Here is a 528,869-nt window from a genome sequence, read left to right as displayed (position 1 = left end):
ACAGGGAATCAAAGCGAGAGGGGCAGAAAGAGAGAGGAAGAGAGAGAGAAAGAGGACGAGAGAAAATTGAAGAGAATTGGAGGGAGAGAGAGAGAGAATAGAAGAGAGAGAGCGCGAGAGAAAAAGAGCGCGAGGGAGAGAGAATTGGAGAGCAAGAGCGCGAGAGGGAGAGCGAGAGAGAGAGAGCGCGAGAGAGAAAAAGCGCGAGAGAGAGAAAGCGCGAGAAAGAGAGCGCGAGAGAGAGAATTGGAGAGAGAGAGAGCGCGCGAGAGGAAGAATTGGGACGAGAGAAAATTGGAGAGAGAGAGAGAGAGAGAAAGAAGGAGAGAGAATTGGGGAGAGAAAACGAAAGAGAATTAGGGAAAGAAAACGAGAGAATTGGAGAGAGAGAGAGAGAAAGAGAGAGAATTGGAGTGAGCTAGAGAGAGAGAGAGAGAGAGAGACAGAAAGGCGAGGGTTGAGATCAGATTTCGAAGGATCGACCAGGTATCCCCGCGATGCCCCTGGCAGATCCGATCCCGATAGCCGAGAACCTCTTCGTATTCATTTACGAGACGATTTCGTCGTCTCTCGAACGATTCGAACGCGAAGCCCCAAACACGGTCCAATTATCGTGGGGCTAATCGCCGAGCCAAGGATTGTTTAAACGCGTATTATCGGGTACGGACAAACACCGATGATCCCTCTGCGACAACCGCAAGAACGTTGCCGTTTGTCCCCTCGAGAATAGACCGATTTCGTTCGCGGCTTCCGGTCGCGTTCAAACTTTATCGTGGCGATTTATTTGGAAATTAAAATGAAACGGAGTCGTAGAGCTGCGGCGGTTCTTTGTTCGGTGGTAGGTGAACGTAGGGGTGACAGCAGGACAGAAGGGGAGACGGAGAAAGGTAGGAATAGGGAGAAAGAGAGAGAGAGAGAGCGCTCCAGAGAGAGAGAGAGAGAGTGCGCTCCAGAGAGAGAGAGAGAGAGTGCGCTCCAGAGAGAGAGAGAGAGAGTGCGCTCCAGAGGGAGAGAGAGTGCGCTCCAGAGAGAGAGAGACAGAGAGAGAGAGAGAGAGAGAGGCAGAGGGAGGAAGAGAGAAAGAGAGAGAGAGAGAGAGAGGGAGGAAGAGAGAAAGAGAGAGAGAGAGACAGAGGGAGGAAGAGAGAAAGAGAGAGAGGGGAGAATCCAGCGTCGAGAAATCGGGGATTCGTCGAGCTGCAGGCTTCCTCGCAAGATTCTCGAATGACCGGGCTGCTTCCATCGGCAGGATTCGCTTTATATCAGCATAGGGTACACGTACGCCGATTACTGTGCCTTCGTAATAATTTCACTTATATCTCGAAGCGACATTGTTCGACAAATTCGATCCGTAATTTTCACGAACTTGCAATCTGTCGAACGTCACGGTAACTGGCTCCGAAAAACCGTATCGTATATTTCATTAAATATTTCGTGTGTTCTTTCTATATTTAAATCGCGAAGAAATTCGTGCTCGTATAAATAAAAAAGAACACACTTCGACGTTTTAAGGGCGCGCGCGCGCGCAACACAGGCGCAAAGGGTCCATTTTAATTTGCCGAAAACCTCGGACGTCGATTAAATCGGCGCAGTAATTGACACGGTTGCCCTAGTGAACGCTAGAAAATAGCGGTTGGCACGCGGAGAGCAATGGTGCCGAGGGCTTCTCCATTGAGAACCACCAAAGCGGGGCACCTACAAACGCTAGAATCGCTACAATCGGCTGGCAGAGGCACGCCGAGGGTGGTGCACCTCGGTTAACCCTGTGCATACGGCATTCGAAATCATTTCCCACGTGTTATTAACCCCGGCGCGTTCCTCTACGCGTCCCGATCCTCTCTCTCTCTCTCTCTCTCTCTCTCTCTCATACCTGTCCCTTGTTCCTACAGCTTTGTTTCGCCCGTTGAGAGCCGCTCGCGAGAAGAATCGATCGCACAAAGGTAAAAATTCGATCGGCCGCAAATGCGCGCGTTGGTCGGTCCACTCGGCAGAAAATTAAAACGGGAGTAAGCGCACACGTAAAACAACGGCCGGCACGCTCTGATAACCCGTGTTTTCCGATAGGTTAGGTCAGGGACGAGACTGGAAGCAACCTTTCGAATCGCGTACCGATATGCATACACACACACACACACACATAGAGAGAGAGAAAGAGAGAGAATTTAAGAGAGAATTGGAGAGAGAGGGCGAGGGAGAGAAAATTGGCAAGAGAGAGAGAGAGAGAGAGAGAGAGAGAGAGAGAGAAATTTCGAAAGAGAGATAGAGAGAGAGAGAGAGAAATTTCGAAAGAGAGATAGAGTGAGAGAGAGACAATTGCAGAGAGAGAGAGAGAGAAAGGGAGAAAGAGACAATTGCAGAAAGAGAGAGAGAGAGAGAATTCGAGAGAGAGAACTAGAGAGAGAGGGAGAGAATTTAAGAGAGAACTGGAGAGAGAAGGCGAGCGAGAGAAAATTGGCAAGAGAGAAAGAGAGAATTGGAGAGAGAGAGAGCGAAAAAATCAATTCAAATTAGTCAATTCAAAAATATGAATTAATTACGTCGAGTCTGGCAATGTTTCTCCTATTTTATCGACATGCAATTTAATTATACAAATTTTTCTTTCAGACAAATTCAACTAAAACAATATATATTTACTGGCCATAAATGAACTTACACCATTTTCATAATTAGTCGATCGTAAAAATCATTTAATTTCAATTATGAAAAATTTCTTTGCAAATAATAATAAGAGAGAGAGAGAGAGAGAGAGAGAGAGAGAGAGAGAGAACCAAAATAGTAGCAGTACTCCTTATTAATTACATTACATATATCACAAATTACGTGATATCTCGTTTAAAAAAATCGCCGATCAACGTTCCTACCAGAAAAAAGATCGCAGCGCCCAAAGGGTTGAAGTATCTATGAAACAGAGCGATCGACGATTGCGCAAAAGCAGCAGCAGAAGACGGCTTCGAAGAAGATCGCATCGTTCGAAACGCGAAGAAAACGCGATTCCATCGTTCTCTCTCTGGCCGACATTTGGCAATTGCCGGTGCAGAAATTCGCCGGGGGGACAAAGAGAACCGCTAATCAACGCCAGCTGCCAACGAGTTCGTGGCTCGAAGAAGAGCCCGATGATCCGTTTGGATCAAAGACGCTCGCATGTTCGTCGAACGCGAAAATACATACATACACGACGACGTTCGTTCGTTCGTTCGTTCGCGCGTTATGGTTACTATTTCCAGAGGGTAGTAAAGCGTTCGATTCGAATTCAGTTTCGCCGGAACGACGAGCATGCTAAATAATAGTTCTCTGGCCGCCGCCGCCGTCGCCTATACATACATTTTCGTTCGCGTGTTTCGGGCTCTGATATCGACACCGTGAAATATTCTAAACATACAGGGTGTCCCCCGGCGCCGCGAATTTACGAATGTAAAACACGAACCAACCGCGTCGCGCTCGCCGGCCCCCGTAGTAGTTCGTCGATTTTTCCGCCGCGATATAAACATCGCGGGCGCGCCTTTAATGAAAATGGTCGAACGCAAATGGAAAGCCCGTCCTTCGTGTCGCCTCCCCGGCTTTTCTTCTCTTTTTTTCCCCCCTCGCGCCGTCCCCCCTCGCCCTACCGCATCCCTCGTCCTCTTCCGCGTCCTCTTTCTCGCCCTCCTCCCTCGCCCTCTGCCGGCCATCTCGCTCCCGCCACGGCTTCGCCTCTCTTTCCGCACCGACGTTCCCCCTCCCTCCCGCCCCGCCAGCCGCTCGTTCTCCTTCTGGTCGCTCCATCGACTTTCCTAGGGATCTCACGGATAATGTATAGCGTTCGTTCCTAAACCATACGCATCGCATTCTCGACGATAAGCTCGAATAAAAAACGAAATGGCTGCTGCCGTTTACGTACTCTCTCTCTCCCTCTCTCTCTCTCCCTCTTTCTCTCTCTCTCTCTCTCTCTTTCTCTCTTCCTCTCTCTCTCTTTCTTTCTCTCTCGCCTCTCTTTTATTGAACAGGATCGGCGAAATTAGCACCGCGTTATAATTTGGGCGAAAACATAATTTCGCGACGATTCCCTTCGAATATTACAATTCGATCCCGAGACAGTTTCATTCGCGCTCGCGATGCGATAAATAATATGCGCTTGCAATAAATATTATGATCGCGTCCTGTTCATTTTTCACTTTTATCCTCGTTATTATTTTATTATTATTATTATCGTTGTTGCTCTCCGATCCGGCGAATAGGATACGCAAATGAATATACGCGAACGTGCGAACGAACTACGAATATCGACGGTGGTGTGGTGTGTGTGTTTTCGGTGTTCATTCAAGATTAAAGATTAATCGGCGAGATCGAGTTATTAATTCGTTGTGCTTTTTTTTCTGACGATCAAATTATGCGATCTAATCTGTCCCGCAGCTACCGTTGAACTCGCGCGATGTAATTATGCATTTATGTATGTTTAAACGGATGTAAACTGTATGTTAAACATTAAACATTAATGTTATTATTATTGCTATTATTGTTAATATTATTATTATTATTATTATTATTATTTCTAGCCGCCTTCGCGGATCTTGTTGAAGATTTGCTATGAAAACTAATTATTATTATTATTGTTATTATTATTATTATTATTACTGTTGAACTGTTGCACTTTTTGCAATTATTACTGTTACTATGTTGAATTCTCGTAGAAAAATTTCGAAAAGGGCATCTGGCCCTATATATGCCAAATAAATAAAATAAAATTGAATTAAACAAAATTGAATCGAATTAAATTCAATTAAACGAAATTAAATTGAATTAAACTGAATTAAACAAGATTAAATTGAATTAAATTCAATTCAATTAAATTGAATTGAATTAAACAAAATTAAATTGAATCAAATTGAATTAAATGAAATCGAATTAAATTGAATCGAACTAATATTAATCCCTGATCTCGTAGAATCTATCCGACTCGGTTCGTCCAAAGATTGACAAACTTTCGCCGGAGGAAACTCGAGATCTTTCACTCCCTTCGAAAACGCTGGAAGGTAGGACGTTTTCCATCGCGCGCCGAGGCTCGCGTATACCGGGTGTCCGCTTGAATTTTCTAGAGCAGTAGACCGCCGAGTAGAAATTGTCGGTTCTGCCCGTCGGGCGGGACGGGGGGGGGGAGGAGGAGGAGGAGGAGATACACAGTTTTCTTCGTCGCGGCTCCGCGCGGTGCGGCGCGGCGCGGAAAGAAGTGAAAGTTCATTTTTAACCGGCCGCTTACAAAAGCGTAATTACACGGTTAGCCAATCGGGCCCGATCATTGTTCCCGGTCGGAATGATAGATCCCATTGAAACTATCATTAAACCGTGCGCGGTTACGTAATCGAGCCGCGTCCCGCGTTTGCATCCTCTCCTCGCGGCCCGGCCGCGTGTTAAAATCACGCGCGTGTGCGCCCCCGCCGTGCCGTGGCGCGTGTGTAACGCGCTGACCGTGCCGGCACCAAGCGTTATTAATACGTGTCGAAGAACGTGTGCCAACAATAGTGATTTATTTCGCATCGACCACTGCCATTTATGTGTATTCTGTCCTCCCCCCACCCCCTCCACCGCCCTCGCTCGCGCTCGCGCGGTCTCTCCTCTCCTCTCCTACGGACGTATTAACTACTGGAACGCGGTCGTTCGCCAATGTAGTATAGATTCGGAGGCTTGTCGATTAAGCGCGCACAGTTTCCCCTCGTTAGCGTCGCGCGATTTAGGCGAACGGAGGCTCCTACGGTGTATATGCTCCTACGCCCATGGCGACCACATTTTCCCGCTCGTGAATCGACAGAAATTGTTTCATTGTTTCATCAAGAATTTCGACGCGAATTTATCCGGACTTCTTGTTAATTTTGTTTTTTTTTATTATAAATATATATATTATTATATTATATTATATTATTTATAATATCGTAATAATATAATATAGTAATTTATTATATTATATTATATTATATTATTATATTATATAAATATATTATTATAAATATATCAAGAAGTTTCTTCAATTGTTTGTTAACAAAGACTCGGTCGAAACGACCGGCACCGTGGATTTATCATTGTAATGTAGGCAGCGGATTTTGATGGAATATAATTTTCTGTGTATCGATCGCAAGACGTTCGAAAAGAAAGCGGTCGCTCTGTTGGATCATTTTCGATGATTCCAGCGATTTTTACATCGTTTGGACGGAGACGAAGGCGCTGTTTTCGGGCGGCGCGTCGCGAGACGGCCGAACGCGTCAAAGCAGAGGCAATCGTTTGTCGAGCGACCGGTACTCTCCCGTCTTTATTTTCAGTGGCAGGCCTGGCTATATTTAGACCGCTTTAGTCACCTTCGAAAGTGCCTCCTCTCGTCGAACACTGTGTTCGACGTGTATCGACAAGCGTGCCTCGGCGCCGTTTAACGAGAGCGGCAACAACGACGGGCTCCTTCGAAGAAAATCACAATTTCCTCGATCGCGCGGGGCCGTATTACACGGCCCGATCGATGCACGCGGAAATTACAGCACGCGCGAGCGACAACGACCGGGACGAGCTGGACAAGCGAGGGGATACAGGGTGTCCCGCAATTGCGTTAACGCCTGGGAGCAGGCGATTCCTCGGGTCATTTGGAGCAACTTTTTCCTTTGCGAAAATTCAATCCGCCGCTTCGTTTGCGAGTTATTCGCGAATAAGTAGTGACCAATGAGTGGCGAGCGCGGCTGGCGCGAGGCGGAGCGGCCAAGGAGCGCGCGAAGCCCGGTTCCGCTCATCGTCTCGGCCAGCCGCGCTCGCCTCTCATTGGCCAGTACTTATTCGTTAATAACTCGTAAACGAAGCGTCGGATTGAATTTCCGCTAAGGAAAAAGTTGCTTGAAATGACCTCGGGAATCACGCCCTGTTCTCGGCGTGAACGTGATTATGGAACACCCTGTACAGCGTGTTCCACGAGACCGGCGAGCGACTGGCAAGAATGCAGGACGATGGATTTCCAGTCGAATAGACTCGAAATAAAACTTTCCCAGCGAACACGGTCTTTCATTAGCAACAAGTCGAAGTCCCGGGCGTAACCGTCGGCTGTAGACCAGCCACTTCTTGCATCCTTTCCCGTGATTACGATCCGCGGGGACGTACGATCACCGCCGCGGATAACAGTGTTTACAGGACCTGGCCCCGGCGTTATCTTCGCCGGCTTCCGCAACGTCCGTGCCTCTCTTTCGCAACACCGCCAGAAATTTGTTAACCCTTCGCCGGTATAACGTCCGTTGACACGGGGCCGCCGCTGCAACGACGACGACCGGTCTTCTCTCCTCGCTCGCGGCCATCGATCGCGGCGACACGCGTCGACACGAGTGTTCTTCTCTCGACAACTGTCCCAACTACGGATCCGCCGAGTGACAGTTGTCGTAGAGATACTGTAACATTTATTTTCCAATTCATGAACCCCCTCCACCCCCTCCTCAACCCGGATCGCAGTGGCGTCCCGGGGGTGGGGTGGGGGCGAGTACGACGACGTCGACGCTCGCGATGGCTAACGTTAAATAAAATATGAAATCGACTGTATAATAGCGTACAATGAAATATGGGCTAAAATAGATATCGTGAAATGTAGATCGGGATGAAATGTGATCGACTAGAACGGTGAAAAATTGATACGTAGACTGCGCGGATTTTCGGGCAAAATAGAAACTGTCTGCGCGGAATTGCAAGAATAAATCGCGAGTTCATTATTTCGTTTATCCTTATGGTAGATTAAAAATAATAGTTTATAATAATATATATTAATAATATATATAATAATATAATATATATATATATAATATAATATTATATTATATTTATAATATTATTATATTATATTATATATACTATTATATTATATAATATAATATATATAATAATATGTATTATAATAATAATAGTTTTTTAAATTCTCGTAATGTTTACAATATTTTCAATTACGATTATACGATTTTGCTACAAAATCGCGTTAAATTCTCAGTCTATTGATAAAATGTGAATAGTAGTTAATTGATAAAAAAAAGAGAGGCGCAGTAAATACTCTCTAATTGACCCTCAGCTTGTACACAAGAATAGACAATTTGGAAGGAGGGGACACGATTTTTATAGTCGATTTTTATAGCTTTTATAGTCTTATATAGATTGACAACAATTTTTCTGAACAAGCGTAAACTCAATTAAGGAGAATTCACTCTATATTATACAATAGAATAAAATAGAATTAAAATAAAAGAAAATGAAATAGTAGTCTAAATGGAATACACGTTCAGATAGATAGCTGTTCAGGCCGTAGAGAAAATGGCGGCGATTAAAAGGTGCAGGTCTTTCCGGCAGTTATCGAAAGAATGCTATCGCGAGGCAACGAGGTCGACAGAAGCCACTCTTTCGGTCACGGAAATGCCCTTTGACTCCTCCACACCGAGTCGAGCACCCAAAACGATTTCGCGAACATTCGGATACGGCGGACACCGTTTATTTGGTAAGCGACCCTGTGCGCCGGGGGTGCAGATGCTGGCGAATGGACGGAGCCGCACCACCGATGAAGCAACTAATCAACTATTTCGCGGATACGCTCGACGATTTATTTTCGTCCGGCTTGGCAGTGGCTGTCATAACGTGATTAACCACTGGGCTAGTATTAATTCTTCGGGACGTTTTTGACCGATCGTGCCGACAAATGTGGCAACCTTGTAACGATAGAACCGTTCCGCGGACACACGCGCTCTTCCGAACATTTCGACTCGTGGGGCGGTTTTGGTTTCCAATGAATTCGCGCGGCGGAGCCGGTTTACCGTGGGGTGACCAGTTACTGTGCCTTCTTTGCGTTATCGAGTATTATTAAATTTACGTTTGTAGAACAAGATGTATGAAAGTTCTGTATTCTTTTTTATTTTGCTCACTTTTGAATACAAAAATTTAATACGTCTTATTCCATAAATATACAGTTAATTAAAAAATAAACGAAATAGAAGAATAAAAAGATTTCATACGTCCCACTCGATAAACGTACAGTTAATTAAGAAAATAAACAAAATAGAAGAATAAAAAGACTTCATATGCCTTATGCAACAAACATGATGTTAATTAAAAAATAAAGAAAATAGAAGAATAAAAAGATTTCACATGTCTCATCCGACAAACATACAGTCAATTAAAAAATAAACAAAATAGAAGAATAAAAAGAACTTCACAGGTCCCATGCGGCAACCACAAAATTAATTAAAAAATAAACAAAAGAATAAAAAAACATTTCATACGTCTCTTGCGATGAACGTAAAAAGCCGGACAATAATTATCACGATGGACTTTGGACAATAATGGCAAATTCATCAGTCAGAGGTTTGGATAATCGAGGTTCTACCGAACCATTCGGATCACGAGGAAAAAGTTGGTTCGCTTTGCAACGCATTTCCCTCGGTTCGTCGATCATTTCCCGAAAAAGGGAATGGAAGTGTCTCCCGACTGTTTTGGCGACCTTCTAGCGAGGCTGGCCGGTTCGCGAAGAAACGCGAGCCACCGGGAACGGTATCGGGACTAAGATCGGCCCGCGCGGCGAAAAATAGCGCATTTAATTATAGGTCAAACGCGAGATTCCGCGGAGCAGCTGTTTAAATAGCGATCCGCTCTCGCTCGTCCCGAAGACGATACTCTCTCGCCGTGCCTTCGGCTTCTTCTCTAATCGCAATCGTTTCGTCGGGACGCTTGTCCGGACATCGATTTCTCTTCCCATCCTTGTGAGATAGAAAGAATCTAGCATTCGCGTGTCCTTCCTTCGCTGGAGATCGAGAAGTTCAATGCTATTTCCACCGAACTGGTCGAACGACACCTTTTACAATATCGAATTATTTTCTAGGTTCTTGTTTAAACATTTATGCATTATATTTGCCACGTTCGACGAGTCGACGAAACAGAAAACAATGGAACTATTGGAAGCATTTGCATCCTTCATCATAGATTTCTTTGCCAACAAAATCTATTACACGTACATGTAATAATTTATGTATATTTTTCCTACTTTTATGTTTTTATATAATATTAATATATAATATAATATATATATATATATATATATATATATATATATATATAATACAATATATATTTTATTTAATATTATAATTGCGATATATATATATATATATATATATATATATATATATATATACAAGGTTTTATAATAATAATAATTAATGATTAATTGTAATTAATTAATTCTCTCCTTTCCGACAATAATCGATGCACAACGTTTTTATTTTGCAGAGAAATCTGCAGTCTAATGATGATCGTAAGGTATAATATGAAGGTATAGTAAAATCCAGGTTGAATAGCTACACCAAATTTTCTCCAATTAACCCTCAATTTGTAAACGAAGATTAAAAGTTTGGGAACCGGCGATACGATTACTCGGGGCACGTTTTTATGGTCCTTGACAATCTGCGGCTACAAAATTATCCGCTTTCGTCGACCAGCTTAGGCACAATTGTACAGAACTACTACTATATATTACTATACATATATTATATATATATATATATACTTATAATTGTGCAGAATTTACTATATATATAGTAAAAAAAAATTATCCGCTTTCGTCGACCAGCTTAGGCACAATTGTACAGAATTTACTATATATATATATACTTATAATATTAATATATATATATAGTAATAATATATATATATATATATATATATATATATATATAGTATAGTATATATATATATATATAGTAGTAGTAGTATATATATATATATAGTATAGTAGTAGTAGTATATATATATATATATAGTATAGTATATATATATATATATATATAGTAGTAGTAATATATATATATATATATATATATATATATAGTAAATTCTGTACAATTGTGCCTAAGCTGGTCGACGAAAGCGGATAATTTTTTTTTATTATATATATAGTAAATTCTGTACAATTATAAGTATATATATATATATGTACATAAAATCGGTGGTAATAGCGTTGGCGACAATAGACATGAAATAGCATGATTTAATTGTCTCTCGGGCATCGGATGGTCCCATCGAGGTTCCAAATAGAAGGAACAATTATAAGTGGACGTAGGATTAGCCGGTGAGAGCACAAAGAAGAAATATAAATCAGCGACGGAGCGTAAAGAGAAGGACCAGAGCTTGTTGCTCTCGACAAAGCGTTCGATCTAACGGGGCGAAAGCTGGTTCGCCGTAGGGGCGCGGTGGTCATATGGTCTCGTCCGCAAAATTCGGGGCAACCATAATGTCTCCGAGTACCTGAAGACAATGTCCTTCGATGGTTTCTGCCTTCGGTCCTATCGACTCGACTGTCATAACCGGACAATGAAAACAATGTGCTCGGCTGAGTAATCCTCCTCCTTCGGATACTCTCGGTCGGTTAATTGCGAGCGAGCGAGCGAGACCGAGAGAGAGAGAGAGAGAGAGAGAGACCGAGAGAGAGAGAGAGAGAGAGAGAGGGAGACAGAGACCAAGAGAGAGAGAGAGAGAGAGAGAGAGAGAGACAGAGACCAAGAGAGAGAGAGAGAGAGAGGGGGGGGGGAGACAGAGACCAAGAGAGAGAGAGAGAGAGGATAAGCGACGAGAAAAGGACAGAGAGAGCCGGCGACCTGGCCCGTTGTTCGATGGAGACGCTGTTAGTCATACGCATACCTGCCTACTTAGGGAATTCAAGAGCCAAGTATGGCAAGACCTTGTGTTATCCCAACCAATAATATTCCGGGTACACCGGCGCGGTGTTTTGATCGGTTCTGACCAATAATTCACGCCCCGCAGCATCGCTGGCAGCCGCTTAAAAATATAGTACAGTAATGTCTCCCTAACTGACTCTCAGATTGTCCACAAAAATGGACAATTCGGGAAGAGGAGATACGATTATTCGAGAGCATTGCAGCTCGTTTTTATAACTGCTGAAAATCGGTAACTATAAAAACGAGTTGCAAGGATCGAATTATTATACATTCTCCCTAATTGCACTTCGGCTTCTAAACAAAAGCTTGAGAAATAACCTTTCCCCCAATTTGGGAAGGGGAGATACGGTTACCCGAGCCTCGCACCTCGGTTTTTTTTATAATTGTTGACCAACTGTCTTTCCACATTGTCCATCGTTGTTTACAAAGCCGATGGAAAATTAGGGAGAATTTACTGTACACGATATATGTACATTGGTCGCGCGCAAGAATTCTTCGTGCCTCGACGATTGCTCGTTTCGTGGCTTTCTTCCGGCCTCGGTGTCTCGAAGACACGTCATCGGACACACGTGACCACCGGCCACTAGCGGATTTTTATGCAATCCAGACTTTCTCGAAAAATATCCTCGAAGGGCGATGCCATTATAGATACGAGCGTGCCTCTCCTTCCCGCAGTTTCGCCGGGAACGGTTGCTTTACTATTTGAGGTACCTGAGAGCGACGTCGTTTGCAGGTATTATTTACTATCGGCTAAATCGTACGCTGATCAAGTTTATCGATATTTGTTTATCGCGAATTCGTCGATGCACTCCGTTATAATATAGAGGCCAAAATATTGGACATTCGATGCTTCGGCGAGCCTCGAAACAGCGACAATGCTAGTACGCAATGCTGCCATAAGTGCCATTCATTTTGTACTGTGTTTCTTAGTGCTTTGGATACTAGTAGACGGCGGATCCTTATGCGAGATAAAAATCGTGTAAGTTAATTGCGCGAAACGTAAACGAAATGAAAATGTTTTTGCTGTTTTAATAATGATTCTGATACAGTAGAATCGTATCTAAAGGTTTATTTTTATAATATCCTGATACAAAAAGATAATATAATTTATATATTATATAATATAAGATTATTATATTATTATATTATATAATAATATAATAATATTATTATTATAATTTATATATAATTTATAATATCCTGATAAAAAAAGATAATATAATTTATATATTATATAATATAAGATAATATAATTGTATATATAATAATAATATAATAATATAATATTATTATTATAATTTATACATAATTTATAATATCCTGATACAAAACGATAATATGATTTATATAATTTCATATATAATAGTAATATAATTATTACAATTCATATATAATTTATAATATCCTGATGCAAAAAACATTCCATTATTTCCAAAATTTCATCCAAGTTCTGTTAACTAGGTGACAAAATTATTTAATCCTCCTCCGTTAAAATTATACGCTTCGTCCATCAATTGATAGGCCTTCGTATGCTTTTTAAACAAAGAAAGAACGGTATCAGGAGGCGTACGTGGAAAACAAATTAGTTCAAGCGTCATGAGATCGAACGTTACCGCGATACGACGGCGCCGGGAATATTGTTGACGAAACGCACAATTACACGGGTCTTTCGTTACGGAAAGGACGGGCCCGCAGCGGCGCGCGTTCCGGCACGAAACTGCGGCACGATGTTGCACCGGGCTCGGCTCTGCGCGAGGTTGCAGGATTTCGTCATTGCGAGAGAGGACTGGTCGCGCGACACACTCGAGCGCCCGACTGGTAACCAGAGCCCCGGATTATCCGTTTACACGTTTCCCGCGTGTAATTAACAATTCCGTGTATCGTCGGCGGACACTTGAAAATTCGTTTATCAACGTTTACGTTCCGCGTTTGAAACGTTTCCACGTTCCAGCGTTGCATCTCGAAATGTTTTCCACGCAGCCGGCCCAGCACCGGACGCCGTTGTTTACGCGTACGGTCAGGGCGCAACAGAAGCGCGGGCGGGGGGGAGGGGGTTACCCTTGGGAGACGAAACGGTTATGAAAAGGACAATCCGCGTTAGCGTCGGATGGTCCTTCGAAAAGGATCGACCAAAGGAAATCCCTCGAACGCCTTTCGACGACCAAAACCGCTTCTGCATTCTACCACAGTTTGCCAAGGCGTATTTTCAAGGACACAATCGGCTACACGGAACTTCGACCACCGGGGTGCTGCGAGTAACATCGTTTTCTACGGAACGGAACACGCTTGGACAGCTGTACAATTTGTTAACGCGAGGACCGAGGCTAATTTTAACCCTCTGCACTGGAGTAGTGACTCTGAGGTGACTGAGGCACCACTGAAATTTGTTCTAAGATCATTTTTACGTTAACAAAGTTTAGATTTTGAAAAATTGTTAAAGGAGGAACCGTTGTGCAGATCGCAAGACTCAATTTCGCATGCATAAAATGCACTTTGTCGTATAAAATGAAAATACTATGAATCAGAAAAATTATTTTGAATTTACAGTTAAAATAGCTACGAGTGCAAAGGGTTAAAAGTCACGAGGACAGAGTTCTAAATTCTAGAACTCTGAAAATAAAAAAGAGATTCTAAATTCTCAAAATTTCTAAATTCTTCTCTACTCTCTCTAATAAAAAAAAGAGTTCTAAATTAATTAATTTGTATTATTTGTTGGGAAAATCGGACAGATGTTTCTATCGTGGTCTTCTGGGAATATAAATATATACAACAATTTTTAGCAAGTACTCTGGTGCGATATCATCGGTCGATGGGGAGAATTTAGTGAACCATCGGCGGATGGTAGGGACGGGTTAAAAACTGTGTTTCTCGCGAAAAGCAGTCGGGCACCGAGTGTCGAAAAATAAAAGAAGCCGAGAACGGCCACGAGACAGCGGAGCGGAAAACAGGATCCAGATATGAGCGGAGGGTTAGGAGCATTGTCCACCTGTCCACCTTCGTTCCCCCAGCCGGCCGCGAGGCACCTGCGTGACGTCACACGAGGAAACAGCTGGTCGCTCCTTTCTTACTTGCGAGTCTCGGTGTCCGCTGCTCTGCAACCTCTCCCCGTCTATCTTTCTCGTTCTCTGCCACCACTCCTCCAACAGCTCTCGATCCTCGTCCCTTTTAATCGCTTCTCGCTCGTGCCTTGTTTACTTTTCCCTTCTCTGTCTCCTCGATGCCTCGCCGGATCGTTTCTGCTCTGTTCTTTGCCCGAACGCGCGCGAACCGCGTCTCGTTTCCATTCGTTGTCCGACCTCGTCTCTCTCTCTCTTTCTTTCTTTCCCCCTCACTTTCCTCCTTCTCACTCTCTCTCTCTCTCTCTCTCTCTCTCTCTACTCCTTCGGCTTTCCAGTCGGTCCGTCTTTGTCTCGACTTATTTTCTTTTTATCAAGCATCTGGAACCTCCGGTGAGCTTCATTTCGGCTACACGTACAGTTAGAGCGAGACACATATTTTACAAGATTCTGGCGAAGAACGTTCGACCGGTTAACCAATATAAATATCTAACTCTTTTGGTTTTTCGCTGCTCGAGCGGATTTATTCAAATTTTTCAAACTTTGTCTCTTGTCTCTTACTTTGTACAAAATGAAGATATTTTCTCCACTGGTTACAAGCCAAAGAATTTAATTTGTTCTTCGAACCATGAATGACGGTTTAATAGCACTCGTGTTTAATTATTACACACTAATACTGTCTCCGGCGAGAGGATTATCTTGAATCTCGATAGAATAGTAAATGAAAGTAGTAAAAAAAATAAGTAAATGAAAGTAAGTAAATAAATAAATAAGTAAATAAATAAAATAGTAAAAAAAATAAGTAAATGAAAATTGATGGTAAATATTTGAACGGATCCATGGCTGCCATAAGATACGCATATTATACATTTATGTACGTTTATTTTTCCACGTAAACGCGTGAGCAGACTATTTACGAGTTGTACGTCGACGTTACGAATGCCCCGATGGCCTGTACAATAGTAAGGTGCTGCGATTTGCGGCCGTCGCTGGCATTGCGACCACGGTGAGGTAATTTGTTACAGCTCTCGGCCGACGAGCATTCTTCGTCGAAAACTTATTAGACACCCTCGCCTTTGAAGGCTTCTACGAGACCCTTTAAAACCCCGTATCTCCTCGCTGGCCTTGGGACCACCAAAAAACCAATCGATAGACTCCGACGGAAAGGAACGCTCGTAAATCCGCGTCGTTCGACTCGGTTCGAAAAGCAGAAATTTTCAGCCCACCAGCAATTCGACGGCGCCGCCGCCAGTGCAACGATATAAAACTTTCTAAAATCGTGCATTCGAAATTGTTTTTATACCCGGACCCAGATTAGACGTTCCCATTCACCCAAACTGTCCTGCAATTAACCCCGTTCGACCGTTTTCATAGATTTATAGGTTATGCCTATAACTATAATAATATCTATAAATAAATAATAACTATATATCCCACGATCAGCGTTACTAATATTCCCTAGGTTTATAATATAATACAATATAATATATTATATTATATTATATTATTTATATATATATTATTATTATTATTATATTATATATATATTATTATTATATTATATTTTATATTATTTATATTTATATTATATTATATATATATAATATATATAATATAATATAATATAAATATTTTCCATCTTTCTCCTTTCTCTACTATCCTTGTGTTACACGCTTTCGCCAAGAAGATTCCCGACTCTAACCTCTTGCACCGAAATGACGTACTACACGCTGGTATCTTTAATCATGAACAAGAAGATAAATAAACAATAAAACTAGCTAGAATCGTCGCGTCGGGGTTCATCGTACCGAACAAGACCAATAACAGAGATCCTCAATAAACTGACGATCTTGTAAATAATTGTTTCAAAAGAGTCCGACATACATCTACAATTTCATTTATAACGCTTATAAATATATTCTCATAATATTATACACTATAATAAATTTACTGTTTCATCGTTTTTATTAAATTTAACCCTTTGCACTCGAAGCTATTTTAACTGTAAATATAAGATCATTCTTCTAACTTATAGTATTTCTATTTTATACGATGAAATGCATTTTATGCATACGAAATTGATTCTTGAGATTCGCGCCACAGTTACGCTCTTAACAATTTATTAAATCTAAACTTTGTTAATATCGAAATTATCTTAAAAGGTGATATATCAAATTTTAGTGGTGCCTCAGAGTCACTACTCGAGTGCAAAGGGTTAACCGTTAGATCGTGAATCGAGCGAATCTCAAAAATAACTTCAAGCGCAAGAGGTTAAGTTCTACGCGCGATTTTGTTCGCAACATTTAACGGATATGCAAAGGTATTTCGATCGTCGCTTCGACGAAACATAAAGAGGCGATAATGAACTCGGCGGTAATCGCTAATAATTCCGAAGTGAGTCACTTCGATTAACCTGAAAAAGTAGACATGTCTGGGAGGGAATACCTTGTCTCGATTCCGGTACGCCTAGAACCGAACCGCATTTTCGACCGGCGCGGGTTGCAGCGAAGAAGCGCGGAGGATGGATCCGAGAGAAGTAGATTCGCAAGAGTAAAAACCGCGGGGCAGCGGTGCTTATCTCGAAAATGTGGCACACGTTATTCGCCGGCTACGTCCCTCTTTGTCCGACGGCCGTGTCACCGTCGCTGGTCGATGTTCCTCTCGTTCCACGGGGTTCCCGCGCTGGATGAAGCGAAACAGAGGAACGCGTTCCGAGTTGGCGGCGGGAGGGGGGAGGCGGGACGGTTCGTATCTCCGTTCCGCTCGTGCGGAACTCGTTCCTCCTTCCCGTACCTTTCGACCCGCAACACCTCCTTCTCCATTCGCCCGACTCTGTCTCGGTCGCTCGGCCGAGCCCGAGCCCGAGCCCGAGCCCGAGGTTTCTCCCCTCGTCGGAATAGTGCGACTGCACACACACGCTCGCTCGTTCGCTCGCTCGCGCGCGCGCATACGTATACATACAGATATCCACACACGCACACAGGGTGTCCCGAAAATTGCTCCCGACTGTCGGACGTTTCCAGCAGCGATTCCGAACTATTCCTGGTTTACGTTGAAAAAGATTTCAGCATCTAGGTTGCCTGCGCGACTCGGCGAGCTAATCGATCGGCGTTGACGTAAGTGTACGATACTTTCTGGATGATATGCTTGCGGGAACACCCTCTCTACACAGGCTCTGGCCTATAGGCGTTCCGAGCCTCGAACGACAGTTCTCGATGGACTCCGCAACACCGGGAATACATAGCCGGTGACGTTTCTTTTTTCCACGCGCGATCCCGAAATCCAACCGATAGCCACGGAATGCGATACGCACAAACAGAGGGCACACTGTTGCTTGACACCGTTGTACTCGCTCTTCGACGCCGTCGCGGAGTGCGATATGTATTTCGACGATCCGGGGGAAACTTGATTCTCGATGATTATTCTTTCGACTTTTTTTTGGAATAATCACCAAAATAAATATAGTAATAATCGAGGTCCAAATCCGAACGTTCTCGGTCTGAAGTACACAGTGAGTCAGTCAAACAATGAATTTTGGGGAGTCCAAATGCAATATATATATATACTCTCAGAATGCAATATATAATATTAAAAATAATAGTTACGCTGGATCGCTGAGACAGTGCTTTCAAATGAAAGGTAACATATTTTCTAAAAACATTAATTTTCACAATTGACTCCTACTAGATCATTCAAATATCACAAGTCGGCTCTCTCCGCCTAACCGAACCGTCGCAGCGCCACTCTCGATTAGTTCCGGTTTTTTCCGATTCCAAAACGTTTTCCGCCGATGTCGAACGTCCGGGAGAGCCAGCCATACCTCGGAAGGATCCTGCATCCGGGACAAATAAAACGCTGCTAACGAGTTGTACACGCGCTTTCCAAAGAGGATTTTCCAAGATCGAAAGCAACGGCCCCCGTTTCGAGCGAAGAGCGACGAGCCAGCAGGAGCCGCGAGACGAAAAGGACACGCGGGGCGGGTTTAACCCAATTCCGGCGGCGTCGAAGTAGGAACGAATCGCCGCGGACAGAAATAAACGAGCAAAAGGGTGAGTCGTTCGTAAAGGGTTCGAAAGCGATCGCTGTCTTGACGGGGCTCCCTACTTTTCGGACGCCTGTTGTGCATCCGAGTAGAAGGTTATATCCCGGAGCGGACGCGAGCGCGCCCGCGCGTCCGCGTCGCGCTTGTGTTTACGCACGGGCATATCGGCGACTGTGTGTACGTACGGTACGTACACACAGAGTCGCGAGGCTCGTTCCTCGAGCCACCTTCGAACTACAGTTAATTCCCCCGGCGGACGCGTGGCGCTGCTGAACTGAACCCGCGTGTGCACGTAAACGCGACCATACGTGACGATTCTTCTTCGATAACAGCCGTCGTTTTCTAAGTGATTTTCAATGCACGGCGACACAGTGACTCTCAAACCGATCCCCCATGCCTAACCAGAGCCCGCGCGGGTATGTCACGGTCAACGAATCGGACCGAATCGCGGCTGCAAATCGTTCGAGAAATAACACGATACCCGAGAGAGCCTCCTCCTCTCTTCTGTCGCTATAGCTGTTATCTTTTTACCCGTCGCCGCCGACCACCATGCGGATCTGTGTACGTATACTAAAGTTCACGTAACCTTCACGATTCGACGACCCGGCCTCTTCTCATTTTTATTCGCGAACATCTGTCGAAGCATGTTTCTCAGGTTTAACAGGAAAGAAATCGTGGCGTTAACAGGAAAAGAAAATATCGACTCTTAACCTTTCGCGTGTTGGGAAATCGATAGATACCTGCGACGAATAAATCACGTGATTTCGACACGACGCAAAATATACAATGCGACGAGACGTTTCTTGCGCGTCTGCTAGAGCTAGAGGCTTCGTTATTTATTTAGTTTGGCGCACTATAACCGAGTTTTGAAAATCAATTTCTCCGCTGATCTGGTATATATATGTCTTCTCAATTTCATTAAGATCCGTGGAACGTAAGAACGTTCGGGAAATAATTGATGCGGTGGAACGTAACTTTGCGAATCTTATTTTCATCGAATTAACCCCTCGACTTGTACGCTCGAGTTAATTCGAGCGCGCTAAACGGGCCAAACTGTGCATCACTCGAGATAATACGAGCGGCGTTGTATTCTATGCTGCTGTAATTTTTCACGCTCGAGTATAATCGAGAATCGAAAATAACAATGTGAAAGCAAAGAAAAGAAAATCGTTTTATCGATATTTTTATCGTTTACATGGGATTGTAAGCTGTAACGCTTGTTTATTCAAGAATAAAATATAGCCTTTTTCCATGGAACAAAAGCGCGGTATATCAAAATTCTCCGCCAAAAGAAAAGTTGAATCAGGGGCGGTGACAAGTGGAAACCTTCGAGGATGTGAATTCGGTTGGATATCGCTTATCTACTTCCAATCAACGGCTATATCTTCTTCCGAACTATCTTCAGAATCACTGCTATACTTATCATTTTCCTCTGAACCGCTTTCCGACAGCTTATTCATATTCAGATTCTGATTCGCTCATTTTTCAATATATATTTTACTAAAATATAATGTAAAATAAAACATAATAATAATAATGATAATAACAACAATAGTAATAATAATATTCTGCAAATTAGAAATCATACCAATTGTATAAATATCCATTATACTCGATTTTACTTTCTGTAATCACAAAATGTTCTAAATTGCGTTTTTTTTACATAAAAAAGAATTGATTATTTTGGCCGGTTTTATTCAAAAAAACTGTGCGTCAAGGGGCTAAAATACTTCAATTTCTTGAAACTCGTGGAGTCGTTGGCGCGATATTATAAATATTATAATATTATAATCAAATTCCGCGATATTATAAAATTCGTAGAATCGTCCGGCGACACCTACGTCTCGGAATTTCGCGAGATCCGATTATTTCCCGGTTTCCACAATAAGAGGATCGCCGAATTCCCTTGTTCATAAATTATCGTTCGAGCGTCGTAAATTGGCGCAAACGTCCGCGTTCGAGCTATCGGGGCCCGATAAGAAGTGTGTTTTCGAGCGAACATAAACACGGTCCGAGATAAATAAACTTGAAAAGCGAACGATTAGTCGTCGTTGTCGTCGTCGTGCTCACGTGTATGTAAGTACGTTCGTACATGCAGCCGCGGACGGTCGCCTCGAATCCGTTTAATTGCCGGCGTTTGATCACGTGGCGAGCGGAACGTTTGCTAAACAATCGTCGCGAAATAGTTAAACAATTCGCTTTAAATGCGAGTTTACATTGCAACACACTACAGCCTGATCGCGATAAGCGGCACGTACTTCGTACTCCGAGCCGGCCGTCCGGGACGACGGGAATTATTGTTCTCTTCGCGGAACGGAATCGCGGAGACCGCAGATACGCGTCCATATTCGCGCGAATTCCATTTTAAGGCCCCGGCCCGGCCGGCGATCGCGATCTCTTCGATTCCACGCGATCTGTTCTATCTAACGTGGGAAGTTCGGTCGCCGTGGAACGCTTCGCGGGCCTTTTCTAAGCTTTTCCTCTTCCGGAGGACTTCCACGGAAGCGCGTCCGGCAATTTTTACGCGGAACTCGCGAGGGTCCGTCGCGGCCCAGAATGCCGCGCGATAAATCCCCGCGAAATTTGCAACCGGCGCCCTTGCGAACCAAGCCGGAAGAGTCGCTCGGGGGCAACTTTGTGCGTGACGCGCTTATGCGAGCACATACATTTGCCCGCCGAGGCCGGCAAAAGTCGATCGGAATTGTAAATCACGGAGAACTAGAGATGCTAGACGGATCGTCCGCGGAAAGGAAACTTTTTCACAGCGGTTATTATTATTATTATTATTAGCTGTGATTTGTACGCTGATACGTGCGCTTTCGTTGCTTCGGTTTCGTTTGAATTTTCGAATTTCCATATTTGCACGTCTTCGACGTTCCCCGTGTCACATCGGAACGGACGTTCATAATTGCTCGCTCGATTCCTTGCTTCGCTCCAATTTCTTTTTTGTTCTTCTTCTTTTTTTTTCCAACGATCGATAAGTTCGTTCGCGGCTTCCTCCGTTCGCGTTCTTATCTGCGGACGGATCCACGCTATCTTCCGCCGTGTGTTTATCTCGTCGGAAATTCAGCGCGGATAAAAAGCTCGGCCGTTATACACGCGTATTAATCCGGGCTGAAATTTGCATTCGCGCAAAGATCTCGCTCGCCGTATCATTCCTATCAAAGGGCCGGGCGCGGAATAAATTATTGCTACTATTTCACCGCTCGATATCGGCCTTTCGAGGAGCGTATTACGAAACTCTCTCTCTCTCTCTCTCTCTGATTATATAAGCAATTTACTAGCAACAGAATAATCTTCGTAATCGAGGGTCTGAACGCGTTTCGAGTGCGCGAGTAAATGGACTCGTAAAGAGCCGAGGAGAGACAGAGGGAGATAGCAAGAAAGAGAGAAAGAGAGCTAGAGAGAGAGAGAGAGAGAGAGAGAGAGAGCTATAGAGGGAGAGAGCTATATAGGAGAGAGAGAGTGAGAGAGAGAGCTATATATATATATATATATATAGAGAGAGAGAGAGAGAGAGAGAGAGAGAGAGAACTATATATATATATATATATATATATATATAGAGAGAGAGAGAGAGAGAGAAATATACCGCCAAGCAAATGACATACAGAGCGTCTTCGCCATTCTAATAGCTAGTCGAATTACTTTCGCGGCCGTCAAAAAAACCAATACTATCGCGAATAATTTCGGCCCTGGGTTACAAAGTTTCTCCAACCAAGGAGAAGGCACTCCCGCGTCTGGAATAGTTTCCAAGAGTAATCGACGGCGCGCACAGCGGACACCGCCGAGAGAGAAGAAAAAGGTCTGGGCGAAATAAAACAATATCGATCGGATGGTCCACGCTGCCGAGCAAAGAAAGAGGAAAGAAAAAAAAGAAAGCATTATCGAACCTAAGTAATTCTGCACCCTTCTATTATGGCCGGGCATTCAGATCGGCACACCCCGCCAAGCGAGAGAGAAAGAAAGAGAGAGAGAGAGAGAGAGAAGAAAAAGGAGAGAAAGAGGGAGAGCGAGCGAGCGAGCGAGTGAGAGAAATCCCGGTCCTCTCCGGGTTGAAAAGGGGTCGTCTTTGTGCCTCGACTGCGTAAGATCAAAAGGGGGGCCGGGCCCGAGGGGCTTTGTACGCAGCCATTTCGAATCACCGACCGGCCAAACTCTCGACAAACAAATATCCATCCGCCTTTCAATTTCAATTACGTTTATCGGTCGGTAATACACGCCGTGCCGCGGCAAGCCGCGTTCCGATTCTCGTCGGACCAGCGAGGGTCCGGCAAAAATTTTGTTACGTATTGTTCATACGTACATCGGGGCCGCAAGATCCGCCGCGAATCCAAGAAAGTCGCGCGTTTCCGAAACGAGCGACGCCCGTCGACGCACCCCCGATGGCACCCCGCGCACCCAACTTAAACGGGATCAACCCTCCCTCGCGCTGGACCTATCAAAATACGGTCGCTGTCGGTCTCTTTAACGCTAAATCTACCGTGCACTTAAAAGACGTCCGACTCGCGTCGCTTCGCAAGAATTACGAGACCGAATTTACTCAGACGTCTTGTGCTACACTTTTATCATACGCGAGCTCGAATTCAGCAAATTTATTTAACTTCTTCGACTGCGATCTTTCTTTCGTGGTCGCGTCGAATTGGCGTTTTTTCGTCGTCGACAATGGACTCTTGCGAGAGAGAGATATTTGTTGTGTATATATAAAAAATATAGAAATATTTGATATATATATTTGATAATATAATATAGAAAAAAATATAGAGCTCTCAACGAATATTTTTCTTTCGCCACTGAGAAATTGTTGCAATCGGAAAAGCTTGGAGACAATCGGTTAACTGCGAAGATAATGGCACGGCAAGCGGTCGAACGGTGTCCTCGGCCACGTCGGAATTGGTATGCGAATCTCGCCTAAGCTGCTGGAGTCGGTGGTTGGTCACCGGGAAAAGGGCAAAGAAGCGGCCGAAGGGCCAGGAAAATGCCCGAGGGAGCCGCGACCCACTTGGCCGTCCGTTCCCGTTGATAGACAATGAAACTCGGCCCCGATGCCGAGAGCCGCTCTCTCTCTCTCTCTCTCTCTCTCTCTCGCCCTCTCTCTCTCCGAAAGGTTAATCGGTAATTAAAACTCGATTACCGACGCCGCGTTTCCGCGGGATATCGACCGGCTCCGTTCGAAACGCGAGAGCCGTTTCTCGTATTCGGCCGCGCGCGGGGACGGCTCGCCGATAAGTTTTCGGCCGCATTCGGTGCAACGACCTCGCCAACGGGCTGTCGTTTGCTGAAAAAAACTCTTTATCGGTCGCGTTACGTAACGAGACGGCCAGTTTCCCGCGAACGTTACGCCGCCGAGGCTTCTCGATTAACCCGGCGGAACCCGTTCCCCGGCCGACGCGATCGTTCGATCGCGATAATAATTCGTCTTTATTACGCGTTCGCCGTTAAAACCGAAATGTACGCCGGATTCTCTTTTTTTGTTTTTTTGTTGTTGTTTTTTTTTGCGCCGGGAGCGTCCTAGATTGCACGCAGGGCCAGAGAGCACCGGTCATTAGCTATAGCGATCAACAATTTCTTTTTCAGACCTTTTTTCTCGAGGGTCGAAACCCTCTCAATTATGATAGTTGGCGAGAAAATTATGCGCGCGAAATATAATATAATATAATATGTAATAATATAAAATAATATAATATAATAACATAATATAATAATATAATATATATAATAATAATATATAATTCTATTTCGTTATGTTAGAATTAACGTTGAATGTTTTTCTGTAAAGTGCACTTTTTTTGCCCGCAGCGTGAAGCATCGTTCTTTTTTTTTTGCCTTATCAACGTCGACGACGTGTCGATAATAGAAACACGTGTCAAATGTCTTTTTTCGAAAACTACCTCCGACAGGAAGTGCGACGAAAAAATCACGTCTAGACGCGATTATTACCCCCGCGCCGAAAACCTCGAAAATTTCATTTCATTCAACCTCGAAATTCAAGTATCTCGCTCGATTGAATAAAAATTGCGAAGCAAACTTGCGGACTTTGTTAAACTCAAGCGATCGTTTCGAATGTTTAGAAATTAGAAGATAGGCCCGCTGGGTCATCGATCGACTGAATTTAAAAAGGGGTGATCTCCACCCCCATTCGGTTGGCTAAGTGTTTAACCCCTTGGGTGCGGATTTATTTGGAAAAAATGATTACGCTTGGAACGGATTTGACTGAACGACGAATTAGACTCGTCATCCGTAATTTAGGCAAAATAAGTATCCAAGGGGTTAATAGCAATTAATTGAATATCGGACGCGCGGAGATCGTTGTATAATTTTAATAATTTGTATATATGTATAATTCTTTTCTTCCACAGTGTTCTCGCAATTTTGTTTTCCACCCGCCTCGGTATTCTGCTATTTTTAGTCGAAAACATGTAACAATGTTTCCGAACTAATGAAATACAATCATATTTGGAAGTCAAATTAAATCATTAACATTCTGAAACATCAACGCTTGCGTAGTTCGCGCGTCATTTTTCCACGTGTCTCAACGTGTTTCGTGCCGGAATCATTTTTTTCACTCGAAATTCAACACAGTTCTTCCGACTTTCGATGTTTCCATTTTACACGGAACTAGTGCATTTTGTACGTACGAATTATTCTGACTCGTGCAACGGTCGCACTTTTAACAGTTCCATAAATATAAGCAAACTCGACAACATTAAAATGATCGAAACTCGATACGACAATATTTAGCGGTGCCACGGAGTCGCCGCTCGACTGCGAAAAGGGTGTCGCTCAGAGTGGCGAGATCGGAAAAATTCGAAACGACGTAAGAAAAAAAGAATGCGAGACGCGAGAGAAAAAAAAAGAAGCAAAGATACGCGACGAAAGATGCGAGAATATAACCTTGAAAAAATTGAGGCGCGAGCGTGACACCGCAGCTCTCGGTTTCAACGGAGCCGATAAGAATGCCCCGCAGGGCGATCCTCGCGAGTGGGCGTGGTTTAATGGCCCTCGGAGCCAAAAAGAAACGCCGCGAAGCTCCGTAAACGGCATAATCCGGAGCAAACGGGTTGCTCGCGGTTGTCCGATAGAAACGAGTGGACAGTCAGTCGTCTGTTCGAAAAGAAAATAGCGAACTTTTCGACGGTAGGTTTCAGCGAGAACGCACCGGGAATGTGAAAGTTCGCGCGCGCGGTGGCTTCGTTTTCTACAGACGCGAAACGATTAGCGGCCGACGCCGACGCTGCCGCCGCGCCGCGCCGCGTCTCCCGGTGACCTAGAAGTAGCCGGGTAATCGCGGATCACAACAGTGTCACCGCAGGATAATCCTGCAGTTGACAAACTACCTGGCTACCTGGCGATTTACGGCGTCTCGCAGCCCCGCGCCCCGCGGGAATCGCGTTCGACTGATCCGTCGAAGAGGGGCCCCGATTAAACGGGACAACGACAGTCCCCTCCGGTTAACTAGCCCTGTCCCGGCTCGTAAATCACTCGGAGGAAATTTTCGTCGGACCGGGAAGCCTCGCCGCCCCCTCCGCGCCGCTCGCTTCGCCGCTCGTCTCCCCACCAGGCTACGCGTCGTCCATCCTCGCCCCGCGTCCCCCCTACTCGCCGCGCGTCGCCCCGAGTTACAGCGTCCCCGCGTGCTCCCGTTGTGCGAGCATTCCTTTCCACGAGAGAATCACCGCGCGCCCTCGGCCCTTTCCAGATCCTTCGTCGCAGGCTCGATCGAAACGCAAGGTCGCAAGCTTCTCGTAGTCGACTTCTCTGTCGTTGACTTCTCTAAGCTTGCGAGAATTGCGCGGGGAACCGGTGGACGACAGAAGAGGAGCCCGCGATAGAAGGACTACTTTCTATCTTGGCTGCGGAAAAATCGGCGACGCGCGCAGCCGGGAATCGGCGCGGGGAACCGAGCTCTAACTGTACCCGGTCGCGAACGCGCCGAACGGGGATATACTAGTAGGATAAGAATGTCGGGCAGCACACCGGTTGGGAAATGAATTGTGACGTGCGGCATGGCATTGAGGTGACGAGAGAGAGACGGACAGAGAGAGAGAGAGAGGCACGCGCGTGCACGGACAACGATGAAACGACGGCGCATCCACGAGCACGGCGAAACGAGAGCCTAACCCAGCGGCGTCTAATTCGTCGTCGCGCGGCCTGATTTCGAAGGACGACGTTGTCGTCTCGCTGAAAATCAAAAATCGATCGATCGTTCCCCCCGCCCCTCTCTCCTCCACTCTCCTTTTGCCGTCGTGTTACACAAACGAAGAAACCGTTTCGACGCGCGCGTTTCTCGATTCCACGGGTTTTTGGGACACGGCTCGCCGCACCGTTCGATTTATGTACATATGTACATCGTTCCGGGACACGTTTTGCCTCCAACGTCGACCGTCGAGAAAGCAAGCAAGACGAAGCCCGACGAAGCAAGCTGGATCGACGCGGCGCATCGAAACAGCGGTGGTCAATGTTCGGCATTTAGAAGGAACATAGCGCTACGTGTAAAGATAGATTTCATTTTTTGGTGGCACGAGAATTGCGGGAATTAAAACTTTCTTTCTTTGTGTGTCTTTTTTGACCGGTCGAGGCGCTGCGATGGAATAAGCGGTGGGTGTCGTGTTTTAACCCTTTGCACTCGAAGCTATTTTAACTGTAAATATAAAATCATTTTTCTAACTTATAGTGTTTTTATTTTATATGGCAAAATGGATTTTATGCATATGAAATTGCCTCTTGGGAGTCGCACAACAATTACACTCTTAACAATTTTTAAAATCTAAATTTTGTTGATATAAAAATGACTTTAAAACGTGATGTAACAAATTTTAGTGGCGCCTCAGGGTCACCACTCGAGTGCAAAGGATTAATTGTATGGATTTTGGGCATGTTTTACCCCGTGCTGTACTGTTTTTTTTACAGTTTACAATGACGTTGCAATTAGAAGCTTTTTCATTGTAATAATTTCTTAGGGGAAAGTGACATGCATAAGTATATAGAATTTAGAATTTGGACTTTATTTACGTACTCGGATTTTAGAGTCTATGGTGTATCGAACGTATTAAAAATTATAGAATAAATTATACCTTGTATACAAATTATACATTGCACAATAATTATACACTGTGCAATAATTATACATTATGTAAAAGTGGAACAAGCTGTACAATAATGGCCACTGTACAATAATCATATATTGTATAAGAATGGAACAAGCTGTACAATAATTACACATTGCATAAAAATGGAACAAGCTGTACAAAAGTGGCCACTGTACAATAACTATATATTGTATAAAAATGGAACAAGCTGTACAATAATGGTCACTGTACAATAACTATACATTGTATAAAAATGGAATAAGCTGTACAATAATGGTCACTGTACAATAACTATACATTGTATAAAAATGGAACAAACTGTACAATAATGACCACTGTGCAATAATTATACATTGTATAAAAATGCAACAAGCTGCACAATCATTACATATTGTACAAAATGTATGCATTGTACAACAATATATTATAATAATAATAATTGTATATTATTATTATTATATTCATATATTCACGTAATGTTTATTATAATAATAATATGCATCACATAAAAATTACAGATTGTACAAAAATGTATCCATTACACAGTAGCGACGCATTAAACAAAAATAACACATTGACAACAAAAATAAATTAATAGAATAATTAGCAGATCAATTACAAAAGGGTACGACAAGGGATAGTGCAGCACCTGACGGAACGTGCCGCGACTCGTCGAACTCGAGCCGGCACCTAGAGCGCACGCGTTTCGGAAAGGAAGATCGTCGTAATCGTTGCGTGGGCAATCAAAGTGGTCCAGAGGATCCCGTGTAATAAACGCGTCGAGGAATTTACGTAAGGCTAAACGCGTGACGCTTCGGCCCGCCTCCTGCTCCGAGCGAGCCGCGCGCATTCCACGCCGGAGGAACGTAAAAGTTCCCGTTGCCCCGTCGAAACCCACACCACTTTCACTCTCGGCAAAAATGTCCCCGGCGAGAACACGCGGCGCTCTGTGGCCATCCTACGAATTCTGTTCCGTTGCGTCGCGACGCCGCGGCTTCCTCCTCCCTCTCCCCCCCCTCCCCCGCGGCCCCGTGGGAAAACCGTCCCCGAGAGCGCGACGCCTATGCGGCCCGTATCTGGGTCACCGAACTGCGCCCCTGATAAACCGATCATTATCGTTACCATTATTTCGCTTTATCACCGCGAGCGCGCGCGCGCGCGCGCGCTCCGGTGTTTCATTTCGGAATGAATTCTGCCGGCCGTCGACTTTTCAATTTCTGTCTCGTCGAATAAATCACAGCTACGGATTTTACGGAAGCTCGGGGCTTGCCGCGGGGCGATCGATTCTTCTGAAAAGACGACGGAACGGTCGGCGAATCTCTTTTTTCGTTGTAATAATTTCTTAGGGGAAAGTGACATGCATAAGTATATAGAATTTAGAATTTCGAGTTTATTTACGTACTAGGATTTTAGACTCTGTGGTGTATCGGACGTGTTAAAAATTATAGAATAAATTATACCTTGTATACAAATTATAGATTGCGCAATAATTATACACTGTGCCATAATTATACATTATGTAAAAATGGAACAAGCTGTAAAATAATGGCCACTGCACAATAATTATACATTGTATAAAAATGGAACAAGCTGTACAATAATGGCCACTGTACAATAAACATACATTGCATAAAAATGGAACAAGCTGTAAAATAATGGCCACTGTACAATAATCATACATTGCATAAAAATGGAACAAGCTGTACAATAATGGCCACTGCACAATAACTATACATTGTATAAAAATGGAACAAGCTGTACAATAATGGCCACTGTACAATAAACATACATTGCATAAGAATGGAACAAGCTGTACAATAATGGCCACGATATAATAAATATATATTGTATAAAAATGGAAGAAGCTGTACAATAATGGCCACAATATAATAAATATATATTGTATAAAAATGGAACAAGCTGTACAATAATGGCCACAATACAAAAAATATATATTGTATAAAAATGGAACAAGCTGTAAAATAATGGCTACTGTACAATAAACATACATTCCATAAAAATGGAACAAGCTGTACAATAACTATACATTGTATATGTCCGTTCGCATCCATTCGCCGAGCGTAATTGCGCTTTACTTTCCGAAGAAGTATATTCGAGTGTACGCGTTCGCGTATTTCTTAAGAATATTTCCGCGTGGCAGATTTTTTTAAACGAGACACGTCGTTCGACTTATTTGCGAAGCTCGAAGCTCGAATCGCGGAATCGAACCGCGAAAAGCCGCGACAAACGACTGCTGGATTCTCCCGGCCGCGGTAAGAAATACTGAATCGCGTGTAACGGGAACCAAACTCGTTGCAACACAATCCGTGGAGGTTACGTAGCAACACCTAGCGAGTAGTCACGGGCTACGCGAGAAACGGAACTTGTTACCCAAATAATTGATTCATTATTGCGATACATCAACGTCGTATTCGCTGTTTTCTAAACATTCTTTCGCACGGTTGTTTCGTCGATGAGTTGTATCACGGTGAATTCTACCTAATATATGTACAATATATACCTAATAATACATTATATATTATTATACATATGTCAATTTTATTACGTAATTATATAATTACTGTATTAAAAATTAGGGGTGATGTCAACGTGAATTTAAGCGCATGGTTGAAATTAGCACTGCAAATTTAAGGTTTAGATATTCAGGAATTATAAAATTGTAAGTTTTAAAAGCTGCAAGATTATTTTATTGAAACAAATATATAATTTATTGAAATATAATAACCAATTGAAATAAGTTCAGGCAATTTATTTTAGATTCAGATAATAATTTATTGGAATAAATAACGTATTGAAATAAGTTGACTGGGGATTTGTTTATTGGATATGAAATTCAATTGAAATTGTAAAATGTTCACGGTCTCTTCTAATTTACAGTCTCATACAGTTACAGTAAAGAAATTCATTATATTCCAGTTGGTTCAGAAATTAGGCCTAATATCAAGCAAATTCAAGTGGACGATTATGCCAAGGTCATTCTTATAGTCTTGCGGCTCGTTTTTCACCGATTGTCACAACTCTATCAAAACTATAAAAAATAATCGTATCTCCTCCTCCAAGATTGTCCATTTTCGTGCACGATCCAAGCGTCGTTTCCAATAGTTAAATCGTAATATAATTAATAGTTAATGAAACAGTTGAACATATAAGAATATACAAATACAACATATAAATAATCGAAACGAACAAAGCGAACGAACAAAAATCGCTAGCGCGTGTCAAACGCTGACGGACCAAGTTGTGCAATCAATTTCAATTTACAAAGGCGATCGTTCCTTTTCAACTCTGCCCCCCCCCCCCCCCGTTCTTTAATGGTTATCGCCTCGTGGCAAACGAGCCGGTGATTCGATGATCTTCGCGTGGAAACAAAACACGAGATCGGCGCGCGGTGGTCGCCCCCCCACCCCTAGCACAACAGCGATCGAAAAATGGGGTGGCGTCCAAGAGCGAAATGGTTTAGATCAGGCTACACAGGCTCTCCGATATGTGTCGTCGCCAAGAGATACGGCATTGCTCCGAAGAAAGTCGTTTCCCCGAGAGCCGTGTGAAGCCGTTCTCGCCTGTGTTGCGCGTATCGCCGCGCGCGGGCGAGCGCGCGCGCGCGCGCCCGCTCTGTGACCCAGAAACCCACTTTCTTACCGAATTAAAAGCGACATCGCCGAGCGCACCGCCGCGCCGGCACACGGATAGATACGCCCGGCCAAATAGATCGCCGCGATCGCGTAGATCGCTCCATCGATCCCGGCTAGGAAAATCGAACTCCCTTATCGTTCGTCGAATCCCGTATCGCCGCATTCGTTCGAATCGAAGCAGACGACGAAACCGTTCGAAACGCTTCGCAAAAGCAAAGAAATCCACGGTTACGATAAGCATTCGCTCCAGTTATCGATCTCGCGTCGATGCGATCGATTTAATTCCGCGCAACGGAGTCACGCTGTTCCGAGATCTCGAAATCACGCGATGGACGATTGACTTGTTTGGATTGCTTTTCTCTTGTCACTTCGTTATTAATGTTTCTAATAATCTTGACGTAACCTTGATATTACTATGGAAGTCCATAGTTATTATTTGTACATTTATCGGCAATCGTTAGAACGGCTGGTCAATTTGCGTAAGAATTTTTAGCTAAAGAATTTATGGGGTTGTTGGTGCAACTCTGACGCAGGGCTGGGGATAAATTAATTTTTTAAATAGTAAGTAGGCTATAAATATTTTAATTTTCTTATGTAGCACAGAATTTGGCAAATAAACTTTCTCCAAAATAATAGCTACATATGTATAATATAAATATAATAATATATAAATATATGTAATAATATATGAATATATATAATAATATATAAATAATAATATAAATAATAATATATGAATATATGTATATACAATAATATATAAACACATATAATAATGGTTACTGCATAACGTTCACATGTAACCGCTATTTTGAAGAATGTTTATTTGCCAAATTCTGTATTACACGAGAAGATCGAAATATTTATAGTCTATTTACCATTCGAAAGATCTATTTTTAGCCAGCCCTGCTCCGGCGTGATTCGACGTACCTTGAAGTGGACCACGGATATATTCGTGCATTTCTGATATAAAAATTAGCAAATCGAAAGAGAGCAGAAAAAGAAAGTGAAACATTCTCGGCGAACTTTAGCGAATGCTTGCCTAAAATATTCAGCGAACGCGAGGCTCGAAATAATTAAGAAACGGGATAAGCATCTTGCATGCCTTTCCGTTTCTAATTTTCGTCGTGTTCTACGAGTTCACCCAAGCAACGGGCGCCACCCACTGGACATTTCCAAACGGCATTTCGAGCGTCCAAAGAAATTCACGGACGAACCGCGGCATCGCCGCAGTGATCTACCCCTGTCTCATTAATATCTGGCGCCCAGTGGAGTCTGTTCACCCCTTGGGTGGCCTATCGGGGCCGTCGCAGCCCCGTTCGAATCAACGTCGATAGCATCTTCCCGAGGCAACACCGATCTCCGTTACGTAATTCTTTTTTCATCGGTGACAGACGAGCCGTCGCCCGACGAATTTCCGCGCGCCATTTTCGCGCAAAATTCCGAGACAACTCCACTTGAACCCACTTACGACGTACAGTAGTAATGTCTCCCTGAATTGCGCACCAAAATGGACGATTTCGGAAGAGGAGTCGCGATCTATTCGAGCCTCGCGCCTCGTTTTTATAATTGTTGACTCCTCGGTGATTATAAAAACGAGGCAAAAAGCGCGAATGGTCACGTCTGCTCTGCACAAATTGTCCATTTTCCTTTGGAAACTGAAGGAAAATTAGGGAGAGCTTACTGTTTTCGCGACAATTCCGAGACAACCCCCTACTTACGACGTACAGTAGTAATTTCTCCCTGAGTTGCGCACAAAAATGGACGATTTCGGAAGAGGAGACGCGATCTATTCGAGCCTCGCGCCTCGTTTTTATAATTGTTGACTCCTCGGCGACTATAAAAACGAGGCAAAAGGCGCGAATAATCGCGTCTGCTCTCCCCAAATCGTCCATTTTTCTTTGGAAACTGAAGGAAAATTAGGGAGAACTTAGTGTTTTCCCGACAATTCCGAGACAAGCCACTACTTACGACGTACAGTAGTAATTTCTCCCTGAATTGCGCACCAAAATGGACGATTTCGGAAGAGGAGTCGCGATCTATTCGAGGCTCGCGCCTCGTTTTTATAATTGTTGACTCCTCGGCGACTATAAAACCGCGGCAAAAGGCGCGAATGGTCACGTCTGCTCTGCACAAATTGTCCATTTTCCTTTGGAAACTGAAGGAAAATTAGGGAGAGCTTACTGTTTTCGCGACAATTCCGAGACAACCCCCTACTTACGACGTACAGTAGTAATTTCTCCCTGAATTGCGCACAAAAATGGACGATTTCGGAAGAGGAGTCGCGATCTATTCGAGGCTCGCGCCTCGTTTTTATAATTGTTGACTCCTCGGCGACTATAAAACCGCGGCAAAAGGCACGAATAATCGCGTCTGCTCTCCGCAAATCGTCCATTCTTCTTTGGAAACTGAAGATTAAATTAGGGAGAACTTGCTGCGCCGCCGTCGGGCCGGAGCCATAGTCGTAGGACAGAGAGAATCGTGTCGATTTCGAACGGTAACAGGACGGCCGGTCTCGTTTCACGGTTACCGCGGCGAAGTTCGAGCGAAGAAGATCGAGAGTTTCGACTTTGCATATTCATGGTCACCAGCCCGTTGCCGCCCCGGCGAAGATCGAACAATGGCAGAGAGCGCGGTGCGGCGCGGCGCGGCGCGGGAACGCCGAGCGGCAGAAGATATGGAAGAAACGAGGTTAAATGGTAGGCGCGCGCAAGAGGAGCGGAAATACGCGTCCCCGATCTACTAAACTCGATGATTTCCGAGGCTGGTTATGCGTGCGCGGGCTCGGCCCGTCCGCAAACGAACCCTGCTATTTTTCTATCGGCGAGCGACGTGCTCGCGTCGCTTTCACAACGATCTTTCGTCGCTCGGATCCTCTCCGTTCGATATCCGTGTCGTCTCCGTTTATTTATTGCTATATATCTTCGAGACACGACGGACACGCTTTTCTTCGTTCGGCCTTCGCCGGTATTCTCAACCCTCCGCTCAGAATCAGGGTGCTTTGTTATTTCTCGTTAAATTATATATTTTATAAAGTTGTTCAGTTTTATTATCGTTACCTAGTTATTATTGTCAATTGTTTGTTCTTTTACTGCCATCTTAATCCTTTGGAGCACAGGATTTCAGAAAATCAAATAGATCTATGCGGCGCAGAAATTTTGTTGCGTTTTGCATCGAACGAAATTGGTATATCTTTATTAACAAAGAAATCGCGTAATATAAGAGCATAAATAAAATAATAATAGTTCGATTCAATTTGTTGTTGTGGAGTGGGACTATCTATATATATATTATATTATTATATATATTTTATAATATATATTATATTGTATAAATTATTCGTTTATATATTTGTCGACGATCGAAAACTATAAAAACAAGCCGCAGATCTCGAATAACCGTATCTCCTTCTCCCAAATTGACCATTTTTTTTTTTTCGCGGGGCGTCAATTGGAGAGTCAATTGGTGCGTCAATTAGGGAGAATTTACCGCGCTTGATTGCGAACCAAAACGCGCTCCCGTTTACCAGTTGGCTGCTGGAATGATCTCTTTGGAAATCATATAAATCACCGTCATTGCACCTTGTACACTCGATTTTCTCCGTATTTTTGTTTCCAAGCTGAGCGCCAATTACGGAGAATTATACTATACAACCACAGAACAATAACCTTTACTCGACGCAAACGTCTTGTACAACAATTGCGATATTTTTGCTGGATGTACGATCGAATCTTTTAGGTAATCGCGAATCTGGAAACAGCTGGACCACGAAAGTATGCGAAATAACGAGTTTCGAGCGGTTCGCGGAAGAAATTCGCGTATCGACAATTGCAAGAAGGCAGGCAGCTGGTTCAAAGGGGGTGGCGAAACGGCGGGTCGACGACGGCGACCTTGACTCCTTTCGACTGTTGTTCTTACGTTAGGTGGTTCGCGAGCGGCGCCCCGGTGACGGGGCGGGGGGAAGGGGGGGAGGAGGGTGCAGAGAAGACACGTGGAACGAGGGTAGCGGTGACACGGAGCGGCGCGGCGTATCGGCGTGTCTCCATTGAAAACGGCTTTCAAGCCGGATTTGAATAATCCTCGCCCCGGGAAATCCTCTTTGCACCGGCGGCGCTAGTATACAACCATCCAGCGTGTAATAGCGAGTGGATCTTTCTAACAGCTTCTCGGCCCCGATAACCGATGCGCCGATACTGTTGTCTGAGGACCACCGGCTTGTCCCGTTTACGCGCAGCTCGCTAATTATTTTGGACCGCGCCACAGGTTCCGCTTGAGGGGAACGCCGCTTCGCGAGAGGACGCGTTAGGGTGGACGGCCGCGAAATGGAACCGCGGAAGCAGAAGCATCTCGATAACGGAAGCGACGAAGTCTTCTCTCGGGCTGTCGTGTACAGTTAATTCTCCCTAGTTGATGTTCGGTTTGGAAACAAAAGTGGACAATTTTGGGAAGATGAGCCTTCTAATTTATAGCCTTAAATTGTTACAGTAAAGAAGTTCATTGTATTGAATTAAAACAGGATAGAAATAGTATAAACTGTATTAAAGTTATTTAATCATTTTATTATGTATTAATATTACAGTAATTTATATATTATAATATCATTTCAATATATTACATAGTAATTTTATATTAATTTATGTTATAATTTCATTTTAATATATTGTACAGTAGTTTTATAGTAATTTATATTATAATTTCATTTTAATATATTGTACAGTAGTTTTATAGTAATTTATATTATAATTTCATTTTAATATATTGTACAGTAATTTTTTATATTAATTTATATCATATAATTCTATTTTAATATATTACATAGTAATTTTATATTAATTTATATTATAATTTCATTTTAATATATTGTACAGTAATTTTATAGTAATTTATATGATAATTTCATTTTAATATATTGTACAGTAATTTTATATTAATTTATATTATATAATTCTATTTTAATATATTACATAGTAATTTTATATTAATTTATATTATAGTTTCATTTTAATATATTGTACAGTAATTTTATAGTAATTTATATCATAGTTTCATTTTAATATATATCATACATTATTATATACTAATTTCATTATATAATTATCTAATAATTACATATATTGTATACAGTAAGGAAATTAGGGGTAATGTTTTTACAGTTAGTCAACAACTATAAAGATAATCGTGCCACCTCTTCCCAAATCGTCTATTTTTGTACAGAATCCGAGCGTCAATCAGGGAGAATTTACTGTAGATGGGAATTCCAAGCCAGATATTTCGATGACCTCAACGCGAGCCGGCGCAATTGCTCGAGTACGTGTCTCGGTTAATCATCCATCGACGTTAACAATTATCCGAGTCACCGTGCCTCCGAACAGAAAGAAACGTTCGAAGCAAAAGCGTACGGTCCATTTGCCTGGTAGACGAACAATGCTCGCTCTTTGCGAGAGCGCGGATTGTTTCTTTTTGTTGACAACTCGGTGTCCGATTGGAGTATCTTGGTTCGACAGAACCTCGATTATCCTTGACGTCTGTCGACGAAATCCCAAGTTCGATCGAAGACGATCATCCATTTAGCGTACAGGTCGACGAAGATTTATTTATTCCTACATTGCTGAAAACTTGAAATCACTGTGTGAAAATCACTGTAAAGAAAATAGTACGGCAAAGGTTCAAGTTTTTCGCTCATGATAATTTCTTCGAAACGAAAAAGAGCATTTATATTTATCGTGCGCCAACATTTACTCGAATGTTTAACCCTTTGCACTCGAATGGGGCGATTCTGAGGCACCACTAATATTTGTTCTATCACCTTTTAGGATAATTTTGATATTAACAAAGTTTACACATTTGAAAAAATTGTTAAGAGTGTAACTGTTGCACGAGTCCTAAGATTTTTCATATATTTATATATTATTATTATATAATATTATATAATATACAGGGTGTCCCACAATTATTTTAACAGCCGAAAATGAGGGGTAGCTGAAGTCATTTGAAGTAACTTTTTCCTTTGCGAAAATGCAATCTGGGGCTTTGTTTACGAGTTATTAACGAAAAACACTGGCCAATGAGAGGTGACGGTGCGAGGGAGAGGGTCCGCGAGAGAGTCCGCAGCACGAGGCTTTGACAGAAGGTCGGGACGGACTCGAGCCGCGTTCGAAGTATTGAACAAGTCACGAAGCGAGAACTTTCCGGATCTTTTTTACTACATAACAGTGATATTTTTAAGAAAAACGCTGTTCACCTTTACTTTAGAACGTCTGAAGAATATTCACTAATTTTTCGGACCCGAAATAATATGTAGTTTAACCGTGACAGCCGTTTTAACTTTCTGGTGTGCATGATACCTCGTGTGTACCATATGAAATTTTTATGCAAGGTGTACAGTGAAGATTAACGAATGATTTGCAAAGCTGATTTAATAATAAATAAGGGACGTAAAGGATTTGTTTATTAGAGAGATATGAAAAATATTATCAGTAAGAAACTCACCCATTTAGTTGAGGATGCATTTGCTGGCTGAAATTCATGATGTCGAAGGGCACTGACCTTGTACAACGTACAGCTGATCTTTCACTGCACTGTCACTAAACACTGATCACTTAATTAATCACTGATAATCCGAATCACTTGTGGATATTTAAGAAAGATCACTGAGACTCGTTCGCGGATAATCGTTTATTCGACGCGTTCGTTCGGAAGTCGACGTTTCACTGCCAAAAAATCGAGGCCTCGATCGTGGGCCCTTGTCGTTCGTCTTTCGGCCGTCCGAGGAAATAACAGCCGATACTATTTTCTACGAAGCGCAGGGTACCGCCAAATGAAATAAACAAGATATGCCGAGACGTAAACTGTGTCCGACCCGCTGTCACCCTGCGCTCTTAGAACGTAATTAATGGCCGTGCGAAGAAAATGGTATCGAGTGTCATTTCCTCGGACGGCCGAACGAAGAACAACAAGGACCCACAGTCAAGGCCTGAATTTTTCGGCAGTGGAACGTCGACTTCCGAACGAACGCGTCGAATAAACGATTATCCGCGAACGAGTCTCAGTGATCTTTCTTAAATATCCACAAGTGATTCGGATTATCAGTGATTAAATAACTGATCAGTGTTTGGTGACAGTGCAGTGTAAGTGAACTTCGCAAATAACCATACCAGAGGTTCCACCGACAGTATCCCTCGAATGTTGCGGTCATCGACCTGGGATCAGCTGTTCGTTGTACGAGGTCAGTACGTACGAGTCAGCAAATGCATCCTCAACTAAATGGGTGAGTTTCTTATCGATAATATTTTTCATATTTCTCTAAAAAACAAATCCTTTACGTACCTTAACGCGATTATTTATTATTAAATCAGCTTTGCGAATCATTCGTTGAATTCTGTTCGTACACGGAATTATTTAAATTAAAATATCATTTACGAACTTTGTTAATCTTCACTGTACACCTTTCATAAAAATTTCATATGGTATACATAAGGTGTCATGCACACCAGAAAATTAAAACGACTGTCACGGTTAAACTACGTATTATTTCGGGTCCGAAAAATTAGTGAATATTCTTCAGACGTTCTAAAGTAAAGGTGAACAGCGTTTTTCTTAAAAATATCACTGTTATGTAGTTAAAAAAATCCGGAAAGTTCTCGCTTCGTGACTTGTTCAATACTTCGAACGCGGCTCGAGTCCGTCCCGACCTTCTGTCAAAGCCTCGTGCTGCGGACTCTCTCGCGGACCCTCTCTCTCGCACCGTCACCTCTCATTGGCCAGTGTTTTTCGTTAATAACTCGTAAACAAAGCCGCGGATTGCATTTTCGCAAAGGAAAAAGTTACTTCAAATGACCTCAGCTACCCCTTATTTTCGGCTGTTAAAATAATTGTGGGACACCCTGTATAATAAATAAATTAAATATATCATATAATATATTTATATATTATTAGTATTATATATTTTCTAATTTTCATATACGCATAAAATGCATTTTCTCGTATAAAACAGAAATACCGTAAGTCAGAAAAATGATTTTAGATTTTCAGTTGAAATAGCTTCGAGCGCAAAGGGTTAAATATCTCGAGGGAACAGACAAGGGGGGTTAAAGTATACGATTTCGTGAAAACGATTTTCATACACGGTTTCGGTTATCGAAAATAAAATTTTACGCAATCGCTTAAAGATATAAAATAAAATAACATTTCTTTCCACTAGAACCAAGATAATATCCTTTCTGAAGAGAACGGCAAGCGAAACCGATATAATCCAGAAGCAACAACGTACACCTTTCGTCACGGTTACGGGACCTTTTGGTTTCTCGTAAAAGTGTTTCAAGAACCCCGAGACCAATATCACAACAGTTTCCGACCCCTAACAGTAACCAAGTAACCGTACCATTATATCCAAACGTTTACGTCTCCCGGATTAGTTCGGCTAACCGAGGTTCCACCGTACTAATAGGCGGGAATGGCCGGCGAATCCCTTGGTCGGCTATCCTCGTGCGTTTTCACGTTCGGATAAGCGAGACTGCGATTCATTTGGCTGGTGAAACGCGCGCGAGCGAGCGAGAGAGACAGCAAGCAAGAGAGAGAAAGAGAGAAAGAGCGAGAGAGAGAGCGAGAGCGAGAGAGAGTGAGAGCACTCCAGAGAGAGAGAGAGAGAGAGAACGCTCCAGAGAGAGAGAGAGAGAGAGAGAGAACGCTCCAGAGAGAGAGAGAGAACGCTCCAGAGAGAGAGAGAGAGAGAGAGAGAGAGAACGCTCCAGAGAGAGAGAGAGAGAGAGAGAGAGAGAAAGAGAGCGCTCCAGAGAGAGAGAGAGCGCGCTCCAGAGAGAGAGAGAGAGAGCGCACTCCAGAGAGAGAGAGCACTCCAAAGAGAGAGCGAGAGAGAGAGAGAGAGAGAGAGAGAGCTGTCGCACGGTCGTCGGCATACGGGACACGGGGACGTTTCTTCCATTCTGGACGTGGTCTCGCGACACGATTGCCCGGTCGGACGCGGCGCGACGCGACGCCGACGGTCTTAACGTTAATTGTCAGTGACGCACGGACGTGACGAAACCCCGGTCCATCTAATTATGACGGGTAGGGGGGGAACAGGGGACGACGGGCAGAGAGGCCAGGAACCGGTGAAAGGCGCGCGGCCACGGCTAAAAGTCCGCAATCCGCAGCGCCGCGACGCTAAATAAGTCCTGGCGGCCAGAAGGACTCCGCTCGTTACTCAATCCAGCGCCGAGAGTCGAGTTACTCGCCGTTATAATACCGTAGGAATGCAACTGCGATACTCGCCTTCGATCGTACTCGCTCGTCGATCGCGCCGCCATCCGACCGCGCGTCGAGCCTCGCACAACGGTTACAACAAAAAAAGAAAAAAAATCAATCGCCTCATACCCGTCCCCCCCCCCGTTGGTTCGCTGGCGCAGTCAAGATTCGGGACACCTCGCGACTTTGAAGCGGCAGCATTTTTATCGTCTAACCCAGATTCCCCCGCTTTCGAAACTAGCCCCCCCCCTCCCTCCATCCTTCTTCTACGTTCAGCAATTTCTCGGCGCGCGCTAAACGCTGCTCCGACAAATTGCGCCGAGGATCGTCGTCGTCGTCCTCTTCGTTGCCGATCGCCGGTGGCTAAACCATCGAATAATGCGCTGTTCGATAACCAAGAGTAGAGCGTCGTGGGTGACTATCCTTTGTACGCGACAACTCGTCGCTATCCGAACGGTCTGCGCTTTGCCAGGAACTTTGCCCTTTCGAGGCAGCCCGGCATCCTCGTCCTCGTCCCTTCGTCTGGCCAGCTGCGCGCGCGACGCTGCTGCTGCTGCGCGACCTGCACGCGGCTGACGGAATTACTTTTCTTCCAAATGAAACGACAAAGTTCGTTGCGATAGCACGCACTGTGCACGAAATCGCAGGAGGATCCGCGAAGAGACTGCGGAGATCCGAAAGAGTGCGAGATATCGTTCGATGTCTTCTTTTTTTTAATTTTTGTTGGGATTATGGAATGAAAATAAATATGATTCTAATTCTTTGCTTATTTTATTCCTTTATTGAGAGAAGGTATATGGGAGAAAACGATCGAGCGACCAAACTCTACTGAGAGTCCGGTAAGAAAAAACGCTTCTTTTATACCCTTTTTGGGTTCGTCTTATCCACCAATCAGAGACGTTTTATTTGTCGCGTTTCACATTGTATACGCGACGCTGGGACCCCCAAACAGTCAGGGTACGATGTATATCTAATGGTACCGGTGATGATGTATCGCGGTATCTACTATATACAGTTTACATCACCGTTGTTGCCCGCTGACGGAACCGGCGAAAATGTAAACCGATATCTTAGTATCTTAGTACTAAGTAAACTATAGATTAATTTTTGTTCGAGGCTAAAATTTCAACAATTTTCTTTTCAAGCGTGTTCGATCGCCTTCACAGCGCGGTACAGTAATAATGTCTTCGATTTTCATTGCGCGAGTGGTTAATCCGGTTTCGAATCTCGGTCCTGGACCCGGAGCGCAAAGGCGCAAGGACGAGGTCGACGAAGGGTCGAAGGACGAGGTCTCGAGAAAGGGGTTGTTCGGCGTAGTCGGGACGAGTTTTGAAACGCAGCCGTGACACCGATCCGCGCGCGGACCTTGTCCGTGAATCGCGTAGTTAGACGGGGCCCGTGACCCCATCCTACGCACCTGTGCGGTGCCCCGGCAGCGATACGATCGCGATCATCGGCGAAGTTTTACGACGGTACACGAGGGCGCGATCGATATCCAGGTGGGGGCCCCCGTCTCCCCGCCTGCCCCGCGCGCCGCGCGCGCGGCTACACCGTTACGGTATCTGTCGTACTCTCCGGCTCGAAAATTAAAGATCCGGTCGTCGCGAGAGCAAAAACGTTGTCGCGACAACGGCGACGACGAGCGGCCTCCGCGACGAACATTTCCAACGGCGTCTCCGTCGGCAGCCGCTCCCGGCTCTCGCGTGGCGCTCTTCGAATTTCTCCCGCCTTTCGAGAAATCGAATATATATATATGTATATGTATATACAGGGTGTCCCAAAAATGTCTCGCAATCCGAAAGTAGAGGGTTCCTGAGGTGATTTGAAGCAACTTTTTCCTGAGCGAAAATGCGATCCGCAGCTTCGTTTACGAGTTATTAACGAAAAACAGTGACCAATCGGAGGCGAGATCATTTGGTGCGAGACGGCCGAGCCAATGAGCGGAACTGGGCTCCTTGCGCTCGTTGGCTGGGCCGCCGCGCGCCAGCCGAGCTCGCCTCTTATTGGTCAGTGTTTTTCGTTAATAACTCGTAAACGAAGCCTCCGAGAAAATTTTCGCAAAGGAAAAAGTTGTTTCAAATGACCTCAAGTACCTCCCGTTTCCGGATTGCGAGACATTTTGTATATATACAGGATGTTCCACAATTAGTTTAACAGCTGAAAATGAGGGGTAGCTGAGGTCATTTGAATAAGCTTGACATATCAAGGTTATGTCAAGGTTATGTCAAGGACATATCAAGGACATATCAAGGTTATGTCAAGGTTATGTCAAGGTCAACATATGATATTTTTAAGCAAGGTGTACAGTGAAGATTAACAAAGTACGTAAATGATATTTTAATTTAAATAATTCCGTGTCCGAACACAGTTCAACGAATGATGCGCAAAGCTAATTTAATAAATAATAATCGTGTTAAAGGACGTAAGGGATATGTTTGTTAGAGAAATATGAAGAATATTATCAATAACCTTGGCATAACATTGACATAACCTTGATATGTCCTTGACATAACCTTGATATGTCAGGGTTTTTCAAATGACCTCAGCTACCCCACATTTTCGGCTGTTAAAATAATTGTGGAACACCCTGTATATCGCTTCTCGACGACCGCGATTTTCTAATCGCGTCCGCCGGCCCGGGAAATTCGAATCTCGACGAATCTGTTCGTCTTCGCGAACAAGGTGGTGGTCTCTGCCGGCGTCGCGCGGGTCCGCTCTCGTTCCACGGTTTTTCTTTGTCCCCTCCTCGTTTTTTTTCCCTTGAATTTCTGAACCGGGTAGTTTCCTTTCGCTTAAAAGGACCGTGCACCGGCGCGCGATGATCAAAAGGGGAGAACACGAGGACAAAAAGGAGAAGCCGAACCGGCGCGGCGCGGAGCGGAGCGGCCGGCTCCGTGCGACGAAACACACGCCGCCTAAAGGAGTCAAAGAATTTTTTCGCGGCCGGCGAGAGCGCGGGCGCGACGCGCAGAGAGAGAGAGAGAGAGAGAGAGAGAGAGCCCGGGGTTTGTTTTCCGGCGAGCATTGTGCTCGTCGCCGTTCGTTACGGCTGCCAATTATCTGCTGGCTAGCCCCGCTCCGTTAGGCTTCAGCCCGTTAACGTTCTAACACCGACCCTCTCGAGCCTCGGCGACCGGAAACACCCTAAACAACGTTCCGAGGAAAACGGCGGCCGAACGATTCTTAACGTTCTCGCGCGTTACCGAAGAAAGCGTGAAAATTCGTCGATGTTCGACGCGTTCACCGTCGACGATCAACCGTTAAAATTCTCACAAAGTTATTAAATGCTAAATTTAATCGATCGAACCGAGACTGGAGAGTTAACATTTATCCTAGGACGATTGAATTTATCGGTAAAATTTATTGGTTAAATTTATCGTGACGTTGGCACTATTGCGCGGTCGAAACGTCCTGGACAAATTCGGTTTGTTCGATCGTATTTGCGACGAGAATGTATCTTCGGAATTGGTGAAAAATTAGTGTCGCCTATATTTGACCGATGCGCGTTGATTCGGCGAGTTAAGCGCCCAAAGCGGAATCGGGCGTTTCGTTGCGCGTTGCGCGCGGAGGATTTTTCCCGGCGCGACCTTCTTTTCGTAGCGCGTTTCACTGTTCCGAGACGGCGGGGGTCTATTTCGGGTGCCCGAAATATCTAACGCACCGACGGAAGTGCAACGGGGAAAGACGGACCCGGGAAATCTCCAGGGAAAGTCTAAAAATGCGTTACCCCCCCTCCCGACGATTACAGCCAGAATTTTGTGGCGTGAAAGAGCAACGAAAGAACAGCGTGGAATTCGCGATACGGAGATTATGTAGGATACTGTACTCGTTTTTTGTAATTTATTCGAATAAGTAGCGAAGAATTATTCGAATTGAGAGAATATAATTTATTAAGAACGACGAATAATTGTCGGTAGAATGAAATATTCGACTGAGAAGAATTCGTTCGAATAATTATTTTGGATAGAGAATATTCGACTGAAAAGAATTTAGTCGAATAATTATTTTGGATACAGTATTCGACTGAAAAGAATTCTATTCGAGTAATTATTTTGGATGCAATATTCGACTGAGTAGAATTTATTCGAATAATTATTTTGGATCCAATATTCGACTGAGTAGGATTTATTCGAATAATTATTTTGGATGCAATACTCGACCGAGTAGAATTTATTCGAATAATTATTTTGGATCCAATACTCGACCGAGTAGAATTTATCCGAATAATTATTTTGGATCCAATATTCGACTGAGTAGAATTTAGTCGAATAATTATTTTGGATGCAATACTCGACCGAGTAGAATTTATTCGAATAATTATTTTGGATCCAATATTCGACTGAGTAGGATTTATTCGAATAATTATTTTGGATGCAATACTCGACCGAGTAGAATTTATTCGAATAATTATTTTGGATCCAATACTCGACCGAGTAGAATTTATCCGAATAATTATTTTGGATCCAATATTCGACTGAGTAGAATTTAGTCGAATAATTATTTTGGATGCAATACTCGACCGAGTAGAATTTATTCGAATAATTATTTTGGATACAATATTCGACTGAGTAGAATTTATTCGAATAATAATTTTCGATAAAATATTCGACCGAGAAGAATACATTCGAATAATAATTTTGGATAAACTATTCGACTGAGTAGAATTCATCCGAATAATCATTTCGGATAAATATTTACTCGAGCCCATTCGAATATAATGTCCAACTCTGCTACAAACCCTTTGAAAATAGTGGTCGACCGAGTAGTGAAAAGGACATCGGCAAGTTGAGGACAACCAAAAATTCCAGAAACACGATCCTCGGTCACGTAAAACAGCCTTAGTCCTCGGCTCGTAACATGTGCAAGCATTTTCGAGACGGTTCCAGTGCTCGATGCCCGCCGGTTTGTTTTCGATTATTTTTCATGGACAGTCGGAGTTCCTCGATGGAACGGAGTGGAATGCGACGAGTACTGCGCGAAAGCCAGAGAGAGAGAGAGAGAGAGAGAGAGAGAACGAGAGAGAGAGAGAGAGAGAGAGCGAGAATGAGAGAGAGCGAGAGAGAAAGAGAGAATGAGAGAGAGCGAGAGAGAATGAGAGAGAGAGCGAGAGAGAGAGAGAGAGCAACGGGCTGGGCCGTTGAACGGGCAACGTTTGATTCGAGGCATTTACAGGTCATCCCTAACCACCCCCGAAGGGACGAAGTTTCGGGCCGCCTCGACCGATCGATCAGCCGGCCCTGTTTAGCCTCGAACAACGCTGAAATCTCCTCGACACTGTTCGTCGACGGATTCGACTTACATCGCCGAACGAGACGCGCGTTGATCGATCCTTCACGCTCCCCGATATCATTATAATACCACCACTCGACTCGCGGGGGTTGCCTTCTTTCTCTCTCTCTCTCTCTCTCTCTCTCTCTCTCTCTCTCTCTCTCTCCCTCGTTCCGTTACACTTTTTTTTCCTCTCCCCTTCTTCCATTTATTCGCGCACTCTGTTCCACCGAGCATTCGGTTATTCCCACGTGTTAACCACTTCTATCATGATATTCGCAGCAAAAATTATTCGAGTTCCTTTTAGTTTTAATCGTTGCCGCACGAAAGAAGAGAATTAATGTTTAACACGTGTCTCTGTACAGGGTTCGCGTGCAATTATTAATCCTCTCGTTGATTCTCAGGTTCACGCGAATTACTTGTAATCGAAATACTCGATTTAACAATCGAACGATATCTCGCAAAGTATGTACTTGTCGAAGATTAACGCAAGATCAATTATTAATAATGATCTTAATTTACTTTATTTTCGTTAATTTATATCGAAGCGCATCAATTTATATTAAATTCAACAACTGGATAAGTGACGGCCAATTTTCATCCGCGAAGCGATTGATTTTATTTGCGAAAAGGTGAATTTTATTCGCAAAAGTGTTATTCTTAGTGCAAAAATGTGAGTATTGTTTCTAGCGCAGAAACTGCACCGTCTTCGAGGCTGATCTTTCTATAGCAAAAGATTAGATTTTGGTTTCGATTTCAAAGAAATTATAATTATATATAATAAATAAATAAATATATATATATATAAATATTTATATATATTTATATTTAAATATAAATATTATAATAAATATAATAATAACATATAAATATAATAATACAATAAATATAATAATAATATATAAATATTATAATATAATATATTTATATATATTTATATATATAATATAATATAATCTATATGCATATACACGTATGCATATGTCTATATGCATTACAAAAGCCATGAATTTAAGAACGATCGCCGAGCGAGTATATGTAATTCTCTTCGCAATCCAAGAAGACGCGACGCTATTTCATGTTCGCGAAAAATCTCGCGGAACAGAACGAAGAAGGCACGGCAAAAAAAGCGGCGGCGCAATAATAGAGCAAGAACGCGCGCGGTGAAAGTCTGGATGGTTTGGTAAAATCGTTCCCGGAGCAGAAACGATAACGAGTCCTGGAAGCAGACTCTTCCCGGAAGAGGCGAAAACAATGGCTCGTTATTAATAAAAAGTTCGATGAAACGGGAGACGATACACCTCCCACGAGTTGCGGGATATTACAACAGATATTCGCGCGGGAGAGCCCCTGAACCGGATAGGGATGACAAGGTGTATTACGCAACGCGGACTTTATCGGCGGGTCGCTATGCGCGTAATAATGTTACGACACCTTCCCCGATTTAACCTTCTCCCCGGGTTTGCCGTCGAAAAACGGGGTGAGCCGCCCCGCAACCCCCGCGCCCCACCCCGAACCCCCGAACCCCGGAACAACCCGACACCTCGTCAAGCCCGAACCGGCCGAACGAGCTGATTTTAACACGCTAGACTTTCCCGCTCGCACCTGTACTCTCTCTCGTCTCTTAAACCAGCGAGACTCTGGTGTACGCTTGGAATAATCCGCGGGAGACACTGACATCGCCGGCACACGGCTCTTCGAAAAGTACCGCAATCCTTTAACGCGCTCTTTCAACGCGACCCGGCGAACAACCGCAAAAATTTCATCAAATTCAAGCAGTATGTAGCGGTGTTTGAGGTTTTATTGTTTGAGGTTATGTCGAGGTTATTTATAAAGTACTTTATATTATATTTATTTATTTATTTATTTATATATTATATTATATTTATATATTATATTATTTTATATTATATTATATTTACTATTATATAAAGTATACTATTATACTAAACTATTACCACTATATTTTTTATTATTTATTTATATTATTATTACTATACTATTATATGAACGAGTATATAAAATACTATTTTTATTGTTTGAGGTTATGTCGAGGTTATTTATCTAGTACTTTATACTACATTTATTTATTTATATATTATATTATATTATATTATATTATATTATATTTACTATTATACTAAGCTATTACCACTATATATTTTATTATTTATTTATATTATTGTCTATATTATTATTACTATACTATTATACTACAATATTATATGAACGAATATATAAAATACTATTTTTATTGTTTGAGGTTATGTCAAGTATCATTATCGTTTTCGACTGATTTAAACCTTCGTTCCCTTTGATCGATGCAAAAGATTCTTTCGTTGCATAAAGATCAAAGAAGATCGAAATCTGTTCAAGAAGAATTTATTCAATAATTCAAACATTTTACATTCGATCGCACACATTGCACTTTCCGAGAAAATTTATTACTGTTATTATATCTAGGATTATTTAAGTATCGTCATGTAGACATCTAGACTATACTCCTCTTACTTCCCAATAACCAAAAGATTCCAATTCCGTAAAAAGATAATCCAATTAAAAAATCGCTAAAATTTCGAACGAATATATTAACGTTATTTCTACGAAGTAATATAAAACAGCTACATAAAACAGCTCCGTAAAACTTTCGTTAAGAATGTATCGTATTTACATACGAGAGAGAGAGAGAGGGAGAGAGAGAGAGAGAGAGAGAGAGAGAGAGAGAGAGAGAAAGAGAGAGAGAGAGAGTATCGAAGAGAGAACGATCAAGCAGAACCGGCTAAAAACGGCAAAAAGAAAAGGGCCGGAAGTCAGGCGGGCCGAAGAGAGGCGGTAGGCGGAGAGGGGGAGGGGGGGGGGGGGGTTAAAACGAATAATAAAATCGACGCCTCAAATGTCCGCGAAAAGCCGCCGGTCCAGCCGGAATTAATTGGACGTCAGGCGCACGGGTTCGTAATTATGTCGGCGGGTCGATCAACATCGTAAAACACCGAATTGCCATAGAGAGCCCGGCCTCTAAACCGAAGCGAGGCGAGCCGGTCGGTCCCTGTGTATGTAATATCGATCGCGACGTCGACGTCGACGTCGTCGTCGTCGTCGTCGTCGTACGCGATATATCCGTCGGAGGCGTGCGGACCGCAACTTTCATTCGATTTTATTACAGCTTGCGCGGATTCGGCGCGCGTAAACACCCTCTTATCGGCCGCGTTACACCCGACGCCGAGAGAAGAGAGCCAGACAGACAGGACAGACCGGCCTCTTTCTCTCGACTGTCGCGGAAATTCGTCTTCGATCAACCCTTCGATTTAACCCTTCTAAACTCGCCCGCGAAACCGCGAGGACTCGAATGATCGTTTCGCGGCGATTCCTCGATGCGAAGCGGACGAAATTGTAGGCGAACCTTTGTTCGCGGCCCTTTGTCCACAGGGCGCCGTTTTGATTTAACCCTTTGCCCTATAACCACGTCCGAGAGACGTGGTCGATCTCGTTGTCGTGGCTCGCGGCGCAACCTTCTCGAAACTTGAATCGCCGGGCAAAGGGTTAATGCGCGTACGCATCGCGAGAACGGGCGATTCGGTGCGCGCAACCCTTAACATTTTAGGGGCGTCGTAAATTCCTGGAGCAGCGTGGGACGACGCGCGGAATAGGACGCGAGAGTTGGCCGCGCGGGGGGTGGCATGAATCATTTAAATGTTGGAACGATCCCGTTACGGCATAAAGTGATTCCGTAGTTTAACGGGGTCCGATTGATTGGGAACCGCGCCGTCCTCCCCCGTCGGCACGCGCATGAACGGCCGGCCGACTATGAAAACGTAATTATGGATTCGCTTTGACGCCGCGAAAGGCTCGCTTTGCACCGGCGAACCATGTGTCTTATTAGCTGCTGCAGGAGTCGGTTCGCTCGTACGCGCGGCTCTCTCTCTCTCTCTCTCTCTCTCTCTCTCTCTCTCCGCTCGAAGGCGAGCGGACTATCGATCCTGCCGGGACACACCGGCCGAAGGATCCTCGCTTTCCTGTAATTCTTTTAGGGACGACCGCCGACCTCGGAGAATGATAATTAACGCCGTCCGCCGATTGGGAAAACATTGATCGTTGCGATTAATCTCAGCTTGCAAACGGAAATGCACAATTCGGGAAGAGGAGATACGACTATTCGAGTCTGCTCTTTCCAAATTCTCCGTTTTTGTTTATAAGTTGAACGAAAATTAGGCAGAATTAACTGTATATATACATATATACGTACATATACGAAAATGACTCGCAATCCGGAAACGGGAGGTTCCTGAGGTCATTCGAAGCAACTTTCTCCTTTGCGAAAATTTTCTCCGAGGCTTCGTTTACGAGTTATTAACCAAAAACACTGACCAATAAGAGGCGAGCTCGGCTGGCGCGCGGCGGCCCAGCCAACGAGCGCAAGCAGCCCAGTTCCGCTCATTGGCTCGGCCGTCTCGCGCCCAATGATCTCGCCTCCGATTGGTCACTGTTTTTCGTTAATAACTCGTAAACGAAGCCGCGGATCGCATTTTCGCCAAGGAAAAAGTTGCTTCAAATCACCTCAGGAATCCCCTACTTTCGGATCGCGAGACATTTTTAGGACATCCTGTATATAGACGGCGTTGTCGTCGCATTTCGACGAGAACGATAGATCTTCGCGGACCGCCGACCTCGGGGAATGATTATTAACGCGGCGATCCGTCCGCCGATTGGGAAAACATATTAAATGGTTTGCGATGCGATCGCGACTTTTGATCCGGGATTTTTCGAACGGAACGCCGCGGAACGATTCGTACAAATATTTTCGCGGATTCTCCGTTCGGCCGCGTTTTCGAAAAATTCCTGTCCGGTTTTTTCGGGACGCCGGCTTCTCGTCGGCGCGCGCGCGCGCGGCTTCTGTTTGTTCCTGCAAACAGATCGTTTTTGTCGCGATATCGCGATTTTTGTCGGCGGCGAATAACCGACGACGCGGCGATGTATCGCGCCAAAAATTGAGAAATAAAATGTCCGATTAACGGGAACGCGAAAAAATATGCGGAACGATTGCCGCCGCGGCACGCGACGCACGCGGCGCGAACCGGAACGAATTGCGGCGGCCGACAGAATCGTGCGAATTTCATTCGCGGCTCGGCCGCGCTCCGTTTAATTAGGCCGGCTCTCTTCGTTCCCGCGTTCCCGCCGCCGCCGTTTCTTTCCTTTTTTTTCTCTGTTTATCAGCGATTAATCGACGCGTTAAAACAAGAAGGAGCGGCCCCCATTGTGCGCGCGTGTCCGACGAATCCGAGGCAAGTCACGCGCCCTACGGTTACGCCATTGACCCAACTTCGGCACCCTCGTTTTCATTAATCCTTTCAACGTTGCCCACCCTACTCGTCCCCCCGACCTACCCCCCTCTCTCTCGCTCTCTTTCTCTCTCTCTTTTGCCAACGACTCTGCCCGTCCACCTTCGTCATGGACCTTCGCGGACAGCCGATTTATCCCGTCGATTCGACGCGGCCAGATATGAATAGTCCGACACCACGACCCTCTAGAATTCCGGCCTCGTCGAGATCCGTGCCCCGAAAATCTCGCGATCGTGGAGAACCTAATCGACGATCCAACACTTGACACCCCAAAAAGCTGTTTCCGTACGGTTCGAGTTCTACGGACTTTTATATTTCCGCGCGCGCGGGATCGATGTTTGCGAACCGACGTGGAACAGTCGCTCGCTTTTCGAATTTTATAGGGACAGTGTGATTCGCGATTAGGATAAAGTCGCGACAGGAAATAGATGTATCGTTCGTATTATTCTTTTTTCGGAATGTTTGACGAGACTAATGGCGCACGTTGCGATCGATGCAGCGACTGTATAAGCGCTGAAATCAGTGCTTAAAAAGTCCCATTCGACGACTGCGAGGTTTATTTGAAGTTCTACGCGTCATCTGGTATATTAACGGTATTATTAGTAATGTTTTATTAATTAATCATTATTTTATTTGCTTTATTTTATTTTATTTTATAATCAACTTAATTTATTCTTAATTTGTAATTATCCTAGAACAAGTAATATTTTATGTACTGTTATTAATAATTTTACATTCATATACGAGTGGACGAAGTTTTTAAACAAAGCATTTCACAATAAATCTTTGTAATCAAGAGTTACGTTGTATTTAAATGGGACTCTCGTTTAACCCGTTAGCTGTCGCAATCTCTTTGAAAAGCGTACGCGTGGCTGTTGTGATATAGAATTAAGTTGTTATGAAACGACCGTTTCGTTTTTTAAGTTTATTTGTTTCTTTTTCTTTCTTTTTTTTTTACTAACATTTAATCGTTTACTTAACCGAACCAACGTAAGTTAGATGTTCTCGACGGAGTTAATTCGTCGAGAACGGTTGTAACCGATCGAACATCATTTCTTGATACCGATTAGTTCTTTAAGTTCCTAAACAATTTCCAACTCGATCAATTTGAAAGTTTAACGGTGATATACATAGTTCGAACTGTATACAGAAGAGGTTTTTATAAAATCCAAGTTTTAATATCGGCTAGTCTGCGGGTCGTGTATTTTTAAAGCTTATCTAATCGTCGAGTCATGTCGGCCGACTCCGATTTGATTTCGTAATCGTTATTTCTATTTATACTATTTATAATTTTCTGTATATACGTATATGCATAAATAAACAACATGTTTACGTATTTATGTAGTTTATGTAGCTTATAACCTTTATACAGTCATATAGTTTATATAGTTTATATAATTTATATAATTTATATAGTTTATATAGTTATTAATTACTTTATATAGTTACACACTTTACATAGTTTATATGGTTTATATAGTTTATATAATTTATATAGTTTATATAGTTATTAATTACTTTATATAGTTACACACTTTACATAGTTTATATGGTTTATATAGTTTATATAATTTATATAGTTTATATAGTTATTAATTACTTTATATAGTTACATACATTACATAGTTTATATAGTTTATATAGTTATTAATTACTTTATATAGTTACACACTTTACATAGTTTATATGGTTTATATAGTTTATATAATTTATATAGTTTATATAGTTATTAATTACTTTATATAGTTACATACATTACATAGTTTATATAGTTTATATAGTTATTAATTACTTTATATAGTTTATATCATTTGTATAGTTTATATAGTTTATATAGTTATTAATTACTTTATATAGTTACATACTTTACATAGTTTATATAGTTTAAATAGATTATATAGTTTATTATAGTTTATATAATTTATATAGATTACATAGTTTATTATAGTTTATATAATTTATACAGATTATACAGATTATATAGTTTATTGTAGTTTATACAGTTTATAACATTCATATAGTTATACAGTTTACATACTTTACATAATTAATATACTCTGCATAATTTATATATGTACACCGATATTCGCACAATACACTTAAAGGACCCAATCTTCGCACGATCCACGTAACATCAAGATCCCGAATAAACAATTCGATGAATCGCGAACAGTCTAAAACGGCGCATGATTTACGTCCATCTAGAACGCTGATTCGTACCGTCGCGCCGCGTCGCGTCGCGATCGACGGTACATACATATTACGTAATCCGTCGGAATACTTTCGCTGTCCGGCGTGTAAAGACGCCGGGCGATTTCCATGCGGCCGGCCACTCCGGAGATTTCGAGGATCCATGTTAACAAACTACCTGGAGCACGATCGGCTCTTTTGTCGGCATAGCGATCGCGCGATCCCGCCGATCCTCGGTCCGAAGTCTTGTCACGGTTGCGTCGTCTTCGGACACCTCTATCGGCTGTCGGTGGTGCGGCTTGTGCCCCGCACACACAGTGTACACACACACACACACACACACCGTGCAGACCGGCGCTACACAATCGATATCTCGGCGTGGCCAAATGCCTTCTAACACCGGTTATTGATTTGCAACTCCACCTCTGGCCGACCGGCCCGTGTGTGTGCATGTGCACGTGTACGCGTATGCGTGTGTACGCGCATAACGCCGGTATAATAAACCCGCTCTAACGTCCGTGCCGGTGTTTAACGTCGATTCGAGAAAGATAACTCGTCCCGGTCGACCTTGGTAGCTCGCCGACACCACCATCCTGGTTAAATCGTAACCCGGTGCCCCGACGATGCTCCCCGCGTAATCCGTCCCGAACTTTCGCCGGTAACACCCCGCTGTTCGGATAGCGGAGGGCCGCCCATCTGTGCGCGCGAACGATTTCTCGCGATCGGGTCGCGTTCGTCCTTCGAACACGATACCTTGTATTTGCGGTTCGAACGATGAACTTGTCGTCGTTGGACAAGATGAACTGGGTGGACGAGCGCGTGAGAATTCGTTGCACGTTTTACTGTGGCGAGTGCGACAGTGATGGCGCAGCTTGCGAGTAATACGGTATTAGTATACTATAGTTGTGCTGTAGTACTATATTAATAATTATAGTAATAGTAACTAGACTGATATACTAATATGCTAATGTAGTAATATGGAAGTGTACTGATATACTAATACAGTAATTTCTCCGTGAAAATGCCAAATATCGGGGTGCCCTGAATTTCCCTGCGCCTAGTACTGTAGTACTACACTAATTATAGTAATAGTAATTCGACTAATATAATAATATAGTAGTATAGAAAGTGTACTGATATACTAATACAGTAATTTCTCCGTGAAAATGCCAAATATCGGGGTGCCCTGAATTTCCCCGTGCCTAGTACTGTAGTACTATACTAATTATAGTAATAATAACTAGACTGATATCCTAATATACTAATATAGTAATATAGAAAGTGTACTGATATACTAATACAGTAATTCCTCCGTGAAAATGCCAAATATCGGGGTGCCCTGAATTTCCCTGTGCCTAGTACTGTAGTACTACACTAATTATAGTAATAGTAACTCGACTAATATAATAATATAGTAGTATAGAAAGTGTACTGATATACTAATACAGTAATTTCTCCGTGAAAATGCCAAATATCGGGGTGCCCTGAATTTCCCTGTGCCTAGTACTGTAGTACTACACTGATTATAGTAATAGTACCTCGACTAATATAATAATATAGTAATATAGTAGTATAGAAAGTGTACTGATATACTAATACAGTAATTTCTCCGTGAAAATGCCAAATATCGGGATGCCCTGAATTTCCCTGTGCCTTGTACCGTAGTTCTACACTAATTATAGTAATAGTAACTAGACTGATATACTAATATAGTAATATAGAAAGTGTACTGATATACTAATACAGTAATTTCTCCATGAAAATGCCAAATATCGGGATGCCCTGAATTTCCCTGTGCCTAGTACTGTAGTATTACACTGATTATAGTAATAATAACTAGACTAATATACTAATATGCTAATATAGTAACCAGACTGATATACTAATATGCTTATATAGTAATATAGAAAGTGTACTGATATACTAATATAGTAATTTCTCCGTGAAAATGCCAAATGTCGGGATGCCGTACTCGCCTCTCATTGGTCACTGTTTTTCGTTAATAACTCGTCAACGGTGCCTCGGAGAAAATTTTTGTAAACGAAGAAGCTGCTTCAAATGATCCGAGGAACCCGCCACTTCCGGATTGCGAGACATTTTCGGGACACCCTGTATATATAGACGACGTTGTCGTCGCGTTTCAACGAGAACGATAGATCGTTGACGGCGTCGGAGAAGCGTCGAAACGACGACGATTCGACGAGGAACGCACGCCGCCGCGATAGAAAACGGAAAAGGATAAAAAGAGGGTGAGGGGAGGGGAGCGATACACGTGTAAAATGAAGCGACGATGCAAGGACGATGCGAATAATGATGGCGTGTAACGGGCGAGACTCGGCCCGTGTAAAACGACGTTGTTACATTATCCTGCACCGAGGCAAGCAACAGAGACTCTACGTAGCAAGTAAATAATTAACCGGGGTAAAATCGCGCGAACCGTTGATTAATTAACCCGCTCCGTCGCGCGTCCGCCAGGCCCTTAACGATTTCGAGCGTCGCGTTCCGCTCGCGATGCGGTTAAGAGACACACGATTTCCTCGGCGAGACGGTTCCCGTCGGTCGCGTCGGTAAATTCTCCGTAATTGACGCACGGATTGTGCACAGAAATGGACAATTCGGGGAGTGGAGACGCGATCGTTCGTACCTCGCGACTCGTTTTCATAGTTGTCGAGCCACGAGGCTAGTAATAATCGTATCTCCTCTATCCAAATTGTTCATTTTCGCGGTGCGTCAATTGGAGAGTCAATTCGAGCGTCAATCAGGGAATACAATCGACGCTCTTAAAATTTGGACAATTTCGGAAGAGCAGATACGATTGTTCGAGCCTTGCGGCCTCGTTTCGATAGTTACAGATTTGTTAACGACTATAAAAACGAGCTGCGAGCCTCGAATAAATCGTATCTCCACCTCCCAAATTGTCCATTTTCGTGTGATTACAATCCGAGCGTCGATTAGAAAGAATTTACCGCATCCCCAATCGCCGCAGTCCTCGCCGGCGAGTTTCAAGGCGTCTCGAATAATTTCCGCGGACAAGACGTTCGCTTTCGAATTACGTCACTACGAAAAAACGCGCCGCGGTGCCAACGGTTAATTAATTCTCCGCCGCGGCGATTATGTTTGTAATAACGCGACGCGTTTTCAACGTCGACGATTTGATTGTTCTGGGCTTCGAAAAAATGCGAAAAAATTCCGGAACACTCGTCGGAGCTTCCCGCTTTAACCCGCGTATCGATAATTAAGCTTTTTTTCGAGCGGGGCGCGACCGGGTAACCCTTCCGCTTCGAGGATATTCAACGGCGCCAATTTCGCCCGGGTGCTTAAGAGCGCGCCCGAGGTTGACGACGGAATAATTATTATGATTATTTATCATTAATCGAACGGGCTAATTGCGACCGTTCGATCGCGGCATAAAACAACGAAAAAATTAATATTGTTGCCGCGAATGTTTAAACATCTAATGGCTCGAATTAATCGCCGGGTAACGAACGTATTACGGGCTCGCTCGGCGATCCACATCCGGGCGCGTTGCGTGATCGTTCGACTCCACGTGCTGGGAATTCCTCGCGACGATAATCGCGCTTAATCTTATCTCGACGAGCGAAAGCGCGACGGACCGATGTCTACAACCGATGGACGAGCGACGCAAGGGACGACGTCTGCGTCGTCGTCGTCGCGGGGAACGCGTCACTTCTGCCAAGGATCCGTCCTTGGCTCTTTGAAAGTTGAAACCAGGAATTCTACGGATGCCCCGTTACGAAGTCGTCGAGGAATCGTCGTTGTCGTCGATCGTTGAAGACGATCCTCCTTCTTACCGATCGCAGCGTCCGCCTATACTCCCATACATGTGCACAGTAAATTCTCCCGGAAATGCCGAATTTCGGGCTACCGTGAATTTCCCTGTGCCGGTCCTACGCCCGTGTGCATTTATTATCGATTTATAGTTTGAGAGTGTTAACAGTGGTGTGCGATTTTTAGCGACGGGCGTGAATCGAATGCAACCGAATCGTGGCATGTGGTCTCTGAATTGTCCTGGAATCGTGTCACGTGGCCTTTGAATTTCCTTCGAATCGTGTCATCTGGAATCCGAATTGCCTTCGAATCGTGTCACGTGGCCTTTGAATTGTCTTCGAAACGCCTTATGGCCTTCGAATTGCCTTCGAATCGTGTCGTGTGGCCTCTGAATTGCCTTCGAATCGTGCCACGTGGCTTTCGAATTGCCTTCGAATCGTGTCACATGGCCTTTGAATTGTCTTCAAAACGCTTTATGGCCTTCGAATTGCCTTCGAATCGTGTCGTGTGGCCTCTGAATTGCCTTCGAATCGTGCCACGTGGCTTTCGAATTGCCTTCGAATCGTGTCACATGGCCTTTGAATTGTCTTCAAAACGCTTTATGGTCTTCGAATTGCCTTCGAATCGTGTCGTGTGGCCTCTGAATTGCCTTCGAATCGTGCCACGTGGATTCGAATTGCCTTCGAATCGTGCCACGTGGCTTTCGAATTGCCTTCGAATCGTGTCATGTCTCCGAATTGCCTTCGAATCGTGTCACATGGCCTTTGAATTGTCTTCGAAACGCTTTATGGCCTTCGAATTGCCTTCGAATCGTGTCGTGTGGCCTCTGAATTGCCTTCGAATCGTGCCACGTGGATTCGAATTGCCTTCGAATCGTGCCACGTGGCTTTCGAATTGCCTTCGAATCGTGTCATGTCTCCGAATTGCCTTCGAATCGTGTCACGTGGCCTTTGAATTGTCATCGAATCGCCTTATGGCCTTCGAATTGCCTTCGAATCGTGTCGTGTGGCCTCTGAATTGCCTTCGAATCGTGCCACGTGGCTTTCGAATTGCCTTCGAATCGCGTCATGTCTCCGAGTGTGCATTTATTGCTACGTCGAACGCTCGTTCGCGATACGCGTCCGTCGATGGACGCTGTTCTCGTAGAAATCTGCTGGCGATTGTATCCGGCCGGAGTAAGGCGACGCCAATGTTCGGACGATAACGGAGCAGTTGCTCGCAACGGAAATGCGGCGGCGACCCGAAAATTCGAATTTCGTTGAAACCGTGGTAGCAGGTTTTTCGGGGACCTTGAGGGAAGTCTCGAGCTATTTTTGTCATTCGAGTGCGTTTCTTCGGGGTGAAAACACCCCTTATATGTGTAAGAGAGATAGCTGTTTCCCTATTTATTTATATATATACATATATCCCTAAAATTGTAGAGGGTATAAAAAAATAGTCGCGATAAAAATTTAACAGCTTTCTTACGTCCTTTAAGGGGATATTATTAAAACCGTAAGAAATATTGTTTAAACAAAAGTATTCATCACTTTCGTCGCTTAAAGAACTTCAAATTTTTCTTCTCGTTGAAATATTATAAACAAAGGACAAAATGCGGATACGTACTTTTGCATAAACAAAATATTTTTATCGTTTTAACAACGTCTCTTTCAAAGGCATAAAGTAAGCGAGGCTGTCGAATTTCTAAAAATATAACCGTTCCTTCGTCTATATTTTGTTCTCGACTCAAATACATATACATACATAAAATGCATACTTTTAATACATCGATTCGTAGGATCGATTCTGTAGAACCGCAACCGAAATCGATACAGAGCCGGAACTGATACACTTCGCAAATAGACCGCGGAGTAAATAATTGATACAAAATAGATGTACAATAATTATTACAAAATTGAGCAGTCGCAATTTAAAATATATCAGACAGCCGACCGGTATTTATAATGTCAACGCATTATTTTCATTGTACTGTGATTATGCTAAATTGTATTAGATCGGATATTGCTCGATCGGATTCGATTTCTTGCCAGCGACGCGCAGATAATTGTTTGATATCCCATAAATCTCGGCGGTCCGTTCGCAACAGTTGCGAGATTTTTCGGTTGTTCGTAAAAAACAGTTCCCAGTTAGAGCCGACAGGACGACGCACGTGCAACAGTTCGAAACGGTTGTTATTGTCGGAACGTTTTCAATCCTCGGCTTCAACCGCGTCGGTCAGATAAACCTGGGAAAGAGCAAGGAGGAACAGTTACGTCCGACCGTATATACTGTTGAAGAGCGATCTTCTGCTTGTTCCGCAGTTGATGGCTGCAATTTCCGGACGCGTATATACGCGTCCGTGGCGCACGGGGAGCTAGCTCCGCTGTTCTCGTTAGACGAGTATATGCGTCCGTGGCAGTCAAAGGGTTAATTACCGAAGGATCGCGCGCGAGTAGGCGCGTCGCGTAGCTTCTAATCGCAGCGAGACGTTCGATCGGCCGACGGGGGCGAGGAGGGGCGAGAAGGAGGAGGAGGAACGAGCTGAAAAGCGAGTAGTACCGTTGCGCTCGCAGGGCAACGCCGGCTTTGCAGGGATAAGGAATTCCAGTTGGCGAATATTCAACGCGAATCACGCTCTCCGGGAGTATCGAGCTTGCACCTGGACCAGTTTTCTGCCGCAGTGCTGCCGCCGGAGCCCCTCCTGCCCTTTCCCTCCCTCTCGGGCTCTCCCTCTTCCCTCTTCGTCTCTCTGTCGCTCTCTTTCTCTCTTCGTTTCTCTATCACTCTCTTTCTCTCTTCGTCTCTCTATCACTCTCATTCTCTCTCTCTCTCTCTCTCTCTCTCTTTCTCCGTCTCTCCCTTCCTCTCTCCTTCTCCTTCCCCCCCTCGCTCCCCGCCGCCATATCCCCGTCTCTCTCCCCGCGTTTGCATTTTTTTCATCAAAACGTTTCGGTGAACGGACGAGGTATAGCCTCACCGCCGCCGCCGCCGCCGCGCCACTGGAACGGATGCATTTTAAATCTTGGCACGCGATGAAAATTCAACGGGTCGAATAGATATAAACTACATAAACAGCCGCACGGAAAGACGATCCTCCTCCTTGCCGATCGCAGCGTCCGCCTATGCTCCCATACGCGTGCACAGTAATTTCTCCCGGAAATGCCGAATTTCGGGCCGCCGTGAATTTCCCTGTGCCGGTCCTTTCGCCCGGGTACATTTATTATCGATTTATAGTTTTAGAGTGTTAACAGCGGTGCGCGATTTTTAGCGGCGGGCGTGAATCGAATGCAACCGAATCGCGGCATGTGGCCTCTGAATTGCCTTGGAATCGTGTCACGTGGCCTTCGAATTTCCTTCGAATCGTGTCATCTGGAATCCGAATTGCCTTCGAATCGTGCCATCGTGGTCTTTGAATTGTCTTCGAATCGCCTTATGGCTTTCGAATTGCCTTCGAATCGAATCGTGTGGCTTTTGAATTGCCTTCGAATTGTGCCACGTGGCCTTCGAATTGTCTTCGAATCGCGTCACGTGACCTCCTTTGAATTGCCTTCGAATCGTTTCAAAAAGTATAAAAACGAGCCGCCCAAAGGATCGCAACCTAGTATTCCCAGATTTTCTGGTTTTGATGCAATCGTAGCGTACGATTCGTCTTTACCAATTTAGCGACTACATATTCTCGCAGAGAAAAATCGTTTCGAGCACCGAACCAACGATAACAAAGAATCTCGAAGGAGCAGATTTATGGAAGTTCGCATTCACACACACACACACACACACACACACACACACACACACACACACACACACACACACACACACACACACACACACACAAGGACTCGCGGACGGCTCGACGATTTTTTGCAGAATAAAAAAGGAGCATCGATCCAAAAATAGAGGAAAAAAGAGAGAGAGAGAGAGAGAGACGATACGCAGAAGGTGTGAACGAACTGGTGGGTCCTTGATGTCGGACGGGTACAACGGTCGAGAAGCGAGCAGTATAGACCGAAATCTGGCCCCGTGTGTCCCTGACTCGGCAATTAGGCCAATGCCTCGGCGAACGACGAATCGACGACCCGTCGAAAAATCGTTCTTATTTATTCACCGACGCGCCGCGCGCCGCGTCGGTTGTTGACTAACTGCGCGTCCGGTGACCAACGCGACACGACAGGACAGCTCGAACACAGAGGGCCGTGCAATTCGATCGGCTAATTTCCTGCCGGACCCAGGGACCGTTGCAATAACGGCCGAACGAGAACACGGCGGCGCGATCCGCCGATCTAGCGCGACACCCGGCCTGTTTGTCTTCGACCCGATACTCTTTATCCGGATATTACGTTTATCTGGCTGCGATTCGGGAAACGAGTGCTAATGTTCTCGGCCCGCTGGAGCGTGCAGCCGAGCTCGACCAAATTCCCCGTGACCGGAATATTACGAGCGCGTCAACCTGCGAACGCTCTCTCGAACGTCCCGTCTCGAAACTAAAACGCGAGCGAATTTACCGCGGTGCACGGTTAAATTTACATTCTATAGTGGACAAGCATAGAGATCGACTGCTGCGAGCGCTAGAGAGAGCGTTCTGCCTCGAACCTAAAGACGCGAGCGAATCTACCGTGGTGCACGGTTAAATTTACATTCTGCAGTAGACAAGCATAGTGATCGACCGCAGCGAACGATCTCTCGAGCGTTCTACCTCGAACCTAAAACGCAAGCGAATTTACCGTGACGCACGGTTAAATTTACATTCTATAGTGGACAAGCATAGCGATCGATCGCAGAGAATGCTAGAGAGAGCGCTCTATTTCAAACTAAAGACGCGAGTGAATTTACCGCGGTGCACGGTTAAATTTACATTCTATAGTGGACAAGAATAGCGAGCGTTAGAGAGAGCGCTCTACCTTGAACCTAAGACGCGAGCGAATTTACCGTGGTGTACGGTTAAATTTACATTTTGCAGCGGACAAGCATAGAGATCGTCTGCTGCGAACGCTCTCTCGAACGTCCCATCTCGAACCTAATACGCGAGCGAATTTACCGCGGTGCACGGTTAAATTTACATTCTGCAGCGAACAAGCATAACGATCGACCGCGACGAACGGAAAGAAGAAGGACCAAGTAAACGCGCAAGGGAGCGAAGAAAAATTGTATTTCCTTGGTCCGATTCCGCGGCGTCTCTCGCAACAGTGTCTTGAGTTTTCCTGTTCCAAATGCTTCGAATCGCCCGTCGTCGGCGCGACGCGACGCGACCCGCGCGCTTACAACGGGCGCGTTCAACGAACGCGCGCCGCTTGATTTATGCCGTTTGCGCCATTCTTTGACCTTTACGAATTCTTCGGACGCGTGCAACAAGTTAGACCGCTGCACACCGTTTGGAAACGGCGCCGGTCGCGGTCGCCGATTCAAGAGGACGATAACCATGTGTATCCCATTGGCCTTAAATGCAAATACACACCGCCTCTTCCTCGTCGGCGACGGCGACGACGACTCGCGGATATCCCCGGTTCGCCGATGCGACACCGACAGAATTTTTCTCGGACCTTACGATTAATTCACCGCCGCTTCTTTTTTCCCCCTCGGAATCTCGTGTCTCGCTTCGATCCGATGGTTCGATCGTCTTGACGACGAATCGAAATTCTCGGGAGATCTCTCCGCGTAGATCGTTGCGAAACGGTCGGCGGTAATTAACTCTTTATTTGCCGGAAGCTCGTTAAACGCGCCGCACAAAATCGGAACAATTTGATCAAGGAAATAACGGTGGAATGGACAAGATTTGGTTACGCCACTTGATTTTGAAAAGTTCGATGATTTCGTTTTGAATGACAATTTCGAGAGAACTCGCTACGTTATATTATTACATATTATTATATATGTTATATTATATTATTTTATATTATATTATATTATATTATATTATATTATATTATATTATATTATATTATATCATATTATATCATATTATATCATATTATATCATATTATATCATATTATATCATATTATATCATATTATATCATATTATATCATATTATATCATATTATATCATATTATATCATATTATATTATATTATATTATATTATATTATATTATATTATATTATATTATTTTATATCATATTATATTATATTATATTATATTATGTTATATTATATTATATATATTATTACGTTATATTAATTGAAATAATTTGACGGATTACGGACGATACGGTCGCAGATCTTTGAACAATTTTTCGGGCGATTCTCAACGGTCGATCTACGATCGAAGAAGAAAGTGTTCGAAAACGGTAGATAAGACGTTAATCGCAAGATAAAGGGAGTTTACACGCAGATACGTTTCTTTCTTCGACTGATTTTAATCAGTTAACTTAACTCAACAGACTCGTCACGGTTAAATTTATTATACGTTTTTCCATTCCGACTTCCTCGAACGGGCCGCGTGCATTCGCGTTTCCGCTTGAATTTTTATCACGCCGCGTTAGTTTTTCATTTTTACGCGCGTCGGGTTTTCGACCATGTAAATAAATAACTTTGTGAAATTTTCTCTGAAACTGCGTTGATTCGATGAAACCGCGTCCATTTGGATTCTCTCGAAAAATGCCCGGGAACCAAGGAATACAGAGAAGAAACCAACCCGTCCTGTCGAGCGTTAAATCAACGCGGTTCTGAATCTTTTTTACGAACGATTTCACTCGATCAATTAATTTACCAATAAATTTAACCCCCAATAAATTTAAATTAATTCCCGCCTGAACGTCGAAAATCAGCGATCCGGCGACGAATGATAATAAACGATAATCCGCCGATTTCAGCCGGGAAAGTGAGCGGTAACGATCGACGGAGAAGACCAAGAAGATCGATAATTGAGCCGTTTATTTTGAAAGTGGCATAAGTCACGTTACCGTAATGAAAAGTGGTGATTTTTTAATGTTTATACGAAATTATTTATACCGAGAAAAATATCAGTATCCCGAGATAACAAATACAAGTAAATCTTCTCGAAAGTTAGCATCCATATTTTTAAACGCGTTAAAAAAAACGCAAACCCTTAAATATATCGACTTCAAAACAAAGTGACTTATGCCACTTTCAAAATAAACGGTTCAATTATCGATTATGAATTTCGGTTGGCCAAGAGAAGCATCGACCGGTCCTCGTTCGATCAAAAAAAAAAAAAGAAAACAAAAAAACGGCGATCGAATCCCAAGGCCGAAGTTCCAACAAGTGTCGCGGTCGGTTCCGAAAGAGGAAGCGCGGCTCTTTTTCGAAGGTCGTCCGAAGGTCGGGCCTGTTATAGGTCACCGACATCCGATCGAGGTCAACAATGGAGCAGAGGCCCCGGAGAAAGCAACCGCGTCCCGCCCTGCGTATCTATTACTATTGTACGGTGCACGACCCATATTCCCGCGGAAGCATCGCGTTCACTTGGCTCGTCCGCCATTTTCGATCCGCCATGTTTACCCAGATACGATTCACGGGAGCCTAACTCCGATGGCCGTAGTAGAATTTAACCGCATCGCCGCCGCCGGCTCGATCTACGCTCTCGAAAAGATACAACCCGACGTTCCCCGATCGTCGTCTGCATACCCGTTCACTTTCTCCGATCGGACAAATTCCACGACGATCCGAACCTCGATTAGAACATCCGACGAAAGCGTTGTTATTCGTACAATTCGCGCAGCCGCATGCTTGTGCAACGCGAATTAGGAATTGTTTGTTTTTTTGGAAACGACGAATGGTAATTATTGTGCAGTCAATTTTATCTAATCGATGCTCGGCTTGGAAACGAAAATGGATCATTTTGGAAGAGGAGGTTCGATTGTTCGAGCCTCGAGGCTCGTTTTTGTAATTGCCGATTGTTAATTGTTATAAAAACGAGGTGCAAGGAACAAATAATCGCGTCTCCTTGTTACGACCTAGTCCAGCACTTTAATTCTCACTAGATTTCTTCTTCTTCTTTTTCTTATACTTCTTATTCTTTTTCTTGTTATTTTTCTTCTTATTCTTATTCTTCTTATTCTTTTTCTTATTATTATTCTTCTTATTCTTTTTCTTATTCTTTTTCTTATTCTTTTTCTTATTATTATTATTCTTATTTTTTTTCTTATTCTTTTTCTTCTTTTTCTTTTTCTTCTTATTCTCCTTCTTATTCTTCTTCTTTCTCTTCTTCTTATTATTACTATTATTATTATTATTATTATCACTACCATTGTCGTTACGTTACTCATTATCATCAATGTTGCATCGTACACCAATTCTACACCATTGTTCATCATCACTTATCACCGTGTACCAACATCGTTTCATTATCTTCTTATCGAACATCCCGAAATCTTCTGTAAACCATGATTTCACCCTTGACTCATCCCCAAACTCTGCCTCATCCTCGAACTCTGTCCTCGCCGCGTCATCTTCAAAACCCTGACTTTACCATACCAACCTTTATTATCCGTGAATGTTAGCAACTGGACAAATTGAATGCAGCGGTCAAGGAAAAGCGAGCAGAATTGGTCGATCGTAAAGGTGTCATTTTCCAGCAGGACAATGCTAGGCCGCACACGTCTTTGTCCACTCGGCAAAAATTCATGGATATAGGTTGGGAATTAATGTTACACCCACCGTTTAGCCCTGATCTCGCGCCATCGGATTACCACTTATTTCGATCCCTGGACAACTCCCTTCGTGGTAAAACTTTTAACGATGATGACGCTGTAAAATCTCACTTAACTCAGTTTTTGGCCGAAAAGGATCGGACTTTCTACGAGCGTGGAATTTTCAAGTTGTCGGAGAGATGGCGAAAGGTCATCGAACAAAATGGAAAATACATTACAGATTAAACTTCGTTCCAAGTAAAAAGAAATTTTTATTTCATTGAACAAATCGGCAATTACTTAGTTGCCAACCCAATAGAAAGCCGGGAGCGGATGGAGGAGGGGAAGGATTCGATCGAATTCGGCTCGATCCAGGGTAGAACGTAGGATTATCGCTGCATCGCATGATCGTTATCTCGAAATCAACGGCGAACGAATGCAGGTGAGACGGTTTCGAGTCGCGCGGCGACCACCGCGCGACTGGCGGGAACGCGGTCGGGCCGGGCCGGGCCGGGTCCCGGTGTGCCGGGAGGGTTCAACGGGGGGAAAAAATGCGAGAAAAAGAAAGAACACGTTTCTGCGGCCAGGTGAGAGTCCAGGCATCGCCCAAACACGATATTGTACCCGCAAACGTTTACGCGCCGTGAAACAGGTGCGAGTCGTGCTTTCCGAGCGACGCAATATGCGAGCACCGCCGCCGCTCGCATAACGTGGATAACGGACGAGAGTGTGCTCCGGAAATCGGGATTGCAAACGACTCTCAACCGAGGCGTTACCCGGAGGCCACCGAAACCCTCTTCCGATTGCAACGATTGTTACGCGGCACCGACACTTTCTAATCGGCCACCGATTTTCAATCTTCGAAAATTCAATTAGGAAGATAAGATCGCAGCCGCTTCAACTGCCACGACGTTTCCACGAGGAGTTTTACCGACTGCTCCAATCGAGCGCTGATTTTTTTGTATTCTATTCTCTATTCTATTGTCTCCTATTTCATATTTTATTGTTCTTCGTATTATATTTCTTGTATTCTATTCACATCTTCTCGTCGACAACGAGTAAAATACAGAATGTCCCAAAAATGTCTCGAAATGCAGACAATCGTTCCTGAGGTAATTTGAAATAACTTTTTCCTCAGCGAAAATGCAATCCGCGGCTTCGTTTACGAGTTATTAACGAAAAACAGCGACCAATGAAAGGCGAGCGCGACTGGCGCGGGAGGCGGAGCAGCCAACGAGCGCGCGAAGCCCACTTGCGCCGATTGGATGGGTCGCCCTGCGCGCCAGCCGCGTTCGCCTCTCATTGGTCACCGTTTTTCATCGATAACTCGCAAACGAAGCCTCGGATTGCATTTTCGCTAAGGAAAAAGTTACTTCAAATGATCCGAGGAACCCACTACACACAGTTTGCGAGACATTTCTAAGACAACCCGTGCACCGAGTAATCGAGTCATTTTGTCCACCCTATATGCATACTCAGACCACAGCCTGTACACGTTACACGTCGAATGCGAGCCGTACGTGCATATTTTGTAAATTCAGCAATTCGAAATCTTCGCGACGAGATATTACAGCGCGATAGGGGATTGAAAGTGGTTCGAGAAGCCGGGAGAAATTCGATCGGCGGAGGCAGATGGGGACTGTTGACGATTCAAATATTGTTTCGGAATCACCGTCAGTCATTCCGACGACGAGAAATTTGGAAGGGCGCGCGCGGTGCACGCCGGGTCGGGAGATAAAGGTTTCGACCGAGGGCGAACTGGGCTGTCGCGCAGCGATTGATGCATCGATGCGCCGCATTAAATAAACTTCCCGACGCGCTCGCGCCTCCCTCCCCCTCCCCGCGCCGGGCTCGGTGGCTGGCCGGAGCGCGGCGACGAGTCTCAATTTTCCGGAAGCTATGACCGAATTTAAAAGTCAATTAACCGGCCGCCCACTGTTACGCGATCGAAACCGCGCCGCGCCCAAATATTTGCAGCTAATTCCTCCCGCGCGTTTACCACCCTAATACTCGTCGACGAATGTAACCGCTCGTTCGTTAATGCCGCTCGATAGAAAACGATTTGTAGACTATTAACGTTTCCGGCGGCGCGGAGAGCAACGCAGCGGCTCAGCCGCGGAATTATGCGTTCCCCGCTCTCGAAACTCTCGCCGCGAAATATGTATTTCTAGGATCTTTTTTTTTTCTCCCTTCTAGCACCGACGGTGTTTTACACGTCGCTCGCCCCTTTCACTTTTCTTTCCGTCGAACTTTCGGACTTTCTTCTTCCCGACGCCTTCGTTTGCATATCGAACGCGCATCCGACGGGATCGATGCTGGATCAACGCTTTGTCGGAACGACGATTATAAGACGGTGGTGATTTTATTTGGTCCTATTGATCGTGATGTATGCTTGCTCTATGAAATTTATTCGATCACTTTTCTGTGGAACAGTCTTTGTAGTTTCAGTAGTTTTAACGATGCGACTGTTATGCCGTATATGGCATTATTTGCTCGGATTGGAAAATTAACCTTTGACCATGGACATCCGAATTTGTGACAGCAATATATATAATAATATAATATAATATAATATATATATATATAAATATATATAATAATATAATATAATATAATATATATAATATATAGCAGGTATTGCACATTTTTATGGCAAAATATTTCATAGTCGCGTAGAGAATTCTTCTTCTCTTCAAAGAAGACTCCGCGACCGTGGTCAAGGGTTAAATAGCACGCTAATCTGGCACATCCTCCAAATTCTATTAGAATCCGTAAAACGTGAAAATCTTAAAAATGTAATTAACACTATGCAATTTAACTTTCAATCTTCATTTAATTTTAATTTAATTTTATCAAATGTTTGAGACGGTTTGCGCGGCAGTTAAAACAAAAAACTTAAAACCGGTCTTGTTCGCTCGGACGGTTAATTGTTAATTGTTGCGTAGAAAAATATTATGCATATTATGCAAATACTTTGCATAGAAAATTTTCCGTATCCGAGAAAGTAGCAGGCGCCATCATTCGAAAACTAATATTTGAAGAGAGCAAGAGTCGGGAGGTTGTCGCGTACAAATCGAGGGCAGTCGGCGAGAGACGCGCGTGCCGGCTTTCGGCGGCAAAACGGCGCGAAATTCGAAATCATGGTGCGAAGACCGTGGGGACGCCCGTCTCCGGGGGTTCGTGCGGTCAGGTAGAAGGACAGCCGGAGCCGAAAGGCTGGTCCGGAAGGCAGCTGTTCGATAAAAAGTACGTTCGGACGCGCCACCCAGCCAAGTGTCGCTTGTCACGGGTTGCGTTTCGTAACAACCTGTGTGCTCGATTATAATTTTCAGGAGCCTCGATCGGCCGGCACAAAGAGAGATCTCCCTGGGCCTTTTGTCGCCCGATTCTGGGACGCGTGTGCGATCACGCGACCGAGAAACGCTGCGAAAAACCTACCGAGTGTCGATGTTTCTGTGCGCACCCATTCAACGAATTGTTCCGGGGGAAAAACACGAAATAAAACGGTGATAAATTCGATCCAGATATACTCGCCGGGAAACGTCGACGCGGTCGCGTCAACCCTTCGCGCTATGATTTTGTTTTTTCACAGTCACGTCGATCGGCGCTTCTTCGTTCTTGATCGTTTTCCAGATGGAACGGCACAATTTTTGTTTTTCTTTTTCTTTCGTACATCTCGATTCACTCTCTTTCTCCCTCTCTCTCTCTTTCTCTACTTTTGTTATGAAGAGAGTTTATGAAGAGAGAGAATGTGTGTGTGTGTGTGTGTGTGTGAGAGAGAGAGAGAGATCAAATTTAGATAATAGAACATAATAGATAATAGATATAAATAGATCAAATTTTGGTGTCCCAAAAATGTCTCGTAATCCGAAAGCAGGGGATTCCTGAGGCCATTTGAAGCAACTTTTTCCTTAGCGAAAATGCGATCCGCGGCTTCGTTTACGAGTTATTAACGAAAAACAGTGACCAATCGGAAGCTAGATCATTTGGCGCGAGACGGTCGAGCCAATGAGCGGAACTGGGCTGCGTGCGCTCGTTGGCTGGGCCGCCGCGCGCCAGCCGAGCTCGCCTCTTATTGGTCAGCGTTTTTCGTTAATAACTCGTAAACGAAGCCTCGGAGAAAATTTTCGCAAAGGAAAAAGTTGCTTCGAATCACCTCGGGAACCTCCCGTTCCCGGGTTGCGAGACATTTTCGGGACACCCTGTATATAGACATACATGCCTTTAACAGACTCGGTCGGCAACAGCCTCGCATTTCGAACGATCGTAAAAACCGGGTTTATTTTGTTCGGTACGTTTGTATCAATTCGCGACGGGTTCGCGTCGGATTAAATTTGCATCTTCCGTGACATCGTCGCTTCTGATGCGCAGGAAGACAAAAATAGCGACAGCGTGCTACAGAGCCGGCGTGCCTGCCGTACACGTTTCTCTCGCGTTTGTTCGATTCGATACAAAAAGCACGAAGCCGTACCAGAGACGACCGGTTCCCCGTTCTCCTTTCTCGCGAAGATTATTCAATAATTTCGATATCTTCGTTCCCCCCGCGGCTTAATTACTTCCATTGCGAACGATGCGATATCGCCCTTTGAGCATCTCCGCACATTATTCCACAAGTGCAATAATAACGCTGGGCTCGACGGAGCGCTAAAGAATGAAAATGTACGCGGCACGCCGTTGCGAACTTTTGTTTCGAACGAACCGATGAACGCGAAAGTAAATCCGAACGATGATTTTCATCTGCTTGTAATTTCGCTCGGCCGAGTCACAGAGATGCACGTGAATACTTCTTTTTTCCCCCTGGGTGCACGTTCCGCGATAGAGCGTCTTAGAATACCTAACCTGACCTAGAAACAACGGCCCGCGAGAAAGCGAATTCGAAGAGAGGGGAGAAAGAGAGCGAGAAAAAGAGAGAGAGCGCGCGAAAGAGAGAAAGAGAGCGAGAAGGAGAGAAAGAGAGCGAGAGAGAGAGAGAAAGAGAGCGAGAGAGAGAGAAAGAGAGCGAGAGAGAGAGAAAGAGAGCGAGAGAGAGAGAAAGAGAGCGAGAGAGAGAGAAAGAGAGCGAGAGAGAGAGAAAGAGAGCGAGAGAGAGAGAAAGAGAGCGAGAGAGAGAGAAAGAGAGAGCGAGGAAGAGAGAGAAAAGAAATCAAGTAACGTTTGACAATCGAGCGCCGATCAAGGCGCAAGGTGCACGCGTCTAATTTATTAACACCCCGTATAGCCGAGCACCGGAGCAGGAAAGCAATATGCCTGAAAGGGTCATCGTGTGTATCCGCTTCGACACAGGTTTCACCAGGTGTGCACCGATACAGTGCAATGTCGACGCCGCTGCGCGTTGTCCAGCGCCGGGTAAAAATATTATTTCAAATAACGGATAATAACCCACTTCCGACGATAAAACGATCTAAATCACCGCGATACATTTTATTTCTTCGATACGTTATCCAACGTTTAGAATCGACGATTGGGTCCATCCTGTGTGAACGCGCGAACGACAACTTTTGGCGGCAAATCGCGATCGTGTCGCGAAGAAGGTGTCAACGAACGCGAGTCCAGATAGACTCTCTGGCACAGTCGAACACGCGTCTTTGTCCGAAATTCTAGCCGTTCCCGAACGGTGATAAATTGATCGCGGATTTCGCGGGGCATGCAAGCTATCCGAAGAAGTATAGTTGCGAAGGTCGTGCACTCACCCTCTAGCAGGTGCCAGTCTTCGTCGAGCGACGCCAATGCCTGTGCCTGATTAGCCTGTTGTTCGAAGTCGAGCATCTTGGTCCACAGTTTCTCTCTTTTTCCGCCTCTCTCTCTCTTTCTCGCTCTCTCTCTCTCTCTCTCTTTTTGTCTTCTTCTCGCTCCTCCGGCTCTCTGCGCACAGTGTATCTTCTCGGACACAGCAAATATATCTAGTCACTACACCTCGCACGACAAGAACAATCGTCGCAGTTCTGCTGCTGTCTGCTGTCTCCTTGGACGTTGTTGTTGTTCCCGGCACACCGTTCGCGGCGACCGAAAGAAAACACAACGGGGTCTCTGGATAGACTTATGCGAAACTGCGGCGGGTTACTTGGGGAGACCGGCGGGGGGCGGCTTTAGGCGACTCTTGGTACTCGCGCGGAATCTTCTCGAGCGACAATTGAAAACTGGTGTGTATCAAAGACACGACTTTCCCCTCGTAGAAACGCTCGCTCGGATAATCTCGAACGTCCTTTCGTCACGAGAGAAAGAAAGAGTGGGTGGTGGGGATAGGAGCGAGCGAATCGGACCGAGCTAGAGGGAGCGAGGCCGGGCCTCGTTCTCTCTCTCCCTCTCTCTCTCTCTTTTTCTCTGTTCCCCTCTCTTTCTCGTCCGCGAGCGTCTCGCCGCTCGAACTCTTTTTTTCGCCGTTTAAAAACTCCGCTCTCTGTTTACATCGGAGTGTTTTCTGGTTGGTCACCGGGTCCGGCCGGTAAACGGCGCAAGCGTCGCGGTGTCCTCGCTGTTCTCCACGAAAGGGGTAATAAATGCTGGGAGAGAAGATCAGGAATTTCACGGTGTGCCTGAACGCCCCGGGTAACCCGCGTGTGCTCTATTTATTTCAATGGGGGGATCCCTTCGCGCCGGCCACGGAAGGAACCGTGTCTCTGGCGCAGAATTACGAGACGAGCAGGCTCGCCCGCGTGCATACGTGGCGGTACTCGAACCGCGACTGATTTCCCCTATCACTACGTGCTCAGCTGCCACCCACTACCCTCCCCCCACCAGCCATCGGCTTGCCCCCACCTCCGCGCCGTCCCCCGCGCGGCCCACCTCCACGCAAGCTTGCTGGTTGCAAGCAACGGTAGAACGTCTGACCCTCCCCTCGGCGCCTATCCGCACCCCTTTCTCCCTATCCACGCTTCCCGCGTCCCTGTCTTTCCTTCTGCCGCTTCTCCCTCTCTCTCTCTCTCTCTCTCTCTCTCTCTCTCTCTCTCTTGCTCGCCGTCTCGCTGTCGCACACACTCTCTTTCACGCCGCAAGTGTACAGGGTGCGGCGAAAGTTGTGGCGCAATCGAGAACAGGGTGATCCTACTCTGCAATAACAAGTGGAAAGTGTAAAATTAACTTCCTATTATACTTGGATGGAAACGGGGTCGGGCGCGCGGAGCCGGTTTCGAAGAAGAAAAAAATGCTCGAAACTAATGCTGTTGTTTAAGCTAATTGGACGACGCCGCGCGCGAACCGTTCGATCACGTCCAGCTGATTTTTCCGCGATAAAGCGATAAAAGCGCAAGCCTGGAACGATTATGCGCGCACCGTTCTTAAGTCACACGTTAATCCGCGTCGGGAGAAGGTCGGGGTCATTCTGCAACGATCGTAATTGTTTTCTGCGCGATCCGCTGCTCTCGGTACGAGATCGACGCCAACTCCGGGACGCTCATTGTTAACGGATTTCTGCGCGGCGGCGTCGACGACCTACTGAACACGCAGCTCGAACGTGCATCGGTGTCCGTGACGCTCGATATGAATCTATATTTACTGATATTTATACGATGTGGCCGTCCAGCGACGAACGGCTGTCGTGCACGGAAAACACACGACTTCCCTGATTTTTTCTTATAATTTTCTGCGAAACCTCGCGATCGTTTATATCAGGTCTACCGGAAAGTTCTGTCCGATAGTGTCACTTCAAGTTTCAATCCATACGCACATGTTGTGATTTGAGACATACGAGGCGTTTATTTTGAAAGTGGCATAAGTCACTTTTGTTTTTAAGTCGATATATTTAACCTTTTAGGCACGACGCGCCACTATAGTGGCTCATCGTTTGAACCAAATAATCGTCTTCATATGCATTTTTTCACACTACTTTTGTCCTCACATCGATTTACAACAGTCTACAGAATGTCCCAAAAATGTCTCGCGATCCGGAAATGGCGGGTTCCTCGGATCATTTGAAGCAACTTCTTCCTTTACAAAAATGTTCTCCGAAGCACCGTCAACGAGTTATCAACGAAAAACAGTGACCAATAAGAATCGAGTACGGCTGACGCGAGACGGTCCAGCCAACAAGCGCGCGAAGCCCGGTCCCGCCCATTGACTCGATCGCCTCGCGCCAGCCGAGCTCGCCTCTCATTGGTCACTGTTTTTCGTTAATAACTCGTTAACGGTGCCTCGGAGAGAATTTTTGTAAAGGAAAAAGTTGCTTCAAATTGCCTGTGGAACCCGCAACTTTCGGATTGCGAGACATTTTTGGGACACCCTGTATATACAGTATCAGAATTCAGCCGTACCTAAAAGGTTAAGGGTTTGCGTTTTAACACGTTTAAAAATATATGGATGCTAACTTTCGAGAAGATTCACTTGTACTTGTTATCTCAGGATACTGATATTTTTCTCAGTATAAATAATTTCGTATGAACATTAAAAAATCACCACTTTTCATCACGGTAAAGTGACTTATGCCGCTTTCAAAATAAACGGCTCATATACGACTATCTGTCTTTATCGTTGCATTTACACGCATGTACTCTCCTAAATAAACTGAAACAAAGATGTCCCATGTCGTTATTAAGCGAGACGCGATCGTGAAAACATGGCTACCAATGATGATGCCAGACCACATGCATCCACCATACTCCCCAGAACCTAGCACCCTCCGATTATCGCTTGTTTCTCTTTTTGCAAAACTGTTTACAAGAAAGAGAAATTTAAAACTGAAGCCGATGTCAACCAAGCACCAGTTGAGTTCTTCGCCTCTGAAAATAAATCATTTTTTAAAAATGCCATTTACAAGTTGCCATCACGCTGGCGAGAAGTCATAAGTAACGATGGAAAGTGTATTTCTACAATAAATATTATGAAATGTATGAAAATTCTGTTATATTTCGATTCGAAAACGGACAGAACTGTCCGGTAGACCTAATATTATCGTCGATGCCCGAATTTCATCCTCGGCGCGCGGAGTTACTTTCTGCGAAAAAAAGGTTTGCCGACCCCTGGGTGCCTCTAGCGGAGAGCCCGCGAAGGGTATTGGTCTCATCGGCGAGCGTGTGCGCGCCTCACTCCCTCCCTCTCTCTCTCTCTCTCTCATTTCTCTCTCGTACTTTGTAGTCTGCGACCGTTAATGCAGAGAGAAGTTCGCGAGGCACTCGTGAATCCTCTTCCACTCTCTATTTCAGTTCCTCTCTCGGTCTCCGCGCTCCTTCCCGCTCCATTTCGACCGTCCGTCTCCTTCCAGCCCGCGCTCGGTCCCGCTTCGTGCTCGGCCACGGTCTCGTTTCCCGTTCCCACCCCGACGCCGTTCCCCGTTCTCCGTCCCTCCTGAAAAGACTCCCATCCTCGTTCCCGTATTCTCCGGGTTATGGCTAGCCCGGGTTACCGGTAACCGGCCAGTAAACACAAAGTTATGCGTCTCCCGGTTCTAACCTGCTACTTTTTCTTTTTTTTTTTTTAGCGCGGTACGTACATACGTACCTGGCAAACGAGACGGACGCCGGAGATATTTCGTCTTCCGGCCGATATCGGCCTGTTCGGACGCGGCTACCGAACGTTATCGTGGCCGATGATTCTTCGGCGATGCAAAGATTAACCCTTTGCGCTCGAATGGGGCGACTCTGAGACACCACTAATACTTGTTGTATCACCTTTTGGGATAATTTTGATATTAACGAATTGTAAAGAGTGTAACACTGTTGCGCGAGTCCCAAGAGTCTATTTTCATATATGCATAAAATGCATTTTCTCGTATAAAATATGAATACCGTAAGTCAGAAAAATGATTTTATATTTTCAGTTGAAATAGCTTCGAGTGCAAAGGGTTGAGCGAGAGCTGTACACGTTTAGACTGTACTCCGTGTAAACAAGGTAAAAGATTCAACAAGTATTCGAACGTTTCGAATCCCGAGCACGGTGATGGTGGTGGTGGTGGTGGCGGCGGCGGTTGTTTATCGACTGGTAACGAGAGGACAGAAAAGCAACCGCAGCGTATATAGATTGTCGCGAAAATTGGCATTAGCTGCGTCGAATCCGCGGCGTACGGTCGTATTGTATCTTGGCGGCAGCCCGATCGTATTTATTAATCGGGTAAAACAAGGGCCGGTCGCGCTCCGCGCGGCTCCTGGAACGCGTGTCGCGTGCTCCCTAGCATACGGCCCTGATGGCTCGCGCGCCTCGTCATTTGTCCTCGCGCCCCTCGCCCGCCCACCGCCGCGCACAGGATACCGTCCGCCGCTCACCAAGCCACTCGATTTACTTCTCTCCCTATCCCCACCACTTTCGCGCCGCTCTCCTCTCTCGCTCCCGCCGGCGAGCGCGTCGCGTGGCACTCTCTCCCTTCCACTCTCTATTCCTCCCCACTCCGCCCGGTCGCGCCGTCTCTCTCCCTCCAGCCGTCCCACGGACTCCTCCTCCTCCCTCCCTCTACGCCGGTTATTCGATTACATTTCCTTCTCTCTCCGACGAGACGCCGGAACTATCGGTCCGTTTCTGTTTTACATTGTTTTCGCCCGACTGCGCATCTGCCGAATCTTCGTGTCTCTTCTTTTATTCTTGTTCCTCCTCCTCCCCCCACCCCTCCCCTTCGATCGCTCGTGGCTCGTTCTCGATCGCCTCGCAACGATCTTTCTAAAAATATCCGCGACGCTGATAACTTTCGATCAGCAGGTGACCGACGGTGGCCGAGGGTGGCCGACGGTGGCCGACGGTAAAAACCGGCGGGATCCGATAACGCGTAGAAAGGTCAGTGCCGTCCGAAAGCCTGTTCGATTCGTCGTTATCGCGAATTCGAGACGCAGTAAATTCGCGGCGAGATTATTTTTTTTTCCTCCCGTGTTTTCGGTCGAGAAGCATCGTCCGTGCCCGTTGCGTTCGCGCCGCCACGCTCGACCGACCGGTCTGTCTTTTTCTGTTCCGTTCCTGCTCGACCTCGAGAGGAATCGGCGTAAGGTTTCTCCCTCTTCGTCGCGCGTGCCACGATCCCCGCGCGCGTTCACCGCGTCTCGTTCCCGTCCCAGCCTGTCCCGCTCCTTCTCGCACCGAAGCGTTTGTTCTTCATCGCAGATGCTCGCCAGTGTCGACAACCTCCCTCACCTGAACCACCGAGGCTCGCGAGGATAATCGAGACGACCCGAGGAACGCTCGAACCTTGCGCCTCTTCTACCCGAAATCGTATTCCTATCGCTGACACGGATTCCTAACCGTGTCTCATGCTAACCAAGCTCGAATCGCGACCGCGCGGTACAATTTCTCTGCTTATGTAAATATACGTAGTCGTTTTAAGTCTAATTGCCGCCGTTCGGACACAGAGGGCTCCAGAAGTATAATAATCGCCCGAACGTCTACGCTTTCTTTCCAAGAAAAAGAGCATGTTCTCCGGATGATCTAACCGTGTCCGTTTCACAGAAATACAGGGCGTCCCAAAAATGTCTCGCAATTCTAAAATGGTGGGTTCCACGGGTCATTCGAAGCAACTTTTTCCTTTACAAAAATGTTCTCCGAGGCACCGTTAACGAGTTATCAACGAAAAACAGTGACCAATGAGAGGCGAGCTCGGCTGGCGCGAGGCGACCGAGTCAATGAGCGGGACCGGGCTTCGCGCGCCGGTTGGCTGGGCCGCCTTGCGTCAGCCGCGCTCGATTCTTATTGGTCACCGTTTTTCGTTGATAACTCGTTAACGGTGCCTCGGAGAACATTTTCGTAAAGGAAGAAGTTGTTTCGAATGATCCGAGGAACCCGCCATTTCCGGATCGCGAGACGTTTTTGGGACACCCTGTAATCCGGTCGAATTTAACGTCGATTAAATATTTGCGCCGGCTAATATTTTCAGGTATCCGATAAAGTCGCGGCGGCGGCGGAGTTTCGGCTACCTGGCCGAGCTGCGGGAGTTTCGAGTTTCCTGCGAACAGGAAACCGTATCATTTAGCGTCACCATCCCACGAGTGAAAATGCATTAACTGGCAGTGGCGGGCAACATTACGGCAAAGTGAAACCCGTCGTCACGGTATGGTCAGGTTAAAGCGAGAGCCCACGTAAAATAGTGCAACAATCGCGGCGCCGAACATCGAGATATCCCACTAACGTCCCATTCCGGCTTGTCCCTTATTCCCTCTGCGACCGACCCCTTAACGGTCCCCGTCAGCCTTCCTGTTTATTAAACTCGAGGCTCGCACGAGCAGCCACTTCTTGCCTCGCGCCGTTCTTCCACAGACGTACTATATATGTACATAGTTCCCGGCGAAGAAAGAACAGAAACTCAAGGTCGTCTTACAAGATTACGCGCAATCGTTGCACCGTATCGTATCGCTTCGTTGTAACTTCGTTGCATTATCTCGCCGACCGTGCAGTCATTCCAGCACGCGTACCACAAACGGTCCATTATCGTTACTCGAAAATATCATTTTTAGTCCGATTCTGGGATCCGCGTAATGTATGTTTGTATATATAGGGTGTCCTAAAAATGTTTCGCAATCCGAGAATCGGAGGTTCCTTAGGTAATTTGAAGTAAGTTTGTCCTTGGCGAAAATGCAATCCGCCGCTCCGTTTACGAGTTATCAACGAAAAACACTGACCAATCGGAGAACGACTGCGACCGGCGCCTCGCCCTTGCGGCCAGTGCCGCGTCGCGCCGGACAGGTGACGCAGCGGCAGTGGTCGCGAGGGCGGGACGTCAGCGATCTCTCATTGGTCAGCGTTTTTCGCGAATAACTCGTGAACGGTGCCTCGCAGAAAGTTTTTGCAAAGGAAAGAGTTGCTTCGAATGATCTCAAGAGGTTCCTGAGGTAATTTGAAGTAAGTTTGTCCTTGGCGAAAACGCAATCCGCGGCTTTGTTTACGAGTTATTAACGAAAATGAGTGACCAATGAGAGGCGAGATATGCTGGCGCAAGGCGGCCGAGCCAATGAGCGGAACTGTGAGCTTCGTGCGCTCATTGGCTCGGCCGCCAAGCGCTAGGCGAGCTCGCCTCTCATTGGTCAGTGTTCTTTTGTTAATAATTCGCAAATGAAGCCACCGGTTGCATTTTCGCCGAGGGGAAAGTTACTTCAAATGATCCGAGAAACTTCTCATTTCCGGTTTGCGAGACATTTTTCGGACACCCTGTACGTATACGCATCCGTGGTTGTCCTTGAAAAAAGGCGGCGTTCCAGTTGTTTCGGCGCATATACGACGCCGCGGCGATTTGCTCGCCGCGAATCTGTATATTCGTTGGAATTCCAGTGCTATGTCATTTTTAGCTGAGTTGTTTATTCTACATTGTAGAGACGTCACACGCGATACCGACGCGGTGGTGGGGGAAATGTGCGAGGAACATTATTTCTTTGAACTTGATTGCATCATGTAATCTTATAACGCAACCGTGTAACTCGTGGACAATAAAGAAGCGAGCCTTGGCGAGCCTTACGTAACGGCGAAAGATTTACACGGCCCGTCGGGAGGCCGTCTTTCGCCGTTCGTTGGTCGCGACAAAAATTTGTCCAGAATTTTTTTGATCTAAATCCAGAGATTCTATTGGGTTGGCGACTAAGTAATTGCCGATTTCAGTTATAGATGTCTCTCACTCCCATTTTTATGATATCCGTAAATGTTATATTATAAAATTATTATTATTATTATTATGTTATTTTTTATTATCCGTGAATGTTAGCAACTGGACAAATTGAATGCAGCGGTCAAGGAAAAGCGACCAGAATTGGTCGATCGTAAAGGTGTCATTTTCCAGCAGGACAATGCTAGGCCGCACGCGTCTTTGTCCACTCGGCAAAAATTGATGGATATAGGTTGGGAATTAATGTTACACCCACCGTATAGCCCTGATCTCGCGCCATCGGATTACCACTTATTTCGACCCCTGGACGACTCCCTTCGTGGTAAAACTTTTAACGACGATGACGCTGTAAAATCTCACTTAACTCAGTTTTTGGCCGAAAAGGATCAGACTTTTTACGAGCATGGAATTTTCAAGTTGTCGGAGAGATGGCAAAAGGTCATCGAACAAAATGGAAAATACATTACAGATTAAACTTCGTTCCAAGTAAAAAAAAATTTTTTATTTCATTGAACAAATCGGCAATTACTATACTATACTATACTATATTATATATACTATATATATATATATATTACTATACTATATTACTATACTATATTACTATACTATGTTACTATACTATATTACTATACTATATTACTAATATACTATATTACTCTACTATATTACTATACTATATTACTATACTATATTACTATACTATATTACTAATATACTATATTACTATACTATATTACTATACTATATTGCCAACCCAATACGTTTACGTTTACCGTGTTGAGAAAAGACGTCGCGGAACGATGGAACGCGGAGCGTGTGACGCTCGGACGTGAATTTCAGGCGAAAGCGGATCGGTCGAAATACGCAATTTTTTTCTCAACATTTAACCTGTTGCTATTTTCGTGGCATTCATCCGTGACCTATCGCAAGGACTTGGTCCGTGAAGCTGTGCGCCGCGACGCGTACACCGGACGAACTTTAAAATCTCGTGGGCGTTCTCGCGTAGGTTCGCGAGTAGGAGCGAGTTTCCATGGTGATCGCCGCCTGTGACCATGATTTCGCCGTGACGTCACGGCTTCGGAAAGGACATCCACGTGCTGCGGACGTGCGGCATCGGTTAACGAGGTTTCCCCGTAACAATTTTTCACCGTTACGTCATGGGGAAAAATGCGCTCGCGGCCAGACTAAACAGCCGGGTGTATATTCCGGCCGGAAAAACCTTCGTGCATGCGTCATTCAGTATTTAAGAACCGGAGAAGAAGCGTCTCGGCACGGTTATGAACCCCGAGCGAATTGGATGCGAGAGACCGGGACACGACGCTAACGCTGCACGGCGCAAACAACAATTAACTCGGACCTAGAGCTAACCTATTTGTTAGGGTCTCTAGAACGCGATCGAAGATCCTAATGTAAAATATCAGAGAATTGAATAGTAAATTCGACTCGGTTGGAACGTAACGTTTACGAAATGTTTTACGAACAAGTTTCGCAAAATGAATATATCTCGAGGAACGTTATTTCGGAGAGCTAGTCGCGAAATAGTTGAACGTCGGTCGGTCCCTGTAACATATTTTTCGGCGTGATTTCTGTCGGACCGATATCGGTATCGAGGCCGATAAGATAAATTCATAGTATTTCTGGATATTCGCGTAATCGTGCTGCGTAATAAGATAAATCGACGCGGAGAAGTTTTTTGGAAAGACGCGCGTTTTGTGTCTTCCGAGAATTCATCGATTCGAGAAGAAACCACCTTTTAATGTGCACGCGAATTTGCGAGCCAAAACGAAGCAACGAACAGCCACAGTTATTATCCTGTTTCACCGACGAAGCGTTTAAGCGAACACATTCGTAGTTTATCTGAAAAGTATCATACTCGAGACTTATGTTACACGGTAGCCTACCCGTGGTAAGTAGGCCACGAACGTTAATACGGGTAGATCGAATTTGAAGTATGCAAGTCTGAAGAAATATTGTTTCGCTGAATTATTTCATAGCCGTCGCCTGCGTTAAACATTATTTTACCATAATACGGATTCGCCTTAAGATCGCGACGCGGGTTCCGAATTCTTTTATATATATATGTACGTTTCATTCTCATTCACAAAAGAATTCGGAACCCGATCTTAAGCATTTCATATATATATAGCTATTATATTATATATATGATATAATTATATATAATTATATTATAATATATTATAGTAATTATATCATATATATATATATATATAGCTATTATATATATATATATATATATATAACGTACTTGAAGCGGTTTGCGCAAGGATGATTTGATAAAAGTCAAAATAATAACATATTACGTAACCGCGATGTGTAACACTTACGTAAGACGCGTGTGTTTAACGTTTCGATACAGAATTGAAATTAAACGGTGCAACTTGCCCCGATGGGGGCAAGGAACATTTTAGAGCGATGCTTCTTCGAGCAGCTCTCGTCGGGCATGGAAGCGTCGAATTCAGATCGATAGACTTTTCGTGGAAATTATTCCTGGAAATGCTCGGGGGCGTAAACGGAATGAAAACGATTAGGATAATGTGTGACACGAATTACGAGATCATTAGCAGACGTAGTTTGATATACCATTCGTTCCCCTCTGTCGAGGCACTCGGTTATTTTCGGCATCGTCGTTCGGATATGTACGTGGGCAAATTAAAATTTTCCGGGGAATTATATTTTCGTAACTCGTGAGGATCGATGAGCGGCGACGGAGATTTTCTCTTGCAACGATAACGAACTTTATTCGACTATACGTAATCGCCGCGTTGTTCTACGCGACCAAATTCGGGGTAAATCTCTAAAAGGCGTCTCTCTCTCTTAAATTGCGATGTATCAATCTCGTGGAGAACTGCTCGTCCCTAGGAAGCACTTACGTTTAGCCATCGAACTCCAGGTGGCGTATCTGCGGTTAATCACTACGCTTGCTGCGCAGACGGAACCACTATGGCCACCTGGTGGCGACTCGCGTGAACGAGAAATTGATCGGTCCCTTCCTTTCCGCGGGCCGGTGCGCCGCCGATAACGCGAAATTTGTGCTTAACGACGGTAGGTTGTGGACGCTTCGAGAGAAAAAATGTTCAATGATCACGCGACTGTTAGATGGCTAAAGCATTCGCACAGTCTGCCACGATCAGCGCGTTGATCGGATAACCTCTCCCGCACGCAGTGTATTTTCTCGTCGAAGAATCGAAGTTTCGTTCGTTAATTGCGGATACAACGCTTCCAGAGAGATGATTCCATTCAGATTTTACAATGGAATCAGGAATTTCGCCACGAAACTGGATCGGATTGGTAACCTCGTTAAGGTACGTCGGTTTATCGTTCTACGAATAATATGACTTAAATTTAGCGTAATATCGTTAGACATCGTCTATTTTAAGTTTCGCGATGCTGTTTGTATCGAATTCTTTGGCGTAGTCGGCTTTCGGCATGCTCTGTACGGTTTTGATCGATCTTGGTACGTTAATGTCTCTGTTGAAATTCTAAGCGGAGCCATTTAGATAGTGCGGTGTTTACATGGTTCGTTGCGGAAGGATTTGAAATTAAATCATAGAATTAACGATTGTTTTTTTAGAACAAATTCGTTGTACTTTCATCGAAGTAATAATAGAGAACACGATAGATCTGTAGCGCGATTATTCTACCGTATTTGAATCCTTTTTATCAGGGAACTGATGATATTCCGAGAGGATACGGAAACCTAAATAACTCGCCGATCAACGGCTGCGAAATTAAGTCCAATGGCAAAACGCACAAAATGCCAGCCACAATCGAGTGCGTATCGATAATTAAAAATAATAACCACTTACAGAGTTTTGCTACTAGCCTAATCAGCGTACGAATCTCCGAGCTTCGAGATTTCGCCGTAAGAGGCGCTGGTGTCGCGGGTGTAATTTATATCGTCAGTTTCGACTGTAATATTTGGCCAGCAGTTTCAGCGTTTTGCCGTTTTACTAATTGTCGTTGTACGGACCCTGAACGGAGCTTCTCGAAGTCGCCGCGAGAGGCGCCACTTGACACAAATGGCGCTACCCTTGATTCTCGTTGTGCCGTATGGCAACTGCAACGCGTTGTTTGTTCGATAATAAATAAACGTTTTCGTGTACGACACGGATGCGGAAAAATCTCCCGAATATTTCTGTAGCCTCGGAATATTTTCTCGAGAATTCTTCATCAACGTTTTCTCTGTTCGCAGCAAAACAAAGTGGTCGTATTCATGAAAGGGGTTCCGGAGGAGCCCAGATGTGGCTTCAGCAACGCGGTTGTTCAGATATTGAGGATACACGACGTCAAATACGATGCGCACGATGTCCTCAAGGACGATGATCTTCGGCAAGGTAAAAAAATACAGTGATCCCGTATTTTAAATAAAAAAAATATAATAAAAAATATATAATAACATAATAATATTATAATAATATAATATTATTATATAATATATAATATATATATTATATAATATAATAATAATATAATAATAATATAAATAAAAAAATAAAACTTTTTCATTCTATCGAGACTTCCATCTGTGCACAGGCGTCAAGGAATATTCGAACTGGCCCACGATACCACAAGTGTTCATAAACGGCGAGTTCGTCGGAGGTTGCGATATACTAATGGAAATGCATTCGAACGGCGATTTGCTGGTGGAGCTGAAAAAGGCCGGCATCACAAGCGCCCTCCTTAAAATCTAAACACGTTCCTTTGAGAAACTAGTATGTTTATAATTCCTGTAAATAAATCGTCTATTTATGGTTGCTTCTATGGTTTTGTTACAATAAATCGTACTTGAAATTCTTCGGACGATTCGTTGGAAGCTCCTCGCATCTTTTTGCTTTTCTGTTTCAAGAGTACAATATAGAGCCACAGCGCGTCGGGAACTCGTCGTGTGCAACGGCTCGGAAAGGACTGACAACTTTTGGCAATGCAACTGCTTTGGTAGTGCGCATGACCGTAGATCGATTGCGCTACGATCTCGACGCCACGAACAGCTGTCTATGAAAATACAATTTGTAACACTTTTCTGCTACCGGCTACCGTCAATTTGGCCAACTTTATTCGAGGAAACCGTACCGCGTGCTCTTGCACCGTCGAAAATCCCATAGAACGTAGGAACGTCTAATAACAAACCCGGCCCAGGGAGGCTGGTTCATCAACCCTTAATTACCTAAGTGGCCCTAGGTGATTTTAACAGACCTAACTCAGGCGTTAATTAACCCTTCGCACTCGAAGTCATTCGAGCTGTAAATCTAAAACAACTTTTCTGACTTATAGTATTTCCATTTTATACGACAAAGAGCGTGTTATGCGTACGGAATCGAGTCTCGTGACTCGAACAGCGGTTACACTTTTAACAATTTTTTAAATCTATACTTCGACGGTATAAAAATTATCTTAGAACGCGACGCAACAATTTCTTTCCGGTGCTTCAGCGTCACCGCTCGAGTGCAAAGGGTTAAACGAACGCGATTAACGCACCTGGGCCACGTTACAATGTCTCGGCAGGACATTAAACCGCGCGTAGGTCGTCGCGGAGTTAACATCAACCGGTTTAATATCGCCTTTTCCCCTGTCGGGCCGGAGCAGCAGGGGTGATTAGATTTCACGGCCGGATGAAAAATCGACCGAGTTGCCGGCGCACCTCGGCGACTGGACACAGAGGGTGTCGGCGAGCTATAACATTATCCGGCGGCGCTACGCGGAGGATTTACTACCGGTTTCCGGTTTGTCGCGAGCCGCGAATCGCGGAGGGAAAATGCGGAGGCCGGTGGGTGGAAAAATTGGTTCAAGGCCGTGCGGGTCACGTCACGTCACGGAGGTCTGCGTTGCATGTGCATGCGTGAGTAATATAACGTGCATCGTGTTCTTCCGCATTGCGTTCACGGAGTTCTTGGCCCCTCCGGTTACAACCGGCCGACTTTCAATTTATGGCCGCGAGAACGAGCGTTTACTGCCGGCAGGGGGTGAACAAGCGGCGCAGCGGCGATAGGGGACGAACGTGCCGGATAACGCGGTTCACGGTGTGTTCGGGGTGCGGCGGTGAAAGTATTCATAGTCTTTTTGCAGGGCGATCGAAGTCGTTCAGTCGCAATCGAATAAGCAGATTATCTGAACATTGAAATACATAGCGATTTTATTGGAATCGAGTTCACGCTCATTTAGTAGAAACGAGAATTATAGTATTGTCTCTCTTACTGACGCTCAGATTCTGCAGAAAAATGGACGATTTAGGAAGAGGAGACACGATTATTCGACCCTTGACAATTCGTAACTATAAAAACGAATCGAATAATCGTATCTATTCTTCCCAAATTGTCCATCTTTTTGGACAATCTGAGCGTCAATTAGAGAGACATTGTATCTTACCTTCTCGACGCCTGTTAATTCCTCGATTCACCGACAAAACGAAGCTGAAACGACGTTAACCCCTTGCCGTACCATTTTCTTCGTAGTCGCAACGATTAGAAGCTTTCCGATTGAAAAAATCCTTAAAAAGGAAGAAGCCAATTCATATCTACAGTAATGTCTCTCTAATTGACGCACAGATTGTCCACAGAATTGGACGAATTGGAAGGAGGAGATACGATTAATTCGAGTGTTGCGCCTCGTTTTTATAATTACCGATTCTCAACAACTATAAAAACGAGGCGCAAGGCTCCGATAATCGTGTCTCCTCCTTCCAAATTGTACATTTTTGTGGACAATCTAAGCGTCAGTTAGGGAGACATTACTGTATCATATACCTGCGATCAGTTGAACGCTTGAAATATCGACGACAAGAGAACAGAATTTGATTTCGACTTAAAAGAGAACGGAATAATATTCACATTGAACAGGTTCTACCGAGAAATCACGATCACGTGTCAGACACGTCGAAGTATGGCAACGGGTTAAGACAGAGTCGAAGCTGATAAAAGCGACCAGCGATCTCCGATTTCGAAGGAACCTTTTGCCGCTCGAACAACCCTTCGACGTGCCCGCGACCCTTCCTTCGCGATCGCGCATTTTACAATTCCATTTTTACCGTCGCGTTGCGCGTCGCCGCGCGTCCTTGAACGCGAACCTGCAAATCGCTAGATCGCGTGCGTGCCCGCCGACTTGCAACCCGTTTCCTATTCACCCTCCCCCGCGCGTTCTGTTTAGTTCCCGCGAAGTAGCCACCCGCGATTCGTTTTCGAAAGGAAGACAAAGGGCGCGGGAGGATCGATCGCGGGAGATAAACGCGCGAGATCTTACGGTGGAGAGCGAGCAGTCCCCGCAATTCCAGGTCGGCGGCGCTATTTGCGGGAGCATCTGGCTCGCACACGTGCCATTTTGATTCCCCGACACTAATTGCGAGCCGCGTCTGGCTGGCTCTCGAGCACCAAATTAATTAATGGCATACCAAATGACGAGACCGAGTCCTACGGTCTGGTCGCGCGCGCGCGCGCGTGCAACCTATCTCCGCGGAAAAACTGAGGTTAACACGATGTCGGGCCGTGCCGCGAATACCAATGGTTCGTCGCGCGGCACGGTAACCGGGCCGTCGAGAAGTAGCATCGTCGTCGTCGTCGTCGACGACGACGTGCCCCTCGTTAGGCGAGCCGCGCATTCTTTTTTTTTCTCATCCCCCCCGGCTCGATTCTACGCGTTTCGCCACCACTTTCCCCCGATGCTCTTTTATCCCCGCGTGTCCGCGGCCCGGAGACGATCGCGTTCTTTCGGCCGACCGGCAACGTCAACGGCGACGTCAACGTTAACCCCTTGATTTACGGCATACTTTGAAACGCGTCGGTCGCACCATACGGCAGAAATTCAGTTGCGATGTACAGTAATGTCTCCTTAACTGACGCTCAGATTGTGCAGAAAAATGGACAATTTGGGGAACAGGAGATACGATTATTCGAGCCTTGCGCCTCGTTTTTATAATTGTTCACAATTCGTAACTATACAAATGAGCTGCAAGCCTCGAACAATCGTATTTCTTCCTCCGAAATTGTTCAAATTTTAGGAGCGTCGATTGTATTCCCTGATTGGCGCTGCAATTGACTCTCCAATTGACGCTCCACGAAAATGGACAGTTTGGGAAAAGGAGATACGATTATTCGAGCCTCGCAGCTCGTTTCTGTAGTTCTTGACAATTCGTAACTATAAAAACGAATCGCGAGGCTTTATTATTAAGATAATCTTATTAAGTAATATTATATATAAAATTTAATATATATGAAAAGTAATAACAAGTCTCATTAAGATACAATTATTCAATCGTATCTCCTTTTCCCAAATTGTCCATTTTTGTAAACAATCTGAGCGTCAGTTAGAGAGACATTACTGTACGCCGAGAACGGCGAGCTTTTGTATAGGGATGCATTTTTGTGAAAACATATTTCAATGATCGAAAAATCGAATTTCGCTACGTTAAAACAATATTCTTTATTTCTCTGAACCGAATTACTGTAAACGTTACAAGTTTAATATTAACGTAAAACTGTTTTTCTCGTCTAACCGAGATAAGATCAATCGGAATAAATATCGATAACATTTTGTGGGCGCCCATGGGCGCCCTCCGTGTCAGAGAACAAAACCGCGTCGAGCGCCCGATAGGCGCTCCGAGTGTCACAAACGCAAAAAATTCCTAAGCGCCTATGGGCGCCCATAGCAGCTAGTCTAGGGGTTAACGGTGTCCGCCGCCACCCCCTTGGACTTTGCGCAATGGCGCGGCCGCCGATGCAACGAGCGCCGCGTGCTGGACGAAACGCGTTCGCGGCGGTCTTTTTCTCTTGCGACAGCGACGCTGCGGCTATTTCTTCGATTGAAACACGCGGCCGATGGCCCCTCGGCCACCGCCGCGCCGGATTAGCTCGACTTTCGCGAGCGCGTCGCGAAAACCACGGTCGCCATATTTTTGCCCCCTCCCATCTCACCCCCGTCGCAGAACAAAGCGACTTCTTTTCCTCGAAAGACGACGCGGGGCGAACAGCGTTTCAGGGATGTAGAAATGATGCGACGGGAAGCGCGACGGGGGTGCTAAAATGCATTTCGAGCGAGAAACCACAGCGCCGATGCGCGCGATGCAAAACGCGATGGAACACGCTCGGAACCAGCGTGTTCGCGACAAAGGGGCGTATTTCGCAGACGACTATTCGGACGAAGAATTTTCACGAATTACTTCCAGAACGCTTGCCGTCCGCGCTGTGCCATCCGTCCGGGCCGTTTGCCGACAGGACCGCCGCGGCGTCGTAAACATGTATTCGAGCCGGAATTTATTATCGGACAGACGCGTTTCGTCTACTTTGTCGGAACGGTCCTCGCCGATCTTCTCCTCCTCCTCCCCCTCCCTCCCCACGTCGTAAAGATTTTATGAAACATCGGCGGCGATCCGGAACCGCAGCGGCGGAGAGAAGAGCTTCTCCCCGGAGAAGCGGGGAGAAAGGGGGCGGGATTAATTACGCGCGATTTCCGAGCATCGACTGGCTCGCCGCCAAATGGATTTTTAAATACGCGATCGCTAAACCGAGAACGGGCGAAAACACTCGGCGGCTGATACCCTCTCGTTTAGCAATCAATTTAGATATTTCCACTCGCCCTCCGCCACGGTTTCGCCCTGGAACTACGGACTTAGGGAAGGGGGAGGGTGATCGATTATTCTCGCGATTAGCATCCCGGGCGTGCGTGCGTTTCTCGAATCGTGTGGAAACGTGTTTTTATGCTTAGCCGTGCTCCGATTATAAATGCGGCACACGTGGCACGACGTACACGGGGTACACGGGGGTACACGGGGGTGCGTTTCCGAGTTCATTGGTTCGCCGGATTTCGTTGCACGTTAATCGCAAAGTAAATGATTCGTTCGCGTCGGCGAACTGTTTCTCGCTTCTAACTCTAAATATTATAATTTCGAGGCAGAGAAAGCGACAGAGAGAGAGAGAGAGAGAGAGAGAGAGAGAGAGAGAGAGAGAGAAACTGCGCGACTTCGCGTCCATTCGGCCGATTCGACGGAAAGAGAAGCGTTCAGATATCCGCTTCGAACTCTAAATATTATAATTTCTAGGCAGAGAGAGAGAGCGAGAGAGAGAGAGAGAGAGAGAGAGAGAGAGAGAGAAACTGCGCGACTCGGCCAAATGGACGCAAAGAGAACCGTTCCGAGATCCGCTTCGAAAGCCCGGCGAAATCCCCTCGCGAACTTCCGCGAATGCCCTCGGATCTCCGAGACAAACTCCGAGACCGAGAACTCCGAGAGACCCGGCAGTCGGGACAACGAGATCCCGAGGGAGTTCCCTTTTTCGGAATGGAATAATTCTGCGGGCGGCGCGGTCCGGATTCCGTCCGACTTCCAGCGCGGAACGTCCAACGCGGCTGATTAAGCCGGACGACAAACCAGCCACGGTAATGATAGGGGCGATAAGTGCTTGGTCCGCGAGACGACCCGATGGAAATGGGGTGGCCGGCGAGGTGGCGCCCTCCCTTCGACAACTTCGATCGAGCCAACCCCCGTCGGCTTCTTCTCTCTTCTCCCTCTCTTCCCGGCGTTCTTCTCGCGTCTTCCTTCTCCCGCGCGTTTTCCCTCCTTTTTATTCGGCGACCGACCGAAACGCCCCCCGCGCGGCATTCCACCCCCTCCCCCCCCCCGCCCGCTTTGCCGCGATCGAAACGCGATCGTTGCCATCCGGACGGAAACGTTGTCTCTTCCTCCGCGATTTTCTTTGGCTCGCGATACCACCGACGCCACTGGCGTCACGTGGCCTCGGGACGCGACGTCACGCGTACGCCCGCGAGTCCTCGGCCAGGCCGCGCCACCCCCTCCCCCCTCGCGACCCGTCGTCGTTCTTTCAATAACGTATCGCAACTTTACAGACGCGGCGATTTACAGCCGCGCGCGTATCGGAGGGACGCGCGCGGACCGCAATTATGCGTCGGACGCGAGCACAAGCGCGGCAATAAAGCCGACAGGACAGCGGAGCGCGCTGGAGCTGTTCGGCGAGTTTCACGGTTTCGCGCGGATCGAATGGGACGGCTCGAAACTTATCGGCTCGTCGGCCGCGTTTCACCGGCCCGTTCGCGGAGAGCCCATACGGTAATAACAGTTGGATTCTCTAGTTGACGCTCCAATTGACTCTGCAATTGACGCTCCACGAAAATGAACAGTTTGGAAAGAGGAGACGCGATTATTACGAGCCTCGCGGCTCGACAACTATGAAAACGAGCCGCGAGGCTCGAACGATCGCGTTACATCTCCTCGAATTGTCCATTTCCATGGACAATGTTAGCGTCAATTAGAGAGACATTACTGTATACCGAATACAGTAATGTCTCCCTTACTGACGTTCAGATTGTCCACAAGAATAGACGATTTGGGAAGAGGAGATACAATTATTCGAGCATTCTGGCTCGTTTTTATAACTGTTTACCAATTGTTGTTAAATTATTGTTGAACGATCGTATCTCCTCTTCCCAAATCGCCCATTTTTGCGTACAGTCTCAAAGCGCCTCAACTAGGGCCTCAATTAGGGTGGAGAATTTACTGTGAATTTTCTGTACAGCTTGTGTACAGAAATGGACAATTTGAACCTTGCGACTCGTTTTTACAGTTGTTGACAATCGGTAATTAGAAAAAACGAGCCGCAATGCTGGAATAATCGTATCTCCTCTTCCGAAGTTGTCCAAATTGTAGGAGCGTCGATTGTATTCCTCAATTGACGCTGCAATTGACTCTACAATTGACGCTCCACGAAAATGGACAGTTATGGAAAAGGAGATACGATTATAGTTACGAATTGTCAAGAACCGACTAGAAACGAGCTGCAAGGCTCGAACAATCGTATCTCCTCTCCCCGTATCGTCCATTTCCGTGGACAATCTTAGCGTCAATTAGAGAGACATTACCGTATCTCGGCGCGCATCCGGGCCGATAAGATCCACGGTGGTTCTCGCGGGCTATTACGGTCCGAAACTCGCCGCTTTTGATCCGTCCGCGGCTCGAGGACGGCTTTGAGGAGGCCGCACAATGGCGCGCGGTCCGCGTCTTTATGCACTCAGCCGAGTAATTAAAGCGTCGTTCGTTAAAACGGTAAACACGTTCCGCGGATAATGAGACGCCACCGGAGAGGGGTTCGCGCCACCGCCGGCGCCCTCTCCTCGCCCTCGAGCACGCCCCCCGCGGCCCCGCAGAATCCGCGGCGAGACGCCGCGTGCCGACTCACGTAGCCGCGTTGTGTCTCCATTAACCTAATAAACCGCCGGAGACGTCGAACCACCCTCCGTCCCCGAGAGCCGCCGCTTTATTCTACCCGCGCGAACCACCCTCCGAGAAACGATCTTCCACCGTGTCCCCCCCGCCCTCCCCACCCTCGGCGACCGATCAACCGGAGAAATCAAAGAGCAACTGGGTTATCGTTGTTTCTTGGACCCCGCGCGTCCCCGTCGCCCGTCCGGCAGCTCGATATCTCAACTTCCGGTGGCGAAAATCGTCGAACCGGGGGCCAAGTTTCGACGGAGACAACGTTCTACGTGTCCCGTCGCGGGATTCCGTGAAACGACGCCGACGTTACCGAGGACGTGCACACGATGCGTCCGCATGATCGTCGAGGACGGATTCGGGATTCCCGGAGATCGATGGGTCTTCGTTTCGGACCCCGGTGAAATTAATTTTTAATCAACGAAGGCTGGTCGTTCCGCGGACGTTGGACGACGAGAAGACGAGTTTTTATCGTCGTAGAAAACCGCGACGACGGAATTTGTTTTAACGACCTCGGAGATGTCGCCGTTTCAGCGAAACAAATCGAGCGCATAAACGGTCCCACCTTATCGTCCTCCTCCTCTTCCTCCTGCTACCCCCCAACCCCGTGACACGGAAAGTTTCTGCAGGTGTCGTAAAAGATTGCGCGGCGCGGCCGGAGCGGGTCCGTGCCGAATGTCTGGCTGAAAATGAGTTCCTCAGCCGTCTTCCGCCGGGGGATCTTCGCTCCATGGCGCCCATGACCAGGGCAACATCTGCGGTAAGGTCGGCCCCGTTCACGCTCCGCGAACTATCTCGGATCAATCAGGCGTGGAAACCCCCCTGTTGGTGAAATAGAGACGACAGGGAGCGAGAGAGATAGAGAGCGAGGGAGGAAGAGAGACGAGTAAGAGGGAGAAAGAGAGGAAGAACGAGAGAGAGAAAGAGGGACGAGTAAGAGAGAGAAAGAGAGATGAGTAAGAGAGAGAGAGAGAGAGAGAGAGAGAGAGAGAGAGAGACGAGTAAGAGAGAGAAAGAGAGACGAGTAAGAGAGAGAAAAAGAGACGAGTAAGAGAGAGAAAAAGAGACGAGTAAGAGAGAGAAAGAGAGTTGAGTAAGAGAGAGAAAGAGTGAGAGACGAGTAAGAGAGAGAGAAAGAGAGAAGGACGAATAAGAGAGAGAAAAGAGACAAGTAAGAGAGAGAGAAAGAGAGAAGGACGAATAAGAGAGAGAAAAGAGACGAGTAAGAGAGTGAAAGAGAGACTAGTAAGAGAGAGAGAGGAAGAGAGAGGGACGAATAAGAGGGAGAAAGAGAGACGAGTAAGATAGAAAAAGAGAGAAAGAGACACAGCCAGAGGGAGCGAGAAGGCAAGAAAAAGAGAAACGAAGCGAGAGAGAGAGAAGCAGGGGAGGCGAAAAAGTTTCGCTGGAAGCACCCCCGCTCGCCGCGGCGAGAGGGAAGCGTGTAGAAATCCGAAGAAATTCAGCGACGAAGTCACGCAAAAGGGGGGTAGAGGTTAGAAGAGAGGAGGGTGCGCTCGGCGCTGGTGGGGAGAGAACGGGGAGAGAACGTTAGGGGACTGGCTGTTCGGGGGTAGTCAGCGCCGCCACGGAGGGTGAGTCTCAGTCGCCACTCGGTCAGCCTGCCGCACGGCTGGGTTTCGGAATCCGTCTACGCGAGTACGCGCTCTCTTTCTCTCCCTCTCACCACACACACACACACACACACACACACACACACACAACACAACACAACACAACACAACAGAACACAACACCACACGACACCACACAACACACACGTACACGTACATATTCATCGTAACACGTTCACGCTCGCGTTCGCATCGAAATCGCACGCATCATCGTACACATCATCGCGTACACGCACACTTACACACACACACAAAATTACACACGGTGACACGCACAGATACACATTTACACCCCCTCGTCGACACGCAGAGAGACAGACGGACGGACAGGCAGGCAGACAGACAGACAGACAGACCGACACCGCGGAAGGTGCACGCGAGAAGAGCCGAGGCACACACACACACGTAGGGGTGGCACAAGTGCGCGAAGAAGAAGAAGAAGAAAGGAAAAAAAGCCAGCGGAGAAAGCAAGGTGCGGATCACTACGTTCCTGGATCAACCTACCCCGGTACACCTAAACGATCGCTTCTCGGTAATCGGTGATCGCCGTGGCAGCCGCGACAACGTATCCCGGACGCGGACGCGTACCCGCAACCGGTCAGCGCGTGTGCACCCGACCACGATCGATCCTCGCGGCGATACGATCCAGAAACGCGATGGACAGAACCGCCATCCTGCTGCGACCAGCGAGATAGCCGAGACCGGACCCAGCGCGGGACCGAAAGCCGGGCCCAACACCGCACGGGACTGCTAATCGGTACGATCCTAAGGCGGGCTCGTCCCATTTTTACGTGGCGGTCCGAGGATTCATCCGCGCGGCCTCTGGATGATCGTTGCGGTCGCGTGGTGCGCCACCGGACTCTCTCTCTCTCTCTCTCTTTCTCTCTGTCTTTTCCCCTCTATCTCTCGTATCTCTGTCTCACTTCCTCGCTTTCTCGCTCTCCCTCCGCGACGACCGTCTGTTGGACCCGTGCGCGATCGACAGTCGGACGCCTCGAGATCGCGATCTCCCGTAATCAGGGCGAAGCTGATCGATTAATCGACTTCGTCGGGCCGATTCCTCGAGGAGAGCCCGGCTTCTCGGGCTCCTCCACCGAGACGACGGAGTGGCTCCGCTGGCTAGACCGGAGCCGTCGCTCCGTTTAGGGGATGTTCTCTCGCTGGAAAAAGAAAGTGGAACGCTCGTGGATCAATCGGCGGGTAGGCGGCCCCGCTCTGGCGCAAGTTCGTCGATCGCGAGAGATCGAGCGATCCGCGGGAGCACACCCGGCGACTCGGGGAAACTCGGGAAACTCGGTCCTCCGAGTGTTCTACGCCATTGGTGGTGAGTGCTGCTGTACTCAGCGAGAGTTCCACGCGTGTCCTCCGCGGTCGGCGTGGGGTGGGGGCGCGACAGAGGGCAGAGGGTTGACGAGAGGGAGAAGGAGAGCGAGAGAGAGAGAGAGAGGGGGAGACGGAGCGAGATAGAACGAAAGGGGTGGGGGAAGGGGTGGAGGGGCTCGGTTTCAGCGGACGCTTCGCCGAGAACAGGTGAATCCCTTCGAGGAGGCCGCGTACGCCCGGAAAACCGAGCCAGAGGCGTTTATACGAGTTCGCGACGATCCTGCGAATACCGTGGCCATAGCAAACGGCAAATATTTGGGTCAGAGAGGGTCAAGGAGGCGTATCGGAGCCGCCGAGAGCCGCGACACGGGAGTCGACGACTCGCGTTTACTCGCGTTTCCCTGTCGACGAACACGCACCCCTCGACGTCGTCGGGGCTTTCGATCCCGGAGATACCGGGCCGAAGGTACTCCGAAAGTTAGGGAAACGCCAGTTAGAACGCTGCCCTATGCCGCTGCGAATCCGTCGGCGAGGTTTCGGACCGCGTTCGCCAGTGCTTCGAGGAACGAATCTCCGCCGCTCCAACTGCGGAAGATTCTTCTCCGGTGACGTTTACGTTCGCCGTGTACCGTCCATTCCGTTTCGTCGTCGTCGACGACGCTGCACTCGGGTTAAACAAAGGTCCTCGCATCGTCCGGAGAGATCGCAGTTTGCATAAACATCCGCAGTGTGGTCGTGGGAAGCTCGGCCGCGCCAGGTAAAAATAACACCGACGCGAGACGAAGAACCGCGACGGACTTGTTCCTCCATTCAGGAAATACCACGAGCCACCTGCGACCGCTTTGTAAAACGCTCGTTTTGCCCGTCGTGTTCCGGACCCACGTTCCCCATTCTGTTCGACGAGCTCGCGTACGGTTCGGCAGCGTTCAACGGAGAGATCCGTTCCGGCGCGATGATGTCTCCGCGCGAATCTGGGTCACTTTCACAATGACCGTCTGGGAACGTTTGTTGCACGATTTACGTAACTCTCGAGACGATTGTTTCTTCTTTCTTTTTCTTCTTCTCGTTAACGATCGTAGATCGGCGGCGTTGCGATGCTATCCGCTTCGCCGGAGATCCGTTGAATCCGTTTAAGCGCTTTCGACCGAACTGGAAACGCCGCGTCGACGAGGGCAGCGTTGATCGTACTTTAGATTCGAGCGGAGCCGATTCGATCGGCAGCTCTGCTGTTCGATCTCGGCTTTGTTAACCCTTTGACCTGCGAGTTAAGGTTCGAGGACGCGTGCCACGGACGACAACAAGATCGGTGCCCACGCGACGAGCCCTTCCCCGGTTGCGCGGAACCTTCGGAGTCGCGCCGATCGCGAACTTCTTGCGGAATGTAAATACAGTAATGTCTCCAGTAATTGTCACAGTAATGTCTACAGTAATTGACGCTCAGATTGTGCAGAAGAATAGACAATTCGGGAAGAGGAGACACGATTGTTCGAGCCTCGCGGCTCGTTTTTACAGTTTTTGACGATCGATAACCATAGAAAAACGAGCCGCAAGGCTCGAACAATCGTGTCTCCTCCTTCAAAATTGTCCATTTTCGTGGACAATCTGAGCGTCAATTAGAGAGACATTACTGTAGGCTTCGCGTTCGCGCTTCCAAGGGGATGCTTCGCGCCGCAGACCGCGGACGTTCGCGAGAATTCGCGTTGCTGCCGTAGAATTCCCGCTGTCGTCGAACCACGCGGCGCGTAGAATTCCCGTAGAATTCGCTGCGATCCGGTTGACCCTTCGTTCTGCGACCACGTCTGAGAGACGTGGTCGGATAATCGGGACGGAAACGATTATCGCGTAAATATTATTATATTTCTGAGGCGTATTATTATATTTCTGCAACCTCGCTTTCGTGTACACGTATTGAACTTGATCCCCCCGCCCCCCCCCCTCGATCCGGTGGCGTGTGTCGTTCAGGGGCGTGAATCACGAGCCTTTCTCCGAGCAGAGAGAACGGCCGTGACGGGGGCGAGGGGGTTGGATTTATTAGGGCTTCCCGGTTAAGATAATCGCGAAAGGCTTACGCGATCGGATCGAGGTCGACACGCTTAACGAGTCGCGTGAAAACAGTTGCGTCAGCGTTCCCCAAACTCTTCCATCGCGGGCCAGTCGTGTTGTTCCCGACGATATTTTCTCTGCCTTCTAATCCGCGCGACGAGATACACACTCCACAAGTTCGCCACCGGCATCCGGAATTTGTGCTCCGTGCTCCCGCTCTGCCGTTTTGTTATTCCAACGCGTCCCACCCTTGTCGGCACCTGCTCTGCTCTGTTCGACTTGCTGCTGCTGCTGCTGCTACGATCGCCCGATAAAAATCCTTTATTTTTCAACGTGTCCCGTGCACGAGCGTTCGGGGCGAAATTCGTAAATTTCCGGACCGATTGATTTTCGATCCGAGTACGTTAATGCTTGTTTAAAGAGAATACAAGGTTGAGTCGATCGGCGCGATCATGCGCGAATACAGAAATGTCTCTCCAATTGGCGACCAGATTGTCCACGGAAATGGACAATTTAAGGAGAAGTGATACGATTATTCGAGCCTTGCTGTTTGCTTTTATAGCTATGGATTGTCAACAATTATGTAAAACGGGCTGCAAGGCTCAAATAATGACAACCTGAGCGTCAGTTAGGGAGATATTATTGTACATAGGTTTGTTTAAAGAAGTTAAATGATCATTTAATCGTTCGTAAAGTAACAATTTCGTTGGCCGTGCTGGCTACTGTAATTTCTTGCAGACTGAACACTGTTCAATTCTTTATTATTTTATCACATTGTTCAATTCTTATTTATTATTATTTTTCAATTCTTTATTCTTTATATTAGATTATTTTACTTTATTTTTTAGTCAGCAGAAACGCCTGAAAAATTGTCATTCTGTTCGCGAAATCACAGTGTCAATCGCGTTATGCATTTATAAATAAACAAGCCCGCGTTCCTTTGTTAACATTTTAACGCGAACAAGCGCGACGGCCGACGTTTTCGAGCCAAATTCTCAAGAACAGCTTCGACGGCGATTCGATAAATTTCGCAAAAATCGTTTCGCGGCAGAGCGAAAGAGCATCGAGTCGATCGCGGACGAAGTCGATGATCCTCCTCGACGATGCACCCGCGAAAGGAATTCGAGCGGAGGGTAGAAATGGAGAGCGGCGAACGCGGATAATTGCGCGCGGCAACAACTCGTCCCGCTGTAAATTCTGCGTCCGCGGGCCTCCCTTAAATTGAAGGTAAACCGAGCGCGGGGCGAGGGGGTGGCGGCGGTGCGCGGTCCCGTATCGGAAATGCATAGATAACGCGTCGTCAGCCGGCCGTGTACCAAGAGTTTGCAAACGCGGCGACCTGTGAACCTGGCACAGGTCCAGGACTCGCGTCAAGACAGAAAGAAACCACCGATTACAGCCGCCCCCGGCCCCATCCCTCCTGCTTCTCTCTTTATCTCTGCTCTTCCAGCTCTCTCTCTCTCTCTCTCTCTCTCTCTTTGTGTACCCGAAGGGCAGATGATCGTCGGACGAAACGTTGTCGAAATCGTTCCCTTTGTCGGCAACTTAGCATGATAATAACAACCGAACGCCGGCCGAAATAAATCGAAGATTCCGTCGCACCCCGCCGACGATATCCTCGTTTCTCATCGGGCATAGATTCATCGGTGATAAACGCGGCGTCCATTAAAGTTGCAACGCCCGTTGAGCAGGTCCCAGCCGACGTTAAATATTTATCGAGCAATCTGCTCGATCCCTTTGTGATCACCGGACAGAATCTCTATGCAAACTCTCGTCTTCGTGGACTGTTTCGAGGAACAGAGACTTCGTCGACGGACGTACAGAGTGTCCAATAATTATGGCCGTGAAACGAGGGGTTCCCGAGGTGATTTCGAGTAACTTTTTCCTTTACGAAAATTGTCTGCGAGGCTTCGTTTACGAGTTATTGACGAAAAACAGTGACCAATGAGAGGCGAGATTAGCTGGCGCGAGGCGAGAGGGCGGAGCGAGAGTTCCGTTGATTGGCACAGCTGGCGCGAGCCGCCTCTCATTGGTCACTGTTTCTTCGTTAATAACTCGTAAACGAAGCCTCGGAGAACATTTTTGTAAAGGAAAAAGTTGCTTCGAATGGCCTCAGGAATCCCTTATTTCCCTGAAGTACCATAATTTTGCGTGCACGTGGTCGGCACGTTCAATACTTCGAGATCCATATTTCATGCGATGGTTTTCCGATCAAGCTAATACGCTGCTTCAGCGCACGATACCTTAACCCTTTTAACCCTTAACACTTTTAACCCTTAGCATTTTCAACAAAATAGGAATATTCATTTACCATAATTTTATCCTACAGTAATACAGCTGTTATTCGCTGCCCTGTTATTTTTAATTCCTCTCCCTCAAAATTAGGGGTGGTGAGACTTATATACAGATGGCAGTAAAAGTTCCCAGTGCCTATGAAAGGGTTAAATGTGCACGAACGTCGAAAATATCCGAGTGCTCGCAATCTTCCAGTCTTATCTCGTCTGTCTCGTTTATCTCGTCTCAGCTATTCTCTAAACCGCGTCGCCCGACGTGGCCCCCGTCCACCCCTACGTTAAATACGGTGCTCGTATCCGCGCAACATTTTCGTTCCGAAGAGGCAAAGATCTCGTTCCGGTAGCCGGAGGGGAAACGAAAAGAATTTGTCAGCGAAGGGCGCAATAATCGAGCGAATGGACGGACCCGTAGAGTGGTTTCCGGAGTTCTCTCGGTCGGTTAGCCTCGGCGTGGAGGGTGGTGCGAGGGATTTTTTCGGGCTCGCCACGGCGGCGTCGACTCGAAATAATAACGAGCGCCCTCCCGATCGGTCGTTCCGGCGGATTGGTCGGCTCTTTGGTTGGCCCGCGAATAGATTGGGTTATGAATTCGCCTGACCTCTCGTGGGAAATCGAGAGCCGTATATGCGCTCCGTTAGCCCGTGGCCCAAATAGAATTTCGCGGTGTTCGAGCCGTAGAGAGAGAGCGAGAGAGAGAGAGAGAGAGAGAGAGAGAGAGAGAGAGAGAGAGAGAGAAAGCGTGCAAGAGCGATCGCTGGCGACCAGCCGGATCTGTTGCTCGTTTTTCCGACCGGCCTCGTTCACCCCTTGCTCGGCTTTATCCCGGCGGAGTTGCTCGGGAGGACTACGGGGGGCCATTGTCTCCCCGTCTCCTCTTTGTCTAACCCCTTCCTTCCTCCCTCGGCCGCCATTTTTTCCCGCAACGATCCCAGCCTCCGTTCTCGATCTCGCCTCGCAACTTCTTTTCACTCGGCCCCGCTCGCTCGCTCGCTCGCTTCTCTTGTCTTTTCATCCGCTCGAAGCCGAGCGGCGAGCCGCGACTGCCTCGCGATCTTATTTCTCTCAGCCTCCGCTTCTCTCTCTTTCACGCGCCACCTCGATCCACCGTTTCTCCCTCTTTAACCCCTTGCGCCTTGTGATTCCTCTCGCAACCGCGCTCGTCAAAGCCACTTCATCGCCAGCGATCCGCTATAAATAGACCGCCGAACTTCGCGCGCGCACGCTAGAACGAAATTTCGACGAGCTAGACGCCGAACAGACTAACAATCGTGTTAACCGGTGCCAGTGTTGCGAATAAATGCGAAATGAAATGTCCATCTCGGCTGGAGATCGATGCCGTCGCCGGACGAGCGCGTACGTATCAAGATCGCGGGGGTAAGGGGGGTTAGGGGGGGTTAAAATCGGAGAAAATCCGTTGCGAGAGCGGCGCGCGGCCGCGCGACGATGGAAATTGGCTCGTTGAAATCTCGTGCGCGATGTAATTTGATTTCCTCGGGAACCGTCCGCCTGGGCGCAACGACAAACCGCCAGGGAACTGCGAGAAATTCACTGAGCTGTTTGTTCTCGTAATAACTAAAAGCGAAATATTACGTGTGCAAATTGATTCGCCGGCCTCTCGGATCCGCGCTCCCTCGCCACGTCCGGCCGCTCTTTTTTTTACCCGCATTTTTGCCCCGGTTCCGCGCGGAACCTCTTTCTCCGTGCCGCCGCTTCACCGACAGTCGTCTCTGTTAGGGCGATGTTATCCTTTGTATCGTTCGTTGTCGTCGGACGTTCACGGATTTCATGAATTTCTGATGAAATAGGCGAAACAACGGATCGACGAAGACGGTGGAACGGTTCAAGAGCACGCGCGTTCTTTCTTGATGCGATCAAATAATCAACCCCCTCCGAACTCGGTGCCATTTCATCCCCGAGTAAAAGATTGTTTTTCTGACCCGGAGTATCTCTGTTTTTCACGATTTCGTGCATTTCACGCTGTTCACAGTTTGAAAAAAATATTCGCTAGTGTGGAAAGTATTTTTGAACGTGGTGTAACAATTTTTAAGGGCGTCTCGGAGCCACCGCTCGAGTGCGGTGCGTTGAATGGAGAAATACGCTTTCGTTTAAGCCTGGAACGACACTCTGGGGTTGCTGGCAACGCTGCGAAATTTTCAATTTCTCTGGGAATGTGTAAATAAATAGTAGAACGTTGAGGTTATATATTATACCACCTATAATATATAATAATAATAATAATATACACATATATAACGTCTAATAATAATAATACTGATAATAATAATAATAATTTCCTTTTGGTTATTATATTACTATAACGCTTATTATATTATTTATATTATAACGACGATAACAATGATAATATATTGTATTATGTAATAATGTAAATAATATATAATGACTAATAATAATAATAATAATGATAATAAGAGTAATAATAATTTTTCTTTTTGATTTTCATATTATTATAATGCTTATTATATTATTTATATTATAACGACAATAACAATAATAATATATTATATTACGTACGTATATTACAACGCAGCCCCAGAATGTTACGCCGAAGAATAGAAGGGTTAATTACCGTTCCGTACAATTCATTCCGGAACAATTATATTTCGCGTGAAAAAACCGCGGCTCGGTTCGCAAGCTTCTGCGATCTCGACGAAATATTTGACATTTACGTGGAAGTAGAACGCGCGATTTACTTCGCACCCTTAACGATTACAAACGGGGGGTTAACGAAACCACGCTTACGTCCGCAACCTTCGATTCCGCTCGCGGAACCCAAATTATATATTATCGGCACGGCGAAGCTCGCCGACTCTTCCCCGAACGAGAAGAAACTGTCCCCGGGGACGGCAGCTACGGCCCCGTCTTCTCACCCCCTGCCAACCCCCCCCCCAGAACTCGAAAACGCGACATCGATCTCAATTAACACCCTCCGTGTCGCGGAGTCGCAAAGTTCCGCGCGACATTTCCGCTCGAAAGCTTCATTTGCGCCATTTAATCGCATCGGGCCCGGTAATCACTGGGAATTCTTCGCGCGGCCCGAGCCCGATAGTAACAAACTTTGATCGATCCGGTCGCGCTGCTTCTCCTCGTCCCGTCCCGCCGCGCCGGGAAACATGCGAGCCGAAAGTTGTTCAACTTCAACAGCCATTTAGAGCGATTCAGAGTCGCAGAATCTAACAGCCGCCGCGCCGCACCGTTCCGTTCCGTTTCGTTCGCGAGAGAATCCTCGCCATCTTTCAAGCTCGGATAGAACTTTCTACCGTTCTCCGATCGAACGGGGCCGCGGTAATTCGGGGATGCCGGCCGATCGGAAGAAGGACGTAGGCAGACGATTTATGTATGCATGACAATTGTAATTTCACGCGTCGCTGGAAGACTTGATCGACGCCGCGGCGATTCACGCGGTTAAGGAGGCGAGGATCATCCAATTAATCAGAGCCATGAGCCCGGCGTGAATCAGGCTGGTTCGATTCGGGAACCGAACCGATCCGTTCCGATCGAATCCGAACCCGATCCGTTCCGATGCAACGCGGATGCAATCCGGATGCGTTAACAAGGAATCCCGATGAATCGCCGGGCCGTTCGTTCGGAACGATTCCAGCCTGTTAACAACCGAATCGAATAAATTATCGACAACCCGCGGAACGGAGGGGAATGGAGGTCAAGAGGTCGGTCATCGCCGGCTCGATTCCGCCGGATATACCACGTATAACGCGTGGTATCGCGTTCGTTCTTTGGCCTGGCAAAGGGGCGCCCGCCCCGAGACGATCCGGCGTCGACCGATCCCCAGAACTTATGGCTGCGTCCCGACCCGTGAGATCGTCCGCGACGCTTTATGATTCACCGGAGCAATCGAACACGCTCTTAACCCATTAACGCCCGCGCATATTTCATCCCGGCGTTAGTCGGTGCCGAAAGTTTCGCGTTCCATTTGCAACCCCAGCCGTCCGACTTTCGAGCCGGTTCCTCCGCGTCGCCGTTTCTCGGCTTCTTTAGAAAAAAAAACCATTCGAACGCTCCTCCGAGTCGGGAAGTCGTTGAGAACGACAGATGCGTTTTTTCAGTGCACACACGGCGCGGTGTGCAATGGTATTCGCGTCGAGAATACGGACAATTCGGCGCGCCTTTGGTTTCAACGAAACGCAAGCAGGCTTGGTGTATCGATTTTGATTTTAATCGATGCATTGGTTTAATTTTATCGATCTTTGGAGATTGATAGATCTGCGAAAGTGTTAACGCTGAGTTAACGATGCTGGTTACAATGACCGGTTTCACTTTGTTTATTTTAGAGAGAGAGCAACGTTATTCGAATCTTCCAGCTCTTACAAAATCGTCGAGATCAATTTTGCAACGACTTAATAAATGCTTGAGTGAGTGTCTTAACCCTTTGTACTCGAATGGCGACACTGAGGTCTACTAGAAATTGGTATACTATTTTTCAGAATCATTCTAAGAGCATCAGTCTCGTTTATATTAAAAAAGAAACTGTTGAAATTGCATTGTACTTGCCAATAAGCTAAATTTCGTACGAATAAATCACAATAAATTATGTAAAATAGAAATACTTATATAGAATAGAAATATAGATCAGAAATCATGTGTTTTGGATCTCGAATAGACTATATAAATTAGAAATATAGATCAGAAATCATGTTTTGGATCTCGAATAGATTGTATAAAATAGAAATACTTGTATAAAATAGAAATATAGATCAGAGAAATCATGTTTTGGATCTCGAATAGATTGTATAAAATAGAAATACTTATATAAAGTAGAAATATAGATCAGAAATCATGTTTTGGATCTCGAATAAATTGTATAAAATAGAAACACTTATATAAAATAGAAATACCGTAGATCAGAAATCATGTTCTGGATCTCGAATTCAAACAGCTTCGACTGCAAAGGGTTAATTCGAGGGCGCGTTATAATAAACATGGTAAGATGTAATAACGAATACGAATAAACAAACAAATACAGCCTCGTAATTCATACGACTTGGCAACACGCGTCGGACGGGCTTCGGTGCTCGGTTCACCTCGGTTAAACAATAGCTCCGCGACTGAAACGCGGTCGATTCACGGTATAAAGCACATTATCCGGTACATATCTCTTTGTAAAACGATTTCCCATCTTTTCGCGAGCCTGCAGAATTTCGGACGGACCAACGGCAGATAGCTGCTACGCTAATGAACAGTTAAACTTTTAACGTTCCCTTGTCGGACGGCTGGGTATTCTATAGACGCATAAAATTTGCAATCCACTTAGCGTTCGGAACTTACGAAATGGAAGTTGCCCGTTGAAACTGACTCGCACTCGCGAGTGCACGGTGAACTTGATCCCGTCCCCGGCGTTCCCGTGACATGGATCCTCGTTGAACGCCGTCGGATCGCGAAACAGGGACGCGCGAATGACGTCAAACCGCGCACCCGGGACTCCATTGACCGATCGGGGTACGCGAATTCCTCGCAAGTTCCCGATGAAATTCCCGATAGAATTTCTTTTTGCGAACCGCGACAAGAATTCGCTGCCGGCCCGTGTGGGCGTCTTTCTTCGATTTTATTCTCGATCGTCGAACCACAGGGTCACCCGATATCCTTGCGGACCTTGGTCTTACAGTAATTTTTCCAAGAAATGTTCAGAGAACGGAATTGAAACCGGCGGATCCGAGAATATTAAGTTGCGATTCAACGGGCATCGCGGTACGTTTTTATAGAAACTCGGGGCAAAAGGCGGCGGCCAGCGTGCCGGTGTACATCAACCCTTTGCGCTCGAAGCCATTTCAACCGTAAATCTAAAATCATTTTGCTGACCTATAGTATTTCCATTTTATACGACAAAGCGCATTGTGTGCAGATGAAATTGTGTCTTGCGGCGACTCGTACAACAGTTACGCTGTTAACAATATTTTAAAACTAAACTTTGTTGATATGAAAATGATGTTGGAATTAGATGTAACAATTTTAGCCGTGCCTCAGAGTCATCACTCGAGTGCAAAGGATTGAATACATAGTGACGTTGGAGTAAAAGCGATGACTTAACTATTTTGTTTCTAATTTGTTTGCCGCGATTCGGAGGCAATTCGAAGGCAATTCGGAGGCCACGTGACACCATTCGACAGTCGTGTACCTAGTACAATAAATTCTCCCTAATTTTCCTTCGGTTTGCAAACAAAACAATTTGGGAAGAGGAGATGCGATTATTCGAGCCTTGCGCCTCGTTTTTATAATTGTCGACGGTTCTCTTCTCCGCTCTTCATTTCTATTTACAAGCTGAAGGAAAATTTATTACTTATTTCACTAAAATTAGGCAGAATTTACTGTACCAATCACATATCTTCTACCCCCGCAGTCTTTTTAACCAGACTCGCGCCCAAACAGAGACCATTTTCTGTCGTCTTCCGGGAATTCGTAGGAATAAACCACATAGGCGTAGCACTAGCACAGAGAAATTCCCAGCAACCCGAAATTTGGCATTTCCAGGATAAATTACGGTAATTTGCCAGCGGTTGCGAGTATTTTGCCGAATCAATCGTTCCCGTTTCGCCGTTCTTGTCCACCGTTGTTGGCTCTCCGGCTCGCTGCGCCGAGACTCTCCCTCCGCTTATCCAGCCATCAATCTCCGCTGGCCTTTGCCTTCCTACGGCGTAGGTGCAAGGTGAAGCCGAAAAGGTGGCCCACCTTCGGTGAACGGGGAAGGTCGATCGATCGATAGAAACACGCGCAGCGCCTTTCGAAAGCGTACGCCGGGAACGCTGGCTGGCTGGCATCCGCTGGCATCGTCGGCGCCGCGTTCTGCCAGTGTCAACAGCGTACCGAGGTTACACCGGTTCGGCCTTCAACTTTGCTACCTTGTTCGCCAGCTCCGGTTAAGCTGGGTCAGCAGCGAGGCAACGCCGACCCGATTGATTCCCGCGACTCGGCGGGGAAAATTACGAACTTCGAGCAACTACGAAGAAGCGCGGAGTCGAAAACCGGCGTAGGGTTGTACAGAGCATCGATTTCGCGCGGACGATGTCAATCGTTAAATCGTTTATCATGTCAAGGCGAATTCAACGACCTATTCGCCGCTCGACTCCGGAGCTCGACGAAGTCGAACAGAGTTTCGCCGGTCGTCGCGGCGAAAACTTTTTCTCGGCCGAAGGCAAACGTTATTTCCCAAGTGGAAAAAGTGTGTGCCGAGCAGCAGCGTTCAAACAACGCGTTCGCATTCGAAACTTCTCGACGGAATTCCATCCGATTGCTCGCGATCGTCTGGTCGGAAGGAAGGAAACGCTGCGCCCCGGTGCTTCCTTTTTTTTCCGTTCGTCGGCGGGCTGCGCCAGAGCCATTGTCCTTGTTCCCACGTGTCGAGGCGGCGATTTCTTTCTGAAAGAACGGAACAGACGTTCGAGGGTCGCGCGCGCGCGCGCGTCCCTGTAACACTTTCGGTTCGGTTCTGTATCGCGAAACACCGCCGGGGAAACATAATCGCGCGGAGCAGCTATCCGGGGAGAGATACCTTTGGTAACATTACGGCTCGTTAGGTATGAAAGTAGTCGCCTCGGGGGGTGCGGGGGAGGAGGTTCCTAGGACGTCGCCGTCGGATACCGTCTGTTCAACGATATTAGCGTCCCGTTCGAGCACAATGAGCGCGCCCGCTCGTGAATATCGCCCGGCCAATCTACGTGGGCTGACTCCGTGGGCTGCCTCTACTCGAGAGCAACGCGATTCTTTATCGTCCCGCGCACCTGTGCCCGACAAGCCTCTTTGTCGCGACTCGTCCCCGCCGCGACAATCTTATTCGAGCCGTCTAGAAGATGGCTCTCGCGCTCGCTCGACATTTTCTGCAACATCTGCTCGGCCGTTCGCGTTCCGGGCAACGTGTCGCCTCCTTATGCGCGCGCGTCGCGAAGATTCGACGATAACTCGTCTCGTAATCTTACTGAAAAAGCAGCAAGTTGGTCGGCAGATTTGCAACCACCCTCGCGAGATTCGAGCCGGTGATGGCGAACCTGTGACCCGCGGGTCAGGCACTGATGACCCACGCATCGATTTTTATACCGTGAAAGAGAGAATGGACAATCGAAGATATTTAAAGAAATATTTATGTCTAATGACTAATAATATATATGTGATTTTCTGTATGCCTTGTTCAGTCTAATACTCAGTGCGGGGCCGATTGCACTGAGCCCGACTGGGCCCGGTGGTTTTTTCTAGTCGCCGATTGTCAACAGCGGTAAAAATGAGCCACGAGGCTCGAGTGATTCGTATCTCCTCTTCTCACATTATCTATTTTTGTATATAAACTGAGCGACAATTGGAGAGAATTTATTGCAATCGTTTGGAAGCTTTAATTAGACTGTGTCCTGCATTTGTAATCGAATTAGGAACCACGATAATAAAATACAGTAAATTCTCCCGGAAATGTCAAATTTCGGTTTGCTGTTAATTTCCCTGCGCTAGTGCTACACTTGCGTAATTATTTTCTACGTCGACGCTAAGGGTCGACGGAGTCGGTCGAGCATGCGATGCGGCGCGAATTTCCAAAAGAGACAACAGAAAATAGTCTGTTTAGGTAAGAAAAACCGCGATGCTACAAGCTACAGTAAATTCTCCCTAATCGACGCTCGGATTGTACAGAAAAATGGACGATCTGGGAAGAGGAGACGCGATCATTCGAGCCTCGCGGCTCGTTTTTACAGGAATCCGTCGGCTTCGGTTCCGAACGTTTCTGGGAGAGATTACTGTAGCCGCGGGTTCGCTTCGACGCACACCGAGTCGTTCCAAAGTATCCTGTAAATTTCCCGCACCGCAACCTACATCTGTTCGCCTATTCGCGCTCGCGGCAACGTATCTTTGCAATTTCAGGAAGATTCGCGCGCCGGGTCTGGCCGAAAATAAGCGCGCGCGCGCGCCCGTCGGAAGCACCGGCGGAGGTATGCTTTGCGGATAGAGCGGACGAATTTGTTATCGCGATACGAAGCCAACCGGAGTCTCGACGGTGTATTTATCGCGCGAGTTATTCGGTCGGTGTATTCGAAACGGCCCCGGGATGGAAGACGGAACCCGCGCCGCGGGCGTCGAAAGCCACCAGAGAGCTCGATTACGTGTTTGTTCGATGTTCGGCAAGGCGACCGGTGTCCGTGCTAGGTGAAACCGTGGTCCTGGTTGCCGATCGATCAACGGGGAAGGAGAAAAAGGGTAAGCGAATCCCGACAGCCGTGCCAAAAACTCCTCCCACGAAAAATGATGGGCTACCTTGAGATACGGCTTGCTTTCTGGCGAGCGGATCGCTCGAAATCCGGGTGACCTCTTTCCCGACGACGGTCTTTGCTCCCTTTTTCTCGCGTACCCCGATCGGATCGGGATCCGCGTCGGCTTTCATCCCCCGGCGAGCCTCGTCGATTCGACGGAGGAATCGATTTCAAGGGTTCGCCGTCTGTCGAAGGTCCCGCGGTCCTGGAATGTCCGACGTTCCAAGGTGATTCGGAGGTGTCCTGCGAGATCCCGATAGTCTTCCGAAGAACTCGAGGATCCATTAGAGAGGTCCGAGCACCCTTCGGAGCACCCTGGAGCTCCTCGACAGTTCCGAGCTAGGAGTCCGTTCTAGGAGGACCTTGGAAGCCTTCTGGATCCTCCGCGCGTCCTTCGAGGATCCTTGGAAGCTCTCCAAGATTCTCGAGCCTTCCTACGGAATCTACGAAGTCTATCTTCGGCAACCTTGGACCTCCTCGCCCTACAAAAACATCGCCGGTCCATTTAGGCTCTTCGAACGTGCTGCTCACCGAGTTCGCCGGGAACGCTGGGATCCTCGCGGCGACCTTGAGTAAGCCCTCCGGGAATTCTCGGAGGCGCGCAGGTCATCCGAGGATCCCTAGAAGTTCTTTCGCGGCGATAAGGCCTCGAGTGTTCGGCCGGGAGTTTCGTTGAGAGCGTTCTGCGATACGCTCGAGAGCCGATAATCTACCGTCGGATGCCCGGCATTCTTCGTCGTCCGTGGTTCTTCCGACGCGGCCCCGGACGTCGGCACGTTATAGGATTCCCATACGTAGCTGCTGATTTTGCTCTCGTTTCCTTCGTCTGCGTCCACGTCTCGGCGGCTCCCTGAAATTTTTCCTGCGGGAGAGAAAGGCCAGAGGATTAGAGAAGCAGGAACGTGTCTCGAATCGAAGGAATTCCGAGGGAGGCGTGCACCGATGCGTCCAAAGGAATACGGAGTCCGATGCTTAGCTCGGGGAACCACTTTGATCGATCGCGCCGCGAACTACTTCTCCGTTTTCGTGGCGACCTTCGCTCGCCGTCGGAATTCTTCTAAATCCGTTCCGCGATTTCGTTGTTCCCGATACGTCGCCGTTGGTCCCGCTCTCGCGTGCCAATTCCCGCAGACCCGTCGAACGCCGGCGAAAGAGCGGGCCCTCGGCAGGCCCGAATATATTAGATCCTTCATGGTCTTATTGTTTCCATCGACGACACGCTAATCGACGAACGAGCCTCGCTCTCTACGTGCACGCGCGCCGTACGGCCGGATCCTTGATCTAAAAATTTCGACACGGCCGGGCACAACAAGTTTATCCTCGTTCGAGGGCCTTGGGCTCCCTCGGCGAGCCACCCGCACGACCTTCGCCGCGATCGGCGAAATCGCACGGAACTCCGCGATCGAACGGGATGCCCTTCGCCGAGGACTTCCGGTCCTCGCGAGTCGTCCCAATTTCGTCCCGCTTTCATTTTACTTGCAGATCAAGGCCGGTCTCTGCTCGCAAGACCCACCTTATCCGCGCGTTTCAGCCCTTAAACCGACGCGATTTTCAATCTAGCCCGGAACCGTTTGTTTCCAGACACTTCTGCCGGAATGCAAATCGATTTTAATATCGGCACTTTTTCGCCTCGTAACTGCGGAAACTTCGTGGAAAGCGAGATACGAAGGCAACGCGGTATTTTTACCGGTGTTTTTATTGTTGACAGCGGCGAGACTTGCAAATTTATTAGAGTTAAAATCTGTGGATCTTGTTCGCCAATTTGTAAAAACGGGGTTTCACCCGTATATATAAATAAATAAATTAATATCCGGCATGCAACGGTATCTATTTCGGTCTCGGTCGTACATCGGCTCCGGCATTCGTTCTCGATATTTTAATGACTTCGTTATTTATTCATTCCGGTATTATAATCATTTCGATGTTCGTACATTTCGGTATTACATCGATTTCGGTACGCTGCCGCCTTATTAATGCAACAATGGCATGAAAATCAGTCCGGTTTTAAGCCGCCCGACTTTTTCTACGTTTCACAGACTTCGCCCGAAGATCGTAGACATAGTCGACTTGAAAGGAACGATTCTCTTCGTCTACCATTATCTCGGGATTACGATTCAGCGATCAATCTCTGCATACAACGTCGACGTCTTCTTCAAACTATATTAATGTCGGCAAGCTGATATTGAATGAAGCGATTATCTTGATTTAGCCTACGATTTTGCAACCGGCCTCTAAAGCTCAATGCCAATACCGGGTGTTCCGTAATTATGTTAACAGCCGGAAAAGGATGATTCCTGGGGAGATTTCAAGTAACCTTTTCCTTGGCGAAAATGCGATCCGCGGCTTTGTTTACCAGTTATTAGCGAAAAACGCTGACCAATCAAAGGCGAGCTCGGCTGGCGCGAGGCGGGCCAGTTAGCGAGCGCACGAAGCCCAGTTCCGCTCATTGGCTCCGCCGGCTCGCGCCAGCTGATCTCTCGCCTCTCATTGGTCACTGTTTTTCGTTGATAACTCGTGAACGATGCCTCGGAGAAAATTTCTGTAAAGGAAAAAGTTGCTCCAAATGTTCCGAGGAATCACCCCTTTCTGAATATTAACATAATTGTAGGACACCCTGCATAAAATTCCAAATTATAAGATCAAATCGTCAAACCCAATGTCGACGAAATCATGCTTGTAACGGACGCAGGTCGTCTTCGAGAAATATTGGAAGATCTCAGCAAGCCCGGCACCGCCAGTCGAGGGTTAATTCGGATCGATCCCGGCTGGGCTCTCGTCGGTGGCGTTCCAGGCAACTGTATTCATTCCTTTATCGTCTACCATTGTTAATGGATCCACGAATCCCTCTTATCCCATCCGTTCCGAAGCGTTTCATGCTCGAGGTGGCCAGCGGACCGTGAAAACGCCCGCGAGTGCTCGATTCACCCCGGAAAGTACGCGGACCCTTAATGAACAGAGCCGCGGGAAGCATACGCGGGCGAGCTTGTAATTCTCGCCTATAATTGACACCGTTTGCGGCCGGATTTCAAGTCACTCGACGATCTCGATTGTGCTCGCGATTGCGTAGAAACGAGAGTCGAGCGATTAGGTGGAAAGCCGGTTACACGCGTTGCCCCTACCGTCTCGTTTTGCTTTTCCTTCGACGAGGATTCAACGTTGTGCCGGGGTAATTAGCGATATAGGTTTAGGGAGAGCGAATTGCCGATTAACAGGGTCGAGATATGTAAGCGTTGTTTACCTATCTCGTTATCCGTCGACGCGACGAGTGCCGAATATCAACGCTAGATTTACGGAGCACAGAAGATGTTTATAAAAGTAACAATAAGACATTTATTCTGATTTTTAGCAAGTGTTATTTTGTAACATATAAATTGAATAAATACCTTATAAATGTATCTTTACGATGCGAATAATCGTAAATTAAAAAATTAGTGTCCCGTCGTTGTGACGGTTCCCGCAAATCTAGTGTTAACTCTGAAAAAATTCTCCCTTAAACAAATTCATTTAATTCGCGAAACCGAAACTAGGAAATTAAAATTGTCTATTGTGTCATAAAAGTATCCTAGCGACGCGCAGTTTGTTCATTGCATTACGATAGAAATGAATGTTGAAAGTCTCGGTTAAGAATTAGGCGTCAGCTGTACGGTGATCGACGCGGCACCGAACGCGTTAATGGTTTCCTTGTGGAGTTTGATTGGACCCGTTCAACGGGTATCTTCGGCGGTCGAGTTTTCATTTGGCTGGCACGTCGGTGATCTCGAAATTCCCGTGGCCGGATCTCGAGGAACGGAAATCAGGGGCGGTGAGACGCAGCGACGCGCAAAAGTTATTACCGGGAGCAATTTTCGAAACGGCACGGGAGAACGACGCCGCCACCGCCGCCGTCATCGCGATAGTAATCTCGGGGTAGCACAATGCCTGACAAAACAAAAGGTATCGGCGAAACGAGCTACAGTCCGACGAAGGTTGCCGCGGCGAGGAGGAACGGCAATCTCCCGTTCGGCTCGGCCAAGTCGCAATCCTCCCCAAACCTAGCCCGACCAAGAATCTTCCCCTCGAATGCATCAAGTTGCTACGATCCTTCCACCGGATCCCGTCGAATATTAATGTTTCGAGCTACCGGTTACTCTCGAAGGTAATCCCAGCGTGCACCTCGATCCGACAGGGCTATTGTCGTTGTTATTCATTCGGGACGAATCATCTCCATCGTGGAAACGATTCATCCCGAAACGAGAATTCGATCCGATCTAATCGAATTAACCGGTCTCTCCGCGGGTCGATAAGTTACCTTTACGGGGCCGAGTTACGGTAGCGCTTTATCATCGAAGTTAGACGCTTTTGGAACGACATTATTTAGAAGATGATTTCAAGTAACGCGTCATTTTGTTTCATAATTATTTTGTATAGTATATTATATAATCTTCTAGTTGCAATCATGTGAGGTAATGGCATTCTCCTTGGAGAGGTCATATGCTGCTTTAATTATGACCTCTAAGTCTAGTTTGTGCTAACATCCTTGTCTGACATTTCCCTGAGTTATAAGGATCAATCCTGACCATCTGAAACGATTATCCTATAATAAGGAATATTTTTCTAAAGAATAACGTCGATAACGATATTTAATAGACCTAGACAAAAATCTCTTAACGATGAACTTTTTGGAATAAATAAATAATACATTAAAATAATTCATTATGTGAAATTAATATTATCTTTTTTTTTATTACCTAGTCTTCCGCCTTTTTCTCATTGTCTGCCCCTTCTTTATCAGTCCTGCAATGCTCTAGTAATTTTCTGTTATCCTGGCTGGTTTACTCCTCCATTCTCTTCCATTGGTCACCTTCCTCTCTTCATTTCCAGCTGTCTAACCTTCCTTCCTTTCTTTAGCTTCTACTATTCCATATTCTGCTATTCCATATTCTTTTCCTATGTCTCTATCTGTTACGTTCATTTTCATTACTTATTCCAATCTTTTGTTCTCTACCATCGTAATCTACAAAATTCACTCGTATCTATTATAGTGATTACTTTATCGCCTATTCCCTCTACCTTCATCTCTTCCTAACCTCAGAATCTGCTTTTACTTTCCTACTCTAATCTTTGCTAAATTACACCGTTTCTTCTTTAGCCCCCACTTCCACGTTACCTATTATTTCTATACTCTCTATTCATCCTAGCAATTACCTACAACGATTGAATTTGTTCATAATTTCAACAGAATTTTCACACGCAATTGCACTTATCTTTCACTGTCTTCTACGCATATTGCAACATGCGCGCCCTCTAACCAAGACTGAGATTACTACTATTCCAAATAGTTAATTCTTATTTTCATTACAAATAAAATGTTCCCAGGTCTGTTTATCATTAGGCTTCAATCTTTATCATTATTATTATTAAAACAGGCCAAACAATTAAAACAAATCTAATCTGTTGTCACATCCTCCCTTATTAATTGAAATCACTGAAACAAGAAATACACTTTCATGTCGCTTCTGTTTCGAACAATTGCCGAAGAAAATTTGTATTTTGCATAATGATCCGCAGTCTACACACCGCGTACAGTTTCTGTGAAACGTTTTTTCACTTTTTGTAGCAGACGTTTGAATCCCCGCCATTTCGCTGCGCGTTCTACCGCGCAGAATTTCAAGTAGAGAACGAGTAATGACGAACGCGAGCAGACATCAATGATTTAATTACAAACGACAGAAACATCGTTACTAATAACAACATCAGACATTCGGAGCAAAGCAATTCTGTATCCCACACCGATTTCAAAAACGAACGGGGCGCCCTCTCTGCGAGCATGTTCGAGAATCGGTTACAGTTGGTAGCGCCGCCATTGCTGCGCGTGGCAGTCCTGTTTCATTCTGGCGCGTCGTCTTGGTGAGTGCATCGTCAAGTTCCAGGAATCCAAGTAGATATTGCGCCGCAATAAAGTGCCGTTCGATTAGTAATTGCACGTCGTAGTCGCGCTCGTCACGGATCCATTAACTCGGGCCCGTAGCCGCGACGATTCCCAACAATCGGACCGGTTTAATTTTAGCCCCGGGAACAGTGGCGGTCTCGGCGCCGGTATTCTTGGAATCGGATCGATCCGGGAGCTTCCGCTCGAAAAACGCGACCAATCTCGCCGATACCCGACGAACGGACGGACGTTAACTCTCACCTGTGCAACGATGGGGGTGAAACCTGTAAGTGTTATCGATCGATTAAATGACGTCACCGATTTCAAACAAACATTCACCGGCTGCGCAATCCGGGGCCAGGCGTGTCCGACCGTTTGCGGATTCGCCACAAAAGAGTTTCATTTATATCGGCACGCCTAACTTGTCGGAAGGTCGGTTCTTCCAATTGAAAATTGTGACAGCGAGTGACGGGCGACGGTGTGCCCGTTAAAGTTTCTTTGAAGATCCGAACTGTAACCCGTTCGAATTGGTAGTCGCCTTTCCCCGGAGTGACAAGGTTCGATCACGTGATCTCGTCCGCCATATTGTTATTGCGAACCCGCGATCGTGTTCCCCCGATTTCTTAACCAAGGATTTATATAATCGAACAGAGCGGGCGGTCGGGAATCCTTGACACAATGGTGCACGGTTAAATTTACATCGATTCGGTTTTATTTCTCTGTTGAATTATCTGGCAGCCGAACGAGGAATATGCAGAAATTGGGAATACTATTTCTGAGAGAGTATCTTATAGGGAAAGTCTGTGTTGTATCTGTACAATTTTACAATTTTTTTTAATTTTTTTTTTTTAGGTTGTGTTTCGTGCAGACGTTGCGGAAAGGCGCGGCCAGGAAACTTTCTGATTTAAATACAACGCGTCGACATCGGGGTGTTATTGCTCGTGCACCACCGGATGCGAGCACAGCGGCATTGAACGCTGTCTCGAGTTGGCACGACTTATTGCCCGCAGCGTGAAAACACAATTTCGTGTCCCGGCCGCGGCCGTTGGCAAGATACACCGGTGCTCTGTCGCCGAGATAGGCACCGCCGGCGCTCCCCATTCACCAAGGGAATTAGCTCAAACTTCTGAATGCCGGGTATTGATACCTGCAGGGAGCCGTAGACCGGAGAAGCGTATCGTGCCCCGACCCGTCTGAATACGTTCCGCGCTGAATATCCGCACGCGTCCTTGCATCCGCTACCAGATTAAACGGAGATAGTCCCTTGAAACATTCCGCGGTGTCTCGTGTCTCGTCCCGCTATACCACGCCGGGCTATACGGTCCGATTAGGGGTTTCGCGAATGGGAATCTTGTTTCGCGCTGCTTCGGGGGGTCTTTCCTTTCGAACAACTGCGAAAGTTCGATCGGTTCGCCGGCTGACGTAACCTCCATTCGAACGGAAAGGATATATATTCGTCGTGGTAGAATCATCTTGATACTTTATCTAACGGTAGTTCTCTGATAGTCATTTTAAAACCGGCTGGCAAAAAAATGTTGCAAAGACAACGATAATCTTATCTATAATTCATTGAACTAATCAGCGTAATGCAATGTAAATAGTTCTTTCAAAATTGTCATTTAAAACATAATTATCGAGCTTCTCTTACAGTCGGATACAGCCATCCAGAAGCCTGTTAATAGGTTTCTGGCGAATAAAGTATAAAAATTCTAAGATTCTAAACTTCCAAAATTTTTAAAATTCTTTAAAGATATTCAGATACATTACCGGCTAGCAGAGAACTTGGACGAAGCTGTTAGACGATAGGATATTACAAAAACAACCCTCCGGATAAGAGAGTCTGTATACGTGCTCAACGATAACGCTTTTCGGTTTCAATAAAATCAACGACAACGGTACGTTCGTGTTGATTACGGTCCGATTTGTGTTGCAGGTGGTGCACCGTAGCCTCATCGAGGCTGAGTACCGTGGTATCTCGGCAAGGATTCTCGATCGCAGGCAGCCGGTGGTCTCGCAGCGGCAACAGTATCCGCGGGCCGTTGGCCAGGCCGAGGATCAAGGATGTGATCTCGGCTCCCTTGGTATCCGCGTTCCCCTCGCAAAGGGATGTTCTCCTCCGCGGGCACCAGCTGCACCGACGCCGAGGAGGACGCCGAGGATGTGGAGAACGACGTGGCAGGTACCGCGCAGTCGTCTAATTACTTGCCGTCGGGTATCCGTGATAGCGCGCGCGATAACCTGGAAGGACTGCGGTTAGATGGGTCATCGATCGCGCGTCCACCAGCCGAGGACACTATCGCGAGGCCATCGACGTCGTGGTCGCCGCCTCGATAAATCCGGACCGCCGTCCTCCCCGTTCCCTTGGTCGCCGTTCTCCTCCCGCATCTCCTTCGCCTCCGCCTCCGCCCCCGCGATCGCATTTGCGTTCGCGCCCGCCACCAGCCCCGCACCCGCCACGCCGTCTAGTTGTTGTCCGGCGGGTACGCCGCGCCGGAAACCGGAAGAGGTCCCCGAGACCGGGACACGGGGACTGCTCGGGCTTGGAGCGCCGGAAGACGGGACAGCCGGAGCCGAAGGAGCCGCGTCCAGGTGACGAAAGACGCGGCCCGATTAGCCGAATCGCGGGTTCGCCGCGTTCGGTTGCCGAACGGAGGGGGCAACGTACACGGGGCGAAACAACGTTCTAAGGGAGAGATCCGTGCGCGGGATCGAGCGAAAACGAAGGGTCCAGGTCGAACAGAGTGCGCGGACCCCCCGTGTGACATCGAGTGCGTCGCCCTGGTGACTTATATTGGATGACCGGTGATCGGGCTGTCCGGGACTGGCCGACTACCGAGGAGACGCCGCGCGATGGTGAACTATCCGCGGGTCATGACATTCAGTTAGTGTTGTGGTGCCGCGGGCCCGTTCGTGTCACGGTTGCAAGCCGAGCTGGATAACAGAAGCGAGAAGAGAGATTCACGCATAGCGAGAGGTGAGAGAGAGCGAGCCGTGCCCGAGGATGAGGCGAGGAAGACCGAGCACCGTGAACAGCGTAGCCGACAGAGGCTGGCCTAGGTCCTGATAGCCGCAGCGACCAGGATTCCGGGGATCATTCACGGGAGAAAGGATGCCAGGGGGGCGCAGGGGCCTGGTCGCCCCGCAAAACACATTCTTGGAGAACATCATACGACGGAGCAGCAGTCAACGTGAGTACCGACCGGCTTTGATTGGTTTCGTTTTCCGATGGAATCGATGATCGGACCGCGAATAGAACGCCGCGCCGCGCCGTGCCGAGCCGAGCCTGGAATCGCCCGGCTCCCTCGCCGGCAGGGTGCTCGCACAGGAGACAGAGGGAAACGGAGATACTGGCCGATAGAGAACCAGATACGGACAAGTATGCTTTTATAGGAATTCGCGGCATTTTAGTGCGTATTTCTCTATTTCTCTATCTGTCTCTATCTGTTTTCTCTCTCCGGCTCCGTCTCTCTCGCGTGCTCGCGCTCGCTTCTCCGCACGGAAATAGGTCAAACTAATAACTTTACGTAACCGCGGCAAGTGTGCAAAGATAAAAGTTGGTCCGCGCACACCGGTAACGAGATTAGCCGCCGTTGACCATGATAGATTCTATTCGCCGGGGTGCCATGGCCCGCGTCGGCCGCCCATGGTGCTCGCACCCTTTGGTGCCACCGCATCGGCGCTGACAGGACCGCTGCGACGCGTTCACCGAAAGATTTCTCGAAATAGCCCGCGGTAGAGTGTTCGATTCGAGACGGTTTTCGGTCGTCCCGGAGCCATCGCCGCGGGGAATAAAATTCTACTTGGCTCCGTTCTCTTGGAACTTGCCCCCGATTACGGTCGTTCGAATAAACGTCCGCAGCCCGGCCAGTAGCTCTCGTTACAGTGCCACCAGAATTATTTTATACATGTCGCAATGGTCGAATCCTTGGGCCGGCAGCGGGTCTGCTTTGACTCGCAGCATGCGAATTCAATTTTGGAACGGCGCGGAGTCTGCTTTGTGTGCTCGTTTAAATGGGACTCCGTTGGGTTAAACAAGAGGCTAGATTTTATTCATGCACGATCCTCGGGACTTGCGGCAGGGGGTTGGTCGGGGGTGCGCGGATGGGTAACCTGGTTTTTCTTTCGTTGTATACGGGCAATAAAAGCTGTTAGTCTTAACGAAGGTGTAAATCGAGTTGGTTAAAGATAGCGAAGAAAGTGAGAAACAGACGTACGTAAAAAGCGAAGAAGATAAACACGGAAAGGGGAAAACTGCGTTCGCGAATTGTTGCGTGATGTGATAGATTTTTTATTTGACTTCAAAGTATAGTAATTCAATTTTAGTAATTGTACTAATTTAATTTTCAATCGGAAGACTATTAGAAATGTACGAAATAGATCGAAACTGTTTCCTTTTACTAAGGAAATTATTGTGGACGAAGAATTTTAGAGAATATATTTATTTTTCTATTCTCTTTTATATATTTTCCAATATTTTCTCTTTATACCATCTTTACGTCCCTCAATTTGCACCGTTGTCGAGTCTAATGCATTTTATCAACCGTGCATAATAAATAATAATGAGCAGGAGCTAATACTATATAATATATAGTATAATATATAATTTAATATATATAGTATCATATTATTTATTATATATAGTATAATATATAATTTAATATATATAGTATTATATTATTTATTATATATAATATAATATATAATATATAATAATAATAACCAACGCGAAGAAAAGCGAACAGAAATTCGCAATATAAAAATCACCGAAGCGGTTCCGTTTTACACAATTTCAAATCCGATGAAAATAATTAAACTCCGGCAAATCGATTGCTGCCCGGGCTCGAAGGAACAACCGATTCGCTTCGTACGATGATCAGTACCCGCACAGAGTCGGGTGTAACGCGTTATCCGAGAGATATTGATCTCGATTCGAGAGAGACCAAACGCCTGGTCGTCGCTGGCGAAAGGGTTTATTTAGCGGAACGCAGGATTCGGGCTTGAAAAAGCTGGCTCGGAATCTGGTCGTCCGTGTCCTCTTTCCGTTTCATCCGGCGGGGGCGGGAATATTTAATTAATGTAATCGGATGAGGCGGGTAATCGACGATATCGGACTGCCTTTTCTCGCTTTTGTTTGGATTCGTAGGCGCGCGAGCGCGCGGCAGCGGGTCGCGTTTAATTGCCGCGGACTAATCCGAGCGAAAGGGATCCTCGGATCCTCGGGAAACGAAAGATCCTCGCGATATGTTGCGTCGAGAGGAAGAGGATGAACGCGGCCGAAATCGCGTCCGAAAGCGTCCGCGACCGGTCCGCTCGGTCTTTTCAACCCGAATCTTGAACGAACGATCGTAGGATCGAGCAAGAAACATAGACGATAGCTTGCTATAATCCTGTGGCTGCGAGCGAGATACGCAGGTATTTCGCAGGTCATTTTCTTCCATTTCCGACATATTATCGCTTGAAAAGTTCCGATCGCCGATGCTTCGTATCAGCCGCGCCTCGAATTCCATATGTCTCCGCGACGTTTTCTTCTGACAAAAATACGGTTCGATCGGCCGCGGTTCGACCGATGCGTCGACTTAAATTTTTTAAAGCTAGCGACGTTGTTTCGCCGCGTAGCCGCAGAATTATTTGCACGGGCGATTTCTGTATTCCGATCGTAAACACAGTCGCGGCGGGGCGGCCTCCTCGAGAGCTTAAGAGGATTCGAGCAATCGGCGTCCCCGATACAGTAGCTCACCACCCCTGTTCGCGATATCAGCCCGCAACAACTAGGTCTGCCTGCGAGCTCATAAACCAGAGGTTGGGCAAGAATTTTATTCGGTCGGCGAACAAGAGAAACGGAGACTAAACGAATAAAATTTGATTCGACGCGATTCGTCGTCGTATAAATATCCAATCGAATAATTTGGCCGGTACGAAAATTTAGCCGTACAGAATTTTATTCGAATAGGGGATCCGCTCGAACAAGATTTTACCCGAATAAGAGTTTTCTCGTACTGAAATTCTCGTATGGAGTTCAATCGATTTGAATGAAAATGCTGGAATATACAGCGTTTTTTCTTTCGTAGTTTATACATTTATTTCTTCTATGTTTCTTTCCACGGTTAACTTCACTCATTGCAGATAATTTATTACGAATTACATGATATTAAGTTATTTAATTTTATTAATATATTAATTTTATTTTAGGATTACATAACGATTACAAGTATTCGTTCGGACAATTATCTTAAATAAACACATTTATTCGAAACAATTCGAACGAAGTTCAACCCTTTCGTAAACCAGCTGGTGTACGATTTCCGCGTGTCCGGCCGCGTTTTCGTCGTCCGAAACGAACAGAAAGGCATTGTTCCGGACGCATTGTATCGCTAACGCTTGCTCGGAGTTTCCGGACAACGGAATTACTCGAAATTTAACTTTTAAAAATGAATTCGATTAAAACACGTAAGAAAATCGAAATAAATATATCTCACCACGTTTCGCGATCTCAACTATCTTCGATCAACGATCCGCATAGTTTTTTCTTTTTGTAATTTCGGAGGCACTCGCGAAACGGGATATTCTCCCTCTTCTGGGTCCCGGTTGGCCCAGGGTGCTCCGTTCGCTCGGCCGAAAACGCGTGCACGCCGGTCAAAGGTCGCCGGCGATGAATAAGCCGTAGCGAGAGGGTTAAACAGAGTGATGAGGCCCGCCGGCATTGACCCATTAACTCGGAAACCCTGGGATTCGCAGGAGCGGAAAACGCGCGCGCGGAATCCTCGATCGAATTATGCGAGAAACGGCTAGAGACGGTCGTTTCGAAGCGTTTGAGAGATAATTTATTCCGCGAGGAGAGAGAGAGGCGGTCTCCCGGCTGAATTTCGACGGCGCGCTGCACATCCGCCAATATTAACCGAGCCGCGCCGGCATGTTGACTTTATTTATTGACCGGAAAATTAGTCGCGCCGCCGATCGTCCTCGGGCAACGTGGACGAGGCGATCGCGGGTCGCGCGCGCGGGCTCGTCCGAAGGCGATTTCTCGGCCCGTTTCCACGGCTCGGGATAATCCTCGATTCCAGAAAACACGAGCACGTCCGCGCGGAATTGCTATACGCACTGCGCATTCCGAATCCTGATTAGGTCGGGGAGCTTGGAACTCGGGCAACGATAGGAAACGCGCGACGTCGCGTCGCGACGCTTCCGGTGTCCCTGCTGGCTCGTAAACGACTCCGGGATAGCGGGCTCCTTTCACGGCGCGTCGAAAAATCGAGCGATAAGCGGTCGATGGCGGCCCGACGGAATAATTCCAGCGACACGGCGAGATTTTTCTGCGAGACAAGAGCCGCGCGATGGGAAAAGCTGTCGGTGGGAAAGCTGCCCGGAAAAGTCCGGTTTCCCGGTGGCGCTTCGATATTCCATATTCGGCTCGTCGACGACGTCGGCTGACGTCGCCACGCCGCCGTTCCGATCTTCCGCGAAACTTTCGGAACATTCTCCGGAGCACGCTAAGCGTCTGACCTCCTTCGACCTCCTCCGACCCGTCCCGTGAATTTTGGAGAGGCTCTCGCGACCTCCGGGAACAGAATTCCTCGAGCAGCTCGTTTCGCGCCGCGAGAAGAACCGAGAGGGATCTGGAAGAACCGAGAGGGATCTAGAAGGATCGAGAGGGATCCAGGAGGATCGAGAGCGATCCGAGGGTCGATGAAAAATTTCCTAGGGGCCTAGGGGAGCGACGTATTAGCTCCTGCTCACTGTAATCCGGCCGATTGAATGTTTCATAAACCGCATCGCGCTGGGACGATGGATCTTCTCTTTCGTCCTCTCTCTTTCTCTCTCTCTGCCGCGGAACATTGGTTCGCTGCATTTTTCACATGCAGTCGTAGTCGCGTGACGCAACCCGTATAATTCAACTGCCACGGTGCGCGTACGTATGTCTCTATCACGGCATGAATTATATGGGGGGGGGCACGGTAATTAGCGGTTACTCCCGAGTCGCTCGGCTATCACTGCGTCACCGACCCGATACGGATCCGACGCGAGCCAGATACAATCACCTCGTTGATCAAATTTGCGCCGAGACTATCCGGGCAAACTGCCGCAGGCTCGAAGTTTAGATTGTCTTCGGCTCGAAGTTCGGTGCCTGTCGTCGTCCCGACATGGACTTACTTATTGTTCCGCGCGGGCCCGTTAGCGGCGGCCTTATTTTAAAGGGAAATAAAACGACGGTGTTCGCTTTCGGTCCGTTTACGACGGAGGAACAGCCGCTTTATTTCGCTGAAACGTCGGCGAAGGCGTTGGAAATATATAATAAATATATCAAAAATAAAATAATTACTTTTTACTGAGAAATGCTTTTTCAAAGTGTATTATTATTTTTATTATTATATTATTGCAAGCATTATTATTATTATATTATTGCAAACATTATTATTATTATTATTATATTATTCCAAGTATTATTATTATTTTCATTATAATAATTATTTTCAAGAAACGTTCCGCAATGATCTCGAATAATTATCTGCACTTAATTATATAAACTAAAATAACAGATCATTTCAAATAACAACGCGAGCAACGTTATTCGAAAAACGATCGCGGGCACGGAAACAATAACGAACTGAAACGCCGCGTTGTACGAAATAACGATCCAAACAACGTTATTATTCTCGAACGTGTTCAGGATTGGTCGCAAAAGGTTTCCGTATCTTTGCACGGCTGTGCTGTACGGCGCGAGCGCGGCGGCGGTCGTTGGTTCGGCGAACAGTCGATTCACGGGCTAAAGAATAGCCGTCCGCGAGAATAATCGTCCGGCGGCGGATCGTATCGGAGCGTGAACACGTTATCCGAATAGTTTCGTGCACGAGTTACGATAGGCGGCTTGTCATTGATACGTGTAAATAGGCCGTTAAAGTGCAGCGTCAACTTGGCGCGGCACTCGTGCTCTTGTTCGCGCTTGTTTCGCGGGCCCTCGTGCACGGGCTGTTACGTCCTCAATTCAAACGTGCCGTGAACGAATTAATTAGCGGCCGGGGACTCTCGCGAAGAGGAACCGCAGTCACGTACCGTGCCGCATTTGTCGACGACGACGACGACGACGACGACGACGAAGCCCGGCGTCCGCGTTTCGCACTCGTGCAAAACGGCCCGCGTTAAAAATCCTAGCCGCCGTCGCGACGCGACATGACGCGACGCATTCGCCGGAAGGGCATAAGCGGTTGACACTAACTTCCACCCGGTTACTGCGACATCAACTCCTTGACGGACTCGTAAAAACGACGAGTGTCCCGAGCGAGAAAGAGAGGGAGAGCAGAGAGGGAGAGAGCAGAGAGATAGCGCGCGCAAGCTGGCGTAAGAAACGCGTAATCTTTTTACGCTGCTAATTGCGCGTCGGAGACCGGTGTCAAGAGATTTGTTTCTAACGTTGTCACGCTTTAACGCGTCTTTCGCGCCGTCGCCTTCTCTACTCCGCTTGCGGCTCCGTTCTCGAGGATTTTCCGATCCTTCGGAACGCTCGCGGCCTTCAGAAATGTCCACAGTTTTCGGAACGAATGGAACCAATTCGCGCGAACTTCCAAAGTTCACACGGGAAACTTTCTTGCGTTCGATATTATCGGTTTTTTCTTTTTTCAAATCGAGCGGAACTACGATTAAAGTTTCACGTTCGTCGTTAACACTGAATCTAAGTTAGTCCTGAAAATAATTAAGCTTTACAGTAATGTCTCTCTAATTGACGCCCAGATTGACCACAAAAATGGGCAATTTGGGGAGAGGAGATACGAGATTATTCGAGCCTTGCGGTTTATTTTTATAGTTATAAATTGTCCACAATTATAAGAACGAGCCGCAAGGCTCGAATAATCGTATCTCCCCTTCCCAAATTATCCAATTTAGTGGACAATCTGAGCGTCAGTAAGGGGGACATTACTATTAATTATTATATTGCTTCGTAAGGACGAGGAACCTTTCGCTATTACCTATCGTCATAACCGTAATATAATCTATCGTCAGTTAACCCTTTGCACTCGAAGCCAAATTAACGCAAAATTTAATATAGTTTTCCTGGCCCATGGTATTTTCATTTTATACAACCTGGTGCATTTTAAACCCATGAAATTGAATTTTGTGATTACACTTTGCACAGTATTTTTAAATATAAATAGATTTAATAACGTTCACATTATTTTGCAACGAGATGTAACAATTTTTAATGGCGCCTTAGAGTCCCCACTCGAGTGCAACAGTTACGCTTTGGACAGTTCTTTAAATATAAACGAATCTGATTAATAAAATTATTTTGAAATAAATGAGAGTATTTATTGGTGCCTCGGAGTCGCCAGTCGAGTGCAAAGGGTTAATCGTACAAAATAAAAAAGCTAGTACAGTGCTCGCGTAGGGTGCCGCGTCCGACCATGGTCGACCGATTCTACTGGCCTTGCCGAGCGAAGGCCGTCGATCGTGATCGGAACGAGGCTCGCGCGGGTGACACGTCGGATAATATTTTCCGAAGCGAGGTGGTCCTATTGAATCGAAATCAGTGTCGCAGAATCGTTAGCCGACGCCGGCTAATTGGTCGGATATTTGATCGCGGAGCGATCCGGTTCGATCGTCGAAAGGAAATTTCCTGTCGGCTCGAGGGACGTTCATTTTCAACGAGATTTAAACACGGCTAAGGTCTCTCAGCCTTCGGAAAGCCCGGCGATATCATCCGCCCTTCTTACCTCGAGCTCTCCCGTTTCCTCTATCCCACGGTAATCCCGAGGCTTCGTACACGAAACTTTAGGAGACTCGAACGTTCTCCCGCGGTTCCCCGGTTAATGCGATTTCCCTGGACGCGGGTGTTCACCGAACCCGGCGGCGAGCCACGGCCGGGTCCGTTCGGACCCGACGCTTCGCGGGCTTCCCAACTTTTCCTCCTACCGGCCGGAGAACTTGCGGGAAAGTTCGCGGTCGCTCCGCATTTATTAAACACGGCTGCGCAAACTTGCTTCGGCGCTTTGACCTATGACCGCGGTAATTAGACACAGCGGCGCCCGGTTGAACTTGCGTTAAATTCGTACGCTTATTAGGCGAAATGAAATCTTCACGAGTCTGCCGTACGCTTCACCCGTCACCGTGTCTCGAGGCCTGGTCTCGGTGTACTTGGATAGAGAATCGCTGTAACGGAGAAACAGCAGACAAATTATTTCGCAATTATTTTCACTTTTCTCGCTACTATTACGAGACACCCTGTATAATTGTAGGACCAATGGATAGCCGAGACTTTCCCGATTAAAATGAGTCCGAACACGAGGTAGATCGTAAACAGCGTGTCCCAAAAATGTCTCGCAATCCGAAAGTAGGGGATTCTTGAGGTCATTTGAAGCAACTTTTTCCTTAGCGAAAATGCAATCCGCGGCTTCGTTTACGAGTTATTAACGAAAAACAGTGACCAATCGGAGGCGAGATCATTTGGCGCGAGACGGCCGAGCCAATGAGCGGAACTGGGCTCCGTGCGCTCGTTGGCTGGGCCGCCGCGCGCCAGCCGAGCTCACCTCTTATTGGTCAGTGTTTTTCGTTAATAACTCGTAAACGAAGCCTCGGAGAAAATTTTCGCAAAGGAAAAAGTTGCTTCAAATGACCTCAGGAACCTTCCATTTCCGGATTGCGAGACATTTTCGGGATAGCCTGTATAGTAATGTCTCCCTTACTGACACTTAGATTGTCCACTAAAATGGATAATTTGGGAAGAGGAGATACGATTATTCGAGCTTTGCGCTCGTTTTTATAATTGTGGACAATTTATAACTATAAAACTAAACCGCAAGGCTCGAATAATCGTATCTCCTCTTCCCAAATTGTTCATTTTGGTGGCGAATCTGGGCGTCAATTAGAGAGACATTTACCGTAATAGGATCCTTCGGAGACTTCGATTCGATAATCTCTTCGTCGTTCGTTCCACAGACTCGTGCACGGCGTCGATCGTCGCCGCGTGCTCAACGTGCTCCCGCTTTTAACGCGATCGCGACGCATTGAATACGGGAGCGGGGCCGATAATCGTTTCCCGGTTGAACGAGATCTTCCGTAATTAGTAATTCTGGCCGGGCCGATTCCGTGTGTCGCGATATCCATCCGGCGCCGAGGATTTTCCATTGAAGCGGGGGGGCTTTCATTTACGAAGCAATTTGTCCCCGTCAAATATTGACGGCGTATCCCGCCTATTAATTACAGAATTAACATTCCCGTGACGCGACGCGCTTGGGCCGTGTCGACGTGTCTCGCGTCGAACCGTGCTAAATATTCGGTGGAGCGTTTCGCCGGAGCTCTTTCGAAACGCAACGATTCCTCGCAACGAACTGCACGGTCTGAATTTCGCGAAATTCACGCGTTCGATTTGTCGATTCGATGCTACGACGGAGGATTAATTTGACGCGGCAAAACTCCATTGCAATTCTGGTCTTTTGCTGGACGGTTCGAAGGATCGGCCAATTGTAATTGGTCCGACGAGCGGATCAACGTTCATCTCAAAAATTAGGATGACTCTTTGCCATATTTTGACGAGAGTGAACCGTGATAGGGATTTGGAGTAATTAAGCTGTCATGTGTGGACGTTATTTTTTCGAGGTTCTGCTCTTTTGAAGTGGACTGAAATTCTGTTGTTTTCAATTGGATTAAGGTTCTGATCTTTTAAGTTAGGCTAAGATATTGTTCTTTTGAAATGGACTGAAATTCTGTTCTTTTAAGTTGGACTAAAATTTTTTTTTTAATGTTCTAAAATCCTGTTCCTTTTTTTTTTAAATTGAACTAAACTTGTATTCTTTAAAGTTGTACTAAGATTCTGTTCTTTTAATTTGGACTAAACTTGTATTCTTTTAAGTTGGACCAAGATTCTGTTGTTTTAAATTGGACTAAAATTCTGTGCTGTTAGGATGAATGAAAATTCAGTTTCTTTACGCGAGAATAAAATTCGGCTCCCCAAGTATTCAAGAAAATATACTCACACGATATAATAGCAATTATCTTTTCTGCATAAAAACTGGCACGGCGCAGGGCTTAAAAAGTAAGCAGAAAAATTGACGTTGAAAGCAGCTAACTCGTGAGAGTCAATCGTTCAGGTTAACGATTCGCGGAGCTTCTGCGAACGAAAGTTTTCCCGATCGGGGGAAAAGAGTTTTCGTGGTCGGTTTCGAGAGAAAATATTGTGCCGTCGGTGTGCGGTTACACGAGGATCGATCATCGTCGCGCGTGCCGCGAATCGATCGCTCGTCGCTATCATCGACATCGCGGCTTTCTAATTATAATTACGGGCTGCGCGTGTATCGTCGCGCCGGCTGCGTTATTAATAGAGGTAAATTTCGGCCGTGTAAATGTACGGCCACGAACGGTCCGCGCGAGTTTAATCGGGCCGCAGCGCGCCGGTGAATCCTCTCTCTATCGCGCGCGCGTACATTTTGCAATATTAAATAACGCACTTTTCATTTCTGCCCGCGCCCCCGCATCTCTCCGCTCCGCCGTTCTCGCGGTGGCTGGAAACTGGGTCGAACTTAACAAATTTTTTTTTCCACGGTTCAAATTGCGTCTCGCGGCGAAACGAAAGTCTCGCCCCGCGGAGTGTCCTTCTCGGCGCGGCTGCTGGAAATTTGAATGAGAACGCGCGATTTTCAAGGTCGGGCCGGCCGTCCCGGCAACCTTGCCCCGAGTGCCCGTTCACCGATTTTAGCACGTTCGAATTTCGGGCTCAACTCGAAAGGAAAGCTCGAATTTTCGTTACGGGCTCGCGTAAAACAGATGAGAAAACATAATTCCTTAATTCTTTTATCATTACAATGTACTGCGATCTAAAAAGCTTTTTATATACTCGTTTAGTCTAACATCAGTCTAACATCTTTAAAAACGTTAAAATCCTTTGAACCGTGAAGAAAAGTCATTCCGACTGAAAAGGCGTTAACGTACTTTCCGCGGCGACTGTATTTAACGAAGTCGGAAAAGAGTCATGCCCGGGTAAACGACGATAGCGTTCGAACATTTGCCGACGGGAATGAAACCGTCGATCCGTCAGCCGTTTTTTCCGGCGTGATCGAGCTCCGTCCGTCGAACGCGGGGCCGCGAAAGAACCGTTGCTCGTTTCTCCACGAGTCCTCCACGTCGACAAAGTGTCCGATGATCCGCGCGAGCCCGCTCGCACCCGCTCGGATCCGCTCGAGCTCGAAAGGTTCGATCTAATAAAGCAGAAATTCGGTGAGCCGGGAGTGGAAGAATTAGTCGCGGCGGAGAAAAAAGCCCGAGCAAGACGAGGAGGAATCGATAACGCGGCCGAAAAGGGGCTCGAAGAAAGCCGGCTGAGTTCGGAAGATGGATCGCCGGTGTTTTGTATATTATCCCAGCGGAATGGCTCGCGTTCTTGGATTCTGGCCGAGAGTTCGGAAGATGAATCGCCGGTGTTTTGTATACAGGGTCGCCCAAAATTATTGTACACGCGAGAAACGAGGGATTTCCGAGGTCATATGGAACAACTTTTTCCCCAGCGAAAATTTAATCCGCCGTTTCGTTTACGAATTATTAAGGAAAAAGCAGTGACCAATGAGAGGCGAGCTCGGCCGGCGCTAGGCGGTCGAGTCAACGCGCGGTCCACGCCCAGTTCCGCTCATTGGCTCCGCCGCGTAGCGCTAAGCGTGCTCGCTTCTCATTGGTCGCTGTTTTTCGTTAATATCTCGTGAACGGCGCCTCGGGGAACATTTTTGTAAAGGAAAAAGTTGCTTCAAATCACCTCAGGAACACTTCGTCTCCCGCTCGTACAATAATTTTGGGACGCCCTGTATCGTCGGAGCGGAATGACTCGCGTTCTCGGTTCGCCACACGGTGAAAACACGGCGAACGAGCACGCCGGACCCGGTTTCTAGCGTTCCTGGCTCCGGACCGACCCGAAAAATCGGCCGCGCCAGTTCCATTTCGCCAGGAAAACTCGAAAACAAGCATCCGTCAATTGTCTCCTCGCGAGCCATTGAGCGCTCATTGTCCGCGCCGGTTTCAAATATTATTATCGTCTCTATTGTTCGATACCGCGTCACCGTCCGCACGCGTATTTGCTCGTATTTCCACGGCCGCCGGACCGTGTGGATTTTATGCGAATTCGCAGTCTCATAAACAATTCTCCGGGTGCACCGAGAATCGAACGAAAATCGATTTTCCCCCTGGTTAATGGTTCCAGCGAGTCGAATATATTAGCTGTGCAAATTCCATTCGCGGCCCATTCTTTCGACGATTCCTTATTTACAATTTCCAATTTCCTATTCTAGTCGGGGTTTACTCTATCCCGCAGGAAATTGGCGAACGCTCCTCCCGAAAACGGGTTTATCGGGCTGCTAATGGTCCGACGAGTAGATCGTAGAAGTAGGATGGAGATTGTCTATGGTCCGGCAGGAAATATTAGTCTGGGAACGGTGGAATAAGTAGAACATGTTCGTGTCGATCGGACCAGTGCATTGTGTACATCTATGGTCAGACGGGCTGCTAAGTAAAATATTTACTCTATTCGAGGTAGAATAAAAATAAGTAGAATAAATATTCTGAATAAGTAGAATAAGTGTCGCCTGTGATCAGACTAGGGGAATAATATGCAACCAGTCGATCAGACGAGTGGAACGTGAACATCTATGGTCAGACGGACGGCTAAATAGAATATTTACTCTGTTCCAAGTAGAATAAAAATAAGTAAAATAAATATTCTGAATAAGTAGTATAAGTGTTGCCTGTGATCAGACTAGGGAAATAATATGCAATCAGACGAGTGGAACGTGTACATCTATAGTCAGACGGACGGCTAAGTAGAATATTTACTCTGTTCCAAGTAGAATAAAAATAAGTAGAATAAGTGTCTGAATAAGTAGAATAAGTGTCGCCTATGATCAGACTAATGGAATAATATGCAACCAGTCGATCAGACGAGTGGAACGTGTACATCTATGGTCAGACGGACGGTTAAGTAGAATACTTACTCTGTTCCAAGTAGAATAAATATTCTGAATAAGTAGAATCTGTCGCCTGTGATCAGACTAGTGGAACAATGTGCAACCAGTTGATCAGACAAGTGGAACGAGTACGTTTACGACCGGACGAGCGACGAGATAAGTAGAACAGATACTGCAAACGTCGGACAAGTAGAATAGTCAGTACCTACGATCCAACAAGTAGAATACGTGGATAAAGGATAATGCGTGGTCAGACATATAGGACGAGTAGTATGGTCAAACTAGTGAATGAAGGGTAGAGTGAATACATTATAAAATCACAATTAACCCAGACCCGTGGCATAGATACAGTTTATGATAACACAAGTAGAATACGGCGCGTGGCCGGACAAGTAGAACGAGTACGTGTATGGCCGGGCAAGCGACGAGACAAGTAGAACAATTGTTGCATACGGTCGGGCAAGTGGAACAGATAACGCCTATGATCGGGCGAGCACATCTCGTTCAAGCAAGCGCACGATATATTACACTAATATTAATATAATAATATTAACATTGAAACAATTGTAACAAAAACTGCTGTCTTCAATTGCTATGGTTCCTCAATCTCAGCGTGCAAGAACTGTTGTAAAAATATATACTTCCCCAAATTTAATCTCGTCCATCGAATAAATTAAATAAACAAATAATCGACGAGACGAGTGAAATACAGGGTGTCCCGTAATTACGTTAACATCCGGAAACGGATGATCCCTCAGGTCATTCGGAGGTGTTAACATAATTATATCTACAGCCTGTAGACATTTCCTCTGATAGAGCAAGTAGAATAGGCCGCTGCGGTCGGGCGCGGCGCGAATAAGTAGAGCCGACAGTTTAGATCAGACGAGTCGAGAATAACGTACGACCAGACCGTCGTGGCGAGGCGGTGTTCTACTGCGCTCGTGGAAACAGAATAGACGATCGGCCGGGTAAATTGAAGTTTGATCGCGTTTAATCCCGAGAACGCGGCGAGCTCCGTGGACGAATTAATATTAATCATCGCGAATCCAGCGGAAGTTTGGTAATCCGCGAAGTCACCGGTACGAGAACAAACTATCTCGGTGGTGCGGGTATAAGGGGGATCGGGTGTGCGTCGCTCGGCTGTCCAATTTCGCCGGTGAAAATCGACAGCCGAGGTCGCGAGGGTGAACAACCCCCGAGAGCGTTCCTCGCGACAGGCTCTGGATCGCGAGGCGTATCGACAGGACTCGTTTGAAAATCGATAGCCGGTATCGCGAGCATCGCGCGTCGGGCGACGCGGAAGGGACTCGCTGAGAAAAAGGGGGGTAGTGGGGGGAGGGAGCGCGCGGGGTGGGACCGGGTTACGGGGCACTGTGTCTCGCTTGTTATTCATCTTTCATTCGAGGCTCGGCTCTGCTCCGCTTCCGTGCTCGTCTCCTCTGCTCTCCTCTGTACTCTTCGCCGCGCTTCGAATCGCTCCGGTTCGCGCCGGGCCACTCTCGGCTCCACTCGGGGCGGTCGGTCTTGCTGCCTTCTAAAAATAGTCGCGCATCGAATAACGAGCCGGCCACCGCGCCGCTAAGGGTTGAAGTTTGCATTGTGAACGCGTACGGCCCGCCCCCTGCACACGACTGCCCCCATGTAACCGAAGATTTGACCCAATGACCCAGCGAACCGAGCCGAAACCGGCCGGAAACGCCCGACCGACGCGCGTCGCCTCCGACCACCCCGTCTCTCTTTCTCTCTATTCCGCTCCCTCTCTCTCTCTCTCTCTCTGTCTCTCCTGCTTCCCCTTTCTCTCTCTTTTTCACCCTCCTTTCACCTGTCACACCGTTTTTCTCGTTGGGAGTATCGCGCCGACTGCCACTCGCTTCTGTCGGTGTCTTCGCCGATACTGCGACTCGTCATTTTTATTGGCTCGCCCTCTCCTGTACAAGCTGGACCCTACGAATCCTCGTAGACCCCTCCCCACCCCTAACCTGTAACTCGGTTTTTTATTTTCTCTGTCGCGTCGCGCGCGTGCCGTCGCGTCGGTTACTTCTATCGGCATTTCCGACAATATTGTGACCCGTCCTTTTCCTATTCGACTTCACGTGCAGTCTTTCTCCTCCCCTCTCTCCCCCTCTTCGCCCTCGCATCGACGTTTTCCAGAGCCACTTTAATCGCGCCGAGGTTCCACCGTACCGAAAATTCTTCTCCTGCGCGCTTCCGAACCTCGGCACTTCTTTCTTCTCGAGGATCAATGTTAAGGTCGGTCGATGTTCAATTGTTTCCCGTAAAACATGACGAACGTATTTTTGTAGCGTGTGTGCTGATAATTCTGTTAGTTTCTTCGCATTTTGAACTTTTGGCTGTAGCTTGTCTCCCATGGGTGTAATACTTTGTATTGGACGTGTCACGGTCGTCGTATCACGATCGAGGATTTAATTGAATTTATTTATAATAGTAATAGTAATATTAATTATTATTATAAATAACAATAATAGAAATAATAATAATAATAACAATAATAATAATAATGGTAATAATCATTTTATTCATATATACAGGCGAAAAGCCTTTGCTGCAAAAAGAAAGAAGTTGTACAAATAAAAACACCGTCACCGTCGAGTATAATAAAAATAAATATACTTACATATATTGATACAATACAAAAAGCAAGAAGCTAAAGTATCATATATAGTAAATACAGTAATGTCTCCCTAATTGACGCTCAGATTGTCCACCAGAAATGGACAATTCGGGAAGAGGAGATACGATTGTTCGAGCCTCGTGTTGTTGTCGACAATTCGTAACTATAAAAACGAGTTGCAAGGCTCGAATAATCATATCTTTTCCTCCCAAATTGTCCACTTTTGTTGAAAATCAATCATGTCAATTAGAGAGACATTACTGTATATAGTAAACGAAAGATTATCAGACATGCAACCGTGCCGTCGCTGCCAAAAAACAACGAAAGAAAAATGGAAAAAAACTCGGTTGCAATTAAGGATTATATCACTGGTAAATATGCAAATGTTTGACGAGTGCACGACAGAATTGTGACGATGTCATCTCTGAAACTAGAACGAGAAAGGAGCCGGGGGGAGGGAGAAGTCGAGTGATCCGGAATGTCCATTGACACCGTTAATTGTCCTATCGACGCGGGTTGCGCCGTATTAAGAAACAGCTGATGTCCACGCGGCCAACATGGCGGACACTCGAATCGTTATCGTACACGATGGGGCAAGCCCAGTCGCCGCACACAAGTGGAGCAAGTTCGCAGAAGACAACGCGACGCGTCCGGCGCATGGTTTAAAAAAAGGAGCCGAGCAGTTGTTTATCGCTTCCGGCTGCATTATTTCTGCGCGGCGGTCGTGTATGCAGGTCTATCGACAGCCTGGAATCGACTGGCCTCTCCTTGTCCATAGACGGTATCGATTGACCGACGTAATTCTGACACGACCGCGAGCAATATTCGCTCGTTTATTTATCAGGAACAGGCCGGACAGGGGTTTTCGTAGGCAGGCGTAGCGGTCGGCGACCGGTTCGCGATCCGATTACGGATTTTCCCCGATTAGAACGGACCCGCGAAAACAGGCAACAACAGTTTGCGGACTCGGCTCGATTTAATAAATACCGAGCGGCCTTTAATGAGCGGGGCTTCGGCCCGAGCGGAATGCGCGGTTATCGAGGCCGCTCGGGGCTTGTTTATAAAATATTAGGCTGGCCCGCGGTCAAAGTTTCCTCGTCGATGTTCTCCGCATTTTCGGTGGTCCAGCGGTCGGGGAACCGGCTGCAACGATTGCGGAACGAAACGAAACTTTTCGGTCCCGTTATCGTCGAATATTTCTTCCCGATCCGGCGTGCCAGCGTTTCAACTATCGACGCCTGGCAGCAACGAATCGCTGGCACGACAACGACGACGAATATTTCCTCGTTCGAAACAGTTACGTCGCCGGCCCGATAATCCACTGTCGATAGACGAATGGATCTTCTGTCGGAACGCGACGCCACATTTCTTCGCCTCGCTCGCGATCGCTTCGCGGATCTTGCCGCGTCGTTTCGATCCACCGGCGAGTCGACGATGATAATTATTGGACTGCCAACATTACAAGAGGTCACTGAGGAATTACTTTCGTGCTTTAATAATTTTTTTATTTTTTCGCGAGGAGGGGAAATGCTTTATGCGCGTTATGGAGGCAATATGGGACTCCGTATTTGGTTATTATGAATTTTCAGCAAAACTTTAGAGACTTTTTCTAATAATTAGTTATCGATAATTTAGTAATTAGCAGGTTAAAAGCGGTGTATCGATGCTCTTCAGTTCTTTCATTCTTTCTTCCTCGTGTCGACGGAAATATATGGTAAATTCTCCCTGATTGACACTCAGCTTGGAAACGAAAAGGGACAATTCGGGAAGAGGAGACGCGATTATTTGTATAAATATTATTCGAGCCTCGCGGCTCGGTTTTATAGTCACAACTATAAATGAGCAGTAATGCTCGATCAATCGCACCTGTTTCTCCGCAATTGTCCATTTTCGTTTCCAAGCCGAGGGTCAATCAGGGAGAATTTAACTGTAGTCGGCGAAGCGATTGTCGATGATCTCGAAGTACAGTAAAGTTTCTCCAATTGACGCTCAGCTTTTATACAAAACTAGCCAATTTGGGAAGAGGAGATGCAATTGTTTTTATAGTAACCGATTGTCAATAACTATAAAAACGAGTTACAACGCTCGAACAATCGTACCTGCTCTTCCCAAATTATTCATTTTTGTTTCCAAGCTGAGCGTCAATTAGGGAGAATTTACTGTAAATGTGAGATGTTTCTGCAACACCTCAGGAACGTTTCGCTCTTAATTCGCCTAAAACAATCGTAGCAAATATTCGTCAACGCAGTCGGACGGACGAACTAACATTTCGCGGACCGAGGGAACGCCGGCACCGTTTCAGGGTTAGAAAGCAAGGCGAATCGTATTTCTCTGGTGAAGCGACGAGCCCGCGAATTATTTGTTCCGTGAAAAGTGGCTCTGTGGGGGGGAGGAAGTGGAGAAAGAGGGGTTCCGTGTGTCAGCGGCTCGGGGCGACAGAGTTCGGTGGATGTAACTCGCCAGTCGATCGGCCCCCGGTCGCGTCGGGAATCGATATTTTTCGGCACTCGGTCTCTCCGGCCGCCTCGAAAAATGCAAATCCCCGCGACGGCTGCAACCTGGACAATTTTCTGGCATTATCGGGCCTGTATTTCCAATCCATTTCGCCACTTCCCGGAAGCGCGGCGGGGATCCGCTCTGTTCCGTTATCGATCTGCCGCGAACGATACCGCTAATCGGCAGAATTTCCTGCAGAAAAATTCATGCGAAATGCGGCGAAATTATTTTCGGCACGACCGAACGAACGGAAAAAAACGAAACGTTCCACGGGAGGGAACGCCGCGAACGCGTTTCCACCCGCGTCTACAGTCCCCCCCCCCCGTCGCACCTCCGTTCTCGTTTTTATTCATTTCCGGTCGCCTCATTCGAGACACGTAGCTCCCGTTATCCTTAGACAAGGGGCACGTTCTCGCAGATTTTCGCCGGGACGTTTCTCGAACGATGGACGCCGCCTTTATTCGCTGTGAATCATTCTTTTTCGCGAGTATTGTTTCTGCGCCGGCAACGTGATCGGAGATTACGGGGGAATTTAAATATTAAATAATATATATGTTATTATATTATAATATTTATGATATAAAATATAATATAATAATTGTTATAGTAATTATAATATAATAATATAATATCTATATTATGTTATATATAAACGGAGGATAAAATATAATAATATAATATTTATATTATAATATAAATGATCGGAGATTACGGGGGAATTTAAATATTAAATAATATATATGTTATTATACTACAATATTTATAATATAAAATATAATATAATAATTATTATAGTAACTATAATATAATAATATAATATCTATATTATGTTATATATAAACGGAGGATAAAATATAATAATATAATATTTATATTATAATATAAATGATCGGAGATTACGGGGGAATTTAAATATTAAATAATATATATGTTATTATACTACAATATTTATAATATAAAATATAATATAATAATTATTATAGTAACTATAATATAATAATATAATATCTATATTATAATATAAATGATCGAAGATTACGGGGGAATTTAAATATTAAATAATATATATGTTATTATATTACAATATTTATAATATAAAATATAATATAATAATTATTATAGTAATTATAATATAATCGAAATATTCAATGGATCGCGCGCCATTTTGTTCTGTAAACCGTCGCGCAACGCGCGGATCCTAAAATTGTATTGATAATTGACCGAAAAAATTGAGGGAAAAACGATCGGGACGAGGGAAAGCTAATGCGTGGTTAACGTTTGTTGGTAGAACGGCAACGGGAACGATTCCCGTTTAATATTCGAAATAGAAGCGCCACGCCGGACAGAGCGGCGATAGCTACCCCTCTTCCGCCGCTCTATTTTCGAGCCACATCCGGTCGCCTACGAGTGCCGATCCTGAATAGGAACTGATCAGTTTTCGATGGGAGTTTGCACCGACGTTTTTTATTTTCTCTCTGCGCGACCGTAGAGCGTTTCGATGATTCTACGCGAAGGACCCGGTGAAAAATATGCAATACCGTATCATCGACGGATACGACGGCAGCCGGATGTATGTACGCAAACGCGTATTTTTGTAGAAAGTAGACGGAAATTATGGGACCCGGGGACAGGAATTTTACAGAATACAATTTTTACTCTTGCGATTTTCGTGTATCGCGTGTTTTTCGCGTATATTTGTATTTATATTTTTGACATATTTTTTAGTCAATTCTACACGTAGATTCTATACGTTAATGCCGCTAACGATGAAAAAACGCTATTCTTATTATAAATAAAATATTGAGCCTCGAATTGATATTATTAATTAAATTAATATTAAAATTAATATTTACCTTTCTTTTGTTGGAGCATTAAGGGTTCCCATATATCTTCCGCGTATATATTTTGCATATATTTATATATTTTATTATATATTTATATATAGCATATATCTCTGCAGATCTTGCACGTTAATTCCGCACAAAGATCCGCCGTCCGTCGATAAATAATTTCGTAATTTTCAGCTTCGTTTCCGAGCGAAACCGGCTTTCGAAATATTCGAAAGACGAGCGCAGGGTTCGACTTCGTTTCTCTATCGATCCGCGTGGAACAATTTATTCCGTTTTTCGGCTCAGCTTTTTTCCAACAGAATCGGCCTGTTATCCGGCGAATTCGAATGTATCGTTGATTGAATTAATTGCCGCGACGAGAGCAACGTATCGCCAGTTTCCGGCAATTTGTAATGTCGTGTTCGCCCGGCATTTGCGGCGCGATGAAAATAATTGCGGAAGAATCGCGGATCGCTCCGGGGACGTCTCGTACGTAGGGCAGAGTTCACGCGCTCGGATTCGTTGACAAATTGATATCCCCGATGTCGCGTGTCCGGCAATTAACGTCCGTAATTAATGCCCCGCGTGTTTGTCCCGACTCGCGCGCGAGAGAGGCCGGCCGTCGCGTCGCGGCGTGCACGCGAAATTGTTTATGCGCGGGGGTGCGAGGCCGCGGCGGGGTCCGGGGCTTAACAGGTGAAGGGGGACGACAAAGGGGATTGAAATTTTCGGTCGCCCAACTTTTTCAATAAAGCCTCCCTCAATAAAGCGCCCGACGACGAATCCTCCGCCGGATACCTTCGCCTTTCGAACCTGTTTCCCGGATTTTCCGGAATCCTCGCCGATTGGACGACGCGACCTTGCGACTCGCGGATTTCCACGGGAGAATTTTCAAGAAACGTCGCACGCCGGTACCTCTTTTCCCTCCCAAAAAAGGTGGCATTATTTGTAAGTTCGCGCGATTTTCACGAACATCGTAAATCTCGACGTCAAAAAATGCAACGTTCAAAAATAAAATCCGAACGACGACGTCGCTGTGGAAGACGCGCGGCTCGAGATCCTGACGCAGCTCCCCGAAAAAAAGAAATCGAGCGAGTTCGACCCAGTTTCAGTTTCGGTACGCAGGCTCCCGACGACTTCATAAGATTCGCCGTTTCGCGATCGGCCGCGCGGAAACCTAATCACTTAAACGGCAAGTTACGCGGAAGCCGGGCCAGCCCGGGGAGCATTGTAAACGAGCCGGGAGGCCGAGACATCGGAATTAACTAATTCCATTTCGATACCGTGGAATTCCAGCCGGAAACGGAATCGAGTTACCGCGGGAGTTCTGGAAACGCCGTCTCGTTTCCGTAAGTTTCGCCGACTGTTAAACGAATGAAGACACCCGGCTCTCTCAGAGAGGTGAAATAGAGGGAGAGAGGAGGGGGTGGGGAGGCTCGTCGATGCCTTTTCGAAACAATTGCCGGTCGATTCGGCGCGTCGTTTCGTTCGTCCGAAGGCCGGGCAAATATCTCGGCGGGATTTCGCGCGCGAGCAATTAGCCAAATGAGTTTGAGAACCTGATCTCGAATGGATCTCTCTCTCTCTCTCTCTCTCTCTCTCTCTCCCTCTCTCTCTCTCTCTCTCTCTCGATCGAAGCTGGAGGGTGCGGGCTGAGTGGTACCCCTTTCTTCCACGAGTGGGTTCTTCACCGCTCGTACGACACTGGCCCTCGTCGCGCGAGCGAACAAGACGAGAGCACCGTTCCCGTGAAACGGACTGCGTCGAATCGACGCGACAAGACGTGACGCGACGGTTCTGCAGGTTCTTCGCCGAACGGTCGCCTATGTCGCGGCAGCCATTTTCCTACGAACGGTGCCAAAAATCCATAGACAACGCTGTGCGAAACCGTCCCAGCGTTGTCCAGCGCACTTCGCTGGAATCGTTCCGGAAAAATGGCGATTGCCAGTGAGAGAAATCTAGACAACGCTCCGGGACCGTAATTTTGGGACACTCTGTATATTATAAGTACGAGCAACACCGTTCATATTGATATTCGCACGATATTAATACAGTAATGTCTCTCTAATTGACGCTCAGATTCTACACAGAAATGGACAATTTGGGGAGAAGAGATGCGATTTTTCGAGCCTTGTGGCTCATTTTTTATGGTTATCGATTGTCAACGACTATAGAAATGAAGGCTGCAAGGCTCGAATAATTATTTAGATTGTCCAATTTTTGTGGACAATCTGAGCGTCAGTAAGGGAGACATTACTGTACAGTAATGAACACAAAAATGGACAATTTAGGGAGAAGAGATGCGATTTTTCGATCCTTATTGCTCGTTTTTTATGCTTACCGATTGTCAATGATTATAAAAAGACGAGCTACAAGGCTCGAATAATCGTATCTCCTCTTCCCAAATTACCCATTTTCGTGGACAATCCGAGCGTCAATTAGGGAGACATTGCTGTAATGTCAAAATCAAATATCTACGAAGCAGATGTTTCTTCGACCGCACTTTTTTCGCTTTCGAGTCGCCCTCGAAAGGCTTAAATCGAGGGATAAGTTACTAGGGAACCGACTGAATGTAACTGGAAAAGGGCTTTCCTGGATACGGTTCGGACGACGACGAGGAACGCGGCGCATAGTAATTGGGTTGCCGCCATTTCGCTCGCTCCCACGCGTACCGGAGATTCCCACGTACGCCGAATGCCGGCGCGAAGGGAGAGCGGGGGCGCGACCGAGTCGGAGAATGCACAAAGAGGAAGAAAATAACAGAGGTGAAATTAGCGGAAAACAGTTGTGTACACGCTGCAGAATGTCTGGGCGTAAACATCGAAGTGGCACGCGTGGTTAAGCGCCTCCGGAATAATTATTTGACGGTCGACGCCGATCCACGTACTAAAATGTTGAAAAACCACGCGAGTCTCTCTTAACTCGTAGAGAGAAGAATGCCGTTCCATATCGCGTACTTCAATTTTGTCAGTGTCCCATTTACGAAACAATTGGGGCATCGGTGTTTCGTATTCGACGTACTCGATGTCGAGATATCATATTTATCGTGATGCAATTTTCTGAATTGCGTTGCGAGTCTATGTATTATTATTATTTATATATTATATATTATATACTATTATTATTATTTGAAACGGGCGTTTGCAAAATAGGAGCATCGAGTATGGAAAATGTTCCATAATACATACAGGCGTATAACTTTTCGATTCGTATCAAATAAAATATCAATTAATTAATAAATACCAAATTTCGAAGTTCATTGGCTTATCTAGAAACATCGATCCACCGAACAGCGGTATAAATGCTCGACGATAGCACTTTTCGCTGGTAATAATCTCGACGATAATCTTACACTCCGTGAAAAGCGTTCCGTAATAGGTACTATTGCCTTTAGTTAATTCCGGATTAATCCGTGGGAGTTGCAGCCGATTTAGCATCCATTTCACCGAAGCGTGTTGTGTCCCCCACCCACCGCGACGGTAAGAGCACGAGCCGGCGAGGGAAAGCAGCCTCTTTCCGGCTGTATCGACGTTCCCCGCCCACGCGGAGAGCCGTGCCCAGATGATTTTCGGAAGCGGCTGGCAAACGAATAACAGCGTGTGGAAGCGCATGGACAAATTGTATCGCCGATCCCGCGGCACAATAGCGGCGGCCGCCGCGGGTTTCAGCAAGGCAAATGCCAGAATGCTTGCATAAAAGAGAGAAAAAGAGAGAGATAAACACAGAGAAAGAGAGGGAGAAAGAGAGAGAGAAAGAGAGGGAGAGAGAGAGAGGAAGTTAGAGCAGAAAAGCGGCGGGGGTTCGAGGATCTCGAAAATGAATACACACAGAAAAGTTGCGCGCGGACGTAAATAGAGGGGAAGATTCGCGAAGTGGGACGTGTTCTAAAAATGGCGCGGCGCTCTCTAAAGATAGAAAAATACTTAAAAGCGCTCGAGGGAATCCTCTCTCCGAGGAGAATCGGGGACGAAGAAATATTAGAGGAGCACGAATTATCGACCGTCTAGTAACTTCGTAACGAGAGAGGGAGAGACGAGGAGAAAGAGAGTGCGAGAGAGAGAGCGAGAGAGAGGAAGTAGGGTGGGCGCGCAAGCACGCGGCGGCTGCAAATATCCTCGAAATTCGAGGAATTTCCTCTGTGTGTAACCTTTCCGTTTCATCATTTTAATAGGCGGGCTCTCGTTCCGCTCGGAGCCGAACGCAGCGGGTCGCGTGTCGCCGGGAATTTCGAATCGGATTTTCCTCGTACCTCTCTCGCAGCTTTATTGCAGCGAACCGGTACGTACCGGCCGCGTCCATGCACTTCGGGACGGCTTCGATTCTCTCCTTAGACCTCCGCTTTTCTTCCTTAGCTCGCAGTCAAACGCTAACGACGTTTGCACAATGCCTCTCCATTACATGCTGGCAAGAAATTCTGTTACAGTGATTTCACTCGGAAATGTTCGCAATTGAAACCGGCAGATCCGAGAATACCAAGTCGCGATTCTTCGAGCCTCGCGGCTCGTTTTTATAGAAACTCGAGAGCAGTCGACGAAAAAAGACGGCGGCCAGCATGCCGGTGTACAATAATAATTTATTATTACGTTAATAAAAACGATTATTTAACCTTTTTATTCCTAATCTTTTGCCGTGAGCATTGAATTACACAGGCGTAGCACAGGGAAGATCACAGCAACCCGAAATGTGGCATTTCCGGGAGAAATTACTGTACTCGTTTTGCGGCAACGACGAGAATCGGAATAAAACAGTTTTTTTCCGAATCTTTTAGAAGCCCGAACGATTAAAGAATTGATTCGTTTGATTCGTTTGGCTAATTACTACGCTACATAGGCGTGGCACAGGGAAATTCACAGGAACCCGAAATATGGCATTTCCGGGAGAAATTACTCGATTTAGGGCAACGACGAGAATCGAACAGTTTTTTACGAATCTTTTAGAAGCCCGAACGATTATAGAATTTGTTATATTGTATCATTTGGTTCGTTTGGCTAATTCTACTCGTTTTTAGATCTCGTGGAGAAATCTATTTTGCATTTTTTACGGGAACGAATACCCCGGGGAATTTGTACCGTCGAACGAAAGAACGTAGATTCGGCTTGTTTGGCTGATTTTATTCGTTTCGGGAAGATTGGTAGAATGGACAAGTTCCTGGCAAAACTTTTTACGCGGATGAATTTCCACTGTCGGATAGAAGGATCTAGTTCGGTTTCGTTCGACCGGTTTTACACTCGCCCGGGAATAGTTCGGTAGAACAGAAACGCATTTCTTTCGAACTTTTTCCGCGAGGGAAAACGTTTAGGGAATATATCCACAGCGAGATGTACGTAATTTAACTTGAACTTGTTCGGCCGGTTTCGGCCTCGTTTCGAGAGACGATGTGTAGAATGGAAGCGTTTCTTTTGATCTTTTCACGAGGAGCGCTTAGAGAATTTGCAGAGCCGAGTGGCGGAATTGCGCTTTGTTTTGTTTGACTATTAGCTTGGAAGCAGTCCGGCGTCGTGAAAAGCGTGCGCAACGGGTAAAGCCGAGACTTGTTACGACGGAACTAGTGTCGCTGAAGTGTAAGGCATTCGATGTCAAGGGAAACACAGCGCAGGCTATTTTCGAGAGAGCTATAAGTAATGCGATTCGATGCAATTCAGTGCAATTAACGTTATGGAACTGCGGATAATATTTCACGAAATCGATAATATTTCACACGCAACGTTCCTACAGCCGGCACATACACACACATACACACGTGTACATATTACTGCGCGAAAGAGGTCTCGCGATGATAGAAATCTATCGCGCGCCGAGTTTCGCATGATTCCGAGCTAAACAGACCCCGCGCGCGATTTACGAACATTCGATGGAGCTCGTTAGTTTCGATTCGAATGGGTCCAGGTGAAGAGGCATGTTTCGTCGCGCTCGTTTTACCCGAAGCACCGAAATAAATCAGGGGCCCGTAACGTCGCGAAAATTATACGAGAGAACCGGAGCGAACTTTACGATCTCGCGATTCATAGCGATCCGGTACGTTCGTCCAATTTTCGTGCTTCCGAAACTTTGTTTTTTAAGGAAGTTTTCCGCTAAGCGTTTTCCGCCGGTCGTTCCCGATCTCCAAGAAAACATTCGCGACTGAAACGAACGAGAATAAGAAGGGGAAGACTCGGATCGTTGAAAAAACCGCTCGCCTCGGAATAGTTAACGAATAGGATTCGCGTCGGATAAGGAGAACCGTCGGTCGACGGTTGATCATTTGTCAGACGAGGATAATTGACGTCGACGCGTCAGCTCGCGGGGAGCGTCTTCGGTTATCCCGAACGCGTCGTATCGCGCGCGGCTGCAGTTTGTCAGTGTCCAGGGACCCGTCAAAAACTCCGACAAGTTAGCCCCGCGGCCCCCGAATTTCAGCGGAATTGAAATATTGCAGCCGACGCGTTCAATCGCCGTGCAAGAACCGAGATTCTGCTTCAGAAATTGTGCACCGATCCTCTTCGGTTCTACAGGCTTGCCTAGATCCAGCCGAGGCATCTCTGAGTTACTTTTTTTAGTTTTCCCTATTCTAGAAACACCCGGCGAGAAGCTCCCATTGATAGAAGCGATTCAGCATCGCGACGCGATTATTTTCGCGTATCGTCCCAGCAATCGGTGGGTGCTTTCTGCGACACCTGGGTTCGCGTCGCGTGGCCATTATTTCAGTATTATCCAATACTATTGGCCAGTATTCGCAATCTGTTTCTCAAGCTTTTCTAACACATCTAAGGCAGAAACGCGTGAAAAACGTTATCAGAAATTTAAATAATTTGTTCCCGCGTTTTATAGTTGTCCAGAGAAATTAAAGTTTTGAACTCGGTTGTAACAATTGCAGATCAATCTTTATGTAAAAAAATGTAATATCTTTAATTCGATATTTTTTAATACAATTAATAATAATATAATAATAGTATAATAATATATTTTAATATAAGTAATAATTGCGATAAGAAATTATCGCAAGGGCACAGTAATTGACGCGCTTTCCCTATTCTAGAAACACCCAGCGAGAAGCTCCCATTGATAGAAGCGATTCAGCGTCGCGCCGCGATTATTTTCGCGTATCGTCCCAGCAATCGGTGGGTGCTTTCTGCGACGCGTGGGCGCGCGTCGCGTGGCTATTATTCCGGGGATTCGTCGGCCTCCTAATAACGGAGATACCGTCGTCGATTCGGTTATCTCGTTGTCATTCACGGGATCGTTCCGCATTCGGTATTCATCGGTGAATATCGGCAATTTTCAATGATCGGGCCCGCGGCCGACGATAGCCGGGGGTGTTGGGCGGAGATAGGGGTAGAGAGGGCTGCAGGGACAGGGGGTAGGACAGAAGGTTGGATGGAGGGTTCGCGGGGGGAGTGCACAATGCCGGCGAGCCGCGCGTCGAAAGTCTATTAAATTCCGGCCAATTCTCCGCGTCGGACAATGAGTCACCGTTTCGTTTATCGTACTCCCTTCGATCGTTTACCATTATCCGTCGATTGTGTGCGTGCACGTGCCTGTACGTGTGTGTGCGTGAAAGTGCGCGAAATATTTCTCGGCCCGCGTTCACCATCATTTCTCCCGGATATGCGAAATTTCGGGTTGCTGCGAATTATCCCCGTGCTCCGGTCCTACGCCCGTGTAAATTATTGCTACGCCGATGCTAAGGGCCGACCGAGTCGGTCGAGCGTTTCACGCGGCACGCGACAAGAATTCCCAGAAGGCAATAGAAAATTTGGGTACTTGTTTAACGAAGTTATACTTCGACTTTGAAGCGCCGATAAAATTCACCAATTTTAAACAATTATTATTACCACCGATTGTATTTAACGAATTGCGTTGAAAAGTCAATTGTCACGTGAACAATTCGATTCTGCATGCAGAAAGTGAACAAAAATCGAGAAGGCATAGGAATCTAGTAGAAGAAAAATGTGAAGAAAAATGCCCAGAGTTCTGAAGTTATTTAATTCCGATTTAATTCTTTTCTTTTCTTTTATCTTTCACCATCTGTGGTCTATTTGCACCTCTTATTTTTTTCGGAGACTACGCCTCTGCCCCTCGGTCCCCGTTTCCGGCGATATTGTTACGCAACAAAGGACAAAACGGTGCTCCCCGACAGAGAAAAGGAGAGCGAGAGAGGAGAGACCGTGCAAGTCGCGGGGCTTGTCACCGGAATTCGAGCGGCCGCGGGATCAGCCTTGGGGCGAGTTTCCAGCGGCTCACGCGATCCGCGCTCGTTTCGCCCGTAACGACGAATCGTGCCCGTAATCGGTGCAGTTTCGCTTTTCGTTCGCCCGATAAAATATAAAATAGAAGCGTTCTCGAGTCGAGGAACGAAAACAAAAAACGAACGCGGCGCGTCTAGCGTGCGCCCGATACGCTTCGGTTCTCGTGACGATTCCGTCGCGATCGGGATCGCCGATCACGCGGGATCTAGAAAACCTAGAAACTCTCGAGGAAAATTTTCCGCCACCGGCTCGAAGATCGAAGCGAACCGGCCGCGCGGTCTAAGCGAACGATTTCCTTCCGGCAATCGCTCGCTTTCGCTTCGAAAAACAAACCCGAGGAGAAAATTGTTTCTCGCCGGAATCGAATCGTTCGCCCGGCTCTGATATTTCTATCGCGATCAGCAACGTGTTCGTGTCGTTTCTTCGTCCCCCTCTCAGCCCCCCGCACCCTGCCGGGGAGAACTTGATTCGTTTCTACGAACTCACTTAATCCGTATCTCGTTTAACCGGAGCTACCCCGCACACGGAATCGCGCGACGAATCGGAAAGGAAACGCCGGAAGCGAAAACTATGGTGCCGCGATCAAAAAGTTCCCGGAATTGTTTACTCTCGCACGATGTTCGCGCCCGAACGAGCTCGCCATCGTTTCTGACCTCGGCACGTGCCGGTTTACAGCTGTTCTTCGATTCGTCGTTCGCCCTTCTAACCCGTTGACATGCGAATAAAACGGGATTCGACGCGACCGACATGATTTCGCTCTTAATTGACATTTAATTGGACCAACGGAACGGTCACGTGCAAGCTGAGAAAGAGAATGATTTATTTTGAAATTTGGATCACCGATTTGTCGGACTTTGTTATTGGTGTTTGTTATTAATAACATTGTTATATGAATAAAACGGGATTCGACGCGACCGACAAAATTTCGCTCTTAATTTCGCTCTAATTGGCATTTAATTTGGACCAACGGAACGGTCACTCGCAAGTTGAGAAAGAGAATGATTTATTTTGAAATTTGGATCACCGATTTGTCGGACTTTGTTATTGGTGTTTGTTATTAATAACATTGTTATACGAATAAAACGAGATTCGACACGACCGACAAAATTTCGCTCTTAATTGACATTTAATTTGGACCAACGGAACGGTCACGTGCAAGTTGAGAAAGAGAATGTTTTATCTTGAAATTTGGATCACCGATTTGTAGACGCAACTTTGTTATTAATTAACAAATCAGAATCTAATCTAATAATATATTGTACGACGTCCGCCGAAAACAATTCTTGACGAGAGCGTTCGACAACTCGTCATTTATGTTAAGGGTTTAACAGACAAATAAGCAACACCCTAGCTAGCTCGACGATCTCTTAACCCCTTGACATACCATTTCCTTAGCAGTTACTGCGATTAGAAATTTTTCGGTTGCAATAATTGCTTAGAAGGGGAAGGAAATTGATGCTTATCGTGTGCCCAAATTTACTCTAGTGCTTAGACACCGATGACAAGAGATTCGAATTTTATCCCAATTTTTAAGGACAGAATAACTCGTCCATACTCGCGAGGTTATTACTAAAAATTTTTTACTAAAAGCGTCGAGAGGTTAATTTTCGTAAACTTGCGTGAACGCCTAGCTTCGCGGAGCACGTCGGAATAATGTGAACAGAATTTTTCGATTCGATCGTGGATTCGAACTGTGTTCGATCGATTTTCTATGCCAGAAATCCGTTCGTTTCGGTGAAACCGACTCGGTCGGACGCGATTACGGTAAACATCCCTGAAGCTCTTTCGACGGAACGCCGCTGACGGTGAACAACATCGATTCCTTTGAGTTACGACGCGGAGAGAGAGAGAGAGAGAGAGAGACGGGAGCCAAAGGGAAAAGAAAACGGCGAGGAATTAATAAACGCGAGTTACGGCGAACAAAGGGGACTCTCCTCGCGGATTTCCGGCGCAGCTCGATCGTAAAAGCCGCGGGCATTGTTTCTTTCAATCCATTTCCTCCGATCCCCGAGTCCGAAACTCGAAACCGGGCCGAGGACTAATTGCGAGGGAATTAATTAACGCCGATTATTTCTCGGTCGATTTAAATAAAAGGGAGCTTCCTCTCGTGCCCGTTTCGGCTGCCCGGCGAACTTCCAGGCGTGAAAATACACGCGATTCGCCGAGCGACCCTTGAAAAGTTCAAGGAGAACGCGGAGCGGAAAATATTTTCGAGCTCCTGAAAACGAAAGAAAAGGAGAGAGAGAGAGAGAGAGAGAGAGAGAGAGAGAGAAAATGGTATCGCTATCTACAAATTACACCCTCAGCAGGATTTCTTAACCTGTTAACCGAGGGGGACCGGTCAACTTGTTATTTCTGTTCAATTAGATCTCCCATTATTTCTCGGTCCTTTCGAAGGAAACGTACTTCAATTAAGGAAGGTCGCTCGGCCGAATTGCTCGAAACTACGAAAGCTTTCAGCTCGGTATTAGAAATCGGAATCGCGTAACGATTCCGTGCACACGATTCGCTGAAACAACAACGAGAAACGATTAACGTATCGTCCTACGATATCAGTGTCGGACTTCTTGCGAAGATTTTCAACGGTTCCTTTTTAAATTGACTTCACTTAATCGCTGAAACATTAATAATATAGTAAATAATATGTCGAATAATGTTAAAATAATATGCAATGTGTTTAACAGAAAATATTAAACGAGAAAGTCGATGCAGTTGCAATGCAGCTCCTTTTTAAACTGAAATTAACTTTACTTAATCGCTGAAAGATTAATAATATAGAAAATAATATATCGAATAATGTTAAAATAATATGTAATATGTGTTAAACAGAAAATATTGTACTTAAGCGAGAGAGTCGATGCAATTTGCCAAGGTTCTAGAAAAAGATCACCAGAAAAACTCTGTGAAAACCGAGTAACTACGAAATTCCGTACGCTAAATTTCGCACGCTAAGCGACAAAAACGCTGTTAAATTTTGTGAAAATACACTTTACTCAAACGTAGCCAGCGATGGTGCACCGTTGTAAGGGTTAACGAACATCGTCGGTGTGAAAGTTAAGGGTAATTTTAACGGGGGAAAAGTTGCAGAACGGATGCGTCACCTGCCACGATTTCTTCTGTGATCGATCAACAATGTTTCCCAGAAGGGGTTGAACTCGGCCGGCTGGCAACGAAGATGTAAATAAATGTTGGGAACAACGAGGGGGATCTCGAAAGTTGTTGCCGGAGTTGTTGTTGTTGCCCGATAGTTGTTGCGGGGTTGTTTCGGTATTTTGACGTTGACGGTTGACTGGCACGGGAAGCCCCCGGGGCTGTTCCAGCCCTTCTTTCGTCTTATTCCTGGCCCCCCTCTCGGATCTTCCGACGATCGTATCCCTCTCGCGCGCCAAAAATAGTAGCAGCTTTACAGAAAATTTATGTCAAGTCGAGGGATGATCGCGACGACGCTGCCAACGGGGTGATGACATCGACGAGCTATTGTCTACCACCCTTCTTTCCCGGTCTTTCCACCTCCGTCTCTCTTCTCTCTCTCTCTCCCCGCCGCCCACCCCTTTCCGCCACGCTTCTTCGCCTTCTCGCATTACTGTCTTTCACGCTGTCGACTTATACCAGCATTGTCGCCTCTTCCGCGACGAATATCTCTCCCTTCCGGCCTCGTCTTTTCGGAAATGAATGACCAACCCCTCTTGGAAACCGTCGAGATGTCTCCCTCTCCTCCGCGCCCCTTCGTCGACAGCGTGGAAGTGTCGTCGAAATTCTAATTAACTCACCGGCGCATCACCGTTTTCGCGACTGTGAAATTTACAATGCGGCAAATTCTCCCTAATGGACGAATACGGAATTTTTGTGCACGATCCGAGCGCGAATTAGGAAGAATTTGTTGCGTAAGGCTCGAATAATCGTATCTACTCTTCCCAAATTATCTTTTTTCAATTTACAATCTGAGCATAAATTTGGTAGAATTTATTGCATAAAGCTCGAATAATCGTATTTCCTCTACCTAAATTGTTTACAAAGGCAGAAATTACTGCAAATTAGGCAGAACTTACTGCAATTTCGACGATTCTCAGCTCTACTCGAGGCATATTTTCGACACGTCGTTCCCGCGATCAATAAAATACCATTCCGACTATAATTATAAACTAGATTATTTCTCTTAATACCAAAATTACTAATTAATAGCAATTATCTAGATCAAAGAACGATTTCTTCAACTAGCACGATTTCCGAAGCGACGAAGTGTCAGCGAAGTTTCAGCACAATAAAATTCGACGACGATAAAGCTGTGCAGTTAAAGCTGCGCCGGCGATATCCATGGTACGTCGTCCAAAAATGCACCCCAAGAATTATATCCTCGCTAAATCCATGGTCCGCCGCGTTCGGACGACTCGGTTGATCGTCTTTGCGGCCGTCGTAAAGGTATAGCTGCCTTAGCGGATTACGTAATCCAGTGGCGTATAGCGCTCTGTGGCCGTGTGTCCGTCAAAATTATCGCCCGGAACGATCGATGCCGACTTATCTCGAGGCTCTCTCTCTCTCTCTCTCTCTCTCTCTCTCTCTTTCGGTAAAGGTCGAGTCGTCGATTAGCTGTGATCTACGGTCGATCCGCGATTAGGGATCGGACGGGAGAACGATCTCGTCGAGAGCGTTCCTAGTGTTTCCTGTCAGCAAACGCGGCGTTTCGAAAGCACCCGGCGCTTTCGATTTTAAGTATCGCCGGCGCACCCCTACCTCCCCCCCCCCAAACACGAGTCTCTGCCAGAACGATTTTCGAGATTTCTTTTACAACGAGGCGGTGCTATTTTCATTGCGATTCTACGGCTTTAACGCGTTAAGTGCCGTACATCAGCTCCGATAAAATTCGAACAATACGAAAGTCGTTTAATAATTGATCGAACCGGAACCAGATTTCGTCGCCTTGGAATCTTGGAAATAAATAAATGAACGGAAATAAACGTAAATAAATGTAAATAAATATATAAATAAAGTATTTAGTAAATATAAATAAGTGTAAATAGATAAACAAATGAAGCATTTAATAAATATAAATGAATATGCAAATAAAGTATTTAATAAATATAAATAAATATACAAACGAAATATTTAATAAATATAAATATAATATATATCTTTTCATATATTCTTTTTTCCATTTTCTTTTACTATGTTTGTACTGTTTAGTCTGTGCTTTTGTTAAGACTATAACAGCTTTTATCACTCGTATGCAATCAATTTTATTTCGTTTCGGCAGAATCGAAAAAAATTCGTATTTAAGTAGATCACCTATGAAATCCTCATCGCGAGTCCGTCTCGTTACAGTTGAAGTTGTTAATGATTTTCCTCTAGTAAAACAAGACAGTTTTCGTTTCTTGTTTCTGTACATTGGTAACTATAAAAGTTTACTTGCATTTAGAAGAAACTAATAACATTCGTATCGCCTGGATCGCGCGTTAAAATCTTTTGTCCCCGGTATAACTCGTTGTTACAACGGAGGAGGGTTAACATTGCACCGAGTTCCGGGACAACAGCACGCGGATCTTGATTTTCACCGGGATCGATGGAACGGTCGAAAGTCAGGGAAGCGTCCCGATCACGAAATCCGTGTCCGCGTTGCGACAGGTGCGACAGGGAGCGCAGCCGTGACACGGCCCGGCTGCGGCGACGAGTGCGTGCAACTGCATTGGCTGCACCTTGACCCAGCGATCCGGCTTCGGTCGCGGCTGAAACTCGCGTGCGAATCAAGATTAAGCAGCTGAAACACGGCTGACCTTACTCGACGAGCACGATCGCCTTGTCCCGCGTCGGGTGCGTAGTTGAAAAACGTGTCTTTAATTTTCCCGGCGAGTTCTCTGCGTCCGACGAAATCGAAACGATTCGACCCAACATCGAACTTGTCGCTCGATGTCACCGCGGGGATCTGCTCGGAACAATGCCGTACGAAACACCTTCCAGAACCGTGGAAACCTCGAATAAGAGTCCACGTTTAAAATCGCTTCGTCGTAGCTGCCAGCCGATTTTTAATCCTTCGAATTCGCAGCCATTTTGAACACTAAGCCCAAAATTCTTCCAAAATATTTCCATTCTGTACTTCATACAGGGTGTCCCAAAAATGTCTCGCAAACGGAAAGTGGCGGGTTCCTCGGGTCATTTGAAGCAACCTTTTCCTTTACAAAAGTTTTCTCCGAGGCACCGTTAACGAGTTATTTACGAAAAACAGTGACCAATGAGAGGCGAGCTCGGCTGGCGCGAGGCGACCGAGCCATTGAGCGGAACCGGGCTTCGTGCGCCGGTTGGCTGGGCCGCCTCGCGTCAGCCGTACTCGAGTCTCATTGGTCACTGTTTTTCGTTGATAACTCGTTAACGGTGCCTCGGAGAACATTTTTGTAAAGGAAGAAGCTGCTTCAAACGATCCGAGGAACCCGCCGTTCACGGATTGTGAGACATTTCTGGGACACCCTGTATTTTCATTTTATACTTTATATTTACATTTGCATATCGTTGCACTTTTATTCCGTTTGTTGTTATCTGGGCAAAGGGTGAAGGAGTTCCGAGAACGCCGATTAATATCTCGAACGGAATAACAAATTCGGACGTATCTGGGTTAGAGAGAAATATTGTATATTCTACGGTGGGGAGGGGAGCTGAAACAAATCGTTTCATTAATATTTATTCGAGTGATCGTTTAATTGCGACTTACGTGTTCGAGCGTGTCGCGGCCGCATAAACACCCGCGGCTCTTTCATAATTAACCGGGGGGACAGCCAATAAGCTGCGGGAAAAGCAGCCTGGACGCGTCGCGACTCGACCTAACGTTTAGCCGATACGTCGCAAGTGGAAAAGACTCGCATTGGTCGGACGTGAATTTTTCAAGGAAATACTATAGACGCGGTATCGTTGACAGGGCTGTCAGGGTCGAAACGTTGGCAGGGTCAAAAATTACATCTTTTCAAACGGAATAACTTTTTTTCATGAAAGGGCCGAGCAATTTATATTTTATTAAGATGCTAGCGGAATTAATTCACTAGATAATGGCTTAAAAAATTGTTTTCGAAAGTTGCAATTTCTCGGAAGAATTTTCTGCCCATTATCTAGCGAACTAATGTTTGTTCAACCGCTTTTAACAGGATTTCGATCGCTTGGCCCAATTTTGAAAAAGAAGTTGTTCCGTTCTAAAAAGTATAGGAAAACTTTTTTGGCTCGCTGTACATCGGTTGACACGAACCGAATAGACCGCAGGTATAACTAAGTAGCATGAGTCTATATTGATCGGTGATCCGAGCAGCGTTTCTGGCATCCGACTAAGTTCTACGCCACTTTTGCGTGACTAATAATCAACTGACTGCGGCTTTTTATGTATTTATAGCACGTACATTTTCGGAAGAGATTCGGAAGAGAATCGTTAGCATTTTCATTGTATTCTCACATCTGATCCACGTTTCTATTTGTATAAAATCCGTCACGGTTGAAATTCGCATAAATAATTATACACGGTTCAAATTCGCATAAATAATTATACACGGTTAAAATTCGCATAGATGACTATACACGTTTCAAATTCGCATAAATAATTATACACGGTTCAAATTCGCATAAATAATTATACACGGTTCAAATTCGCATAGATGACTATACACGTTCCAAATTCGCATAAATACCTCTACACGGTTCAAATTCGCATAAATAACTCTACACGCTTGAAATTCGCACAAATAAATTCACGATCAAGGATCAATTACATTTTTGTAACGAGAACACGTTCCGACCGTTGTTACAAAACTTCCTCCACGTTCCAATTTTTACAAAATGCCCGACAATAGGAATTTCCACGAGGCTCCGCGATATCGTATCGATTTTACATTTACGACGAGAAAATTTTCTGATTGTCGTAAGAAAACTTTTTCCTCGTTCTAATTTTTATAAAATGTACGACAATAGGAATTCGCACAATGGTCCTGGATCCCGTATCGACTCCATTCTAGCGACGAGAAAATTTTCTGGTCGCCGAGGAGAAGTTTTCGCTCGTTCTAATTTTTTACGTAAACACGCGACACGCGATAGAAAGCTCCTTGATAGTTCGACGATTTCTAATTAAATATAAAAATAAAAATATTCGAGACATCTTGAAATTTCAGAGTACGTTTTTCTTTTCACTAAACTTACGAATTAAATAGGAAACGGTCACTTTTTACGCGCGACGAGTATACTCGTCGTGACGCAAAAAATACTGCCGCTTCTCCGTGACGAGTATATTCGTCGTGACACAGCTAACCTATTAACCCTTTGCACTCGAAGCTATTTGTAACTGTAAATATAAAATCATTTTTCTAAGTTACAGTATTTTTAAGTCTAAACTTTGTTAACATAAAAATTACCTTGAAACGTGATATAACAATTTTAGCGGTGCCTCGGAGTCACCGCTCGAGAGCAAAGGGTTAAAAAAGCGAGAAGATTCGAGGCTCGACGATTCCCTCTAGGGCAAAGTCCGCGCGCGGACAAAAGGGAACGCTGATTTAACAGCGTGTTATCGGAGAAACGGTAAATACGATTGCCGTTATTTGTTGCGCGGTGAAATTCTGCCGCTTATCGAGCGGCGATCTTTATCGAGCCGAAGCGGCGTGACGCACGCGATCGCTGCGAGAACGATTCGATTTTCTCGAACGGAAAGGACGCACGCACGTGCACGCGCACGCACGTAGTACCCATCTGCTGTTTAATGGACTTTTCTGCTTAGAGGCCAACGAAGTGCTTGTACCGAACCTAGAACATCTTTCCCCTTTCACGTGAAACTATACTAATCTACCCTTGGACGGCAGCGCCGCGTGCTTCCCGCCCGCGATCCGAAAGTAAACAACCGAAAGCTGCGCCGGATCTTTCCATCGATCCGGAGTATTTCGACCGAGAGAAACCGGCCGGGAAGCCTTTCAACATTTTTGCAGATCTTCGAATATTTCGAAAACAGTATTTCAATGACTTTGATCTTGTTCGATTCGCTCGTCGAGAGCTTCGAGCTGTTTCGAGAGCTTTCGAAGCGAAGAGTTTTCGCGACGCTGTTTCACTTTTGTCGTCCGAATCGCCTTATCACCTCGATCGCCTGAAATCGACTGCAGAAATTCGAAATTCCGGCAAAATTGAAAATCGTGGTCGAACGTTTGTCGATCGCCGTTTATTATATCACTGGGTCTATCGTTTATTAAGTACAGTAATGTCTCCCTTACTGACGCTCAGGTTGTGTACAGAAATGGACAATTTTTGGAAGAGGAGATACGATTATTCGAGCCTTGCAGCTTGTTTTTTTATAATTGTTGACAATTGGTAACTATAAAACAACGAGCCACAAGGCTCGAAAAATCGTATCTCCTCTTCCAAGATTGTCCACAAAAATTGGACAATCTAAATAATTATTCGAGCCTTGCAGCCTTCATTTCTATAGTTGTTGACAATTCGTAACTATAAAAACGAGTTGCAAGGGCTCGAAAAATCGTCTCTCCTCTTCCCAAATTGTCCATTTTTGTGGACAATCTGAGCGTCAATTAGAGAGACATTACTGTACTTTCAAATCGTTTTACTCAAAAAATCGAGCGAAATAAAAGAGTCGCAAAATACTTTTATTCGAAACTAAACAAATTCAAGGAACGAAAAAAAGTGTAACATATAGTACCCGATAAATACAAAGCTAATTATTCCCGATAAAACGATCGAAGGCGCAGCGATTGGTCACTGCACAGTAACCGGCTCCACGAGCACACGTCGTCGCGCGAATTTCGTTCGTTTTTCCGAATCTTTCTCCAATTTCGTTCTTTTTTCCAATTTCGACGCGCTGCAAAGCGTCTCTCTCTCTCTCTCTCTCTCTCCCTCTCTCTCTCTCTCTCTCTCTCTGTCTTTCTCTCTCTCTCTCTGCCGTAGCGATTCGAAAAATCGAGGAAACGGAATTGCACGTATATACGAGAGATCGCAGCCCGTTTCTCGATGGAATCGCGAAACCGTGGGAAAGGGTGAGCCGGAGGAGAAGGGGGATCGCAAAGGGGGAAGAACGCGAGACTCGCTTTAAAGGCGATAGAATCGATTGCCTGTTCCGGAAGTGCCGGCAACGTGGAGAGGAACAAAAGAATATACGCGAGCGAGATATGGCCGCGTAGCACGTCGGAACGACGTGGCTCGAGAACGTCGTCGCGGTTGATTTCGCATCGATCGGAATCGATATCGTCCCGAAACCGTGCGAATTCGCCGCGCAACAGACGTCGCGCGCGAACGATTAAATTCCCTTCGTGCAGCGGGAAGTTACGCTTCTCTCGCCGATCCGTCGCCGTTAATGAACACTCTTAATTACTAATTAAGCGACTTCCTCGACCGACAGAAGTTACCTGGTTCATTCGCGGCAGGAGGGTCTGGTTCGGTGACACCTTCGACGGTAGTTTGCGGGACCTCTCGCTGGATGGATTCATTTTACCAATTAACGCTGGATCTGCCAGACTTCTTATTCCACAATTGTTCAAAACTGTGACGATCTTCTCATTTCAGTTTTTCATGCTGGTCTTATTTATTCGTTTATTTATAATTGTAATTTATAATTTATTTTGATTTATATATATACTTTTTAATTTATTTTAATTTATAGTTTATTTTTTTTTATTATAATCAAGTATATTATAATCAAGTATAATCGTTAATAATTCGAATATAATTCTGTCCTGGTCTTATCAATGCTCTTTCTACGCCATCTCTATTTTTATTTATTTTTAAAATTGCGTCTAATCGAGAGTAATTAGCACCCATACCGTTACAGTAGCCTTTAATGTACAGTAATTTAATACTAGATTTGGTTCCTCTGGTCTTGTACATATATCTTGCAATAATAAAGGATATAATAATATAATAATACAACAATATAATAACAACAAATATACAAATATTATATAATAATAATAATATAATAAGAACAAAAAATAAGAATAAAATGGCAATAATATTTAAGCACTCGAGCTTCAAACGTAAAGCGCACAGATTTCCCTGTTCCCCCAACGAAAGACTGAAATGAAAAAGAAAAGATTTTAATCGTCACTGTAATGGAATTCACCCGGCGTGCCACGTTCGTCCGATCAAGGCGGGTTAAACTTAATACCATTGGCGAGCTTTGCCGAGGCAAGTAGAAACGGCCGGGCGACGTAGAAAGGTCATGCGAAAGCGCAAGTAGAATCGGCGTGCGACGAACATCGCGATGATATCGTGTAGCGAAGGTCCGGTTTGTTCGGACACTGGTAGAAACGGTAAACTGCACCGGCATGAAACCGTACAATACTGTTAATATTTTGATTTTATTACTATTGAGCCTGCCGGGAAGCCGTGCAACCGTTCCGGTAACGCGTGCTTCATTTCCATGAGAAAGTTCGATTTCGAACGAGATATAGAGAGCACAGATATCCCTATCCCGGCCGATTGGTCTGTTGCTCGTGGACGAGCGACGTGGACGCATGAATTTTTCAAGGCGAGCGGAACGATCGGGACGCGACCCGCGGGGTTTCGACACGCGTCGTTCCCCTTTTCGCGCAGGACGGATCCATGGGAACAGCCGAGTTCTCGGAGTCGAAAGTGGTTCAAGTACGGGCATGCAACGACGCGCTACTGCCCCCGAAATAACGATTACACCCACACTGTTTACCTGGGAGACGAACTATCGATTACGCCGGCCGATAAATATAACGTTACTAAAGCCGGCCCGACCTTCTCCCCGCGGAGCATAGTCAACGCTCGTTTTCAAGGTGGCCTTCTTACTGCCCCGACCGCGGGGGCGGGTGCACGTCGTCGGGGAACCCTGTTCCAGAAATTTATTTCTTTATTTATAAACCGGTCGAAGCCTTTCGCGTAACGAAACACAGGAAATTCGAATTCGCGCTGTGATTGTACACGAAAAATTGTTGACAATTCGGTTCGCACGCGTGTAATCATGCGCTTCGATGATTACAGGGTGTACCATAATTATGTGAACACTCGGAAATAGATTGAAGTGATTTCTGAGGGCATTCGAAGCAATTTTTTCCTTAGCGAAGATTCAATCTTTGCGAGTTATTAGCGAAGATTATCTGTAATTATAGAAACGTTCCGCGAGCCTCGAATAATCGTATCTTCTCTTTCCAAATTGTTCATTCTTATGTACAATCTGAGCGTCGATTGGGGAGAATTTGCTGTACAGAGCCGTCGTAGGGTGTTAACAGTCGCGTTCCGTCGCTTCGAAAAGTAAGAGGGGAAATGAACGAAGTTCGCCTCCCCGATCCGGTAAACGCGATGTGTATTTACGCGAACAGACTTCACCCTGATATCGATCTTTTTGGCGTACCACCATTAAGAATCAAGCGTCGCGAGCAGTTCAACTAATCCGTCGTATTATATTTCTCTACGTTGAAATCGTGTAAATAATCCCTCTGACTTCGCCCAATAATGCGTTCCGTACTTATGTTAACCGCCGGAAGGAGGTGATTCCTGAGGTCATTTGAAGAAAGTTTTTCCTTTACAAAAATATTCTCCGAGGCATCGTTCACGAGTTATCGACGAATAACAGAGACCAATGAGAGGCGAGAAGATCAGCTGACGCGTGGCGGCCGAGCCAATCAGCGGAAGTGGACTCCGCGCGCTCGTTGGCTGGGCCGCCTTACGCTAGACGAGCTCGCCTCTCATTGGTCACCGCTTTTTCGTCGATAACTCGCAAACGAAGCCTCGCAGAACATTTTCGCAAAGGAAAATGTTGCTTCGAATGACCTCAGGAATCGCTCCTTTCCGGCTGTTGACACGATCATGGGACACCCTGTGTCTCCCGTATATGAAACAATATACAGAAAAAGCGACCAGAAAATCGCACGTCTGCCGAACAAAGTTTCCGTTGATACTCGCTTCCAAGAAACGAGCGAACGCTTGCTAACCGAATCGGCGGAGAAAGAGCTGCGAACGGTCTTGAAAATGCGAGTTCCGCCAAGGTTCGCGATACTAATTTCGCGCGGGATTAGGGCAAGTTTTCCAAGCCGGGATTAACGGAGAAAGCCGGGCCCTTCCACCGACTTCGAATTTATCGGCTGGCGCCGCAGCTTCCGCGGATTTCCGGGGACGCGATTCAGCCCGGCGGAATTAGTGGCTCGAGAGGGTTCTTCGGCCGGCGAAAAAGTTTCCGCGGCCGTGCGCGCCGGTTACGCGGAAATTTTATTCAATTTCGCCCGATCCGATTATCCTGTTATTTAACTCTCGGCGAACCGCGTCATGCTTAGATTACGTTGCTAATGAGATACAGGCGTTTCCGCGGGTCCCCGGCTCGCGCCAACTTGCCCGGAAACGTGGTCGTTCGTTCCGCCGTTGTCCCCGGTCCCCGGTTCTTGCACTCTCGCTCTCGTTTGCTCGGACCAACTCCGCGGAGAAAGTGCACGGAATTGCACGCGGGACGAGGGACTGCACTCCGTCGCCCCGAAAATGCGAACCGGAAGCCAGCGACAGAAATTCCGGACAATGAACAGTCGGGGAAACTGCGCCTCGACTGTTCCTCGTTGTTACCGGACCGCGGCTCTTTAGACGTTTATGATGTTTGCTCGTTTGTTACACAGAGGATGACGCGAATGTATCAATAAACGTTAATGGAAAAATTGCATTGGACGGTAACGTTTGTCATCGTTTGCCGGCTTTCGATGACAGACTGCGGATCAACGATGCATTTATTATTGATTGAGACTAGGTTTACGGTCGAAACGATGGGTCAGTCATTTTTTAATTTAGGAATATTCAAATTGTCGAGGCACATTTATGAGTCGCTTATTCAATGCGAGCGTTGCTTGCGGCAAATATTGCAATAACGCTGCGATACAAATCAGAATAAATGTTTTATTGTCACTTTTATAAATTAACGCGAATCAACTGTTTTTGACTCTCAGTAAATCTAATGTTAAAATGGTTAACAAATTGTGCTGAGAATACGAATCGCCTAACAAAGGGTTGACCATCGACTCAAAAATTGAATAAAAAGATCTCTGAAACTTTGGGCATACATACGTATTACGCGTATGTATTACGCGATTTTGTTCCCCAGCGTAAATTCACATTAAGGAATTAACGAATTAACCCCGAAATGTTTGGCTATATTTTTTATTCATTGCTACAGATCAAGATTAATAGAAAAAATGCCTTCTAAGGCATAATGATGCACGATTGTTAAAAAGATCGAGACAAAAATTGTCGACGAATGTTCGATATCTTTCGTTTGCCGAACGTCGGCAGAATTGCTCAGAATTGCCGGGGAGCAATTCTGAGAAGCAAAGGGGAGAAATTAAGAGAAGCAACACGCCGAGAATCGTAAATCGCTCGGGGGGTGGATCCGCTTGTTTTCTAGCAAGCAGAAGCAGACCGTGTCAGACATCCGGCACGCCGTGCTTCCGGCGCAATCGGTTCTTAACGCTTTCGGTGACTCAGGAAGAGAGAGAGAGAGAAAGAGAGAGGTAGAGGATCCTCGTCGAACGGAAGTCGTAGAAACTTTGCGGTAATTGGATCGCGGTTGTCGATCGCGAAATATCGCGAGTTTCCGAGCCGCGGACGGATTTCCGAGCGTTATCGGCCGGCAGCAATTTTTCCGGCGACGGATTCCCGTGCTCCTTTGCTTCCGAAAGCAATTGCCGAGCGCAACGTTCTCCCGTTCATCGAATTTTCCTCGGCTCGGCAGCCACGCCGGAACTTTTACACCTCCGTTCCCTCCTCGAACCACGGAGAAAGAGGGAGAAAGCGAAACGATGTATTGTGAACGATCGTCGAACGAAAGGGTTTCACCGAACTCTCTTTCGTGGAAGCGGGCGGGGAGGGGGGAGACCGAAATCGAAATGAAAAGTACTTGCCTCCTGCATTTTTGGGTCCTGGACACGAAAGGACGCGTTTGTTGTCTCTGGACAATTATCTGTCCGAACCGGTCACCTATGCGTGTCGCTTTTCCGATCTTTTTTTGTAACAATGTAAACACCTGTTGGTGTGTAGGAGACTGGCTTGAAAATATTCTGAAAATCTTGAAATTTGAGAATACGTTTTTGTTTTAAAAATTACGATTTACACAGCAATGTCTCCCTAACTGACTCCCTAAAAGAGATAGTCGTTTTTTAGTGTTAACGCTAGATTCAGTGTTATCGAGCTATAAATAATAAAATCAAAGCGTTAAATTTCGTCGTAAATATATAAAATTCATCTAGCTACGAGCCTAAAATTCTAATAAAATTTCTGTCGCTTTTGCTTCTCCATTTCTGTCAGATTTGCTTCGAAATTGGACCAAAGATCGTCGTTAAAGAACGCGATAACACCACGTATAATGCTATAATAATCGACGCGGCAGTGCTACAGAATAAATAACAGTTCTCTAAGCATCCTAGTCGCGTCTCTGTTCGAATCGTGCCGAGAGACAGCAGAAATTGACCCATCGCAGATCCATTTAAAAGTTGCTGTTTGCTCGCGCAGCGAGTCTCCGTTTAGGCCGTCGCGCGTCTCGCCCATATTGAACAGCGACTTTGGCTGGGACGAATCGGATCCGGCCCCGATAAGCGCATCGGAAAGCTCGCGGATCCGCGCCCAAGGGACTCCGAGACGGAATTTTTAATGGATGATTAGTTTGGGGAGCGTAAACGCGACCTGAAACCCGGACGGCTCGACGCCGGGCGACGCGACGCGACGCGAGCTGCCACTTTAATCTTGCCGGGATTAGTAAGGACAACCTGGACGACGCGAGCGATAGTCCGACGCTGTTCCTTTATCGTCGTCAGCTTGCCAGGCCATTCTACTAGCCCAATTTGGCAGAGTCCCGGGCTCGGGAATATTAATGTTCAATTTCCTCGGCATCCTTCTTATCCCGTTGGCAGAGCCGGCTGGCAAGATCAGCCGGCTGCCGCCACTTGTTCAGGCTCTGCACCATTTCTGACTTCTCCTACCGAATAGCTTCCCCTAACCCGGCGGCTAGGTGTGCTCTGACTTCACTGTTTGACCCTCGTCCGGTCTTCCATTTGTCTAGCTTAACGTGTCCCGCGCGCGTGTCGGATTGACGCGGACGTAAACAGTCGATCCAACGAGAGGCAAACAATTCCGTTCACTGAATGTTTCTAATCGAAAATAAGGGAAATCGTATTTACACAATGTTCGTCCGAATTGCCTTCGAATAGTGTCACATGGCCTCCGAATTGTCTTCGAATGATGTCACGTGGCCTCCGAATTGCCTTCGAATAGTATCATGTGGCCTCCGAATTGCCTTCGAATAGTATGACGTTGCCTCCGAATTGCCTTCGAATAGTGTCACGTGGCCTCCGAATTGCCTTCGAATCGTGTCGCATGGCCTCCAAATTGCTTTCGAATAGCGTCTGGTATCCTCCGAATTGCCTTCGAATAGCGTCACGTATCCTCCGAATTGCCTTCGAGTCATGGCAACAAATTAAAAATAAAAAAGTTAACTCTTCTAACCGCTGCCTTTCTTTTCCCTAGCAATCGACGCCGACAATTTATATTTCGCCTAAAACTCCCCTGTCTACGATCTTCCAAAGGCAACAACTCTCTCGAAACTCAACCGAGCTACGAAAAAATCGAGGCAACGAAAGATCCGCATTCCGGCGAGAAGCGCATCGTCGTCGACGCGATAATAATCCTTGGGACACGGTTTCCGGAAACAGGCGCGTTACAATCAGTTTGTCGGCGATGGTCCACGGAGACCGTAAGCCTAGTCTAGCCGTCGCAAGCCAGCGTCGGACGGCGATCGTATATTCCCGTCTTCATCTAATTGACAAATTTGGCCGAAACAGCCCCAGTGCTGGCAGACTCCTCGAGAGGCTTCGTCGCGTCGCATCGAGCTCCTGTTGCATAGGCCCGCGAGGGAGCGAGAAGCTTGGCTACGCTCGAGGACGCACTGTTCCCCTCTGCCTATCGAGACCAAGAGCCGCGGCTTCGAGAGGACACTCGATCAAAAGTGCCTCCCTGTTGCTACCGCCGTTGTTCTCGCGCCTTCTATCGCGCCGTGATCCTCCTCGCGAGCGCCCGTCCCAGCCCGGCTGTCCCTCCGTTTCACCCTTTCGCCCTATCGGGGACGAGAGTCGGGTCCCGTTTCGCGACCCGGAGCCTCTCCGAAGTCGCCGGGACCGTCTGAATCGCGACCCTTCGAACCGAAGGTCGCAGGTGACTTTGGCCCTCTTCCGCGATCGATTCTGCGACGCCAGGACATACTTCGCGATCGAGAGCACTCGACATCGACGAACAGTCCTCGAATCGCGCGATTTCTAATGTATTCTTACCGATGCATTTCCTTGTATTCTTCTTCGATCCGTTCGATTCTGCCGAGATTCGAAGCCGGAGATTGAAAGAGCGCTTCGAGACCGCTCGAAATCAGTCGAACACCGTCTTCGAGTCGCGAAGTTTTCGATGTACAGTAATGTCTCCCTAACTCACGCTAAGATTGTCCACAAAAATGGACAATTTGGGAAGAGGAGATACGATTGTTCGAGCCTTGTAGTTCGTTTCTGTAGTTGTTGACAATTCGTAACTATAAAAACGAACCGCAAGTATAATTGAATAATCGTATCTCTTCTCCCTGAATTGTTCATTTTTGTGGGCAACCTGAGCGTCAATTGGAGAGACATTACTGTATTTGCATATTGCAAATTGTGCGTTATTTGGAGCACCATTTTATTCTAAACATTATTTTGTGAAACGTCACTGTTTCGTGAAACATCGTTTTCTTTGTGTTTTTAAGGAGAATTTAATCTTGGAAACAGAGCTGCGTTACCAAGATTGATTTCACTTGCTTCGAAATATCGTACGATCGTTCGACGATAGCTCGAACGGGGTACGTTTATCAATTTTTTTCCGGCATATTTTCGAAGCCAGCGACGATTTTTTGATAAGCTTCCTCCATGGACCTTGACGAAACGCGCGTGAAAGGGCATTCGGCTAAATAAATTCTCGAGATAAGGCGACGCGAATATATTCCTTTATCTTTAAGAACAATCAGAGACGCCGGGGAAGGGCGAACGTTATTAGTTAAGGTAATTTAACGTATACGTAATTTATTCGAGTTGAATAAATTGTTTGTTGTACATATATACAAATATTACGCGCGAACAGCGCAATAAAATAGCGATAACATTATTATATTATATATTATTATAATATGTAATAAATATGATAATATATTATAATATATAATTATTATAATATAATATAATATAATATAATATAATATAATATAATATATAATTATAATAATATTATATATAATATATAATTATTATATAATATTATAATTATAATATATAATATATAATAATAACATTATTATTTATATATTATAACGTTATTCTGGTGTAGGATTTGCCTACAAATAATCTTAATATCTTGAAATTTGCGAATACGTCTTTGCTTTCACTAAAATTACAATTTAAATAGTTAATTCGTCGCTACTTTTTACGCGCGACGATATATACTCGTCAAAGAATTAGTCAATTTCAAGACATCGAGAGCTAGATACACGTTTTATTCCCACCCTAATAATTTTATTATTATTATTATTATTTATTTATTTATTTACGGGAAGAAGATTCGCTTTGGAAAATATAAAAAGAAAAGGTTACAGCGGTTTTTTCTTGCAACGGTCGTTCTTAGTGTTCGCTACAAAGCTAAAACCGGTTAATAAAATACGTGTTTCAGAATAATATTTCCGCGAGCTGTGCTCCTCCTCCTCTTCGTCGAACAATCTTGCCAAGCGACGCGGATCTTTTGCAAACAAATACGCGCGAAGACTTTCAAGCGATAATTTTAACGAAGAACTTGTTTGCCTGTACCGTTCCGTAAACGTTCCGTGCCCGAGCGGAAATTGCATTGGAAACTTTGCGATTCAGCGAAGGTTGAATTCGCGGCCGAGACAGATATCGTTCCATTCTCCGCCAATCCCGAACGATTATTCCCGAGATCCTTCTCCGCGCGAGCCATAAATCCCGCTGCTCGAAAAAAGAAAAATCAAACTATTCCAGAATCTCTTAATGCGTACATAATCTAGCCGGCGAGCTGGTTCTTCAAAGTATCGCTGTTCGAATCCTCATCCGGCGGATTAAACAGATCAGGGAAGAAGATCCTCTCCGCGAGATTGCACGTTGGAAAGTTCGCGATTCGAAGACCCGTTCGACGAGCTCGACTGCTTTTTGCCGCGACCAATTATTCTCTACTTTTATCGATGATACGAGACGTCGGCTCTTCGCGAAGAACGGAAGAACGATGATCGATGTATATCTGATTGTCCAATGGTCTACGAAGAGACAGAACGTGGTGCACGTCTTCGGCGAGTGATGCTCGCGGGCTCGTAAATCGGAGGTGCGTGGCCTTGACCCGTTTCCCGGTGGGAGACCGGGTCAGGAGTGCGCGTTCGAACGGCGAAGCCCTTGGTGGCGTGCACGGGGGCCGGGTTAACCCTTGTGTACCCGCGATTATCGTTATCGTTCCGGCTTCGAGGCACGAACGAAGGCAAAGGAAATGGCAAATGTCGAGGGAGCTCGAGGAACCGTTCGGCCAGCTCCCTTTGTCGCCGGGTTCGCCACCCCAAACTCGCAGCCGACGAGTCTCTCCCTTCCTTCTGGCCGCTCCTTCAACTTTTATTCGATCGGAAGCTCGCTTTAACGCTCGCGTTTCACCCGAACCAGGAATCGACCCCTCGAGGAGGAGCTTGCGATATCGCCGTTTCGTCACCGCGACGTTTCAACGCCGCCGTTCGATTGTCCGCGTCGAAACAGGCGACGATACACCCGCATCCAAACAACAGTCATTTGTTGGCGGATCGTTTCGCGTTCTCTCCGATTTACGGTAATGTCTCCCTTACTGACGTTCAGATTATCCCAGAAAAATGGACAATTTGGGGAAAAGAGATACGATTATTCGAGCCTTGCGGCTCATTTTTGTAGTCGTTGACAATTCGTGACTATAAATGCGAACCGCGAGGATCGAATAATCGCGTCTCCTCTTCCCAAATTGTCTATTATAGTGCACAATTTGGGCGACAATTGGGGAGACATTATCGTATTACTGCGATTTCGAAGGCAAACTTTGACAGAGCAGTTTGTAAAACCTTTTACATCAATAGATTGACAACTCGAGCTACATCTATTATCCTTTAACCGGAACATTAACTTTTCTCGAAACATCGTATCTCTGTAAGCACAAATTTCATTAAAGAGCCTAATGCATAGAGACCGTACGCATATCACCACGGTTATGCACCCATTACCGCGAGCCAAACGTATAAAAACGACGGGATTCGTTTTTAGAAGACTACATGTCAGTAAGGGAGACATTACTGTACAGTAATGTCTCTCTAATTGACGCTCAGATTGTCCACAGAAATGGGCAATTTAGGTGAGAGGAGATACGATTATTCGAGCCTTTCGGTTTATTTGTATAGTTATAAATTGTCATCAATTATCAAAACGAGCCGCGAGGCTCGGATAATCGAATCTCCTCTTCCCAAATTGTCCATTTTTTTGGACAATTTAGGGAAGAGGAGATACCATTATTCGAGCCTTTCGGTTTGTTTTTATAGTTATAAATTGTCAACAATTACCAAAACGAGCCGCGAGGCTCGGACAATCGAATCTCCTCTTCCCAAATGGTCCATTTTTCTGGACAATTTAGGGAAGAGGAGATACCATTATTCGAGCCTTTCGGTTTGTTTTTATAGTTATAAATTGTCAACAACTATAAAAACGAGCCGCGAGGCTCGGACAATCGAATCTCCTCTTCCCAAATTGTCCATTTTTCTGGACAATTTAGGGAAGAAGAGATACCATTATCCGAGCCTTTCGGTTTGTTTTTATAGTTATAAATTGTCAACAATTACCAAAACGAGCCGCGAGACTCGAACAATCGAATCTCCTCTTCCCAAATTGTCCATTTTTCTGGACAATTTAGGGAAGAGGAGATACCATTATTCGAGCCTTTCGGTTTGTTTTTATAGTTATAAATTGTCAACAACTATAAAAACGAGCCGCGAGGCTCGGACAATCGAATCTCCTCTTCCCAAATTGTCCATTTTTCTGGACAATTTAGGGAAGAGGAGATACCATTATTCGAGCCTTTCGGTTTGTTTTTATAGTTATAAATTGTCAACAATTACCAAAACGAGCCGCGAGGCTCGCATAATCGAATCTCCTCTTCCCAAATGGTCCATTTTCGTGGACAATCCGAGCGTCAGTAAGGGAGACATTACCGTATCCGATAAATTCTGTCGAAAGTCTTCGGTAACTTGTCCGGATATCGCGACCGGCGCGCAAGGAGCTTTTAGTATCTCGCGGCGTTCTCGCAGATCAGCGGAACGTGTTCCACGTTCCGTATTGTTCGGTCGTTCGCTTCGGAAGGGTCCGTATAATTCCGACGAGTTTAAACCGGTCGTTTCGAGCGGCACGCTGTTCGATATTCGAACTGCAAAGGAAACCGGTGGCTGTGATTTCGACGCCGCGCGTGGAAAGCTCTCGCGAGCGCGCGGTAATGTTTAAACAGCGGAACGACCGCATTCGCCGGCGCGTTCGATACGTTCGATTAAACGAACGCACACCGTGGCCCCCGAATAAATCGGCTTTCGCCGGTGGAATCGCGATACGTGCGGACGGCCGTGCATCGCGGAAACGTCGGAGTCAGAGCCGTTCAATTTAACCGGGAGAGAGAGAGAGAGAGAGAGAGAGAGAGCGAGAAAATCACGGCGCTGCGCTTCTAACGTGCAATAGGCGAAGTCGTTCGAAGCGTCGCGGGCGCATAGGCCCGGGCAAATAAACAAATTTATCGACAAGCAGCCCGGTATTAGCCGACGAGAAATAGCCCGCGCGCGATCGATCCAGTTTTTCCGATAGCGTGTCTATGTATGTGTGTGTGTATATGTGTGTGTGTGTGTGTATGCTCTTCCACGGTTCGCGCCGCGACGGCGGCTCCGCCTCGCCAGAAAAATATTAATACCCGTTCCCGTGTGTTTCCCCGAGCAACCGGCTGCTTCGGGATCAACAGTTTTATTATTAAACGTTGCCGCGCGCACCGGCCCCGCCGAAATAAACGCGGAGAGGTGCCCGCCTCCGGAGCGAAACGGGCTATCTCCCGCATTTTTTGGCAAACAAGTCGAAGAACCGACGCCGCTCGAGGAACAGCTGGCCCCGCGCCGATCGATCCGTACGTTTTCGCTGCCTATCGGGGTAAACAGCGGCTTATTAACCCTGTGCCCCGATACTCGGCGCGGGCTCGTCACGGTGCAGTTCCGCTTTTCCAGCCGCGCTTCCCTCCGCGTTTAAAAATCATTCTCGAAAAAGTAGGCTGCGACCGATCCGAATTTTCAATATGGTACGGCGAGAGCGACTGGAAATTTCTAATCTCGAAACGGAATTACGGAAAGAACGTCGACACGTTCGAGTATCTTATATTTCGTCGAATTCAAATCGAATGGTTTAGCTGTGTCGATATTATTATATTTAATATCTTTCGATATTGTTATATTGATTTTTCAATATTATTGTATATTAATAGTTTTACGGATATCAGTTTAATTTGATTTTATTTTATTCAATTTTATTTCATTTTATTTCATTTTATTTCATTTTATTCAATTTCATTTCATTTATTTTCGGACTTTATTCCCTCGTGTACAATCAATACAAGATATACATCTTTAAATAAATATAAAATAGATTTATGGAAACTGTAAAAACTTGTAAATTAAGTGTACTGGAATTTAAAACGAAATAAACTTAACCTTAAAACGAAATACAGCTAAGCTGAATAAAAAGAGCTAAAGCGAAATAAAGCTAAGCGAAATAAAAAGAATAAATCTGGACTTAAAGCAAAATAACTTAACCTTAAAACGAAATAAAGCTAAGCTGAATAAAAAAAAGCTAAAGCGAAATCAAGCTTAACGAAATAAAAAGAATAAATCTGGACTTAAAGCAAAATAACTTGCATTCGTGGCATTCGTCTATTTTTTTATAAATGCATGATATCAACAGTGCAATTATGACTAGACCGTGGATCTTTAAGCGAAATAAAAATCAGCTGATTTAACTGTAAGGAATATAAATTATTTAAAAATGTGTCTTTCCTTTTTTAACGATAACGATCATTTTAACTTAGCAATAAGTCGAAGAAGCCTCAACTTCGTTCAAAATCGTCGCAGTTTCGTATTCGATCTTTCGTTTTTCGCCGTAAACGCGCGAAATCCTCCGTCCAGCGATTTACGAATTTCGAAACGGAGGCCAACGAAAAGACGATGTCGTTCGAAAAATGACACGAGCGTTACAATCGAGTTCGCTGCGTACGAAAAAAGCGCGGCGAACGGTTCGATAAAAATCCGGCGTCGAACGTTGGAAGAAGATTGATCAAAGAATATCACTTTTGGTTATTTGAACGCGCGAATATTCGTCGCTCGGACGATTCATTCGGCTCTTGTCTTTTTATCCGAGCCGACGCCTGCCGCCGGTTTAAAAAACGCCGCGAGAGAACGTGTGATCAATCTTTTATCCCGGGACAAGCAGAAATCATTCCCGACTAACCCGATGTTCTTTTTTTCTTCTGTTCACAGCTGACAGCAGTTTTCTCCTGGCGAACGCTCAGATCGTCGACTTCCCTATTGTCTATTGCAACGAAAGCTTTTGCAAAATCTCTGGCTATAATCGTGCCGAGGTAATCCCCTCTTCCGTGGGACCGTCGACTAAACCTTTCTTCTTTCGCGCCGTCTCATTATTCGCTCGGGATCACAATTTGCGACGGGAATTTTTTAAAGAACGTCGGTGACGGGAGAGAGAGCAGCCTCGATTATGGAACCAGCATCGATCTCCAGGAAACGCGGAGCAGCGGACGTAGTAAAATTATCGAATTACGATTTCGATCGTTCCATGAATTCGTTCGGTCCGTCGATTTCCAGTAATATACAAAAATGCCTCGCAATCCGGAAATGGCGGGTTCCTCGGATCATTTGAAGCAGCTTCTTCCTTTACAAAAATGTTCTCCGAGGCACCGTTAACGAGTTATTAACGAAAAACAGCGACCAATAAGAATCGAGTACGGCTGACGCGTGGCGGCCCAGCCGACCAGCGCACGATGCCCGGTTCCGCTCATTGGCTCGGTCGCCTCGCGCCAGCCGAGCTCGCCTCTCATTGGTCACTGTTTTTCGTTAGTAACTCGTTAACGGTGCCTCGGAGAACATTTTTGTAAAGGAAGAAGTTGCTTCAAATGATCCGAGGAACCCGCCACTTTCGGATTGCGAGACATTTTTGGGACACCCTGTATAACCTCGGACGATGAACAAAGGTTATCGGTACGACCCCTGGAAAATAGCGTTCGAACATCTTTTAATACTAGAAAGCTAGCAAACCAGACGAAATTACTGGCTTCTGATTTTTTCATTTAGAATTCCCGATATTATAAAAATATTTCTCCGAGAATTCGGATGAATTTCGTTATTCAAACATATATTATCAAAAAAAATCGCACGAAGCTCAAATAAATCCAATCTTGCGATTACTATAAGACGATATTAGCCTTGTTAAGATTTCAATAATTCTATTATTAAAAGGTAATCTCGCTTTTTTCGAACCGGAGTAAACGACGTGAATTGTTTGGAGTTGTTGGAGCGATTAATTCATCGTAGAATGACTGAAATATTTCGTTTTAATTTCACTGTTACTTGCAGCGAACAAAAGAAAAAGAATGAAAGCCTATAATGAGCCTATACAAAGCCAAAAAAAATAATTATAATATTACAGATATAACGAAAATTAAAAACTGTATTTCGCAGTTCATTAAATATGTCTAATGAAATTATAATTATTATAATATATCAAAGTGTATATCCTCCTTAACCAGTCAGCTGTTTTCGACGAGTATACTCGTCGCGACGGAACGACGTTTTCTCTTGCGACGAGTACACTCGTCGAAAGCAGCCGACCGGTTGAAAGATGTTCGAACACTTTTGTTCGAAGGGTCGTACAACATTTGATCGTTTTTACCTAACGTTTCGCGATCGAAGAACTAATTAAAGCCGCGCGATTCGAGTCGAGGCGTCGAGCCGTTAATTTTCCGGGGGCCCCGTGGTCCAAAACCGTGGTTGGAGCACTGTCTGACATTTTTGTTGATGATCCTGTCAGGTTATGCAAAAGTCCTGCCGCTGCGGATTCATGTACGGGGAGTTGACGGACAAAGAGACGATCGCCAGGATCGAGGAATGCCTCGAGGGCCAGATTCACGATCAATTCGAGATCCTGCTGTACAAGAAGAACAGTAAGTAGCCCCGTGGTCGATAGCGTCGCGGCATGGGAGAAGCTTAAATGTGGTGTTCGTGGCTTCTTTCGCGGTCGGAATCGACGATTTCGGTTCGCTCGGCGCCCTCGCCATCCTCCCCCCGCGGCCATCGGTGCTCCCGTTCTTATCGGGGATCCCGGGGAATTTGTGGCCGGCGAGCGATGTTTTATCGCCTCGGCCTTGCTGCGAATGTCCCCGGCGGTCCCACGGACAAAAAGAGAACGGCCGCTTCAATTTTTCAACGAACGCCGCGGAGTTTTCGCAGCGATGCCGAAATTTCTCCGATTCCTCCGACGGGCTGTAAACCAGCCGATTAAAATTCCAGCGCCGGTTTCCAGGCTTCCGAGATCGAGGGCCCCTCGAAAATTCCACGTACGTGTCCCGAAGATTGCTGCTCGATTTAACGAAACGCTTCGATTGGCCGCGTTATTAACCCCTTGACGTACTTTAAAAGAGTCCGATTAGCGACGAAAATTTATACGTAATTAATACATAACCTTTTTCACACACGATTGAAATTTTTCTAATTTATTATTTTCATTTTATTTCGTATTTTCCACTTTGTAATTTACTTTTTTTCTATTTTCATATCCTTCTTATTTATCGTGTGCACTAAATAAAACAGTATTGCAGTATAAACGATGCATAACATGCTTCGCTGAAATATGTATATCTTTAATTTACCAAGACGAATATCTATTGAAACATTGAAAATTTATGCGAACATCATTTTCGCAAAGTTTCGAAGAAGTATAACTGCTGCGCCAAGGGGTTAAGTGGACAACGAAGGCGACGCAAATCTCGTTCGTCCAACGAACAACTTCGACCGACAAAGAACGGTCGCGGTAACCGGCGGGTCGATTTTGACCCGAGTAGCACGACCGTCACGGAATCGTCGAAAATGTGCCGCCGATGATCGAGCTCCGGAAGAATAATTCAGGACACGAAGGGTTGACACAGAAACGGGGAAACCTTTGGCTTCGGCGGGATAGATCGATGGAATCAATTGTTAATGTCAAAGTCTCGACCCGGTTCGACCGGCTGGCAGTCTCGGCGAGGGTGCTCGAGCATTTTTGCGAAGGGGTGGTCGCAGAGGGAACCGTCGATTCTCGGCGAGCGAGTTTGACGGAACGCCTCGAGGCGCGAGACGATGTATCGTTGTGCATGCAAGAAGTCGCTGGTCGACCGGCACATAAGAGAACACATGATCTACGTATGCGTCGATCAGATCGATCAAGCGCCGATCGGACCGGCTTCGAGTTTCGTGTTGTACGTGTTGGTGTCGCCTGATCTCGCCTCGTGTGTCAGTGACAGCGTCAGTATCGAACGACACTTGTTTAGCGAACGAGTGTTCACTGTTCACGGATCATAAAGCTACAGTAATGTCTCCCTTACCGACGCTCAGATTGTCCACTAAAATGGATCATTTGGGAAGAGGAGATGCGATTATTCGAAACGAGCCGCGAGGCTCGAATAATCGCATCTCCTGTTCCCAAATTGTCCATTTTCGTGCGCAAACTGAGCGTCAGTTTTGAAGACATTACTGTATGTCTTTATACAGTAATGTCTCCCTTACTGACGCTCAGGTTGTCCACAGAAATAGACAGATTTGGAAGAGAAGATACGATTGTTCGAGGCTTGTTGCTCGTTTCTTATGTTTATCCATTGTCAACAACTATAAAAAAGAGTCGTAAGACTCGAATAATCGTATCTCTTCTTTCCAAATTGTCCACTTTTGTGCACAATCTGAGCGTCAGTAAGGGAGACATTACTGTATATATATCTCTCTCACTTTCTTTCTCTTTCTCGTATCATCGACGCTTCTGAATCCATCCTTCTCTCTCTCTTTCTCTCTCTTTCTCTCTCTCATACTCTCGTCCATCTTTTTTTACTTTGTTTTCTCGCTATTATTATCGAGAAATCAGACGCCCCGGGCGACAGTTCGAAATTTCTTTGGGGATAAAATAACAGCGAAAACACCCTAAGCGTCCTATTAGACGACGAGCGAGCTCGCGGCCGGGCAAAATAATGAATGATCGTTCTGTTTAAAGGTGCCCCACGAGGTATGTCTAGCACAGGTTCGCAAAAGAGTGCTCGAAAGACCCACCAGTAAGTCACCCTCGAATCTAACTATACAAACACTATAAATCTATATTATATACTATTAACACACTATGAGAACACTATATATAATTCTACCTTTCTCTATCTATCTAATCTATCTATCTATCTACTTCTATACATATACACACACACACATATATATATATTTTTTCTATAGATATATTATATCCTGTTTCTCGAAACAGCAAACCCAAAACGCAACGTCCTCTGAAAAGGAAAGTCGACTGAATTCAGCAATTATAATCGCGAGCTGCACTTGCCGCTAGTATCACATTAACGACTGTTACAATAATAATTATTACAATACTAACTATCACAGTAACCACTGTAGTAATAACAGCGTCTACCAACTTCGACTTGCAACTTCCGATCGAAACGAACAACGACGACGCTTCGTCTTCGTCCTGTCTCCTTTAATCCCTTAACGGATCAATTAATGACGATAATTACTGGACGATATCGACAAAAACGCAGCGAACAAAATTCCATTAATTGGAGAACTTCTAACCGCCCGGTCGACTTTCTTTTCGCGCGGCTAACAGCTGTCCGGCCGATTTTCATAATTCGGTACGAGACAGCTGGTTTCGAGAAACAGACCATAAGATATTCTAGCAGTAATGTACAGTGTGGAGATATATTGTATACGATTGTTATACGCCCATCTCTAGCGTGAGCAAGAGACGACACACGTACAAGGATCGTCGAACGATCCCTGGACCGAGGGGCGGCCATAATGAGAGGACGCTATTCGACCTCCCGGCTACTCTTGATTTCAGTTAATTTAACCCCGGACTCGTACTAGCAATAAGTACTAGCTGACGCACAAGTAATCGCCGCGTAATCGTCTCTCAGCAAACACCCTCTCGCCTCGATCTTTGTGGTTTGTTTATACAGAGCCGGGACCGGCGAACGCTACCGCCCGCCATTTCCCTCTGTTTGCGCTGCGGTTCGGCTCGCGCGCCATCTTGTCGGCGCCGACGCCGCGCCGGCCCGCGTCCGCGCAACTTCCCTCGGCCGAATCGACGAGGAACGGGTCTTTTTTTCGGGACTGCATAAATTTCACTGTGACCCTCGAGGACTTTCGCGGGCCAGATCTCTCTCTCTCTCTCTCTCTCTCTCTCTCTCTCTCTCTCTTTACGCCGCGGTGTAATTTGTTTGCATTCGTAACTCGGCGCTGTTGCTGCTTCGTCGTTCGGATAGCCCAGAGCGAGGCACCGGAACTCAGTGGTTTTTGGATCGATTGTACAATTTCTAGATTTCGCTGTGGAATAAATTTGTTGCAGCATTTTATTATTAATCGCGGGAGAGTCACGTTTAAGCTTCGAGGAAACGCGCGTTGAACCGCGGTCGCCGTTATTTTTAACAAAACAATCGCACGCGATCCGATGTTTTTGCGTCCACGGCTCCACGATGGTAACTCGCAGTGAAATGCTATGTGCCAAGGAGTGCAACACCACCTAAAGCACGTCCCTCGTTTTTGTAACGAGGGAGTGATGCCCCTTCGAAAACCGCTTGGTTCCCGTGTCTCGCCCTGTCTGTAATATCAGTAGTGTTTGCGATTATCGCAGTAGGTAGACATAATATTTCATTGTGTTCGTCGATACGTCGGTCTTTGATTCCCCCTTAAACAATTATCTCGAAACACAAAGCCTGTCGTAAGTCTTAAACAACGGAGGTCTTCGAGGGTTGAGTTCGAAGCTGCGCTTTTTAAAACGGAACAGCTTGGTCGAAACGACTTGAATTCTGGTTCTCCAGGGAACAAGCATGTGAACACTTTTCTATATCGCAGTTGGTTAACAATTGGTTGATAAACGAAATTAAATAACGATGTTTTTTCTACGTTTTTATCCGTGGCTACGTTTAAACGTTTAAAACATGCGTGTCGCAGACCTTGGTAAAATGATTTGCACGTTGATGATTTACACAGATTTATTCGATCGTTCCGCGTTTCTTGTTCGGCTCGCGCGCGGTTCCCCGGGTCTTCGAAGAGGGGAATTGGACCCTCGACGGTTAAAAAGGTTCGAAACAACGGGGCTCCGATGAATTTTCAAATCGAATCGCAGCGAGCCGAGTCGAGGCGAACCGAAGTTTCGAAGGTTTTGAAATCGACTCGGTTAATCGGGAATACGTTCGCCGGGCGGGCAGACAAGCGTAATGTAAGCAGCGGTGGGCGAATTCGCGATTTGAATAAAACGTTTCCGATCGCGAGCGAAAGGCTGATTCCTCGCCGAACGTGCCGCAGTGCTCTCCCAATCGGAAAGCTCGAAAAGCCCGAGCGAGGTTAAATTTTCTGTCACAAAATAGCTTTTCCGACATACAGTATATCCATTTGTGATTACACTTTGCACAGTATTTTTAGATATAAACAGATTCGATAACGTTCGCATTATTTTGAAACGGGATGCAACAATCTTTAATGGCGCTTTAGAGTCCCCGCTCGAGTGCAAAGGGTTGATCGTTTACAGCTCGCGCGAAGGTCGATCGATTTCGGTGAAATTTTCAACACGCGTACAACTCGCCGAGATCTGCGAAACGAGTTTTTTTAAACTTTCGTTGCGGGCTCAGGATGGAAAAGTTGAAAAGCAAGAGTTCTTTGTTCTCTTTTGTCATTCTAAGATCTTTAAGAAACCTTTAAAGAAAGCATTTTGACGCTCAGCTTGTCCACAAAAGTTGACAATTTATGAGGAGGAGACACGATTGTTCGAGCTTGATTATTCGAGCGGTTCGTTTCTATAGTTACGAATTCTCAACAACTATAAAAAAAACGAGATACAAGACACGAATAATCGTATCTCCTCTTCCCAAACTGTCCATTTTTCTGGACAATCCGAGCGTCAGTAAGGTCAAGTCGTTCGGTCCAGTTCTAAAGAAAAATGTTATCGCGTTTTGAAAAGTGATTATTAACGGGCCTCATTGTATCTATATTCCGTAAGAAGTTCGCGTATTGGTTGTCGCTCGCGGCGCACGATCTTGAAACTGAAATAATCGCAGGGCAAAGGGTTGATTGAAACGCTGGGAGATCTAGCACGCCGTAAATGAAACAGCGACTCTGTCGGCAAATAGAGCGAGAGCCCTCGTTGGCAGTGTAATTACGAGTTTCTTTGTCGATTTTTCGAAGCAGCCGTAAATACCACGTCCACCAGTAGGTAACCAGAGCCGTGTGTAGCCGAGTTAGCTCCCGCCGCCATCGCGAGGAATCCCGTGGGACGCCATCGCCGCCCACGAGAAGTCTCCTCTAGAATTCCTCCTTTTCTCCCCCTCTCTTTCTCTCTCTCTCTCTCTCTCTCTCTCTGTCTGTCTCTCGCTCGCTCTCTCCCTCTCTCTCTTTCTCTCTGTCTCTCCCTCTTTCTCGATTTCTATCCCTCCGTCCGCGTCGCTGCCGGAGCAAGCAGGGTTTGTAATCGAGCGCGACAAGTTCAAAGTGAATTTGTTCGATTGTCGGGCGAGATCAAAAGAAGCCGGGGGAACAAGGTAACCCGCACGGATTAAAGGAGTCCCGAAGAAAACGAGCCACGAGAATTTACTGAAGTGTTCCGCGGATCCGAGACGGCCCGGAACAGCTCGACTTACAAGGAAATACCTTCCCTTCCAAGGAAATACCTTTCTGTACACAGAAAATCCTATTACGGCGGAACCTCGATTATCCGAATATCCGAGGACCGGATCATGCGAACGTGTGGCGCCTTTAACGCGGCGCACGATTTAGTTCGAAGCGGTCCCCACGCACGAGGACGATCTTCTACGGGAATCTGCGAGAACTTTGTCCGGAAACGTAACCAGATTACCGTCCCGTCTTGCGAACGTTCGTGTTTTCACGAGCGGTTCGGATAATCGTGGATCCGTTGCAGACGAGACGGATCAAACAGAATGCAAACGGAACGTCGAGCAATTCGTCGTAAAATTAGCTATCGGTCGGAACATTTAACCCTCTGCGCTCGAAGCCATTTTAACTGTAAATCTTAATCAACTTTTCCGACTTATGGTACCTCCGTTTTATACGACAAAGTCCATTTCATTTCAAACGGGATTACAAACTGTGCTCGTCTCGGAGCGACGCCATTGTCACCAGTATACTAATTACCGATCAGTATACCGCCAGGCGAGTCCTCGCGAGTGTGGATTATGAGCCGGAAGCGGGTGAAAAAAGACAAGAAAAGAAAAGCGAATTCCGCGGATCCATCGCGGCGATGGATCCGCCGGTGGAGCATGTTCGAGGTGTTTTCGTTTCTAACGAGAGGAACTGTTGACCTGATCCGGCCCGAATTTTTTCATCCCCGGACGGTTCAGAGGAAGCTCTCGACGCTTGTCCCCGCTCCATTGTAGCCGCGTAGCCCGCGAAAGATCGCTTAATTAAGCGACGCCCGTCGAGCACCGAGGAGGAAACGACAATAGCCGTTGTCGAACGCTCGTCGACGGTCTCCGAGCGATGTTTCGGGGTGAGAACTCGACGATCGCGGCGTCGAGGACTTTTCGGGGCGGACGCTTTTTACCCGGGGGACCGGCCTCTCTCGTCAATTTCCAGGCTCGCCCGACGAAAACTCGAGGACAGATGCGACGGTCGACGGTGTCCGATCGATCCGGGCCTACGTACACGGTGTCCCAAAAATGTCTCGCAATCCGGAAAATGGCGGGTTCCTCGGATCATTTGAAGCAACTTTTTCCTTTATAAAAATGTTCTCCGAGGCACCGTTAACGAGTTATCAACGAAAAACAGTGACCAATAAGAATCGAGTACGGCTGACGCGAGGCGGCCCAGCCAACCAGCGCACGAAGCCCGGTTCCGCTCATTGGCTCGGTCGCCTGGCGCCAGCCGAGCTCGCCTCTCATTGGTCACTGTTTTTCGTTGATAACTCGTTGACGGTGCCTCGGAGAACATTTTTGTAAAGGAAGAAGCTGCTTCAAATGACCCGAGGAACCCGCCACTTTCGGATTGCGAGACATTTTTGGGACACCCTGTATAGTAATATCTCCCTAACTGATGCTCACATTGTCCACAAAAATGGACAATTTGGGAAGAGGACGAGAGCCTTACAGCTCGTTTTTATAACTGTTGAAAATCGGTAACTATAAAAACGAGTTGCAAGGCTCGACTTCGCAAGGCTCTCCTTCCCAAATCGTCCATTTTTGCGGATAATCTGTGCGTCGATTAGGGAGACATTACAGTATCCCGGAATTTCGACTAATTGGAGACACGGTTTCGCGTGGCAACATCTTTCCCGAGGTCCTCGGCGCTCGCAAACACTCGACCACCGGACGAACGAAACGCTTTCCTTCCGAATTTTTCTATTCTTCGAACCTTTCTCCTTTAACCAATCAAGTGTGTTTGCCGAGCATACTCGTCACGGAGAATTTAGGCAGGATTTTTTTTCGTCGCGACGAGTATACTCGTCGCGCGTTAAACGTGGCAACCATCGGCTGTTTAAATTGTAATCTTAGCGGGAACAAAAGCGTATACTCAAATTTCATGAATATTTCGGAATATTTTGAGGCCAGGCAAGAATAAAACGAGCAAATAAAAAATACGAATAATTTGAGATATAAACTCAATGCTATCGGAAGCTGGGATATTTAATTGTCTGCTCCGTACATTGTATTCACGTTGTTTCCATTTTCATTTTCATTTTTATTATTATTCTATCATTATTATTATTTTCATTATTATATTGAATTTCTGTAGAGAAATTGAAAGGACATCTGGCCCAATTATGCCGAATGAATTAAATTTCCGGGAAAGCATCTCGATCGTCGCCGATACACTGTACACTTACACAGGGTGTTCCATGATTATGCGAACACCCGGAAAGGGATGAATCCTGAGATCGTTCGAAGAAACTTTTTCCTTAGCGAAAGTGTAATCCGCAACGAAATGTTGCGAAATCTAAATGAGAAACAGTGATCAACGAGAGGCGAGATCAACTGAATCATCGGCGAATCAGCAGAACTTTGCCTCTTATTGGTCACTGTTTTTCGTTATTTCGTCCATCGCCCCTTTGTTGAGCATTCTACCATAATTATAGGACACTCTGTAGTCGTAAGTACCTGTTCTCCGCGCGAGAGCCACTACTTTCCTCCCTTTTCTCCGCGAGAAAGCTGTCGTATCTCACCGTGAAGAAGCGAGCCGTTCCTATTCACCGTGCTCCTTTCGCGGGGAATCTATTATCTTCCTATACAATAAAATAATAATATTCAAACGTCCCCCCTAAACATCTGAGAAAAGAAGGTGAAATTCGTCCGGAACCGGGAGCGGCCGAGTCCTCGACAGCCGAGGGCCAACCTCCCGCTATAAATAGGCACGAAACATTAGTACATCCATTCTTTTCTTTCGGTATCGATCTCTCTGCATCCACCGTTCGATCCACCCGCAGCGGACGTTCGATCCAAAATCCTGAATCAACGAACCGCTTCGCAGCGTTCCGAGGTGAAAGAAAAAAAAGATACAGCGGCCGAACGAAACGCGGCCGACCGAACGAGAGCCAGGCGGCGATTCGAGATCGAATGAAAGAGGAAATTTGTTGCGCCGCGCGCGCCAGCGTCTGGTAATTGTTCGCGCGGATCGTTCGCTGGGAAAATACAATCGGGATTGCGGACACCGCGCGGAAAGTTCGGTGTCGGAGCTTCGTTCGGCCGGGCTGTTCGAAACGCTGCGCGCTTTTGATGTTCCACGGACAGTGGAGCGACACTTTGCACACCGGGTCTCTCTAACTGACGCTCAGATTGCGCACAAAAATGGACAATTTGGGAAAAGGAGATACGATTATACGATTGTTCGAGGCTTGCGGTGCGTTTTTACAATTACGAATTGGCAAGAACTGAATAGAAACGAGCTGCAAGGCTGAGAATCTGAGCGTCAGTTAGGGAGACATTACTGTACAGTTATGTCTCTCTAACTGACGCTCAGATTGTCTACAAAAATGAACAATTTGGAAAAAGGAGATACGATTATTCGATTATTATAGCCTTGCGGTTCGTTTTTATAGTTACGAATTGTCAAGAACTCATTAGGAACGAGCTGCAAGGCTGAGAATCTGAGCGTCAGTTAGGGAGACATTACTGTACAGTTACGTCTCTCTAACTGACGCTCAGATTGTCTACAAAAATGGACAATTTGGAAAAAGAAGATACGATTATTCGATTATTATAGCCTTGCGGTTCGTTTTTATAGTTACGAATTGTCAAGAACTCATTAGGAACGAGCTGCAAGGCTGAGAATCTGAGCGTCAGTTAGGGAGACATTACTGTACAGTTGTGTCTCTCTAACTGACGCTCAGGTTGCGCACAAAAATGGACAATTTGGAAAAAGAAGATACGATTATTCGAGGCTTGCGGTGCGTTTTCATAGTTACGAATTGTCAAGAACTATAAAAAAAGAGCTGCAAGGCTCGAATAGTCGTATCTCCTCTTCCCTAATTATCCAATTTAATGCACAATCTGAGCGTCAGTAAGGGAGACATTACAGTACATCCATCGATCGCCTCGATCATCGCCGAGGACGGCCACGGGTCGGGCCGAGTCCTCCACATGCACATTCTCGACACACAGAAAACCCTGGAAACACACGTACACACTCACGAGACACTCATTTGCATGATGGCACGAGTTCGCCCCACGAAGAAGGCTCCACGAGCCGCCGAGGTGGCTTGCTTGCATCGCTTTGCACGAGCCCTCCAGCTATCCCTAACTGTCTCTATAGTTGTAGACGTAGTCGCAGTTGCAGTTGCAGTTGTGGTTGTAGTTGTAGTTGTAGTTGTAGTTCTAGTTCTAGTTGAACTCTGTGGTCTGTGTTGCTTGCTAGCAAGCGGGCAACAGCTTCCGTGTGCGTAGCATGATAGACTGCGATAACGTTGCCAAGCCCTGCAGGAAGGTTCTCTGTCTCTCTCTTGCTCTCTCTCTCTCTCTCTCTCTCTCTCGCTCTCTCTCTCTCTAGCTATCTCTGCCTCCGTCTCTTTCTCTGTGTTTATATCTATCTTTCTCTCTCTCTCGACCGGCAAACTTTCGCCATCCTACACTCGGAATGAAAACCTTTAATCCTGGCACCCTTGGCGGGGAGTTCGTTGAACCGCCGCCAATCGGACAACAAGGGGCGAAAGAGCCACTCTTCTCGGCCGTAATGTTCCCGCGGACTTATTTCTTGCGTCCTGCGCGCATTAACTGCCGGCAATTAGGCCGCGGCTGCTAGCCTCGTCGAAATCCTTCGCGGAAACTTCGGATTTCCCGTGAAAATCGTACGAAATTATCGCCTCGCGACGCGTTAAGCGCCGCGAATCAAGCCCAAAAAATTCTCGCAGTGATCGAAATCGTTTAATCGATGAAACCGGAGAGCTGAGATTGATCGTGACGGATGGTTGCTTCGTTCTTTTACATCGCGAACGTTCTGATAAAATTCGGATTCTTCCGATACGTTTATTTGTTTACAATGTCATTTAGTGTACAATGGCTAGTTACCAATTAATCGCCGGTAGCTAAGACATCAAAAGTAATCTCGGAAATCTCTGATAAGTCGATCGATTTATCGTATCGGTTCACGTGCGATATAATGCGATCGATGCAATTGTACTCACCAAAAAGTGTGCGGCGCGTCTCTCGATCGAAGAACGATACGATTCCGAGTAGATAACATCGATGCGTTCAATCTGAACAGAGCTATCGGTGGAGATAACATCTACGATAAAAACGAGTTTCGAAGAACGATCAACGCGAGGAACGATATCGCTTCCATCGACGCAGCAATGTCTCCCTTACTGACGCTCAGATTGTCCACTAAAACGGGTAATTTGGGAAGAGGAGATACGATTATTCGAGCCTTGCGGCTCGTTTTTATAGTCACCGATTGTCAACAATTATAAAAAGACGAGCCACGAGGCTCGAATAATCGCATCTCCCCTTCGCAAATTGTCCATTTTGGTGCTCAATCCGAGCGTCAATTAGAGAGACATTACTGTAGTTTCATTCCTAGAGCAGCCGCAGCCGGCCGAGAAAATCCAAAGCATTTAACCCGCGCCTTGTTGTCCCTTTCATCGATCGTTTCCTAATTGAATGACAAAATTTCGTTGGAATTAGCCATCCGAGATTGTTATTAATCTTATTAATCAGCGAGAAAACACGGTCGCGTACGCACGTAGTTTGAATTGCATCCGCCGCGAGTCCTCCCTCCCCCCCAACAGAGACCTTGCTGCAGGACGCCGAAAGGGCCGACCTTTGGCGACCTAAGCGGCTAATTAGACCGGAGACTTATCCGTCTCGATTAGATAGCAAGCGTTGTCCTCGCGGCAACGTCCAGGATCTGCCAATGAATGACAGTGGGCCCCCGTTTTTCTCCCGTTGTTCCGCAGAAACACCACTATGGCTGCTTCTGCAAATAGCGCCGATCAAAAACGAACGGGACCTGGTGGTCCTGTTCCTGCTAACCTTCCGGGACATCACTGCCCTGAAGCAGCCGATCGAGGCGGACGACAGCAAGGGCGGCCTATCGAAGTTCGCGAAACTCGCCAGAACGGTCACCAGGTCCAGATCCGTTCTCGTCTCGCAGTTCAGCTCCCATCTGCCCGCCCTGAAGGACTCCGCGTTGCCGACCACTACCAAACAGTCGCACCTAGCTCACGTGAGTCCCACAAATCGGCCGCGACGACGAAATATCGTTGTTCCCGGTTAAATTATCGTTCGCTCGGGCCGAGGAATTACGCGCCGGTCGAACGCGGGACAACGACCAGCGCGAGGAAATTCACGGCAACGCGAAATTCGGCATTTCCGGGAGAAATTACTCTATTATTAAATATTTCTTGACATAAGAAACGAATCGGTTGAACAACACTTGGACGAACAAACGACGAACCTTTCGCGTTTTCCTCCGAAAAATATACAGAAAATCTGTGAAGATCTCGCGATCACCCGCCGAGCGTCGCAAAATTTCGTGCGGCGAGTCCAATGAAAATCGCGAAGAGCGTCGTCGACTGCTTACAGCTAAGGACCACTCGATTGTAAATGGAAACTGTAATCGTTTTCTCCGTGTGATTTAGATGTTGACCTTAAGCGGCGACGTGATGCCGCAGTACAGACAGGAGGCGCCGAAGACACCGCCGCACATTTTATTACATTACTGCGCGTTCAAGGCGATCTGGGACTGGATCATTTTGTGTTTGACCTTTTACACGGCCATCATGGTGCCCTACAACGTCGCGTTCAAGAACAAAACCAGCGAGGACGTATCGTTGCTGGTGGTCGACAGCATCGTCGACGTCATATTCTTCATCGACATTGTCCTGAATTTTCACACGACGTTCGTCGGTCCCGGCGGTGAGGTGGTGTCCGACCCAAAGGTACACACGGAAGCCTGCTTATTATCATCCTTTCGATCGTTTCGGCCGATTGCTTTATACCCAACGAAATTATACTTTCGCGTTTCGACTGTATTTTCTCCGTTGTGTACTCGATGTTACCGTACTTGTCTCGTTCCGATTTCTTTCGTTCTGATTTCAAATGAAATCAGACAGAAAAAGCGTCGCTTTGGAAGATCCAAAACCGAGGTCGATACAAGCCAGAATCGATATACAGTAATGTCTCCCTAATTGACGCCAAGATTGTCCCCAAAAGTGGACAATTTTTATTCGAGCCTTGTAGCTCGTCTTTTTATAATTGTTGATAACTGGTAACTATAAGAACGAGTTGCAAGGCTCGAATAATCGTATCTCTTCTTCCGAAATTGTCCAATTTTTAGGAGCGTCGATTGTATTCCCTAATTGACGCTGCAATTGACTCTCCAATTGACGCTTCACGAAAATCGACAATTTGGAAAGAGGAGATACGATTATTCGAGCCTTGCAACTCGTTTTTATAGTTCTTGACAATCGATAGCCATAAAAAACGAATCACAAGGCTCGAACAATCGTATCTCCTTTCCGCAAATTGTCCATTTTTCTGGACAATTTGGGCGTCAATTAGAGAGACATCAACTGTACCTTGCAAGAGCAGCGAGCAGACCGCGGATCTTCGTGCAAATTCTCATTTTCTCCGTTTCACGTAAATCAGATTCAAGCAAAAAAAATCTCCTCGTCGTTAACCGTATCATCGATCGTCGCGAACAGAAACGAAAAACCGCTGTCGCGTCGCGTTAATTCATACACTTCTGCACGAATATCCGCAGTCCGGTCACAACTCGCCCGTAAACTTTTCTAGAACCGAAACCGACATCGTAATCGTCGTTCCCACGGTCATGGTGTTCCAGGTGATCAGAATGAACTACCTGAAGTCGTGGTTCGTCATCGACCTGCTCAGCTGCCTTCCGTACGACGTGTTCAACGCGTTCGACCACGACGAGGACGGGATCGGCAGCCTGTTCTCCGCCCTGAAGGTGGTGCGTTTGCTCCGTCTAGGTCGCGTGGTCCGCAAACTAGACCGGTATCTGGAGTATGGAGCCGCGATGCTCATTCTTCTGCTCTGTTTCTACATGTTGGTTGCTCACTGGCTGGCCTGTGTCTGGTACGTCACTTTAAGGTGATTTTACCCTGCCCACACACTGAAAGGTAACACAGCTGCGGCAGGATTGACGGCTACCTCTCGACGTCATTTACATAACCCGACGTGCCACGTGTCCCGATTACCGGATGGGACTCCACGGCGTTCCGCCGACGCGCTTCTCGTCGCCGTCGCGTTTCTTTCGAGCGGACGTCGTCCGTCAGCTCGGATGACGGATCGGGCGGCGTCAGGCCGGATTCGCGAGGGTTTTCCGAGCATCGTGGGTCGTCTGTGAGAAGAAAGATCCATTACCAAGGTCGGCGGCGAACGCGATCCCGCCGCGAAACGCGATCTATGGCGAAGCGTTCGGCCGCGATCGTTCGAAAACGAATGCGCGCGAGCTTCATCGTTCGGGATTAAACGGTCCCCGGGGTCCCAGGCCTGATCGGGACGCTATACCAATTAGAAACACACAGAGACACACGCGGGAACACGACACACCGTTGACGCATGAGCCGCTTTCTACGCTCGTTCCGTTCGGGGACGGGAGAACTTCGAACGCGGCGCATGTTTTTCTTTTCGAATCGCACGGTTCCGCGGCCGGTTCCGGACGAACGGTGCACCGCGCCGGGAATCGGAGACACAGCCGAGATCAGCTTTCCCCGACACGGAACGAGACTGCTACAGCTTTTAGAGCGGCGACGACACCGTTTCCGTTGCCTAGTGGACCAGCTGTGCGCGCGCGAGAAACACCGAAAGAAATTTCCCTGCCGGTGGAAACAAAAAAATGAAAAGAATGCAACAAGAGGGAACACGTTGCATCCTCCTGGCTGTGTCTGTCTGTCTGTCTAGTTCGTTCCCGCGCGCTTCTTAAATTACTTTCGCTTCTGCCACGCGAGCGGCCGTTAGCGCGCTTCAACTAGTCGAACGGATGGAACGGATTCGAACTCGATATACCGAAAATTATGGCACCTCCAGGAAATAAGGGGTTCCTGAGGTCGTTTCAAGCAACTTTTTCCTTTGCAACAATTCTCTGCGAGGCTTCGTTCGCGAGTTATCGACGATAAACGGTGACCAATGAGAGGCGAGCTCGGCTGGCGCGAGATCAGCTGACGCGAGGCGGACGCGCCAATGAACGGAACTGTGGGCGCGCTGCGCCGGTCGAGCTCGCCTCTCATTGGTCGCTGCTTTTTCGTTGATAACTCGCGAACGATGCGTCGGAGAACATTTTTGTAAAGGAAGAAGTTGCTTCGAACGTCCTCGGGAATCCCTCGCTTCTCGCTCGTACGATAATTTTGGGACACCCTGTAGAGACACGTAGCGACGAGTTAGCTCGTCCCCTGTCCCCCCGATTAGCGGGAGAACTCGTCGGATAGGGAATTAGCCAAGCCACGCATAAGCGATATGAGCATCGTCACAAGTTGATTCGACCACCACAAAACGTATCCGGCTGATTCGACGATCGTACGCGATGAACCGACGGTTTATTCGGGTCTCGGCGAGGAAATTTAGCACGCTGTGGCGGCCATGTTGCTCGAGCGGCGACTCTGAGGCGCCACCAATGATGCAACTAGTTTTTGCATTATATATTAAATTGATTTATAATTAAAGAACTGAAAGTACTGTAGTTGCCAATAGGCTAAACTTCATAAATTGCAATAAATCATATAAAATGGAAATACCGCGGATCAGAAAACATATTTTGTAATTAAAATAGCTTCGACTGCAAAGAGTTAATTTTCTCGAAGCAACAACAAAAATTTAACTGTGTTCAAAGGTCCATTCAACGGGAGTACAAGCTTTTCATGCGCCTACGTGGTATCCCCGTACCTCGAACATGCTTTTCTAAATTTTGTAAAGCTGCTTACACATTTTCTTTCTCCTAAAAAAAATGTTCAAAAATGTCGAGAAACAATTCCGATCATTGCAATCCCAAATCACGGCAGGCGATGAAGTACATGAGACTCTCAACCCCGTACCTCGAACATGCTTTTCTAAATTTCGTAAAGCTGCGTACACATTTTCTTTCTCCTAAAAAAATATTCAAAAATGTCGAGAAACAATTCCGATCATTGCAATCCCGAATTACGGCAGTGGGGATGAAGTGCATGAGACCGGCACCGTGCCTCGGTCGTTCCGGGGGACACCCGATCGTCGAGTCACCCTGGTCAAAGACAGAGAATAGCGATTAGAGGAAGCATGCCGTGTGTGCTTGTGTTGGAGCGGTCTGGATCGCGAGTGATCCAGCGGTCTGGTATCGCGTAGCTGTGGGCGATCCACGATCACGGACCCGTCCCTGTCGGCTGAGGTGTCGTTGTGTCGTTGCGTTGAAGGTACTCGATAGGAAGATCGGACGCCGACAACGGTGTCCAGTACTCCTGGCTGTGGAAGCTGGCGAACGTCACCCAGTCCCCGTACAGCTACCTGTGGACCAATACCAGCACCGCGCCCGAGCTGGTGGCGGGTCCGTCCCGTAGGACCATGTACGTCACCGCGCTCTACTTCACGATGACCTGCATGACCTCGGTGGGCTTCGGGAACGTCGCCGCGGAGACCGACAACGAGAAGATCTTCACCATCTGCATGATGATCATCGCCGGTACGCGGATATATTTTGCGCGTCGGGCGCCGATAGTGCACCCGCACCCTCCTCCCTCCTCCCCCTTCACCCTGGCACAGTCTCGAGAATATTGATTAACGCGCCGCGAGGACCTTGAAGGTCCGACGTATGCGTTCCGACCTAATTTCCGCGGCGTAAGTCGCTCCTCGGTGAATCATCGGGCTCGATTATCCCGCGACTTTCGCGAAACAGGCCACCACCCTTGTCCAGGAACACCGGGCGGTCGCCGATGACGACAGAGAGAAACTGTCTCGAACCGCGCGGCATTTCCCGGCGGACCTTTTTAACCGTCGCGACGGAAAATAGGGTAAGCGTGGCTATTATTGCCGCGGACGCCCCAAATACTGCGCTGTTTTATAGAAGCAATAAAATATAACATTTTACGGCGTGTAGTCTTCTAAAAATGAGTCCCGCCGTTTTTATACGCTCGGCTCGCGGTAATGGGTGCATAACCGCGGCGATATGCGCGCGCGTACGGTTTCTATGCATTAGGCTCTTTAATGACATCTGTGCTTGCAGAGATACGATGTTTCGAGGGAAGTAAATGTTCCGGTTAAAGGATAATGGATGTAGCTCGAGTTGTTAATTTATTGGCGTAAAAGGTTTTATAAACTGCTCTGTCAAAGTTTGCCTTCGAGACCGCGGTAATACACTAATGTCTCCCCAATTGTCGCCCAAATTGTGCACTATGATAGACAATTCGGGAAGAGCAGACGCGATTATTCGAGCCTTGCGGCTCGTTCTTTATAATTACCGATTATCAATAACTATAAAAACGAGCTGCAAGGCACGAGTAATCGTGTCTCCTCTTCCCTAAATTGTCCATTTTTGTGGACAATCTGAGCGTCAATTAGGGAGACATTACTGTAGCTACACTTACCCTAAACGCTTTTGTTTTCTCGTAAGCGATTTCCAAACGTTGGGGGTGCGATCTCGACGCAAATAGCGTTGCGGTTCGTTTCAGTGTCTGCGTGTAAAAATGTCCAAAAAATTGTCGCCAATAATGGTCGAGACAAAATTATTCTTGTTCTTTACTCGATCTAAAAAAAACTGCCCGCATGTTTCTTCGTTTTGTCCGGCGAATGTTCTCTTATTAAAATGTTACAATTTCGCAATTTCTTCGTCGTCCCCTCTTTTCAAAGGTAGCCAGTGTACAATTACACACATTAGTGCAATTTCGAGCCATTTCAGAAAGTTATTTCACCTTCTCCACGCACACACTGTCCCATCTGATAGATCGTACGCGAAGCACGCGTCCGACGCTGATACGAAATGTATGATCTTCGTGCGGCCGTTGCGTCTAATCGAAAGCGTGACTAACATAAGATCGACCGACCGGTGTAGCTGGAACAGCAGCACAGGGTGTTCGACTAGACGCGTCAGATATTTCGGGGGACCGTTCGTACCTGGACCAGTCACAATGGCACCATAACGCAGCGATGGCGAACTCAAAAATTTTGTTCATTATTAATATACATATTTTTAATACTAGCTCGTAGGTCGCTAAGTCAGCGGCGTCTCTTGGAAAGGGGGTGGGGAGGGTGGTTAAGAACTACTCTTTTTGGTTCCCACTTTTAAAATCCTCTGAAAAGTTTGCGTTTCCTTTTTGTTTTGCAACTTTCACGTTTGCAAGCGAAGAGCAAAAAATAAAGGTCAAGAAATTGATATAAATAGGGCGATACCATGAATTATGACACCATTTATGGCACCATGCTCGTCATACGCAGGCGCAGTGATACGATAGAAAATCAGTTAGCCAATGGCTAGCTTGGAAATATTGTTTTTATAAATTCGACATTAAATATATATATATTTATACGATTTTCTATCGTATCACTGCATCTGTGTATGGCGAGCATGGTGTCATAATTCATGGTATTGCCCCATTTATATCAATTCTTGACGTCGACCTTTATTTTTATACTTTATTATTTTTTAATAGTTCGATTGTATTCATGATATATAAAAAAAAATGTAAATCTATAAAAATCAGCTCGCGGATCATTTAAAAATCCTGCGTGGGTCAATACCTGACAAACGGGTCACAGGTTCGCCACCGTTGATCTAACGGACCCCGAAACACATTCGACGAACGGCGGTCGAACACCCTGAATAATTTGTCACGGCTCCTCCGCAGCCCTGCTGTACGCCACAATCTTCGGTCACGTGACCACGATAATCCAACAAATGACATCCGCGACCGCCAAGTACCACGACATGCTGAACAACGTCAGGGAGTTCATGAAGCTGCACGAGGTGCCGAAAGCGCTCAGCGAACGCGTGATGGACTACGTCGTGAGCACCTGGGCGATGACCAAGGGCCTAGACACCGACAAAGTGCTCAATTACTGCCCCAAGGACATGAAGGCCGACATCTGTGTTCATTTGAATCGAAAAGTCTTCAACGAACACCCGGCGTTCAGGTGAGACTCATCCAGGGACCAAGGTCCCCGAGGATCTTCTGAAAGCTGATGAAAATCATTTGATTAACTTCCGAGAGAATAAAACGTTTGTTTAAATTATTTTACTTCACCTTATTCGTGTCGTGTTCTCCTCTAAACGAGATTTAATTGAAAACGAAATTCCAAAGAATCCTTTTTCTATTGTTAACAGAAAGGACATAGAAAAATCATTAATAAGCGAATAAAGCAAATGAGGACCTCTTTGAAAGGACTAACTGCAATTTAATTTTCTTCAAATTCTTCCAAACCTTCGCAAGGCTTTTTCTTGTGCTATTTTTATAAAATCAATAAAATTTATAATTATTTTAACTTATAAGGAAAGGACATAGAAAAATCATTAATGAGCGAATAAAGCAAATGAGGATCTCTTTTAAAGGACTAACTGCAATTTAATTTTAAATTTAATTTTCTTCAAATTATTTCAGTACCTTCCAGGCTTTCTTATGCTGTTTTTATAAGATAAATAAAATTTCTCATTATTTTAACTTATAATTATATCATTTATTTATTCTAATTCTATACCACGTATAGAATGCGTGAAATCCGCTGCCATGATCGCAGCACGGACCGGAAGTCGATTCATTCCTCCAAGTTAGTCCCTCTGTGTTGCAACAGGCTGGCCTCCGACGGTTGCTTGCGCGCCCTGGCGATGCACTTCACGATGTCGCACAGCGCTCCCGGGGACCTTCTCTATCACACCGGCGAGTCGATCGACTCGCTCTGCTTCATCATCACCGGGAGCCTCGAGGTGATCCAGGACGAGGAGGTGGTCGCGATCCTCGGCAAGGGGGACGTGTTCGGGGACAGTTTCTGGACGAACCCGTCCGTGGGACAGAGCGCGGCGAACGTCCGCGCCCTCACCTACTGCGACCTACACACCATCAAGAGGGACCGGCTGCTGGAGGTCCTGGATTTTTATCAGGCCTTCGCCAACTCCTTCGCCAGAAACCTTGTCCTCACGTACAACCTGAGCCATCGGGTGAGTCGTCTCTGCTATGGCCCGCCCTCTTTCCGTAATATTTTCTCCTCCGAAGGTGCTTCGTCGTTCGATTCTTCGAACATTCTCTGCCACCGTGTACATCTTCATCTTTTAGACGATCTTTTTTTAGGCTGCGATCGCCTCATCGATACGATGAACTGAAATTTTTAGAAGACGAGGGGATGAAAAAGTCCTCGTTGGTGTCTGAGATGTTAACTATTCATTTTTGCCAGAAGACTAGTTTATAGACTGATAAGACCACATTTATTTTCAACGACTGGACTGTGTCTGGGAGAAGCTCGATTATATTCTGCTAGATAACAATTTCAAAAGAATATTATATGATATATTAATCTAAATGATTCGATGGATTATGGATGAGATCATTGTACAATTTTTGAACAATTATTTGAGACGTTCTTGACCAGAAGACTAGTAATAGACTGATAAGACTACATTTATTTTCAACGACTGGACTGTGTCTGGGAGAAGCTCGATTATATTCTGCTAGATAATATAATTTCAAAAGAATATTATATAATATATATTAATCTAAATGATTCGATGGATCATGGATGAGATCATTGTACAATTTTTGAACAATTATTTGAGACGTTCTTGACCGTTGGATTGGGATTTTAGAACTGTTAGAAACACTTTTAACATTTTTAAAAATGTAAACAAAGATAATGAAAACATAGTGACGCCTCAGAGTCATCACTATTTAGGGTTCCTACCTTCCCCCCCTTTTTCATAAAGGTTTCAGTTCGTTAGAGTGAGAGAGTCATCCGCATTATGCTCCATTATTCTTTGTCACCATGGGAATAACATGCATCTTCATCTTGGAACGTTCGGTAACCGAATTCGTTTCAAGGCTGAACAGAATGTCGCGTGAACGTGAACAGGAAGCGGGGATAGCTAAGCGAAGAGATTCGTTCGGGTCCGGTTTTCTCAGGGTCGCGGCTAATAAAGTAGACCGTCGCCGAGGTTCCCAGTGATTTATTAAACCCCAAAAAGTTTGGAACAACAGAGTGCGGTGTTCTTTCTTTGGTTTCTGTCGATTCGTCGTCGTCGTCACATAGGAATAAAACACGCACAACGCACTACACAGTCTTATATAACAATATACATAGTATAACCGATGTTTATCGCGCGATGATTTCCTGATAACGTCGAGCGGTCCGTTTGCTAAATGACTCATGACTCGCACACCCAGGCACTAGAGAATAGGCATTCAAAAGAGACACACGGCGACACTCGTTTTAACACGTTCGCTCTTCCCGACAGCCGCGACACGGTGGGCTCGTTCAGTGAAAATAAGTCACACGGCGGACAAAATGATGTTGACAAATGGTTTCAGCGAGAGAGAGAGATATGTTATATATATGTATGTGTATATGTATATCAGGCCGTTACAGAGACACGCGTAGAATTTTCTTGAAACGCAACGAACGGCGAACGGAAACGAACGCTTATTATTGACCCGTTAAACGACTAACGAATTCATACGACCTCGGTGGCCGCCGTTTATTTCCTCGCTCGCCGCGGATACAGATTACGTATTGGTTTTACAATGATATCTCTCTGTTCTAAGAAGCTGGTTTACATTTTACGTAGCCTGATACAGATTTCGTGTAATAATCGGTAACACGTCGGCGCGGAACCGGTGCGCCCATATCATCACTCTTTCGTCTCTTTCACAATGTCGCTGTACATTGTGCGCCCGGACATTTCCAGTATCGCTTTCGAGGTGTTGTCCTTGTCCAGGACCGACGTAGAGTCTCGCACGTTCTCCTCGACCTCCGGCATCGGGCCCACACCCCACACTTCACAGTGCTTGATCTTGAAGGTCTCCTTGCCACTGAGCTGCACGTAGTTCTGGAAGGTGGTGCAGGTCTGGCTCGACTTCCCGGTCCCGTATTCGCAGTCCAGCCACAATCCGGGATAGTTGAACTGCCCTCCCATCAGCAGACCGTTGAGCATGGTCTGCTGGTAGAGGTTCAAATACTGGTAGTGCTTGTTGTAACCCGTCGACGAGAACGTCAGTATGTCCGGCTCGAGTTTGAATAGAAACGAGGTTTGGTTCCCTATGAAATTCGGCCCGACCGCCCAACTGTCCGAGGCGAAGCCGCCGAACACGTGGTTATCCGTATCTTGGAGGATGATGATCGTGGCGCCTTGCATGGTGATTCTCCCCAGCATGGTCGAGAACGACTCGCCGTGCACCTGGCTGGAAAACAAGAATCTCCATTCGTTACGAAGATCGTGGGGCAAGCTTAGATTCAAGAACAGAACGTCGCCGAGCCCCAGAATGCTGGGAAAGTGGGGTATGTTCTCCAGACCCTTGCAGACAGGCAGCAGATTCAAGTCGTTTATCCTGCCGCTGGTGCTCTTGTCTCCTTTCTTCTGAGACACTAGGAAAAGGCACTGGAAGACGTGCGATTGGATAATCTTGAACGTGGCAGCCGTGACGAACCAGTTCTCTATCTGTTCGATGGTCAGGGTGTCGCCAAGTTTAACAATGTCTTCGCACAGAGTTCTAGAACGCATTCCTATCCTCCTGGTGTTCACCGTGCAACCGATGCTGCTCCAGCTCATGTAATGAGCGTTGCCGGAGTTCTTCTGTAGTCTCAGGTAGGAATTAATCGTGGCTTGAACGTACTGTAGAAAAGTCTCGGTGGGTATCTCTTGCCTCTGCTCCTCTTCGGAGAATCCGTTGAAAACTAAGCTGGTCCTCTCCTCCGGATTGCCTCTGACGGCGAACACATAGAGACGGCCAAAGTTCTCTCCGTTGATGGCGGAGGCCTTCTTGCCTGGCTCGTAGCAGAGAAATCGCACCACGAACTGCAACAACGTGTCGTCTAGGTGGATAGACCAGTGCTTGAATATGTCCTCGCGTTTTATGGAGCCAGAGCTACGGAACATCGACTTGAACAGATTTTCTACCAATGTCAGCTCGTCCGAGGATAGTATATTCGCGGTGGAGGATGTGCGGCTCCATGCGTGACCCATCTGGAACAATTGGAGAAGGTTACAACGAGATACGGTCGACGAACTACGCGTTCACTGCTACAAACGTCGCGTCGGTGATAGTCCCGTCTGATTAGAGAACACCTATTCTACTTGACCGACGCATCTCACTTTCTCCTTATTGGCATTCGCGTTACGTCGATCGTACGCGTGACACGAAACCGAAGAGATGTCGCCGTTTCCGTCGTTAGATCGAATTATAATCTCCGTTCGTCCCGACGAGGAAGATACACCGTTGCACAGAGATCTCACACACCTTATCGCGGTTTCACCGTGGTAATTAAGATCGAATGGCGAAAGTACGCCCGAGGCTGCACACCTTTCCTCCGAGTCAGGTTCGATGCATCCGAGACGAAGTTCCGAAACGGAACTCGTCGACGGAACGGTCCGCGACCTTTGCCGTTCCCCAGCAGATAAATAAAATATTTTAAGGTTAGTTCGAGCTACGGGCGGTATTCGTCTGCTACTTGTGCGCCTATCGACTCCCGCCACGGCGCATGCGTCGTGGCCGAATGTGGGCGTGCGAAACCGCCTCGTCCCTTTTCGTCTTGCGGCTTTTCATCCGGAAAAACAATAGCCGGGACCGTTGTTTCGCCGGCAAAACAACAGGGAAACCTATCGAAATCAATTCGACCGAATCCCGACGGGGCCGTCGCACGCGGAGACCGGAACGAGGACCGTTTTAAACAGCCAGCCTCGAGGCCGTGTTGCAACGCGGACTTTTCGCGGACATTTTGAATTCCCTAAAATGAGGTTCGCATAAATCAAATCAGGGGCTGCCGCCTATGCGTACAGGTTCTCGCCCATCGATTTTCGTGCAATTAACAAATCGTAAGCGAGACTCTCGACGACCGAAATTCTATGAACCAAGCCGGTCTACGAAAGGTATTTAAACAAAACAAAAAAAAAATATATATCTGATTCAATTATATAAAATGTACGAAGAACGTCGGTGAAACGAGCATCGACTTTTTATTTTAGACAATGTCGGCCATATTGTTGGATTACCGCATCGCGTGGTATTTTATATTTAGCACGATTTTCGCCGGCGGGGGGAGGAAATACCGAGTTCGACAACGCGAATTGGCTCGTGTTATTGTAAATCTAATTTCGAACGGTACAATGCGGCCCGCGGCCGCGCTCACGGGCCATATTATAATCATTAATACTGAATAATTAACCGAATAATCGTCACCTACATAGTAAGGGGCGGAAAACCGATAGAGGAGGGTCCCGCGCGTTGCGGAACATTAATAATAGCAATGGAGATTCCCGGGAGCAGAAATAATTATTCCGGGAACCATAAATAATCCGCGGCCGTCCGATACAATTGCGATCCCGCTTAAATATTTGTTTAACCGACGAAACGAACCGGGCCCCGAGAACATTCTGTCCGTGCGGTTTAATTACGAAACGCCGCGAGAGAGAGACGCGCCGACGAAATATTTTCCAGGCGAAATTTAACATTACCCGACGATTTCACGTTATCAGGACGACACGCCGGGAAATACGTTCGCATCGATTTTCTGTTCGAGATCATCGTCCATGCATCCCCATCCATTATGCAGCCACATTACCAACAACGTCGGCTCCATTCAACAGTTCAATTTCCCGCGGACACGGTAGAATCTCGATTTATCCGAACAACAGTTTTTCGGCGATAATAATAACCCGCGCGATTCGTCGTACGGGGAACATCGTACTCGTTCACCGTGTCACCGTCACTTTGTCCTCTAGTAGTTCGGATAACCGAGGTTCGATCAGTGTCCATCGTCTAAAACGGCCGAAAATACCTCCCGACACCGTCGATTCAACGTTCACACAGAACCGGCCAAACGATTGCTATATTTGTGTGCAGCTGATATTCCGGAAAGTGGCCGACGTCCGGCGCGAAAAAGAGCTGGCCGAGCGGAGGAAAAACGAGCCGCAGATGGATCAAGCGCAGGATCACCTGGTGCGCAAAATTTTCTCGAGGTAGGGACAGATTTGTTGCCATTGAGCTCGAATGGATAACTCGAAAAAAAAACAACGCGAGTCCATTCCGCGCGGGACGCGCTGTTCGCCGCCGCCTCGCTCGACGGTCCCTCGTCCTCTCGTTCACTCGGCGACCATAACTCGATGATCGCTGCCGCGGGACGATCGTTCAAGCTGCGACGAGATAGAATCCATAGCGGTTCCAGCTGTGAGAAACCTTCGGCAATTTTGATTGCGAGAAGAACCGGACGCTTCGGTAGCTTGTTCGAACGACGCCCGCTGTTTCAACCCTTCGCGGCCGAGGACTACGCGCGGAGAATTACGCTGGAACAAGATACGCGGTTCTCGGCATCGTCGTTGGACGTTCGCATTCGTCCTCGAAGGGTTGCTCTGCGGGGAGCTGCTCGGACGAGCTGGAAAGCTCTCCGATTCGAGACTAAATGCAGCAGGTTCTCCCTAATTCGCGTTCAATGCAGAAAAATGGACAATTTGGAAAGAGGAGATGCGATCGTCCGAGCCTTTTATAGTCAACGATTATAAAAACGAGCCGCTAGGTTCGATTAAATCGTGTCTGCTCTCCCCAAATGGTCCATTTTTCCGCGCAATCTCGGTGCAAATTGAGGAGAATTTCCTGCAACAGTGCGAACGAGACAACGCGTTGCCGCCAGGAAGAGAGCTCTTTCTCGCCGATCGCAGGATAATAGGGTTTAATCGATGCCTGTTGCGTGTCGGAATCGATCGGAGCCTTCCCTCGAACCAAGTTGGAGGACGAAAGGGTTCGCAGGATTCGGGGCGGAAGATAGAAGAGCGAATCGAGACGAGGGGCCGCGAACGAAGCGTGTCCCGGACGCTTGAATTTTGCTCGAAAAGCGCGTGCGTTCCTCGTGCTGTCGTTCGATCGATGTTCACGCTCGAAAAAGCGAGGCTTGTCTCAGGACGGGACGTTTCTCATCCCTAAGTCCTGGCGTAATCGGGACTTATGTCCCCGGCGGGGGCATAAGGTTCCCCGGCTGGCTCGAAACAGCGGGGAACGCGCGTGCGTTCTTATCGATTGTTCGGCTAGGCGGACCGACTAAAAAAGAAAAAACGTTTCTAAGAGATTAACTAACACCAACGACCAACGAGGATTCGTTGACGAGAACATTTATACGGAACTCACGGGAGCAAGAGCGTCTGCGAGAAAGGGAGAGAGCGTGTGTGTCGATGGAAGCGTGCGAGCGTGTGAGTGCGTGCTGTAATCAAGGGAGCCCAATCAAAACGACGACGCGTTAAAGAAAGCAGAGCTGTGTGTCGTCTGCGGGCGATTCACGTTTACTATTACTACTACTACTACCACTACTACTCTACTACTATTACTAGTATTACTACTATTACTACTACTACTACTTACTATTACTACTATTACTACTACTACTACTTAATACTACTACTTACTACTACTACTATTACTACTTACTACTACTATTACTACTACTACTTACTACTACTACTACTACTACTACTACTACTACTACTACTACTACTACTACTACTACTACTACTACTACTATTACTACTACTACTTACTACTACTACTATTACTAATACTACTTACTACTCTACTACTACTACTACTACTACTACTACTACTACTACTACTACTACTACTACTACTACTACTACTACTACTACTACTTACTTCTACTACTACTACTACTACTATTACTACTACTTCTACTACTACTATTCCAATCCGTATCTCTCTGTGGTAAATTGTTGTTGATTGTTGATCGTTGCTTGGCTGGCCTGTTGTCCGAAAAGGTTCAAGACCGACGGGGAAGCCCAGATTGGCGTGACCAGGGCCGCAAACGGACGGTCCCAGCAGGATTCCGACGAGGAGCTCACCGTGAACGTCCTGCCGCCCTGGCCCAGTTTTAGGCAATTTCATTTCTTACGTATTTATTTATCTTCTTCATTCTTTTTTATTGCCATCTTTGCTACTTCTTACGTACCAATTTCTCTTTATGATAAAAAATAAAAAAACCTTGCAAAACGTTCGAATGGAAATAAGGAAAGAAAGAAAGAAAGAAAGACAGACAGAAAAAAATGAAAAGCATCGAATAAGAAAAGGAAAGATAAATGAAAGAGAACGCTCTCTCTCTCTCGAATTACGTACTCTCGATTAAATTATTGCTATTCAATTGATTCGATTCTATTATTATTCTTCTTCTTCTTCTCATTACGATTATATTTACCATCGTTATTATTATTGTATTATATTATTATTATTATTGTTATTATTATGGTTATTATTATTATTATTATTGTTATTATTATACACTCTCAACTGTGACTTTTCTATCGCTATACATATATGTATATTGTATATGTGTGTACATATATACATATATATACATGTCTATGAATATATCGCTGGATATAAATGTTTATATATGTATACGTACATATACGTATACGTGGCTGCTGGGAGAAAACGACGCGTGCCGCTGTAACGAACGATTTCGTATGCGCTCGATTTCAATCAAGATAATTACTCGGAACACGTGGAAAAGACCAAGTCGGAATAAAACCGCTGTGAACGTCGCTGTGTAACGAGTAAACCCCGGATCTTGATGCGAGCGTGACAAAAACGAGTAGATCGAAGGAAAAATTCGGTAAAATCGTTCGAAGAATTTCGCGCGTTGTTTTACAAGAACAATGAGACCGAATTTGGTTCCACTTTTTGCCAATTTTATTGCCGCTTAACGCCTAGATGCACGTAACACCTAAACGCGTCTAATGTATTTTATAGCAACGTCAAGACTGGATTTGTTTCACACTAGATTTACAGAGCGCAAAAAAACAGCTGCTTCATATCAATTTATAAAAGTAACAATAAGACATTTGTCCTGATTTTTGACAAGCGTTATCGTTACGTTTGCCTTGCGCAGCCTTGAAAAGATTATTATCGTTATTATTATTATTATTTATTTGTTCTTATTTAGCGTCTCCAATTTTTGAAAAAAAAAAGAAAAAAGAGAAGGAAACACACGCGTACATTGTTCCAGTATCACGCGATTCTCGCGGAGAATTTTCATCTCGGACGGAGAGCGACGCGACGGTCCGCCGCGGACAGAGACAAGGAACGTTCGAGGAATTTAATCGGCGGACAATTTCGAAAGCGCACGACGCGACTCGCGACGTTTTCTCCGCGCTGCCACGGACACCCGTATATACATCTCTATATGTATACGTTACACGGATGGGATATTGTACACGCGACCACGCGCTAGACACGGTACCACGTCCGACGCGCGGCATCAATTTTTCATTGTTTTTGACCGTCCGGAGAGAGACATTCCCGGGGACACAGCTACAAGAAATACATTCATGATTTTCGCGGGCACAAGAGAACCGCGCCGCGGGTACATATTTAACGAGCGACGAGCTGCCGTCACGCTAACTGTTTTTTTTCGCCGCGTTTTCTTCTTCTTTTTTTTTTCTCTCTCTCGCATTGCCCGAAGAACAACTCCTCGGCGCGCTCTCTGCGAGCGCGCGCTAATTCTCTCTCTTGACGAGTTCGGCGCTCGAAAGACGCCCGTTCTAACGTTCTCGAGCGATGATCGAGACGCTCGTTTTCTTTACCGGAAAAAAGGGTATCACGGATGTGCAATCGCTGTACACACGCTTTCAAACAGACAACCGAGTTCTATATAGATACAAATATATATATACATATATATACAATACACGTATGTATATATGTATATGTACAACGGTGCTGCACGTATATATATGTACATATGTATACATATGTATATACATACAGATTTATTCTATTTTCACAGCACGTCCACGAGACACACCCGCCTGGTCGAATCGAGGCTCGGCTATTCTTAGATAACCGTGCACGTAAGACGTTCTTGGTATGCATAGACGCCCGCGAAAAGAAAAGAAAAAAAGCAAAGAAAAACAAAAGAAAAAAAAAAGAAACATGAAAAAGAAGCCCGACGAACGCTCGTCGACGCTCGTCTTATCTGTCTTAATCCTATCGAGAGAGAATCGAGATGATCGAGAGAAAACCGGAACGCCCTGTCTGTCTCCCATCGCGCGGGAACACCGGAGACCCGGCGGGACGCCGCAACCTCTTTCTTTATCTTTCTGTTTCGAAAGTTTGAATTGCTGCCGATCGGGTCGTCCGTAACGCTAATCCGAATACTTTTCGCCAGGTGTGCTAGAGAACGATTCAACCCTCGAGCGGCCGCGGCGTTCGTTGATCGGAGACTGCCCCCCGACGCTCGGGGGTTGAAAGAAAGCGGTAGAAACTTTTCTAAGCTAACGTAATCGTTCGTAGTCGCTCGACCCTGTAATTACAGCGATTATAATCGTTCGCGCGAAACGGTCCCACTGTTTCTCTCACCCCGGCGCGAGAGGTGCACCGATCTCGCAGGCCTTTTCTCGCGGAATTGATCGATCTATCTTCGACGTTTCGAGGACGTTCCGAGGACGTTCTGTCGATTTCGTTGGAAGGACGTTCCGAGGACGTTTCGAGGACGTTTCGAGGACGTTCCAAGGACGTTTCGAGGACGTTTCGAGGACGTTCCGAGGACGTTTCGAGGACGTTCTGTCGATTTCGTCAAAAAGACGTTCCGAGGACGTTCCGAGGACGTTTCGAGGACGTTCCGAGGACGTTCCGAGGACGCCCCGTGGACGTTTCGAGAACGTTCCGAGGACGTTTCGAGGACGTTCTGTCGATTTCGTCAGAAGGACGTTCCGAGGACGTTCTGAGGACGTTTCGAGGACGTTCTGTCGATTTCGTCGGAAAGACGTACCGAGGACGTTTCGAGGACGTTCCGAGGACGTTCCTCGCGGATGGTCGTGGCCTCTCGCGCGAGTGTACGTTCTCGTCCCCCCCCCCCGTAACCCGTCCCGCAAGAAAATCAACGGCGATTACGGCAGCCGCAGGCCAGAGATACAGTCTCCCGCAGCTTCCGTTTTGTTCCGTAGATGACGTAGACGGCCCAGGCAGCAGAAACGGCGTCGTAAAACTGCTCGCCCCGCACCCGTATCCCCGGTATCCTCCTGTTATCTCTCAGGTGCGACCCGGGAGCGCTCGATTCGGCCAGGTGTCGCATCCCTCGGGAGATGCGTGTACACACCACCACCACCACCACCACCACCACTACCACCACTACCACCACCACCACCACCACTACCATCACCACCATCACCACCACCACCACCACCACCCCCGACGCCATATAAATACGATGTTTGCCAATTTTCTGGCGATCACTGCAGTTCTGACGAATGCTAGAGTGCTGTAAGATATACGGCTTTAGAGGGTTATGCGCATCTTTCTCCCACCATATAAATATAATATAATATATATATATATACATATCGTAATATAATATAATATAATATAATATAGTATATATATGTGTATATATACGTATGCATAGAGACGTTGTATGTATATATATACGTTTTTAGTGGATACCAGGGTTGTATAGTGCGGACCCAAGGGCTCCGTAACTCTTTCGCCCGGCGTTCTTAATCATGCGGCCGACATGATTGTCGGCTTAATCCGTTGCCTCTCGCGAGCCCGGATTTCCGTCGAGATCTCATCGTCGGGATATCTTCTCGTAGAACAGAGATATTTTGTTAAAGATATTTCGAGGGCTGATCGATTCTGCGAAATGAAAATTATCGTCGAAAATTGCCTCGCGACGAAACGAAATTTTGCTTCTTTCTTTGATTAGCGACTATTCGAGCGACTCGAAGACGATACGTGGACGTTCGTTGGTTCTTCCGATTGAACAATTTACATTGTTTTAAATTTTATTTTACTAATTTTATCGTACTCTGTGCGTAGCTTGGATCTTGGATTTTGTTTGAAGACGACGCGATCGTGCGCGCTGCAAATCGAACGTCGGAATATAGTAAATTCTCCCTAATTGACGCTGAAATTGTGCACGAAAATGGAGAATTTCGGAGGAGGGGATTAAATTGAATAAGCCTCGCGGCTTATTTTTATATTTTCCGATTAGTCGACAATTGTAAAAACGCGGCGCAAGGCTCGAATAATTATATCTCCCTCCTCTCGTTTCGTGCAGAATCCGAGCGTCAATTAGGGAGAACTTGCTTTCGATATCTTGTAATCCCAGGGATGAGGGATCGCGGAGCAACGGGTTGAACCAGGGATGATCTCGGCTCGCGAAACGGAGGAAATTTCACTGGAAACTCGCAGTCCCGCGGAGCGAAAGAAGTGGCGAAGTCCTCGCTGCGCCTCGAGCATCCGATCCTTTTACGATTTTATGCAACGCCGAATGCATGTGACGTACACACTCTAGGATTCAAGTTTCTCTCTTCTCTACTCTTCTCCCTTCTCTCTTGTCTCTTTTCTTCTGTCTACCTCTAGATATCCGTCCACCTATCTATCTATCTATCTATCTGTCTATCTATCTATCTATATATCTATATATCTATCTATCTATCTGTCTATCTGTCTATCTATCTGTCTATCTGTCTATCTGTCTATCTGTCTATCTGTCTATCTGTCTATCCATCTATCTGACTCTGCTCTCAATCTCTACCTCTCTGTCACCTGTACTTATATATATGTATATATATGTGTATATATACATATATATAAATATATATTTCTATATACATACACGGACACACCGACACACAAGGAGACGTATACATATTATCTATATACTATACCACCGGTGGCGGGTGTAGCTGCTTGAAAGACTGCCAGACCGCCGCGAGCCGATACAAAGTCGCAGAAAACACGGATACCGTTCTCGAAGAGAACCCGATCAGCGTGCCTCGATCGTGTGTCGCATGGTTCTTGTGCATGATACATAGATACTTAGAGCGCCTAGAAGTAATTCGACGTCGATTATATGCAGGTGGTATCGAGGATCCTCGCGGAGAGAGGAAACGCGGCTCCCATCGTCGGAGATCGTCGGCCCGCGGCTAAACCGGACGTCCGTCGGGCAGCTCGCGGCACCGTGACCACCGTATCATCGGACGTCGCGCGTCGATCGAACGAGATCGTGACTCGAACAAGAATCGTTCCGGCAAGTTCTGATGGACGCCGAGAAACCGTCGACCCGGTCCGAGGAGGATTTTTGTTTATCGACGAATTGTATCAACGAATTTAATATAACGATTTAATCAACGAATATCGCTTGGAATTCGTATCAAGTCGTATAACTCCGTATCACTTCGTTTCTAATTACGTTATTAGTTATTGTTTTGTATACCGTTGTCGAATCGTTGCTTTCGCCATTTTGAGCTTCGTTTGCGAACGTTTCGTCGATACTCTGAGCTTTTATTTAGTCGATTTCAATCTTGATTTTTCAATTCGCGAATATTGAAGAATTTATGCAGGGTGTCCAATATTATTTTATATATTTATATATTTATATATTTTTTATATTTATATTTATCTCCTTTTATATATATTTATTTATTTCTATATTTATATTTTATATGTTTATTATATAGTCGCGGAAAGGCGTGATTTCTGAGGTGATTTGAAGCAACTTTTTCCTTAGCGAAAACGCAATCCGCGGCTTCGTTTACAAGTTATTAACGAAAAACATGGGCCAATCGGAGAGCGAGTGCGTTCGGCGCTCCGCCCTTGCGGCCAATGACGCGCGTGTCCGCCGTACGACGCAGCGGCAGTGGTCGCGAGGGCGGAGCGTCAGCCGTGCGCGATCTCTCGTTGGTCAAGGTTTCTCGTTATACCTAAACTGTACATTTTTGTTATAAACGTGCAAAATCCACAGTCTTGCAAAAACATGCAAGGATTAATCTCGTTATATTGTTTCCTATTCTTGTACAATATGTACCGCGAAGCAGAACAAAAGTGAACGTTTTAAATAATGCTTTAAAATAACCTTAAAGCCACATATGAGCCGTTTATTTTGAAAGTGGCATAAGTCATTCTTTTTTTTTAAGTGAAAAGATACCGTTCAATTGTAATTAGTGTTACCATTAACTCGATTTTTTTGAAAAAGTGACTTATGCCACTTTCAAAATGAATGGCTCATATACTGATTTATCATTGTGTCTTACCGTAACTTCGCTTCTAATGTTTGTTCTGTTTCTCTGTTATCGCGAAGAAAATGTTGCATCTTAACATTCAGATCGAACACCGTACGCGAATTTACTTTTAATTAGAAATTAGAAATTCGTCGTTGATCCAGAGGTTGACATTCGCTAGTTTTACGTTACATGAATTATTTTTCGTTCTACGCTACGGAGGGTTGGAGCTCTGTTTTTGTCAGAATTTCGCGCAGCGTATCGGTGGCGAGATAATCCGGCAGCCCGGTTTTTAGCCGTCCGCCGCGATTTGTTATTCCGCTCGAGTCCCGGCATAGTCAGCCGATAATTCGAAGTTCGAGCCGGGAGCGCAATTACGACGCTGTCCTCGAGTTGCCGAGGTCGGTCGATCCTGTGAAACGACCGACCAGCGAACGAGTAGAGATCCCGGCTAGACCGTGCGAGCCGGGAAGGATCGAGTCCAGTCACGATCCAGAATCTGATCGACGCGCGGCCCGTCCCTTACCCGTATGTTTTATCGGCATCTTTTATCACCACTGCGACTACTTGTCTTTCGAATCCCGTAGGCACACCAAAGTAGGTTGCTCGTGAACACACCGCTGGAGCTGTCTCCCTTTTTTCTAGCCTAAGTAGAAACGAACTTGACTCATATATATATATATATCTTTTTGCCACCAAGCGAATACATCAAAATACTATTACCATATCTCTTCTTTACCCCGTCCGACTGAAAGAAAAAAAAAGAAAAGAAAAGATCAAAACCAAAAAAAAAACAAAAAAATACGCAAACGAATTTAGAGAAGAAAAGAGAAAAAAACTCGTCGTCGATGATACACGAGTGCGTCGTAAAAAGCGACGATCTTCTCTCTCTCTCTCACTCTCTCCCTCTCTGTCTCTCGCGCTGATCGAGAACCGAGAGAACGGAACAATCGCTGGAGATGAAAGTTTCACGGATGTGCCCCGAGAGAGAGACAAAGTGAAACACACCTCCCGCCCGCACCACCTCACCCCTATATATGTATATATAAATATATACAACCCCCGACCAGGGGTACAGAAAAGAAAAAAAAAAGAGTATTTGATCCGATCTTCTCCTATTCTCCACCGACTTTGTACACCATGTATTTTATTATTATACCCCTTTACTTATTAATTGAATCGCCTAGTGAAACTGGCCTCTTTGACCCCCGTAAAATTGTAAATAGCCCCGAACAGGGTGGTATTCTCGCGCGGCATTACTAAACACGAGCGTTTCTCGCTCTCTACTTTTTTTCGATCCAGGTTCCGCAGGGAGAGGCACACCGCCGACGTCGAGAAGGGCGACGGGAAGGACGCCAAGGACGGCAAGGAGGGCGAGTCCTCGCACTCGAGGAAACTCTCCACCGCCGACGAGAACACTGCCGCCAAGCCGCGAACCGGCAAGTGGGGACGATTGTTAGGTAACTGTTATCAGCTCCGATCTGACCGTTCCACGGCGCCAACGAATGGGCATTCGTTCCGAGACATTGACGATTAATTGGTATCTTTCATTATGTGACCGATGGCTAGTGGTATCTCTTTCGTTCTTTCAGTTAATTCAATAATTAATTATATCTTTCATTTTGAGACTAACGACATCTTAAATTCTAGGACTAATGGCATCTTGCATTCTGGGATCAACGGCATCTTAAATTCTGAGGCTAATGACATCTTGCATTCTGAGACTAATGGCCAAAGACAACTTTAATTCTGAGACTAATGACCAAAGACATCTTTAATTCGGAGACTAATGACCAAAGACAACTTTAATTCTGGGACTAATAATTAAGGACATCTTTCATTCTGAGACTAATGATTAATGACATCCCACATTCTAAGACTAATAACATGTTTCATTCTGAGACTAACGACATTTTTAATTCTAAGAGTAATGACATCTTGCATTCTGAGACTAATGACCAAAGACAACTTTAATTCTGAGACTAATGACCAAAGACATCTTTAATTCGGAGACTAATGACCAAAGACAACTTTAATTCTGGGACTAATAATTAAGGACATCTTTCATTCTGAGACTAATGATTAATGACATCCCACATTCTAAGACTAATAACATGTTTCATTCTGAGACTAACGACATTTTTAATTCTAAGAGTAATGACATCTTGCATTCTGAGACTAATGACCAAAGACAACTTTAATTCTGAGACTAATGATTAAGGGCATCTTTCAATCTGAGACTAATGACATCTTGCATTTCGAGACTAACGACTGGTATCTTTCATTCTGAGGCTAATCATTAATAACATCATGTATTCTGAGACTAACGGCACACATTGCAACTGTATCACCGATACAGTAACTACAGAATGCAACGTTTGCTCTCTAAATGCCTTCGTTGTCTCCAAAGACACATCAAACATCTTAAAAACCTACTTTAATGTATCATTGGAGTTCGCACGATGGCATAGTTATGTGTAACGTTATTCAACAGTCTCATCTCTAAAAAGAAGACATTAATTCAAGTCCAAGATAATAATATAACAACATATAATCCAATCATTTCCCTCTGGAATGCCCATTCCACCGTGCCTTGCCAACAAATTGGACTAGCATTTTTAGAGATCTGTTTGACATCCGTCCGCAGGAAGCGCGAGCCTGGACTCGGGGAGCGACACAGGGTCCGGCGCGGACACGTTCAAGAGGTCGTTGAGCGCTCGGGACGCGAGGCCGAGTTCCAGCGGGGGCAGCAACAAGGTGTTCCCGAAGTTCGGTAAGCTGGCCGGTACGATCGAGGAGTCCGGCGACGGGGAGAGCGGGAAAGAGATCAGTCAGCAGCCGCAGCAGCCGCAGCCGCCGCAGCCGAGCGCCGCGGACTCGAAGCAGCTTCAGCTGCGCCGCTTGGAGAGCTACGACGACGGTCTGATCACCAGCCAGCCGAGCCACGACCGTGAGATCCTGGCGGCGGTGTTGGAGGTCAAGGTGGACCTGAAGCTGGAGGTGCAGCGGGTGAACCAAAGGCTGGCGAAGATCGAGGACATGCTGCAGATGTTGTTGACGCGGATGCCGACGATCAGTCCTCAGCAGCAGCAGCAGAAGCCGGGTGGTAACAACGGGTCGTCGGGCGCGGGCCAGCCGTCCAGTCAGGCACCGAGCTCCCAGCAAGGCTCGCAGGCGACCCAGACCACCGGCGGGAACGGTATCGGCGAGCAGAAATTGTCGATAGCGACCGCGTCGACGTCGACGATGGCCGGGGAGGGTTACAGGGAGCAGGGGACGACGACCGAGCGCAGCTCCAAGTCCCAGGAGCACCATCATCATCACCATCACCACCATCAGCAGTCGTCGGACCGGCTCAAGGACTCGGACTACAAGAGCTCGTCCCGGGAGGTCAGCAAGGAGCTCCTGGAGAGGCTCGCGCAGGCCTCCACGTCCCGGTCGGACGACGCCGCGCCTCTCGGCCCGCTGATCCTCCGGAAACGCAGGAGCAAATCGAGGAACAAAGGGGCCGCGCCGCTGGCGCCGCTCGCCAGCCAGCCGATCAGCCCGTCCGAGGCCACGGAGACCACGCAGATGCTCGAGTGCACCGACGACAGGGAGCCGCAGAGCTCCAGGGAGCAGCAAGCCGAGAGGAGCGACAGGAAGAGGCCTCCGCCCAGGCCCAGAGAGTACTTGTGAAAGTTCTTGTGGCTCCGGTCGGTTGTCTCGAGGCTCCTCCTCTGATTCCGACAGGGAACTCTGCTCTGTGAACTGCTGATGAACCGAGCCTCTTCTATCTTCTTCTTCTTCTTCTTCTTCCGCGGGAGAGGCCGCCGGCGGGGATGCGAGGGCTCGGTGCCGACGCACGGTGTTCAGGGATATCGCGGTCCCCAACGACTTTCGAACGATTGGGGACCACCGTTCCTTCGCGGTTAGATATTTTTAGCTTTTAGTCGATCGTGTGTGGAGCTCTCGGACAGCCATACACGCCGGACTATTTTCGACGTTCAACGAACAGTCTAAACGCGTGTACATAACATACACGGCGTTTACCCATTAAGCCGCGCATTGTCTGTAATTTCACCGCTCCGCGAGGGCGCACGCAATTATCCGCTAAAACCGCTTCGCGAATCATCCTCAGCGAGCTTCACCGAGGATCGTCGGAGCACACGCGAGAAACGAACCTACGGACAGCAAGAAAAGTACTAGCGTAATTAAATATACGTATGCATGTGCGCGGCACGAGTCCGGCGATACGACCGACTTTCGAAATCAGCTCGGACTTTTTGTTTAAACGGGATCTGTTTCGCGATGGAAAGCCGCACGGTTGTTACGGGAGGAGGACTTTTTGGGAGCTGTGCTTTCGATGTCGTGTCGCGCGAACTCGCCCTGTACGTGTTGTAAACTCTCCCCCGTTGGCGTCGCGGGACCCGGCGTGGTGGTCGCCAACGGGGGACTGCCTGTAGACAATTATCGAATGTAAAAAATTGAATCGATAGGTAAACGATTTCGGGGTGGGGGCGGGGGTGGGGGGTTTAAGGGGACGTTCGTGCCGACGAGACGCTCCCGCTGCTAACGAGTTGGCATATTTTTGCATGGCCAAGAAAAAAAGAAAATACAAAGAAACGATGGAAAAAAAATGATAAAAAAATATTAATAATGCGATCGGCGAATGAAAAAAAAACGGTCGAAATTATTATCGAGTTTCAATTGCTTGCGCGACGGCTTCTTCGAGACATCGAACCACGTGTGCGAGGGCAGGTGAAAAACCGATGGAAACTGTTTTTTCCAAATTCTACTCGCGTTCTACGCCAGATGAAACACACACACAGACACAAACAAACACGTACACGCGAAACGTACATACGCGAAGACTGGGAAATTTACACGGGTTTACACGGATGACAGATACACGTACACAATAACATACATAAATACACATGCGTACATACATACACATACATACACCGTAATCATAGATCTACACGCATCTTAGGGGAATCTCAGAGCTAGAGTCGTGGAGGCGCGAATAGATTTTAAGCGAGAAATTTTACGAAGAGGAGGAACAGGGAAGAGGAGAGAACGGTGAAGCGGAAATGGTGGAAACGATTTTATACAGATTCTTCGGATTGTCGTGCGAGTTTGTGCCGTAAACTCCGTCGATCGCTTGTCGTACCTGCGAAAAGATCAATGTTTTTCTAACTTGAAAAATGATATTTTAATTAATTTTCGTCCGAAATCTTCGCAACGAATCTGACACGATATCGTAGTAGGGGTTCAAGTTCAAGGGGTTGAAGTTGCTAAAGTCGGAGAGACTCTGCCATAGAAAACGATCGAATAAATTTCTTAATTTAATCTAATTAATTTCTTTTCATCGTTATAAAGCAGCACACCGTAATTTATTTTAAGGCTCGGCAGGTTTCGTGTTAGCCCATTAGGTTTACGGATAACGAATTCCAAATTGTTTAATTTACGATTATTGCAATTATAGCGATACGTTTAGAGGGACTTTATTCAACAAATTTGTTTCGTAGGACATGTATGTGTCACGATAAAAATCGCTAGAACTATAAATAAATATACGCTTCTTATTTTTACGAAGCGATATAAAATAGCCGCTTTAGGGCACCGTAAGCCTAATGTTGAAGAGACGACAATACCATGTATCGGACCAGCCAAATTAATTTGTACCGGCACAAGCTTGCACACCAACCCTATTTGAAGCGATCAGGGAACAGAATGCGATGGAAGTGACCTTCGGCTGATTTTGCAGATAAAGAGGATCTACCCGCGATTCTTGAAGCGATTATTCGGCAACGTCGATCGGTAGCCTTTCGACTGTCGTCCGTTTGACTGCCGCGCGCGATCGGATTCGGTTCTGACAGCGTTGAAATTCCGCCGGAATCTCGTCGATGTTCTTCGCTTCGAGGGAGAATTCTTCCACCGTTCACCCTGAGAGAGCTCCTCGACTCCTCGTCTAGTTCTCAGGTGCGCAAATCATTGGAAACGTCGTCTGTCGGTAGCGTTGCTATTACTCGGACCTGGGCAAATTTTGTTTGAAATAAGAAATAATTTAAAGAAGAAATAATTCTTTGAAATATTTCATTGTCCGCCGTTATTTAAAAATAATGATAATACGTATCCGTTTGAAATAATTGCAGTTTCAAATAATCCATGATTTCTTTATCTTATATTTCACATAAAGAATTACTTTGTTATCTCGTATTTCGAATATATGACAAAGAAAACAATCCTCAAAATATAATATAAAACTAAAAGACTGTTTTTTAAATTGCATCAGGCATAACTGCGATGCTAGAAACTATTCAGCATCGTACTAAGAATAACGCCGAGTGGAAGAAGAATGTCAGAATCATGTTGAATAATTATTTCAGATAATTCTAAAATAAACTAGCATGTTACCCGAAGTATTATATTCGAAGTGACATTTCAAAAATAATCACCGCCATGGAAATCGAATTAACGTGCGATACAATTACGAAATGTGGCCAGGTCTGGGCGCCGATCAACGCGAGTTTAACCGAAATTCTCATCTCTCCTCCTGTCGACAAGATCCTGTTTAGCCGTGTCTCTGGGAACACAACCCGGGACGTTCTCTCAGAGCGAACAGTCTCGTCTCGCGTTTCTTCGAGTACTCTTTCCCAGAAAGTATTCTCACCGGTCTTCTCGAAGAGAAGTCAAGCATACGGCCGGTTCGACAGCCATCGCCAACGCATCGCATCCCCGTTCGCGAGCACACGCCGAAGAGAAATTCCGGCACGAGCTTTTCGGAACGGAAAGCGGCCCGGGATTCTTCGCGCGCAGCGAACAGACGATCTCGATGCGTCGTCGACGAGAACGAAGGGGCGGACGTTCTGCGGGCAACAACGGCGAACGCAAGACACAAGAATCCGGAGATGCCTAGGAGTCAGCTTTATTTTTTTAAACGGATCCGACGCGCCCGTGTTGCCGCAGAATATTCTCGGCGACGTTGCCGATGGACGTGTCGAACCGTCACCACGCCGTACGCTATTAATTAGAAGTCAATTTGGCCGCGCTTCGGAAGCGTTTCCCGCGTCTCGCGGGGACGAACGGGCCTTTGTTCGCGCTCGAGAAAGCTCCGTTCTGTCTCGCGAGCTTTTACGTCGCGTCCCGCGGACGTCGCGGCGCCGTTCCCCCGAGCCCGGACTCTCCGCCTTTTATTTTCCATTCGTAATGGATCGAGAGACCACGTTTTGCGACTTGTATTTCTCAACGCTGAACCTACCGATCGCGGTCGGAACTGTTTCGCCGTTTTTCTTTTTTTATTGTTTGAAAATCGTTGGCATCGCGGAAGACGCCGGAATGAATTTCTTAACTCGCGCGCGAGGAACGTTGTAATAAAAACGGCGAGGCGTTTCGATGAATAAGCAATTAAATTTCGCGTTGCTTGCGGCTCTCGGTAGGTTCGACGTTAAGCCGCGCGCAGCCCGATTTGCATCCCGAAAGACCGAAAGACCGCGCGAGAAGCTTTTCCTCCATCGAGTTCTGCGATCCGTTCTGTTTCTATCTGTCCCCAGGATGTTGGCGACATTCTTTCGCACCGGTTCTCGGGAGGGGCCGCGACGGCCTCGATCGAGATCGCGCGTCTCGATCCGGGATCCCGGGGTCGTCGATCACGCGCATGCGACTCGCCAGGGTTTCTAAACTTTGTTACGTCGCGAACACACATGACCTAATTGAACCGCGTACACACAACGGCATTCGCGAAACCGAACAGCAATATTAGATGTATATATATACATATATACATATATATATATATATTTAAAAAAAAAAAAAGAGAAGAAGAAGAAATAACCTTGTGTAAAAGCAACGCGGCGATCTGTATATATTATATTATATTATATATATGATACATGTATATCGTGCGTGCGATTTTGCGGCGCATCGCGTCCGTGACAGCGCGTTCGTCGTGTTTTGCAGAAAAGAAACGGGAGAAAAAAAAAGACACTAGATAAAACGAAAGAAGAAAACGGTCGCGGCCGTTGTCGGCGGCGTTCCTCGACTTCCGGTTCGCCGGTTCGCTGCCGGGAGAGAACAACTTTGCTAACTTAGCTTAGAACGGGGGTTCTATATCGTAGAAATTCTCTGGACAGCGATCACGCGGGGCACAAGGGAAAACACGACCGGGTTCTATCGCGATAACTTCGTTGCCGCTGCCTGCCTTTTTCCAGATAGACAATTGCTGCGAAACAATTCTGAAGGACAATCAAAGATGGAAAGTACTGATCTCACACTCTCCGTAGAAAACGAGGCGATTAATTCATTAAGGCTAGATGTATTTCGTTAGCTTAAGCTAAGACACCGCTGAGGCGACCGCGCCGGATCTCACCGAGCAGGCCGCTTCCGGGACTGCATCTCGTTTTCTAATCGGCCCGTGGGACACCTGGGACCTGTCCGGAACTGTCCTCGTCGACTACCAGGGCTCCCTTCCAACCGGGGCATACCGGTTCCAACGGAGGTCCGTCCGAATCGACGAGGAAGTTCCACGATGGTTTCGATTCAACGGACTGCGGATCTTCGCGCGAAACCAATTGTTCGAAAACCATTCGAAAAGGACTCTTTGTATATCGAGAAGGAGAATATTGGCAAAATTATGTATATAAATATTATATATATATTATTATATATAATATATAATTATATATAATATTATTACGTATAATATATATTATATTATTATATATATATTATATAATATATTATTATATATATTATACGTATATTACATTATACGTCTTTGGTTTTGGACAGCGCAGAATTCTTCAGGATCTCGAACACACAGAAAAATTCTCGCAAATCTTCCTCGATCTTGTAATTAAAAATGGACACTTTGGTAGAGAAGACAGGATTTTTATAGTTGCCTATTGTCAACGATTATAAATAATAATGGTATCCTCTCTTTCCAAAATTGTCCGAAAGCTGAAGGAAAATTCGGGAGAATTTGCTGTGCTCCGTGCCCGAAGAATTCGATGAACTCGAGCATCGTTTCGCGGCGGGATCCGCGCGTTCCGTTCACCGGCGGCGGACCCTCGCGAGGATTCTCGTCGGATCTCGATGGATCGAAGGGGGAAGCTCGCGGGAACGTTCGCCGGCGGACCGGGCGCGATTAATCTGAAACGAAACCTTGAAATCGGATGCGATAAACGTAACGGAGGACGGAAGCGTGTATCTACCGACGAGCGGTCCGAAACGGCGGGCTCCTCGGCCGATGGCCGACCAAACGAACTGTCGAGAGGCCCGAGAACGTCGACACCTCCTAACACACACGTATTTTGTATATTCTTTTCTACGTAACTATACCGCTTTAAATCGTGGCGTTGATCGACGATCAGATGCTTCGTTCAGCCGTGATCCCCGATCGTTGATCCTCGTTCCAAAACGGGAACCGTTGGCGGAGGAACGGGGCGAAGTGGAAGGAACAGAGCGAGAGATAGAGAGTGAAAGGGCGAGAGCGAGAGAGAACGAGAGAGAGCGAGAGAGAGAGAGAGAAATAGATGGGCGAACGCGCTGCCAGGGATGGCCGTGCGTGTAAATATTATAAATAATATAGGAGGAGAATGAACAAAACAATGCGAGTCAGGGAGAAAGAGAGAGAGAGAGCGTGTGTGTCTGTTTGAATGCATGCGAGAAGGAGCGAACAATTGTAATCCCACGTAAACGAGGGAGAAAGAGAGAGAGAGAATTGTCGAAGAGTTACGAGGACTTTGTTAATTAGGTTTTAGCGGCGGAGACGATATAGCTGGCTCTATCGTAGTTTCTATACTTAACGAAAGTTGAACAATGCCGTTCAAAAGGAACGAGAATTATGTGGTGCGAGGGAAACGGTTCTTCTTTTTTTGTTTATTTTTTTTCCTAGCAGCTCAAGTCACGAAAAATTCGATCGAGCGATGTAACATGATGCGGCGGCTCTTTTTTTTTTTAAAGAAAAAAAGAAAGCTGATCACAGAATCTCGGAGCTTGCGGTTCCGAGACGCGGCCGTCCGCGAAGAATATCGTAGAGATTACGGATCGTTCGACACCGGAAGTCGTCAGTCGTCAGCCGGAAGCACCCATTTGTCAGGCGGTTAAGGCGGCATCGTTAGCGGCGGATTCGCGGGATCTTTTAGGACGCTCGGAATCGCAAGGAGCTCTCCCTCGCGAATCGCGAGTCGCGAATCCGAGAGCTTCTTCTTCACGTTTCCGTGTCCATGCGACAAAGACGACCGCTCGATGATATCGATATCGATGATCGTAACCCGCCTCGCATGTCCCCGAACAGCGAAGCGATTACATTACTTTTGAAGCGATTAAGGTCGTCCCACGAGTTCCCGTCGTTTATGCAACGCCGTTGTTCGTTCAATGCCGAGAACCTACCGTCGCCGGTCTCGTATCTTTTAGCTCGAAATTGTTGAAATTATTATGGTAAACGCGTAGCCGAGTTTGTATCACGGCTGGCCAAACTTTTCATCGTTACCGGCGACCTGGTTTTTTAAAATTATAAGGCGGAGGTCTGACAACATCGTGTGTGTGTGTGTGTGTGTGTATGTGTATGTCAAGCGATCGTAAGAAGAGTAGTAATTTGCCCTATGATTTAAGTTTCAAGAACGTGCGCCACGAGCAACGGCAAGATCGACGACAAGATCGAACCCTTTCACGGTTACGCGAAATGTCTGAAGTTGCGCCGATCGCGAACTTCTTGCAGAATGTAAATACAGCGATTTCTTCGTTAATGTTCGGACACTTTTGCGATAACTTTTTTAGAACCGGACGGGACAACTTGAATTTCTTTTTAGACGATAGAGCGACCAGTCTACTAAACTATAGTCTAGTTATAACTAGAATGTTATAGTTATAACTAGAATTGCTTTCTTCAAAGGTTGCTATCGCTTAGAATGCCAACAGCGAATAAAGAGCTCTTGCTTCGTAACTTTTCCATCGGAGAATACAGCGTCGCTTTCGGATCTTAATTATCCGGTCCTGGTTGATTCGACTGCTTACGTGTCCGCGTTCGTCAACCCTTTTCCACGTACCTCGTCGAATCTGAAACTAGAATCGAAAAGGTTCAACGATCGATAGCGTTCCCCTTTTTTGTTCTTTTCAAGAGTTAAATGGTACGGCAAGGGCTCGAACAATGCTGTAAATAATGCAAACGAATTACGAGCTCGTGGGACGACTAAAAGCGGCTGGAAAAGCGATCGAATGGCCCGTGGTGGAATCGCGTCGCAGCGACTGCGATAATAAGCGAGTAATTGCGACGGAGAGCGGCGGATGATTCTTCGGGGCGCGCGAGGTTCGGTGAAAGGAACAAGAAAAATGTAGCCGAGAGAGAACCGTGTCGAGAGGGGGGAGGAAACGAGCGCGGAGGGTTGCGAATGCGGGAAGAAGAATGGGGCAGGACCGTGAAAAGGTTGAGCGAAAATGGGTCGACTGCGAGAGAATCGCGAAGAATGGCAGCGCGGATCGTATAGGCCGGCGATGAAATGGGATGGGACCGTGGCGAAAGTGGCGAACGACGGCGAGGACCGCCGCGCAGCATTGTGATGCGAGAGGGGTGCTTCTCTGCGGTGGTTACGATCGATCCGAATCGAGTCGAATCGCCGCGGAACAAGGGCGACGGGACTCCGCGGACGCGCGCGACCGATTTGTAGTTGTACGCTCCTCGATGGCACACGGAGCCGCTGTGCTCCCTGTGTTCTATCCTGTGTTCCCGCCGGGTCCACGATGTCCGGATCGACTTCGCGATCGGCGCGAAGGGAAAAACGATCGGCTCTCGCTCGGAGGGGAAGAAAGAACGCGGCGCGCGGAGCGATCTCTTCGTAAGAGAGGCGGCGGCGTTCAGAAAACCGGAGACACGCGGCGCGCGCGAAAGCGGAGGCGAACAAAACGATGGGCAAAACATGTGATATTACCGATTTTTTATATCAGCTACTTCGCAATAATGAATTTATCAGCCTTATTGTCAGAATTATCGGGAGCGGGGGTGGAGCGTCGCGACACACACACACACGCGCGCATACACACGCATACATAGACATACGGGTCGTCGTCTTCGATTCGGTCGATCACAAATTTCGCAGGAAAGAGAGAGAGAGAGAGAGAGAGAGAGAGAGAGAGAGAGAGAGAGAAGAGCAGCGAAACGCCGAGACAATGTCGCGCGAAAGAAACTGAAATGAGCATCCTTTTCCATTTCGTTGCCGTGGCACAAAATCGAGGTTTTCCCGCGGCGTTACTTTTGTTGCTATTTTGCCGAAAAAAACGGTCGAACGATGATATAACACACGCGCGAGCACACACACAGACACACAAAAGCATAGACAGCCGAGAGAAGGAGGAACGACGCGAGAGAAACGAGCCGAAGCGGAAAAAAAAGAAAACAAGGGATGAAAACAGAGCTCGTATCCGAGTGCGAAGGTCACGCTAATTGAAAACACGTTTGAACGAGGACGACGAGGACGACGAGGACGACGACGACGACGACAGTGATCGCTGCGACGATCGAAGAAGCCGTGATCGTACCGAATTTTCATGCGAGTGGTTAAAAAGAAACGCAAACACCCTAAACACGCGCGCGCGCGCACACACACACACAGTCACACACGACACACCACACAGAGGACAAACACACACACGCATACCACACAGAGAGACACAGAAGTCTATAATAGTAGCTATCGAGCGGAATAACAAAGAAATAAAGAAAAAAAATATATATATTATTATTATTATGATTATTATTATTATTATGATTATATTATTATTATGATTATTATTATTAATACGATTAGAACGGGGGGTGGGGGAAAACAAATTTTTGCTATAACTAAACACTTCGTCCATTTTTCTATATGGGCAACTCGTTGCACTGTAATCAATCCTCGGCCTTGTAAATTCTGTCCTTGTCATTTCCGGAAACTGCTGCCCGGTGACCGGATGCCGCGGAGGATCCGTCCGACGTGATCCACGACCCGCGCGGCACCCACCGTCGTCGGCTTTGTCTCTTTCGTTGATACTCGATCGGCAAGATCCGCACGCGGCATTCGTGGACCGGCCAGTCCGAGCTCTTTACGGACTCTCGTGTAAAAAATGAAATAAAAAGAAAAGTTAAAAAAAAAAAGAAGTAAAGAGAGCGGAGGAAAAACAAACCGATCGCGCGATCTCGACGCGAGCCGGCGAACGAAACGCGACGAACAGTCACGGCGCCTCCCCGTGGGCGCGTCACCGTCGCCGCGTTTGTTGTTCTTTGTTGTTGTTTCACGGTCGGGAGCGATCGTCGACGATTCGTTCGTGGACGCACGCCTGCCTCGATCATCGAAACCGATCTCGATCCGCCGAGGAATCGGCCCGGACGGAGGAGCGCGCGAGAAGAATGAACACAGTCTCGGAATGTACGCGCCTCGGCTTCGAACGCTCCCCCCGATCGGATCCATCGATCTCTCCGTGGTCCCCCTTCTCGCTTTCCCTCCCACGATCCGGTCGTTCCCGAGCCGATCGGGAACGCGACGGATCGAACGGAAGCCGATCGCGCGTCGATCGGTACACACAATAGCAGTAAAAACGTCGTCGCGAAAGCGTCGAACCGCTTCGCCGTGATCATTCCAGAGAGTGAGAGAGAGGGAGCGAGAGAGAGAGAGAGCGAGAGAGAGAGAGAGAGTATCGATGTTGCCGCGCGACGAATCTCGCTTCTACTCGACATTTTCTTCGAAAGAGCTTAGCCTTTCGCAAATCGACGCGAGTAGTCGCTTCAAACTATCTTTGTGCCTACCGATTCGCAAGCTGGTTCGAGGCTTTCGGCGCGTTGAAAGCCGCGCGTGGAAGCCGAGGCACGGCCACCGAGACGCGTTCTTCGCTGTGCGGCGTTGAACAAGCGTTCTGTGCCGGACACGCGCGCGCGGACCGTTGCATAATTATACTATAAGCGTTCGTATGGAACCGCGCTCGACCAACGCCAACGAAATACATCACAGAGAGATCTCGATATCAATTCCGATTTCGATGCCGATTTCCCGCGCGTGCGAGCGCGCGCGCTCGCGCACGATCATCATCGTTGCTAGTCTTCCCATGTTGATCGCTCGAAATCGGTTGAGGGACGATCGAACGGCCCGGGAACGATCGAGAGAAGCGTTTACGAATCGTCGTCAACGACCGCGCGACGCACCCGTATCGTCGACAGATCAAATTGTAGCATCGAACGAAGCCTGGCTAGAATACTCAAAAGAAAGCTGCTTTCGAACTTATAATAAAAAAACCATTAAAACTTGACGCCGAAGATTTTCTGTGCGCCCGGTTTCTGTGCGCACGCGATTCAACAACACACCCTTTCGATCAAATAACTCGTCCCCACAATAACACGTTCTTCTCTCTCAGTGGTACTCCTCTTTATTCATCATTCGTCTCGTACGCGGACTTTACACAACGATAGAAAAATACGTACAGTTCTAAACGTCGAACCGTTAACGACCGATCGATCGAGCAATCCTGATAATTACGATCGATCTGCCGACGGTTCGTCCACCGACGATCATTCTCCGTAGCCTTCCGAAAAAAGAGACGCCTGGTCAGTTAGAAAAAATTATTTCGGCACGATACGCTGGGGAAGGCTTCGGATAGGCTGATCGTCCGGTTAACGAAATCTACGATCAGTTCAGTCTTCGGCGGAAAAAAGGAAACACCGAAGAGTCTACGTAAATCGAATAAATAGAGTGTAACTAGAGTAAAGTGTCTCGCAACGATCCGTTTCGCCGCCGACAGGGATCTTGAGCGGTCTCTCGCCGTCTTGCGCCGTCCGTGCGAGAGTTTAATGATCGCTGTTAGCGGCGACGCGGATCCGAAGAGCGAAGATCACAGAAACAGATGGGTGAACTTAAAAATTATATGTATATCGTAAAGTAGGTGGGGTGTGGTCGGTCGAACGTGTCCATCGAGACACGTCTTTCAGACGCGTTTCTCCATCACGTGGATGTAGAAACCGGGGTCCTTGATGTCGTCCAGTTGCTTGAAGTCCCCGAAGATGGTGTGCTTCGCTCTGTAATGGAACGCCTCGTCCAGCATCTCTGTGAACACCTTCAACCGGTGAGGATAATACGAGAGCCGGAACTCGCTGATCTGCCCTACGCAATCCTCGTCCTCGTTGTCGTCCAACATTATCATGTAGTCGAGGGTCACGATGGCTGGACGCCCAGAGACGAACAGCACCGACGCCTTTAGGTCCGTCATGTGTTGGCTCTGGAAATTGACAAGATCGTTTACTCTTTGAACGACGAACCTTCGGGAATATGTACTATCAACCGCGGCTAGATTCATTTAAACCTTTACTATTCGCTTTCGTTGGGTAATTCTTTTATTCGACTTAATGTTAACCCTTTGATGACCGATGTCGCAATACCGGCGACATCAAAACTGTGCCTATACTTTGTTCCAGGATCTGCAAGCACGTATTTTGTGGATGCGTGTGATAACAGTTTGCAATTTTGTATCGAACCGGAAACCATATCCGCTGCACCGAAGTTAATCGAGAGCTTTTGAAACCAGGGGAAGCGGCGCATTGTTGGACACGCGATCCTCGTTGAAATTCTATCGTCGGCGCGATTCATCAGCCCATGCTCGTCTCGCTTTTCTCAGCTCCATTATTTTGCGTCACGCGACATTTGACATTCCCCTATCGCTCACCGATAACCAAGCACAATCTGCGATTTCTCTTTTTCTTTCTCGTTTACACAATTATTTCTACGCATTTACGACTGGCGCGTGACAAGAACGATCTCACTTACGTTATAGTAAATGCATTTCGGCGGTATGTCGCCGGTGTCGATTATGTAATCGTAGTTCCTGTGGTCGATCAACAACAGACCGCCCGGTTTCACGCACATTTCGAAGTTCAGCAACGCTTGCCTGCAAACGATTCGTCGATCAAGACAATGAACGAATCAAGGTTTTTCAGTACTTCTAGACGAACTTCTGGTTTTACCTCTGTTCCCGTTGATCGCCGAACGTGTCCGGCATGTGCGCGAAACTGTTTCCCAGGCAGATCACGGCGTCGAAACCCTCTCCTATCAGATGCCGAATGTCCTTGGGCAGGGTCAGCCAATTCGCCTCCTCGATCACTGAAAAACGAGAAAGAATAAGTTTTTTTAATCTCTCGTAGCGTGGATCTAACGTTAACGCAATTTCTACCAAATTCTGACCAGGAAAGGTGATTGAACTTGGAACGTTATTTCAAATTTATGTTCTAGAAAATGTCGTCCGACGCCTTTGGTAAAAATACTGTTTAATTAAAATTCTCAATAATGTCTCTTGAGCTCTTTGGTGAAAATAGTGCCGAATTAAAATGTTCACAGGCGCCTTCTGACGTTTCTGATAAAAATAGCGGCGAATTAAAATGTTTAAAGGTGTCCTTCGGCCATTTTTTAATCAAAATTGCGTCGAATTATTATCTTGAAAGGTGTCCCGAGACAGCTGTTTGCGGAAGACCACATTTGCGGCTCTCTTAATTTTTCCTCGTGCTTATCTGCTCGGTTATCGTCCCCTTCGAATTATTATAATTAATTTCTGAAGCAATTTTACCGGGAAAGTATCGGAATATCATCCGGACTGTTCAATTAACTTACCCCAATCGTCGAACGCTTTTTCCTTTCTCCGACCCCACCTAGTTTTCAGAGCGTATTTCAGCATCTTGTCGGAAGCGTCGACGCTGACCACATCGAAGCCCTCCTCGAGCAGCATGACGGAGTCGACGCCGGTTCCGCAGGCGACGTCCAGGATCCTCTGGCATCCCTTCTCGCGCAACAAACCGACCAAGAAGTCCCGATAATTCTGTGTCCTCTCCTTCTTGTCGCCGATGAACACCTCCCAAACTTTCGCGGCCCTTCCGTCCGCGTACTGATCGCGGACACCTTCGGCCGCTGTGCCGGGAGATCGGGTGCGAAACACGGAATCCATCATATCTGCAAGGTAAAAGGATATTGTGTTACATGTTGCGATATTAACGAGCAATTAGCCGGAATTGCGGCAAGATCGATGCAGAACTCGGACGAAGGCAGCTATCGAGTCACATACGGAAAAATATTATTAATAATTATTATATAATCGAACAAATTTAAGACTTGTTTAACGTTGATCTGCATATTTAATTACGTACGAAAGGAACATAAAAAAACACACAAACGTAAATAACCGGATCGTGTCCCAGTTAGGCGAATAATCGCGACACGTGCTCGATAAAGATTGTCTCCTCGTCCACTCGGTCGAACGCGTATCGATCGATAAAACAAAAAAGTCCAGCGAGTCCCGAACGTATTTTGTCTTAAGGCCTAGACATCCCGGTATGATCGATATTAACGATATTAGAACGCCTTATTTCCTCGTGGCAAATGACGTCGTATTTCACAAAATTTCATCGCCATTCTTACAAATATTTATTGTATTCTTTACGGTAGGGAATAAACTAGCACGTTGATCGCTCAACGATCAGCACAAATAAAATCGAAGCAAATTCACTTGACAAAACAGACTTGGAAATTGAGATTCTTATATTTCTCAGTCGATGCGTCAGTTCGATGCTGTTCATATCCTTGAAAACCACAGAAATTCAAGGTTTGGGTCTCCTACACCCCCCCCCCCCCCACCGATTAATCAACACCTAGGTCTAGGACTCGCGACGCGAACGATCAGAGGGATGCGGACGACTTATGGCACTCTAGCGGCAGCGTTACATCATTTCCCTTCAATCTAGCTTTCTCTGGGTTCGTTTAGGTTTAATCCAAGTTTTAATTACCACAGACATATGTAGTTCGATGCGAGTCGAAGAGATTTCAGAATAAAAGCTGACGTCCTCAGCTTCTTCCAGTTACTGATCGCAAACAACAGGCTTCCCCGTATCGGCTGTTGCGCCGGTTCAGTGCCGTAACAATGACGAGCAACAAGCTTATGACACCCGAGCACTGCCCGATAAACCCCTGTTGCACGCAAAACCTTATCTCCCGAGAACAAACAACGATCGCGGCGACTATGTCTTCTTGAAATTTAACAACAGCCGGCCGACGTTGCCGCTGTCGTCCCGCGCTACAAACTTGCCGCCCAACTCCTCGTTAATTAAGGTTAATTATAACCGCAACGTTATCTCGGGCAGCGTGCACGGTGCACGATGCACCCGCGAACGAGACGATGCATCTCCCTGTGGACGGCTCTCGTGCGCTCGGCTAGCGCAATCGACGTTGCCACCGTGAGTCGACAGGAATACAGAGGACTGTACGTACACGGTTATCTGTAGATTAGAAGCTAACTCTTCAGCGACGGGGGTGGAAGGGTGTTGTTGCCTCGATAAGAGTAATTCGAGAAAACAAACAAGTCGACAACCGGTTCACGATAATTAACGGATTCGTACGATAATCCAGATAAGGGAGACACGTGGTCCGGATTGGCGGAATCAGTTTATCTGGTTTTATCGTTTCTTTTATTGTCGCGGAGCGTGTTTCGCGAAAGAGAGAAAGAACGACCGAGGAAAACGGAAAGTGAGGTTAAAACAGCTTAGGACGGATAGGTGTTCGGCTTCTTATCACCGTATTCAAATGATCCGCAAATGGTCGAGATAAGATTGCGGAAGACCTGTTACGAAATTCCGATGGATTAACGGGAACCGCGAACGCGGTTCGCTCTCTCATTCTGAAACTCGCGAGAGCTTGCTGTTGTTTCGTCGAAGGGCTATTTATTTGTTGTCGCAACGGGTTGTATTCGTTGTTCCGAGAAAAAGAATTTCGTGAAATTCGACGGTGATCGAACGAATAGAATTTGACGAGAAAAATTGAATATAAAACACGCGTCGATCACCGATAGTTGATGAAACCGCTTGTCTTTAATACGAAGTTAAGAATGATTTTCAGAGAGATGCGTCACTGTAAAAATAATTAGCGAACAAAACGAAAGAATTTTCAATTCTGTATTGATAAAAAATTAGTTAGGCTGAGACGAGAATATCGCAAAAATGAAATGTGCAAACGTACCCTTCGAAATGAAGCTTCGACGCTTGCCTCAAACGATTCCAGAGACGATTCGGTTCACGATCTCGATCGAGAGAATATGAGAGTTGATTCGAATAACTTCGTCTTTCTCGCGATTATAAACTAATGAGAGATCGAGAGAACTGTGAGAGAGCTGTTCTCACGGTGTGTCAAAATGCCACTAACGCGACGAGGCTCGGAACCGTGCGTATATAGGTTCCCGGGTCCACGCAGCATGATGCAATTTTCAACCCGGTTGGAATATAACAGTTGACAAACCGACATGACGCTGCGAGACTCCAGGAAAATGCAGCGGTAATGATTACAGGGCAATTTCATGGTGCTGGCAATTTTCTTCGTGATAACCACGATATCTTTCCATCGCGTCAGATCCGTCTTGTTTGTTTATTCTTTTAGCTTACGATCGGCCAACAGCCAGCGCGGCGCAGGAAGTTGCGCTGCAACAATACGTACGTCGGTGGCGGCCCGAAAAAAAAAATGGCGTTCGTTAACATTGGAAATAGTGAACGCTGAAAACAACAGATTTGCAATATCTTATCGGGAACAACAATAATACTCTCGCTGATAGTTTTGCGCGCATGAATGACAAATATCTGTTTAATAAGCATAAGTAATCGCGCAGAAGCGTTTTTCATATTTTAAATGCAAAAATGTGCTTTTAAGGAAGCCGCGGAAGAAATAAATATTTTACATATGAATTATATAATGTTTATGTAATATCTTATAATGTATAAGATTAAGATTAAATGTATAAGGAAAAGGTTTATGTTAATCGACGTGATAACAGGTCGATTAAATAATGAAGTCGACAAATCGTTCCGATTGGGTAACAACATATAATTACAAGTTCTGGTGTAAAATTTTATAATTATCTTCTGTTAGAACAAATTACATAATTCACGAACTTATCCCTAAGCTAGGTACACGCTAGAGATTCCTAGAAATCTTAATCAGTTTATCGACACTGACAAATGCATTTCTAAACGGAAACGCGTCGTATTGTGCAACAATAGGTTTGTGAATGGAAGCGAATGTACAGTGCAATTGTCGTTAAGTTCTTTTGTTATTTATACCTAGATGGATCAAAGAAAAGTTATTCGATGATTCGTCGGTACAAAAGAATATTCAACTATTTAAGTATCAGTTTCAATCATTTAAAAAACTAACAATGAATAATTTGGTAAGCTCAGGAACAAGAAAAACCAATGTTGAAACGTTCACAGTTAATAAACTAAATCGACACGATGTCTCGATCGTAACATTCTTATTTTAATAGAATAATCGTCAAAGATTGAATGGCAGTTTCTTGTTCCTTATAAATTATCTTCTCTAGTACTATTCACAACATTTTTGTTTCGGACACACGAAGACTACATAATTCGAATGAGTTGCCGTTCGGTAAAGTTTCAATGAAGAAGGCGATTTACAGAAACAGTTAGTTCTTCGTTCGGAGATAGCGTATTGTAATCCAAACGATCTGAATCCAGAGACCATAGATTCGATCTGTTTTCTTCGTCTTTTCGTTTCGTCGTTCGCATTGTTCTCTTATTCGTAGAAAAATGAGGTAACTGCTTTACTACCTGCATCATTAAAGTATTTATAAATATTTGGAATCATTCTGCTAAATTGATTTACTTTATTTCTTAGCAATGTACATATTCAATTACGTTAATGGTTTAAGTGAGACCCTCAGCATTCGTGCTGGAAATCTTTGGAAGAAAACGAAACTTTTGTTCTCCGAGCGAGTCGTCGGTAGCGTTGCAGCAATTTGGGGCGAGTGTGCACGGAAATTCATTTCTCGAATGTGCAATAGTTCACTTGAAATGCTAACAATGTTTAATTAAATTCTCTTAATTGGAACTATGTAATGATCAGTTGAACTGTATCACTTTCATTATTCGCGGTAGTTTCGTTCTTTTCACGTTTCCTGTCTTCAACTGTTACAGGGGATCCTACCCTCATATATTCTTTAAGTCTTCTGGCAAGTCGTTCTTCGGGTGCTTGTTCTCAAAGTGTTGTTTATACGTCTTTGGGTCCGGCATTTGTGCCTGTAAACAATAGTACAGATTATTAAACGTCAAGCTCGCCGATACAACGACTAATTATAGACTCGACAATCGACTCACCTTACATACTGTGCATACGTGTACTAATGCTTTCTGTGCTGCTTTTTTCTGGTCGTTGGCACTGTGTCCTTGTTGCTTTTTCACTTTCGCTGCCTTTTCTGCTGCCTTGGCTTGCGACTGGATTCTTTGTTGCCCACGAGCCATTCTAAAAGGAAAGATCCCATTGTATTAGCGAAAGCTCCATTTCAAAAATAATACTCCAAATTCCATTTAATAATATTCTTCGTTTTGGTGCGAAATCTCGATAAGCAGACAAGAAAGAAAGAAGATATATGCGTAAAACACTTTTATTTATTATTATGTAAATATGGTACAATAATGTTTCGCTTATAAATATTTCTAATAACGTAAACAATATTATCGCACGTCTTGCAAGGGTGCACACGTATACGATCTGTTGCGCGATTATTTACGATATCACGCAGGGTAAAATCGTATGTTCCGCATATGCTGCAACCATGAACCGTGAGCACCGTTCTGTCGTTCGAAATGTTCACAAAAAGTTAGCTCGGAAGCGACCGGATCGACACTGTGCATCTTCGTTCGTCCGTACAGAGTCTGTTCCTTTCTCTTCGACAAACTATTATTACGTACTTTCTCTTGAACCGAGATTACTCAGCACGTAGCCAACCTATAAAATCAGTGTACGGTGCGAACCGAACACGGTGAACCGTTCACACGTTTGTCGCAGGATGCAAATTTTCAGTGAAACACATTGTGTACCATTTAAATCGAAAGAGCCATCGTTACAGAGAGACAACGAAAGAAAACACTCGAAAAAAAAAACAATCGAACCTCGTGCGCGAAGATCGTACACGTATTCGGGAAAATAGATCGCTCACCTGTCCGAGGATGAACGTGTTGCGAAAGCAAGACTCTCCGGCCACCACGATGATCCGGGGCACGATTTTCGGCAGTCACGAGCCCAGCAATTTTTCCACGATTTTTCGTTCCGTCGCGCACGGCTAAGTAATCGTCGCGGAAACTGGGAGATTCGCGAGAAACGCTGCGGAGACGTCGATTCAAAACCAGCACCCACGACACATCTGTCGAGATCGAGACCAGCAGTCTTCGATCATCCGCACGTGAAGTACTATCGCCTCGATGGGGAATCCTTTCATACGGAATCCCAAAGAAAAAAAAAAACACCGAAACGTGTCTCTCGCTCCGAGTCGCGCAGAATTCTGCGGGGACAACGACGAACAAGATCGATCTTCCTTTCTCCGGTTATTTTGAAGGTTCGAAACGCGGTTTGTACCCTGGAGAACGTGAAATTGTTTTCAATCGATATTTAAATATTAAGCCTCGCAGGTTCAGCGCCCGCATTCCTAGGATTCGCCAGAACCTGGCGAATGTACGAAACCTCGCGTTTGCATCGGCAAGCGCGTTCTCTTCCAATGAGAAATGCTGCCTTCCAATAGTTCCCGCACACCATTGGTGTATCAGTTCGTTTAGAAGTAGATGAAGATTTGTAATTAACGAGGCTTGCCATAGTCGGTCTTATTCTACTTATAGCTTTCGAAGCGTCGGGTTTCTTTGAATAAATCATGCTTTTGTTTCAATTTTTCATTCGAACAATTATGTATCCAAGAACAAATGATTCTTACCGCTCTCGTCGTAAGAGACAATGCAAGTTCCGGCAAGATTGATCAAAGTTTGTGCGACGGCGGCGCCTCTTGCGGCAGAATCGAGAAGCTCGGTTCAGGGGGTTCGTAGCGCCGAATCATGTGTGTGGCGCCATCTAGCGGAGAAAATTGACATCAACTCGTCGACAAGTTTTGAAGCATTGTCACCACGTGTATATCAACGCTATTCTTACGCTTTGCGGAACAGATGATTTTTGTTGGTTTTCGCATGGCCTATTGTGACCTATTGCGTGCACGGCCGTAAGGATGCTTGGTCCCCGCATCTGTCAAGCGCTTGGACAGCTGAAACTCCATTGTGACGAAAATCATGAAGGTATCGTGCACTTTCATTGCACCAACGAAGAAGCATTTTTCGAAATCACGTACCTAATGTAATTCAGATTTTCGATACTCGTCTCCGCGTGCAGCCTGTCTGCACGAAACAATTACGTCAATGGGAACATGCCACGAGTACCAACTGGTACCAACGAGAACTGCAAGGAATTTCGCAGCCCTCTATCGACGGCTCGAGCGAGTAATATTCGCGTGCATGTGTCCTCCCCGTACACGTAATCCACATTAACCACCACAGGATCGTTTGAACGTGTTTGTGGCGTGCCCGGAGAAGGACGGAACGAACGGCGCTAGAGAAGGATCGCTTGCCTCCACTGTGATATTTGTTTTTCCCGTGTGCCGCCGCGTATCCATTTACATATCAGTGTTCCGTCGGTGTAGTTTCTTCTTTCTCATCGGCGGCCAGGTCGATTGAAAGAAGTCAATTAAGGGGCGCTGCGGCCCGAAAGCCTTTTTCGCGGATGTGCAATTTTTTCACGAACGGACCGGCCGTATCGTCAGTTACACGATGTCAGAGGAGGATCTGCTGAAGTCCCCGATCGACGGTATTTTGCCGTTTCTACAGAGCGTAAGTCCCGTAATTCAATTCTTTATCCTTTTTCGCCATTGTTCCGCCCCCCGCTGCGTAATATTGTAATCCAAGGCTTTGGTAATTAAATCGAACGACGAAGACAGAGACAGCCGGACACAGTGAAAAAGTGAGAGAGCCAGAGAGAGGGAGAGAGAGAGAGGTGGAGCGAGAGAAGGAAAGAAAGAAAGACAATGCACTCCTTTTACGACACTTTCATTTTCCGCAGAGCCGGCGAAATAGTGTCAATGCGGAGGCACTAGCGCACATGTCAATTTCCGTTCGCTTATCGCCCTTATCGCATATATTTTTGCATTTTGCTGGCAGGCACGGCCGAAGGCACGTCGCGAAGTTAACGATGTCGCGAAATTTATTTCCAGTCCTTATATCGTGGCGCACCAATTGTTTCCCCGTCATTATTCTTAGTTTGTTTTTGTCTTGTTATTTTTGGTTGTTTGCGGGCTTAACGTTTTAACCGGCTTAACGCATTGTTGAACGCGATTCGATGATCGTAAAGACCGCCGCGAACGGGTCATGACGCGTTTTGCGTTACCAAAATAACTTGTCATTAGGCAAATTTATGCAGAAGTGTTTTTAAGCCCGTACGAAATGGGTGATCTCCTTTTTTTTTCTGAACGGAATTGTTGTACTCCAACCGCTTCCATCTTCATTACTTTTATGTTATTACATAATTGTGCTTTATGAGAGAACGGATATGTAGGTTAAACTGTTGCAGATCGAATGGAGGGATCCATGGCTCGCATTGCTATTAACTTTCCACATTGCAATTACTATGACCGCGGTGATGACAAGAAACCATGCAAATTTTCAGATCATGCTGTTCTTTGCTCTCCGTAAGTTTCTCTATACTTTGATCGATTGAAAATGTTAGATAATGTAATCGTGTGTTTCATTTCAGTATTGTTGGTATACTTCTCTGAGAGCATCAACGAAATGGCTGCGTCCAATTGGATGTAAGTATGTTCGCAAGAAAATCGTTTTTACCAACGATAAAACATTTTAATGTTTAAACAGGTTGTTCTCAAGACAGCAGTGCTTCGATTCCAACGGTCTCTTCATATCTGTAGTATTCTCTGTGCCTATTCTAATGAACTGTATGATAATGATCGTAAGTGATTCGGGATTACTTTACATAACATTCTAAAGCAGTTCTGAATAACTGAATAATGCGATATCATATACATACTATTATGCTTCGCCAGGCTAGTTGGTTGTACCAGTCCAGCCAGTTAATGACAAGTTTGAAGAGAGCCCAGTTACGACAGCAGGCGCGGAACCGGCAGATAGAGGACGAGTCCGCGAACGCAAATGGCACTGTCGTACGGGAAAAGCAGGAGTAAGATTTTTTCTAGTCAGGTGACGAGATTTGTAAAAAGAGAAAAGAGAAGCGGAAATTATGTACATTACCGAAGAAGAACGAGTGGCAGCTTGTTCTTTTTACCACGACCGGTGTGGTACACACGAAATAGCGTTACGAGATTTGGCGAATGTTATTCCACGATGATAGCATTTTCTAAAAAAAAAAAACAAAACAAAAGCTACTGCCGACTTTAGTGAAAAGCTTGCGTCCGTATCGAGATTCGCGATTATGAAATGTCGGTGAGCTGTACTTCCAATGCAATACGACACACACGCGCGCGCGCGCGCGTTTAATGGTATAATTAGTTAGAGTAGAGAGGCTCGAAATTCTAATAATTAACTAATTCCGTTTATTACTTGTCCCACTTGGTCGCGAGTTGGCGCGCACGCGATTCACGCGAAGGCCGCGGAGAATTTGTGATCTCTGAAAGGATATTATCTTATATTAAGGTACATTCCGACGGTTCTTCATCCTTATTTTCCACGTTGGATCGTTCGTTACGTCTCGAGGTATTCTTAACGCATCATCACGGAGTACTTACTACTCTAGCGCGTATCGCTTCTGATAATTATCGCTAAGAAAAGGAAAAAGGAAATAAAAAGCACGGCATATTAGATAATTACGGCTCTAGATACGTATATGTATGTGTATGTATGTAACGAGTGAGTGAGTACACGTTTTTCCAGATAACGATAAGAAAAAAAAGAACGAAAAAGAAAAGAGAAATGCGCGATCATAATATAGAAAGGAAGTACCGCAATTTGCACGCGTATTTCGAACCAGTCAAGTAACCCTCTACTGTATATTTGTGTAAATCAAACAGCATTATCTTGCCGTCGTCGTTTTTAATGCGTGACTAATCAGATTAAACAATAAACTATTTCTTCCTAAAATGGTTTCCCCGAGTTTTTATAAAAAAAAATGTCTGTACGATCCCTCCACACGCATTTGAGTGCAATATCACACGAAATTAACACCAACTGTTATTATTGTAACTTGTGTATTTTTTAATTATTATTTAAATAAAGTAGATTTCAAGAAGCAGTAACGTATCTTTTATTCGTTGCATACTATGCGTGCGTTGCATGTTTACAATTTTCCTTTAAATTTTTCGAAAAACTTCAAAAGCAAACCGAAATTCGCTTTCGCGTCTACTGATATTTGAATTTGAATGTCTTTATGTAACTTTTATGTACTTTTTGTAGCAGATTTACCACTGTGGCACTATCTGCATCAAAATGTTGAAATCTCGAGTTTGCAATCCGCGAATAACTTTGGTCAACAGTTTGAGCGTTTCGCCACCGCGCGTTGCGGCGCTGTACGGACCCCGTAACGAAGCTTCTCAATTTTGCCGTGGTTCCCCCACTCCGACCACCTGCGCATGGCGCAGGCGCGGCGGCTCTCTGGCCGCCATCACGAGGAGCACACTTGCCTCCTCGTGGCCCTCCGTCTCTGAACCTCGAAGTGTGCACACGTATAGTAGGGAACCTGGAGTATTTAATATTACACAGAACCCTACAGTGCGATTCGCGCTGTCGGTATCGTTCGGCCAGCGGTCCGAGCGTTTTGCCGCCGCGTGCAAATCGCGGCAAAAATATTATTATATATTTATCTATATTTGCAATAACAAATACATTTCTTTCTACACGATACAGACGCGGGAGAGTTTTATACACATTTTCGTACTCTCCGATTGTTCTCTGATCGTTCAATTTCCCTGATAAAAAAAAGATTCGACTACTATAGTAGAACTCCGACCATCCGTACGCAATGGCGTACGCTGATTTATTATGAAACGGGGCGGGGGTGGTGATATCAAACGACTCGAGCAATCTTCAAAATAATTTATTAAAAATGTCGCATACTCGATATTCGAATCGGTAATCAATAATGGTATAATTAGTAACTATATGCATGTCGTGTGAGCATGTATCCGGAGGTTTTCTTTCAGATTTACGTCTGGCGGTGGTCGATCCCCGATTCTTCTCTCATCGATATCTCGTCTCGCAAAACTTTTGTTTCTCCGGGTCGAGCGACACGGTTCATACGAGAACGCAATGTGAACCGATTTGACTGATTTTGTCTCGTTGCAGTCTCGCTTTTTGTATATTCTTTTTTACCCTCGCGTCGGGTCACAGAAACGGCGCTAATAACGAGCGGCACTCAAACGTAACGATCTACGCGTGTCGTCGACCCGACAAACCCATCAAACCGTCCTACGTTTGCGTGTATTATACGTGTATCTTGGTGTACGTGTGTATGTGTGTTTGTATGCACGTATGTGCGCGCGTGTACGTGTGCAACGTGTGTTATTGTCGAACCCATTCCTTACTATACGGTCACCGCAAAATTTATTTATGTGGAAAGATTTCCTGTTGCAGCCGCGTTCTTACGGTTGTTATCATCGGCCGGACCGCAGTCCTCGCGCGTTCAAACGAACGAGAACCGAAAATGCGATCGCGTGTTGGCCGCGTAACGGCTGCGGTCCGGCGAACTATAGCGATGTCTCCGTAATTCGCGTGTCACCGATCGCGCACGAGAATGGACAATTTCGGAAGAGCGGTCACGATCGTTCGAACCTTGCGGCTCGATTTTATCGTGCCGACGACCGTAAAAGACGAGGCGCGAGCCACGAATAATATCGCGACCCTAAACTCTCTTCGAAAAATTGTCCGTTCTCGCGGGCAATCCGGCCGCGAATTAGGGAGAAATCACCGTGATCAGTGTCAGGAACCGAGAGAATTGCAGGGTCTCGATGCATCGAGGCGTGTCTCGTCTCGTTGCAATGGCGTCGTACGCTGTGCGAATATACGGAAGAAAAAAAAAAGAAAGAACATTCGAAAAGAACCGATACTCAAGATCCACGATCACAGGGTTTCCCGATCGCTTCGAGCACAATGCGATCTGGACAATTCGAGCGGACCGGTTACGTTAAACGATATCACGCTTCTTCGGCTCGCGATCGCGCGCGGAAACAAAAGGACATTCTTCAACGATGCAGGAGATCTCGTCGACGACGACGACGCTGCGCTGGCCGATCGTCGGCGACGTTCTCGCGAATTAAAAATTATTCGTTCGAAAACGACGATTATTGCGGAACGCCGAGGCGCTCGAGGCGCGAACAAGCGTTTTTTTTTTTATTTATTTCGGCAGTCTTCGGAAAGAGTTTCAGAGACACCAGACTGAATCCCGCATCGATTACAAAGGCTTCGATCGCGAATGCTTCGATATAAAAATCTTAGAAAAAGTGAAACAATACGGGGAAACGAACGGAATCGCGCGGCTGTCGCGAGCAGATCCAGGCTGAGTTCCACGCGAGCCATCTTCACCATTTCAGCGTCGTCTCCTCCGCTCTTCCGAGTTTCTTCTTCTTCGCCTCGCTCTCCTCGCTCCTCGCCGTTAATACGATATGAACTTAATCGTTTTGTGCAGTTTACCGGTGTCCACGACCATCGTTTCGGCGAGCGACGCGGACCTCGCGGAACATATTACAGCGCGGTAACGGAACGACAGAACTGGAAACAAGATCGCGCGGTCCATAGGGATCGCGATCGCGACGCGCCCGGTGCGACGAAATCGTTCGATCGTGTCCTCGATTTTTTGCTCTCCACCACCTCCTCCTCCTCCTGCTCCTCCTCGTCGGAGTCTAATCGGTGAGGCAGCGATCGATTTGCCAATCCTCGCGAGACCGTCCGAAAGGTTGCCGCGCTGAGAGAAGATCGTCGTCTGTCGCGGATTCCGTGAAATGGCAGTCGAGAAAATCGGTCGAGATCGGTCGAGATCGGACGAAAGCCGCGGAGACGGAACGCGATCGGATCGCGAGCACGCTTCCGACGGCTCGCGAGGATCATCGGAGCCTCGCGGTGGCAGCGCGAGGACCATGGATATGGTTTTACATCGTAATTAGTTAACGCTCTAAATCGTCTACGGTTTTTTTTTAGTTATTCGGATAACTTAGATCGTGATCTAGAATTAGTTTAAAATTCATACGTGTACAGTTTACGGTTTTATTTACAATCGGGCCCGGTCCGTGGCCCGTCATTTTTCCCCTGTCGATTATGTACATGCACGCTGCTGCTGCTGGCTGCTCCGACCCGCGCCGTTCCGCGCGCTCGACGAGAGATCTTCGCGTTCGAGAAACGCGGCGGCCACGGAGCATCCTGGTCGACCCGTTCTCCCCGCGGGTCGCAGCGTGGATTTGGATTCGTCCTAATTTCGTTCCCGAGCGAATGGTTACGGTCGCATCTATTGGGTTCTTACCGGTCGTCGTCGTTCGTCACCGTTCGCGATCGTGTCGCGGGAACGCGGCCCCCGCTCGACGACGCGAGTCGGCGGATCGATTTTTCATAAGGGTGGCGAAAGGGGGGAGGCACGCCGGGTACATATGTACATAGTTCGCGGGCATGCTTCGCGAACGAACCCGCGAGTCAAGTTCGTTCCTCGCGCGAACGTTCCGATGGCCGATGCGCGCGGCTGTCCCCAAACCCGTTTGTTCGGCGCGATGTCAATAAAAGCGATGTCGATAAATTCCATAGAGACCGACGACGCGCCCTCGTGTTTGCACGCTGGCTGCCAGCTGGCTCCGTGCTCGCGCCAAGCTCTGTTGCACCGCGAGCCACTTTTACCGGCCCTTTTTGTACACCCGTGACGAACTCTCTTCGAACTTTCTCTCCATCGAAATTCGCGTAATCGGGTTCTCTGACACTTCGGTTTTCTTAACGCTGGAACTACCTAATCCTAGTTGAAATGTCTGGTTCACAGTCTTTTCATTAACAATTTCTGATATTATAAGAATGGTTCTCGGAGAATTTTCCGAATGAATTTCATTGTTCGAGCATGTATTGTAATTAAAAGTCTCGCGATGCTCGGATGAAGCCAATCTTGTGATTGTTATAAGTCGATATAAATGTATGTTTTATGAGATACATGTATTGTGATTGTTGTAAGACGATAGGCAAGAATATATGTTATATATTGTCCTTGTGAACACGTTCCGTGCTTATTTAACGCGCTAAAAGAATACTTGATAAGAAATTTAGAACCGGAGAATTCATTTCCGCTAGAAGAATGGGTCACAATAAGTTTCTTTCATTCTTATATGTACACGATAATTAATAATTACGTATAATACATCAAGTTTTAGTAAAATATCAAATGACTAGTGTGAAGAATAGAGTCAAAAACAGCTTGGAACGTGTTAAGAGTTCGGTAGTTCTAGCGTTAATTAAGCAGAAATGTTGCTACATCGGGGGGATGAAAACGATCTGCAATTCTTGTTCTACCATTTCGCTATACAATAGCGTCGATTGCTTCTATCCTGCCTCGATGGATGCAACAGAATGCGCTTCGGATCGCGCGAGCGTAGAACCAGCCCAAGGGAAGATCGCGCGAATCTTTTTCGCCTCGTTCGCGCATCCCCGCGCAGCCAAACAAGGGCGATTTTTCTTGTCGCAGGTGTCGATTCTTCGCTGTTCTTCTCCTCTGTCGTCGTAGTCGCGTCGCGTTGCATCGTGGCACCGTGTACAAAATGGAGACTAAACTAAAGATAGCAATAATTCGAGCGCGATGTTTCAACGACGGCCATAACGTCGGCCACGCCGGCGGCCATCTTGTCGGTAGTGGGATACCGATCCGAGCCGAAAGGAAACGCGTTTCGTGGGGGAAAAACAGGATATCGAGGCGTGGGAAATTTTGCAAAAATTGGGCTAGAATAAATAGTCCGTCGCAGCGTTTCGCGGCACGGTGAATTTCCGTGCCGGCGAAGAGTATTTAGGTTATGTCACACGCGAAATCATCGTCGGCAAGGAAGCGCGAGGCGGATTTTCGTGCAGCCGTTGCCGGGGGTGGTCTCGTCGAGTGCAAAAAAACCGTGGACGTTCGAACAAGATCGTAACACCGTCCACGGTTTAATAAAAAAACGACCCACTCGAGGAAAGCGAAATATTCATTGATTACTCGATCGAACCGAGCCTATGCTCCGTAGAAATAATCCTATAGAAATAAATGAACCTTCTGAGATGATTGTTGAGCACCGAAGTCCATCGTCTTTTCGTACGATCGACGAAATGTGAACTGCTATTTGTTCTCCCGAACTGCCTTTTGTTCTAATTATTATTCTCTTATTCCACGCGACCCTCGTCGTTCTGTATTTTTCTTCTTTTTTCTTTTTCTTTTTCTTTTTTTTTTCGAAACGAATGTGACCGAAAAACGAACACGATCGCGCGTCGCCTCAGCCGCGATCACTTTTTTGTTTTTTTTTTGTTTTTTTGATTATCGTGCGAGAACGGCTCGCGTGCGCGCGCGAACAAACAATCGGGTCGAGAATGATTTTTTGTACTCGCTCCGGAAATCAGAATCTGTAACGGACGAAGAAAACCGAAGGAAATGGCAGTGAATTTGTGTCCCGGTTCCAGGAAGGATCAGCGTCCTCGTGTGTCAAGATCGAACGAGAGAGTGAATAGTGTCAGTCTTCGATTCTCTGGATCGTGCGGCATAGCGAGAACTTTGATTTGGCTTTTTGCTTTTTTCACGCCGGAACGGAATCGATCACGCGGGCGAACCGAACATTCTGTCGCGGGGAAAATCATTGCGCGGAACTGGGGGCCCGCGCGGGCCCCCTTTGGTCCCCGGAACGCAACATATACATATACATATACATAATATGCTTGCGTACACCGCGGAGCGTATTTTTCTCTTTTTTTTCTTTCTTGTATTTTTATCGGAGAGATATCGTTTCGTTGCATGTCTGAGCAACACCGTTCTGTCTTTTTTTCTTTTTTATTTACTTTTGTACGAAATCAGGACGTCGATTCGTGTAGAGCGCGAATGAACCGCACGAGAACGAAGACGCCGGCAAAAGACAAGTCTTCTCGTAAGGACGAAATCGTTCTTGCGTGGAACCGTCCGGCGACGCTCGACTTCTAGACGATCAAGTTCTAGAACCCTTTCGAATTCCAGGGTGATAAGTACGCGGGCACTTTTTTACAGAATTTTCGTAGAACGGCGTTTCTTCTCGGCGAAGAAAACGCGGCCTGCGAAACGCCGTAAGAAACGCCCGCGCGATCATCCTCTGAACGCTCCTCCGAGCGGTCGATATCGCAGTACAGTAATGTCTCTCCAATTGACGCTCTAATGTCTCTCTAATTGGGAAGAGGTTATTCGATTATTCGAGCCTTGCGGTTCGTTTTTATAGTCACGAATTGTTTAAAATTATGAAGACGAGCCGCGAGGCTCGAATAATCGCATCTCCTCTTCCCACATTGTCTATTACAGTGCACAATTTGGGCGACAATTAGGGAGACATTACTGTATGCCTTAACGAAATTAAGTATAAAACGGAATGAAGTACATCTTTCTAATTAATTTCGTTAATACATACCGCGAGATGGTCTGCGGAAAATGGCGGACGGTTCCAGCGATTGTTGCCCCCGTCGGCACTACGTAAAAAAGAACGCGACGAACGTATCATGCGGAGAAACAGGGACAGCTGTCCCGAAAACGATTGTCTTTCGTGAACGTAGGAGAGAATGGAGGGTCGAGTTTTACGAATGGATCTTTTTTTTCTCACGGTTCGACTGCGGCTCTCGTTCTCGCGGATGTTAACCGCGTCTGTTTTCGCGCGAACGTCGTGAACAGCGAGAAAAACGATGGCGGTGCTTCCGGCTAGCTGACAGCGCTTGTCTTCTGCTTGTCGCTTATTCTTTTTTTTTCGTTTTCTCATTGTTTCATTCTCCCATCTTTGATTTCTCTCGCGCCTTCGTTACCTGTTACTCGTCGTCGACTTCTACGCTTACCTAGTATAATAAAGCGGTTCTGTACAGGTCTCCGTTCGCCGAAGAAACACAGATATTAACGCGATCGAATATCAACACCTTCCTCTCGATCATCGAAACCGAAAAGAAGCTCCGCGCCTCGCATGCTCTATACAAACGATCGAGATTTCGAACCGAAAGTCCGGAAGATCTTCTTCGGCCTTTCGCAGATGAAATTGTTCGTACGGCCCACGAAATTGTCCGTACTCGTTTCAGAACGCAATAACTTTCTCGAAACTGAGCTCAAATTACTCGAATTCTCTTTTTCTGGGTGATAGAGGGACTTGTCTACTGGACGACGATTCAAATGCTTCCTTTCTTTTTCTGTTAATTTTGTTAAAATTACCTGGATCGAAAAGGAAAGATTAGAAACCCTCGCTTCTTAACGTTTTTGTCCGAGTTTGTAACGAATATTTAAGAAATTTCTTTCGTAGATCTTGGGTCTTTGAAATCGCGTAACTCAGAGTCGAGCAACAGGGCATTGAAGGATTTAAAAAGCTGCAGATTTCTTACAATTTTTAACGAAAATCCCGATAGAACTGCGATTTTTCCGATCTTCAATTGCGATCGTAACTCGTAACAACGCGAACCGATCTCGATAAAAATGTTCGACATAAGTCGCCGAGATCTGCGATACAGATCTTCCGTGACAGATTCAAAAAATTAAAAAGCGAGAGATTTTTATTCCTTTGTCGTTCGAAGAAAAATCCAAATTAAGAAGAAAGAGAAGCGTATCAGTCGTCGTCTAGTAGACTGATCCCTCTATCACCCAAACAAACGAACAAAAAAAGAGAATTCAAGCAATTCAATTCAGTTTGAAAACAGTAACTGCATTTTAGAAGATGAACGAACGCATTCGCGGGCCGCCGTATATCTCGGCAGCAAACAAGATGGCGTACGACTGCGAGAAGATGCGGGCGCGCGAACGGAGACGCGTGCCCAAGGATCGTTGCCCGGATACAAATAGATAAATAATTATGTACAATGTATGAACAAGGTGTACAGGTGAAGCGGCGCACGGTGTCGCCTAGCTGATCCAGGATCGACAGAACGATCCCCGGCGGGTCGAAATCCTCGTCGACCTCGTGTACGTGTGTCTGTGTGCGCCCTCCGGGCCGTGTGTAACAATTCTTAAACGGGAGCACAGCTCCGCGGAAAAACAGCATCTCTTCATCATCGTTATCATCATCATCCTCATCGTCGTCGTCATCATCATCTTCTTCTTCTTCTTCGTCCTCCTCCTCCTCTTCTTCTTATATATATCACATAATTTCAGGCTACGATAGGTTCTACCATATTTTTTTTGGTTTGTTTCTCCCCACCCTCGTCGCTGCTTCGTTCGTTTCGTAACCGCGTCTCCTCCCGGAGTTCTTACTTCGCTAGCACAAGTACTTTATAAGGTAGTAAGTCGTCTAAACGTTAATCACTCGAAACGGTTTCTTTGGTCAGTGTCTCTAGCTTTCAAGCCCCTGTCGGCCTGGTTCCTTCCAGAGCGACGCGGTCGGTCGTCCCATTCTCCCGAAGCTTTCGAAAGCTCGACGAGCTCGAGGCACGGTCGAAAATGGCAACCTGTCGATCCTCGGCGCGAGGACATCCGCGCAGAAAGAGAGAGAGAGAGAGAGGGAGAGAGAGAGAGAGAGAGAGAGAGAGAGAGAGACAGAGGGATCTCTCTCGGACCGAGGCTTCGTTGCCCCGAAAAATCCAGGTCGAAGTGATCGCCGCGGATTTGAATTTTTGAACAGGAGTCACGTGACGCGCCTGCGCATACAGTAGACGCTGTAGCTGGACCAATTTTCAGAGGTCGCATCGTTCCTCGGACCAGAGAAATCGCGTCTCGCTAAACGTTTTCCTCCGCGTTTGCCGCCGCGAGGAGGAATCGACGAGACGCCCCGTTTTCCACCGTGCCGGCACGAAACGCCGCGGGGTTGTACGTCGTTCTTGACAACGAAGTAACCTTGAGGAGACCGTGGTGACCGGCGACCGTCATGGTTCCATGACGAGGTGGCTGTTCGCGGCGTTTCGGAGACCAATCTCGAGCTACTTCGAACTGTAATGACCGCCGAACGAGTAGAAAAAAGGATGGAGAACGGCGTCTTGCGCGCAGAGAGAAAGCGAGAGAGAGAGAGAGAGAGAGAGGGAGGAAGAGATAGAGAAACAGCTACGAAGCGTGTCCTTCACCGGATGATCTCGAGATCCCCCCTCGGGGCCGTTTGATCTCGAGGATCTATTATCGCACAAAGGAACAAGGAGGCTCGGCCCGCGTCGCTCTCAAAGGAAACGGCCCGGTTCACCTGAACAACGTCGCGCGACTGCTCGGTTCGTCGACCGAGCATCGAGTACAGAGGATCTTTTCGCGCTTAAAAACAGAGGGAGTGGAGAGGGGGAAAGAGAGAGAGAGAGAGAGAGAGAGAAAGAGAGAGGGAGATAGAGAGAAAGAGAGAGCAAAGACAGAGGCACAAATAGACAGAGAGCGAGAGTGAGAGAGGGAGAGAGACAGAGAGAGTTAGAGAAAGAGAGGGCAAAGACAGAGGCACAAATAGACAGAGAGAAGGAGACAGAGAGCAAGAGTGAGAGAGCGAGAGAGACAGAGAGAGATAGGGAAAGAGAGAGCAAAGACAGAGGCACAAATAGACAGAGAGAAGGAGGCAGAAAGAGCGGGAGTGTGAGAGCGAGAGAGACAGAGAGAGATATAGTGTAAGAGAGAGCAAAGACAGAGGCACAAATAGACAGAGAGCGCGAGAGAGAGCGCGCGAGAGTGAGAGAGCGAGTGTGAGAAAGCGAGAGAGAGAAAGAGAGCAAAGACAGAGGCATAAATAGATAGAGAGAGCGCGAGAGTGAGAGAGCGAGAGTAAGAGAACGAGAGAGAGAGAGAGAGAGAGAGAGAGAGCAAAGACAGAGGCGCAAATAGATAGAGAGAAAGAGAAAGAAAGAGCGAGAGAGAGAGCAAAGACAGAGAGACAGATAGACAGAGAGCGAGAGCGAGATCTAGAGCTAGACTGAGAGCGAGAGTAAGAGAGAGTGTGTGAGAGAGAGAGAGAGAGCGAAGATCTAGGGACAGATAGACAGAGACAGAGAGAAATAGAAGCCAGCAGTCGGTTGGCTCGTGCTAAAATTCGCGTTGCCGTCGAGAAGCTCGACGAACGATTGAGTGACTAGTGCGAGTTCCTTGCTCGTCCCCTGCTCGATCACTCGGATCCTCATTAAACAGCGTCCTCTCCCGATCTAGCACGAGGTCCAACGGAGTTTCAGGCTTCCCGGTTGCCAACGTCGCAGATCCAGCAACCCCGATCGACCGTCGCGTTCGATTCCCAGGGCTTGGAATCGTCGCCGAGGCTCGAGGGAAACGCGATCGATCGATCGAGACGGGGATCGACTATGACACGACGGTGTCTCAGCGCTAAGCTAATGCTACCAGCGATACGATATCACCTAGGATCTATTATTTTTATTGTCCTCGTTGAAGCAACTCGACACCTTCTCCCACTGCCCGACGCGTCGTCAACGTAAAAGAAAAACCGACAGACTCTCTGGACTTTCGGATCGGCTCGGCCGTGTCCGAGACGTTTCCCGGCCCCGAGATGTTTCAAGACGGGAGACAATTCTCTCGCCAAGCGTCTCCGATGAGCCAGGCGACGAGCCCGATGAAGGAGTTCGAGAGAAATTAGGGGAACGCTGCGGAGACTCTAGCTTGGACATGCCTGGTTTCCTTGGAAAAATGCTGCAACGGAAGCTTGCTCGGCGGAGAAACGAATCGTGATTAACCCTTTGCCCTGCGATTCAAGTTTTAGTCTGAGATTGCGCCAATCGCGAACTTCCTACGTGAATACAGCGAGTCCCGTTAATGTTCGGACGCTTTTCAGAACGCGATGACTTTTATTTAGAACTGAACCGAACGATTTGAATTTCTTTTTAGACGATAACGCGACCATAACTGGAATGACCATACTATAATAGTTAGACCACAATTAGAACGGCCCGATTATCCGACCACGTCTCTCAGACGTGGTCGCAGGGCGAAGGGTTAACAGATCTTTCCAGGTTGAAGTTAGCAGCTCCCTCGATCGACGAGACAGAGTCTTCTTCTTGCGCAGAGACGTTTCGCAAAAAGAGATCCGCGCTATTCGGCGCCTGTACCAGGCAGTCCTTATCGAAAACGAAGGTCTGAGAAAGGGATCGACGGCGGATCTTGCGCTTTGTCGCAACTAAAATACCTTCGGAGCCTTTTCGTAGCCCTTTGTAAATCTCGGCGGTGTTGGAACCGAGTAGTTCGACCCCAAAACGAAAGTGTCCCTACGCCAGGAGAAAGGCTCCCCAGAAACGAGAGTAAATATCTCCCTAACTGACGCTCGGATTCTGCAGAAAAATGGACAGTTTGGGAAGAGGAGACACGATTGTCGGAGCCTTGCAGCTCGTTTGAATAGTCGTCGACAATTCGCGACTATAAAAATGAACCGCAAGGGTCGAACAATCGTATCTCCTCTTCCCAAAATCGTGCATGTCTTGTGGACAATCCGAGCGTCAATTAGAGAGACATAACTGTACCAAAGCCCGGCGATCGAAGAGTCCCAGAAACTAGCTCTACGCGGAGTCCATCTTTCCCTAAACGCGGCCAGTCCCGCGGCTGGCTAAAAAGACTGAAGAATTGCGGACGCTGGGGGGAGGTCTCGGAACCCCTTCGGACCCCTCTAGACGGGGGACAGGCAGGCCCGGATCCGAGTCATCGAGCAGAGAACCACCGTGCGTGATGTCCGAGTCGTGGACCCGGTCTCTCGAAGCAGTTCTGCGCGTTACGCGGAGGCGGCGGTCGCCGTGGCGTCGCCCCGTTCAGGATGACATCCTGAGCACCCTTAGGGCGAGCCCACGGCGGCCGACAAGCATGACCCATGATCGTCACACGGTGGTCACGCGGTCGACCTCCACGTACCGCACAGAACTGTCGCTGTGTCAGCAGATCACTTCCTTGCCGTCGATGATCGCCGTCTCCGAGGAGATGCTCTTCAGCCTGTGCTGGGATATCGACCTGTTGGCGCGCTGCCGGCAGATCCGCCATATCACGATGCAGATCACGACGAGGATGGTCAGGATCCCGAGGAGGCTGAGCGCGAGGTGCAACGGAGGCAGCTGCAGCAGCATCGAGCAGTGCTTCAACGCCTCGTCGTAACCCGACGGGCAATGGGTGACGCCGTCGCACCATAGCGACGCGTTTATGCACGCGTCCAGCTCCGGGCAACGCTGCTCGCAGTCCTTCGGCATCTGCAGGCCCGCCGTCGAGGTCACCGACGGCCTGCAAACAAATTCAAGTGAGAACGAGAATGAAAATCGTGCGAAGCACGCGGAAAAATATCATGTAAGATATGAAATACAGATTAAATAAAAAGAAAATAGAATATGTATAATACATGTTAAATTATGTATTCATTAATATATTAATGTATATTAAATTTAATACGTATTTTATTATATATTTTATAATTATTTATAATATATATAATAATATATAATATTTGTATGTTATATACATTTTATTTTAATTTAATATATATATATATATATATATTATATCAAACGTAAAATATAAAATATAGATTTTATTGTGCGTTCATTACAATTTAATCTAACACGAACGCTTTCTAATTTCCAAGTAAAAATGTACTGAAAACAATGCACGCACTTAAAATAATATATAAGGGTGTAACAGCACCCTAAATAATTAGGGTCCACTGTTGGAAAAGCTACAGTAAATTCTCCCCAATTGTCCCTCATCTCGAGAAACAAAAATGAGAGTCTCGTGACTCGTTTTTAAAAAATAGCTGTTGACAATTGGCAATTATAAAAACGAGCCTGCTCTTCTCAAATTGTTCATTTTTATTTACAAGCCGAGAGACAATTGGGAAGAATATATTGTTACACCGCAACCTCGAAGAGTTAGCGACCCTCGAGCGCTGCTCTTCCACGGTGTCGACAAATGTTCCGGATCGTACCTCCTGGTTAGCTCGAGCCAGGTAACCGTGTAACTGTCCGGTTCCTTCATGATGAACTCCACGGCGATGCTTTTGACAGGTTCCTGGCCCGGGTTGGGGAAAACGGCGTCGCCGCTGACGGCCCAGCCGTCGCTGAACACCTCTACCACGCTGTGCCTCATGTCCGCCGGTGGCCTCGGGCACACCGATTTAGGGGCTGAATTGCCGACGTGCACCACGATACGATTCTTCGTCGCGCATTTGTTGCTGGTGTTCGACATCAGGACGCCCTGCGTCTTCACGTACAGGTACTGGGTCGATCCCGGTTCTATCAGCCACGGATGCTTCTCGCAGTTCTTCTGCGAAGCGAAATCATGGTGAATCGTCGAATTCTCGATTCGATAGAGGAACGATATATCTTCTCGTTCGCATATAGTTTACGCTACCTTCTTATTTTGACATAATTTTTGCAGAAGATTGTCTCTTTCGAAGACAATTTAACTTGAAATCCAAACATGGTTTTTCTTATCTACGGCATTTCCTTTTTACACGACTTATTTTATCGTATTTATTGCATCTAGTTACGAAGACTATTAATTAATCGAATTTATTGTTTATTATATATTTATACTATCTATTATTAATCGAATAAATTGTTCAATTCGAGCGCGGATGTGTATTATGATAAAAGTGGCGAAAATTGTACGAATTCGGTCTCCGTATTCTTATTAACCAGATAGCAGTTTTTAACAAGTATACCGGTTTGATATTCTTTATTAAATTACGCAGGACAAAATTACTTAATCACAAAATTATGGCACTTCCGGGAAACAGGGGGTTCTTGAGGTTATTTCGAGCAACTTTTTCCTTTGCGAAAATTCAATCCGCGGCTTCGTTTACGAGTTATTCACGAAAAACGGTGACCAATGACAAGCGAGTTCCAGCTCCGGGCCCAGTTCCGCCTATTGGCTCAGTCTCCGCGCGCCTGCCAAGCTCGCCGCTCATTGGTCACCGTTTTTCGCTAATAACTCGTAAACGAAGCAGCGGATCGCATTTTCGCTAAGGAAAAAGTTACTCCAAATGACCTCGGGAACCCAACACAGCCATGACATAACCTTGACATAACTTTGACGTGACCATAATTTTGCGACACCCTCTATATCTCATAAATGCGCGGTATTTCAATAAAATATGAAGCAAATGAAACACGTACGGTACAATTACAGTGCCGCGCGCACTTTTCAAAGAGAATTGCGACAGCCGACTAATTAAGCAACGCGCATCATTAACTTCCGTTGCTCGGTTGGTTCGCCGGTTAAATATGAAAAAACTCCACGATGCAAGAATTACTTTATCAAACGCGATGCAACAATTTCTAGCGTGCAGCTGATTTAACGGTTTCTCTCGTGGTATTTCCGGTTTCGTCGTTCGACAACGACGTTGATTACCTCGTCCTCGTCGACGACGGGCGATTTGTACTTGATCTCCCCGGACGGGCCGCGCACCCTCCGCTTCTGTAGGCACGGGCTGGTCTTGATGAAGTCCCACGTGGCCTCGAAGAACAGATCGTTGTAATCGTCGAGGGCGTCCATGGACAGCACGTTGAAATGCACCTCGACGACGTTCGACGTCGACTTGACGTTCATCGGCAGCGACCTGTTCGAGCAGAAACAGTCCCTCTGGACCGGCGGCGCGTTCGGCCACGGCTGGTCCATCACCTGTCGACGAGCACGCCGACGACGAAACGCGCCGTTCGGCGTCGTTGCGGCGATTAATTGGCCCGGCGGATGATCATTACAATGGCCGCGTGGGGACTCGGAGGGGGCTCGGAGGGGGGCCGCGGGAACGCAAGCGAACGTGACACGGCGCGCTCTCGGCCGCGCGTCGCGGATTGTTGTAATTACGCGTGAAATTCCGCGGTCCTCGTAAATTCCGCGAATCGATAACGAACTTCGCCGGCCCCGGACACGCTCCGGGACACGCGGGACACTCAGATTTGTTCGGCCGTTCGGCACGGCGAAAGCCTCGTTAACCTGTTATACGCGAGGCCCGGGCTGCCGCCGCGTTCGCGCGATCGCAATTAGCCCTCGTACGGAGCTGCGAACACGCTCCGGCTTATCGAACAGCGACTCGGGGGTGTTGCTGTTTAAACTTCCTTGCCCCTTATTGTCCCCGCGTGCACCCGGCACGGCGATATCGAGGGCCGAGCAGCCGTTGTTTAGACTTTCTCGGCGCGCGAAATTCGATCGGCGATCCGCTTCTTTTTGGTGCAGAAGGGTGCCGAGAGGGTTGATCTTTTGCAACGATAACTATATACGTCCTCTTTGATACGGAGATGCCTGATGCGAGGGTCACTCTTTTTTCGAAGAATTATTTTCGATTAAAAACACTGATCACCGCGACTATAAAGAAAATGGCGCGGCAAGGGGTTGAAAGCAGATACGCGTGGAAAAATAATCTACTGGACAATACAGGAGACGAAATTCCGCTTCTTCATGATAAAAGAAGAACTAAGAGTGTCTCGGAGATTTGGGAATGGTCTGCTGGACCCGATTTCACCTTTTTGCAGAGCGAAATAATGGTTATTGCAATTCCCGAGGTCTTGGTTCATCCCTTGGAAGCATTCCTCTTCCGTTGAACGACGACTCTCTCCTCAATTAAAACGCGAGGACGATCTACGTTCGCGACGCGAATTTATAGTTAAATTTGATGCGAAGAAGACAACATTGAGGAGATTTGCGAGAATTCAACATAAACGGCGAGTAGAATTTTGCTTCGACGGGACATTGAGATACAGTGGCTCGCAAAAGTATTCGAATGCCTTTTAAAATGCGGTGACTTTCTTTTAAAATTGAGCTAAGATTATAGAGGGATGATAGAGCGATGACAGAGGGATGATAGAGGACGATATCACTTTTAGATGATAGAGGGTGACTATCGCGATGATAGACGATGACTAAAATGTTTCTCTTTAATTCCGGTATCTAGTTGGAATGGCAAAAAACGAATAAAAGACTCTCGTCTTTTAACTTTTTAATTTTTAGCGTGCACATGTCACCAAGACACACGAAAGATATTTTTTTAAGTTTTCTCTTTATAGGTTCCTAAAAAAAACCGAGAGTCTTTTATATTTTTCTGTCATTCCAAGTAATAGCAAAATTAAGAAGAAAAAGCATTTTAGTCATCGTCTAGCAGAGTAGTTCCTCTGTCATCTAAGAACGATATCATCCCTTTATCATCCCTCTATCATCTTCGTCCAATTTTAAGAAAGTTACAGTAATGTCTCCCTAATTGACGCTCAGATTCTCCACAAAAATGGACAATTTGGGAAGAGGAGATACCATTATTCGAGCCTTGTAGCTCGTCTTTTTATAATTGTTGACAATTGGTAACTATAAGAACGAGTTGCAAGGCTGAATAATCGTACCACCTCTTCCGAAATTGTCCAATTTTTAGGAGCGTCGATTGTATTCCCTAATTGACGCTGCAATTGACTCTCCAATTGACGCTTTAAACATTACGCTGAAACATTACCGTATTGCGAAGGTTATATTGAAAAGGCGTACGAACAATTCCGCGGGCCATTGTGCGTGAAAAAAGACGGATACTTTCCGGCCGAGGCTCCTCGTACGTCCGCAAATTTTCTTTCGCGGGGGTTGCCGAGCGTTCGAAAGAGCAAAATCGCAGGAACGACGGGGCGCATACCTTCACGGAGAAGTTGTCGGAGCCGACGCAAAGCAGCCGGCTGAAGTCCGAGCTGGAGACGCTGCGGCATGTCCGATTCCCGTTCAGCAGCTTGTTGAACCTCAGCTTGACGATCTCGTCGTGCTCGCCCTCGAACCGGTACACGCAGCTGGAAAATCCGTTCTCGGCTGCACACTTTCAACACTCGATCGAGTTTACATGGCCGGTCGGCCACGCAAAGGAGCCGCTTTCCCGGTCGATGCCGCCGCGGCCGGCCGGCCGATCGCCGATCGCGTGCAAAGCGATTTTCATCCCGTCGACTATCCACGGTTCGCCGACGAAGCGATTCGGAACGTTTTCACCGACGTCGGGAAACACGACGGCGCTCTACGAGCACCGTCGGAGAGCGCGCACCGAGGCCTCGAAAAAGACCGTTTTACAAACGCCGCGAGATCGCAATGCAAACACGCGGACATCGCGCGCGCGCGGAAACCTAACCGAGGACCCTTCGCGAATAAATCACGGCGTTGACGACGCGAGCCGATAAGACGCTACTTCCGTCGACCGAGTACGATTGACGATCGTTGCGAATCTGGAATTGTGATGGATTTTTAACGGAAGTTTAGATTTCGGTAGATTTTTTTTATAGGAAGTTTACAAGGGATGAAAATGATTTGCGGTAGATTTTTTACGCGAGAGAGTGAATTATAAGAGATTCTAGAAATTTTAGTAAATTTTTAATAGAAAGTTAAATAAAAATGTTAAATTGCGATAGATTTTTAATGGAAATCTAGATTGTAGTTAATTTTATAAAGGGTGGAATTCATTTGTAGTAGATTTTCAAAATTTTAGTAAATTTTAATAGCAACTTAAATTACAATGTTAAACTGCGATAGATTTTTAATGGAAATCTAGATTGTAGTTAATTTTATAAAGGGTGGAATTCATTTGTAGTAGATTTTCAAAATTTTAGTAAATTTTAATAGCCACTTAAATTACAATGTTAAACTGCGATAGATTTCTAATGAAAATCTAGATTATAATTAATTTTATAAGGGATGAAATTTTCATTTGTAGTAGATTTTTTACGCGAAATCGAATTATGATAGATTTTTCACAGTAGTTCAAATTTTAGTAGATTCTTTTTATAGAAACTTAAATGAAAATATTGAATTACAGTAGAATTTTATACATAAATCTAGATTGTAATTAATTTTAAACAGCGATGGAAATCTGGTTTGTGGTAGATTTTTTAGGTGGTAGACGCGAAATTAAATTATAATGGATCTGTAATAGAAGTTTAAATTTCGGTAGATTTTTAATAGAAACATAAATCAAAATGTTAAATTACGATAAACTTCTAATGGGAATCTAGATTGCAATTAATTTTACAAGGGATGCAATTGATTTGTAGTAGACTTTTTACACGGTTTTTGAATTATAACGGATTGTTAACGGAAGTTTAAATTTCAGTAGACTTTACAATTTTTACATTAAATTACAATAGATTTCGAACGGAAATCTAGATCGCAATTAATTCGACAAGGGACGAAATCGATTGGATCTCGATTCAAATCGATTCCGTCGGTGGAGATCGCGAGTCCGTGAACCGACGGTATCGCCGCGAAAATCGCTTGCCGCGGATCGCCGCGCTTCCGGAAGCGCCTTTTGTCCGAATATCGCTGGGAACACTGAATAGTTCGGCTGGAAAATGGCCGTTCGAAAGACAAATCCTCCGTAGCCCCGGGGCCCGGCGAGTCGGCCGCGAAGAAGTTCTCCGCGCTTGAAAATCCAGCGACGGCGCGGCGCGGCGCGGGGGAAGAAACATTGATTCTCGGTTTCTTTTTGCCCCCACTCTCTGTTTCGTCGCCGAAGGAGGTCGAAAAAGAAGCGGGGGAGGGGGAAAAAGAGGGGAAAAAATCGTCACGACCCACAAAGGGACTATTTACGGGGGCGTTATCGCTTCGCCGGCCGAACAAAGGGACGCCGCTGACGCGCGTCTCATTCGAAATCGCGGAATCGCTCGCGCATAAAGGGCCCGCCGCCGTTAAAGCACCGACGGACGACGAGTTTGTCCTCGTTGGATCTTTTATTTTCCTCCAGAAACGGCCACCACCCCCGCCGGCTTGGATCCCCCGGACTGCGGTGGCCCCCTTTCCTCTGCGGCGGATTCAATCTTTGCGCGTCAATCGGCGAATTTCTCCAGCCACCCTTCAGCCTGTCCTTTATTTAATCCGTACCACCGTTTTCCGCGGCCGTTCCTTCCGCGGAATTGTCGGCCGAGGCGCCGCCGGGACCGTTTACGAATTTATTCGAGCCACTCGACGCGCGTCTGCGGGGTGTAATTCGGTTTTATCGTCGTCGGACCGCGGATCGCGGACGCGTTTGCGACGACGAAATTCGGCGGTTATAATTCGAAAGGGATTTTATAATTATATAATGTATAATAAATCTATTAATAAATTATATAATTATATAATAAATCGATTATTTTGAATGTGCATTGCAACGCAAATCAACCCTTAGCTTAAGTAATCGTAACTGCTATTGCCGGTCTGCGAGACCGCCGTCAATTACTATAATAATAATAAAAATACTTGTATTATTGATTATACGATGATAAAAATAATCGTAAGAAAAATTGTGCAAAAAGAAAACGTTTCTAATGCAATTGTTTTTGGGGGTTAAAGAAAGGAAGCTATTCAGTCTCTATCTCTGGCAATCGATGCGGACAATTTTTATTTCTCACAAAAATTCGCGATAATCGTTCCGATATTGTGCAACAAGCCTCGTATAACAAATTCAGAGTTTCCATATATATATAATATCTGCTCGACTCTCGGCTCGAATGAAAGTGTTACATCGAATCGGGCTTGTTATATTCGCACGTGTCGAAGACTTGAAACTGGGTCGCGACCTCATCTTTCTTTCGGAAGAACGAGCGGAGAATTCTGATGACAAGTTTTCGGAATCTGTTCTCGCGAGAGAGAAAGAGAGAGAGCGAGAGCGAGAGAGAGAGAGAGGAAAGTTGATAGAAAAGATATCCGGCGAGCCGGAGGAATATCTCACCTGATGTTCTTCGAACCGCCCCGACCGTAAAGGAAGATATCGCGCGGAGCCTGGAATCTACGATCAGGATAGTGATCCCGATTACGGCTGTAGAAGATCCTCTGGCATGGCCCGTTCCCGTAAGGATCCCCGTCCTGATGGATATCGACGAACTCGTACAGGGCACGGAAATTCACTGGCCTGCGGGCGAACAGTGAGGAAAATCACACCAACAATATTTGGAAAACGAATTAAGCGATCATCGACTTAGCGATCGTCGACGAGCTTTTCAACCAGTTTGCTGTGGTACAATGCTTGGAATACTTATACTGTGATATTTATAATATTATATAATACTTAGAATTGCGATCGAACTAAGCGATCATCGACTTAGCGATCATCGACGAGCTTTTCAACCAGTTTGCTGTGGTACAATGCTTGGAATACTTATACTGTGATATTTATAATATTATATAATACTTAGAATTGCGATCGAACTAAGCGATCATCGACTTAGCGATCATCGGCGCAACCGCGTTCGTCGACGAGCTTTTTAAACAGTTTGCTGTGGTATAATGCTTGGAATACTTATACTGTGATATTTATAATATTATATAATACTTAGAATACTTATAATATAATACTTAGAGAAATACTGCCACTTCTCCGTGACGAGTATACTCGTCGAGCACAGCTGACTGGCTAAAGGCTGGCACCAAGTTGACCCGGCATCATTTTTACACACCTCGATCAATTTTTTAAACCGTTTAAGTAAATAATTTTACCGTGGAAATTTTTAATTCAAATAATACATTTGTCGATAGTGTTAGAAATAATTACAAGGATATGCGTTACGAATTGTTATTATTATTATTGTTATCGTAATTTGAATCTAAAATTTGATAATAATTTAATAATAATTTAATAATAATTTAATAACATCAAAATTTAAGTTATTGTTATCGTTTAGAGCTGGCTAATTTAACCCTTTGCGCTCGAGTGGCGACTCTAAGGCGGCATTAAGAATTGTTATGTCACGTTTCAAAATAATTTGAACATTCTCATATTTGTTAACATTTAGTGTGACTGCTGCACGAGTCACAAAATTCAATTTTACATGTATGAAATGCACTGAGTTGCACAAAAGTGAAATACCATAGAAAAGTAACAGTAAACATTGAAAATACTAAAAAAAATACCGGAGAAAAGTATTTTGGATTTCTAGTTGAAATAGCTCCGACCGCAAAGGGTTAAAGATTAGTCGAATACGTCGTGCTCCGCTATAGATCGAGGCCGAGGATGAAAATAATGCCGGGTGCACAAGGGTGGCGAATCCTCGGCTGCGGCAGCCAATATCTCGTTATTTGCCAAACACGTCGATCCGAAACGTTTTTTCCCCGTGATCCAATGGATCGCGAAGAGGGAACGGATTGAATATAAATTCAGAGAAAATTTGCTCGCGGTACTGGCTCCCGTGAAATCGATACAGAACGTTACAAGCGAAGAATGCGAACGGTTTTATGGCGACGAGGAGCAATATCTGCCGCACTTGCACGTTTTCGTTCGTGCTAGCTCTTACCGTGTCCCCTTTGCGCCCTCCCCCCGCCTTATCCCACCCGACGCGTCTGATATCAGTTATTTATAAGGAGCGATTTTTCCCGGAGAAAACCGAGCGGGTAAGCGGAAGTCACGGAAATTCCGCGGCACGGTCGCTTAAAACGGGAAATATCGGCCGGAGAAATATATTCCCGGAGCCCCCCCTTTCACCCCCGTTCACCCCGTTTCCCAAAAGTTCCCAGTTAATTCCCGTTCGAACGCAAGTTATTCTCTCGTTATTCTCCCCTAAAAATCTACGAAATTTCTTGTCTCTCGCCGGGGAACCCGAGAACTTCGAATTATCGACTGGCGGCGTCGCAGCGGCCGCCATATTGGATTATGTTATTCGAGCCGGCTACATATGTCCGAGAGATAATCCCATTGTTCTTCGCAGAATCGGTTGAACTTCGATCGAACGAAGTTTCATTGTCCCAAGTTGGCCGGCGAAACGCTGTACAAATTATAGTAAATTCTCCCTGATTCGCCCTTGGATTTTAATTGTCCAAAAATCGACAATTTTGGGAAGAGCGGGTACGATTATTCGAGCATTTTGGATTTTGGATTTATCGAAGTCTCGCATAATTTATGTTATAATATGTACTGCAATAAAATAGGCGCGCCTAAAAATTTCTCCTAAAAGTATTTCATTTCTCTTCAAGAACAGTAAAATAAAAAATCAAAAACCAGCCATTTTGACTGCTCCGATATAATTCTAGTGTTAAAATTAATGTATATCTCCTAAACCAATGATTTCTTTACATAAATAGCTTAATACTATTTTCATAAAATAATCAAAATGCGTCGACTGATGTAATCAAAAATTCACGACTCCATTCTCCGGGTTCGATTATATCGGATAAATCGTCTCGATAAACCACCGAGTTTTACACGACTTTGACTTCATTAAAAAATTGAACCAGCGCCGTTTTGGAGGAATTCACGAGTTCAGCGATGAAATCGAGAGAAGAGGAGGCTCGAACGAAGACGGGCGACGGAATGAAACCGAAATGAGAGAGAGAAGAAGCATTGATCGCGCATCGCCTCCGATGCTTCCGTAATTATACCCCGTAGGGCGCGGGCTCGTCCGCGTTCCTTCACCTCCGGAGGCTCCGAAGAGGTTATTTACACCTTTTTGCTGATTATTATTTACAGGGGAGCGGGTGTTGAAGCGTGGCATATCCGACACAGAAGAACAACGGAACGCGGATGCGTCGCACGGTCTACTTAATCCTTTATACCTGACGGCGACCGTCCTGGCCCTGCCTTTATCAACCCCGACCAGCCCCCAGCCGGTAATTATTTCTTGATCGGCGGAGCTTCCCCCTTTACATCGAATTAAAAAGCGAGCCCTCTCGAGCGATTAAAACACTCGGGGAGGCTCGAACATCCGTTCGCGACGCGCGATCGGAACTGAAATCGGACGGAAAGGACCGCGCGACGATCCCCCGTTACGCCGCGTCCTGATTAGATTGTTAATTAGATGATATAAACGACAAAATCGCGTCGTCGTCGTCCGACCGACGAGAAGCTAACGGAGCCCGTGGTTATGGTCGCGTCGTAATCGACGTCGAATTCGCTTCGTTTCTCGTCGCATCGCGCGTCCAGGAAGAAAGGAAACAATTTCGCACAGTTGAATAAAATGACGAACAACGTAATAAATAAAATAATACAAGACCTAATACAATACCGCAAGAAATATCTCGGAAAGTATGTTCTAAAAATATCCGAGCACAGCTCGAAATTGTTCTAAGAATCGCGAACGTGACGCTTGCGAGAATGGCCCGCCGTGAAAGGGTTAACACTGTGCCGCTGCCTCGGCTCTCCTTTCGCTTCGTTGACCTCTCGACAACGAAAGGGTCAGGGGTCTTTCGGCCGGCCAGACGCCGGCAAATGATCGCGAAAGTTCCCGGACGCGGCGGCGAAAATTTCGTGGACGGTTTGCGGCGGTTGTTTACCAACGCGGCCGACGTCCCCAAAAATTGGCTGGATCGATTAGCCCGGCACGGAGCGCGTCCTCATCAGCCGGGAACATGGCGGCGTATCGTGCGTTAACGAGCGGCCGTTCGCCGGGCAATAAAAGCTCGTTTTCCCGGCGATCCTCCGGGTCTCTGCATCCGCGAGAAAACACGACGCACGGTTTCTCGATCGATACGCGCGGGCTTCGAACGGAACGCGGCACGCGAGCGACCGACACACGGGTGCCCGGTAATTGAAACGCAGCCCCGGCGTTCCTTTTTTTTTTTAACCCTCTTCGTCGTCCGGTTGGGGACCGTTCGACGTCGCCCATACTCGCCTGAGAGCCGTCGACTCGACCATCCTCATCTCGATGGTCAAGGTGTTCCCGCTCGAGACGAAGCTCTCCCCCAGCGAACAGGGCCGACTGGTGTTCTGCAGGATCGCGTGGTCGCAGGTCCTGGGCACCTTGTCCTTGCAGTACCGGGCCAGCAGGGTCGTGTTGCCCGCCGGTCGACCCACCAGGGGTCGCGAGGGCTCGTTCGACTTGTCTGCTCGCTTCGCCTGCTCCTTCTCGCTGCGGAACACAAAATTCCACGGAGGATTACCGTGCTAAGTCCGACTTCGTTTTGCTTTTGCTTCTGGAATTAGCTTCAGCTTTAACCCGAGAAAGATAACCTACGTCGCAGAGGCGCCTGCGAAGACTGTTGATTTTTGTTAATTTTTCATAGAGGTCTAGTGATTTAAGTTTAAAATTACTTAAAATATAAAAAAATATAATATAAATGCATTTTATTTTTACAATAATGCCAAACCTTTAAAATGACTAGATTAACTTAAATAAATATCCATTGTTAGTATAAAATTGACGCCTTAGAAAAGCATGCGCCTCTGAAACGTATGGTTATCTTTTACGTACGTTGTCATATGGTTATCTTTCTAGGGTTAAGCCTCGGACGACTTTTAATGATTTCTTCGATCGCCTGTTTGCATCGGCGCGTGGCAATCGTCGACTATCGCGAATCGCGGAGTACAGTAATGTCTCCCTAATTGACGTTTAAATTGTACGCAAAATTGAAGAATTTTTGAAGAGGAGATACGATTATTGGAGCTTCGCGGATCGTTTTTATAGTTGAGAATCGGTAATTATAGAAACGAGGCGCAATGATTATTCGAGCCTTGCAATTCGTTTTTATAGTTCTTGACGATCGATAGCCATAAAATACGAATCACAAGGCTCGAACAATCGTATCTCCTCTTCTCAAATTGTCCATTCTTGTGGGCAATCTGAGCGTTGATTAAAGAGACATTACTGTAGCTCGAGGTGCCCGCAATTCGAGCCCTGTGATTATCAAGTTCTGAATTGCCTTCGAATTGTGGCAAAAGGTTGGAAATAAAGAAGTTAAGTCGGCGTTTTTACTCCAGTTTTTTCTATAAAAGAGTTTCTGCGAAGACGAGCCGCGAGGATCGAAGAATCGTGACTTAGTACAGTAAGTTCTCGGTAATTGACGCTCAGATTGTTCACAAAAATGGGCAATTTTGGAAGAGAGGATACGATTATTGGAGCTTCGCGGCTTGTTTTTATAGTCACGGATCGTCGACAACTGTAAAAAAGGGCCGCAGGACTCGAATAATCGTATCTCTTTTCCTCAAATTGTCCATAATCTGAGCGTCAATTAGGGAGAATTTACTGTATCAATAAATAACCATTAAGATCACAGGAATAGAAGCAAAGTCGCTGCTTCTTACAACCCGAGGCTCGTTGCAAGCTCTCCTTCTCGCTTATAAACATGGCTCTGCGCGACGAGAGTCGACAGATCTAGCATCTGATCCAAAAAATATCCAACAAAAAATAATAAATCATTGACAAATGTTAACGATTCACAACTTGGAGAGACATCTTTATCCACAGAAAACGCGTCCCGCAGTTCAGTAATAAAAACGACGGTCGTTCGAGGGTGAAACGAGGAGGAGCAGCCGCTTTTGGAAGGTTTTAAAATGGCGGACGGACCGCCGAAAAAAATGGCGGCGGGGTCTGAGGCCACGGGAACGGTAAGCGAAGCGACCGTGAAAGCGGCGATCAGCGGCAACGTCGACGCGAAAGGGGGTAGGGGGCCAAGTCTAAACAGAGTCTGGACGGCGGGCAATTAATCAAAGGCGGTTCAACGGACCAGGAGGGGTCGTTGCACCCGTACAGCGGCATCATCTCGCCGTCCCACACCATCAGGGTCGTCGAGCAGTCCTCGTCGGCGGTGGACAGGCTGGTGCCCACGTGGAACTTCAGGATGGACAGCCAGACGCGGAACTGCGGCTGCGGCGGCCTTGGCGCCGGCCTTCTCCACACGGTCCCCGGCCTCTGTTCCGGGAACTTGGGCAATGGTCGCGGCGGCGTTGGGCTCGGCATCGCTGGTCCCGCCCCTCGGAGATGGTACAGGCAGGTGCTGTTCCTCGGCAACGAGTGCCGCGGCGAGGCGAGCACCCCGCCGCTGTTGCCCTGCAGCCAGAACTCGCAGTGCTTGTTCTTCGCGTACGTGGGCGAGTCCACGTCGACGAACTTCACCTGGAAGGTTAGGTTACGAGTTGAGAATACGGGGGACGGGGTCCTGGGCCCGGCTCGGAGCGGCAGTTGCCCCGAGGGGCGGCGCCGAGAGCGATCGAGCCACGCCCACATCGGGCGAGATTCGTTTTGGGCGCTTTTGTTGGTCGCTGTTTGCCCTGGGACGATGCTATTGCAAGGGGGAAGATGACTATTGCAAGGGTGGTTTATTGATGTTAATCCGTTGCCTTCGATGAAAAGAATTAACGCAAAATTTGAAATAGTTCATCCGACTCACGGTTTCTTCATTTTACATGACCTAGTGCATTTTGTGCGTATGAAATTGAATGTTGCAACTCGAGCAAGTATTACACTTTCAACTCTTTAAATAGCTCTTTAAATATGAACAAATTTGATTAATAAAATCATTTTGAGACGCGATGTAACAATGTCAAAAAGAGCGAAGAGCCGAATCTATCGAAATCTAGAAGTGATTTACTCGCGTTGCTTTACAACGATTCTATATTTATTTATTTATTTATTTATTATTACAAGATTCTATCTATTCGGTCATTTCTCCATTCTTATCGCAATGTATGCTTGGATCAGGGAATCTAGGTAATCGTTAATTCGCGACTAGTTGGACTATAAAATAGCCGACTATAAAATTGTTCCGTAAACTTTGTTTAGGACAAAGTTAAAAACTTATAAAATTGTTCACGTCTCCCAGACGTCGTTCGTTTCGCAGCATCGCGCTCTGGAGCAAACAGCACGCATCGTTCCTGTCGGATACAGTTCTCTAGAGACTCGACTTCGCTTATAAAGGATCGATTCCTCGGGCAACGTTCCCTGCGTGTCATTTACCGTGTCCGGAATCAATCGCCGGAGCAAGGAATTGCGAAGAGCAACGATTCCTGGACACTGAAACAGCTCGAACGTTAAAGAGAAGCTCTCGGCGCGGCCGAGAGCTATTACAGTCGCTAGGATGTTCCCGGTTCGCCCTGAAAAATGGCCACGGAGCTCTCGAGCTATCCATTTAAATGCGATCCGGGAACAGGCCGTACTTTACCTCGGCAAGGTGTAAAGCACACTGTTCCTCGGCTCTCTACCTCTTCTTCCCTTTCTCTCTCTCTCTCTCTCTCTCTCTCTCTCTCCCTCTCCCTCTTCTATTCTCGTTTTCTCTCCCCTACTGAATGTTTGAAGAGAATTACCACGTACTTGCACTTCTAATTGAAAGCCGTGGAGCGAGTGCGGAGGCGTGGGCTGCAGGAACGTGCCGTAAGGAGACGTAGTGAACTCGACGAGGATCTCCGTGCCGCTGCTGGTGGCCTCTGGCACCGGTTCCCCGCCCCCGCAGAATTTCAGAATCACCGGATCCCTGGTCGTGTAGCCGTCGTACACGGTCACGTAGTCCTGCGGGTCATGGAATTTCCGTTTTCTCATTTTCACGGCAACCGACCGACGACGGACCTCGTTACAGACCGACTGCAATTCGGACCTTCGACCTTCGTAATTTCCGCGAACCGTTTCGAATTTACCGCCGCGCCGGTGTCTCGGGCCCGACAAGATGGCGGCCCGGGCGACAAGACTCCCGTTTTCGATCGTTTTCCTTCGTTTACCGAACGAATGCTTCCGGCGATCGCCGGAATAAGAAACGTTCACCGGAGCTCGCGAGATCGATCGCGATATTTTCACGATCGATCTAAGATTAAGCCAGAATTAAGACGTTAAAAACGCGAAGCGAGGAGTGACGTGGCGCGCGGTGCACCGAAATGCCCGACTTTGGGACGAGATTCAATGAATTTTTGTTTTGTTCGCGATAAAAGCTCGCGAAGCAAAGGGGACTCTTTTTTATTTGCACTGGAAGTATTAATATAATACTAAAGTATTATTAATATACTATAGTATAAATAGTAATTATCGCGGATTTCCTTTAAACGAATTTTTAGACGAGTTCTTCGAAAATTGAAAGCATGTTTGAAGTAAGATATATAATTATAATCATGTTTACAGTTACAATTACAAAATTTCGAAAGTTTTGTTACGATTGGACAACCCTAGATCATCATTTTTTTATACAAATTATTACGTGCAAATGTCATTTGTTTATACGTTACAAAATGGCGTAACCATTCAATCTTTAAATTCTCGCTCGCGGAACGCGTTCGTAAACGATCCTCCGTTAAATCTGTTTAACTTTCTGCACGTAAACAAGATCATTCGGACACTTTAACGTCGTATAAAGCATAGTTTTGAATCGATGCGACGCGATTTTCGATTTTGCAGCCGGTTCGGTGTGCTGATTCGCAGGGCCGGCCGCAAGGCGACCGGTCCGGCAAAGAGGTTTATCGGGGCTGTCTGTTAATTTTGAACGATCGGAACGTCGCGGGAACCTTTCCATTCCACTTTACGAAGGCCGCCACCGCGTTATCCGCGCTAACCGGCGGCACCGCAGCCTGCCAATAAATCGGTCTTATCGGCGTAGACCACACGGGCCGCGCGCGGGTTTCCATCCGAATTTAGTTGGCGCGGCTCGCGGCAAATACGCGCGGCCCGCGCGGCTTTCCGCGCGCGGATTTCTGATTTAAGAAGCCGGCCGCCGACGGAATTATCGTACAAAGCAACCGCGGAGGGGGACGGGGGTCACGCGGCTATTTATACCGGTTAATCCAATTTTCGCGGGACTTCTCTAGTACCTGCACCACGTCGCAGTCCTTCCAGAGGCGAAGCTCGCGGGGCGAGGACTCCACCTGGGTGGCCGGCCGCGCCCTTATGGCCACCAATTGGCCCCGGGGCTGTTTCACCGAAATTAAGGCGTGTTTCCCGGCCGGTATGTCGGGCTGCCTCACCTGGAACACACGCGAGCACCGAAAATGAAAACGGCGGCGCGCCACCACACCGCAATTGCCGCGACCCCCCTTTCGATAACGGCGCCGCCATTTTGCATAACAATGTCGGAAAATTGTAGACCGTCCCGCTGATATTTCTCCCACCACCGTCGACGACCACGTTCTCGTTTCGGTGTTAAAGGGGACGCGGCCTGAAAACAATGTCCGACGCGAATTCCGAGCCGCGACGGACCCCGGCCGCGCCGCCACCGATCATCGTTTCGAACCCCCGAAACGCGAGATAGAATCAGATTTTTCAGTTGTCAAGATCGTGGACGAATGCTTGCTCGCTGGTTCTTTAATGTGGGAAATGAGCTGCGGCGTGCGCGCGGTTTGCCGATCATTTTTGCGGACGTTTCGCCGAAGCTTTGAAAATGGAGCGAAATGATTCTTGCTCTGAAATTGCACTTTTCTCTTGAATTGTCAATGATGTCGTTAGTACGATGATTTTTGTTTGAAAAGGATCAGATAAAGCGACCTTAAAAATAGCAATACTTGTACTGATAGGAATAGAAATTTTATAGAAATTTAAGCGAAACGTAAGGGTAGCTTACAAGGGTAGGTCCTTATCTTTCCGAAAAATAGTATCAAAATCGAATTGCACGTCTTTAAGAACCTTTAAGAATCATTCTACCCTTAACGATTAACACTTTGACAGCCGTGAAAATTATTTAAATTATTTAGAAAAGTATTAGTCAGAGTAAATTTGAATTATATTTATAAAATTATTAGTTAAATGAAATTTAATTATATTTATAAGATTATTAGTTAAAATTAATTAAAATTACTATTACTGTATACAAAATTATTTAAAATTTAATTTCCATGCTGATCCATAAAAATTTCTTAATTCTATTAAAACTCGCAAGCGGTAAGAATATAGAAGTAATAATCGATGTCACATAACTTTGCATGTTCAATTAAATCGATTCAAATACATTAATTCCATAAAATCCTGAGACGTCCTCGACGCGACTGTCAACGCGTTAAAATACACAAATAACGAATCAATCGATTAAGTTCGCGTTTTCGGTGTTCCGAAACGCCGTTCGCCGTAACCAAAAATTTCGTCGAGCCTCTCGCTTCGAGCGTACTCGACGAGCGGATCAGAAATCCCTGCCGCGATCGCATCCGCGAGAAGCAAAAGCCTATCGGGTAGCTAATTGTCTTAAAGCGTTGCCGGTCGGCGCGTCCGGCAACGGATCGGAGGATTCCGCTCGGGGGACCGTGGCGAATCGAATTACTTCTGGATCAAAGAGTCCCATGACACAGCGGCCGATTCAAAGCGGCCTCTTTCGGCCTCGGCAAAGTTTGTCGGTCAACGTTGCGACAGGATCGCTCGGCCGGCCTCTGTCGATGACGCTCCTTTGCGATCCAGAACGCTAACCGTAACCGTTTCCGGTCGGCGGGCTCTTAATTATCCCGCCGTTTGACCGATCGCCTCTCTCTCGTTTTCACGGGCCCCCGGGCCCGTTCGAGGCGCTCTCGCAAACGGATCCCACACGTGGCACGCCGCGTGGAACCGGCGGTGCCACCCGAAACCGACATCGAAGTGTATTTAGTGGCGCGCCGTCTGGCCGCAAGAATAATGGCACGCCGACGTCACGACGACGCAACGTTGCCTCGTAAATTTCCGGAGGAATGCCGGGGCTGTGCTCGGTATCCCGGATCCTCCGCAGCGAGCCACGATACGACCGTTCAATTTGCTACAGCCAACGGTTCCGCCACGTTTCCGCAGACGCATGGCCGATCCCGACGAAAATGCGACTTTATCAATGGAACCCGCCGGATCCCGGCTTTCTGGGACGATGGAACACTTTTTCGAGCACTTTTCAAGGATTTCGGACGTTCGCCGGCTCGTCCGAGCGACTTCCTGGCGAGCCGTGGTCCAAGATGGCCGTCCGAAGCGCGGACGAATGGCCCAGTTTCGAAATTTGATTCCATCGATTCGAAATTTGATTTTATCGAACGCAGATCGGACGTCGCTTGGCCGACGCTTGCGAAGGATTTTGTAGTTCGGAACATTCGCGAAGGAAGATTTTACTCGATGTCTAGAGAGAGAGCAGGTTCCAATATGGCCACCGGGTGCGAAAATAATGACCAAAGTTCTGCCACAAAATGGAAACTTGTCTTTATCGATTGAAATAGTCGATGGAAAAGATTTTCGGAGGCGGCAGATGATTTTCGTGAAGAATTCTGCGAGCTTGGAACGTTCGAGAGGAGATTTTGCTCGATGCCTAGAGAGAGTGGATTCCAATATGGCCGTCCATCGACCCACAGCCTGTCGAGGGACCATTCTCGATCGGCAACTTTCGATGTTCCGTCATTTCTTCCCGAACAAACGAACTTATCCGACGCGAGAAATTAAAATCTGATACTTAAAAGTTTCGTTGCAGCAGAGACACAACAGAGACTCGGGAATTTTACAGCATCGTTTTTTAAATGGAAGTAAATATTGCGTATTTCTAATTTAATAAGCGCAAGCGTATTTACGATGAAACGTTGCAAACTTGACGAGTCAATGAGGATAATATATAATATAATTATTATATATAAAAACGAACTAATTCTTTATTATATGTAATTATTATATATATATACAATAACGAATTAATTCTTTATTATATATAATTATTAGATAATTACTACGTATATACAATAACGAATTAATTCTTTATTATATATAATATTATATTATATAATAATTACAAATTAATATAATATAATATAATTATTGTATAATATTACATATATTATATATATATCCTATATTATATAACGCATATAAAAGTCGATTCGTTCAAAGCAGCGCCCTAATCTCCGCCGTCATCGTCCGGTTAAGGGTTGAATCCCGCGAAAGACAACGATCGCCTAGCAAAAGAACCGAATCGCCTGTCGTCTGGAGGCATCAACGACTTCAGAACAGCCCGTTCTTCGAACTCCGTCCGAACTTCGAATCCTACTGCGTCGCCAGCGTTGTTCAGCTCTCGAGCGATAGTTCGTGCAAACCGTCCGGCATATTCCATTTCGTCTGGTATTCACGGAATCCGGCGAAACCGGCGCGCCGCGGTAGCGAGCTCGAGTCGCGAAGTAGAAGAAGAAGAAGAAGAAGAAAGAAGAAGCTCGAGTTTATCCTGAGCGAGCTGACGGCTCAGAGCATAATCCGGGTGCCGGGGTCCGCGAAAAATTCCGCGGCGCCGCGGTTATCCGGCACCCTTCTCCCTCCCCTCCCTCCCTCCACCCCTCGCGATCCCCGACGCTTCCATATTTATGATGGCCGACGCCCGCGAAGTTTCGGCCACCCCGCGGGACTTACCGCGTAGTAGCAGGTGAGATTCCGCGGGTACAATCCGGGAAAGTTCGGCGACTGAAGTCTGCACTTCTTCCGGTCGCAGCCGTGGAATATTCGGGAGCAATAGGTCCCGGATATCAGGTCCCCGAGGTACTGCTCGGCGCCGGGCTTCGGGGTGGTCGCCGGCTGCTCCACCATCTGCGCCGGCACCGCCGCCATAGAGCTGTTAGCGTACTCGCCGGTGAACGACGCCGTCGTCACCTCCGTCGGCGACGGTGCGACCGTCGTGTGGGTGATCCCTGAAAACGGAATATTAATTCTCGTTTCGTACCAACGGCTTCGCGCTGTTCGCCGAAGCGAGAACGACTCGCGGGAACAAATCGGAGACCTTCGAGACGTTGCTCTAGACGGTGGATAAGTGGTTCTCCCTTTCTCTTTCTCTCTCTGTGTGTGTGTGTGTGTATGCAAAGAAACGTTGGGAACAATGGGGGAGACGTTTTCTGTCTTTTCAGCCCGTATCGGAAAACCTAACTTGGACCCGGTTCGATTAACAGTGGAACTGGCGGACCAGTCAGAATGACTGGTGCCTGATTTTTTTTTAGAGTTCTATGGATTTATGAGAATATTTATTTCTACGGATTTATAAGGGTATTTCTTGGAGATATTATATTGTATCATAAGATATTATAAGATATATATATATATATTATATCATAAGATTTTATAAGATATATATATATTATATCATAAGATATTATAAAACATTATATATTATATCATAAGATATTATAAAACATTATATATGAAATATTATAAGATATTATAAAACATTATATATGAAATATTATAAGATTTTATGATATATTATATATAAGATATTATAATATATTATATATATGAAAGATATTACAGATATTATATTATATTCACGGACACTTCTTTATTCAAGCATCTGTTACAATATAAGTCGTGCGAAGTTTAAATACATCCAATCTCGTCATTGCTATAAAACCATATTGTATATTGATCTCGCTTAGGTCTTCGTAGTTCCAGCGTTAAATTCGATTAACTTGCAAAAATGTACAGCCGGGAAACGTGAAAGATAGAAGCGATCCTCGAGAGACTTTTGAGCCGTCCCACCGAAGGGGGAGGCATCCCTCTGTAAGGGCGCGTCGAGGACACCGTGGCGAACAATTTTTCAAACTTTGTAACATCAAGCTCGACGCTTGCGAACTTGCGACAAAAAAAGGAAACCAGATAAAAGCGACACTCGAGAGAGAGAGAGAGAAAGAGAGAGAGAGACTCTCTCTCTCTTTTGAGACGTCGCGCTCCGAAAGGGGCGGTGCCAATGGTGGGCACGGTTTTTAAACTTTGCACGGCCAAGCTCAAAGTTGCGAAATCGCGTGAACGCGACAGACGAAAGCACGCTCCTGGTCTTTGCTCTGCGAGAGAGAGAGAGAGAGAGAGAGAGAGAGAGAGAGAGAGAGAGAGAGAAGCGGGTTCCGGAGCCTGAAAGATACGGGCTTTTAGGACATCGTTCCGAAGGAGAAATTTTCGCCGTAAGTTCGCGGCGAGGCGAACGTGGAACGCACTTTTTCGACACTTTGCACAGGCAGCCCTCTCTACGACACCGCATCCTATAACACGGTTTCGCTCTAACGCTATAGGATAAATTGCGGAAACCCCCGTATAGAGTTGCAACCTGTAACGCACACTGTTTCGCTCTGACACGATAAGAAAATTGAGAAAACCTTTGTACGATGCTGTACTTCCACAGCATCGGATAGCATGATTTATGTTCAACGTATTTAGAAGCTAAATTTTCTTGGAATAATGACCGGAATGAATCGCGAACTATAGCGCTTTCACGTGAAAATATAATTATTATAATTAAGGGTATATAAATGAATACCCTTCTGCTGAAAGAAGGTTTGATAATACTGAGTAGCGATGAGGAAGGAATTTATTGAGATTATATTGAATGAAAATAATATTTTTCGTTTTTCTTTTTCGTTTTGTGTTTTTAGGAAAAGTTAGCTTATTGCTTATAAGCTGATTGTATAGCTTATTTATAATAGCTAATATTAGCAATAATAGATATATTTATATTGTACAATATATTATATTATCATATATATATATATATTATATAAATTATATTATATATATATTATATATTATATAAATATATAATATATATTATATTATATATTATATATATTATTGCTTATATTAGCTACTGCTTACACGGAATCAAAAGAAAATGTACGATTTTAACAAGTTTTCGGAACCAAGACCCCCTTTTTGTACCGGCTCTGGGACTCACATAACACAGTTTCACGCAACAGGACATTTCCTATGAGCCTGTCAACCATATTACAATAAAAGGATTACCCGTACACGGTCTTCCGAAACTGTGAAATTACGGTAACGCAGCACAGAAGAGCAACTCCTCGGTTTTACGATGGAAAAGCGCGCGAAACGAGAGTTTCATTGCCATGAAACGCGGCGAAGTCCGCGCGGCGTCTAGTCGCGACTGTTAAGTCAAGATCGGATTTGCTCGAAGAGAAACGGAAGGATCCTTCGTATGATCGATCCTTCGGATCAGGAAGGGGGTGGCCGTCGATGGGAAACAGATCGTCCCGTCGCGCCGCGGCGGGGCGAAAGAGATCGTCGTTCACCTACCGACGAACGGATTCCCGTAGCGCACCACCGCGTCCGACTTCCTGATCGTCTTGTACGCCATCCGGAAGTCGAAATTGTATCCCGTCTGATCCTTGCTCAGTCGGAGCAGCTTCAGCGATATGGAGGCCGTCGGTGTCTCGCTGTAGTAGATCGCCGGGCCCCAGGACGTTCCGCACCAGAGGCCGCCGACGTCCGGCCGTTCCGCCTCCGAAATTTGCAGGGAACCGTCCGGACAGCCCTCCGCGGTGAACGACACGAATTTCCCTAGGGTGAAGCTGTCGAACGTCAACTGAAATCACCAGGAAACAGGGCACGATCACCGGGAATCAACGATCGCGTTTTGAACAGCTCTCTCGATCGTTTACGCGTCGAGAACGACGCCTTTTTCATTGGATCAAATAGAGTACAGTAATGTCTCCCTAACTGGCGCTCAGATTGTCCACTAAAATGGACAATTTCGGAAGAGGAGATAACATCGTTCGAGCCTTGCAATTCGTTTTTATAGTTACCGATTGTCAACAATTATAAGAACGAGCCACAAGACTCGAATAATCGTATCTCCTCTTCCTAAATTGTCCATTTTTATGCACAGCGTCAATTAGGGAGACATTACTGTAGTTTGGTTCGGGTTATTTAGTGGTATAATAGCGGCGATAGGATACTCGGATTGTCACCTTCGGTTCAGAATTTATGATTTGCGTTTTTTGAGAAGACAGGAATTTTTCTCTGAAATGCCGATTTTTGGGTTGCTGCGTAATCTTAGCGCGTGGCCGCCGAATTGCCTTTAAATCGTGTGAATAAATACTGAAATCTCGCTCGAGGTTATATTTCATGTAATTTATAATATATTGGAGATAGAGTGCGACGCGACCCCACGGTGTCACTTACGCCGTAAATAGAAGGGGGTCGTTCGAGGGTTAATTTAGGATCGTTATGTGTGTGTGCATTCTGGTGGTACTTACGCGGGATTAAATTATAGGAGAATATCGAATTGCAAATTGTAAATGGAAATATTAATATGGAACATTAATGATGACTCTGTTGCACTTGACTGTCTCGATCTTGTTTCTCGGCCTGATTTTTTTTTACAGAAGAATTTATGAAAATTGAAAATCGCAGATGCGAATACAGTAATGTCTCCCTTACTGACGCCTCAGATTGTCCACTAAAATGGATAATTTGGGGAGAGGAGATACGATTATTCGAGCCTTGCGGCTCGTTTTTATAATTGTGCACAATTTATAACTATAAAAATAAACCGCAAGGCTCGAATAATCGAATAACCTCTTCCCAATTAGAGAGACATTAGAGCGTCAATTGGAGAGACATTACTGTACTGCGAAATCGACCGCTCGGAGGAGCGTTCAGAGGATGATCGCGCGGGCGTTTCTTACGGCGTTTCGCAGGCCGCGTTTTCTTCGCCGAGAAGAAACGCCGTTCTATCGTTTTTATAGTTGAGAATCGGTAATTATAGAAACGAGGCGCAATGATTATTCGAGCCTTGCAATTCGTTTTTATAGTTCTTGACGATCGATAGCCATAAAAAACGAACCACAAGGCTCGAACAATCGTATCTCCTCTTCCCAAATTTCCCATTTTTGTGATCGATCTGGGCGTCACTCAGAGAGACATTACTGTAGTCTACTTATAATGTTCTATCGAACTTTTGTGAATCGTTGAAACAGTTTAATAAAGAAAAATTCTAAACTCTTCTCGAACATTCTATCGCGTTATTACAATTATAATTACCAAAACTAAAATCCTGCATTAATCGTATTATTATAAAGCACAATATAAAACTCGTTTCGCCGCCCTTGTAAAAAGTACACGCGTGCAACGGCGGCAGCTAACGTGCTAATAGGCTCGGAGATAGCGCAACTTTTTCGTAACGGGTTGACAGTAAAGGTTTATAGAATAAAATGTTTCGAATACACTCTGACCAGTTATTCGAAGTTCGCCGGATCCCGAGTAATTTCTAATTTTTCTGTCAGTTGATGGAGTTACAGGAAAGTGCGTGGTTTGCCACCGACAGTTATTTCCCTTCCCCCCTCCCCCGGACACGTTTCAACGCGGTATTAAACGAAGTTCGTTAAACGAAGTTCGCGATTTCGTATAGAACGGAGTTCATGTCGAGCAAACAATTGCGACGCACGCGCCAGAGAAAAAGTCTAAGAGGAAATGGAAATATTGTTTCGCGACAAACAACGAATATGGCGGCCGCATAATACGCCGGCGAAGCGATTGATCGATCACTCGCGACCTCGACATTGCATTTCTGTTTCGTTCTTTGTCGAAGAATTTCATTTACCGCGATTCAATTATTCCAGACGCGAGCTGAGAATAAACCGCGTTGAAAATCGTTCACGGAGAATTGGATTAACCGGTTAGCTGCGTTCGACGAGTATACTCGTCGTGCAGAAGTGGCAGTGTTTTGAGTTTTCATTGGTAACGATATTGTTAATTTTATAAAATAAAAACCGTCTTTTTGATCCAATGTTTTAACAGCGATACTTATTCTGTGTTCGACGAGTATACTCGTCGTGGAGAAGTGGCAGTATTTTGTGTTTTCATTAGTAACGGAGTTGTTGATTTTATAAAATAAGATCGTTCTTTCGATCCAATGTTTTAACAGCGATACTTATTCTGTGTTCGACGAGTATACTCGTCATGGAAAAGTGGCAGTATTTTGTGTTTTCATTGATAACAAAATTGCTAATTTTATAAAATAAAAACCGTCTTTTTGATCTAATATTTTAACAGCGACGCTTATTCTGTGTTCGACGAGTATACTCGTCGTCGTTGATTCTCGCGACAGACATAAGTGCGCTCTCTGAAAAGGAGGCGCCACAGCTAACTGGTTAACAAATCGTTTAGCACGTTCCATTCGGGGCCCGTCGCGACGCCGATACACCAATCATTTCTCTGAAAATCATCGTATCAATTAAACGGTTAACAGCGAAATTGATCTCCGGTTGGCTCCGATTAAAGTATCGACAGCCCTCTCTCTTTCTCTCTCTCTCTTTCTCTCTCTTCAATAATTACCCGAGCCGCAAATACGAGAAACGGGCGAGGCGAGCGTGTGCGGTTTTAGTTACCTAGATGAAACAGAGAGAGAGAAAGAGAGAAGGAAAGATAGATAGATAGAGAGAGAGAGAGAGAGAGAGAGAGAGAGAGAGAGAGAGAGAGAGAGAGAGAGAGAGAGAGAGAGAGAGAGAGACATCGTGTTCTGCGAACCGATTCCCCGTCGGCTTTGATAAAGAGAAAAAGCCGGTTTCAGGGGGTATAAATAATTTGGCAGCGGCCCGGGCCGGCTCGCGGGGAGCTTTCATTCGCGGCGAAACTTTTCGGGCACGAACCCATCCGCAGATGGCTCTGCGGCACGAGGCCGGCCATATGCGTTATTAAAAATTTCGTCGTTGATCCTTGTTCGACTGCCAACGGGCCCTTACCCCTCGGAACAGCTATTTTTATTGGCGCAACACCGATAACGATTTAACGCTTCCGAATCGCGGCGAGATTGCTTCGTTTCGCATTGACGAGCACTTATTTTTGCCGCGCATCGATTTCTAGCCTGTCGTGCCACTAACTCGACAAATTACTATCGGATTGCGTGCATGATGAACGATAGTTATAAAAAGAGGACGAAATATTCTCCGAAGAGCGTTTCCGCGTCGTCGAAAAGACGATCGCGAGACGCGAAGATTTTCGAGAAATTTTTCATATTTTCCGGGTGTCTCGACCTCGTATCAAAAGCGCAAAGGGCCCCCAGGCTAAATAGGCTCGCCCTTTGACGAAGTCCGTTATGTTTCTCGATTAAAAATTAGATTGCTCGCGCACCCATCCGCCGCGAGGGACCCCGCGGTCTAATAAACCCGGCTTCGAAACCAAGCGGAAATTCGTCGAAACGGAAACTTTCCCTTCGCGCGACAGACTCGGTCGAATTAACAAATCTCCGAGTAATTATCTCCCCCCTCCCTCGAAGATTCGCGCAGCTTACAACCGCGCGGTCTCTCCCGTAAATCCGCGATTCTTCCGTTTCCGTTCCATTAAACAAGTTGCCTCGATCCCATGGAAATTTACGGCCGCTGCCGGCGAGCGTATCGACAGCTGAAAAGTATCGAAGTATCGAGAGGCGGCCGGTGAATGGGTGCAGGCGAGCGAACGGATTTCTCTTTTCCTTTTTTCCTTTTCTTTCTTATTTTTTTTCTCACGAGATTCTCGTTGAGATTCACCTGAACGATGTCGCCCAAGTCGCCGCCCGGCGCGCTGAAGGTGAGCTTGCAAAAGTAAGGCACCTTATCCTCCTTCGGTCGATGGAGCTCCAGGTCGTAGGTTTTCCCCACGTCGCCGTAGTACGTTTTGTTGCAGGCTGCAACAAGAGAGAAAGGGCTCTTTTCAGTTTCAATCTCTTAGGGGCTGCCTGTGCAGCCTCTCTCTATCAAGAGTATCACTCTACCCTGAAATCGGAGTTCTTCTTCCGACGCGGCCGCATAAAGGCGGCCAAAGTTGTTATTCTTTTCCATTTTTTCGGAAAGAATCGCGGCGGCAACGTTACGCGCGATCTTCTCGAGCTCGAAGAAACGCGCGCCGATCGCTGTGATACTGTGAATTCTCTCTGTTTGAGAGGGAGAATTCTCTTCTCTTGTGTCTCGTTTTTATAGTTGTCGAGAATCGGTAATTACAAAAACGAGGTACAAGGCTCGAATTAATTGCATCTTCTCTTTCCAAATTGTTCATTTTTATGCGCAAGCTGAGCGTCAATTAGGGAGAATTTACTGTACTCCATAGCATGCGGTTAAGTCTCCCTAATTGACACTCAGATTGTACAAAAAAATGGACAATTTGGGAGGAGGTGACGCGATTGTTCGCGCCTTTTGCCTCGTTTTTGCAGTCACCGAGGAGTTAACAATTATAAAAACGAGGTGCAACGCTCGAATAATCGTATCTCCTTTCCCCAAATTGTCCATTTTTGTGCACAAGCTGAGCGTCAATTTAGGGAGAATTTACTCGCGTAATTAGTACTTAGTCTCGCGCTAATTCGCATTTATATGGATCGGTATTAAGAGCAATATCGACTCGCTTCTATTGAACAGTTGGACAACGGGTCCATTTGGACCCGAGTATAAATAGCGTTACTTGGCGCGCACGTTTAATTGCTCGACGGCGTGCATTTTTAATTGGGAAAGTTCGCGACACCGTTGGTCGTTCCTCGCGAGTCGCGTCGAGCTGCTATGTCATCCATTTTGTCGTTCTCTAATTAACCGGTTAGCTGTGTTTGACGAGTATACTCGTCACGGAGAAGTGACGGTATTTTTGTGTCACGACGAGTATACTCGTCAGGGAGAAGTGGCAGTATTTCGTGTCACGACGAGTATACTCGTCACAGAGAAGTGACAGTATTTCGTGTCACGACGAGTATACTCGTCAGGGAGAAGTGACAGTATATTTTATGTTGTGACGAATATACTCGTCACGGAGAAGTGACAGTATTTCGTGTCACGGAGAAGTGTCAGTATTTCGTGTCACGACGAGTATACTCGTCAGGGAGAAGTGACAGTATTTTATATCCGACGAGTATACTCGTCGTGCATAAAAAGTAGCGACCATCGGCTATTTAAATTGAAAAATTTTATTGAAAATAAAAACGTACTCTCAAATTTCAAGATGTTTGGAATATTTTGAGGCCAGGCAGGAATAAAACAAAATATGATTAAATTTAAATAAAAAATATGATTAATTTGTATACAGCTTATCGGTTCGTCCTTCCTTGCTTCGCTGAATAGCACTTTACAGCAGCAACTTGAATAAGTAACTTTCGCAAGTATCTCATTTTCCCCGCGTTTCTCATTTACCATGTACACGTACAGTATATTAGCAATAAAATCGTCAATCTAATTAAATAAAACCGTCTCCTCGATCCAACATTTCAACAGCGCCGCTTACTCCGCATTCGACGAGCACGCTCGTCGTCGGCGCCGGCTGGTTAAAATCGGAATAAAATCCCGTTGCAATGATAACGCACAATAATAACAACAATATTCACCTATATTCGCGGAAACGCATGAAATCTTGAGTGCCGCGTGTTTACGCGGACCTGGAACCAAGCCATCGCCCTCGAACAAACACACACGGCCGTCGAACAGTTCGCAAGGGCGAACGGGTTTGCGAACAAGGCCCGCAAATCGATTTCGTTAAAACGGGAACGGTAAACACAACCGACGCCGAACGCGGAGATCAAACACCGGGCGGAACAACTACGGTCGCGATAAAACCCGGCAGGCCGGTGATTATCGGCGGCAATTTATGACAATAAAGTGTTCGAATAACGAAATCACGGTCGAACGGCGCGCTCGTGCTCGTGCTCGCGCTCGCGCGACGGTCATTTAACGTTTACGGTCAATTATCGCGCGATAAAGACGACAGCGGGATAATTAGTATCCGGCGGGCGGGTTCGACGACCGGGGAACCGATCGCAAGGAGGGCGGGAATCGGGGCTCGAAAATGGGTCGCGGGCGCACCGTCGAGCCCGCTCGACAGTTGGACAGCTTTCAAAAACGATACGGGTATTTACCGTGAATTAGCGGGGGCTTGCCGGGGGAGCCTCCGATATCCAAGCGCCGATGATTACCCTCGATAAACACGTGATCGATACACCCGGCCGAGCACAATGGAAACGGGGGAGCCGGTTTCGCCGCCCCGCGGCGACCCCGCTCCTCTCGTCGCCGCCGCCTCGCGATCCGCGCACACCTTTTTCGCGGCTCTCGCCGCCGCATTAAACTTGTGCAAACAGACGACAAGTTAGGAGCGTTTGACGCGCGCGCCGATTCCTTCGCCCGTTGCCCGGAGCGATCGATGAATCGGCGAGCAGCAAGCAGCCCTTCCTTCGTCGTCGATCATTGTCCCTCGGCGATCCACCGCCGTGGCAGACGTTGGGAACACCGGAGATCGAATCGCGACAGCGAGAGTCTTTTATCGGAGAACAATCGAATCGCGCGCGCTCGATGGAACAATTCCGAAGACGATCTATTCGATCCGGGCGGTCGCGATAACGTTGGAACGCAAGCGAGCCGAGCAGTCGCCGGGAACGTTTCGACTACTTGCGTTGCCGGAAATTGGATGTTATCGTTATGTTAAATATTGTTGAGATTGGAAATTGTTGTTGGAACGGAAGATCGTTGAAATTAGAAACTATTAATCGAAAGGAAGGCAGTTGACAGTGCGCATTGGCTGTGAATCTTTTGGAGACAGTGTTCTCGGTGATCTCAGGATCGAGGATTTATTTTTTAGAGAAATTTGGAGTAATCGATATTTTTGAGGCGAGAGGCTTTATTTATTATATATTTGGATTATGGTAGATTTTTGGTTGATATTGAACTGAATCGATTTTGAACAGGAGCGTGATTATATTAATTATAATAAAGCTTGTTTTGAATTAGATTTTTATAGAAGTAAAAATTTTAATATGCAGCTGTCCCAAAAATGTCTCGCAATCCGAAAGTAGGGGATTCCTGGGGTCATTTGAAGCAACTTTTTCCTTAGCGAAAATGCGATCCGCGGCTTCGTTTTCGAGTTATTAACGAAAAACAGTGACCAATCAGAGGCGAGATCATTTGGCGCGAGACGGCCGAGCCAATGAGCGGAACTGGGCTCCGTGCACTCGTTGGCCGGGCCGCCGCGCGCCAGCCGTGCTCGCCTCTTATTGGTCAGCGTTTTTCGTTAATAACTCGTAAACGAAGCCTCGGAGAAAATTTTCGCAAAGGAAAAAGTTGCTTCAAATCACCTCAGGAACCTCTCATTTCATGATTGCGAGACATTTTCGGGACACCCTGTATATTGTATATGTATTAAATATATAGTGTAAATATACTATATAATACTATACTTATACTACATATAGTATAAATTTCAACCTTTTGCACTCACGTGGTGACTCCGAGGCACCACGAAAATTGTTACACCACGTTCCAAGATAATTTTTACAATAACAAAGCTTGCGTATAAAGAATTGTTAAAAGTCTAACTGTTATATGAGTCACTATACTCAATTTCACGCGCATAAAATGCGCTTTGTCATTAAAATGGGAATACCGTAAGCCGAGAAAGTTAATGGTTAATATAGACTTAAATACAAAGGGTTAATATAGACTTGTTCGTGGAAATCGAAATGGAAATCTTTGTCGCAACGTTGCGAGAAACTCGCGACCGCGCCGCGCGAATCCTTTGAAATGTTTAACGTTACCGATGTGGTTCAGATTAGAGGAGACCGACCGCGGTGATTAGATCGTTGATTCGGCGCGCTGTTCCGCGGAGCACGAGCCGCTGAAATATCGCGTCGCCTTTTATCCAGGCGGTCCGGCTATTAATTTTTTAGCGAGAGACGTTCACGGGAAGAGTGCATTAGGAGATTGTGTATCTTTCGAGTCCGAGAAGGAGGAGGAGGAGGAGGAGGTGGAACAGTGCGGTTGCGGCCACTCAAAATTTGCCCGGTGTGCACCACCGGGGAAGATGTTACGACGCTACGTACACGTCGAGGGTGTTCTGAAAAATTCAGGAAAGACTGGTACGACCGTTCTGAAGAGACCGATGGGAGGCTTTCCCAGCAGTTTCAAGATATTAAAAATATTTGATTTATCTCCTAGAGACGCGTCTGCGCTACCATGATTGATTTTACCTCGCTGGAAATACTGTACGATCGTTCGATGATCGCTCGAACGGTGTGTTTATTAATTTTTTCTAATATATTTTCGGAGCCGGTAATATATTCAGACAAGTTTTTTTTTTATATGGGTCTTGGTGAAATGGGCATTCGAATATATAAATTCTCGAGATGAGGTAACGCAAATATATTCGTTTATTTTTAACGACGATCGCGTGAGTTAAGATAACGTTATTATGCAATAATAGCGCAATAAAACAGCGACAATATTAATTAGCTTCGTGTAGGATTGGCCTCAAAATATTTTAAACGTCTTGAAATTTCAGAATATGTTTTTGTTTTCAGTAAAATTGCAATTGCGACGAGTATACTCGTCACGACATAAAATTGCATGTAAATTGCATTTACTCTCGATCGCGAGAGTAAAGTTAACGTTATTACGCAATAATAGCGCAATAAAACAGCGATAATATTAATTAGCTTCGTGTAGGATTGACCTCAAAATATTTTAAACGTTTTGAAATTTCAGAATACGTTTTTGTTTTCAGTAAAATTGCAATTTAAGTAGTCGATGGTCGTTACTTTTTACGCGCGACGAGTATACTCGTCATGACATAAAATACTGTCACTTCTCCCTGACGAGTATACTCGTCACGACGAAAAATACTACCATTTCTCCTTGACGAGTATACTCGTCACGACGAAAAGTACTGCCACTCCTTCCTGACGAGTATACTCGTCACGACATAAAATACTGCCGCTTCTCCCTGACGAGTAAACTCGTCACGAGAAAAAATACTGCCACTCCTTCCTGACGAGTATACTCGTCACCACATAAAATACTGCCATTTCCCATGACGAATATACTCGTCAACCACAACCAACCGGTTCCATGAACAACAGAATCCTGCCTCGATGAACCGGAAAACAATGGAACGGAACAACAATTATACTTGGCAAATTATTGCTAAAAACGTTCATAATGAGCCAGACTCGACAAAGTACAATCTATAAAAAATAAGAGAACGGACGTTGAGCGTTTAATATTATTCGAACGAACTGCAAGCATAGGAACTAAAATCGATCTACGACGGATCTACGAAGGACCCACGACACGGCCGCGAGCGCAAAGATCGCGGCCCACTTTCGAAAGATGCCCGAATCGGCGATGTTGGCCGATCGAGTTGCTTTGGCTTCGTATCGCATGCTCTCTCTCTGTGCAGAATCACATTGTACAGGACGGCTTGATTACAACGCCGGTTCACTGTGGGGCTTCGAGGGCTCATCACGGACGGGCAGGGTGGCGAGGAGAGGCCGGAGCCGCAGGGGGGATGGTGTTGGTATATACGATGCATTGGATCGCGATGAGGGTGAATGGATCGGCAACACAATGCACGCTATTTCCAGGCATCGGCTGGGTCTCGCTCCTAATCAGAATACCAGTTTACCCGGCTAATAGCACCCCCTCGAAAATCTGGCTATCTTGTCTCGACCCGGCCCGACCCGGCCCGACCCGCCAGGTTAATTCGATGGCCTGCAATTTTCGCCGCGGAGCGTTCGCGGCTCTCGCGGCTCGATCTGCATACAGATTGAAAGGGTTCGCCGCTCGGAAAAACGCGGCCCACCCACCCCAGTTATGTATCTCGTTCCAGGGGGAAAAAGATGTCGTTTTCGTTCGTGCGTGCGCCTCGTTGCGCCATCTGCTCGGACACGTCGGAAGTTACCGCCGCGATCCGGGCGACTTGTGGATCGCCGGACCAACACGTTCCGGCCGTTTCTTGCGCTCTTCGCCTTCAATTTACGGCTAATGCGATGGGTTTTTTCTTGCACGCGGAATCTACTCGGGTTCCTTTGGGTAATAGGCTAGGTTAAACGGGTCTTGTTAGCTTTGGATGGCGCGAGGTCGCGAGATTAGGGCGACTCGGGGTCCAATCGATAGCACGCGGGGCCTTTTTTTATCCGGGGATAGCTTTTGATCTTGTCTGAAACAAATTGGGGAGATCCGATTGGCAAAATCAGTTCTTCATTATTTATTTATTTATTTAGTTAGTTATCAATTTAGTAATTTATTTACTTAGTTATTTATTCATTTAGTTATTTATCAATTTAGTAATCTATTTACTTATTTATTTAGTTATTTATCAATTTAGTAATTTATTTACTTATTTATTTAGTTATTTATCAATTTAGTAATTTATTTACTTAGTTATTTATTCATTTAGTTATTTATCAATTTAGTAATTTATTTACTTACTTATTTATTTAGTTATTTATCAATTTAGTAATCTATTTACTAATTTATTTAGTTATTTATCAATTTAGTAATTTATTTACTTATTTATTTAGTTATTTATCAATTTAGTAACTTATTTACTTAGTTATTTATTTATTTAGTTATTTATTAATTATTTAATTTATTGGACGGGCTATAGAGCCCTATTTTACAATATAAATACTTAAGAAAGTAACAATCGAACTTACTTAAACTAATATAAAGAACGTATGACTTGAGTATTCGTTTACAATAACATGTTAACTTCGATTAGGTTAAATTTTTTATTTTGACACCAGATTGCCTCCATATTAATTACTGGAGCCCGAAAATAAATCAATTTCGCCGCTTACTGGATTAATATAATTGCAAATAATGATTTTCGTGGACAAAGAATTCGAAATTGAAAATACTTGAAAGATGCTGTTACATTATTTTCGATCATTTCAATTTCATTCGATTTCTGCCTATCGAAATCTGGCCAGACAAACTTTATTGCAAAGATCCGTTGTTCGGTCGTAAAAATAAATCCAACCCCGAAATTGTCCAACCCCGATCAAAATTAGATCAACGTGTATTTCTGTTATTCAGTAATTAGGACAGATCGAAAGTAAATAAAAATAATAACAAGAACGTTCTAAAATCTGACCTAACGACCTCGCAGATTTTTTATTTAAATTAAACTGGCAACTTCTAAGACGAAGGGGAGAAATTCACGGGAGAAATACTCCGAGAGCCAATTTGCATCTTAAGGAAGCGCGATCGATCATTTCGTGCAGCATCGTTCGATGAAACCGTGGATTAAGAACGTCGGAATAAAATTATCAGCGAAACCGAGTACACGAGTTTTCGGAAAATCGGGGCGAAGGGAACACGCGCAGCGAAGCAAGGAAATCTGCGGTCCCCAAGGAAGTCTCGCTTAAACGAATGGAGCACCCGTCGCAGCTCCCAGTGACACACTGGCGAGCCCGCGTTCGTTCTCCTTATCGTTATCGCTCGAGGAGCCGCGTTTTCTTTTATTCAGCAAGAAAAGCGGGATAACGGACTGCGGCAGAACGGTCGGCGATCCGTGATTTAAGATTTCCAACACGCGGCCGCCGCGCCGGTAATCGTCCGCGCGATAAAACGGCGCCCGCCGCGGGAACTCCATATTTTATTGCCTAATAAAATATAAGAACGCGCGGGAGAGAGGAGGCTTCGCGGGTGGCTCGGTCACCTGTCGGCGATTTATTGCCGCCGGATACGAGCCGGTTGCCGCGGCTACGCCGCTGCGGAATCGGCTAAATACTTAACCAAAGGGAACGGTATGACCGATTGCCTCTGGAACATCGGGGAGAAGTACGCGGCTCCGACTTTTCCGTGCTGGGAAAATCGTTGGTCCTCGATTCACGATGTCCGAGATTCGTTTACGATCGGACTGCCACGTGAATCACCGCTTTATATTCTACGAATATAAATATAATCATATATAATATATAGCATGTACCAAAAATGTCTCGCAATCCGAAAGTGGCGGGTTCCTCGGGTCATTTGAAGCAACTTTTTCCTTTACAAAAATTTTCTCCGAGGCACCGTTTACGAGTTATTAACGAAAAGACAGTGACCAATGAGAGGCGAGCTCGGCTGGCGCGAGGCGACCGAGCCAATGAGCGGGAACTGGGCTTCGCGCGCTCGTCGGCGTTCTTCATTAATAACTCGTAAACGAAGCCGCGGTTTGAATTTTCGCTAAGGAAAAAATTGCTTCAAATAACTTAAGGAATCCACCATTTCCGAATTGCGAGACATTTTTGGGACACGCTTGCACGTTTATTTAACGCGCTAAAGAAATAGTTTATAACAAATTCAGTATCGGAGAATTAATTTACACCACAAGAATAGGTCATAACGAGTTCGTTTTATTGTTCTATATACGATAATTGATAATTACGTATACTGTACCAAGTTTTAGTGAAATATTCACTAATTTTTATCTACGCTAAATCCACCGAAATCTTGAAGCGACTAATAACAATTGCCTCGCAAGAATCGCAAGACAGAATTTAGGCGAATTTTTCACGATTGTTACAATAGCGCGCGCCTGGAGAAAAAGAAACGTGTTCAACAATTTTTAACGCAAGCAGCCTCGCGAATAATTATGGAATAAAGTACGTGAAACCGGTGCCATTCGATCGGCGCTGTTAGGCGATTAGTGTTAATCGTAATATTTGATAAAGTTCTGTGTCGAGGATCCACGCGGATGCATGACGCGATCGTCGAGAGATTTAGTTCGACAGACAATGCGAAAACGAAAAATATCGTCGCGTTTCATCGAACGCGAACGGTATTATTTATTGTTCGAGATTGATTTACAACCGGACCGTAAAGCGAACTTTGTATTTCGTCGCTTCGATAGATTGAAAAACAACGGCGCGTCATTTTCGGATTTTTGTAATGCATTCTATATTTAGATTTCATTAATCGTTACATTTTACAAAGCTCCGTCGCAGATGCGTTGCGGCAGATAATGCGAACGAAAAAAAATCGTCGCGATTCATCGAACGCGAAAGAATTATTTTCATTCGAGATCGATCCGCAATCCGACCGTGAAGCGAATTTTGTATTTCATCGTTCCGATAGATTGAAAAAACAACGGTACGACATTTCCGGATTTCTCTTTGTTTTTTATATAAATTGTATTCTTTAGATTTCGCTGATTTCGCGATATTTCGCGGGTATTCTGTCGCGGATCCGTGGGAACGCGTTCGCCGCGATCGTTGAACTTCAGCGGGCGAATATGTTCTGCCTTATAACGAAATGATTATATTTCAGCGATCGTAAATCAGCGAATTTTAATTGACAAATATATGTTGGCACCGATTGAATTTTAGCAAAGTAAATATACGCGGCGGAGGAATCCATGGATTCCAGCAGATAAACATGCGAGAAGGATTGATTGAGTTTTAGTAGACAAATATGTATCGGTATGATTAAATTTCAACGATTGAAAATCCACGATGAAGCGACTCGGATGCCGATAAATAGCTGACGGATAAAACGATCGAGTATTATTAGACGAACGTGTGCAGGAACGATTGAATTTGTACGGTCGCCTGCGAAACGAAGCGACCGCCGTAAGTTGGACGATCACTCTCTCTCTCACTCTCTCACTCATCTCTCAGAGAGAGAGAGAGAGAGAGAGAGAGAGAGAGCTTCTTGTTGCGAGTACGCAAGAGAGAGAGAGAGAGAGAGAGTGCTTCTTGTTGCGAGGACGCAAGAGAGAGAGAGAGAGAGAGAGAGAGAGAGAGAGAGAGAGTGCTTCTTGTTGCGAGGACGTAAGGGAGAGAGAGAGAGAGTGAGAGAGAGAGAGGGTTTTTGGCCCCGAGGACGCAAGAGAGAGAGAGAGAGAGAGAGAGAGAGAGCGGAGACACCACGATGCGGCCCTTTCCGCTCTCTCTCTCTCTCTCTCTTCCTTTCCCTTTCCTTTCCTTCCATCTCCTTCCTTTATCGAAGGGTCGAGAGAGAGAGAGAGAGAGAGAGAGAGAGAGAGAGTGCTTCTTGTTGCGAGGATGCAAGAGAGAGAGAGAGAGAGAGAGAGAGAGTGCTTCTTGTTGCGAGGACGCAAGAGAGAGAGAGAGAGTGAGAGAGAGAGAGGGTTTTTTGTCGCGAGGACGCAAGAGAGAGAGAGAGAGAGAGCGGAGACACCACGATGCGGCCCTTTCCGCTCTCTCTCTCTCTCTCTCTTCCTTTTCCTTTCCTTTCCTTCCATTTCCTTCCTTTATCGAAGGGTCGAGAGAGAGAGAGAGAGAGAGAGAGAGAGAGAGAGAGAGAAATATTCAATTCGTTGGAACGCGTGGACGGTCTTTCAAAGCAAATTGATTGCCACTCGCGAGAGAGAGCTTTGCGTAACATCGGATCCTCTTGCTTGCAATCCGCATTGATTTATTGATAAAAAGAAAATTAGAAATTGATGACGTTATGTCATTAATCGAGGAAAATGATGCACGCGTTTACGGCGATAAATAAGCTGGATTTCGTTTCGTTAGCTGTCGATAAAATATTCGTTTCAAGTCACAATGATTTTTGTCCCATTTTTGGAAGGGTCGACCATTTTGCGACGTTCCCAAGGAATGAGAGAGAGAGAGAATTGAAAAAAGAGAGAGAATTGAAGACAGAGAGAATTGAAGAGAGAGTGAGGGAATTGAAAAAAAGAGAGAATTGAATAGAAAGAGAGAGAATTGAAGACAGAATTAAAGAGAGAATGAGAGAATTGAAAAAATAGAGAGAATTGAAGAGAAAGAATTGAAAAGAGTGAGGATTGAAGAAAAAGAGAGAGAGAGGGCTAGAGAGAATTAAAGAGAGAGTAAGAGAATTGAAAAAAGAGAGAGAATTGAAGAGAGAGAGAGCGGGAGGACTAGAGAGAATTGAACAGAAAGAGAGAGAGAGAGGACTAGGGAGAATTGAAAAAAGAAAGAGAATTGAAGAGAGAGAGAGAGCGAGAGGACTAAAGAGAATTGAAGAGAGAGAGAGAGCGAGAGGACTGGAAAGAATTGAACAGAAAGAGAAAGAATTGAAGACAGAGAGAATGGAAGAGAGAGTGAGAGAATTGAAGAAAGAGAGAGAATTGAAAAAAAAGAGAATTGAAGAGAGAAAGAGAGCGAGAGGACGAAAAATAATTGAAGAGAGAGAGAGAGAGATGCCGAGAAAGAATTGAAAAATGATATGAGAGAGAGAGAGAGAGAGAGAGAGAGAGAGATGAGAGCGTCTCTCCTCGTTTTTCCTCGAGCCCGCGTCGGATAATCGCGAGCCTCGTCTGCGGAGGCGGCGGCGGTCGACTTCGGGCATTGACAAAGGCCTGCGATTCCTCAGGAATCCTCGAGGACGCGGCCGGACGCATCCTAGCGGCGGAACGGCGCGAAGTGGTTGATGCCGGGCATTAGTCAGCCGCGGGGTAAGTCAGTCATTAGAAAGCGGATCCGCGGAGGAAACGCGTTCCGAAGGCGACGAACGGTTCCCGGAGGACGTAATTTCACGTAACAGATGCACACGGTGAATTCGTAATACCTGGCCAGCTTCGCGTATCGGTTTCCAATACCGAAACTTAACGACGACGTATATTGAATTACAGCCGGCGTTCAGCCGAGAGACGGGAGCCCGACTCTCTCTCTCTCTCTCTCTCTCTCTCGATTCTCTCGATTCTGTCGATTCTTGAATCCTCCGTCTCGAGGACAGGTGGCCCCGAATCGTCGCCTCGAACGGGACACCTGGACGTTCGGCTAGAGCATTGGGTGCGCTTGGGTGCCGGTTCTTTGAACCAATCAGCCGCGCTCGCCGCGAACAAATGGCAACGTTTTTTGCGTCACGACGGATATACTCGTCGAAAACAGTCGCGAACGATAACAGATTTCAAATGGAAAAATCGACGATCACGATCGTCGGAATCACAGCGAGAGAGAGAGAGAGAGAGAGAGAGAGACGGCTGCGTCCTGTTGGCTCGCAGCGCTAAATCCCTTAAATCCGTCGAATTCTCGACATCGTCGAGATTACCGTTGCCCGAACGAACGAACTATCGCGACAGCCGATCTCGCGCTTTTAACGAACGCTATCCGCCGGAACTTAATTATTCCGAGCCGCGGAGCAGCACCGAACTTTCGACGGCGCGCCCGGCCAGTTCTTAGAGCAGCGAACGGCCGCGGGCTGCTAAAAGAACGGGCCGTGGTTTTATCCGCGAGCGCGGCACGATTCGGCGAAACTAAACGCCGCTTATCGGACCGGAAGCTCGTACATACTCCGCGATTCCGAGCGGTTAGAGAGAAAGAGAGAGAGAGAGAGAGAGAGAGAGAGAGAGAGAGAGAACTGGTAAAGGAATAGAGGCGGAGACGAGTAGATAAGTGGAGATAAAGGAGAACGTGTAGCGACTGAATAAAACGTGTCGCGTTCCTCGCCGCGCGGTTCGTTTCACCGACGCTTGTTCCAAGAAAACCGGCGGAACCGGCGCCGCCATTTTGAAACGGCCCCGGTCAAAGCGAAACTGGAAACCTCTCCCGTTTTCCCAGTTTTCGAGGAGCGATTGCGGCCGCGGGCGAGCTAATTTCTCGATCCCCGGAGATCAAGGATTAAGCAGCTTCGGCCATTTCCGGTTCCCAGACCGCAGCGGCCGCCGGTCTCGGCGAAATGAGGCAGCTGCAAAGAAAAAAAGAGACCGCCGCAAAACCCCGAGAACCTGGGGAAAAGCTCTGGAACTAGCGATATGAGATTTCTTTTGTAACGGGGAAAGCTAGGTTCGCGAATAATATCGAAAAGCCGAGACAATGTCTCTAGACGATGCGTCGGAAGTTGTTACAGTCTGCATGGATTTATTATAATCATTTAAGGAACTGATGTTATCGTATTTTCTTTCTTTTTTTTTCTTTATTTAATTTCGTATCAATCCAGCCGTTGCTTTCCCCGATTTTTATAATTAACGGGCAACGTCCCGTGCAAATTCGATAAATAAATAAATTCTACGAATATAAGTGAATTCAATAAATAAAGGTATTTCCAATACGAGAGATTGAAACTCTCCGAAGCAATAATATAAACAGCACGCGATAATATATATATTCGATGACGGTCTTTTTAAGTGATTAAAATACTGTCAAATGCGACGTATTTATTTATCTTAATAAATTCAAATGATTTGAATTTTTTGAAAAATCATTGTCTCACTTTATGATGTATAGTGTAATTTTATACAATAAAATATGGACCAGATAAAATTAAAACACTGTAGAGAATTATTAACTATGTGCTGCTAGCGCGCTGTTTTCGGTTGCATGGTTACACGCAGAATTGCTTGGTTAAATATCGTTTACTTAGCTTTATTCATCATTATATCGCTCAGTTTTATTATTTCTTATTATTTAGTAATATTACTTTCGTTAAATAATACGAAGAAAATGTCCGTAAATGCATCGAATTTATCCTGGCAGAATGATAATTGAGAAGAAAATTAATACGATACCAACGTCGCCGAATTCTCGAGGTCATTTGCAACAACTTTCTCCTTAGCGAGAATTCAATCCGCGGCTTCGTTTACGAGTTATTAACGAAAAACGGCGACCAATGAGAGGCAAGCTCGGCTGGCGCAAGGCGGCGCGAGCAGACGAAGCGCAGTTCCGCTGATTGGCTCGCCCGCTTGGCGCTAGGCGAGCTCGCCTCTCATTGGCCAGTGTCTTTTCGTTAATAACTCGTAAACGGTGCCTCGGAGAACATTTTTGTAAAGGAAGAAGTTGCTTGAAATGACCTCAGGAATCACCTCTTCGCGGCTGTTAACACAATTATATATGATATCCTGTATAGTCGATATTTTTTCAAGAACCAGACAACACTTTCGCAGATATCGTGTTGTTCTGCATTGCGAAAGCGATGGAGATTCCTGCGGTCTCCTCTCGTTCGCGCAGATTCGCGGGGCTCGGTAAAATGCTGTCGCCAGGATATCGTTTCGAATATCGCTGCCCACCACCGAATTCCTCGGTGGTTCGGCAGTTCGGTAGTTCGCGCCCCTCTGGTTAGAGTACCGTATCGGTCTCGCAACAGTTTCAGTTTGTGTTTGAACGAGCGGTCTCGGATGGAAGCTGCAGCGGGCGATTTCGACGAGACCGGAAGCCAAACGATCCCAGATGTTTCGCAAAGGAGGCCTGACCGCGATCAAACCGGCTGCCCTCTCCTCTCTCCTCTCTCTTTCTCTCTCTCTTTGCCTCTCCCTCCTCGCTCCATAGACACTCCCAGAATGATATTTCTTTTCTATTCTAGCGGGAAGCCGCAGAAAGCACTCCGCTTGATAGGATCGCACGGCATCCGCCATTGGCTTCCCTCGCGGGCGGACATCTCTCTCGCAAATGGATCCTCCGAGGACCCGGGAGTCCCCAGGTCGACGAATTATGCCGTCGATCTTCGGGACCGCTCGTAGATCCTCGCCGTTTCCCCGCAGTTTTACCCGGCCAAGAGTTCTCCGCTTCGTTTGCGCATCTGAATTCATTCCCTCTCGCATTTGTATCGCTTTAGCCGGCCTCTTGTGTGCCGGATCTGATCGTTCCGGGATTTTGTGCATTTCCGACAGAAGCGAAGAGCAACGATTTGAGACATTTGAGGAGCTTCGATGCAACGTTCTTCGGAGTGATCGAAGAAGGAATTCGATCTGTGATGATTCTGTTGATCGATCTCTTGAAATCCGCGCGCTTTTAATTATATTAGGTGTGATAATGTGGCATATTAATGTTAAATAATAGTGTAATATGAGAATGGACGGTTCGGCTGCGAAACGGTGTAATTCCATTTTTTTTTTGGAAATTAGTTACGCGGTGCAGACTTGATGTTTATATTAAGATAAGATATTTTGCATAGAATCTCTCAGTCGATTTTTTTTATAGAAAGAGAGAGGACGAGAGAGAATTAAAGAGAGAGAAAGAGAGGGAAAGAGAAAGAATTAAAGGGAGAGAAAGAGAGAAGACGAGAGATTATTAAAGAGGGAAGAGGACGAGGGAGAATTAAAGGGAGAGAAAGAGAGAGGACGAGAGAGAATTAAAGAGGGAGAATGAGAATGAGAGGACGAGAGAGAATTAAAGAGAGAGAGAGAATGAGGGGACGAGAGAGAATTAAAGAGAGAGAGAGAGAGAGAGAGGACGATAGAGAATTAAAGAGGAAGAGAGAAGACGAGAGAGAATTAAAGAGAGAGAATTTAAGAGAGAGAATTAAACAGAGAGAATTTAAGAGAGAGAAAGAGAGGGAAAGAGAAAGAATTAAAGAGAGAGGAAGAGAGAAAACGAGAGATTATTAAAGAGGGAGGAGGACGAGGGAGAATTAAAGGGAGAGAAAGAGAGAGGACGAGAGAGAATTAAAGAGGGAGAATGAGAATGAGAGGACGAGAGAGAATTAAAGAGAGAGAGAGAATGAGAGGCCGAGAGAGAATTAAAGAGAGAGAGAGAATGAGAGGACGAGAGAGAATTAAAGAGAGAGAGAGAGGACGACAGAGAATTAAAGAGGAAGAGAGAAGACGAGAGAGAATTAAAGAGAGAGAAAGAGACTACGAGAGAGAATTAAACAGAGAGTGAGAACGAGAGGCCGATAGAGAATGAAGGAGAGAGAGAAAGGGCGAAATTAGGGAAGCATAGCTGGAAATCGGTAGTGAACTCGAAACAGTGACTCCGGAGGCAGTGTCTCGCGTGGCTGGCGCGTCGCCAATTTGCGAGCGGGCCAGCTAGTTGCCAGCTGCGACTCGACAGTGCACCGTTTCAACAAAACAACTGGTCGTTTTCGAAAACTCGCGCTGCAGAGAGAGAGAGGGAGAGAGAGAGAGGGCTCGACCCCGATGCTTTGCATAATTCGAAAGGGAAACGAGGCTGCGAAGGAATTCTGGCCGACCGACTCTTATCTTATTAATTCCGTGCACCCCTTTTTCATTCTCCGTCGTTCGGCCGTCTGCGAAATCTGCATCTCGGTTTATTCATTAATTCCTGGCCATTCCGTTAGCCCCCCTAACCCATCCCCCGCGGACCACTGTTTCGTTTCATCGATTCCACACCCTGGAATTCAGCTGTATCGAATTCACACACCGACGATATACGGATCGTTTGGCTTGAAGATGGTGCAAGTCTATTTTTCGTGGTTTCGAGAAAATTAAAGGTTATAGTTTATTAAATTAATGAAATATTATTGTGGCTATAATTACCTTATTATTATAGCTATAATAATAAGCTATAATAATATTTAATTATAGCTTATTATTGTAGCTATAATAATATTATAATATATAGCTTATTTAATTATAGCTTATTATTATAGCTATAATAATATTTAATTAAATTACCAAGCTATATATTATAATTATATACATAATAAGCTAATATATTAAGCTATATATTATAATAATTATTATTATTATTATTATTATTATTATTATTATTATTATTATTATTATTATTATTATTATTATTATTATTATTATTATTATTATTATTATTATTATTATTATTATTATTATTATTATTATTATTATTATTATTATTATTATTATTATTATTATTATTATTATTATTATTATTATTATTATTATTATTATTATTATTATTATTATTATTATTATTATTATTATTATTATTATTATTATTATTATTATTATTATTATTATTATTATTATTATTATTATTATTATTATTATTATTATTATTATTATTATTATTATTATTATTATTATTATTATTATTATTATTATTATTATTATTATTATTATTATTATTATTATTATTATTATTATTATTATTATTATTATTATTATTATTATTATTATTATTATTATTATTATTATTATTATTATTATTATTATTATTATTATTATTATTATTATTATTATTATTATTATTATTATAGCTTACAAAATTAAAGATTAGATTAATAATTAAGCTATTGGTCAGTTAAAATTTTATTCTCTCAAATTTTGGCGATCTACCCCGACATGTGGGTGACGAATCGAACGTCTCAAAATTCTCTGTGTCCTCCATCGATGCTTTATAATCATAATAATTGCATAATTTTATATAACAATCGGAACCCAGAATTGTGACGTAACAGTTGCAGATTCTCCACGTCTTTCTGCGACGAGATCTCCCAAAAATATTTGTTGGCTCGTCGGCGAGAGCCAAGCAGCGATCGCTACAAGGGTCCCAGCACCGACGATCGCCCGTCGGGAAGTTCTCTCGCGGAATTTTTTTTCGCGGCAAAATCGACAGGCAATCTCGCGATGGATGCGGTCCTGGGTGTCGGCGTTGCATCCCGGATTCCAGTTCCTGACGGCGCGGCGCGGCGGGTCGATGACGCGGGCATGAAAGCGAGCGTATCCTTTTCAAAACGAGAGACCGAGGCCCACAGGCTTGTTTCCACCCCCGTCGTTTATCCAACCGCAGCTCGTACTTCATTTCCATATGCTTTCCGCACCCCTGCCCTGCCCCCCGCCGGGGGGGCTTCTCCTCGGTCCGCGCCCATCCTCGCGCGAGTTCGCCGCCGGCTGCGCGCGGATACGCTTCGAGCGAGAGATAGAAAATCGAGGGAGAGATGGAAAATAAGTGGAAGAGAGAGAGAGAGAGAGAGGGGGAGAGAGAGAATAAGAAAGAAAGGGAGAGAGAAAGTAAGAGAAAGAGAGAGAGAGAGAGAGAGAGAATAAGAAAGAAAGGGAGAGAGAAAGTAAGAGAAAGAGAGAGAGAGAGAGAGAATAAGAAAGAAAGGGAGAGAGAAAGTAAGAGAAAGAGAGAGAGAGAGAGAGAGAGAGAGAGAATAAGAAAGAAAGGGAGAGAGAAAGTAAGAGAAAGAGAGAGAGAGAGAGAATAAGAAAGAAAGGGAGAGAGAAAGTAAGAGAAAGAGAGAGAGAGAATAAGAAAGAAAAGGAGAGAGAAAGTAAGAGAAAGAGAGAGAGAGAATAAGAAAGAAAAGGAGAGAGAAAGTAAGAGAAAGAGAGAGAGAGAGAATAAGAAAGAAAGGGAGAGAGAAAGTAAGAGAAAGAGAGAGAGAGAATAAGAAAGAAAGGAAGAGAGAAAGTAAGAGAAAGAGAGAGAGAGAGAATAAGAAAGAAAGGGAGAGAGAAAGTGAGAGAAAGGGAGACAGAGGAGGAGAGAAAGATCTCTAAATTCTCTCTTAGCCGCCGGCTCGCGACACGCGCGAATATCCCCCGTCGGAATGGAATCCGCGCTAAGACGACGCGGAAACTGAATTTCCTCCAGACGCGGAAAAAATCCTGCCGCGAGGGCGTATCCGGCCGGGAGTATGGAACACGTGGAATTCGAGCGAACTTGGACAGTAAAATGATACGTGCGCGAGGAATTTCTCTGAATAAATTCGTTTCTGCTCTCGCGGCTTCTATGAAGTTTTTGGGTGCGTTTAGAGCGTTTAGTCGAGCAAGGCGGACAATTTAATGTCCTTCCGATATGGAGGAAATAAAACAATGTTATCGATATATTGAATCGGCACGATTGTCCTTACGACTCGATGTTGGTAGACAAAGCTGACATAATTGACCCCTCCTTTTTTTTTTGGTAATAATCCATCAAGCATTTTCATAGATCACAAGCACACGGTAACTGGTTCCAGAACACTTTTTTTTCTTTCTTTTATTATTCGAGGGAAACTCGATATTATATTATATTATATTATATATATTTTTTATATAAAATATAATATAATGTAATATAATATAATATAATATAATATAATATAATATAATATAATATATTATAATATAATATAATATAATATAATATAATATAATATATATAATAATATAAGATATAAACTGATATCGACGAAAGAAACTCTGAAATATAGTATATTATATAATATATATAGTATATTATATTTTATGTAAAAAATATATTTAATATAATATATATAATAATATAAGATATAAACACAGATATCGACGAAAGAAGCTCTGAAATATAGTCCTCAAGAAATGTCGCCCGAACGATGTCGCTGAAGTTAGCAGCGAGAACTGCCGAGGGCGGCTAACAGGGCACAGTAATTGGCTCCTCAACCCCAACGGGAGGTATATCGAACGCGTTAGAAACATCTGTTGTACATTCTCGTCGGGGACCTTAGTCGGAAGGGTGCAGCCTCGGGTGCGGGAATTTCGCAGAACGCGATCAATCTGCGGGACTTCTTGCCGGCGCCAATCGGGAGAGAAGCAGATGCATCAAACGCGATTTTGTCCGGCACCGCGCGCTGTATTCAGTGAAATTTGAATGCTCGAGCGGATGCGGCGGAGACAGGGCTGCCGACGCGAAATTGAAAAGACGCCTCGCCGTAAAAACGGCGGCGAGCGATGGGCAACGAGAAGGGGGAGGGCAGGAGTGGGTGTCGAAGGGTGGCCGGGAAGAAGAAAGATGAAAGGGGACGCATCTACGCGGATACGCGCGTCTTTGTGACGGGTACGCGCGGATTTTCGCGTGCCCGACACTTCGCAACCGCGCGCAATTTGCGACGCGTCCTCGTCCTCGTCGTCGTCGTCGTCGTCGTCGTCGACGTTGACGAGTGCTCGACGCCTTTCAGCAGCCCCGCGTAGACAAACAGGACGCGAGGACGAGCCGCGAAGGAGAAACGCACCGTTTTCAATGCGGAAACACCCGCCGCCGCTGTTCCACGCACCCCGGCCAAGCCGACAACATCCCTTTGTTTCCGATCGCGGAAAATTAAATCCGCAACGAGCGCGGCGCGCGCGCGTGAATGATCGCCCCGCGTACCCTCATTTTCAATTATCAAGTGCGTTAATTGCGGAAATCCCCGCCGCGTTCCGTCGAACGTGAAAAGCGAGAACGCGTCGCTGCACGAAAATTCCTTCGTTTCGTTTTATCGTCGTCGGATCTGTCGTTCGCAGTCCAGCTTTTTCTTGTTCTTTTCCTATTAAATCTGCGGATAATATTTCAAATTTAGCAACGATTCCTCGATTGGTACTTGTCTCCAAAATGGCGGACCGCGTTGGAGAAGAGAAACGACGTTAAAACCGGGATATCGTAGCAAATGTGCAATATTTATGCAAATTCTATGCTATTTGTGCGATGTTTGTGCAATATATTAATGCAAATATTACATGTGAACATTCTGGATTGTTCGTCGGTGCTGTAAACATTGCCTGATTTTGCTATAAAATTGAAAACATCTTCTTGCACCCTTTTCAAAATGGCGGTGTCGAAGAAGACGAACGATGTCGAAGTTTAGAACAACGCGAGCCATTTTGTCAAGGAAAAACAAGAATTCTCGTAAGCTTGTTAACAATTTAAACAATTCCTCTGTTTCGCGTTCATCGAACACCTTCCTGGTCCGTTGTTCCGTAAAGATGGCGGGCGAAAGAAAAATGAATGAAAACTCTAGGTCGCTCGTCGATGGGTTCGAAGCTTCTTAAAAATGGCGGCCGGCGCCGAAGAAGATGAACGACGTCGACGCGGATCGCGACGAAACGACTGTTTCATCGAAAGGAAATATAAAAATTGTTGGAAGTTCGTCGGCTACGGAAACGTTATCTCGTTTTTCGCTTAAAATATAAACATCTTGTTCCTTTTCATGGCGTCGAGAGCAAAGGGTAACGGCGTCGCGGCGTACCCGGACTTCTATTTCCCCGCTCTGTATATAAATCATAAATTCGATGAAAAACCGTGCGCCGCTGTTTGGTATTCCATGCCGCGCAGCATAAAATGTAAATGATTTTTTTCCAATTTCCCGTCTCGAATACGAATTCCATGCCGACTCTGATAAAGTAGTAAATTATTTGCCGTGCCATTCGAAACTTTCGCTGCCCCTCGCTCCCTTCCTCTCTTTCTATTTCTCTCGCGCTCTCTTGCTCTCTCTCTTCGTTTTTCTCTTTCATTCGGCCGGCATTTTAAAAAACGGGTTTCCCATCAATTTTTTATTTACTCTTTCGCGTTCTACATCCCAGGCGGCCCGGGCAAACGAACAACCGACCCTCGTGTACGCTCCGCTTTAACGTTGTACTCGTCGTTGTCCGGGTAAACGGATCACGGTCTCCCGCCGCAGGGTAAACTGACACGTATGAATTTAAATATATTTCCATGGAAACGTATATCTCCCGAAACACACGGCGGCGCCGGCACGATTCCCCGTTTCCCCGTTTCCTCGAGGAGAGGACGGCACCCACCGCCACCCTTTAATTCCGCATCTTTGGCCCCTTCTTCTCGATTCGTCGCACAAACCAAACCCGCGTCTCGTGCTCTTTGAGCCCGCGCCACTTTGCGGTCCCGACCGCCGGAAATATACAGGCCGTTCCAAAAATAAATACGGCGTTCCGCGGGACCGCGGGGCGCAGCGATTTCCGCGAGAAATGTTCGCGGATCGGAACCGAAAGCTGGCGGATCAGAGAACATTAAAGAAATATTAGGAAATTCATAGCAACCCGAAATTTGGCATTTCCGAGAGAAATTACTGTACATAGGTGTAGGACTAGCGCAGGGACATTCACAGAAACCCGAAATTTGGCATTTCCGAGAGAAATTACTGGACGAAGGCGTATGACTAGCGCGGGGGAATTCACAGAAACCCGAAATTTGGCATTTCCGAGAGAAATTACTGTACATAGGTGTAGGACTAGCGCAGGGACATTCACAGAAACCCGAAATTTGGCATTTCCGAGAGAAATTACTGTACGAAGGCGTAGGACTAGCCCAGGGAAATTCACAGCAACCCGAAATTTGGCATTTCCGAGAGAAATTACTGTACGAAGGCGTAGGACTAGCCCAGAGGAATTCACAGCAACCCGAAATTTGGCATTTCCGAGAGAAATTACTGTACATAGGTGTAGGACTAGCGCAGGGACATTCACAGAAACCCGAAATTTGGCATTTCCGAGAGAAATTACTGTACGAAGGCGTAGGACTAGCCCAGGGGAATTCACAGCAATCCGAAATTTGGCATTTCCGAGAGAAATTACTGTACGAAGGCGTAGGACTAGCCCAGGGGAATTCACAGCAATCCGAAATTTGGCATTTCCGGGAGAAATGACCGTATTCTCGAAAAGCAAGTGATAAACTCTGAAGCAAATAAACTGGACTTTTTTATGTCAGTTTATCAAAGTAACAATGAGACACTTATTCTGATTTTGAGCAAGTGTTATTGTAACATTTGGCGCGAGTAACATATAAATTGACTAAAAATACTCGTGAACGCATCTTTACGATATGAACAATCGTAAGTTAAGAAATTAGTGACCCGCCATTTTGACGGGTTCCGTGAATCTAGGCGTTAAATACTCCGGGTCAAAAGTGACACAGCGGTCGCCCCGCAAGGGTCGATACGGTTGCTCCTATTCGATCGTAAATTGGGCCCGTTCTTTGTCGATGCGCGAAACGAGAAACACAATTTATTCCAACAAAACACAAGTTCGTGCCAACAATAACGCGATAAACGTCTGCGATAAACCGCTAGAATAGTCGGTGTACTACTTAAGGGTTGAAAAACCGAGAACCCGTTAATTTCTCGATTCGAAAAAAAGGCAAAACGACCACACCGCGCCGTCAGAGATTCGCGAGGACCGCCAGGCGAGACGTAAAGTTCAACGAGGAGCAAACTCGATTCTCCTTTGCGGGGACTTGCTGTTGGCAAGATCGGGATTCGGGGGTGGCGCGCGCGCGGGGCGCGTTCAAGTGGTATAACGTTCGCCGGTATCGCGCGACGCGTCCTCGGCGAAGGACCCGTGGAAACACGGTTACACGAGCGAAACGTTGTCGCGGGGGGCGCGGCCCTTTGTTACCGGCCGGGAACAACGGGGCAGCCCCGTGAAACGAGGATTCGCCGCGACGTATTAAATAAACCGCGCCGGGTGCATTTAAGCGAGCCCCGCGTCGTTTTGTTCCGCGACGGTGCTCTTTTGTGCGTGCGCAAGAACGAGCTGTTCGCGCACAGCCATCCGTCTCTCTTCTTCTCTCTCGTTCCCTCTCGTTCCCTCTCGTTCCCTCTCCGGCTTTCGCCAGGCACCGCGCGACGACTTATGCTTTCTGCCCGGAACCATCCGGCCGCGCGTCTCTTTCTCTTTCTCTGCTCCCGTTTCGTTTTCTTCTTTCTCCTCTCCTCCCCCGTCCCCTCTTCTTTTTTTCTCCTCGCGAAAACGACGATCGCTTCGTCGACGACGACGAAGCGAGACGAGTGGCTTCGTTTCCGCCAGCCGCCGATCCGCGCGCGGCTCGTTAAGCGCTCGTCTGCAAGCTCGTTTACCCCGAGCCAGCCGGAACTTTCGAGTGCTCCGATCAACGGGCGACGATCGGCGCTACCTAAATCACCCCCTGCAGCTTCCGCCCGGCGAATCCATCAGCCCGAAGAACGATCCAATCTTTCCGCGGGCGAACAACCACGACGGCCCGTGGAAAACGACGTCTAGGGCCCGATCAACGGCTGCTAAGAACTGTTTTACCGATCAACGGACGATGCTCTCTCTCTCTCTCTCTCTTTCTCTCTCCGATGGAGAACGTTCTTGCCATCGTTCGGCGACGGTCTGGACGTTGAACGAGGGCGGAGGGGTTGGGGTGGGTCGAGGGTCGATTTTCATTCGATTGCTTCGGGGTCAAAGTTACTTAATTGATTTTATAAATGTATTATACTACTGAGGGCCCAAAAATGTTCCGCAGTCCGGAAATGGGAGGTTCTTGAGGAAGAGGGAGAGGGAGACATTTTTGGGACACCCTGTGTAGGAAGTGTTTGAGATTTATAGATTACAATGAGAACCGGAGATGCTTCTTCGAATATTAAATAATATCTGAATATTTTCTTTATTTTGCGGGAAATGATACAATTGCGTGTGCAGTCCAATTGCATTTAGCAATCGGGAGAAGTAGATGGAAAAGCTTGTTTTTTCGAAACAATGCGTGTTCGTACACTTTTTCCGCAGATTTATCTTCTCGGAGAAATATTAATCTCAAGAAATAGAATTTCAACGAATTGATAACAGTTCAAACGCGCGATGTGCTATTTTCAATAATTATTTTCAGAACATCTTTGGAAAATAGTGCTTCGATTAATAATTTTTGTTACCAGACAGATAGATTGATACAGTTATTTTTGCTGCATGTTTATTATTGTATTTTATATATTTTTTATTCATTTATTTTATATTATGTATATTTTCTAGTTATTTTTTATATATTTTACAGTTCATTTTATATTTTATAATTGTTATACTTATTAGGTTAACTTTTTTATATATTTATTACATTTTCTATTTATTAATTTTATATTATATATATTTTATAGTTATTTCTTATATATTTGACAGTTTATATACTTTATTATTATTATATTTATCATGTTACGTTCTTATATATTTTTTACATTTTCTATTTATTAATTTTATATTATATATATTTTATAGTTGTTTCTAATATATTTGACAGTTTATTTTATACTTTATTATTATTATATTTATCATGTTACGTTCTTATATATTTTTTACATTTTCTACTTATTTATTTTATATTATATATATTTTACAGTTACTTTTTATATATTCTATTATCATTATATTTATTACATTACGTTTTATTCCACCCAAACATCGACCATCTCCAACACCTCTTCAAACAATTTAACCCAGGTCCAACTACGACCGCGCCTTGGCCACCCAACGCAAGCCACTTTCCATTCGAAAAATCTGTTCCACGAATGCCACCCGACGGTTTTATACTTAGAAAATGTCGTTCCAGCAAAAGGAAAAAATTCGATTAGTACGCGGAAAGCTGGGTAGAAGAGATTCCGCGAGGTCGAATGAGACATAGGAACCGGCCGAAAGATTTCGTTTAATTAGATTTCCTCGGGGAGGGGCCCCGGCCGAGCGAATTTGCATGAAGATCGGCCGCGGACGGATTAACCGACGTTAATTTTCGCGCGCGGATCGGGGGATTAATTTATTCACGGATGGGAATCGTTATCGGCCAGGCAGCGCCGGCTCGCTGGAGAAAAAGAGTGATAAGGTTTCGATGCCGAGTGTGCAGACACGTAACTGGCTGAAAGCCAACCCGGACCGCCTGGCATTTGGGTCAAACCAACCTGCCATCCCGTCCCGGGGTTGTTCGCGAATTCCTCCGCAACTACCCTCCTCCTCCTCCTCCTCCTCCTCCCATCCCATTCCCCACCCCTCGGACCATCCCTCTTCCTCGACACTTCTCTGCTATCCCCGCAGACACTCGCCGAATTGCCGATACTTTCTCTCCTGCACACCCCTTTAACCGACCGCCCCGCGAGAAATCGTGCCGATAATAATTCCGTGGACGTTCTCGCGGGGCTACGTGGAACCCCTGCTTTTTTGCAGTTTCGAGTCGCGCTGGTTTACGCGAAGAGGTACAAGGTTTTCTTAATTTTGTAGCTGGAGGATTGCGACGAGCCTCGGTGGTATGTGTTGAAATAAATATATAATATATATATATTATAAATATATAATATAATATATAATACAGTACACACAATATATCTCAATATTATATATTATATTATATATTTATAATTATATTATAGTATTATATAGTATATGATATATTATATTATATTACATATTTATAATTATATTATAGTATTATATAGTATATATGATATATTATATTATATTTTATATATTTATAATTATATTATAGTATTATATAGTATATATGATATATTATATTATATTTTATATATTTATAATTATATTATAGTATTATATATAGTATATATTATATTATATTATATTATAGTATTATAGTATATTATATTATATTATATATTTATAATTATATTATAGTATTATAGAGTATATATAATATAATATTATATATTATATATTATATATTATAATTAATATTTAGTAATTGGGCCTTCGTCAACTCCGTCAATTTTTACGTCGAAAGATTTGAAAATCCTTGAAAAAAATAACGAAACGATTACAACGACCATTTAACCTCGAATTTTCATGAAAAATAAACTATCGAATGCAATAAACAATGTAGAATCAAAGTTTCCCTCAAGCACCGCAATTTAAACTAACGTAAAATTCCCATTAAATTATAAAAAAGTAATTCTTTCTGATCCATGCATTTCGCTTTTGCGTTCGACATCGCTTTTGTCTAGAACCGTTCGAATTTCCCGCGCAACTGCAGTCGCGAACGGTTCCACCAATCGGTGATCTCGTTTCGAAAGTCACGAGTGATTGCTGATTGCGACGAAGAAAACAGCTCTCAGTTTCATAGCTGGTGATTTCAGGTTCAGTCTTCAGGTTCGTTCGGCGTAATTGTTACTTGGTAAGCGGTAATAATTGTTGTAATCTGGGGGACCAAATGATTTGCCGGAACCAGAAATGCACGCAGACGTTGGAGACCCTCCTAAAAATGGAGATCAACGAGGCGGAGAAAACGTTGCTGCGTAAGAAAATGCGCCGTTCGATGTTGTTTTTCCGACGCGACGTTATCATCACGAAGGTGAACGTGCGTTTTCTTTTTTCCTTCTCATCAGTTTTGGACGCCGAGGTGAAGAAAGCTCAGGCGAAAGCGCAATCGGAATGGCAGCTGCGAAGGGAAATGCAAGAGAAAATTCGCGTCACGAAGGAGAACATCATGGTTTTGTCTATGAGCCTGAACAAGTACGTCGAGCAACAATAGTTTCCGAACGATTCTGAATGAAAAACGAGCGTTTCTTTTTCTTCCGTTGAATTCATTAAAGATTTGTCACGAACATTCCGCAGACAGGACAAGTACAACGACGAGCTGTTTACCAAAATGGAGCTAACGAGGCTGAACTTGGACGATGAGTACAAGGTCAGGCGGTCGGAGTCGCAGGCACACGAGAACATAGTGAGGGAATACGATGACACTTATCGAGACTATCGGGTGAGTGCTTCGCACAGTCGATAATTTTTGCGCTGTGATTTTCTCTCGTGGAATCGGTCTGATGGAAGTGAAGGGTGGTCGGTAACATTTGTTCGATCTGGAGGGGGTGGTTTACGAGAATGGGACGAAAATAATAATAATATTAATATATAATATAATAATGATGTATAATAATAATGTATAATAATATGTAATAATAATATATAATAATAAAGTATAATAATATGTAATAATAATATATAATAATAATGTATAATAATAAGTAATAATAATATATAATAATAATGTACAATAATATGTAATAATAATGTACAATAATATGTAATAATGATATATAATAATAATATATAATAATAATGTACAATAATATGTAATAATGATATATAATAATAATATATAATAATAATGTACAATAATATGTAATTATAATATATAATAATAATGTATAATAATAAGTAATAATAATATATAATAATAATGTACAATAATATGTAATAATAATATATAATAATGATGTATAATAATATATAATAATATGTAACAATAATATATAATAATAATATACAATATAATAGAATAATAATAATATTTTTTCGTACGAAAGGTTCCATTTTCGAGAAAAACCATATTCAAGAAAGTAATACTATTTAAATAGAAATCAAGCGACGCGTCTGGCCATGACACACCAATTCTACTTCTCGTCGCATTTTGTGGGTCACGACGAGTATACTCGTCGGAAACAGCTACAGTAATATCTCCCTAATTGACGCTCGGATTGTCCACAAAACTGGACAATTCGGGAAGAGAAGATGCAATCATTCGATTCGACTCGTTTTCATAGTTATTGACAATCGGTAACTATAAAAACGAGCGCCGCAAGGCTCGAACGATCGCATCTGCTCTTCCCGAATTGTCCATTTTCGCGGACAATCCGAGCGTCAATCAGGGAGACATTACCGTAATTGCCGCGTTGCGCAGGCGAGGTACGAACAGTTTCCGCTGGCGAAGGCCAGGAAGATCGCGGAGATGAAACTGAAGAAGCTCGAGGTCGAGCAAATGGTGGTCGAGTACAAGATCGAGGAGCTGGAGAGATTGTCGCGGCAGAAGGATGAGATCGCGTGGCAGCGGTTGCGCGGGAAGATCGTCGACTTCGCCAGCGACATGCTGAACGACGCGGCGCTCGACCGGAAGCGGCAGGAATTAATTCGAAGCATCGAGGATCGCGAGAAGGAGGTCAAGGCTGCCGAGGAAGAGGTCGAACGGAAAAACGGAAGCTATTATTGTCGCGCCTGGTTTCGGCCGGTCGAATCCATTAATGTTCTTTCGTCGGTCTGTGCGTAGATGGCCGTGCAGAAGCAGATACAGGAGGAGAAGAAGAGGATCCGCGAGCTCGAGATGCTGAAGATGCCGCCGCCGAAGATTAATCTGCCTCTCTACATGAGGTCTTGCTACAGATCTTGCTCGAGGGAGCCTTGGAAATTGAACAGCGAGGACTCTCTAGGTACTCGCTGGTTAACGTTACGTTCACGGAACCCGGTCGAAATGACGGGTTACAAATTTTTTCATTTATATTTATTATATTCGTTATGTTTGTTGGTATCGTAAAGATACATTTGCGAGTTATTTATTCAATTTTATACGTTACTTACGGCAAATGTTACAGTAACGCTTGTTCAAAATCGGAATAAATGTCTTATTGTTATTTGAAATTAAATTAATATAAAACAGCTGTTTTTCGTGCCCCGTAAATCTAGCGTTAACACTAGGTTCACGGGGCTCCGAAATAATTTAGCTAATTCAGCTAATGATTCAGCTAATAATTTAATAATATTTATTATATTTATTATATTTGTTCGTATCGTAAAGATACATTTGTGAGTTATTTATTCAATTTTATACGTTACTTACGGCAAATGTTACAGTAACGCTTGTTCAAAATCGGAATAAATGCTTATTGCTATTTAAAATTAAAGTGATATAAAACAGCTGTTTCTCGTGCCCCGTAAATCTAGCGTTAACATTAGGTTCACGGGGCTCCGAAATAATTTAGCTAATAATTCAGCTAATAATTTAATAATTCAGCTAATACTTCAGCTAATAATTTATACTGCTTCGTAAAAGTAACAGAAATTCGTTTATCCAGAGTTTTCGAAATTTATTGAACGAATTCCTCCTAAACGTATCTTTATAGTTACAATGATCGCGATTTGAACAATTTTGAACGCGTTGTTTATATTTTCGTTACAAGCTCAGATAAAAGAGTTGAGGAAACATCGTTTCTTAACTTCTTTTTATCGTTCCTATTAATTACTATGCACAAACGAGTCGCCAATTCTTTCAATTTAACCTTGACAATTCTTTCTTGGCATTCTAATTCCTCCACCCCTTAATACTCCTTGTACTCTCTTAATACTTCTATAGTAAATTATATTCATTTTCACTAGTTTCGGTATCATCAATTAAACGACTTTGATATTCTACGCGAATCTTCTCGAGCAATTTCTTCGGCACTTAATTGCGTCAAAAGTCATCGCAAGACCGGCAAACGAACGCGCAATTTTTGTTAAATCGACAAACAACGCGCTCTTCTAGCCCTCCGAACATCCCTCCGACCGTTTCGCGTCCGCCGACAGTCGCTTCTTCGGCCTCTTCTTCCTCGAGCCTACCCCCGACACAGAACTTCCCGCGGCAGCCAGCGCTCTGACCTCTAAAACCCGCAGATTCCATATCCGTGAACACGTTGCTGGAGGAAATGTGCATATCGGAGGACTCGTTGAAACCGTGTCGGCGATCACCGTCGCCGAACTCGGCCGACAAGAACGCCGGGGAAGAGGCGATCGATGCCGGAAGTCCTTGCTCCGAGCGGGGCCAAGAAATGGAGCAAGAGGACGCGGACGCGGGACCGGAAGCGATCGATATGGCGGACGAGGAGGAGTCGCGGCAGGAGTATCCGGCGGCACATCCGTCACCGTTGCTTGTCCCCAGAGATAAGCAAACGTCCGAGCTGGAAGAAGACGTGCCGGCGAAGAAGAGGATCAGGATGATGACTGATGAATCGCCGGCTTGGAGCTCGCCGTTGGGTACATTGAAAGCCACTCGGCCGGCTGCCAGAAGAAGCCAGTTCGTTGATGCGTCCCAGGCGCCGAGGATCACGAGGATCGAGACCGTTCGTTGCAACGTGTCGGTGTGCCGGGATCGAAACGAGCATGACACGAGCACCGCGACACGCCACGACTATTCCGACAAGCCGAGGGATAGCTTTTGCTCGGGCAAAAAGGGGACACCGCTGGATAAGGACCCCGGGTCAGATCGATCTCCGGTCGCCAGGATCTCCAAGATGGACCCACCCTGTCGTCCTACTTCGCTGATCGCGAAGATCGATCAGGCCAATCCCGCCAGCATGTTCAGCCCTGGATACTCGGAGAGCAGCAGCATCTTCGGCTTGGACCATGGCTTCGATAATTTGAAAGGTATGAGATGTGTTCGATCCCATATGGGAGCAATTTTGGGACCGATCGATAACTAATAAATTGACCGATTAATTGGTACGATCGTAGTTTGGGGATTTTGGAATTTTACGTAGAAAACTTGGCGCGAGGAATGTGTCCGAGTGCCTTTTCACAGTTTAATGTTATTTTATACGCATCGGTATTGTTCGTAGCAGTGTTTATAGTAGTGCGTATGTAAATTAATACGAGACCAACGTCACCGAATTCTTGAGGTCATTTGAAGCAACTTTTTCCTTAGCGAAATTGCGATCCACGGCTTCGTTTACGAGTTATTAACGAAAAACGGTGACCAATGAGAGGCGAGCTCGGCTGGCGCAAGGCGGCGCGATCAGACGAAGCGCAGTACTGCTGATTGGCTCGGCCGCCTCGCGCTAGGCGAGCTCGTCTCTCATTGGTCAGTGTTTTTCGTTAATAACTCGCAAACGAAACCTCGGATCGCATTTTCGCTAAGGAAAAAGTTGCTTCGAATTACCTCAGGGACCCATCATTTCCCGGAGATAATTATTAATTTTGGGCGAAAAAATTTTCTATTCTTTATAGAAAGTGACAAACATTTTTGTCCACAGCCGATCAGATATCGTTGTACGGTGGCTCCGTTCGAAGCTTCAACGTTCATGATTCCGAGATATCGATGGCGGAAGCGAGGCCTGCGACCAACTTCAAAGAAGATCAGCCCTTGGCCAGGCCTAAGGAGCTTTCACGTAATTAGCATAAGTTCTTTCGCGATTCCACGATTGTAGTTTCGTTACTGAATTTGTGTTTCATTTTCAGAGCTCAGCTTCAGCAACATACTCAAGACGACGAACAAATCTGGACCCAATAAATTATTCTAAAGACGACTCCAATGACTTGGAGTGACTCCAATGACTCCAATGACTGACGCTTTTGCCCGTAGTAATTGTCATTGGACCGCTGATCTTTATGCGAAATGAAAGTTATCGATTGCAAGAAATGGCTGTTGAACAGAAATTCGTTTCTTTTACTATTCATTTAATTAAGGCGCAACGAATGCGACAATTACCAGCCAGATTTGTTCGAAGCATTGTCTTTTGCACATTCGACACAATAATTTTTATTTTGAATCCATAAGATCGGTGGTCTAACGATCATTTTCACGAACGTCGCTCATTTCAAAAAGCTGTTAATGTTAAACTGATTTGCATAGAAATTTCGCTGTTGCTCTTTTCAATTTAAGGAAAACGAAAAATATTAATATTGTTAAATCTTCTTATTCATTTATGTTCGCATCCGTTTACGTTCTCATTCATCTACGTTTCTGTTCATTTACGAAACAAGCGAATAAATAAATAAATACGGTGAACATGTAAAACCATGTGAAAAATGAAAAATAGAAAATTGTCATTGGAATCGGCGCGACGCAACCGGAAGCCTCGAAGGATCCGCGAAACCGCGAAGAGCTCCGAGAATCTCTGAAATGGCGGCGGAAGGCCGCGGCACGCTGCAGAAACGGGCGGACTGTCTGTTTTGCCGCGCGGATATTCCGTCGGTTCTTCGCTCGGTCGTGCGTTTCGCGTTCGCTAGTCGGCCCGAGACGCGCGGTGAATAATATTCGAGGGAAATTACGCGTGCCGCGGGCTCGCCGGGGTAATTTCCAGGCCCCGTAGCCGGCTGAAAAGCGTCTGCGGCGTTCGGCCTTGCCGCTTCCGTCCTAAGAAACCGGGAAAAGGAAGCGGAGAAGTCGCGGAGAGGAGAGGGACGACGGAGGACGGGGGGAAAAAAGAGAGACGGAAACGACGGGAGGATGAGGAGGAGGAGGAAGACTAAGAAAAGGAGAAAAAGCGAGGGACGGAGAGAAATAGCAAGAAAAAAAAAACATGGAAAAAGAGAAAAATGGAGAAAGAGAACAAAAAAAAATGGAGAAAAAGGGGGAAAGAGGGAGAAGGAGGGCGCGGGGAACGGCGCGCTCGCCCGGCGACTGAAAGTAGGTCCTTTAAAGCTCCCCTTTGTGCGCGGCTGCTCTTTAAAGACCGTCGCCACCGACATTTAATCTTCCTGCTGGATGTTTATGAATCGTTTAAGAGCGAACGCGCCGCTGATCAGCTCGATTGATAGACGACAGGCCGAGAAGTCCGTCCCGGGTTCGAGCCGCGCGGACTTCTCTTCGCGCCGGCGATTAGCAGAGCGAGATTAATCGACGATTAGGGTACACGGTTCGGAGTTTCGACATTGGTTCTCGATCGCGCCGCAGAGTTTCCACTGTTCGGGGTGGCCGAGTGGTCGAACGGAACCGCGACAGAGTGGTCTTATAATTGGCAGAGAAAGTTGAGTGGCCGTTCGAGAACACTTCCGCCATCTTGAATCGCACCCTCGACTCCCACTTTCGCGTCGTATTGGCTTGTATCCGAGCTGAACGCGGTCGCCCCGCTGTTCTTTGCCTGGCCGCTGGAAAATATTTGCCGCTCGAAACGGGACCGCGTCCTTTTGTTTATTAGAAAGGGATCCTCCAGCGGCCGGCCTCGTCTTTTTAACGGAGACCGTCCGAGACCATTTCCGCGCGTCTTCGCGTCCCTCGCGGCGAATTGAAAGCACGCGTTTGACGAATCAGCAGGGCGATTCTTTAGGGCGCGTTTGTTCTCCGAATTGATGTCTATTCCATTGTTCTGTTTCTATTACCAAATTGGCAGGTTTATGTTAAGTTGTTTATGTGATGCGTTCGATTAAAAGCAGGGAAAAGGTACTTTCCGTTTCTGAAAAATCCTGGTATATTTTAACATATTATATATTATTATGTATAATAATATTATACATAATAATAATAATTATGTATAATAATATTATATATAATAATATTATGTATAATAATATCATATTATATATTATTATGATATTTAATATTTATTTAATAATATTTATCTAATTTATATAATATATTTAACATAACAATAATATAATTTAATTTACTTGTTAGGGAGTCCTTTGCGATAGAAACGGAACCGCGGGTGAAAAGAAACGTGGAAATCGTAATTATGCGTGCGTTAGATGATTAATGGATTTTGTTTGTACCAAGCCGTCTTCCGCGAACAATAAATAAAAGCAACGATCGGAAGTTCGCGGACCGCGAAGTTAAAACCGAGTTATTCTTTCCGGCGTAGAACTTTTTCTCTCTCTGGTAGACTTTATTTATTGCTCCATTACGCGCGTGTTTAATCGCGGATTAACGTTGAGTTTCGAGGGCGTAAATTGCGATGATTAAAAGCCGGTTCGGAAATTATTCGGGCCTTTGAACCGTGCCGCCTCTCCGTTCCTTTTTTTTCCCCCCCTCCTACGCGATCTTTCTGCTCGACGGGCTCTTTCCGTATAAATATCGTTTAGGAATCGCAAATGCTTGCCGCGCGGGGCAACGAGTGTTTTTCCTTTTTCGCGAATCTGAATCTCTCGCATTTCGGTCTAAAGCTTCCGCGTAATTATACGTAATCGTTCTGCGCCGACTACAGCCATTGTGTGACTCGCGCGTTGAGAAGAATTCTTCGATCTGCTGCTGTGCTTGTTCCAGAATTTATTTATTTATTTATTTATTTATTCGTGCACGGAGGGGGATGTTATCTTAACTGTCGCACGCATTTTCTTTTCGAGCGTATCGGCTCTTTTATATTATCATTTTCAATTTTATTGTCGTTCTATTATTGTAATTATTATTCTATTATTATTCTATTATTATTCTATTATGATTCTATTATTCTATTATTATTCTATTATTCTATTATTATTCTATTATTCTATTATTATTCTATTATTCTATTATTATTCTATTATGATTCTATTATTCTATTATTATTCTATTATTCTATTATTATTCTATTATTCTATTATTATTCTATTATGATTCTATTATTCTATTATTATTCTATTATTCTATTATTATTCTATTATGATTCTATTATTTTATTATTATTCTATTATGATTCTATTATTCTATTATTATTCTATTATTATTATATTATTCTATTATGATTCTATTATTCTATTACTCTATTATTATTCTATTTATTGTAATTCTATAATTATTCTATTATTATTATTTGCAGAGAAATTGAAAGGGCACTCGGCCCGTCGCTGCAAAGCAAACAAATCACACGGATTGTTCGCGGTCTCTCAAAACGACTGCACTTCCTAAAAAAAAAAAAGAAACAAAAATCCCACGGCTTTAATTAACGATTAATTCGACGCCTCTTGGTCGAGATAATTGAATTGGCCGCGACGGCGTATGGTTCACACTTTGTACACAATGTTCTCGTTACCAAAATCGATGCGAATAGTTTATACGGAGGTGTATCGGCCGTAATGAATAAAGAGATCGCAAAGCACCCGATGATTTCGACACCATGGGGCGCGATTCGACGGGGTTGGGCGCGCGCGCGCTTCGGTGCTGATTGGAGATGCAAAGACGGGAGTTCGGTTAATAAATAGCTTACGAACGGCGGACTAATGAAGATTGTTTATCGAGGCCCTGTGCTACCTCGTCTCGAATCTGGAGGACCATCGAGAGAGCGAGAGAGAGAGCGAGAGAGAGAGCGCGAGAGTCAGAGCGCGCGAGAGAGAGAGAGCGAGAGAGAGCGCGAGTGAGAGAGCGTGACTGAGAGAGCGCGAGAGACAGAGCGTGACTGAGAGAGCGCGAGAGACAGAACGCAAGAGAGAGAGAGAGAGAGCGACTGAGAGAGCGCGAGAGACAGAGCGCGAGAGAGAGCGCGAGAGACAGAGCGCGAGAGACAGAACGCGAGAGAGACAGAGACAGAGAGAGAGAGAGAGAGAGAGAGAGAGAGAGAGAGAGAGAGTCAATATCCTCGGGAAAACGGTTAACGAGATTAGAAGTCCTTGGCGATTGGATCGATATTGCCGAACACGGAGGGCCGCTCTCTCTCTCTCTCTCTCTCGCGCGCGCGTGTGTGTAACCGGTCCTCAATAATATCGGCTTCCGCAGTCCCGGTCATAGTTATCGCTGTCATTCCGACGCGGTGTCGGCCCCGGAATCGCGCGGAATGAAACCGAAAACAAAATTGCGGACTCCGCGAAATTTTCAATCGAACGCGACCGCTCGGGATAACGAAGCTCCTTCTTCCTCCCTCTCCCCGCACCCTCCGACGGCGAGCTTTTTCTCACCGGCGAAATACATAATGATTGCGACGCGGGAAAGAATACGGCGACGGTGTGGCACCCTCGGGTTCGCTCCCATAAATCATCGTTATCGCGAAGAAATATACAAGGGAACGGGCGCGCAGTCACGACCGCAAATAAATCTGCACGGCGTTTAGCCGCGGCGGGCCCCCGCGTACACGCATCCAACGTATAAACGATGCTCGTAAGTTAGGTTAATTACGGCCGTACACGGGCACGTCGCGCGATTATGCCCGCCTGCTGCCACGGGAAACGGGGAACCCGGCACGGATCGGCCCGGGAAAATGGATCAAGGTCTTTACTCCGTTCGTTCGTTCGGAACGCGACGTAATTGCCGACGATGGCCACTTTGCGATGCCGGTGGATAAAAAAAAATTTCGCACCCCGTGTTTCATTTTTGCCGAACGGTTTAACCAGCCCGCTGTGTGTGGCCAGGCTTAGTTACCTCACAAGTTCAAATTTTGGAAATATTTGGTTAATCCTTTTATATCGCAGAAATTCTAAGAAGATTCAGAATTTCGAAAGCTGGTCGAAGAGTTACCCTAGGTCGAAGTTTAAATAAATAAATTCTAGGAGTTATTGCATATTGCATACATGTTTGGATTTTCTGCATATTTTGTTTAAATACCACGCTGTCATAAAATATATAGTTTAACAATACTGTAATAGCTGTTCGAGAAGGGTACAGTAATTACTCTCGTATTGTCCCTCGGCTTGGAAACGAAAATGGTCAACTTGGGAGAAGGAGAGACGCGATTATTCGATCATTGCGACTCGTTTTCATAGTCATTGATAATCGAGTTCTATAAAAACGAGTCGCAAGGCACGAATAATCGTATCTCTCCTTCTCCCAAGTGGTCCATTTTCGATTCCAAGCTGAGGGACAATGCGAGAGAAATTACTGTATCCTTTTTGAACAGCTATTATAGTATTATTAAACTATATATTTTATGACAGTGTCGTATTTAAACAGACTTTATTCAGTCCGTGTCTCCTTCTCTCAACATTGTTCATTTTCATTCTCAAGCTGGGAGAGGGGGCGGGGGACGGGCAATGCGAGGGAAATTACAGAAATATACTTTGATATTCTTTGTTAAATTAAATAAAGAAATATTCCATAACAGCATCGTAATTAAGCGAAATACCAGCATACTTTTCAAAGAGATCGCAACAGCAATTGTTCAAGGATCGTCGAAACGAGTATACCCGAACAACACAGACCGAATCTCCGAGGAAGAACCGCGGCGATCGTAGTACCGAAGGAACGAACATTTTCCCGGGGAAGAGATCGGTAATAGAATTCGGGACCGTATCCCGCTGTCCGCAAATCCATTAGCCTAATCCGCCAGCATCCTCGATCGTCGGAACCAGGGTGGTTCAGGGTCGAATGGGTTCTCTCTACTACCCAGGAAAATCTTTCTAGGCCGTAACCAGATCGAGCACCGCCGGCAGATCGTTTTATCGGGCCGAGGAAGAACCTCGTAGCCGCTGACTCAGTCCCTCGGTTTCCCATTTTTATGCGGCGATCGTAACTCAACGGATCGGCTCGTAAAACGGCTCCATGCTGCCTGATTCGAATGTTGCGCGTCGGTTTTTATCGCTTAATGCCCGCTGGGAGGGTGGAAGCGCATCGGGCCTGATAAAACAGCTGGAGAGGGAGATAGAGATAGAGAGAGAGAGAGGGAGCGCGAGAGAGCGCGCGAGTGAGAGAGCGCGACTGAGAGAGCGCGAGAGACAGAGCGCAAGAGACAGAGCGCGAGAGACAGAGCGCTAGAGACAGAGCGCGAGAGACAGAGCGCGAGAGACAGAGCGCGAGAGACAGAGCGCGAGAGCGAGAGAGAGCGCGAGAAATCGAGAGAGAGAGAGAGAGAGAGAGAGAGAGAGAGAGAGAGAGAGAGAGCGAATAAGAGAGCGCGAGAGACAGAGCGCAAGAGACAGAGCGCGAGAGACAGAGCGCTAGAGACAGAGCGTGACTGAGAGAGAGCGAGAGACAGAGCGCGAGAGCGAGAGAGAGCGCGAGAAATCGAGAGAGAGAGAGAGAGAGAGCGAATAAGAGAGCGCGGGAGACAGAGCGTGACAGATAGACCGCGAGATCGAGAAAGAGCGCGAGAGACAGAGCGAGAGAGAGAGAGAGAGAGAGAGAGCGCGAGAGAGAGATGCTGCAGATCGGATACAATCCGCGTGAAGCGTTGCTTGGCTCGGCGTTTGCTCGGAGAACGCCGACTTCCGGTCTGCCCTCGACAGGACAGGCCGATTCCGGTCACGTATCCGTAAAACCGGCGACCAGGCTCGCGAGAACTAGATAGAAATCTAGAGAATGAGGGTCAGCGGAATTCCGAGGAGGAATTGTCCTATGGACAAGGCCCTCTCGATCCAAGATAGCCGGCCAGGCGGAAATCGGTCTTTTTCCTACCACCTTTCGATTACTATTAGCTTATTCTTGTACGCTGTTCCGAATCGTGTTCGAAAATTCGATGATTTCTAGTACAATAAATTTGCACCTCTTTGTGCCGAGTGTCTCTTTTACTTTGGAACCGGACTTACCGGACAGTGGCATGCATAATTATAGACAGAAAGTGACTTTTCCATTTTTACCGATATTTAAACAATGATATATTTGTACGTTTGTATTTACTATTATTTCTAATATTATTTTTAATATTATTTCTAATATTATTTCTTATAATATCTCTACTATTATTTTTAATATTATTTCTACACTTTTGTTCCTAATATTATTTCTAATATTTTTAATATTGTTTCTAATATTATTTTTGATATCATTTCTAATAGTATTTCTAATACTACTTTTAATATTATTTCTACTATTATCTCTAATATTGTTTCTGATATTATTTTTCATATTCTTTCTAATATTATTTTTCATATCATTTCTAATATTATTTCCAATATTATGTCTATAATATCCTAATTCCACATTTCTAATCTATCCTATACCGTAAAAATTGCCCGATCGCCGAACAAACGAAACGAACGAACAACAAAGTTACCCGACGAACCGGTTAATTAAAGCAAACAGCGCGGGCCTGCGCAAAGGGTCGACCAAATTGATTCGCGACTGATAAACATTTCTCAAGGGTGTGAAACCCCGTGTGTAGACGGGGCGGGCCCGAGGCGCTCAAACAGGTTTCTCCATAATTAAGAGAAATCGCGGATTACCACCGGCACGCCTAATGCAACGCGTCCGAGCGATATTAACGAGCGTAGCCGGGAAGTTCGGAGATTACGGCGGTGGGGCTAGAATCCACTTTAAAGTCTGCGTTCTTCGGCCGGTATCCGAGAATTATGAATTTCCTTGGCGGAGAGCGGACGGGGAGAGCGATCTCTTATTAAAAGCTCCGATTTATTTTGTGTCCGGCCAGAGCGAGCGAGCGAGAGAGAGAGAGAGAGAGAGAGAGAGAGAGGCGGTCGGCGAAGTTCGAAATCGAGCCTCGCCAAATATATATATATATATATACATATATATACACGCATAGATCCGTCTGTGTCGGGAGGGACCAGCGCGAGTTGAACGGGCTTGCACTTTCATAAACTGCATTCATAACGAGAAGTGGCCTCCTTCAGAGTCCGGCCCGGAGGCGAAGTTACGATAGGCAATAACAAACTTTCGTATTCTTACCGCGACTCGAATGAATTTCTCCCCGCGAGCCCCCCCACCCCGGGTTCATTTATATCAATTATGCCGGTCAAAGTAATTAAACGCGAGAACCGGGCGAAAAGAGACGGGGTGGCTTCGAGGCTCCGGGAGAAGGCGTCAACTTTTATTAAGAAGTTACCTATCGCGCCCCTGTATTCCTCGCACGTCCCCCGTCCGCGGGGAGACTCGCCCCTCAAACGGAGGGCCAGAGATACGAAGCGGGGAAAAAAATTTGTTTCGAGCTCTCTCTCCCACGGAATTATCTACCTCCGCCTTTTTCCTGCCGACTCTTTCGAGAATTAATGGATTCCCGCCTCGGATCCTTCGGTTATCCCGTTTAATACAACCCCTCTCTCTCTCTTTCTCTCTCGAATATTCCCGGTAATTCGCTTTAGTTCGAAACTCAGCCGGCAAAGGTACCGGAATTCATCTGTTTTCATCGAGCTGTTCTCGTCGACGCGCGAGAGACAGAGCGAGAGAGATAGAGCGCGAGAGACAAAGCGAGAGAGAAAGAGAGAGAGCGTGGGAAAGAGAGCGAGTGACAAAGCGCGACAGATAGAGCGCGAGAGACAAAGCGAGAGAGAAAGAGAGAGAGCGCGGGAAGAGTGCGAGAGACAGAGCGCGCGCGAGAGAGAGAGAGCGCGCAGAAGAGAGCGAGAGAAAGAGAGAGAGAGCGAGAGAAAGAGAGAGAGAGCGCAGAAGAGAGCGAGAGAGCGAGCGAGAGAGAGAGAGAGCGCGAGTGTACAATGCGCACGTGTACAGAGACTCCTAAAAGCTGGCCGCACGGTAAAAAAAAAGTAAAAGACGTTCGGAGCAAAGCAATCGTTTTTTGGATGCACTGAAAATTAATCTATTTCGTACCTCGAAAATTACACCGCGAGCGAACGGGTGACCGGATAGTGCATACGTAATTTAGCTTTTACGAATATTCGTATTCCCGTGATCGACGGCGTCCCGCAGGGGAATCATTCGCGAACGGGACACCCAGCGACCGTGGGCGGTTATACGGGCGCAGGGTCCCCGAGGTGCCCGAATCGTTCGGAATCGGGTTTTATTTTTAGGTTTTCATCCGAGGATATCATTGTACGAAGAGGCCTCATCCAGCGATGGCGACGAGACGATTTTTTGGAACGGCGAATGGAGCGTGAATATTTTTATTTTGTCGTGTAATAGAGCATTTGGCAAATAAGCTGCTTTTTAAATAGCGTAAATTCGTGTGGATATTGCCTTGAGGGCTCAGAAAGACTGAACTGAAAAATATCAACTGTTCTCTGGACCGACTCGGGTCTCTTATTTATATTACGTCCCCCAAAAAGGCCACGCCTGTTTTGGGGGACTCGCTGTCTTCTTTTGCCCCCGCTTAGTTTAGCGGGGGAGACAGCCATCGATGAACCCTCGCTGTAGGGGTGCGCTGGCCGTTCGGCCAGGCAGCGGTCCGCGGCCGGCGGCTTTCTCCGCGACCAGGCATGCAGTACATCTGGCAGTGATAAAAAATAAAGAAACAAAGGAATTTCCGGTTCTTGCAAACGTCAAGGACGTTTTCTCTCCGTCGACCCCTTGACATCTGCAAGCGGACAGTTTTATGGTTATTACGGTCGCCGGCCGTGTGCCGCTACATCACCCCCTTGCCAGTGATTGACCAATCGCGATACAATTCTTATTTCTACAACAAAAACAAAAACAAAAACTTGCCCTGCGACATGCCATACGACGGTATATGCGATACTCGCTACATCCCACTCTCTCACTCATTCATAATAGTATCTTATTTTTGCAATCTGCAATCTATCCGGAAACCTCACTCGTCTTCCTGAACGTGTAGTTCGCACCTCTTGTTCCGGAGCAGACACTGTCGGTTCTGACCGCGGTACCTGCATTGTTTGAGCCGCTTCATTATCAACGGCATCATTAACAACGTACGCCGGCTTTAATCTATCAATACTAACATTAACAGGTTTAGCCTTAATATTTATCACAAAGTTTTTTGGGCCCCGGGATATGACCTCGAATGGTCCATCGTACGGTGGCTCCAATAAAGTTCGTACTTTATCATTCCGGATAAACACTTTTTCACACACTGTTAAGTCTTTATATACAAAAATCCGCTGCGCATTGTGGTGACTACCTGCGGCTGGGGTGATCCCCCGGAAATGCTGACGTAGTTCCTCGGCAAAATTGGAAACGTCATACTCGCCTTCTATTTGACGCGGTGCTAGGAACTCACCAGGTAGACGCAACGTCTCCCCATACACAAGTTCTGCTGCCGTTGATTTGGTGTCCTCCTTCCAGGCTGCGCGTAAACCCAGCAATATGGTAGGAAGGACCCTCGTCCATTGAACGTCTTGGTGGCAACGAATGGCAGCCTTCAACTGTCGATGGAAACGCTCCACCATGCCGTTCGCCGCTGGGTGGTATGCTGTTGTCCTTAAATGTGTTGTCCCTGTTAACTCGTTCAAATGCTTGAACAAGGCCGATTCAAATTGTCTTCCTTGGTCGGTTGTTACTCTAAGAGGGGTCCCAAATCGAGCAATCCATCCCTCGTAGAACGCTCGTGCCACCGTTTGTGCTTCCTGATTTATCATCGGGAACGCCTCCGGCCACCGGGTATACCGGTCCACGCAGGTCAAACAATACCTATGACCTTCCGACATGGGCAACACTACAATGTCAATATGCACATGTTCGAACCTTTCCGACGGCGCAAACTTTCCGAGCGGCGAATGTACATGCCTGGACACTTTTGAACGCTGGCAAGCGACGCACGCTCGCGCCCAACGCTTACTGTCCGTTTTTATTGACGGCCATACATATCGTTCCGTCATTAATTTCGCCGTCGCCTTAATTCCGGGATGTGCAAGTCTGTGCACCGTATCGAACGCCGCGCGGCGGAATGTTCCCGTGACAAATGGCCTCGCAATGCTCGTCGACACATCACACCATACAAAACTGTTTGACCCAGGAATTCGCATTTTTCGTAGCACTAGAGCACTCGCACACTCGCCTCGCACGTAGGCCGAGAGTTCGCTATCGGTGTCTTGTGCCTTCGCCAATTCTTCGTAATCGAGAAGTTCTTCCACTTCCTCGATCCTGGATAACGCGTCGGCAATAATATTGTCTTTTCCGGCAACGTGACGGATGTCGGTAGAAAATTGACTTATAAAATCTAGGTACCGAAATTGCCTCGGCGAGCATTTTTCCGGTTTTTGGCGAAACGCAAACGTTATCGGTTTGTGATCGGTGAATATAACAAACGCACGTCCTTCCACCATATACCGAAATTGCTTAATTGCTAAATATATAGCTAATAGCTCGCGATCGTAGGCCCCGTAATTCGTCTCCGCCGCGCTGAGTTTTTTTGAAAAAAAACCTATCGGTTCCCAACCGTTCCCGGTGTCCTGCTGTAAAACCGCGCCAACCGCGAAGTCTGAGGCATCGCAGGTAAGCGCAAGGGGGGCGCCAATCTGCGGGTGCGCCAGCAAGGTGGCCTGTGCCAAGGCTCTTTTTGACTCCTCAAACGCTACTACCGCCTCTGCATTCCAATGAATCGGTGTGCGACCCTTCGCGTTACCTGACAGCAAGTTATTCATTGCTGCCTGCACCTGTGCAGCCCTAGGTATGAATCGTCTGTAAAAGTTCATCATACCTAAAAACTGCCTCAGCTGTTTGGCTGTAACCGGTTGGGGGTATTCTACGATCGCGCGCACCTTACATTCTAGAGGTTTTGTGCCCTTATGTGATACCGAATAACCTAAAAATTCTACCTCGGGTTTTCCGAACGTGCACTTGCCCGGGTTAACTACTATACCGTACGACTTCAGCCTATTAAATAAAATGTTCAAATGTTCGAGGTGTTGCGCTTCGGATTCCGACGCCACGATGATATCGTCTATATACGCGTACACGAAATCTAGTCCTCGAAGCACCTCATCGATAAATCTTTGAAAAGTCTGTGCCGCGTTGCGTAACCCGAACGGCATCCCCGGAAATTCGAACAGCCCGAATGGCGTCGTAACCGCCGTCTTAAACACATCTTCGGGCGCAACCGGAATCTGATTGTACGCACGCACTAAGTCTATTGTTGAAAACACCTTTTTTCCGAATAAGTTTTGCGCAAAGTCTTCAATATGCTTTACCGGGTACCTATCCGGAACTGTGCGGTCGTTGAGTGCCCGGTAATCTCCGCACGGTCTCCACTCGCCTGATTCCTTCTTTGGCACCACATGTAAAGGAGATGACCAGCTGCTTTCGGACGGCCTCGCAATCCCCAGCTTCACCATTTCGTCGAACTCCTTCTTCGCTGCCCTGAGTCGATCCGGTGCCAACCTCCTTGGTCTGCAATTAACCGGTTGACCTGGCGATGTCCGGATATAATGTACCGTTGTATGCTTTTTTCTGACAGTCGGGATTCCCTCTGGTCTCGTGATTTCGGGAAATTTCTGCAACAGCTCCAAGTATATGGAATCCCCCGAAACTGTTTTCACGCTGGGAATGTCGCTAGCACTTCTACCTACCGGTTGCCCGGGCACTGACAACGAAGTTATATTGTCTATCAACCGGCGATTCCGAATGTCTACCAGTAAACCATAATGGTACAAAAAGTCTACGCCGATAATTGGCTTAGATACACTGGCTACCACAAACCTCCACGTAAACTCGCGACGTAACCCAAAGTCCAACGTCAACGTGGTTGTACCAAACGTTGTAATTTCGGACCCATTTGCCGCGAACAACACATAATCCGATTTCTTCCCGGGGCCACGAATCATGGATCGTGGGTACACGCAAAGGTCGGCTCCTGTATCGACCAGGAATTGCGTTCTAGTCGTCTTGTCGGTCACAAATAGACGGCGCGGCATCGGGCTCAAGTCATCTGCCGTCATCAACGACTGCCCGGTTCGTTTCCCTGCATCGAGTTCCAATTGCACGGTGGAATACATCGATTCGCACTCGCTCCCCAACGCCAATGGTAAAAACATTTACCCTGCCTCTGTTCCGTGCGTCTTTGCGACACGGAGCGTTGACGGGGCTCCCGACGGGCAGGCGATCGGGGGCGATACCGGCGATCGAAACGCGAAGAACGTTCATTCCCAATCAACTCGTGTCGGATCGCCGCAATCTCCTGCTGGAACGACAGGCTGATTTGCGCCATTTTTAAATTTATGAGTGCCTCAAGGTCTTGAGGCGCGTTGCTCGGTGCCGCGGCTGCTGCAGTAGATGCCGACGCCTCCGCTACCTGAGTTCGGGGGCCCATCGTCTCGGCTATCGCATCTGCCAGGTCAGCCACCTTATCCATCTCCGCGTCCTTCTGGGTCGCTAAGATTACCTGCATACTATTAGGCAACCTACCCATCCACAGCGTACGCAAAACACTATCTGACACGTTGTTGCCAGCCAGTCCGCGCAAGTGTCGCAGAAATTGAGACGGCTTCCTGTCTCCAATTTCCTCCGATTCCAGCAAACGTCGCGTTTTTTGCTCTTGCGACGAACTGAGCCTTCGAATGAGTTCCGTTTTTAACCTCTGGTACTGTCCAGTATTTGGCGGGTTCATTATAATGTCGCGGACTTCCGCGGCGTACACAGGATTCAATGCTCCTAACACATACCCGAATTTTGTGGCTTCGGTCGTAATACCCGATGCCTCGAAGCTGCGTTCGACCATCCCAAACCACATTTCTGGGTCCGACGCACAGAATTCGGGCATCCGAACGGCCACTCGCGACACAGATGCTTCCGCGGACGCGCCTCGCGGGTACGACGCACCCTCGTTAGGGGTAGCCATTACTAACTTTACTGTATCTGTTTATCAAAGTACCTTATACACCGTTATTCGTGCGATCACGTCGGGGTCACCAATTGAGGGCTCAGAAAGACTGAACTGAAAAATATCAACTGTTCTCTGGACCGACTCGGGTCTCTTATTTATATTACGTCCCCCAAAAAGGCCACGCCTGTTTTGGGGGACTCGCTGTCTTCTTTTGCCCCCGCTTAGTTTAGCGGGGGAGACAGCCATCGATGAACCCTCGCTGTAGGGGTGCGCTGGCCGTTCGGCCAGGCAGCGGTCCGCGGCCGGCGGCTTTCTCCGCGACCAGGCATGCAGTACATCTGGCAGTGATAAAAAATAAAGAAACAAAGGAATTTCCGGTTCTTGCAAACGTCAAGGACGTTTTCTCTCCGTCGACCCCTTGACATCTGCAAGCGGACAGTTTTATGGTTATTACGGTCGCCGGCCGTGTGCCGCTACAGCCTAATCGAATGCATTTGAAATGCAGATATCGAATACATTCGTAATTGCTGCCTCAAACAAAGTTTATTTGCCAAATTCTGTGTTGTAAAAGTCGATAGAAATTTTCGCAGTTTGTGGATTTAAAAAATTTGGAAAATATAATCTTCTCTGGCATTGAATGCATGCGGGATTTGAGCGCTTTAAATATCATATGAACTATTTAACCGTTTGCACTCGAAGTGCACAAATCTGCAAACTGTAAATCTAAAATAATTTTTTCTGATTTATCGAGCATTTATCGCGTATTTCCACTTTATATGACAAAGTGCATTTTATTGCATACGAAATCGTGTCTTGGAGCGACTCATACAACAGTTACACTTTCTAACCCTTTGCACTCGAAGCCATTTCAACTGTAAATCTAAGATAATTTTTTCCGACTTATCGAGCATTTATCGCGTATTTCCACTTTATAAGACAAAGTGCATTTCATTGCATACGAAATTGAGTCTCGCAGTAATTCGTACAACAGTTACACTTCCAATAATTTTGTCAATTTCTAACTTAAAAATCATGTTGGAACGCGACGCGACAATTTCACCGGTGCCTCGGAGATCGCAATTGTCGCAGGTGCAACGAAGAAAATGATCGAGTATATGTACTCACGCGAACACTGACGCGGCTCGTCGGTCGCGTCGCCGCAGTCGTCGATGACGTTGCACACCTTGTTCAGGGCGATGCAGCGTCCGTTGCCGCACGGGAACTCGCTCTGCCGGCAGGAAAGCACCGTCGTCGCCATGAGAACGCAGACGAAGACCGGCCAATGAGTGTCTGGAACCAAACAAAGCCAAATCAGAACACATTTCAGCCGGAACTCCATCGAGAACCCTAATCACACCGCCTCCCCCCCTCAATTCCCCACGATGCGACGTCTTCTCGATCTCGCTCGCCGAAATCATTGAAATGTACCTGCTGAGTTATTTATGGTATTTTAACTTAGAAACAATAATTATAGAAAATATAATATATTAAAAAAATAATATATTAATAAAAATAGAATATAATTATAGAGAAATTTCGCGAGTCGGCGAGGAACGCCAGTTATTTTCTAAAATAATTATATAATAATATTCTATATTATTATATAATATTATATAATATAATTTCTATATTATTATATAATATAGAATAATCATATAATATTATATAATATAATTTCTATATTATTATATAATATAGAATAATTATATAATATTATTATTATTATTATAATATTATAAATGGATCTTTGTTCTGCGAAGAACGTAGATTTCCCGGCTGATATCGATCTGGCACGAAGGATCTTCCTTCGGGATACGTAGACGGAACGCGAACCGGGGCTGCCGATATTATTTTCGAAAATTATTATATATTAATATATTTATATAATATTATTATATAACAATATAGAAATTATATTATATAATATTATATAATTATTCTATATTATATAATATTATATAATATAATTTCTATATTGTTATATAATAATATTATATAAATATATTAATATAATAATTTTCGAAAATAATATCGGTAGCCCCGGTTCGCGTTCCGTCTACGTATCCCGAAGGAAGATCCTTCGTGCCAGATCGATATCAGCCGGGGAATCTACGTTCTTCGCAGAACAAAGATCCATTTCCGCAAAGTCGAAAGATCGCGGTCGAAAGTCTGTTCGGCTTCGGTTACGTCGGAGTTGCAGATATATTTATCCGGCGGTTAGTGGACCGTTCCGATTGTTTATTAAAAGTTCCCGCCGGTCCCGATGCAAATGAGGATCCGAGGCATAAATCTGTAACGAAGGTAGTTTCAGATCGGCCTGCAGAAGTTCCCCTTGTTTTTCGCAGCGGCGCGTCTCGCCGCGGCCGACAGATTCGCGAGATGTTTACGCCGGGCGAAACACGCGAGAAACCATTCAAATCTTCGCCGGACGATCGCGGAGCCCGTTATTTACGCAAGCAGGCGAGATTCGGCCGTCGCCCCGGAAGCAAACAACGCATCCGTCTTCATAGTTCCGCGCGGGAAAACGATGCGGAATTTATCATTCCGCCGCAGGTTCCCGTCCGACGAGCGACCCCCTCTGTCTCGAATCGCGGATTGATTTGACCCGTTTCCAGTATTTGCTCGGAGGCCCCGTCGGCCGCGGAAGAAGAATAAGATAAACGGGCTCCGTTCTTTGATTGATGGCGAGATGGATTCCCCCGGCGCGTTATCCTCCGACGGATTCGAACGCGCGGCGCGCTAGGAAATCGCTTTCTCGCCGCAGCGCCGTTCGCCGCGGTAAACGCGTTTTCTTCTTCTTCTTGTTCCAATTAATTTTTCACGGTTTCCGATCCGACGCCGTTTCGGATCAGAGATAAACCGTTTTGGGGGGTGGGATACTAGCGGGAACTTTATCAATGCTGGATTTATGGACCGTTGGAAGCAGCTGTTTTATATTTAGCTTGCGAAAATAACGACGAGACATTTGTTCCGATTTTATTGGCATTTTATTCTGATATTTACAGGGTGCCCCGAAATTGTGGTACTTGAGGGAAACGAGGGGTTACTGAGGTCGTTTGAAGCAACTTTTTACTTAGCGAGAGTGCAATCCGCGGCTTTGACAAGGTTATGTCAAGGTCTGTCAAGCTTTATCAAGCTCTGTCAAGGTCTGTCAAGGTCTGTTAAGGTCTGTCAAGGTTCCTGAGATCATTCAAAGCAACTTTTTCCTCTGCGAGAATGCAATTCGCGGCTTTGTCTAGGTTATACCAAGGTCTGTCAAGCTTTATCAAGGTCTATCAAGGTCTGTCAAGGTCTGTCAAGGTCTGTCAAGGCCTGTCAAGCTTTATCAAGGTCTGTCAAGGTCTGTCAAGGCCTGTCAAGCTTTATCAAGGTCTGTCAAGGTCTGTCAAGGTCTGTCAAGCTTTATCAAGGTCTGTCAAGGTCTGTCAAGGTCTGTCAAGCTTTATCAAGGTCTGTCAAGGTCTGTCAAGGTTCCTCAGGTCATTCGAAGCAACTTTCTACGAATTATAATGAAGAAATGCCGACCAACAAGAGGCGAGTTCAGCTCTCTATACATTTCCCAAACATGTCGCAAAATATATTGCCAAAATATTAATAATCGGTCTTCACGAAGACCGATTTAATTCTCAATTTAATTACCCTATTAACAGCTCAAAGTGCCTCGTTCACGTCTCTCGCCGGCGAAAACGACTCGTTCGAATCGCCCGGCCCCGGAGATTCCGATTTTTCTTCGAACGCTTCGCCGTACCTCTTCGTTTTCCAACGCTCGCCGGCCATTTTCCACGGGAAATTTCAATCGACGAATTTTTCCGGGAAATATGAACGAGAAAATATCGTTTCCTCCGCGCCGAAACCTCGTCGATTTCGCCGAAGCGAAACCAAAAAGGGGCGAGGATCGGGAGACCTCGGCGGCGCGCGGGGATTCTTTTTTCTCCGCTGGGGAAAGCTTTATCGAAGAAAAGAAAAAGAAGGAAAGCCCGTGTTTTCTTTAGCGCGGCGGTCGAAATTCCAGCGGAAAATTACCAGGAAAAAAAAAGGAGGAAGAGAAGAGTCGGCCGGATGGCTCAGGAGAAGTGGGTCACGGGAGAAGGGTGAGAGAGGGTTGTTTCGTGGAATAAGAAAGAGAAAGAGTAGTCGAAAGGGCAAGAATCGATAAGGTGCGGATATCGAGGCACGTCCTCTCGATTTCCGGCAACGTCTGAAAACCGTCGACGACGTCGTTCGACCGGCTAGGTCCGACGTATATATATATATATATATATATATGTTATATATATGTATGTATATATGTATATATATGTTATATATATGTATATATATATATATATATATATATATATATATATATATATATATATATAACATCGGATAGCGTTATCCGCAGAGAAGCTCGATTCCACCCCTTTCGGAAGACAGCTCCTATCGGAGCCCTCCGGTCACGTATCTGGTGTTCCGCGATCCACGACGTACGACCCCGTCAAATTAATTCCCCAGGCAGCTCGTTACACACCCTTACGATCCGAAATCTAGGTCGCGCATCTCCGCCCTTATCTGCCGCCCCGTCCCTTTGCCTCGGCGGCGCTCTTCGAGAATGGTCCGATGTGCCGCGAAATAAATTGCAAGCGTGGGAGATGAAAATGTTCGACGGAAACCGGAAACGGAGCACAGTGCGCGCCCAGTTACTGTGCTGCGGTGCACCTCGATTCTCGGGCAATGTTATGGACTTTATATTCATCGAATAAGACGCGGAGGCTCTTCGAAATAGTCCGATGTGCCGCGAAACAAATTGCAAGCGTGGGAGATGAAAATGTTCGACGAGAACTGGAAACGAAGCACAGCGCGCCCAGTTACTGTACTAAGGTGCACCTCGATTACTGTGCGGTGACCCTGTCACTGCGGCTTTCGTTTCTCTCTTCGTTCTTCTCGGGCAATTATGGACTTTATATTCATCGAATAAGACACGCAGGGCTCTTCGAAATAGTCCGATGTGCCGCGAAATAAATTGCACGCGTGGGAGACGAAAATATTCGACGAGAACTGGAAACGAAGCACAGCACGCCCAGTTACTGTGCTTTATTTATTTATTTATTTATCTTATTTATTTTTATTTTTTTATTTATATCATTTATTTTATTTGTAACACCTATTCACCTAATACCTATTCAGTACCTATTCGCCGCGCAAAAACCGGTTCGAGACGCACTTTACGAAAGCAGTAATTTCAGCGGAAACAGAACGTACGTAAGATTGAACACGCGATCGGTGAAATAAGAGGTATTTCCCGCGATCGGAGCGTGACTTTCCGAAACCCGTTTGCTTTCCCAGGAAGATTGCCAGAAGTAAATAGCAGGAGAGCCATAGACGTCGAAGCTCGAACGAGCCATAGACCCCGGGGATTTTCATTTTTACTGTTCGTTTTTTGAAATTCGAGGAGCTCGTACCCGGCGGCAGAGGAGGGGGGGGGGGGGGGATCGGACGGAACAAACCCGACGGAAATTTAACTTTAAGCATCGGACGGGCGCGGAAATTTTAATGCAAAGTCGCCGTAAGTACCTGAAACGTCGTGACGGCGGAGAGAAGATCGAAAAGAAAAGACGTTTTCTGGACGTCTCGAGGACGCTTTCGCGCGTTCCTCCCCCCTGCCTCCCCCGCCGCTTAAACTTATCCGTCCGAGAGTAGCCGAGAAAGTAGAATCGCGTTTCTCTTCTCTCTCTCTCTCTCTCGACTTCGTTTTTCCGTCTTACCCGGCTTTCGGGTCACGTAATTTCCCTTCTTTCGCGGGGAAAACAACGTCTCGGGAGCTTTTCGAAACCGCCAGGAATATCACGCGATCCCCGAATCATACTTGAACCGCGCGGACTTCGTGCGTTTGTCTTCGGAATTGGCAAGCGAACAGAGAACAAGAATTTAACCCTTTCGATAAGATGCCTTCGGCCTTCCATAAGATGCCACCGAGGTACTACGGGCCACTAAAGTGGCCCTCCATAAAATGCGACTGAGGTACTACGGGTCACTATAGTGGCCCTCCATAAGTTCGATCGTTTGTAGCGAATAAAGTCAGTGCTTACTGCAGAAAGATAATTCACCTTATTTTTCTCTCCACAAGGGATAAATAGATATGCCTTTATTTTTTTTTCAATTTTGTTTAACTTTATTTGGATTAACCCTTTTGCTACGGGCGGTTTCTCCGCTGCAGTACCCCCGCAACGATCGGCGTCTTGTAGCGTGCAGTGATGTCGCAGCGCGCCGTTCAGCAGAAGTATCGCGGCGGAAAATCCGCCCGTAGCGAAAGGGTTAAACAGGGAACGAAAGAATTTGAACATTAAACTGCTTTAATACGTTCGGTTTTAATATGGCCGCTGTTTTTTATGCCGCGCGTGTCACGCGTGGGCGACGCTAATTTTTAACTAGGTTTTCGCGAAACTCATTTTTATAGTAATATATAAGAAAGGATCGAATGTTACTAGGATTTGTAGAACACGAAATAGCCGAACTAATATTTCCTGCGGAAAATTTTCCTGAACTTTTTTCAGTTTCGGTTTCGTTAATTAAAGGACTTCGATATCGCGCGAATTTCTCGAGTTGATATTCGCCACTTAAATATGTCTCCTGTACTTATATATTGCTTTATAACAAATACTGAGTTATATTTTAGACTCTTACAATTTCCGTCGCAGCATCGAATGAAGAAGTTTACCGAAAAATTTCTCGTAGAATCATTTTTGCAATCAATTCGAAGCAGAAGTACGCCTGAATTTAACGCTTGTTCTGTACAATTGATGCAAACGATTACTATCATTTCGCATAAAAATCCGCAACTAATCCACTAAAATCCTCGGTAGATTTTGCAACTTGAAACAATTCGCTCTGAATCAGCGAACAATCTCGAAATTAATTCACAGCTGTTCCTTCGTCGATTCGTAAACAGAGTACAATCAGAAACCGTCGACTTTTCAGATTCATTCTACAGTGAATAATAATTAAACAACGAAACGAAGCTCTCTCGAGCGAATAACAAAATATGCGAGATTAACGAAACGTTCGATTTGGAACAGCACAGTCGATAGACAACCGAGCTCACGCTCGTATAACCGCGCGAATGCGCGCTCCTATCGGGGGAACGATTTATTCCACTCTCTTTTTCCTCGGCGAAAGCAGCGTTCGAAAATTCGTAACACAATTTCAACGAGAATTTCTCAACCGCGTACACTTTACCGCGAATTCGCTGGTCTAGAAATTAATTCGTAGCTGGTCCACCGTTCATGTGAAAACGATGTTCGCGTAAAATGTTCGATGTTCGGCGGAGTCTCGGTCTCTCGAAAATTACCGAAGAAACGAGGGAGCTTCGATTTGTCGCAATCGACGCAGACTTCCCCTTTCTTTTCGAGGTAGATAAAGGATCGTAACTCGTTCGAAAGCGGCAATCGCCGAGGAATGAAGGTCGACGAATGGATTCGCGGAGCAGGTAGAATCGAATTTTTGGGAAACGGAGCGCCGGGTTTCGAGCATTCGAGTTTTCCAGCGGCTCCTTTGCGAGCGCTGGCAGACAGGCACTCGAGGAACGAGAGGAGAGGGAGAGAGAGAGAGAAGGCGAGGGCAGAACACAAGGGCGCGGGATGAAAATCGAGAATCCAGGGGCCAATTATTCGGCGGCACTCGTAGAGATCGCGGAAAATTAAACGGAAAATTAGCGAAGAAACGAGGGAGCGTCGATTTGTCGCAATCGACGCAGACTTTCCCTTTCTTTTCGAGGTAGATAAAGGATCGTAACTCGTTCGAAAGCGGCAATCGCCGAGGAATGGAGGTCGACGAATGAATTCGCGGAGCTGGTAGAATCGAATTTTTGGGAAACGGAGCGCCGGGTTTGGAGTATTCGAGTTTTCCAGCGGCTCCTTTGCGAGCGCTGGCAGACAGGCACTCGAGGAACGAGAGGAGAGAGAGAGAGGGAGAGAGAGAGAGAAGGCGAGGGCAGAGCGCAAGGGCGCGGGATGAAAATCGAGGATCCAGAGGCCAATTATTCGGCGGCACTCGTAGAGATCGCGGAAAATTAAACGGAAAATTAGCGAAGAAACGAGGGAGCGTCGATTTGTCGCAATCGACGCAGACTTCCCCTTTCTTTTCGAGGTAGATAAAGGATCGTAACTCGTTCGAAAGCGGCAATCGCCGAGGAATGAAGGTCGACGAATCGATTCGCGGAGCAGGTAGAATCGAATTTTTGGGAAACGGAGCGCCGGGTTTCGAGTATTCGAGTTTTCCAGCGGCTCCTTTGCGAGCGCTGGCAGACAGGCACTCGAGGAACGAGAGGAGAGAGAGAGAGAGAGAGAGAGAGAGAGAGAAGGCGAGGGCAGAGCACAAGGGCGCGGGATGAAAATCGAGAATCCAGGGGCCAATTATTCGGCGGCACTCGAAGAGAACGCGGAAAATTAAACGGTTCGAGGGCACTAGAAATAAATACTTCGCCCCTTTCGCGCCACCTACTCGCCTCGAGGGCGGCGCGGCGCGCCGTTGCCGGCGAAAAAATCGAGGAACGACGAATACTACATTTTTTCTCGCCGTTGGAATTCAATCCCTGGATAGCGGGGCGCGACGCGCGGCGATACCGTCGAATATTTATCGCAGATTTTTATCTGACAATTAAACGCGAGCCAAGCGTTCGCAACGGCCGTATTGAATTTCGGGCATCGTGTCGGACACCGGAGGCGGTTTTCATTGCTTCCGATGGAATCGGCCGAGCCCCCCCCCCCGTTTCGATTGCGGCCGGATCACAGCTTTGCGCGGCTGCGAAAAATACTTTTATCTCGCAGAGGTCCCCGACTTCTCTCGGGGAAAGCCGTTGACATTTGCCCCGCGCACGTTTCGCTGCTGCCGGCGCGGCACGCTTTTTCAATTGGAATCGCGCCGTCTGGAATCGGCGCGAAATGCAAAATTTTTTTAAGCTTTTCCAAACACTTTGAACGAAATTCAAAAACACATCGAAACATATAGAATTTTTGGTGCTAATTCGTTGGCGCGGAATCGCGCGATAAATCCGCGGGGAAAAATGGTAAATCGACTTTCGAGGGGTCATTTCGTAGAGGAGACATCCCTCTGTAAGATCGCGTCGAAGCCAACGCGGGAAAAAATTGCTCAAGCTCTGTACGGTCGCTCGAAGTTGCGCGAAGAAGAAAGCAAGCGGATGGAAAACAGCTTCGGCTTCTCGGCCCGATTATTACAATATAATAGTAATTTCGCGAAACTGAATACCACCGGGTGAAAGTAGAGGCTTCGCCCGTTGCAATGACCACAGGCAGGACATTCAATCATTTTTGTGCGCGAAGATATGGGTGCTCGAAGTTACGCGAAGAAGAAACCAAGAGGATGGAAAGCAGCTTCGGCTTCTCTCGGCCCGATTATTACAATATAATAGTAATTTCGCGAAACTGAATACCACCGGGTGAAAGTAGAGGCTTCGACCGTTGCAATGACCACAGGCAGGACATTCAATCATTTTTGTGCGCGAAGATATGGGGGCTCGAAGTTACGCGAAGAAGAAACCAAGAGGATGGAAAGCAGTTTCAGCTTCTCGGCCCGATTATTACAATACAATAGTAATTTCGGGAAACTGAATACCACCACGTGAAAGTAGAGGCTTCGCTCGTTGGAATGACTACAGACAGAATATTCAATCATTTTTGTGCGCGAAGATATGGGGTCTCGAAGTTGCGCGAAGAAGAACGCAAGACAATGGAAAACAGCTTCAGCTTCTCGGCCCAATTATTACAATATAATAGTAATTTCGAGAAAATAAATACCACTACGTTAAAGTAGACGCTTCGCCCGCTCGAATGACCATAGACAGAACATCCATTCATTTTCGTGCGCGAAGATACGGAGGCTCGAAGATCGACGATTCGGTTAGCCCCTTTAATCTCGCGGAGTAGAACGATCGGTTGATTAATATCGCGGCGATGCCCCGGCGTGTCCCGACAACGAAGGAACGACCGTTCGAGAATACGAGATTTCCCATCGGTCGGTGTAAACGTGCACGGATACGGAGAGGAAAACGGGAATTGCCGCGAAGACGGCGGCGGGCGAATGAAACAAACGGCAACAGATGCGACGGGAAGAGGCTCCCAGGTGGATTGTCCGCCGGCAGACGTCGCTGATTCGCGTTTTACCGGTGACGGGGGTCTGTAATCGAATCCACGGGACCCGGGAACGCTGAAAATTTCATCGACAGTTTCCTCTAACCGCGCCTGCGATCTGTTTTCCCCACGAATTCCCGTTAATACTTCACAGAGAGGCGCCGGTACGCGCTTCCCCGACCTTTTAACAATGAAAGAAACGACGTTCGTGCGAACCGAGACTCTCGACGGGATTATTTTCATAATGCTCGATGCAGTTTTACCGAGGTTTCATATTAAACCCACCTTGACGTTCTTACATCGTTCATATTTTCAAGTTGTCGAATTTGCGAGGATTTTTTCTCGAGAAACGATCGTATAAATTCCTTCGATCCTCGGATCTGCAGTCATCGTTAGTATTATATGCAGTTATCGCATTTAAATCATTTTTTTCGGCAATTAAATTGTAACAAATTGCTGTTGCTCTCAGAGCAACAGGAGCTTGATAAATACGTTTTGAAACGTTGACGAGGAAAGCTGCAAATGGTCCATAAACGTCCTTAATTATGCAGTCGTGAATACGGTCCGCCATCCGAGTGTGAATCAAGCTTACATTATGCAATAAAAACTGCAAATTGTCGTTCTCGCGAAGCAGCAACATTCATTAGCAGACCGGCGAATTTTATGCGAGATAAAAGTTGCTGGTACTATTCGCTTCGTAATATTTCTTTCTTAAATATTTCAATAAATTCTTCTTTTTCTTGAAAAGTATATTCAAATTGTTAGAATTGCAGCTCATTTTTCTCGCAAATCCATAAAATCCACGGTCCACTCGTTTAGTCATTTCTGAAGCTCGTTAGGTTATGTCAAGTTTAGGTTAAGAGTTAGGTTAAGAGTGCGTTAATTTATTACGTTAATTTATAATCGCTTTGCAAATGGATAAACTGAAAATTGGTCGAACGAATTCACCTTCGTAAAAACGAAGAAAATATGCTTCTTCGGACTCTTAAATATACAGGATGTCCCGAAAATGTCTCGCAATCCAGAAATAAGAGGTTCCTGAGGTCATTTGAAGCAACTTTTTCCTTTGCGAAGATTTTCTCCGAGGCTTCGTTTACGAGGTATTAACGAAAGAACAATGACCAATGAAAGGCGAGCTTGGCTGGCGCGAGGCGGTCCAGTCAGCGAGCGCACGGAGCCCAGTTCCGCTCATTGGCTCCGCCGTCACGCGTCAGCTGATCTCTCGCCTCTCATTGGTCACCGTTTTTCGTTAATAACTCGGAAACGAAGCCGCGGATCGCATTTTCGCTAAGGAAAAAGTTGCTGCAAATTACCTCAGGAATTTTTCCGGAACATTTCCGGATTGCGAGACATTTTTGGGACACCCTGTCTAGTAATATCGCTCGCACAGAGATCCAGGCTCGAAACAGTTCTCTCTATGTACATAATTCTACAACAATTCTCGCGAATAACTCAGATAAAAAGCGATTTGACCGAACAGTCGACCGAGAGAACAGCGAATAAACGATCCAACGTCGCGCAAACAATTATCCGCTCGTGCGTGGTAATAAACGATTAAAAACCGTTGCACCGTTGTTCCGCGCGGAATTTTCTCCGTTCCATCAAATCGATCTTTGCAAAAGGTAACACGCGCGTTTGCCCGCCGCAGAATCATCGTATTTCCGTGCGCGATTATATCCCGGAAATCGCCGCGGGCGATCGGGCGGGGCGGCGCGCAGCTACGATTTTAAAAAGTCGGAGATACGATTCGCCGTAAATATCGCAACGATTTACTACGCGCGATGCTCCATCGGGCACGATAAAACGATCCGGGTCGGCTGCTAGAAACGCCGGCCGGCTAAAAAACGTTCGCGTTTTAAAGGAAGAGAGAGAGAGAGAGAGAGCTCGGCTCCCGTACGAGCGTCGAAACATAGTGTCAACGCTATAAATCGCGAGGAGTGTGCTACACGCGGCGTGCGCACGGTTGAATCGCAGCAGATTACCCTGTGTCGGTTCTTTCTTTCTTTCTTTCTTTTTTCGTCGAACTATCCGAGGCTAGATCGTTCCTCGCAGCAGATAATCGCGGCAAAACGGATTACTTCCGTAAATCTGGCTCTGTGAAACCCGAGCTGCCGTCGCGCGTTTCCTTCGTGTCGCGCGCGGACCTCCTCTCTCTAACCGCCGGTTTCCGAGCTAATTGTCTAAAGTCTCGGACAATACCGCGGTCCCCGAGCCTAATTCCGCGATCGGGATCGGCAAACAGCGGGTTCTACGCGACCGAAATTGCCAAATACCGAAGTTCTGGCCGCCCGGAATCCTGGAATACCTCGCTCGAACCGATCGAGGAGATCGCGTGCCCGACGAGCTCCGGCCGACCCGGATCGACGCGACCGAACACGGGCGAGGTTCGACGAGGCCGTGATTCGAGTGACACCGAGATAAACGAACGGCGGATTTTGGAGCCGTTGAAACGGCGAACGAGGCCGATAAATAGAGCGAAACGCCGGGGAAAGCGTCGGACGTTCGGCCACTTTCGACGGATCGCGATTCGCTAACGTCGGCCGAGGAGATCCGCGATGAATAAAACCATTGGTAAACATTGCATATGAAGACGATTATTTGGTTCACACGATGAGCGAGTGAGCTGCTAGAGCAAAGCCACTATAGTGGCGCGTCGTGCCTAAAAGGTTAACACGTTCCGTGGCGAGCTTTTTTTACTCGAATCTTCACACTTTGATATTTTACTAAAACTTGATGTATTACGTGCAATTATTAATTCTCGTACACATAACAACGTAACGAAAACTTATCAACGCCCATTCTTGCGGTGGGAATTGATTCTTCGGTTCTAAATTTCTTGTAAACAATTTGTTCAGTTCACTAAGTAAACATGCAAGCGTGTACCATCGATGGTACACGTGGCACGGAACGTGTTAATCCGCGGAAGACAAGCTGCAGTTTGCGGCTTTTGGGACAGTGTCTCCGGAAATAATAAAACGCGTCCGAGGATCGACAAAAATCCAATCCGGGGTCTCGGCAAACGGTTCCTCCTCGGATACCATGAAACGGCGCGGCCGGCTGCAACAGCGCGCCCTAAAGTTCCCGCATAAAATCCAGCGGTTTGCCAGGGGTTGACGAGGACAAACGGAATGAAAATATCGCGCGTAATAACTGGAGAAACGCTGGCTCGTCGTTTCTCTCGCGGCGAGAGCGGGACAGGGGAACGCGGGGGCGGGATAGGATCGGCGAGCACAGGTGACAACGTTTATTACCATTCCGTGTCGTGACTTATTACCGCGGCCCGGTAATAACCGGGCCGGCGGATTTATCGTGGCCGGGTGTTAACCCGATATGAATCGATATACCCGGCCCGTATATAGCCCGGTTCGCGGCACGATCCGGCAGGTGGAAGCCTGCCAATTTTCATATTCGAAATCGCGCGGCGACACGGCCGCCGAGTTTATTCCCGGTTTTAGCTACGCCTCGTTCCGCAACCGTGCCGCAACCGTTCCCGCTCCAGATTCGCCGACTTTCTGCTCGGCCGACAAAATGATCGCGCCACGGATTAATGACACGGCGTCGCAAGATCCTGCGAACCGTTACGGACGATCCTGGAACGAAACGGAACGTTGTGAACGCTCAAACGAATCTGGCCTTCTTTCGTTCGATATTTAACCCTTTCGGTACGCTCATTGGCTCGATCGTCTCGCGCCAGCCGAGCTCGCCTCTCATTGGTCACCGTTTTTCGTTGATAACTCGTTAACGGTGCCTCGGAGAACATTTTTGTAATGGAAACAGTTGCTTCAAATGGCCCGAGGAACCCGCCACTTTCGGATTGCGAGACATTTTTGGGACATCCTGTATATACAGACAGAATATACTGTTGCGTCCAGAGACAAGGGCCATAAAAAGGTCCCACCATTGGGGAAACCCTCTCAGGCCCCAACAAGGGTCAAGGCAGACACCCCCCTCCAAGGGGTGATTCGTGCCTTGACCAATAATAAACAATCTACCTCCATCCACGGGTGCTCTTCCACGACTTTCCAGCGTTGGAAGAGCATTCTTCTACCAGCGCTCGTAGAGAGTACAACACAAAAATAAAGTTCTCTAAGACTACTAGAGACCCTTCCACGTCATTAATTTGCCGTAGGAAATAGTTCGGTCGCGCATGTACGTTAGGCGACAAACCGAACGTACGGACAAAACATATACAGTATCAGACTCTGTACGGTACATATCAGACTCTGTACACCTGTTAAAAAGCTCTTCCGTCGCCTTCAGACGGCCCGAAATCGCGCGGAACTTTATATCTCGCGGCCGCGAGCGGCTCGAAACTTGTCGCATTTCGGTTCCGGCCGGACGTTGGTCGATTTCGGCGCGAATTCCCGACGGCGAAAGTTCCTGTTCCGGGATAACGATCGCAGCGGACGATCGATCGAACGCGGGCCGATTCGGCGAGCGGACCCGGGCCACCGGTTCCCGTGAAATCGGCCGCGGCGATTACGATCGCCTCGATTCGATAACAGGCCCGGGATCGGATCGGATCGGATCCGCTCGGCTCGGCTCGCGTGCTCCGAACAATTCGAAAGCTACGGGCGAAGTAATTATCCGGCGGCGGCGCTCTGGCGGGGTTCAACGATCGCGCCGATTAAAGATAACCATCGGGAGACTAATTTGTCCGGGCCGAATAGGACCAGGGGACCGTGGGAACCGGTCCGGGACAGGGATTTGGATCGTTTCCAGCGGCCGGGGCGATTCTTCGGTTTCTTTTGTCGTGACCTTCGGCCCGGGGGCCGCTTAATTGGACCATTCTGCGATACGATCCCGCAAAAATAAATGGCCATCGGGCGATCCTCGCTATGATCGGCCATTAGTATCGCTCCACCCCTCCCTCCCCGTCGCCGCGAGACTCTTCGCTCCCCCTGGTTCTCACCCTTTTGTCCGTGTTTCGATTCTTTTGTCGGGGAGGGCTCGAAAACTCGACGGAATTTCCGCGGACTTACCGGGACCACTTAAAGCGGAAGCATCGCCGATCCTCAGACGGCGCCTCGCCTGATCGATAGCCGCGGAAAAGAAATAGGTCGTTCTTATTTCCGGTCCTCGCTGATATTCCGTTTCGCGCAGTTCCGCGACGCGTTCCCTCGGCGACGCTCTCCGCGACGCTTCGGCGGAGAAGAGGCGCGCGCGCGGATTTCGTTTCCCATCCACCTCGACTCCGCGCGACCCGTTCGCCACGATAACCAGCTGCGAAATCTTTTCTAAAGCCACGCTCCGGCTCGTCAATGAACACCCTATTAGGCGGCCCGGGCACCTTATTTGTCGCCGCGCGGCCTACTAACTTTGTTCCGCGGTTTCCTTCGGTCCTTTCGCGCTGCGCCTCCTCGCGCCCGGACCGCGCATTCAACCGTTCCGATGCTTTGCAAATAGCAGCCGTTCGAATGCGTGGACCTTCTTCTTCTTCTTCTTTCGAGAATAGAAAGGGCGACCATAAAATCGTTAGCATGCTTGATATTGAGCGTGCTCGGACCGCGCCGTTTCGAAAGAGTCGCCGATCGTTTCGACGTAGTCGCGACAGCTGCGAGATGATTCTATCGGTTTTCGAAGTCGTAAATTAACCCTTTGGTATGCGAATAAAATGGAATTTGATGCGTTCGAAAGTAGGTACTGTTTGATTTGGCTCGGCTGGGTGAAAAGCTACGTGCGAGCTGAGAAAGGGAATGATTTATCTCGAGATTTGGAGCACTGATTTGTGGACGCTATTTTGTTATTGGTAATAATATATTTTATTATTATTATTAATATATAATTATTAATAATAATAGAATGTAATATACGATTGGTAATAATATATTGATATTATAATAATAATATAAATTATATATATATATATAATAATATGATAGAATAGAATAGATATTTGTTATTAGTGCTGTCAAGAAGCACAGAAGGGGGGGAAGTATCTTGAACATTGCAAACAAACCAGAATCGACACACGAGTGGAGAAATAATGGAGCAATCTATTAATAATATAATATAATATAATATAATATAATATAATATAATATAATATAATATAATATAATATAATATAATATAATATAATATAATATAATATAATATAATATAATATAATATAATATAATATAATAGAATATAATAGAATATAATAGAATATAATAGAATATAATAGAATATAATAGAATATAATAGAATAGAATATAATAGAATATAATAGAATATAATAGAATAGAATATAATAGATTATAATAGAATATAATAGAATAAAATGTTATATTCTTTATTGGTGCTGTCGAGAAGCACAGAAGGGGGGGAAGTATCTTGAACATTGCAAACAAACCAGAATCGACACACGAGTGGAGAAATAATGGAGCAATCTATTAATAATATAATATAATATAATATAATATAATATAATATAATATAATATAATATAATATAATATAATATAATATAATATAATATAATAGAATATAATAGAATATAATAGAATATAATAGAATAGAATATAATAGAATATAATAGAATATAATAGAATAGAATATAATAGATTATAATAGAATATAATAGAATAAAATGTTATATTCTTTATTGGTGCTGTCGAGAAGCACAGAAGGGGGGAAGAAGCATCTTGAACATTGCAAACAGACCAGAATCGACGCACGAGTGGAGCAATAACGGAGTAATCTAATGATATAGTGCACGCGGTCCGCCGAAAACAGCTCTCGACAAGCAAGACTCGTCGAAGTCTACAGTGGCACGTGAACTGAACGACGACCCCCGACTCGGCATTGTATGTCAAGGGGTTAATTCGACGGTGTGCAACAACGGAATACACTAATACGTTCGTTGTTCTCACTAGCGTGGCTCTGACGCAACGAATGTCCTTAGCACCTTCGAGGGTGATCGGCAAACCGCGAAACTTAACGAATGATAAAAATTGTCCGCAAGCTGAAGTAAAATAAAAAAGTTCGTTTCCCTCCTCGACGGACGGTGGTGCAATCGATTGAAAAATAATGCAGCGATATTCTTAAGAAGTCTTTCAATCTTCTCGCCGATCCGCGGTCCAGCGATTAGATCGCGGTTCTGAACGGAAAATGCGAAATCGTCTGTATCGAATTGCGAGTCGCGCTAGAGAACGCGAATAAGTTTCTTTCGTAAGCGAGTTTACTTCGATAAATCACGTGTAGTATCGACGTTCCTAAACTCTTTTAATCTCTTCGTTGTTCGAAACTGCGTCGGGTCACGTTTGTCGCGTTCGCGTCGCTCGAAACCTCCTGTTACAGAGATATTTTTCTAGATCAGGACAGAAGCGTCGAAAAAAAACGGAACAATGGAAGAATAATAGGCGAATATACGAGAAGCAACGTTCGCAGTTATCGCTGTTCTTTCGAACGAATGTTTCCAGTCGGGCGATGAATTAATGGTAACGGGTTAGCTGTGTTTGACGAGTATACTCGTCACGGAGAAGCGACGGTATTTTTCGTCACGACGAGTATACTCGTCAGGCAGAAGCGGCAGTATTTTTGTGTCATAGTATACTAATCAGGTAGTATCAGGAGTATACTAATCAGGGAGAAGCGGCAGTAATTTTGTCTCATGACGAGTATACTCGTCAGGGAGAAGCGGTAGTATTTTTGTGTCATGACGAGTATACTAATTAGGGAGAAGCGGCAGTATTTTTGTGTCACGACGAGCATACTCGTCACGAAGAATCGGCAGTATTTTCTCTCACGACGAGTATACTCGTCGCGCGTAAAAAGTACCAACCGTTGGCCATTTAAATTGCAATTTTGATGAAAAATTGGCAATAACATTGCCAATTTAATAAAATAAAACCGCCTTTTTGATCCACTTGCTCTGCGCTTGACGAGTATACTCGTCGTCACAGCAAACTGTTTAACAAGTGCCGCTGATAATTCGGTGCTATCAATTACCCGTTGTAGTTCGATAAAAATGACGTTGTCGGTGGGCGGTGCGGGGTTGGGGCGGGGAGAGGAGGTGGAGAGCGCGAGTCAGACCTCGTCAGCGAGATACGATCTGGGAAATCGGCGCGGCGCGGCGGTTAGGGGGATGGAAAAAGCGAGAGAGGGCAATTCTCGTCGCGATAAATTTAAGCCTGTCATCGCCGTGGGATTGCCAGCCGGCTGCCACGAGCAAACTCGCCTTCTCCGCAGCAGCCACCGCCGTCGTCCCCTTCTTCCGCGTAGCGCCGAGAACCTCGATCGAACTTCGCCCCTCGGATCTCTGGTTCTGCCGGTGCCGTCGCCGAAGCTGCCGCTGCGTCGTCGTCAGCTACGAAACTCGGAAAATACGGGAAACTCGGAGCCGTGGGCGGTCCCCGGGCTCCCGGAGATCCGACTTCGCCATTATGACGCTCCCGGGGCCATTCGCATTCAAATGACGTTCGAGTCGCGCTTTGATATTGCGACAATACGGGCCCTCGTGACAATTACCAACTGCGAAGCTATTACGATCCGGAGTTCGCCGCGAGATCCTCCGGTTATTCGGCACCGGATCGGGAACTTCTTCCGACGAAAGTTGCTCGTCCGTGAGCGACACTTCGAAAGTGTAAGACGACGATTTTTCGTAGGACTCACCGTTCCCGAGATATTTGGGTCCGACGCTCGCAATGTTCCGGCGCACCGTGGCTCGAATCCTCCGCGAGCACCGCGCGTTTTCCTTAATTATCCCGGAATTTAGACGATTTAGGAGAAACAGTTATCACACATTTTTCGCGTAGAATTTAATCAGGAATCGTTTGCACGTCGTAATTTTGGAATACGTTGCCGGGCGTGGGAAATATTCGACCGATTGCACGGAACGATCTCGGGAGTTTCGTTCGTCCGGCCGGTTTCGAGTGGCGTTTTTGGTACGCGGCGGCCGTTGAACGTTCCAGAAAAGGTGGAATAGGTGTGCCGTAGATTGCGCGGGAGTGGTAGCTGCAAGATGGATCGGTTTTTAAGCGAAGCCGAAGCGGTTCCTGCGGGCTCCCGGACGTTTTCGCGGCGACAGAAGAAGACGCTGGCCGCGATAAAAGCGTCGGAACGCTTTTGGCGGCGGGCCGAGGGACAAAAAGGGCGTCGGTGTATCTCCTCGAGAGCCCCACGGTCGGCATTCTTTATCGCGGATACGATGACAAAAGCCGGCCAGAGGCTCGACCGGTGAAAAACTGCGCGCGGAGAAAAAGCCTCGAAGAAGAAGAACCATCGTCGTCGTGCTGCGATTCTAATCTATGGACCGTGTGCGATACATGCGCGCACGTGTGTGTGTGTATGCGCGCGTGTTTCCAAGCTAGTTACTGATTGTATAGATCTCGTGGGAAGAACGACGTCCCTTGAACTTCTCCGCGGGATCCTTTGTCTCCGCGATTTATTTGTTCTTCTTGAAGAAGACGACGCGGAACCGCGATCATTCTGAAACAAATCTTCGCGATTTGTCTCCATGTTTCTACCCCGTGTTTCGTTATACCGCGGAAAGAGGGACGCTTCGCTGCGAGAGAACGTTTGACGACGCTTCTTTCGCCGGATGTTCGCGAGATTTCCGGTTCTTGTTCGCGAATCCTCCGACAGTGAAAGCAAATTGGGGGCGGAGAATTCTTTTGAAGAACCTTTAAATAAATCGGCTCGGATAACGAACGCATCAACAATTTCACGAAATCAAAGTACGTGCTTTGTTCGATTAAATTAAATATTAGTAAATTGAGCTGTACGACGTCAACTACTTTTTCAATATTTTTACGTTTTACGGATCCTAATGGAATCTATAGGTTGTCCCAAAAATGTCGCATCTAGACATAGAGGTTCCTGAGATGATTTGAAGCAACTTTTTCCTTTGCGAAAGTTTTCTCCGAGGCTTCGTTTACGAGTTATTAACGAAAGAACAATGGTCAATCAGAGGCGAGCTCGGCTGGCGCGAGGCGGTCCAGTCAGCGAGCGCACGAAGCCCAGTTCCGCTCATTGGCTCCGCCGTCCGCGTCAGCTGATCTCTCGTCTCTCATTGGTCATCGTTTTTCGTGAATAACTCGTAAACGAAGCCGCGGATTGCAATTTCGCGAAGGAAAAAGTTGTTGCAGATTACCTCAGGGATTTTTCCGGAACATTTCCGGATTGCGAGACATTTTTGGCACACCCTGTAGAACGAAATGGGACACCCTGCGACAGTCACTCGTTTTCTTGTAGAATATCCTAATCTTTTCTTGCGTGTACTTTCAATTTCTAAGCGTACGCCAAAGCCAAGCCTTCGCCATCTCCAAAGTGTTACATAAATTACACGGAACACAGAATCGATGAAATACGCGTGGATCGTTTCCGCGTTCGTGTCTTCTTCGACGAAGGGCAAAATTGAATTTCGGTGTTATTAGCGTGTATGGGTAAGTAGTAGAATTTGCGGTGTGCATAGTCCACCGGAACTCAAACTTGAGAAATTATCGGATCGATGCAGAGAGCATGTAGTTCCCTGTCATAGCAGGTTTCTGTTACAAGTAGAATAAGCCCATAATGGCCAGACACATTAGCCAGGGTGCTTCAAAGGCACGCGTGCTCCACGATAATTCAAATTCCATTTTCTCGAGATCGCTAAGCTTCTTACTGGCAAATCTCTGCCGCTGATGAGCACCGACCATCGTGATATTAACAGTACCACCGTAATTATTACGCACGTGGACGAGCGATGTAAGAATGTGGCTGACATAACAATACGTACATTCGATAATTCATCGAAACCCTTTTCCTTATTCGCCTCGAAATTTCTGTTGGATTGTCGAGAAATATATTCAGTCCGACGATTCTTTTCTATTCGATTTCCTAAGAATTTTTCAGGGCCTTTTCAGGGCTTTTTCAGGGCCTTTTCAGGGCTTTTTCAGGGCCTTTTCAGGGCTTTTTCAGGGCTTTCTCAGGGCCTTTTCAGAGCCTAAATTTCAGGGCCTTTTCAGGGCCTTTTCAGGGCCTTTTCAGGACCTTTTTAGGTCCTTTTCAGAGCTTTTTCAGAGCATTTTCAGGACCTTTTTAGGTCCTTTTCAGAGCTTTTTCAGAGCATTTTCAGGGCCTTTTCAGGGCCTTTTCAGGGCCTTTTCAGGGACTTTTCAGGGCCTTTCAGGGTCTTTCAGGGTCTTTTCAGGCCCTGGATGATTTTTTATTCTCCAAAGATTGATCGATTCACTACGTAATGATTCGTGATCGTAATTCAGAAAATAATTGTGTGCGACGATTCTTGCATTATAATAAATCACGCAAATTGCATGTAAATAATTATCTGCAACACATTATTTATACACGAGTATTTACAATGCAAGAAAGTAGACCGCACAAATATCGATGAAAGATTCTTCGCCACGAATCGGTACATTTTTAATGTTTCATTTGCCTCGTTGTGAGCCCCGAAATTAATTCAAGCTTATTAATACGATCGTCAACTATTGAATAATTTATTAAGAAAATCTTCGCTAGAAAGCAACGATTTCACGTTTCGCGCACGATTGTCTAAATTCGCTTCCGGCCGGTTCCCGAAGGCCAAATACATAACAGGCTCGAATAATCGTATCTCGTCTTCCCAAATTGTTCAATCCGAGCGTCAGTAAGGGAGACATTACTGTGCTCTATTGAGCGACGCCGAAGAACAAAGGCGGGACAGAAGAACGCGCGAAGAGTCGAATCGCGTGCGACAGAAATAATTGACGGCGCGGCCGGAAGAACCGGAGCCCCTCTGCCGTCCATTAATTCCGAAACGACGACGATTAATGTAATAATCTGATCCTGGGGCGGGGTCCCCGACGCTCCCGCGGTTCCGTCTCCTTCTGGAGCCATTATGAAATCAGCGTACAATTTTCGCGGGTGCCGCGTGTTCATCCGAGCTTGGTCCTCGATTCGACGTTGCTCCTGGCAGACAGACAAGCTGTACGAAGGTGAGTGTGAGAGAGAGATAGAGATAGATAGATAGAAAGAGAGAGAGAGAGAGAGAGAGAGAGAGAGAGGGATAAAGGGATCTTAATTACTGCATTGTTCGCGGAACGTAACGAGGAACACCGGTGAATTCGTCACCGATAGAGAGAGAGAGAGAGAGAGAGAGAGAGAGAGCTTCTTGTCGCGAGGACACAAGAGAAAGCGGAGAAGCCGCGATGCGGCCCTTCCCGCGACATTAACAGCGAGTCTTTCGCGTATCGGAACATCGAAACTACATAGTAATGTCTCTCTAATTGACGCTCAGATTGACCACGAAAATGGACAATTTTGGCATTTCGGAGAAAAGCAAATCATAAACTCTGAACCAAAAGTGACAATCCGAGTATAGCATCGCCGTTATTATACCACTAAATAAACCGAACCAAACTACAGCAATGTCTCCCTAATTGACGCTCAGATTGTGCATAGAAATGGACAATTTATAAAGAGGAGATACGATTATTCTAGCCTCGTGGCTCGTTTTTTATGGCTATCAATCGTCAACAACTATAAAAACGAGTTGCAAGGCTCGAATAATCGTATCTCCTCTTCCCAAATTGTCCATTTTTGTGGCTCAATCTGAGAGTCAATTAGGGAGACATTACTGTGCATCTGTTCGCGAACTTGAGCGCTTTCTTATCGAGAATGTCGCGGAGGAATTTTCAAACCGGACGAAACGAAAACATTGAAAGATCTAGACTTTTTTTAGTGAAGAGATATGGTTCGTTTATTTCGAAGATGATGCAAGTCGATGTTTCTGCTAATTTATCAATATGGAATTTGATTATATGAATTTTCTTTAGGCTGAAATAATATATATTTACAGTATATTGTATAATATATATACTATAATATACTATATACTATAATATATATATATATATACTATAATAAATATACTATAATATATATATATATATATATTATATATATAGTATACTATATTTATACTATAATATATATACTATATATATAACATACTATAAATATAGTATATTGTATAATTATGTATTATATGTATAATAATATATAATTATATATATAATATTTACAAGACATTGTAAATCTTTCCCGTAAGTCGACGGAATCTTCGCGCGGCGCATACGAGCGTTTCGAAGGATCCGCGGCGTGGTTCGGCGAACGCTCGTTCGTTCGAAGCGTTTCGCGCGCGACGGAAACGGGGGACGCGCGGAGAATGGTGCGGGCGAAAAAACCGAGTTGCCGTCGGTGTTTTCCGGCGCGGAGGAGCGCTGAAAGCATCGAATAGCTCCGAGTAATAGAGAGCGCGTAAAAATAAAAGGGGGGTGTCGGGGAGGAGGCACACCGGGGGCGGTTTCAGAGCCGACACGATACAACGTCGTCGACGACGACGACGGCGGTGGATTCCGCTCGCGGAAATCTTTCCGCAATGCCTGCGAACTTTCCTCCGAGCCGCGGGAAATACAGAAAAATCCGCCGTTTTTCCCGAACGTTTCTTTTCTCTTTCGAGGAACGTACCGACGGGGTCGCGGTCGGTTATGGGGAAACTTGCCGCGGGCAATAACGCCGCGGCATCATGGGTTTTATCATGACAACGTAATCGGAGGGTTAGGCGAATGGTCGATTGGCTCTTGCCGCGGCGAAACGGGGGCCGTGCGGCGAACTTTTCTATGCCCCGAGGAACGTTGCAATGCCGGAATCAAAATTGATTCGCCGGAATTATTTGCACCTACGATTCATTTCGTAACCGATCGTCGATTGCGATATGATGATTGTTTTTCCGTTTCTTTCGCGAATAAAGTGAAGCAATTTTTATTTCTTGTACGATTTTAGTATCGGAAGGTGTTACATGCTTCGATTTAGGGGAAATCGATTCATTAACTTGCTTTTATTGGGACATATTCTATAATAATAATTATAATGATTATAGTAATATTAATTTTTAATATTTAATAATAATAACAACCCCTTTATTAGAAAAAATTTAAGAAGTTTCACAGACGATCGAATGAAATATTTTGATTTCACTTGACCGATGCAGACGAAAATATATTTATATAATAGTTATAATATATTTATATATATTATTATATATAATAATATAATAATTATATAATATTTATATATAATAATATAATAATATAATAATTATATAATATATAATATATTTATATATAGTAAATAATGTGTGGATAACTGTAACAGTTTTTTCTATATTAAAGTATTAAAGTATACAGTGTAAATCATATTAAAGCATAACGAAGAAACAAATTTCAGAATTCATTACTTTATAGTAATCTTTAATCTTTCAACTACTTTATATCGAAGTATATCGAAGAAATAAATAACAAAGCGAGCCACTAGATTAATTATGCGAACAAAGAACACGATCGAAGTCTTTCTATTTCTTCTCTAACGATTAATGTTGCAAATGACTGTACAGTAACTCCACAGAGAGGTCACGGTACACTAAATTTCCGAGTACATTCGATGGAATAAGTTTTCGTTGGACTCCAGAGCGATGATTATTTGAAGTTTTCCAATTTTCACGACTGTTCGTCTGGCGGATGGTGGCGTCTCTCGAGCGGGCAAGAGGTCGGAAAATCGAAGAAAAATGGTCGTTGGGTATTCAGAGGATTCGAAGGAGGGTGGGAGGTGGTGATGGGGGGAGGGGAGGAGGGCCCTTCGCGTGACAGCGAGGCGTTTTACTATTCGAGCCAAGGGGGGCCCCATGAGTCTTCCTCCTTACTCTCCCATTTCCATCGCCGTAATTCAATTTCCCCGAAAGATTCTGCGCATAATTCACCAGTTACACGAGATAAATCGATTCCATATAATAGTCGACCTTAAAATACGCCGTCTTAGGTACAATAACTTGGCCAATTTCCACGGCCGCGGGCGAAGTTACCGTTCCCGTTCCAACCGGGGTGAAATTCACGTTCCCCACCGAATTTACACCGGACATAATCTCGATGCAATTAGAAAAGTGTTCGATCGACGATTAACATTTAACAACCGACCCAAATTCTGGCGTTTTTAGCTGCTGCTGCTGCTGCTGCTGCTGCTGCGAGCGCGATGACAAGTTAAAAATCCTGTTAATTCCACGGGACAAAGAGCGAATGGGTGGACGGATTAAAATTGAAATAATTCCACGGCGAAAAACCGTCGAGTGCGATAATTAATCCAGGAAAAATCGTCGATCCGGCAGAAATAAATGAATAAGAAAATGTGTAGCGTGTGCAGTAAAAGTTGCTGGAAAGAAATTACCTAATTGCTGGCGAAGCAAAATAATTATGGATGTAATTAATATTCTAATATATTATTAATATATATTAATAATTGTTGCTTTCGGCTCCGGTCTATTATTATATTAATTATATATTATTATGTATAATAATAATAATAATAATATAATATGTAATTAATATAATAATAGTCCGGAGTCGAATGTAACAATTTAACTTTCGGTTACGATCACGCAGGAACAATTACGTTTACAATAACAAGTTTTACGCTAAAATCATACCTAATTATACCTAATTCTCCATAATTATCATACCTAATTATTTAACTACGATATTTATGATTTGCAACAAGCTGTGTTTAAGCTTCTAACAAAAAATGGAGTTGATGGTAATATATATTATAATATAATATAATATAATGTAATATAATATAATATAATATAATATAATATAATATAATATAATATAATATAATATAATATAATATAATATAATATAATATAATATAATATAATATAATATAATATAATATAATATATATATTCTAATATTTTTTTAAAGTGAAACGATTTATTGAAACCTGAAGAAAAAGAAGAAGAAGAAGAAGAAGAAGAAGCTGGGTCAAACAATTAGGCGAGGTCAACAAATAGCCAAGGTTACAGCCAAGATTACTTTAGCCTAGACCAATTAACTTGACAATGAGTCGAACAAGACAACCGACGGTGTCGGCGACGTGATCGACGAACGAACGGAATGATCGAGAAGCCGTCGAGTTAGAGCGTAATCACTCGAGGAAAAATGTGCGTCCGAGAAGGTCGACGAGAACGATCAGGCGCCGTTACCGCGCGAACGCCTCGAATAAAAAATTCAAGGTGCTGCTGCTGCTGGCTGCCCGGGCTTCTTAAACAGGGAATGGTTGAAATTGATTGAAGTCGTTGGCAGTCAAAAAGAAGAAAAAAAAAAGAAGACGAGATTCCGCAGCTGCAGACGGGGCGTTCGAGAGTGTCTTCCCCATAAGAAGCAGCGGGAAGAAGGAGGGAGGGGAGGGGGAGGAGGAAGAGGAGGTCTGTGTCGTGTAATCGGGAAAGGAATTTTCCTCGTCGCGATAAAGACAGATTGGCGAGGTGGAAAAGACTCCTGAAGAAAATGGGAGGAGGTAGCGGGCGGCAGACAGGCTTCGTGGACGAACTACCCGAGGCGGATACTCTTTTACGACGTATCACAAAAGAAAATGGCTGACAGCGAATATACTTCCAGTCTCGAATATTAAATCAAGCCGGAATATTCGAACCGTTCCTGTCATCCTTTCGAAAAATTACCGATATATATAGGTATAATATAATATTCGAGTTCTCGCGTCTCTCGGAGTCTATCGATCATCGACTGCTAATTATCCCACGTGGATCGGAGGATTAGGTTTTCACTACAATTTTTCTCAAATTCATTCGAATAGCACGAAATTTAATTCGGATTCACGAATATTCGGACCGTTTCCGTCATCCTTTCGAAAAGTTACCGATATATAGTATAATATTATATTATATATTATATATTATATAATATTATATTATATATTATTATATTATATATTATATAATATTATATTATATATTATTATATTATATATTATATATTATATAATATTATATTATATATATATTATTATAGTATAATATAATATAATTCGAGTTCTTATGTCTTTCTTAGTCTGTCGATCGACTGCTAATTATCCCACGCAGATCGGAGGATTAGGTTTTCACAACAATTTTTCTCAAATTCAATCGAATAGCACGAAATCTAATTCGGATTCACTCTTCGATCTGCTTCGAATTGTTCAGTTCGCCAGTTTCTTTAATCGAACTATTATACTTCCACGATTGTCCCTCTTCGAGCTTCGACGATTTGCCGGTCAACGCGTCGATTGTTTCTCAAGGCTGCGGCCGACTCGATTTCACACGCATAGAATGCACTTTGTCATACAAAATGGAAATATTATAAGTCAGAAAAATTGTGTTAGATTTACAGTTAAAATGGCTTCGAGTGCAAAGGGTTAAATGGACGAATCGAAGACAGAATCGGATTCCACGTCGCTCGATCCTCGCGACGCCCGTCGACGCGCGCTCTGAAAAGGAGAACGCTGACCGGTTAATCGTTCGACGAGCTTCCAACGATTTCTTCCCGAAGCAACGATCATCGGATAGAAATGAGTCGTCCGCGCGACGGAAGGCCGTTCGAAGAAGGATGTGGAAGATGAAGAGTCATCCTCGAAGATGGATCGTCCGCCTAGCCGGCGCCGAAGATCCTCCGGCCGACTTACGGTTTCCGTTTTCGAACGGCTCCGAACATTTTTTCGGAGCGCATCGGCCGAAACGATCGTCCTTTGAGCCGCGGGAAAACTGGCTGCAGCGCCCGGCAACCGTCGCGGATCCTCTCGAGGCTGCCGCGTAAACGGATTCGCATAATCGGATTGACGAAGCGACGGTTTCCGCGCGGGATCGCGTTACTTCGCGTCTACAAAGGGAATGCCGCCGCGATCTTGAGGCGGTCGTTCTCGCTCGTGGATATCGCGGTGTCATCCGTTTACGAGACACGCTGTCCCCCTACCTCCCCCCCTCCCTCTTGGAACTGCAAAATTAATCTCGGAGGCTAGTAAATTGACCGAAAAGAGGCGGGTTGGCGTTACCGGCCGGGACTGCTGCACCGAAAGCAGTTGATAATTACCGCGTTAATAATTATCGCGACACGTTATATAATAATATATTATAATATAATATAATATAATATAATATAATATAATATAATATAATATAATATAATATAATATAATATAATATAATATAATATAATATAATATAATATAATATAATATAATATAATATAATATAATATAATATAATATAATATAATATAATATAATATAATATAATATAATATAATATAATATAATATAATATAATATAATATAATATAATATAATATAATATAATATAATATAATATAATATAATATAATATAATATAATATAATATAATATAATATAATATAATATATATATAATATAATATCATATAATATAATATAATTATCGCGCACGCGAGTGACAGAGATTTTCCATATTTCGCTAGCATTGCGAAGCGAACGGGAAGCAACTGGCTAATCCGAGTTTATGCGGCGCCGAGTCACAGCAATGTCTCTCTAATTGACCCTCAGATTGTGCAGAAAAGTGGACAATTTGGGGCGAGGAGATACGATTATTCGAGCCTTGCAACTCGTTTTTACAGTTACCGATTGTTAGCAATTATAAAAAGACGAGCAACAGGGCTGGAATAATCGTATCTTCTCTTTTTAAATTGTCCATTTTTGTGGACAAGCGTCAATTAGAGAGACATTACTGTAGACCGTGGATTTCTCGCGCGTTCAACGCGCGCTCAGATTTCGGTCGCTGCATTTTGAAATAGCATTGGCTCGGCAAGAATGCGATTTCCAGCACATGTGATCGCACTAATAGACATTATCACTAATGTGATTGCACTGATAGACAGCATTATGCTTGCATCGTCATTCTTTTGTCAAGGTTATAACGTTCTTTGTCTTCAGCTTCGGTGGTTGACGCGTTTAGGTCACTATAAAAGCAAATTCCGTGTAGTTTCGTTTAGAGCCGACAGTTTGCCGTCAAGGTTAACATTTAGACACATCTCCGACACATTTGACTCGTTTATTTTCATAATATTTAATATAAATATATATTAATATTTAATATATAATAATCAATATATTAATATTTATATAATAATAATTAATACATTAATATTTAATATAATTAATATAAATTTTTATTCGTCGCTGTACATTTCAACGAAACCGCTCGTGCGCGCGCGATCGCGAGAAAGACGATCGTTCTAAATCGGCCCCTAATGCGTCTCGTTCTAATTATCGAAGCGCCGATAAATGATGAGGCTCTCGCGCGAAAGCCTCTCTCTTTAAATCGTCGTTCCTCGAGAAAATGCTCCATAAAAATGCAAATGTCGGTCGCCCGTTTAGGACAATAAACACGACGGTGGCCTTTGTTGGGGGGGGGGGGGGGGGGGGCATTAGACAAAGATGACGTTCGAATCAATTAGTTTGGAAACTACGCGAGCCGGGTCGGGAACAGATCAGATTAGTTTCGTATACATATTTCGCTGAAACCGTGGTATTAATGGCTCTCGCCCGTAATTAAAATCCATCGATCGGCCGGTGTTGTTAGCCCGATCGTTTAAAATTCCACGGCAGGGCGAACCGAATCAATATTCCACGGTGGTGTTGCATTAAATGTTAACGATACAGTCCGTTCGCCGTTTTCCCGGCTCGCCGCTTCTACAAATAATAGCAAACAATGCCTTTCTATATTGTTGATCGTGGCCGGACGAGTGTGGCCGTATATTCTATGTAACAATCGTTGCAACAAATGAGCCGCGAAACGGGGACAACGACGTCACTTTGTAGCTCGAAACGTTTGTACGAAACGATTGTTCGTACGGAATCGTTTCGTTGTTGAGAATTATAATTTTATCGTCCCGACGAGGTAGAATTTTTTTATACGGTTTTCCCATCGTTGTCCATCAAATTGATTCCTTTAATATCCTTTAATATCCTAAATATTATATATTCTCAGTTATATTTATTCAGTTATTATTAGAATTTATTCATTTTATTTATATTTATAATATATATTCAGTTATATTTATTCAGTTATATAGTATTCAGTTATATATTCAGTTTTATTTATTCATTTTATTTATTCGTGTATGTGGGTCAAAAAATTGTATATAGCTGTTGTACGAATACAATAAAAAGATCGGACATATATACGTGTTCAAATGTTAGCATAGAGTTAAAAAACAAAGTAAGAAAAAGTGTAGCGTACCTAATTCGCGTATAGTAGATATAGCAAAGGTGCATAGCACAAGAAAATATATATTGCGTGGGCGTGCAATATGAAATAAAAAAATAATAATAAATACAAGATATAGAAGAAGAAGAATGCAAAAGAAAAATTAATAGGAAAAGAATGATTAGAAGAAAACTGAACAGAGCAAGAATTGGATGAAGAATTTCGATCGATTGTGGTGCAATTATAAAACAGTTAATTCCATTTTAACAGGTGTACGAATACTTTTCACATAGACTGTACATCCGACACGGATGTACAAACACGACATGTTCTTGTTCTGTTCTCATAAAAATATATAAAAATATATATAAATAAATTGAATTGAATTAAAAGTTCGCAACCCATCGAAACTGATTCGTTATGGTTTATGGTTCTATGGTTCTATGGTTCTATGGTTCTCGCGGCTAACGACTCGAACCCATTTGGAATTATTTTCGTGATTAACGGGCTTGCAAATGAAATCGCACGCGAAGATCGCGCGATCCCGGGATCGATCGATCGATCGATCTTCTGCCTCGCCGGCCCCTCGACGCCGGCGAAGTTTCGTTTGTCGATGCGTTTCCCGTGTCCCAGGCCCGTGTCCCGATCATGCTAACCGGGCCGGCCAGTTAACGTTAGCCGGTTCCCCGGTTAACGCTATCGCCGCATAATCGATAACGACTCTTCGAATTCATGGCCTGAATACACACGGTTTAGCTAATCGTAAACGTGTCCGCCGATATTACGTGACGACGACGACGACGACGGAATCTGTCGATCGCTTGTCCCGCAATGGGACACCATCGTCCGGCGAAAATTGCTTCCGCGATAATGCCGGCCGCCGGGTTCGACATCCCCTAATCCGGGACAAGCAACAACCGTGTTCACGGGAGAAATGACGCGCGCGGGCAGAGATTTTTATCTAACCCTCGGAGATCGGCGTCGAACGAGATTTATGGATTCGCCGGCGACATTACTGACGGGGCCCGATCATTCCAAAGCGGGATTTCATAGTTTCGTTCTCTCTGTTGAATCCCGTTTCGCCGACGCATTCCGCATAAATATCGTACGATACAAGGAAATGAAAGCTTCGCTACGAGATAACAATCGTTTCCTTCCCTTCGCGTTTTTCTCCTTCTCTTCTCTTCTCTTTTTCTTCTTTACCGTAATTCCTTACGTCTATCTTTACTTCCGCTAGTCTTATTATTTTCGTTTTCTATTTTATTTACTTGCATTTGCATCGATGTCTTTCTTACTTCTTATATACTGTTTATTATTATTTTATTATTATTATTATTATTATTATTTTCTTCTATTCTTCTATAATTCCTGATATCTATTTTTATTCCCGTTATTGCTATTACTTTCGTTTTTTATTCAATTTTCTTGCATTTATATCAATCTCTTTCTTACTTCTTATCTATTTAGTATTATTATTATTTTATTATTATTATTATTATTATTATTATTTTCTTCAATTCTTCTATAATTCCTGATATCTATTTTTATTCCCGTTATTGCTGTTACTTTCGTTTTCTATTCAATTTTCTTGCATTTATATCAATTTCTTTCTTACTTCTTATCTGTTTAGTATTATTATTATTTTATTATTATTATTATTATTATTTTCTTCTTCAATTATTCCATAATTTCTTACATCTATCTTTATTCCCGTTGTTGCTATTATTTTCGTTTACTATTCTATTTTCTTGCACTTATGTCAATGTCTTTCTTACTTCTTATATACTTAATATTATTATTATTTTCTTCTATTCTTTCATAATTCCTTACATCTATCTTAATTATCGCTATTCTTATTATTTTCGTTTTCTATTCTATTTTCTTGCACTTATATCAATGTCTTTCTTACTTCCTACATATTTATTATTATTATTATTATTACTATTTTATTATTATTATTATTCTTGTCTCTCTCGATATTCTCGCAACACTTCTACACTTTTACAAACGTGCATTGCACAACATAAAAATTCCGATCATTTCTTCACGTTGCAAGATTAAAACCAACTCGTGCGCGTCCACATAAACGGATTAACTCTCGAGGATCGGCATTATTTCCGACGAGCGCGATCCGACACATAGCCGTCGTAGAATCCTCGGCGTCGAAGCGTAAATCGTCTTACCAGAAACGATATCCTATCCGGGCGATCCGGAAAACGATCCGACGGCGCGCGGCCGCGCTAAATAATGGACGTTCGGTGGAACGGTGGAACGCGGCTAACGGGGTAGATAAGGTGTAACGCCGCGGCCGGTTTACCTGTGCCGCCCGAAATCAATGTACACAACCCGGCCCGGCCCGGCCCGGCCCGCGTATAATAAACCGTGGGACGCGGCCGTGTGCGGAGGCGTACGCGCGCATAATCTATCCGCTGAGCCGGCTTGCGGCAATTACGTCGCCGAATCTATTCTCGCGTTCAAAACCGACGCCGACGTTACTGAATTTCGAGCGACGAACAGCGATACCCGCCGCGTCGCGGCGCGGCCCGGCGCGGCGCCACGCGGCGGCCAGTGATTAATTCGATAGGGAAATTAGCGGCAGATAGCACGGTCAATTGTCCCGCGCCGGCGGCGTCGCTGTCTCGCCGAAATTAATTTCTTCGCTCTGCAGGAGAAACAACGCGCGCGCGCGCACGCGCGACGTAAAGCGCGTTGCGCTTTTCGTTAATTACGATCGACGTGATTTCGTTTCGAGCGTCTTAGATCTCCGCTCTCGGGGAAAGAATTCTGTTCGTGCGATAATTTTGTACTGAATAACTGTGACCAGAATTCTGTGTCCTATCGAAGTTCAAGTTAATTGCGTTAACCCTAGAAAGATAACCATATGACAACGTACGTAAAAGATAACCATACGCTTCAGAGACGCATGCTTTTCTAAGGCGTCAATTTTATACTAACAATGGATATTTATTTAAGTTAATCTAGTCATTTTAAAGGTTTGGCATTATTGTAAAAATAAAATGCATTTATATTATATTTTTTTATATTTTAAGTAATTTTAAACTTAAATCACTAGACCTCTATGAAAAATTAACAAAAATCAACAGTCTCCGCAGGCGCCTCTGCGACGTAGGTTATCTTTCTCGGGTTAATCGCGAATACGAGCGGATTTTATGATGATAACAGTCGTTTATTTGTAAATATGCAGGGAACGATGAGAACTTTTTGGAACAGACGATACAAAAGCAGGGATATAATTTTCTGAATGTTTTATACATATTGTTAATTAATGTCTGTTGAAATTAACGATATCATCGTGAACCGTTACTCGTAAATTGTATTTCTATTGAAAATAGATTTCTTCATTTTTGCGATACGAGGATATTGTCTAAACTTTTAACTTAGGGACTGCAATCTTAAAATATATCTTTGTTAATAAATATAGTTTTCAAAAGAAGCTTTGAATGGGAGCCGCCACTGTTAATTGGTTAAACTAGACAGCTTCGACCAGCTCTTGAAATTCATTTTCTTTTAATTAGAATACGCGTTTAACAAATTGAATCCTCCTAGAATTTCTGGAATATAAAAGGGTTAACCTAATATGTCAAGGTTATGTCAAAAGGGGTTAAAATAAAAGGGTTAACCGAATATGTATCTTCTAAATTTGACGTTTCTAGACTCGGTTTTATCAACGTGTCGATTAAAAATGAGATTTAATTATCGCGAATTTAAACTGAGAATTTGTCCACGGTTATCTCTAAATAACGATTTTAACAAAACATTTAACCCTTATGCACTCGAGCAGCGACACTGAGGCGACGCTAAATTGCTGCACTACTTTCGAAAGAATTTGCATATTATTAAATTAGTCTGTATTCGATAAATTGTTAAATAATCTGAGAAGTTTTCTGTAAGCATAAGCGTTCAATTTTTTAATACGTATCGAATAAAAACAATCAAATAGAAACACTGTAGCTTGAAGCAAAACGTCCTCATCTTGGGATTAAAACAGTCTCGAGTGCAAAGGGTTAATAATTTTAATGAAATTTCAGACAGGAGTCTGTGTTAAATTGACGAATCGAAGATGCAATCGGAAGCATAAAATAATGATAATTACTCGTTGCATCTGTTGACAGACTTTTCAATTTCTCGTTTCCAATTTATCGAAGCAAGAAGCGCGCTCTCGATGTCGAGAATAATTTTTTCGAGAATTCGTCGTGCGAATCGAGATTGGTCAGAATTCGGAACTTAATTCGGCGTCGATTGATCGCAGTGCAAAAAATTCGCGGTTCAAGGAGCCGCGGTCTTCGAATTCGTTTCTCGCGGCGTCTTCGAGCGCACGTTTGAGACGTCCGATGTTGCAACTTTGCTGCAACGGCAACAAAGTTTCCAAAGTGTCCGCCGTGATTTTCGGCATTCCAGGCGATAGATCGGTAAATGATCGGCGGGGAGGGGAGGGGCGGGGGCCGAAAATATGTTAACGCTGGTCACGGTGTATGAATATTAATCGGCGAACAAGGTTTACATTGGCCCGCGGACGAACTACGGCGCGGCGCGTTCTAATTGTTTCCCAATTAACAGAACAATGCTCGCGGCAGCGGCTCGATGTACTATTCAGTGGCTGGTGTACAGTGATAATTAATCATTATTATTCGCGTTACAGCGGCGCGTCGTTACAGCGGCGCCGGGGCTTCGGCCGAGTTTGTTGAAAACAATTTTCGTTCGCGATGATATTTTACAAACAACGATTACGTTAAACAGGGATCATATATCAATATTTGAGTGTGATGTTCCAACTGTTCGCCAACTAGGTTCGGTACTAACGCGAGCTACGTTAATCGTTGTATCGATATTAATATAATAAATTAAATATTTATATCTATGTTAAGGTTATATTAATTTTTATAACAGGGAGAAATTAGTTCAGGTCGTTACAGCCGGTTCCGCCCGTCTTGCAATTAAAGCGAACAATTTTTATTCAGGGAGAAATTAGTCTTATATTAATTTTTACGTTAATATTAATTGAAACAGATGTTAATATAATAAATTAAATATTTATATCAATGTTAATGTTATATTAATTTTTATAATAGGGAGAAATTAGTTCAGGTCGTTACAGCCGGTTCCGCCCGTCTTGCAATTAAAGCGAACAATTTTTATTCAGGGAGAACTTAGTCTTATATTAATTTTTATGTTAACATTAATTGAAACAGATGTTAATATAATAAATTAAATATTTATATCAATGTTAAGGTTATATTAATTTTTATAACAGAGAGAAATTAGTTCAGGTCATTATAGCCGGTTCGCCCGTCTTGCAATTAAAGCGAACAATTTTTATTCAGGGAGAAATTAGTCTTATATTAATTTTTACGTTGATATTAATTGAAACAGATATTAATATAATAAATTAAATATTTATATAGAGAATCGGAAATCAATAGCGACGGGGAACGGCCCGAATTATCCGCCGGTTCGATTCGATCTCTGAAAAATCGAGCGATCGCCGAATCGATGGATTCTCGCGTCCGACCCGTTCTTTCCGATCCCCCGGGTTATTAATAGCGGCTCGGTTATTGTATCTAGTTCTATGAAAGCCCGCGATCGCGTCCGAATAATAGTCCGGCGAGCACGTCTTGCCGTGGTTGGTCGCGTCATTAATTAATGTCGGCGGGAAATCACACCGAGAATTAATTGAATTCATCGGACGCGGACTCATCGTTTATTTCTCGGAACGGAACGGCCCGATGTTAATTAACGTCGATCAGCCCGAGGAGATCGGCTGCCTTCGGCGGAATCGGCTGAAAATTCGAGGTTGAAAAGTCCGAAAAATCGCGATATCGACGAACGAAACGCGTCGATCATTTCGCATCGCGTTCTCTCTTTCTAATTTAAACAATTAGCTGTTGCAATCGTTTTGCGAAAGTGTTTGCGTGGCTGTACGTGCGTTGCAACAACGCGGAAACGACTGTTTTATCTTTTAATTCGATCTCACCAAACATTCGCTTGTTTACTTCACTTAACTGGTTACAGTAATGTCTCCCTAATTGACGCTCAGATTGTCCAGGAAAATGGACAATTTGGGAAGAGGTGATATCATTATTCGATCCCCAGTCTAATTATGTTCTCGTATTGTTTTCCTTGTACAATTTATTTTATGCCTGACTTGTGGCTGACTTCGACTAATTAGGCTCAAACGATCCCCGTTTCCTATATTTTTTTCTTGTACTTTACTCTGTGCCGCATTTATCCCATGTTCGACTCTCACGATAAACTTCCACTATTATGGCTAAAATAATATTTTGCAAGACGTGGACAGCGGAATTTATACATTTTTTCTGCCAAAATTTAACGAGAGAAAGTGTAAACAGTGATTTAGATTTAAAGAAAACGAAAACGTTGATTTTCTCCCTATTATAAAAATTAATATAATCTTAACATCGATATAAATATTTAATTTATTATATTAACATCTGTTTCGATTAATATTAACATAAAAATTAATATAAGACTAATTTCTCCCTGAATAAAAATTGTTCGCTTTAATTGCAAGACGGGCGAACCGGCTATAATGACCTGAACTAATTTCTTGCTATTATAAAAATTAATATAAGCTTAACATTGATATAAATATTTAATTTATTATATTAACATCTGTTTCGATTAATATTAACACAGAAATTAATATAAGACTAATTTCTCCCTGAATAAAAATTGTTCGCTTTAATTACAAGACGGGCGAACCGGCTATAATGACTTGAACTAATTTCTTGCTATTATAAAAATTAATATAACCTTAACATTGATATAAATATTTAATTTATTATATTAACATCTGTTTCGATTAATATTAACATAAAAATTAATATAAGACTAATTTCTCCCTGAATAAAAATTGTTCGCTTTAATTGCAAGACGGGCGAACCGGCTATAATGACCTGAACTAATTTCTCTGTTATAAAAATTAATATAACCTTAACATTGATATAAATATTTAATTTATTATATTAACATCTGTTTCGATTAATATTAACACAAAAATTAATATAAGACTAATTTCTCCCTGAATAAAAATTGTTCGCTTTAATTACAGGACGGGCGAACCGGCTATAATTTTCTCTGTTCTCAATTTAGTCTAGTAATAAGTAGTTATCGTAGAATTTATTAATCCGCTTCGCTTTATGGTGCACTAAATTATCCGCGTTTTTCGCGCCACCGTGTGTAGCCAATCCGGACCCGGCGACCGCGAAACGACCAGAACTGTGCCATCATTTTCGCGGGTGTCCATGCCCGACCCAGATCAGTCGAAAACGCGCGGCAAGTTTGAGCGATCGGCGAACCGTCAGTTCCCAGCGAAATATAGAACATTAATTAGATTCTATTCAACGATAGGAGCGAGAGAGAGAGAGAGAGAGAGAGAGCGTTTCCACGGCTCGCGGCGAAAGCCTCTGGTAAACAGCCGGCTGACTTTCATTACCGCGAGAAGCACGGCGATCGGAAACGGATAGATTGTCGCTCGTCGAAACCCGAACGCCGCCTTTACGAATTTTATTAGAGAGCCTCGTCCCGCAACGCCGCGGAGACGAGGGAACTTGCTCACCGGAAGGAACATCGGTAATTCGAGTTCGCAAGTTCAGAAGACCGACGGGGGCAGAGGGGGGGGGAGAAAGCGAGTCGTTCGGATAATGAATAAGTTTCGTTGGAACGCTCCGGTAATAAAAGGCTACGAAGATAAGGTTTCCCGTGAAATTAACGAGCACAGCAGTAGCCTCTTATTACGGGTAAATTCCGGGACTTCCGGCAGGCCGAATAAGGAATCGGAGATCCGCATCGAGAGCGACTAATGATTGCTTGATAATAACGACCTCCAGGTAAACAGGGGCTTCGGATGATGTTCGAGGAGACGTTCGAGATGAAAATTCACTGTCGGAGTTTCAGCTGTCCGAGGTCCGTCGTGGTGGGATTAGAGGATAGTCCAGACGATGGCGAGATCGTCTAAAGTAGGCTTGGTTTCTTGTAGGCGAAGTGCAGAGTATAGATAATTTTTTAACGGTCGATTTAGATTGAATTTGTTCGGTGTGAATTTCTTCGAGTTCGTGGTGCAAGGCAAATTACAAATGCAGACAGTAGTTTCGACCAATTATATGTTAGACTGAAATAGTAGTCTAAGACCACGAGTTTGTTTGTTCTTAAATTTACTTCTTCAACTACTTAAACAGTAGTACAGGTAAAAGACAAATGCAGGCAGTAGAATCAACTAACCATTAATCAGACTGAAACAGTAGTCTAAAACGACAAGTTTGGCTTTTCAATTTTAATTCTTCAACTAGATAAAGAGTAGTACAGGTAAAGGGCAAATGCGGGCAGTAGAATCAACTAACCATTAATCAGACTGAAATAGTAGTCTAAGACGAATTGAATGAATTTCCAATTTTAATTCTGTAACTGGATAAACAGTGGTACAGGTAAATGGCAAATGTAGACAGTAGCATCAACGAACCATTAGTCAGACTGCAATAGCAGTCTTAGATCACAAGTTTGTCTTTATAATTTTAATTCTTTAACTATTTAAACAGTAGCACAGGTAAATGACAAACGTAGACAGTGGTATTAACCAACTATTAGTTAGACTGAAATAGTAGTCTAAGACGACAAGTTTGTCTTTCCAATTTTAGTTCTTTAACTACTTAAACAGTAGCACAGGTAAAGGATAAATGCTGGCAGTAGAATCAACTAACCATTAATCAGACTGTAACAGCAGTCTAAGACGACAAGTTTGGCTTTTCAATTTTAATTCTTCAACTACTTAAACAGTAGCACAGGTAAAGGATAAATGCTGGCAGTAGAATCAACTAACCATTAATCAGACTGAAACGGTAGTCTAAAACGACAAGCATTAGTCAGACTGCAATAACAGTCTAAGATCACAAGTTTGTCTTTATAATTTTAATTCTTTAACTACTTAAACAGTAGTACAGGAAAAGGACAAAAGTTGACAGTAGTATTAACCAACCATTAGTTAGACTGAAATAGTAGTCTAAGCCGACAATTTTGTCTTTCCAATTTTAGTTCTTTAACTACTTAAACAGTAGCACAGGTAAATGATAAATGCAGGCAGTAGAATCAACTAACCATTAATCAGACTGAAACAGTAGTCTAAGACGACAAGTTTGTCTCTTCAATTTTAATTCTTTAACTAGATAAACAGCGGTATAGGTAAATGGCAAATGTAGACAGTAGCATCAACAAATCATTGGTCAGGCTGCAATAGCATTCTAAGATCACAAGTTTGTTATTATAATTTTAATTCTTTAACTACTTAAACAGTAGTACAAGTAAAGGTCAAGAGCAGACAGTAGTATCAACCAACCATCACTCAGACTGCAATACCATTCTAAGATCACAAGCTTGTCTTTATAATTTTAATTCTTCAACCACTTTAAAATTAATACATTCAAATGACAAATATAGACAGTAGCATCAACCAATCATTACTCAGACAGAACCTCAGTAGCCCAAGACCACAACTTCGTCTTCTAAAATTGACTTCTTCAACTACTTAAAAATTAGTCCACTTAAATGACAACTATAGACAGTAGCATCAACAAACCACTAGTCAGACCGAAACAGTAGTTAAAGTCATTTCGACGCCGGTCACGCAACAAATAAAACGGTAGTACAAGTACACAACAAGCGCGGACAGTGGTATCGACACACCATTAATCTAACCGAAATATTTCGACTAACGATAATCGACTGTTCGAACAAGAGTGGCATAAATCAATAACAAGTCCACCGACCAGACGTAAGAACATGAATTATTCATCGGCAGAAGTCAATCATACATTTCAGGCGAAGATTGGCTGCAATCCATCAAAGAACAGCTCTGGCGTCCCTCTCTCTCTCTCTCTCTCTCTCTCTCTCTCCCTCTCTAAAGCCCGACAACGTTGCCCATCTTCTCGTTCTAGCCTTGCGATATCAGCGACCGCGTCAGGTTTCGAACACCTCTGGCTTATTCCCGGCTCGCATCCCCGCAGTTTCTATTCCAGCTGATAATGCTAGGCGTCGTCGTCGTCGTCTGCGAGCCGAGTGGTACCCGCGTAGTTCATTATCCAGCCGGCTCTACTTTGTTACGGGCGATCGTGCACGAAAATGAGAGGCAAAATGGCGGAGCACGGAGCACGGGGCGCACGATGTTTGTGAGCCCCGGCTCCGGGAAAGATCATGGGAGAGATCGATTTAATCGAGCCCGAGGAGAGAGAGAGAGAGTGAGAGAGAGACTCGAGATTACGTCTCTAGCTCTGAATGGCGATTCATCGACGCTTTCTGGATAGGAATTGCGGTGCGACGGGTAATGGCGACTCTTCGAATAGAGTGGCCGGGCTCAGACTGGATTACGCTACTTCCGGGCTACGTTCGGGACGCGTGATCGTTCTTTAAGGAAACCGCGGACACGGGCTGCTTTGGATTATTAACGTTTCGAACTGGAACGGATCTAATTTATTATCGCGCTCGCGCCCATCGAATCGCTTTTTGCACGATTTACAGCGCAGCAAGGAGGATAGTTGTCCGACTTATGAGAAGCATCGATCGCTAGAGAAGCATTTTGAGGACGAACACAGTAATGACTCCATAATTGACGCTCAGATCGACCAAAATGGACAATTTTGGAAAAGGTGATACGATTATTCGAGCCTCGCGGCTCGTTTTTATAATTGTTTACCAATTTTTGTTAAATTATTGTTGAACAATCGTATCTCCCCTTCCCAAATCGCCCATTTTTGCGTACAATCTCAAAGCGCATCAATTAGGGCTTCGATTAGGGTTGGAGAATTTACTGTACAGTAATGTCTCCCTTACTGACGCTCAGGTTGCGCACAAAAATGGATAATTTGGAAATAGAAGACACGATTATTCGAGCCGTTTATAGTCGTTGACAATTCGCAACTATAAAAATGAACCGCAAGGATCGAATAACCTTGACATAACCTTGACATAACCTTGACGTAACCTTGACATAACCTTGACATAACCTTGACGTAACCTTGACATAACCTTGACATAATCTTGACAATTCGTAACTATAAAAATGAACCGCAAGGATCGAATAACCTTGACATAACCTTGACATAACTTTGACAATTTGTAACTAAAAAAATGAACCGCAAGGATCGAATAACCTTGACATAACCTTGACAATTCGTAACTATAAAAATGAACTGCAAGGATCGAATAACCTTGACATAACCTTGACATAACCTTGACATAACCTTGACAATTCGTAACTATAAAAATGAACTGCAAGGATCGAATAACCTTGACATAACCTTGACGTAATCTTGACAATTCGTAACTATAAAAATGAACCGCAAGGATCGAATAACCTTGACATAACCTTGACAATTCGTAACTATAAAAATGAACTGCAAGGATCAAATAACCTTGACATAACCTTGACGTAACCTTGACAATTCGTAACTATAAAAATGAACCGCAAGGATCGAATAACCTTGACATAACCTTGACAATTCGTAACTATAAAAATGAACTGCAAGGATCAAATAACCTTGACATAACCTTGACGTAACCTTGACAATTCGTAACTATAAAAATGAACCGCAAGGATCGAATAACCTTGACATAACCTTGACGTAACCTTGACAATTCGTAACTATAGAAATGAACCGCAAGGATCGAATAACCTTGACATAACCTTGACAATTCGTAACTATAAAAATGAACTGCAAGGATCGAATAACCTTGACATAACTTTGACATAACCTTGACGTAACCTTGACAATTCGTAACTATAGAAATGAACCGCAAGGATCGAATAATCGTATCTCCTCTTCCTAAATTGTCCATTTTCGTGGAAAATCTGAGCGTCAGTTATAACATATGAGCGTCAATCATAACCTTGACATAATCTTGACATTACTGTACTCGTAAGAAATGGCGCAACAAAGCTGTTCCATACGCGGACGACGCAAATCGACGATCGTTTAGCTGTCCGGCCCGCGGACGACACGAACACCGCTGTCCGGCCATTCGTCTAACTTACGGATGATACGAGCCGCTGTTGCACCGCTTGTCCGACTTACTAAAAATCCGAACTAACCGACAGCTTCATGGGAAAATGTGAACCAGTCTTCCGCTATTTGTCAGACACTCGCGCTCGAACCGCGCGAGTTTACCGTGCGACCATTTGTCTTCCGACGAGGTACGGAACAACTCGCGAATTAATCGTGAACACGGCTCCGATTGCTTCTCGAGAGGCCGGTTCTCGCGCACGACAAACCCAGACGATCGGCGGTGCCGAAGTTCGCCGGCCAAACGATCAATCGTGCCATTGTTAAATTGAATTTTTAGCCCGCGGATCCTCGCACGGAAACGCCGAATCAGAGGATCAAAACAGAGAGAGCGTCGTCGCTCTGCCACCGCGGCGTCCTATCGCGGAGATCGATCGCCGCGAATTCCGCCCGGCGAACGCTTGGCCGGAGTCATCAATTTTCTTGATCGAAAGGGGTGGAGGATTGCGATCCCCGAGCGCCTCGCCAGGAATCGAACCGCGATTCTAACTGCCGGTTCTGTCTTATCAGCGACCATTGTTCGGGGACCGATTAGGCCGGCTGGGGGACCGTCCGTCCCGCAGGCGCGTCCTCGCGATTACGCGTCGCTGTCGACGAGAAGGGATGGAGCTGATGACTTTGAGAGGGGGGAGAGAAGATTTTGGGAGGGGAGAGAGACGATTTTTGGAGAGGAGGGAGACCAGAGAGACGAAAGAGACGAGAAAGACGGCTTTGAGAGGCGAGAAAAGACGAGAGAGACGATTTCGAGAGGCAAGAGAGACAAGAGAGACGAGAGAGATGGCTTTGAGAGGCGAGAGAGACGAGAAAGACGGCTTTGAGAGGCGTGAGAGACGAGAGGGACGACTTCTAGAGGCGAGAGAGATGAGAGGGACGATTTCTAGAGGCGAGAGAGACGAAACAGACGACTTCTAGAGGCAAGAGAGATAAGAGAGACGACTTCTAGAGGTGAGAGAGATGGAAGAGATGGCTTTGAAAGACGAGAGAAACGATTTCAAGAGACCAGAGAGATGAGAGAGACGACTTCGAGAGGCAAGAGAGGCGAGAGAGACGAGAGAGATGGCTTTGAAAGGCGAGAGAGACGAGAGAGACGGCTTTGAGAGGCGTGAGAGACGAGGGAGATTGACTTCTAGAGGCGAGAGAGATGAGAGTGACGACTTCTAGAGGCGAGAGAAACGAGAGAGACGGCTTTGAGAGGCGACAGAGACGAGAGAGACTGCTTTGAGAGACGAGAGAAACGATTGCAAGAGACCAGAGAAACGAGAGAGACGACTTCGAGAGGGAAGAGAGTCGAAAGAGACGAGCGAGACGACTCCGCGAGACGAGAGAGACGATTCCGAGAGAGGAGAGAGCCGCCCTCGAGGATCACGTCGGCCGGAACCAGCCTAGCGAGGCACAAAGCAGGAAATTAATTCTATTAGCCGCGCCCGGCTTGACTGACTTCTGGGACTAATTTAGAGCCGGAGCGTCATCAAGATGCATCGGGAACGTTGATCGAGGGACGAGATACCTCGCGGGTTCCTATCTGCGGATATTCCTGGCCGACACAGGAAATTCATCGTGACACCTGACGAGCCTGCCACGATGGACACGCGAATTTTCAATGGCGTTCGTCGCGACGTGAACGTGCCGCGAATAAAACCGGTCGTTTCCCGCAGATTTTGTTCATACGATCGGAGAAACTTAATTTGTCGTTTCGTTGAAAATAGATTTCTTTTTTTTCAGTTTTATTCAACGCACAGAAAAGTTTAACGAATTTTTATATTATTTAGTGAACGGTGATCGCAGGCGAAGATATTGTTATGACTTTACGTTCATGGAATTTTATGAACGAATTGTGATACATCAGTTTTTTTTACAATTTATTTCTTCGCTGAATTTCTAGAGAAACGTTGTACTAATTAACTGGTTAACTATTAATTAACTGACGTTATAATACTTGTGACTTATACGTCACTGTGAGAAACTATTTTATATTGTTTATAATAACCTTGATATAATTTATTCAGATTTTGAACGATTCGTAATCGACGTCCAAAGAATCAGATGTACTGAATAAATTTTGCCATGAAATTTATCTTCGCGATCTCGACAATTAAAAATAATAAAAATGTGTGGATCGAGTTGCGATTTAACCTCGAATTATACCTTTCTAAACCTTACATTTGGAGAGGGTTAAAAAAGGAAATTTGTTCGACAGATGACTAGTGGATTTCCGTTTATTTAACCGAATTGTTGTATTTTCCCGGCGATAATTGAACCGGTCTGTTTTCAGCCGTCGGGAATCGCGGGAACGATATAACCTAAGAACTGTTTGGACTCACGGAGGTTAGGATCAACCCTCTGGAAGCAGATCGAGCTAACAGAATTTCGGACAGGGGTGGACGAGGGGGGACAGAGGACGCCGGAGGAGGGTATGATTTCACAAGGATCAGCCTTTTATCGCGTTTTCCAGCTGGGCCCTCGGCCAACCCGATGCTACCACAAACGAAAGAATCGAATAAGGGTGGCCAGCGGTGTCCTGGAATCAGGGTGGCCCCGATCTCGTTAACTTTCCAACCCCTGCCACCGCGATACACTTCCGAAACAAACCCTACGCCCCGGCGTAACGTTATAAAATCTAGACGCGACACTGTTCGCTCGAGATGATCTTGATTAAACTTTTTCTGGGGGGGAGGGGGTGAGTTTGCTGCAGGGTGGAAATGGAGATTAGTATGCGCGACTAAGTTCGTTGCTTCGACACGTTGCTTGTTAACCGGTTTGCCGGGCTCGACGAGTATACTCGTCGCGGGGAAGCGGTAGTATTTTTTGTGGCACGACGAGTATACTCGTCGCGCGTAAAAAGTAGCGACTTATTTAAATTGTGATTTAATTTTTTTTTATGTCAACTCGCCTCTATCAAACGCTTGGACGACGGGTCCATTTGGACCCGAGTATAAACAGGGTTACTTAGCGTGTTCTCGAATTAACCGGTTCGATTTGACGAGTATACTCGTCACAGAGAAATGGCAGTATTTTTTGTGGCACGACGAGTACACTCGTCATGGGGAAATGACAGTATCTTTTTACCCGACGAGTAAACTCGTCACGAAGAAGGAGCAATATTTTTTATCCTGACGAGTATACTCGTCACCGAGAAGCGGCAGTATTTTTTGTGTCACGACGAGTACACTCGTCATGGAGAAATGACAGTATTTTGCGTCACGACGAGTATACTCGTCGCGAAGAATCGAGAGTATTTTATGGATCACGACGAGTATACTCGTCGCGCGTAAAAATTAGCGACCACTGGCTATTTAAATTGTAATTTTAACGATAACAAAAACAGTAGTTTTTGTCACGACGACTATACTCGTCACGGAGAAATGACAGTATTTCGTGGTACGACGAGTATACTCGTCACAGAGAAATGGCAGTATTTTTTGTCACGACGAGTATACTCGTCACGAAGAAGCGCCAGTATTTTTTATCTTGACGAGTATTCTCGTCACCGAGAAGCGCCAGTATTTTTTGTCTTGACGAGTATACTCGTCGCGCGTAAAAATTAGCGACCACTGGCAATTTAAATTGTAATTTTAGCGATAGCAAAAGCATATTCTCAAATTTCAAGATATTTAGAATATTTCGAGGCCAGTCCTAGGCCTAAGGTTAAATAACATTGTCATAAAAATGAGATTAGAAGGCTACAGCTAATTAGCTCGGTTAAACCGAGTAGCTTCGACCAGCTTCTGAAATTCATTTTTATTATAACACGTTTAACAAACCGAATCTCCCCAAGATTTCAGGAATATAAAAGGCTCAAACTAATATCTGCCCTAAATTTGAACTTCCCAGATTCGGTTTCATTAATTACAACACTTCGATATTCCGGTGATTCGTGGAGTCGGTGTTCGGCCCTCAACGCGTGGATTGAAAAAAAAACGAGATACAGACACATCTGGCAGATTAAATTGAGAATTTTTCCACGGCGATCTCCAAACAACGATCCGACACGTTTAATAATTTTAATGAAATTTGATATAGGAGCCCGCGGGGATAAATGGATGAATCGATGATAGGTAGAATCGGAAGTTAAATATCGTTTTCTCGTCTGTTCAAATATTAACTTCCGCCACTGGATTCAAAAGAGGTTCGTTAGTTTAATTGAAAGCAAAGTATCCATCCTTGTAGAATGAATAGAGGCTAGAAAACGGGTCTACGGCGAGTTAATTTTCTGACAAAATAAGCGGGATATTCTTTTCATTTTCCCCGGTTTCCAACCAAATATTGACTTTCGCCATCGGATTCAAAAGGTTCGCCGTCCGTTTGATCCTTCCGCGGTGCTCATAAAAACTCGAATTAACGGTGTTCGGGTCAGACGGCCGTAAAAAGTACGCGGATATCTTTGGGAAACGCGGCGTAGAGCGCGACGTTTTCGAGCGTGCACGGAAAAATGTCGCAATTGATACGATAACACAATGGAAAGTAAAAGAGCGCACCGTACAATTACATTGCTCGACAATATTTATAAATAAGCAATATTATAATCAATATTATAATATTTATATAATTTATATAATTAATTGCAATCGGCAATATTATAATTAATATTTATATAATTAAATATCATAATATATATATATTTATATAATTTATATAAGTAATTGCAATCGGCAATATTATAATTAATATTTATATAATTTATATAATTAATTGCAATCGGCAATATTATAATTAATATTTATATAATTAAATATCATAATATATTTATATAATTTATATAAGTAATTGCAATCGGCAATATTATAATTAATATTTATATATAAGAGTTTAAAGATTGGAAATTCGAATTGAAAAGTCGAGTTTGAAATTTTATTCTAGTTTTATCCAATAAATAAACAGACAAGTAAATAGATATAATAAAAATAAATAAATATCTAAAATAAAAGAATAAAATAAAATATATAAAATATAAAATAAATAAATATTTGGCACGCCATTTTATTTAACCCGGTTCTTCAGTTTTCGTTAAATAAAAAAAGCTATACGTTACATAGCATACCATCTAATAACAAAAAACAGGCAAATCCCGGATCAAATCCTTCAATTTCGCGGATCACCGAAGGTGTAAAAAAACTTGTTCGATCGGCGAAACATTTTCGCAGCTAATGATCGACTTGAAACGAAGCCTACGTTACAACATAATAATAATAATAATAATAATAATAATAATAATAATAATAATAAACGCTGAGAGGTTCGAACACGTTTATAAGTCTCGTTATTCCTGCGAAGCATCGTTTTCGCCGTTTTACTTCGACGGTCTCTCTCGTCAGATTTAGCGTTAAATATTCTCTCCGGCGAAATATCGGCTCGAATCGATGAATTTAAAATATCTCATTGTCCCAGAAAGAAGCCGGGAACGATCGAATCTCCGATTTGCTTCCGGTGTTCCAGGCATTGTGCTCGTACCAGACAAGCCTTTCACTACTTATCTGGCCCCCATGTAGTTCGCAACTTCGCCTCGCCCGCGGTAGGATCGATCCGATCGACTTCCGGATAATGCTAATTACGGTTCACGCCGACATTGATCCCTTCGGATTTCTTCTTTCCTTTCGAGCTTTTGTTGCAGCCCCCTTACCCGGCCCAGTCAGGCTCTCGCCCGCCAAATTGGGGATGAATTTGTTCCTGTGATCGATACCCGGTACTTTCACAGCAGGTAATCGTATCTTTCACCAATCTAGCCACCGATAAATCATCGCCGTTCGCCCCGGTCCGTCTGGCCGAAATAATTATTTACCGGTGCCCGTCGCCCCGATAATTACCCGGCACCGTGCTCCATCGACTTTTATATTCGTCTACGCGGAAATTAATAGCCGATTCATCAACGATTCATTAGAATAGCCGACTACCTGGACGTCTGGACGACGTTTTCCGAATATCAGAGCCGTCCGATAGCTCTGTTAGCTGGCTGGCTTTCGGACGCCGTCGAGATATTTCAATTATTTTAACTGATTTTGTAGAGACTGCTTCGATTATATATTATAGTAAATTTAAACTCAATTCGCGCTCAAATTGGGTATAGAAATCGATAATTTGGGAAGAGAAGACACGATCATTCGAGCCTTGCGGCTCGTTTTTATGGTTGTTGAGGATCGGTGATTATAAAAATTATTAAAATCGTATTTCTTCTTCCAAAATTGTTTATTTTTGTGTGTGATATCAGCGTCAATTAGGCAGAATTTATTTATTCGGTTTTCTCTGTAGAGCGAACGGTCGAATTAAGAATATTGCGGTGCAAGAAAAACCACCCCTGAAAATAATTTATCATCGGGAATAAAGAATAATTATTGCCCTGCGGATTTTACGCATTCAAGACGAAAATTAATAAGCCAAAAACAAATCTGTTAAGACTAATCAAAGAATCTCAGGATATTATTGCATTATTATCAACTTATCGGAATAACCAAAAGAGGAGAAACGTTTTAATTTAACTTCTGTTTCGTGCGATCAACTTGGATGATTTTTATGTTGCATAAAAATCGCGGCATATCGATAAATACCAAACTAATATCTCAGAACGAAGAGTGGTAATATTTTTTAATTTCTTACCGTGGTTTTTATGCAAGATAAAAATCATCCAGGTCGATCGTACCAAACACAAATTAATCGAAAATGTTTTTCCTCCTTTGGCCATTCTGATAAGTTGAAAATTGCAATTATATGCAATTACCATTGCATATTTCCCGAGATTCTTAATTTATCGTTCCGACAGATTCACAATCGACTTATCTATTTTCGCTATAAATGCATAAAATCCTCAGGGCAATAATTATTCTTTATTCCCGATGGGGCTGGCGTCAGATCAATTATATTAAGGGATGATTTTTCTTGTACCGCAATATTTTTAATTCGACCGTTCGCTCTCGACAGTAAAGGCGTATTCATGAAATTTTTTCGATGTTTTCAGTGGTAATTTCCACCCGGCGTTCTAAACAAAGAAACAGGTTCCTTTTTTACAGCGAAGGACGCTGTTTCGCGCAGCGAATCGTAGCATCGGTGTCCGATCCGAATCTCGAGGAATATCGTTTCATAATTGCGAACACCACCGTGAAACGGCGACGTTGCGTTTACCATTTTGCAGATAGGCAGGGGTGGGTCTGAGGCAGTCATTGTCCCGCGGCTCTAATAACTTTGCCAGTCAGCAAAATTCCTCTAATTGTTCGGAGGCCTCGCTCTTCTCTCTTTCTCTCTGCCTTTCTCACTTCGTCACTCTCTTCCTCTCTCTCTCTCTCTCTCTCTCTCTCTCTCGGTCTCTCCCTCACTTTTCCGACGCGCGGGAAAGCCTCGAACGTCTCGGGAGCCGATCGCCCGTGGAAAATAGCCGTAGGCAGAGAGCGGCCGGGATCGAGAACTCGCAAGTATTAGATATCGATTGCATCCCTTCCTTCGCGGCGCCCTGAAACACCGGAAGGGTGCAAGCAACCGCCACACCATCTACCGTGTTGCCCCGCCGCCGTCGCTCACCCCCCTCCCTCCCGCCGGGTTCTCTCACGATGGAACGATGAAATTGTTCTGTCAGCAGCCATCGGCCATGCCCGAGGAACACACACCTCTCGCCCTTCAACCCTCTGCTACACCTTGCTTTCCCGATTTCCACCCTCTTCGTCTTCGCCCCCTGCTTATCACGCCTCGTCGACGGATCGAGATCCGTGCAAAAATTATTTACGTTCTCGATTCTTTTCTTGTTCTTCCTTAACCCTTTTGCTACGGCGGTTCAGTCCGCCGTAGCGCCCCTCCTGAACGGAACCACCCGCCGAAATTGTGCACATTGCGCGTGGATAGTGTATTTGGGAAGAAAAGGGATTTTTCTTTAAAACAATATAGTTATAATTTCTGCATAAGGTATAAAGTTATTTAATAGGTAAAAAAAGTTTCATTAACAATGGAAAAAGTGAAGAAATAATATATAATATACAGTAATAAAATAAAACATAATATTCATAATACAAAACATAATACATAATAATTAGTCCTAAAGTTAGTACTTTCGATTTTCTATCCCTTTATGAGATGTAACACAATAATAATGGGAAATGCAGGTAGAACAAATATAACTTGAATGGTGTGTCGTTTATTTCGGACTGTCGTTTGTTTGTTTCGCCAAAAGATTCACGCAATAGTAACAAGAGGCGGTGCAGTCCAAAAATTAGGTCGCGATTTTACCAGCATGTCGGATATATCCGGCGTTCGTCCCCAGAGGGCGATCATGTGGATGTCGGATATATCCGGCGTTCGGCTCCGCGAGTTTTCATATGGATGACGGATATATCCGTCGTTCGGAGCGAAAGGGTTAAGGGACCCGGTTCGTTTCTTCTTCTACGCGCGAACGGATTTTGTGCATTTATTGCGGAAATATCGTCACAGATTGTGTTCCTAAAAATGGAAACGATCCTTGTGCATTTATTGCAGAAATGCGTCGGTGAAACGCAGTCGACGAGAAGGCGTTGGAAATAATTGGAGAACGTCGTCACAGAATACGGTAATGTCTCTCTAATTGACGCTCAGATTGTCCACAAAAAGGGACAATTTGGGAAGAGGTGATACGATTATTCGAGCCTTGCGGCTTATTTTTTATAGTTACGAATTGTCAACAACTATAAAAAACCAGCTACAAGGCTCGAATGCTAAAAAACGCTACAAGGTTCCATTTTTGCGCGCAATCTGAGCGTCAATGTTCTTAAAAATAGAAACGCTCCTGAATGCATAAAACACTGAATTATTACGAGCTTTGTTTCATAATTATAACGATTATTCGAATTGTCAAGTTTCAATTTCGATAAATTGAACACAAAAATCTATATATCTATCAAATATTATTGTTTTTTATTTACCGTCTGATATGACTTGATCGCGAAGGCACGTGATAATTTATTTCGTTTTTAGCAAGTTGAATCTTGTTAATTGACGCGGAGACATCTCGCAAAGAGAGAACATATTTGATACCTTGCTTAATGAAATAAAAGTTCTAATTGAAAATTCAAATAGTTAAAGCTGTTCCTATAACTGAATATAATTCGACACGAATCGTCACAATTATTCGATAGAATAATTGTATAATATAATACAATTATTCTATCGAATAATTGTGACGATTCGTGTCGAGTTATATTCAGTTATGAGAACAGCTTTAACCCTTTGCACTCGAGTGGTGACTCTGAGACACCGTTGAAAATTCTTCAGTCACGTTATAGAATGATTTTTATATAGAATAATTGTTATTATAATAAATGTTATAGAATAATTTTTATATATAATATAATACAATATAAAAATATAATTAATAATTATTGAGCGATGGAAAACATCACAGTATGTTTCTTCAAAAAGATATTATTATTACGAAACATTGTTCTCGAAAAATGCTCGATAGAACACAATAAAATACAGCACTGTCCACAAAATCGAACATCAACGATCACAAAATATTCTAAAAATCTCGAAATTTCTGAATACGTTTTCGTTTCCACTGAAAAAATTACAATTTAAACAGCCGACGGTCTCTGCTTTCCACGAGTGTGCTCGTGAAACACGTTTAACTGGCTTAACACATTGCGGACGGGTCACGAGATATCTCGTTTTCATGTTTTTTTTATTTAATCGGCAACAAGCAACCAGCCGCAAATATTTCTGTTACGTAACCATGGTAACGAAGCCTCCCGCATTCCTAAGTAATTTTAGCGAAACAAATGAATCATTCCAAGCATGTAGAAATGATCAGTCATTATAGCCACTCTAAATCAATATTCAAATTTGTATAATAAATAATAGTTAAAATGTAAAAAATCTTATATAATAAACAGATATATAAACTATGTATATATAGTATTATTTAAGAATACTAAATGCAAATTAGAAATGTGCGCATCCGCTTCCTGTTACTTGCCAAGCATGTTTTTGGAGCGTTTGAAAATGTGCGGTCTTTGAGGGCGTGTTGAACGCGCAGAGCCCCGTCCGCAATGTGTTAACAGGGTGCGTCGCGGTAACCAAGTTCGCGTTTCCCAACGGCGCATAATCGGAAAACTCGAGGCGGATGATCGACGAGCATTTTTCCAAGATGAAGGATGCCCGATGTCCGTGTAATATAATTACCGTGGACGGTGTAATAAAGCGCGAGTTTCGAAACTCCGGTAAGCCAAAGGTGAGTTACGGCGCCCAGCAGCGAACGGCACCCAGGTCCGTTCGATTCCCGGACGAGTTTCCCCGAAGATTAAATTTCGAAGTTTACGGGTGACAGAGCGGCGCGGCCGGTGGTGGCTTCCGGCGAGAAATCGGACCTTCACCTTCGACGGGATCTTGTTGGCGAAGCTTACGAGAGAGCGAGAGAGAGAGAGAGAGAGAGAGAGAGAGAGGGAGCTTTTCTTTCGCGCCGTTGGAAAATCGAACCGAGACGACGCGACGGGGCTCCATTATCGGGATGGAATTTTCGAGTCGCCTCGAATGGGAACATTTAATGAATCCGGGACAATGGGGGGACTCGGAAGGAACTGAATTATCGGATAAGAAGTTTCACCGGCGTCTCTCCGCGCGCGCTCTCCTGCTTCCGGGATCGAGTTAAACGGTCGAAAAGCAAACAACGATATTAGCGGCGACCAAGTTTTCCGGCCGCGTTCTCCGGGACAGAACTACGAGATCGGATCGTTTTCGGGGCCAATTAGCGCGCGCGGAAACGGCGAATTAGCGCCTCGGAAAAATCTGGACGGTGTTTCGTGTCGGACCGGAGTTGCACCGCGAAACCGAGAGAGACGCTCCGTCGATAACGAAACTAATTAATCTATGCTCGTGGATCGTTGTCGACGGAAAAATATAGCGCTGCGAGCTTGCGGATTAAAACAGTGTGGTATCTCTAGCGTGTGTTCGTCGTGAAAAGAGTTGAACTTCGAGTATTTTTGTAAGTCTATTTTGATACTCGGGAATTCGGGATCGAAAATTTCAGATGAAAACTTGTCGATGAAACTAGATTGACAGAAATATTGCTGTATAAAAAATCGAGCGGAATTACTAATCCTGTACAATTAATTGTACTTTTATTTTTATTACAGTCGGATACAATTAATTGCTAGGATCATTGAAGAAAAGAAATGAAAAAGTAATTTCGAAATGGGAAATTTTCATTTCAAAAATTCCTGAACGAAAATTCTTAATTGTAACTTTATGTTTATTACAATTAATTGCTAAGATCATCGAAGAAAAGAAATGAAAAATTAATTCTGAAATGGCAATTTTGAAATGAAAATTCCTGAACGAAAATTCTGCGAGAGAAATTTTTCAGTGAAGAAACGATTGACCAGAAAATATGACGGCGTAAAAATCGAAAATAACAATTCCTCGAAAATAACAAAATCTCAACTGTTGATTTTTAATATTTCTCACTCGTTATCTAGCAAATTAGTCGTTGTAATATCTTAAAAAGGTCCAAGACGTTTGGTAGAACTTGAACTCTGAAAATTATTACTTAAATAACAATTTGTCAGTAGTTTCTGACAACTAAATGTCCACACTCGTCGAAAGAAAAGAAGAAAAAGAAAAATGAAAAACTAATTTGGAACTAAATCGCGACAATCGCGCGACGGTTATCGAACTTCGGGATTCAAGATTCTTACGAATTTATCGTCGGATAAATCGATCGGTCGCCGCCGTCGTCGAGAACCGTCGAGAAACGACACCGGCGAATTATCCGTTCGAACGAATTAAATGGTTTCGTTATCGCAGATCGGCCAACGAAAATTGCTACAGCACGAACGCTTTTTTCGCTCACGAATCCGACGAGGCGCGAAGCTGACAGACTGGCAGGTGCGCGACGATAATGAAAAGAGAAGTTGGCGAGCCGGTTCCGAAGGAATCGACGATCGATCGACGATGGATCGGCGCGTAAGTCGCTTCTCGATCGTCGGACTGGCGATCGGGAAGAATTTTTCCCCGGGTTGGGAAAACGCGGGCCGACTTTTCCCGTGGAATCGAAGGCGCGCAACCCCTAGAAGTTTGCTGACTCGCTAGACTTTCGAGCCAGGCCTGTGCGCCGGCAGACTTTGAACAATAGTAGTTTGTACCGCGGCGGATTTAATTGAATAGAAATTAGACCATCGATCAGACCGGTCTAGAGAGGCGTCGTTGAACCGTTCCGCGCGTTTGCCCGGGAAACTAGACGAGAAAACCGTGCCGCCATTTTGCCCGACTCGCTGATTAATCGCCGTTCTTCCGAGCGAGTATAATTCACCGTTTCAATAAATAATGCGGGCCTCTCTGGCCCCTCCCACCCCCTCGCCACCACCGTGTTCGCCTTTTAATCGGAACGAAGTTTCGCGAACACGGTTTACAGTTTCATATCTTGCCTCCGGGGTTTACCTGCGACTCTTTTATTACGAATGTTCGGAGTTCGCGGGCAAATAGATCAATCACCGATCCAGCTGAGAATAGCAGGCTCGACTCGCAGGAATTAATTACGATTCGCGGGCACGGTGGTGTAGCCGCGTATCTCTTTCGCCGATTAACGCGCCGCCCCGGCTTTTCACCGAGAGATTTTCACTTTACAGTTTAGAGTTGTGCAGCCTTTCGAATTAAAGGCTCTTTGAGATCCCGTAACTTCCCGTAAAAACGATCCGACGACAGCTCGGTGCTCCGGTGCTCGTTCGAAAGGGCGAAGCGTCCGCTTTCGTGCCCTCCGACTCGATTTTCTCAAAGACGATTGTTCAACGCGAAGCGGACCGAGCAACTCGAGCGAGGACTGTTTCGTTTCGTCCGCGTAACTCGACGATTATTCGGGCGTACTTTGAAACGCGACGACGTTCTTCGAAGTCGACCGAACGGATGAACTCTTTTAGGCTAGTTTAGTAGACAGTGGGTGAACATAGTTTTTAGCAGACACTGCGGTCGGTTGGAACGACAGCTTTTTTTTGGCCGAGACTCTGACGAAAATTCGAAGAATGTACTTCGTAGATTTCAGTTTCGCAGATCTCGTTTTCAACATTTCTCACTCGTTATCTGACAAATTAGTCGGTGTGATGTCTTAAAAAGGTCCGAGACGTTTGGTAGAACTTGTAAAAAAGATTGTTTAGATCCAGAGTCTGAAGACTGTTGAGTTAAACAACAAGTTTCTGGCAATTAAATTTCCACAAGTTTCGTCGAAGTCTGCAAAGAGAATTAACGAAGAACACGTTGAAGACATTAATAAATAAAATTATAAATGTGATGATCGGAACAGTCGTTTATTATATTTTTTGCCAGAAAGGCTCGCCGTTCGAGCATTATAGGATGTCCGAATATTATCGTTACTCGCTGTTTCAAAGTGAAACGTACGATTCGACTGCGGATTTCACGCGAAACAAACGATGCCCGCATTTGTTGCAAAAGGCACGGCTAATTTACAAGTTTCCTTTCTCCTTTAATGATTTCTCTGAGTAAAAACAGTAATAGGGTAAGTGTAGCTATTACTGCGATTTCTCAATGAAGGCGAACTTGCGAACTTTGACAGAGAAAATGGGACTTTTTACGCCAATAAATTGACAACTCGAGCTCACAAGCTCGATAAATGCGATTGCTGTCACTTGTACGCCTAAATCAATATTAAACATGCAAAAAATTATGAGATTCGTTTTTAAAGACTTACGCACTACGAAATGTCGGATTTTGTTGCTTTGACCCTAAATTTACGGAACCCGACAAAATGGCGGGTCGCTGATTCTTTAATTTCGATCATCCATATCGCAAACACACAATTTATGAGTTATTCATTCAATTTATATATTTCTCACGGCGAATGTTGTAACATTAACGCTCGTTCAAAATCAGAATAAATATCTCATTGTTACATTTACAAACTAACAATATAAATCAGCCGTTTCTCGTGCATCGTAAATCTAGCGTCTAAAAAGCATCGACTCTCCCCACTGTTTCGATTGTCGGACACTCGGGTCCTTTCGCGAACGCGTAAAATCGGCGGCCCAACGACGATTGCGAAATGAACGCGATTAACGATCGCGGGATCCGTTTCGAGTGAAATCCGGACGCGGACGAAACGCGTTACGAGGGAAACGATTCCGATGAAAACGATCCGGCGCAGACGTTCGCAATATTAAGTAAGAACGGCATCGATCCGAGCCGTTGAACGGCGAAGAACAATTAGGTTCCGATAATCTGTATCCGGCGGTGATTAGTACCGAATTAGTCAGCACTTCCTGAGGTAATCAGACTTCGATGACCGGTGCGCGCACGGCCCCGTTATACAGCCAGTTACCTCCTGCAGCGATCGGACAATGCCGGATCATTTGGGCTTTGATGATCGATGTATGTAGTGTTTGTTCGGCGCCGAACGTTCGGCCCCGGCTTGTTCTCCCTCGAATCAAGCACGGTTTAGGGCAACAACGACGCAACACCGAATTACGGTCGCGGCTTCCGTTTACTCGAAGAGCCCGACAACAAGATTCGGGTCTCGAGCGTATATCGGACAACTGCGCAATTAATATCGCCGCGACTTAGAGCCGAGTTAGAGATCGAGTTAGAACCTCATCGCAGACACGGCTCGACTGCTCAGATCGTTCCGCTAACGCGCGCGTCTGTGTATGTGTGTGTGCACGCGTTCGCGCGCGATTCTCGACGCTTCCGTCTTAACCTTTTAGGTACGGCTGAATTCTGCGCGAGGCTATTTCTCTGGACGGCAGAGTCTGATATGTACTGTACAAAGTCTGATACTGTATATTCTGTCTGTATATGCAGGGTGTCCCAAAAATGTCCCGCAATCCGAAAGTGGCGGTTTCCTCGGGCCATTTGAAGCAACTTTTTCCTTTACAAAAATGTTCTCCGAGGCACCGTTAACGAGTTATCAACGAAAAACAGTGACCAATGAGAGGCGAGCTCGGCTGGCGCGAGGCGATCGAGCCAATGAGCGGAACCGGGCTTCGTGCGCTGGTTGGCTGGGACGCCTCGCGTCAGCCGTACTCGATTCTTATTGGTCACTGTTTTTCGTTGATAACTCGTTAACGGTGCCTCGGAGAACATTTTTGTAAAGGAAGAAGTTGCTTCGAATGATCCGAGGAACCCGCCATATCCGGATTGCGAGACATTTTTGGAACACCCTGTAGACTGTTGTAAATCGATGTGAAGACAAAAGATGAAGAAGATATTCGCGAGATCCGTGTTAGCGTCTCAATTCTCTTGTATCCGATGAATTGCTATAAAATATTATATCAATCGACCGCGGATTTGTCTGCGAAATAAAAATCGTCTGCATCGATCGGAAGAAATCGATGAAGTTGATAGTTGCATAGAAATCGATTTAGTTACACAGAAACCAAAAGGCTGGCTCGATCTTTCTTTAATCATTTCGATGCATCGAAAATAATGCATCAACGTTTCTCAATTCTGCGAATCCTTTCGCAGTATTCCTTTTATTTGACAATTGCCATATTTAGCCGCGAACGCAGCGAATGCGCGTCTCATTGCTATAGAAACACCGCGAAGAAATTCAAGGATAAAGGAATAAGAAGATAAAATTAATTAACACGTTCCGTGCCGAGCTTTTTTTACTCGAATCTTCACACTTTGATATTTTACTAAAACTTGATGTATTACGTGCAATTATTAATTCTCGTACACATAATAACGTAACAAAAACTTATCAACGCCCATTCTTGCGGTGGAAATTGATTCTTCGGTTCTAAATTTCTTGTAAACAATTTGTTCAGTTCACTAAGTAAACATGCAAGCGTGTACCATCGATGGTACACGTGGCACGGAACGTGTTAATAGTCGAGTATATTTTTGCCAGAAAGTTAAAGGGAAGATCTCGCTGTCGCGAATTTGTCTTAGTATCTTTCGGATAACATCGACGAGAGAAGCGGCCGTTGAAAATTCGAGGAAAAATGACGGCTCGGGTTTGAAGGGTCGAAAGATCGAATCCCAGAAGGAGATAACCGACGGCGGGGCTTGATTCGAGGAGTCTATCCGGCCAGTGCACCTAAAAAGGCCCACTCTGCTCCAATAAACCGCACGTACCATCGAATATGCCGGAGGAAGGAACGCGTATTCCAGGCCAACGTCCCTTGGCCCATTGAAACCGTCGATGCGAACGGGTTGAGGGGGAGTCAGAGAGGGGGGGCCGATTCGCTTTCGGGATCGATCGGCAAAGAGGAACCGGCAGCTTTCAAAATGGCGGTGAATAACGCACCGGGGGCCGGGGCCTAATGCGTTTCGATCTGCCGGAAAATATGCGAGCGGAACACGGGGAACGCCGGAAACCGGCGATAATCAAGAGAAACGCGTTTCCACGCTCGAAAAGATTGCATTTTATTCGATCCCGCCTTGATCCTCCGCGCCGTGCCGCCCCATTGATCACGGTCTCGCCACTTGATCCCTTACGTTTCTATTTGTTTCGAATCCGAGAATTGAAAGCGCGATTTATTCATTTCCATTCTCGGATAGCGAATAATCCAGCTCGATGCATCGTTGCACGTTCCTTTTTTCAACTCGCCGCTGGGAAATGCAAATTCTTTTTGAATAGAATGTGCGCTTTTAATCATGGTATTCGGATTTTCGATGTCGCTTTGTGGATACGAGACCGGAGAATACAGGCAGCTGAGGTCATTCGAAGCAACTTTTTCCTTTGCGAAAATGCAATCCGCGGCTTCGTTTACGAGTTATTAGCGAAAAACCGTGACCAATGAGAGGCGAGCTCGCTTGGCGCTTGACGGCCGAGCCAATCACCGGAACTGGGCGTCGACCGCGCGTTCACTGGACCGCCTAGCGCCTGGCAAGCTCGCTGCACATTGGTCAGTGTTTTTCGTCGATAACTCGTAAACGAAGTCGCGGATTGCATTTTCGCTAAGGAAAAAGTTGCTTAAAATGACCTCAGGAATCTTTTATTTCCAGGGAGTAATATAATTTTAGGATCACCCTGTATAGACGATATGGACCAGCCTTTTTCTAATTATCAGACTGGAAAATGTTTTTAATGCTAGCAGTGCTATAAAATTTATATATTAATTCAGAACTGGTACGACGACTTTCATAAAAATTATTCCTTCGCAACGAGCTCTTACAAAATTATTGTTATATTATTACTATTATAATAAAAATAACTGATAATCTAAATCTGCATGAACGATTCATCGAATCCTATCTCGATTTTGTAGGCAATTATTAATTCGGCAAATTTATTATTCAGAGTCCGAGTTACAAACGCGTTTGTCCGATAAAAATTGTCGTTCGACAAAATATATTTTGTCAAAGCGAATAAACATCGTAACGCGTTAAACAATCGTCTGATCGATCGCGTCCCATAGCAAATTCTACGAAACCAGTCCCGGAAGATACTCCGATAATTGAGGGATAATTGAACGAATTAGCGATTGCGGGAACGAGTCGGGTGAAGCCGCGCGTGTCGGTCCGCGGACGGAATATCTGTGCGCGGTCAATTTTTCGTGGCAAACAGTGTCAAGTTCAGACAGAGAATCGAGGGTGGAAAGGTGAAAGGCCCGATGAAAAAGCGAGACACCCTCCCCGGCCATTGGGTGAGCCCGATCTCTTTTTCGCGGGGAGCGTTCAATGCGCATCAATATTTGGCGAACGTCGAGGCCGTATTTCGAGCGGTCTCGATCGCGTGCACTTGACAGGGGATGCGCCCGTTTAAATATGTAATTGTCCGGCGGGCTGTTCGGCAACTATCGAAATATTTTCCACGGTATATTCCGTGGAATTTCTCTTTTTTTTTCTTCTTTTTTTTCACCGACGCTCCTACTTGGCCCTACAAAGAAACAAACAAATCGTTTCAATATTCGCCCACGCTCGTTCTCTTCCACGAAATTGCACGCTCGCTCGATTTTTCCCGTCGTGCACCGGGTGTCCTGGTAATCGGGACTTAATCGCGATTCTTGGAATTAGAATTTAAATATTGGAATATTGAATTTAAATATTGCATTTAAATGTATAATAAAAATGTAATGTTGAGGTTGTCAGAGGGTATTTCGAGTTGATTTAAATATTGAAATATTGAATTTAAATATTGTATTTGAATATATAATAAATATAATGTTAATATATATATTAACTTATATAATGTTAAGGTTGTCAGAAGGTATTTTGAGTTGATTTAAATATTGAAATATTGAATTTAAATATTGCATTTAAATGTATAATAAAAATATAATGTTAAGGTTATCAAAGGTATTTCAACTTGATTTCGCAGTGAAAGTTTAACGTTCCACGTTTTATTATTTTATACACCAGAGTAAGGATGAAATACAATGAACAGTTCAGCAAGATTTAGATCAACAGAATCTTCGCACCCTTTATTTCGGGCCTATTGCGATCACATTGTGTCAGTAATTTTTGTAAAAATCATTGTACCAGCTAATAATTAAATAATTAAACGTTTCACTTTCATCAAATCTGTACCAATTCCGTGCGAAACTCGATGCAAATATTTCGATGCAAATTCGAACATTCTCCGAAAATAAACGACTCAAATAATTATCGCCTCGACTACGAACCCTTTGCACTCCCTTTGGTCATCGCGCCAGAAGAACCTAATTTCCCACAAGAATCCTCACGCATTCTAATTTCTCGAGTGCATAAGGAACGACGAACGTTTCCTGACTAACGCACCCCTTCTAGATCGTCATCGTCAGTTCCAGAACGAGCCGTTCTAAAACAATTTCCACCAATCGTGAAACATCCAAGCTTGCCCGTCTCGTTCAAAAGTGATGAAAAATCGTGCGCGCACGGGATCGCGGGCGAATCGCGTCCGAATCGCATCGGCCGGAGGGCGGTTAGGGTGAACAACCGAAACGGTTTGATCGCGCTCATCGCTCGGCAGCCGGCATTATCATTAAAACGAGGGCTCGTCGAAGCCTCGTTACCGAACTCCCCAGACGCATCAACGACGCTCGAAGGAATTGCACTTGTTAACGCCGGGGCCCTCCAATTATTCGGTGCCGGGGCGAGACGCGATCCTCTCTTTCGACGCGGCCCTAACGTCCTTTGACGTCGCGCGACGGAGCCCCGTCGGCTCGCGGATTCCGCGACTCTCGATCCGTCGCGGTTCCATCGAACCTCGACGAGAGATCCCCGGTGACTCTCCGCTGTCACAATCGTCGAGTGATCCCCCTATCCGCGCTTTACTTTTCCAATTACTTCGACGACGCTTCAGCCTATTGTACGGAGGATCTCATTGTCCCACGGAATTTCGCATCGGGCCGCGGCGATCCTTTCGCCGGACCTTGTTCGCCGCGACCCGCCATTTTGTCGCTGCGCGAATCGCTCCGGTTCTCCGTTCGCCGTTGGAACGTTCGACCGCGGAGCTCGAAAGTTTACGGCTTTCCTTGTTAATTATTTGGCATAATATTTCCTTGGAATAACGTTCCCTCCAATTTCCTTGGAATGGAGGCAATTCGACGAAGACAACGGAGAATTAGAAGACAGCGATCCTTGTGCGAGGTAAAAATGATTCGCCTCGATCGCGACGAACGGCAGTCGAATAAAAGCATGCGTGCTCTGTTAATCAATTTAATCAGAAGATTCTGTTCTGTTTATTCTGAAGATCTTCAACTGTTTTCATCGTTTTGCGCTTCATCTGTTCGTTTCTCTCGTAAACGCGTGATTTTTAATAATATCGATGCTTTCGTCTCGATGTCATTCGAACCGCTGGGAAAGAATGATCGATCGCAGAGAGCATTATAAAGAATCGTTTCAAAAATAAGCGCATCGTAGTCCTATAGCAAATCGTCGTTATTTTTACAGCGAAAGTTCCGAGTCCCGTTTCCAGTTCGTCCCGCTTCCACGGTTGACCATAAAAATCTAGCCGCAGCCATAAATTCTTGAAACAGGGATCGCCGAAGAGGGGGCAATAAATGCAACGAAATTTGAAACGAAAATAATTGCACGAACAGTTTCCGACGCGGACGCGGAGAAAAATCGACGAACGATTATTTCCCGGCCACCGAGAAATTCATTTCTGGCTCCGTTAATTGCGAGAGCGCGGCCATATTATTCTAAGATAGACACAACCGAACCGGTTTTCCCGGGGCGACGGATGGCTCGAAAAATTCGAGGGGGCCCCGACGGAACAATCAGCGTTCCCCAATTAAATTAATTGGCAGTCTGAAGGGGCGGATTGCCTCGCGGTGAAATAAAGCTCCGTCGCCGGGCCGGGCCGGTTCACCGGACACGGCCGACCGCAAATATAAATCCCTCTATTTAGAAAGACGCGGTTGGTCGAACGTTTAATCCGAACCACGTGGTCCGTTTCACCCTCGCCAAAAAAAGGAGAGAGAGAGAGAGAGGGAGAGAAGAGAAAAAAAGCCGGGGGAAGGAAGACAAAAAAAAATATTTACCTCCGGCGCGACCACCCCGAAATCGCGCCGCGGCTACCTTTTCTCGCGACCGATTCTAATTTCACCTGCGCCCGGATTACATGTTTGCTTGCACGAGCAAAAACGCTGCGTCGAATACGTGCCGCTCTTTGACAACCGATTTACACAGTTTTCTTTCGCTCGAATTCGGGCGACACCGGATGGAACGGTCGCGCCTTTTTATTCGATGGAATCGCGAACTGTCGAACTTTTTATTGGTATATTTATTGATATATTTATTGGTATATTTATTGGTATATTTATTGGTATATTTGTTGTTATATTTATTCGTATATTTATTAATATATTTATTAGTATATTTATTAATATATTTATTAGTATATTTATTGGGATATTTATTAGTATATTTATTGGTATATTTATTGGTATATTTATTGATATATTTACTGGTATATTTATTGCTATATTTATTGATATATTTATTGCTGTATTTATTGGTATATTTGCTGTTATATTTATAGGTATATTTATTGGTATATTTATTGGTATATTTATTGGTATATTTATTCGTATATTAATTGATATATTTACTGGTATATTTACTGGCATATTTATCGGTACATTTATTGGTACATTAATTGATAGCTTAACGATTAATTCCGAAACGACGTCGACTTGAAAACTCACGTAATTTTTACTTTCCGATCCGCAAATTCTAAAAATAATTCTTTACCTGCTGCATCGAGATCGCCGAACAACGTTGATCGACATTTACCGTCACAACCGTTGAATCGTTGCAAACGAAGGCAAAACGTTTCGAACGGCCCATGGACATTGCACTCCTCCGTTTTCCGGTACCGTCGATGATCGCGAGTTTTATTCCCCGCCCCCGCACAGAGGGACACAATATTTTCATCGAGGCATGGGCCGCGATGGGACGCGCGACAGAGGATCGGGCGAACTTTTATCTCCCGGCGTTCGATTCACAGGCTGCCAAACTTCTGGACGCGTGTTTCCCGTATCTGGATCGCGGACTACAGTTAACGTTTCGTCGATCGACCCGAGTCAAACGTATTTACCCCCTCACCGGAAGTTTGTTCCGGAACACCCGGTATAGGCGTGCGATCGTTTTTAAACATTCTTCATATCCTTGTATTTACAGAAGTTTTCGTGTTATTTATTATCGTTGTATTTTCGGCATTAGGTGATCGCTGTTATTTCAGGTGTCCCAAAGTTATGGCACTACCGGCAAGATTATGGTACTCACGGGTTCCTGAGATTATTCGAAGCAACTTTTTCCTTAGCGAAAATGCAATTCGCGGCTTCGTTTACGAGTTATCGACGAAAAACAGCGACCAATGAGTGGCGAGATCGGCTGGCGCGAGGCGGTCCAGTCGACGCCCAGTTCCGCGCATTGGCTCGCTAGCCTAGCGCTAGGCGAGCTCGCCGCCCATTGGTCTGTGTTTTTCGTGAATAACTAGCAAACGAAGCCGCGGATCGCATTTTCGCAAAGGAAAAAGTTGCTTCAAATGACCTCAGGAATCTCTCACTTCCCGGAAATACCATAATTTCTGGATTCTTAGATTTAGATATTTTGATTCTCTTTATTTCGGGTATCTTTCTTCTATTATGTACAGATTTATGTACAGATTTGAAATAATTGATTCATTTATAGCTTATCTATTGGCATCATTAACGATTGTCCCAACTAAAAATCGAGCGAACATCTCGTACAATAATCTGTAACATCCTACCATCTACTTCGACACCGAACGAATTCAAATCCGCAATTAAAAGACTCTTAATAATGATAACTAAATCACTACAAAGGATGTATCACGATATTACGATGAAACAGTTTAAGGGTTTACTTTCAAATAAACGAGACACGACGAACGGCGGACGACCTAATCGAATCCGGTGGTCGAAGACCGCGCGAAAGGGTCGTTCGCGAAATACGAATAAAATGAAATTGCGAAGCCGGGTGGATCGCGGGCCGGCATTGTTTCCCCGGTAAGTGCAATGATTAAAAACACCGGGCGCGCTCTCGTTCGAATGCGACGCGTCGACAATGGCGTCTCGAATAAGCCCGAGATTTCGAAGGGGGCCCCCGGGTTCCTGTTGCCGGGAGGGCTTAATACAGGCCGCACAATTTCCTGGTTGGCTCGAGCTTGCCATGTGTTTGCCGGCGCGGCGGCCGAGTCTCGATTTTCATCGAGCAGCAGGGCGGCGCTCGGTTTGTTGCGGCAACAAACCGGCGCGGCGGTCGCCGAGAACAAAAGCGAATTGAAGTTCTGCAAACCTAAACGCGGCGAGCCGACTGAGGGAGAACACGCCGCGGCGGCTGTCGATGGCCGCGTTGTTTCCCCCCCGGTATCGTCTTACTTCGCCCATTCAAATTCAGGCACATTCAGACCCGGCGTGTAATCAAACTTTACTTGCTAATGTAATTCTGCCGGTCTCCCTTGGCTGCTTGTAACTGCGAGCGCGCTTCTTCTCGTAGTAAAAATCAAGCGTACGCAGAGAAAAGCGGTGGAGAGGGGAGCACCGGTTCCAGTCGGAGATGCGATTCTTAACTCGATTTTAGATACCCTCCCCCGGGCATTGTTTTCTTCCGGAAATTGGCGACTCCGCTTCAATTCGAGACGTCGCGTGGCTCTATCTCTCTCTCTCTCTCACGATATCGTCGGCGGCTGAGATCGTTCGCCACCGTAAAATCATTAGCCAGTTCTCGGAGGAGATCTCGGCGCGTTACTGAAATCACGGAATGAAAATTGCCGGCAGGAAAAATCGAATGCGTGCGTCCTCGACGAGGGTGCGCGCACCTTGAACGAAGATTGCCAAGTTCGACGAAGTGTGTAGACCTCGTCGAATTTTTCTCGGAGATGCCGTTTACGGCGGAACGAAGCTCGATTCTTCCTCTTTAATTTAAAGAAACAGAAACTCGCCTGCGATTTTTTCTCGCGAAGTTGTAGCACTTTGAAGCGAACCCTCGCGTTTCGTTGAATTTGGCGGTCCTCGGCGCGACAAACATGGCCGCCGATTGACGGCGGTGCGTCGAACGTAAAATCCGCGGAGATCGTCTGAAAATAGAGGTTTCGAGCTTCGATTGAAAAAAAAGTTTGTTAACTTCCGACGATTTTTCTGGTTTCTTGGCTCTTTTTCTCGGAGAATGTGAAAATCCGTTTCGACGCGTTCAACTGGCAAAGGAAACCGGCCGCCGCGAAACGTCGATGAGGAACTGGAGCAAGGGGGCTGGCCGGGGCCGTAGAAGGGGGGTTGTCCGCGTTGTGGAGCCGCATCAGCTCGAAACAGTGGATTACAACTCAAACGAGAGGGTGGAAACCGCGGGCCGAGCGAATAAGTTGAAGTTTCGCGGCGGAACGTATCGGCACGTGAAAATTTCCCGGCTTTTCTGTTTGCGCGTGCTCTCGTGGCAAAGGCCATAGACGCGGCCCGCGGGCCGCGGGGCCTGTTTGCGTGTACGCAGACATCCCCAGCCGAGAGATTCGACGGGTTTCAGGGAGCCGAGGCACGCCCGAAAGCAATTTCCTGCGGCTTTCGCGTCTTTGTTTGCTCGTTGCATCGCATCGTCCGCCTCGCCTATCCCATCTGCCGGCTTTTTCCTCTTGGCCGAACCGGATATGATGATCGAGGCCGTGAACACCTACCCGACGACACCACCCGGGTCACTGGCAGCCGATAATGTTTGTCCGTTGACCCAGTAGCGAACCGCTACTGCGCTAGTTTCGCGACAAATCCGCGGGAAGCTTCGCCGCTTCCATTAGAACGAATCGCTCGAATGCTCTGACGCGCGACTTTTCTTTCTAACTGGGATGATAGACTGTTCGGTGTACTAGTAGCGAGGCATTACCACACTGATTCATCAACGAATGCTTTGGAAGCTAAATTAATTGTGAATAAATCGTTCGAGTTGCACCGAGATGCGATGTTCATTTTAAACTGTTGACTTGATGGGTGATCTGTTGAATGAACCAACAGTGAAGCATTACTGTACTGATTCATTAACGAATCCTCAGAAAGCTAGATTAATTCAGAATAAATCGTTCGAGTGCTCCGAGATGCGATGTTCGTTTTAAACTGTTGATTAGATCAGAAATCTATTGAATGAACCAACAGTGAAGCATTACTGCACTATTTTCAGTTCTCAGTCCTCAGCGAGCTAAATTATTGAAAAATAAATCGTTCGAGTGCTTCGAGATATAATGTCCATTTTAAACTGTCGACTAGATTGGTGGTCTGCTAAATGAACCAACAGTGAAGCATTACTGTACTGATTCATTAACGAATCCTCAGAAAGCTGGATTAATTCAGAATAAATCGTTCGAGTGCTCCGAGATGCGATGTTCATTTTAAACTGTTGATTAGATCAGAAATCTATTGAACGAACCAACAGTGAAGCATTACTGCACTAGTTTCAGTTCTTAATCCTCAGCGAGCTAAATTATTGAAAAATAAATCGTTCGAGTGCTTCGAGATATAATGTCCATTTTAAACTGTCGACTAGATTGGTGGTCTGCTAAATGAACCAACAGTGAAGCATTACTGTACTGATTCATTAACGAATCCTCAGAAAGCTGGATTAATTCAGAATAAATCGTTCGAGTGCTCCGAGATGCGATGTTCATTTTAAACTGTTGATTAGATCAGAAATCTATTGAACGAACCAACAGTGAAGCATTACTGCACTAGTTTCAGTTCTCAATCCTCAGCGAGCTAAATTATTGAAAAATAAATCGTTCGAGTGCTTCGAGATATAATGTCCATTTTAAACTGTCGACTAGATTGGTGGTCTGCTAAATGAACCAACAGTGAAGCATTACTGTACTGATTCATCAACGAATCCTCAGAATGCTAGATTAATTCCAAATAAATCGTACGAGTGCTTCGAGAGGTAATGTTCACTTAAAATTTTGGATTAGATCAGAAATCTATTGAACGAACCAACAGTGAAGCATTGCTGCACTAGTTTCAGTTCTCAATCCTCAGCGAGCTAAATTATTGAGAAATAAATCGTTCGAGTGCTTCGAGATATAACGTCCAGTTTAAACTGTTAAATAAATTGGTAGTCTGTTAAATGAACCGACAGTGAAGCATTACCGTACTGATCCATCAACGAATGCATCGGAAGCCAAATTACTTCGGAATGATTTATTCGATAGCTGTAGATGTAATTTTCACGTTAAACTGTTAACTAGTTCGGCAATTTATCAAACGAACCAACAGCGAAGCATTACCGCACTAGTTTCAGTTCTCAGTCCTCAGCGAGCTAAATTATTGAAAAATAAATCGTTCGAGTGCTTCGATATTATAATGTCCATTTTAACCTCCGAATAGCCTTCGAATCGCGACGAAAAATCAGAAATAAAAAACTGCCACCGACTTACCCGAGTTTCTTTAAAAAACGAGCCGCGAAGCTCGAAGTATCGCGGCTCGGTATTCTCGGATCTGCCGGTTTCAATTCCTCCGCCCGAACATTTCCGCGAGAAAAGAACTCTCGATTAACGTGCAATAAAGCATTCCATCGACGACCAATATTTCACCGGAGTCTTATCGGACGCCGTAATGCCAACATCCGTGAACTACGCGCGGACAGGGAACGTCTCAGTTTCCCCGTAGCCGGATCCAAACGCATGCAAATGGTTTATCGGCCGAAATATGCGACCGTCATTTGAATAATCGCATATTCATGCGTGAACTCGCGAAAGTTTTGATAGCGCTGTGGATAACCGAGCTGCCCAATTCCAGAGCATTCCGCGAATAATTGGCTCGGAATTTTCTGCGGCGAAAATGTCTTTCGTGCCTGTCGCGCAGAATTCTAGAACAGGCCCGGGAGCATCGATCCCGCTTTTCATATCCGAGGACTGTCGATCTGCCGCGTGGTTTTGCAAGTCGAGCGCTCGCGAATCCATTGTTTCGAATTTGTAAGTTAAAACGTGGCTGTCGGAGTTTTTCGAGCGAATTTTACGGCAATGTTTCCACGATTGTCCACTTTAAAGATTGCCGTTCGAGTCGATCGTCGAAAATAAATACGAACATAGTACGAAAATAATTTCGTTGCTTGTAAAATTTTTTTTTTCTTTTGGAATCTTGTGGCAGGAAGGCTTCGTTATTAGTTCGATTAACAGATCACCGTTCGCATAGTACAGCTTGAATTAGAGATTGTATCTCGCCGCGCTTGAATCATTTATTTGAACCCTTAACCCGGCCTGCCAATTACTGCTCGTTATTATTTCAGCAAATATTGATTATATCAAGATTATTCGGTCCGGCTAAATTCGCGTTCGAACGCTGGAAACTTGGCGAGGTAACAGAGGATTACATGAATTTTTAAACGATTACATCAAGACACATCGATAGTGACGACAGGGTTTAAAGTTTCCGCGGGGCCGTCGCACCACCGTAATCCGGATCAGAGTTAAAACGGTTCAACTGTCTCAGAATTCGTTAAGGAGTGGAACTATTAACGGTAATGCTTCGCTACTAGTTCATCCAACAGGCACGCTTTCCAACAGTTTCAAACGGGGCATTGTACCTCGGAGCAACTCGAACGATTTATTCCGAATTAATTTAGCTCGCCGAGGTTTGAGAACTGGAACTAGTCCGGTAATGCTTCGCTGTTGGTTCGTTTGATAAATTGCCGATCTAGTTAACAGTTTAACGTGAAAATTACATCTACAGCTATCGAATAAATCATTCCGAAGTAATTTGGCTTCCGATGCATTCGTTGATGGATCAGTACGGTAATGCTTCACTGTCGGTTCATTTAACAGACTACCAATTTATTTAACAGTTTAAAATGGACATTATATCTCGAAGCACTCGAACGATTTATTTCTCAATAATTTAGCTCGCTGAGGATTGAGAACTGGAACTAGTGCAGTAATGCTTCACTGTTGGTTCATTTAGCAGACCACCAATTTAGTCAACAGTTTAAAATGGACATTTTATCTCGAAGCACTCGAACGATTAATTTCTCAATAATTTAGCTCGCTGAGGATTGAGAACTGGAACTAGTGCAGTAATGCTTCACTGTTGGTTCGTTCAATAGATTTCTGATCTAATCAACAGTTTAAAATGAACATCGCATCTCGGAGCACTCGAACGATTTGTTCTGAATTAATCTAGCTTTCTGAGGATTCGTTGACGAATCGGTACAGTAATGCTTCACTGTTGGTTCATTTAGCAGACCACCAATTTAGTCGACAGTTTAAAATGGACATTTTATCTCGAAGCACTCGAACGATTTATTTCTCAATAATTTAGCTCGCTGAGGATTGAGAACTGGAACTAGTGCAGTAATGCTTCGCTGTTGGTTCGTTCAATAGATTTCTGATCTAATCCAAAATTTAAAGTGAACATTACCTCTCGAAGCACTCGTACGATTTATTCGGAATTAATCTAGCATTCTGAGGATTCGTTGATGAATCAGTACAGTAATGCTTCACTGTTGGTTCATTTAGCAGACCACCAATCTAGTCAACAGTTTAAAATGGACATTATATCTCGAAGCACTCGAACGATTTATTTCTCAATAATTTAGCTCGCTGAGGATTGAGAACTGGAACTAGTGCGGTAATGCTTCGCTGTTGGTTCGTTTGATAAATTGCCGATCTAGTTAACAGTTCAACGTGAAAATTACATCTACAGCTATCGAATAAATCATTCCGAAGTAATTTAGCTTCCGATGCATTCGTTAATGGATCAGTACGGTAATGCTTCACTATTGGTTCATTTAACAGATTACCAATCTAGTCTCTCGAAATTTCTCACTTCCGAGAGAAATTACTCTATACTCAAATACTCCGGGTCAAAATTGACACAGCCGCCGCCTTGCGAGGATTGATACACTTGCTCCTATTCGGGCCCGTATTTGGGCCGGTTCATCATCGATGCGCGAATCACGATTGATTTCGACGTTTATGCCAATAATACCGCAAGGACCTGCAAGATCTATCGCTATCGAGTCCGATGAATCACTATTGCGGCATCTTGGACCCGGCGATGTTTCACGTTCGAGCCCTGAATTGCCGACGAAACGCTGTTCCTAAAACGGCTGAAAGACATCGGCGAATACTTTCGCGTACGAAATCGTTTCCAGACGTCTCGGCCGCGTTTCCGCGAATCTTTCACAAGATCCACGAGCTCCCGCTCTCGATGATCCGCGTCGCGGCGAACATAATTGGCGGCGGGTGGAAGAGAGGAAGCTCGAAGAAGATCGGGAAAACTCGATCGATTTCCGGCGAACGGAGGGCGAGCCAGCCCTCGAGAGGAGATCGAGGGTCGCAGACACCGGCAGACATCCTCGCGGTTTAAACTGTTCGCTTCCGGTGAATTTCTCGCGTGACACCGCGCCGGTACCGCGCACTTTGAATCTTAATGGCTCGATTTGTATTCACAACGAGGGAATGAATTTTTCATCGGCGCGAGACGGGAGAGAAGAAGACTCGCGCCGGGGCCAAGCGTCGATCCACGTCGGAACGGCGTCCCGACGCCTTCGACCGCGAGGCGATGACCGATGACGGGCCGTCCGACGGCGACGTCTTCGCGTTAGTGCCGACCTTGATGCGATTTTTCGAGCGCGGTTCAATGTCACGCCGATGGCGAACCGACCGGACATCCCGAACGCCGGTGTTCTTGCACTTTCCGTCGCCGTTGTGCTAATTATTTTACTGCCCGACATCGGCTTCTTTTATGTATTTATCGGTAAAACGAGCAGACGAAATGGAAGAGCGTCGAGACTTTACATGAATTGACTGTTTTAACTTCGAAGTAATGAGATTTCTTTATAGCATCTTCGTTTCAGAAGATTTTTACTGGTTTATGCGTTGAAAAATTGATCGCATTCTCTTTAGAAATGATCGAAATACGAAGAAATTTTATAATTTAATAATAAATTCCTAGACGAGAAAGAAAATTTATGTTCGTGTAGTCTATGCAGGATATCCTATAATTATGTTAATAATCTGAAAGGGGCGATTCCCGAGGTCATTTCAAGCAACTTTTTCCTTAGCGAAAATTCGATCCGCGGCTTCGTTTACGAGCTATTCACGAAAAACGCTGACCAATGAGAGGCGAGCTCGCGTAGCGCTAGGCTAGCGAGCCAATGCGCGGAACTGGGCGTCGCGCGCTCGTTGGCTGGCCCGCCTCGCGTTAGCCGAGCTCGCCTCTGATTGGTCATTGTTCTTTCGTTAATAACTCGTAAACGAAGCCTCGGAGAACATTTTTGTAAAGGAAAAAGTTGCTCCAAATGGCCCGAGGAACCCCTTCCCGAATGTAAACATAATTATGAGACTCTCTTTATAAAGATAGAACTCCATTTCGACTTAAAGAAAGTGCACAGCATTTATTTCGAGTAGATTATACGTTCGAGATGTCCGTGACAAACGGTTTTCACCCGTGAATATTAAACAAATAAATAAATAACACGGATCAGATGGAAACCACGTTTCAACGGTAACAACTTTCGCGTTCCTCGGAATATAGTGGCAACAGTGGAACGCAACGTTTCCTCGTGTTTTCGTAATTTCGACGGAACGCGGCTCGCCAAAGATGGCGGAATGTACGCGCGCGCGAACGTTTCCGTCCGCCGATTGGATTCCGTCCGTGATCCGCTCGCTGTTCCCGCCGGCTCGTTTGGGCCGGGGCGAGATTCGGGACGATTAGTCCTCGTTACAGGATCCTTTTCAGTTACCTTAACTGGCGATATCCATTGTTTCCGGATGGATATCGCGCGTAACACCGGCTCGTGTTACCCGGAATGCCTCTCTCGAGCCGCGCACGGTTAACAACACCCCCGCCGCCGAAGATCACGTAACCCATAGGCGTAATTCCGACCCCCCGGGCCCCGCCGGCTCGTTTCCAAATGCATGAATCAATTACAGTCGGCGGCGCTTGTGCCGCGTTTCGTTACCATTACCGGGCCGACGAAAATTCAAGCCCCGAATTACCTGTGCACAATTTGGCCGCGGCTATCGCCCGGCTCGGCCGGCGAATTTAATTGGACCTCGCGCGAGGTTACCGCGGCCTCCCCCCCTCCACCCCCGTGCCGCGACCATTACCCGGGAAATAAAGCTGCGCCCGCGGTGTCGTCGTTCTTCAACTTGTTCGTCTAATTATGAATCGTCGCGACGTCTGGCGTCCCCGCGAAACGCAATTAAGCTATCGGGTTCCGAGCAGAGGCGTTCATAATTCGAACAGTTTGTTGTAATAAAGCTGCGACGTCGCTCTTCTTCACCCCCCCCTCGCTTTCTTTTAATTATTAATTAAAAGAGAGAGGGGTTCGGTCGATGCAAATTCGAATTTTTCATCGACAAATTTCATCGACGAGCCGTTCTTTCTTGCGATACGATTTAATTAGCCGACTCTGATCGAAGATACTCGCGCGATCGAACGGTATTTTCGTATAAATGAAGTCCGTATTTTTAACTGTTCCCTTCGATTTATTAAACAACGATGTGCTCGTCTTCGGGACACGATTTCGATAAGGTAAGGCTTCCTTTTTCCGATCGTTAATCGACGAGACCGGTCGTTAATGAATGCGGTAACATTGATTTTCGATCGGAGATATTAATCATCGAAAATTCACGGTGCAAATGGAATCGCCGCGGCTCAATTGTCTGCATCGAGAAGCTGCATTATTTCTACCTTTCTTGTTGCAGTCGTTACGAATTCGCAGCCGTCAATAAAATAGCGAATCAATTGCTGTTCGCTCGAAATGTTGACAGGCAGCGACGAACAGCGACGGATGCGCTCGTTCGAAACGGCACGTAATTATAAGTAAACAAACGGAACGAATAAATAAATAAATAAATAAATAAGTAAATAAATAAATAGACAAATAAATAAATAAATAAATAAATGAATGAATCGATAGAAACGGCGACGAATAAATCGGCGATGCATAGAAGCAATCGCTTCTCGTAACGATCGCATTTTCTCATCGTTCGCGGAGAAGCGGCGAAACACGGCGGTCGATCGGTTCAATTAGAAAGGGGTAGCAACGACAAATATTGGCCCCGTCAACGATGCTCGGTTCAATCAGCAAAAATAATCCCCTAATTACGAGCGGCATAATAAGGAATCCGCGCCGCGCCATTTTGTTTGGCCGCGGCACGATTTGTCATTTCCGGCCGCGCGCGGACTTTTCGCGAGCCGTTGCCGATGCGCCCGCGCGTTCGGTTAATTAAAATTATAAATTCGTCGGCGTTACGCCCCGACGTTCGAATCGAATTTCAATAAGTCCGATTCGACGCGCTCGGTTTCGCCGATCGATTCGCCGATTTTAATTTAAAAAACATAATGAATCGAACAATATCCTCTCCGTCCACCGCCGAATAATATTTTAAAAGTTTTCCCCGTTCATCGGCTATTTTTAATTAGTCCAATCAAACGCGGGAAAGGCGCGCGCCCGTTCGAAAAATTCCGCGATCGTTTTATTTTTATTCGTCGGGCAAAACTCGACGATTCTGCGTAAAGAAACTACCGCGAGACGTTCGAATCCTTCGCGATAGAATATATCGTTGTCGGCTCGATAAAATTAGTCGAGGAATCGTGCGATCGCTGATTAACTTTCGCTCGCCGCGAGAGACGCGGACAAATGTTTTCGAATCGAGTCTCGAGTTCGACCGGCGTTTCGAATAGAATTTTATCCGAAAGAATATACACGAATGAAATATATAATATAATGTAATACATATTATATTATTATAATATATATTACATATATTATTTATATAATATTATTATTATATATATATATATATTATATTATTATATTATTATTACATATATTATATATATATAATATTATTATATTATTATATTATTATATATATATTATAATGCTACGAATAAAATATCGGTTAATATTCGATATACAGTGTATAAATATAATATAGAAATATAATACATAAATTCGTCGGGAATAAAATTTTATTCGCTGCTCGAATAAAATATGCCCAGCTCTGCTATTCTCTGATATCGCAACAAAGTACCATAAAACAGACAGAAAAATAGAGCTCGTAAATATAAAACCGTAATAACATAAAAATACACAGATTAATCTGCTCTGACGCAACTGAAAATCCGATTACTCGAGTGTCGAAAACAAGCCGGTCGGGTTGCGCGCGATCGAACGAGGGATCCGGAAGAAGCGGAGTTCGAATCGAAAGATGAAAAGCAGAGAATCGAATCGCAGAGTTTAGGTGCCGGAACGGTTTGATTCGCAGAGGAGTTGGACACACGCGGGCGCCTCCGTATAACTGCAGAAACGGTCGGGGAAATTTGCACCCTCGAGCCGGGGACCGTAATGGCGCGACTGGGAATTGGGTCGAAAGAAAATGGCGGCGCCGGTGGTGATTCCGGAATTCGGGGACGACGGGATCGGGAAAGCGATTTTTACGCTCGAATATCCTTGGAAAGAACTGGCCGGCCGATGATGAGGACGCGGACGTGTGAGAAATCCAGGTCCGAGAATCGCCTAGAATTGAAATTTAACGACGCCGTACCCTGTCGCGTCGATAGCGCCGTAAATATGGCGCGCTTCGACCATGCTGACAAATATAAGATCAATTCATTGAATTCTTTAGCTTCTCTCTACAATTCTTTTCCATTGCAATTCGAGCTTTGACTCATTTTATTTCGAATTATTTCGTCTTCCAGTGTGACTCTCGAATTTATCTTTCTAGTAGATCTAATCTTTTCTTGTACTTTTCAATTATAATTTATTGATTAATTGTTCTATCATATGGGATAAATACATCGGACTTTTATAAGCTAGTTCGATCTTGTCTATTATTTTTCTTGTCTTCGATTATTTTCGAACTTCGACCTTTGATATTTTTACGTATTTCATTTGAATCAGCGACCATCACTTTCGTTTTTTATAGCTCCAATTTTTCTGCTTTCATGAACGATTATCCGAGGTTATTTATAACGATTATTATATTTATTATATTTATTTATAACGGTAGATGATTATATTTAACCACAACGGTAGATAATTTTATTTATTCACAACGGTTTTACAACGATCGAGCCACGAACCTGTTCGAAGTATTAAATACAATCGTTACAATTGTTGTAAAAAATTGTTCAAAAAGCAATTATTCGGAGGCAATTCGAAGACAATTCGAAGGCAATTCGGAGACCACATGCCACGACTCGAAGGCAATTCGAAGGCAATTTGAAAACAATTCGACGACAATTCGAAGGCAATTCGAAGACAATTCGAAGATAATTCGAAAGCAATTCGGAAGCAATTCCAAGGCAATTTGGATGCAATTCGGAGACAATTCGAAGGCAATTCGGAGGCCGCATGCCACGACTCAAAGGCAATTCGGAGGCCACATGCCACGACTCGAAGGCAATTCGAAGGCAATTTGAAAACAATTCGACGACAATTCGAAGGCAATTCGAAGACAATCCGAAGATAATTCGAAAGCAATTCGGAAGCAATTCCAAGGCAATTTGGATGCAATTCGGAGACAATTCGAAGGCAATTCGGAGGCCGCATGCCACGACTCAAAGGCAATTCGGAGGCCACATGCCACGACTCGAAGGCAATTCGAAGGCAATTTGAAAACAATTCGACGACAATTCGAAGGCAATTCGAAGACAATTCGAAGATAATTCGAAAGCTATTCGGAAGCAATTCCAAGGCAATTTGGATGCAATTCGGAGACAATTCGAAGGCAATTCGGAGGCCACATGCCACGACTCGAAGGCAATTCGAAAGCAATTCGAAGGCAATTCGGAGGCAATTCGAAAGCAATTCGAAGGCAATTCGAAGGCAATTCGGAGGCTACGTGACACGATTCACGATTCAATTGGACATATACAACGGTAGATTACTATATTTACTTACAACGATAGATAATTCTATTTATTCACAACAGTTTTACAACGATCGCACCACGAACCTGTTCAAACTATTAAATACAATCGTTACAAAAGATTGTTCAAAAAGCAATTATTCCGCGCCGTTCGATCAAACCGAGGATCTGGCAGCGAGCGAAAACGTAAGCGCGCCGTTTAATTTCCGCAGTTTCCGGAATGAGAAAATAACGCGAACGCGGCGTGTTCTCCGCGGCGCCCCACGAAGCTTTAAAGTTGATAAAAGAAAAAACCCACCTTCGAGACACAACGGGCGAACTTTAATTAAGTTCGCCCTTTCGTCGGACACACAGTTTCTTTTTCTCTCGGGCCGGTTTCCGGCCCGATGCCCGGCGAAGATCGATTGACAATAATAGAAGAAGGATCGTTCTCGGTCGAACAGAGAAGAATTCGGAACGGGTTCGCGAAGGGCCGGAATCCCGAAACCGCGGGGATTCGAAATAGCCGAACTTTCGAGGGGAAACTGATTTAATTGCGAGCGGAGGGGCCGAGCGGAGCGGAGCGTGGACGCGAGCGGAGAGACGGCGAGCGGACGGCCGGCGGAGCAAAGTTGCGAACGAGTTCCCTGGAAAATTTTCAGCCGGCGGGAGAATATCATTACCGTACCCTTTAGTTTAATATCTTGTTAGAGGAAACAGTTCGAATATAATCGCTCCAGTCTTCCCAATTACGCCGGGGCACGAGGGAGAGGGTGCCCCCTCGAATCCCGAAAAAAAATCACCGCCGCTATTTCCATCGTTCTCGCGCCCCGCTCCATTTCCACGCTGATCCCTTCTGTCATTGTAATCGCGTTTTCCCACCGATCCTCCGACGCTTCGGGGGAAATTTCGAAGTCCATTTCCGATTTTTCCGCGGCTCCCGTAGCATCGTTTCCAATCCGAATAAATGCCGTCGCCCCATTGTTCGACGATCCGGTCCGGCACGGTCTCGTATTTTCGAAAAACGCCGCTCGCCGGTGCATCGTAATTCCCGTCGACGTAGCCGCGCGAATCGTTCGAACCTTTGAATAATTTCTTGGTCATTTCTCTTTTGTCCGTCGAATCGACTTCGCCCGACGCAGAGTCGATCCTTCGTATTGTGTTCTTTAAGAATTATGTAAACGAGGCACGTGGCTCGAATCTTTTCTATCCGCAAATAAATACATGCATAAATAAATAAGTAAATCAGTGAATAAATAAATAAATAAATAGATAGAGAGATAAATGAATGGATAAATGAATAAATAAATAAATAAATAAATGAATGAACGAATGAATAAATAAATAAATAAGTGAATGAATGAATGAATAAATAAATAAGTGAATGAATGAATGAATAAATGAATGAATAAATAAATAAGTGAATGAATGAATGAATAAATGAATGAATAAATAAATAAGTGAATGAATGAATGAATAAATTAATGAATAAATAAATAAGTGAATGAATGAATGAATGAATGAATGAAAGGACGAATGAATGAATGAATGAATAAATAAATGGACAAATAAATGAACGGATCGGTTTAACGCTTCACCGCGATGTGTAAATAATTAAGAAGTTCTCGGCGCGAGGATGACGTTGACGGCGTGAAACACGTCCCGAGCAGGTCCCGAGTTTCGTGGATCTGCGACGAGTTTTCAACGAGCCCACGGCAATTTAGGAACCGCGACGCCCTCGGCGCGGGGTTATTAGTGTTAATTACCCGGCGATATCGAGCCGGATAATTAAGGGATTAGCGGGTTTCCGTTTGTCGGCTGACGGTGTATATTAGAAACAGTCCGAGGAGTTAGTGTGTTTGGATAAGGACGAGGCGCGCTGTGCCGGAGGATCTGCGGCGACCGCTTAACAGCCAACTGTGCGATTCCGACTGATTTATGCGGGTCCGCGGGTCGATACGTTGCGCACCGGCACCGGCTAATTCTGTTCGAGTTGTCCGAGTCGTTAGCACCGATAAGGCTGTGCGATCTTTATCCTCTTCGGGGAGCATCGAGTCGCCCGGCGGAGGTGCTCGATTAGTTCGCGTCACGATGCTGCAATTTGCTCCGAGAAATGTTCGGAGCTCGGAATTGAAACCGGCAGATCCGAGAATACTAAGTCGACGATTCTACGGGTCTCGCGGCTCGTTTTTATGTGATAGAAAATCGAGGCTAAAGGCAGAGAAAAGGCGGCGGCCAGCGTGCCCGGTGGACATTAATATGAATGCGTAGCAATGCTGGAATGATAAATGATCGCTTGAATGGTTTATTTCTAATGTTTTTCCGCGATTCGAAGGCAATTCAGAGGTAATTCGGAGGCAATTCGGAAGCCACGTGACGCGATTCGGAGGCAATTCGGAGGCAATTCGATGACAATTTGAAGGCAATTCGTAGGCAATTATGAGGAAATTCGAAGACAATTCGAAGGCAATTTGCAGGCCACGTGCCACGACTCGAAGGCAATTCAGAGACCACATGCCACGACTCAAAGACAATTCGAAGGCAGTTCGGAAGTAATTCGGAGGCCACATGCCACGATTCGAAAGCAATTCGAAGACAATTTGAAGGCAATTCGAAGACAATTCGAAGGCAATTAGGAGGCAATTCGCAGGCCACATGCCACGACTCGATGGCAATTCGGAGACCACATGTCACGACTCAAAGATAATTCGAAGGCAATTCGAAGACAATTTGAAGACAATTCGAAGACAATTCGAAGAGAATTCGAAGGCAATTCCATCACAATTCGGAGGCCACGTGCCACGATTCGCGATTAAATCGCAACAAGAACAATACAAATAAATGAAAAATATCGCATCGAGAAATTCGATTGCAGCAATGATAAGAAAAATATAAACCGAACGCACGATTTTCTTTTTAATAAATTACAACAGACAAAAGATATACGTTGCGCCGGTAAAAATAAATTGCACTCGTAGAAACAAACGATGCTTGCAGAGATAAATCGTGCTCGCGCGATCGCCGCAGAGAGAGAGAGAGACTGGAAAATTCAGAGAAGCTCCCATGAATGAAGATTGCAGATCGCCCCACTGGAATCCGAAAATCCGTACGAAATAATCCGCAGAAGAGGTCGCGAGACGGAATCTCGCATTGTACACAATTACTCGGTCCCTTGGTTCACCGGTCTCTTTCGGATTGTTTGTAAAATGGCCCCCCGATAGCTCGGAGGTCCTTAATCCGGCCGTAGGACAAACGAATCGAACTTTTCGAGCAGTTCGCGAGGAGAGTCTCTCTGTTCAATTTCGCCCGAGAGAGGAGAAGCGGCTTGCGAGCAGCCGGTGGGCAGAGGATTTATGGCCGCGAGATTCGCTCTTCAATATTCGCTGTTCCCGCGCCTCGACCCTCTCCTCGCTTTTCTTTTTTTACCTTCCGCGGGACCCGAACTTAAACTTTCCACGATAAATATTACGAAACCGTGAAAACGGCGCGAAAGCGGCGGCCCGCGTCCCGCGCCTCGAAACTTCCGTCGCCGCTCCTTGAAATAATTATCATTGGCCCGGCGGCTGATTTGAATAATTTTATTCGGAGCACACTTTCTCGTCTACCTCCGTCTCCCTCCTGCCCCTCCCTCGCACAGAAACACCGGGAAGCTCGATAACTTGCGGCGAAATCTGCCGGCGAATTTAACGGGGCGCTCGTATGAAATGTGTTCTAATTGCGCCACGTGTTCCGGGAATGTTCTGTTTACGTTGTCCTTTGACGCGCTCAACTTCCCGCTTTACTTCGCCGTGAACACGTTTAATTCACAATGGCGCGCGATGCGCGCCAGTCTCAACTTGCCTTCGGTTCGCAAATAAATTTAATTGCGTGGCCAACGTCTCGTTTATTTTCCGCCGTTGCCTCGTTGTATTTTCAGCCGGAAATGTTCTTCGCGGCGTCTTTACTCCTTATCTTGCCCCGGCCGCGAACATATTTCACATCGTGCGCACACTGTGCACAAAGTTTCGCTTGCTTTTGCCACGGACACTTGTAATCTTGCGGCTTAAAAATATACCCTCCGGGATGTTTATTTCGTCTCGCTCGCGGTCCGAATAAATTTCATCGCGCGCGCGCGCGCGCACGTAACGCGACGTCTTCTTGTCGGACGTTTATCGCGCTTCGGTTTTGGAAGAAAAATGTTATTTGTTGAGGATCTTTGCTTTTGTCTTGCTCGGCTCGCCGCGTGTGTACACGGTTAACGTTATATTGGGTTGGCAACTAAGTAAGTGCCGATTTGTTCAATGAAATAAAAAATTTTTTTTTACTTGGAACGAAGTTTAATCTGTAATGTATTTTCCATTTTGTTCGATGACCTTCCGCCATCTCTCCGACAACTTGAAAATTCCACGCTCGTAGGAAGTCCGATCCTTTTCGGCCAAAAACTGAGTTAAGTGAGATTTTACAGCGTCATCGTCGTTAAAAGTTTTACCACGAAGGGAGTTGTCCAGGGATCGAAATAAGTGGTAATCCGATGGCGCGAGATCAGGGCTATACGGTGGGTGTAACATCGATTCCCAACCAATATCCATCAATTTTCGCCGAGTGGACAAAGACGCGTGCGGCCTAGCATTGTCCTGCTGGAAAATGACACCTTTACGATCGACCAATTCTGCTCGCTTTTCCTTGACCGCTGCATTCAATTTGTTCAGTTGCTAACATTCGCGGATAATACAAAATAACATAATAATAATAATAATAATAATTTTATAATATAAAATTTACGGATATCATAAAAATGGGAGTGAGAGACATCTACAACTGAAATCGACAATTACTTAGTCGCCAACCCAATACATTAAAGATTAAAATCGAGGCTAAATGAATAAATAATCGAAGGCTATAAGATGCAATCGCGGCTAAAATAAAAAAACAAAAGTGACATCGGAACAGAAATTGAAGCTCGCCCCTCGGATAATAAAAAATAACATAATAATAATAATAATAATAATTTTATAATATAACATTTACGGATATCATAAAAATGGGCGTGAGAGACATCTATAACTGAAATCGGCAATTACTTAGTTGCCAACCCAATATTTTCGTCGGACATCTGTTTTCACCGTTCGTTTAAAATGTTTTCTCCGGAGAATCTTTATTTATTAGTTCGCCGTATACGTTGCGTTCGTTTGTACGATATGTTAATTAGGTTCTCCGGTTTCCTTCACTCCCCGACGGTCCACGGTTTTAACGTTGCCGGGCTAAAATATGCGATTAAAACTCCGCCGTGGAAAACTTCGCCGATCGAGGATTAAAAAAAAAAAAAGGAATATACACGTGGCCCGCAAAAGTGTTCGTACAGCTTTTAAAACGCGATAACTTTATCGAAGCTGAACCGAATAAATTTGATCTTTGTTTGGACGATAGAAGGACTTAGTTTACTAGACGTTGACTAAAAAGCTTTTTCTTTTCTAGACGTTGGCTAAACAGCTTTCTCTTTTTTAATTTTGCTTTTGCTTGGAGTGAGAGGAAAAAAATGAGAAAACTACGTTTTGTAACTTTTTTAGATGAACGTGTAACGATTTGTTACAAGGTTTGTAACGTTTATTAACGATTTATTATTATTAGGAACTGTTGCAGTTTTTGGTAAAAATCGTGACAGAATTGCGATTATTGCTCTCTCTCTCTCTCTCTTTTAATTTGTCTCTCTCTCTCCTTCTCTTTTAATTTGTAACTCGTAATAACGTGAACCGATTTCGACGAAATTTACTAAATCTTCATTCTAGACTCAGATAAAAAATTTAAAAATAATGGTAGTTTTTTACTTCTCGTCGTTCCAAGTAATAGCGAGATTAATTAAAAAAGAAAAGAGCATGTAGGCTCAGACTAAAAAAAGTCAAAAAAAGCAGCAGACTTTCATTTCTCGTCGTTCCAACTAATAGTGAGATTAATTAAAAATGAAAAGAGCATATAGACTCAGATAAAAAAAGTAAAAAAAAAACCATCAGATTTTTATTTCTCGTCGTTCCAACTAATAGCGAGATTAATTAAAAAAGAACAGCATTTCAGTCCAGCAGACCAGTCCCTCTGTCATCTAAAAAAAGAAATCAGTTCACTTAGTCCAGTTCTAAAATATAATAGTTACACCGCGATTTAAAGTAATCTCGCGGTCGCGGTGGAACGGCGGCGTTCGGTTACAGAAACGCCGGGATTAGGGCCTCGAAAGTTGGCGAACGGGGTCGCGGCGCCTAGACAGGGGAAACTTGATTAATGCCGCGCTGGATCGGATATTGCGTCGGAGGACAATCGAAAAACCGGGCGGCTGGTGTGGGCGCGGAGGGGGCCGACGGAAGGGGTCACAGGTGGCCGAGAAACTCGTCGAGATTGCTGGGATATGCTCGGGTGCTCGTTCGGTTTCTCCGTGCCGAATCGAAGCCTGCATCGGCCTGGAATCGGACGATTTTGGTCGGGCCATGGTCAGACGCAGCCCGGCCAAGTAGTTTCGGATGTTTGCGGTCGGACATGCTGATGCACGCTTATCGTTCGCACCGATGATTCCGAGATCGTTCGGTCTCGGCTTAATCGCGATCCAGACCTCGATAGTCCGACTACACTGCCTGGCGCACGTTCCCCGGGGAATTGAGGTCTACCTTATGTCCGCCTGATCACTATGGCTCGCGGTTATCAAGTGGCGCGCGGATGAGTCCAATTAATTGGATCGGTTCTATCGCGCGGCGCGCGCTCGAGCCGCTGTCAAACGCCGGGGAAAAATCGTGGACGGAGTTTCTTGGGCTCGTTTTAAAGCGCAGAGTTTGGACTTTAGATTCATGGTTGGTTCGATGGTGGGGAAAATTTTTTCGAGACTGTACGGAGGATCGAGTTTGGGCAAGTTTTCGTGGAACTCTGGATGGAACTCTGCTGGTATTTTCGTTTGCCACGAGGTAATAATATATTGTAGGGTAAAACTGATTAGAACAGATGAAAGTAGAGCTTTCAGGCTTTCAAATGAGCGCAGCGAGATTGTTGAACGATTTTTTTCAACGAAGTTACAATGGGTCCAACATCGATAATCTGTACGAGGAAGGTTTTCGAGAGTGGTATTACCTGGTTTGGATTTTTACAGTGCTAGAAGTATCCTAGAAAAATTGAGCAATAGGGAGATATCAGAGTAGAATTTTCACGCTTTAAAACGAGCCTAATTAGATCGTCGCACGATTTTTCCAAACAACGTTACAAGCGTTCGAATGCCAACGATTCTTACAAGTAAAATTTCCAAGAGCGAAGCTTCACCTTCTCCGGATGTTCGCAGCGCCAAAACTACACAAGAAAAATTGAGCAATTAGTAGATATGAAACTAGAATTCTCACGCTTTAAAATGAGCCTAACTAGATCGCCGCACGATTTTTCCAAACAACGTTACAAGCGTTCGAATGCCAACGATTCTTCCAAGCAAAATTTCCAAGAGCGAAGCTTCACTTTCACCGGATGTTCGCAGCGCCAAAACTGCCCAAGAAAAATTGAACAATCGAGTAATACAAAAGTAGAATTCTCAGGCTTTAAAACGAGCCCAAGTAGATCGCCGTCCAATTATTTCTACCGAAGCAACGGCAGCTCGAGCAGCTCGACCCTCTCTCGATCATCGAACGAGCCCCGTGAAAAATCGCGTCGGTCTCGCCGTCTCCGGTTTAAAAATCCGTGCCCGTTGGCGCGCGCGTAACGACCAGCCGGTTGTCAGCGGCACACGTGGCGCAGTTGTGTCATATTATTGCCAACGAGCGGCTATAATGCAGTCCGCATGAATATTCCACGAGTCCCGTCTTCCCTGACACTCGATGATAGACACCGGCCGCGTACACAGGCGGCGTCGGCCGCGCAATTTGCCCTCGCGTCTCCCGGCCTGTCGATCGATCGCCGGGAGGGGAAAAAAGCCTGAGGGGGGCGGCGGTGGAAAAAAGCGAACAAAACCCGCGGAAAAAAGCGAGGCGAAAGCCGCGGAAGAGTGACGGGTCCCGTGGCGGTTCGAACCGCGCGCGGTCGAATTAAATACACGGACCGGCTGACAACGAGCCTCTATTCGGTGTTCCCTTTTCGGGGAGCACCGTAAACCGGGGCTCCGGAGGATCCAGAGACACCTCTAGATCCCGTGTCACGGGGATCGTCGACCCGGGAGGCGCCTCGGCCGATTACTACCGAATTAGCACTTCGGGTTCACGAGACGGTCGTTTGCCCCATAAATACGCCGATAACGCTCTGACACGGAACGACGGTCCGCGGTGAAAGACGAAACAGTGAAAAGAACGGCGCGCGTTAATTATTAATACTTTGGTGCTGTTTAGCCGTGTTTTTCGATGGTCGAAGTCTTTTCATTGCGGAGGACGGATCTTTGTCGCAGCGACGATGCGAGTCAATTTGATATCGTGTCGCTTCGTCGCGAGGAAGGATCGTCGATTTTTGGTCTACTGCGCAGAGTTATACCGCGGTTTTTTTCTGTTAAAAATGTCAAGGTTATTAATTTGCCACTTTGCAGGATATTTGAGGACATTTGGAACACCGCGCGCCTTTTATCTTTTAAGGTGCCGACTGTCGAGCCTGTTTCGAAGGCATCTGTTGTGAACGTCGACATTTTTTTCTCTTATAAATGAATAAATAATAATAAGAATAAAACATAATAATAAGTGAAATAATAAGATAATAATAAATAGATAATAAAAGATAATAATAATAAGATAATGATGATAGTAAGTAAAGAATTACAGCTAAGTAAAAAAGAAATAATAAGTGAATGTTATTATTATATTATATTATATATATTATAATATATATATTATTACTTATTATTATAATAAGTAAAAAATAATAACAAGCGAAAAAAAATAATAAATAGACAAAATAATAATAAATAAAATATAATAATAAGTAAAAGATAATAGCGAGCAAAAGATAACAATAACTAGAAAATAATAACAAGTAAAACATAGCGATAAGTAGAGAACACTAGCAAGTAAAAAATAAAAATAAATCCTCATTTTATCACCAGCAACGGACCTTTAACAGACGCGTCGCGGTGGACGCCCGCCGCGATAGCTCGTCGATGCGTCGAACGAGGCCAGAACATTCTCTACGCCGCATAGCGTTCCGCGAACTTTTGCCACGGCTGCAATAAAATTACCTACGCTAATTAGTTAAACGAAGTCTCTCCCATGCCACACGTTCCCGATGCACTTGAACGCGAAGGTTGCAGCGGATCGCTTGCACCGAATCAATTCGCGCGCCTAATAGCAGCCGGAAAAATCAGAGGAAGTCATAGAAGCACGGTGAGGGGGAGGGAGGAAGAGGATTCCGAGGAAATAGAAACAAGGATTCGAGCCGGCCCTTCCCCTCACCCCGGCCACCGTCGAGTAAACGCAGAAAGTGGATGAACCGTGCAAAGACGGTCTGTTTTTTTACGAGGAACGGGACACCGCGGAATGCAGCGACGCGAACTGGCGCGGGAACGCTGGCAGATAGAAAGAGAGAGAGAGAGAGGGGGGGGGAGAGAGGAGAGCGCGAGAGGATAGGAGAAAGAGAAAGGGAGAGTCATCCCCGGTCACGCTCCGAGGGTGGATCAATATCACCACCACCGACAACGAGATCGTGACGGTGCACGGGATTCACCAGCCGCAGCAGAAGGGTGGTTGTGTGTCTTTCGGCTAGGTGCACTTTGACAACGACATCTACCTTAACACCGCCGCCAGCCGCCCCTCCAACTTCTGTATCTGCAGCCCCGCTGTTCCTTGCCCCTGGATCTCTGCACTCCCGCACTCCCGAGAAAGAGAGCGCTCGCTCGCGAGAGAGAAAGACAGAGACATAGAGCGCTCACTGGCGAGAGAAAGAGAGGGAGAGAGAGTGAGGGATGGAGTACACCAGCCCCGAGCAACCCCCGGCGTGCCTCGGCGCCGCTTCGAGCACGCCACGAATTAAATTACACGCGATCCGGTCCCGGGCTCTTTGTGAAACGGCCACGCTCGGTTACTTTTCGACGTCCTAGGAGAGAGAGAAAGAGAGAGAGAGAGAGGGTGAGGGAGAGCCGGTGGGGTGGCCCGGCTTGTTTTCTCCCATCCGCCTCTCTCCATTCAGCCTTCAACCCCTATCGATGATCCCGTTTCTCTCCCGTTCGACTCCCGTGCAACCGACTCGCGCGCTCTAAACTTTTCCCTCGCGTCGGCTCCGGTTGATATTTTTCCGGGGGTTGTTTCTCCCGAGGAAACACCGACGGGGTGGGCTCGCCGTTTCCAGCTGCCCGCCGCGCGACCCGCGTCTTTTACGGGAAGTCCGAGCTCGCCGGAAGCCGTGGAAGAAAGGGAAATTGATTTCTATGCTCGGGTTAGGGCTGCTTTCGGAGCTTTCGTTGGAATGTTCGTCGAAATCATCGTCGAGAGGGTAACCTTTTCTTCGGGCAGGATATTTATAAGTTATAAGTTGCTTTCCGATACGAATTCTGTGCGAGAAGCTGGGACCATCTTTGCGCGAGAAGCGTGTGCTTCGATTAGAGTTTCGGAGGCAATTTGGAGGTCTGCTGACACGATTCGGAGGCAATTCGGAGACAATTCGGAGGCCACATGCCACGATTCGAAGGCAATTCGAAGATAATTCGAAGGCAATTCAAAGACAATTCGAAGGAAATTCAATGGCAATTTGAAGGCAATTCGAAAATAATTTGAAGGAAATTCGAAAATAATTCGAAAGCAATTCGGAAGCAATTCAAAGGCAATTCGAAGGCAATTCGAAGATAATTCGAAGGCAATTCGAAGGAAATTCGAAGATAATTCAAAAGCAATTCGGAAGCAATTCAAAGGCAATTCGAAGGCAATTTAGAGGCAATTCGAAGATAATTCGAAGGCAATTCGAAGGCAATTCGAAGGAAATTCGAAGGAAATTCGAAGGAAATTCGAAGATAATTCGAAAGCAATTCGAAAGCAATTCGGAAGCAATTCAAAGGCAATTCGAAGGCAATTCGGAAGCAATTCAAAGGCAATTCGAAGGCAATTCGGAGGCAATTCGAAGATAATTCGAAAGCAATTCGGAGGCCCCACGCCACGTTTCCAATACAATTCAGAGACCACACGCCAACAATTCGACAGCCACGAACAATAAATTCTCTCAAATTGATTCGATTGTTTAGTTATAACAATGTAACCGTACCAATCGTCAACAACTATAAAAACGAGCCACAATTCTGTCGTCAAGTATAATCGTATCATTTTCTCTCAAATTGTCCATTCTCGCGCACAACCCGAGCGCCAATTAGGAAGAACTTACCGCAGTCAACCGTCCAAATGAAATTCGAGCCTTTCGGTTCGGTTTAAAAAGAAAAATTTATCGCGTTCTATAAAGAGTTTTAATATCGGCGGAGCGGATAATCGAAGTTCCACGGTAATTCCAAGAAACTCGCGTGAGCAAGCAGAATTTCCGTCGGTGTTCGCGACGATCTCGTATTCGTCACGGAGCTGAGGGAGCGTCGCGCGGGGCGTCACGGTATCGGTTATTTCCGGTGCACGTGACGGCCGAGATTGTCTTTCGGTGTTTCGAAGCTCGTTAATGCGCACCGCGAATGAGACCGTGGCGGCGGCCAGAGGGCTCCCGTTGCCCGGAATATTATATTCCCGGGGATTCCATCTTTGTCCGAGTTTCGACGTGGAATAAAGCGCGATACTCTGTCCGGCGCAGACACTCCGGTCCGGCGGCCGCGGATAAAATATCGTTCGATAAGCGTTTCCGAGCTGGCCCCGCGCCCCGAGCTGCTCCCGACGAAAGAATAGAATTTAATTGGAAAACCCGGTCGAACGGCGGCCGCGTCCTCCCCATAAAACAGCATCGGCACCCCGGCGTCCGCCATTTACATATTTAAGGGAGGCGTCGACAACGCCGGCCAATAAATTCGCCGTTTCATCGGGAAGAGATTTATCCGACCGTGTAAATAACTATTACGATGCGACGCGCCCCCCTTCGGAAACGGGACCTCGGCTCTCTGGAACCCCTCCGCTCGGGGGCGGGGAGCGAGGGGCGCCGAATAGCGGCCCCCGAATCGCGCCGTTAATTAAACCGAAAAATCTCGCGGCCGGCTTTCCGACGGTTCTACCGGCGCGCCGGGAGAATTGGCTCGCGACGGGATTCTCAATTAGCTCGAGCCCGTTTTACAACGACGAAATCACCGTCGGAATATAGAAAACCGACGGGTTCGGCCGAATTGTCGCGCGAATTACACACATTTCTGGCGCTGGCGCGCGCGCCCGATCGACGCCGCGTACAAGCTAATTTAAAGGTGAAACGGGCTGATTCGCGCCCCCGGGCGAGCAGATTAAAAACGCGGCACCGTTGACGAATTGTTCTCGGATTTTCCGCGGCCTCGCGGCACCGCGTTCTACAGGCTCGTTCACGAATGAAGAGCGCCGAACGAGATCGCTTTTTTTAGAGCGCGAGCGGCGAAGGTGAGTTACAGTTCGATTTTTAAGTCGCGGTGAATTTTTGTGGTAGGAAGCGATCCGGGGAGGTCGAAGTAGAGATTTCGCGCTTTAGAATGATCTAAGCTGCATCGTTGTGCGATTTTTTTTATGAAAAGGAGAGACGATGAATCGAGTGCGCAGAATTTGTAACGCTGTCGACAGGGAAAGAACCTTTACTGTTTCTAGGATTTTTGTACCTCGTCGAATGTTTTGTAGCGGGAAATGATTATAGGGAGGTCGAAGTAGAGATTTCAGCCTTTCAAATAAGCTAAATTGCATTGCTGTACGATTTTTTTTCACGGAGTTATGGTAGATCGAATGTGCAGAATCTGTAACATTGCCGAAAGCGTAAGGACTTTCGCTTCCCCAGGATTTTCGAATGTTGAACAATTTTTAGGGAAGGAAACAATTAGGGCAGATCAAAGTAGAGATTTCGCCCTTTAAAATAAGCGAAACTGCGTTGCTCTACAATTTTTGTTAACGAAATTGTAGTGGATCGAATGTGCACAATTCGTAACATCGTCGAAAGGATAAGGATCTTCACATTTCCTACGATTTTTAAACTACACAAAATTTTTTTACAGAGATATAATTACGGTGAAACAAAGTAGAGATTTCGCCCTTTAAAATCAGCTAAGCAGCATTGCTCTACGATTTTTTTTAACGCAGCTACAATAGCCCAAACGTGCAGTATGTGTAACAACATCGTTGAAAGGGTAAAAGATACCCTGACCTCGCACGTTTCCTACGATTTCTAAACATCATCAAATGATCACAGACTTAACCAAGTACGGTGATTAAAAGTAGACTTTTCACCCTTCAAAATAAGCTAGCTTACACTGCCGCGCGATTTTTCCTAAGCAAGTCGCGACGGATCGAACGTTCCCCTCGACGCATCAGAACGCGCGCGAGGGGCGCCATTTTGTACAGCGAAGGTCGCCTCGCTGGATACGATCTTCTAAAAAACGAGACGTTATAGAAGAATACTCGTCAGAGCTTCTCGAACCGGAGAAACCGAGGAGACCGTAGGAACCCGTAGGAATCCGTCAAAGGAATTCCGCGAAGCAGCGGACTCGTTCCCGAGTCGAGGATCTCGATAACTTCGGAGAACCGATCGCGAACAGTTCGGCGCTCGAAAAACAAAGTTAACGGATAATTCATGGAGCGGAGGCCGTTTCGGAAGAAGCGAGGCTCGAAGCAGTTCCTCGGTTCTTGTAGTACAACGGCATTCCGGTTGGGGAACGAACATATTGCAAGCAGTTAAGCGGCGTTAATTACGGGAGCGTTAAACGCACGCCGGGCGGCTCGCAGCCATCCAAAGATCCCCGGGTACCATGGAAAATTATTACCAGCTTTGCCTAATGCCGTCTAGTGTTTGCGCACCGCTATGGAGCGAGAGAGAGCGAGGGAGAGCGAGGGAGAAGGAGCGAGGGGTGCGCGTCGCCTGTAATTCCGCGAGCGAGGGCCTCTCTCCTTAATTTACTCGAAGCCACCGGCTGCTCAAACAACTCAGAAAGGAGGATGTCATTGTCGAAAACGGTTCGAGCACCGTGCAACGGCATGTTGGCCCTCGGGTCTGTTTACACGACGTGATTCTGAGTCGGATTACCGGCCGGCCAAACAGGCAAATAGACGAAGGAAAGGGAACCGTCGTCGACGAAACTCTTCCGTCACGCCAACGGCTGACTCGACGTCGCGTCGCGTTCCGTCGTCACGTTACCCTGTGCTGCATCGTCCGCTGTCCACTTTGTTATTGGACACCCTCTTCCTTTGTGTCCTCGTTACTCGATGCATCGGGACCGTGATGCTGCGACGAGTAAACGAGCCGGGACTGTTCGTTTGCCGTTTATTTCATGGGGCACCCTCCACGATCGCCGACCATTTGCGACATGGTCTTTCTCGCAATGGTCTGCGAGTCAAGGGGGTGGTTCGGAAGAAAGGGTTGATTTGATATATTTGACGAGAAGAGGAATTATACGATACTTTAGGATACTTTGACGGGTTCGAGTTGTGATGAGAATTTTTTAGTGATCATTTGTTTAGTATGGATGTTATTGTATTCTTTAAAATTTGGGAGGAAATTCTTGTTTCTTCTTATTAATATTTAAGCATACGAGTTAATTTTGGCGCATGATAAATATCGGGAAGAAAGTCTGGATAGATTATTTAATGTAGACTGAATGAGGTATGAATGGAAGATTTATTGAAGTGTATTTGTTGAGGTATATTCATTCAAATATGTTTATTCAAGTTTAATTATTGAAGTATATTTACTGAAGGACGTTCATTCAAGTATATTCATTCAATTATATTTATTCAAGTATATTTATTCAAGTATATTTATTCAAGTACGTTCATTCAATTATATTTATTCAATTATATTTATTCAAGCATAAGAATATTTATTGAAGTATATTCGTTCAAATATATTTATTCAAGTATATTTATTCAAGCATAATTATTGAAGTATATTTATTGAAGTATATTCATTCAAATATATTTATTGAAGTATATTTATTGAAGTACATTCATTCAAATATATTTATTGAAGTATAATTATTGAAGTATATTTATTGAAGTATATTCGTTCAAATATATTTATTGAAGTATATTCATTCAAATATATTTATTCAAGTATATTTATTCAAGTATATTTTTTGAAGTATATTCATTCAAGTATATTTATTGAACCATATTCATTCAAGTATATTATATACAGGATGATTCACAATAATCCCCCAATTTGTAGGTCACAACAAAGAAACCACATCAGAATTATCAACGTTCAGACGACTCATTTAACACAAACCGTTCAAGACAAAAATAAAACAAAAGTATCCAATGTACAGTTCAATCCAAAATGTACAGTACATCCAAGAGCAAAGTTACAATATAACCAGCATCAATACCGATCTGCAAACATCACACAAAAAGAATTCTATTCCCGATGCATCGACTCAAACCTCAAAAAACTATTTCTCCCACCGACAATAAAATCTAGAAAATTTATTTAACACAGAATTTGCCGCGAACGGACTAGAAATCATCCGAAAGAGTGCACGACGTGCGTAACGATTCGGTCTAATACACCGTGTATCGAGAGCCCGGAGAGTACATTTCACGGAGAACAGAGAGAGAGAGAGAGGGAGAGAGAGAGAGAGAGAGAGAGAGAGAGAGAGAGGGTTTTGGACACGGTGCTTGTTTAAGCGCGGGGAAAAATGAAAGCCGCGCCGGCAAGCACAATGGAGAGGCCGATTCGTAGGAAGTAGAAGAGCAAACTATGCGGCAAAACGGTATCGGTGCCGATACAGAGAGACCTCCTCTCCCTCCCCCTGCCCCTGTTAAAGGACACGTTTTATCGAGACCGTCGACAGAGCCGGCGGAGCCGCGGAGTGAAACGTCCCCCGGAATGGTCTGGCTCTCTGAGAACAACCCCGCGTCGGCCGAATTGGTTCGCGTATCCGTTTCGCGTATCCGTGGAAAAACGGCGGTCTCTCCCCGGCCGTTTCCCGTGATACTTTTATTTTCGCTGTTCCTTTGTGGGGGAGCCCCGTTTGTTCGCGCGACGCGTGCAGCCGCCGGTACAAAGCGTGTTCCACCGGGGTGTGCATCGACTCTCGGTGTCTCGTTTGCGCGAAATATCGGGACGAGAGGCGCGCGCGCCTCGAAAAATCAAAGGTGAACGCTTTTTGCAAAGCTCGTCCGTCCTCCCCCCGGCCTGTCGCCGGCCCGTTGTAACGAACACACGCGATCCACCTATCTCGTTCCAGAAGAAACGAGCCGGGGCCGGCGACCGGCTTTTCGCAGGAATTTCCGATGGCTTCGTTAGCCGAACGAATTCTCGCCGTGCGCCCGCGAGCATATTCTGTTTCCTTCTCGTTGCACGCGCCCTTCGGCCTTTAGGCACTTTCCAGTCCAAGTGACTACGGTAATGTCTCTCTAATTGACGCTCGGATTGTCCACTAAAGTGGAGAATTTGGGAAGAGGAGATACGATTGTTCGAGCCTTGTATAGGCTTGGCATGACCTTGAGAATTCGTAGCTATAGGAAACGAGCTACATGGCTCGAATAATCGTATCTTCTCTTCTCAAGTTGTTCATTTTTGTGGGCAATCCGAGCGTCAATTAGGGAGACATTACTGTATGTCGTTTCGAAAGAATTCGAACGTCTAATTGTACACTGTGTATGCTATAATTGTTAGGTAAAGGGGCTTATAAAAGGGTTGACGGCACTTCCTGAGCTTCTTTGAACAATAAATAACATTGGAAAAATCAAAAAGTTGTTCCTAACAACGAATAATTATTCCACGATTAAAATTATATTCGAATATAATATAAGAATAAATTATAAATGAAAATAAAATAAATATAATAAAATAATAGTATAGATATGACATAATAAAAATAAATACATAAAGATAATGTAATAATAATAACAGTTTTATAAATAATAAATAGATAACATCGAGTAATATTCGAATTAATATAAGAATAAATTATAGATAAAAATAAAATAAATGTAATAAAATAGTAATACGTAGATATGATACAATAAAAATAAATACATAAAGATAATATAATAAAAATAACAGTTCTATAAATAAAAAATAAATAGCATCGAATAATATTCGAATTGATATAAGAATAAATTATAAATGAAAATAAAATAAATATAATAAAATAAGAATATAGATATGATACAATAAAAATAATAATATAATAAAAATAACAGTTTTATAAATAAAAAAATAGATAACATCGAATAATGTCTTCGAATCCTTCGAATAAATTCGATCCGAATAACGTTTCGAGCAAAAAGGTTTTCTTCGGCACGAAATTTTATCCGAGTGACGGCTCGAATATATTCACATCGAATATATCTATAAAATTTGATTCGAACGATGCGCCGAATAAATTCTACGACTTTAATTAAAATTTCACTCGTAATTCGATTAAAATATGCCCAACATTGACGAGCAATCCGGTGAACGAACTGCCGGCGCGACTGTCGCGCTTTCAAAAGCAACTCCAAATGAAAACGAACGATCGAGAAGGTGCGAGAGATCGCGTGTAACAATTTTTCCGTGCCGCGCGGCAAGTAATTTCGGTTTTCCGGCCGCTTAGACAAAGAAGCGCCGGCTGAGGAATCGTGTGAAAGATGGTCGAAGGATAAAGCCGCGGTGCTCGGTCGTCCAAATAAATCTCGCGGCGCTTGTAATGGCTTAATGCGAGCCGAGGAGCCACCCCTTCCCATTTCCAGGGTAGCTGCACGCCATCTTATTACGATGAGCGATCGTCGGAGACGCTCGTTGCGCGTTCGCCGTTACTGCGACCCGGCCAGATTAGCACTTTGCGGAACTTTCGTGCTTTCCTGCTTCTCGTCGCCAACCTTCCCTCCCCTCCCTCTCTTTCACCCTTCTCCATCACTCTCTCTCTCTTTCTCTCTCTGTCTCTCTCATCGGGCTTCTGTCGGAATTTCGTGACTCGGAAAATTTAGCCCCGCGCCCCGCTCTCCATTTGCGACGACAGCGTAGCACTTTTAGCGGGAACCGCTCGATGGAATCCCAGCAGGAGCTGTGAACCTTCGCAGTTTGCTTGAATATCAACTCGGAAAACTTTCGGCTTTCGGGTCCCGGCCCGGCGAAGTGCCGGAGCGCGGTGATTCGCGAACGAGACCGCCGGCTGAAATTATTCCCGCCGATGAAAATCATACCCGAAAAAGGCCAAACGAACTCGCCGAACGCGCGCGGCGAGTAGCTCCGGGAGGAAGAGGAGTCGCGATACGCGCAGCGGCCGCCATCTTGTCGGCACCGGGGAAGCGAGTTCCAAAGCGATTCTCTCGAATACGAGGCTGCTTTCGTTCATTCGCGGACGTTCTTTGCCGGAACTTTTTGCCGGAACTTTCGAGGAGGATTCGAAAAGTTCTGAAAAAAGGAGCCGCTGTTCTTGGCCGCTGCGCCGCGTGTATATTTTCCAAAGGGGAAGGACTGGAAGGACGGGCGAAAGCGGAGACTTTGTTCTTTGAAACGAGGCTGGGTAGACCGTCGTGCGATTTTTTCGAACGAAGTTGCGTCGCGTTGAATGAGGATGTTTTGAGAAGTTTTTGAAACGCGGAAGATATATTCGGTTTCTTACGATCTTTTAAGTTTAAAGAATTTTTGTGGAGGGAATGAATCGGTGGAGGTTAAAGTGGAGATTTCGAGCTTTCAAATAAGATTGGGTGCGTTGGTCTGCGATTTTTTTTAACGAAGCTGCAGAGGATCGATTGTATAACGTTTTTAACATTGTCGACAGGGTAAGGTTCTCTAGCTTCCTACGATTTCTTAATCACAGAAATTTTTTGTAGATTAACAATTATGGGAAATCAAAGTGGAGATTTCACTCTTCAAAATAAGCTAAGCTGCATTGCTCTACGATTTTTTTTAACGAAGTTGCAGTGGATCGAATGTGCAGAAATCGTAAAATCGTCGAAAAGGTAAGGATCCTCGCTTTTCCTATGATTTTTGAACTGTGTCAAATTTTTATAGACAGAAACAATTAGGGTAGAACAAGGTAGAGATTTCGCCCTTTAAAATAAGCCAAGCGGCACCGCTGTACGATTTTTTAAAACGAATTTAGGGTAGTTCGAATGCGATCCGAGGACAATTACGCGATGCGATATTTATAACGATGCGAACGATATTTAAATTCTGGAAGAAATCACCCCGTTATTGTTTTACGTTTAAAATCACGTCGGCGCGCGTAAAAATCTGACGCGATCGAAGGGTTAATTCGCACCGATAAGAGTCGTCGGTATCAATTTTCCCGGAGCTCGAGGGGACACGCGACCGGCCGATCGATCGATCTCGAAGATAAAGGAAGCTCGTTTCGAGCAGCCAAGAGGACGGAAGCGGCGCGAACCGTTCCGTCGAGGAATTCCAGCTAAATGAAACGTTTCGGCTCCTTTTTTTCTTCCGGCCGATATCCCCTTTGACCGGCCGGTCGACGAGAAATCCCGGGCATTCTCGCGATCGAACTTCACGAAACCGGGCGCACGACGCTCGAAATGGATAAATAAACGAACAAATGGAGTGAATGGGATCCGTTTCGCGGCTGGCCGCGGGTCAAAGAACTGCCGGGCATACCGGGGGATGCAAAGGACGAGCGGCCCTTGGCCCTTCTTCGCGTTTCTATGGATAGGCCGCGCTCACGGATAACGAACAGGTCCGAGACGTTATTCTCAAAGCGGCCTGGAATCCCTTTGAACAGGCACCCCCGGGTGCCTGGTAGCATCTTCGTCTTCGTTCCAGGGTGAAACGCCGTTTGCGACTACAGGCTGACTGACCCGTCTCATCCCTCTCGAGCACCGCAGAAACGCCTCGAATTTTTCCAAGGAGAATCCCGAAACGCTCGAATATCCCGTTGAAATCGTCCCGTTTCGGGCTCGACCCGCGGCGATTTATCCTGCGACTGGCAGATTTATTCCATCGTTTCTCATCTTTACGGCGGGAAAGACAATTATATATTCTGTAGATTCGCGGGAAACGCTTCCAACGAGTCTTTGTTCGTTAATATTAACAAAATAATGTAGTATTTTAAAACAACGGCAAGGATAATTGTCTTCGGATCATATTCGAACTGCTCTAACTTCGTTCTGAAAAATCGTACAGCGATACGGCTTAGCTTGTTTTAAAGAGCGAAATCTGTACTTTGATATTCCGTAATTGTTTTCTTCTCTGAAAATTGTTTAACATTCGAAAATTCTGTGCAAGCGGAAGTCCTTATGCTTTCGACAATGTTAAAAATGTTGCACACATTCGATCTACCGTAAATCTGTTTAAAAAGATCGTAGAGCAACGTAGCTTAGCTTATTTTAAAGGGTGAAATCTCTACTTTGATCTACCCTAATTGTTTATGTGTATAAAAATTTGATACAGTTCAGAAATCATAGGAAATGTGAGGATCCTTACCTTTTCGACGATCTTAGGAATTGTGCATATTCGATCCACTGCAACTTCGTTAAAAAAAATCGTAGAGCAACGCAGCTTAGCTTATTTTAAAGGGCGAAATCTCTACTTTGTTCTACCCTAATTGTTTCTGTCTATAAAAATTTGACACAGTTTAAAAATCATAGGAAAAGTGAGGATCCTTGTCCTTTCGACGATCTTACGAATTGTGCATATTCGATCCACTGCAACTTCTTTAAAAAAAATCGTAGAGCAACGCAGCTTAGCTTATTTTAAAGGGTGAAATCTCTACTTTGTTCTGCCCTAATTGTTTCTGTCTATAAAAATTTGACACAATTTAAAAATCATAGGAAAAGTGAGGATCCTTGGCCTTTCGACGATCTTACGAATTGTGCACATTCGATCCACTGCAACTTCGTTAAAAAAAATCGTAGAGCAACGCGGCTTAGCTTATTTTAAAGGACGAAATCTCTACTTTGTTCCACCCTATTTGTTTCCGTCGATAATAATCCGATGATATTTAAAAAATTGCCCAGAAAAATTAGATCTCTTACGGAAGCACGAATTTCTTTTTATAACTGAAATATAAAAAGAACGCAAGATATTTAACGAAATATATTTAAAACGCTATTCTAGGGGTTTAACAAGGCCATCGAGATCGTTTCCGGTGCTTGGCGGAGCCCTTTGATCGTCGTAGAAAATGATTAGAGAATCATTCTGCAATGGTGGAGTTGAAAGGGAAGAGGGTTGTTCTTTTTTCCCACCCGAATCGGTTTATTATTTCCGCAGCAGCGCGGGCAGCGTTCGACGAGAAGACGGACGAGAACGGCGCATTATTCCCGGCGCTATTGTTCGGCCGACTTCATTTGTCGGAAGACATTTATGGGATCACGTTGCCGTATTTCCCGTAAATTAACGACACAGCCGACGATTCGCGTCGATACGTGACGGCACGGCGCGGTTCGTTCCGCGATCGACACGTCCGCGACACCGATTTCACGGGGTGCAACCTCTGCAGCGTTCGCTACCCAATGACAAACACTGTTTCGTGGGAAAACTTGGGTCATCGATCATCCCCACCTTCGAGCGGTATCCTCATTGTTTCGCCGTTTGCGAGAATTAAATTCGGAATCCGTTGCAATTGTCTGACGAATACACAAAAATGATGTTCTATATTTATCGTATCTGTACGATTGAATTGTCACAAACTATTATAAATAGATACATATATTTATTGTTATATAATATTTTTTATAATAATATTATATAATATTATTATATATTATTATTGATATTATATATAATTATATAATATTTAACATAAATATATAATTCTTTAATTATTATATATATTACATATATATATATATAAATTATTATATATTATAAATATAAATTATACATTTATTTATATATATATATATATATATATATATATATTAACTATAATATAATATAATATTAATAATATAATATAAATAAACAGCCTAATTTCCAACAGAACGGAACAACCCCCTCGGAGCGCGTAAAAATAATTGCGAACCTAGTTCCTAAAATATTTCGACGGCTTCCGTGTGTCTCGCAGGAGAGAGAGAAATTGTACGGTCTCCGCGGTGTAGATCCCCTCCCGGGGGTGAGTTTTTCCGGTTGGCTGACAACGGTCCGAGGAACGACGAGCAAGAAGATCAAGATGGAGCAAGATCCTTGGGAAGAATATATAGCCCCGACAGTGGACGTTCGCCACCTGCGTTGCTTGTCGTTCTCATCGCGAAATGACGGGGACACTGAGGAGGGGGCTGGGGTGGGCATCGCACGAGTTGCGATGAAAAAAGGCTGGAGGGCGGAATTAAACCGGCGAGAGCCAGCCGAGTTCCTCGGCTGTGTTTCGGGGAGCCGGCTGAAAGTCGCTGGCCCGCTCGCCGTATTTACTACTTTCGTCGCGGTCGAGCAAACGGGGGTAGCTTTCCTTCCGCCCCCCCCCCACCCTCGAGGGACGACGGGACGCGGGACGCCGGCGGATGGAAACGAATGCTCGAATTCGCGGGAACGATTTAAAGAGACCGAAAACTCCTTTTTTAGCCGGGACGGGAATCGCTCCCCGTCCCTTAACTTTTCCCATTCTTTCTTCCGCGGCCCCTTTGCAATTCTCCGCTACCCCTGTCTCCTTTTTCATTCCCTCCCCTGCGTCCTACGCGAGCGACGCTCCTCTCGACCCCCTTTCCACCGTTCTGTCTTTATTTTTCTCCTTCAGCTCCCCTTTGTTTCCGTTCCACGCCCTCCACCCCCGCCCCCGTTTCTCCCCCGTCTCCGTCGCTGCTGCGATTCTTCAACCCCCACTTTCTTTCTCGCTTATCCAACCCCCCCGTAGCACCGCGCCGGTTCCAAGCAGCCGTCTTCGCCCGGAACCCCCCGCTGGTCCCGGCTTCTTTTAACGCGCGGCAGCCACCCTCACCCCCGCCTGCTCCCCCCCAAGAACACACGCTCCCCCGGCGCGGAAAGCTGGAAATTCGTGTTCCCCATCGACTCTGTTCTACGACGGCACTCTTGTTGTACTTTCATTCGAGCGGTTCGCGTCGACCAACCCCTTCTCCTCCCGTCACCCACACTCCCTCCCGATACAGACAACCGTAGACACCCCCGCGGGACCGTCCGCGTCGATATCGGACCGTAAGCGAACCGCTGCTACGAATTAATCTCGCCCTTTAACATCGAGCAAATATTGTCTAGTCTAGATACTGAAGCTTTTTTCTTTTAGGGATTACAGTGGAATTTTTGGAAGTTTTATAACAGGAATGAAATGTGAAATAAATAGAAATTCCTTTCGAGGATACGAAAGAGAGTAATTGAGAAAAGAGAATAAATAATTCGAAAAGAGAATAATTCACAAATACAGTAATTTTACAAGGAATGGCCAAATTTCGGGTTGCTCCGAATTTTCCTGAGATGGTCCTGCGCCTGTGCGATGTATTGCTGCGTCGAGATGCTAAGGGTCGACTTTTAGGTGCCAGTCGGGTGAGAAAGATCGCGGAGTTACAAGATACGTGATCAAATGCCTTCGAATCGTGTCACGTGGCCTCCTAATTGCCTTCGAATCGTGTCAAGTGGTCTCGGAATTGCCTTCGAGTCGTGTCACGTGGCCTCCGAATTGCCTTCGAATCGTGTCAAGTGGTCTCGGAATTGCCTTCGAATCGTGGCAAAAGATTAGAAATAAATAGTTAAGTCATCTTACTATTAATAAGACTATTATTATTTTAGCATTACTAGAATATAATAAATAATTACTAGAATAATAAAGAGATGGCGAGTTAGGTGAGAAAAATTGCGGAATTACAAGATTCGTGATCAATTGCCTTGGAATCGTGTCACGTGGCCTCCGAATTGCCTTCGAATCGTGTCACGTGGCCTCGGAATTGCCTTCGAATCGTGGCAAAAGATTAGAAATAAATAGTTAAGTTATCTTACTATTAACAAGACTATTATTATTCTAGCATTACTAGAATATAATAAATAAATTTAAATAAATATAAATACTGCCCCAACGAGCCGCGATTTTTCGAGCCTCGCGCCTTAATATTCTCGGATCTGCCGGTTCCAATTTCAACCTCCGAAAATTTCCAGGAGAAATTATTACAACTTAATCGAGACAATTTTTTGAAACAGCAAGCAAAGGTCAGCTTCGCGTTTTTCCCTTTTTTTGACAGCGTCTTCGAGGGGGTGGCTTTCGGACCGCGTTGTATTTAGGCAGGATTCCAAAATCCAGGCACAGGGAAACCACGCTAACGACCTGCCTAAAAGCGTCCCCGGTCCTCCCCCCCCCCCGCTCAGTCGTTTAACCGTCGACGAAGCTGGACGTTCCGCCGCGAAAGCATCCCCGAGCCTCCAGTTCCAGCCCGTTTCTCGGTGACCGCGACCATTAGCGAACTTGAAATTGAGCCGATTTACGGCGATGCGAGTGGCCCGTTGAAACCCGTAGCCTCGCCGACAAGCAAGACGAACGAGCCCGACGGTCGAACTGCGAACGAATCGGATATATCGGGGGAATTGTATCGGAAAAATGGCCGACGCGCCGGTCGGTCGATTCGCGGGAAAACCGTGCCACCGAAGGTCTCCTCGTGGAACTTTTCCTGTTCTCTCGAACTGTGCATCACGAATGATTAGAAACGGCGGAATCAAGTTCGAGAAGATTCGAAGAAACTGCAAGCCTTGGAACGCGAAACTTGGAAACGCGGAATTCTTAAGGAAAAAGCGACGCCAAATAGGGAACGATCGAGAGAAATATTGGGTTGGCGACTAAGTAATTACCGATTTCAGTTGTTAATGTCTCTCACTCCCATTTTTATGATATCCGTAAATGTTATATTATAAAATTATTATTATTATTATTATTATGTTATTTTGTATTATCCGTGAATGTTAGCAACTGGACAAATTGAATGCAGCGGTCAAGGAAAAGCGAGCAGAATTGGCCGATCGTAAAGGTGTCATTTTCCAGCAGGACAATGCTAGGCCGCGCGCGTCTTTGTCCACTCGGCAAAAATTGATGGACATTGGTTGGGAATCGATGTTACACCCACCGTATAGCTCTGATCTCGCGCCATCGGATCACCACTTATTTCGATCCCTGGACAACTCCCTTCGTGGTAAAACTTTTAACGACGACGACGCTGTAAAATCTCACTTAACTCAGTTTTTGGCCGAAAAGGATCAGACTTTCTACGAGCGTGGAATTTTCAAGTTGTCAGAGAGATGGCGAAAGGTCATCGAACAAAATGGAAAATACATTACAGATTAAACTTCGTTCCAAGTAAAAAAAAATTGTTTACTTCATTGAACAAATCGGCAATTACTTAGTTGCCAACCCAATACTTCGTTGCCAACAAGAATCGCAACGAACTCCAAAGTAAAAATCGAAAACAGATCTAAATATCGCAATCAAATAATCGTACGCGTTACTAGAAGCCGACAAGCAGTGTCCCGAATGATCCAGGACCTCCATCATCAACAAAAAAAAACCCACCCCGTTCACGGTACATTCGCTAGAACGCCGGTGACGCGAGGTAGGCGTCATCGGCGCTGACGGCGCCGCGAAGAGCGATGCCGCCGGGTAAAATAATTCCGTGACGGTGTGTTGTGGAAGCTGGCGGCGGCGGCGGCGGAGTCTTCGGCCATCGAAAAGGGTCAGGGGAGCCAAATGGGTCAAGAATTGGCCGAGAGGGTTGGCGAAGTCGGGCGCGAGGGTTGCGAGGACGGAAGAACGTCAGCGGGCGACGACTGCGTCACTCGAAAAACGATCGGGTTCGGGCAGCCTCGGCCGGAATCCGACGTTGCGGCTGTGCCGAGCTGATGACGCAATCCAAGTTTACAGTATACGGTGCACAATGGCCGGTATCTGGGTCGTGGTGTCAGTGCTACCCCTTGCTCTCGCGCCCGTCGGCTGGGCTGCAGCCCCAATTCTGCTACCCGGCGTGCTTGGCGAAACCGCCTCCGATATCCAGCGGAGAGACCAGACCAGGCCAGCCCTGCTGCTGATGACGCTCCCGCACCCTCCTCTCCACCCCCGGCCGCCCTCTTGGCCTCTCCTGGCCTCTCCTGGCTGACCCTCGCCCCTATTTTTTCGCCGCGAGGCCTGCGAGGACGACAACGACGACGACGACGACGACGACGTCCTCGCTGATTGCTCCGAGAAAACCATTCCAATTTCTCCGACTGTCCAGCGACGGTACCGGGGTTCGTTCACGGTCCGCTGCAGTCTCCGTCGCGCACCCTAAACGATGTCCACCGGCCGGAAACGGATGCAACATTGCCCGTCCGTCGTCGAACTGGAGAGATATTGGGCTTCGGAGCATCGGACGAGGATTCTTGGCCGACCGGAGGAAATTGGGCAGAGGCCGCACCGACGTAATAATTTTAGGAAATTGTCTCGAGGTTCGTGGACGCGCCCGTCGTCGAGCTGCAGTGCAAGTGTCTTTGGAATATCAAGCCTGGCATGTCTGAGACCCATCGAGGGTGGCTCGAAGGGCCATGATTCCCCGTGGTTCGACGATTGCGACGAAAGCGGGTCATCGTGCTGCGAAATTATGTTTCTCTCTTTCTGTTTTAGTTTTTTGTTTCTTGTGCAATGCGGTGGTATACTTGCGGTTTATTCGAAGAGTTTTCACGAAATTTTGCAGTAAATTCTTCCTAATTTGTTGTATAGTTTGTACAAGGAAATGGACGATTTGGGAAATGGAGATACGATTGGTCGAGGGTCAAGGGTCAGTTTTGTAGCTGCCGATTGTCAATTATTATATAAAATACCGTGGAACAGTTTGCAACATTGAGAATTGAACTTAATAATTGTCGACAATTGTCAGCAATAATAATCGAGCCGCGAGACTCTAATAACCGTATCACCTCCCTTAAGAATCGTCCAGTTTTTGTTTACAAGCTGAAGGAAAATTAGCGAGAATTTACTGCAGCACGGATTTCGAGTTGCAGAATTATAAAAATGAGAATTTGCGGAGAATTATAAAAATAATCGACACGTACTGGAACGAGAGAGGTGCTCGACGGATCAAGGAGGGTCAAAAATTACCCACGGAATATTAAACGCGTTCCATTGTTCCAACAATATCCTCTAACAATTTAATCTTTTATATCTCATATTCGCAGGAATCTAAACGCGTTGTTCACCAGCATCGCATAAAAAAAAGTGAACCCCGGAAATAAAAAATAATACTTTCCTTAATAATACTTTTCCTACTTCTCCCTACACGGATAAAAAACGATAAAAAACGACGACTCCCTCGAGCAGACCATAAATCTTCGAGCACCGTAAACGCTAGATTTACGGAACGCTAAAATCAACTGTTTCGTATTAATTCGTAAAAGAATCGATTCTATCGAGTCTGTTCGGATTTTCGAACCGTCGTTTCGACGGGTTCCCATAAACAGCTGGCGTCAAGCTAGGGTGGTCCAAGGGTTAGACAGTTTGTCACTCGCACTCAGCGGACGAAAATAAATCATTCTCCGGGTCGACTTTCAACGTTTCTTCGTAACGCTTCGTTTCGAGAAATGATTTCGGGAATTCTCGACCCCCGAGATTTATTACACCATGTAAGAGAAAGTATGAAGTTCTCTCCGGACAGTACGCAGCCTAGTCAAAGCTGGTAGTTCCAAGTTCCAGAGGCAATCGACAAAGAAGTTCTGGAGAGGTTTTTGCCGGGAGGAGTTATGAAGGGACTCTTTTCGCCTTCGGTTGTTCAAGGTTCGGTGGACGCAGTCGGTCGCAGGGATCGATCATGCACAAATCCAATTTCCCTAAACGCGAGGTAACATGGGCCAAAGCGATCGTGCGAGTGAGAGAGAGAGAGAGAGAGAGAGAGAGAGGGAGAGAGTGGAAGAGAGCGAGGAGGCAGAGAGAGAGAGAGAGAGAGAGAGAGAGAGAGAGAGAGAGAGGGAGCCCTCGATATCGGTACGCTTCGACAGCTTCTATTTTGGTTCGTCCTTCGGCCCGGCTCCGATTCGAACGTTAAATTCAATAACGAGATAATAGAGCGGGCTAATTAGCGGCCGAGGGGAACCGGCGACTTTATTCGACGCGTTACATCGATCGGATCCCATTAAAGCCTTTCCCTCGATCCGAGGAACACTAAAAAAGAACGAGTCGATGGCAGAGAGAAACAGAGAGAGAGAGAGTGAGAGAGAGTGAAAGAGAGAGTAAGAAAGATAGAGAGAGGGAGTGAAAGGAAGAAAGAGAGGGAGAGTGAAACAGACAAAAAGAAAAGAGGAAGAGAGAGTGAAAGAAAGAAAGAGAGAGGAAGAGTGAATGAGAGAAAGAGACGGAGAGAATGAAAGAGAGAGTTAAAGAAAGAAGAGACAGAGAGAATGAAAGAGAGAGAGAGTTAAAGAGAGAAGAGAAAGAACGAGAGTAAAAGAGAGAAAGAGAGTGAAAGAGAGAAAGATAGTGAAAGAGAGAAAGCAATAGTGACAGAGAGAGAGAGAGAGAGAGAGAGAGAGAGAGAGAGAGTAAAAGAGAGAAAGAGAGTGAAAGAAAGAAAGAGGGAGAGAGTGAAAGAGAGAAAGATAGTGAAAGAGAGAAAGAGTGAAAGAGAGAGAGCAATAGTGACAGAGAGAGAGAGAGAGAGTGAAAGAGAGAAAGAGAGAGAGTGAAAGAGAGAACAGAAAGAGAGAGTAAAATATAGAGAGGGGGGGAGTGAAAGAGAGAAATAGAGAAGATAGAGCGCGAAGGAGAGCGAAGGGTAGCAAAGGAGAGAGAGAGGGGGAGAGAGAGAGAGGGCGAGCAAGACCGCAGCGTTCGATTTCGCCGTTCCGATTGCGTGGCGCGTTCCCGAGCAACCGCCGAACAACCGTGTATCGGAATATTCACGCCCGATCGGCGGGGAAAGTCGTTTTCCCGGCGCTTTTCCCAGCGTTTCCGAGCGACACGCGTTCCGGTTGCTAAACCGAAACGCTTTTACGATGCCCGCACCGGACCCGCATCGCGCGCTCCGCATCCGTCGCCGCGATGCGCGCGCGCGCGCGCGCGTGTGCTTTCCCCGATCGCGCGATCCGGCGAAACGAACGTTCAAGAGTCGGCTCAATCGGACAGAATTCCGCGGAAAATTGTTCACTCCGGAAGAGAAGACGATTTACAAGCATCGAGCCCGTCGCAACTTATATTGCCCGGCGGCCCCGGGCTTATGATACGGAAACGACCGGGAACACGGATACATGCGCACAGGAATACACAGACTTCGGGCTGGGTGGATCGAACGTCTGCGATCCCCGGGACTGGGAATTGTCCCGCGTTCGAAACCGGCCGCGCGTTTCTTCGATCACATTGTAGCCGAACGTATCGTTTCGGTTAAATTGCACTCGAGGGACGGCCGCGTGGCCGCGGAGAAATTCGGTCGAGACAGCCAACCCTTTGAGGATAAAGCGAGACTTGGCGAGAATTACGTCTGGCCGAAGCTCTGGACGCGAATTCAGCGCGGAGGGTGCCGAGGAGGGTGCCGGGGCAACACGAAAGTGTTCGCATACGTTTCAAGACTGGACTAAGTCTGAGGCTAACTCTTTTTTTAAACTGGACTTATTGGACTGGAATTATTTTTAGATAATAGAGGGAATAATCTACTAGACGATGACTAAAATGCTATCTTTTTCAATTTTGTTACTATTAGGAAATAAGGCATTTTTTAAATTTCAATTGTGGAGCTCAGATAAAAGAGTTAAAAATCGAGTGCTTATTTCTTTTTTGTTATCCCAAGTAATAGCAAAATTAAAAGAAGGCGTTTAAAAGACGAGGCAGTTAAAAATCGAGGGCTTTTTACTTCTTTTCTCTGTCATCCCTAATAATAGCAAAATTATAAAAGGGCGTTAAAACGAGTCAGTTAAAAAACAAGAATATTTTATTTTTTTATTGTCATTCCAAATAATAGCAAAATTTTAAAAAAAGCACTTTAGCCATCGTCTAGTAGACTAGTCTCTCGTCTAAAAAGAAATCCAAGTCACTTGGTCCATTTCTAAAACAGTTATCGCGTTTTAAAAGACAGATTTAACGACTCGAATCGAGGATCGTCGGATCGAGCGACGAACTGCGAGCAACGTTCGCTTTCTATACAGAGTCGATTCCACGCGATTCCGTCACAATTACTAACGCACGAAAAGATCCCTAAGGAGTGAGCACAGATTGCTCGAACAGCTTCGCCTAGGAACAAATCCCTAGGGCCTAGGAACAGTGACGAATAACCGAAGCTGTGGACGCTTTACTGCGAAGAAAGCTGACCCTGTATCCTCCAGCCACCGAAAATATTTAGTGAGAAATTCAATCCAGAAAAGTTACGTCACCGACGAATTACAGTCAGGGTTAAATTCCATTTTCAGGGCGATGTCGCGGTTGGAGCAAAGTATTGGGCTCGCAACTAAATAATTGCCGATTTTTTTTACTCGGAACGAAGTTTAATCTGTAATGTATTTTCCATTTTGTTCGATGACCTTTCGCCATCTCTCTGACAACTTGAAAATTCCACGCTCGTAGAAAGTCTGATCCTTTTCGGCCAAAAACTGAGTTAAGTGAGATTTTACAGCGTCGTCGTCGTTAAAAGTTTTACCACGAAGGGAGTTGTCCAGGGATCGAAATAAGTCGTAATCCGATGGCGCGAGATCAGGGCTATACAGTGGGTGTAACATCGATTCCCAACCAATATCCATCAATTTTTGCCGAGTGGACAAAGACGCGTGCGGCCTAGCATTGTCCTGCTGGAAAATGACACCTTTACGATCGACCAATTCTGCTCGCTTTTCCTTGACCGCTGCATTCAATTTGTCCAGTTGCTAACATTCGCGGATAATACAAAATAACATAATAATAACAATAATAATAATTTTATAATATAACATTTACGGATATCATAAAAATGGGAGTGAGAGACATCTACAACTGAAATCGACAATTACTTAGTCGCCAACCCAATACATTGAAGATTAAAATCGAGGCTAAATGAATAAATAATCGAAGGCTATAAGATGCAATCGCGGCTAAAATAAAAAAAAAAAAGTGACATCGGAACAGAAATTAAAGCTCGCCCCTCTTTACACCGGAGAAAAAAGGCTCGTTGTTATCTTCATTGAATCGGGAGCCTCGTCTTCGTATAAATTGAGCCTGGGGAGTCCGGGAACCCTCGTCGGGGTGGGATCGAGGGGGGAAGGGAGCCGCGGCCAACGATGAACCGTATCCAACGAATTGTGAACCCAGATGAATTGTACCTTAGAAAAAACCGGCACACCCGGGGTATCCTGTTTCCAGGAAGAATGGAATCTGGGTTATTCCCGTTCCGCGGCGAGCCGTATCTAGGTTAGGTTAGACCCGGGAAACGGTTTCGCCGGGTTCGTCCAACAAAGAAAACGGAGGAAGCCGGTGCCGTCGCCGTCGCCGTCGCCGTCGCCGACGTCGCGTCGCGTCGCGTCTCCCGCGAAGCCACGCCTGGAGAGAAAGAAAGAACGGTCGCGAAAAGGGGGCGGTAGAGAAAGAGAATCGGTGTTGTTTCATTAGAGCGATTAGAAAAAAAGGAGGTCGGTCGGGGAGGAAATGGCGGCGGCGGCGGAGTTACACGCGCGGGTTGGAAAGGGCGTCGAACGCGCGCGTATCCTGGAATTACGTTTCCAGTGATTCCGGCGACCCAGATCGACGGAACACGCAGATTGCTCGCACGCAACCGTCGCTCTCTCGCTCCACATTTCAGCGACGCTCGTTGTTTCCGATTGTTACGAAAGAAAGTCCCCAGCCGGGCTTTTAACGCGTGCTCCAGGATAATTACCGGCCGTTCCTACGGGAAACCGGGCTCATTAGAAAATGAGCGAGCCGGCGATCACGCTCGTTTCGACGTTCCCAGCGAAACGTGACGTAATTACCGTGCTATTAGCATCGATTCGCGCTAGCCCGTGTGTCCACCGGCGTTCCTTGTTTAGGGGAGATCCGGCCCGTCGAGCTCGCCACGGAAATCCGCGATTCTTCTACTCGGTTAACGCCATTTTCATCGTTCGACGCTTTAATTTTACGCTGTTTTTTTTTTTTATTAGTATCATCGGCGATCTTCGAGTATTGTCGATATTCGAGGACGTTTGTCCTCGTTTCCTCGGATTCTTTTCGTCGAAAGGGTGGTGTTATTTGTTTGTAAAATACTGCAATGCGATGTTAACCGAAGACGCGAAGATTTGTTGTTAGACTGCGAGGCTTCGCGCGAAGTGAAAATTCTCTGCAACAATTCCAAGTTATGTAAACCAAGTAGCAAGTTCTTTGACGATTGTAATAGATTGATAACAATACGAAATTCTTTCGATCTTCCTGCTATTTTAAGTTCCAAATAATTTTATCATAAATGCAAGAAATACGCCCTAAACTCCATTTTCCCTTAGAACAATCGGAACTTCGCAGAATTGCAAAATAAGAAAGCGGTCACTTTGACCGCGGTAGGTTTAGTGTTAAAAGCGTCGAGTGCAAAGGGTTAACATAATTACGGGACACCCTGTAGATCGCAAGATCTACACGGTGCCCAAATCCATCAACCTGATCGCACCAGCATGGAAACTGCGCCCTAAACTCCATTTTCCCTTAGAAAAATCGGAACTTTGCAGAATTGCAAAATAAGAAAGCGGTCACTTTGAGGGCGGTATATTTAGTGTTAAAAGCGTCGAGTGCAAAGGGTGAACATAATTACGGAAATCGTGCCCAAATCCATCAACCTGATCGCACCAGCATGGAAACTGCGCCCTAAACTCCATTTTCCCTTAGAAAAATCGGAACTTCGCAGAATTGCAAAATAAGAAAGCGGTCACTTTGAGGGCGGTATATTTAGTGTTAAAAGCGTCGAGTGCAAAGGGTGAACATAATTACGGAAATCGTGCCCAAATCCATCAACCTGATCGCACCAGCATGGAAACTGCGCCCTAAACTCCATTTTCCCTTAGAAAAATCGGAACTTCGCAGAATTGCAAAATAAGAAAGCGGTCACTTTGAGGGCGGTATATTTAGTGTTAAAAGCGTCGAGTGCAAAGGGTGAACATAATTACGGAAATCGTGCCCAAATCCATCAACCTGATCGCACCAGCATGGAAACTGCGCCCTAAACTCCATCATTTTCCCTTAGAAAAATCGCGTCGTCCCTTGACAGCGTTTGGCGCCGGCTAACGAACATTCGCCGTGCCGCGGTTCGTTTCCGAATCTCTCTGGCACACGAACATTGGCGTAACAATTATTTTCGTCGTAGCGGAAGCGGTCCGCGCAATCTCGAAAGCGGGAAACCAACGGCGGAGGACACTTTCCGACCCGGTCCGCCGCATCTTTCTCCTCGTTTCCTGGCCGGGATGTAGGTCGACCGATTAAAAGATAACGCGGCGGCCACTTCGAGGAGATAAAGGATCGATGAAGTTTTTAAGCGGAGGCCGGATCACCGAGAGTTCGAGAGCGTTGCCTGCCTCGATATGGCTGGCCCCTTCCTGGAGCAACGACCCTTCGGCGAGGGGGGAGACGAAGGGGGAGAGCAGCAGTTCGTTAGGGTCTCGTTTTTACGCGGGTTCGCTGATCGCGGGATATCGCGGGCAAAGTTCAAAGCGGACGATGATCCATTTCGCGTGCGGAACCAGCCGAAAACGACCGGGCGGACCGGTGTTTTCCATTGACCGCTTTGTTTGACCAGGGAAATCGATGCGATCGACCGGCCCACGCATGCTCCGCCGCTTTCCAAAGCTGTTTCGCCGAAAACCGAACGACCGTGCTCCAGCCACCGGAAACAATCCGCGACGTTGTCCGCGACATTGTCCGGGTTTTAATTGTTAACGAATCGCGATCTTTGTCTCCGAAATCGTCGTCGAGCGACAACGCTCTTTATCGAAGAGAGATCCGCCGTTCGAACAAATTGATTCGTTTTTTTTTCTTTCGATTTTCTTAAGGATTCGAGTGCGTTGAATGCGTTAACGCGATATTTGGCGATCGGAGGTAACGTTTAAGACATCTCAATCGTATCAAAAAAAATACAGTGAAATGCACGGAATATTCTACAATGCGGCGCATAATTTTATCGATACGTCGATAATTTTTTCTAATTTTTCGCGAGCATTTAACGCTGATTTTTTTGGACAAAAGCAGAGCTTTTTCTTCGTCAAACTGCGGCGATTTCTACGATTATGAAAATATTTGGAAATATTTTTCTCTAAACGTAAGATTCAATTTATAATGATTATTATGATTTACGTAATTGTTATGGTTTACTTATTGAATCTGTTCTCTGTTCTTAAGGAAATCTGTCTAACTTTCTATTGTCAGCATCGATCGCGAAAGATAGAAATTACGGTAAATTCCCTCGAATTTTCTTTCAGCTTCTAAACAAAAATATACAATTTTGCAAGAGGTTTTTCTTTTTGGCTCGATTATTCGAGCCTAGCGGCTCGTTTCTATAGCTACCGATCGCCGGCAATTATAAAAACTAGGCGCAAGGCTCGAATAGTCGCATCTCCTCATCCCAAACTTCTACTTATTACTTTATTATTATTATTATTTATTACTATATTATATTTGCTATCTTATATTTATTACTATATTATATTTACTATCTTATATTTATTATTACTTATTACTTATTACTTCTACTTCTATCTAATTTCTTACATCGAACAAACAATCAACTTTTGCGTACAATCCGAAGTTTAAATTACAGAGAATTTACCGCGATTAAAAGCGTGCATCTCTTCCTTCGAGTGGCCCCGATAAAACGAGAATAACACAATTTCCCGAAGTAGTTGCCAATAAGCGTGTACGAAACAGAGTACGCCGCGGTCTGATAATCGCGAAAGCAACGACCCCGAGGAGTTCGCCGAACAATTTCGTTGCTCGAAAGCTGGGACGAAGCTGGGGATCCGCGGTTATATCGTGTGTCCGTAGCAAAAATAAATGCTCGGGACGAAGACGGATCGATGGAAGAACCATAATGGAACCGATGCAGGGCCGGTTGCCGGGTTCGACGGGGAAGAATCGTCGGGGCGCGTTCTCCGACGAGCGGAGCTGCACCGACGATCATCGTGATGCTCTTTCGAGGTATATACGGCTTGCCCGTGGTTTTAATTCACGAGCCAGAGTTAAAAAGGACGGTCGGGGACAGTCGCCGGCGAGCGTTGCAACCCCGATACGCGGACGCGCGCGCGGAGAAAGGAAAATAAGAGAGCGAGAGAGAAAGAGAAAGAGAGACAGAGAAAGATAGAGAAAGAAAGCCTTCAAAGGACTCACCCTTCATGCCGAGTACTTGCGCTCTCCTCCAGTCGAGGACACTTTTCCTGTGCTTGGTTCCTGGCTCGAGCTATCGATACGCCCGAGATACACCCTCGAATGTCCGGGATCAATCGTACGGTCTACTTTGATCAGGAATACACGCAGGAACATAGAACACTCCCTGGAACAAACCGGAAGCACATGCTCGTTGAAGAGAGGGAGAGAGAGAGAGAGAGAGAGAACTGATCGGCGGATCCGTATCTTCGGCGGGAGAATATAAATTGCTACTTGACCCGCTGACCCAGGAAGACCGGTTAACCCGCCAATTAAGAGCCTCGCCCGGATCTCGCTGCGCGCTTTTTTTTTATTTCTATTTATCCGGAGAACCCGCCGGCAAACGGGCAAACAAGCCGGAAATGTTCTCGGGACATTGCATGCTTCGGCGAGATGAAAAGATCGCGCGCCGCTGCCGTCGATCCGCGGGCTATTAATCGTAAATTTCCCGGAATTTTCCTGCGGATCCGCGACGGATTATATTTGAAGCCTTCTTCTTTTCGATCGAAGGTTCTCTATGTCAATTGCGCGCTCACGAGTCTTGGTTAAAAAAGTATTCGATCACCTTTTAAAGTACGGTAACTTTTTTCAGACCGGTCTATGTTGCTTGAATCTTGTTCTCATTGTTAAAGGGACTAGTTTATGGTGCAAAGACTGGTATGCTTTTTGTTTAAATTCTGCTTTTATATGAAAGGAGAATAGAAGGTAGAAAATACATGTTTTTTTAGAGTAAATTATCGAATTTATACCGAGAACGGATAATTTTTCGATCTTTCATCGGCGAAATGAGCCGACGTGCAGTAATTTCTCCCGGAAATGCCAAATTTCGGGTTGCTGTGAATTTCCCTGTGCTACGAAGACAACGCAAAATGGTCTGTTTTGGTTGTGAGTCGGATAAAAAAAACCGCGGAGCTGCAAGATACGTGACCATCTCCGAGGAATCGTGGCACGTGGCCTCTGAATTGCCTTCGAAACGTGGCATGTGGTCCCTGAATTGCCTTCGAATTGCCTCCGAATTGCCTTCGAATCGTGGCATGTGGCCTCCGAATTGCCTTCGAATTGCCTCCGAATTGCCTTCGAATTGTTTCCGAATTGTCTTCGAATCGCGTCATATGGCCTCCGAATTGCCTTCGAATTTCTTTGAATTTCCTCCGAATTGCCTTTAAATCGTAGCATGTTGCCTCCGAATTGCCTTCGAATTGTCTCCGAATTGTCTTCGAATCGCGTCATATGGCCTCCGAATTACCTTCGAATTGTCTTCGAATTGCCTTCGAATTTCCTCTGAATTGCCTCCGAATTGTCTTCAAATTGCCTTCGAATTTTCTTCGAATTGCCTTCGAATTATCTCCGAATTGCCTTCGAATCGCGTAAAAATCCATAAAACTGTCCCGAAGAATCGCGACTCGGTATTCTCGGATCTGCCGGTCTCAGTTCCGACCTCCAAGCATTTCTAGAAGAAATCGCCGTGCTTCGTAAATTCGGAGGACAGTATTTTACGATCCGAACGGAGGTCTTCGACTTGGTTCGTCAGCTTTTTATCGATTCAACGACAGCAATTTTTGCTCCAGCAGGGGAAACGTATTAATAAATGTCCTAGGGACGGTCTCATTAGCAATGCCAGATGCCCGGCCACGCTCCAGTAATAAATCGACGCTGACAACTCAATAGAGTAATTGCACCGGGACGCTGTCATCGATCCTCATCCATGTCTCCATAATCTTATGCTCTTCCAGCGGCGCGTTCCCGCCAGGCGTTGCTTTCACACGCGAGATAAGGCGCGCGCCTCGATGATCACTGTTCCCCTTAGGATAAAGTCCCTAGCACGCCCTAATCTCTGCCGTGGCACCGGCTGCCAGCTGGTAATCCCTTATCCCTTCCCGATCGCTCGTACCGACGCGCCGCGCCGCGTCGGCACGCCCGACTCGATCGCTGTCGATCGGAAGATTTCCCGAGATCCATGCCCGATCTATGATGCTCCATGCTTTAAAAAACGTCCCCGCGATTGTGCAAGACCAATCGGGGATTCCGGTGTCGCGGAACGATCGGGGATTTCGACGTCGAAGGCTCCGAGTCGAACGATTCGCGCTCGAACCGCTGCGTCGATCCAACCGAGCCGGGAAATTATTAATTCGCGGTGCCTGTCTCTCGACAAGGCTCGGCAATGGTAGCGAGATAATCGGATAAAAATGAACACGTCGGACACAATGATCGGATAAAGCTGACAGATGTTCGATAGCAAGTTGAGAGCAGGACATGTGTCACGAGCTCGAACGGAACAGCTGGAAAAAACAGCGTTTCCTTAATTTCTTGTATCGCTCTAGTTAATTGTAATTTTTGGGATAAGTTTCTTCGGCGATTGTTCAGCGGAACCTCTTGTATTTAAACAAAAAGATCAGGTTATTTATTTTCTACAGTATTATAAAGCTTGTTATATAGGCTGTCCCAAAAATGTCTCGCAATCCGGAAATGGCGGGTTCCTCGGATCATTCGAAGCAACTTCTTCCTTTACAAAAATGTTCTCCGAGGCATCGTTAACGAGATATTAACGAAAAACAATGACCAATAAGAATCGAGTACGGCTGACGCGAGGCGGCCCAGCCAACCAGCGCACGAAGCCCGGTTCCGCTCATTGGCTCGATCGCCTCGCGCCAGCCGAGGTCGCCTCTCATTGGTCACAGTTTTTCGTTGATAACTCGTTAACGGTGCCTCGGAGAAAATTTTTGTAAAGGAAAAAGTTGCTTCGAATCACCTGAGGAACCCGCCACTTTCGGATTGCGAGACATTTTTGGGACACTCTGTATATACGTTAAAAAGTGTTCGAATATTTTCGCGATCGACGAACAGACACTTTTCTTTCACTCGCATGATGATCTTTGGGTTAACAGTAAATATTAACGACAATGTAATAGAGCAATAATCGCAAGTAGTAATAATTGCAATAATTTACATGGTAATAATTGCAATGCAATTATTTATAAACGCATCGACGCGTTCGTCTTGTGATCTTCTCAGAATCATGAGCTGAATTATGAGCTTCCAACTTATGAGCTTCTGTCTTAGGAGCTTCCGACCCTAATTAGGATTTTATTTTCACCTGTCCGGCATTTTTGGGATTAACATAGGTTCGAGCAACGATGTAACAGCGGCTTGCAATCGTCTACGAAGGTACTGCATACGACGCGTTCGCGTCGCGACAACTCGATCGGCCAACATTTTGGGTCCGAAGCGTGGGTCTGGCGCCGAGCTTAGCCGTCGACAGGCTTTGTATCCACGCGGAGGACGATAGAACGGGTCCAGGACGGGCTCACCACCGTCGGCATCGTCTTCGAGTAACGATCAACCTTCAAAGTCGCTGCTCGGCGGCGCTCCTATCAAAGAAATCCCAATTTCCTGTTGATTCGACGGCACAAAAGCCGATCGTTGCACAAAAGCCTACTCCCCCGGGGGGACTGCATTGTTGCCAACCAGAAGCTCCCTAATGATTCGGGATTACTGTCAGTCGACCGGCGAAATAGTTGTCTAACGATCCAGCTCCCGCCTCTCGATCTGCGTGGATCGTCTTACGCGGCGCGCATCGTCCTGCTGCGAACAGCTTCGTTAACGGATGATCGTTAATTACGGCCGATGGTTGCTCGTTTCGAGTCGAAAAGCGCTGGACGAGAAGAGTGATCGGACGTTTGCCGAGTTTTGAATCGCGGTTTGGAAACTTGAAAATACGGTGCGATTGGTTGCAGCCTTTAAAACAGATCATTTTTTGGAAGCAGAAAGAGTTGAAGAAAACGCGTGAGAAATTAGTCAAGCCTGCTTGAAAAATATTATTGGAAGCGATGCCGTGACAAATTTAAATGTACGACATTTAAAGCATAATTCCCGCTGTTTTCTTATAGCCGCAAACACTGAAATCGTTAAAATGTTCACTTGTTTTCCGCCGTCGTTTCGAGGCGCGAGTAATTTTCGAACTCGTTCTGAACCCTTTAACAATCATAATCGACGCGCTTGTCCGCTAGTCGCGACCCTAATCACGCGCTCCCGACTGCGAGCAACGTATTTCATTTAAAAAAACCGTGAATTATACACGGCGTCGTATTGTTTCGAAATTACATCATCGCGCCCGAATGATCCGATCACGTGTTTCGAACGCCGTCAGTTTTCGCGGAGAAAAACGGCGGCCCGCGCTCCGGCAAATTATTTATAAAAAATCACGAGAACTGGAACACGCTCGGGAATTATTTCGCGGCGGTCGCGAAACAGAGCGAGACGCGGAAACGCGGCGCGGAGCGGAACGAGCGGCGTAAAAAAAGGAGAAAAAAGTAAAGAAGGAATGATTTCGAAAGTTTCGCCTCCGACGAATTCGTCTCGCGCCATATTTCTTTCGCCCCCTGGATCCCGGTCGTCTTTCGACTCGGCCATTGTTCCCGTTGACGTGAAACAGCGAGAGAGGAAGATGAGAAAAGGGGGACGACAAAAGCCGGGGCTCGGAATTATGAGCGCGCGGCTCGGCCGCCGCGCCGCCGAAAAATATGGGCCGCGCGGGGGACGGGGAAGTTATTATAAGTAAATTCGGGGCTTCGACAATCCTCGGGACGCTCGATTCTCGATTCGATTCTCGCGGCTGGATGAAACTGCGGGGTACGGAGGGGGGATCGCTTCGAAAAATATTTCGCGACTTCGAAGCTCCCGCGCAAAAAATTATATAAATTATCATAAAATTATAAAAATTATATAAAAAATTATAAGATTCGTTTCTGGAAGATTACACGCTAAATAAAATGCCAGATTTTATTACTTTGATAAAATACCGCAGTATTTGGGGCGTCCGCAGTAATGCCCACACTTAGCGTCGAAAATTGCGAGAAAATTCGTGAAAACTGAAATCTATAGTTAACCTCAGCAAACTATGATACCGTTTGAATTGTCGATCTAACCTTTTCTCAGCGTTTCGGCAATACTGTCGATGGTTAAACTATGCGACCAACATGATCAAAATCGTTTACAGTGCCCGCGGTAGCGGCAGACGATTCAAGCAACTCGCAGCGTTTTCGCGGGAGTTTTTGTCTTCAAAAATTCGATAGAGTAAACATCGGCGGGTCTAACGAGATCCGTATCTGCTTTCCAGCGTTGCGGAGCGTTCGACGTTGTAAATAAATTGTCTTCGGCTCGCAGTTTCACGAAATTAGATCGCGGAGATCGGCAGAGAGGCCCGGCGATCGCGAGCAGCCGGATGATTATCGAAGTTCGCGCAACTATCGCGAACAAACGGCTGGAGAAATGGGGTTGGGGGTAGGTTAACCTGGCAAAAAGCGAGGGGGCGGCACGAAGGAAAGGGGTGTCGGCCGTTTTCCAGCGGGTCGTTCCTGATAAAGCGCGATAAGCGGGGACACGGGACGTTATGAGAACGGAAACGATAACGCCGGCACATTTCCAGACAACGTCGGCTCGCTTTTCCGGCTTCTCTTTGCTCTTTTCGAGCTTTGGTGCAGCTCTCCTATCTCTCTCTCTCTCTCTCTCTCTCTCTCTCTTTGTCTCTCTTTGAGAGCAGGCCTTGACACCGGATACGGGGTAATTGAATGTGTCCCGCGCGTTTGTGCTCGGATTAACCCTTTGCTCGAATTAGTCGGTTGTTGTTCGTCTCGCGACCGGTGCCGAACTAGCGGAGCACGCCTTTTGTCGCTCGGGAATGAGCGAGAGAATTAATTACAGGCGCTGGATTGCTCGGCAGAGAGAACACTTTGGTATTCTGCTGACTCGAAACGGCGGAACGACGCCGGACGGACATATTATTGTTCTTCTTTCGCGCGAGTCGGGATTTTTTTTTCTTGGCCTGCTTCCGAGCGTCTCGTCTGACCGGTGGCATGACTTTTCTACTGTGCTCTGAGGATTGTGTAGCAGCAGCAGAGTTGAGTCGACGGCGATCGATTGTTCTGCGATTTATTTTGTCATTGGTGGCGGCATGTAATCGTGGTAATCGCGATCGTTGGCAGAATAAATTGGTAATCGCGATTATAAATCTTTATGCAAAAGATCTTTACGCAAAATGAAAAGAATACATTAGTAATCGCGATTACAAATTTTTATGCAAATGATATTTAGCAGTAGCACTTACTTTCTTTCTTTTGATAATAATTTTAACAGTTAGAAAATTACATATATTAGACGTATCTTAAATAATTTTTATTTTTGTTGAAAAAAAGATTAACATTGTTGAAAAAAAGAGAAAAATACTGCTAAAAAGTGCTTCCTCCTTGTTGCAACAAACGTGGAAAATTTATATTTTGCCCAAACACCTCAAACTCTATTCGCAACAATAAAATCCCATCTAAAGTAACGTTTACATTTCACCAAGTTTGATTTACATTAAAAAAAAACTATTAAAAGCATGACTTAGTTATCAAGCAACAATACTGAATTCAATACTCGCAAAAATCGCGCTAAAATGCTCTCCGATCAAATGTACAACCACCGCGGCTTCGATAAACTATTATTACATTTCGCGTTAATAAAATCGCTCCGAGCGACCGAATCGTCGAAATATTGAACTTTTGCGTAAAGCAACGTAAAAAAAAAGAGAAAAAGAAAAAAGAAAAGTAATACGAGACACAAAATATATTGAATTTCGTGCACTAGTCGCCGTCTCGGGGCAATAAATCCGCCGGTTTTTTTCAATTACATTTCGCCGATCCGCTTGCGAGCAAAAGCTATACGAACGTTTCAATTAGAATTTCGGCCGGACCGCGACCCGTACGAGCCCCGCACCGTTTAAAATATTTGTTTCTGTAAATCCCGGGGATCTCCGAGAGGTCAACCGAGCATGTACATCGATCACCGGACGGGACCACTTCGGGGATCCGTGGCGGTATCAAAGCTCGGTGAACGCAACATGGCGGCCGCATTGTAATTCTAAACGGCGGTTCCTTCCGGCGGGCTCATCTGTCCGTCCGGATTAACCTTTTAGGTACGGCTGAATTCTGCGCGAGGCTATTTCTCTGGACGGCAGAGTCTGATATGTACTGTACAGAGTCTGATACTGTATATTCTGTCTGTATATACAGGGTGTCCCAAAAATGTCTCGCAATCCGAAAGTGGCGGGTTCCTCGGGCCATTTGAAGCAACTTTTTCCTTTACAAAAATGTTCTCCGAGGCACCGTTAACGAGTTATTAACGAAAAACAATGACCAATGAGAGGCGAGCTCGGCTGGCGCGAGGCGATCGAGCCAATGAGCGGAACCAGGCTTCGCGCGCTGGTTGGCTGGGCCGCCTCGCGTCAGCCGTACTCGATTCTTATTGGTCACTGTTTTTCGTTGATAACTCGTTAACGGTGCCTCGGAGAACATTTTTGTAAAGGAAGAAGTTGCTTCGAATGATCCGAGGAACCCGCCATTTCCGGATTGCGAGACATTTTTGTGACACCCTGTAGACCGTTGTAAATCGATGCGAAGACAAAAGAAGTGCGAAACAATGCATACGAAGACGATTATTTGGTTCAAACGATGAGCGAGTGAGCTACTGGAGCAAGCCATTATAGTGGCGCGTCGTCCAGAGAGATGACAACCGCAGAAATCACTATAGTGGCGTGTCGTTCTGAAAGATGACATCCGCGAAAGCCACTATAGTGACGTCTAAAGGCTAAATCGTGCCTAAAAGGCTAAACGATCGCCGTTATAGAAACGGAACGGGCGGGATTCGATCCACGGCCGGAGGTGAACCGAATCCGCGGATTTCACGCGGCAATTATGATCCGCGATCATCATTTTCTCTGTGTGTCTCTCCCTCCCCTCGGCCGCGCCGCCCTCTTCTCGGTCGAGCGGATGTCCTCCGTGATGGGATCACGAATTACCGGTCGGCGAGGCGGACGTTTCGCTCCGCGACGCGTAAGCAAGTTTCTTTGTCGGCGGGACGCGTAACGCAATCAATAAAACAAACGCGATCAAAGTCCGCGGCGGCCGCGCCGCGTGCATAATCGCCGGACCGCACGAACGAATCTATAACTCAGCAGGATTCGCGGGAATTTCATCAGCAATTTCCATCGAGCCAGAGCTCTGCTACATGTATATGCATATGTATATGTATATGTACATGTATATGCATATGTATATACTTGTGCACGCGTATACATATGCGCGCGTTCGTTCATTCATTCGTCCGTACGTACAGTCGGTCGCATAAAGTGTTCGACCGTCTACCGCAATCGAATTAAATTTATAATTTTATTATTATTGTATTTTCAATTATTATTGTAATAACGCGATTTTTTAAATCGTTTAAACATTGTAGAAACTACGCTTAGCCAGTTTTAGCTGTGTTCGACGAGTATACTCGTCACGAAGAAGCAGCAGTGTTTTTTGACTTGTCTTGAGTATACTAATCAGGGAGAAGTGGGAGTATTTTTGTGTCATCACGAGTATACTCGTCCTGGAGAAGTGACAATATTTTTGTGTCGTGACGAGTATACTCGTCCTGGAGAAGTGACAATATTTTTGTGTCGCGACGAGCATACTCGTCACGCAGAAGTGACAGTATCTTGTGCCATGACGCGTATACTCGTCGCGAAGAAATGGCAGCATTTTCTCTCACGACGAGTATACTCGTCGCGCGTAAAAAGCAGCGGTCGCGTTGGCTATTTAAATTGTAATTCTAGAGAAAAGGAAAACGTATTCCGAAATTTCAAGTTGACCAAATATTTTTAGGTCATCTCGTCGAACTTCTTAATCGCTGCGTGGCACAATAATTTTTACGGCGCCTCGGAGTTGCCGCGCGAGTGCAAATTCAATTCGACACTGAATTTTGCGACTCAGGCGACTGTTACGCTTCGCATAATTTTTAAAAAATGTATACACATTCGATATTCTTATATATTATATATAATTTTTATTTCTTTTAAATTTAAATCCGTCCACGGAGTCGCCGCGCGAGTGCAAATTCAATTTGACACTGAATTTTGCGACTCAGGCGACTGTTACGCTTCGCACAATTTTTAAAAAATGTATACACATTCGATATTCTTATATATTATATATAATTTCTATTTTTTTTAAATTTAAATCCGTCCTCGGAGTCGCCGCGCGACTGCAAATTCAATTTGACACTGAATTTTGCGACTCAGGCGACTGTTACGCTTCGCACAATTTTTTAAAAATGTATACACATTCGATATTCATATATATATATATATAATATATAATCTTTATTTTTTTTAAATTTAAATCCGTCCTCGGAGTCGCCGCGCGAGTGCAAAAGGCGAATTCGTCGCGATTCTTCGCGCGATCGGCGGACACACTTGCGCGGCCGATTGTACATATTTACCTAGCTATGTGTATCTCTATCTACATGCATTCGCGCGTTCATAGGCGAGCCAGCAGCCGCGCACAATTCGACCGGGTTTAACGCGTTTCGACCGCGAACGACTAACGAACAACAAGTACGCGTACCAATTTCTAGCCGCAGTCACGGGGTACATGAATTAAGCCGCGACCGAGAGAGATTCAGCGAACTGTTCGGGCAATTTACGAGTGGGACAGAGGGCTCGGTGTTTGCCAGTTAAGCAGTCCTCGCGGACCTTGCTGGCCTGGACGGTCCAATCGCCGCATAAAACTTTAAGTCCCGTAATTGGAATCCGGGGTAACAACCGCGGCACTGCTGCCCTTTAATCCTGACTCGTTCTCGCCGGATTCCGGCGCGGAATCTTTTCGTTTTACAAGCTGTCTTACGAGAGTCTGCCGGTTTCTTCGCGGATCTGGCCGCACAGTCGAATCCCGAGGTGTAACTTTGGACGCGGTTTTTTTCTCAGTGTTTAGGATTTCAAGGCGATTTATGGTGCGTACGTGACTTCTCGTACCATGACAAGGGGGCCTTTCTCAGCATTCATGGGAACGTTCACATCTGGCATCATAAACAGATAGAGCGTCTAAAGTCGACACTCGAACTTTTCCTTAAAACTCCAAGAACCGAACGATGCACCATAAATCCCTCGAAATGTGAAGAGCGCTTGCGGAACCCCGGGACGGACCCCAGGTCGCACTCCACGCCGGACCACCGGGGTGGGAAAATTACAAGGCCCGGTCTGTCTTAACAAACAAATGGGCGGTACTATTAACAAATTTAGGATTGGCTAGTGGACATCCCCATCTTGCGGAAAACCTCCAAAGGGGTAGGGGTTGGAGTCAATGTGGGAGGTGGGCCAAGAAATTTAGAATCAGAATCAATTCTCACACCGAAGGCAAACGTGCTCTTCGTGTATAGACCAGTATGGTCATCACACATACAGTAAACTAAGTATAGAAACAACGGCTCTTGCCGGCCATCTCTTGATGGTCATCTTCAATATACGAGCGTGATTGTGCACCAGCCACAATTCAACCCGCGCTTGTTAACACTCAGTTCTGTTTTACAGCGGCTCCGTCGGAGACGTAGGCGATTTCCATAGGAACACCTGATCGTTCCGTCGACTCGGCGATGCCGTGGATCGACGATTTCTAGATGCTCCGCCGGTTTTTTCTCTTTGCAAAAAGTTCGATGGAGGACGCGGTTGGCTCGTCGGACTCGCGTCAGGAATAAAATCGCGTGACATCGTTGAACAGCCGACTCGGTTAGACGAAAACGTTTAACAATATCTTTAGAACGCAGAAATATAGTTATGTTTGAAAACAGGGAGAAAATTCCTGGAGAAATTGAGTAAAAATCAAACGCCAGTGTCCTCGCCGCTGCAACCCTCTGAGAGAAAATTCGCAAGTTCGACGAAGTGCACGGACTTCGTGGAATTTTTTTCAGAGATGCCGATTACGGGCGAACGTAGTACAATCCTTCGCCTTTAATTCGAAAGAAAGGAAACTCGGCTGCGATTTTTTCTCGCGAAGTTATGGCACTTCGAAGCGACCCTCGCATTTCGAGCGATCTTCTTCAACGTGACGAACATTGCCTCGCATTTAAAGCGTTACAATAGCGCGAGCGCGTCGAACTTAAAATCCAGAAATACTGTCTCAAAGTAGAGACTTCAAGCTTTCATTCGAAAGAAACTTCATTATCCTGCGATGATTTTTCGCGGAGCTAGCGTCGGTCAAAGTTGACCAATTTTTCTCGAAAAGTCTGAGCTATAATTTGTTTCGAGCAGCTTGCGTTCGGTGCTCGGTAAATCTAGCGTGGAAGTAGCAGCTCGTAAATTCATCGAGCGGATCGAAGGGAATATGAAAAAATATAGTTGACCTCCGTGGCTAAGCACCACTCCGCTCCAGGATGACCGATGTTTTCCCTGGGCCGACGATCCGAAGCCGCAGAGCGGGTCCGCGCGCCCCGCTTCGTGGAGGGAACAAATTACGATCACGAGGAGAGCGAGGCAGCGTCGAAGGACACTAAAAATCACGGTGACAGGATAATGGCGTGGGCGGCCGCGGGGGAGGCAGCGCAGCCCTAACTTTCCGCGCCTTCGAGCCCCAAAAGGGCTAACCGTGTTATCGTCGCCCGGGCATTTACTCGGGGGTCGCGCGTGTATAAGCCGCAGGAGTGCCATCGAAACAGGGCCGGGAAAAAAGAAGCAGGAGTAGGGTGGACGGGGGTGGGAGGGAGAAAGGGGGGGAAACGGACGAGGACAGGAGGGAAAACCGAAGAGGAAAAGCTCGACGAGCTCCCAGAAGGGCTGCCCGGGGACTTTCCCCTCGCCGGTGAATTAACTTCTGGCCCGTTAGCCGCGAACGGCCTCGTTAAAACGGCCGTCGAAGGACCGGCCTACACACCGGATCCGTCGGAAAAAAGGATCCCGTCGTCGGAAAATTGGGAAAATTGTTCGCGCGAAAGCTTCGACATCGACACGCGCCGCACGGCGACGCGATTTTACCGGCAGAAAAATCGTATCGTCGAGAACCAACCAATTTTCGAGCTGAACACATTGATAATTTTTTGAAAAGGCTATCGATTTTATTTTTGAAACGAAAGATTAATACGCCTCGATTTAATATGTTTTACTGTATAAATAAAAATAAGCGGAAACTTTTTCTGTCGTTGCGAGATGCTTCGAGATCGCATTTCCAGTTTGAAACGATTGCGAGCGCGCTGATTTTGCAGAAAAGGAAACGCGATGATCGAAATTTATACAATTTTCGATGTGGATAATGTTTTCAATTTTATCGTAATTTTTAAACATCGATCAACTTTGCGAATTATGTTAACGAAGCTCTCGTCGCCGTGTAAATGCTATAGTAATTATATAAATATTATAATAATATAAATAATTCATTTATTATCGTTACCTACCGACGAGTATTCGATTTGCAATAAATCTTCTTCCAGCGAGCACGTATACACGAATGCTTATAATAATTTATTTATTAGTCCGTATAATCTCGTATCGAGATATTTAAATTAAAAAATATCAAATACCTGTTATATATAATATTATATCAAATTATTATTATATATTAAATTTATTATTATTATTATATTAAATTACCTATTATATATTGTATCAAATACCTAAATTATAAGCGGTGAGTGGAAATATTACAATCTACTATCTGCTATCTGCAATCTATTATGTAACAATTTTTCATCGATTTTACCAACAATTTCTTTCCCATTTTTCGCCCATTTTCTAGGAAAATCGACTGCGACGCCGTGCTCCGTTATCAGGCACCCGAAACTCGTTCTGAACGTCGCGATCGGGTTTTTCGATCCCCGAGATAATCCAGTCTTCTCCCGGAAGAAGTTCGGTATTTCTGAATCCGTCGCGGAGCACGCGGAAAAATCGATTAAAATTCAAACAGAGCTAGTTTCCATGCGCCACCGCCGCGAAATCAATTATCAACTTCTCGCTGGAAAGTTCGGAGCAACTTCCCGCTAAGTGGTGGGAAAACGGATCCGCCGCCATCTTGGTTCCATTCCGCGGCCCCGGGTCCGCTTTACAAAAGCCGTGCTTAACAAGCAACCCGCCATTTTTCTATCGCGTTTCGAAATCATACATTGGAACCTGGACTGGAGGAATATATATCATTTCCTTGAATTTAACCACGAAATGATAGATTTATCATCGGACGAGGGGGTAAATGAATTTTGTCTATATCTATTTTAGCTATCAGATCTTTCTAAATCGAATAATAATTAATATTCTATGCACCGGAAGCTTGCTAATAAAATTTTCCGTTGTTTTGCTGTACCAAAAGGGATTCTATTTTTACGTGACGAGTGCAAACGAAATTATTAGTTTAGGTTTATTTATGTTACAAATCGAAGTCGTATATGTTATATTGTGTTATAATTTATTCGATTATATAATTTAATATAACATAATGTGTAATATAATATAATATAATATAATATAATATAATATAATATAATATAATATAATATAATATAATATAATATAATATAATATAATATAATATAATATAATATAATATAATATAATATAATATAATATAATATAATATAATGTAATATAATATAATATAATATAATATAATATAGTATAATATAATATACTATCGAATTATTATAGTATATAATATATTATTATATATCATATATTATAAAATATATTATAACATAATATATTATATATTATAATAATTCGGTTATATTATTTAATATAGTATAATATAATATAATGTAATATAATATAATAGCGAATTGTTATAACATATAATATATATTATTATATATTACATATTAGAAAATATATTATAATACAATATATTATACATTATAATAATTCGGTTATATTATACAATATAGCATAATATAATATAATATAATATCGAATTATTATAATATATAATATATTATTATATATCACATATTAGAAAATATATTATAATACAATATATTATACATTACAATAATTCGGTTATATTATATAATCGAAATATAACTATCATTCATTAAAAGTGAATTCTGTTATCTTTCATTCTTTACACAATTCCAACGATGAAAAAGCTCATACTCGCGCAATCACAAAAGACAACAAACACGATACAGATAAAAAAAGAGCCACACAATTCGTCGCAAACATCGCGCGTCGCTTCGACGGGCCCGGTAATCGTCAGGTGCTCGCCCTATCCGGTCCGCAAACAGCAACCACGTTCGAGAATCGCGTTTCCCCGCGAACGAAGTGTCAACACGAGACGGAACTGTCGCCGAAAAAAAAGACGATCGCGATAAAGTAAACGAACTTTCCGCAGTTTCGTTTTCGCGGCTTGCTTCGCGGCGAGATCGCGAGGGGTCGCGGAGCGAGGAGAAAGTGCAGAGGAGAGTCCCCGCAGCTCTACAAACTAACTCAAGAAGAAAGTAAGTTAACTTCACAAAGGACTCCCGGATGTTCCGAAAAAAAAGAAGTGGAAAGAAAAGAAAAGAGAAAAAAGCACACACACAGGAACAACGGTTAACCGGCGAGCGATCCTCCGGGGGAAGAAACGGGCGCATAAAACTAGCCCGGTAAACAGCGAGCACCGCTCCGTCGCGCGGAAGATTGCGGATCCGCGGGCCCCCGGTGAACGGGCGCGGTAATCCCGGAAATAATGGGCGCAGGTAAGGCTTGGGTGCTCGGCGCGGCGCGGCGCCGCGTAAGAAAGGCGTCGCGCGCGCGCGCGCACGCGTCGCCGACACAATTCGAAATAATTCATCCGGTCTCTCGAAACGGAAAAACGGCGCCCTGAGCCGGACAGTTTAAAATACGTCTCTGTTTACCGTGCCGACGCCGCCGGGGTGCTTTAGGTGGCCGCCCGGCCGCGGATCGATCCTGTTTTCCAGCGGCGGGGACCTCGATCTCGACGACGCGGCGCGCCGCCGGTTTTCCTCGGCCGAGCTTCGGGGGCGGCTCTTCTTCCTCGAGACATCGATCATCGTCCCCGGCCTCGTCTTCGACCCTCGCTCGGCACCGACTATGGAGTCACGGAGGAAAATCGCGGCGAGTGCCGGATGGCTCTCGACAAAGGGTCGCTGACGTGGCCTGCGTCGTCGAACTGACGGAAGGGGGGGAGGGCACCCTCGCGCGTCCCCGCTTCTCTCGGGCAGCCTCCGCGCCGGCCCCGGATCTTCTTTGTCAACGGTAAAAAGTGACTCCGGAGTTTTTCACGGTTCCGAGTCGTCTCGCAGTCTTGCCCGCGTTCAGCGAAGTATTATTCCTCGGTGCTCCAGTTTTCCCCGCGCCGTGATAAATGTTGTCCCGAGGAGCGAAACAGAGACAACGCCGCGCCGCTCCTCCTGTTCCCAATGCTTTTTTACCCGGCGACGGCCCCGCGCGGTCCCCTCCTCCCTTCCTCGCTTTCGCTGTTTGTTCGAGCTTGTTGCTCCGGTCCGGAGCGACTTGAAGAGCACGCTACCTCTTCGCCGGGAATGTTTCTTGTTTCCTTTTCAAACCGATGGAATAGTCAGCGCCGAGCCGCGCCGCGCCGAGTCGCGCCGAGTCGCGCCGTGGAGAGCTGTTTGTCAACGCGCGTTCCAATTGTACGCGCCGCGACGACGCCCTGCCGCATCCCGGCACCCCGTGTTTGTGATTTAATTAACCTGTTGACTGGCAGGCCAGCCAGGCCGAGTGCAGGTCGATCGCGGCCGACTTTCGGTCGCTCGGCCGAAACAAGCTGTTTGTTTCGTTAATTGCTCCGACGCGATCCGCTCCGCTTCTATCTTACGTTCGCTCGAACGATTCTTTGGACGTTTTGCCGCCCCATGGACTAAGGGCGGTGGGGGTAGGGGGAATTCGTTTTGAACCCGTGTATGGAGTATTGTTCGGGTGAAAGCGCCTGTATTGTGGAACACTGTGAAATTACACGGTGTAACACGATTCGACTGTGTTGTAATGCGATTGCCCTTTCGGGAAATTCGTTTACTAATTATTTTAATCGCGAGTGTAATTTTACTATATAATAATTGTACTATAATGTATAATTGTACTATATAATAATTGTACTATAATATATAATTGCACTATATAATAATTGTACTATAATATATAATTGTACTATATAATAATTGTACTATATAATAATTATACTATAATATATAATTGTACTATAATATATAATTGTACTATATAATAATTGTACTATATAATAATTATACTATAATATATAATTGTACTATAATATATAATTGTACTATAGTATATAATTGTACTATATAATAATAGTACTATAATATATAATTGTACTATATAATAATTGTACTATAATATATAATTGTACTATATAATAATTGTACTATATAATAATTATACTATAATATATAATTGTACTATAATATATAATTGTACTATATAATAATAGTACTATAATATATAATTGTACTATATAATAATTGAATTATAGTACAATGTAACTGGAATACGGTTATTTTGATTTCGATTATGAGCCTGGAACTTTGAAGAAGCGAGACGCGCTTTTACGCACTTAAAATTATACGTTTTAATTAGGTGAAAGATGTGATTGTGATTGTTGCTTGCAAATAAGGGATTAATGTCATTCGGAGTTTTTGTCGGTTAACGAGAGCAGCTGCGCACGGTGGACGGAACAATGGTATTGTTTCGTTTGAAGCATTCTCGTGGTGTCTTCTGTTTTTCAACTTCGTGTTAGCTACAATTAGGTCTTAATTAGTAATTTCGATTCGATTGCATCGTAATTTATGTAACCGAATCACACGGTATTTCGTAATTCTACTCCCATCGAGTGACGAATTGTACACTGTAATTTAATCGAACGGAGATCCGAATTGCGAATTACAATGTAATCGAATCACTTTGTAATTAGAGTTCCTCGGCTAATTCGATTGTTAACCCTGCAGCACTCTGTTGCAGGATCATCGACGATTCTATTGGCTGCTTACCGATTCTCAAGAATTTGTGAAAATTTGTATTCGAAAGAACTATTCAAATTGTTTAAATTATTTTAGTTATTTTTAGATATTTTAGTTAAGAGAATATTCGGTGGAATTCGACTTCTTAAGATCGCGTCCTGCGGAGATCGCGAAAAATAGGCGCAGCGAAAGGTGCATGAACGAAGAGCATGAATAACAGCAACGACTGAAAATTGTCGCGACGTGCGAATCTGATGCAGCTGGATTATGCGAGTTTATGTGCGAGTTTATTTGATTCGATGTTTGATGAAGACGTTAAACAGGACGAATCGACGCTCGCAGATCACTGTTTCTGGGAAATCGATCTCTCTCTGGCTCTCTCTCTCTCTCTCTCTCTCTCCTTCTCGTGCACACTTTCTCTCTCTCTCTCTCTGGCTATCTCTCTCATATAGTCTCTCTCTATTTCAATCTCTTGCTATATCTCTCCCATACTCACTCTCTCTCTCTCCTTCTCATGCACATTTTCTCTCTCTATTACTCACTCTCACATACTCTCTCTCTCTCTCTCTCTCTTTCACTCTCTGGCTATATCTCTCACATACTCACTCTCTCTCTCTCTCTCTCTCTCTCTCTCTCTATGGCTCTCTTTCTCTCTGTTTCTGTGGCTCCCTCTCTCTCACACACTCACTCTCACTCTCTCTTTCTCTCTCTCACATACACTCACTCTCTCTTTCTCTCTGTTTCTGTGGCTCTCTCTCTCACATAGCTACTCTCTCTCTTTCTCTCTCACTCTATCTCTCTGTTTCTGTGGCTCTCTCTCTCACACACTAATTCTCTTCTCTCTCTTTCTCCGCTGTTCCCGTGGCTCTCTCTCACACACACTCTCACTCTCACTCTCACTCTCTCTCTCTCTCTCTCTCTCTCTCTCTCTCTCTCTCCCCCACCTCGCGAATGCATTTCCGTGCGCGCTCGCGCGTTCACTCCCCGGCTCGAGCGCAATCTATCCTGGAAACCGACAATGCGAGCTGATACCGCGTATCCAGTTTATCATCGACGGAAATTAAACTAGTTTCGAGGGAGGCCAGAAACGATGTTAGCCGGCGCGCCGCGCAGCGCCGCGCCGCGAATAATCACGCTTGAAAACTGGGCCGCTTTTATCTAGTATCGGGAGTCGATCGCCGCCATAATGCCGAGCCAGCCCATTTTTCTTTTTTTTTTCGTATCGTTATTCCGCGTTGATTATCGATACGATAATCAACCGACGATACCATGCTCCCTCGCCTTTGTGTAATCAACGGAGATATCGCCACGTGACGAACCTGTATATATGTATCTGTATCTGTATCTGCTTCAGCCCGGCTTCGAAACTTCCTCGCGACTTAAAGCGGCAACGAGAAAATTAAGAGACACAGAGTACAATGTAACTCGTGTGACCTGCACCGGTTGAAAGTTTCAACGATTCTCGTCGACTTACGTGGCTGGGATCCCGTGTCCTGGGATTTAGAGTAATTGTAGATCTAGATCCGCGAGATTTGGGGCAACTGGGATTTATTTGGGCCATGTTTTGCTTCGAAGTTCTCCGGAAATCGGGTTTCGTTTCTTAGCGCGAGTCTTCTAAGACTTATGAGATAGCTTCTCTATTTGGTTCTGAGTCTCTCTCTCTCTCTCTCTCTCTCTCTCTTCTATGAGTTATAATTCTGCTTCAATTAGGTTCTAAATCTTTGAGGACTCGTGGTCGTCTTCCGAAGCCTAAGCGTTGACCGCGTAACTATTCCTAATCGCTCGTCTGTCGGATATTATCGCCTGTCATTTATTTAAAATTTAAACTTATTTAAGTTTAAATTATAATACTTTAAATTACTACTTTTTTCCCTTATGATTAAGGAATTAAGACCTTAACTTATTTAAGTTCAAATTACTTTAAGTTACTACTTTCCTTATGATCCACCGATGATTATGATCCACGCCTTTTCTTATGATCCACGCGATTGGCATATTTGTCGAGAATAAAACGCGTTGCGTTTAAGTATAATACAGTAATGTCTCTCTAATTGACGCTCGGATTGTCCACAAAAATGGACAATTTGGAGAAAGCCTCGCTGCTTGTTTTTATAGTTACAGAGATAATCGTATCTCCTCTTCCCGAATTATCCATTTTTCTGCACAATCGAAGCGTCGGTAAGGGAGACATTACTATATCGCACGATGCGTTACAAGTCCGCATAATCTCGATTTTTTATTTCCCACGCGAACGCAAAAAGAAATTGTGCTTGTCGCGAACACGTGGTGGCAAACGTTGCCGAGGCGGTTGGCCGCCGCTTCTAAACGAACAAAAGGGACTTTACTAATTGAAATGCGGCCGTCGACGATGTTTTTCTTCGATCTCCCTCCTTCCTTTTCTTCCCGAGGAACACCGCGAAGCGATTTAGCCGGGTTACGAACGAAAGCGAATAATTATTTCGAGCACCGTTCAATTACCGATCGGGACACGCCGCAGCCGTGCTCGGTCCGGCAACACGATTCTATCATCTTCCCCGATAGCAATCAGCCACCTTTTGTCCCGTGATACGTTCCTATTCAGCCGCGGAGCCCGGGGACGACTTTAATTCGCAACGACGTGCGGATTATTGGAACGCAGATGTTCGCCTGGAAACGAGTATCCCTGGGTGCCGGGCGCCCCCAGTTCCTCGGAGACTGTAGTATCACCCGGGCTACCCGGGATGCCTCTCGGCCGGTTATGGCTTTTAAAGTACTTAGACCCAGTTCACTGTCGCGAAATCTTTAAACTTCGGGGATCGCGCGTCTTAGAAGCTTACGGCGACTAGAATATTTAGACGCGGATTATAACGGATCCCGGAATATACTTTGCTAGGCGTTACTGCGAGACTTCGAGCACGCTTGGACGCCGTTCACGCGCGATTTCGAATGCTCGGAGTTCCATGAAATCGCGAAACGATGGAATTACGCGCTCGTAATGAGCGAAGATCGTCTTGTTGAAAGGTTTGTCAAGGTTACATTGAAATTGATTCGCGGCTAGAAGTGAACGCGTGATTTTTTAGGATGACAGGCTTTTGTTGCACTTTCGTGCACTGTTCTCTTGATCATGAAATCGCGATACAATGGAATTACGCGCTCGTAATGAGCGAAGATCTTCTTGTTGAAAGGTTTGTCGAGGAAATTGAAATTGATTCGTGGCTAGAAGAGAACGCGTGATTTTTTAGGATGACAGTCTTTTGTTGCACTTTCGTGCACTGTTCTCTTGATCATGAAATCGCGAAACAATGGAATTACGCGCTCGTAATAAGCGAAGATGTTCTTGTTGAAAGGTTTGTCAAGGTTACATTGAAATTGATTCGTGGCTAGAAGTGAACGCGTGATTTTTTAGGATGACAGGCTTTTGTTGCACTTTCGTGCACTGTTCTCTTGATCATGAAATCGCGAAACAATGGAATTACGCGCTCGTAATGAGCGAAGATCTTCTTGTTGAAAGGTTTGCCAAGGAAATTGAAATTGATTCGTGGCTAGAAGAGAACGCGTGATTTTTTAGGATGACAGGCTTTTGTTGCACTTTCGTGCACTGTTCTCTTGATTTTCTTTCTTTCATGAAAGAACGATTCTTGAATGGCTTCTTGTAAAGAACAATACCTTCTCCCTGAGCAATTTGGAGCATTTGGATGTGGAATTATTCAAGCAACAGTCCTTCCGTTAGTCAGAGTAGGAGAAAAATGATCCTTTTTGCGTCTTTTACAATGATTGTTGTTTCAGGCATTAATATATGAACAATCGGAGAATAAGTGGACAATATTTCTATCCTCACAGCTAGAACAATTTCTTAAGAATTTCTCATAAGAATTTCCAACCGAATCATCCGCATTCTATCGAGGCAAACTCATTTCCACGCGATTCAATTTTAACAGAAAACAATTTCACTGAAGCAGCTCAAAATACAGCTGCTTTAGCAGCTCAAAAATACAAAAGCATGTTAGCAAGAAGTGATTAATGAGTCGTGAAAGCAGATGTCTCAAGCTCCGCGACATTTTCGCGGCAATGTGCAGCGTCGGTTGCGGAAAATTCGATCATCTTCTACGAAAGAGCCATCGCCATTTCGACGGGCGTAGAACAAGAAACGCGAAACTGCCTTCGTATAGTGTCGAAACGGGGCTAGTTTCGAACGATTACGGGAACACAATGGTGTTCAGAAAGAGAGAGAGAGAGAGTAAGAGCAGAAGCAAGCACGACGAAACGAGATGGTAAAGACGGCATTCGAATCGTCGGCGCGACGATCAAAAAGCGAAGGAAGCTGAAGCGTGACGAGGCGGGCCGTGCTCGCGAGGCTCGCCGTCTCTTTCACTTAGCCCCCTGAAAAGTGTGCTTTCGTGCCGGCGTAAGTCTGCTTGCTCCGTAAATAGTTGAGAGAACGTAGGAAGATATGACCGTGGAGCATCGTGCCCGGTAATTTCTCCTCCGTTTGTTCCAGCGTACGTAATATCGCGCACCGCAGCAGCGAACCTCTGTACCGTTTACACTGCCATCGTAATATCCCTCGTTACAACGAGAAGGGTGCGGAGTGTGGCGGAACGAAACCGACAGAGACAGAGAGAGAGAGAGAGAGAGAGAGAGAGAGAGGGTGCGGAGAATCAGAGCGAGGAGCAGTCTGTCGTATAAATATTTAAAGCCCGCGGAATGATGCGCCTCTGCAACATTTAACGAGCTCATCTTCAGCCGATCGATACGCCATAGGACCGGTCCCACGTGGCGCCGTTCTTTCTCGCGGAACACTTCGACGATTCGATCTCGTCCCGACGAGAATCCGGAATCTCTGCCAAGCGACGCCGTTCCGACAAAGGAGCGTTCGAATAAAAATACCGGCGAATCTTGGCAGACTCGGAGAGCCCAGCTCTCAGAGATCGCCGACGGTTCCGCCGTTTGTTCGCAGTTCGCATTGCAAAAATTACTGTAGGCACGTCAAAGTGTCCCCTTTCGAACGGCGTAGCGTTCGCTGCGGGAGGATCTTCGGGTTCTTCGGAAATAAATACTTCGTGGGTGCCTGTTCCTCCGCGCCGGAGGAACGAAGTTTTCGAAACATGTCTTCGTTGCAACTACCGTCGCCATTTCATCGCCGCTCGCAGAATCGTATCGGCAAAATTGCCGTGGATACCTCGAAACGTGACCTTTCGAACGGTGTATCGTTCGCCGAGAAAGGATCTCCGAGCTCTCCACGATAAAATGGCGAAGGTGCGCGTTCCTATCCGCGAAGCAACGTAACCCTTCGAAACTCCTTCCTCGGATCGATCGAAATCGACGCACAACCGCGTAAGCAATCGCTGCGAAAAAATTCCTGCAATTACCTCGAAAGACGCACTCTCGACTGTGGTACCGTTCTTTAAAAAAAGTACCCGCAAGCCGAGGAAAAAGGATTTTTTAAATCATGATGTTTTTCCGCGCTCCGAACAACTCGTCGAATCCGATACCATTCAGCCGCGATTTCCATGGAATCGGACGCAAACTCGGGGCTCGCTAAGCGTAGGGTGGAGAAAGGGAGCCTGGTGGATTATGATAATTCCGGTGCTGGGTTTTCGCGGGCCGTTTAAACGGGAAGAAGGCGTATCTCGATTTATTTGCCTCCCGAACGGCGGCGATCGGTTCGCGCGCCGGAAGCCTGCCGGCTGATACCGCGTCGAATACTTGTTGGCTGTCGGGCCACTCGGATTTTCACCCCTCGAGAGTGAAAGAGAGAGAGAGAGAGAGAGAGAGAGAGTGAGTGAGATCGATATCGGGTATCGGTCGCGCAACGCGACGCATCATCCCTCGGCTTTCCTTCGTGCGTGTTCCTCTCCGTGCGCGTGTGTGCGTCCCCGTGCGTGTAGATTTTGCGCGACGCTGGATTACTGGTTGCCACCTCGTGGCGCGATGGAAACCGAGCGAACCGATCGGCCCCCTAACCGATGGTGGATCACCGAACCGAAAACATGACGGATAAGCTCCGACCTGAAACACCGGGCCACCAGAAACCGGCGCGGATCGAGCCCGCTTCAACGATACTTTATGGAACCACCTACAGAATCGACAGTCCTTTATTTGCCGCGATCCGAACCGCTGCTATCTTCCTACGAGATCGTTCTCGTCCGCTGTCAGTCTTTCCTCCCCCCCCCCTCTCTCTCTCTCTCTCTCTCTCCCTCTCTACAGTGTACACGTTCTTTTCTGACTCAGTGATCTCTCGGCACGAGCTACCATAGTTTTTTTTTTCACGTCGCGAACGACTCGTGGCTAGATTTTAACCAGTTAACTGTGTTTGACGAGTATACTCGTCGTGGAGAAGCAGCAGTTTTTTTGTATCGTGACGAGTAAACTCGTCGCGGAGATATTTGGCAGTATTTTGTGTTATGACGAGTATATTCGTCACGGAGAAATGGCAGTATTTTTGTGTCATGACGAGTATACTCGTCGTGGAGATGTGACAGTATTTTGTATCGTGACGAGTACACTCGTCGTGGAGAAGTGGCAGTACTTTGTGTCATGACGAGTATACTCGTCATAGAGACGTGACAATATATTGTATCACGCCGAGTATATTCGTCACGGAGAAGTGGCAGTATTTTGTGTCGTGACGAGTATACTCGTCCTAGAGACGTGGCAGTATTTTGTGTCATGACGAGTACATTCGTCATGGAGAAGCGGCAGTATTTTGTATCGTGACGAGTATACTCGTCGTGGAAATGTGACAGTATTTTGTATCACATCGAGTATACTCGTCGTGGAGATGTAACAGTATTTTGTATAGTGACGAGTACACTTGCCATGAAGAAGCGGCAGTATTTTGTATCCTGACGAGTATACTCGTCATAATGATGTGACAGTATTTTGTGTCACGTCGAGTATACTCGTCATAGAAATGTGACAGTATTTTGCGTCGCAACGAGTACGCTCATCATGAAGAAGCGGCAGTACTTTGTGTCGTGACGAGTATACTCGTCGCGGAGAAGTGGCAGTATTTAGTATCACAACGTTGAGTAGTGTGAACAAGTAAATATTACTGATGAAATTGTTAATCCCATAATATTCTCTTTTAATATCTCCAATATTTTAACAGCGACGCTCGCTCCGTGTTCGACGAGTATACTCGTCGTCGCTCGATTCTCGCGACACATATATAGGCGCGCGCGCTCTGAAAAAGAGGCGCCGCAGCTAACTGGCTAAGCCGATTTATTCGACGCTCCGACTGCTGCAATTATTTCTCTCGTAAAAGGAACCTCGGCGAACGATGGACTCGCCGCGATTTTGATGGGACTTCGTGCGAACGTTCGTCGGACCTAGACCAGAGAATTTAGCCGTATTATTGTTCAATTTACGGGAGAAATCGAGCGATACACGCGCGAATCGGCTGTGCCCGCGTAAACGCATAGAACTCGAGAACGATGAACGATATTCGGAAAACGCATCGAATAAAAACAGGTTGTGCAAACAGGTTTACCGAATTTCGTTCTGTTGATATAACCGTGGATTTCTCGGCCGTTTTTTTTCGAAACCTCTGACGTTCGATACGTTTATTTGACAGGTTCGTGGAAAGTTGTGCACGCGCGACGGCAATTATTCCGCGATCAACGAGAATTACAACGAAATCGAGATCAATCAAATGTCTCGGGAACCGACCGGCCCACGAGATATCGATTCCTCTTTACAGAAATGTCAATTTCGTCGGAAATATCGAAAACAAAAAAATAAATTACACAAACAGAGATCTCTAATTAACCTGTTCGAGTGCACCTGACAGTTTTACAGGGCAAAGTACCATTTTAATCGAATCTTCGGCGAACGGAACACGGGCACGATTGCGAGGCATTTGATCATTGCTCGCAATGAAATCGCAAAACTGTTTACCGAATCAAGGACGGCACGATGAAACTTTCTTCAGATTGAAGCTGAAACATTGCAGAATAAGAGATAAGTTGAGCGAAGCGAGGAGGAAGAAGTCGGGAATGGAAATGTGTACAGGTGCCTCTCTCGTTTCTGAAAATATTCCGGCTCGTGTCTTTCGCTTCGAAGAACGTCTGTCTACTCCTGCAGAATTTTTAACCCTCGTCGTTAAGGATGTAAAAAGTTTCACGAAAACAAGTTATTTCAGACGAGCTAACGAGGATATAGACGATTTTTCACGGAAATATCTCTGTTCCTGTGTCTTATATAATAATAATTATATAATAATATTATATAATATTATATGATAATAATTCATAAATTAATATATATATATATAATATATTAATATTTATATATATAATATAATAATAAATAAATAATATTACATAATAATAATTCATAAATTCCATTCGACTGAAAATTTTGATCTCGATTTGAGAGAGAGAGAGAGAGAGAGAGAGAGAGAGAGAGAGACTGAGATTTTGATTGATTTTCACAAAGGCAAGAACTTTTCCGAATAAAAATTGCGTAACTACAATAATTTCTTCCTAATTTGCGCTCGGATTGAGCACAAAATTCGACAATTTGGAGAAAGCCTTGCGGCTCGTTTTTATAATTACAAATAATCGTATCTCCTCTCCCAAAATCGTCTATTTTTGTGCTCGATCTGAGCGCGAATTAGGGGCGCAAATTACTATACTGCTACAAACAGAACCCATTAAAAAATTCCAGAACGTTTTCCATCGCTGGAAAAGGCAGATATTAACCTTGAAAAAATTGTTTCTAGCTCAAATAAAAAAAAAACGTCGAATAGAACGTCGAATAGAACCCACTAAAAAATTCCAGAACGTTTTCCATCGCTGGAAAAAGCAGATATTAACCTCGAAAAAATTGTTCCTAGCTCAAATAAAAAAAAAAGAATAAAAAAGCCTCCCTCCAAAATCGCTTCGGTCTATTTGAATAAACATTTCCAAAAGCTCGATCGCCAATCCTTTTGCCATTATCTACCATTTATTCCGCTTCCGATTGAAAAAAGATCGACGACAAGTTGCGTAGAAAGAACGACCTAACGAAAGAGGGGGAGGAGGGTGGACGGAGGGTGGAAATACTTTGGTTCCGCCAGGTGGCTCGGTGGTCCAGAAGTGGCTGGCAGGGTGGAAGATAAGAGGCTTCATCGGCAAAGTTAATTACAGCCACAATAACTGGCGCGTCTACGTCACGAGCCGGCTAGTCGAGCAACGTCGCGTCGACGACGTTCTTCCCTCCAGCCGTGCAAACAAAAGAATAGGGGCCAGGGTGCGAGGGCCGGGGTGGAAGAACGACGACGGCGGCGGTGGTGGTGGCGGTGAAACAGAGCGTTTCCCGTGGAGGAGAAACGGTCACGCCGTTATTCACGCGTTTTCTTCGCCGGTGGAACACGGTGTGTCGCGGCCGCGACGTTACATAATTTCCAATTAGCCGGGCGGGAGCAGTCGGCGCGGCGTGCGAAAGCGTCGCGGCGGAATGTTCCGAAGGAAACATTCCCCTCAAGTATTAGTCTGATCGATACTCTCTTCAGCCCCGGCGTTGCATGTGGGACGACGAGCTTCGGAGAGACCGGGCTCGTTCAATTCGCACGCGCGACGTCTCCCTTTAAAACGAATGTCCGCGCGACGCTACGCGACGCGGCGCAGATTCGACGCAGATCCGAGCCTCGGAGTCATTATCCAAAAATTATTCGGACGTAATGCCGGGCGGAGTCGAGGGCCGGCCACGGCCGGATTCATTTTCGAGCACGTTTCCGGCGCGACGCCGTTCGAGGGCCGCCCCGCAGATCGGAGAACGCCTGAAAAGAGATCGCTGCCGGCGAAATCGCTAATATTTCCGTTGCTTATTTACTTTCGGGAATGGAAAAGATTCCGCTACGGCTAGCGGAGCTCCTAATGCACAACCCCTCGAACCGAGCCCCGGCTCTTTCATTAAAAATACAACTCTCGTACCGTTTCATTGAAAACACAACCACCGCACCGGCGGCGGGAAGCGTTCGAACACCTTCCGACGAGGCGAGAACGTTTTTAAAACCGGCCTGATATAAAAAGAGAGAGAAACTCTCTCTCTCTCTCTTTCTTGCTTTTCAACTTTCTCGTTGGGGAAAAGTGGAAACGAAAATTTCATCGAAATCGCGGGCTGGCATCGCGTTATACTCGAGCGAACTCGAAGAGACGATTTCGCCCGAAATCCGTGAAAAACTGCGACTTTTACGATCCCCCGCGATTGTTTGCAACTGGCAACAAACGTCGATCGGTTCTTTATTCCAGTGAAATATCATTCGGATAAATTTCCCAGCAGCCGGAGTACCGTTCGATTGGATATTTATTCGACAGCGTCGAGTAGAATTTTATTCGAACGAATTTTTTATCCGGATCAATTATTGTTCGATAAACGTCGAACGCGATTTTATTGTTATCTTTCGTCCGTCGTTGTGATAGAACGTTGTCCAACTCTGGTTCTAGCGTACAGCTGCCGAATTATTATTATTATATCCTGAAATTATTGTACGAGCGAGAAATGATAGGTTCCTGGGCTCATTTTAAGCAACTTTTTCCTTAGCGAAAATGCGATCCGCGGCTTCGTTTACGAGTTATCAACGAAAAACCGTGACCAATGAGAGGCGAGCGCGGCCGGTGCACCTCTCTTGCGTCCAATGCAGCGTCGCGCCGGCCGTCTGACGCAGCGGCAGTGGTCGCGAGGGCGGGGCGTCAGCCGCGCGCGATCTCTCATTGGTCAGCGCTTTTTCCTCGATAACTCGTAAACGAAGCCGCGGATCGCATTTTCGCTAAGGAAAAAGTTACTCTAAATCTCTTCAGGAATCGCTCCGTCCAGTTGTTAATATAAAATAACATGAAACACTCTGTAAATCGCGACCGATGCTACGCATGTGGAGCTCGATCGCGAAACGCAAGGACAGCAGAGCTCGTGACCTTGGACCCCATGCAGCAAAAAGAGGTCGTCGAAATGATTCTAGCCGTTATTTCGATACAACTTTTTGGAGCGTGAAGCGGACAAAGAGCCCCGGCCGGCGGCAGCTAGTTTCAATTTAGCAGATACATTCTGTCCATCTAGATTTCATTGCCGGGCGAACGGTAGGAAGAAAATGGGGATCCGGGATGGCGTCCCAGTTGTCCGATCGTTGTCCAGTGATTAAAGTGTTCCAGGCCGGCCGCGGGTCTCTCCGTCCCTCGTCTCGATCAGCGACGCTCGAAAAAATCGCCCGTCTGGCCACGCCGAGCCGATGAAAAAACAAATGCTGGTTTTTGTCGATTCGGCCGAGCGTTTTCGAATTTATCTGTTACACGAATCGAGAGGCCAGCCGCCGGACCGTTGAAATATGAAGAGAGCTACGGAGGCGAAATAAACGGCACGCCGCGGACCGCATCGAGGCCGCGTCTTTCCTCGAACGGTTCTTCCTCGAAGCGTTTGTTTTTTTCTCGCGGCGGTTTCGCCTTGCACGGTTTCTCCCTTGCACGCCGCGCTCTCTAATCTTGTCCACCGGAGCTGAACGTACAGCTTATGGCGTACACCGGGGCTCCGTATAATCTCGGATTAAGTCTAGTGTCGCTCGCACCGGCCTAGGAACTTTAGGACCTCGGTTATTTTGGATTATGTAGATTCTCGCGCAAAGAAGGTCAACTGTAATCTACGTGTAGTTTGCCTGACAGACGATAGGCCCGGGCCTCGGCTAGCCGAAAGCGGGGTCCGGGGAAATTATGACGTCGAAATTATGGGGGTCTGGGGACTCGGCGAACCGAGAATAATTCATGCTCCGATGGCTAAGGTAGAACATCGTGGCGCCGAGGCGCAGCTTCCGGCGACGCGTATCTACCCTGAAATCTGCGTAGACACAGATTTCGCGGATTTCGCTTCGCTCCGGCGAAGATTATTGTATCGTTTCGTAGTTCAGGGATGAAGTTACTCTCGCAAGAAGGAAGATGAATTTTTTTTCATCGATGATGGAAGAGAAGTCGACGTGCACCGGAAATTAAATTCTTTTTATTTTAATTAAAACCTTTTGCGCTCGAAGCCACTTTAACCGTAAATCTAAGATCATTTGTCCGACATAGTATTTCCATTTTATAGGACATTTTATATTATATATATTTATATTTTAATATATAATATATTATATATTAATATATTTTATATATATTATATTATATTTATATTTTATATATGTATTTTATGCATATGAAATTGAGTATTGCGGCGACTCGTGCAACGGTTTCACTTTTAACAATTTTTTAAATCTGAACTTAGTATGAGCATGATCTTGGAATTGATACAACAATTTTAGTGGTGCCCCGTTCCGTTCGATGAGCTGCTTCGATGATATTTCATTTTTATGATTGCTCGGCCATGTTCAACCCTTTGCACTCGAAGCTATTTTAACTGTGAAACTAAAATAATTTTGCTGATTTATAGTATTTTCATTCTACATGACAAAGTGCATTTTATGCATGCGAAATTGAGTCTTGCGATTTACACAATGGTTACACTTATAACAATTTAAAAAAAAATCTAAACTTTGTTAATGTAAAAATTATCTTAGAACGTGATATAACAAATTTCAGTGGTGCCTCAGAGTCGCCATTCGAGTGCAAAGGGTTAAAAAATTATTAGATTATATTAGTCGGAATAACCGGTTAGTGTACAACCAAAATTGTTATAACCATCGAACGATCGATTAAAAAGTTTGTAACTGTAAACTGTGGACTTTGAAGAATTATAAAATAATGCTCGGAAATTAACATGCTACTCGCAAATTTTAATTAAAAATTTCACCGATCATTGTGTCCCCGAGATTGAACAATTTCGACGAAAAACCATTCTCTACTAATAACTAGAGATGATAATGATTATTCTATTCTAAGAAATAGCATAAAAATAAAATTGACATCCATCGCGTGCGCGCATTCGCTTGAATACTGAAATATCGTCGACAGGGAACAGAATTGAATTCCGATTTTTAGGGGAACCGAATAAGATCATTAGGTAACGTACAATTATTCGAAATGTTCGTCGCGAGTCGAACCCGTCGGGCTGCAGGATTAACGAGACCGGTCGGAACAGAGCGTAGACAACGGCGGGAGAAGTTTGTTATTCGCTAGCCAGTTCGCCGGGGCAGAAAGATAGGACCGGCTGGGACCGATCGTCGAAGTGCAACACGGATCCATAAGTCATGAGCCGGGGACACATTCAAACGGCCCTCGACACGTTGAACAACCGTAGACCGGGGAAAGAAGCCGCGAGGAGACGAGAAGTGTTTGCTCCTCCTTCCCCATCCCAGACCCACTCCCTTCGACCCTGCCCCCCACCCCACCGACCCTCCTCCCCCGCACAGGCTATCTACTTCTGCAGCTTCAATTACCGCGATCGCTTGTCCTCAGCTTCACCCTTTCCTGACCTTCCGAGGCTTCGACTCCAATTACAGATTACTCCATGGGAAATGGACGGAAAGAACGGGGCCGTCTACCGGGTGGGCTCGAATTGTCACTCTTTAGAAACGTCTCGGGGTGTCTTGGATAATTCTTGGAGAATCACAGTTGAGACAGACGCGGATCACGGCGACATTTTGCAGAGTGATGCGTCTATGTGTACAACAATTTATACAGGGTGTTCGATAATTATGCTAACAACTGGAAAGGAGTGATTCCTGAGGTCATCTGGAGCAACTTTTTCCTCAGCGAAAATGCAATCCGCGACTTCGTTCGCGAGTTATTAACGAAAAACCGGGGACCAATGAGAGGCGAGCGCGGCTGGCGGCGCGAGGCGGTCGAGCCAATCGGCGGAACCGAGCGTCGACCGCTCGTTGACTGGACCGCCTAGCGCCAGGCGAGCTTGCCTCTCATTGGTCCGCGTTTTTCGTTAATAACTCGTAAACGAAGCCGCGGATCGCATTTTCGCTAAGGAAAAAGTTGCTTAAAAATAGATGGCGCGTGTAATCGTGGTAACAGGTTAACGATGTCTCGTTAATCGACGGTCGAACGGTTGTCATTCTCGACTATTCGCTATAATTGCACTTAAATGCTTCGCATTTAATGCATTTAAATGAATTTTACAAACAATCGAAGAAAACACCGCGTAAACGTAGAAATTATGCTAAAAAGCCATTTAGAGTTAGTTTCTTCTCGCATCGTGCCCGAAACAAAAATGTCGATTCAGGCATCACCCTTTAATATAATTATAATTATTATTATATATTAATACATATTATATTTAGTAATTATGGTGCGCCCTGTACAAAATCGTAGCCGCGGACACGATTGTAAAAAATTGTTGCCGGTACGCGAGCTTATAAAAATCGTATTTCGGTCAGCTTTCTGGACCGGATAGCTCGCCGTGCAGCGCGGCCGTTCGCTATCGCGGTTCTGGCATCTCGCATGAAAAGTCGGCAAAATGGCCGGAGATACAGAGCAGAGCGTTCGCCAAACGGCGGAATCGGCTCGCCCCGGGATTTCATTGTTCGGCAATCGTCAAATTTCAATCGGCTAAAATCCGACACAGAATTGGACATACTGTTAATCACCGGGGACCACCCGTTGCTCGTCGCGCATCGTCGTCCGGCCGTGGATCGATCCGGGCGGGCATTCCGCGTGGCGTGTTCGCCGCAGCTCGGTTCTCCGTCTCTCTTTCCCGCCATTAACGAAAATTTTATAACGCCCGCTGTTATTAACATACGAATCGCGGCGAGCGTGCCGCGCCGCGCCGAGTCGCACGGTTTTAACGCGGCGTTGACACGGCATATGTGTTGCCGCGAGCGCGCGCGCGCGCGATTAAAGAGGCGAAAAAAAGACGGGAAAACGGTGGAAACACGGGAACGAAATTATCGCGTGCCTGTTACAGAATTCGATTTAATCGGTCCGACGCCGCGCGCGCGCGCCTCCGCGCGACAATATGCATCGCTTACGACCGTCATAAAGTACCTCTCGCCGGAGCACTCGCCAACGGGATAGGATTAAAAAGTAATGCAGAGATATCGAGTCCCGAACACGGTATTGGTTTCATCGGTTCGCCGGCAAATGAACGAGCGAATTCCGGATTTCAAATTTTCATTTTCCAGGCGGCTCATATTTCCACGCGAATTTTCGGGCTCCGCGGGCCGCGCGAGCCGAGATTGACCGATGGATGGATCCTGGATCTTCATGAAAGATAGAATAGGTTTTCCATTAGTTGCGAGTGCCGGGTGTTGCATTAATTCTTTTTTTTCCCTTTTTTTTCCTTTTTGTACATTTTTTCGTCGCATCGCCGACTCCGCGAGGTCATTAGCGACAGGTTCCGCGCGACTGCGCGTGAAATTTTTCTGTTATATTTTCTCGCACGGTCGCCGTTGAAATTAATGTAAATCTTATAATATTTATTTCACATTCGAAACCGAGGTTTCGCGTTTGAAACATACCAGCGCGAACATACTCGAAGTAGAATTGATTTCCTCGGGCGTACGTTTGCAATGGTATGTTGCAACGTGGAACCTCGGTTGAACAAATGTTGAATAAATAAGATTTACGTTAATTTCAACGCGAGAACCCGACCGCGCGAAGAAAAGAATTCTCGTGGCGATATATGCAGTGAGACAAAATTATGGCGCTTTTAACTAAAAAATTCTGTACAACGATAAATCTAGAAATGATCTCTGATGCTTGGTATTCTTTTTTTACGATTAAAGAAACGTATTCGAGACGAGTGAGAGCAATTGCAAGCGAAGGACTATTTAAAATGCTGCATAAATCTTTGCCAAAGATAACGATGGCTGTTACAAAATAAACATCGATGTTGCTTCTTTATTGCCTCGTGATTTCTTCTTCTACATTTTTTGGTAACATTATCGCAACAAATGGATGGACTCTGTCTTCCGCGCGCCGCGCTCGGTTCGATTAAAAAAACAAAAAAAAAGAGAAAAAAATACTAAAAAGAGTCCGTCCGATTAATCACCGCAAGCGCGCGCGCCCGATCCGGCGCACTGTCCACGAAAAGATAATCCCATAATTGCCGGCACGCTTTATTGCCCCGGCAATTAGCGATAATGCATGGGACAGTTGAACCTACGCGATTCGTCAGGTGCTGGGGCTTGACGGGCGCGGTCCACCGCGTAAAATATTGCACGGCTCGCGTATCCGGCGGCGCCTGACTGCGATCCTACCATTTATGTCCCGCCATATCGCCGCGATTTCAGGCTCGTTCGTCATTCTTCGTTGGCTCTTCGATTTGCGTCCAGAACAACAAAACCGCGATGCTACGAAGTGGAGTAAATTTAGCTTAAATTTCCTTGCCTTCGAATCGCGTCGCGTGGCCTCCGAATTGCCTTCGAATCGTGTCACGTATTCTCCGAATTGCCTTAGAATCGTGTCACGTATTCTGCGAATTGCCTTCGAACAGTGTCACGTGGCCTCCGAATTGCCTTCGAATAGTGTCACGTGGCCTCCGAATTGCTTTCGAATAGCGTCACGTATCCTCTGAATTTCCTTCGAATAGTGTCACGTGGCCTCCGAATTGCCTTCGAATAGTGTCACGTGGCCTCCGAATTGCTTTCGAATCTTGTCACGTATTCTCCAAATTGCCTTCGAATAGTGTCACGTGGTCTCCAAATTGCCTTCGAATAGTGTCAAGTGGCCTCCGAATTGCCTTCGAATAGTGTCACGTGGCCTCCGAATTGCCTTCGAATAGCGTCACGTATTCTCGGAATTGCCTTCGAATAGCGTCACATATCCTCTGAATTGCCTTCGAATAGTGTCACGTGACCTCCGATTTGCCTTCGAATAGCATCACGTACTCTCTGAATTGTCGTGCCCTTAAAGAGACGTAACGTTAATTTCTGTGTAAAATTAGCTTCATTCGTTAGCCGACAGCTGCGCCGATCAATGGCCAGTTCTTCTGGGGTCTAGGTCACCGTAGCTCTAAGATAATTAGAGACACCGTTCTGCCTCGGTTTAAGTCTCTGCTCGCAGCTGAAATAATTGATGGCCAGTTGTTCCGAGGTCTGGGTCACTCCGCTCCGGCTACAATCGCAGTCTAGAGCGCCTAGAGTAATCGATGGAATCGTTCTTCGGAGACCTAGAGGCTCCTTCGCATTTGCCCTTTGTTACAAGCCGTCGATTAAAGTCGAATCGTCCGATAGCTATTTCGCGTCGTTGGCTGTTCGATGAGATACTTCGACGAGGCTTTTTCTTTTATTCGGGCCTCTCGTCCGGACCCGAAGGTAGCAGAAGAAACATAGAATTGTAAAAGGATTAATAGAATTCAAGTGTGTTCGAACTTATCGTTCTCGGTCTATTAATATTGTCGGCGGACGAGCGAGGAATCAAATTAGCCCCGGCTGCTTTTCTTACGATTGATTGGGACAATTTTTATTTTGCACGGAGATCCGCTGTCCAGTAATCGTGATTACCGAATTCATTGTTCGCGACGATTAATTGATTAATTATTACGATTACCACGGTTGCTTTTCGTAATCGGTCACGAAAGCGATCGCGGAATGTAATCGATGACAAAACTAATCACTGAATACTCGATGAACGAAACTGATCGCGGAATACTCGATGACAAAAGTTCTCGCAGAACAATCGATGAGAAAAGCGATCGCGGAATAATCGATTGCCGGGCCGAGCTCGAATCGAATCAAGTAGAATAATTCAATGAGGAATTCCGATCGTTCCGAGGAGCTAGTCAAAGGCCCGGGCTCAAATAGCGCAACGATCGTTGACGATACCGGAACGATCGGTCGCGCAGGAGGTAATCAGAGGCCGAAAGGCGCAATCTAGCGATCTAGGACGAACGATCTGGGTCACCGAAGACGCCCGGACGACCAATATCCTCTTTTGCCGGGCCGTCTCGGGCATCGTCAAGAACCAGGTTAGCCTCATCTAAATAACTCATTGCGGACCTAACTGGGGCCTGGATCGAGCCTCTTCGGGGACGTTAGACATTCAGATGAGATGACCGTTCCACCATGGCAGACATACGTCATCCGGAGACCGGGCGGTCGGGTTTAACTCGCGTCGAGATGGATCGCTGGAGGAACGGGAACGAGCTTCGAATAGAGCCAGCGAAACGGTCGGCTCTGAGCAAACATTATGCAGGAACCCCCCCACCCCCCTCTTTAATTTGATTTGCAGATAAAAAGGGTGATCTCTCTTTCTTTCTTTCTCTCTCTCTCTTTCCTTCTCTTGTATTCCTCCGATCGACGAGCATCCTCCAGCATCTTTAACAGAATCGATATAGTGTTCGATGGCTCGTCGACTGCTCGTGATTTTAAATGTAAAGTTAACGGCCCTCTTTCGAGCGTCGACTATCTTTTCTTGGGTTCGAACGGTTGGTCGTGCCGGTGGGAGAATTCTGTCGACGAATCGTTACCTTCGAACGGCAATATCCGAGAGCATTCGAACCGGGAAAATGGACGGCTCCCGTCAGGGTATAGACCGCTACAAAATTTTAACGCGTTCGTCAGTTTCCCGAGCATTTCTCCGAGAAACGTTCGCAGGTCGGAATTGAGACCGGCAGATACGAGAATAGTAAGTCGACGATACTTCGGGCATCGCGGCTCGTTTTTAGAGTAACTCGAGTTAAAGGGGAGAACACAACTTTCTCATTTCTAACGTTTTGCCACGGTTCGGGGGCAATTCGGAGGCCACGCGATACCATTTGAAGGCAATTCGGAGGCCACGTGACACGATTCGAAGGCAATTCGGAGGCCACGCGCCACGACTCAAAGGCAATTCGAAGATAATTCGAAGGCAATTCAAAGGCAATTCAGAGGCAATTCGAAGGAAATTCGGAGGCCACATGCTACGACTCAAAGACAATTCGAATACAATTTGGAGGCAATTCGGAGGCCACGCGACACGATTCGAAGGCAATTCGGAGGCCACGTGACACGATTCGAAGGCAATTCGGAGGCCACGTGCCACGACTCAAAGGCAATTCGAAGATAATTCGAAGGCAATTCGAAGGCAATTCAAAGGCAATTCAGAGGCCACGTGCTACGACTAAAAGGCAATTCGAAGATAATTCGAAGGTAATTCAAAGGCAATTCAGAGGCAATTCGAAGGAAATTCGGAGGCCACATGCTACGACTCAAAGACAATTCTAATACAATTCGGAGGCAATTTGGAGGCCACTTGCTACGATTCGAAGGCAATTCGTAGGCCACATGACACGATTCGAAGACTTTTCGGAGGCCACGTGACACGATTCGAAGGCAATTCGGAGGCCACGCGACACGATACGAAGGCAATTCGGACGACACAACCTTGACCGCGTAGCAATAAATTGCATAGGCGCAGCACAAGCACAGGGAAATTCACAGCAACCCGAAATTTGGCATTTCCTGGAGAAATTACTGTACTCGAACTTCCGTTCGCTCGAATCGAGCCGAGGTTCCGCAGAGGAACGTGCAATTAAGCTCGAAGCGGGAGCGACGTATTTAAACGAGATCGAACGAGGTACAGCGACGAGTTTCATTGAGAAATCCGCGGCGATCCTGTTACACGCGGCGGGAACACACGGCGGGCATTCGCGCGCCACAGAGCGGCGATAAAGCGGCCCTGTAAAGAGGTCATAATCTTCTCCGCGCATTGTAAATCGGTCCGCGGCTAGGTCCCGATTAAAAGTTCCCCGGGTGAAAAGTGTCGCCCTCTCGCTCGATGGAGTCCATTCAACCGCGCGCCGGGAATTTTTTTTACCAGCGTTTCTCTTTTGCCGGTTCCCGGTGCGCGCACTTCCTCCGTGCAATTTCCTGTCGCGCCGGCCTTATTAACCGTTTCAGGAGGGCCCTGTTCTCGTCGGCGCGCTGCCCCGAAAATTGCAAATTCGAGAACCTAATGATTATCGCGGCTGAAACTTTAAAACTTTGAAACTTTAAAAGAACTGGAAAAGAAGATAAAAAAGTGCTACGACAATTTTTGTGGAATTACATTTACAAAATCGAAGATATTAAATAAAGTAAATTCTAACTTAAATTCCATTTTTATTAAATCAGCGCGCGCGATGTTCGCTACGAATTCTCGGAAAGGATTTCCAACGAGAAAGAAACTCGCATTCGTTTCTCAATTTCTCGCCGAACGGGCGTAGATTTAAAGAAGTTCGGAACTCCGCGTAGTCGGGGAACGAGACGTCGGGTCGACGGTGACCCGGACGGCGATACCGTATCGGAGGCGAACGTACGCCGGGCGACGAGAATCGGGAAAACGTTCATTTCCGCGGCACAATAGGCGAGTTCGCGGGACGGGCCCGCGTCGTCTCGGCCCATTGAAATGAAGAAACGCGTCGCTTCCGGTGGCCCGATGTCGCGACATGGAGAAACGACAAGCAAGTTTCCAGGAATTGGGTACCTCGATGGACCTTCGACCGGATTCGATTTTCCCGAGGGATTACCGGGAGAATCAATTTTTCGAGGAGCTCGACCGTCGCTCGTCGATTAAACGCGTCCTACGTGAATCGCGAAGCGACTGTCAAATTGACATCCTGGTCCCACGTTCGGCGACATCCTGGCGACGTCTCTGTTTATCTCGGCTGTCTCTCGGCCGGTGATTTATTAGGATGCGATTCGACCGAACGCGTTAATTTCGGCAAAAAGATGCATTTGGAACTCGACGGAAATGTTTTCGTTCGTTTTGGCTGCGGTGCGACGTCTGTGCCTAATGATCTTAAATTTATTATATTTCTTGTGCTATATATACATTTATTATATCTATTATATATATTTTGGCTTCGCTGCGACTTCTGTGCCTAATGATCTTTCGTTCATTATTATTTTTTATACTATATATATATATATATTTATTTATTACATATATTTATTTTATCTGTACTACATATATATGCAGTCTTATTTCGATTGCACTCGTCCGACAGCTATACAAAATCTCTTTCTTATATATTTGTTCTATAACAAAGAGTTTTGCCTTCATTTTAATGACGAAGGCAATAATTTTAACAATTTTAACAACATTTTAACAATTTTAACAATTATTACTATTTTATAATAATACTCTAGCACGAGTACGCAAAGCTTCTAAAGTACTGTTATCCATTACTCCACATTATTTATTTGTATTACTATAGTATTTCTAAGTGATCGCAACGTCTTAAAAAAATCTTTTAGACCTTTCTCAGTGAACCAGTCCATCCGCAAACAGTTCAAGGCGTCCCAACAAATCGAAGAAAGCGATTCCGTGATAAAAAGGTGATCGAGCACTTACGAGTAATGTCTCCCTAACTGACGCTCAGATTGTCCCCAAATGTGAACAATTTGGGAAGAGGAGATACGATTATTCGACACACTTGCGGTTCAATTCTTATAGTTACGAATTGTCAACAACTATAAGAACGAGCCGTTTAAATAAATCGTAAATAAATAATCGTATCTCCTCTCCCCAAATTGTCCATTTTTACGGACAATCTGAGCGTCAATTAGAGAGACATTAACTGTGCTTGGCGGAATCGTTCGAACCCCGTCCCGCGCCGTGTCCCAGTGAATTTGGAACGCTTTCGTTTTTCGAAAGTACTCGCGAAACATTCGAAACGATCCGACCGAACGCTCGCAAAACGCACTCGAGCCCGACTGTACTTATCGGCGGACTTGATGCTGGAACAGCGCGGAATCTCGAGCGTTTAATTGGTCGGCAAGAAGTTTCCCGACGCATCCGATCGAGAGGCAGCCTTTTCCGGACGGCAACATTTCCGTCCGATCGAAACGCGGCCTTTTTTTCGTCGGAGCAGCCGCCTTCTGCGCGACGGCGCGCTTCGAGCCTCCTCTAACATCGAAATCGTTCCGATTTAATTGAAACGATACGCGCCGGCCCGCCGCGAGAATCGGTCCCCGCGACAATGAAACCAGTGTATACACGCCACTCGATAATTGTGTCGAGTGGCGGTGTGGGGGAGGGGGGAGGGAGAGAGCGTGATCGTTACAGGTGACATTTGTTTGCGAACCGTTCACTCGCACTTCGGGCAAAGTAAGAGCCGCCTGTCGAATTGTTTTTTCGTTCCCGCCGCGCCGCGGCAATCGCGTAGATAAATATTGCCGGAGTCGTTCGACGATCAAAAGCGAACGAACACCGGGGCGGAAATAGTTGTCGCGCCGTCGCCTAACATTTACGTTACGCTGTCGTAATGGTAGTAGTAGTGGTAATCCCGTACGAAAGTTCTCGCGGAACGACGGAATCCGTTCTTCGCAAGCACGAGACAATTTCTCCCTAATTCGCGCTCAGATTGCGCGCAAAAATTTCGGACGATTTCGGAAGAGGAGGCACGATTGTTCGAGCCTCCCGGCTCGATTTTATAGTTACCGGTTATCGGCAACTGAGCCGTTTATTTTGAAAGTGGCATAAGTCACTTTGTTTTTAAGTCGATATATTTAAGGGTTTGCGTTTTAACACGTTTCAAAATATGGACGCTAACTTTCGAGAAGATTTACTTGTATTTTTTATCTCAGGATACTGATATTTTTCTCAGTATAAATAATTTCGTATAAACATTAAAAAATCACCACTTTTCATTACGGTAAAGTGACTCATGCCACTTTCAAAATAAACGGCTCAACTATGAAATAAATAACTTTTACATATATAATATATTATACTAGGTATTCCAAAATTATTGTATTTCCAGGAACTGAGGGGTTCACGAGGTCATTTGCAGTAACTTTTTCCTTAGCGAAAATGCGATCCGCGGCTTCGTTTACGAGTTATTAACGAAAAACAGTGACCAATGAGAGGCGAGCGCGGCCGGCGCTCTGCTCTTGCGGCCAATGCCGTGTCCCCTAGGCCGTCTAACGCAGCGGCAGTGGTCGCGAGGGCGGGGCGGCAGCCAAGCGAGCACGGCCGCCTCGCGCTAGCCGAGCTCGCTTCTCATTGGTCAGTGTTTTCCGTTAATAACTCGTTAACGATGCCTCGGAGAGCATTTTTGCAAAGGAAAAAGTTTCTTCAAATGCCCTCAGAAACCCCACGTTGCCCGCAAATACCATAATTTTGGGACATCCTGTATAAATAACTCTCTAACAACAAATTGTCCATTTTTGGGCGCAATCTCGGCGCGAATTAGAGAGAAATTACCGTAATCACCGGTCGAGCGGAGCAGCGTTCTATCGGAGCGCCGCGCGCAATAGTTTATTAATCAGGCGATTCGAACGGGGGCCGATCTTTGGCGAAGCGTGCGAAACATGCGTCATATTTAGACAGCCGAGTAGAATAGGAACGTTTCGGTCAGACAAATATTGAACTCGATTTCAGCGTATTTTGCTAGCAGCAACGTTAGGAACCGCCCGCCGAGCTGCCGACGCAACGCGTGTATTGTTCGAACGATGCGATAAACATTGCTCTCTGGTTCGACGAGTTTACCTTCGTGGAATGCTAATGCAGTTCAACGATCGCTAAAACGTTCTTTGACGTCGTCCGCCTAACCAATTGCTCTCTAAAGAGCGTCGGGATAGCGACGAACGCGAACGGGTCCGAAGAAATCGTGCGGCGGCGTTAAAGAAAACGTTCGAAAGCGAAAAGAATTCATTCCAGCATAACCGTGAGAATCGAAGGGACGATTAATACGAATCCTTCGACTTTTAAAAATCTGACTAGATAGCCGTACGATTTATTTTCGCGAAGTTACGACAGCTGCAAGATCGAGAAATTCTGCGCCGTGGATTCAGCGATTATTCGACATCGTTCGCGAAACTTTCTTCTGGATTAGATCGCTCGTCGCAAAAGCAGAAAGTTATCGGCGTGGCTGAAATTAGAGATCTCGCTCTTTTCAACGAGCCCAGATAGTTCACTGTGCGATCCTCGTCGACGAAGTTGCAACGATTTCGCGTATCGGGAATATTTATCTCGAACGATCGGTTGAAACGCTGCCGTGTCCGATTGTTCGGTTGAAAAGGGCGTCGAGAGCGGAGGGGAAAAAAAACGTGGACCGACGGTTAAAGGGAACGCTTAAAAAGGGCAAATTGTTTTGGCGGAAAACAATTAGTAAACGGCACGGCCGTGAAAATTGAAGGGACGATTAAACGCCAACAGAATACGAGGGCTTCGTCTGAAAGCTCGGTCTGGTAGGCTTTCGGGCCGTGCAGTGCTCTTCATGTTCCCCTTTCAAAAAAATCCCGCGGGTCCCGAAAACCGCGGAATTGTGTTTCGAACGGGAGAGAGGAGAGAGAGAGAAGGGGGAGGGAGAAAGCGAGAAGGAGAGAGAGAAAGAGAGAAAGTGGTTCGGCTCGAGGCGACGCGACGGGTTCCATGAAATATTCGCCTCTCGGAGGCGTCGTTTTCCTCGTTAATTGCTCGGTCCTACCGCGTCGCGGAACGAGACCGGCTGAATTTTCAGAGACCCGAAGGTCAGCCCTGCTCCCCTCGCCCCGCGCCTCGCGCTCTTTGTCTGTCTTTCGCCTCGGCTCGCTGCCATTCCTCGCGGAGCTGGTAGGGGCAGAAGGAATTTTTCATTTCGCCGGTGTGTCGGGCAAATATAAAAAAGGAGCCGCGCGACTCGCTGCCGGGTTAAACATGCACTTTTCCGGTCTCAAAGAGCCGGGGGGATGGGCGGCAAATATTTGCGCTGCAGCCGCGGACTGCCACCGGCTGGAAAATAAATTCGGGGCCCGGTCGACAATTAACTGCCTATTAGCAGCACGATCGTCTACGGTCCGACTGATCCGCGATGTCCTCGGGCATGCAGCTACGATAATGTTTCACTATGCCAGTAGTATCGATAGTTTCTTTTTTTATGGTTAGTATCGATAGTTTCTTCACAAGCTTAATAACAGTATAATTCTTAAATCCGTTGCTTAAATTATTGTATTCGATTTCAGTTTAATTTACTGTATTTTATTATATTCTATTTTATTTTCTTATTTCGTTTTATCTATTTTATTCTATTTTATTTTCCTATCCCGTTTTATGCATTTTATTTTATTGTATGCTACAGGATGTATAAGGAAACGGAGCATTTGCAATCCGGAAAGAAATACTAAAAGCTAATCGATAAAGTTAATTAGTTCTACACCGAACCCTTTTTTATGTTTAGTATCGATAGTTTCTTTACAAGCTTAATAACAGTATAATTTTTAAATCCGTTGCTTAAATTATTGTATTCGATTTCAGTTCAATTTACTGTATTTTATTCTATTCTATTTTAGTTTCTAATTTCCTTTTATCTATCTTATTCTATTTTATTTTCTTGTCTCGTTTTATCCATCTTATTTTATTGTATGCTACAGGATTGCATACAATAAAGAATACATAAAAACAATAGAATAAAAAATAGATAGAAAATGTGAAATAATTTTGAGCAGCTCGGTAGGTTTGTTCTCTTAACGTTGTTGGAACTGTAAGCACTCCTTCACAAGAAACGATCGAACAAATTTCTAATTTTCATCGCAGCTCTCGAACAAACGATCGATCGAAGAGGTAACAAATGTGTCGTTGGTCCGACAAATAGAACGACAGTGGAACGCGGAGGCTTCGGTCTGGCAAGTGGAGTGAGTACAGCATCGAACAGACGCGCGGTTTAAATTTCTTGGTCGAGTAGTAAATACGCGATTGGTCGGACAAGTAGAACGACGACGCGGTCGGGGCGTGGACGCTTCGGTCTGGCAAGTAGAGTAGTAGGTACATCGTCGAGCAGACCGGTAGTTTTAATAAGAAATTGGCCGGACAGGTAGTAAATATGTCAGGAGTGCAGCGAGTAGAGAGTAGGTACATCATTGAGCGGACGCGCGGTTTAAATAAAGAATTGGTAGTCGGACGGAGTCGTAAAAGTTCCGCCGACCTGGCAAGTAGAACGACCGCGTGTTCGGTCGGGCCGAAAGCGCGAGCGAAGCCTTGGCCGAGCAAGTAGAACGAACATAAATTTGGACGAGCCGCCGCGCAGGGTAAACAAGACATAAATCAGGCGAATAGAAGAAGCACAGCTTCCAAGCACAGAGTCCAAGTGGATTACGAACTGCCAATGGCCGGACTAATGGACGAGCGGTATATGCCGAGCGAAGTAGAACAGCGACGATATTTGTCCGTGCAAGTAGAATAGGGACGGCCTTTGGTCCGACAGCTTTTGGAACGCGACGTTCGTCGATTCGCGTGGGACATAAATTGGTGTTAATTAATTCCTGTGGATCGCTTGATCCCGGTACTATTTTCTTCTCGGTTGCGACCGTTCGAAAGAACGGATCAACGTTGAAACAATGAATAAAAATTTCGTTTATCATTTCGGTCGGACCGGTTGAAGCGCGGCGAGGAATCGAGAGGAGCATATCGCGCGAAGGAAAACTAATGCGAGCAATGCCTCGGATCTGTTCGCAGAAATATTATAATCGTTTCGGATCCTCTATTTTCCCACGTAGGAAAATTACGAGATCCTAGAAGGAGGAGGGAGAGGAGGGAAACCGGGGAAGCTCGCTGATCCCCGCGGATTTTCCCGGGGAGATTCTTTTTCGAAGTGTTTCCGAGCCTCAAATATTTGGTGGCGCGGGACATGTTTTCTCACGCCGCTTGCCGCGGTCTCTCGGCGCACTTAATTTAATAAGTTGCCGGTTCCGGGCTCTGTCTTCTCACCTCTTTCACCGGTATTACTTCTGCGTTCCCAGCACTCGGCCCGCCGTCCGCGCGATCCGCTTTTTATTTTTTCCTCCGCCGGGGAGCCGGCGTTTTAATCCGGTTGTCCCGGCAGTCTTGAAACCGTGAGACGCAAACGTAGACCGAGATTCTGCTTTCCGATCTCCCTCGATCCACTCACCCGCCAACTTTTCTCTCTCTCTCTCTCTCTCTCTCTCTCTTGCTCGCACGCTCTCTCCCCCTTCTCTCGGTAAGCACTCGAATTTTCCCTCGTCGCGCCTTCGCGCGCAGCTAAAGCTCCCCCGGGGCAACCGGGAATCATAAATATTAAATTCTACGATCGCAGACACGCGTACCTCCGCCGATCCTCGAGACCCGTCGCTGTCCGAAGCTTTCAGGCTTTCAAGCCCCGGCCGCTTATTAAGCGAATAATTTCGTCGCGTCTAATGAATTCGAAAACTCTTCGGGGAATCCGCGGGAGAAGCCGGCGGACAACTTCGGTAGCGCGCACAGCATAAATTTCTCGTCCTCCGCCCTGAACCCCACAATATTTCCCTTTTTTTCGTCTGAGCGGTTCTCCCTTCTTTCCCCTCGTTATTCCCTTCCCTTCGCCCTTTTATTCTTGCTTCGTTGTGTATTCTGTTCCGAACAAGTGGAATAAGGACAGCCTTTTGTCGGACGAGTGGTACGGGCGAGCCTTTCGTCCGGCTAGCGGATCGACGAGGCCGCTTTTGGTTAGGCAAACCGAAACAAGTGGAATGAGAAGAGATTCTGGTCGGACAAGTAGAATAATTACTTCGTCAGAATCAGACGAGTAGAATGAGTACGGATTCTGGTCGGGCGAGTAGAATGAGTGATTCTTCGCAGTCGGACGAGTAGAATGAGTGCTTCTTCACAGTCAGACGAGTAGAATGAGTGCAGATTCTGGTCAGACGAGTAGAATGAGTGCTTCTTCACAGTCAGACGAGTAGAATGAGTGCTTCTTCACAGTCAGACGAGTAGAATGAGTGCTTCTTCACAGTCAGACGAGTAGAATTAGTGCAGATTCTGGTCAGACGAGTAGAATGAGTACTTCTTCTCAGTCAGACGAGTAGAATGAGCGCTTCTTCACAGTCAGACGAGTAGAATGAGTGCTTCTTCACAGTCAGACGAGTAGAATGAGTACTTCTTCTCAGTCAGGCGAGTAGAATGAGCGCTTCTTCACAGTCAGACGAGTAGAATGAGCGCTTCTTCACAGTCAGACGAGTAGAATTAGTGCAAATTCTGGTCAGAGAGAGAGAGAGAGAGAGAGAGAGAGAGAGTCAGACAAGTAGAATAAGTTACTTTTTCTCAGTCAGAGTAAGTACAGATTATGACCAGTCAAATAAAATGAGTACTTCTTCACAGTCAGGGGAGTAGAATTAGTGCAGATTTTGGTCAGACAAATAGAATGAGTACTTCTTCTCAGTCAGACGAGTAGAATGAGTGCAGATTCTGGTTGGATAAGTAGAATACTTATTTCTCTATAATCAAACAAGTAGAATGGATACTTCTTCATAGTCAAAGGAGTAGAATTAGTGCAGATTCTGGTCGGACAAGTAGAATGAGTACTTCTTCATAGTCAGACAAGTAGAATGAGTTCAGATTCTGATCGGATAAGTAGAACAATTATTTCTCATTAATCAGACAAGTAGAATGGGTACTTCTTCATAGTCAGACAAGTAGAATAGGTACTTCTTCATAGTCAGACAAGTAGAATTAGTACAGATTCTGATCGGACAAGTAGAACGAGTACTTCGCCCACAGTCGGACGAGTAGAACAAGTTTAATTTTGGTCCGATAAATAGTGTAAAACACCTCGTCGTCCTCCTCGTCGACATTATAATTCTATTTACAGCCAGAGAAGCACAGCAAACACGTTATCTATTACGACGATTCGTCTAGTTATTTATACAGCGGTCCGACAAGTACATTAAAGATAGTTTGCGATCATACACACACACACAGACGCAAACAATCGATGAGCATGCAACGACGCTCGACTATACGTGTCCAAACAAATATATTACGAGCAACTGTTTATCAAGCAAATAAGACACAGGTCCTTCTCATGGTCTAACAAGTAGAATAAACTCTGGTTTGCTCAAACAAACGGAATATAGATTTAACCCTTAACCGGACTGCTAATTACTGCCAGGTATTGTTTCAGTAAATACTCCATATTTCCAAACGAGTAAGAGCAAGCGTAAATTCGCGCGTCGAAACATTGCAAGCTCGACGAGCGTGCTGCGGATTCCACGCATTTGCAACAATAGCATGTTTAGAAATTGCAAATAGCAAAACATACAATTTGAAAATATTATTCTATCACCGTGAGCTCGTTGAAATGATCAAGGAAAGCGACGACAAATGTCTGCGCGATCAGCTATATCTTGCGATCACTGATGAAAATTCGTATTTTGTATAGAAATCCGCGGCACATCGTCGACGAGCGAACAGAGGATTACAGCGGATTTTTAAATAATCGCAATTAACGTGCGTTAACGATAACTCGTTCGAAGTTCCGCGGGACCGCGGGCGGCCACCGCGACCGTTCGAACCGTTCTCGGGAAAATAATTTCGAAACAATTCCGCCGCCGCAATGGAACGCCGTGGCATCGATTCGGCCCTGCCGGGCAGAGTAGTATAATGATCGAGAGCGGCGGGATACCCTAAACGCGCGCGAGGGCTGGAATAATAAATCGGTTTGGAAACGTTTAAGCGCTCGGAAAGTTTCTGTGGGCAGAGCACACGCGGCGACCGCTCTGCGAATCGAGTTTGTCGCGCGGCCCGATAACGATCGATCGCCGGCATATTTAACGCTGGGCGCCGTGGCACACGCATTAGGCGAAACCGGCAGGGGGAGAGGGGGGAGGATTTTCGGCGGGCCTATCGATCCGTGACACGCTCCTCTAAATGGGACAAGGGATCGCCGCCGTGCCGATAGATCGTCCGCGGACCCCCCCCCCCCATCCGTGTAATACGCGAATGATTGAAAATTGACGTATGCTCGCGGACCTGATCGATCCGCCGCGGCCCGTGCGACATTTTCTGTTCCTGACAGTCCGACGACAGCCGCGCCTCGGGGCCCTCTGCACTGTTAATTTTCCGAAAATTCGTCTATTTAAATCGACCCGCGCGCGCGCGCGCGCCGGACGAATCGAGCTCGCCAACTTAACAATGTATTGCTAATTTGCCGACAAATTCGCGCGATCGAATCACCCGCGTTCCGAACGATTCGACGCTCGCCGAACGAGTTCGTCGTTTCGTTGGAAAATTCGTCTCGTGTGCGATATCGGATAGAATTTGATTCGATTATTTGATTTTATCGCGATTATTCATTTGATTTTCTATTCTGGCTGTTCGTCGCGTCATTTCTCTTCTTCTGTATTTTTAATACGCTATTTTTCGGTAATTTGCTATTTTAATGTACTGTTTTTAGACTGGGATTTTCTGGCGTTCGTCGAATAAATAGTATTAATATTATTATCATATTATTATACTATTAATACTAACTACTACTACTACTACTACTACTACTATTATTATTATTATTATTATTATTATTATTATTATTATTATTTTAATATACTATTTTTAGACAGGGATTTTCTGTCGTTCATCAAATAAATAGTATTAATATAATCTTATTATACTACTACTACTACTATTATTATCATTATTATTATTATTAGTATTATTATTATCTTCTATTCTGGCTCTTTATTGCGTCGTTTCTCTTCTTCTGCATTTTTAATTCGCTATTTTTATATAATATGCTATTTTAATATGGATTTTCTGCCGTTCGTCTAATAAATAGTATTAATATTATTATCATATTATTATACTATTACTACTAACTACTACTACTATTATTATTATTATTATTATTATTATTATTATTATTATTATTATTATTATTATTATTATTATTATTATTATTATTATTATTATTTTAATATACTATTTTTAGACAGGGATTTTCTACCGTTCATCAAATAAATAGTATTAATATTATTATCATATTACACTGCTACTACTACTATTATTATTATTATTATTATTATTAGTACTATCATCATCAATGAAAAAAACATATAATGCAAAGATGCGACAATATTTGTAGCCAAAAAACGATCTCGCGCAAATACGTCAGCCTTTATTTCGAATAAATATTTCGTCAAATAAATCATTCGCCTGTTGTATTGACTTTTCGCGGCAGCGTCAATTTGACGCGCGACGGACGCATCGCGTCGTCGAAATGGAGGGATGAGTTGGGGGGAGGGCCAAAAAGAGGATTAATTCGGGAATGATAAATCGGTGAATACAATAGTCGAGCGAAGTCGACGGAAGTAGAGGACAAGACACGGAATTATTCAGGAATTTCGCCGGGACGGACGGACGGGTCGCGACGCGACGCGACGCGACGGTGTCCGACGGCTAATTAATCCGGCCGCGTTAATTAATCGATCTTATTTAGCCCGGCTCGGATCGAGGCAGTTTCTGCGGCAATCTCTCAAACGTCAGGTTCGATCTTTCCGGGCGGACACGGGCGGGTTACGGTTCATCGGGGTCGGATTAACGAGCGACGCCAAGAGTAGCACGATGCGTTTGAACGCGATTAGCCCGAAAGTTCGGTGTCCAAACTGCCGTGGAACTAGTCCCCGTGGCCGCCGGCTGCGCCGATAAAGTCATACGCTCCCCGACATTCACCCCGTAAAATCATATCGAGCAAGCTCGATGGGGCCCGGCACCCAACTTCGCTGCTCGTCGAAACGAGGCCGCCGGTGCTTTTCAGCCGAGATTACCGCGCGCGGGCAGAACGCTGCGAATCGCTGCGATCGATCCTTATCCGAACGATGGAGAACGAAAGGCCGGCTGCTTCGCAGTGCTATCGCGTGCTTCCTTTGAAAAATTCGCCCGTCCAGAGGAGCCGGATGGTGCGCGATACGCGGTAATGTCTCCCTTACTGACGCTCGGATTGTCCACTAAAATGGACAATTTAGGGAAGAGGAGATACGATTATCCGAGCCTTGCGGCTCGTTTTTATAACTGTGGACGATTTATGACTATAAAAATAAACCGCAAGACTCGAATAATCGTATCTCCTCTTCCCGAATTGTCCATTTTTGTGCGCAATCCGGGCGTCAATTAGAGAGACATCGAACTTTCGTAACTTTGCGCCGAAGTTTCGGCGCGATCGCGTGAATAAATAATGCTACGTTTAATCGCTAAATTTAAAGGGACAAAGGGACCTGAAAATGGGCCCGTCAAAATGAGTATAAATAGATGGCCGTTGGATTTTTTAACCGGAAGAGAATATTAGAAAATTTAACCCGGGAGAAAAAATGTAGCAATGTTGAAAGTAGACGCCTTGACCTTTCGAACGAGTCCAGGTAGATAGTTGTACAATTTTTGTTCACGAAGTTACAACGGTTCGAACTTTCGCAACTTTGCACCGAAGTTTCGGCGCGATCGCGTGAATAAACAATGTTACGTTTAATCGCTAAATTTAAAGGGACGAAGAGACCTGGTTATGTTAAAAGTAGACACTTCGCCCGACAAAATGAGTATAAATAGATGGCCGTTGGATTTTTTTTCTCGAAGTTCCAACGGTTCGAAACGTCGACAATTTTTACGTTGAGATTTCGCGATGATTTAACATCGATCGAATAAATTCTACAGTACACTGGGTGTCTCGAAAATCGTGGTACAACCGGCTACTTTTTCATTCTGTGGGAGACATTACAAACCTATATAATAAGCCATAGGCCCATTCTTTTTGGTGGAAATTAATTCTTCGGTTCTAAACTCGTCGCAAAAGATCTTTTTAACGCATTAAATGAACACGTAAGCGTGTACCACCGGTGTTAAATTGTGATAAATTGGAACGTGTTAAATTGTGATTTTAGCGAAAACAGAAACGTATTCTCGAACTTCAAGATGTTCAGAATATTTTGAGAGGTCAATCCAACGAAGACAGCGATTTGAATATTTAACTTTCACAAGTATTTAATTTCTCCCGCGTCTTTCGTTTATTATATATGCAGCACACGTTAACGCTAAGCGAACAAGTAAATATTCGCGCTAAAATAGTCAATTTTATCAAGTAAAACCTCTCGTTTCGCCGGGCACAAAACAGATTTAGCGTTAAATGAACCGTTTGAATTTGATTAAACTCTTGATGTCGACGGCGCGATATTCAAAGCGTTAATTCCTCGTCCGCCACGGTAAACAAATGTCGTCGGCTGTTGACGAATAATGAGAGGCATGTTTATGAATATGTTTCTAGCGGGCGGTGCGTGTCGGAGAGCGATTTTTTTGGCCGGGGCTTAATTGTCAAACGAGTTTAGCGCGGCAATTTGCCGGGAACCGGAGTCCCGTGAGATTTAACTAGTAGAGTTCGCACGCGGGGAGACGGAAAGAGAGCGAGAGAAGAGAGAGGAGAGCAGAGAGAGGAGGGCAGAGAGAGAAAGAGAGAGAGAGGAGAGAGAGAGAGTGTTCGAGAACTTGAGGAAGAGGCGCGCGCCGTCGCCGGTTGAAAAGTTTCGCGGCGCAAACCGCGCCGGTAATTATTGCGTAACTTCGACCGGGACTCTTTGTTAATAACTGGAAAGCCCACTCGAGAGACGAGAGTATCCGATGTTAAGCACTCGAGGAAGCGTGAACTTCGTCTTCGCGCTTCCGGCCCTCTCTCCATCATCGACACTCGCCGGTTATTCCCGCGGAAATTTCACCTCGAGCCTCAGTTTTTCTATGTTTTTTTTCCCACCGCGCCGACGGCAAACGAACGCTCGATGAGCTTTCGCGACTTCTTCAATATCTCGCTTTATTCCATTTCCTTCACTTATCGCGGTTTCGAGAGCTCTGCCGGATACGATGACACCGGTCACGCGTACTTCACTCGCGCAAGTTTTCATCCGCTCCGCGGAAACGTTCGGCACCGGTCCTCGTGCGTCGATCGTCGACTCGGATCAATTCTGCCGGGCGTCGTTGTTTAACCCGGGAGAAAAAATGTAGCAAAGTTGAAAGTAGACGCTTTGACCTTTCAAACGAGTCCAGGTAGATAGTTGTACAATTTTTGTTCACGAAGTTACAACGGCTCGAACTTTCGCAACTTTGCACCGAAGTTACGGCGCGATCGCGGGAATAAATAATGCTACGTTTAATCGCTAAATTTAAAGAGACGAAGAGACCTGGCTATGTTAAAAGTAGACACTTCGCCCGACAAAATGAGTATAAATAGATGGCCGTAGGATTTTTTTTCTCGAAGTTCCAACGGTTCGAAACGTCGACTATTTTTACGTTGGGATTTCGCGACGATTCAACATCGATCGAATAAATTCTACAATACACTGGGTGTCTCGAAAATCGTGGCACAACCGAACATTTTTTTCTTCAAATAATACCACCGGATAAGAATCAAGAGGCGTGTCTGACCATGGCAAGCCAATTCTACTTCGAGCGAACTCGACGCATCCTTCTGTTCTCTCCTCGCATAAAAAAGCGCTGCTATTTTTTTCGGCCGATTTTTACACGTCGAATCGCTGCCCTGCCAGTGGTATCACGGTCAACGGAACACTCTACGCAATTGCTCGATCTGAGAAATGGAGCAGAACGCCGCTAAAAAATAACATTTCGGAACGAGATTATACGGTGCGATTTTTTCGCGGCGCGTCGCGCGCGAAATTCCCCCGAACTCGGCGAAACTCGAGAATTCGATGAATTCTCGAGGGCGCGAACAATCTCGCCGGCGCAAGTATTCAAATGCATTCAGTACGGTCCGCGGTCCCCGCATTTTCCCGGGGATTTCGCCGTGTTGACGCGGTCAGACGACCGAACGGCGCCGCGACGGCCGCCCGAAGTTCGCCGCGACGAAACTCTTAATGCCTCGGTAAATTTGAATTTTAACGTCGGGCACAAATTGACCGAATTACGGGGCGAGCGGGTGAAGGGGGGTGGGGCGTTCGAAACGGAAGTCGGCGCGGGTCGCCGAAAATTGAAAATGCAAATCGAGGGACGAAAGTTCCGCGGCGCTGCGGCGCGACGCGCGGACATTTGCGCAGGTGAAATCGCGGCCGGGCGCCGGTGAAAATTTCCGGAATCTCCGGCGAATGATAGCGGACGGTTTCCGGTCCGCCGTAACAGCTGTTTTGCATAACCTAATTAGTCGGCGAGCCGCACGCGTGTCGGCAGGAATTCAAATCGTCCGCCGGGCCGGACGGAGACCCTCGGTTTCCGTGGAACGTTCTGCGGCGACCTTCGATCCTGCGCCGAGGCGGCCAGCTATCGACCCTCTCGAAAACGTGGCGAAAGTAAAAGCGATCGTCCCGCCGCGGCTGAAATGATTTTTCTTCTAATTAAGCCCCGCGTTCGTCGCGCGAGCCGAGCGCCGAAAACAAAAGGCTCGCTGTCTCCGGCGATACGCGGATGTTCGGGCTGCTGTAGTTTCGTTAAAAAGTATCGATCCGCGATCTATTTGTACTCATTTTAAAGGGCGAAGCTTCGACTCTTCGACAGACTCGTGTTTTTCTTTTAAATCGAGCATAGAGAGATAGAACAGCATTTATATTTACATTCGCGTTGGTCAGCTGAATCTTGAGAGGAATATCATTGGTGTTCGAACTGATGTAACTTCGTGACAAAAGATCGTACTGCTATCTATTTGTACTCATTTTAAAGGGCGAAGCATCTACTCTTCGATAGACTCGTGCTTTTCTTTTAAATCGAGCATAGAGACAGAGCAGGATTTATTTACATTCGCGTTGGTCAGCTGAATCTTGAGAGGAATATCGTTGGTGTTCGAACTGTTGTAACTTCGTGAAAAAGGATCACACTGCTGTCTATTTATACTCATTTTAAAGGGCAAAGAATCTACTTTTAACATCTCTAAGTTTCATTTTTCAAATCCAGCGATTAATGGATTTGAACAGCATCTGTTGCATCGAGATGTTCAAAAGTGATTTCGTTTCTCGAAATAATTACGTTCGAAAGAAGCATTTTCAGTATTTTATATATTATTTATATTTAATATTTAGTATTTCAGCAAGAAGCTGATTCACTATTTCGTTAAATAGAAAACAGGTAAAACTTTCTAAAAGAAAAGAAAATCCTACGGTAATCAACCTACGCTCATTTCGTCTCGTCTTTTGTTCTAAGATGCGCTCGCGATAACCAACGAAGTTTCGGCGAAGAGCCGAAACTTTTAGGACGTTTAATAAATTGAACACCGAAGAACACCGAGAACACTGAACGAACTTTTTTCAGCGACTCGAATCGCTCCGAATTTCGGAGATCGCTGTTTCCTCGATGCGCGAGCACATCGAAGAATTCCAAAGCAAAGACACCCTTTCGGTGCCGTTTTATTCTGCTCGGAGAAGAGTCCCCCGAATCAAGGGAAAATAGTTTCGTACACTCACCCTTCATGCCGAGGAGGACTAGCACCGTTCTCCGCTCGAAGACACTTTCCTCCGATCGATGCTCGATCGATCACGGTCGCACCCACGCTCGAGGAACAATATCGAAACTTCACCGATCACCGATACTCCTGTCTCGATCGCGGTACCGCGCGCAAACGATCGATCAGAGGCTTCAGGAACATGAAACACTCTCTGTAAACAGAAAACAATCGACCATAAAACGATCCGTGACCGCTCAACCGCTTGCCGTACTTCGGCGAGTACGACTCACTATGAAAATCTCTAGCAACAACTTATCCAGTAATAATTAAACAACTAATCTAGTAATAATTTATAGATGCTATTTTGTCCTTTAAGATTCGATCTAATCCTTTGTCATCGATATTTAACACTTTTCAGCGCCGCGCGAGTCGCACAAGAGTGACTAATTATTAACTAATTATTAGCTAATTTTTCACTAGGTTCTTGAAATTCATTTTTATCATAATATATAAATATATGAATATATATAATATATTCACATATTATATATTATATATATTCATATATATAATATTATGTTCATATATTATATATATAATAATATATGAATATATATAATATTATATTCATATATTATATATATCATAATATATGAATGTTACTTGAATTTATAGAATATACAAAATAGCTGAATATATATTTGTCATGGTATATTTTCGTATTATTTAATAAAATAAATTTAATTAAATGACCTTGATATTGTGCGAATTTGTCGAGTTAATATTCGCCAATAAACATGTTAAGCATTCGAGTCAATTCAAGCACGCGATAATCATCGATTTTCTCTCGCTTCTGAGAAATGATTGCGATCGGAAATCTTCTAATCGCAGTAACCTCAAAGAAAATGGTATATCAAAGGGTTAATCATATCGATCGCGTGAATCGTCAATCAATAAAAACGCTGATGTTCGCAGCGCGACGCGCTTACATCGTGAAACACGTGGTCGAAAATTCCGCGCGATTTGCAACGAGACGACGGTGCTCCGACGATCATTGCGATTAAATATCCGTGCACGATTAAACGTTCGAATCGAATCTAGAGTAGTCGATAATACATGCCGAGCCGAGTAGATTAAAACTAAATTAAACATGCGATATACGGCCGGGCGTGACGCTGACGCGCCTATTCGGATTTCTGTGCGTTTGCGCGCCGGAAAATCGAGCCCATTTCCGACCACGCTTAGGGACACGCGATTACGCGTCTCCAAACAAATGAAATTGCTGCAGACACGGTAATACGGGATCAACGATCGATCTTCGCTAGATCGAAGCACCGAGCAAACAAACGAAACGTAGCGATAGCCGAGTCGGTCGCTGTGGTACAGACCGCGGCAAAAATGTTTCCACCAACAGATACAAATATTTGCAAGCGTTGTTTCTTTCAACCGTGTCGCACACGTGCTTCATTCAAGATTTCTATCTCTATTTCTATTATTATTATCATATTTCTATTGTACTAAATGCAATACCCCACGACACTAAGGTTATGCAACCCTAAATCTCGTGGAATACAACCCTTGGAAAAAGATCTTCGTTCTAGGGGCGAGGGAGGGCAACGAATGAAACGGGGAGGGGTAGCTGAGGTGATTTGAAGCAACTTTCTCCTTAGCAAAAATGTTCTACGACGCTTCGTTTACGAGTTATTAACGAAAGAACAATGACCAATCGGAGAGCGAGTGCGGCCAGCGCTCCGCCCTTGCGGCCAATCCGGCGTCGCACCGGCCGTATGACGCCGCGGCGGTGGTAGCGAGGGCGTGGCATCAGCCGCACTCGCTCTCCGATTTTGCTCCCGGTTTTACGTTAATATCTCCTAAACGAAGCCTCGTAGAACATTTGTGCTAAGGAAAAAGTTGCTTCAAATCACCCCAGGAATCCCTCGTTTCCGTATTGCGGGACATTTTCGGGACACCCTGTATATCGCGTTCCCCGCTCGGCAAGCACCGTCATAAATCGGCGGACCACATTCTCGCGGCGATCTCGAGAACAGGCGTTTAAACTCGTGCACGTTTTTCTCCCCCGAAAGTACGGGCGGGGGGGCGTTATCGATTTTTCCAAGTTGTCTACGACACCGCCGGCACACTTTCCCGGCCCAATAAATTCATTCGAAGCCGGCCAGAGGAGCCCGGCGGCCCGGGGAGAAAAAGAAAACCGCCGGCAATTGTTCCGCGAAAGTAACGCTCCGGGGACTCGATAAACAAGGCGAAATTTCCGCTGGAAAAAAGCTAACCGAACCGGCTGCCGGTAATGAAATTCCTTTCGGGTGTCGCCGGGAAAGAAAGGATACTCGATAAGGCGGGGAGGGGAGGGCGGGAAGGCGGAGGGGTGGTGTACAGGTGGCGGGTCGGAGGCGGCGTTCGTAAGCAGAAATTCGAGGGGTAGGTCCCAGGGGCGGGCCAATTTACGAGCGGGCTTACGGCCCGCCGAGGGAGACTCGAAAATGACTCGGCCCGATCGCCGTAAATTTTCCAGAAAAGGGAAAACAAGCATAGCGCGGCGCGCGTCCGCTTATCAGTTCCCGGGCGCGTCTCGATTTCACCCCCGGGAGAGAAACCCCCGAGCCGCCCGCGACACCGTAAAACTTTTACGAGTGACCCTCGAACCAATCGACGTGGCCGCCCTCAGGACGGCAACGCTCCTGAGTCGCGAAACGACTGACAAAAGAATCGTCTCTCTCTCCCTCTCTCTCTTTCTCTCGCGATTGCTGCCCTTTACGAGCTTGTTCCGGGAGTAACGAGCACCTCGAATGGCCTTCGAACATGATCCCCACTGGGTCAACAGGGAATTCGGAATTATTTAGCTGCCAGAAAATCGGGCGCGGCTATAGGGCCCCTTAAAACGCTGGAACTGCGATCGTTTCGAGCGAATGTTTCTAGCTGATGCGAACAGCGATGTGTTGTCCGTGGACGCGAATCCTTGTATTTGGATCTGCGAGACTCGGAACTTCTGCATTCGAATGGTGCAATTGGAAATTCAGCGTTCGAACGCGAATTATCGAATTATTCGTCGAATTAATCTGATTAACTTGAACTGAAACTCGAAACTAAACTGCGTTGGAGTATTTGAATTAGGATATTCGTGTTCGAAGAATGGAATTAGTGCTTTTTTACACTAGAACGTTTACAATGAAATATCTTAATTAGGACCTCAGCTTTCGAAGATTCGAATTAGAACCTCAGCTTCCAAAAATTCGAATTAGGACCTCAGCTTCCAGAGATTCGAATTAGGACCTCAGCTTCCAAAGATTCGAATTAGGACCTCAGCTTCCAGAGATTCGAATTAGGACCTCAGCTTCCAAAGATTCGAATTAGGACCTCAGCTAGCAAAGATTCGAATTAGGACCTCAGCTTCCAAAGATTCGAATTAGGACCTCAGCTTTCGAAGATTCGAATTAGGGCCTCAGCTTCCAAAGATTCGAATTAGGACCTCAGCTTTCGAAGATTCGAATTAGGGCCTCAGCTTCCAAAGATTCGAATTAGGACCTCAGCTACCAAAGATTCGAATTAGGACCTCAGCTTCCAAAGATTTGAATTAGGACCTCAGCTTCCAAAGATTCGAATTAGGACCTCAGCTACCAAAGATTCGAATTAGGACCTCAGCTTCCAAAGATTCGAATTAGGACCTCTGTGCTGAAATGCGTGAATCGAAATTCCTCTATTCGAATTTTCGAATGGAAAGCTGCGCATTCGAATCTTTCGAACTAAAACCTCTTCGTTTAAATATTTGACTTCGAATATTTCAATTAGGAGCTCAGCTCCCAAGGACTCGAGTTAGGACCCCTGCACTCAAAAACGCGCGAATTAGAACCTCTCCATTTGAATATTGTAACGAAATGCTCTGCATTCGAATACTTCAATTAGGACGTGTGCGTTCAACGGCTGGAATTAGGACCTCTGCATTCAAACGACTGAATTAGAACCGCGCCACTCGAACATTTCAATTGGAACCTTTGCATTTAAATCTTACGAACTGTGCATTGGAATATCTAAATTCGAATCTCCGCGCTCGACGATTGAAAATGGCAGCTCCGCGTTCGGACAAATGAATTTAGAATCTCTGCAGCCGGTTGTTCGAATTAGAACATCTGCGTCAAATTGTTTGAATTAGAACCTCTGCGTCGAAATGTTTGAGTTAGAAGCTCGGCATCCAAACATTTGAATTAGAACCACACTGCGTTCGATTACTTGAATGGAACTTCGTTGAATTTGCATTCTCTTCTTGTAATTGCTATCGATCCAACATTGTAAATTGAAACCGTCGAGATTCGAATCTTCGAATTAGTCCTACCGAGTTTGCTCGCGCGAACGTGCAATCTTTCAATTCGAATCGAGCAAATTCGTTCGTTCGAAGACGATTCGCAAACGACAACGTTCTCGCGATCGAATGCTCGGCTCAAAATTCGAAGAATTGAATCCGCGGGAAACGAATCCCATTTTCCCTTCGGCGAGTTCAATCGAACAGGCGGTTCAATTTCTCGGCGCGAGCGGTCCGAAAAAAAACGGAAGGAGCCAGAAAAAATAGTTGAGATTCAGGATTCGAGTCTCGGGACAGCGACACAGCGACCCGAAACGGTGTATTTCCCGTCGCGAAAGTTTCGCGGCTCGCGAATTCCGCGGCAGCGGCAAGAATTTCATTGCGGAAATTAATACCGAACATCCGAGCGCATACTGCAACAGTCAGCTCTGCCCCCCCCCCTCCCCCGCACGTTTCCCGCGGTCGTATTCGCTTTAAAGCTGATCCGTGTTCCCGGTAACCGGCGCTCCAGCTTTCGAGCGCCTCTGTGCGACGCTCGCGAGCCCGCAGCTTTAAGCTTTAAACCGCGTCGGAAACATCGCGCGCGCGCGCGCGAGCCACCTACTTAGCTTCATTCCCTATTCCCCCCGCGGCTCGGGTATTTTTAATATCGGAACGTTTCGGATGCGACGGGAATGGAGATCGAGATAACTCGCAGAATGCAGCCGCGAAACGCTGCGCCGCGCCGCGCCGCGTTGCAGCACCCTCCCGTTGCACCCTCTCGCTGCGCCGAGTGGCAGTCAGCGCGCGGGCGACGCCGACGCCGCTGAAAATAAATTCGCAAAATTGTAGTGGAGCGTGTGTTTCCCTTTGAATCGCGGGAGAACCGGCTTCCACAGCCGGATATCCTCCTCGACGGTCGACCGTCGCTTCGCCCCCACCCTCGGCTCGGCCTCAGTTATTTAGCGTCGTTACCAACTTCCATCTCGAAGTGATAAAAATTCTATCGCGACGCCGAATCCGATTACGCTTCGCTCGCTTTCGCTACGTTCAAATATTAACGTCGTAATTGGCCGTATTATTCCCCCGACTAGATGGTTAAAACGATTAACTCTGCGATACGCAAAGTGCCGGGGATCGATCGTTCGGACGTGCTCTTCTTCTTCATCGTCGGTTACGCGAAGTACGTATTTAGAATTAATGCGGATTAGCTGCACAGATTCGGGGAAACGGAAACTCGAACGAAACGTCTCGAGTTCGAATATTGGAATAAATTGACTCGAATTGAATGATTCGAAGGAAGCGTCTCGAATTCAAAGATTCGAGTAGGAAGTATCGAATTCGAATATTCAAGTATAAAGTATCGAATTCAAAGATTCAGAGATAAAGTATCGAATTCGAATGTTCGAATATTCAATTCAAATATTCGAACGAAGTGTCCCCATATTCGAACATTCAAACGAAGCGTCCCGAATTCGAATATTCGAACAAATCGACTCGAATTGAATGATTCGTAGGAAGCGTCTCGAATTTAAAGATTCGAGTACGAAATGTCGAATTCGAATATTCAAGTATGAAGTATCGAATTCAAAGATTCAGGGATAAAGTATCGAATTCGAACATTCGAATGAAGAGTCTTGAATTCAAATATTCGAACGAAGCGTCCCGAATTCGAATATTCGAACAAATCGACTCGAATTGAATGATTCGAAGAGAGCGTGTCGAATTGAATGATTCGAAGGAAGCGTCCGGAATTCGAACATTCGAACACAAAGATTCGAATTCGAGGAATTCAAAACACAGAAATTGAACGTCAAAGAATGGCATCGCAGAGATTAAAGTTTAGCCATCCGAGGTGTAAATTCTATGATACCGGTAGGGCGATTGAAACGGAAACGTGGCGCACAGGCGAAATTATTCTAATTACCAGATCCGGATTCGTCTGCAGCGGTTCCAGCGGGGTATAATTAGTGAGCAGCAGCGCGCGAATCATTACTAAATCGTGAAATTTCGTTTCTCAAAGTAACCAGTGACGCCTGGGACCGGGTGTTCCGTGGAAGAAATTAGAATGGTCGGTTTCGGGCGCCAAAGAAATCGAAAGGAAGGTCCCCGGCGTCGCCTTAACGGTCTTCTCTTTGAACATAAATTAATTTTCCATCCGGATTCGCGCTCGCGCCGCGTGCAAATAGTCTTAGAGAGGATCGGAGACGGTTGCCAGGAGCATGGAAACGAGAGAATGCGAGCGATCCGGCGAAATAGAGCGCGGTAGATCGGCGCGGACTCGGTTTGCCAAAGGAATCGGCGGTTCCGATCGGTGGGAAGGCTGTGTTCGCCGTCGAGGTTAACGGGCGAAGAAGAAAAGATGAAAATGTAAACGATCCCCGTGGGTTAATTCGACGGGGCCGAAGTTGATTTAACTTGGCTCTAACTCGATTTGGCAGCGCCTTTAACTCCCGCGTAAGCGAAATGGAATGGAAACAGTCATATTTATCTTGCATACACGGCGGACTTTTAAATTGAAAGCCTCCGGCGCAATTTCGGAAGATCGGTATACGAAAGATCAACTTTAATACACCGTTCATTTATAATTGTTCGAACGGCGTAACGATCGATGGAACAACCGAACCGAGATTAATGGCGCGAACCGTGTTCGATGTATCCCGTCGTCGACGAATTTTCACGCGTGTTTGCCGAAACTGATAATTATTTATGTCGTGTAAGCTCTAGCAAATTAATTTTAAACGACCGCCGTTCGTAACTGTTGCAACGTAGCGCCGCGGATTAACGCGACTCTCTAATTTATCTGCAACCACGGTTTCGCAAAAACAGAAACGGTGAATGAATAAAATGAAATCCCTATATAATATCGTTCCAGCAATTATTTCATTTAAATTTATCCGCTCTGCTATACCGAATTTTACTCCGTTCACCGAGCTGTCCTTATTCAATTAATAACGTTGAATCTAATTATAATCGTGTACTTTCCGTTCGAAGTTTATTACATTCTAATAGATTCAATTTCCAGTTCGATCGAATGTTTGAGTTCAGGACTCTTCGCTCGAATGTTCGAATTCGATACTTTATACTTGAATATTTGAATTCGATGCTTTGTACTCGAATCATTGAATTCGAGACGCTTCGTTCGAATTATTCAATTCGAGTGGGTTTGTTCGAATCTTCGAATCTTTGAATCTTTGAATTGGGAATACTTCGATCGAATGTTCGAATCCAAGACCCTTCATACGAATTTTCGAATTCGATACTTTATCCTTGAACATTTGAATTCGATGCTTCGTACTCGAATCATTGAATTCGAGACGCCTCGTTCGAATTATTCATTTCGAGTCCGTTTGTTCGAATCTTCGAATTCGGGAATCTTCGAATCTTTGAATCTTTGAATTGGGAATACTTCGATCGAATGTTCGAATCCAAGACCCTTCATACGAATTTTCGAATTCGATACTTTATACTTGAACATTTGAATTCGATGCTTCGTACTCGAATCATTGAATTCGAGACGCCTCGTTCGAATTATTCATTTCGAGTCCGTTTGTTCGAATCTTCGAATTCGGGAATCTTTGAATCTTTGAATCTTTGAATTGGGAATACTTCGATCGAATATTCGGATCCAAGACCCTTCATTCGAATGTTCGAATTCGATAATTTATCCTTGAACATTTGAATTCGATGCTTCGTACTCGAATCATCGAATTCGAGACACCTCGTTCGAATCAGTAAATCCGAGCCTATTTCCTCGAATCTGTGCAGTTGATCTACAAGAACGGATCGTCCTGGACACATCGGCCGTCCAATGAATCGTCGAACGAATCGCCGCTGGAATTAGTAGAAAAATTAGACTCACCGACGACGATTCCGGATCCGGGATCCACGTTTCCGGGAACAGCACGTTCGCAGGTGGACACGTCACAACAACACATGGCACAACGTCATCGCTCGCGACGCAACTTTTCACGGCGTATCCGCGGCACACTTTGCGAATTCTCCCGCGTCCGAAAATCTCACGATCTACCGTGAGCCATCGTGGACGCGTCCCTCGCGATCGCCATTCCTACCGGCACTGATTAATCTTCCCCTTTTTCTCGCCGAGAAACTCCGGCAACGACAGAACTTGCCGACGGAACTGAAATCAAGGACCGGCGAGTTCGCGAATCATTAGACCGCGGATCTTCGCGCGAAATAAAAAATATTACGCGAATACATAGCTGCTTTATATCCGTTTCGAATAACTTGAATCAGCTGCAAATACCACGATATATCGAATTGCGGAATTTCTGTGTCAGTGTTTCGTGTTCTATAGCCATTTTTCTCGCAAAATTCACGAAATCCGCAGTCCAGTGATTAACGTTTGGGCGTCCCGGGAGAGATAGCGACACCGGGAGCTGGCAGCTTCCCAATTCGAATTATATTCCAGGAGCAAGAATCGCGAATTATTCCGTCTTTGCGGGGTCTTGCAATATTAACAGCGTGTCTACGAGCCTACGGGGACTAGCCGCGGCAGTGCCAAAATCTCTGCGGACCGCGGACGCGTGAAATCGCCGCGCGGTAGCCGCGCGTTCGCCGGACGTATTTATTACGCGTGGCCTCGAGGAGGTTCGCACAATCGCGGAACGGGTCAAGGAGAGTCGAGCTTCTGCTTCGGCCTCGGGCCGGAGAGTGTCGAGAATGCCCCTAAACTCGGATCCCCGCGGTTTTCCAAACGAATCCGCGCGCCGCGCACGGTCCGACTGTGTGTTTCTTTTCATGAAATTATCCACAATATTTCTGAATGCGCGGTGTTCCCCCGCGGAAAAAAGAGCGCGCATCGCGGCGCTCTCGTACAGTTGAAAAAGCGGCTCGATTCAAAAGACATTTGAATACGAGCATCGCTTCACGCTCCGCCGATGGAATTCGAGCGCGTCAATAGGCGCTATCATAAATTCAGCGCAAACTGCATCGATCGTTGCGTCGACCGTCGTATGCAGCGTGGCACGGTGCTCCGGAACGCGGTTATATACGGTCGAAAAAGAGCCGAGAAACGGTAAATGAGAAGCTTCGGCTCACCTTTGCACCGCGATGTCTCGATTGTTCGAAGTTTCGAAAGGTCATCGGATCGCGCGGAAAGAGAAATTTCTTTCCAAGAAATTGAACTCGAGAAATTCGCGTGTTTGGCGAACAGTTGCCTGGTTTCGGGTCACTGCGCGACGCAGACGCATTCGGCAGACGGTTAACGAACGTTCGACTCGATTTATAGAAGAGAAATCCCGACGACGAGAGTTCCGCGAGCGGAATACCGCGCGGTTCCAGCGGCAGAAGATCGGCCGCGGAGAACGGTGACCTCTGAAGAACGATCGATCGATCGATCGCGTAGAAAGATCCGTGGACGAGAGAGGATGTCTCGGGGGAGAGGTCGTTCGTCCTCGGCCATGCGAGACGCCATAAACAAGGACTCGAGGGGCCGCTCTTTGGGAAAACAGTCGGTGGAATAAATCCAGATGAAAATCCCGCGGATAGTCGACGGAGCCGCGCAAACAGCAGAAAATTAGGCGAAGGGCGGCCGACGGGATCGATCGCGTAGAAAGATCTACGAGTCGAGGACGTCTGGGACGACGTCGCTTCTCCTCTGCCATGTCGAAACACCGTAAACAAGGACACCAGAGAGAGAGAGAGAGAGAGAGAGAGAGAGAGAGATCGTTTGCAAGAGAACAGATGCGACGTCGGACCGTCGCGGACGTCCTCGGACCGGGCGAATCTCGTCGAAGCTGCTTTTCATACCGACTCGCTGGCTATTCTTTCTCGGATTCCCTTTTTTATGGCGCAATCATCCCACCCACGCCGCATTTTTACGTCCCTGCAATCCCGGCTGAGCGTTCGCCATCGTTCGCCGGCGAGCGGCCGTTCGAATTTTCTTTGAAATCAGTGCCGCCACCGCCGCCGACGCCGCCGCCTCCACTTCTTTTTTATTATTATCTGATTTCCCCGGGAATTCTCTTGTTTATCGCGGCGGCCGTTCCCTTTTCAGTTTTACACCGGGCCGTAACCTTGACTGATGAGACTCGCCCTCGGCGTAACCCGTTTTACAGCCCCATTTTGAATCGCGACGCTCGAGAAGAAGCCGCGTTCTCGCGCGTTCTCGCCGCAGTTCGCGGTCGCAACAAATCAATTTGTCGCCGTCGATTACCGGATTCGTTTAGCAGAGATGAGTCTACCAAACGTGAAAATTCTCGGCGATTCCATCGATATTTCTAACGTTCGTTGTCATCGTCAGTCTTAACGTCCTGATTTCTAGACATCGTTCGACGCTCTGTTTTCCTAGAATTTCGAGACCCGCAACGATCGAAAGAATTTTTTAAATTACCATCGTTCTTAATTCCAACGTCCTAATTATCTGTAAATAGCCCCGGGGCTGTCCGAGCATTTTCGCCAAATTTTTGTGCCCGCTTCGAAAAGCTTTCTACGCGAGGATTGCTTCTTCAAGGATCGCTTCCCAATTTCCAAGAAACGTTTCAAGGCTGCTGATGCGTTTCGACGAAATTTTGGTATCCGATTCGAACAATATTTCGTGGAACAATTGCTCGTACTTCGAACATCACAATTTCCTATAAGCAGTTCACAGTTTTGGGTGCATTCATGGCCGGCGATTTGGCATGAATTGCGCTCTCTGCGCGCTTTTACTCTTGGCACGCACGCTTTGAAATCATTTCTTACGGAACAATTGTCCTTATTTCTAACAAATTACTCCAAGAAATAGCGACAAACAGCGACAAATAGCTTCCAATAAAATAATAATAACCTCCGAAATCTAACAAAGGTCGAAGAAAGTCGACGGAACACGATCTTCGTAAACGCATAATTCCCGAATTCGCCTGTGCATTTCGACGAAATTTTGGTACCCGCTTCGAACAATATTTCGTAAAACAATTGCTCATACTTCGAACTTCACAATTTCCAATAAACAATTTACAGACTTCGCTATATTCATGGCCGGCAGTTTCGCAGGAATAGTCAAAGATCAATTGAGCGCTTTGTACTCTTGGCACACACGCTTTGAAATCATTTCTTACGGAACAATTGTCCTTATTTCTAACAAATTACTCCAAGAAATAGCAACAAACAGCGACAAATAGCTGCCAATAAAATAATAATAGCCTCCGAAATCTAACAAAGGTCGAAGAAAGTCGACGGAACACGATCTTCGTAAACGCATAATTCCCGAATTCACGAGTGGTTTGCTCGCAAAGGACGCTTCGTTCAACGACGAGCCGCGAGAGGTTGTTTTGGTAAGCTCGGTGGAAAGTGAGATCACGAGCAAAAATGTTCCGAAATGGCGGTAGTCGAGGAGCAGCCATCGAGAAGCGATCGGAGGCGGCCGACAAAGGCTGCGCCATGGCTTCCGCAGGAGCATGGGTTCGGAAACGTTCGTGCGCCACGATCTCGAGGCGATTATTGTCAAAGACAACCGTCGGGACGATCTCGGAGGAGCCCGCTCTGCTCAAAGAACGACCCTCCAGCAGAAATTCCCGGGCATCCTCTTTTGATCAACGACTGTCGAGTGGCCGGCGGGCGTCGCGCTCCGGGAAGGCGCGTTTGGCCGTTCGACAAGGCCGCGCGACTATCGACAGAAGCGCGACCGATGAATCGGTTTAATGAAAGCTGAAACGTTGCGGAATCGCGGGTAAATAAACAGAAAATCCGACGATTTTTGTTCCAGCCTCGAAAACGTCGTATTTATCGAAGTTGGCTGGGTACGATTGTAATAATTTTTTGGAAGGAAAGAGACAATTTATAATATTTATATATAAATATTATATTATCAATATACAGGGTGGCAATATTATATTATCAATATACAAGTGCCGGGTTCCTCGGATCATTTGAAGCAACTTCTTCCTTTACAAAAATGTTCTCCGAGGCACCGTTAACGAGTTATCAGCGAAAAACAATGACCAATGAGAGGCGAGCTCGGTTGACGCTGGGCGGAGCGGTCGAAGCCCAGTTCCGCCGATTGGCTCGCCGCGTAGCGCGAGCCGGCCTCTCATTGGTGACGGTTTTTCGTTAATAACTCGTCAACGGTGCCTCGGAGAACATTTTTGTAAAGGAAGAAGTTGCTTCAAATGACCCGAGGAACCCGCCACTTTCGGATTGCGAGACATTTTTGGGACACCCTGTTTATTATGTTATTAATATATTAACAATTATATTTATTTATATATTTATAATACGATATTTATCGTACGCCTGCATTCAGTCGAACACAAGAGAACAAAATTTCATTTCGACTCGTTCGCGTCCGGATAAAATATTGCCCTTCGCTGTATATTTTTATAATTATTTTTTCCCCTTTCTGAAATGTTTCAGCTATATATATATCGTGCGGTAAAATAAAAAACAGAGTTCCGTCGATCCAGCTCGATTCTGCGAGAAGTTCAACGAGATTGTCGCAGAAATGGCCGCGGATCCTCCGGACGGAAACCGCGGAGAGCAAAGAGAGAGAGAGAGAGAAACCGCGAAAAATTCGCGCGGCGAGCCCGTTATTACGGCATTTCGTAAATATTTACGAGCCGCGGACGAGAACTAGACGGTCCGCGCGCGATTGTTTTCTTGTTTGCAGGCCGAGATTACATTCGCGCATCTTTCCGCCCCGCCGCGGGGCCAGCGAATTCGGATTCACGGGGCTAATTGGTTTACGAAAGCAGCTCGTCGCGACCGGCGAAACCGGGAGACCTGTTCGCGGATCGAGCGAGCAACATTTTTTCGAAAATTCTTTCTTCGCCGGAGAAACGATTTTCGCCGGAATTTTCGAGTCGATGCGACGCGCGCGCTTCGCCGGATCTGCGAGCGATTTGTCCGCGATCTTTTGTCCGCGTAAAAAGCTGCAAGCTGTTCTCGCGCGAATGTAGACGCTCTCGAATGTCGCGCGTCGAACACGGTTTCCCGGAATTTTCCGATCCCGAGGAAATACATTTTCAGAGACGCGTTCCAGGCCGGCTCGGCGCGGATCGAAAGAGGTAAAAATTGAAATGATAATTGGTCGGGTCGCGTTTATATCGGCGGACCGGTGGCCGATAAAACTCGCATATAAATGCAAATTGGACGGTCAAAGTCGAGAATTCGAATTGAAATTCCGACCGCAACAACTTCGAAATTCGAACGACGGCTCGAAATTTCAATAAAAACCGCGTTCGCGCGCGCACCGGGCGGAAACGGAAATTCGGCGCGGCGCGTCCGTTTTTCTCGTTTCGCGTGTATAAAAGCGACATTAATTTCAAATATTCCGAGCGTTGTTGCCGGTGTAATTCGCGGACGGGCATTTCTGCGAGAGATAGAACACTACTCGCGGCCGCGTATGAACCGGAAAATATCTCGTTTGCGGGTGGCGCTTTCGTCCGGAGAATGCTATTAAAGCCTTTAATCAGCGTTATCGTCGCATTCCGTTCGCATTGTTCCGATCTTTCGCTTCGATTCGGACCTCGTTCGCGCGGATAAAAAAAGCGCAGAACGTTGTCGTCGACGACGCGAAACGCGCCGTTTCGAGCAGCGCGAACGATTCGACGAAGCAAAGCTCGCAAACTTTGGAGCTTGGAAGCGACGACGACCGCTTCGAAATACAATTTTCCTTCAGCTTGTGAACAAAAATGCAGAATTTCGGAAGTATATACGATTATTAAATAATCTTGCGGCTGATTTTCATAGTTGCCGATCGTCAACAATTATGAAAACGAGATGCGAGGCTCGAGTAATCGTATCTTCTCTTCCCAAATTGTCTATTTTTATTTACCGAAGGAAAATTAAGGAGATTTAATTATTAAAAGAGTTTAAAATTGTTTCAAGTAAAAGAGTTATAAAGTAGAAATTATTGAAAAGTTTCTTTTAATTATTAAGTCCAGTTATCACCGTGAACAATTCTGACCACTCGTTGGACTTTTCCATGGATTATCTAGATTATCTAGATTAATTAGAACTATCAAATTGACTGAAAATCAAAATGACTGCTTTCTGATTGTTTTCTTTAATAATTTCAGATATCATAAAAATGTTTATGTGAATTTAATCTTTCAATAAACTTCAGCATTCAAGCATATATTATAATAAAAATCGTGGGATATTGAAATAACTCCAATCTTGCTATTATTATAAAACAATATGCATCAGTCACATTATTATTTCTATTATCATAATTATAAAACACGCGAGCCCTGAAGAAACTTCGTCATTCAAGCAAATATTACAATAAAAATCGTAGGATATCTAAATAACTCCAATCTTGCTATTGTTATAAAACAATATGCATCAGTCACATTATTATTTCTATTATCATAATTATAAAACACGCGAACCCCGAAGTCCGAAAGCGACGACAGCCGCAGCAGCCGCCTCGAAATGTTTGAAAAACTTTCTGCAACCGCAGCGGTTGTAACTAAAAACCGGCGGCGCGGCGAGCACCGCGCGAGCGAAAAAACTGCACCGAAACTGCGGCAGAAATTTTTGCGCAAACGAGCCGCAGTTACCGTGAGAAACGAACTTGGAACATTAGTCGAACACACCGGCACACGTTCGACATGTCCGACGACGTGTGCTCGACTCGACTCGACTCGACTCGATTCGACCGTTCGAGCTCGTTTGGCACGGGAACGGAGCCTCGTATCAGGAAACTTGATTTCCCGCGCACGATGCAGTTTTTCACGAGGAACCGCACGGACGCGGTTGATTCGCGACTGCGACACCGGCCTCCACGGTTAAATAGATAAACAAATGGCTATCGGTGACCAAGCGGCAAAAGCCATTGCACCGAGATCCAACGGCGATTTTTTACTTCGAGAGCCTAGACAACGATGCCGTATTTATTTGTCTGTTTGTTTAACTTTCAACATTTACATGGATTTGTTTATTTTTAACATTTAACTGGACATTATCCTCTTATATTAGGCGAGCAAGGAATTTTTATTAAAAAGAAGAGTAACGTAAGAATTCGTTGCGAGCTGTATAAATGTTTAACTTTGGGTCAGCCGAATGCAGATAATTTAAACGAGAGTTTAAATATTAATGAAATTGTTGTTGAAAATATTAATGCTTTTGATCGCTCATCGGCGAGATCGCAGGATATACAATTAAATTGTTGATAACTTCAAGCTTCTCTTTCGAGAGCAACCTCATCGCTAAATCGCGGATTTTGTGGATTTATTGTAAAAATTAGTAGACGAAATTTTGAATGTTTAGCATTCCTTTCGTACGATCTTCAACTTGCGAAAATTATTAACGAAAAGAAGAAGCTCGAATTTGGGGGGCTCTCGTTTATTACAATTACCGATGAATCTGTTTATTTCGCACGATTTGTGCACGCTCAGATCGCGCGAAAAAATGGACAATTCGGGAAAAATCGTATCTCCTTTCCCCGAATTATCCATTTTCGCTCGCAAGCTGAACAAGAATTACTTAGAATTTGACCGTATTATCCTAATTAGGACTCGTTGAAGGTAATTTTTCTGTCTTGCGACGCAACGAGAACAGATCGCGTGAGCGAAAGTTCTCGATCAGACATTTTTCGATTGCGATCATTTCATAGAAGGGACAGAAAATTGATGCTTATCGTATGCCTAAATTTACTGGAATGCCTAAACATTGATGCCAAGACATTAGAATTTTATTCCAATTTTAATCATTTATTACTAGAAATTTTTGTAACCAGTCGGACTCGTCAAAATACGGCAAAGGGTTGAAATCGCGCTCGGATCGCGCACAAAAACGGACAATTCGGGAGCAATCGTATCTTCTTCACCCGAATTTTCCATTTTCGCTCGCAAGCTGAAGGTGGATTACAAAGAATATAACCGTATCATCCTAACTAGGACTCGTTGAAGATGATTTTTCCGTCTTGCGACGCAACGAGAGCAGATCGCGCACAAAAACGGACAATTCGGGAGCATTCGTATCTTCTTCCCCCGAATTCTCCATTTTCGCTCGCAAGCTGAACAATAATTACTTAGAATATAACCGTATCATCCTAACTAGGACTCGTTGAAGGTAATTTTTCTGTCTTGCGACGCAACGAGAACAGATCGCGTGAGCGAAAGTTCTCGATCAGACATTTTTCGATTGCGATCATTTCATAGAAGGGACAGAAAATTGATGCTTATCGTATGCCTAAATTTACTGGAATGCCTAAACATTGATGCCAAGACATTAGAATTTTATTCCAATTTTAATCATTTATTACTAGAAATTTTTGTAACCAGTCGGACTCGTCAAAATACGGCAAAGGGTTGAAATCGCGCTCGGATCGCGCACAAAAACGGACAATTCGGGAACAATCGTATCTTCTTCCCCCGAATTTTCCATTTTCGCTCGCAAGCTGAAGGTGGATTACAAAGAATATAACCGTATCATCCTAACTAGGACTCGTTGAAGATGATTTTTCCGTCTTGCGACGCAACGAGAACAGATCGCGCACAAAAACGAACAATACGGGAGCATTCGTATCTCCTTCCCCCGAATTCTCCATTTTCGCTCGCAAGCTGAACAATAATTACGAAGAATATAACCGTATCATCCTAACTAGGACTCGTTGAAGATAATATTTCCGTCTTGCGACGCAACGAGAGCAGATCGCGCGAGCGAAAGTTCTCGAAAACTCGACGATACGCATCGACGCGATTCGAGGCCGGTCGCACGGACGACCGACCGAACGCGCGCGTGTCTCGTTTACAAATCCCGAACGCTTTTTCTACATAACGTAAAACGGCGCGGCGTCCGCCGCGAAGCCTCTGTAACAGCAGATAAAGGTTCCCTCCCCTCCGTCCGCGCCGTTGGTCGTCGAACTCGATGGAACGCACCTGGGCCGGCTGAAAAATCCGCGGCGGGGAACAAAAGCTCCGGGAGAAACAGCGCTGCGAGGCACGCAGAGATATCGGAGGGTGAAAAAAGCCGAAGAAATTGGGTCGAACCGAGGGGCGCGGGGGCCGCGGGGCGGAGGAATCGACACAGAAAAGTTGCCTCCGCGTCCAGGAAGTTGCCAGTCGATAGCTCGAGTTGTTCCGTGCCAGCCGGGGCTGCACGAGGGGCGGAAAAATCGCGGAGAGCGAGCGAGAGAGAGAAAGAGAGAGAGTGAGAGAAAGAGAGAGGCAGAGCGAGAAGGCGAGGGCGAGAGGGAGGAGGCGATTCGCGGATGGAAAGGTCAAGAGAAACGCGAGTCAACTGTCGTCTAGCACGCCGCGAACGCTTTTCGAGATGCCGGGGGTGGGCGGCGGTGCGCAGTGCGGAAAGAATTCCGCATCCTGCAGCCGCCGCCGCCGCCGTCGCCATTGGTAGCAATGCTGGCGTGAAGGTCATCGCCGGGACGCGGGCACACTTGACCCGGTTGCCGGAGCGTGTCGAAGGACAACCGCGGGAACCGGCGATTATTTTCGGCCCGGCTGCCTCGCTCCCTCGAAATAAACCACCCCCGGAGGGATCAAGTTTTTTCAAACGCTCGCGAGAACGACGACGAGAACGATTTCACCGGGACCCGGGAAAATTTTATGAGCACGACCCTGAGAGAGAGAAAGAGCTGCTCGGCTCTCCTCCAGTTTTCGATGACTTCTGCAGCCAGTGAAAGCGCGCGCGCCAGCTTCTATGCTCCCGCGGCGTTCGCGAACTTTCGACATTCTGACGAACGCGTTCCTATCGGACGCGGACTCGAGACGCTTTCTTCGGCGAGGTCTGTCACGTGGGGAAAAATTGCGTCCTCCTTTCACGATGCGAGAGGCGAGGTCTACGCCATTGGTGCGTAACTTTCGGAGAGTCCGGTTGCCTGGTTGTTTTGCACGTTTTAACCCTTTGCAGTCGAGCGGCGACTTCGAGGCACCGCTAAAATTATTTAAAATTAAAATATATATATATTAAAATTATTTTAAATGTTACCGAAAGCGTAACGCGAGCGTTGTGCGAGTCGCGAGATTCAATTTTCTAAGCATAAAATGCACTTTGTCATCGTATCATATTCAACGATGATTTTTGTATTATCGAAGCTCAGATTTTAAATGTTATTAAAAGTGTAACTGTTGTATGAGTCGCGAGATTCGATTTTGTAAGCGTGAAACGCACTTTGACGTGTAAAATGGAAGTACTATGTTTCGGAAAAATTACTTTAGATTTACTGTTGAAATGGTTGATACTGATGCATAGAGAAAGAATGATACGGTGGCTCGCGAAAGTGTTGGTGTACCTTTTAAGATGCTATGTGAATTTTTTGAAAACTGAGCTAAACGATTAGAATTGTTTTTAGGTGATTTATAAACCCATCGCTTACTAAGCGATGGCTGGAAAGATTTATGTTTAATTTAGTTATTACATGCTTGGAATGAAAATTGCGATCTTTTTGCGTTCTTCAATTTGTTGTGAATATGAACAAAGTTCAATACAATTCTCAACATATAAGTTAACGAGATCAATGAAAGACAAGTAATAGCAAAATTTCAAGAAATCGTTTTAGTCGTCGTCTAGCAGACACCCTCTACGATCTAAAGGGTGTCTAAAAAAAGTTTACGTCATTCAGTTTAGTTTTAAAATAATTATTCCGTTTTAAAAGGTGTTTAAAAAGTTGTTTAAAAGGCGAACAGTTTTGTGGGTCACCGTAGGTCCGAAGGAAGAATCTTCAGAAACGTGTTTCGAGAAATTAGCGAATAAAGCTGGAAATTGTTAGAAACTTTGTCAATTGCATGAGATCCCCATATATATATATATATATAAAGGAACGCGGCTTATATATCATAAAGCGGCACGACGTGCTTGCACAGTAATATATTAAATTATACGACAATTCAAATTAAATTCTATCGACTAATACAATCGGCATTAATCGCCACGGTAAAAACTTCAGAAGCAATGAAAAAACGCGGACTGAAATTTTCGAACGATCCGAACGAAGCGGACGAGCTCGAAGCGAACTCGATCGAGACCGATCTACCTTATCTACTCGAACGATCTCAAATAATATCCGTCGATAATCTACCTTATCTATCCTGTCGATCTCAAATAATATCCGTCACAAACTGTAGATCCTTTCTCTCCTCGAAGCTCATCCGAAGTCTTCGCTAACGACGTTCAAAGATTCAACTGAAAACGTTATTTTCTCGCGGAGTAGTATGCTAGGGGAGAAAATCGAATCGCGATAACCGCGAAGAACGTCGCGCGACTCGAGTGATTAGCGCGGATCGAGAGCGGTTGGTTTCAGGGTCCGTTTTGCAGGGCAAAGAACGCCGGGGATGAAAATCGGAGGAGCCAAGGGGTAGCGAAATCGAATTGCCCCGTCTCGAAGATCATGAGCTCGCTGCGCAACTATCGGCAGGATCCTCCGAAATTACATTTCCCGGCGATGTACTCCGGCGAAGTACAGAATGCGGCGAGTACTGGAGAGATACAGCTCGCGCAGAATGCGGCAAAAAATCCCAGAAGCGATCCGCGCGAGCTGGACGAAGCTTCGAAGTCGGAGAGAGAGCCTCGCGGAAGCAATCTACAGCTGGGATATCGCGATGGAAAGATTGATTCTCGAAAGCGTCGAGGGAAGCTCGACCGAGGAACTCTCGTCGGCGAAATACGGGGTGTCCCAAAAACGTCTCGCAGTCCGGAAATGTCGGGTTCCTCGGATCATTTGAAGCAACTTCTTCCTTTACAAAAATTGTCTCCGAGGCACCGTTAACGAGTTATCAGCGAAAAACAATGACCAATGAGAGGCGAGCTCGGTTGACGCTGGGCGGAGCGGTCGAAGCCCAGTTCCGCCGATTGGCTCGGCCGCGTAGCGCGAGCCGGCCTCTCATTGGTCACTGTTTTTCGTTGATAACTCGTCAACGGTGCCTCGGAGAACATTTTTGTAAAGGAAGAAGCTGCTTCAAATCGCCCGAGGAACTCGCCACTTTCGGATTGCGGGACATCTTTGGGACACCCTGTATATCTCGAAGGGGGCCGCTCGCCGGCGACTCTCGCCTCGGTTCAACATAAGCCGCCGAGTCGCCGAAAAACATTTCGGAAAGTGGCGTCTCAGGTGCAAGGGGCGCAAGAAGGGATGAGCCAGCCGGTGTCCCGGGGGGCGGGGGGGGGGGCAAAGAATCAGGCAATCTGAAAATGCGGCGCGCCCATTCTCCCGTCGATTGGAAGTGGTTTCTCGGCGAACGAGCTCCATCAGAGAGATTACTCATACGTCCGTGAGTCAGTCACCAGCCGCTTTTAATACCTTTTCAAGATCCCTCTTCCGAAAAAAAACTCCGGCTGAAGGGGGACTGCTCCGGCTATTAATCAAAAGACTTTTCGCTGATCCTTCGTGCGAGAAATCCGGCGACCGAGGAGGAGGCTTGAAAGCGCGGGGCGGGGAGGATCGTGAAATTTCGGAAGATCTCCGATGCTTCCGTGTGTTCCGTGTCTCGCGCCGCTCTCGCGAATCGGTGCTCGCGTTAATTAATTTCACTCGAATGGGACTCGCGTTACATCGATTCGAGTGCCGCGTCGGTTCATAATCGACCAGTTTCGAAAACTCGTGATTACACTTGTGTCACATATTCGACCAGATTCGATTCGATTGGACTGGGACGTTTGGTTTCAGTCTCGTTAATTGCTAAATAACGTATTTAGAATTGATAGAAATAACAGACCTGGTGGAGGTCTCGTTTTCCTAATTAGAAAATTCCTTAACGCTTCCTGTTCTATTCGATCTCGCTGCACGATCGCGGTTAAATTGGAAATCGCGGGGATTCGAATTACAAATGTAACTCCTGCTATTATCCTCGTAGGTTGTTACAGGGATAGTGGCTTTAAGGTTTCTCAATGTAAACCATACGTTCATGCACTGTTAATGATTTTGTAATTCCTTAAATAGCGCGACGTACGTCCTTAAGCGTTAGATAAGGTACTTGATAAGTTTCATGTAACCAAAGTAATATGTAATAATATTTTATAATATATTGAACATGTAGTAGTAATTTTGTAATAATATATTACAAAATATATTGCTAATAATTCCGTAAGGGGTTTGTAATATGTAATAATATTGTACTATATATTGTATATATGTAGTAGTAATTTTGTAATAATATATTACAAAATATATTGCTAATAATTCCGTAAGGGGTTTGTGATATGTAATAATATTGTACTATATATTGTATATATGTAGTAGTAATTTTGTAATAATATATTACAAAATATGTTGCTAATAATCCTGTAAGGGGTTTGTAATATGTAATAATATTGTACAATATATTGTATATATGAAATATTGATTTTGTACTATATTATTACAATATATATTAATATATTATCACAAAATTACTATATATATTGCCAATAACCCTGTAGAACGTCTCACAGCTTAATAAATAAAAAAATTATTTCGCTCTATTATTTCGTTGTACAGCAACGAAAACGCTTCGCTTGGAACCGCGATTAAATTTACTCCGCGAATAACCGCGACGTTGGTCCGAATCCGGCAAGAATTCTTCGACGGTCGCGTTTCTATGCGATAAAAATCGGTTGCTCGGCGAACGTCGAAGTTAAAGTCGAATTCGCAATTTTTCGGCACCGCGATTCGAAAGGGGAAGCAAGTCCCATTCGGCCGGACGGTTTCTAAGAAGTCCGCTCGGCGAGAGAGAGCTTTCTCGTCGGTTGATCAAACTGTGAAAAAAAAAGGAGGGTCCGAGATGTCGGACTCGCGAGGGAGAATTCCACCCTCTTCCACCTTCGTTCCTCTCCGGCGGAGTCTGCACACGCCTCGGTGAACGCGAGTGAGTTTGAAAAGAGGGGGAGGAGATTTCTCTCTCCCCCCCTCGACGTCTCTGAAAGTCAACTCGAGGAGAAAGAAAGCCCGGGCTCGCGAAGGTCAGACCGCCTTTGCTGCTGGTCGAGGATAGGCTAACTGTTCCGCCGGACTTCCAGAGATAACTACCTTTGACGACTCCCCCGGGGGAGGGGGGTGGTGGCTGAACCGGAACTGCTCATTCACGTGAAAACAAATTGGAGATGTAATATTTTTCGAGAGAAGTTCCGCTGCTGCCTCCGCGGAGCGAAGGTAATTTCGACAGGACCGGCGCGCGGCTGTGGCCGAGGCTTTATTAACCGTGGAACTGCGCGACGCTGTTCCGTCGCGTGGCGAAAGAAATTCGCTAAATTCGACCCTAATTCGCGCGCGAATTGTGCACGAAAGTGGATCATTTGGGAAGAGGTGCAGTAATGTCTCCCATACTGACGCTCGGATTGTCCACCGAATTGGATAATTTGGGAAGAGCAGATACGATTGTTCGAGCCTCGCGGCTCGTTTTTATAATTGCGGATAATTTATAACTGTAAAAATAAACCGCAAGGATCGAATAATCGTATCTTCTCTTCCCGAATTGTCCATTTTCGTGCGCAATCTGGGCGTCAATTAGAGAGACATTACTGTATGCCGAATACAGTAATGTCTCCCATACTGACGCTCGGATTGTCCATCGAATTGGATAATTTGGGAAGAGGAGATACGATTGTTCAAGCCTCGCGGCTCGTTTTTACAGTTACCGATTGTCAACGACTGTAAAAACGAGCTCGAATAAGGCTCGAATAATAGCATCTCCTCTTCCCAAATTGTCCATTTTTGTGTAAAATCTGAGCGCCAATTAGGGAGAATTTACTGTTATTCGAAATGATTTTACGCCAGCGACACAATTCGCCGCTTTTCCACGAAGGAAATGCAACCCTTGACCTGATTACGGTGTCATTGTAATTGTAATTATTTCGAATGCAGTCCTCGATTAATCAGTTAACTGTGTTTGACGAGTATACTCGTCATGACGAAGCGACAGAATTTTGTGTCGCGACGAGTATACTCGTCGCGCGTAAAAATGAGCGACCATTGGCTATTTAAATTGTAATTTTAGTGAAAACAGAAACGTCTTCTCAAATTTCAAGATATTTAGAATATTTTTAGGGCAATCTTACGCAGCAGCAATTTGAATTTGTAACTTTTATAACTATTTGATTTTTTCTGCATTTTTTCGCCTATTATGTGTGCAGTACATGTTAATGTTAAGCGAATAAGTAAAAAAATTGACACTATTTTCGGCTGATTTTCGAAAATTCGTATTCATTTTCAATTGAACATCGGAAAGAGTTAAAAAATGCCATCGACTGCAATGAATTTTAACGTTCTAATTTCAGTTTCGTTAATTAACCCCCTTGACGTACCATTTTCTTCGCGGTTACTGCGATTAGAAATTGTTCCATGGCAATAATCCCTTAGAAGAGAAACAAGATCGATGCTTATCGTGTGCCTAAATCTTTAATCGATGCTTATCGTGTGCCTAAATGTTTAAATATTGACGACAGAAGTGATTCGAATTTTATTCCAATTTCAAAGATCGAAGTAACATCTCATACTCGATAAGTTATTACCAGAAATTTTCACGACGTGTCGGACTCCTCGAAGCACGGGGCAAAGGGTTGAAGAAATCGTCGGCGCCGATAACGACTGTTCAGTTCGTTAAATCCGAAGGCCGACCGCGTACTTCGAAACTCTGTTATCGACCAAAAGACACGGCTGCGGTCACTCTTCTTACGTTGCAACGTTTGTTGCGCAACAACCGTACATTCGTGCAAGGGGTGGCCGCTATTTTTAATGCGCCGCGTACACGGGACAGAAAGTTGATTTAAAGCGGAACAGTTCGAAGCGAGCGGATTTTCAAGCGGCGAGACGCGCGACCGCCGCGTCGCGTCGCGTCGCGTCGGTAGACGACGGCGGTGCGCTAACGAAAGAAAGCAAAGGTCAGCGACGCGTGAACGTGTGTTTCTTTTCTCCTTCTCGACACACACACGCACACACACACGCACACACACACACACACACACACACACGCTCGCACACTTCGCTGCTGCTAACTACTGTTCTCTCGGCGAGCTATACCTCCTCCAGTCCGATTCTAAAGGTTCGTCTTCTCGTGATAAATCGCGACCTTTGTTCCCCGAAGGCATGAAAAGTCACGGCTCTTGTTATGAGAAGTCACGTTACCATGACAGCAGAGAAGTCGTGACCTTTGCCGCGCCACGAGCCCGGAATAATTTCACTGTGAACAACTGCGTTTCTTTTTTCTCTCTAATCCAGCCGCGATCAAAAACGACATAGGCTAATCTCGAGGATACCGTCGATCCGGTGCAGCTGCACTTTTCCTTGGACACTGGGTATATAGTCTTCGAGGAAATCACTGGTGCCGAAGAATCGAAGAAGACGCGGTCCTCCGCGCACTTGGGAGAAGAGATTCGGAACACCACTTTTCGAATTCACACTTTTATCGAGAGGCTTCGAACGGATAGGGGTTGTTTACCCCCGTCGGATCACTCGGGACACGGTAATTACGATCGCGGGACGTACCAAAGAATTAATTTTCTAGCTGGAAACTTGCGAGCCGCGAGACCGAACTCTTCTCGAGCACCCATAAGTCACCCTCTTAAAACACCCCCCCGAGAAAGTCTTCCCCCGTCGATGGACAAAAAGCTCGCAAAAATTTGCCGATCGACCACCGACTTCGACTTCACGTTGGAACACGGCGCGCTCGAAAATCGACGGAGAAGCACCCCTAACGAGCTTAAGGGTTCGTAAACCCTTCTCGGAGAGCCGCGATCGTCCCTCGAAGCATTCTAGAAGAGCGTCGGAACGTGAACGATCTTGAAATCATTAACACGCGATTTACGGATTATCGACAGTCTCGTGTTCCAGATAGGGGATGATGTCCACCCGACAGTATTGCACCCTTAAAAATCAATCGAGAACCACCGTAGAGAACGCGAGTAAAAATCCTCGACCGCGTCGCGATCGCCAGAGAGACCCCCAAGGTCTCGCGAACTCTCCCCCGAGGCTCCCGATCATCCCCCATCCCCTAAACTTCCCCTCGGATATATGAACAAACTCGCAATCTCGAGCTATAAATCTCCGCTGTCGAACGCGAAATATTAACGTACCGTTCGCGACTCGTCGACGGTCCTTTCCTATTCGTTACAAGGGATGTCGCCCGGCGACATCAACCCTTAACTGGTGCAAAGGGATCGCGAGCGAGCCCAACGTTGCGTCTCTGTTCGATCTCGCGTCCGGAATCGTGTCAACTTTTTGTTCGAAGTCGAGTATACTGCTCGTTCGTTCTACGTTTGTCGCGTCGGTTGTTAAGGGTTGTTCGAGATCGTCGTACCAGTTTAAGGGTTGAAAATCGAGCGAAACCGCGGTGGAAGACGCGAGGAAAGATCGACGGCCAGGTCGCGGTCGCCTGGGTCACCTGCGAAGCCCGCGGGCCGCGAACTCTCCCCGAGGCCCGCGATCGCCCGAACTACCCCTAGACTTTCCAGCCCCTGGAAAACCCCGCGGGACCTCGAAAAAACGAACTCCGAAACGAACGCGAGTCTCATTGGTACCGTTTGCAGCGAGGCAGGTCCCGGTGCAGGGGTTGCGGTCCACCCTGGCGGTGGTGCGACACGTAAGATCCGTGTGTCTGGGGGTGCACGGTGGTTGTACGGGGTGCGTGACTAGTCCTGGAAGCGTAGGCGGTGCGGCGCGGCGCGTACTCGTTCGGGTGTTCGATGGTCGGCGTTGTGTATGGTCGCGCGCGCGCCTCGCAACTGGCCTCGGTGTGTCTCTCTAGGGGGCAAACAGCCCTCGACAGCCCTCGACGGTCGTCCGAGGGGTTGACCCAGTTCGAGGCAGGGGCGGAGAGTGCGCGGTACGGACGCCAGCACGTCGCGATACCAACTGAGGCGGCCGACGCTCTCGCGAGGGCTGCGCGGACCCTCGTTTTCCCCTTTCGCGGCCCTCGCAACCCCTGCCCCGAGCTTCCTCTCGCCCCCCTCCGAGATCTCGCTGCCACCCCCCCGCGACCCCCCATCCGACACTCTGCAGGCCGCCGAAAAATTTTCTTCGGCCGAGATTTAATTTGTTCTCCTTCGGCGAAACGAGGGAACCGGACGATCTCGGTTTTTCGAACGCGACCCGCGCAATTTGCAGCGAATTCGCCCCAATCGAGGCTCGGATTGCGCGCAAAAATGGGCGATTGGGAGAGGAAGAGCAGCTACGAAATAATCGGGCGAGCCTTGCGGCATGTTTTTGTAGTTACCGATTGCTAATAATTGTTTAATCGCTTGAGAATTACCGAGCGACGAAATTGTGTCAATATCGAAGATCTTTTGATGGAACTGACATCAACCGATGCTATTCTTTTTTTTTGGAATGTCAAAGCTGAAATGTTGCAGAACGAGAGAAAGATAGAGATAGTTCGCAGTGATGCTAAAAACGCGGCAGAACGTTTTTTACTCTCGACGATTCAAGTTCGACTTGAAATATCCTGGATCGCGATTCATCCGACACCGCGAACAGTTAAACTTTGTATCGCCGGTTTCAAATCCGGTCGCTAGTTTGATCCACAACTTCAGGACTCCGAAAAATAGATCGATCTATTTCGAATGGGCACGAAAATCAAACGAAATTGATTCGACAAAATCATTCGCGCTGATTATTTCTCGAATCGGATTTGAATTCAGCGTGTCAAAATCTACGGAAAACGATGTACGACGCGTTATTAAAAGTAATAATAATAATAATAATAATAAACTGTACATTGCAGTGGGCGAATCGCAATTTTGTTGGAACACCACGAGTTCAACATAAACTGCCAAGGTTAAAAAAAAAGTGCAGTTAATTAAACGTAATTAAATTCATACCGCGTTCTCTCTATTATTTTCCCCTTGTTCCGCAACATTTCGGCTTGAAATGTTAAAAAACAAAAACAAAGGAAATAGAGCATCGCTTTATCCTCGTTCCTATCAAAAGATCCTTGATTTTGACACAACTTTGTCATTTTACCGCACTGTGTGCGCCACCCCTCGGACAACACGAACCACCCCTCTACCACGGATTCTCGAACCAGGGACTCCCCTCCATATTGATTAGTGCGCGCAGTCCGCACGAGCCAGCATCCAACCTACGATGCTACACACGCTGTCAACATGCCTGCCAAATTCGAAATTTCGTCCGGGGGTGAACACGCAGCCTCCGCGGGCTGAGGGCCAGGGGTAAGAGAGAGTCAGGGGTGAGAGTCTTTGGCCGATAGGTGCGTGAGTCCTTCGATGCGACGTCGTCACTCTCTTTCTCTCCCTTGATCTCTTGCTCTCTTGCAATCTCGCTCTCTTTAGTTTTCTTCTGTCTCTCTTGATTTCTCTCGCTCTCTCTCTCGCACGCTCTCGCTCTTTCTTGCTCTCTCTTGCTCTCTCTTCGGGTGTCTCTCGCTCTCTCCTGCTCCCTCTTCTGGTGTCTCGCACTCTCTCACTCTCTCTCGCTCTTTCTTGCTCTCTCTTGCTCTCTCTTGCTCTCTCTCGCTCTCTTTTGCTCCCTTTTGCTCTGTCTCTCGCGCTCTCGCGAGCTCTCTCTCGCTCTCTGCGAGCTCTCTCTCTCTCTCTGCGAGCTCTCTCGCGCTCTTTTTCTCACGCTCTGTGTCTCGCGCCCCGTCTCTCTTGCTCTCTCTTCTGATGTCTCTCGCTCTTTCTCGCTCTCTTTTGCTCTCTCTTGCTCTGCCTCTCGCGCTCTCTTTCTCGCGCTCTCTTTCTCGCGCTCTTTTTCTCGCGCCCTGTCTCTCGCGCCCTGTCTCTTGCGCTCTCTTCCGCTCTCTCTTGCTCTCTCTTCTGGTGTCTCTCGCACTCTCTCGCTCTCTCTTCTGGTGTCTCCCGCTCTCTCACTCTCTCCCACTCTCTCTTGCTCTCCCTCGCTCTCTCTCCCGCTGTCTCCCGCTGTCTCCCGCTCTCTCTTTCACTACCTCTCTCTCTCTCTCTCTCTCTCTCTCTCTCTCTCTCTCTCTCTCTCTCTCTCTCTCTCCGGTTCTCCACTATGGTGGGTGCAAGCTAGCGGCGCTTGAATGGAACCATTGTGTTATTTGTTGCGAACTACGGGACTGGATTTTGTAATGAAATTGCGTTTCGGGCTTTGGCCGCTTTGTGCTCGCTGTGGCACAGCAGCTCTCTCTCAGGCGGACCTGCTTTTCGGGGATTTTTAAGGGGAAGTTCGTAGTCGAGTTGTAGGCCGTGAATGGGGAAGTGCTAATGGGCTGGAAACATGAAGCCATTCGGGGAAGATTCTAAGAAAATTACGAGCAACCGTTCGCTGAGAAAAGACATCTCGACTTCGACGGCCGCGGCCGCCGAAAAACCCTTTCGCGCGGATTTCGTTCGACGGGGCTCGATTTGTTCCACGCGTCCGCGCGATCGAGAAGATCGCTCGCGTCTGTCTCGCAATAATCTACCACAAATCGCACCGAATTGTCTTTCGGGTGCTCCGTCGACCCGTGCGCCCATCGACGCAGCGATCAATTACATAGGCGTAGGACCGGCGCAGGGAGATTCAGAGCGATCCCGAAATTCGGCAATTCCGGGAGTAATTACCGTATTCGACGACGCCGATTAGACTACGTCGCGGCCGATCGCGTTCTAGATTAGACCTGGAACACCGTAGGAAAGGGGTTGCCGAGAGAAGTCGGTCCCGTATGCGGGATAAAAATCGAAGATCGGGTGTCGGAGCTGTTCTCCTCGGTAGCCGAGAAGGCGGCGACTCGTCTACGGGGTTGTTGACTGGGTGCGTGTGTCCTTTGAACGTGCCAGCCCGCTCCCCGACGGCGACAGCGACTCGAGCGCAGTCGAGTGAAGGATGGCTGAGTGAAGAATCGAGGATTGAATGGGGTGGCAAAGTTGGATGATGACAGTCGAATAGAATTATTCGGAGACGGCGCTAGCTGGAAGAAATTGCCTCGTTTGAGCCGGTGTCCCCGGGCTTGCCGGGGATAATTAAGGGTCGGCCGGGGGACACGGTTCTCGTCCCGTTCATTTAATTAAACATAACTCTTTGCTTCCACCGGTTTTCAAAAAGCGCTGTTAACCCCTCGCGCTATTTCCAAGTCGCGGCGAAAAGGAAAAAGAAAGAAACAGAAAAAGAAAAAGGAACGTTCGCGTGGCCCGGGCATTGTTAATTAGCACTACGCGCGGAGAACACGGTCGCCGGCGGTTGGCGGCAGCGTGCCGCTCGGCGGAGGGACGGCGGCGGGGCGGGGAATATTTGTAATTGTGTTCGAAACAATGAGCTCGAACGCGAATCGTCCGGAGCCCAGGCTCGTAATTAAGTTACTCGGCCTCTATACGCGCGAGTCCAAGTAATTCGAACGAATCGCCCCGTGAAATTTTCGAGCCGAGAGCGTATTCTACGCGTGCCCGCGCGCGCGCCGAGTCATTAGTATTGAAACACATAAATTATAACCCGGCCAGCGATTATGGCCCGTTCTTCCCTGTTCAACGAGGCCGCCGCCGTTGCCGCCGCGGCGCTAACTCGCCACCCGTTATAATTCACCCGACATCGCAAAAATATATTAATACCTTTATTTCCGCCACGGGCTGTTAACTGCATTACGGAGCCATCGTCATTAAGGAATTACGCGCTGTAAAATCCGCCGCGAAAACTCGGCCTTTTACCCACCTTGTTGCGCCCCGCAAACCCCTCCGCCGCCGATGGCCGCCATTTGTTTAATGCGATGCTCCGCGGCGAAACAATCGGATTGTTGGGAAAATCGAGCGAATCCGGAATCTTTAAAATCCCTCGCCCCGCATAAAATTGAGAGCGTGAAAAATGATTTGATTTCCCTCAATTTACTTATATTTTATTGTATTGTGTTTATTTATTATGTCGAGAATTATGTCGACAACCTGTATGCCGTGATTCCTCAGGTCATTCGCAGCAACTTTTTCCTTTGCAAAAATGTTCTCCGCGGCTTCGTTCACGAGTTATCAGCGAAAAACAGTGACCAATGAGAGGCGAGCTCCGTTAACGCGAGGCGGAGCGGTCGAAGCGCAGTTCCGCCGATTGGCTCGGCCGCGTAGCGCCACGCGAGCCGGCCTCTCATTGGTCGCTGTTTTTCGTCGATAACTCGTTAACGGAGCCTCGGAGGAAATTTTTGCAAAGGAAAAAGTTGCTTCGAATGACCCCAGGAATCGCGCCTTCCTGTTTGCCAACATAATTGCTCATGTAATAAATAAATATAAGCGATATAATAAGATACAAGTAAATCAAGGGAAATTAAATCGCGTGACACGCCCAAACGAAATATACCCTTTTCAATCGTCGCCATCGCGGTATAGTTCGTCAAGCCGAACAATTTCAGTCCGTGTTGCAGACCTCTTTGCTACATCGATTGTCGAGTTTCATCGCTTGCACGGGAACCGTTCGCAGATTGTTCTCGCTGGACGAGACCGCGAATAAAAGGACTCGCATTTTGCGCGCGGCCCGCTCGCCGCGCGGTGCAAATTAATTTACAAGCTCGGCCGGCATAAATTTACACCGCGCTAGTTTATTTAGAAGTTCGCGCGGCATAAATTCTATTTTACAAGTCTACTTCCGAGCTGATACAGAGAGAGAGAGAGAGAGAGAGAGAGAGAGAGAGAGAAAGCGCGTAGAAGATTACCGAAACGGAAAATTCTCCGGGGCTGAAAAAAAAGGAACTGCGGCCCGTAAATCATTCGGCCCGTTTATCCGTTAATTATCGATATCGACAGTGGCCTAATACACCGCCGTTCGCATAATATGAAAATTACACTTCGCCGGGACAAGGGGCGTTGCGCGCCGGCCGTGGGGGTGGGGAAGGGGGAGGAGGCGGTTTAACCGCGGGGACGCAGGTGTGAATAGAACCGCGTTTATTAATTGATTAAAATCGCGTTGCGTGGAGGGCCGTGTGTTCGACGGTTCGGGTCGGGTCGGGTCGGGTCGGGTTTTTGGCCGCCTCCGGTGCATCGAAATCCGGCCGTTGACCGTGGCCGTGCACGCGGCCCAAAGACGTTATTAATTCGACGTTGATTCGGCGACCCGGCTCTCGTTCGCTTATTAACGGCCCGTTCAATTAATTAATTCGACCGGCCGACAGTTGTAACCCGCGTCAAAACTCGGATGTTCGGCCGCGATACGGTTCGATGCTTAGCCCCGCTCGCCGTTATTGTCCAGAAATTCGCGGCTCCGGGGGTAGGGGGGGAGGGGCGACCGCGATATTAAAATGCCACGGTCCGTTTCCCTCCTCGAATGAAACACCCCCCGTGGCCCCGCCGAAAACCCGCATCGTCCGACGTAAACGTCGTTCGATCGAGTCGCTTTTGTAAATTGAAATTTCCTTTCTTCCTTTTTTCTTTTTTTCGCGTTTTTTACGCGCCGCTAAAATCGGCGACGCCGAGAACTGGACGGCGTTGGTTCTCAACTCGGGCAGACTTTCGCCGGAAAATTGGCTCAAGATACGATCGATTGTAGTAAATAGATCGTGGATTTATGATAATAAATTATTATGATAATAATAATAATTTATAATTTATATAATAATAATAATAATAATAATAATAATAATAATAATAATAATAATAATAATAATATAATATATATGTAATATTATATAATAATATAATAATATAATAAATAATATAATAATAATAATATAATAATATATATGTAATATTATATAATAATAATAATAATAATTTATTATGATAATAAATTATTTTTAAATTTATAATAATATCGTGATTAGACACAGGTGTGTCTAATCATACGGGGTGTCTCGATCAATTGTTAATCAGTTGTAATTACAGTAGCAAATTCTCCCCAATTGACCCTCAGCTTGGAAACAAAAATGGACAATTTAGAGAGTGGAGACATTTATGACAATTGTTACAGTTGCCGGCGATTCTTGACCATTTTTAAGTTTATATTCTTAATATTGAAAATTGTTTTAACGTGGTTTATTATAGTAGCCTAATTTCTGACAGAAACAACCCTTCTTCCGCAGCGTGCAAAAATAATTGCGAACGGAGTTCCAAAAATATATCGACGGCTTTCGAGTCTCGCAGGAGAAATTCCACGGTCTCCGCGGTATAGATTTCTCCCAGGGGTGAGTTTTTTTCCGGTCAACGACTATTAAAACGAGCCGCGATACTCCAATAACCGTATCTCCTCTTCCCAAATTGTCCATTTTTGTGTACAAGCTGAGCGTCAATTAGAGGGAGTATTTATTTTATCTCCTTCAATTTTTTGAGGGGGTGAAAATTTGTTATGTGTAATTCAAGTAGTATCACGTGGCCCGAGTATCTCACAGGGGTTGTTCTTCCAAAAAAAAAATGTTTCGATCTTAATCTTCTTGATCTTTTGATCTACCAAAATATACCATTTCCTTCATAATTACTGCGATTCGAAATTTTTTTATTATTATATAAATTATTTTTATATTTATATTTATATATTTATATTTATATTATTATTATTATTATTATTATTATATTATATTATATTATATTATTATTATTTTAATATATTTATATTTATATTTATATTTATATTATTATATAAAAAATTAAAAAAATATTATATAAATCTATTATTATATAATTAGGGTAAGAAAATTGCGAGAGATTAGAATTTTATCCCAAATTTCAAAGAACAGAGTAACATCTTCGCTCAATAATTATTCATTATCCATATTATCATTATTATATTATTAATTTTCGAATTACTACTAAAGGGGTTAAAAAGGGTGTCGTTCTTAGAACGGTTGAAAAGAATCGATCTCCTCGTTGCACTTTCGTTAAGAATACTTGTTATTTATTTCGGAAAGATATTCGTCGGCGAGGCTGAAGAAGAATCGTTCTTTTTAGCCGCGCGCATATTTACGCGACGGTAAATAAAGAGCGGCGCGGCGGTCTAAACGGTCCGAGCGGAAAACTGCGAGCTAGTAATGTGGGAACCGAACTTCTGGCGGCGGGAATAAAAACCTGGAAGATATTATGGACTCTCGCGGCCACTTCGCCGGCCACAAGTTTCGGTGGCCGGACAGGGACGGGGCCGATATTAGCCGGCGATACCGCCGCCTTCGATCGAGATATAAAAAAGTTTATCCGCCGAAACTGTTAAGAGTTTTTTCGAGGATTCGCGGGGAACGCGTCGACGTCGCGGAACGGCTTTTCGCTTTTCCGCACGAGCGTTACAATAACACCAGGCTGTTGCATTTCTCATGTCGCCGGGCACGTTCTTCGAAAATGCTTGCCGGTCGTTCGCCGGAGAATTTGTCGACGCGCGGCCGCTTTTGTATCGTTGAAAACGATACCGTCGTTTTTTGTCGCGCGCGCGCGCGCGCGTTTATTCTGCGATCTGCGATGCGATACACCGTGTCGGACTCGCCGCGAGAATTTCGAACGGGATTCATGTACCGTTCGTATTATTTGCTCGTGCCGGATCGTGACGCAGTTTTATCGCCCCGTTAACGATGTTCGAACGTTGAATTGAACGCGTTGACCGAGTAAGAAATTGTTAGCGACCGGGTCGCTCGAATCGACGCTGCTTTTAAATAAATTAGCGAGCCGGCCGGGTGACGAAACAAGAGAACGAGAAGCAAATGAAAGTGAAATAAGGGAGCAACGATGTAAATTGTACGAGGGGGGAATGGAATGAAAATAATCGAAGAAGAGAAAATGGAAATTATTGGGGAAATGAAATAAAGATGAAATGAAAATAATTTTAAGATGAGGTAAAAGATAAAATAGAAATGTATTACAACGAAGAAAAATCGAATGAAATGAAAATAAAATAAAACGTTTGGATTAGCCTTCTAATAATTCAACTAAAATTGTAGATCGACAGTTCAGAATTTCTTAATATATTATTCGGAAACCACAACTATAATAAAACTGTAAACAAAGTCTATCGAATTATTTACATCAATATGCACGATGTAACAGGCCCCGTACACAATTCCTCTTTAAAATAGAATCATCGAATGTGCCTTGAACACAATTTCAGTCATTGAGGATTTTATTCTATTATGAGAGTAGTGAAATGAAGATAAAATGAAAATAATTTTAAGATGAGATAAAAAATAAAAAATAGAAATATATTACAACGAAGAAAAGTCGAATGAAATGAAAAGAAAAAAAAGGTTCGAATAATAATAACGTTCTCCTAATGATTCATCTAAAATTGTAGATCGACAGTTCAGAATTTCTTAATAAATTATTCGAAAACCACAACTATAATAAAACTATAAACAAAATCCATCGAATTATTTACATCAATATGCACGATGTAACAGGTCCCGTACACAATTCCTCTTTAAAATAGAATCATCGAATGCGCCTTGAACACAATTTCAGTCATTGAAAATCCCACGAACAGGCTCTTTTCCGGTCGATAAATCGTCGAGCCGTCGCAGGAAATCCCGACAAGCACGGAATAACCACTGGAAAATAATAAACGAGCCTAGTTTAAAAAGACTCCGGAGTGCACACCGTCAGCCAGCGTTCACCCTTCGCGAGCTGGCTTGTAACGAAAGAAATAAATGCCCCTCGAATATTTCTGAAAGCAGGAGAAATCAGATTCCGCGCAATCATCCGCGAATCAATTCTCAGTCGCTCTGCCGCGAGACTTCCCCCGGCCTGGCGGAGGGGTCGCGAGAGCCAGCGAAACAGGGAGGAGGCCGTCAACCCTTCTTCGTTAACGCCTTTCTTCGTCCCGCGGGGGTGGCTCGCCGGGAATGAAAGAAAAACAAGTGCGTCCCCCCCGAAGGGGATTACAAGCTCCGGGCTCCCGTCGACCTTCTTCGAAATGCATGTCCTCGACGCGATCCACGGGTCCCGCCGAGGCGCCGAGGCGCCGTGAAAGGGCCGAGATTTCACTTTCGTTCTCGAAGGGAGAGGGAACCGCCTCTACGCTCGGCGCCGGCTTAAAGCCGCGCGATTCCCAGTGAGACAGAGATAGAGCGAGACGGAGACGGAGTGCGAAAGAGAGAGAGAGAGAGAGAGAGAACGAAAAAGAGAGAGCAAGGGAGAGTGAGAAAAAGCGGGAGAAGCAAGAGAGAGCGAGAGAGAGCAAAAAGAGAGCGCGATAGAGCAGAAGAAAGCGAAGAAGAGGGAGCGCGACAGACAAAGCGCGAGAGACAGAGTAAGAGAGAGCGAGAGAGAGCGAGAGAGAGCGCGCGCGAGAGTCAGAACGCGACAGATAGAGCGCGCGAGAGTCAGAACGCGACAGATAGAGCGCGAGAGACAGAGCAAAAGAGAGCGGGAGAGAGTGGAAGAGAGAATGAGAGAGAGCGAGACACCAGAAGAGAGAGGAAGAGAGCGCGAGAGAGAGCGGGGGAGAGCGGGGAAGAGCGAGAAAGCAAGAAAAAGTGAAAGACGGAAGTAGACCGACGCAGAGAGAAATAGAAAGAGAAAGAAAGGAGATGAAAGATATACGCAGAGAGAAAAAGAGAGAGAGAGAAAGGGAGAGAGACAGAGCGAGGGAGAAAGCAGGGGAAGCCAACCGTTTCGAGAGGGTTGGAGAGTTCTGGCTGGTTTCGAGGGCTCGAGTCCTTTTCTCTTTACCTTTCCACCCTCGACGAGGATGAATGGGGCAACGAGGGACTCCTGACCTTTCCTTCTGCTGTTTAACCCTTGCGCAGACCTCCAAGAACCGTTCAGGAACTGGGTAACACGCTCCCGAAACCCCCTTCAGGGGATGATTTTCTTAGAAAGCTCCGGCGGCCACTCCCGGCCCCATTAGAAACCGGCTAACTGCGATTGAACCGTTTATTTCTACGACCCCGAGGGGCTCCGGAAGGAAACCACCCCACCTCCCCCAGGGACAGGGATGCTATTTTCCCGCCGGTCTTGCAGCCTCGTCCCCGGAAATTTGCGTAGACGTTCGGAAAGATCGGAGAGGAAACCAACCCCAGCCGCGCCGAAATCGAGACAATAGAAACAAAAGATTTCCACCGGGGTATCTATTCGTCTTTCGTCCGACGAGGGTTGCAAGAAAGGCTACAATAGGGGCTCTCCCGAACGACGCCGTCCGCGGGCAAGGATTCTCCTCTCCGTCGATCAACGCCTACGTCTATGAAAATCGGCGCAGACTTTCGGTAAATTTCAGAGACGACCGAAGGAACCGCCGTAAAATCGAGACAATGGTAACCGAAGAATTGACGGGGAATCCTTTATCTTTCGGCCAAGGGGGTTGCAAGCGAATGTACAATAGGGTTCTCGAATGACGCCAGTCCCGGACGGAGATGATTTCTTTTTTTTACCATTGTACAGTGTTTACAAATTACCTCGCTCGGAAAGCTGACGTTCAAAATTATTCTCTTCGCTTGCATCGTTGACAAAAGCATTTGCGAACGAGGCAAGATATCTTTCGTAATTATGCATTCGAACGAGCTGGCTCGGATTCGTCCCGTTTTGTTCGAGGTATAACTTAAATTGATAAGCAAATTAATAAGTGATCAATGAATACTCGATAAATAAATAACTAATAAATAAATAATTTATAAACGAATAATTACTAAAAATAAACGATTAATAAATAATAAATTAATAAACACATTAATCACGTTAAGTCTTGCAGACACGAATGCGACAGCAGATATTCTCCGCGCATCGTCGACGTAAAACCGCGCTGGTTACGTCAAGGGACGGTACCACCCCGGGGCGATGAAAAAATAGGTAAAATTACTTGCGGCAAAATCAGGACAACGGGAACAAAGAGGACCCGCGCGGCGAGTGTTTCGTGTTTCGACGTAAGGGTTGAGAAACGACGCGGTACAAAAGATCGTCGGGCTAAAATTCTGGCCGGTTATTAACGCGATATTTAATCCGGCGGGATCCGCGGTCCATTGTGGCTCGCGGTTCGCGGTAAAAAGCGTCGTCGAGAGGACCGCCGCCTAACTTGGCTGTTTAGCCCCGTTTACCTGCTCTCTCGAAAGATAATGTCGATAACGGGCCGAAAGAAAATGGAATAGCGGCGGCGGCGGGGTGTGTGGGGGGAGGGTAGGCAATTTGTCGGCCGTCGAAAGAAAGCGCAAATTTTCCGGGCGCGGAATTAACGAGGCCGGGGGTGGAGGAAAAAAAAGAGGAGGAGACGGCCACGCCGGTGTAGCATCGGTGTGTCCGAGGGTGTGTCGAGGACAGCCAGCGTCCCGAGATGTCACGGAATTTTAATGGCACAATAATTGCCGGTGCTGCAGCAACGACGCTCCTAACGCGATAAAGTTAATGCGCGCCAACGCGTTCGTCCCCGCGCCGCGCCTCTCCGCTCCGAATGCTCTTTTTCCGAGCCGTTTCCGTCTTGTCGCACCCCTCCGCGGCGCGCCCCGCTGCACCCCCGCGCGGCGATAACGCAATTAAAGGAGCGAAGGAGCAGAGAGAACAGCAGCTTCGTCGCGGCGCTTCCGCGAATTCGCGAACGAGCTGCCTCGACGAGATCGTCCGCGACCGCTCCCCCCCTCCCCCCTCCGCGAATGCAGCCGACAGACTGCAATTTTAACGGGCGCTGGAACACCGGTGAATCGACGCCGACAGGTGTTTGTCGTTGTTGCCGTCGCCGCGCGGAGCAGTGCCGTTGTCAGCTCGGACAGTTCGCCGAATGAAATACTTTCGGCCGCGGCGAAATAAATATCGCGAGCTACGGCGAACGCTCGCCCGAACGGACACACGATCCCCGTCCGCGGACCGAGATTAGGCGCGCGTTTATGGAAAATGGTAATTGGATCCGTGAAGTCGGTGGACTCTGAGCGGCGCGAACAAAAATGGACGATTTGGGAAGATTCGATTGTTCGAGGCTTGCTTCTCTAATTGTCCATTGAACTGCTTCTCTAATTCTCCATTTTCGTTCGCAAGCTGAGCGTCGATTAGGGAGAATTCGCTGTATACCGTATAAATAATCGAAGGTTGTTCGAATAATCGTGCTGAGACGATTCTGATGGAAGGAATCTATCAGAGACAGCAACGAGTAGACTGCGAATTTTGTGCGTTTACGAGAAAAATGAGTAGAGAAAATTCTCTACAATCGTCCCTCAGCTTGCGAAAGAAAATGAACAATTAGAGGAAGAGGTGATACGATTGTTCGAGCCTTGCGGCTCGTTTTTCTAATCGTCGACAATCGGCAACTATAAAAAACGAAACGCTCGAATAATCGTGACTCCTCTGTCCAAATTGTCCACTTTCGTTTACAAGCCGAAGGAAAATTGCGGAGAATATGTACCGTACCACTCTCGACCGATTCAAATTATTTAAACGAAACTCCTCGCGTAACTTATTCCCCCGAAAACAGCGCAACGCGGGACTCTCGGTGCATGCGTCGCCCGCCCCAATCCTCGCGTAACTTATTTTCCCGAAAACAACGATCCGGCCGGTAGAATCTCGAAAGCGGAAAGCGCGGCGACGATAAAGCTGTTCAACGAATCCACGGGCACGGCGAGCTCGAACGGGCACGCACACCGAGCCGAGACGTTAGTTAACCGGCGTACAAGTTAAGAACCTAATGCAGAGCCGTCTACATAATCGCGCAGCTCCGTGGCGAGGGGAGGAGAGGAGCAGCAGTCGTTAGCACTTAAATACCCAATCTACAAGCGGGCAAGAACATTCCCGAGTTAGTTCCGCCGGCGAAGGAAGCGCTGGCGCAGCGAGGAAGAAGTCCTTGGGAGCGTGTTCGAAGGAGGAAGGGGGCCGCTGGGAAAGACGCGGCGCGGTCGTTTTGATTGGGCCATCGGGAACGTTTAAGGGAAAGGAACATCGACGTGCCCGCGTTGCTCGGCCGTAGGGGCGCCGGGGGAACGCGGGGGTGCAAACGAACTCGTTTGCAAGGTAAAAGAGGAAGCCGTGGGGTTGTTGCGGCGCCGCTGCTCGTTCGCGTCTCTGGCCCGTTATTACAACAACCTTTCGTGTTTCTACACGGGCATCGCCGCGGCGAGGCAGGGCGAGGCGGGGCGAGGCGGGGCGAGGCGAGTCGCGAAACTCGTCGCCGCTCGCACGAGAGGAGACGCCGGAAAATAGAATAAGAGCAGGCCGGAAATGAGATTTCTCGACCGTCCCGGAACGTAATTTTCGCGAACCAAGAAACCGCGGGACCGCGAGAAGAAAAACTCGCGAAAAAGCGGCGGCCCGAGGCGAACGAACTGAAACGGGTGACGGGGAAGAGACGAACAGTGGGGAGACGAAACGGCGGCGACAACGTCCGGCACGATGCACTTGATCGTTTTAACGTTGTTTCGAGCTACGGTCAAGGAACAGTCGACAATTGTAGCCCGGACGAATGCCAGCTGGTCTACCGAGTGTCCTAAACGCGACTGATGTATATTGTTTTATAACAGCGCCAAGAGTGGATTTATTTAAACTATCTACGATTTATATTTTAATATACAGGCTTATTTTTCTGTCAAAATTATGGTACTAGCGGAAGTGATGCAGCCGAGGGATTCTTGAGATCATTCGAAGCAACTTTTTCCTTAGCGAAAATGCAATCCGCGGCTTCGTTTAGGAGTTATTAAGGGAAAACGCTGACTAATGAGAGATCGCGTGCGACCGACGCCCCGCCCTCGCGACCACTGCCACCGCGTCGGACGGTCGCATGGGCGGAGCGCCGGTCGCACTCGCTCTCCCCAATTGGTCACCGTTTTCCGTTAATAACTCGCGAACGAAGCCGCGGATTGCAATTTCGCTAAGGAAAAAGTTGCTTCGAATGACCTCGGGAACCCTTGATTGCTGGATAGTAACATAATTTTGGAACAATCAGTATACATGTGTCAAGGTATGAATTTGATCGAACCTACACTGGACCGCGAACGGCACTGCATCGTTCTAACGTCGTTCAAGGGAACAGTCGACGTCAAACCGGGTCCCGGAACGGTCGAGGATCGCGATCCGGAATAATGCCGGTTGCGGGATATCTATAATGGACATCGAGGCGAATCAACGGGACGTCGCCCGGCCCGCGATAAATTAATTAAGCAAGCCGGGGCTCGGATTTCCCAAAGGCTGCGCGCGTGCCTCGCATTCTGATCTATTTCTGATAGGCCCGACACGGCGAAAGAACAACGGACGGCGCTCCGTTAATTGCATTGTATTGCGATTTGTTTCGGCGAGGACCGACAGGGCGCAACAATAAACCTCCCGCGGGTCGTCGCGAATAAATTGAAACTGAAATAAAAGATCGGATAACAAAATATACAGTTATACGGGAACGGTGAGCGGCCGTCTCCCCCGGCACCGCCCTTACTTAATTAAAAGCCTCTTTGCCGGGCGAACCTCATCTCTCTCTTTCTCTCTCTCTCTCTCGCTCGCTCGCTCGCTCGCTTTAATCCCCACAGCTAGACAATTTTATTAACACCGTCTTAACTCGAGGAAACGTAAGCTCCGCGGCCACCCTCGAAGCCACCCTTCGCACACAGTCGCCTTGAAAGGTCGACCGAGCTGTCGCTCATTGTCCCTCACGATCCTCTATTTTTATTCAAATAACCTTGGCTTTTCGATGCTCTCACAAAATTCCATGGAATCGAATGGCTTTTATCAAGTCCTTTGTAATTTCCTTGCCATTACCGATCGCTTCAATTCTTTCATACGTTCGCTTCATTGTAACATCTGCAACAGTGCGTCCCATTTTTTAGGACAATCCTTTTCAGAATAAACCTTGCACAGCGTCAACCTATTATTCGGATCTTGCGAATTCCGTATCGCACTTTGTCGACTTTCCCACTACCACCATATAATAATAATTATTGAGAACAATAATCGTGTTAACCCATTGACTGCCACGCAAATTTAGCGCGTCTTGTCCTGGGTGCCACAGTTTTATTTTAAAGGTCATATATATATATATATATATTATTATAATATTATAACTTTTATATTTATATATTATTATTATAACTTAGACGATTAGACCATAATATTATATAGATAGATATTAGAGAGAGACATAATATTATTAGATCATTATATTATATTATATTATACTACTACTACTACTACTACTATATTATATTATTATAATATATATTATTAAGTATTATATTATTATACTTATACTACTACTATATTATATTATATAATATAGTAGTATTATATATATATATATATATATATATATATATATATAATATAATATAATATAATATAGTAGTAGTAGTAGTAGTATAATATAATATAATGATCTAATAATATTATGTCTAACGGGTTAAAGAATATAAAAAAAACCAGCTATAGCTTGTCAATTTATCGGCGCGGAAGCTTTTGTTTTCTCCGTGAAAGTTCGCCGTGAAAGTTGCCCTCAGCGATGTTTAAAATTTCCAGAGCGAAGCAACGATCCCCCGGATGGAAATAACAGCTGACGCGTTCGTGGGGGCGCATACCCGCTCGAAATCGGCCGATTACCACGGAACCGTGACGGACCGGGGGCTCGGGACTTCGGGAGCGTTCGGGCTCGCGAAAAGCCGCGCGCGGGCCGGCTCTTGAATATTCAGCGCGGACCTCCCGGCGCGGCCGGATAACAGCCCCGGTGCTCGTCCGGGATCAGGCTCCTCCTCCGACGGCTTACCGGACAGGAACGCGGAGTCGGTCCGGGCCGTTTGCGAAGGATACGAAAGTAATCTGACGCCCCCCGACCCCGAGGACAATGAATTTGTTCGATCACGATCTCGCGAGGACGCCGCGCGCCGTCTTGCCCAAGAACACCGCGCCGGATCCGGAAAAGCTGCCCCCGCTGCCCGGGGCACTTAAAACTGGGATCCTCGACCGGGATTCTAAATTTTTCGACAAATTTATTCGGACCCTCGGCTGGCAAGATTGAAATCTCCCGGATTTTTCACTGTATTTTATGGCCTTACCGAGGAATGTTTTCCGGCGACGGAAACGGCGACCCGGGCGCGGTAAATTATGCAAATTTTAAATTTATAAATTTATAAAGTACGTATATATATGTATAAATGCGTATTGCTTTACGTATGCCTTTTTTAGATTTGATTTCGGTGGAGGAGTTTTGCGTCGTTTCTTTTGTTTATGCTTTAGCCATAAAAAAACACTGAACGATCGGTTATTGTTCCTAAAAGAACGCAGAAAAATCTTGAAAAATACGTGACACGTCGCGGCTGTCGGTTTTCATTTTTGAGAATTTTCTCCGATTTTTAAGTCTACTATCCTGGTTGAGAAAAATTAAAAACGACCACGAATGCAGATTTCTTATTGGAGGTTTCAATATATATTATTGTATAAATTATTATATATCATAAATTCTTGATATTTAGAAATCTGTCAACAGCGCAACTGTTACACGAAAAACAACAATTTAACATTATATGTTCGTAACAGGTTCCAGCGCAAACGGTTAACCTCTTGTCCGCCGTTGCAATTGCAAAGCTTGCCGAGCGTGTCCTGCACCTTTGGGAAATTCTTGCAATTTCGAAGATTGCGAACAAGAAAAGGGGGAGAGAGAGAGAGCCCGGCGCACTCGAATCGCTTCCAGGCCGATGGAATCGAAAAGCCGGATCTCTCCGGCGACGACAATCCGCAGCAATTTGCAATAATCAATGGGCATAATTGCTCGAGACGCGTCGCAGGCTTCCGATAAATCAGGGTGTAATCCGTGGCTCGAGTGGTCCGCGGAAAAACTCATCCGGCACGCGAATTATCTTTTCGCGAACCACGAATGGGAGCGAACACCGCGGCCGAGCAATAATTTCGCGATATCCAATTTGAATAATTACTCGGGATAATTACTTCCGGCCGACTATCCGACCACCGAGGAGGGGGGGGACCAGTCCGAATAGTTGATAATTGCTGACGATTATTTTTCGCCCGCCATCGCATCCTCGAATATGCAGTAATTTCGCCAACAGAAATGTTCGGAGCTCGGAATTGAAACCGGCAAATCCGAGAATACTAAGTCGACGATTCTTCGGGCATCGCGGCTCGTTTTTAGAGAAACTCGGGGCAGAAGGCAAAAAAGGCGGCGGATAATGCTAGAATAAAAACGTTGACTCTTTTATTTCTAATTTTTTGCCGCGATTCGAAGGCAATTCGGAGGCCACGTGACGCGATTCGAAGGCAATTCGAAGAATATTTGAAGAAAATTCGAAGGAAATTCGGAGGCAATTCGAAGAAAATTCAAAGGCAATTCGAGGACAATTCGGAGGCCACATGCTACGATTCGAAGGCAATTCGAAGAATATTCGAAGGCAATTCGAAGGCAATTCAGAGGAAATTCGAAGGCAATTCGAAGACAATTCAAAGGCAATTCGAGGACAATTCGAAGGCAATTCGGAGGCCACATGCCACGATTCGAGGGCAATTCGTAGGCCGTGTGACACGATTCGACAACAATTCGGAGGGCACGCGCCACGATTCGAAGGCGAACAGACCATTTTCTGCACAGGAAAATTCGCAGCAACCCGAAATTTGGCATTTCCGAGAATCATTGCTGTACTTTTAATTAGAGTCCTGCAACTCGACGACAAACCGGTTTCAAATTTTCAAGCAATTTTGCACCGCTACGTGACAATGCCGTGGCATAATAACGCTGGTTACACGATAATGCTATTACATCATGATGCTATCTTATGATAATGCTATTCACACAACAGGGAAGTTCAGAACAGAACGGCTGGGAAAGGAGTCGCGGAGCGAAGGCACAACATTCCCGCCTGTCTTCATTGTTAAAATATTTCAATGTTTCAATAATGTACTGTAGAATATTATATACTAATTATCATATAACACTGATATTAAAGAACGATCGAAGCTGCTATTTATTTTCTATCGTTCGCGATTGACGCGGGGAATTGTTATTTTATTTACATTTATAACATAAATTCAATATTAATATTTGTACATTTTATTTTATTTTTATTTCGCATAGAAATCTGTCGTCTAATTGTAACGAAATTGTTTGGTAAATAGTTATTATTATTATTAATTAATAATAACTAGTTAAAGTTATTATTATTATTATTATTAATTAATAATAACTAGTTAAAGTTATTATTAAGTTATTATTATTATCATTAATAAATTATCCCCGCGCGAAGCATTAACAACCCCTTCGACAAACGGAAGAATATCTGAAGAATTCTGACATCGAAACAATAAATAACAATAAATTAATCTCGATCGTTTCGCGCGGCGCTGTTCAAAATTTTCGCAAACAGCCACGGCGGGACCAGTTCTCGAGGTTCTCTCGATCGAGTTTCCTCGATCCTAGAAAAATGGAACGCGCGCGACCGCTAACGATGCAAATAGGTTAAGGGCGCTCCACCGGATTTCGAGAAAAATAGCGCGCGGGGGGTGGAACGCGAAATTGCGGGGAACGGTCGAAGCTCTGTTCGAGTATCGATGTCGGTCGGTCGAGCAGGATCGAGCGAGGAAATTCGCGGCGGCCAGCGGTCGGCTAACGAGTTAATTCGCGGGGAGCGCGGGGTGGCCGGGAAGGGCTCGAGAAGGGCGGCTGGGTGCAGGTGGCTGCACGGGGTGAAAGGGGCGCGCCGTGAATAATACAGCATTATGACGTGGACAAGAGAGGGTTGGAAATGTATTTAGGGATTTGCAGACCAGCCGGGATGACGCAGGACGACGGTTTCGGGGGATGATTCTGGGTCCGAGGGGCGGGAGGCCGGAGGGGGAGGCTGGCGAAACCGGGTCGCGGCACTGACAGTGCGACCTACATACGATTGCGACTCCCCCCCTCCCCTGCCCCTTCTACACTCCGTGCTCCCTACTCCTTATCTCTACTTCTCAGTTTCTCAGTGACGGATTCACGCTCGAGTTTCACCCTACCGAAGGCGCCATCCACCCTCCCCTTGGAAATTTCTTAGAAAGTTTGGCAACTGTCTAAGAGCTACCCGCCGGGACCCAGCCAGCGTGAAAATTACTCCGCCACGCGAAACGTTTCCCTCGACCGGCACGAAAGACCCCGTTCGATTTTTTTTCCGTCGCGAAAATCTGCTGCAACCCCCCGCCGCATCCAGCGTCCGGACATTTCCGGTATTGTTACACGCGCGGATTTTTATATTTTGAATTCTGCATTTATTTTACAGCTGCGAGCACGCTTCGAAATTCGAGCAAATTCAGCATTCAGCGCGATTCAGCATCAATTTTCTTTACCCTCGAAGAAATTATTGCATCGAGGCATTTCTAATCGCAGTGCTAAGAAAATTGTTTTGTCGAGGGGTTAATGATTTCGCTGATAGATCGAGGCGATTTGTGTTTCTCGCGCGGGTCTCGGACGACTTTATCAGATTTTTATGAACACTTTGCACTCGAGTAGCGACTCCGAGGCGACATGGAAAACTGTTACGTCACGTTTCGAGATCATTTTGTTCATCACAATTGTTTATATTTGAAGAACTGTTGAAATCGCAACTATTGCACGAGGTTATATAAAAAAAAAGATTATATAAAATGGAAATATCGTGGGTCAGAGAAACCATCTTAAATTTTGCGTTAATTTGGCTTCGAGTGCAAAGGGTTGAAAGGCGCAATCACAATGAAGCGCGATCTTTATTGCAACACTTTGACAAGAGGGAACACGAATTGAGAATAAATATAAAATGGAAATATCGTGGGTCAGAGAAACCATCTTAAATTTTGCGTTAATTTGGCTTCGGGTGCAAAGGGTTGAAAGGCGCAATCACAACGAAGCGCGATCTTTATTGCAACACTTTGACACGAGAGAACACGAATTGAGAATAAATATAAAATGGAAATATCGTGGATCAGACAAACTACCTTAAATTTTGCGTTAATTCGGCTTCGAGTGCAAAGGGTTGAAAGGCGCAATCACAATGAAGCGCGATCTTTATTGCAACACTTTGACAAGAGGGAACACGAATTGAGAATAAATATAAAATGGAAATATCGTGGGTCAGAGAAACCATCTTAAATTTTGCGCTAATTTGGCTTCGAGTGCAAAGGGTTGAAAGGCGCAATCACTTTATTGTAACACTTTGACACGTGAGAACACAAATTAAGAATAAAAACATCGCATTACAGATCGTATCTTCGCGAAATCTTCATCCCCGGTCGCGTCGAAGTGTCTTAAAAATTCTTGTTCGCATCGTAGGCTGCTTTGAAATAATTTATTTATCTAAAAAAAAATTTGTAAATACGTATTTAAGCGACGTTTTAGGAACGTTTGAAAAACGAGGCTGGTTCGCGTAGGATTTTCGCGAACGAAGGGGTGGATGTGCAGGGGGTGCGGGTGGTTTTCGAGCCGGCCCTGTTCTTACATCATCCCCCTTTATCAGCCACCCCCGGTCGCAGCCTCTTACGTCATCGGCAGCAACCGAGGCGCATCCTTTTTTCTTTCTGAATGGAGTCACCGGGAAAGAACGGCGGTGGCTGCTGCTGCTGCTGCTGTCGCTGCTGCCCGGAACCACCCTCGAAAACTAGACGGTTAGCTCCGATTACGTGGGATATATAATTTCCGTCAAACTTCGCGGAGAATACGTGACAACGGAAAACAGCGGGACGATCGTGGACTGAATTTACGGTGGACTACTCGCGTCGTGGCAAGCTTTTACAAAATTTGTCCACGTTCCTCTTCGCCTATCTCTATACTTTATGTCGCAAAATATTTCAGTTCCCCGCGGCGCTTCGGCCGGATCTTAGCGCGAAATAAAAATTTGTCCGCCGTCTAGTTGTACGAAACAATGGAGTTAAATATTAAAATATAGATAATATAATATATAGAGATAAATATTAAAATATAGATGATATAATATAGAGTTAAACATTATAAAATATAGATAATATAATATAGAGTTAAATATTAAAATATAGGTGATATAATATAGAGTTAAATATTAAAATATAGATAATATAATATAGAATTAAATATTAAAATATAGATGATATAATATAGAGTTAAACATTATAAAATATAGATAATATAATATAGAGTTAAATATTAAAATATAGGTGATATAATATAGAGTTAAATATTAAAATATAGATAATATAATATAGAGTTAAACATTAAAATATAGATAATATAATATAGAGTTAAACATTAAAATATAGATAATATAATATAGAGTTAAACATGAAAATATAGATAATATAATATAGAGTTAAATATTAAAATATAGATGATATAATATAGAGTTAAATATTAAAATATAGATAATATAAAATAGAGTTAAATATTAAATTGCGGAACGCGTCGTTTCGACAAGCCCGAAAATTTTATGGATAAATTGAAATTTATTTGGTTTCTACAGGGATTAGTTCATTTTGAATAGTTTATACAATTTTGTGATTTATTATTAATATTTATAATATTATTATTAATATTTATAATATTATGTCTAGGCGTAGATTTATACAAATGTAAAGTACACATAATTATACATAAATTAAAATTCATGTAGCTTTTAGGAGGATTAAATAATTTTGAACAGTTTATAGAATTTCACGATTTATTATTAATATTCATCGATTCTGACCAGGTGTAGATTTATAAAATATTTCGATTAGTTGCTCTAAAAATTAGGGGCGATGTCAACTGAATTTAAGTGCACGGTGAAAATTAGCATCGCAAATTTAAGGTTTGCATTTTCAGAAATTAAAAAAATATTGCAAGCTTTTATCTGCAGAAATGATTATTGATTTACGATTATCGAAATTATAAAGATATATTAAACACATATTATAATAAAAATCGTTGACGATCCGAATGAACATACGCTTCTAAACATTATTTATAATAGCAGCTTTAACAATTCCAATAAATTAACGAGAATGCGAGCACATTTAAAATTCCCCGAATCTCCCAATCGTTCAGTCTTTCGCCTAATCATTTCTATCACGAACGTATAAAATCCGCGATCCACCGACGATTGAACTGATCTACAGGCTGCTTGGAGGATCCAATAACGCACCCCTCCGTTCCGACGCCGAACAAACCGGTCCTTACACTTTCGGAAACAGAAAATTTCGAGGATTAACGGGCTCGCGATAAATTCCGAGTCGCGCGGGACAATTCATGGGTGGAGGGGGGAGGGTGCGGTCATTTGAATATTCCCAAGGCGCGCACCCTTCCCGGGGCCAATTCGAGAAAGGGCGCGTTATATGACGGAGAGGGCGGCGCATCTTCGCTGGAAATTTATATTGTCTCTGCACCCACGTCGCGTAGCGCCGCGCCTTTTTCGAGGGCTCATACATATTCGAGGCGAGCGCCGGATCAACGTTTCCGCGGCCTAAAAATTTCTTTCGGAATACCCAGCGACCGGCGGCAGAGCGAAACGGGCCACCGGGATCGTCTATCCGGCAGCAACCGACATAAACATCTTTTATTGGAAAACTTTCGTTCGCGTCTGACTGCATCCGGCAAATACTTATCCGGTCGCAATTTCTCGAGCGTGCCGCCGTTCCGGCCAATCGGGCAACCCCTATACCGGGTGGCCCCTCGGAAGCGGCAGTTGCTCCGCCAAACGGTCCGATCCGTGCGGCATCAACAAAATAAAAAAACGTTAAATAAAGAGGATTCGATCATTGTTATTTCTTTTCTCATTCTGTTTCGTATCAACCCTTTGCTTGCGCTCGAGGGGTGACTTTGAGGCGCGAAAATTGTTATATCACGCGCGCGCGTTCCGAGGTTTCGAGAAAAATTATTAAAAGCGTGACTGTTGTATATAAATTTTTATATGGTATATAAATGTGTATCAAATATAATATCAAAATATAATATAATATAATATAATATAATATAATATAATATAATATAATATAATATAATATAATATAATATAATATAATATAATATAATATAATATGAAATATAATAATATAATAATATAATATCGATTTCATATGCATAGAATGCACTTTGTGATATAAAATGGAAACACTGTAAGCTAGAAAAATTGTTTTAGATTCATAGTTAAATTGGCTTCGAGTGCAAAGGGTTAATACTTTCGTAAGAAACATTTGGGTTCTCGTCTCTTTTTACATCCGCATTCTTCGCATTAATTAATCGATATTAACTTTTCTAACTTTATAAAGATTTCATCCTCCTTTTTCGTTAATTTTTATTGCTTTCATCGTCTTTCTCTGTTAATCTTTCCAATAATTTTATTCCTATTTTGTTTAAGATCGTTTCGCCACCGAAGAAGATTCGATCGGTAAGTGCTGATTCAATTGAAGCGCAATTCCATTGTTTTTCGAAATCGATTGTAACAGTAGTGGACCCGACATCTACAGGGAATGCCCAACACTAATGACACCGCGGTAACACTTTTTAACACTGCTGTGAAAAAACTGCCACGAAACCGTAAATAACCGAACGACAAAATGGAGAAAATAAATCGTATAAATTATATATAAAATATAAATAATATATATATAAATTATGTATATAATATAATTATATATATAATATAAAAAGAAACTTCAGAGCCAAGGAAAATCTGAGGAGAACATGTGTATTAACCCTTTGCCCTCGAGTGGCGACGCAGAGGCGCCATTAAAATTGTTACACCATTTTTCCAAATAATTGTAACAGTATCAGACTCGTTTATAATTAATAAAAAAAAGACTGTTAATATTGCAAGTACTGTACTTGCCAATAGGCTGAATTTCATATGCATAAATCGTAATAAATCATATAAAAGGGAAACACTATAGATTAGAAAACATGTTTTGGATTTCGAATTAAAATAGCTACGACCGCGAAGGGTCAATAATATTGTATAAATAACCGAGCAACAAAATGGAGAAAATAAATCGGATATAAATCGAAGAAAAAGAAACTTCAACGAAGGAAAATCTGAGGAGAACGTCGAAACCATTTTTATCAGCCGGAATAAAACGAAAAATGCACGCGTGCAGCTGGGTCAACAAAATTCCAAATCACTCGCAATATAACGTCGAGGGGGATATTCTATAATGCAGAAGGGGCATTAATAGTTCGGTCGCGATATTGACGGCGGAAACGGCGTCCTCCTACTCCGGCTTCGCATTTCCGAAAAATTGCATTCGTGGAACACCTTTTACCGCGGTTTTCGAGGCCTCTCTCTCTCGGCAGATGCACTTCCGATGCAAGGCTGGCGTGGGTCGAGGGGAGGGGGTTCTAACGGCGGCGGATATAACTGCCGATAGTCGGCGCGAGGATAACTCGACGGCGGCCGCCGAGGAGAGGGGGAAATAAATTTTTCGCGAGAAGTCCCGAGTAAATATGCCCGGGCCCGTGTACCTATCACGGTAATGTACACCGAAGCCCGCATGCGGAATCGCGTACACGGCGCGTGTTACGGGAACCATCGGGTACGACACCGGCCGCGTTTTGTGCCTAACGAGATCATGCTGCCACCAGAATTTTGCTTCCTCCGGGCGAGATCGTGCGCGCCGGAATTATGTTCGCGAAATAACCGTACGCGTTATCTTGATAATTGCCGCGCTTAATCCGTGAAAAACCGTTTGGAAAATCGTCGGACGTTTTACTATTTACTACGTTCGTTAGAAATTTATTTGGAAGTATTTATTTATTTATTTATTTATAAATATTTGTACCACTGTTACTGTACCATTTATGCTATTTACTATAAATACTAATATAAATATTTACTATAGTAATATAATATAATATAATATAATATAATATAATATAATATAATATAATATAATATAATATAATATAATATAATATAATATAATATAATATAATATAATATAATATAATATAATATAATATAATATAATATAATATAATATAATATAATATAATATAATATAATATAATATAATATAATATAATATAATATAATATAATATAATATAATATAATATAATATAATATAATATAATATAATATAATATAATATAATATAATATAATATAATATAATATAATATAATATAATATAATATAATATAATATAATATTATATAATATTTACTATAAATACTAATTACTTACTTCGCATATTTTATTATAGTTATCTTCATTTTATAAGTTTGTGCAATTATTATTATCATTATTTATAAATTATTAGTTGCTTCGAATATTTGCTAGATACGTTAGAATTTTATTACAAATTTTATTACAAAAAATACTAATTTTATTGTCAATAAACACTAGATAAAGTTATCGTGGCATTTCCTGCAAACGAATCGACTGCGTTGCCTATAACAATTAATCGATAAAAGTGAATTCTCGGTGAAATTAATAACCAAAGCATGGAAAATTGTAAGGGTTGTACATTTGTAAGGGTTGCGTCAAGCTCGTCGCACTGTCACCGAAAGTTGTCGATACTCGTTGAAACGCGAGTACCGTACGATGAATTCAGGCCATCGATTACGGCTGAAAGAAAATTGCTTTGGGGACAATTTGTCTAGGGACAAATTCCGATCCTAGGGACAACGAGAGAGTCTGGTGACATTTTTACAGCGACCCGACTTACCTTCTGGTTTCT

At 45.5% G+C, this 528,869-nt stretch overlaps 9 protein-coding genes and 2 long non-coding RNA genes across 27 annotated transcripts in view; 5 read left to right on the top strand and 6 right to left on the bottom strand.

Moving 5' to 3' along the window:
- The window catches only part of LOC143258838 (uncharacterized), a 17,668-nt gene extending 13,407 nt beyond the window's left edge, over window positions 1-4,261 (top strand). The window contains exon 3 of the long non-coding RNA XR_013032733.1: window positions 2,605-4,261. This is a non-coding gene — a long non-coding RNA (uncharacterized LOC143258838). The remainder of the gene's footprint in view (window positions 1-2,604) is intronic.
- Window positions 1-72,583, bottom strand: part of LOC117229797 (uncharacterized) — a 128,067-nt gene extending 55,484 nt beyond the window's left edge. The window contains exon 1 of the mRNA XM_033486599.2: window positions 71,621-72,583. Within this exon, the coding sequence (XP_033342490.1) occupies window positions 71,621-71,696 (76 nt within the window). The 5' untranslated portion in view covers window positions 71,697-72,583. The remainder of the gene's footprint in view (window positions 1-71,620) is intronic.
- Window positions 72,584-82,541: 9,958 nt separating this feature from the next.
- Grx5 (Glutaredoxin 5) lies at window positions 82,542-85,588 on the top strand. 2 transcript variants are annotated; one of them, XM_033486512.2, is made up of 4 exons: window positions 82,542-82,751; window positions 83,642-83,783; window positions 83,983-84,161; window positions 84,296-85,588. In XM_033486512.2, exons 1-3 carry the CDS (start codon window positions 82,677-82,679, stop codon window positions 84,138-84,140), a joined length of 375 nt encoding a protein of 124 aa, XP_033342403.2. In that variant the 5' UTR covers window positions 82,542-82,676; the 3' UTR covers window positions 84,141-84,161; window positions 84,296-85,588. The 2 variants fall into 2 exon arrangements, with proteins under 2 accessions (XP_033342403.2, XP_033342402.2); XM_033486511.2 differs by lacking the exon at window positions 84,296-85,588 and having other exon boundaries at window positions 83,983-84,243.
- A 7,641-nt stretch (window positions 85,589-93,229) lies between these two features.
- On the top strand, window positions 93,230-217,459 carry eag (potassium voltage-gated channel protein ether a go-go). Of its 8 annotated transcripts, XM_033486444.2 has the most exons (17): window positions 93,230-94,048; window positions 116,047-116,292; window positions 116,371-117,301; window positions 168,800-168,900; window positions 170,364-170,496; window positions 172,569-172,626; window positions 173,310-173,416; window positions 181,971-182,239; window positions 182,655-182,954; window positions 183,860-184,128; window positions 186,423-186,688; window positions 188,847-189,132; window positions 189,787-190,150; window positions 195,039-195,154; window positions 196,955-197,071; window positions 204,500-204,657; window positions 205,845-217,459. In XM_033486444.2, the coding sequence occupies exons 3-17, from the start codon at window positions 117,223-117,225 to the stop codon at window positions 206,873-206,875; spliced, it is 3,654 nt and encodes a 1,217-aa protein (XP_033342335.2). In that variant the 5' UTR covers window positions 93,230-94,048; window positions 116,047-116,292; window positions 116,371-117,222; the 3' UTR covers window positions 206,876-217,459. The 8 variants fall into 8 exon arrangements, with proteins under 8 accessions (XP_033342335.2, XP_033342334.2, XP_033342336.2 ...); XM_033486443.2 differs by having other exon boundaries at window positions 93,230-93,763; window positions 116,047-117,301; XM_033486445.2 differs by having other exon boundaries at window positions 116,047-117,301; window positions 183,860-184,113.
- On the bottom strand, window positions 101,192-113,705 carry LOC117229738 (uncharacterized). Its single transcript, XR_013032732.1, has 2 exons — window positions 112,933-113,705; window positions 101,192-109,067 (listed from the first exon to the last, which is right to left on the bottom strand). It is a non-coding gene; the product is annotated as an uncharacterized LOC117229738 (long non-coding RNA).
- On the bottom strand, window positions 191,133-193,660 carry LOC117229737 (MTOR-associated protein MEAK7). Of its 2 annotated transcripts, none has more exons than XM_033486455.2 (2): window positions 193,500-193,660; window positions 191,133-193,162 (listed from the first exon to the last, which is right to left on the bottom strand). In XM_033486455.2, exon 2 carries the CDS (start codon window positions 193,160-193,162, stop codon window positions 191,831-191,833), a length of 1,332 nt encoding a protein of 443 aa, XP_033342346.1. In that variant the 5' UTR covers window positions 193,500-193,660; the 3' UTR covers window positions 191,133-191,830. The 2 variants fall into 2 exon arrangements, with proteins under 2 accessions (XP_033342346.1, XP_033342345.1); XM_033486454.2 differs by having other exon boundaries at window positions 193,437-193,659.
- Window positions 217,460-217,550: 91 nt separating the features above from the next.
- On the bottom strand, window positions 217,551-222,393 carry Gnmt (Glycine N-methyltransferase). 2 transcript variants are annotated; one of them, XM_033487069.2, is made up of 5 exons: window positions 222,196-222,393; window positions 219,805-220,140; window positions 219,165-219,300; window positions 218,968-219,088; window positions 217,551-218,422 (listed from the first exon to the last, which is right to left on the bottom strand). In XM_033487069.2, exons 2-5 carry the CDS (start codon window positions 220,136-220,138, stop codon window positions 218,132-218,134), a joined length of 882 nt encoding a protein of 293 aa, XP_033342960.1. In that variant the 5' UTR covers window positions 220,139-220,140; window positions 222,196-222,393; the 3' UTR covers window positions 217,551-218,131. The 2 variants fall into 2 exon arrangements, with proteins under 2 accessions (XP_033342960.1, XP_033342961.1); XM_033487070.2 differs by lacking the exon at window positions 222,196-222,393 and adding an exon at window positions 220,971-221,342.
- A 636-nt stretch (window positions 222,394-223,029) lies between these two features.
- LOC117230031 (zinc finger protein 706) lies at window positions 223,030-226,491 on the bottom strand. 5 transcript variants are annotated; one of them, XR_004492691.2, is made up of 6 exons: window positions 226,159-226,300; window positions 225,947-226,080; window positions 225,182-225,598; window positions 224,340-224,484; window positions 223,881-224,261; window positions 223,030-223,793 (listed from the first exon to the last, which is right to left on the bottom strand). XR_004492691.2 is itself a non-coding variant. In XM_033487075.2 (6 exons), the coding sequence occupies exons 5-6, from the start codon at window positions 224,481-224,483 to the stop codon at window positions 224,172-224,174; spliced, it is 234 nt and encodes a 77-aa protein (XP_033342966.1). In that variant the 5' UTR covers window position 224,484; window positions 225,182-225,598; window positions 225,947-226,080; window positions 226,159-226,267; window positions 226,352-226,491; the 3' UTR covers window positions 223,030-224,171. The 5 variants fall into 5 exon arrangements, 4 of the variants coding, with proteins under 4 accessions (XP_033342966.1, XP_033342965.1, XP_033342968.1 ...); XM_033487075.2 differs by adding an exon at window positions 226,352-226,491 and having other exon boundaries at window positions 223,030-224,261; window positions 226,159-226,267; XM_033487074.2 differs by adding an exon at window positions 226,352-226,483 and having other exon boundaries at window positions 223,030-224,261; window positions 226,159-226,273.
- Window positions 226,492-226,585: 94 nt separating this feature from the next.
- Tmem18 (transmembrane protein 18) lies at window positions 226,586-229,311 on the top strand. The gene is made up of 5 exons (XM_033487072.2): window positions 226,586-226,886; window positions 227,623-227,740; window positions 227,806-227,860; window positions 227,922-228,015; window positions 228,110-229,311. The coding sequence occupies exons 1-5, from the start codon at window positions 226,827-226,829 to the stop codon at window positions 228,245-228,247; spliced, it is 465 nt and encodes a 154-aa protein (XP_033342963.1). The 5' UTR covers window positions 226,586-226,826; the 3' UTR covers window positions 228,248-229,311.
- A 785-nt stretch (window positions 229,312-230,096) lies between these two features.
- LOC117229799 (uncharacterized) lies at window positions 230,097-503,352 on the bottom strand. 2 transcript variants are annotated; one of them, XM_033486602.2, is made up of 17 exons: window positions 503,030-503,352; window positions 485,502-485,780; window positions 477,368-477,559; window positions 424,645-424,807; window positions 314,189-314,353; window positions 267,953-268,089; window positions 263,721-264,009; window positions 261,060-261,334; window positions 257,552-257,704; window positions 256,074-256,268; window positions 254,491-254,879; window positions 252,660-252,896; window positions 248,792-248,971; window positions 245,744-245,891; window positions 243,487-243,756; window positions 242,060-242,397; window positions 230,097-241,362 (listed from the first exon to the last, which is right to left on the bottom strand). In XM_033486602.2, the coding sequence occupies exons 4-17, from the start codon at window positions 424,649-424,651 to the stop codon at window positions 241,023-241,025; spliced, it is 3,123 nt and encodes a 1,040-aa protein (XP_033342493.1). In that variant the 5' UTR covers window positions 424,652-424,807; window positions 477,368-477,559; window positions 485,502-485,780; window positions 503,030-503,352; the 3' UTR covers window positions 230,097-241,022. The 2 variants fall into 2 exon arrangements, with proteins under 2 accessions (XP_033342493.1, XP_076375075.1); XM_076518960.1 differs by lacking the exon at window positions 424,645-424,807.
- LOC117229800 (uncharacterized) lies at window positions 294,325-299,838 on the top strand. 2 transcript variants are annotated; one of them, XM_076518959.1, is made up of 8 exons: window positions 294,327-294,535; window positions 294,626-294,752; window positions 294,855-294,999; window positions 295,978-296,253; window positions 296,341-296,500; window positions 297,720-298,469; window positions 299,075-299,209; window positions 299,280-299,838. In XM_076518959.1, exons 1-8 carry the CDS (start codon window positions 294,451-294,453, stop codon window positions 299,339-299,341), a joined length of 1,740 nt encoding a protein of 579 aa, XP_076375074.1. In that variant the 5' UTR covers window positions 294,327-294,450; the 3' UTR covers window positions 299,342-299,838. The 2 variants fall into 2 exon arrangements, with proteins under 2 accessions (XP_076375073.1, XP_076375074.1); XM_076518958.1 differs by having other exon boundaries at window positions 294,325-294,752.
- Window positions 503,353-528,869: the final 25,517 nt, after the last annotated feature.

Source organism: Megalopta genalis, chromosome 2 (genome assembly GCF_051020955.1).
Source record: "Megalopta genalis isolate 19385.01 chromosome 2, iyMegGena1_principal, whole genome shotgun sequence".
In the NCBI taxonomy this organism is placed as follows: domain Eukaryota; kingdom Metazoa; phylum Arthropoda; class Insecta; order Hymenoptera; family Halictidae; genus Megalopta; species Megalopta genalis.
The sequence above is the reverse complement of the archived record's forward strand: the minus strand, read 5'-3'. Positions and strand labels throughout refer to the sequence as shown.

Excerpts from the sequence above, each read along its gene's own strand:
- Grx5 (XM_033486512.2), top strand. The coding sequence starts at position 82,677 with ATGATTCCATTCAGATTTTACAATGGAATCAGGAATTTCGCCACGAAA. Across the intron at positions 82,752-83,641 it reads GGATTGGTAACCTCGTTAAG|CAAAACAAAGTGGTCGTATT; the intron begins GTACGTCGGTTT and ends CTCTGTTCGCAG. Across the intron at positions 83,784-83,982 it reads GGACGATGATCTTCGGCAAG|GCGTCAAGGAATATTCGAAC; the intron begins GTAAAAAAATAC and ends ATCTGTGCACAG.
- eag (XM_033486443.2), top strand. The coding sequence starts at position 117,223 with ATGCCAGGGGGGCGCAGGGGCCTGGTCGCCCCGCAAAACACATTCTTG. Across the intron at positions 170,497-172,568 it reads CCTGCTGTACAAGAAGAACA|GTGCCCCACGAGGTATGTCT; the intron begins GTAAGTAGCCCC and ends TTCTGTTTAAAG. Across the intron at positions 195,155-196,954 it reads GTGCGCAAAATTTTCTCGAG|GTTCAAGACCGACGGGGAAG; the intron begins GTAGGGACAGAT and ends TTGTCCGAAAAG.
- LOC117229737 (XM_033486455.2), bottom strand. The coding sequence starts at position 193,162 with ATGGGTCACGCATGGAGCCGCACATCCTCCACCGCGAATATACTATCC.
- Gnmt (XM_033487069.2), bottom strand. The coding sequence starts at position 220,138 with ATGATGGATTCCGTGTTTCGCACCCGATCTCCCGGCACAGCGGCCGAA. Across the intron at positions 219,089-219,164 it reads GGCGATCAACGGGAACAGAG|GCAAGCGTTGCTGAACTTCG; the intron begins GTAAAACCAGAA and ends AATCGTTTGCAG. Across the intron at positions 218,423-218,967 it reads CGAAATGCATTTACTATAAC|AGCCAACACATGACGGACCT; the intron begins GTAAGTGAGATC and ends GTCAATTTCCAG.
- LOC117230031 (XM_033487075.2), bottom strand. The coding sequence starts at position 224,483 with ATGGCTCGTGGGCAACAAAGAATCCAGTCGCAAGCCAAGGCAGCAGAA. Across the intron at positions 224,262-224,339 it reads ACGTATGCACAGTATGTAAG|GCACAAATGCCGGACCCAAA; the intron begins GTGAGTCGATTG and ends TATTGTTTACAG.
- Tmem18 (XM_033487072.2), top strand. The coding sequence starts at position 226,827 with ATGTCAGAGGAGGATCTGCTGAAGTCCCCGATCGACGGTATTTTGCCG. Across the intron at positions 226,887-227,622 it reads TTTTGCCGTTTCTACAGAGC|ATCGAATGGAGGGATCCATG; the intron begins GTAAGTCCCGTA and ends AAACTGTTGCAG. Across the intron at positions 228,016-228,109 it reads TGAACTGTATGATAATGATC|GCTAGTTGGTTGTACCAGTC; the intron begins GTAAGTGATTCG and ends ATGCTTCGCCAG.
- LOC117229800 (XM_076518958.1), top strand. The coding sequence starts at position 294,451 with ATGATTTGCCGGAACCAGAAATGCACGCAGACGTTGGAGACCCTCCTA. Across the intron at positions 296,501-297,719 it reads GAACAGCGAGGACTCTCTAG|ATTCCATATCCGTGAACACG; the intron begins GTACTCGCTGGT and ends TAAAACCCGCAG. Across the intron at positions 298,470-299,074 it reads TGGCTTCGATAATTTGAAAG|CCGATCAGATATCGTTGTAC; the intron begins GTATGAGATGTG and ends TTTTGTCCACAG.
- LOC117229799 (XM_033486602.2), bottom strand. Across the intron at positions 257,705-261,059 it reads ATCTCACCTGCTACTACGCG|GTGAGGCAGCCCGACATACC; the intron begins GTAAGTCCCGCG and ends CGTGTGTTCCAG. Across the intron at positions 248,972-252,659 it reads GTCGAGTCGACGGCTCTCAG|GCCAGTGAATTTCCGTGCCC; the intron begins GCGAGTATGGGC and ends GTTCGCCCGCAG.